This window comes from Eptesicus fuscus, chromosome 6, assembly GCF_027574615.1.
Source record: "Eptesicus fuscus isolate TK198812 chromosome 6, DD_ASM_mEF_20220401, whole genome shotgun sequence".
Taxonomy (NCBI): domain Eukaryota; kingdom Metazoa; phylum Chordata; class Mammalia; order Chiroptera; family Vespertilionidae; genus Eptesicus; species Eptesicus fuscus.
Window position 1 is genome coordinate 44775625 of NC_072478.1, and position 463706 is coordinate 45239330.

Here is a 463706-nt window from a genome sequence, read left to right on the forward strand (position 1 = left end):
GCATAAAATGAATGAATTAATGAGGAGGAAATAGCTCTTTTTAGGTCTCAAGGCAAACAAGAAAGTTTACTAGATTGGAGACACAAGATAACATTTTTGTTTTTTTTTTATCCTCATCATGGAGAATGGAGGAATCCTCAAACAGAAACTACCACACCATAGAAACACAAATCTTTGTTCAGAACATGTAAAGGAAAACATTTTTATTGGTAGCAGTAAGCATAAGCTAAAAGATTTTATTTTGTTTCAGCTTTTAATCAAAGAGAATTGGAAAAGATATAAAATTATATGTTATTCCTGGTTTATTACTCAGTTTGGTAAACTTTTGCCAGAATACAGTCTCCAAAACAAATGAGAGGGCTGGTAGTAGTATGTCTTAATTAAAATAATCAATGTTTATAAAACCTAAAATATTTGAAATTGATAGTCCATTGGCTACACACACACACATACACGAAAGCACATAGTTTCTTTGAAGGATAAATGAGTCTGTTAGTAACTCACTTTGTTCTGTTTCAGACAATATAACACTTTTAACATTCAGCCGATATGCTGTGTTGGAATAAGACTAGTCCAATAAATAGTGCAGTGTGCTTCTTTATGGCTTATTTGTTGCAGGTTTTATTGATTCTTCCTTTTTGACCTCAATGAAAACCAAAAAAATATTAAGAAACAAGTCAAAAAGAAGATATAAAAGTCAAAAAGTAACATACTTACTGGCCTGGTGAATTATGATTCCAATAGAGAGTAGAGAGTATGAGTCAGAATAAAAATAATTAGAAAGTGAAGGTTATGTTTCCCCTACTTTTGACACTAGAGAAGGCAGAATGGATGGAAAATAATTTGAACTTTCCAGGAAATAAGAGGAAATTACTTTCACAACCTACATGTACCTGAGAGCCCCACTTTTTATGCTCTGCAGGAAGGAAAATCAGACAAAAAAGCCACTGATTAGGTTGCCTCTAGCTTTGTCATTTTACATTTGCACTGTTTCCTTAACCACTGTGAAGGTAGGACTGCAGCATTTATACAATCTGTACACAAAAGTGCAAAGAGAACCTCTGCTACTAAAGGCCTAATTTTAAGACTACAAAGATGCCTTCTATAAAAACCTCAATAATGAATTGGTAGACATGGGAGCCATTATTATCCCCAGGTTATTTGACAGCCTCTTGGGTATACATTTTAAAGACGGGTGAGCCATAAAAGGAGGGGTATTTACATCTTATTGTGCTGCTCCTTAGCCTTCATTTAGGTGATATATAGTAATGATATCCTGGTCTAAATGCAAAAGAAATGACTGATGATGCTTTTAACCCCCTGAGAATAAAAAGTTAATCATGTCACAATAGTAATTCTATTTAAAATATGCCACAGTTCTTTGATGATCACTTGGAAATTTTCTTAGGGAAAACATGCTCATGTAACATCTTAGTAAATATGACTACAAATATCCTAAGTGGCTATAACATAATTGGTAATAAAATTCTATGAAATACTACATATTCTCTGAATGCATTCTGGAACTCCTCTTAATGTTAATGGGAACAACTAAGCTAGCACAAACAGAAACACGATGTTTTAACATCATCTAACATGTTAGAAACTTAATAGTCATAAGCAAAATCAATAGGACTCGGGCCATATGTTATATGTGAATCCATCTTTGTAAACGGCTATCATTTGGCATGAAAACAGATTCTTCTTATAGCCTAGCTATCAGTATTTTTCCTGGCTGTGAGTTACAGTACATAAGTAATAATATAAAAAAAACATTATGCCATTATTCTTAAGGAATATGCTATACAACTACAAAATGCTATATGACTACAAAATATGTTTTCATTGATTACAGAGAGAGAAAGGGAGAGGGAGAGAGGTATAGAAACATCAATGATGAGAGAGAATCACTGATTGGCTGCCTCCTGCATGACCTCTACTGGGAATTGAGCCCACAACCTGGGCATGTGCCCTGACAGGTGAATGAACCGTGACCTCCTGGTTCATAGGTCAGTGCTCAACTACTGAGCCAAGCCAGACAGGCTGTACATATTTTTTTTAAATCTATTTGTCTTATAAAGTAGCATTTAATGATTTAAAAGTGTCTAGAAATGTAAAAGTCATAATTCAATTTTCTGGCCCAGTCATGAACTTACTTTGGGATTCTGGGTAAGATATTTAGCCTTTCTGTTCTTCATCTTATAAAACTTATAAAATTCTGGGTAAGATATTTAGCCTTTCTGTTCTTCATCTTATAAAACTGTAAAATTTTACAAAACAGGCCAATGTTTGATGAGAAAATAAATTAAAAAACAATTAAGTTATCTAAATAATGTTTCACAATGAACACTTTACTAGAAATACATCTATTGTCCACAGATAGGGCTGAGTATTTGAGGAGGCAGCATAGCTTTCCTTCCAATGCTAACAGCGTCCAGATGGTTCAGGTCTTCTTCTTATCCACTGTTTCTTTGAGAGAGTGAAACTCCTTTTCACCCTTTCTCCTTCCTACTCTAGTTTTTGATTCTGGTACTCAGCCGGATAATATTTTATACTAAATGCTAACATATTTATAATTTATCTATTCAATGACTGTTTATAAAATGCCTTCTAAGCATGAGAAGTGGATCTTTGTCCTATATATTTAATAATGAACAACTTTAACAATTTCTGTCCTCAGTAAGGTGGCATTCTGGCGAGTAGTCAGAGAAAAGAAATGAAACTGGTAAGTTGTATAGTATATCAGAAGACAACTATTATGGGTAAAATAAGACAGTGAGGGGGATAGGAAATACTTATGGGATGTGTTGCAATTTTAAGCGGAGTTATCAAGGAAGGTTTCCTGAGACAGTAATGTTGGAGTAAAGATTCTAAGAAGGAATTATCAAAATATCTGAGGGAAGAGACTTCTAGGCAGAGGTTGGAGCAAGGGTAATTCTTTGAGTTGAGAGATTACCTGGTATGTTTTGTAGAACAGCGAGGTAACCACTGAGGTTTTGTGGAAAGAGGCAGGGGCCAGTGGTAGGTGATAGGGGGCTAGTGGTAGGTGATGTGGTCACATAAACGGCTGATGAGATGGCTTTGAAATTTACTCTGAGTTAGGTGGGGAGCCACAGGAAGAATATGGTCTGAATTCCAGAAAATGGGGGAGAAGCTATGAGGAGATGTGGGGTCAAGAGAAAGCTCTTTCAATGAGAGTTAATAGAATATTTCTAGGTGCTTGAGTAACTGCCATCATTTTGTTGTTTTTTTTTTTTTTGTGTGTGTGTGTGTTTTTTTTTTCAGTGAAATAGGAAGCAAATTTATCATTGTAAAGTAAATACATGGAAGAAATGTTGGAGGTTTGAGGAATGGAGAGTAATAAAGTTAAGCAGACCAGGAAAATGAATGGGTTGTTTAGAACGATGTTGATATGATGCAATTGCGAGAGTATATAAGTGTATCATTGTGAGATTTGAGAATCACTTCTAGATTTCCATGTAGTTGTTCACTGTCTCTTCTTTTTCTTTCTTTTCTTTTCTCCTCCCTGCCTCTCCTGCTACTGATATCTTATTAGATTATCTCAGGCTTGTTTGATAGCTATAAGGAATATTTCAGATGATAAAATAACAGTATTTAAGTAATATTTTAAATATCTATATACTCTGAGTCTTATCTATATTCTAAGTCTTAAACAAAATTCAATGACCACTTCTGGGGACTTTTTATATTGTTGTTTGTGTTGGTGTCTGACACACATACGCTTTATTTCTGACATTTTTGGCAGGATTTCTGCTGCCTTTGTTTCAGCCCAGGCCTATGACATCTGCTCCAGGTTGTACATTATGTATTCCGTTTTTAGAGGATTATTTTCTCTGTATCCTCCCCACCTGAATCTTGCCTTGTGTCCTAATGTTCTTTCATATGAACTATTGTACTTCTTTCTGAAAATGCTCACTGCTTTGATTTTCACTCTGAAATTCCATCCACATGCTATTGAAAATAGAACTGATCATGCTTCATTTTTGGCTTTAAAACATGCAGTGGACTGTAAATTGTGACAAATTTAAAATATAATCTTGGTTAACCTTCCTGGTCTCCTGTTACACACTTCCTTCCTGTACACCACACTCATCCCAAACAATTTGCTCTTTTCCAAATGCGCCCATGCTCTTTCAGCCTTCCATCCATGCATATACTTATCTCTGGGCCCTTTCCACTTAGAGATGGACAACTCAGCAGACCTAACTCAAGCATCTCTTCCAGGGTAAAGTTTCCCCCAATTTCTGTGTATGCTGTTACCAGTTCTCTTATTTGTGCTTCCCTTTCCTTCCTAGAATATTAAGTCTCAGTAGAGCAGAACGTTTTGGTTTACTGCTATATCCCTCATGTCTAGAACTGTCCTTGACTTAATGTTGATACACAAAAACTATTTGTTGGATGAAAAGAGGATATCTTTACCCATATGGCTGAACCTGGAACACAGTAAGGTTTGTATTTGAGTTAAAACCCAGACTTAGCAGAGTGTTTAGAATAAGGTGGGCAGCGTGCATTTATTGCGTAAATGAATGAATGACTATACCTCCATGATACTAGGCTGGGAATTTTATCTTTTCTCTATCAATTAAACCATTATTTCAGTTTTCTGCTAGGTAGTAGAATTTAGTACTGCTTATAATTAGTATTATTAAAGGGTAGGGAGCAGTAAAAATTCAACTATTTTTGCTAGTAGGTGAATACCAATGAATATTCGTAAGAGTGAGTTCCTAGCCCATGGACTATTCTCAGGTTCAAAATGCAGTTATCTTTTACTAATTGTGCTGGTTCCCCTTCCTCCCCCCGGCCACCACCCAGTGTCAAAGATTCATAAATAGTGTTGGTTTACTTCCTAAATGTCTTGGCTATGCAATTAAGAACCTACTTTAAGTACTAACACTGTCCAAATGAAATCTTCCAAAACACTGGTGGAAACAGGCTCACATTTTAGATGAAACCCTTAAAAATACATCTTCTTCAGCTGCCTGGATGTTTTAGTGTGCATCTCTGCCATCTCTCCCTACTTTATGAACTACTTAAGTCCTGCTGTTTTTCTGGCATTCCATTTCTTTTTTTTTATGCATTCTATTAGTTGCATTGCAAACTCTACTTTGGATTAAGAAAATAGAATAAAAACACAGTTTAGTTCACTCATCTCTGTTTCTCTCTCTGGCCTCCACACCATTGAAAAGTCCCCCGCGGCTCTTCTCCCCTCCTGCAGATCAATACCTCTTGTCTTAGTTTAATGAACACTCCTACATTGATCTCTCTCAGGTGTTGTGCTACTTTATGACAAGTTTCTTTCTTACAGCCATCTCTTAGCTAACTCAGTGGTGCACCCTGCCATTCCCTACACAAAGCAGACTGCAACAATAGGAACTTTATTCATCACACACAGGTTAATGTGTGATATTTTTTCTTCCCTTAGGGAAGGAACAAATGGATTTTTTTCCTCCATTTAATTCTTTAACTTCATTTTTTGGTTACATTCCTCAAAGAATTGTAAAAACAGTTTAAGAGTTGTGTGAGAGAACAGCAAACAGAAGCTATGAATCTTTAAAGGCTTCTGAAACACTTTTCTAAAAACTGCAAGTCACAATGGTATTGTTGGTTGTATTTATTTGCTTTATATCTTGTTATCATAGCAGCAAGCCATTGAATAATTCCTGTTTCCAGAAAGATAAATCAGAGGCACCTGTCCCTGACAAGTAACTCCTATTTCCAAAGACAGTGCTCCCATCTGCGTTGTCCTATGCTGGTGCCAAGAGAGGAGATAAGAGCCTGAGGGAGAAACACAATAAGGCCGTGAAAAATGGCTTGGCTCTTGGTATCCATTCGAAAAAGTTTTAATGAGTTCTCATGCTCTTGTGACTTTTTTTTTTCTCCTGGTGTTACATTGTGTGTGATTGATTAACAAAGCAACTGACTCTTCCTAAGAAGTACCAGATCAATTGTATTTTCTGCCTCATTTACCTGGTTCACTTCTCATTGCCTTGTGTACCTACCTCCAAAGTATGGTTGGGATCTCAAGCAAACCCTTTCCCCTTACTGTTTGCATAAGCTAATTGCTAACTCAGTTGTCTTAAAACAACAACAACAACAACAACACAAGACCTTTTTTAAATAGATGACATTCTTTTGTTGTTAATTTTTTTCCAAAACATGAACATCAAGTTGCCAGTCTGTCACACCGCCAAAAGTATGACATACCCAGAATAGGGAGCAGGTTCATTGTTTTGGACTGACAGTAAAAATAAGGATTGACTCCAGGGTTCCAATTAAATACTGGGCAGTACCAGGAAGACATAAAACTCAGCATCAACACTGACTCCTCATTCCCCTCCCCCCCCCGCAGCAAATCCTTTGTATCCACTTTCAAAAATATTCAGCCTCCAGCCTTTCCTCACAGACCTCACTACTATCACCATCCATCTCTTCTGCAGAATAGTACACAAGATTCTCAATCTAATTCCACTCTTGCCCTGGAAAAGACCAATTTATGCAAAGCAGCCAGATGATCCTTTAAAATTAAAGTTGGAATATATTACTCCTTCCCTCAGAACAATCTATTGACTCCCCATGTCACTCACAGTAAAAGTCAGCATCTGTACATAGGCCAGTAAATTCATACCTGGTCTAGACTGTTTGCACAGTCTGCTTGGGCTGCTTATAACAAAATGCCAAATCTCGGTAGCTTATAAACAACAGAAATTAATTTCTCACAGTTCTGGAGGATGGAAATCAAAGATCAGGTTGCCAACATGGTTGGGTCAGAGCCCTCTTCTGGGTTGTAGACTGCTTACTTCTCTCTGCATCCTCACATAGTGGAAGGGGAGTGGGGGCTCTGTGGGTTATTAAAATAAGAACACTGATTGCATTCACAAGGGCTCAACCTTCATGACCTAATCACCCCCTAAGGGGCCTGACAAGCCTATTCTAAATTATATCCACTTACAGCCCCATTTTCATCCGTTGCTATCCTATTTGCTTTATTTTGTCTCCTCCAGTTATAATGTAAGCTTCTTGAAGTCAGATATTTTGTCTATGCTCTTTACTCCATATAACCTATACTCAGGATAGTCCCTGACACATGACACTTAATAAATTCTATCAAATGAGTAAAATGCAATTATTAACAACTTTTTTAATGGGAAATTTTGCTTTGTACATCATGCAGACAAATCCCAACTCTACCATTTGCTAAGGGGCAAAAAGCATAGTTAAGACTCTCAGGACTTCTGAGAGGATAATATCTGTATGTTGGAGGTTGTGAGTTTAAGGTCATAAACTCTGACATTTATGAGAAAGTAAGAGTAAGAACCAAAGAGTAAATTCTACTGCTGATATCAATTCTTGGAAAATATCTGATGTAGATAAATTCTATAGTTACATCTTCCCTGGGATATTTTAGATTTAGTTCTCATTCTACTTATTATCTAAAATTCTCCCTTCCACCTGCCTTTTTCATTAGTGAATTTTTTTTCCTGTTATGTTATAATGAGATCACCAGACTGTACTCATATTCAATACATAAGTTACTGTGGAAAATAGCTAATTTCCATAAAATAACTGGTATTTTTAAAATTGTACACTCAAAAATGTCTTTGTTCTATTTCTTAGCTGAACAAAAATACATCTTCTTATAATTAAATTTCCTCCCCCCACTGCTTATAAATGATTATACACATACTGGAGATTTTTTTCTCCCTGACAATTCATTACATTGAATGGCACATGCAATATTCCAGCTGTCTTTCTAAAGGCATATCAATAGTGGGCCACTTTGATTGAACTATCTAGACCAGCAATTCATTAATGTGTAACACACTAGGCCTGTTGTTTCATTATTGCCCCATTTCTGCATCTCTGTTGTTCAGAGATAACATGAAGTTTCTAGTTTTTTACTTGAATATTAAGCTTCATAAAATACCATTATTTTCTCTTTTATTCAAGTGCTAGACCTATAAGGCTATGGTTAAGAAAATCTGTCAGTTATTATGTGATTCTGAATAAACATGAACCTTTTCACAGACTTTTACTTGGTCTCTATTGCACTTTGCCCTGTCTTTCTCTACATTTTAAATTATTTTTCTTTTTTATATCTCTCATAGTTAATTAGTTGGTGTTACAGTGGAAACCAAGAGATTATTTTCTTCTTCATCTTCTTGGTAGTGATAAATTGTCTTTTTATTTTTGGTGGTTGAAAGTGACAGTGGACTGAATCATTAGATGTTACTTGGTACTAGAGATGGATATGTAAGTAGTAACATCAGCTGATATTCCTAAATGCTACTGGGTATTCTCTACCACTTTATTCTTATTGTACATCACTCCTCTCTTTCTCTCTTCTAAATCAAAACTATTTTTATATAAAATACCAATTGAGAATACTATTATTTATTGAGAATTGATATTCTGAGAGGCAGGAGGTAAAAATAAGTAGACAGCTATTATGTCAAGTGATGAATCTGATGTCTTCATACAAGCTATGGAAACATCCCCAACTGAGTGTGACATGTTGAGTTTAAACTACCCATGAGATATGCAAGACAAGAGGGAAATATATGAGGGAAGTTGAGGAGAGATTTTAAATAGAGATGTAGATTTGAATTCAGTAGCAAGTTGGTCATAGGTGAAGCTATGGGAGGCTCGTTTGTCATTCAGGGAGTAAATGTCTAGAAAGAAGAGATAAAGATCTAAGCCAGACCATGGAAACCAGAAAAGCATTTGAAGCAATCTGTGTAATGAGAATCTACAAAGTTCCTTGAGAAAGAGTAATCAGGGAGAGAGAGAAGTAATGTCTTAAAAGTCAAAACAATGCAGAATTTCAGAAAGCTACTGGTCAATGACATTAGATGTTTTATAAAGGTCAAGTTACAAATCAAAGGAGTTCTGCTTGATTGGCTTGGATGATTATTTGCTTTTAAAAAGGGAAATATGACATTTACAAAGTAATATATATTAGCTTCATAAAATTTGTTTTTTTCACTATATTCAGAAGGACAGTAAAAACGTCTTCTGCAACTTAATTATGATTATCTGTGGAGTACGCAGTTATATTCTGATGTACTAACCCACAGCAACCTAGTGTAAGTAAAGACACCTGTTTTGCGGGGGAGGGTAAGGTAATTCATTGCAAATAGAAATAAAATAGAGTTGAATGTTAAAAATAAAAAGGTGATGAGATTAGCCAAAGAACATATATGCATAACCTATAGTCACAGACAACAGTGTGGTGATAAACAGAGGGTAGAGGGGTGGGGATCAGGTGGGGGCAGGCAAAGGGGGGAAATGAGAGTGACCACAATAAAAATAAAGAAAAGAGAGAGAGAGAAATGAATCTTTTAACTAAATTTATTTGGACAGGAAGGAAGTAGAGATAAATTCCAGTCATCTTGGGGATGAGTTGTTGGTAAAAGAAAATGGGGAAGGGGTTGTGGCAATGCGTGATTTTGTAGAACAGGCTCTGGTCTCACTCAAGAAGTGGAAGACATTACTGCGCTTCAGCTGCGTGTGACTTCACACTCTCAGGTGAGAGGTTGTCCTCAAAGTGTCATGGTTAGAGTTATGTAAGAAGAACTTGGCCTCCTATCTTGATATAAATGGGGAAAATGTTCACATTTCAGAACACATCTGTTTATCTTCTCTATTATATTTCTTACTTCTGGTCTCCATTTCTAAATATAATTTTTAAGCAAGTAGTGACAGGGAGATAATAAAATATAAGTGTCTAGACTCTTAATTTAGAAGAAAGCCTTGAGAAAATCCCAAAGGTCTTGAACTAATAAAATGGATATAAAAACAGGGCCTCTGAGTACAGTTCAGGATTTTATTTTTTCCATTTTTCTAAGCAAGTGGTTAAGGTAAAAAAAAATTGTCATTATTAATCAATAGTGTGAAATCTCTGAGGATTCTGGCTCTATGCGAAATATTTCTTTTTGAGAAAGATTTTCTTTTTCTTTTTCCTTTTAAAAATATGTTTTTATTGGTTCTAGAGACAGAGGAAGGGAGAGGGAGAGAGAGAAAGAGAAACACTGACGTAAGAGAGAAACATCATCCCATACACACAACCTGGGCACATGCCCTGATGGGAATGGAACCAGCAATCTTTTTGACGTGCAGGATGATACTCAACCAACTGAGCCACACCAGCCAAGGTGAGAAAGATTTTCTAAGCTAGTATAAGGCATCCTGAGTTGGAACAGGTTTTATTTTCTGATTTAATGTATTTTTTCTAATATCTGTTAGTAGTTTAGGAAAATGAAACAGGTTACATGCAGATAGCAGAGTACAGTTAGATAAGGTGCCATTAATATCACTATATGATATTTATACTATCTCACACTCACAAAAATCCTTCCTTACCAGCAGAATGGATGTAGGATATATAGTTAGAACTGAACTCAAACCTGATTGTTTTATTCACACTGTTGGTTATGCATGCATGTTAATTTCTCTTAATTTAGAAAATTTGTAGTGTTGATGAAAGTATCTATGATGAACATGTGCATTATATGAAAATACCTATCATAGCCCTTGACACGTAAGAGGACCTTAATGAATGCTTATATTTTCTCTTGTCTCTTTTCTCTCTCATTTCTTTTGTTGTCTTCCTCCCTCCCTCCCTTCCTTCCTCTCTTCCCTCTATCTCTAAATTATTTTTCTGAATAATCATGAAGTTCTTACTTTACAATCAAAGTCCTATTAAGTCCAATATGTCTTATTTCTAATCTTTCCAACCAAGTCACCCTCTGTTAATGAACATGAACATTTCATTTCAAGAAGAATAATTTATCCACTTCTCCCAAGCCTGATTTTCTTTTTCTTATCCACATTTTGCTCATGTAATTCCACCAAATAAAAATATCCTCTCCATTCAAATGTTTTAGAATAAGCTAGGGTCCATTTTTTTTAGTAAGCCTTCTAAAACAACCAGCCAAACAAAAAGACTCCTCTGCTCTTTTGAGCATCTATGGTTATATAACCTAAAATTCTATCTTAATCTGATTTGCATCATTATTTGATCCATCAAATGCAATTTATACATAAATTAATTTTACATCACTTCATATTTTTGAAACTAATCACTGTAGAAATAAAACATGATAGATATAAATGTGCTCAGTCTATGGCTGATGATCAAACAAGCTTAAAGAGAAGAAATATCTTGCCAAAAATCACAAAGCTTGTAGGGACAGAGCTGTAATACCAATCAGTCTTCCTGACTTCAAACCCAGTACTTTAAACTATGCAATTGCATTTTATATGTGCTATAAATATAATGTTATAAGATCACAAGCCAATAAATTACATGAGCCTTCAGGGGGAAATATCTATAGTTTAATATTTGTATACATTTTTGTATATTTTAATCCCATCCACTCATTCATGCACATGTCACATATAAGGACAGTGGAAAAAATAGGACCATTCTTATATACTTCAAAAATATATGTTTTGTTTAGGAGAAATAAAATCATACACATTATATGATTTTTCCCCTGAGAAATAAAAATCACTGTGGCCTAGAGTAAGGGAGAGAACTTCATTGCAATCATTTCTAAGTTACAGTCATGCTGACACAATAGTTAGGTGTGAAATTGATCACAATGGCTGTGGAGGTACGTCTAGAACATGCCATCAGATGATAGTAATGGGGCATCTGATTTCAGAGCAGGAGCTGAACTCTCTTATGGATATCCTCTTACTAAAATCAATACCTCATTTTTCACCGAATCCTGACTCTGCAATGTATTTGCTCATATTCTTCTGAAGTAACTTGTTTATTTCATATCCCTCTGAACTAAATTGTTGATTATTTGAACAGTAACTATACACTTCTACTTCCTAAATTAGCAAATTGACATTTTGAGTTTGTGTAATATTTACCAGTTTATTTAGTTTATATTTTGCTAAAATAAAGATGCCTTATTTTATAGAAAAGATGATTTTATAGTGCATTGCATTTCTTAGGGATTGATGGTAAACAAAGACCAAACACCAATATTTCTGTAGACAAACACACATTTAAAGCTTATAATGGGATATGATTTATAGTCAAAGACTGCACTTTTTCTCATGTGACCAAAGTATCATTAAAGGTATACATAGATAAGATCAGAATTTGAAGAAGGCTGAATACTTATTTATAAAAATATATCTTGACTTTAGCTAGAATATAAAAGAATATTGTTTTATTAAAGTTCATTTTCAGTGTCTGTTTGAAGGGTTGTTGCATAGCAACTAATTGTTCATGGAACACTACCTAATAATACCTAACCCATGTAACATCACATCTATTATTTTTTTTAATTTAAATCCTATCTTCCAAAGAATCAAGGTACATAATTACAGTGACTTGAACATTTTAAAGATAAAGGTTCATCCTATTAAATTGGTATCAATTAAAGTTCTTAGATATGCCTGTCAGTTTAAAAGGGTTTTAATAAAGATAAATGAGACTAAAACAAATATGCTTTTCAGCTGAGATATTTAGGTCAACCTAGGGAATAAAGACATGACTGATAGCTCATCAACTGACCAACAATTTGTTAATGATATCACCCTTATAAAATGTATGCAATGGTTGATTTTTCAATTTCACTCTGCAGGTGTTTTGGTGTTTTGAGAAACATTTTCTATTCTATTGCACATTTCAAATTTAAAATCCTGGTTTATTTGAAATTAAATATGTCACTTTTCTTGGTGGAAAAATCTGGGTAGTATTATATTTCAAGTATGTTTATGCACAAGATTATCATAATAACTAGAGGCCCGTTGCACAAAATTCATGCATGGGGTTGTGTGTCCCTCAGCCCAGCCTGCACTCTCTCCAATCTGGGACCCCTCGAGGGATGTCCGACTGCCCGTTTAGGCCCAATCCCGGTAAACGGAAAGTCGGACATCCCTCTCACAATCCAGAACTGCTGGCTCCCAACTGCTCGCCTGCCTGCCTGCCTTCCTGATTGCCTCTAACTGCTTCTGCCTGCCAGCCTGATCACCCCTTAACCACTCCCCTGCCAGCCTGATTGATGCCTAACTGCTCCCCTGCAAGCCTGGTCACCCTAACTGCCCTCCCCTGCAGGCCTGGTCCCCCCAACTGTTCTCCCCTGCAGGACTGGGTCCCCCCCAACTGCCCTTCCCTGCAGGCCCGGTCGCCCCCAACTTCCCTCCTCTGCCGACCTTGTCACCCCTAACTGCCCTCCCCTGCAGGCTTTATTACCCCCAACTGCCCTCCCTTGCAGGCCTTGTCTCCCCCCCAACTGTCCTCCCCTGCTGGCCATCTTGTGGCGGCTATCTTGTGTCCACATGGGGGCAGCCATCTTGTGTGTTTGAGTGATGGTCAATTTGCATATTACTCTTTTATTAGATAGGATAATAAATAAAACTTCAAAAGGAGTTGATTCCTACCTCTAATATGTATAGCTAACCAAGTGATTGTTAGCTAATTTGTTGTCTCACCATAATTTCATATATAAAGATAACACCTACCAAAGAGAGTGGATTTTGTGGGGATTAAGCATGATAATGCATGGAAAATTTCTTTTTATAGTACCTGACTGGCATATGATTAATTCATGTTGCACCTCAATCCTTATATTTCATTTCAGATACATTGTTATTTTATTTGTAGAATATTTCCTGTTGATCATCATATTTTACACTTGGTAAATTAGGAGGTGACCTTGTACTTTTGAATTGGTTCTGGACTCATAGAATTCTAATGGAAAACAGTTAATACACCTATATTCTTATTTTTCCCATTATTAGAATGAGAGGAGCTAGAACTCAACTCCTCTGCACCACAGAGAGAAAAGAGAGTATAATAGTAGTTCATAGCCAAGTCCTTCATCAAAGGCAAAAACCAATTCATGCAACTGGTAGGTTGTGTAAAATACACATATATTATAGTATCATAGTTACATAACATAGGGTATGCTTACCAAGTTCACAGGAGGAACAAAGTTGTTAAGGCTAGTAAGTGACATTAAAACCAGCATTTAAAATTTATTAAATACTAGAAAAATTAGATAAATCCAACCATCTACAATTTTAAAAAAGAACGACTATAACTTCTTTTATGGGGTTCTTAAAAATAAATTGCATAAGTACCACATGCAATATAGATAAAGAGGATTTAAGAATTCTATTTAACTCCTATCAGTAGTATAAAAAATTACCATCAATTTAGTGGCTTAAAATAACACAGATTTATTAGTTTGCCACTCTGGGGGGTCAGAAGTTTAAAAATTTCAGAGAGAAAGGGAGAGGGAGAGAGAGATAGAAACATCAGTGATGAAAGAGAATCACTGATTGGCTGCATCCTGCATGCCCCCTACTGGGAATTGAGCCTGCAACCCATGCATGTGCCTTGACCGGAATCCCCTTCAGTCCATAGGCCTACGTTCTATCCACTGAGCTAAAATTTATTTACAAAGAAGAAAAACTCATAGTGCTTCATAGCAAACAAGAAATGTTAGGATGACAGAGAGACAGACTAGCCAGGTTAGGAATAGATAATCACCCATTTTTCAAGAACTCACATAGAGGTTCAAACATTGATATAATAAAAGGATGCAGCCTTACAGAGGAAATGAGTCCAAGAAGTATTTCTAATGGAGAATGAAGAATTAAACTAGCTTTAAAATTATAAGCCAATCATGCTTCTCTTTAAAATTTACAAAATCTCTTCTAAAATTATACTCTCGTTTTTGTTTTTTTAAAGGAAGACTCTAAAGCGCAAACCAAGAGAGAAGCCAGATTCTGCCCAAGTCTCCCATCTATCACTCACATTCATTCTATTAACTATTGCTTCTCGGCCTTTTGGCTAAGATCAAGTGTAGTATCTGTTCTTATCAGTTTAATATCTATTAACTAAATGAAAAAAGACAAATACTATTCAGTGTTAATCTAATTTACATTTGCTGAAATTAAGAATTGACTACTGCAGATAATCATGTTTTAGCATGTTTCTCTATAAAGTCCAAAATCCGATAAGTAAACAACATGTTTTGACAACATGTTGTATGGTGGGGTATACTGTAGTGATTTAGAAATTATTCCTTTAGGTTTAAAAAAGATGTGTCATAAACTTCCTTCAGAATAATTTATGCAAATTATGTTTAACTGTGAAAAACATCTTGAAAATTGTACAGTGATGAGGATTTAAACCAGCCCTTTGGAAAAACAGTATTTTACACCACTTTAAAAAATAAAACATATGGTTGATTGTAAACTTCCTTTGAAAGCATAAGCAGCATTTTTGAATTTGATTCCCTTTGTTATCAGTGATTCAGAAACCAACTGTGCATGTATAACCTGTTCAATCCGAGGCTATGTTTGAACAAGAGGCTCAAATTATTCCTGGTGTGGGAAGGAGGGGTTTGAGCACTTAACATCACACAAGAAACAACATTAAAACTGTGCAATGTGCAATTTATTTACCTTTAAAGTCTATCCTGGAGTAATTCTTTTTGCCAGGAACAGTTTAACACAACCAATAACTCCAACCTCTAAAACACACACAAAGATGAGGTCCATAATAAAGAGTTCAAAAATAAAACAAAGAACTTTCTCTTAACCACATGGTTAAAGAGCTATCATTCATTCCTTAGTAAGAAGAAACTGGGATTTGTATTAGACATCATTGTAGAACCATGAGTAGTAAAAAGTTCTATTAATAGGGTCCAATCATTTTAAGTAGACTATTTTCATGAAGATTGAGGTTGGAACTCTTCCATTACATATAGACCTCTGTATGGAAAGCAATATGTTTGGAACTTACCTAAGTAATTACAACCATGACATTGGATAAATATGATGAGAATTGGATAAATATGCTGCTCTGTGGGTAAATCAGGAAATAAACCTGTTGAGAGTTTATATTTCAGTTTAAGGGTGAAAAAGTACAATATAGAGTGTTTATTAAACCTACCTATTGTAGGCCTTATCCTCAGAGATTATTACTTCAAATTGTGAAAAATATTTTTTTTAAATATATTTTATTGATTTTTTACAGAGAGGAAGAGAGAGGGATAGAGAGTTAGAAACATCGATGAGAGAGAAACATCGATCAGCTGCCTCTTGCACACCCCCTAACTGGGGATGTGCCCGCAACCAAGGTACATGCCCTTGACCGGAATCGAACCTGGGACCCCTGAGTCCGCAGGCTGACGCTCTGTCCACTGAGCCAAACCGGTTTCGGCTGAAAAATACTTTAAAAGAATGAAATCTTAAGTCTTATTTCTACCTGAATATTTTTATACATCACCTAAATTCTAGAATTAAAGTTATTTTTCCACAAGCAAAGGATGGACATGGATGCAAATATGTTATGAAGATATTTCACAGGAAACAATTTGGAAACATATGTGTGGTTAACGTGTGGTGCTAGCAGTTATACATCTCCTCCAAATACACGGTGGGCATGTTAGGACAACAGATGGTCTTTTCACCTAAAGACATTAATCTGAAGGAAAAGAAATCATCCATCAGTTAGACTGAACAGGTGGTACTTTCCTGATTTCTCTGCCCCCTAGATTTCCCCTGCAAAGCAAAGGCTAATTGAATTTTTCTTAAAATGCTCTTATGAAGGCAAAATGAAAACTGGTCAACCAGAACCAAATAGTTTAAAAAAAAAAAAGTAAATTCAGTACATTGCCAATTTAGCAAATTGGGTTTGGGTAAACCATCTTGTTCCCTTGCCCTAAATGGGTTATTTCAGATCTTAATTTAAAAATGAGCTTAGAGTTCTTATCACTTGTTTCATAGGTAAGGATACTGAAGCCAGAACTAATTGTGGGTTAAATAAGGTCATAGAGAAAGTTGATAAGAGTCCAAGATTTCTAATAGTTTATCTTAATTTTTCATTTTAATAGGGGATCTAATTTTAAAGGTCATTTCCCATAAAAACTGAAGGTTATATTCCTTTGGTGGTCCAAATCACATTGTCCACTTAATCACTTTTTCCGATAAACTTTGTTTGTCAAGATTTGGTGGAAAGACCATTGGTGTAGAAGTAAAAATAAAGTCATTTTGATTCTGCTTTTAACTTGTCATTTTCTATAGGTGAGTCTGATTATTATTTACCTATTGACTCTCGGCTGGAGTAGGAGTCTTTCATACTAAATGTCACAAACTCTTTTGTCCAGGAAGGCATCCTATATAATAAAAAGGTAATATGCAAATTGACCATCATGCCATCACAAGATGGCTGCCTATAACCAGGCTGGCAGGGGGGTTAGTGAGGGACGACCAAATGACTGAATAAGCAGGCTGCGTAGGGTGACCAGGCTAGTGGGGGGGCCATGAGGGGTGACCAGGCCGGTGGAGGGGGGAGGGCAGTTAGGGGCGATCAGGCCAGCATGCAGAGGGAGTGAGGGGCGATCAGGCCAGAAGGGAGGGGGCAGTTTGGGGGCGACCAGGCTGGCGGGAGGGCAGTTAGAGGCAATCAGGCTGTCAGGCAGGTGAGCGATTAGGAGCCAGTGGTTCAGGATTGTGAGAGGGGATCAGGCCTAAACTGGCAGTCAGATATCCCCCGAGGGGTCCTGGATTGGAGAGGGTGCAGGCTGGGCTGAGGGGACCCCTCCCCCCCATGCACAAATTTTGTGCACCGGGTCTCTAGTTAGAGAGAAAAACCTAATGGAGGCCTTAGAGGAAATAAGAAAGTGCAAGGACAAGAGAAAATACTTATTATTTTCAGTTTTTAAAACTATTCTTCTAGCAAGAGAAGACAATTGCAGCTCCATGCTCCATCTACTTTGGATACTTCCAACACCAGCTATGCTGCAGCCCCTCAAAGAGACTAAGACCAGGCAGTTAAATCTCCTTCAATGGTTCTGAGCTCCATTCCCACCTCCCTACCCTCTACCACCACCTAGTGGTCTAAGCATAAGCTATGTAACGGAGGAGTCTCCAAGCAATTACTCTATTCTACCAGCACTAGAAGTAGGAGATGCTACCTCCTGTAATCAGTATATCTTGGTAACCTTACATATAGAAAAGAATTAACTCAGCAGGCCTGGTTGCTCAAACCCTGCACATCCACAAAAAGAGGCTTGATTTTAGGATTGGCCCTTGACTATCGCCTAGGAGATAAATTCTGAGCCCTTGTAATATTTTGCCTGATAAGAGTAATTTTGTACGTCTGAGGCTATGGGGCTTGAGATACCAGTTTGATTAGCCTATGGTAAAACTGTAATTTATAAGTTTATAAGGAATGCATGCCTACATGACAGACTCCCTAAACAACAATGTACAAGGCTTGGATAAACTTCCTTGGCTGATAGCCTTTGCATATGTTGTCACACTTCATGACTGGGAGGATTAACTGTATTCCTGTGATTTCACTGGGAGAGGACACTTAAAATCTTGTGCCTGGTTTCTCCTGGACTCCATCCAATGTATATTTTCCCTTTGTTGATTTTAATTTGTATTCTTTTACTGTAATAAAGTGTAGGCCATGAGAATAACAGTTTTTCTGAGTCCTGTGAATTGTTCTAGCAAATCATCAGGCCTTAGCATGGCCTTGGGGATACCTGACACAATTCAGTTTCCTCTTGTTGGCTCTTTCAGCTTTAAGAACACCTATGCAACAAATTCTTGAATTTATTAATATACACTCTGTTTGAAATACTTTGAGTATATTTTCACGTTTGGATGCTGACTGATATACTGTGTTAATTAATAGCTTCAGGGCATCATTACTCATAAGTATAATTAATGATTTGTCAGAGATAACTTTTATGATTCTGTGGTTCCTTCCCCAGAAATACTTTTGTCTTGAGCGTGAGCCAGTTATGTCTCAAAGAAATATCACTATTAATATTTTCTTATTTTATCTTTTAAGAGACAAGGATTGATACAACAGACCCTAGCTCTGAAGGTTGCCTTTTTATTTTGTTGATGATAGCTTTAATGTAAAGAGGCTTTTTAGTGTGATGCAGTCCAATTTATTTATTTTTGCGTTTGGTGTCAAATCCAAAAAATTATTGCCAAGAGCAAAGTAAAAAAACAACAACCCTTACCTGCTATGTTTTCTTCTAGGAGTTTATGACTTCAGTTCTAATGTTTGTATCTTTAATAAATTTTGAGTTGATTTTTGTGCATGATATAAGATAGGAGTCCAGTTTCAGTTCTCCATTCTTTACTTGTGTGTCCTTAAATCTCAAGTGAGTTTTATGCTGACAACATATAGTTAGGTCTTGTCTTTTTACCCATTCAGCCACTCTCTGTTTTTGACTGGAAAATTTTATCTACTTACGTATAATATAATTACTAATAGGTAAGGACTTACTAATAGTTTCCTGCCTGTTTTATAGTCTTTTGTTTCTTTAGTCCTCTCTTGCATTTTCCTTTGTAAAATCTTAATTTTTCATAATGTTACCCTTTGATACCCTTCTCTTTTCTTTTGTATATTTACAGTAGGTTTATGCTTTGTGGTTACTATTCGGCTACATAAAACTTCTTATAGTTATGATAGTCTAAGCTGGTAACAATTTAACTTGGATCAATAGAAAAGTCTACCCTTTTACTTGCACCCCACATGCATTTTATGTAGTTGATGTCAAAATCTGTAGCTTTTTATATTGTACTAGTATATCTATTAACAAATTATTGTAGCTAAAGTTATTTTAATACTTTTCTCTTTTAGCCTACATAGAGGTTGGGACATTCAAGTTCATGTCGTACATACGTCCCCAAGTAGATTCAGCCCAAGGAGATCTTTTTGAAGATACAATATAATAAAATTCTAAAATCAAAGATATAGAAATAATTTTAATAACAGTAAGAGAAAAAAACATTCCTCAAGTAGAAGGAATCGCCATAAGGCTATTCATTTCCTCCCTCTTTGTCTCAGTTTCCTTATGTTAAAAATGGTTAAATACTTATAGTGGTATTGGGGGGATTAAATGAGATATGTGAGGAAAGCTTTTTATAAAATAGGTGCTCATAAATTAAGTTATTAACATTATATTTAGAGTAAATATAGCACAGTTGTTAAGAATGCTGGCTACGGCATTAGATGTGTGTTTAAATTCTGTTGTAAGAATGGAATGATATCATCATAATAACTTGTCAAGCATTAAGGCCATCTATGGAGTTGCTGTTCAATAAATGTTGAATTAGCTCTGGCCTTGTGGCTTTGTTGGTAGGAGCATCATCCCATACACCAAAAAACTGAGGGTTTGATTCCTGGTCAGGACAAATACCTAGGTTATGGATTTGAGCCCTGGTTGGGGCACATATGGAAAGTAACTGATGTTTCTCTCACTCCCTTTTCCCTTCCTCTCTCTAAACATATCCTTGGGTGAGGATTAAAACAAAAAGTTGAGTTATCATTAGTATATTCTTTGCCAAGTGCTTTATGTTCTACATCTTTATGTTTAGAATTGTTGTTTACTATGCTCCCTTTACAAATAAAAAATCAGCTGCCTCATCTTTGATATTAGAAGATAATCTACTCATTTATAATAATTGAGGCTTTCCTTATTAACTCCAATATTAACACTATCTAATCTAATAATAGACAAATATGCAAATTGACCGCACCTTCGCTACACCTAAGCCACGCCCACCAGCCAAACCACGCCCACCAACCAATCAGGACAAGTATGCAAATTACCCCAACAAAGATGGTGGCTAATTTGCATATCAAGACAGTGTCCAAAGAAGCCAAGAGCTGCAGAAGGGAGTAAAGCTTCGAAGAAGCAAGCAAGCCGCGGGGGGGGGGGGGGGAGGAGAAGAGCGGGGCGGAGGCGGGGCCGGGGCCGAAGGAAAACGCGGGCGGGCTGGAGGAGAAGGCGGGGCGGGGGACAGGGGCGGGGCGGAGGTGGGGCCGGGGCGAAGGGAAATGTGGGCGGGCTGGAGGAGAAGGTGAGGCGGGGGACAAGGGCGGGGTGGAGGCGGGGTAGAGTGCAGCAGGAAATCCCATTGCAGGATTTTTCCTGCAACGGGAAAGCTAGTTGAGTAATCAAGAGCTCACATTAAGATATTAAGTGTTAATTTTTATACTAAAGATAAACCATATTGACTTAAAATAGTTCCCCTTAGGCAAACCTTAAAATTCTTGAAAATTTTGGAGAGAGAAAAAACTTTTTCCTGACAGTGAAAGGTTTACAATTTATATTTGGACACATGAGAAATGTTATTTTGCCAAGTTTTTCAGGTAGTTAAAGTGACAAATAACTACTTTTACTGTTAGTTTCATTGATTTTTCAGGTAAATTTAAAAATAATTTTCATTTTCCAGGTGGTAGTATTAATACATGAAGAGCACAATTTGTTTGTCAATGATTTAACAGCAGGTTTATTCATAATCTATGAAAAACACAGTTGGATGTTTTCTAACATTACCTTTGGTCAGGAAACAAATATGGTATATACAGTGAGGCAGATGCCCAACACGTAATTTTAGAATTGTCAGTACACTTAGGTTAGTATTGGTGCATTGCTATGAAATCAGTGATGTATAAAACTACCTTGGTTCTAATGAAAAGGGCAGTGGTCTATGAATATTAATGTGAAGGTTTGTTTCCAAAGAACTAAGGACTCAAAGGTGAAATCAATGAAGAAATAAAAAGAACAAAAAAGAGCAATGGATAATGGATACTACACACAAGGCATGGTTGGGTGCATGTTGGGGGGTGATTACAATAATGTAGATTAGAATAAGAATATGGATGGTTAAGACTAGCATAGTAGCTGAATCTATTTTGAATGTTCAAATTGGGTTGGATGCAGATTGTCAGAAAGAGAGAAGAATCTAATATGATTGCAAGTTTTTATTTGCACTTTTAACTGGGAGGATTGGGTTGCCATTTTCTGAAGAACAGAAGCCAGGAGGGAGGACAATTTGGGAATGGAGCTAAAATGGTATTCTGTAAAGACTGCTATGCAACTCATTTTCCTACTCTTATTGCCTAAGATTAAACTTATCCAATCTTAAGCTTAGGCATCTGTTCATAACAATACCTGACTGAGTTCTTCAAGTTTGGAATTGATAAATATGAATAAGGGCAGACAGTCATTGTTGAGAAAAATTGGATCTATCCTATATAAGTTATCTAATCTAATAATAGACAAATATGCAAATTGACCATACCTCCGACACACCCACAAGCCATGCCCATAAGCCACGCCCACCATCCAATCAGAGCGAGCATGCAAATTAACCCAAACCAAGATGGCTACAGCCACAGAGAGCAAGGTTTCCTAGGTAACAGAGGAAGCCAAGCTTTCTGCCAGCCGTTGCAGGCCTAAGCCTCCACTCAAGCTACAAAGTTTCATTTATAGAAGGTAAACAAATTCAAACAAATGGCAGCAGAATGGAGCTTGAGAGAGCAGGCCAGGGTTGCCGCCGGCAACAGGGGAAGCAAAGCTTTCCACACACCCTGGCCGGGCCCACCCGCTTAAGGCAACAAAGTTTCAATTATAACCCCGACACAAATGGCTTCGGGCCTCGGAGGGAGCCCCAGGCTTGGCTCTGCTCCAGGCTACAAAGTTTCAATTGTAGAAGGAAAATAAATTCCAGATACCAGGGCCTCCACTTGCATTGCCAGGGGGCGTAGCCGGCCTGCAAACCACCACAGGCCCCTCACTCAGGCCGCCCCACGTCCCAAGGGTACCCCATCCTGATCAGGGACACCCTTCAGGGCAAACCAGCTGGCCCCCACCCCTGTACCAGGCCTATATCCTATCTAATAAAAGACTACTATGCAGATTGATCATCACTGCAACACACAATATAGCTGCCCCCATGTGGTCAAAGATCCTGCCCCCATGTGGACACAAGATGGCCACCACAAGATGGCCAGCAAGAGAGGGCCGTTGGGAGGCACCCGGCCTGCAAGGGAGGGCAGTTGAGAAGGACCAGGCCTGCAAGGGAGGGAAGTTGAGAGGGACCAAGCCTGCAAGGAAGGGCAGTTGGAGGTGATCAACCCTTCAGGAGAGGGCAGTTAGGGGTGACCAGGCCGGCAGAGGAGGGAAGTTGGGGGCAAACAGGCTGGCAGCAGAGTGGTTAGGGGGTGATCAGGCTGGCAGGCAGAAGCGGTTAGGGGCAATCAGGAAGGCAGGCAGGCAAGCTGTTGGGAGCCAGCAGTCCTGGATTGTGAGAGGGATGTCCGACTGTCCCTGATTGGGCCTAAACGGGCAGTCGGACATCCCTTAAAGGGTCCCAGATTGGAGGGGGTACAGGCTGGGCTGAGGGACAACCCCCCTCCGTGCACGAATTTCATGCACCGGGCCTCTAGTATATTATATTTAGTTTACCTCAGTAACTGTCACACTGGAAAACTATACAATGGGGTTCTGTATCAATATTCAGTTCCTTTTTATTAATAACTAGTGAAAATTATTCTACATTTTCATGAGGAGGTAATTTTTTTTTTCTTCTTTTTAAGTTCCTCTTCCTCTTACTTAACATGTGTATTAATCTGCAATTTCTTGAAATGTCTTTATTAATCATTATACCTTTCTACCTTCAATGTGCTCTACTAGGTACTAGCTGCCTGATTTGTATTTAAACTGGTAATATACTTCTTTCTTGATATTGTAGCACAACTATATAACCTTGTGTGTGTGCATGTTTTGTTTTGCTGTTTGTTTTTTGTTTTGGTAACTGTTTCTACATTCTGCTGGCTAGTGCTTCTTTGAGCTAAAAAACAATTTCCTGATTGGAAAGTGAGCTAAAGTATAATTTCCTTCATTAGGCAGAAACTTGTTAATATATTTCCTATGTTGCAATGTTAAATTTACTCCGTTTATAAATTCAGTGAGTTTATAGTTTTTAAACACACCAATCTCAGTATTGTGTAGGAAACACCAGATTATCAAACTGGTAAATAAAACACTATAATACAAGCATAAACATGCCTTATATCAAACACCATGTTCTTTCTAAGATGTTTCTAGAATGCATCTATCAGTCCTTTACATCGACCATAAGGAAGAAAAAGACAAGAAGATGCCCTAACCATGCTCAAGGGGTAATGATTTCAGTAAAAAATTCATCAGTTTACACTCTTAAAAAAGAATGTGTTAAAAGATGATTTTCTCTAATCCTGAGAGTATGAGCCTATGCTCCATTTCTTATGCAATTTACTTAAGAATATAGTTAATTGAAGACTTTTCTTATCATTGCCATTTAATTACTAACCTGAGGCAATGTAATCATTCCTTAAATACTGCTGATACTGCTCATATAATATATGACAATAGTCAATCTTTCTAAAGGCTAACAATTATGGTACAAGACAAAGTAAGAGAGCTGCTTTCCTAGGAGTAGGGAATTGTGAAAATTTAATTGTAGAAGAGCCAAAGATCATTTAGTCTAATATCTTAATTTAGCATCCGAGGAATTGAGATAGAGTCAAACTACTCACTAAACTCAGACATTGTGACTCAGAAGTGCTTTCTTTAATTATCAACAGAGGAAATGTTTTATGTTCATCTGATCTGCTCCACACTGCTTCTGTTGGGCCCAATGGAAAACCATACTTGCTAGCTTGCTCAGAAGGTCATATGACTATTGTTGATAAACTGGGTTGTGAGCCTAAAGGCCATTTGACACTCCAAGCCTGAAGTAGAGGAAACTCCCTGTACAATTTTTCAAATTTTCTCTTCCTTCCCAGCAGGTGCCTTGGAAGAGTCTTCCTGTTGAGCTGGCAGGGCCACAGCATTGAAGCAGGCTGAATTTCTGCTGCTTGAGGGCAGCTCTGAGGGGCTTGGGTGAGTGAGAAACAAACTTTGGTTGTCTTAAGCCGCTGAGATTTGGCGTTGTTTGCTATCCAAGCAAAAGCCTATTCTATCCTGACTAATTGAAGTACTTAAACATGCAAAGGGAGTACTTCAAGATGCTAAATTGAAGCACTTGAAGATGCCATATCTTTGTGAACACTGGAGTCAAAAACAAACAGGGATTTATAAACTATCAAAGCACTGACTTAAAGCCAGATGCAAATAGACAACCATGCAAACTGGGAAACAGTTATTATAAATTGAAGGCATGCTGTATGGGGCCTGAAACCTCTGATTTGACATGTAATATGTTTTATTCCCTTTTAGGATTTACTCATCTTCTACTGCAACTCCACTGTCACATTTAGGAAAGGAGAAATGCATATTAGAGGCATAAAAATAGAATTCTCTCCTGGAATAGACACCACCTGCTCTGTGCACAGTCTCTCGTTCTCTTTTTAATTTTAGCGAAGTACATTTGACAAGATTAGTCTGTCTGTGGAATGCTGTCAATGAGAGAAGTAGATCTGCTTTATTCTGGGGAAAGGCTATTAGTAATGATAGTCACAGATCAGCAACACTGTAACTAGGTATTAAAGGATGGTCAAATGATGCCTGTGACTAGCAGTGTGATTAAAGAATCAATCATTGGCTCTGTGAGGATTATTTTGGTCTGTTTAAAATAAGTTCAACTTACTGAGATATGGACTCTTATTTTGAGAACTCATTATTGTAAATAAACCGAGTATTTAAAAATGAATTAATACCCCAACTGGTGTGGCTCAGTGGTTGAGCTTTGACCTATGAACCAGGAGGTCACGATTTGATTCCCAGTCAGGACACGTGCCAGGGTTGAAGGCTCAATCCCCAGTGTGGGATATGCAGGAGGCAACCAATCAACGATTCTCTCTCATCATTAATGTTTCTATCTCTCTCTCCCTCTCCCTTCCACTCTGAAATCAATAAAAATATATTTTTAAAGAAGAAACTCCTGCCCTAGCTGGTGTGGCTCAGTGGACAGAGCCATGGTCGGCAAACTGCGGCTCATGAGCCACATGTGGCTCTTTAGCCCCTTGAGTGTGGCTCTTCCACAAAATACCATGGCCTGGGCGAGTCTATTTTGAAGAAGTGGTGTTAGAAGAAGTTTAAGTTTATATATGTATATATATATATATATATGTATATATATATATATATATAAACACACACACACACACATATATATATATACACACACACATATATATATATACACACACATATATATATCTATATATATCTATCTATATATATATATATATAAAATTGACAGATATTTTCTAAATTATGACATGTTTGTAAAGATAATTGCTATGGTCTGAATATTTATTTGTGTTTCTCCCAGTTTCACATGTTGGAATCCTAAATTTCACAGATGATAGTATTGGGATGTGGGCCTTTTGGAAGTGCTTAGTGAATGCGAAAATAAGACATTTTGATGGGCTAGCTATCCAAATCTGTGCCAGTAACCTACATTCAGACGCACACTCTTCCTTGCCAATAAACTCCATTCTTATCTGTGATGCCTGTCCTGCCTTGCAGAACCTGTTTCCTGGAATACTCCCATTTTACAGAGGCCATAAGTCATGAACCTGAGGGGTCTGACAGCACTGGCACCAGACAGGCCTCTGAGTGTAATCTCACTTCCCCCATCCCAACTCATGGGGGGTGGGGTGGGAGCTGCAAAGCCTGCTAAAAGTCCAGAAGCCTGATCCATATTTGGAGGACAAAGAAACTAAAGGCTATAAAGGGAATATAGCCTTTAGTTTCTTTCGCCCATATTCATCGCTCAGGATTTGGAGACCGACTCCCCTGAATCACGGCACTAGTGCATCTGCAAATAAAGGCTACTTTTCTGAATATCCTCTGAGTGCCTGGCTGATTAATTCTCCCACGCTGCCTGGCAGCTTATCTGCAACATAGTACTGAGAGTTAGATTAGTGTTCTTATAAAAGAGACACTGCAGAGACCCCCTAGTCCCTTCCACCGTGTAAGAGCACAGCATAAAGTCTCCAGTTTATGAACCCAGAAGAGGATTTTCACCAGAATGTGACCATATTGGTACCTTAATCTTGTACTCCCAGCTACCAGAACAGTGAGAAATAAATTTCTGTTGTATAAGCTACTTAGTCCATGGTATTTTGTTATAGCAGTCTAAATGGACTAAGAAAATGATATTTTACAAAATTTCATGAACATCTTTCTTCACAAAACAGGATCTCGACACAGGCCTTATATCAAGTTAATCTTCTGCCTTTTAAAGAATAGAGATTCCATTTTAATCTTAGAACCATCTTGGGCTGATAACATCCCCAAAGGATGTGAATCTAGCTTTACAGTACTCTCCCCTGAAAAAGTGTTCACTTCTAAGGTGCAACCGCTCTTTTGGATTGAATTACTGGCTTCAATTTTTTATTCTTCTCTGTAAATTTGCAGTTCACTCTACAAACAATGAGCTATATTTATTTATACTTTGAATTAGGATTCTGTGATATAACTTGTTTTAGTCGATGGCAAGCTAGGACACAAGTAGGGACTTTTAAATGTGTCCTCATGATTGGGTACTTCCTTTTGTGTCTGTGCAATCTCTCGGAGAAGAAGATGCCTTTCTTAGGCCACGGGTTTCAGGAGGGAGAGGGACATGCAGAATCGATGGACATGCTCAGACCTGCAATGCTCAGTGTGAAGCCATGTGAGACGGGCACACAGCCACCCCAGCATACCCATGACAAAAAGTGCTGCATTGTTTTAAACCACTGAGTATCAGGGTTGTTTTATCATGCAGTGCTTATTATAATGAAAGCTGAATGATAAATTCAGGAATGCCACTGTTTTTAAGAAATTAAGACTGGATCACCTATCCGCAAAAAGTTGGAAATTCATAAGATGTCGGATAATTTACTATCACTGCTTAGGATTCAGTCTCCATGTATGAACCCAGAAGAAAAAATTTAAAAACACTATGTTCTACCTGGCCTGGTATGGCTCAGTGGTTGAGCACTGACCTATATGAATCAAGAGGTCACCAGTTTAATTCCTGGTCAGGGTACATGCTGGGGTTGTGGGCTCTATTCATCAGTAGGGGTTGTACAGGAGGCAGCCGATCTATATTTCTCTCTCATAGATATATGTTTGTATCTCTCTGTTCCTCTCCCTTCCTTTCTCTCTAAAAAAAAAAAAAATCGTTAAAAATATATTTTTTAAAAACACCATGCTCATTTTATTAATTTTGCTCAGGGTTGCCAATACCTACTTCCTGTTTATTTATTGTTTTATTAGGTACAAGGTGAGTTCTATGTTTCTTCTTTTTACTTTTTATTTTTATTAAATTTATTGTGGTGACATTGGTTACTGGAATTATATGGGTTTAGAGTGTATAATTCTATGGTACATTTGTATTGTGTGCCCACCACCCAAAGTCAAATTTTCTTCTGTCACCATATACTGGAACCTCTCTCCGCTTCACTGTGCCTCTGCTCCTTGTCTTTTTAGACATGGATTCTTTTCTACCTTGATACTTGAGACCTACAAATTCTCCCCAACTTTTTGGAGTGTCTGGTAGAATTTTTTAAAACTCCCAGATACTTCTGAAGCATCCGAATTTCACTACCTGTCCTTCAACTTTGATTCCTTTAGTCATATACTATAAACTAGCTACACTCAAAGCTACCCATTGCGCTGCTATAACATAAGATCACCAGGTAGCTCTCAGTCCTAGAATGGGCTGAAGTTGGGCATTTTCCTTCCCCCAGGTCCATTATGCTCTGGGGAGGAAAGTGTCTGGTTAGCGAGTATGTCCTAAAAGACTTATGAACAAAAACAGAGTGCTCTCTGACATATTTCAAGAGTTCTTTTTCCCTGCCACATGCTAGGGGAAATTGGTCGCGCTCCTTGAGGTAAGTTGTGCAATATTTTGGGGGGTGCCCCAATATGAGAGGGTTCCCTGGAGTTTTCTGTAGGAAGCGGTTATAGGGTTAAGCCTCAGACTGACCTGCTGGCAAAGTCACAAACAAGTCCCAAGCTTGGAAGGGCACAGTTCTCTAAGCATAATTAAGCTTGATCCTGTAACTGCTCCCTAGATCTTTCCTGGGTAGCTAGTGGGCTGTGGGAGGGGCAGCAAGTGCTACCAAAAACAAGTGAAACTTACAACAACTTTGTAGATTACCTTGTTTGTCCCTGATTATAAATAAAGCCTCAGCTTTGCAGTCTGGATCTGTTCTGTGGCCTCAGCCAGGCATAGAAAGATCCACCCAGCTCCCAGCTTCATGAATCTATTTCTGCATCTTGTTTTCTTTATTTCTATTATTTCTCAATCCATGGCCGCCTCCATTTAGAACCGGTTCGTTCATCTCTCTTTCTGCGCGGGACTCGGAAAAGGGAGATCCCCGCCATGTCTGGCCCCCACCGCATCAGGCCCCCGCAGTTTTCAACTCTTAGATTTGTCCTCACTGTGCTTCTAGCAATTGGTCAATTACAAGTCAGGTTTTCCTACCCTGGCCCTGGTTCCCATTGCATTTCCTGCTTGTGACTCTCTGCCCTGATACACTATGATTACAAACAGTGGTTTCCCCTGCATCCTCTGCCCTCTCATAGATCCCAGAAGAGTTGTTACTTTCTCAGTCTGCTTAGCTTTTTACTTGTGAGTTGGGACTTGGGTACATTTTCATGTATAATCCTGTTTAGATATTCTTTGAATGCAATAGGTCAGTAGTCGGCAAACTCATTAGTCAACAGAGCCAAATATCAACAGTACAACGATTGAAATTTCTTTTGAGAGCCAAATTGTTTAAACTTAAACTTCTTCTAACGCCACTTCTTCAAAATAGACTCGCCCAGACCGTGGTATTTTGTGGAAGAGCCACACTGAAGGGGCCAAAGAGCCGCATGTGGCTCGCAAGCCGCGGTTTGCCGACCACTGCAATAGGTTATTGAACTATTATAGCTATACATATGTAGGCACAAATCCTATAGGCAAAGTTTGATTTATTTTCATAAAGTGAATGCACCAGTTTAACTGGCACCCAGATCAAGAAACATAAAACATGACTAGCATCCCAGAAACGCCTCTCAATGTATCTTTTCAATAACTCAGCAACTGTACCTTCACCAAGAGTAACCACTATTTAAAAAAAAACACACACACACACACACACACACACACACACACACACTTACCAAAGGCATTTCAAAGTAAAATTTCCAGGTTTTACTTTTCCAATAACCAAGAAAACTCTATCTTATGGGAATGGACCAATATGTTAGAATTTGCTAGTAAATTTTACTTTATCACTCATCCATTGTGGTGTAACTTTTAAAATATGCCAAAATTCTTCCACACTCCTATCATCAAAATGTGGAAACTGTGTTTCCTCCCATGACTCCAAATTAATTCTGTTTATGGAGGGAGAGATGTTAAACACCCTTTGAGGCTACACGCAATAGAGTTTCTTCTTAATTGTCTTGAATGGGTCAACCTTAAAACAGTCAACAACCTCTGAGAAAGCCAAACAGTCATATGAAGAAGTTACATGGGGATGTTCCTGCCAACAGCGCCAGATGAGGTTCCAGATGACAGCCAGCATGAAGCTCAAGGTAAGAGAAGAAAGGGGGCTTTGTGGTGATGCCAACCTCAACCACCATCTCCCCATCAAAGCATAGGAGACCCCCGGGTGAAAAGCACCTCGCTGAGCCCAGTCCATTCTTCGAATCATAAAATATCATCATAAAATGATTACTCTCTTTTATGTCATTACCTTTTGGAGATGCTTTGTCACATGGTAATAGTAAAGGAACCAATTTTTGTACTTGAAAGTGCCATAACAAAAAATTACAGCATGTGCCATTGGCTTGGAGACAAGATAACAGCTGGAAGCATGTTTAAGGAGTGTTTCAGCAAAAGCTTAAAGGGCTGTGAGGAGAGGCTAAGCAGAATTTTAAAGCACACCAGGAGGGCATGGGGGCTTAAAGGAAAGTGATGAAATATTTTGTGAAGCTGGAAGAAAGAGGACCTCATTTGGCAGAAAGGGTGGTGACACTGTCATGTGTGATAACACGAGAACTAGGAAATGCACCTAAGCAAGCTGAAAGCCTAACTAAATTGATTTTCAGGCAGAGTATTGAATACACCATACAGCTTCTTCTAGTTGACTGTAGTAAAATGTGAGAAAGGTGGTGGTGGGGGGGGGGGGCATGAGCAATAAAATTGAAAGCCATCTAGAAGATAGATATGACTCTTTAAAAATAAAACTGTTTCTCGTTTCTTTTCAGATGGCAAAAATTCTCTGAAAAATAAAAAGACTTCTATGCCAAGGTTACTTCCAGGGTATGAAGATAAGATCCTTTGTGCAGAGTTCAAAGAAATATAAAATGGTAACACATGGAAGCTTTCGGAAATAAAAAATAAAAACACCTCCGAAGAATCTTAATAGAATGTCATGCAAATCCTCTTTATTAACCACAGTGCTTTTAAGAATCTCAAGGGTGTCATCGGATAGCAGTTTCACTGGGATGTCAAAGCAAAGAGCCTAGGGGGCAATTACCTATAGTGTGCATTTTGTCTAAGGAGTGAGCTCTAGTAAGATTTATAGAAAGCCCACAAAGGTGTTAGAATGCTGTTTCTCTTGAAAACACTGTCAACTTGGACAAAGAGAGAGAGAAAATACAAATTTAAATAAGTCTTTGGATCCCCAACATTTTTGGACTGAGTAGGATGAGACTCTTTATACTTAGTTTTAATCTTTGTTTTCTTATGAGGAAAGGATGAATGATTCAAAAGATTAAATCAAGAGCTCATAAGATGGAGCCAAGGTCCATGGAGAATAATTTCCAGGGAGTAGTACTGAGCCCTAAACAAACACCTGGCCACAGGTGCCCAGCGACATTTCAGCTGCTGCACACCAGTTACTGTTCCACGCATTGTGGCTCCCCCTTTTAACAGCAGTGTTTATTACTGTAACAGTTGAACACTGGCGTATTGGCTTTCTGTAGGGCAGATAACTTGTCTTTTTTAGTTCATAGACCTTCAAGTAGAGGGGAATCTTATCAGAGAAGCTGTTTCCACCAAATCCAAACCAAATCCTCATCTCAACTTGGATTTCACTCAGATGACAAGATTTTGGAACCCAAGCTCTTTCTCATGAAATTCAAAGAGGCATTTCCAAGGGATTCAAAATTAAAATTTGCTTTGAGTTTTATGGGACAGTTTAGTCCAACAATGCTATAGAAATTTAGTTGGATTAAATGCATCCTCTTCCTCAAGGTCAAAATGCTTTCTTAAAAGGAAGGATAATCAAATACATGAACTGATTTTGCATCATATAAGATGACACCACCTGTAGTCCAAATTGTTTTATATGTAAGAGCAAAGTAAATAACTCGTTTCCATGTGTAAACAATGGCTGATTTATAACATAGCCCCTGAATTCTTTGACACTCCTTCCCGCAAGAGATTGGGATCTGCGTTCTTTGCTCTTGTATCTGGATACATTTGTGACTATGGTAAGGAAGGATGTAATAGTTTCTTTCTTTCTTTTTTTAAATATATTTTATTGATTCCTTACAGAGAGGAAGAGAGAGGGATAGAGAGTTAGAAACATCGATGAGAGAGAAACATCGATCAGCTGCCTCCTGCACACCCCCTACTGGGGATGTGCCCGCAACCAAGGTACATGCCCTTGACGGGAATCGAACCTGGGACCCTTGAGTCCGCAGGCCGACGCTCTATCCACTGAGCCAAACCGGTTTCGGCTAATACAGTTTCTTTCTGGTTATCTTGGGACACACACATAGACCATGCTGTAAGGAAGCCAATCAACCTACAGGAAACTGTTGCAAGCAGGTGTTCTAGCTGATGACCACAGACAATGTGCCCGCTGACAGTGTCAACCACCAGACCTGAGGGAGGAAGCTTCTATAGGGACACCAGAGGCCCTACCTACTCCAGCTTCAGGAAGCTCCAAGTCAAGGACCACCTGGCTGAGCCCATCCTACCTTATAATAGAGAAACATGCAAATTGACCGCACCTCCGCTATGTCCATGATTGGGCCTGCCAGAGGCTGGGGGCGGGACTCCGGGTGGCCTATCTGGCCGTTGAGAAAACCAAGATGGCGGCGCCAAATCCTCTTAGTTCCCGGGGTCCTGGGGAGCGATGGCAACCCTAGAGGGGCGTGGCCAGGCACAGCCAGAAGCCTCCCGGGGGTCCCCGGCTCCATCGCGACCCGGTGGGGCGTGGCCGGGCACAGCCAGAAGCCTCCCAGGGGTCCCCGGCTCGATCGCGACCTGGGGGGGCGTGGCCAGGCACAGCCAGAAGCCTCTAGGGGGTCCCGGGCTGGATCGCGACCCGGGGGGGCGTGGCCGGGCACAGCCAGAAGCCTCCCGGGGCGGGGTCCCCGGGCGATCGCCACCCTGGCCTAAATGGCTGGTGCTGAGAGGGATCAATGGGGCCAGTGGAAGGAGCAGGTGGTAGTTGACCACCGAGTCCATCTGCAGCAGCCGGATGCAGAGCTGGGGTCCACGTTCTCCAGGTTGGCCTCCGTGGGGCCTGTGTCGCACCCATAGTAGCCGAGTGGGCATGCTGGCATAGTAGCCCCAGCATGAGGCCAGCTTCCCAAACCAGGCTGCGGAGGGAGGGAGGGCCTCCGGCCTGGGAGCACTCCCCCACCCCAGTGGACAGGGCACAGAGAGCGAGCAGCAGAGTGCTACTAGCGGTGGTGGGTGTGGTGGCCTGGCTTCCACGAGGCTGGCTTCAGCTGCTGTGGCCTGCGCTGAGGTGGCTGGTGGTGGGGGCAACTGCGTGGGCGCATCCGAGGCTGGGGCACTGGGAGACGTGGGACTGCAGCCCAGAAAGCGAGGCTCCGGGGGACCTGGTCACCGACCCCCGGAATTGAAGCCGCCTCCTACAAGATGTATCCTAGCCTAGGTGTGTGGGAAGCAGGTTCAGGAACCTCTCCCTTTGGGGCGCCAGAGCCCAGGCCTGCCAGCGCCCCAGAGGAGACCCCTGCCAGGATCGGGGGCTTGACCAGTCTCTAAACCAGGGTGGCCATTAGCCCAGGCCTGCCAGCACCCCAGAGGAGACCCCCACCAGGATCGGGGGCGTGACCGGCCTCCAAACCGCCAGTGACCCTAACCCAGGCCTGCCAGCGCCCCAGAGGAGATCCCCACCAGGATCGGGGGCGTGACCAGTCTCTAAACCGTCCGCAGCCCTAGCCCAGGCCTGCCAGCACCCCAGAGGAGACCCCTGCCAGGATTGGGGTCATGGCCAGCCTTCAAACTGTGGTGGCCCCTAGTCCAAGGAGGCCTCCTGGCCGAGGACGCCTGAGTCTGTTCTTGACCTAGGGCCGGGCTCTCCCCGCAAGGGACTCAGAAGCCACCAGAGTCTAACTGCCAGTCTCTGGGAGTGCATCCACTGTCCACCAAAAAGTAGGGCCATCAAACCATTCAGTCTTAGTGCAGGCACAGGTCCGTGGCTGACGGGGTGGAGGCCAGACCAAAACAAAACAGCAGAAACACCCTGCCCACCTGGGCGGGTACTGCTGTAGTCCACGTGGCCTGGGCAGTGTAGAAAGCGCTACCTTCTCCCAGGTCCTGTGCTGGCACCTCCGCCTCGCTCAACCTCAAGCCCCCCTGAGTCCTGACAGCAAAGTGTGTGGGGCATTCTGCAGGAGTTGTGCCGTTCTGGGTGCTTTTGCCCAAAGACACACTTTGGGATGAATTCAGAGCCACATCTCATTTCCCATGACACTGGAAGAACCATGTAAAAGGATTTTGACAAAAGCTTTCCACATCTCTGTTTATTCTTTTGAATCCATAAAACGACCTTAAAAAAAGCATCCGGGCCACCTAAGAAAGAATGCACTTTCTGTCCAGAGCATGCAGGATTCTTTTGACCAACAGGTTAAAGGGAGCAGAGCTGGCACAGTGGGAATGGCCCTGGTGCCCTATGAGGAGACTGGGGGAATGGGGTTGCCGAAATTCCATAAGCCTCTTGCCACCTTCTCCTTTGCAAACCACACCATCCAGATCCACCAGGACTGGAGGCAACTGGGAATCACAGCCGTGATTTGGGACATGGTGAGCAAATCTTGAGGGGCTTCTGAAAACATCTGCAATTGATTATAAGACTGGTCTTTATTTAAAAAGAAATAAAAGAACAGCTTTGTTGAGATATAACCCATATACTGTACATGTCACCTAAAGTGTACAATGAACTGTTTTTTTAAAGTAAATTCAGAGTGGTACAACCATCACCATGCTCAATTTTTAAATATCTTCATGACCCATCCCCTCCAAAAAAAACTTCTACCCATTGGAATCACTTTCCTGATCATTTTCCCCAAAATAGATTTAACTTTAAAGGTGGGTAAACGAAAGTTGAGGGAAGTTAAAACACTGCACACAGGATATTGTAAGATGACAAAGCCCAAAATGAAGATCATGTGTTTTCTTTAAAAAATATATATTTTTAAAATTTCAGAAAGGGAGAGGGAGAGAGAGATAGAAACATCAATGATAAGAATCACTGATCAGCCGAAACCGGTTTGGCTCAGTGGATAGAGCGTCGGTCTGCGGACTGGAAGGTCCCAGGTTCGATTCCGGTTAAGGGCATGTACATTGGTTGCTGGCACATATCCCGGTGGGGGGTGTGCAGGAAGCAGCTGGTCGATGTTTCTCTCTCATCGATGTTTCTAGCTCTCTATCCCTCTCCCTTCCTCTCTGTGAAAAATCAATAAAATATATTAAAAAAAAAAAAAGAATCACTGATCAGCTGCCGCCCACAGGCCCCCTACTGGGGATTGAGCCCGAAACCCAGGCATGTGTGCCCCTGATCAGAATCAAACCTGGACTCTTCAGTCCACAGGCCGATGCTCTCTCCATTAAGCCAAACTGACCAGGGCCATGTGTTTTCTTCAAGTTCTGCGTGGTTGTAATGGTCCCCAAATCTATACTAATAAAAGGGTAGTATGATAATTAGAGTGGTTGTCTTCGGGACATCTTTCCAGACAAAGCCGCAGTGGCTACAAAGGCCAAGGCTCAGGCAGCCATAACCAGCTGCAGTGGCAGCAGCATTGGGGTTATGGGGGTGGTGCCTCCAGAGGGAGGCCAGACTGGGGGCCAAGGCATAGGCAGTTTGGGGTGATCAGGCTGATAGGGGAGGGCAAGGTAGGGGCAATCAGGCTGGCAGGAGATCAAGGTAGGGGTGAGCAGGCAGGCAGGCAGGCAGTGGGGTTAGGGACAATCAGGCAGGCAGGCAGGTGAGTGGTTAGGAGCCAGCGGTTCCGGATTGTGAGAGGGATGTCCGACTGCTGGAAGTTGGACATCCCCTGAGGGGTCCCAGATTGAAGAGGGTGCAGATTGGGCTGAGGGGCACACCCCCCCAACCCCCCCAGTGCACGAATTTCGTGCACCGGGCCTCTAGTGCTAATATCACAGCCCTGAGAAGTGATAATGAAATAACTATTGTTGTTTTAAGCCACTACGTTTTTGTTGTGCAGCAATAGTAACTAGAACACTCATTACTAATATATAACACTTGAGGTCAATTTAAAAGTTTTAATAACAAAACATGCTGATTGTTCTTTACCAACAGTTCAGTTCTACAGAAAATTTATTTTATTTTCTAATGAAGTGTTATTCTGCTTTGTGTCAGGGAGCCTTTGATGATATAATATCAGGTAACTACAGAAGTTAATAAAAATAATTTTGGCACCGTCACTGATCATATTTGGCAACTCAGGTCAGGAACTTATTTGCCATCTTGCATGTTGAAAAATCAGTTTATATATTGAATGCTTCTTCCTTCCTAAGCAACTACTTTGAAGGATAAAGTTTTATAATAAGGGAAGATTATTATTCAGGGTGCTATTATGCTGCCAGGCTAAATTACTCCAAATATTTGAATCTCTTTATTTAGTTTGAATCTCTTTATATGCTTTGAATCTCTTTATATATTAAAACCGTGGTTGGCAAACTGCGGCTCTCAAGCCACATGCGGCTCTTTGGCCCCTTGAGTGTGGCTCTTTCACAAAATACCACGGCCTGGGCGAGTCTAGTTTGAAGAAGTGGCGTTAGAAGAAGTTTAAGTTTAAAAAATTTGGCTCTCAAAAGAAATTTCAATCGTTGTACTGTTGATATTTGGCTCTGTTGACTAATGAGTTTGCTGACCACTATACTAAAACATACTGAGTTTAAAAATGTACTGCTTATCTTACATTAACCCTTAGGTTCACTAAGAAATCATTTTCAGAAGTTGTTGAACTTGTTTCATGTTTCTGATATATTAATTCTTTGGTTTTCACTTATTATTTGATCTCTGCCAATGAGGATACCTAACTCCAATTTGCTAGTGTGTTAAAAGGTCACCACTACTTTGTGTTCAAATAACTTATCCTGTATTTTCAGAAAATGCTTCCTTTCTTCTGTAAATTGACTGTTAACATGAAGTTTTGAAACCATTTTAATTAATAAGCCCACTGTTTTCCTTTGTGAATTAAATACACTTTCATGTGAGTAGAGAGTGTAATTCAAAGAGGCTCAGAATTTCACCTACAAAAAGTAATCTAGTTTTAAAACCTCATTTAAGCTTTATCTGGCATTACAAAAGCTCAAAATCCTATACACTGCCTTCAAGTAGAAAGTAATAGAATTTCAATTTTGCTACATGGATTTCTTAGTGATGCTTGAAGAGTTTGATTTAACTAGATAAATGCAGTAAAGAGTTGAAAAAGTAAGTGCAAGGAATAAATGTTGTGTGTGTATGTTAGATTATTTAATAGAAAAATGTTGATAGTAGTTATATATCTCTACTAGAGATAGAAGAATTTTATTTAAATTCTAAAATTTGTCATTCGATACAAAAATAATTTGCTGACAAGTGTTAAATACATTGGGAATAATTTCTTCATTATGGTTGTTAAACAGCTTTCCATGGAGGTCAGCATTTTCTATGGAATTATGCAGATAAAATCCTGAGTAGAAATAAATGTGTAGCCTCAGAGATCATTTTCCCTCATATTCATTTGAAATAATTTTGAAATCTTATGATCTGACTTATATATTTGTAAGTTTTCATCTAAAATTTTTCATTACAAGTTTAGATAGTCCAGGAATATAATTTTGGGAATATTATAAATGTTGATATCCTATATAATAAAAGGCTAATATGTAAATTGACTGAACAGCAGAACAACCAGTCGCTATGATGTGCACTGACTACCAGGAGGAAACTCCTGCATTGAGTGCCTGCCCCCTGGTGGTCAGTGAACTCCCACAGGGGAGCGCTGCTCAGACAGAAGCCCTGAGCCAGGCTCACATCTAGCGAGTGCAGTGGTGGTGTTGGGAGCCTCTCCCACCTCTGAGGCAGCGCTAAGGATATCCGACTGACAGCTTAGGCCTGCTCCCCAGAAGGAGCGGGCCTAAGCCATCAGTCAGACATCCCCCAAAGCCTCCCAGACTGCGCGAGGGCACAGGCCAGGCTGAGGGACCCCCCAGAGTGCATGAATTTTTGTGCACCAAGACTCTAGTTTAAAAATAAAACTATTACATCACTTTTTAAAATATAGTAAAGGAATCTAAATATCAGACTGACTTGATATCTACCCCATTCACATTTAAAAGAAGAAATATGACAGTTTATTATTAACATTCAGAATTTTACATTTTCCTCTAACCCTAAACTATATTTCTATTCCTCTTCTTCTACAGACTAATATTCTAATAATTTAAATAATTTTAAATCAATTACTCTGCATGGGATCTCTTCATATAATAAAACAATGAATTTAAAATGTTATAATTATTCTAACTCAACATATGTAACTAAATTTGTAATTTAAAAACTGTACAAAAGTATTCAGTTGTTCATTTTATAATTCTTACATAAAACTTATATATCTATAAATGAATATACTTATGTATATATTAATGTATAAAGAGATTACAATTTTAAAGTCAGTTAATTTCCCTTGACAATGAGTTATGAAGCATTACATCTCTTTTAAGAATTAAAAAAACAAACTGTTTTAAAAAGTTTGCTAAATAATTATTAAAGATAAAAGTAAAATATATTGGAAATGAATCCCATAATGGAATAAATCCTGTTCAACATTCCTCAAGTATTTAATAAAGGGAAATTTCATATTCATTAAAACTAATTAGTTTAACATTTAAATTGTAATATTATTTTGTTTTTGTTAATAGAAAATATAAAATAATAAATATTTTAAAAGATGAAATAGGATTAGGAGTGATTTTAAACTAGTTACTTCATGATATTATTTGCTAAAAAAATCTCAACTATGTTTTGAAAGAAATTATGTAGAAGTTTTATCTTTGGGAATTATTCATTCCATCTTAAAAATGTTTTCCAGTAATATATGTAATCTATATTTAAAAGAATCAGCATCAATAATTTATTTATTTAATTTCAGTTGTTTGAAGGTGTTTTATTCTACATATTTGTCCTAAGAGTGGGTATTAACCACATAGATCCAGAGACATAGAAGCATAGAACAGACTGAGGAATCTCAGAGGGAAGGCGGGAGTGGATGGTGGGTGGGGCAAGATTAACCAAAGAACTTGTATGCCATTCATTTACTATGGAACACAGTATGGAGTTTCCTCAAAAACAAATAAAAGTGGAACTGCAATTTGACCCAGTGACCCCACTTCTGGGACTATATCCTAAAAACATTGAAACACCAATCAGAAAGCATATATACACCCCTATATTCACAGCAGCATTATTTTACAATAGCTAAGATCTTGAAACAGCCCAAGTACCCATCAGTAGATGAGTGGATAAAAAATAAATAAAATAAAAAGCTGTGGTACCTTTACACAATGGAATACTATGCAGCTGTACAAAAGAGAGATCGCTTACTCTTTGAGACAGCATGGATGGACCTGGAGACTATTATGCTAAGTGAAATAAGCCAAACAGAGAAAGCCAAATATCATGTGATTGCACTTAGTTATGGAATATAATGAACAAAATGAATTGACCAACAAAATAAGACCCAAAGCATGGAGGCATAGACAGACTGACATACCTCAATGTGGAAGTGGGGGGATGAAAAGAGATAAAATCTTTCAGTACTAACTACAAAATCACTGCAGGTTGGTTAATTTTGAGAAATGTGTATTTTTTTTTAGTTTAAATGACATCTTACAGACATGCATATTTAGCTTTTCCTTATTTTCTACAATAGGGAACAAATAAAATTTACTTTTTTCATTAGACAAACATCCCTTATAAACATGAATGAAAAAATCCACAACAAAATGTTAGCAAATTAAATCCAAAGTCTAAAGAATATATACATTATGACCAAGTGTGACTTATTCTAGTTACATAAGCCTAGTTTAACATTCAAAAGTCAAGCAATATAACTCATCACATCAACAAACTAAAAAGCAAAATCATAATCATGTCAAATACTATAGAAAAACATTTGAAAAAATCCAACATCTATTCATGACAAAAACTCTCAGCAAACTAGGAATAAAGAAGAACATTCTCAACTAGATAAGGAACATCTACAACATAACTGCTCTTACCATCATGCTTAATAGTGAGAAACGAGATGCTTCCCACTAAAATAGCAACAAGTGAAGGTTGTCTTCTCTCACTATCCCTAGTCAATGTTATACTGGAAGTCCTAGCTAATGCAATAAGACAAAAATAAAATAAAAATTATACAGACTAGGAAGGAAATAATATAACTGCCTTTGCTCATAGATTACATGATTATCTACATTGAAAATCCAAAGGAATCAATAGCAACAACAACAACAACAAACTTTTAAAACTAATAAACAACTATAGCAAAGTGGCAAGTTAATGTATAAAAATCAATTACTTTCCTATTACCAACAATGAACAAATGGAATTTTAATTTGAAAACAATATTATTTTTACTAACATCCAAAAAATAAAATAGGAATAAATCTAACAAAATATGCACAAGATTTATATGAGGAAAGTTACAAAATTCTGATGAATAAATTCAAAGATCTAAATAATTGGTAATTCGTTTCATGTTCATGGCTAGTAAGACTCATTATTGCTAAGATATCTATATAAGCAATGCAATCCCAAACAAAATCTCAGCAAGTTAATTGGCTATCAACAAACTGAATCTCAAGTTTATGTGGAAAGGCAAAATACCCCAAATAGCAAACAATATTGAAAATTAATAATCTAATTAGAGAAGTGATACTACCTGATGTTATATTTACTATAAATCTAGAGTAATTAAGACAATGTAGTATTTATATAAGAACAGACAAGCAATCAATGGAAAAGAATAGAGAGCCCAGATATAGACCCACATAATTATAAATAAACTGTTATTTGACAAAGAATCAAAGGCAGTTTCATGTATAAAGAATAGTCTTTTCAACAAATGGCATTGGAACAACTGGTCATCCCTATGCAGACACATACACACACAAAACACCAAAAAAACAAACCAAAAACCCCACAAACCCAAACAATCTAGATAAAGATCTTATACATAGACACAAATCTTACACCTTTCACAAAAACTAACTCAAGATGTATCATGGACCTAAAGGTAAAATCAAAACTATAAAAATTTTGGAGGATAACAAGAGAAAATATAGATGACATTGGTTTTGGCAATACATTTTTAGATACAATGCCAAAAGCACAATTCATGAAAAAATGATGTTAGACATTATTAAAATTAAAAAAATATATATGTTCTGTGAAAGACACTGTTATGAGAATAAAATGACAGACTGGAAGAGAATCTTTGCAAAACATGATAAAGAACTGGTATCCAAAATATACAAAGAAATCTTGTCAATAATAAGAAAACAAATAACACAATTAAAATGGGGAAAAAATATAAGCAGACATCTCACCAAAAAAGATATACAAATGGTAAGAAAACATACAGTAAAATGCTTAATGTCATATGTGGAAAGGGGATTCCAGGTGAAAACAAATAGATATTATTAAACATCTAATAGAATGCCTAATATCCAAAACACTGACAATATCAAATGCCGATAAGGATGGGGAGCAACAGAAACTCTTACACATTGCTGATGGAAATGCAAAATGGTACCGCCAGTTTGTAAGACAATTTGGCCTTTCTTAGAAAACCAGGCATGCTCTTACCATGTGATACAGCAATCCTGTTTCTTGGTACTTACCCAAATTAGTTGAAAATTTATATCACACAAACCCTGCAAACAGATGTTTATAGCACCTTTACTCATAATTGCTAAAACCTGGAAGCAATTGAGATGTCCTTCAACAGAGAAATGGATAAACAATCCATGTTATACTTATATAATAAAATATTTCAGCGATAAAGAGAAATGAGTAACAAAAAGATGGAGAAATCCAAATGCAATTTACCAAGTGAAGGAAGCCAATCTGACAAGGCTACATGAAGTTTCTACTATATGACATTCTGAAAAGGCACAACAATGGAGACAATAAATAGGTTCATGACTGACATTTTAGGGATAGGGAAGAAGGATGAATATGCAGAATACAGGGGATTTTTATTACAGTGAAACTATTCTGCATGATACTGCAATGGAGGATATGTATCATGATTTATTTGTCAAAATCTACAGAAGCTACAACACAAATAATGGGTCCTAACATAAATTATGAACCTTAGTTCCTAATAATGTATTAATATTGTATCATCAATTATAACAAGTGTACCACACTAATGCTAGCTCTTAATAATAGGGAAACTGGTGGGGGAAGACATAAAATATGGGGGAGGGGAATATATGGGCACTCTTCGTATTTTTTTTCTCAAATTTTTAAACCTAAAACTGCTCTAAAAGGTCTGTTAATTTTTAAAAAGTTGTTACAGATGCCCAGCTGGAAGTCTTATTAGCAAATATGACAGATTCCATTGCTAGTCTCTCATGGACCTTACTATAACATGCATGGAAATATTCCGAGTTTGTTTTTGGATACATTCCTAGATATCCATCTGTTTTGAGGCTTTGTATCAAGACAATTAACTGTTATAAAGATGAAGATGTATTGCTTTAAATATCATGCAGGCCAAGATTTTTATCTTGCTGATGTGAAAATACATGCAGTATCGAAGAATCATAAACATTCAAACCATCTTACCTATTGTCTTCTTTTTCTGTGAAAACAAATACAGACAGATCATGTTTCTATTCCATATTTTATGAATGTAAGTGTAAATTGAAAAATCCTGCTAAGAAGTTAGTGGAAAACTTCACTAAATTCTGTCAGTAGTAAGATGGAAAAAGATGTACTTTTTCTTATAATTGTTTATTATTTCTTCTCCAACCCGTCATTAGAAAAATAATCTACTAGTAACATTCAGAAATCTGAAAGAATTGTACACATATATGTTTGCTCTTGCTGCCATAAAAAATACCACAGCCTGGGTGGCTTAAACAACAGTTCTGGAGGCTGGAAGTTCAAGATGAAGGTGTCAGAAGGTTTGGTTTCTTCTGTGGCTCCTTTCTTTGGTTTGTGGATGGTTGCGTTCTCACTGTGTCCTCATTGCCTTTTCTCTATGTACCTGCATCCCTGGTACCTTTCTCTCTTCTTATAAGAACAGCAGACTCCTTATAAAGATTCCACTTTCATGACATCAGTTAACCTGAATTACCTCATAAAGGCCTGCTTCCAAATAAAGTCACATTGGGTGTTAGGCTTTAATATATGAATTTGGGGGACAAACTATACTCCAGTTTCATTCTTTTTCATATGGCTTCCAATTTTCCCAGCACCATTTATTGTAGAGGTTTTCTTTTCTCCATTGTATGTTTTTGGCTCCTTTGTAGAAAATTATTTGCCCATATACATGTGGTTTTATTTCTGAGCTCTCAATTCTGTTCCATTGGTCTGTGTGTCTGTTTTTCTGCCAATACCATGCTGTTTTGATTACATAGTTCGGTAGTATAATTTGAAGTTAGGTAGTGTGATACCTCCAGCTTTGTTCTTTTTTTCTCAGAATTGCTATGGCCATTCATGGTCTTTTGTGGTCTCATACACATCTGAGAAATTTTTTCCTATTTCTTTAAAAAATGTCATTGGAATTTTGAGGGGGATTGCATTAAATCTGTATATTACTTTGTGTAATATGGACATTGTAATTATATTGATTCTTCTAATCAATGAACATGGAATATTTTTCCATTTAATTGTATTTTTCTATCTCTTTTTTTTTTTTAAATATATTTTATTGACTTTTTACAGAGAGGAAAGGAGAGGGACAGAGAGCTAGAAACATCGATGAGAGAGAAACATCGACCAGCTGCCTCTTGCACACCCCCTACCGGGGATGTGCCCGCAACCAATGTACGTGCCCTTGACCGGAATCGAACCTGGGACCTTTCAGTCCACAGACTGACGCTCTATCCACTGAGCCAAACCGGTTTCGGCTTTTCTATCTCTTAATAATCTATAATTTTCAGTATATAGATCCTTTGCATTCTTTGTTAAATTTATTCCTTTGTGACAAAAAAGAAATGAGGAGGGGATAGAGGTCTGAATTTGCAAAGGGGGATTAAGATTAGATGCATTGAAAAAAAATGACTATGGTATATATGAAACTTTCTTTTTCATAAACCTAATGGTAACCACACACAAAATACCCTAGTTATCATTAGGTAACCATATAAAATACTCCTAATTATAATTAGGTTTATGGTAACCACACACAAAATATCCCTGGTTACCATTAGGTTTATGAAACTTTCTTTTTCATACACTTAGTGGTAACCACACACAAACTGAGACACATAATGTAAAAAAAGAGGAAACAGAAAGCGAAAATATGGAATACCACCAAACAAAAACAACAGACAGAAACACAAAGGAAAAGAACCAATGGAGGCACAGAGCTATCAAAAAAACAAAAGATAAAATGCCTATTGAAAATCTTCATACATGAACAATTACTCTAAGTTTTAATGGACTTAATTCACCAATAAAAAGGCACAAAGTAGCAGACTGGATCAAAAACCAAACTCAACCATATACTGCCTTCAGGAGACACATCTAAGCTACAAAGACAAAGATAGGCTTAAAGAAAAAGGGTAAAAAATTATTCTCCAAGCAAATAGCATCCACGGAAAAGAAGATGTAGCCATACTTATATGTGACAAAATAGATTTCAAGGTAACAAAGGTAATGAGACAAAGATGGACATATTATAATGATAAGAGTACACTACATCAAGAAGACATAAAACTTCTCCTTGTATATGCACCCAATCAGGGAGCACTAAAGTATATAGAGCAACTACTAACAGAACTAAAGGGAGAAACTGACAAAAGCACAATCATTGTAGGACCTACATACTTCATTGACTGCTCTAGATTGATCATCCAAACAGAAAATCAATCTATATATATAAAAGCCAAGTGACCGAACAACGAATGACCAGAAGGACCAGAATGACTGGTGGCTATGATGCACACTGCTGCAGTCAACTGGCCTGATCAGTTACAGGGCTGGCCAGCCAACCACCTTCAGCCCCTCCCCCCAGCTGGCCCCACCCCTGATTGCCCCCCCCTCCCCAGGGCTGCGAGGGCCGAGCCCCTTGCACGAATCTTGTGCATTGGGCCTCTAGTAAAGAAATATTGACCTTATACATAAACTGATTCTTACAGAGCTTTTTAGCCCAGAACATCAAGTTATACATTCTTCTCCAGTGCACATGGAACATACTCAAGAATAGACCATATGTTGGGACATAAAACTAGCTTCAATAAATTTAAGAAGATTAAAATAATGCCAAGTATATTCTCTGAGAGCAATGCTTTAAAATTGGAAATCAACATCTATCTTCCTTCCTTCCTTCCTCCCTCCCTTTCTTCCTCCCTTCCTTCCTTCCTTCCTTCCTTCCTTCCTTCCTTCCTTCCTTCCTTCCTTTCTTTCTTTCTTTCGTGAAAAAGGAAAGAGGTTTATTCAAGTGCTGGCATCTCAAGAAGGTGGGGGACTATTTCTGATGTGTGCTTTCTGTCACAGGTCTTGTTGCAACATACTGTCTGAACCACTTGCTAAAGACTTCGATGCTCAGGACAGTCTTTAGTTCCTATGTCCTTAGTTCCAAATAAGAAGGTCCTTATTCTGGACTCGGGATTTGAGGGCCCCATACATTTTCATGATCAATGCCTATTCAAGCCCCAGGGAAATATTTCTCTATATCTTAATTTTTATCATAGAAGTAAAAGATGAGTGTGTCTGAATGTCTAGAAAGATGCAGATTGTGACCCAGTCTCTTCTGTAGAAGGATAATGCTTCTATGTGCTGGAGGACTGGAACAGGTGAAAAGTTTGTGTAACAATGACAAATTAACTTGTCAAAAGTTCATCTTACATAGCACAAATGCAATATATTCTTGGGTAATAAAGCATCTTTTCCTAGTAGTGCGAAACTTACACTTTCTTATTTCTCTTCATCTTCTACTTCATAGTTCCAAAGACACTTTTGAATTAGCTTGGTATTCACATGGTGGCTGAAGAGCATATTTCATACTAAAGGACTTAATATTAGTAAAGTTTATTGCTCTATACCTAACATTCATGAAGCATGAGAAGAGGATGGGGCACAATCCTGGGTTTATTGGTGGTATTAAAACAAGAGCAAGAGCAAAACACAGCTCACTGACAATATTTATTTATGTATTTAAGTACAATTGTTTTATGGAAATTGAGAAAATTCATCCAATACTTTCTAGTATTGTGTGAGAGAAGAGAATTTAAGAAAAATGTAAAGAAAAACAACTAAATGAGTTCTTGGGTAAAAATGAAGAGGAAGTTTCAGAGACATGGGCAGCGGAAAACAGGTTAAGAGGCAGAAAAATGATCTTTACCAGCAAGATAAGAAAGAATGCTTAGACTTACTTTTATTAATAATTTTTGTAATTATTTAAAGTTAAATTTTATATATTTTCATTTTTCTATAATACATAATTTATATGTTAAATTGTTAAAAGTTAAGGAGAGTATCTAACAAAAAATAAATTTGTCTCATTGTATTAATCTATTTTGACAAAGGATTCAAAAATACACATATATATTTCCAGTTCAATTACATGCTAAAAATAATTCTTTTGGGAAAAATAAATATTTACAGCTGAATTGACAATTTAGAACATATTCTCAAGTATCAGATTAACTAAAATCATATATTATTGAAAAAATAGATTTAGGATCATTAAAAAACACAAAACCTCACATTATTTGTAAGTTTATAAAGCCATAAGAAAATTCTTCTCCAATTTTCAATATTGAAATAAATAATAAAATATGGTAATATAAGTACCCTCCCATTATCTGAAATTTATCCTTTTACATTTAAACTGAAAAATTTCCCATTAGGCCTCAATCTCTCTGGATCTTGAAAGAATCACAGAATGAGATCACCAATTCCCTACTTCAGAAAATTCTCAAAAAAATTTCCTGAAATATTTACTGACATTGTATTGTTACTACCCCCAAAATTCAAAATGTTAGTCTCCTCCATTTTGTTTGCTCAGAATTCACAAGGGTACTTCTATGGAATCTCCTAAATTAGACCATAAAAAGATTTAGAAAAACAAAAGTTTCCCCCTATATTTTCTATATTAGAATTAATTATTCATAGTTACATATAGTTGTATATATTTGTTAGTCTATCATTATCCTAATTATAGTTACTACTAGAGAGGTCCGGTGCATGAAATTCGTGCACTGGGGTGGGGGGGTAATCCCCTCAGCCCAGCCTGCACCCTCTCCAATCTGGGATCCCTCAGGGGATGTCTGCAGGACCAGGCCTAAACCGGCAGTTGAACATTCCTCTCACAATCCGGTACCACTGGCTCCTAACTGTTCACCTTCCTGCCTGTCTGATCCCACCTAATTTCCCCCCCACCGGCCTGGTTGCCCCCAACTGCCCCACCTGCTGGCCTGTTTGCCCCTTAGTGCCCCCCACTGGCCTGGTCGCCCCTTACTGCACCCCCTGCCGGCATGGTCACCCCCAACTGCCCCTTGCCAACCTGGTCACCCTTCACTGCCCCCCTCTGCTAGTCTGGTCACCCCCAACAGCCCCCACTGTGGGCCTGATAGCCCCACACAGCCTGCTGCTCTGTTGTTTGGTTGCCCCTCACTAACCCCCCTGCCAGCCTGGTCACCCCATGCAGCCTGTTCAGTCGTCTGTTTGGTTGTTTTGGATTCGATGGTCACTTAGCTTTTATATATATATATAGATTACTAGAAATAGTAAAGTAAAATCCTTAAGGGCAGGCATAATTTCTTAGATGTATTTGTATATGTACATATATAAGCATAGACTAGAAACCAAAATACCTGTTTGTTGAATTTTAAAAATGAATAGAGTAATAGTTACAGGTAAAAATATTTTAAAGGAGTTATAAGAGTAAATGGTTTTATTGTGGTTGCAAATATTATTGTAATAAAAGCTCTCTGGTTATAAAAAAGATGGTGTCAAGCTGACTTACGGTTGAGTTTCTCATCAATTCTCTTTTCAGATTTGTTCTACAATCTATATTTATAAAAGGCTAATATGCAAGGCCTCATCATTGATGTCTCTCTCTCTCTTTCCCTCTTCCTTTCTCTTTGAAATCAATAAAAATATATATTAAAATAAATTACTTAGCAGGTCATCCTAAAACTAGAATTTTTCAAAAACCTATACGAATATTTTAATCACTTGCTTAAAATTTGGAAAAATGCTAAAGTTTGGGTAAACAAGAATTGCTTAATTAATTTTCATTAGAATCTCCATTTCCACACTCTTGAGTTTTCATGTCCTCTCCATTGGGGTTTCCTGGAATAGCTTATTCCTTATGTTTGAGGTCACACTATCTTTGTCATATTGGAAAAATTACAAAATTGAATTCTGCTGCATTTTATTTATTTATTTTTAATTTTTAAATCTATTTCTTTATTGATTTCAGAGGAAGGAAGATCGAGAGAGAGATAGAAACATCAATGACGAGAGAGAATCATTGATCGGATGCCTCCTGCACGCTCCCTACTGGGGATCGAGCCCACAATCCAGTGCCCTTGGCCGAAATCAAACCTGGGACCCTTCAGACTGCACGCTCTATCCACTGAGCAAAACTGGCTGGGCTCTGCTGCATTTTAAGTAGATTTTTACCTGAAGAAATACTGTTTTTACTCTAGCCTGTGTCAAATCTTATCATGCAATCTGTTCATCAGGTGAGTAGAGGAATCAATACTTTTTTTGCAAATGAGGAAGCATTGTCACTGTGGCAGGAGATAGACTATGATACATAGGAGAGAACAAAAAGAAATACTGCATACATTTTTAGCTTTTGTTATCCAGTTGCTTCTTTATATGTTCGCATATGGAGTATGAAGCAGTTTTCGGTAACCTTTTTCACGCTTAAGAATGAAGAGAAAAAAATAGGATGAGATGTTCACATACACGTTACAATGACCCCTTCTCTCTAGGAAAGAAAAGAATAGCAACAACTACAGAACTTTGAATAAATACTATAAATCTCAAACTCTAGTTACTTAAGAACTCAAGGTTAAAGATAGAGCTGAAAGATTCCTGTATTCTGGTTTAAAAATATATAAGGCATGATGATTCAATTAATTAAGCTAATTAAGTATATGTGTTGCTTAGCTTTGATAAAGTTTAAGGCCATTTTTGAAAAATGATTTGCCTTGGAAGAGTGTTTTTTTAAAAAATCTTTTGCCCCAGGAAAATAAAGATATTAATTAAACAGCTATATTCTTTAAATGACTTTAAAATTAAGATTAAGGGAGTTTAGAGGAAATATTAATGACATATAATTAGGTATATTTTGGGGAAAAACAGTCTATAAAATCTACAGGTTAAATTTGATTCAAATCATGGAACTTTGATATTGAGTTAGAACCCAGAATTTCAATTCAATTTACTTTACAAGACAAGAGATATTGAGTACCTGGAGTATTAAGTAAACACTCATACCCTATGAGCATGAAAGCTATGCATTTAGATAATCAATCGGATCAAAATTTGATGACAAGCTCTGATTTATTATAGCATAACAAAATTAGAACCAACTATATAATAAAAAGGCAGTATAGGAAGTGAGAAGTTTGAGGCATAAAGCTCACCTTCTCCATTGTTTTGTTTTATACAATAGGATAATATATTACACTCCTTCACACTTGACCCCTAATTGATCTCTTTGTATCCATTCTGGCATTCTGCCAAACACTGCACTCAGAATGATCATTTATAAATAAAAATTCCTGGCCTAGCCAGAGTGTCTTATGGGCACATATGGAAGGCAACAGATCAGTTTCTCTCTCACATTGATGCTTCTTTCTCTCTCCTTCACTCTCTCTTCCTCTCTCTAAGCATGTCCTTGGGTGAGAATTAAAAAAAAAAAAAATCCTGTAAGATTTAATTTTCTGCTGAATTTTTCTGTCTCCCTTCCTCACCCTTAAAGTCATTAAATAGGATAAATTTCCAAGTACTTATCCTGAGCTACAAGACCCTGAATGATCTGGTCTTTGTCCCTCCATTCTCACTTCACACCACCTTCTTCCTTGTGCTTTCTCTACTTTAATCACCCCATGGGACTCTGAGCCTCTATATGCTGTTCCCTTTGCTTGGAATATCTTCTACTTTCTTCCATAGTTAACTCCTCTTCATTCACCCTGTCCACCAAGTAGGGCAGGATTTGTGTTATGAAACACAAATTACACTATACTTTTTCTTTCTGCTCTTTATTGCACTTTGAAATTGTATTTTTATTTATCTGATTATTTAATATCTCTCTTACTTCAGAAAATGTCAGAGCTTGGGTACACAATACATCTTTTTACATAATTAATGACATGAGGTTAAAACCTGCTTAGACAGTGTAGTAAACTGACTGAGTAGCAAACATTTTATAGACAGGCTCATTAAATACACTTTGTTAAAATAGAGAAGACTGGCAGTTTGACTTTCTCTTATATACACTTTAAAATAAAAACGCTTTTCCAAAAGACCAATTTCAGACTATACCTGATAAAGTTTGTAAAAAACAATTTACTAACATCTACCATGGATTCAGGAAGTTTAGAAAATGATCTTATCCCCAAATATAGACTTACTACGTGGGGTAAAGTCCAGATATAGAAAATATTATAAGTTGTGTTCTTGTTTTTCTAATTCTGGAAAAATAAAATAAATCTTTAGATACAGGATAATTATAATGGAATATATTTTCTCTGTTACTCAATCAAAATGTCAAGTGTTAACAAAACAGTTTCTAAATATTTCCTCCAAGTTAATACCTCATATTATCCTTTCATGATTGCTTGCTTGTTTTTCTCTTTGTTGCTATTTTTATTAGCAAACTGAAAATACTTGTAAAATAATGTAGGGTGTTTGGATACTTTTGTTAAGAAAATTACTAATCTGAGATTGTAGTCAATGTCTGCTGAGATTTCTTATTGGACCTGCTGGAATGAACTTCTTCCTCCAAACACCCAGATTGGAGTAATCCTGCATATAGACTTGTATGGATGCTAGTCACATTCTTATTTGAGCCAGTTTATTCCATCAATAATCTCAGGGCTGGATAACAGATAACATAACCATAGAAAAGAGTAATCTTAGTCATGAACACAGCTCTCATATTTCCAGGATAGCAAAGCTTGGTTGAAATACTTTCTTGAACTCAAGGCTAAAATAACTATAAAATTTTTTATTATTCTTTTCTTTTTTTTTATTCAAAGGTTCCTAGAAATTCTGCTAAGAACTTGTAAACCAGGTACAGGGCCTATCCAGCATTTATAAATAAGAATTTGAGAGATGTTAATTGAGAATAATGTTTAAAATCAGTACCATATGTTCAAGTATTCATTTAGTTTTTAATAATGCTTGTTATTATAACTATGTTATGTGGAAATATTACCAGAGTATTCATGTACTAACAATCTCACATGATGAATAGAGAAAGATTAACTTCTTCCTACTTCAAAAATTAGTTCTAAAATTGCTCTGTCTTTTTCTAATTGAGCATCTTTTCTCAATTAGTCAAAATGCCAGTGATAGTCTTCTTACAGCCCAGCTCCTAATTTAAATTGATAAATGTATCTTAAAACCAATTTTTAGAGACATCTTTATCTCATCAATTCCTGAGTTTCACTTTGGGCTCACCAAAGTTCTGCCTTTTACTCCTTAATTGGCAATCCTGTGCTAGAAAACCGTATTATTCATTTTTTTCTCTATATGACCTTAGGGTCCAATTACTGAGATTTCAAATACCTTACTAAGGAATTGCCCCAGCCTCTGTCAGTTACATTAGAAAATGAAAGTTTTTCTTAGAAATTGGCCTTGAAGTTAAAAGGTCCTTTGGCAAAATGTAAACATCAACTGAGCTACTCTGACTTTGCACCAACATCCATGACTAACTTGCTTTGTCTTGTTCTTGGTTAATATTTTCATTTTACAAACTGAAGTCACCTTTTCCTATTACACAGTGTGTTTAAGATATCAATCATGACACCCCTAACCCTGTATGAAAAATACAACAGAAAAGTTTGTTTATAATTCTCTGCCACCCTCCAGGAAAATCCATGGAATGTTTTATAAGGTCCATTTTGCTGAGCCTTCAAAAACTTAAACACAATAAAAGAAGCCTATGAGAATACAGCAATTGTACAACTCAGATGGCATTAAATTTCTCTGCATACAAAAGAGATACAAAAAAAAAAAAAAAAAGGCCAAGATGAAATACCCAGGGAGCTTTATACAGAAACCTGGGAATTTAGAGTCAATATGCAAGAATGAAACAACCGGACAATAATTGAGAAGATAAATTAAGAAACATGATACTTACGATACTGATTTAATATGTTATATATTCTGTGACAAAGGAGGTCACTTTCATTTCCCTTTTGTATTCATCAGCATAACATCTATTTTTCATTTATGTCTTATGGGATGAGTTTTGTTTGGGAGGAATGATAAACTCCATGAGTAGCTAGGCTATGTATCCCCTCGACACAGATGGGTATCATTGTGTGCTTACTTTATTGTTCAGGACTTTTCCTGCATGTCTTTTACATAGTTGTTTACTGCTGAAATTTGTTGACCTAGATTACCCTTCCTCCTTACATCTACCTGAGTGCTATGAGCTGAATGTTTGTATTCCCTCAAAATACGTATGTTGAAATCCAAGGTGATATTAGGGGGTGGGCTTTTGGGAGGTCATTAGGCCATGAGGATGAAATTATCATGTAATAAAATCAGTTTTCTTCTAAGAGAGGCCACAGATAGTTCATTCACACTTTCCCTCATATTAGGTTCCAGCTAGAAGGTACCATCTATGAGCTAGAAAGTAGGCTCTCACCGGACCCTGAATCGGCCAGCATTTTGATCTTGGATGCCCCAGCCTTCACAACTGTGAGAAATAACTGTTTGTTGTGTTAAGCCATCAGTTTATGGTATTTTGTTACAGCCGCCTGAAGGGACTAGGATTCGAAGGTCCTCTTGACAGTACCAGTATTTGTTGAACACTGATCTGTAGACCAGGGCCAAGAGAACAACATACAGACACCTGAAATGCTTGCCAAAACTCATTTCCCTGCACATCTGTCTCCAGCATTTTAGGTTTGATAGCTCTGGATTAGGGTCAGCAATTTTTATTTTATAAGCTCCCAGATTTTGAAGCTGGATTTAGGGTAAAGAACCACTCCTTTATGACTCTATCTGACCCCAGGCAAGATCACTTAGTTTTGTTAGTGACTTCAAAAACCTTGTTCTCTACTGGAGTTGTGCTGTTTGAGAGAATGGAAAGGGACATCAAGGAGAATAAGAGCCATAAAATAGTTGAGACTCTTAAGAAGGCAAAATTATAAACAGTTTATAAGTTATAGTAATCTTTTTCTACTATGTAAACATGATATATTTTTGTTATATCATATTAAACAAATTGCCAATTCTCTTCCATGCAACTACCTAAACTATATAAGCTATATAAAAGTATTTCCATACCCTACCACTGCCCGTTCCAATACTGGACAGGCAATATAAGCATGTACTCTGGATTCCATCCTCTCTTTTGCTCAAGGACTTTACTTCTGCATATTCTTTCTTTATTGCATTAGAAATGTCTCTCTTTCCATTGGCTTATTCCTACACTGAGGATGGGGAGGCATGGAATATGCATCTCACATCTTAAAATAAACACAAACTCGCTTCATTCTACTATCATTTTTTCTGACTTCAGCTATCATCCTGTCTGACTGATCTTCTTTAAAACCAAACTACTTTAGCATGGTTATCTTCACTTCCTTACCTCTCATTTATTCCTCATCACATTCTAATGGGCTTTGGGCTCCCCTCATCAAATGAAGTTTCCAAATTGCCATATTCAAAATATACCTTCAAGTTCTAATTTGTCCTCTAAGCAACTACTAACCCAGATGTTCACTTGTTTCTTTATGAAACACTCTCATCTTAGCTTTTATGATAACAGACTGTCCTTGTTTTCTTCCAGTTGTCCAGTCTCACTTTCTCAGCAACCTTTGCTGGCTCTTCCTCATCGACATGACATCAAAAGTCTGAGATCTGGCCCACTTCTCTTCCTCTCTTTCTCTTTCTCTCTCCCCGCTGCCCCCCCCCCCCGGCCCCCGCCTCCTTCCCTGTCTTTCCCTAAGTCACCTTTTTGGTTTCAATAACAGAAATTTATGACTATTTGCTAGTTTCTAATAAAATCATTTTTGAACATCTGATTTCTCTGAACTTTAGGTCTTTATAGACAAATCTATGTTTTAGATCATGTGTGTCAGTTAGGCATCTCAGCTTCATATGTACACAACTCTATTCCCACCTCTCTTCAGACTTATTTCTGAGTCTTCCATATGTTATTAAGTGTAGAACCAGTTGCTCATGCCAACAAAACAAGACAAAACCCTTCTTCCACGCCCCCCCCCCAAAAAAAATAACAACAACCCACTATGCTACTTACTTGATATTTTTCTTTCTTTTACCCCTCCTACTAGCAGATGCACATTCAGGAAGATGTTTTGATTTTAACTCTAAACTATATTTCAATATGTTCACTTCTCTGTATGTCCTGCCTTCTTAGTTTAAGCTAATATCATGATATGATTTTTTTTTCACCTGAACTTTTGTAGTAGGTTTCTAATTTCTATTTCTGTCTTTCTCTAAGCCATTCTCCACAACCAGAGAGAATATATTTCAAAAGAAAAAAATCATATCACATCATTCCCCAATTTAAAATTCGTCTGTTTTCCTATTGTACTAAAGATAAAATTACACCCCCTACAATGGTCTGCAAGGCCTTTTGTGCTCACAGACCTGAGTAACTGCAATTCCTATAATCATCCATCTGAAAGGAGTTTTAGGGATAAAGTAGGCAGGTTTAGGGAGTTTTAGGAATAAAAATGGTCCAAGGGGGAGGAATGAATAGGTGAGGGCTTAGAGCTGCCAAAAAGCATACATTCACAGAGAGAAAAAAAAAGTGCCACACGATAAGGAGAGAGGAAACCATCCATTCACAGAAGATAAGGAAACATCACAGGGTATGGGAGAAAGAAGAAACAAACTCTCACAGAGGATAGAGAAATGCTGACAAATGGGAGAAAGAGGAAAACAGATTTTCAGAGGAGATAGAGAAATGTTACCAGATAAGGGGAAGAGAAAGAGCAGGGCACCACACTTGGGGTTTGGGCTTTGAAGCTGATATTCTGCAAAAAGAGTGACTAATCAGAGGGACCATCAAGAGACAAAGATCTACAGCCTTTATAAACCTTAGCAAAGAAGAGCTTAGTGGGTAACCCCCTTGGGACCCCCTCCCTAAGTGGGCGTCTGTATTTGCTTCCAATAAATTTCCACCCTTTTCATCTACCACCTTTTGACCATGGCTTCATTCTTCCAATCCATCTGGACAAGGACCCATGAAAGAAATCACCCTTGAATCCTGCTCAGAAAACAATGTGAATCATTCCTTCAATGCTGTTACACCATTTTCCTTCTTGTTTTTGAAAATGCACAGCTCTTTCTTCCTTTAGAAACTATTCTTCCTCTTCTCTTTGTATGAAAATGTTTCTATTTAGTTTCTATTTAGATCTTCTTTTAACATCTAACCTAGAAAATAGTTCTGTGATGCCATTCCCATATTGCTTATTTTCTTTCTTGTACATCTATTAATTTACTTGTTTATTCTCTCTTGTCATCACTACAATTTACACTTCTTGAGGGAAGTGTCCATCATGCTCACTCCTATATGCCCAATGTGTAATGTGCTACTTTCTTTACTACTAGTGGAACTTAAGATTCGCTGAAAGGAATGGGTGAATGAATGGAACATGGAGATAATGCCTCCACAGCATTTCATCAGGTGTCTGTACTTTTAAAACCTAAAAATAAGTCAGTGTATAGTTTACATATAAGTCTACATATTTTAAGGCTTCTTTACATAATTTATCATACAACTTCAAGAAATGTTTGTAGAAATGGCCTTCTAATAAATGTACTTTAATTCCCATCATATTTCTGTTTACATAATTTAATAAAACCTATTTCTCCTTCTTTGTAGTTTATTTTCAAACAGATTTGAGATAAATTACATAAAAGCTCTCATATCCTGGTAAACAGAAAGACAAGCATCCTTGTCTGCATTGATGATGCTGTCTTACAATCACATTTCCAAGAATATCCCAAAAAGGAAATACAATTGCTTGCCAATTTCTGTTAAGAGTAGTTCATACAAAACCAAAATAATTGTTTTTAGAGATAGGCATTGGAGCTCAAGTGAGTAACTGTTAAAATATTATATTTATTAGATTTACTCATTCACCTGTTTAAAATGTTCTTTGCAACCAACATAATCTTAGTTCTGATTAAGATGTAATTTACTTATTTTCCCTTTTTAAATTTTATTTTTTGATCACAGTTTGCATTCAATATTATTTTGTATTAGTTTCATGTGTACACACAGTGAATAGACACAGTCATATACTTCACCAAGGGTTTCCCCCCAAATTTCTAGTACCTACCTGACACCATATATTTCCCTATGCTGTACTTTACATCCCCACGACTATTTTTTTAACTGTCAATGTGTAGTTCTTAATTGATTGACATGTAATTTAATGTGTTGTTTTCAGTGGCATATGGAAGGTAGGAAGATAGTAGGCAAAGTCTATTCTGGAAGGAAAGGGTATATTTTATCACTGACATTATTTAGAATTCTTCCACATTTTTATAATAACAAACAAGGTGGATTTCTAGTCAGTTTTACTACTGCTTAAATTTCTTTACAGAAAATGCACCCCATTATTGCCTGTACCCTGAAGGAAATAGTTCCCAAGGGGCTTGTCTCCCATTTGATATGGTATAAGCTTTGGTAAGCTTTCCTTTCTCACTTACAAGAATAGATTAGACAGCATACTATGAAAAGAGAGTGGAAGATTCTTATAGTGGGTGTCAGTTAAATTGATAATAAGCAATAAAGCCCCAGGGGAGATACACAATAATAATTTCTAACAAAAATCAGCAGCAAACTGAAAGTAAAGACAATTTATAACACAAATGACTCTTAAAAAACATCAAACAAAGAAACAAAATCCAGTTATAAATTCCCAGCTAACGTAACTATATGAGAATATACTGACTTTTGAAAATAGATTTGACTTGTACTTAATGGTCATCATCAATGCATACAAAAAATAGTTTCCAAAGTAGAATTAACATAGAGAAAATGTCTTCATTATTACATAACACACTAGAAAACAAAGAGTAACTTCCAAAGTTACTTTATCATTCTCTGAAAAGAACAGTTCAATACCCTCCTCCTTAATCTCTAACTTGCATTGCCGAAGGGAAAGACCTAATAGTTTGTTTGAGCGGCAGATCTTACAAGAAGTAAAGACACTTAAATCACTCTTAATGCTTATGAACAAGAACATCGACCATCTACACACACAGGTTAGACTTCTTATGCAGAAAATGATAAAAATTCTGCTAAAGTTTCTTCCCCCTATTTCTTTTCTCCATCTTTTTTTCTGTTCCACTTTTCATTTTATCAGTTTGAATGTTGCTCACATTTACAGAAAAATCATTTTTTGAGATTTAAATCAGAATTCAATGTAGACAATATGTTCTTGGTATTGAATCAGCCAATACATTTCAACAGTTTCAAAATGTTAATGCAGCTCTATTATGTTTTAGATATCATTTTGCTTTATTTGTACTTTGCTGAACATAAAACTTCTCTTATATTTTGAAAAATGAAATAGAAAATATTAATATAAATTAGATACATATATTCAACTACCATTGAACATGTCCAAGAAATTTGGCTTCAGGAATAAATTTTAAATAAAAGAAATCCAATTCTTTGAGTATTCTTTAATTTCTTTCATCAATATTTTGTAGTTTTTACTGTATATATAAATCTCTATTTATATATGTTTTTGCATGTCTTTACCCTAAATCACATTAGTAGGTTTTTAATTTATTTTTATTGTGGTAAGAACATGTAACATTAGATGTACTCTCTTATAAAGTTTTTAATTGTATGATGCTGTATTGTTTACTAGAGGAACAATTTTGTATAGCAGATCTCTAGAATTTAATAATGTTGCATAACTGAAACTTTATACCCATTGAGAACAATAAATCCATATTTCCCCTTCACCAGTCCCTGGCAACCATCATTCTACCCTCTGCTTCTATGTGCATGACTATTTTAGAAACCTCATGTAAGTGAAATCATGCAGTATTTGTTCTTCTGTGACTGGCTTATTTCATTTAGCATAGTATCCTCAAGGTTAACACATGTTGTCATATGCGGGTAGGATTTCCTTCTTTTTTAAAGTTCATTGCATGTATACACCACATTTTAAAAATCTATTTATCTGTTATCAATGAACATTTAGATTGTTTCTACATCTTCATTATTGTGTATTATGCTACAATTAATATGAGAGTGCAAGTATCTCTTACAAAACCTGATTTTAATTATTTGGACCAATATTTGAAAGCAGTATTGCTGGAGCTTATTGTATTTCTATTTTTAATTTAAAAATCTTTGTATTGATTTTTAGGGAGAGAGGAAGGAAGAGGGAGAGAGAAAGAGAAACATTTATGTGAGAGCACAACATTGATGTGCTGCTTCCTGCACCGCCCCCCCCCCCCCCCCCCGGAATCCAGCTCCACAACCGGAGCTTGGACCCTGACAGGAATGGAACCAGCAGCCCCTCATTGCCTGGGTTGATGCCCAATCTCCTGAGACACACTGGCCAGGGCGGGTAGTATAAACACTTTAACAATATTAATTCTTCCCATCTATGAATATGGATTTCTTTCCATTTGTTTGTGTATTCTTTAATTTCTTTCATCAATATTTTGTAGTTTTATTGTACAAGTTTCGCCACCTTGATGATATTTAAATGGGAGTATTTTCTTAATTTCCTTTTTTATAGTTTGTTGTTAGTATATAGAATTTCAACTAATTTTTGTATGCTGATATTTTATTCTGTAACTTTCCCGAGTTTGTTAGCTTTAACGTGTGTGTGTGTGTGTGTGTGTGTGTGTGTGTGTGTGTGTGTGTGGAGTCTTTAGTTATTCTACATATAAGACCAGGTCATCTGCAAATATAGATTACTTTTTTTTCCTGATTCGGCTGCCAATTATTTATTTACTTATACATTTATTTCTTTATTTAATTTTTTTTGTCTAATTGCTCTCTCTAGGAATTTCAGTGCTACTATGAGGATGCAAGCATGGCCATACTCAAAAGCCCAAGAACAGATGGCTTCACTGGTGAATTCTACCAGTTAAACAGGAATTAACAATGCTTCTCAATCTCTTCCAAAAAAATGAAGAGCAGGGAACATTTCCAAGTTTATCTTGTGAGACCAACAATACCCTGATACCAAAGCTGGATGAAGACACTACAAAAAAACTACAGGCCCAAGTCCCTGATGAACACAGATGCAAAAGTATTCAACCCAATGCTAGGAAACAGAATTTAACAGCACATTAAAAGGATCATACATCTGGACTAACTGGGATTTATCTCTGGAATGCAAGGATTTTTTAACATACAAAAATCAATTAATGTGATATACCACATTAACAGAATAAAGAGGGATAAAAAGATAATCTCCATAGATGTAGAAAGAATATCTGACAAAATTCAACACATTTTTCATAATAAATACTCTAAACAGACTAGGAATAGAAGGAAATTACTGCAACATTATAAAAGCCAGCTAATATCATACTCAACAGTGAAAAATTGAAAGTTGTTTCTTTAAGATTGGTGGGATTTTAATTTCTATTACTATAAAACATAAGAGCTGAGTGACACCTTAGACAACATATAATAAAATCTTCTGATTTGGTAGCTTTGGAAACTTGAAGTAACACAAATGCATCTCATAAATAAAATATACTCTTGAATTTTCACAAAAAGTAATTTGTCTCTCTTCTTTGTCAACTGTTTATCTTTGTCTCAACTTTAAGTTAAAGAAAGCAACTAGTTTCTACACACAAAAATAAATTTTAGATATCAATATGTTGAATAGTATGCAATTCATTTATTATGTCTAATTTAATAATGTGGATGTTTTGAACTCATTGTGAATAAAAGCTACACACATGTTGTGTTTTTAGTAAACTCAAGAAGCTGGAATTCTATCTGAGAAAAATCCAGGCCCAGAAAGGTAAATAAATCTTCCTTCCTATCTTAGCTCATAATAAAGGTGTTTATTGTTTCAAAAAATAAAACATTAATAAAAATATTAAAATAAAACACCTTGGCAATACATAATAAATAACATCCACTAGTGTTCACTTCTAAGGATAGTGCAGTACTAGGGGGAAAAAAAAGGAAGAAAAATGACATTTCTGCAACAAATTTATCCAATGAACAGTTACCCACTGAGTGGTTAAGTAAAACTACTCTATAATAACTGATGGCAACAAAACGCCGAAGACACATTTGCAAAGATAATAAGAATGAGCATTTTTAGTGTTTTACAATTTACGAAGTGCATTCATCTAGATCAATTCTAACAGTATACGTAGAAGTATGTGAATGCCATCTCTTTCTCTCAGATCTTACTGCACTGTACTCACTCTTCTTCTTGTGATGATTTGAGATGATACAACGCCTGCATTGTGACGTCGCTTTAGGCCTCTGTTGACCTCCTGGCAACTCAGAAGGAGGATTAATCTATGAAAAGTCATGTCCCACAAATGTAATGCTTTTCACGCACTGGGACTGCAACTTCTGCAGTTTGAGGTGCGACAGCAAAACTAGCTCAGATTTCTTTTTTCTTCACGATTTCACCAGTAGAAGATCCATTCTTGCTGTAGGTCTTAGCAACCTCAGCATGTGAGTTTTTTTCTTCCCTTAAATGAGAAAGCTCACCTTTTTGCTTAACGATGCACTTGATGGTTTCTCCTTGGCATATCCCAATTGCCAGCATCACTCTGCAATTAGTAAGTAAAATGAGGGTGATTGAACTCAGGTACTTTAATACCAGGACAGTGGATCTGATCAAGGACGGCTCCTAATTGGCTAATGGGAGGCTCCTAATCGGCTAATGGGAGGCTCCTAATTGGCTAATGGGAGGCTCCTAATTGGCTAATGGGAGGCTCCTAATCGGCTAATGGGAGGCTCCTAATTGGCTAATGGGCGGCCGTCTGTCTGCAGCGTGTCCAGGGAGTGGAGGCGCCAGCAGCGTGGGACAGGGCAGGACTCCCCAGATTGCATCCTGCGAACTCAGAACAGTGTGCAAGTTAAAACATAAGTTGGCTACTTCTGGAATTTCCTATTTAATTATTTTTGAACTGTGGTTGACCACAGGTAACTGAAATCAAGGAAAACAAAACTGCGGAAAATGAAATCTCCGATAAAGGGGTGACTGCTGTGTTTTAAAAGGGCTCCTCTTGTTTGTTTGTTTTGTTTTTCTTCTGAAGGGAGGGTTTTTCTAATATTCACTATGAGAACCAGGGCGAACTCTTAGAAGGAAACGTCCACAGTCGTGCCCTCCTCTAACTCCCAGGTGATTAGGTCCCACTGGAGTTTTTGACTCTTGGTCTTGTCCACACTGAGCCTCCAGCGAGCTGTTCAGGGTTTCCTTGTCCGGCACTGAGTCCTATGGCGGGTTAAAGGCTTCTGCTCAGGTAAGTTGTGATTCTCTTTTTGCACTCCCCAATATTGCATCCTGCAGTGTTATGGTCTACATTTTGTGTCTCCCCCAAATCCACAGGTTGAAAATCTAATGCCCAGATGGATGGTGTTAGAAAATGTGGCCTTGGGGAGGTGATTGCCTCATGAGGGCCCTCATAAATGAGATGAATGCTCTTGCTAAAGAGGCCCAAGAGAGGTCCCTGGCCCCTTGCACCACTTCAGGCCAGAGGGAGAAGGCAGCAGCAGTCGGCAACCCAGGCCTCCAATGAGCCCAAGCATGCTGGCACCCTAACCTAGGACTTTTAGACCTCAGGTTGTTTTTTAACCATCTAGTTTGTGGTATTTTGTTATAGCAGCCCAAGTAGGCTAAGTCAACCAGTTTGCCCAGTGACCTTACTTCTCTTCCAGATCTAAGAAGAGCTGTAACTTTTTCAATTCAGCTTTTCACTTGTTAGGACAAGATCGGTGACTTATAAGCTTTTTACATGTTGTACCAGAACCCTTAACTCTGGTTTGATTTTTTTTTTGAACTGCAAATTTTATCCTTCAAGATATTTTATTAGAATAACCATAAACCGGGGGTATATTTACTCTATACTATTTGCTTTTATGTTGCAGATAGTCGTCTCTATAATCTATAAAGCATTCGCTAAATTCCTGCCTAGGAAAAATTGTTTTTATTCTTTTTTAAGTATGTAAACAATTCTCTGCTTAATACCAAGATAATTTCCCTACTTATTGCAATCTATTTCAGTTTTAGGTAATACAGTGATGAATTAAAATTTCTAATTAGTATAGACTTTTAAAATTTTTAATTCTCATGAAGTGCCATTAAATATAAGTTGTCTAGACACTTAAACATCAGTCATAGGAATGACATTAAAGATGCTACTTAGCTATTTTGAACAGCATTAAATCTTATTAACATTCCAGTTATATACTTTTAGTATTAATTACTATGGATATTTGTGACATACCTTGTCAACATAAAGTCATTAGGGGATAAATAGCATATGACACTCTTGTACCAAGTATTTTTCTGAGTGTATATATTGCAAGTCTTGTAAGAAAAAGATAAACTATGAAAACTGACAGCTAACTATACCTAAAAGTTAATTAAATATTTAGAAGAACACATTATATTTAGAATTTAGCATAGAAAGATAAGTACTATCTGGCGTCATATGAAAAATAAATCATGTAATCACGGGGACATTTTTATTTTATAGTTTTGAGAATTATCTATATTATTTATAGGATATATTCACTATGATTTATTACATGATTGTACAGATTATACTTAACAAAGCAGTAAAATCACATAACTTACCACTAAGGTGACCTTCACATCCACAGTGTTGCTGAGCAAGTTGTTTTGTACCGTATTTATATTGAAAGAATCACTTATTTTGTATAATAAATTTGATAATGACTCAAATACTTTTCTAATAAGCTACAATATATATTTTTAACTTGAAATATTAAAAGTAGGATATCTTCTCTTCCAGCTGTATTAATGTCCATGCTGTTCTCTGAACAATTTCTTGATATTATTTCATTAAATAAGCTAAGAGGGTTGTCTCTAAATATATGACTAAAGCTAATTCAATTTTATTTCTTTAGATAACTGCTTTTCCCCAGTTTTATTTGCATCTCTACATATTTGTATCACAAAAAATTGCAGTCAAATTTTTTTCATTAAAATACAGGTGAAAGTTCAGTTATCATGGCCATTTTATGCATTTGTTTTTGCTATTCTTCCTTCATGGAATGTCTTCTTCACTCCTCTCTTTCTAATTCTAGGTTTTACTCCTTGCATATTATGTTGTCTGTGGCTATTGCAGCTGCAGCATGCATTAGGATTGCTGTGCAATACTGTAACAACTTTTGTCTGCATTATTAATGGCAGCATTATATTTTTACACTTTCCAGCACATAGTAGGCTTTCAAAAGCTAGTGATTGAAATTATTTATTTCAGAATGTACAAGCTTCTGAATAGATTATACATTTTGTAAAGATGGGTACATGTTTAATAACGTTTTTTATGTTCCTCATAATACTCCTAATTGCCAATTCAAGGCCTGCTTTTCAGTTCTCTGCAGTACTTTCTATTTCTCTGCAGTGCTTGACCATTTAAATACTAGTAATCCTATGATCTTAGTATCCTTTGTTCTCTGGACCACATCACTTGCTAGGCTATTTTGTTCAAATTTCTTTGGAAATTTCTTAGATTTGGATATCCTCAATCTTTTTCCAGTTTTTACCTTGTTCTTTTTTTGTTTGTTTGTTTCTTTTTTCTTTAGTTATTTTCCTGGCCAATCTTACCTGCTTCCATTACTTAAATGATTAGCTATTCTTTGACAAGAATAATAATAAGTAATATTTATTAAATGCTTCCGTGGTTCAGAAAATTAATTTGTATCCTCCCATCTAATTTTCATCAGATGCAATGGTATAGATTCTCTTATTATTTCCATATCGCAAATAAGGAAAATAAGAGGTTAAATTGCATGCTCAAAGTTACAAAATTTAACTGTGTTAGAGTCAGATTACAAATATAAGTTACCAGACTAGTACCCTGTATTACTATCTAATTATGTTAAATAGTATCTTTGTAATTCCCTGAATTCTTCTGACTCATTTTCCAGCTGTCTATTATGAATATCCACTTGAAATGCTTTATGGACAAAGCAAACTCTACTCTTGAAGAGTGAGCATCTCTTACAGCTTCATTACGTTTCATACTCATGTAATGTAAGCATAACCATTCAGTTGTCCAAGCTAGAGACCTCACAAGTACCTTACTAAGTTTTCTTATCCACATAGGTAAAGGCCTTAAGTCCTCTCAGTTCTATTTCAGAAATATCCTTGACATGACTTCCCTTCTTAGCTTCCTAAACCCTCATTGTTCCTTTTTTAACTTGAATATTACTATAGTTTTATCTTTAAATTCCACATCAATTATGCAGGTAGAGTTATTTTTGTAGAAATATAGATTTAAATTTATTTTTAATGTAAATCCTTCATTGCCTTCCCTTGTTTACATAATACACTTCAACCTTTTAATGAAAATATTCACAGCTCCAATATCTCTTTTTGACTTGCCTCTTATACCCCCCCACTCCACTTCCAAGAACCCAATATTCTAGGTCCCCCAAAATTCTAACACTGTAATGAGTATGTCATGCTCTCTTGTTCTTCTGGGCCTTGCTTATGTTATTATTTCCTTCCTCTCAGCCCTGTGGAATGTACCTATCCTGAAGGCATAGCTCAAATTACATCTTCTCTCTGAGACCTTCCTGCTACCAACTCTCACTCCTACATCTTGAATAGAATCCACTACTGCTTCCTTAGGGCTTCAAATCTCTTTGTACTCATCCTTGCTATACTAGTAGAACTTATTGCAATATATTTCAGTTGTTTATTTGTACTTTGAGGCATGGCTGTATTCTTCCTTGACATTTAAAAAGGTTGGCTGTAATCATTTTTCTGTTTTAATCATCAAAATGAATGTAAAAAGGTCAATATAAGGTAAGTAACAAAATATTTTCTATATGTTGCACACAAAAACGTATGTTTTCCTTTGTATTTTATTTTCTTATGTTATGCTTATTAAGTTTAGCAAATTTAAAGATATTATTATAATGGTAACAAAACAGAAATAATTAGAATTAAAGTCTAAACATAAACATCTGTTTAACTTTATATGCACTCTAAATGTTTGTATTTGGCCACAGTGGTAATAACTAAAGTCATAAGGTTTAATTCATTAAAGATTTTCTAACCCTTTTTATGCAAATGAAAATACTTTTATTATTCATATACAGTCTATGACATGGACAATTCCACATCCAGTCCCCTCTGCCAGTTTTTCTTGGACTTGCACATGTGTCAGTTTAATTAATAATTGTCACTAAGATTTTCTTTGCTTTAGAATTAAATTTTATTTACTATTATTAAGATAGAACTAGGATGTTATTTCAGTTGTACTATTCATTAATTTTTTATTAAAGACATATATTTAACTTCTCTGAATCTCAGTTTTGTCTTTTCTAATATAGAGTAAGAATGACTATTTGGAAATCTGTTTTGTGTATAAAAAATGGTATACATAAGGGCCTAACCCAAGGCAATGGACACTCATTGCTATTATTGTCACTCACATTGCTATAGTGAATAAATTGTTCCTGTAGTGTTTGGATTCTTTTTTTTTATCATCTGTAATGTCATCATGAATCCTCCAGAGTCATGGTTTAGGGGAGGATTGTCTTTAGCATTTGATTGAATTATGTCTGATGTGTCAGAATGGAAGTCACATGATGAATGTGTAAGTGGAAATACCTGCCACACAGTTGATTTATGCATGTTCTCCTTGAATTATAAGAGCAACCTTACTTGCAAACATGTTAGAGTTTGAGTCACCTCCTTCTTCTTATTCTCAGTTGACAAGAGATTAATCCTTAGAATGGCAACACCTAAGTTATTTTTAAAATATTTATAGAATTTGTGGCTAATGCTTACTTTTTCTACTTCTCTACATTGAGGATTTGCTTTAAAATGGGCTTCAGAAAATCTTTATAACACTTGTACAAAACATTTTTACACATTACTGCATTCCATCTTCATTGCATGTTTTTAGAAAAGTTGTCTGAAGTGGCTATTCTTCATAAGTTCTCTGTAAAGAGAACGTGATTATGTTTCTTAATGTGTAGGATAATTGCCTAGTAATAAAAAATGGGAATAGCCATACATGATAGCACAGTAGAACAAAAGGAAATGGTTAAGGCTCACATTTACTTGTTAAAGTTACATTTAGCCCTAGCCGACTTGGCTCAGTGGCTAGAGCATCAGCCTGTGGACTGAAGGGTCCCAGGTTCGATTCTGGCCAAGGGCACATGACTGGGTTGTGGCTTGATCCCCATTAGGGGGTGTGCAGGAGGCAGCTGATCAATGATTCTTTCTTATCATTGATGTTTCTATCTCTCATTCTCTCTTCCTCTCTGAAATCAATAAAGAAATATATATTTTTTAAAAGTTTCATTTAATAGAGAAGTGAAAAAATGGTGCGAGAAGGAACAATTTGAGATGGGATTAGCATTGGAGCAAAGAATCACCACTGTGGAAGAATATGGGATGCAGTAGTAAAAATAATCTGGTAGGTTTACTCATATTTGGGTTATCATTTCCATATGTGCATCTGTCCATTCCAGCTGAACTACCTATATTTTAGAGGCTTAAAGGTTGAACACTTGAGAGAGCCATGGTATTTTTACCATAATTGTTCATTATATTCAGGACTAATTCAACAAATATTAATCAAACACGTATAAGATAGTGGCATAGTTATAGGGAAAAAATACAGCAAGGCAGAAGGATAAAAATTTCCTAGTCCGGTTTGATGCACTTCATAATAGGGTAATCAGAGAAGACTTAATAATAAGGTGACTTTGAAGAAAGGCCTGAGAAATGAGTGAGAAATCCATGTGGACATTGGGGGAAGCTTCTTAAATAGAGTGAAAGCATGTGCAAAGACCCTAAGATGGTGTGTTCAAGCAAAATCAAGAAAGGAGAGTATGGGGGAAAGAAATAGGAGATGGAGACAGGCCAGACCATTAGGTATTTGTAGAAATTAAAAGGCTATTGTGGTTTGCTCTGTTAGATCCAGAAAACATTAGAGAAATTTGTACATACATTGTATGAAAGGCAAGGACAGAAGGAGGTAGACTGATCAGATAGAAATTTACTGCTATTAGCCAACTAGAAATGAGTTATTTGTGTTGCTGGGAGGGGGTGAAAAGAGGTAGTCACACACTGAATATATTTGATGATGAAAAGTATAAAATAGGCCAGGAACTTTTAGGAAACTCAGTGTACAAATGGAAGATTAGCTTACCTATGAGCAAAGAAATTGATCTATGGGTTTAAAGAAGCAGGTGAATTGATGAAGGAGACACTGGGAGCTTTGTGAAAGTTCTCTTTCAGCTACTTCTATTTCTTTCAATGAAAAATGAAAAAAAGAAAAGACATTTGCTGAAAGTGAGAAAAGGGATGGAGATTTTAGAGGCTAGAGGAGAGGAAAAGAATTGTGAAATAGACTGGGAGAGTAGAAGGGTGAATGGACTTTGGAAAGTAATACAATTGCTAGGTAGTAATTAGGAACCACTGAGGTTACTAGCTTTGTTTTCAAATCAGATATTTTTGCATAATTATGTATTTCTCTATTCATAGTCTTCTGAGTGGATGAAGTACAAAACATGAATTACATTAGATTTCACCAGTATTAGAATTTTGTCCTGGGAATGAAACAGGTGGGTACCCAACAAAGAGGGCAGGAGAAATGAGGGTCTATTCAGGGAGTGGTTTTAGTGTTGGGCCATGTAATGTACACAGGAAGGAGGGACTTGAGGACATGATCAGCTGAAGAATAGTAAAATCCTATCTTGGTGTAATTGAAGCATTTTTAGTGCAAAGGTACAAGAGAACGTGAGTTTTAGAGAGAAAGCATAGTAGTTGGAGAATGAGGTGTTTGAAATTGAGATTGTGTAAATTATGGTCATGTGTAATGACCGGGTCAGGCATATGATTGAGGGAATGCAAGAGGTTAATTGGGGTAGTATATCATTGAAAAAGAGGAGATTTAGGTACTAACTAGATAGATATTAAAATCACTAAAAATAATTTAAAAAACTAGTATGGGAGAAAATTGTTTCATAAATTCAGAAACTAAAACAATTGAGAAATGAGAATGTCTTAGATATCTGTAAATTGCAACAAGAATGAACTAACAGTATGCTCTTACCAAGTGAGATTTAAAGATGGAGCTCTTGATCTCTCCCTTAGCACCAAACCATTTTACCCTGGAGAAACATAGTATTTTGCTGTCTTGTCTTTATAGTGTATCTTCTGCTTCATTCCCCACCCCAGAAGAGGGCCTTTCTGATGCTAATGATGTTCCTTTCAGCTTCCATTCTATCTCCAAAAAGAGGCTGCCTGCTGGTGTTGCCACAGAAACATTGTGGGAATTTTACTGCCACTCTGTCTTGCTTCAGTGCTGCTTTTGCTCCCTTTCCTTGGATTCACTGGAGAAATATTATTTCCTGGGTTTTAATAGTTTTTATTCAAATCTTATAAAGAAAGAGATAAAACTGGGTTATAATCAAATAAGTTTTGGGAAGCATTGGTTGAAATGGGTCTAACTTCTCAGAGCCTTTAATAAACTGGTAGGCTTTGTGACTCTCGGAGAGCTATAATAAACTTTGTTTTTCCAACACCTTCTATCATCTTGAGGAAACAGTGTTCCCTCAAAACTAATTTTGGTATATTCTGTACTGAAGCTGTGTAAACTTCATTTGCTTTGTGCCTTAGCTTATGAATACATGAATAATCATAATACCCAGCACTTAAAAGCACTTTTAAGGGGAAGGCAGACTCCTTCCTTCCTTCTTTCTTCCTTTCTTTCCTTCCTTCTTTCCTTCCTTCCTTCCTTCCTTCCTTCCTTCCTTCCTTCCTTCCTTCTTTCCTTCCTTCCTTCTCTCTATCTGCCTATTTAATCCACATTACAGCCCACATAATGTGCTATTATCATTGATCATTACTTTATAGGTGAATGAACTGAGTCACAGAGAAATGCAGTATTTACTCATTCTCACACAGCTGGTAGGCAGTAGGATCAGGATTATGATTCTGACAATTTAGCTCTGGAGTCTGTACTCAGGTCATTAAAACTGAAAATTAGGAAATTTCAACTTTTGATGAGTGATGAAGAAAATGATGACGAGAAAACCATAGCCATGGAATGCACCTGCCATGTATCTCTTAAAATATTTGTAAAACAACCATTAAAGAACGGGAAGGATAGCAAGTGTTGTTTGTGCTGATAAAATGCAGACAGACCACTTGATAATTTTTGCCTAATATGTTTTTTTTTAATATTTTATTGATTTTTTTACAGAGAAGAAGGGAGAGGGATAGAGAGTTAGAAACAACAATGAGAGAGAAACATCCATCAGCTTCCTCCTGCACACCCGCTACTGGGGATGTGCCTGCAACAAGGTACATGCCCTTGACCTGAATTGAACCTGGGACCCTTCAGCCTGCAGGCTGATGCTCTATCCACTGAGCCAAATGAGCCAGGGCTTGCCTAATACGTTTTGGTATGCCGGGCTGAAAGCCCAAAGACCTAATTGAAAAAGATTTCTGTAATGGTTCTGTCCCATCTAGGTGGAAATAGGTTAGAAATAGTACCAACAGTACAGCACAGTGGGTACATTTTATTTATTTTTTAATGTTAAGTTTAATAAAGATTAAAAATCTTATATAGATGTGAACCTACTATGTGAATGTATGTGTGTGCTTATATGTATGTGTGTGTGTTTATTTTGTGTTTTTTTTTTTGTGTGTGTGTGTGTGTGTGTGTGTGTGTGTATCCTCACCTGAAGATATTTTTTTCCATTGATTTTTAGAGAGAGTGAAAGGGAGGGAAGGGGAGAAACAGAGACAGAGAGAGAAACATGTGAGAGAGATACATTGATTGGTTGCCTCCCCCACACACCTAAACCGTGGTTGAGGAACCAACCTGCAATCCAAGCTTGTGCCCTTCAGTGTGCAGTATGATGCTCTACCACTGAGACACACTGGCCAGGGCTTGTGCTTTTAATACCTGTTGGCCAATTGTGTATTCTTATATAGGCTGGGTTTGAAACAGCATCTCTAACCTTTAATCATTTGAGAGCTGATCTGTTTTATTTAATTATAATTGGTCATCGATAAAGATGTCGTTTAGAATAGGCCTCAGTAAGTCTAAACTTGTAGCTATTAAACTGATGGTTCATAGACACTTCCACATGCATTCAAAAGCTAAATGAGAAGTTTATTTGTATAGAAACAATTTTGCTCAATTGTTTCTTATATGGACATTTTTCTGTGGAAGATTCTATATCATTCATTAGATGATAGAGTCTTTACTCCTCAGTCCTCCTGAGATAATAACACCCGTTTCTTTCCTAAGGTGCATGTCTGAATGTGTATGTATAATTCATGGTCTTGACACATTAAAGCCACTTAAGATTTTGATATATAGTATACCATTCTGGATGAATGCAGACATTTTGACTGAGTGTCTCCTTGTCTTCGGACACATTCTGCTGTCTCCAGTTTATCTTGAATTGTGCCCTTTAAAGGCATTTGACATGGACTTTGATATGTAAATTACAGGGCATGGCATTTTTGTTGAACTTGTTTAAAAGAATTTGAAGATGAATTGGTTACAGTTAAAATCTCTACTAACCAACTTCTTACTTGGATTTTAAGCATAAACTTAGTTTTTATTGGTGGTAAAGTTGAATAGAGAGAAGGACTGAGACTAAAAGTGATCTGAGGAAGCTGACTTCTTACCTTTAACTGGAAAAACCCTCTAAAGAAAAGATATACATTTTATGGTTTTAAATAATAAATTTATTGGTTTCAAACTATGAGACAAATGAATGGAACTTGTTTTTACATTAGGTCTCTCCTGAGAAACCAGTGGTATCAATTATACATCTAACCTGCATACCAATGATTCTTTATTCTTTTTCTGCCCAAGGCTTTTTTTTTAAAGAAATGCATTTGGTGTTGATAAAATCCTATTATTAGTTTTTTTCCCCATTAATTTGATGATAATTTTAGTACTGTTTTGATATGAAGAAAATAGTGTGAAAACTACTAAATAATCACTCTTTTCAGACATGTTAATCCATGTCTATAATTTTTTGGCAACTAATTTTAAAAACATGTTGACTAATGTATTAAAGATCTCGAAGTGTTAGTTAAAGTCATATTTTTCACTTTTTTCTCAACCCATTATTTGTAAAATGAAAAATGTTCTGCATTTATTTATTTTATAGGTTTTATAATTTATAAGGGTAAAGCAACTCTGCTGATACAACTTTTTAACAGAATCATTACACAAGTGTTAATTGCAACTATTGACTAATTTTGCACCTGTTTTATAGAGGGACGTACTAAAATATTGTTTACTGGCATTTTTCAGTGCTTATCAGTACAACATCAGTAAGATTTATGTAGTTTTCTTCTAAGAAGCTTCATAAACCTCATCTGTTTGCATATTTTATTCTTCCACTCCTTATCTTCTGAGAGCCTTTTGCTCTATATCTAGTTATAGAAATTTAGGACAATTCATCCACTTTGCATAGTTCATGTACAAATAGTTTTATTCTCATGTATTTGATATTTTTGAAAAATGCTTCTCTCTTGGTATATATTTAATGTTACTATTTATTTAGGAATTTTGGGTCCAAAGGTTTTATGAATGTTACTTAATCATTTTAAAATATTGATGACTTTTAAATCTTTCAAAGGGTTTTGCATTTGATTAAAAATGGTCTATTTTGAAGAGGTTAATATATGTAGATTTATATGTGCACAGAAAAAAGATAATGCTTGGAAATACATATATAAATGTGTGTGACACAATCTACATTTTCAGAATAAGATTAGTATAAAAGAATAAAGATTCCTTATTTGTCTTTTTATGTGAACAACAAAGCTGCACACTAAGCACAATCGATTACCAAATGATACTGATGAATAGAGTAAATTATAGGAAAAATTTAAAACAGCTGCTTGGCTGGTGTGGATCAGCTGCTTGAGAATCATCCCATGCATTAGGAGGTCACCCATTTGATTCCCTGTTGGGGGACATATTCAGGTTGTTGCCTGGATCCCCAGGGTGGGGTGTGCAGGAGGCAGCCAATCAATGTTTCTCTCTCATTCATGTTTCTATCTCTATCTCCATTTCCCTTCCTTTCTCTAAAATTAATAAAAACATATGTAAGTAAATTTAAAACTGCTAATGGGATGAGTAACAGGAGGCCCTGCTTGATATAAAGCTCAGGGAATCTTACCCTGGCTTCTTGGATTCCTAGGAGTGTATGGATAGAAGTATATTTTTATATAGTTTCCACTCTAATCATATTTATTTTATTTGAAGTACTAAAAACATGAAAAGGAACATTTCATTAGACTTCCAAAGGAAGCCATGACACATAAAATGTGAAAAACCCTGAATGGAAATTGCTAAATTTCATCATTATTTACAATGTACCACCCACTATTATAAGCATTTTACTTGTCTTCATTTATGAAATTCTCTCAATCTAGGTGGTAGGCACCATTAGACTTAATTTTATAGAGAGGAACTGGGTCACAAAGAGGTTTGGTAACTTGTGGAGAGCACAAAATCATAACAGGATTTCTGGTTACAGAGTTTGTGTTTTTTAATACTTCACTGTCTTTAGATATAATAGCAGTTTGTAAGATACAATAAATATTTTTAAAAATTTTAAAAAAGACTATTTATTACAGATATTGACATTATTTGTATTTTAATATGATTTATTTAAATACAAACATTTGAAATAGCATATATTATCCTATATAATAAAAGCCCAGCAACTGAAATGGCAGAATGACCAGAAAGATCACGAGCCCTCACTCTGGTCAGCAGCCCCCCAGTGAGCGGTTAGGGGCTATCAGGAAGGCAGGCGAGTGGTTAGGGGTGATCAGGGAGGCAGAGGTGGTTAGGGACGATTAGGCAGGCAGAGGTGTTAGGGGCGATCAGGCAGGCAGGCAGGCAAGCAGAGGGGTTAGGGGCGATCAGGCAGGCAGGCAGAGGGGTTAGGGGCGATCAGGCAGGCAGGCGAGTGGTTAAGGATGATCAGGCAGGCAGGCAGAGGTGGTTAGGGGTGATCAGGCAGGCAGGTGAGCAGTTAGGGGCCACTGGTCCCGAATTGTGAGAGGGATGTCCGACTGCCGGTTTAGGCCTGATCCACAGGTGGGATTGGCCTAAACCAGCATTCGGACATCCCCCAAGAAGTCCCAGATTTCAAGAGGGTGCAGGCTGGGCTGAGGGACACCAGCCCCCCACTGTGCACTAATTTTGTGCACTGGGCCTCTAGTATACTTATATTTGTACAGGTATATATATATATATTTTTTTCTTTATTGATTAAGGTATTACATATGTGTCCTTATCCTCCCATTGTCCCTGCACCCCCCCACTCATGCCCTCACCCCGCTAATGTCTGTGTCCATTGGTTATGCTTACATGCATGCATACAAGTCCTTTGGTTGATCTCTCCCCTCTACCCCCTCCCTCCCATGCCTTCCCTCTGAGGTTTGATGGACTGATTGATGCTTCTCTGTCTCTGGATCTGTTTTTGTTCATCAGTTTTTGTTGTTCATTATATTCCACAAATGAGTGAGATCATGTGATATTTATCTTTCCCCAACTGACTTATTTCGCTTAGCATAATGCTCTCCAGGTCCATCCATGCTGTTGCAAATGGTAGGAATTCCTTCCTTTTTACAGCAGCGTAGTATTCCATTGTGTAGATGTACCACAGTTTTCTAACCCACTCGTCTGCTGATAGGCACTTAGGCTGTTTCCAAATCTTAGCTATGGTAAATTGTGCTGCTATGAACATAGGGGTGCATATATCTTTTCTGATTAGTGTTTCTAGTTTCTTGGGATATATTCCTAGAAGTGAGATCACTGGGTCAAATGTGCAGGTATATATTTTAATTCATACTTTTTAAACTTGTCATAAAAATTTACACTCTCAGTTCAAAATATGGATCAGTTGCAACTTTCAGATTTTCAGTGAACCATGGTATGGGAGGAAGCACTCAAGTGAATATCAATTATACATAAATGCATTGTTTGTTAGCATTAAACCACAGGTCCTTACCTGATTATCTTCTAGCAATCCTCATGAATTAGTTTGCATTATTTTTACTTAATCCCTAATGAGTCTAACATAATAGTCTGCAAATTGTTCTGAGTTTATATGCTCTTTTAGTTAATGAGGTACCCTGGGTTTACTAAATGAATACATCAATAAAACAACTTATTTTTTTTGTGTGTTTTGGCAGGGAAATGATTCACCTACCCTAACTGCTGAATTTAGGGAATAAGTTTTAAACCACCTAACTTCTAGCCATGAGAGAAACCTAGTGCTTACTGACATGATATATGTTTTATGTATAACACAGCTGGATACATTCATCTTTTGAAAAGTCTATTTTGCTAAAAGAATGTCAAGTACTTGTATTCCTGCTATATTAGATTTAAAATGAATAAAACAATGGATTACAGTTGTTTCTCTTTTTTTTCTGATTTAATTCAATGTGGCTGTCATGGCTATCAACCAGCCATGCTATGGTTGCAGTTTTACTACGTAGACTAGTTCTTGATTTATTAGCTTTCAGACTCAAGCTTTGCTGTGTTGTTACATTCTTTTGTCTTGTACAGCACCTGTGTAGACCTCTGATGATATAGTTTTATTTATTATTCATGCAACTTCCAGGGACAAAAAGAGACAAACTGGTTCAGAGGTCATCACCATGATGTAAGGTCAAGCTATTTGGCTTTTGAAGGTCCTTTTGGTAATATTCTTTCTGATTTCCTTACAAACAGGGATAGTCCAATCAGTTAAAATGTAATGTAAAATGCTGTGGCCTTTGGAAAGTGAGCTACTTAAGTGAAAAGGAAATTGTTTAAGATATGGCTTACCTGTCCATGTTAAGTCTTCTTTTGTAGAATGGGTGGGCACATGGAAGCTACTGTCATCAATCTCCAGAAAGAATACTCTGAAAATAAGGGTTTTTGCCAAGTTGAATTTGACCATTTGTTATCATTAGAGATCTGTTTGTAAAAAATAGAATTTTATTCTTAGCTGACAATGCAGAAATATCTGAGACCTAAATAATCAAGGCTCAAGAAAGAATTTTAGGTTCATTCATCAAAGTTTCCCTTCTAACTAGGCAACCAGTTATCATATATCAACCATTCTTTGCACATCCAGAATCAGAATAACATGCAACTTGAATAGAAAGCAGCTTTACAGGCAACTAATCACAATTCTTTCATTTTTAGAGGTGGGAAAATTAAATGAATGATTATGAAACAATGAATTGTATCACACTTAGGAAGAAATCAAAAGTTTAACATATTTATAAATGATGCCCAGTAAGTTGCAAATTTACAAATGTGGTTCCTTAATATATGCATAAATGTCAGTAGTGACATTAAGAGAATCTCTCTGTGCAAATATTTAATTTATCTCTTTATATCAATAAGCATTTATTTGAGCAAAACCCTTGATTATTTCACAGCACAGTTGATCTCTGAAACTTTATCTCTATAAATTATCCTATATAATCCTATATAATAAAAGGCTAATGTGCAAATAGACTAAATGGTGGAACAACTGAACAGCTAGTTGCTATGACGTGTGCTGGCCACCAGGGGGCGTTTACGGAACATGGCAGGCATCGGCCGCAGCGGGATGGTGCAGCAGGTGAGCAAGGGTGCCAGACCAAGGTGGGGCACTGGTTACTCCTGCATGCCGTGGTTCTGCTTGATGCTCATATTTGCTGCCGGTGCTGGCCCCGCTCACACCTGCAGCTCGTGCTAGAGCCACTATTCTCACTAACTGCCAGTGTCTATACTAATAAAAGGGTAATATGCTAATTAGACCGGGAGACCTTCTGGACATCCTACTGGACAAAGCCATGGTGGCGGGGCTGAGGCAGAGGTGGTTAGGGGCAATCAGACCAGGAGGGGAGGGCAGTTAGGGGTGATCAGGCTGGCGTGGGGGGCAGTTGGGAGCAAGCAGGCTGGCAGTGGAGGGCAGTTGGGGGTAATCAGGATGGCGGGGGGGCCAGTTGGGGGTGATCAGGCCAGTGGGGGGCAGTTGGGGGTGAGCAGTGGAGGGCAGTTGGGGGCAATCAGGCCAGCAGTGGGGGCTGTTGGGGGTGAGCAGGCCAGTGGGGGGGCAGTTGGGGGTGATCAGGCCAGTGGGGGTGTAGTTGGGGGCGAGCAGGCCAGTGGTGGGGGCAGTTGAGGATGATCAGGCCAGTTGGGGGCGATCAGGCTGTGGCGGGGGAGGGCATTTGGGGGCAATCAGGCCAGCAGGGGGATAGTTGGGGGTGAGCAGGTGGGCATGCAGAGTGGTTAGGGCCAATCAGGCAGGCAGGCAGGTGAGCAGTTTGGAGCCAGCAGTCCCAGATTGCGAGAGGGATGTCCGACTGCCGATTTAGGCCCGATCCCTATAAACCAGCAGTCAGATATCCCCCGAGGGGTCCCAGATTGCAGAGAATGCAGGCCGGACTGAGAGACAACCCCCCTCCCCCCATGCATGAGGGACACCTCCCCCCCACCCCCCGGGCCACTAGTACTTCTATAATGAGAAACTCCTTGTCATCTACTATATGATTACACAGAGGTGTATTTTATATAGGAAAAACAGGACAACTCATTGTTTTTAATTTTATTTACCATTTTTCAAAATATTTAATTGGCTCCTTATTCTCTACTAAAAGTGATCATATTGTTTGTTTTGAAATCAGTATTTACCCATGGATTTAAACAGTTTGATGTGTTTTAGTACATTATAGTTATTATCCTTTTGATGATTAAATTGTGCCATTTTGGGGGCCTGGCTGGGTGGCTCAGATGGTTGGAGCGTCATCTGTGCACTGAAGGACAGTGGGTTTGATTCCCAGTCAGGGCACATATCTGGTTGCAGGTTCCATCCCCAGGTGTCACACATATAGGAGGCAACCAATCTCTCCCTTTCTCTCTCTCTCTCTCTCCCCCTGACTCTCTCTGCAAAATCAATAAACATCATCAGGTGAGGGTGAAAATAACTGTGCCATTTTTGGCTAATGAGATGCTCTTTAGATTGGCTCCTGAGTCTTTTTGACACATCTTTAGTAGACTTTTATAGCTTCCTTGCTGTCTGGTATGACAAGATATGCTAGGCTCATCTTGAACATTTTCTGCCCAGACCTGCAATCACCCATTTTTACAAGAAGCCCTGGTTTCTGTTAGAGAAAAATGGTATTTCAAGAGTATAATCTGGATATAAGTTAAGTTAAGGATGCTAATTTTTTCTAGGTTTTCAGTGGATGAAGCAAGGAAATCATATATATAATAATAGCTTATGACTTCTTACCGATACTTGTAATTCAAATTCAGGAATACTAGGTTTCTATATAACCTCCTCTAACATTTGTCTGTCCTTTTTCCACACTTGAAAATCTTCATTCTCAAGGACGAAGGAGATGATACAATTAAAATATGATATAATTACTCATTTGCTTTGTGCCACATTGCATTCATAATAGTCTCAGTTAACAACACAATACCACCATCGCTAACATAATTATTAAATATTTTTAAAAACGTATTTTGCAAATCATTTTCTCAATGTACCATATCTACATTTTTTTAATATTTTATTGATTTTTTACGGAGAGGAAGGGAGAGGGATAGAGAGTTAGAAACATTGATGAGAGAGAAACATCAACCAGCTGCCTCCTGCACACCCCACACTGGGGATGTGCCCGCAACCAAGGTACATGCTCTGGACCAGAATCGAACCTGGGACCCTTGAGTCCGCAGGCTGACCTGCTATCCACTGAGCCAAACCAGTTAGGGCTCATATCTACATTTTAAGAGGATACCTCATTATATACTATGTCCTGTCCTTTCCAACCCACACTTAGACTATTAGTAAATATTTATTTGTTGCTGTCAAATAAATTTGCTCATTTGATACTTGTTCTCTAGTAGTACATTCCGTAGGTAGAACCAGCACATAATTATTGGTCACCTTATGTTTTTGGCATTATTCTAAGCATTTAAAAATTAGAATATAAAGTTATTTAAGAGGATATCCTAACATTTCCTATGTGAGAAACACCAATGTAACCTATTAGTCATGGTGCTTAGTCATGATACTAATAGGTGACACCAGGGCCTGATTTGAAGAGAACAGAAGTTGCCTGCACTAACCAGCCTATATGAAGATTTTCTATTGTAATGATTCCAACAGCCATGCTCCTCAGCTGCTTTTTGTTCCCTAAGAAACTCTAAATTTTCTAACTGTGTTTACTTCCTATTACCATTTTTTTTTTTCTGGATTGGCATTTGTCTGGACCATTGAGAGGTCAATGGAGAATGGTCTTTTTCTCCTTCTCTCAGGTATGGTGCTGAGTTAGAATCAGATTATGTTACCAAGTGCCTGTACCTTCAATGTGTTAATAGATGATCTAGTTCACATATGAGACTGCTGTGATGTCCACTTAGTCAAAAATAGGAGCCAAACCACTTAGACATCATATTTAATACTGAGGACAATGTCCTCAAAAAACAATAAACTGGAATTCACTCAGTTCTTCCTAGGGAAAGGTTTGGTCTTAAAAATTCAACTTGGCTATACTGCAGTTGTCAAGAGAATGGATACCAGCCAAATAACCAAACTACCTTAGGTGGACTTAAGAGAGATGGGCTTGTATAGGGCACCTAGATGAAGTTCTTCAAGGACATACAAAAAATGTATAACCGTGTTGCTCTGCTTTAGGAAAACTATACCAATAACATCACAAAAGTGGAAAATAGTTTTTCTGTGACTAGCAGGGCTTGGAATTGAGCTACGACTGTATATGGGTAGACTCAATTTGCAGGTCTGTAATTTGTTCTCAGGGAGTTGAAAAGACAGATTGGATAGCAGCTTAATGTTCTCCTAGAGGAGATAGAGGAGGATGATATAAAGCCAGTCCTCATGGACAAACATTGTGGAGAGGAATGTGCATCATGCATTGCTTTGCTGGGTGGATTGCAGCATCAAGGGCATAATCTTTAGGCAGGAGCAACTCCTACTCCTGATCATCACATTATTCATCCATGTATCCATACAGGGAAGCCAGATCACATCTATTTTATGAAATTGGTAACTAGACCTACATTGACAGGGAAATTGGAAACACTACTATAAAACTAGAATTGTCTAAGGACTATAAAACTTATTTCACCAATTCAAATGTAAACAGAGGACATAAAAAGATAACATAAAAACAAATGGCTTAGGAATGTGTTTAACTCCTGTGGTGATCTGCACAGGTTTCCAGAAAATGGTGTAGCACAAAACATCAACAGTGATTAAATGCCTAAATGGTAACACAAAGCAGAAATGCAATTCAGTCCTCAGGGACTGTCATTGTTGCACAACAACATAATCAAATCTTCCAGTTAGGGCTGCTATTGTGGCGTTGAGTTAGTTGGCAGGCCTGTTAGACACCACTTTCCTTTTTCATAGACACCTCATTATTTATCATCCCTTCAGTCCTTTTAATTGCTCTGAGCAAAGATTTCTTTTTCCATTTAGCAATGGGGACTGAACCCATCAATACCCAATTTAAGCAAGACACTCATAAAGACAGCAGTGAAATTACTGCTCTGCTGCTTTTCTAAATATAAAGATAGTTAGGCTTCTAAAACTAAGCCTTCTTGATTGCTGAATAATTCTTCCGATACACAGTGTTTCTAATTAGCTAAATCAAAATCTGTAAAACCACGTTTTGCATTGTTTAAGTGTGTTTGTTAAACTGCCATTCATTTTTATTCATGTATAGCACACAGATAATTTGTTCATCTTTTTCAGATAGTTATAAAAATATGAACATTTGTATTGCTTATGAAATATTCAATTACTTAAATTTAATGTAAAAACAGCAATTATCTCTTAAAAATTAAAGAATAGATATTTTTAACTCAAATGTTTGTCAACTACTCAAAATAAGATCTATATAATAATCCAACAAATTCAATTAAAATAATATGTACTTTCAACGTGGTAAATGTAATCTTGACTAAACTTTCTTTTTTTTAAATAAATCTTTATTTTTCAGATTATTACAGGTGTTCCTCTTTCCCGCCCCCATAGCTCCCCTCCACCTGATTCCCCACCCCCACCCCATGCCCTTACCCCTGCCACTGTCTTCATCCATAGGTGTAATATTTTTGTTCATTCTCTTCCCGCACCCCTCACACCCCCTTCCCCCTGAGAATTGTCAGTCCACTCCCTTTCTATGTCCCTGATTCTATTATATTCATCAGTCCATTCTGTTCATCAGATATTTTATTCACTTGATTTTTAGATTCACTTATTGGTAGGTGTGTATTTGTCATTTTGTTGTTCATAATTTTTATCTTTACCTTTTTCTTCTTCTTCCTCTTCTTAAAGAATACCCTTCAGCATTTCATATAATCCTGGTTTGGTGGTGATGAACTCCTTTAGCTTTTTCTTGTCTCTGAAGCTCTTTATCTGACCTTCAATTATGAATGATAGCTTGGCTGGGTAGAGTAATCTTGGTTGTAGTTTCTTGCTGTTCATCACTTTGAATATTTCTTGCCACTCCCTTCTGGCCATCAGCTGACAGTCATATGGGTACTCCCTTGTAGGCAACTAACTGTTTTTCTCTTGCTGCTTTCAAGATTCTCTCTTTGTCTTTTGCCCTTGGCATTTTAATTATTTTGTGTCTTGGTGTGGTCCTCTTTGGATTCCTCTTGTTTGGAGTTCTGTGTGCTTCCTGGACTTATAAGTCTATTTCTTTCACCAGGTAGAGAAAGTTTTCTGTCATTATTTCTTCTAACAGGTTTTCAATATTTTGCTCTCTCTCTTCTTCTGGCACCCCAATAATTCGGATGTTGGTATGCTTAAAGTTGTCCCAGAGGCTCCTTACACTATCTTCATATTTTTGGATTCTTTTTTTTTTTTTTCCTGGTTGGGTATTTTTTGTTTCCTCATATTTCAGATCTTTGGTTTGATTCGTGGGGTCCTTTGATCTACAGTTGAATTTCTGTATATTCTTTATTTCAGGCAGTGTATGCTTAATTTCTGACTGGTCCTTTTCCATTTTTTTGGCATTCTCATTAAGGTACTTGAAGGTCTCACTAAGCTCCTCAGAGGTCTCATCAAATTTCTCAGCGGTTTTTAAAAGATTCTTGAGTAACCTTATAAATGTGGTTTTGAACTCTATGTCCAGTAGTTTGCTTTCCTCCATTTTTTAAATTCATGACATGTTTCTTTGTCTCCGCATTTTGGCTGCTTCCCTGTGTTGATGGAGTGGCTTTGTGTGGTAGGTGACCTATAGGGGCCAGTAGCTCAGCCTCCCCAATCACCTGAGGTGGACGCTCTTGGTGCACCACTTTGTGGGCTGAGTGCAAAGTCTTGGTGTAGTTAAGCCTTGATTTCTGTTGGTACACTGGGAGGAATTGACCTCCAGGCCAATTGGCTGTGAGGACCCGCTGTGTATATAATGGAAGAACTGCTGCACTGGAGACACGTTTATGGGGCAGGACTTGCTTCAGTGGGGCTTTGGTGCTCACTGAGTCTGCCTCTTGATTGTGTCAATTATGGATGTGAGGAGTTGAAATCTGGTGTTGTCTCACACTGACCACTAGGTACACTGGCTTCTGGATCTCCAATGGGATGCAGGTCAGCTACTGTCTGAGGCCACCCAAGAGGACCTACAGTGAGAACTAGTTTTCTCGTCTTTGCTTGGGGTTTGGAGGTTTTGGAGCTGTCTGACCCTGAGCTTCAGTTTGTTTGGTTAAGCTGTGATAGGGCAGGCCATTCATATGCAAAAGCCGATACGAGAAGCTTGGGTGGGTTTGTAGATTGTGCAGGGTGGGGTCTCAGGGAGTCACTAGGCTAGGGCAGCATGGCAAACAGTGATGGCTGCCAGTCAGCCATCTCTGTGTCTCCGAGTTTCCGCCTCCCTGCGTCTCACACCCCAGTGCAGTAAACAATGATTCCTGCGTGCAGCTCTGCAAGCAAGCCACCCTCACTTTCCGACCCGATGCCAGACAATCCAGCTTCTCCCTGTAGGAGTTTGGGTCCCCAGCATCTCCCCAGAAACTGGATTTCAGAGTAATCGGGAGCTTGTCTCCCTTCGGGTTGAAAAAAAGCAATGCCTGCCGCCAGCCCGATTCGCGCGCCTCCGTACGTCAGCTTTTCAGCGCTTGTGCTTGCCTCAATGCTCTTTTCTCTTTCCGTCTAGTTGTAGAACTTCCACTCAGCCAGCTTTCCCATGGTTCTGGGTGATAGACGTTTTGTCTTTTAGTTGTAGTTTTGAAATAGTTGTGCGAGGCAGCAGTTTAGGTGTTTACCTGTACTGCCATCTTGGTTTCTCCCTTGACTAAACTTTCCATAATTGTATATTAAGCACTGAATATTTTAATTTCTATAAGTTATAATTCATAATTTCTTATATTAATACCATTGTAGAACAGTGAGAAGTAAGTGTAATTTCCCAAAATGTTTTGTCCTTTTCATTAGTGAGATAAAGTCTTAAATATTATTAAACTTAATTATAGTTTTTAATCAATATTAAATATTGAACTCCTTATATTTGTTGGTTTTCAGAAGCCAACATTTTCACTTAAATATCCTTAAGTAAATTAGGATCATGCAGTTGAAATATTAAAAACTTAATCATATAAGATTAAATAGTGCTAGGTTATTTTACTTATGGTTGATAAAATTTCCAATGAATGTATTCTTTCCTCTAATTCTCTTTTTGGGATAGAGAAAGGAATAATAAAAATGATGTGAAGAAAATACACTTTCTCACAAATTTACCATGGATTATATCTATGGAAAAAGATTCATTGAATATCTGCTTATGTGAATTTGAGGAGAATTAGTGGAAGGGACAATATTGGGAACTACATTGCACAGGAAAAGAAAGCTCTAAGTGAAAAATCTCAAAATAGCTTATGTTTCAATAGGTAAAATACATTTTAAATACCAGACCAGCTTAAGGAAGCTTACTCTTAACAGGTCAACTATAAAATGCTTAGATATAGTTCTTTGAAGTTCCACAGGATGTTTTAACATCATGCCCATAAGTTTAGCTACACCTAATTTCCCCTGATATTTTTTATAAAAACTGTTAATCTTGGCTTATACCTGATCAATTCATCTAATTAATACTTAAGCATCTAAAATAGTAATATACATTTGACATATTAAATGTGATACCAGTCACTTTTATGATGTACTTAGCTTGTTTCAAGCTTTGTGCTAGGTATTATAATCACCATTTTAAAGAGAACTAAGACTTATGTATTTAAAGTGACTTGCCCAAGGACAGCTAGTTAAGAGTAAACAAGGGAATTAAACACTCAATATATGACTCTGGAATTCCAGTTTCTTTTTTAATATTTTATTGATTTTTTTTACAGAGAGGAAGGGAAAGGGATAGAGTTATAAACATCGATGAGAGAGAAACATTGATCAGCTGCCCCCTGCACACACCCCCTACTAGGGATGTTCCCGCAACCAAGGTAGTGCCCTTGCCCAGAATCGAACCCCAGTCCCTTCAGTCCACAGGCCGACACTCTATCCACTGAGCCAAACCAGCCAGGGCTCCAGTTGTTTTTTCTATACTGCTAGGTTTAGGACCTCATACCAGGACTTACTACAAAGGTAAAGAGGGGTACTAGAGCTGTTTTGTGAGTAACGATTTGTGGGGGTGAAAAAAACTAACGACAGATCACGAGGTAAAGAAGACCCATACGGGTCATGGTGCGTTCCTTCTTGTGACCATTCCTCTCTATTCTTGTGGGCTATCTCTTGATTGTAGGGAATAGCCCAGGGTGGGGTGAGATATGACAGAGCAAAGGTATAGTATCCAATCATGGAGTTTGGGATCAGGCTGAATTTTCATAAAGAAAGAACACTGCTTGTATGTTTAGAACCAAAGGTTCAAACAGAAAGACTGCTTCAAATAAATTGGCCAATAGAGAGAAACTGACCACTCAAGACCCATTGATCAGCTCATATTTAAGAAATACTCTTGAAATATGATTACATAGACAGAGTGACAAGCACAAATCCAGACCTTACAACTATTTGAACACAGCTCAGATTTACCACCCAGAATAAATGAATAGGCCATCCTATATAGAGTGGCCAACCAGAAGAGGAAGTTATGTTTATTAATTACCATGGGGTTTTCTTGTACACCTCAAATTACTCGTGTGTGTGTGTGTGTGTGTGTGTGTGTGTGTGTGTGTGTGTTGCTGTGTTGCATGGGGGGGGGGGGGCATTGACCTCTAATTCATTGCAGATTTCAGTCTGCTATTTTTTATCATCTGCTCTTACTTAAAACTTAATGTAAAATTCTCAGAAGATAATTTTCACTTGATATTCAATGCATCAATTAATGCATGAGCCTATTAACTTATAAATATTAACATTGACAGGTGACAGACAAGTAACCTTTTTATATAAGAATTGTAGGCATGCTTAGTAGTTATTTACTGTATTTAGAAGAAAATTAACTTAGTATTTCTGTAATGTATACTTTTTAAGCATATCATTTATTTTGAACTTCATATGGTGCATAAAGATGGTAAAAATTATATTTGTTTCCAAATATATCCCAATAACAAACTTAGAGATCTATTTATAGATATTGAAACCTATAATAAATAACAAATACTAAATGCTCCTTCCAGAGCTTAACTATTGGACTTATTAAATGTTGCATCTGAAAAGGATAAGTTGGTTGACTGAGGTTACAATAAAATTTATAAATTGAAAAAGAAAAAGGCAGAAGAAGAAATGGAGGAAAGGAAGATGGGATAGAGGGGTAGTGTGACAAAGAGAAAAAGGGAAGTAAGGGGAAAGGAGAAAGAGCAAATCTATTTTATAACATTTAAGACCTGCTTAGTTTCTACGTATTCTGTCAGAAGTACATAGTTTATGTTTATTTGCATGGAATAACAGAGAACATTGTGAATTTGCGTGAATAAGATTATCTGGAAGTTCATATTAAGCTTGAGTTAAAAGTGAAGATATGACAATACTATTAAGGGACATTTCTTTTTCAGGAACTATGGAGCCTTAGAGAAACAGCTCAGGATTCTACTTGTGGGCAGATAGAATTATAGAACATAATGTTGGAACTGGCAAGTTTTGGTGTTGAATTTTAGATTGTCACTTAAATAAAAATGTTTAAATATATTTGTGCTTTTGAATAAATTTTATTATTTCATTAAGAAATTCATTTTTAGAAAGAAAAAACATCTCCAGATCTGAAGGTGTAATGTCAAGAGGTAAAAAATGTAGACTACATTTTTAAGTCATTTCAACATTTATTTAAAACTAGGTTACCTAAACCACGCTCAGCAAGTATGTGAGAAAAATTTTAACATTCTATAAATAGATTTTTATTGATCTTTTAACTCCCATAGAATTAATTATTAGAATGATTCTGCCATTTGAAACTTCATATACTAGTATTTGAAATTTTTGTCTTTGTCACTACATTTAGGCTTGGCTACATATTATTTTGAAACTGTAGTAAACCCAAAGTTATAGCATTGTTTTATCTTTAGACCACTGGATCTCGATCTGTCTCCCTCACAGTTCAATAATCCTATATAATAAAGAGGTAATATGCAAATTGACCATCACTCCAACACACAAGATGGCCTGTCCCCATGTGGTCAAAGATGGCCACCACAAGAAGGCTAGCAGGGGAGGGCAATTGTGGGCAATCAGGCCAGCAGGGGAGGGCAGTTGGGGGCAACCAGGCCTGCAAGGGAGGGCAGTTGGGTGCGATCAGGCCTGCAGGGGAGGACAGTTGGGGGGGACCAGGCCTGCAGGGGAGGGCAGTTGGGGGCAACCAGGCTTGCAGGAGAGGGCAGTTGGGGGCGATCAGGCCTGCAGGGGAGGGTAGTTAGGGGCGACCAGGCCAGCAGGGGAGGACAGTTAAGGGTGACCGGGCTGGCAGGGGAGGGCAGTTAGGGGCAATCAGGCCTGCAGGGCAGGGCAGTTGTGAGGGACCAGGCCTGCAGGTGAGGGCAGTTGTGAGGGACCAGGCCTGCAGGGGAGGGCAGTTAGGGGTGACCAGGCTGGCAAGGGAGGGAATTTAGGGGTGCCTGGGCCTGCAGGTGAGTGCAGTTGGAGGTGACCAGGCCTGCAGTGGAGGACACTTGGGGGGACCAGGCCTACAGGGGAGGGCCGCTGGGGGTGACCAGGCTGGCAGGGGAGAGCAGTTAAGGGTGACCGGGCCAACAGGGGAGGGCAGTTGGGGGTGTCCAGGCCTATAGGTGAGGACAGTTAGGGGCAACCAGGTCAGCAGGGGAGGGCAGTTAGGGGCAATTGGGCTGGCAGGGGAGGGCAGTTAGGGGTGACCAGGTTGCAAGAGAGGGAAGTTAGGGGTGACTGGGCCAGCAGGGGAGGGCAGTTGGGGGTGATGAGGCCTGCAGGGAAGGACAGTTAGGGGCAACCAGGCCTGCGGCGGGGGGGGGGGGGGGCTGTTGGGGTGACCAGGCCAGCAGGGGAGGGCAGTTAGGGACAATTGGGCTGGCAGGGGAGCAGTTAGGCATCGATCAGGCTGGCAGGGGAATAGTTAGAGGGTGATCAAGCTGGCAGGCAGAAGTGGTTAGGGGCAATCAGGCAGGCGAGTAGTCGGAAGCCCCTAACTGGATTGTGAGAGGGATGTCTGGGATCGGGCCTAAATGGGCAGTTGGACATCCCTTGAGTGGTCCCAGATTGGAGAGGGTGCAGGCTGGGCTGAGGGACGAATTTCGTGCACCGGGCCTCTAGATAGAACAAGAGAATTTATGTGAACATAAAGGCAATATTCAAAATACTTCACAATTTTAAGATAAACAAAAAGGCAAAACATTTGCTTTTATAAATCTTTATAGATAAATAAAAACCTATTTACCTTGATTTATTTAGACTTAATTCCAAATCAAGATAGGAAGCTAGTTTCCAAAATCCTGGAATTTTCTCATTTCAGTCATTAAAATGGTATCAGATGCATTTTTCATTGAATTTTATCCCTGAAAATAATTTCTTATTGTATAGATAAGTATCTGAACTTTCCTTGTTCAATTTCATAGTAACAATGATACAGTTCTCCTTTTCTTTTTCTCCTGAAGAGAAGAAAAATAAAAGTCAATGTCCTGGAAAAGTTAGGATGATAAATGTAATTTTATGTTGTTGAATACTTTCCAGAAATGGTTGGAAAATAGTGTTCTGGAGTAATAATTTCTTTCTCTAAAACCTTTAGTTTGGCCCAGCAGTGTTGATGCCTCGGGGCTTCTGAAAACACTTGTGCTAATAATTTACTTAGGGTCAATGGAGTTAAATACTCATTCTTGTGTAGAAATTATTATTTCTTCAAATAAATATTATAACACATTAATAAAAACTCACATCTATCCTACATTAAATACAAAAACAAATAATAATGAATATCTGTGGATTTAGCTCTATGACCACGGTGAAAGATTATAACCTCCCTAAGCCACCATTCATTTAGCCATTTACTCAATCAGTCATTCAACCCATGTTTATTGAGTTTCTAATATTTATGTAATATTTCTCTTGGCATCTGGAGGAGGAGATGTGAAGAGACTCAACATTCCTCAATTCTGGGTTCTAGTTTTGGAAAGAAAATAAGCACGGATACATTTAATTAGTGCCAAAAACAAAGTACAAAGTGAGTAAAATAGCAATGTGTTGATGACAATATATTCAACAAATACTTATTGAGAACCTCCCATGTGCCAGATGCTGTTCTAGGTATTTGATACATATCAGCTACTCAAGTAGGCAAATCACTGCTCTGAGGGGCCTACTTTCTAGGGAGACAGACAATAGACAGTAGGCATATGTAGGGAGCACGTTATGATAGCATGTGAAAAGGTGATTAGTCCTTCATGAAAAAAAATATAAGTAAGTGGAACAAAAAAATACTGGAAGTGCTGGGAGAAGGATTGCATTTAAAAAATATTATTGATTTAAGAGAGGAAGGGAGAAGGAGAGAGAAACACCAATGATGAGAGGGAATAATGGATTGGCTGCCTCCTGCACGGCCCCCACAGGTGGATCTAGCCCACAACCCTGGCATGTGGCATGTGCCCTGACCAGAATTGAACCGTGATTTGGTTAATAGGTCGGTGCTCAACCACTGAACCACTATGGCCAGGCATGCATTGCATTTTAAATATTGAGGTCAGGGTAGAGCCTGACCTTTAGAGGATGGGGTTCATTTAGCCATTTATTCAGTCAGTTATTCAACATATGTTTATTGAGTTTCTATTATTTATGTAATATTTCTCTTGCCATCTGTTGGAGGAGATGTTGAAGAGACTCAATACTCCTCAATTTTGTTTTCTAATTCTGGAAAGAAAATAAGCACAGATAGATACATTTAATGGGCATATCAGTTATAGACTTCAGTAGTAAAGCAGGGAAGGAGATAGAAGGGAAGCTGGATAGGGTTTTGATATGCAGACAGAATATGAGCAGTAGGGAGTATTAGAAATAAAAACCATTCTATTTCCCCTCTTAAAATACATTAAAGCTGAGATTGTCAAATAAATTTTTAAAATTCAGCTACATGTAATAAGGCTCTTGACTTACAAATATGGTAAAGTAAGACTGTGTTAAGTTGAACATTTCTTAGGTTATGCCCAGATCAGTTTGATCCTGCAAGGATTAGGAAGCTTTCTAGATATACAGTAAATCATCACAACTATGCTAGTTCAGGAATGATGATACTGCAGAACTACAAGACCCAAGGGTGAAATACTACTTCTATGACAACATAACTATCCACTGAGCTCCATTGTTAATTACATGTATATGTATTTAAGTGGAAGCTTCAGATGAAAGAAAGGGCAGATTGTTTTGAGGCATAGGACTGATGTTTCTTTTTGCTTAGCATCTGGTCTTCTCTCTCCATTGTCAAATAAGGACTGTATGGCTCAGATAGATCACTTGGCCAAACCAAAACTACTAATGTATTTGAAATGAGAGCCAATGTCTCTTAGATCTAATTTTGGGGCCCTCAAAGTACATAACTCTCTTACTCCATTTATTAACTCCAAAAATATTTATTGAGGGTCTGCAATATGTAAGCTACTTTGGGAGGATCAGGCAATTGAGTGGAGAGAATCCAGAAGGCAGTCACTGCTGTCAGAGAGCTTTATTTTGGTGGGAGTAGGGGAAAAGGTAATATCTGAATAATAACCAACTTAATAACTAGCTAACTAAATGTTAGGTAATAAGTGCCAAGCAATATGTGGAAACTGAGAGATGGGTAGGTGCTTTTCACTGGTCCTTTATTTTAGGTCATGTACTGTTCCAGTTGTTTATGTGTACTGTCTCATTTGACCATCAGTATAACCTCATGCAGGAGCCATTATAATCCCCATTTTGGTAATTAAGGCACAGATAAACTGGAATTTGTACAGATAATAATTGTCAGAGCTGGAAGAGACACTTAGCAAGCAGACTTCTTAATCAACGTGCTATACTACTTTCAGAGAAGGCCACATGTGAGCCAAGATTTGACAAATGTAGAGGTCTGCAAAGTATTGCAAATTGTGCAAATACAGCAAACTATTCTTGCAAATCAAGTTTTATAGTAATGCAGCCACACCCATTCATTCACACATATTATTGCTGCTTTTGGGTTATAGAAGCAGAACTGAGTAGTTGTGGCAAAGACCAAATGGCTCACAACCTTAATAGTTCCTACATAGCCCTTTACCGAAGAATAATTGCTAATCCTTGGACTAAAATAAGGAAGGGACCATGCCATGATATATTGATAAAACTTTTTCAGGCAGAGGCGAGAACAAGAGAAAAAGCCCTGAAGTGGGACTGTGATTGACATATCCAAGAGAGAGCAATAGTTCAGTGGGGCTGAAGCAAAATGAATGCGGCAGGTATTGAGAGATAATGTAAAAAATAGTTAGTAACAAGATCACTAATGGGCCTTAACAGCCCTGAAAAGGACTTTGAAGTTGGTCCTGAGTATTGTGGGGAGCCGCTGAAAGGTTTTTAGCATAGAAGTGACATGGTTTGATGTAGTGGAAACTGTGGTGTTCCTCCCAGGTCCCCCTTCAGGACTAAAGGTCTTACTCCCTCAGGACATAAAAATGTTGGCAGCAGAAAACCCTCAGGCATCAGTCTTCTCCTAAAATTACCTTAACCGAAGAGAGTTGATGTGCTAAATTAAAGCATGCCTCATTCCTGGGGCAGGCTGTAACGGTGTCTGGTTGATGCGAGAAGAGAAAGTTTCAGTCTTACTGCCCAAACTTGGAACAACTTTGCAAGGCCTTGGCAATTTTGGAGCTCCTGGGGGATTAGCCGAGGCCTTCATTGAGACTGCATTGCAGCTCACCTTCTCCCTCGGTCCAATCTTGCTTTCCTCTCCACAGGTGATGATGTCCAGGGCACCGTCTAATAAATCTCCTTCATACTCATCTCTGCAGCAGAGTCTGTTTCGCTGGGAACCCGACCAACAATATCTGCCTTTCTTATGAAAAACCTCACTAAATGCAAACAATATTATAGGTAGGCAAGTGTGGAAGTGGCATGGGCGAATAGAAAAATTGACATGATATGATGATGCATAGATAAAAATGTGATGAGATTCTTACCGGTAGAGTCTGGATTTATTTTGATGGTTGTTCCAATAAAGCATGTAACTAAATTGGAGGTGTGTGAGAGAGAGAGAGAGAGAGGGGTAGAGGTGTCTGGGATGGCTACAAGATTTTTTAAGTTGACCAACTGACAGATTATCAGAATTTCTGTCTTTGGGGGTGGATTGGATTAGAAAGTAAATCAGGAATTTTCTTTTGAATGTACATTAGGCCTTAATGATTAGGGTGTTATTGTTAATGTAACAAATTACTCAATAATCTCATGACAATATAATAAAATTTTATTTCTCACTTACTTATAAACCAACATAGATGTAAACGTTGAACAATTCTCTAGATACTCTTCCCTTAAAGGTTGACTAAGATTTGAGCTTCTTCTATCTCATAGTTTTAAGCATCCTGTGGCTCCAAGGTCATCTTATTGTCCTCTACCAGCAGAGTAGATGATCACATTCTCTGCCTCGGTTAAAAGAGGGCTGCAAGGGACCTGTTGACCCTGCCTGAGCCACCTCTTTCTCATCTGCTCTATACTGTAAGTAAAAGCACAAAGCTTTGGGAATCATGAAGTCATCTCCGCTGTATCCATGTTAAGTTTTGAAATTTTTCTTATATATCCAGGCAGCGATGTGAAAATCCAGTGACTATGGATGTTGAATTCAGGGCAGTTGTCTGGGATAAAGGATTAAATTGAGGAGTTTTTGGTGAATAGATGGCATTTAAAGCCATGAAAAGGCATCCAGTTTCCTAGGGGTTAGTGTACGTTAAAAAGATAAGACATTCAAGTCCTGAACCCTGGGTCATTTCAGTATTTTCAGGTCAAGTGAATGAAGTGAAACAGCAAAGGAGACTGAACGGAGATGTCAATGAGGGAGAAGAACAAAGATTGTAGTTTTCCTGAGGCTAAGCAACGGACATATTTTGAGGCTGAAGTAATGAATTGATCATTAAGTCTACAAACATAAGGCTTGACCTTATAATATTAGTTTTGTGGGGCAATGCATCAGACACCTGGTTAGAATAAGTTTAAGGAAGTGAGCAGGTATGAAGTGAAACAGCAAATATAGCGAGTGTTTTTTCGAGAAGTTGTATATAAAGGCATAGATATCCTTTTATGAGGCAGGTGATATAGTTAGTGTCTAAAATATGTTATCAGATTAGGGATATATATCAGTTTAGATGGCTATGTTTGTATATACCAGTGGTTCTCAACCTTTCTAATGCCGCGACCCTTTAATGCAGTTCCTCATGTTGTGGTGACCCCCAACCATAAAATTATTTTCGTTGCTACTTCATAACTGTAATTTTGCTACTGTTATAAATCGTAATGTAAATATCTGTGTTTTCCGATGGTCTTAGGCTCTACAGCAGTGGTTCTCAACCTGTGGATCAGGTTCACCTAAAACCATCGGAAAACACAGATATTATTTACATTATGATTCATAACAGTAGCAAAATTACAGTTATGAAGTAGCAACGAAAATAATTTTATGGTTGGGGTCACCACAACATGAGCAACTGTATTAAAGGGTCACGGCATTAGAAAGGTTGAAAACCACTGGTATATACAGAGTGTCCCCCCAAAATTTATACACACTTCAAATGGTTATAAAGTCATTGTTTATTAACATATAGTTCATTTTCAAAATATAGAAGAGTCTACAGAACTGAATATATATATATATATATATTATATATTTTTTTTTGGTCAATGCCTGTTTTCAAACTGATGACTGTTCTGGTCCAGGCACTGCTGATAACATGAAACAATGGAATTGCAAACATCAAGAATCATTTCATTCAGAATTGGTGCACCCTCAATCTGTCGACTGCTGTGGTTTTATACTGTAAACTTTATCTTTTATGTATACCCATAAAAAAAAAGTCTTGTGACACTTTAGGATAAATCTTTTTCTCAGCATATTTGCCTTCACCCATTATTTCAAATCAGTTAAATCTGAAATGGAGTGAAAATTGAATTATTAGCTATTAAAGTGTGTATGAATATATGTATATGTATATATATATATATATATATATATATATATATATATACTCATTTTGGGGGGCACCCTATATCTCTCCCTCAGTTTAGATGACTATTGTTTCTTGGAAGGGCAGGAAGTAGTGATGACACAACTCAGTGATTCTTTTTTTTTTATTTTATCATGTAAACAGCAAAAATACATTAATGAAGAGTAATAGGCGTGTTCATCTTAAAAGTAAGGCTTGACTCTCTCCACTAGGATTATAAGTTAGCTTCAGAGCTCCAAAGAGACCAAGAGCAACAACAACAAAAAAATCTGATTGACGGTGATGATTGTGACAATGTCAAGGAAAGTGGGGGGCGGAAATAGCAACAAGAAGATATAATTAAGAAAGTACCATTAATATGAAATATATTTGCTCAGTAGCTTCAAGATATTTAAGGATTTTCTCTTTAACTTCAAGTTCTTTGTCTCCCTTTCCTCAGATTGTTCAGTCCCTTACACACAAAAGTCCCATAATTTAATTTAAGATCAGGAATATGCATGGTTGCTGTTGGAAAATTCCTTCTAAAAGGCTTGGCCTGGATGAAAATCATCAGATTTTGGAAAGGATAAAGAAAGGCACAAATTGACAGTGAAGGAAACATTTATATGCTTATTTCATTGAGTTGTAAGTCATGCAGACAATTGAAATAGAGCAGGGGAAACTGTATTTGGGAACAAACATCCCCCTACACTTGAAAACAAAGTGTCTGAAAGAGGAAAGTATTTTTAGATTGAACGTGTTCCTGGCCCTGTTTCTTTGATGGGCTGTGACAGGGTGAGCTCTTGGGTAAAATTTATGGCAGAAAAATCTTGGCTCATTAGCACTTGGTCTAGATGAAGTGTCAATATGATGATTACTAGAGATTTTTTCTGAAGCAGGGTTTATTTGAACTAGATGAAGAAGGGATTACAACAAATTGAAAGTGGCATAGATTTTTATGTTGTAAATCCTTGTGCTTTTCAATTGCTACAATGGAAGGATGATATTCTCCTGATGCTTTATTGCCCCTTATTCTCTCTTTCACTTGCTAACTTTTCAGGCTACCTTCTCTGCATTCCGAGTGATTAAACACAGATTTATATTTACTTGCGCTATGTCTTTCAATACGGTTACAAGGGCTTGCAGATGGAATTATTTATGATAGGAGGTGGATATTGTGATTGGCTTTCAAACATGCATGACCCTGTGTGTGTTGCCTATACCATCTGTCCTTTTGGCACAGACACTTAAAAAGTGGATAATTTAAATTTTTTTTTTCTTGCACATGCTTTTTATTCTTATTTGGATGACTCCCAACATTAAGAACAGTAGGGACTGGGTTTCATAATGGCCTGATAATTCAAAGTGGCAGAGTTGAATAGTTTTGTTTTTTTAATGAACTTACTGAGATTTCCTAATTGAAAGCACATTCAGAAGGAGGTCCTGTGAGTGGGAGGTGGCTGGTAACAGCAAGCATTCTGCTCAAAAACCTCATTCACATGGCAGAATTCTGAAGAAAATGGAATTTGTAACTGCGGATTTTCTGACATAAAATCATATCCGAACAGCAGGATTTCTAAACAGAAGGTGCCTTATAACTATGTTCTAAAATTAAGGCTCATTTAAACGCCATTCATTCTAAATGGAAAGTGTACTTTAGTTGTTTTCTACATTAAAGTCAAATTCAAATCACTGTTATCCTAAGAGCTAAGTAGCTTAAATAACTTCTGCCATGTAATGAAGATTAGTGTGTACTTCACGTTATGTTCACAGAGTAATTTGGGGGAAAATGTTTTCCTTTTGCACTTGTTATACATAGAATATGATAGGAAATATTCATTATTTGAGGAAGATTACTCATTAATGAGATGTGATACTTGTTTTAAGTTTCAACCTCATAGAAGACTAAATAATATGTGACATTTTCTTGCTCAACATACTTCTCAGAGAAAGAAACCATTTTAGGGACTTGCTGTGTGCAAATTATGTAGGGTGCTTATAACGTAAGAATAATACTGAACATACACTTTGTGGCTGGGGGGGGGGGAAAGAGACAAGTTTTTTAATATAAGGTCCAAACAATTGATAATTTATTAGTGAATGACTCAACAGAAATAGGAGTCAGGAGAAATATTAAAGCTAATGTAGCATTATAACCTTTTCTTTCAGATATAGGAAGCCAATTTTACAAAACTCACCAGCCCAGCCCTCATTATAGATCCTAATATGTTCCTTAATGTGAAATCAGATACTAATTGATTAAGCAGAAATGAAGTCTTTTATTCACTTGTCTGTACTTAAAAACAAACAATAAAACCAATAACATATTTAAGCAACAATATTAATATATTACACAAACCTGTATGAAACATTTAGCTTTCTAAGCACTTTATATTAGCTCAAAACCTCTGTTCTAATCACCAATGGCAGTAGTCTCTCTTTCAAAGTGTCTTTAATCCAGGTGTCTAAATAAATAAGAAATAAAAGATTTCCCAATGCTATGTTTTATATATTTTGCTCTTTTTTTCCCTAAAGCTGATGCTACTCAACATACTCATTATCTATCTGCAAAGTGTGTATCGAGGACTCTAATTGGCCACTAGCGGCTCTTTCACATTTTTCCTGCATAGAATTACTGGCCTTTGACTCACCACTGCAGCTGCTATGAGCAGCACCTGGAGTGTCTTCAGATGTGGCTGTTTATGCTTGTGCTCTGTCTAAAATAAGAGTGGAAGGGGAAAAACAAACTAACAGATCATCTTTATATCCCCTGAGTTCTTTCTGTCAGGCTACTGCGGCCACCATAATTAATCACCAGAGAACTGTAACTAGGCTTAAGCGTAAACCTCTTCAGACGATGCTTCTGACTCCTTTCTTGAAAGCACTGGAGAAGAGCTTCTTGTCCATGTTCCTAACATTATTCAAGTAGTATATTCTTTTTCACTAAATTGACCAGTGTGTTGAGATGAGCATCGTTTTGATGTTATTAGTAGTGTTACAACCTGTATTTTGCATTTTCTAAAAGGAATCAAAGCATACTTTATATTGACATAACAAATTCAGTGACAGAAGCTGAAGTGGAAGGCATTTGAAGCACTCAAATAATGTATTTTAGTGTATGTTGTCCATACATTTGTACCAGTTTTTGGGAAATAAAGTAAAAAGAAAGAATGAATTATTTTTATTTTCTTAAAAGTGGATACAACCTTGGCCAGTTACTCAGTGGTTAGAGCGTTGGCCTGAGGAGGACGGAAGGGTCAGGGGTTTAATTGCTGGTCAAGGGCACATACCTTGATTGCAGGTTTGGTCCCTGGCCCAATTGGGGTGTGTGAGTGGGAGGCAATAATCCATGCATCTCTCTCACAGTGATGTCTCTCTGTCTCTCCCCCACCCCCTCCGCTTCTTTAAAAAAAAATCAATGGAAAAAATATCCTTAGTGAGGATTAAAAAAAAAAAAAAAAAAGAATACAAAATATGCACATTTACTTACTGGAGAAATATGTTTTATAACTAAATTAAAGCTAGCATTTATCAAGTGAATAGTCATGCACTAAGTTGTAGACTGAATTTTGAGGAAAGAATTTGAAACTGTATATTTTATTCTACCATATTTTCAGCCATTATTTCCCTGGATCATGATGTTATAAGGAATTTCTCCACAGTTAATTCTACTTTGTGCCCCGGCCAGCGGGGTCTTCTAACGGGGGTACCGAGGCGACGCACCTAAGAGAATGAGAGACAGACAAAGGACGCAGAAGAATGGAGGCAAGACAAAAGGTTTCTAGAAGGGGAGATGCCTAGGAGGGGTGGGGGCTGACCTAGATAATCGGCTAAAGTCGTAACTATAGATAAAGGGTGTGGCAGTTGAAGGGCAGCTACAGAAGGAATGCTTTGTCCTCAGGCAAGAGGAAGTGGGCCTAGTTTCAGTAACTTACTGAAGGTCAGAGTTAATCCTTTGACCAACTCTTGGCTCCTGACAACTTTGCAAATGTTCTTTTTTAGCAAATTGTTGGCCATTCTCATTGTCTTCCAGCCTTGGTATTGTGAATTATTCTTTGCCAGCTTTATTTATGTATATCTCTATACCAGAAGAGAAACATCCTTGAGTTTTGTTTAATGTATATTCCAATGTAATGACCACTGAAAACAAAATATATTTCTTAGCACTCCTCAAAGTTTCAAGTTAATTCCAACTGTCACACCAGGGAACCACTAACATAATTTCTATATCTTAGTTTTGCCTATTTTGGATGTCATTTAATGGAATTTTTAACCGTGGACTCATTTTTATAGCCCCTTTCATTAAATATGATTTTGAGAGTCATCTGTGTTGTTGCATATATAAGTAGTCTGTACATTTTTATTGCTGAGTAGTGTTACATTATACAAAGAGACCACAATTGATTTCATCTCTTTTCTCTTTAATAGACACGTGTATTCTATGCAATTATTGACTATTATTAGTCAATCTGCTGTGTTACCTTATACAAGTCTTTTACTTTCTGCTTTAGATATGATATTAAGCTGTCATTATTGTACATACTTTTTTCAAATTGAAAAAAATCATTATTTTTCTAGTTTGTTGTGAGTTCTCTATTTTTTTAATCATGAATGGGTAAGGGATTTTATCTAATGCTATTTCTGTACTAGGATATTATTGTATTTTCCCTTATTTTTTAATGTGGTGAATTATATCAACACATGTATTTTTTTGTGGCAGATTTATTATATAGTTTATACGTCATACAATTTACCAAGTTACAGTAAACAATTGAAGGGTTTTAGTATATTCATCATCATTATAATCTACTAGAGGCCCAGTGCACGAAATTTGTGCACAAAGGGGGGTCGTCCCTCAGCCCAGCCTGTACCCTCTTCAATATCGGACCCCTTGAGGGATGTCCGACTGCCCGTTTAGGCCCGATCCCGGTGGGATTGGGCCTAAACGGGCAGTCGGACATCCCTCTCACAATCCAGGACTGCTGGCTCCCAACTGCTCGCCTGCCTGCCTTCCTGATTGCCCCTAACCACTTCTGCCTGCCAGCCTGATCACCCCCTAACCACTCCGCTGACAGCCTGTTTGCCCCCAACTTCCCTCCTCTGCCGGCCTGGTCACCCCTAACTGCCCTCCCCTGCAGGGTTGATCGCCTCCAACTGCCCTCCCTTGCAGGCCGGGTGCCTCCCAACTGCCCTCTCCTGCTGGCCATCTTGTGGTGGCCATCTTGTGTCCACATGGGGGCAGGATCTTTGACCACATGGGGGCAGCTATATTGTGTGTTGCAGTGATGATCAATCTGCATAGTACTCTTTTATTAGATAGGATAGAGGCCTGGTACAGGGGTGGGGGCCAGCTGGTTTGCCCTGAAGGGCATCCCGGATCAGGTTGGGGTTCCCTTGGGGCGTGGGGCAGCCTGAGCAAGGGGCCTGTGGTGGTTTGCAGGCTGGCCACGCCCCCTGGCAACCCAAGCAGAGGCCCTGGTATCTGGAATTTATTTTCCTTCTACAATTGAAACTTCGTAGCCTGGATCAGAGCCAAGCCTGGGGCTCCCTCCGAGGGCCTAATTGAAACTTTGTTGCCTTAAGTGGGTGTGCGGAAAGCTTTGCTTCCCCTGTTGCCGCTGGCAACCCTGGCCTGCTCTCTCAAGCTCCATTCTGCCGCCATTTGTTTGAATTTGTTTACCTTCTATAATTGAAACTTTGTAGCTTGAGTGGAGGCTTAGGCCTGGCAAGGGCAGGCAGAAAGCTTGGCTTCCTCTGTTACCTAGGAAACCTTGCTCTCTGTGGCTGTAGCCATCTTGGTTTGGGTTAATTTGCATACTCACTCTGATCGGATGGTGGGCATGGCTTGTGGGCGTGGCTTGTGGGTGTGTCGGAGGTATGGTCAATTTGCATATTTGTCTATTATTAGATGGATTTTGGATACCCCAAGGGAAACCTTATGCCCTTTAACACTTGATCTCCATTTCCTCCCAAACACCTCAGCCCTAATCTCCTTTCTGTCTCTGTAGACTTGCCTTTTCAAAACATTTCAGGCAAATAGAATATCATAATACATGGGCTTTTAGTTTGGCTTCCTTGATTTAGCATGATTTCAAGGGACTTCCATGTTGTAGAATGTATTGGAACTCCATTTCCGTTTATTGACAAATACTATTCTATTGCATGGATCTGTCACATTTATTTATTAATTCTTCAGTTTATGAATATTTGAGTTGTTTCAACTTATTTCCTATCATGAGTAGTGGTGCTGTGAACATTTGTGTACAAGTTTTTGTGTGAACTTCCATTTCCATTTATTTTAGGTGTATATTTAGGAGCAGAATTGTGTCATATGGTAAATCCATGTCCAACCTTTCAGGAACTGCTGTACTTTTTCCCAATGCAGCTGTACTACTTTACATTTGTTTTTAAATACATGTTTTATTGTTATGTAGGTATGGCAAAGTCAACAGCTCAGAAGATGACTGCCATTGAAAAAAATAGTTTGTTATAATTATAGATACCAAAAGTAAGTGGGATTCCACTTCACTGGGGTCATAGAAGTGTGTTATCAGGAGCCAGAGAAGTGTGTTGCTTAACTTCTAACTACTTGGGAGTTTTTCAGATACTTTGATGCTATTGCTCTTAAATTAAAATTCATTGTGTTCAGAGAACCTGATGTATATTTATTTCATTTTTTAAAATGCATTGACTTGTTTAAAGGCCTCCACTATGGTGACTGTTCTACATGTGCCCGGGGAGGTGTATTCTGTGTTTGTTTTGTATAATGTTCTCTAAGTGTCAGTTACCTCAGGTGGTTGACAGCGTTGTTTGTAATCTACATCCTTACTTTGTTCATTTGTCTTTTTAGTCTGACTAGCTGCCATGAGGGTGTGATAAAACTCTAATCAATATTACAGATTTATCTTTTTTCTTTTGTTTCTATAATTTTTGCTTTATGCATATATAATCTCTTCATAATTGCACAGAATAGTTAAGTCTTCCTGAGGAATTAACCATTATTATTATTATTTAAATATAAATTTTTGTGACAGGCCTCCTTGTATTAAAGTTTATTTTATAAAATGTTAATAGTGGTACACTTATATTCTTATGCTTAACACATACTTCCAGTTTTCAGTTTCTTTCAATCGTTTTGAGATACATTTAACATATATGTCATATAAATAGCATATAGTTGAGTCTTGTTTTATATATAGTCTGCTGCTTTTTTTTTCATTTTAGCTGGAGTGCATTAACTACACTTAAAGTAGTAGTTAATACAGTTATGTTTAAGTTTACTTACATTTTAATATGTAACAGTATAATACCATTTATTTCCTTTCTACATCTTGTGCTGTAGTTATTTTACTTTTGCAAATGTTATAAATTACCAATAGATTGCTATTATTTTTGCTTCAAACAACTATACAAGCTCTTCTCAACCCAGGGTGGTGAGAGACTCTACCTGGGATTGCCTTCTCTGTGCCATGTCCTGTAGACTTTCTGCAGTCACTAAACTGAGGCAGTCATGAGATTATTTCATTTGTTTTCCATCTCTTAGAGATTATGGTCCTTGCCTTTCTGATATTCAATGACTTGATGCTCATTGTGTCTCATATATTTTTACTGTTTTAGGTGGTTGAGGCAAGAAGAGAAATCTAATTCCTGATATTCCATCTTGGTAAGAGATACAGCCTCCCCCCTCCTCTTGAAACACATTTGCTGGTTGACAGGTTTTTATTTTATTGTATTTTTCCTTTAGACACTTTAAAGATATTGCTCTTTTTTTTTTTCCTGAGTCTGTTGTTTCTAATTTGAAATATGCTGTCTTTCTTATTGTTGTCCCGCTTTGTTTATGTGATGTATTTATTTTTCTTTCTGTGTTTAGGACTTTTGTCTTACCTTTGGTACTTATTCTGCTAAGCTTCTTAGAATAGTGGGTTACAATTTTTCATGGAATTTGAAAAAAATTACTATTTTATCCTGCACTATTATGTCTTATCCATCTACTATTCCAATTATATGTTAGGCTGTTGGATTCTTTCACAAGTCACAGAGACACTATTCATTTTATTTCAATCTTCTTTTCTTCTGTTTTTAAGTTTGAGCCAATAAAATCAGTAAGTGGTGAGCAGTTTTCTACTGGGATTATGGTTTCAGTTCTGTTGAGTTTAGGCACAAATTGCCTAAGAACTGTGCTTTCAACCCATTCTCAACTTTCTGCACTACGAAAAGGCTTATAATTTTATTAATATCAGAAATTTAATTGGGTGGTAATTTATTTGCAGCTTTTGTTAGACCTAGTTTACCTCTGTTTTAAAACACTTTATATGAATTTAGGCTTCTCTCTCAAGGAGAGAATACCTATACACTTAAAACTCACAACTGTACTACATTCAAACCTTGGAAACTCAACACATATTTTCTTCAAGACTGAGGTGACTATGAGAACATGAAGCTATGACTGAGACTTTGAGACTGCCGAGCCCCTTAGGACCATGGCAATTTGAGATCACAAAGTATCAAAATTGAAATTGCTAAATGAAATGATTATAAAATTTCAAGATTGTTCATCCCTATCTCCAGCCTTACTCATCAAAACACTCCTTACACCTGGATCTCTTTCAAATTTAAATGTGACATGACATTACTAAGGTTCATCAGAGGTTTGCTTGCTTTTTCCATGTCTAAGAAATATTCACATTTTTTTTTTTTTTTGCATGCCCGGTCCCCAGCTTCTGTTATAGCCCCCAGGAATGAAAGCTTTCTCTGTGTGCTCATTCAGGAAGGAAAGTTTCATGCAGAGCTTCATGCCATTGGAATTCTTTATCCCCAAGTTTTACATGGCTTTAAAATGATATGATAAAGTTCGGCTTCTCTGGTAATACCTTGTTTTTAGCAGAGGTAAAAGTCTTCCCACTCCTTCTATATTCTAGTCAGAGAAGAATGGTTGTTTTATCATTTCTGTGGTACTAGTGATTTCCTTTCCATTTTTTTTTTTTTACCATGATCCCATCTCAATTTGTACCATCCTTGTTTACATAGTCATCATTTTTAGGTTTATTTTCCTAGATTGGTAATTTCTTCACAAGAATCCAATGTTATATTTGATTTAATGTCTACTTATTTCCTTTAGGAAGTCTTTGGGCCGTTGCTTAATATTCTACATACACTTCCCAAACCTATCTATCACATATTATATGGTAAGATTTGATTTCTGAGAAAATTCCCACATCTGAAATTCTAATATGAAGCCTGTCATCCACAAGACTTTTTCTGATATAAGGCTGTGAAGTGCTAATATATTTTTCATGATGCATATATTGCATAATATGTTACGCTCTTTATAAAACAGTTGAACAAGAGGGTATAACTGCCTGCGCTACTATGTCTTTTACATTTATTTTGTAAAGAATTGACAAAATGAAAAAGTTATGGATAAGACTTTGCATATTTGGATTATATTTGAATGAATGAGTACTAGTCCTAGTATGCTAATTATGGGCACAATTATGAATTTTAAAATGTGAAACACACATATACATATTTATATATATATGCACTTTTATCATTAATTTCTGCTGAAAATTATGAGTCTTTCTGTTATTAAAAGATGAATTTGATAAAAATATGTTTGTATAGATGGAGTTTCAGACATTGTTATACTAAACATATTCACTGGTGGTTATAAGGGTACTGAAAATAATTATATACTGGGACAACTAATAATCACATTTATGATGCCCCATGATGTTTTTACTGATCTGACCTCTCACCTAGAGCTTTTTAGACATAAAGGTGCTATCCTATAAATAAGAACGCCTTAAAAAGCAAATGTATTTATCTCTTCTCGGCCTTTTGGCTAAGATCAAATGTAAAAAACAAATATATTTATATGATGTGTAAAAAATACTCTTAGATAAAAAATGAACCACTTAAAAACATTTCATTCAGAAATACAAACGAAGTTGATTAGCTACTTTATTGAAATTTGGAAAGAGGAGGAAAAACAGGAAAATAACAGGTTCAAAATACCAAACCTTTTACTGAGGGTTACATTTACTCATCATATTATTCTACTATAAAGTTTGCTTTGACATTAAATCATGAAACAGGACATATTCTGCACAAGAAATCCTATGACTGCAGTACGTGATGGCTGTGACAACAAAATAATAAATAATTGACATTGACAATGAAAACTGTGTTTTTCCCAAAGCATCTGATAGCTAATGTGTGAATAACTCCCCTGATATTGTCTGCCTGTCAGTGTGATACAAGTATTCTACTTCAGGGACATAGAAGTTTGTAAAAGTTATCTCTCCTTTTTAAAAAATGCAACATCAAATAGCATGGAAGACTGAAAAAAATATTGATGTCAATGAACTAATATTAAAAAGACAATGCACCTTACATATGATGATTCCAATTTAAAGCAAGGATATGCTAATTGATATTAGAAATTATCTTTTGTACTTGGATGTGGTCATTTTTTAGGAAAGTGCTCTTAATTAGAATATTATCTGTTTGTTTAGTAGACACTGTTAATAGATCATTTTCTCACTGACTTTTTTGAGCACTATAGGTTTAAAAAGCTGTTTAGCTCTTGGGTTACATTTTTCAGTATATATATTTTTTCAATTTCACAAAGTTTGGTTTGATGAAAGAACATAGGAACGATTGATAGAGTGGTAGATATAACTTTGGAAGATAAAACCAAAAAAAACTTGTAAATTCACTTTTCCTCAAAATAACAATATTTTTATGGACAATGTCAGAGAGAGCTTATTGACTATACAAGTTATTTGCAGAGAAAAATCAATAAAAATGATCTCATGATTAGCATGATAAGGAAAACATTGCAGCAAGAAATTAACTTGACATTTGACTGTTCTTTTGCATTAGGCCCATGAAAGTAATTTTTATTGTCAAAATAAGTCTTTAAGAGCATATATTATCAAGGCTTATTAATCTGTTAGTGAAAATAAGTTTTGAACTATTAGTGTATTATTAGATCACATGAAAAAAAATTTTCAATAAATTTGAAAAGCCATTCTGATCTGACAGTAGAGCTAAAGAAATCCATAAGAAATTCACTTTTGGGGGCAAAGAAATAACAATCCTCTATATCCACTAGTAAGTAATAATAACCATTTATATAACTGTCCATTATTAAAAACATGCTATTTGAGTGAGTCTAGAATAAGAAAAATAAGCAATAGGTTTAAACATAAACCAAAATAAAAAATGATGAAGTCAAATATTCTGAATGTTAGATATTTTTTGGTGATCAAAGTTCACTTTTGTCATGAGCAATACTAAGGATGCTTTAGAATGCATACCCATCAGCAGGGACTTATTTAACATAGATTAAAACATCTCTCCAGCAACAAAGGTGAGACCAGACAATACATAATTAACATTAATTCAAGATGAAAAGTCACATAGCAACAATAAGAAGAGATTTTCAATGAATTGATTAATGTAATCTAAACAAAATATATTCCAAAACAGAAGAACTTTAGTGTTTTCAATTTGGTAGGCCTTTAACAGATGGGAAATCTTAAAGGGCCATGCCAGCAATAACAAAGATATTTTCCTATAGTAGCTATAGGACAGGCTTTGATATCTGGAGAGAGAGCATTGATATCCCACTGCCTTTTGGGTCCAGGATGAAAAATCCTCATCAAACTCACCTGTAGTACAGTACACAGAAAGTGATTTTAATGCTGTGAAAAAGGAAATTATATATAAAAATTCTAGCTGATGAGGAATGTATTTTGTCCCAAACCAAAACATCTTTTAAATTCGCTTGCCATCAAAATAAATATATTATTTTTATATGTAATAAAATAAAGTAAAAATATTTGAGTCTGCCTCTTTCTAGGCAGAAAAATAAAATACTCTGGTAAAAGATGAAGTGTGTGAAGATGAGCTGGGTGACAGGAGGCCTTGTGAGCTACTGTCAGGTAAATGAGCCAGGTCGGTGATGTATATATTAAGTCATAGTGTCAAACTTACAAATGATACATTCTCACAACATTGTGGGGCAGACTGCAACAGAGACCTAAAGTTTGGGTTTTGTTTAAGTATGGTCAATCAATGGAATAAAAACATGAAATGATTAAGTCTTAATAGAAGATGAACTTATATAGAGGAGGAATTCTTAAAGATATGCAAACCTGTATGAATATTTATTTTCTTGTACAAGTATTTTGTCCTTTAAATCATTATTTCCTTTTTCTTTCTCTAATTAGCCACTTGCTTTAGTAGAAAACCCTGGACATTTTTTATATCAAGTAGAATTAGATGGGGAATATATTTAATTGATATGTGAAAATCTCAATAGTATATACTATTGTTTAGTGTCATTCAGACATTGAGAATAGGGCTTCTGTCCTAAAAGCAGCTGATAGATTAGGCATGGTCTATGTATATATATACTTTTTAGGTTCTATTTTTTTTAAAAATGTGAATACATAACTGGGTCCAAATTATGGAAAAGTTTCAGATAAAAAGCAACTGAAACATCAGGACTTTATTACATTAGTTACACATGGTGCACTATCACTGAACTTTAAAACGAGATGCTTTTTTGTATTCTTATTTTGAACACAACTGTATTTACTGCATTTGTATTTTTGCATATATATGGAATTAAAAACTTGCTCATCTGTTTGCCAGTGGACAAAAAAAAAAAAAATAAATCTATACAACTACAAGTACCTGGAAGATCAAGGAAGATTTTTCTAGTGTGGTAGGGCATCAACATACTTTCTACAGGTCAGTTTTTCTCCATGGTTGAGAATGTGGGATAAAAACTTTGGTGTAAAACAAAACGTTGTACTTGGGCCTCTCAGGCACCATTCCTCCCTCTGCCTCCGTCCTCTCTCCCCCCCTCCCCCCCCCACACACATACAAAGTGTCTCTATGACCCAAGGTTGTAATCTAATGAGTGTGTAGGCCCATTTTAGTTAAACTTGATTCAGTGGAATGCAGGAGCCAGCTTTTTCCACTGAAAGGAGCCAATTGTTAAAATTTTAAGAAATTTGAGAGCTACTTGAATCAAGTTGGTAGTTTGAAAATTGAACATATTGGGAATATTTATAATACAAAAAAATCTTCAAATGCTACCAGTCTCAGCCCTCCTCCCACTCGCTGGAGGCTTGTTCAACATTTATGAGGACATCACTGGTTATTTGTCACTGTGGATCATGATTTCTTCTTTAAACTCTTTGACTTCTGCGAAAGAACTTTCTCCTGGCTATGATTTTCCCTTTCAGATTGTTCTTTTGTGATTGTGTATATGAATTCCTACTCCTCTACATTGATTAAATGTGTGTTATTTCTCAGGATTTTGTCCTAGGCCCTTTCTATTCTCACTCTCTGTTCTCTCATTGTGTGAATGTTGTCACTGTTTTTAACGAGCTTTCAACACTCTCTCAAGCTCTAAAACTATTTGTTCAATTGCTTTCTGAGTCTTAACATGTACAAAACTGAACTTATCCCCCTACTATCTGCTTACCTGCTTTTAAAAGTAATGTTTCAAATATTATCTCATATGATTAAATGTTCTTTTATAACATATTAATGACTATATAAAATATAATAACATTACATCATTAATTACTAATTTTTTTAAACTTTATTTTTTTCTTTATTAAGGTATTACATATGTGTCCTCATCCCCCCCATTGCCCCCACCCCCACCCCATGAATTACTTATTAATGATTTTGTTAATTTCTTATAAACTGAAGCTTCTGGGGTCAATAACAATTTTAATACATCTTTTTATGACTTTTAACTGGTGCTCATGGAATGTGCAGCTAACAAAGTCACAAGAAAACTAAATGACCAAAAAAACAATTGTTGAATTAAATGGAAGTATACTAAATGAATATTTTTGAAAAAGCCATTTTGTACTCAATTATATAGATTACTTACTTGGGGATAGGATGCACCTCAGAGCTGTATAACATGCAAATCCAATGATGCCAATCAGAGTTGCACATAAAATGTTCTTTCTGATATTCTAAGTGCTCTGATAATTATATTTAACTCAGGGAGTGTGATAGAATAGTGTAAACTGAAGTATCAGAGGAAATGTTGCCAGAAAAGCAATCACATGCTCTGTCAATAAATGAATACTAAACAATAGTATACACAAATAAAGAAAAATATATTTTTGTGTTATAATTTCTAATCATTATGTGCTCTAGTTCTGAAGTCATGTGTCTTGTCAGTGAAGGAATGCTAATGGAAGACTAGAAACTAAAATGAGAGCATCAGATCTAATTTTAGAGCTAGAATTTCATTTGCCTATCAGCTCATGTACAGATGAGGTGATATGCTGTAAGAAAAATCAATGGTGCATTTGGAAACTGCATTTCAACGGAAAAAAAGGTCATAACCTGGAAAGCAAAATTTATAGGAACAAAGATTAACTACTAAGGTTAATTTGCAGTTTTCCCATTGGCTTAGTGAATAAGAATCTTTAAATGGTAGTAAGAATATTGTTTCTTGGTAGGAATATTACATCTGATTTCATATGCTTCCATGAACAAGTAAATCATGGAATTTAATGCTTCAGTTGATGCAAATTATAGTAGCTGCACATGATTTTTCTCACTAAATCCTGAAAATAAAAGAGTGAAATTATTTTTCCTAAAGGGAATTTGCTAAAATACTATTACCACATGGCTTTTTGCAAGTCAGTTTTGTTCAAAGGCTATTTCTGTACTTTTGTTTGGTGATACTTTTAAGCAAATGTGACTATTGCTCCTTGTGTTTTCTCATAACACTGTAGACAATCCATAGATGGCAATGTTATAGGATAGCTAGACAAAAATTAAGATCAATAATTATTTAATTCACCTCTATTCGTGAATATCTTAAGGATATATCATCAAAATATGATTTGTTTTTTTCTGTTACATAGAAATGTTTATGGAAACTAAAAGAACAAAGCTGACATATTCTATAATAATGGTTTAATTCTGATTGATTATTCTAGTTAATGATAATTATGTACCTTTTAAGACTAGTTTTTTATAGAGTACCGTGCATAGTGTGTGTATAAAATTGTTCTATTTGTTCCTTGGTATTTTGAGTAGTACATTTTTTAAATTGAGGTAAAATTCACATAACTTAAAATTAATCATTTTAAAGTGAGAAATTCCGTGATGTTTAGTTTAGTACATTCCCAATGTTGTACAGTCACCGTTTCTGTCTAGTTCTAAAATTCTTACATTATTATGAAGGAAAACCCCATGCCCATTAGCAGTTGCTCCCTATCCATCCTCCCCTTAACCGCTGCCAATCACCAATGTTTTTTCCTATCTCTATGAGTTTATCCATTGTGGATATTACATATAAATGGAAGCATACAATATATGAACTTTTGTGTCTGGCTTCATTCACTTAGTTGCTGTTTATTTAGGTTAATCTGTTACTGTGTATGTTAGCATTTCATTCCTTTGATGGTTAAATAATATTCCACTGTATACTAGTATATGTACTATGTTTTCTTGATTCTTTCATCCATCAATAGACACTTGCTATCTTCCCACTTTGGGATATTGTGTATACTACTACTGTGCACATTGGTGTACAATTGTTTGTTTGAGTACCGTTTTTCAGCTACTTTTGCTAAGCCATGCTAGAACACAAATCATCCTGGTTTGCCAGGGCGTGTGGGGTTTCCAGAACAGTGCGCTGACAAACCAGGGTAGTCGACCTGAGAAAGTCTTTCTAGTATCCCTAAGTGGAATTATTTATAACATCCATAAGTAAAAACCCAATTTTCATTACTTATTGGCTGTGTTTCAGCACAGCTTTTCCTGGCACTGGGCATGAACTTCTGATGTCCATTTCACGTTGGAGACTTCAAAGCATCTAACCCAGTACTTTATAGGCATTGCTTATTTGGGATACATTAAATTGCAGTAGATTATAATGAAATTCTTAAAAGGTATTTGTGAAAGAATTTATTGGTTCTTTCATGTACATTAGAGCCAAACTGCCTGGGTTCAAATCCCAGCTTTGTAAGTTATTTGCCAAGAGTGGGTACACTGTAAATGTTTTTATTGTTAAAGATTGAACTGCTCACATTCATGGAAAAGGGACAGGAAGACTAAAGGAACCAGCTTTTCATATATATTTATTTTCCCCCAAATTTATATTTATTTTATGTATTTTTCATAACTACGTAAATAAGTGAAACATTCCACTTCAAAGCATTTTTCCCCCTCTGGGATCACATTAAAAATATTAAAAGTTGTAGCTTTTTACAGTCTATGCTTATTTATTTAATTTGTATTTCTTTTTTTGAGACTCAACTGTGGTATTTTTCTAATGTAGTAGGAAATGACTAAAGCCATCGGTATGTGATTAAAATCAATTATTGATGAACATTTAGAGGCCCAATTAAGTAAAACAGATAAAAGTCAGTAACCTAGATTTGAAAGGTCTTTGACCTGCTTAATGGTTCTTTGAGACCACCTGTTCTTAGCAGACTTAAAATCTTGAATGAAAACAATTCACTCAATACTTAATTCACCTTCCTTATGCAGGTTTAAGTCGTCAGTGAGTTGACATGCCCTGTGATAAGTTTTGAAAGTGATGCCTAAGATAGTCTCCTCATTTGCAAGCATATTGCCACATTAGGAAATGACACAAGAATGTAGAACCAATGCAGTTTTCAACCTATCACATCCAAAAGGATGACACTCTCAGAAGTGAGATACACTATTGAAATTATTTTAAAATGCAGTAATTAGGGGTTGTAAGCATATGATGGTAGTCCAAAATTTCTATATGTCTAACCACCTTCTCCCCCCACCTATTCTATAGCTATGAAAACACTGAGGAACCCAGATCCCTGCTCTCACACGGGGGTTGCTTACACTCCCATAGATGACCTGAATCCTTGAGTCAGATCTGCGTTTGCAATGAGTGTGTTTACAGGCTTTAATGTACTCAGTATAATAAAACCTAAATAACTGGAGGATTTGAAAGAAAGATTATAAATTTGGTTTGTATTTAGTAGGTTGAGAATAGTTGCTCTCCCATTGCTAGTTGAAAGGCACTTGAGAGCAATATGAACGTTTTTTCTTTTTGTTCTTTATATCCCAGAATAAAAATGTAAGTTTTCTTGGCATCAGCTTTTATTTAATTTTATCTTGCTGTTGCACAACATACTGCTGAACTATTAATCTTTAAAAGTACTGAGAACATATTTTATTTGTGGATGACTAGAAAAGTCCTAGAAACCACATTAAAAAAAAAATGAAATGGCTTGAAGGAGTTGCACTAATTCTTATAAAAAAGTATTCATCTCAGTTTGCAATTTGAGTGCCAGGCTTCAGGACACTCCATGTTGAGTTGCTGATATAGAAATGCTTGAAAACCAGTGTTTTGAACGGGAGCACAGACTTTAAACCACAGCACCGTGATGCATGACACTGTAATCAAGAAACAATTCTCGATACACATTTTCCGTGAGAATCTTTTATATCATATGGTTCCCTCAGGAGGAGATGGAAGATGTTTCTCAAAGAGAAAATGTCATGGCTAGTGAAGGAAATGTATTTTACATGATTTGCAATTGCTAATATGATTCAGGTGCCTGCCTGAAATGAATGTGTGAAATAAAACTAGTTTTCCATAAACTAGTTTTCAAGCACTCTTATCAGATCCACACACAGCAATGAAAGCTTCTGGTAACTTTTAAGATAATGACTATTTTATGAAAAACTATTCATTATATTGATACATTCATTTTTGTTTTTATCTTAAAATTAAGTGTATAATTCTGCAGAAATTTTCATGTGAATATGTGAGCGCAAATATGTTGATATTTTTATATGAATTATTTTATCAATTTCTCCTGTTCTAATTTGGCTAAAATAATTTGACATTTCAGCACCAGTTCTGAAAATCCCTAACCTAGAGTCTCTTCCCATAAACTTCAGCACAATTAGCTTAAATAAATTGAGAAATGTGCCTAATACATTTTTAAGTGCTTAATATCTGAATATGTTTACTCTAAAAATTTCTCTCCCACTAAGATTTAATTTACAGGACAGTGACTTTGTCTTATTTCCTTCTCTTTTTTAATGCCTAGAACATATTTGTAACATTAGAGACATTTACAAATATACAGAGATTGATTGAATTAATCTTAACATGTTGTGTTTAACTATTGTTGATACAAGTAACACATCATATAGCATTTTTTTTTTAGTAATATTTGCTCCTCCATATTCCTCAAAGACTTTTTCATGCAGTATTTCACACTTAAACAGTAGACTCTCTGTTCTCTCAACTTTCTGGTTATATCTTTGTATCACATTTCACAGAGAAAATAAAAACTATTAAAAATGAATCTCACTATATTCCCTCTACCAAATGAATAAATTCTCGGCATCTAGATCCTTCCTTTCCTTTTCTTTGGGTTTAATTTAAAGCTGTGCCATCTCTCAATGAAATGTAAGTTCCTCTCTGCATCCTCTGGATTTTCTTACAAATTGACTTCTCAGGGACCTAAATTCTATTGGAAATATCTTACTGCTCCTCAATTTTTATTAGGATCACAAGTATTATTTTTAAAATATGTTTTAGTAACTTTAGTAATAAAAAACCCCAATATTATAGGCAAATCTCTGTCCAGCTAGCATCCTATTTTTCTACTTAACTTTTCAATCACAATCCAAATATCCCCAGTACAGAGCATGCAGGAGGCAGCTGATCAATGTTTTGTTCTCACATTGATGTTTTTCTCTTTCTCCTACTCCCCTTTCCTCTCTCTATAAATTGACTTTTTTAAAAAGTGCTGAGAAGTACAAGGAAACTTTACTATTTTATACAAACACAACTTTACTTTCAACTGCAACAATGGTAACTAGTAATAATATTCAATTTTTAATATTTATCATGTACCAACACTGTACTAAGTTTTTCAAATATGTTTTGCAACCTTACCCTGATAACAATCTTCCAAACTAGGTACCTCCACTTTACAGATTTAAACAGACTTAGGGATTTAACTAGCTTACCTGAGATCACAGATCATAAATGGACAAAATGAAGTTTCAGAATCTTCTCTGCCTGAGAGCAGAGCTCAAGGTCATTGGTGGTGTTATTTATATTTCTTGAATGAGTATGATATGCAAAGAACAATGACCAGAGTCAGGATACTCATGACCAAAATTGAGTACTTGTTACTTTTGGGAGCACAAAATTATACTTCTTGCTCAAAAATATGTAAGTTAAATGAGGTTGGAAACATTGTGCACATGGTAGAAGCACTGGTATCGGATCTTATTTTGGCTGATTACATAATATGTATACCTTACTCTACTCATATAATAATGCAGTCCAACAAGCAATAATTTAATTAAATGGTAATTAGGATGGTAGACTTTCTAATCCTGAATCATATTCCTATAAGATTAATAAATATAAAGAATATACTTACATAGAAAGTGGCTGTAATATAAGTGCAACAAAATATATATTGGTGTGAATTACAGCTTTTACAGAGCATACAATTTAGATTCCAACATCAGATGCCACTTACCTGGCTTATTAGTTTAAGTACAGATTCTTTAATGATTTGAGACGCCAGGATGCATTCAGCCTTCCAACAGAGCAAAAACAGTACAACTAACATCAGCAGAAATGTCAGGGATATGAATGTGGCTTTTTTAAACCTCTATAGTTGCTGACCTAGTTTTAATTGATAGTCTATGATGCTAAGAAGAGAGGATTTGTGGCCTGGATAGGAGAAAATACGTTTTACAAAGCTGTGAAGACAGAATCACTTAAATCCAATCTTATCCATTTTTGACTTGCTATGTAAGAAAAAAAAAATATGAGCAAAGCGTAGTGAAAAGCAATTCTGCATTGACCTTGCATATAGTGTCCGGCACAGCAATACGTAGTCAGTGCCACATGCTCTATTGGATAATTGCTTTTGTATAGAAATAATTTGCCCCACCTTTGTATATGCCTGCTACCTTCTCACCTAGAATCAGGAATCAGCCTGAAATTAAAATTACTTCTTTAGATGGACCTTTCTTTACCCTCCTATCTAAAGAAGTTAAGTATATTTCTGTTATTCTCTGAAATGGCACCATGTTGACCACAAATTTTCATTTATTGTTTCTTAATCATTTGTTTATTGTATGTCTCGTTCATTGGAATCTAAATTCCATCACTGGAATATAACAGGCATGTAATATGCATTTGCTAAATAATTAGTTATTGGGTAACTATTTACTAACAATGTATGTGTCCTGAGACCCTGGCAGTCTCATTAATGAAAACAAACAGATACCCTAAAGCAAATATTGCCCTAGCCGGTTTGGCTCAGTGGATAGAGCATCGGCCTGCGGACCAAATGGTCCCGGGTTCTATTCCAGTCAAGGGCACAGCACGTACCTGGGTTGCAGGCTCCTCTCCAGCCTGGGCCCTGGTCAGGGCTCATGCAGGAGGCAACCAATTGCTGTGCTTCTCTCACATCAATGTTTCTCTCTGTCTTTCACTCCCTTCCACTCTCTCTAAAAATCAATGTAAAAATATCCTCAGGTGAGGATTAACAACAAAAAAAAAAAAAATTTAAAGCAAATATTATAGTTTTCAAAGGGACAGTTTTTGTTACTTTTGAAATAAACCAGGCCTTTCTGGATGGTTCTAAAAGATGTTAACATATGCTTCTTACTCACCAAAAAAAGTGAGTCTTATAATCATAGCAACTCACCACTGGATTTTCAGTTCTGTTTCTCATCAGTAGTTTGATTGATTGATTTTATTAATTAGCTAACTCATGTTTTCACTATATTATCTCTAAGTGAACACATTTAAAATGGAACATATCTTACAGTGTTAATAAATACTAAGAATACAAGAGGAAACAAAAAATTCCCAATGAAATTCACAGAGGAAAAGAAGGTGTTGCACTTGGCTGAAATACTCCGTAACCACTGTTAGCTAAGCATAAACCAGAGTTCAGTAAGTTTAATTAAAGCAAACAAAACAGAAACACACTTCATACTAACATAAGTTTACCCATAGGAAGTAGTTTTCATCAATGACAGTTACCCTTATGATCTGTGATACACAGCTGTGTGAATAAAACATTTTACATAGTTGTGTTTTTTAAAAGTGATCTTTCATCATGCCACATTTGTCATAAGAAGTAGTTTATTGTGCAGTAAAAAGCCATAGAAATTGCAATATGAAAAAGGATGCTAAGTGAAGTAGTTTTACTAAGCCGTTACCCTGACTCTGAAGTTTACCTCTAACGTAATTTGTCCAAGCATCTTTTAATTATTTGAAAGGGTTTATTTGAAAGTATGTACTTGAATGGGTATTTTTAGACAGAGAAAATGAAATTATAAAAGCTCAAAAGACTATACTTCTTAACTTTGAATAGCACTCACAGGATCTTCAAATTTTTACCTGTTACTGTGTTTAACTACTTGACCACTAGGAAAGTAAAGTGTTATATCGTTATCCTTAAAATCACATTGGTAAGATTGAAATGATAATGTCATCAATTTGTTGCAGCTTTAATCAAAGATACATGTTATCCACTATACAGATCAAAACAGAAAATATAAAGTTTTAAATATAAAATAATTTTTCTGGTACTAAAAGGTATATCAGCTTTAAAATAGTGTTTACTAATTATTTTTAGATTAACCAAAATTATAGCTATTTTTATATGCAATATAATCATAAACATTGCCCGAGGGACATAAAATTATGCTAAAAAAAATCTAGATTACTCAGACAAAACCTCATCCAGGAATATACTTGAATTTTCTCTTCATTTTTGTAACATAAGATTGTGAAGTTGGTAAATATCCAATTTTCAGCTTTTGATACCTTGCTACACAACAACCATTTTAATTTATTCTTTAAAATATGGGCTTTAAAAATTACCCTAGTTGTTTAGATGACTAAAAATATACTTAAGAATCTCAAAAACACATTTATGGTGACTTTTTGTCTGAATAATTTAGACAATTTGGGGGAAATAAATTGAAATTTTGGGGCTAATAGATATCTTGAAGTGGATTATACAGAATGGAGTCAGCCAGCAACCCTAAATCACTGGTCAGTTTCAGAGTCTTCCTTTGTCTTTGCTCTGTAGACCCAATCTAGAACAATCTTCTTGGATCCACTGTGGCAGTGAGGAAGATTAGTATGGATGCTTTGATGCTTCTATTAACCTAGTATAGCATTTATTCATTATCTTGTTCCTAAGAACATACATTTTCCATCAGTGGTTATTAATTTGACTCTAGCGAACTCATGAACATCCTCCAAATTATTTGCAGTCTATTCTGAGAAATTCTTAAGAAGAATCTATAATAATAAAAGTGTAATATGCTAATTAGACTGGACAACCTTCCGGATGACCTTCCAGATGAAGCCGCAGAGGCAGTGGCGGGGGGCCAAGGCAGAGGCAGCGCGAGGGCAGGGACCAAGCCCCTTGCACAAATTTTGTGCATTGGGCCTCTAGTTTCTTCATAAGGATGGATATTTTTATCAGATTCATAAATGGCATCCATGATTCTCCAGAAAAAGTGTTGAAAGCTACAGGGAACTTGTAAAAAGAAATGATTTAAAAAATGGAAAGTATACACTTCTGCTTTAATAATTAAAAGCACTTTGTGTTTACATGCTTACATTTTTAAAGTGTTGTTTTTTTTTTTTTTTCATAAAATCTTGGAATCATGTATCTGGAATAGACTGCAAATATTCCCAAAGTGAAAAACAATCTTTTTTTCAAGTATTGGAAATTAAATCTAAGCATCTTTCTTTAGAAAATAATCCATTATCCCTTGTAGTTTTGGAATTTTTCTTTCCAGTGACCGGCATACAGAATTTTGTATTCTCTTACATGGTCTGTGGTAAAGAATCTCTTAGTCTACTAACAAACATCTGTTGTCTGTAGAAAGTAAATTTATGCAGTTTAACGCTCTTCATAACAGTTTTATGTTACCTTTAATTATCCACTCTGCCTTCCTTTTGTACTTTTTTAAGTGGGAGGTGTTCTTCGTAGATCCATTTATAGAAGCATTCTTTTGGTACATTCACTGCCAACTTTAAAAAGGATTAAGTTTACTCTTTATTTTTTTAATAAATGGTTTTAAATAAAAGAATTAGTAAATATTTATTTAAAATATATCTTAGACTAGTTCATGCAAATTTCATGTCAATATGATACATGCACATTTCATATTTTAACACTAAAATTATTCAAAAGTATATCGGCATTTTTAATAGATCTCATTTCTACCTTCCTTCTGACAGAATCCATTTTGTCTCATGCTTCATTGATCTCTTTGTTTAGCCAACTATGGTCATTTACCCCCTTTTTATAGTTGTACTCAATGTTGCCTTCTAGATTCCTGGATTCATTATTCATCAGTTCATGTCTAAACTGATTCTTATGCTAATTGTAACATGTCTAAATTTTATCAAAAGTGAATGATTAAAAATAAATATGTTTTTACTGTTTTAATATTTAATCATATAGTGTTTTAGGTTGTTATTCCCTGTCAGTTTTTCTCCCCTAGAAAACTATAAATAAACTAGTTATCTTAAATCTTGCCTTACATATATATGACATGTAGTTCCCAGCATAGTTGGTTCCTTCTTATTTATTTTTCATCACGGTTTATCCCCTCTGTGCCCTCTTCCACCTCCACCCCCCGCCCCCGACAGTCACCACACTGTTGTCCATGTCCATGAATTATCTTTTTTCTCTCAATATCTTCTCCCCTCCCTGCACCCCCAGCTGTTTTTCTGCTCTCTATGAGTCTCTCTATTTTGCTTGGTAGTTCAGTTTGTTCATTAAATTTCTCATTGTTAATCTAAGCACTGAGTATTCTATCAATGTTTAGCCATTATATTGTCCCAGACTATTTATACCAATGACCTGATTGCTGAAAGTCATTTGTGGCATGTTTTATCAGGTAGATCGTATTTATCAGTTAAACACAATCAAATGGAATTATCAGACAATGTAGGTGGAGCCTTATTTGGGCACATGTAGCCTAAAAGTGAGTAGAATCTGAGATCCATATTTGATGGTAACAATATTTACATTTAATTTTAAAAGGGCAAGAATACACTGTTTCTTTTATTTTCTATCAAAAAGTACTAGACCTGGCCAGTGTCACTCAGTGGCTAGAGAGTCAACCTATGTACCAAAGGTTCGCAGGTTCGATTCTGGGTCAAGGGCAGGTACCTGGGTTGCAGGTTTGATCCCCGGTCCTGGTTAAGGCGTGTGTGGGAGGCAACCAATCAATGTGTCCCTCTCACATTCATCTTTCTCTGTTTGTTTGTTTTTTGTCTCTCTCCCTCTTTTCTTCCCTCCCTCCCTTCATTTCACTCTCTTTAAAAATCAATGGAAAAATATCTGTGGGTGAGGATTAAAAAAACAACAAAACAAAACCCAACAGGACTAAACAGCAGGTAAATGATGTATTTAATACACAATAGCATTTCTTCTAAAAATAAATGGAATATTATTAACAGATTTAAACAAAAAATTTTCATAGTGGTCAGTCTCATACATATAAACATAACTGTAGAATCTATATTTCATTTTACCACACATAGAATAATTGATTTTAAAAATTTCTTCATTCCTATTTTTTCCCCTCTTATAGTCCAGCCATAGAGTTACAAGTACTGGAAATAGCCGGTTCATCTTTCTTGTAGCTTGTCATTAAAATGCATAACTTACTTTGAAAGGATTGATTGTAATGGTCATTGCAAACTTTGCTAAGAACATATGCTGATGAGGATGTAACTTAGCAAAGTCACCAAATTAATAGCTTTACAAGAGGATTGTAATGAGCAGAATTAATGCACAGGAGTTTTATTAATTTATGGAATGCATTTTTTTTGTATTTGATAATATTCATACAATGAAAAATACTTTATCTGAGTTTTTTTTTCATTTAGTTTAAAATGTAAAGAGATAAACAGAAAAAAAGAGAGGCTCATCAAAAAAATCATTATATTAAAAAATCAAAGGCAGTCCTAAAAGCCATAAAATTTCCTTTTATATATAGTTGGTTTTCCATTATCATCAGCTTCACTGATCGCTATACAGGTGAGGTTATTGCTTTTCCAGTTTTATTAATAAACCTATTAGCACATAAATAGCCTTCTGGCCTTTACTAAACAAATGGAAAATGAAATAGTTTCATTATCCCCAGGGTTTCATGCACTCCTGGTTATGGAGCTATCCCTGAAGGAATGGCTCTGTTTACAAGAAAATGTTTGTTTTGAAGACTTTTCAAATTGGATTCTATTTTTTTTGTGTAATCTTTAGATTTTATAACCAGAAATGTGGTATTATTTGAAGACCTACTTTATTTTATTAAAAACATCTGTTAAAATATTAGAGGCTGTGCCAAAAAAGGATAAAGCACGAGTCCTTTCAAATTGCAAAACTTCAAGAAAAAGAAATATGAGGATGGGCGTTTCAGTGTCAAAGAAGGTTATTTTTTATACTGCAGTGATATTTCATAAGAATTGAATGTTTTAATTTTCAAATGGCCTTCAAAGTAAGAAAATACGAAAACACCAACTACATGCCAGCCCTAATAACATGTGCTGGGAAGTGAAAGATAAATAACACACTTTCCATTTACTCATCCATTCACACTCCGATAAGCCCACCTCCTTCCCAACCAAGAAGATACTTGTCACCTGCCCTGAAGACCCAGAATAAGACCTCACACTTTACCTACAAAAAACAATTCCTTATCTGCCACAAATTGGTTCATTACCTTCATTGCTGCTGTATCAAATTGCTTTGGTACAATCCTAGTCAGAAAAATATCAAGGATGATTTTAAAAGCAGCAATTCTTATATGTCTGTTTTGTGCCCCATAAGCACATTATCATAGCAGGCTAGAGTTAAGAGAATATCTGTTTAACTTACTGAATTTCAGAGGACTCAATGAAGCTGCAAGGAAGCAGGCAAGTGAAAAAGCAAGGAAGTTGAAAAAGCAGGGGTTTAAAGAATTAGCTTGATAGTTGATCTGCCATTTATAAGAAACATAAACTATTGGTTGGATAACAAAATGTGATGTAATGAGACAAGGGGATTATTGTAATTACACAGTTCTACACTTCATGCTTCGGTATAGATAGTTTAAGAGATTAGAGACAAACTATCTTGTGAATTCTGGAAAATCAGTGGGCAGCCCTCAACTCTGTAGCTCCAGTGTTGAATCAAGTACTTGACAGATGAAGTGCACTAAATCTTTTTTGACTAGATGAATAATTTTATTTTTTAAAATGAATAAAACCCAGGATCTAGAGGGTAAACAATTTCACAATACAGTTTATTCCAAACATATCTATTGAGGAATCTGTATATTTGGAATACTTTATTTCACCATGTAGGTGATTTGAAATTAATAAAAGTTCTGAAAAGTTGTTTAAGATTATTACATCCTAATTAGAAAGCTAAAACCTGAGTTACTCGGAGCATGTTACTTAGGATCTCACATAATATACACTGAGTGGCCAGATTATTATGCGTTCAGAGATCATAATAATCTGGCCACTCAGTATATAATTTAGAAATGAAAAGATGCAAAGTAAAGAGTAAGACATGCCTAATGTGGCTTATCTAAACATTCAGATAGATTTTGCCAAACACATGTTTAAGGTTTCTATTCAGCACTGGAAATTTTATAAATTACAATTCTTTCTATGAAATTTCTACAAAGTTGTAGGGAAGATGTCTGTTTTTCCTTAGAGAAACTTAGGTGATATCCTTCCCAGGGTGAAGTGCTAATTCTTAAAAAAATTACCAAATAACAATCATTAGCATTTTTATTACAGTTAATAAAAATTGGGATAATAACTAAGCATATATGCCCATGAAAATTCGTAAACATTTAGAATAATTTTTTTATAATACATAAAACTATTAAATACCAGCTATATAATTGAAAGTAAAAAAATAATATATTTTTAGTACATGAAAACCATGACAATTAAATTTTGATTGAAGGAAATTTGAATATATTCTGCTCACTTTCTGGCATATAGGATGTTTTGCTTTTTTGTAAAATGTTCACATAAAAATCACAACTGGGAGGCCTCCTGGTTGCCTTTCTAGGTTCTAGTACCTGCTTAGAAAGACCATTGTTTTTGTTTATTTGTTTGTTTTTATGTTCACTTTGATCAAGAAGAGTCTCAGTATAGTTTTGTTATGCTCATACCCCTAACTATATGTGTATATGTGAAGGAAAAAAATCCTTTTTCATTTCTAAATGTGAAGCTTTGGTATTGACCATCACTGTTTTCTTAATTCACTTTTTAAGTACTTTCATATCCATTTCCCATTTTTTCTACTTTCCTGAAAGGAGCTACCTCCTGAATTTAGGAAGGACATGATTCATTGAAATGGTAATTTTTCCCAATGTTCAGTGATTCTATTTACTTATCAATACTCCCTTTAGGGTCCCCTTCAGAGATTCAGTATCTCATTTTCTAGTACCAAGGGACAGCAGGCAATTTACGCACAATAAGCTCTGTTACATTTCCCTAACACATGAAATTTGCTTGTGAGTAGTAATTGTGTTTTAAATGTGGGAATGTTCACCAGGAGATTAACAATTGGTAAAACCTCTGATGGTTGATGTAAAATAATAGAATTCAATTTGAAAAGCTATAATTTCGAGTGATAAAATTTACACTGCTTTTCTTAGTCAAGGTAAGATAAAGCAAACTTCCTGCCAGAGGTGATTGGATAATGTGATACATTACCTGATTGCAAAAGGATTCTGGGAAAACAACCCATTTCTCTGTATTAATCTGACTTTTTTAGTGTCCTCTCTCTCTCTTTTTGAATTCAGATGAGGTGCCCTGAACCAACCTGATTCTTTTTTATGTGTGTTGGCTGTTTTTTCTTTTCTTTTCATTATTATTGTTGATATTTTAGTTCTTTATTGTTTAAGGTATCATGTGTCTTCTTTTTCCCCCATTGACCTCTCTCTGGCCATTCCCACCCCCCAGCACATGCCCAGACCCCCCTACTGTCTGTGTCCATGGGCTATGCTTATATGCATTATGCTAAGCGAAATAAGCCAGTCAGAGAAAGATATCACTCATTTGTGGAATATAATGAACAACATAAACTGATGAACAAAAATAGATCCAGAGACAGAGAAGCATCAAACAGACCACCCAACCTCAGAGGGAAGGCAAGGGAGGGGGAGATAGAGCAACCAAAGGTCTTTCCTTTTTTTTAAGGACAGTTTTCTTCAAAATGTTTAAATAATGACAGTTTTGCAATGTTCTAAATAGTTTTTCAAATGTGTTAGCTTTTTCTTTGGTTCATTTTCATTTATGACATATGTGTGGGTGGAAACAGTAAATTGGAAAATATGTAATTTGGTGAGTTTCAATGATATTTTAACAGGCTAGTATCCCTTTACATTTACCTGGCCCCTTTCATTAGGTTGTTTCTATATTTTATTTTTGCTTTGCAGTTATTAATATTTTAGAAAAGAAAATTGAAGACAAATAAAATAGACACTTCATTTTTCACAGCAAGTGAATAAAGGACAAATATTAGCTTATTAACACCCATAGAAATCCCTCCACTCTGTTCATACAATTGTTTCCCTTCTCTTTCTCATAAATACCCTTAGGCTTCACCTCCTAACAGGAACACCATGGGTTTCTGCCTGAATCAGTGTTTCCCACATAGCTAAAATAGATCCAGAGACAGAGAAGCATCGAAAAGACCACCCAACCTCAGAGGGAAGGCAAGGGAGGGGGAGATAGAGCAACCGAAGTTCTTTGGGGGATCTGAAATAAAAGCTTGTTTCTGCTTACTTTGGCCTTTTATTTTTAGGTAAACATATGTGATTCCCTTTGTCTATTTTGCTTTTGTTACCTGTACATTTGATGTCATATTCAAGAAATCATTGCCAAGGCTAATGTCAAGGAGCTTTTTCTGTATATTTTCTTCTAGGGGTTACAATACTAGAGTTTCAGGTATTATGTTTAGCTTTAATCCATTGTGTTTTGTGTGTGCATGGTGTAAGATAGGGGTCCGATTTCATCCTTTTGCATGTGCATATTCAGTTTTCTTAACACCTCTTATTGCAGAGGCATAAATGCCATTTGAGAGGGCCTTAGCTGAAGAAATTTACATGAACTCTGGTTACATTCTTGTGAGATAAGCTTTGTTGGTGTGTGTGTGTGTGTGTGTGTGTGTGTGTGTGTGTGTGTGTGTGTGTATGAATTGTTGATTGATGATACACAGTTATGCACACAGACATATATCAAGGATCACATCTGGCATCTCACTGGTATCCATAAAGCCCTTCTTCTCTTCTTAAAATGGTCTAATTGAATGAAACTGGAGATTTCCCTGATATAAATGGATACTTCAAATGAGAACTTTTTTCTTCTGTGATGTTCCCAGTAGACAAGATGCTGGAATGAATGGACCTGTAATCAATGGGAATCTACTTTGATGCACGGAATGTTCTGGCAGACCACTCAGTTGGCCATGATCCTTACATTTTATCTGGATGCTGGTGTAAGGACAGTGTTGATAGACACTGAGAAAAAAAAAAAAAGGTGGAATCTGTAATTTCAGTATGAGTAGTGGCTAAAGAAATACTTCCAGGTCTTGATTGAAATAGTCTTCTTATCTCAGACAGAAAGCATGCTAAGACATCACAGAAAGTGTCATAAGTCATGATCCGATAGATAAAAACATGGAATGCTTTAAGAAGTCTTTCCTAAAAATTGAATATAAACTAATGAACATATTTGAAAGTCTGGTCATTGAGATAAGTCATGAAAATACTATAATTTTGTAATGAACATCTGTTACTACCTAGATTGTGATAGAACAAAGAAGCCATCATAATTTAGTGTCTATGTATGTTCCAAGATTCTTATTTATAGGCTGAAATAATAAGAAATAAAAAATAAAATAGAAAGCTTGATGTAAAGATCATAACAAATAAATGAGAAAACTGAAAATCTTATTTGTCAGGTCTCTTGGCAGGCAAAAATAACCTAGTGTTAGATAATGTAGATAATCTAAATTCTGGTCTGAAAAATCCCTACTATTAATTAAATCGCTTAAATAAATTAGTTCATTGTGAGCAGTCTTTAAAAGGGCCTGGCGCATAGTGAACGTTGTACAAGTATTTGTTCTTATTGAAATCAATTGGACATTCTAGCAACAAAAGGAATGGATAGAGCAGGCAGATATAGGAGATTCAGACTACCCCCCAAAATGGCAGTGTTCGCCATTCCCAAAGGCAGTGTTTCAGTTTACATACTTTTTTCAAAGAGTAAAAAAAAAATCTTTACAAATCCTTAAAATGACCAGTTGAACTGTACTTTTGCTTTTAGGCTTTCAACTCTGATGTCAAAGATAAGAGCAGAAAGTTGAATTGTTGCTTCCCCCGGAGCCCAGATGAACCTGCTTCTGTCTTTTCTGACCTATGGTTACTATTCATGGGCTAAACTTTTAGCGTTTATTTTCAAACCTGGTACTCACTTCTGGAAAGAGCTCCGAGGCTTTGTTTCTTCAAGGTAGATTTGTATTTCAACACTTGCCAATACAACATAAAAAGGTCTTTTGTAAAACAGTTATTAGAATTTTTAAGTTTACAAAGAAGATAGTAAAAATCAACAGTTTTATGACCATCTAGATCTTACATATATGTCTTTTAAAAAAAATTACAGCCGAAACCGGTTTGGCTCAGTGGATAGAGTGTCGGTCTGCGGACTGAAAGGTCCCAGGTTCGATTCCGGTTAAGGGCATGTACCTTGGTTGCGGGCACATCCCCGGTGGGGGGGTGTGCAGGAGGCAGCTGGTCGATGTTTCTCTCTCATTGATGTTTCTAGCTCTCTATCCCTCTCCCTTCCTCTCTGTAAAAAATCAATAAAATATATTAAAAAAAATTACAGAACTAGGTTTATGCATTTAAAAAATGTATTTTCCTCTACCCTCAAAGCATATGCTATGATATTTCTTCTACATCTATAACTTCAAAAGACTGAAAATACAAGGCACAATCTGGAGAAAATGGCCAAAGGACCGTTTGTGCAAAGAACTAGGTGAATGGACACACTTTTTGTTGTTGTTGCAGGAACCTCCTGCCATGGTTTCTTAACTCCTCTTGATGAGCTCCATGTCAGAGAAATGACTCAGGCCTAGATATCAGAAATGGGATCATAAGTTTTCCATTGCAGTGACTGAATATCAGTCTTCAGCTCTGAGCCTTCTATAAATCAGTGATGTTTTTGCTCCTGTACTTATGTTGCACCCTCAGGAACACTATTGCCTATTTACTATCGCCATAGGTCCTTTTGGGATATTGGTCTATAGTTTTTCCTTATGATGTCTTTGACCAGTTTGATTTAAGGATAATAATTGCTTAATAGCCCTGACTGGTTTGGCTCAGTGGATAGAGGGTCGGCCTGTGGACTGAAGGGTCCCAGGTTCAATTCTGGTCAAGGGCATGTACCTTGGTTGCGGGCACATCTCCAGCAGGGGGTGTGCAGGAGGCAGCTGATCAATGTTTCTCTCTCATCAGTGTTTCTAACTCTCTATCCCTCTCCCTTCCGCTCTGTAAAAAAATCAATAAAATATATTTAAAAATAATTGCTTAATATAATGAGTTGGACTAATTTATTTTCTTAAACAGGAAAACAAACTGCATACAATGCTGCTTTAGTTAACTAAAAGAACAAACCAGCTAAGTACATACAACAAATCTCAAACTCTTATTTTTTTCCATTAAAAAAGTGGAAATTATCAAAAGATGGTTCCTTAGTTTGAGGAATACGTAGATTATTCTCTTATACAAATTCTATAGGTGCAAGTTATATGTCTGAGGTTATGTCTTTTTTTTTTTCATGTCTTTTTGCTAATACAAGTAGAATGATCAAGCAAAATTTTATATTCAAGCATTGTTTATTTTAAAGTGAAATTCCATTTCTATCTTACTAGTATAATAGAGACCCATAACTGAATGTTGGAAGTCTAGCTATTAGTGTGGTAAAGAGAAAATTTGCACATTAAATAAAAGATGCCAGAACTTTTTCCCTCTGATTTTCATGACTTCATTGTTAGTTTGGGGAAAAGAAAACATCTCTAAGTTGGATAATTGGGGTGTTGCAAGGAGTAGACATTCATAGATACCAACATTTCTATTTTTTTTGCTTTCAAGCAAAATTTTTAATTTTGATGTCATAGGTTTTTGAGAAATAAATATTCCATTAATAAATGCACGACTAACATAATTATTTTCACTTTCCCGCTAACATGCCATTGTAGAAATATTTAACTCTAGGTGTTTGAAATAACAAAGGCTTAGCATTTTTAAAATTTTGCTTTTTATGCAGGCCACATACTTGCCAAGTCAACTAAGTTAGTGGAGGTGATTTCTTAAGCTCTTCATATTGGATAGAATTTCATCATGACAATATGTAAACAATGCAATTGGACATGCTAGAGGAATTCAAGAATCAGATTATGATTTCCTAGCAAACAGCAGAAATTTTAAAGTTGTATAAACGTTTCTACCTAAAAAGATGTGCTGCTTAAAAGCAGGAAAGTGGCCTTAAACGTCTTACAGATTCACGATCATTTGCCCCATTTTATGTAATGCATAATCATGCTTACTGAGAAATGTACACTTCAGGATTGAAAATAAATTCTTTTAAATATAAATATTGTTATTTTTCAAAGCAGTTTTCGAAAACCTGGCAATGTTTTATAGGGGCTATTGGTGCTATGTTTACTGGTGAAATGTGAAACGTATATATTTAAAATCCAAGTGAAAATTTTCTGCTACCCTTTACCCTATAGTCTCAGAAAAATACAAGTGTTTTTCAGTAGTGTAGATGACTAAACTTTTGCTTCAAATTATATGTGTAGATATAGCCTTTGCCCATCTGTGTTTACTACTTTCTTTTCTTTGCATTCCAAAGAATTTCATGTTTGATATTGCCATTGCCCTAGATCTGTGGTCGGCAAACTGCGGCTCACGAGCCACATGTGGCTCTGGTCCCTTGAGTGTGGCTCTTCCACAAAATACCATGGCCTGGGCGAGTCTATTTTGAAGAAGTGGCGTTAGAAGAAGTTTAAGTTTAAAAAATTTGGCTCTCAAAAGAAATTTCAATCGTTGATATTTGGCTCTGTTGACTAATGAGTTTGCTGACCACTGCCCTAGATAGTTCTATTTTTCTTTATTGTTTTCAGGTTTTATGTGGATAATTTCCACACAATGTCTTAAATAGGCTGAATGCTTCATATTTAATATTGTTACAATATATGGCTCCACAAACTAAATATGTCATCTTTAAATATCTCACTAAACCAGGACAATACTAATAATCTGCTTCATCTAGTGCTTATACTTTAAAAAAAAGGGGTTATAGCCCTGCTTCATCATGGTGGAATACATTTTTAATGGACACATTTCTCTTTAAATCAATATTTCTACTTACAAAGATTAGGTAGTTGAAAAGAATGAGACTTAACTCTCCATACATACTCAGTCTCTATACAATCACCAAAGGAATTTTATTGGAGGGGAAGAAAACTTAAGTATAAACTATGCTAGAAAAAGTCGTCAAAAGTAACTACTGTAATAGAGAAGTATATTCTTATTTTATCCATAGTGTATTAGGTTGCTCTCCTAGTAATAAACATTGTTAAGTATGGAAAAACTGAAATATTTTGACTATTATGCCTAGCATTTATGGTCTAAAAGATACATTTTTCCCTGCTATTTTTCTCCATAGAGCAAATGGTCCATTATGGATGAATGGTATCTCAGCTTAAAGCCAAGCCAGATTTTAGGGCTCAAATTATTCTTTGGCTCTGATTTTAGAGTCTGTTATCACTCTGTTAGCTCTTATAATTCACCAAATCCTAAGAATTTGGGAGAGAAAAACAACAAGGATTCATATTTAAGCCTTTAGATTGTATTACCAATAATATTTTTCACAAGCTGCCCATTAATGTTCTTCATTTTATTTCCAGCAATTCAGAAGTAAACAGTATTAGCATAAATATATAGAAGATACAGATCATATATATAACAAAATAATGGTACACTTTCCCTTTATGTCTCAATATACACATATTTTATATTTTGAAACTTTTTTCATGTGTGTTCATTATCCATATATGTTTCATTATGCTTTTTAAAAAACTTTGTGCTTATCTCACAGACCAGTATACATGCTAAGGGAATACATAAGTCCTCTATTCCATCAATAGGTTCTGTAACTATAAGAAAAACTATGTATCATGAGGCCAATTTTACTGTAGACTAATTGATATAAACAGGAGTTAGGATCCTATGGCATCTCATCAATGCTATAACAAAATGACATTGAATGAAAGGATAATTTTTGCAGATATGCTGTATATTAATAATGTATTACCTTTCATGCTTTCCAGGGCTATATGGTAATAGAGTTTATTTTCTGTAGTCTCACTGGGGAACATAGCTTTCGATTCATAATAAGATGCTAGTGTTGGCTTTAAAAGACATATACTCAATAAATAAAACTTAACTAATATTTAAGCCTTAAATGAACTAAATATTTGTTTTAGGAATGTAATTAAAGACCTGAAATAAAGAAGAAATATGCATGGAATATAAAGTTACAGTTGTTAAATGTTTTTTATTTTTATTTATTTTTTATTGATTAAGGTATTACATAGCCCCACTCGTACCCTCACACCCCTGGTGTCTGTGTCCATTGGTTAGGCTTATATGCATGCATACAAGTCCTTTGGTTGCTCTCTTCCCCATTACCCCCCTCCTCTCCTACCTTCCCTCTGAGATTTGACGGTCTGATCAATGCTTCTCTGTTTCTGGATCTGTTTTTTGTTCATCAGTTTATGTTGTTCATTATATTTCACACATGAGTGAGATCATGTGATATTTATATTTCTCTGACTGGCTTATTTCGCTTAGCATAATGCTCTCCAGTTCCATCCATGCTGTTGCAAATGGTAAGAATTCCTTCTTTTTTTTTTTACCACAGTGTAGTATTCCATTGTGTAGATGTACCAATGTTTATTAATCCACTCATCTGCTGATGGGCACTTAGACTGTTTTTAAATCTTAGCTATGGTAAATTGTGCTGCTATGAACATAGGATATATGCACCCCTATGTTATAGTTGTTAAATGTTTTAAGTCACTTCAGCCATTGACTGGATTACAAACTTCAGTTGTGATACAATTAGTAGATTTCATAATCTCTAAATGGGTTTGTTTTTTTAGTGTATGGTTAAGTGTACCAGCGTATCTAAAATAAAAAGGTTTACAATAGAGTTAATAAAGTTAAGAAATAAAAGGATAATATAGGATTTTTATCTTTTATAAGTAAAAGTAAAATGACCATGCTTTCTCCAGATGCACTTGGTTTAAAGTAGTAATCCTAACTTTATTTACACCTTTATGTGCACCTGTAACCTGTACCATAGTCCCCTTTTCTATTGCCTCATCAGTTATGGTAAGGGAGAAGCCACACTTATCCTTTTTCTTTCTCTAGTCATGTTTTTGCTGGATCACTGATAACATATCTCCCCAATAAGTTATCTCTCCCAAATAAATTTTCTCTATTTTTATGATTACTGGGAAAAAGAGAGAATTTTTTTATGTCCATTTCAGACACAAACATACCGTGTGGGAAATTTAACATTTAAGCGTATCTTTTAAAAATATTTTAGATATCAAATCCAAGCCATGCAGAGTCAAGAGACAATGCAAAATCACTTAATGACAAGATAAAAAAACACACACAACAGGATCATAACAAATTCAGATTATGAGTGTATTGTATGTTCACTCCGTTTCATGTGAAACATGACATGTCACGTCATGTTTTATGTCAAGTTATCTTTTTCCTCATTAAATTCTATTCTTTAAAGTCAGCTCTCTTCCCGGAGTTCTCCCTGTCCTATTTTTTTTAACCTACTGTTTCTACATCCCAAATCAGCCACTTCCTGTCATCTCTTGAGTAATGTGAACTTTATCTCCTCTCACAGTGTTACTAGTTAGATCTCCCACCCCCAATACCTGTTTTTGGATAAAAAGGAGATAAGAACTTTAAGGCTCCAGAGCAGAAGGAAGAATGAGAAACTGGGATGATTCTCAGTTGTGGGGTCTTCAGTTGAATACTTTTATCTTATTGTCTCAGAAGTATTTATAAAAAGATCATATAAATCTTCTCATGAGGGTTAAACTTTTACCTAAAGCTGCAATGTGTGCTTGCTATAAGGATCACGCCACTCTGCTAGTTTAACTTTGTTCTTCTTACATAAAAATAGTCAGCCCCTGATTTTGGGTAAGTTTTCAAAGCCTTCTTTTATTACTTTTATTGAAAACCATACTGTCCAATTTCTCTTTCCAATTCTTAGATTTCTCTCTCTATATCCAATATGAATGGAATATAGAATTGTAGTCTTACCAGTATGTACACAGTAGATTGGACAGTCGTGTCTAAAACATCATGTTTGTATTGGAGAAACTCTTCAAGGTTCTTATTTACACTGGCCCTCTCAGTCGGATGTCTCATTTTATTCTACTGTGAAGATCACAATCCATTAGACCAAGGGATCAGCAGTTCACCCATTTGTAAGACACCTAGCCTTTCTAAGGATCTTGAATGCAAGGCAATCTTTGATTATCAAATAAAAGCAATATATGAAAGCAAAACTCATAGAGATAAAAGACTATCAGCAAAAGCATGATGTACTAGAAAAATCTCTAAACCATTGCCATAGACACTAGAAGACAGAGTCCCCAGAAATAAAGTAGAATGTTAGGCTGTTCCTACATTCCGAAACTATGAGTGATCAACTTTGTCACTGTACTCAGGCCTGGATGTGTGACTGTTGAAATTGTTCCCTACACTCCTTGTTTTCCTGTGTATTTTGCAATCATTACATATTAACCAGAGCAATTTAAGTTATTTTTCTCTAAAAATTAAAATACATTTTCTAAAAACATTATTAAAATGAAGGAGAGTTTTATGTTCAAGAAATTGGTCTTTCAAACTAATTTAAATACTAGGATTGACTGATCGTAAAGATAATTTAAATAGTGCTGAAATGGGTTTTATTTGTAATATAGTTCCCCAATGTAGCAATATTATTTAGAAATAAATAATGCAGGTTTCTTAGGAATCTGTTATGAGAAAACAGTACTTTGACATTATTTTTTCATGATAAGGATTATTATTGGATATTATTAAGTTTTTAGGTGTGTATAAGTTAGAATCACATAAATCCTGACCCAGAATAGTTTATACACCACATAAAAAGAAATGCAACTGAAAGCAATATAGAAATAACATTTTTAATAAAGCCTACATATTTAATGCCTTGCTTAACTGACTGTACATTTATTGGTAAGTCTTAATCATAGCGATTGAAAAAACTAAAATTGCTCAGGTCCAGAATATTATTATAAAAAAGTTATAAACTATTTCAAAAGCAGGTATTTACTTTTAATGCTATTCTCTTACACTGCAATAATCATCATGTGTAAGCTAACTTTCAATAACATGTTTTTTATATGCACATAAAATAACTGGTCACTGGGTAATGTCATTTTTATGAAACTCTTTAATCTTTGAGCAATTTATTCTGGCATCAGATGTTAATGATGAAGTTATTAGAATATACAGAGCAGGGTGAAAGTAGGTTTATAGTTGTTCATATGAAAAATTATGCAATGATTACTAAATAATAATACAAGAATAAACTGTTTCACATACTCACAGTTGTAAACCTACTTTTGCCCCACCCTGCATATAATTTTACCTCTCTGTATCTTATTTAATGCATTCTTGAAGCTGTAGGGTATCTAAGTGACTTTTGATCTAGTTGTAAATTATTTATTTGTTGGTTTCAAAGAGTAAGATTTTATCATTGATACAATTTCATTTGAATAGGCATAAATCAATGATGTCAAAAACTAAGATATAGCTAGACAGCATATATCTTGAGGACCATTAAAGTTGAACTGTCAAAAGTGCTTGCAATAAAGGCTGGGTTGGCCCTGACCAGTTTGGCTCAGTGGATAGAGCGTCAGCCTGCGGACTGAAGGGTCCCAGGTTCGATTCCAGTCAAGGGCATGTACTTTGGTTGCGGGCACATCCCCAGTAGGAGGTGTGCAAGAGGCAGCTGATCTATGTTTCTATCCCATTGATGTAACTCTCTATCCCTCTCCCTTCCTCTCTGTAAAAAAAAAAAAAAAATCAATAAAATATATTTTTTAAAAAAGCCTGGATTGCATGCATAAGAATGACTAGAACTCCAACAGTTACCAAACATGTCAAAATAAGATAACTTCAGACTTCCAATATATTACTAGAATTTATTTCAGATGTTTGTGTATGGTGAGAATCAAATTTTATAAGTGTAAAGGTAACTTTTTAAATATAATTTTTTTAAATTGAGCTTTTAAAATTGATTAGTGGGAAATTATTTTTCCATTTTTAGTGTTATTATATATTCTGTAATTTGTGTTCTAGGCTTTCTCATTGTTAGGTTGCATAACCTCCATCTCTGTTATGTATCCACTGGGTGATGACAGGAGTTGCTGGGGAAAGGAGCTGCCTGACATCCAAAGAATGGATAATTCTATCTTTTTTATTATTGAATTCTTCCTTAGGTGAGGTTACCATTTAGTGAGCATTCACATGGGACACAAATATTTTTTATGTTTTTTTTTTTCTCATTTAAAGAATTCTATCCACATACCTCTTATTCAAATTTCCTTATCACCAATTTTCCAAACATGTTCCTTCTACGTCCCTGAATATCTAGTCAAATCATTGGTTATAGTGCATGAATTGGTATGTAATCATACATCTGGCCATTTTCCTTCACCTTTCTCTTTCACAGTAAAATAAATAATGAGGTACACTGCTCAAAGTTCTGCCAACGGTGGAGGAGTTCCCTTAACCATAATCCTTTAAAGATGTCTCGGAAATCTTTAAATCCTTTAAAGATTTCTCTTGCTCTGGGTCTCACTCAGAAACTACTTAACTATAGCTGTCCACTTTCAGATCGTGCCTGTGTATGGCACAGAACCATCTGTAAACCAGGCCTGAGTCTTTTCTTCCTCTGTCAGCTGATCATAGGGAAATCTCCCTGGGGCCATTGGTACAGACTAGGAGAGAGAAGGCAGTGTAGCAACAGTAGCCACTATAGGCATTTGGGCCACTTCTTTACATTGTTACTTGAGCCGTCATGGCCTGCTCAGAAAAAATCACATACTGTATAAACCACTTCCATTTGATGATGAAGTGTCGCTGTGCACGCCCAAGCTTTATGGCATGGTGGGTTGGAGTTCATGATGGGCAGCTCAGATTGCATGGTAACTTGGTGGCCCATGGTTCAGCATTTAGTCTCTACTAAGGCCCAGTAGCAGGGCAGACACTATTTCTTAAAAAAGAGAGTAGCTATTTTTGGAGAATGGCAGGGATATGCTCCAAAATCCTAAGGACCTGGGCTGTGATTCATCTGTAGGAGCCTCTCAGAGGCTCCAAACAGCATCCTTAGCTACTACTCACACATCAAGCACCTTTGATTCTCCTGCATCATGGGGCTCAAGTAGCAGAGCAGCTCGCACAGTAGCCTGGACTTGTTACAGAGCCTTCTCTTGCTCTGGGTCTCACTCAAAAACTAGCATCTTCTTTGGTTATTTGGTAAATGGGATGAAGTAACACACCCAAGTGAGGAATATATTATCCCCCAAATCCAAAGAGACCCTATAAGCATTGTGCCTCTTTTTTGGTTGTATGAGGGGCCAGATGCAACAACTTATTATTTAGCTTAGAGAGTATGTCTGACACGCCCCACACCATTTGACATCCTAGAAATTTTATTGAGTTACTAGTGGCCCAGTGCATGAAATTTGTGCACATTAAAAGGGAATTAATTAGAGGAAATATTTTAATATTGCTATATGCCCTTTCTCTATAATAGAAGTGTCAGAAATGAAACAAAATTAGTAAAATGTATATGAAAATCTCCCTCCTGTCAGTCTGGGGCGTGCCACGGGACCTAGAGTCAAGTCCCCATCCACCACCCACACGCGCTTCGAAAACACAGGAGACCCAGACCCGGCTGGCCCCACCCCTATTGGGTGAGACCCAGACCTGGCCGGCCCCACCCCCATCAAGCCCTTCCAGGCAGGGGGCACAGCCTCAGGTCCCCTGGCCTGGTGCCAGGTGGGGGGCACAGTCTTAGGTCCTCCATCAAGCCCTGCTGAGCGGGGGCATGGCCTGAGGTCTCCTGGCCCTGCACCAGGGTGGGGGGCGCGGCCTGAGGTCCCTTGCCCCGGCCAGACACCATGCAGCCTCAGGTCCCTACTGTTGGGTCCTGACGTTATGGCGCCCCAGCTGATTTGCATATTCCTCTATTATATAGATAGGCCTCTAGATTGTTGTCAGTTTTATTCCCTACCCTCTGACATGCAAATAACCTATCAATAAGTATAGAATAGTTGCTACTTCTTGCTCACTCAATCCAGTCAGCATAAATGGCATAAATGTAATGGGCCGGTGTAATTTCTAGTGGAAGAGAAAGACAAGAAAGATCTCTGTGAACTACTAGTACATTACAGCATAAGATTGGAGAGTTTACATACTACTGAGATAGAACCATAAGGATGGATTGCTGGCCTTGCCAGCTGAAAGTAATCTGCTTTTTTGTGATCTTTACTAACACATATTAGAAAAAATGCATTTGCTAGATAAACAGCTAAATACCAGGTACCAGGGGATGTGTTAATTTTCTCAAGCAATTAAGCCACATCTGGTACACCTGCTGCAATTGAAGTCCTTCCCCAGTTAAGCCTAGTGTAACCCACTGTCCTTCAACAACCATCTATATTGAGCACAGGCCAGATAGGCAGATTGAATGGGGATGCTGTGCGAATCACCACCTCTTTCTTTCAAGTCCTTAATTGTGCCACTCATCTTTGCAATCACTCCAAGTACGCAGTAATGCTTTTGGTTTACTGTTTTTGGTAGAGTCACCTCTAATGTTTCCACTTGACCTTTCCTGCCATAATTGCTCTCTTCACACAGGTCAGGACATCAACATAAGGGTTTTTTTCAGCAGCTTAGTGTATCTATTCCAATTATGCATTCCGGAAGTGAAGAAATAACCACAAGATGGTTTTTGGGAACCACTGGGCCCGCTGTCTGATGGATCTGACGTGAAATCTCATTGACCATCTGACCTCCATAAATCCGTCCTCTGGTGAATCACAGTGATGTTTTGGGTCTCTAGGAATTAGTGTTAGTGCATAAATGGTGTCTGTCTAGTAGTTCCTGGAAAGGCAACTTTCTTCCTTTTCTCAAATGCACAGTTACCCTGGTAAAATACTATATAGATCCCTTTAGGGGAAACTGGGAGAAATATTAACAGTTTAAAGGTTTCCAGTGTACCAGAGTCCTTTTTCAAGGGGGCCAGCCTCTCCTTTATTCAAGGGGTTTAGGTCTGTAAAATGGCTCAAGTCTGGGAATTGATTGAGGGGATGTGACTCTGTTTTTGTGATTCAGATTAAGCTTTAGTTCACTTAATTTAGGACTTTTCTGCTTATACAGATCAAGTAAGAATTTAATATGCATCCTATATATTTCATTCTAGGAACACCATGATCAAATAACCAATGACATGTCTGTGTGAGTTGGCTACTTTGATTGCTTCTTTTGACTCTGCTGTCCCTAACCACACCCACCTTGCCTTTGGCCGTTGAGTGGATGTCACTTGACCTCTGCTACCTGAGGATCCAATTACCTTGTGTTCTTTTTTTTTTATTATTAAAAGTTTTTAATGTTGATATTATTGCAGGTGTTAGCCTCTTTGGTTTATTCTTAATGTCCTTTGAAAATGTGATGTTATTTACATATCTTTAGGGACTTAATCTCCTGATTTTTCAGCTGATTGGGTGCTTTTTTATAATATTATTTTTCCTCATATGCTTTTAATTTTAATCTTTATGTTCTTTCTGTGTTTTACTTTTCTTTTTATGTCTCTGCTTATCCTTTTCTGTCTGGTAGTTTTGGTATGTTAACTTTGACATAGAAAGTTATGTCAACTTTTTTTTTTTTTAATTCTATGTTTGAGTAGCCTGGTTACACTGGCAGGTCAGATTTTCTTTCCTGTGAAGATACTGGGATTTGGAGATCAGTCCTGCATGCTTAGACTTGTTTATTCCTATTCGCTAGGAAATATGCTGCTCTGTTGAGCTGTAGACCTAGGAAAATGCTCACTTTTAAAAAACTCATTTTCCTGAGTAGTTCTCAGGTTAAGAACTTGTCCCAGGCTCTTATCTGCTTTTCTCCACCTTTCAAGTAGATACTTTTGGTGTGACAACTGTTAGTTGCTGCCCTATTTGGAACTGGAGCCCAACTGTCCCAGGGTTTCACACAATTATCAATCACTGTGGCTCCTGACTGTTATTTATTTTTATTAGAGACCCAATGCACGAAATTTGTGCAAGGGGCTCGGCCCTCACAGCCTCAACTGCCTCAGGGCCCCACCCACTGGTCATTCCAGAAGATTGTTCTGGAATGTTGTTCCAGAAGGTTGTCCCGCCTTCTGGTCTAATTAGCATATTAGCTCTTTATTATATAGTATTTCAATATATTTTCTTTCAGTACCTCATTTAGGAAACATTTATTGTGGAATTTGTATAACCATATTTCTTATTTTTTAATATTATGAAGTTATGTCTAGATTTTTTCATTTTAATACATTTTTATTCTCCTTATCACATCAGTTCTCAATTATCAACTCTTGTGACTGTAACTAATTCCATTTGGGCATTGTATAAATTTCAAATGCAAAAATAATATATATCATGAATGCAGAAAGTTAGGGTTAAAATGATGACATGGAGACTGAGAAAACAGAAATAACATATAATGAAAATTTGTAGATTCTGCCAGTCTTAGCCAGTGATGCAAAACTGCTGCTTCTGGGACTTTGATATTTAGAATTCAATAGAAAATGTGAAAAGACATGTGAGTCAGTATTGAAATAGTTTTAGCATTTTAAAGAAGTGGGAAAATATACTTTTCTAACTTTTTATTGATGATAGCACATGAAGACTCATATCGTACCTAATAAAAGGGTAATATGCAAATAACCATCACTTCATTACGCCCACGATGGGGCCGGCGGGAGGCTGGGGGGTGGGACTCGGGGTGGCCTATCTGGCCATTGAGAGGCACAGGGGGCGGGCCTATCCGGCTGTTGAGAGGCGCCGGATGCTTTTGGCCTGGTGCACGAGCGGAAACCCAGCTCCCCTGCCATCGAAAGCGGGAAGCTGGATATCTGCTCTGGCACCAGGCCAAAAGCCCCCGCCGGAGGCTTTTGGCCTGGTGCACCAGCGGACCCCCTGCCATCGATTGCAGGGAGCTGGGGGTTTCTTCGGCCTGGTACACCAGCGGATCCCCTGCAATTGATCACCTGGGCAGGGAGCTTGGGGTCTGCTTTCAGCCTGGGCAGGAGCAGACCCCCTGTGATTGATTGTAGGGAGCTGGGGGTCCGCTCCTGCCCAAGAGGCTTTCGGTCTGGGCAGGCCTGGGCAGGCGCTGAGCTGGTGATCAGAGGGAGCTGGAGAGGCCTGCCCAGGCCTAAAGCTTCGGCTAGAGGCTTTAGGCCTGGGCAGGGCCCAGCCCTCCATTGGTGTGAACTATAGAGGAAACACCTTTTCTGACTGCACATTGGCTAAGCTTCCTGTATGCCACTGGTAATATTCTTAGTAACTTGGGTAATAAGAATCCAAAAAGGTGATCTAGGGTTTTTCCACCACACTTCTGGAGAAAAAAATGAAGGTCTGCTGCTGGAAGGCTAAGAAATGTCATATCCTGCCCTGGCCAGTTTGACTCAGTGGATAGAGCCTCAGCCTGCAGACAGCAGGGTCTGGGTTTGATTCTGATCAAAGGCATGTACCTAGGTTGCAGGCTCCTCCCTGGCCGGGACCCAGATCAGGGCTCATGCAGGAGGCAACCAATCAAAGTGTTTCTCTCTGTCTTTCCCTTTCTCTTCCACATTCTCTAAAAGTCAATGGAAACATACCCTCAGGTGAGGATAAAAAATAAAGAAAGAAATCCATATCCTATGAAAGACACATCTTGAAAATGCCTAAAGAAAGTTGTCATTTTTTCCTTGGTGAAGGGACTGGAGTCCGTGTTGATGAAAACACCTTGGTGGCTGCAGTGACTGACAGTGGCTGCAGCAGTGGGGTGATGGGGCTGGTGCCTTCCCCTGACCAGCCGGGTTGCCTCCCACAAAGGGAGGCCAGACTGTGGCTTAGGTACGCTCCCTGTGGGACGCGGGCCTAAGCCGTCACTAGGACATCCCCTGAGGGCTCCCAGTATGTGAGAGGGGACAGGTTGGGCTGAGGGACCCCCAACCCCCAGTGCACGAATTTTGTGCACCGGGCCCCTAGTTTTATATAATAAAAGGGTAATATGTTAATTAGACTGGGAGACCTTCCAGGAGACCTTCCGGATGTTCTTCTGGACAAAGCCATGGTGGCGGGGCCAAGGTAAAGGCAGTTAGAGGCCAAGAGGGGAGGGCAGTTGTGGGTGATCAGGCCAGGATGGGATGGCAGTTGTGGGTGATCAGGTTGGTGGGGGGCGGGGCCATTGGGGGTAAGCAGACCAGCAGGGGGGCCAGTTGGTGGTGAGCAGGCCGTCAGTGGGGGTCAGTTGGAGGTTATCAGGACAGCGGGGGGGGGGTCAGTTTGGAGTGAGCAGGCCAGCAGGGGGGGCAGTTAGGGGCGAGCACGCCAGTGGGGAGGGGAGGTGGGGGCGAGCAGGCCAGCAAGGGGGGCAGTTGGGGGCAAGCAGGCTGGCAGGCAGTGTGGTTAGGGGTAATCAGGCAGGCAGGTAGGCAGGTGAGTGGTTAGGAGCCAGCAGTCCTGGTTTGCGAGAGGGATGTCTGACTGCCAGTTTAGGTCCAATCCCGTAAACTGGCAGTAGGACATCCTTCCAGGGGTCCCAGATTGGAGAGGGTGCAGGCTGGGCTGTGGGACAACCCCCCAACCTCCCTGCATGAATTGTGTGCACTGAGTCTCTAGTATTTTATATTAGTACATATTTTTGGTTAGTATCAGTTAAGTGCGAATGTAACTCTAGGTTAAACTACACTTTAAAATTGGAACGTATAGTTTATCATTTGAAAGTAAAAATTCTTTAATTTTTCTAGTTAAAAATATAATCACTGTGGCATGAATAAAGTCTGATTAAGATTTTTGGTTAATTAGAAATTAAAAAACATAACTGGAATTCATGTTTAAATAGAATCTAATAGGAAATTGCTAAATAATAATTTTAACCTTTTGCACTCAGATGTCGAGTGTGACTCGACACGGTTAGCATCGGTAGCAGCTCTTTTTATACTCTTTGAATGTATCAGTAATTTGAAATATAAAAAAATCCAAATAAATAAGTTTGTATGAAAAGAAACTCCAGTTTTTTATTCTACTGCTGCGCTTTGTAAAATCTGGGGTATTTAAAAAATTAAATCCCGAGTAGAATAAAGGAATCAAGAACAAAGCAAGCGAGTGCAAAGGGTTAAAAGCAGATATAAATGAAATACATAAACCCTGGATTAAGCAGGTGACTTAATGCAAATTTTCTCCTACCATTTTCTCCCCCTTCTTAGTCAACTGTTTAAAAACCAGTGAGTAGGAGATATCTGTCACAAGAATATTAGACATAATGCAAATAATTTCAATCTGAACTTGAATTACTGCAAAGTAATAGAAACTCCCTTTAACCTGAGAAGGGAAATTGTGGATCAAGAATATATATATATATATATATATATATATATATATATTCCTCTAGTGCCTAGCTCAAGCATTTATTCTTCATTTATTGAACATCTCATCTTCCTTATATAAAAGAGAATGCTTCTGTTTAGACCTTGTAGAATATACTGCTAATTACTTGTAGTTATGTTATTTATTGAATTAGCTTTGTATTTTCTCACAATTTTATTTTAAACTAGAGGCCTGGTGCACGGATTTGTGCACTGGTGGTATACCTCAGCCTGGCCTACGGGGATCGGGCAGAAACCAGCTCTCTGACACCCCCTGTGGGGTCCCAGATTGTGAGAGGGCGGTTCTCGGATGATGCACCCCAGAATCGGGCTTCCTCCTCTCTGGTTCTGGGTGCATCACCTGAGAACTGCAGCTGCCAAGTTACCACAGCTCGGCAGCTCCTGTGTTGATCATCTGCCCCCTTGGTGGTCATTGTGTGTCATAGCTCCTGGTCAGATGGTCAAATGGTTGGACAGTTGCTTAGGCTTTTATATATATAGATACGCTTTCAGATGTATTACAGACTCATTTTTTTAATGACTTTCACAAGAAGTAAACAGACTGAAATGCTTCCCTTACTCAGAGTAGAAGCAGGACAGTACTAACCAGGTGTCCTGCTAAATAAAAGCAATCTGATAGATGGCAGAAGCATAGCAAAGGACAGAGTCCAGATAGTTTGGCAAGATCTAAATTCTAAACATAGGAAAAGTAAGATTATAGAACAGGGGATCCTAGAGTCGATATTTATTGCTATTCTTAATGTTTTATTATCTTTGCTGGATCTAGAAATCTTTACTGATAAGAGTGGACTGTAGGCAGAATGAGGTCAAAGGTGTACAGGGAAGTCTTGCCCTTGATTGAATAATACTGGTGTTATTTTCACAGAGTTGATTAATTCTGTCTTCCTAAATTTGATTCATTCTCAATAAGAGGAAAAAATATTGGAAAGAAATAAAAGAAAAAGGTTAAAGAGACAGTAGAACTACCAGTGAAGGGCAGCAAAGAACAACCGAATGTAAAATACCAACTTATGCTGTCCTTACTTGGAATGAAAGGCTTCTTTCAAAGGAATGAATTAAAAAATACATAATTAAATAAGATAGATACTGTATTTCAAGCTGTGACTGTTTTGAAGTTTTATTCTTAGTTCTATATTTGTTTTCATTCTAATTCTGAATTAACAGAGTAAAACCAGGAAGAACACTTTCTCATTTTAATTTATTTTATATTCTATGTATTCAGATAGTAGGCAAGAGATCACTTAGTAATAATGCTATATAAAATATATTTTCCATTAACAAGGTTTATTGAATAATTTTGTTGTGCTTATCTCTCATTGGGTTGCCACCATAGTTATCCCAAAGGTGGAAAGTACCCAAATAGATGAAAAAAGGCATATGAGAATAATCATTTTAGTTGGATCAACCAATTTCATTAGACACCCTGGACTCATTATTCAGACTAACAGAGTTATTAATAAAACTATTATATTTCTTATTTTTTTTGCCAGGCAGACAGTTATGATTATTTAAAAAATGAAACAGTAATTCATGTTATTTGATATTTGTTCAATAAATGTAAAGGCCACTGAGAGCAATATATCCACTTTTACTTATATACAATGTTTATTTTTAATATTTTTAACAATTTTCTAAGTCAACTTTGCTCAAAATAAATTCCAAACTTCACCAATATTACTTGGGGAGCTTTAAAAAATTCAAATTACTAGGCTAATCCCAGGCCTTTTGGATCAGTATTTTTGGGGTAGAGTTTGGAAATCTGCATTTTTATGAGATTTTTTTATGTACTGAAAGATTGAGAACCATTATTTTGAACTGGTCTGTCAGGTTTCATTTAGCTAATACCAACATTGTAAGCCTAACTTTAATTTAAATGATATTCCAATTAATATTTAGTAATACAGTTAATTTAATTAAGAAGGAAAGCCTGAGCCTATCAGACTAAAAGAAGAAATGACTTAAGGAATTCCTATCTATTTTTTGTACCAGAAAATTTTAAAGTAAATTTACTTTATATTTATAGAAGGAAGAAACTAATCCTCTAAATCTCAGTGTAGAGATTCAATTTTATCTCAACTATTTTCCCCAATTTTTCTCCACTTTAATAAACATATTTAAATTCAATTAAAAATATATAAACTAAAAGGAAATAGCCAAGCATTATGTCATCATACTTAAAGACTTAATTGGTTGAAAAATTGCAAATAAATAAAATTCTATTGGAAAAGAACAGTTGCAATAGGAAAATCAAGAAAAAGTTTCAGGTAAATAATAGGTAAGAAACCATTGTAGATTCACTGAAACAAAGTTTAATCATCCAAAATTTACAATCAAGTTGATACAGGCATTTCCAGGTAATACATTCCCAATGTATTTTCTCAGCGAGTTGTTCTTTTGAAGAATACTTTGTACCAATTCCCAAACGTATTTTTAACATCCTCATGTTTTAGCATCTCTGATTAACACTTGTCAAAGTAAATTCCAATTATAAAGACAAAATATTTAATAGTTTGTGGTTATTTTTTGTTTTTGTTATTGTTTAAAATATACTTGCTCTTTTTAAAAAAAAATTTTATAGTAGGACATCATGTTTATTATTGAGTGTTGACAATATAGAAGTGTACAAATAGAAAAAAGCTCCTTTAATTATAACATCCAGTGATGTTTGTGGTTAATATTTGGGGATCTATTTTTCCAGACTTGCTTCTATAAAACTAAATGTGTTTTTCTAAATCAGTGGTCGGCAAACTCATTCCTCAACAGAGCCAAATATCAACAGTACAACGATTGAAATTTCTTTTGAGAGCCAATTTTTTTAAACTTAAACTTCTTCTAACACCACTTCTTCAAAATAGACTCGTCCAGGCCATGGTCTTTTGTGGAAGAGCCACACTCAAGGGGCCAAAGAGCCGCATGTGGTTCGCGATCCGCAGTTTGCCGACCACTGGTCTAAATATTTTATGTTTGAATTACATCACACACTCACTTGTTACATACTAAAAAATATTGATCATGAATATAGTCTATATTATATTTTAATAAAATCTACATTAACTTTTTAATGATTGTCTACAGTAACATTCAGTGAATGGATGCATATGCATTCAGTAATGTCCTATAGTTGGGTATAATGGTATATATATATGTATTTTACACAACAGGTGATACAACAGTAAACACAAATTACTTAGTACAAATTTTTGTTAGTCATTAGTCTATATGCCTGAACATTTAAGTATTTGGCCAAATTTTATGGCAACTTAATGGTATTAATACAAGAATTGTGGCAATTTAAATTACCACAAGCTATACTCTAGATAACCCATATTTCTATATACCTTGGTTGACATTTTTAGGAAAAGGTAGTATTCAGTTGTTTTATTTTTAAAATATTTATACCAATTTTGAATTTGTTTATACTTCTTTTGTTCATCTTTTTTATTTTTAAAATTTCTCAAGTTGCTCTTTATTATTGGAAGAAGCTGAATTTTTCTTAATAATATGTACTATAGCTTTATGTATATTCATAGATGGATTCTTTCATACATTTGTGTCATTTATGTTAGTTGAAGTTTTTATATACTAGTAAAAATTGTAAAATTGTAAAAAGATTCAAATGTTCAACAATAAAGGATTTATTAAAGTTGTCTTTGCTATAGCAGAATACTCTGCAGTCCTTTAAAATGAATATCAATACATATTTATATTTTGAATAAAAATTTACAAAATAGTACACTAAGACCTCTTTTTAATGTATTAATCTACATACCACTTACTATTTTCTTTTATATATATTTATTCAGATGCTAAATAGACTGCTAAAAATTAGTAATCTATTCCATACTGCATCTTTTTCATGAAGCCAAATGGAATAAAATTCCCCAGAGCTATGCATTATAGGTTTTACTTTGCTTATACTTACACTAGAGGGCCGGTGCACGAAATTCATGCACGGGGGCGAAGGGGGGGGTGTCCCTCAGCCGAGCTTGCACCCTCTCCAATCTAGGACCCCTTGAGGGATGACCGACTGCCCGTTTAGGCCCCATCCCACTGGACATCACTCTGACAATCCAGGACTGCTGGCTCCCAACTGCTCGCCTGCCTGCCTTCCTGATTTCCCCTATCTGCTTCTGCCTGCCAACCTGATCACCCCCTAACCACTCCCATGCCAGCCTGATTGATGTCTAACTGCTCCCCTGCCAGCCTGTTTGCCCCCAACTTCCCTCCTCTGCCTGCCTGGTCACCCCTAACTGCCCTCCTCTGCAGGGTTGATCGCCTCCAACTCCCCTCTCTTGCAGGCCTGGTCCCTCTCAACTGCCTTCTCTTGGAAGCCTGGTCCCTCCCAATTGCCCTCCCCTGCTGGCCATCTTGTGGTGGCCATCTTGTGTCCACATGGGGGCAGGATCTTTGACCACATAGGGGCAGCTATCTTGATCTTATGTGTTGCAGTGATGATCAATCTGCATATTACTCTTTTATTAGATAGGATAGAGGCCTGGTACACAGGTGGGGACCAGCTGGTTTGCCCTGAAGGGTGTCCTGGATCAGGGTGGGGTTCCCTTGGGGCGTGGAGAGGCATGGGTGAGGGGCCTGTGGTGGTTTGCAGGCCAGCTACGCCCCTGGCAACCCAAGCAGAGGCCCTGATATCTGGAATTTATTTACCTTCTACAATTGAAACTTTGTAGCCTGGAGTGGAGCCAAGCCTCCTGCTTGATCCCTGGCTGCTGCCATTTCTGTTTGGATTTGTTTACCTTCTATAATTGAAACTTTGTATCCTTGAGTGGAGGCCTGGGCCCACCAGAGTGTGTGGAAAGCTTGGCTTCCTCTGTTGCCAGGGAAACCCAAGCCTCCCTTCTGGTAGCCATCTTGGTTGGGATTAATTTGCATACTCGCCCTGATTGGCTGGTGGACGTGGCTTATGTAGCAGAGTGGTGGATAATTTGTATATTACTCTTTTATTAGAGAGGATTATATCTACCCTTAGGAAATGTAAAAGCAAATTAAACAGATGCAGCAAAGGCAAAATTTTGCTCAATCCCACTGTATCAATGTGATTTCAGCCTTTTGTTTGGTAAGACTGACCAATGGAAAGGAATGTTAAGCCTGAAAGTCACTCCCAGCAGAGCCTTTCTTTAGCTCTGTTTATGTTCTTGAACAGAAAAAAAAAAAGAATTGCAAAAAGTAAGGAGCCAAATTTTCAAAAGCATTCAAACATCTAAACATCTAAAGTCATGCAACTTGATTGATGAGAACGTTTCACTTATTCTCAACCAATGCTATCTGATATGGGATTCTTGATTTTCTTCTGTTCAGACATTTGAATTAAATTCTATGAAGCAGTACAAGGAGAACTAAGTACATAAAGTCTTCTGCAGGTACAATGAACAGGTGTGGTATTCCTCCTGAGTTATTGTACCCAGTACACCAAAGGGACATCTTTCCTGTGTGATCCCTTTGGGCAATTAAGCAATAATCACCTGTGAACTACTAGCTTTAAATAATAGGCCCCAGGAAGAATAATTGGATGCATTAAAACATGTTTCTAATGTTGCTGTCTACAAAGCAAGACATAATCTGAATCTCTAAATGCAGAACACCCACTGAAAAGGAAAAAAAAGAGGAATAATGAATATAAACAAAACAAAAAATATATGATCAAAGAGACTAAAGCTATTTTTTCTATTTTATTCAGCACTGATGCGGAATTTTACATATTTAAAGAAGTTGATAATTTGTATTTATTATCCAATTTAGCTAAAATCTGTACTAAAACTGAAAGTAAAAAGTTTATTCTTTTACTAGAGTGCTGAATAAATTTGTCAAATTAAAATGCTGCAAACTGAATATTAAAGACTCATTAGCCTAAAAAGACTTTAGGAAAGTTTTTACTTATTGTTTTAAAACAATATTTGCTCAGAGTTCAGAATTGTAGTCATGTAATTTTCTCAATTCAACTTTTTAAAATAATTCCTTATTGTTGAAAGTATTACATATGTCCCCCTTTTCTCCCCATAGACCTCTACCAGCCTGCCCCAACAACATCTCTCTCATTTTGTTTGTTCTTACTCTTGGTTTCACACTTTCTCTTCTACTTACATTTCTATTTTTCTCCCCTTCTTTCATTATTCCTTTTTCTCTCTTGGGCTCTTTATATTTTAGCATTTGTGTAATATGTGTAAATTATTACTGTGATGGCAGGTTACAGTTTTCTAAAAAGTAAAATTGTATGTATTGAAATATAAACTATTTTCTGATGAAATGCTAGAGACACTTGTTAAAATAAAATTGTGAACTTTTAGCAAATTGTGTTAATTATGAATCAAGTTTGACTTTCATTTTTTTACTACTCATTATATTTAAAACCAAATATATGTTATGCATAATTCCACCATATATTCTATTGCATAATTAAAGTACATAAACTCAGCTTAATAAGAATATACTGAGTTTAATAAACATTCTTCTCTTTAAAATATATTTTAAATTATTAAATGATATTGGAATGTAGCCATTAGAAGCGTTTATACATCTTCCTCTCTTGCTTAATTACTTTTGCAACTCTGGGTTTCTTTAAATTTCACTTAAATTATTTCACTGATTTTTGGTTGTCTTATATTACTCAAAAATAAGAGCTAACATTTTATTAAGATTTGAAACATTCCAATTGCCCAACAATGTAATTTCTAACTATAATAATCATATTTTATTTTTTTCATTCAGGTTTAATTGGTGTGCTGTCAGTCTAAATGTCTTAATTTTTAATCATAAGTACACTTTAGATATTAATGTAGTTACAGACTGACAAAAAGAGTGCAAGTTTAATTATTAGTATTAAGTTTTAGTACCAGTTTAATTAAAGCATAAATACTCTGTTTATGAACATTACTTGGATATATATGAACTTCCTCCTTCTTGTGAATGTAATATTTTTGAGAAAAAACAGTGAAAATGTTTATTATTTGTGTATTCTGTATTGATGTGCATTACTAAATAGAATTCACGTATTTGTCCTATTTATTACATACTAGAGGCCTGGTGCATGAAACTCGCAGGGAGTGGGTCTATGCCAGCAGTCGGACATCCTTAGCGCTGCCTTGGAGGCGGGAGAGGCTCCCACCACCACCGCTGCGCTCTCCAGCCATAAGCCCGGCTTCTGGCTGAGTGGTACTTCCCCTATGGGAGTGCACTGACCATCAGGGGACAGCTCCTGCATTGAGTGTCTAACCCCTGGTGGTCAGTGCACATCATAGCGACCGGTCATTCACCATTTGGTCGATTTGCATATTAGCCTTTTATTACATAGAATTGATTTAGGAAAAGTTCAGACTTCTTGAATAAGGATCTTTAAAAAATATACATAATTGTTGAGAATACACTTATAAATATTTTATTTTGTACAAATTTTATAAGAACTGCATTTTTCAAATAGAGTTAAAACTTGGGGTAGGGGAGTAATGGGGGAATAAGGACACATATGTAACACCTTAATCAATAAAGAAATTTTTAAAAAACTTTAGGAGTTTTGAGTTATTAATTATAACTATAAGGATAACTATTTATTGACATACTTATATGTGTAAGTGTATGTAATACCGAACAAGATACATTTATATTATTATGTCTATGTATAACTACATCTATAACTATATATATATATATAAGCTATTCATAACTGCATAATTATATCTATAATTATATACATGTAATAAGTTATCTAGTACTGTATAACAAATTACCCCAGAACTCATCAACTTAACTCACACTTATTATGACATACCTGGATCTTCTGCTTGGGGGTATCTCACATAGACACCATTAAGGTGTCCACTTATACTCCAGTTTACTATTGCTGTTAGGGCTTGACTGTAAGGATCTCCTGCAGGGTCACTCATCTTTTTGGTTGTGGGGATTGAGTTTCCTGAGGCTGTTGTACTGATAATTCATTTTCTCAAAAGAAGTAGGCTGAAGGGCTCCTGTAGTGGTTCCTTTCAATATAAGCCCCTCTGTACAGCACCTCACAACTTCGAATGGAGCAAGAGGTCAAGAGAGACTTCAGAAAAAAAGGAAGTCACATTTGAAACCTACTCATGACGATGTCCCATCACTTTAGCTTAGTTTATTTTACTATAGATATATAATAAATCCTTGCCCAAAGAGAGTGGGAGAGAGGGAGCAAGGGAGGGAGGGGGGAAGAGAGAAAAAGGGAAGAGGGAGAAAGATAAAGGGAAGGAGGGAAAGAAGCAAGGAGAGAGAAAGAGAGAGAGAGAGAGAGAGAGAGAGAGACATTGATCTGTTGCCTCCCATCTTCTGTTGCCTCCCATCTGCACTCTGACCCAGGCCTGGGATTGACCTGCAACCCAGGTTTGTGCCCCTGACTGGGTATTGAACTAAAGGCCCTTTGGTTTGCGGGCAGATGCTCTACCATTGAGCCATACTGGCCAGTGCTAGTTTATTTTATTTTAATGCAATTCTGAGGAATTGTGAGGTTGAGGTATGAAAGTTATGTCCTAGGCTTATTGCTTGTACTATTACTGATATAATGCTTTATTGCTGATACAGGTTTACTATATTTATCATTAATTAAAATATTAAAAATAAACAAATGATTACTTATTGACTTAATTATACATGCTTTGTCAGTTGGTTAAGCATTAGAAGCTTAAATAAGGGTTAGCATAAATCTATGATTATTCTCTTCTTACGGAAAAGATTCAGTGTTATGGTTATGATGAAGCATCCTACATTTCTTTATAGTTGACTGAGTTAGGAGTGTGGATTTTTAAACACAACCTGTAATATAACTGATAGGCATTGAATAAATCTGTTTTTGTAAGCACTGTTGTATAGATTAAAATAGCTATAGAAGCATATGAAATAGGTAGATCTCTTGGAGTACTATTTTGAGGAAACTAATGTGAATTTTCAAATTTTATTAATATTTGTTTTTATATTTTAAACAGTAGTTAGTCAAATCTTGAGATTTAAATATATTTGTGCAGCTTAATAGCTATTCCATTTAAATTTGGAAAGTCCTCCCATCTATATTAAAAGCTTGTTCTCAATTACATACTGAATTAAATATGAAATAAGAAGATTCTAAGTGCTTGAAATTTATGGTTTCATTATTCCGAAAAGTTAAATCTAAAAATATGTAAAAATTCACATTAATGATTTAGTTTCAGCACATACATGTAAATGGATTGGAACTGAAGTTCACTTCAGACTGTAAGTAATAATCACCCAGAAACACTGCATGAGCTTCATTACACCCTATGTTGAACAAAAGTGAGGCACACAAGGGACCTGGACAATCTGCACAAATAAAAGGATTATAGTATTTAATCAGCCTAAAATGGTCACCATAAAACTTCATTATGGAGCACTTTTAAAAAACAAAATAAGGAAAGATGATCTTGACAATGAAATCCAATTTTCAAGTTGACAATTGCTTTAACAAAATGCAGCTAATTTTCACGCAGGTGTCTTCTATGTTCTTTTTGTATATAACAAAATAGTGAAGCAAAATGAATATGGAAGTTATTGAAAACACCTATGGCATTTAGTATCTTTGTTAAATACACAAGCATGTGAAAATGCCAGCATTTGTTTTTCTTTTTCTAATTTGTTATGATTCCTGCTTTTAAATAGCATCTTTTAAAAAGTCACTTTGGGAAACTTCTCTAGGGGGTAAGGTACACAAAATTTGTTAAAGGCAATGGAAGCTATGTTTCCAACTTTCTATGCAGAGTGAAATCAGAGAACAAGCTAGATTTAGAGGCTGACTGGTAGTTCTGAATTTTAGAATTTGATTGAAAATTTTCTGTATGTTATTAGAAAATACAATTAATCTTTAGCTTGAATTTGTTTAATTTAGAGCAACAACCAGGTGATATAAGGTTTACAATCTTACTAGAGGCTTGGTACATAGATTCATGCATAGGTGAAAACAGCCCGATCCCCACAGGCCAGGCTGAAGGACCCAACATGCAAGAATCCAAGCTCCAGGCCTCGAGTCTATAATAATAAAAGCATAACATGCTAATTAGACCGGACAGCCAAGTGACCTTCCAGACGTGATTCCGGACATCCTTCCGGACGAAGCCATTGTGGCGGGGGCCGAGGCAGATGCAGTTAGGGGCGATCAGGCAGGCAGGCAGAGTGGTTGGAGGCAATCAGGTAGGCAGGCAGGCGAGCGATTAGGAGCCATTGGTCCCAGATTGCAAGAGGAATGTCCAACTGCCAAAGGGATTGGGTCTAAATCAACAGTCAGACATCCCCCAAGGGGTCCCGGATTGTGAGAGGGTGCAGGCCGGGCTGAGGGACCCCCCCACTCCATGCACAAATTTCGTGCACTGGGCCTCTAGTATGCATATAAGATCTTTGGTTAATCTCTTCCCACCCTACCCCTTCCCCTTCCCTCTGAGATTCACCAGTCTGTTCCATGTTTCCATGCCTGTGTGTTGAGCGTCTGCCCCCTGGTGGTCATTGCGTGTCATAGCTACCAGTTGAACGGTGGAACAGTCAGATGGTCGCTTAGACTTTTATATATATAGATGAGTATTTAAGGTGCACACTATTTATATTGTAATGCTTTAGAGCTGCCTTTTTAATGCAATACTAGATATGTCATTTTAATTTTAGTTTCTTTTTTCATGCTTGACTATAGTATATTACTTTTTAATAGACATTGATTTTAAAACATTATGACATACACAGTGCTAGACAACACCTATACAATTTTATGAAACAGTGATGTCCATATGTGGTCATCATTAGTTTTGGAAATATATGAGTACGCTATTATATATCTGATTACAATTTAACAGCTTTATGACTTTTGATAAACTTACTATTCCTGAGCATTAAAATTTAGGTAATTCAGTCTGGCTGCTATGGCTCAGTGGTTGAGCATCAACCCATGAGCCAGGAGGTCACAGTTTGCTTCGGTCAGGGCACATGCCTGGGTTGCAGGCTCTATCACCAGTATGGGGATGCAGGAGGCAACCGATCAATGATTCTCTCTCATCATTGATGTTTCTATCTCTCTCTTCTTCTCCCTTCTTCTCTGAAATCAATGTTTTAAAAATATTTTTAAAAACTATGTAATTCAAATAGGTTGCACAGAGTCTATGGAATACTATAAGAAATAAGCTAATTACAAAGATAATATATTGGCAATGTATATAAACTTTAGTCATCTGGAAATATTAAAATATTGCATAATTGCATGAACCTACTAAGTTTTAAAGCAATTTGAAAACAGACTAAATGTTTGACAGTAGAAAAATAAGATGTAAAATAAATGAGAGTTAGAGTGTGAACTGGAGAAGATTGGAGTCAAGGGAAGATCTGTGCTTATATGGGAAAGAATTTAACATGTAACAATATTGAAAGGAAGAGTCTAGTATAAAAAGAAGATGGTGTCTTTTATTTTGATGTAGTCCCATTTGTTTATTTTCTCCTTAGTTTCCATTGTCCTAGGAGCTGTGTCGGTAAAGATATTACTACATCAAATGTCTGACATTTTGCTGCCTATGGATTCTTCTAAGATTTTTTTATGATTTCTCATCTCACATTTAAGTCCTTTATTCATTTTGAGTTTGTTTTTGTGTATGGTGTAAATTGGTGGCCTAGTTTCATTTTTTTGCATGTATTTTTCCCCAACACCATTTATTGAAGAGACTGTCTTGACTCCACTCTATGCTCTTGCCTCCTTTGTCAAATATTAATTGAGCATAATGGTTTGGGTCTATGTCTGGGTTCTCTCTTTTGTTCCATTGGGCTATGTGTCTGTTCTTAAGCCAATACAAGGCAGTTTTGAGAACCGGGGCTTTGAAATATAGCTTGATATCTGGTATTGTGATCCCTCCTACTTTGTTCTTCTTTCTCAGGATTGCTGTGGCTGTTCAGGGCCTTTTTTTATTCCATATAAATTTTTGGAGAGTTTGTTCTAGGTCTGTGAAATATGCCATTGATATTTTAATGGGGATTTCATTGAATCAAAGATTGCTTTGGGTAGTATTGACATTTTAATGATGTTGATCTACCAATCCATGAACAGGATATATTCTTCCATTTGTTTAAGTCTTCCTCTATCACTTTTTTCAACATTATGTAGTTTTCTAAGTACAAGTCTTTTACCTCCAAGAAATCATCAGCAAAACAACAAGAAAGCCCACTGCATGGGGGAACATATTTGCCAATGTTATCTCCAATAAGGTTTTAATCTCCAAAATGTATAGGGAACTCATACAACTTAACAAGAGGAAGATAAGCAATCCAATCAAAAAATGGGCAAAGGATCTAAATAAACACTTTCCGAAAGAGAACATATAGAAGGCAAAGAGACACATGAAAACATGCTCAAAGTCACTAATCATCCAAGAGATGCAAATCAAAACGACAATTCGGTACCATCTCACACCTGTCAGAATGGCTATCATCAACAAATCAACAAAGGACAAGTGCTGGCGAGGATGTGGAGAAAAAGGAACCCTCGTGCACTGCTGGTGGGAATGCAGATTGGTGCAGCTGCTGTGGTGTATTCTCAAAAAATTAAAAATGGAACTCCAATTTGATCCAGTAATCCCACTTCTAGGAATATATCCCAAGAAACCAGAAACACCAATCAGAAAATTATATATGTTCCTCTTTGTTCATAGCAGCACAATTTACCATAGCTAAGATTTGGAAACAGCCTAAGTGCCCATCAGCAGATGAGTGGATTAAAAAACTGTGGTACATCTACACAATAGAATACTGCGCTGCTGTAAAAAAGAAGGAATTCTTACCATTTGCCACAGCATGGATGGACCTGGAGAGCATAAGGCTAAGTGAAATAAGCCAGTCAGAGAAGGATAACATATGATCTCACTCATTTGTGGAATATAATGAACAATGTAACCTGATTAACAAAAATAGATCCAGAGACATAGAAGCATCAAACAGACCATCAAACCTCAGAAGGAAGGCAGGGGAGGTTGCGGGAGAGGGGAGTGGTGGTAAGAGATCAACCAAAAGACTTGTATGCATGCATATAAGCATAATCAATGGATACAGACACTAGGAAGTGAGAGCATGTGCTGGGAGGGTGTGAGCGGCCAGGGAGAAGTCAGTGGGGTTGGGGGGGGGGGGGAAGGAGACATATGTAATAATTTAAACAATAATTTATATATTTTTTATTGATTTTTTTTTTTACAGAGAGGAAGAGAGAGGGATAGAGAGTTAGAAACATCGATGAGAGAGAGACATCGATCAGCTGCCCCCTGCACACCCCCCAGTGGGGATGTGCCCACAACCAAGGCACATGCCCTTGACCGGAATCGAACCCGGGACCCTTGAGTCTGCAGGCTGACGCTCTATCCACTGAGCCAAACCGGTTTTGGCTAAACAATAATTTAAATTAAAAAAAAAAGAATAAGGTACCTCCAGAGACCGTGAGAGAAAATATGTAGTCAGATTTCTGAGAGGAAGAAGAAGGTATGATACAGGCTGAGTCAAAGGAACTTTCTGTAGATAAATTCAGAAGCATTCATACATTAGAACAGTAGGGAATGAGTTCAGGTAAATACACATTTATTTATTTGTGGTAACAAGTAGAGAGCTTTTCGGAGAGATGACCTATTTCTTCTCTTTAAAGTGGACCTGGAGTCACCTGTTAAGGAGCCTGAAAGTCAGAAGGTTTGAAATTGTGCTTGAGGAGAATTAGTGAGTAAGTTGACAAAGTAAATAGTAATATTGCTGATCAAAACCAAGAGCTAATTGTGGTTGTGACCAGGAGTTCATAGTGGGCTACTCCTCTGGGCAAAGTGGTTACTTCAGGCATGACTCTGTACCTTGGACAGGTGCAGAAAGACACTTGATTTCAAGCAAGGTCAGAGTTCTACAGGACAGGTGAAATGAAATGGTGAGGGGGTCAGGAGATCATCAATAATGATATTAAAGGGTGTGGGTGGTAGCTAGATAGAAGAGTTTAGCCCAGTTCTCAAAATAGCTTTCAACATTCATTTCCTTAAGTACACAAATTACAATTTATGACAGAAGTAACTTTTTTAAAGGACTTGAATAATTGAAAAACTTAAAAAGCCCAAGAGAAGGACAATGATAATCTTGTTAAGGTTAGCTATGCATGAACAAATTCAACCAAAATGTCCAGATGCCTTCTCAGGAGAAATTGGGAGAGTGTTTTCCTTATCTTTAAGAAGGCCTATGTCCAGTTAACATTAGTGATGACTGTTCATCTTTTATAATATGTTCTAACCATTCCTTTGAGAGATTCTTTAAATAGGGAGCTGTGAATATAGTGCTTTAATTAAGCCATCTTTTTTTAAAGCTTTGATCTTATGGTTGAATCTAACAGCTACAATAGAGCTGAATTCTCTGGAGAATCAGCTGCACTATAACGTTAAGAATCTTCCCTTGCCCTAACCAGTTTGGCTCAGTGGATACAGCGTCGGCTGGGGACTCAAGGGTCCCAGGTTCGATTCTGGTCAAGGGCATATGCCTGGGTTGTGGGCTCAGTCCAATGTGCAGGAGGCAACAAATCAATGATTCCCTCTCATCATTGATGTTTCTATCTCTCTCTTCCTCTCTTTTCCTCTCTGAAATCAATAAAAATATATATTTTTTAAAAAAGAATCTTCCCTTATTCTGCATCTTTTAAATATATATGTTCTATGGTGGAATAATTTATTTCCATCCTACAGAAGAAAATTCTGACTCTAACATTTATCAAATTTGCATAAAAAATCTTATTTTTAAAGTTGGCATTGAAAAAGTGCTGATAAAGTAATTCAATACGGTGAAATGTGTGTGTACCAGTATTTGTGTGTGGGGGGGTGTGTGATTATTTATGAGAATTCATACAGATTATATCCTAGAAATGTACAAGTCCAATAGTATATTAAATGTCATGGTGAGGATTTAATAGCTGGAGACATCCAAAATTCAAAGTTTGAGATCGCAATAAGCATGATTGATATGTGAATAAAGAAATATAAATAAGAATTTTAAACTTCTAAGCTTTGCAAGAATGTTACACACTGTGATGTTTTTATGAAGGGGCATGGTAGGAAGATATGGAAGATATGATACTCTTGCTTTGTCAGGTGTAGTGGAAAGAGTTGTGAGCATGAGTCCTGTTTAAATGCTATCCAATTACTGTCTGTAATTCCCACTACTAGCCAGAAAGTATTGCCTTAATTGTGTTCATTTTAACAATGATGAAAATATATTTGTTGTGCTATGAAAATGCAAGCCACTTTTTTTCTATAAACAGTTTTGGATAGTAATGTTTATTGCAAACGATAAAGATAAAAAATTTGCTGAGACAAGAGGATTCTATAAAAAAATGTTGACTGCTTCACACTTACCCAATATAAGTAAACATAAAACAGGTTGCAAAATAATGATGAATTTAAATTTTAGTTAGAGTAAGAAATTTTATTTTTAGTGCTTCAACAATAAATAACTTCTGACAACATAATGGTTATGGAAGGAAGGAGGACAATTTCTTATAAAAGAAGGAAAACTTTTGGCTTGACATCTAGAGAAAAGAGTCAACTTCCCATATCCTAGTACATAATACAATAATTCAAGGTAAAGCAAAAAGTTGTGCCTGTGAAAACCAAACAAGAATGTGTTGTGACATGGGAACTTTGCAGAGCTTTATGAAATATGAAACAGACTGGATAAAACAAATGAAACACCTCACCAGTTTGGTTTGCTATCTTAAAGGGGAAAAAAATGTCAACAGTAAGGGAAAATGTCACCAAATGTCAGAACTAGAACTCCTACAAAATAAAGCAGAACATTTTGCTAGGGATAAAGACTACTGCACAATCCTATTGGAACTCTATAAATCAAATTCATGAAAAAGGGACACCTCAATAGGCTAGAATGTCAACATTAATAAACAGAGTCAAATAGAACTACCATACCAGAGTAGTAATGAAAAAAAGAAAGAGAAGTAGAACTGTAATTTCCAGTGGCTAGCTTTTGCAGCGATGCATTTGTGTGGGTTCTAGAAGTGGTAGTAATGAATAGTATAAAGAAGAAGAAAGACAGTATTAAGAAATTAAGTGGGTGCACAGAATAGAAAAAGAAGTATTGATCTGTAGATGTTGCAATTTTGTTTTAAGCATGAGCAGCTGTGAAAAATAACTACCATATATTGAGTCTGATTATATGCTAGCAACTCTGCTTGCCGCTTATAAGATTACTTCATTTTATTCTCACAGTAATTTTAGAACTGTGTTAGTATTCTCTTTTAGAAATGAGAAGGCTGGATCAAAAAGCATATATTAATTGACACCATGACATAGTGACTAAGTACCTAGCATATAATTCCTGCCAGCACACAATATTGTAATTTTTCTGCTCACCTAGTTTATTTAGGTAGCAAAACTGTGATTTTGTATTCAGAATATATACTGAGTGGCCAGATTATTATGATCTCTGAATGAATAATAATCTGGCCACTCAGTGTATTTGTATCTCAGATGGGTACCAAAAATATTCTAGACTTTTGCTGGAGATCAACCACCTATTTGCCCTGAGCTTTCTATCAGCCAGTGCAAGGGGAAAACTGATCAGGCGCACGATTTATAGTCTCTTTGATATCAAATAAATGAGGTACTCAAGAGAAGTACACTGAGTGACCAGATTATTATGCGTTCAGAGATCATAATAACTGGCCACTCAGTGTATATATCCAATGGTATCACAAAGCATAAAATGAAGAATTAGTATTTTAAAAATGAAAGTATATTTTCATATTAAATACTTAGCATACATTACCATTGTGAAAATATGAGTGTGATACTGAGATTCTTATGAGGCAATAAACTATATAAGGTGAACAGTTACCAGTAGGATAACTTGACCCTAGTAGAAACATACTTTGGTCCTGTAAAATGACTGATGATTTAGTCACAAATAATTTGGCCTCTGAGATTCTGTAATATTAGTCTGTGAAACCTTAAAAAATATTTGTCAAACATGAGGGTTTTGTTTTCATTCAGCTTCTGGTAAGCTATTATTCTGACAGTAATTAGTCAAAGGTTCAATTGCTTAAGGCTTTTTCATAATGAAACCATGTCATCTGCACACAGAGAGATGATTATATTCTAATTTATGGTGGTAGAATGGGCTGCATCCAAAGGATTTAAATCAGTAGATGAGTTATCCAACTTATTTTCTCCCTCAGATTGATTCTGTTTACAACATAGTCTCATGGGTGACATCACTCATTACATAGAATGATTCTAAAATGGTGGAGAAATAGGAGGGCATGTAACCTTAAGGCAATCCTTCTCCAATCAAGCTGTTCATCATAGCAACTTGTGGAATTAATAATAATACAGTTGTCAAATATAGTATACCTTCTTACAGTTCTGATTCAGCTTATCTGAGGAGGATCTGGACATATAATATGTTTGTAGGACTCTATTTAGAAGCACAAATGGTCTTAAAACTATTATTGAAGGAGGATATAGAACCTTTTGCATATAAAATGCAAGAAACTGCTTAATTAAACAAACAAAACACAGTAACAGAAACAACAATAATAAAAACTCCAAAGATAATTCTGATATGTTACCTGAACTGAGATCCCCAGAATGGAACTTATCAAAATGCTGTTGATAAGTATATTTATAGACTTTTTATTCCAGATCTGTGCATCCATATACACATTTATCATTCTTTCACGCCCAAATCTATTTGAAATAGAAGAAAAATATGAAATAGAAATAATTACATAAGAGTCTTAAAATAAAACTTTGCAGTGCCATTAAGCAAAAGAGATGGATTTTTCCCAATATTATCCTGGAAGGGGACCGGAAGGGTATATCTCAGACAGTGAAAGCAAGAGAAGCTGCGATTCAGAAAAGGATCTAGTGAATGAAATAGGATGCAGCTGCCCCAGGTCCTCTCTATAGGAGCGGCTGACTGCGGCTTATGTTCCCTCTCTAAAGACCAGACAGCTTAAAAAATGTCTATACTGTCCTAGTCACAGAAAGACAAATGCCATATGATCTCACGAATATGTGGAATCTAGTGAATAAATTAAACTGACGAACAAAATAGAGCTAGAGGCATGGGTGCCTGGAACAGACTGAAAAATGTCAGGAGTGGAGTCGGGTGGGGGGACTGAATAAAGGAAGGCAAAGGGATTAGCCAAAGAACATACATGCATAACCCACGGACACAGACACCAGTGTAGTGAGGGCCAAGGGAGGGGGAGTCGGGGCTGGGTGGAGGTGGGCAAATTGGGATGGACTGGGGGACATTTGCAATAGTGTCAACAATAAAAATTTGAAATTAAAGAAGTCTGCAACTATTCCAATGAAGTAGAAAATATGTAACAGGGATTCTCCCTGCAGAGGTATTTGCTTCTAGAGAAGGTGCCTGGGAACCTCCCAGGTGCCTTCCAGTTGATGCAAAAAAGCAAGGAACTCGAATATCCAGGATGAAAGCTGTTCACATCATCAGTTCTTGAGGCCAAAAATCTAGATGGGCTTTGACCTATCATTTTTCCACACCAACCCCAGGCATCCTACTTATCAGACATTCTTGTTGGCTCTAAATGCTATTTCATGGCATGTTGATACACTTCTCTACATTTCCACAGCTCCCTTTCCCATCTGTGCCAGCATCATTTCCACCCGTGACTGCAGCACCTTTCTCGCTGGCCTCGTCGTCTGCACTCTTGTGCCATTGCTACCTAATCTCCACACAGATTCCATAATGATATTTTAAAAACCTTAAATCATGTTCTTCACTTGCTTTAAGCCCTGTCATGTTTCTCCTTGAAACTTGAAATAAAAACCGAACTTCCTTCAGCAACCTAAGAGGTGTTAAGTATTCAGCCCTTCACATCTCTCTTAGCTTCTGTCCTCCCACACGGGAGAGCATTCTTGATTGTTATGCTATTCTGTTGTCCCAGGTGTATGACTTAGGATAGAATATGTCCCCTTTGATTATCCAATAGATGTTAAATGGCACTCACAAACCGATAAGTGAACATAATAATTTATGTAAGGCTGTCGATGCTCTACTGCTTGAGACAAACGACTTATCTTTTTAAAATTATGGGTAAAATATTGCAATGGCTCAGATGCTGAAAGTCATTACTAGGTGAAAAATTTTATTTTTTTCTCCTCTTTTTTTTCAGTCTTCATATGTTACTGATTATGTTCCCTGGGGGAAGAGCCATATTAAGAAAAGTTTTCTTTCTCAACTTGTGGTAAAATATCCATCACGAAGTAAAGGTAAGCAAAGAAGAAACAGAAGTACTAACCCCTTGATTAGAAATGTAAAATTAATAACAAGAATTATTATATATTTTTCCACACTGATATATATCTGAGATGATAAATTAGCTTGATCAAATATATTCTTCTTATATTGAAATAAACATACACGGGAAAGTCCATATTTTCTATGAATGCTGTTCAAGTCCCTCCAAATTTAAAGTTCAGGTGATAGATGCTCATGAAATAGTCATTATGGTTTTGGACACATCTGAGGGATTTTTACATGCATCAGTAAGAAAAACATACTCTAAGGCATACTAAGAGCATCCTCAAACTGTAGGAGATATAGTAGATAATAGGTATTTAACACACAAGAAATAAAGGAAATTGTGTAACTTGCTTTACCAAATGTGCTTTAGTGAAATCTAAATAAGAATGACATAAACATTAAGCAAATGGAATTCAGGTTGAAGGCCTGGGGAGAGGGCAGGGGTGGGGAGGAAGGGGTCAATGGGGGGAAAACAGTGGGGCATCTGTAAAACTTTCAACAATAAAGATAAATAAAAAATTTAAAAATGAATAGCTATTTGAAAATAAAGTTAAAGACTGAGAAAAGTCAAGTGGTCAGTTAGCACTTTATTTTTTTACTCATGCTTCCATATTTAAACGACATTTCAAATATTTAGAGTAGTATTTAAAAATATTTTATGATGGGATAAGGACACATATGTAATACCTTAATAAATAAAGAAAAAAAATTAAAAAATATTTTTATTGCAAGAAAAGTTCTACTTTTTGTTTTGAGGCTTGCTAATTTCATTGCTCTATGCAGGGGTGGGGAACCTTTTTTCTGCCAAGGGCCATTTGGATATTTATAACATCATTCATGGGCCATACAAAATTATCAACTTAAAAATTAGCCTGCTATATTTGGTTAAACATTTCATTAACTCACCCTTAATGCCTTGGCAGGGCCAGACCAAATGATTTTAAGGTTCTTATATGGCCAGTGGGCCAGACGTAACTGAGTGTTAACCTGACTGGAATTTGACAGGTCTAACTTAAACTTTAGATTAGAAAATAATTTTTTTTCTTTGGTTGTGGAATTATAACATACTTCCTCTGATGCATTACTTAAGAAGAAAGACTCACTAAGAAATTAGGTACACATTGATACTTATATCTCATTGTTTATTAAATCTAATTTGGTAAGGAAAAACGGTACTAAAGAACTAATATAGATAAAATATTTTATGTATGAATTCACTGATCTGAAAAATTTTCACTGTTGTGGCAAAATGACCAGTTTTAAAGCAATCATACAGGTTAAGAAATTTGGTGAGAAAGACTACAGGTTCTGACCATGGCAGAATAGCCTATAACAGACTCAACTGCTTTCTGAAAAGAACTGTCACTGGACTAAATACTTAAAACTTCTTTTTGAAGGCACTGGAGAAGAGCCAATGCAGTCAGGATTGTCAAGGATAAAACTCCTGTCAGTAGAGAGACTCTCAGAGGAGAGATGTATTTCCCATTTTGATTTCCCCTGAAGACATTTGCCCATTCACAGAGACATGAGGAATAGAATATTTAGATTTAAAAAGGAGTGAAAGCTTATCAGAGGGGAGGAGTTTCTTTTTTGGGGGGGGGGGCGTGGAAAAAGGCTAAGGGATTAAGAAGTACAAATTGGCAGTTATTAAGAAATACATATTGATTAGTCATGATAGTCATGGGATGTAAAGTGCAGCAGAGGAAATATAGTCAATAATATTGCAATAACTATGTACGATGCCAGTTGGGTACTTGAAATATCAGAGGGAATGCTTTGTAAAGTATATGATTGTCAAATCACTATGCTGCACTGTGGAGAGTGGCTACAGCCTTTGGACAGGTTCAAGCTTCTGACTAATGAGAGGGCATGGTCCTCTCGGGGCAAAGCCATGTGCAGGTCCCAGCTTGGAGGGCAAAACTCTTCCAGCACAATAATAGCCAAAGGCTATGGTTGTAAGCTTGACCTTATGGTCCGAACCTGTGGTCCCAGGTGGCTGAGTGATGTGGGCTGTGGGAGGTGCAGCAAGTGCTGCCAAAACAAAGCTTGATAGAGTTCTCAGGTGCATGTAATTAAGTAGATTTGAAACTCCAGAGAACATTGTAAACATCTTGATCACACCCTTGCTTTGCCTCGTGGGATCTGATTATAAAATAAAAACTCGACTTACAGGCTGTGGCACTGTCTTTCCATCCGAGAACAGTGTCCCACCTGGCCCCAACTGTATTCTCTTGTCTGTCTTCTTTAATCCTTCACCGAAAACCAATCCCCGCCCCCTTCCCCCCCCCCCCCCGCCCCCAGGTTCACCACTGGCTGTGCTGGACCGGTTCACTGCACGCACAACGAAAATGAACACAATATAATAGTGAATGTAAGTTGTAATTTTTAAAAAATCAAAAAAGTAGTAAGTAGGGTAAAGACACAGGTTTGGTGGTAAGAGCTGCCAAAGTGGTTGAGGCTTGAGCAAAATACCAGAGATGGAGAAGCATGAACTTGAGCCAGTGCACTACCCTCGATGCTCTGCAGGGAGATGAGAATTGTAGGCCAAATGAGAATTGTAAACGAAGGATCTGATATATATTTTTTTAGAGTAATTTTGAGATTTTGGTTGAAGAAAGAAAGCTAGCACCTGATATGGATAATTGACAAGATAATTCTATGGGATGCTAAACATATCTAGAGCTATGCTGGGAAACACTATATATCGCATAGATTAGGGGAAGATCATGCTCACAACATCTGTACACAGGCCAACAACTTTCTGCTGCCTCAAAAGATAAGCACCTTTGGCATCAGTATGGGAGTTCTAAAAATGACACCTGCATGGCAGAGGTGAACTTTTTTTTACCTTCCTTTATGTGAAGCAGCTTCAATTGGAGGAGCCATTGCTTCATCATGGGTAGTAGATGAAGAGGATGTGGCAGAACTTACAGGCTGACAGATCTCTAAATATATGCAGTGCACTTTAAAAGATCCCAGGTAATAATTTGGAAATTTCTTTAAAAAGGCTATTTTGTATGATGTATGTTTAGGTGTGAGCAAATACAAACAGCTAGGATGCAATCTATGCTACTCTGGTTATTATGAAAAATTAATGATTTCCATCCTGATTACATGCTAACACGTTGACATTCTGTCTAGATTACAAACATGGAAACTCTTAAAACTTAGATTTCTTTAGAAGTAAATAAATAGTAAAACAAATGCAGGCAATGCCATTGCTATTACTTTCACATAAATCTCTACTAATGGTAGATAAGCTAACATTTGGTTGTTAGCAAAACCAATTAAGTTATATATCTCTACAAGAGCAACTAATAGGATAAGAAAAAACCTGGCCTAGTTTGATGCCAGAACTCATAATTTTAAAATAAATAGATCTGTAAATTTCAAAAGAAATTCTAATCATAGCACTTTAGAGAAAGGAGATTCAGATCCTGAAATTGTAGAAAGCAGTGGGCATGTATACATTTGCCAGTGAAGATGTCCTTAGTTTCATCAACAGTTGACATTCAATTGACCTCCTGTCACCAGAAAGCTAAGGTTCTTTGATGAAGATAAAATATCTCTGAACTGAAATTCAGGAATCACAAGTTTTATTCAAATCAATTAGCCTATTGACCCTGAGATAAAAAAAAAATTAGGAAGTACAACTAAATGATCATGATGAAGTTTCCATCTGGGTTTTCCTTTTAAGGATGATCAGTTATTCTTCCAATATCTTTACTAAAAATACAAAAATGACAATGTCCTTGTTCTTATCAGCATCACATACTTCTTTGTAGCTTCACTGATTTCTGACTGGAAAGGAGACTGAATTAATAGCTAACCTTGTGTAGTAAAGATTCGGCATGACTTCTTGAGAGTTATTCTTTAACAGTTTTGATGTTATGTTTTGTTGTTTTTTGTTTTTTTGGTTCTTATTTTGTTTTGTTTTGTTTTGTTTAGTCTGTGACCTTCCAGGTAACATCTTGAGCATTTTGGAAATCTGCTACCTTTTTAAAAGTTTTTGGGTACCAATCATACTCTGCCAGGGAATGATTAAGTAGAGTAACCCCTCATTTGAATGGCATCATTGAAAATGATCTTGACCCATAAATTGAAATTAGTTCTGAATGCATGAGTTTATTGCATCCTTTCTGATAGCTTAGAGTTTTATCTGACTCCCTAGTTTGGAACTATCTTTTGGATAATGAAATTAAAATTCTCTACACTACACTAACTGCTATCATTGGTTGGGAAGTTTTTGAAGGAGTTTAAGAAGTATTGGTATTAATCTTTATTTTTTTTTTAATGTTTGGTAGAATACATCTAGTCCTGGGCTTTTTTTTTTTTTTTTTTTTATTGAGGGGGGCGGGGGAGAGGGGTTAAGGTCCTACTTAAATCCCCTTGTTTAATATTGATCTTTTTAGGCTTTCCTTTTGGTTGTATGCTTCTATAAATTATCCATTTCTTCTGGATTATTATATTTCTGCATGGACTCATCCCAGTACTCAATTTTAGGTTAGATTTTACTTCCATGAAGAAGGTTTCTATGTGTATCAATAAAGAAGCTTTTCCAGTCACCACCTATCCCATCACCTGGTTTATTTTCTGTATAATTTTAGTTAATGTCAATCAAAATTATGTATTTTCTCACATACTTATTCTATTAATAGAGTTTTCTATAAATATTTAAATATATATTGATCATTAGTACCTTAAAACTAAAAAAAGTTTTTAATTAATGATAATTTTTAAAACAAACATTTCATAAACTTTAAAAATAATTAGTTCTTTTTAACACTATAAGTGCTACAATGTGAATTACCATTCAAATTTGTCACTTGCTATTTAGAAATTTCAGGTGATCCTTTATAATATTTTAAAGAAGATTAATAAATTATTGCATTAATAACTAAAAATATGGCATATCACACCTTGTGCCTCATAAGACAGAAATTGTGCTGTTACACTGTAGAAGAGTTAGATATAGACAAGATGGAATATATAAAGCTTCCTCTCTACTCAGTCTGAGAAACTCAAACAGAAGGAAATTGTTACTAGAGGAACCCAACAATCAGGAAGATATATTGCTAATAAATTAGTCAATTAAGTTATTTTTTTGTTCATCACTAACACCATGAAGGAATACATGAAACTTCTTTTAATTTTGATAATCAATTACTTGGTTCACTTAAATTATCTCTATTGCATGATGACTTTGGTAAAATTATTCATAAGAGAAAATCAATGAAATGCAGACTCATAATTATAGCTACTTCTCAGAAAGAGAATATGTCTTTTTAAAAAAATATATTTTATTGATTTTTTTACAGAGAGGAAGGGAGAGGGAAGAAAGCTAGAAACATCGAAACATCGATCAGCTGCCTCCTGCACACCCCCTACTGGGGATGTGCCCGCAACCAAGGTACATGCCCTTGACCGGAATCAAACCTGGGATCTTTCAGTCCACAGGCCAACACTCTATCCACTGAGCCAAACCGGTTTTGGCTGAATATGTCTTGTCTAGATATATTCTATACACCTACTGTTTCTCTATTTTGGATACTTCACCATAGAGCATGAATTTGATACAGTAATTTAAAAGGTTTCTAAAGAGAAAAAATACAAAAAGCCTCTTCTTGAATTCTCATATATATACTAGAGGCTCAGTGCATGAAAATTCATGCACTTGGGCGGGGGGGAAGTCCCTCAGCCTGGCCTGCAACCTCTTGCAAGCCAGGAGCCCTCGAGGGATGTCCAACTGATGGCTTAGGCCTGCTTGACGGCAGGCCGATTGGGGGATGGTCCCGGCTGCTGGTCACCACTGCCCCCCCCTCAATCACTATCCCCTCCCTCTGCCTGGTAGCACCCACCTTGGCTGGCCTGGCACCACCCACGTAGAAGCCCTGCCCCCCACTGACCAATCATTCTGCAGTTCAGTCGATTTGCATATTAGGCTTTTATTATATAGAATATATATATATATATATATATATATATATATATATATATATATATATATATACTGAGTGGCCAGATTATTATGACCACCTGACATTTGTAGGCAAATTAGCCATACACTGTATCTTATGGGATATTGAAGCTGAAGGCCTGTTTGAACACCTTTGCTGTCTGCAGTTACCAAGACAAAACATCTCCAATTCACACAGAAACACAAGGATTGGACAGTTGAGCATTGGAAAAAAAAGTCATGTGGTCCGATGAATCACATTTTCAGTTGCAGAATGCAGATGGAAGAGTGAGAATTTTGCGGAAACAGCATGAAAGCATGCACCCCACATGCATGAGTACAACCCTTCAAGCTGGTGGGGGCAGTGTTATGGTTTGGGGCATGTTTTCCTGGCATGATTTGGGCCCTTTAATTCATGTGGAACTACGTCTGAATAGCACAACATACCTAAGTATCATTGCTGATCAAGTTCATCCTATCATGTTGATGGTGTATCCCAATAGAGATGGCTTCTTCCAACAAGATAATGCGCCATGCCACAGTGCTCATATTGTGCAGGAGTGGTTACAAGAACATGAGGGAGACTTTACCTTGCTTTAGGTGGCCCCCACAATCACCAGATCTCAATCCAATTGAGCATTTGTGGGACGAAGTTAAAAGAGCCATCAGGCAGCTGGTTCCACAAAAATCAAATCTCACAGAACTGGACAGTGCTATTCATCAGGCACAGTGTCAGATTCCTCGCTTCACCTTTCAACATCTCATGGAGTCAATGCCAAGAAGAATTGCCGCAGTATTGAAGGCAAAAGGTGGCCCAACGAAGTACTGATGGGGTGGTCATAATAATCTGGCCACTCAGTGTATACTTTTTTACCATGTACCATGACTCTACAAAGATTGTCGATATTTACTTAAGCTAATATATCTGCTCTTAGAGATAATTAAACTGAGCTACATAAATATGAATCTATGAATAAATGATAGCTAGAATCAGGACCAAGGCTTTCCCATGTTCCAGGCAGCACCATCATGAAAATAAAGTTTTGTTACCATTATTCAGTTACTTGCCCATGACTCAACCCCATGCTTTCACTTTTGCTTATCTATTTTGTCAGTACCTCACGAAAAAATCAAACATGTTTCTTTTTCAACTTTCCTTTCTGTCAATACTGTCTAGACAAGAAAAAAAAAAACAAACAAAGAAAAAATGCATCATATTTTTATAGGTCTCCTTAGAATGGACATGACACCTGTCTAATTATAAGACGTTGAAATGTAATAAAGTCCTTAAGCAGATGGCTATCTTGTCTGCCCTTGACAACCTTCTCCTGCTCTTTCTATCATGCTGAGCAGAAAGTACAACTTTATGAATATGATCTCACTGATTTGGAATTTGCAAGAATAAGGCATAAGTTTTAAAATGTTGCATGACAAAATATATAAGGTCTTATTTGGAGCTAAAATGTAGTCAGATTCACACTTTTTAAACTAAGGAAAAATTGGATTTTCATATATTGTTAATAATTACTTTTTCTCACTAGATTATTTTGAATCTTGTCTTTGTGTATTGATAATTATAGTTTCAAGTAACAGTATTATGAAATACCCCTTCATATTTGTATTATATAGTTATATAAATTATAAAATCCATTATTTGTTAGGTTTTTATCTATGTATAAATTTTTCCAGTGATTGTATTTATTATATTTAAAAATCTTTATTGTTGAGAACATTACTGATGTCCCCAGTTTTCCTCCCCATTGCCTCCCTCCACCCAGTTCCTCCCCTCACCCCACCCAGGCCTTCATTACCCTATTGTCTGTGTCATGGGTAATCAGGCAGGCAGGAGCGTTAGTGAGGGACAACCAAATGACTGAGCAGCAGGCTGTGTGGGGCGACCAGGTTTGCAGGGGGTCAGTGAGGGGCGACCAAACGACCGAGCAGCAGGCTGCGTGGGGTGACCAGGCTGGCGGGGGGGAGGGGCGGGGGGGTTAGTGAGGAGCTACCAAACGACCAAGCAGAAGGGTGCATGGGGCAATCATGCCAGCAGGGGGGTCAATGAGGGTCAACCAAACAACTGAGCAGCAGGCTGCCTGGGGTGACCAGGCCCCCGGGGGGACAGTGGGGTGACCAGGCCAGCGGGGGGGGTTAGTGAGGGGCGACAAAATGACCGAGCAGCAGGCTGTGTGGGGCAACCAGGCCAGCAGGGGGGTCAGTGAGGGGCGACCAAACAACTGAGCAGCAGGCTGCGTGGGGTGCCCAGGCCCCCGGGGGGACAGTTGGGGGTGACCAGGCCAGTAGGAGGAGGGGCAGTGAGGGGTGATCAGGCTAGTGGGGCCCAGTTTTGGGCAACCAGGCTGGCAGGGGGGGGGAAGTTGGGGGTGACCAGGCTGGCAGGGGGCAGTAAGGGGCGACCAGGCCAATGGGGGGACAGTTAGGGGCGATCAAGCCAGATGGGGGCAGTTGGGAGTGACTAGGCCAGCAGAGGGGACAGTTAGGGGCGAGCAGGCAGTTAGGGGCGATCAGGCAGGCAGGCAGGTCAGCAGTTAGGAGCCAGTTGTCCCGGATTGGAAAGGGTGCAGGCTGGGCTGAGGGGAACCCCTCCCTGGTGCATGAATTTCGTGCACCGGGCCTCTAGTATGCATATAAGTTCTTTGGTTCTCCCACCCCACCCCAGGCCTTCACTACCCTATTGTCTGTGTCCATTGATAATGTATATATGCATATAAGTTCTTTGGTTACTCTCTTTCCGCCCCCTCCTCCCTTTTCCCTCTGAGATTCCTTCCTTCCTTTATCCTTTTGTGTTCTGTGTCTACTAATAAATTTTTTTTTATTTGACTGGCTACTATAGAATATAATTGATGCTTATAGTTGCTTCCCTATTCATCTCTATTACATCACTCCAAAACAGATTCACATTTTCCCACAAAATTTGGAAAAATTGTAACTATTCCAAGTTTTTAATTTCTCATTGGTCATTCTTGGAGTATATCTGAGAACTAAGATTTTATCTTTTTCCCCTTAAAAATAATAATATCCTTTGTTTTTATGAATGCCTTATTTATACTAGAAACATTAAAAACAAACTCTGAGACTTTCACTACATTTTTTTTAGTAACGAAGTCTCTTTATTTGCTTCCTATGTGTCATGCAATATTTGATTCTAGGTTATACTATAATGAAAAGTAATTCAGAAAAAAGTCCAAGTCCAGTTAGGATTTTATTACCCCTTTATTTTATGTTAGTTATAGTGCTTGATAGAATATGCTTAGTTTCTGATTTTTCAGCATAACAATGGAATTCTTGAGCCATGATGAGAGTTTCAGGCTCTTGAGCAACGTTAAGAAAAATCTGAGTAGTCATTGAGACTGCAAAGGAGAATACAACCAACCATTAGCTGGGCATCTGGAAACATACCAGGAGGTAACTGTCCAGGGAAGGGTAGGAGTATGGGTAGTAAAGAATGGCCTGATCCCAAATTACTTATATTTTGTGTGAAACTATGAATACTCTGCACACAATTTTCTTTTATTTAAAATATTGATGGATAGATTTGATAATTTATGTATAATTCTTAATATTTTTATAGTTGTATATGGATGTCTAGTAATATATTGTCAAAGTTATGTATCTAATGATCCAGCAATTCCACTTCTGGACATATACCCCAAAGAATTGAAAGCAGGGACTTGAAGAAATTGCAGTGCATCTATGTTAATAGCAACATTATTTACAATAGTCAAAATGTGGAAACAATCCAAATGATCCTTTGATACCATTGTGATTAGCTATCTATAATAATAAAAGTGTAATATGCTAATTAGACCGGACAGCCAAACAACCTTCTGGATGTCATTCCAGACATCCTTCCAGATGAAGCCGTGTTGGCGGCGGCCAAGGCAGAGGAGGGTAGGGGTGATCAGGCAGGCAGGTGAGCAGTTAGGGGTGATCAGGCAGGCAGGCAAGCAGTTAGGTGCAATCAGGCAGGCAGGCAGAGGCAGTTAGGGGTGATCAGGCAGGCAAGTGAGCAGTTAGGGGCGATCAGGCAGGCAGGTGAGTGGTTAGGGGTGATCAGGCAGGCAGGCGGAGGGGTTAGGGGCGATCAGGCAGGAATGCAGAGTGGTTAGGGGTGATAAGGCAGGAAGGTGAGTGGTTAGGGGTGATCAGGCAGGCAGGCACAGTGGTTAGGGGCGATCAGGTAGGCAGGCAAGCAGTTAAGGGCATCAGGCAGGCAGGTGAGCAGTTAGGGGCATCAGGCAGGCAGGCAGAATTGTTAGGGGCGATCAGGCAGGAAGTCAGAGTGGTTAGGGATGATAGGGCAGGCAGGTGAGTGGTTAGGAGCAATGAGGCAGGCATGCAGGGTGGTTAGGGGCAATCAAACAGGCAAGCAGGCAGGTGGTTAGGAGCCAGCAGTCCCAGAATGCAAGAGGGATGTCTGACTGCCAGATTAGGCCCAATTAGCAGGGATCCCTGCGGGATTGGGCCTAAACTGGCAGTCGGACATCCCCCAAGGGGTCCTGGATTGTGAAAGGGTGCAGGCTGGGCTGAGGGATTCCCACCCCCGCCACCGTGCACAATTTTTTGCATTGGGCCTCTAGTTTATTAATAATAGGAAAGGAGCAAAAGAAAGGCTAAGCATTATAGGCATGGTCACGTGGGCAGCTTCACCAGGATGCTGCAGTGTTACACTCCCCAGGGAACCACCAGTCCATTCTTTGCAGGTTACTGGTAGAAGGGATGGGACAAAGGGGGAGATGGATGCATGAACAGTGTGTTGGGGTGATATAGGAAAGGTGCCTGTCAGTGGAACCTGGGAGCAGAGATCATTGGCTAGAGGGGGCAGGGCCACTGCAAGACCGCCAAATTTGGGGGATACATACCCCCCCAAACAAAGGAGTTCACTCTCTTGGTGCTCTTGTGGCTCTCTTGCATTTGCCCCTCTTCCCTCCATAGCCATGTGGCCCTAAGGACCCCACACACAATGGACTGCAGCAAATACAAACTGAGCTAGCCTGACTGTGTCCCAACATGAAATGAAAACTCGAGGCAACAGCTTTGATCCTTGCTCTGCGGAAGCCACAGCTACACTTCTTCTATGGCAGGATGGAGGGACCTTGGAAACTCAGGGTAGCCATCCTCCCATGCAAGTCTCAGAAAATTCCTTTTCTCATGACATTGCAAGAAGCCCACTCCCACCAGCACTGCTGGGGATGAGGAGTGTTCCCCACCGATAACATTTTGAAGGATGAATGGGTAGACAAAATGTTATATATACTTGTAATGGAATATTATTCAGCTTTAAAAAGGAATGAGATTCTGATACCCTAATTTTGCATTAGGCCTTGTCTTACAAGGACTGTTATAGCAATGCTGTCTCCAGAACATCTTCTCTAATGCTGTGAAAATGTTTATTTTTATCTGTGGTCTTGCTGCATTTTCATCATCCAAGTTCATACAACATGCATTGTTTTCTATTCATATTAAAGAGCCTCTGGAATACAAAGGCCATGTCTTATTCATTTTTACAAAAACATGATTTTAATACTTCTCTACAGAGTGTGGCAAACTGTAAAAAATGTGAATAGATTCTTCCATCCCTTTGTCCACACTCTCTTGAAATGAGATTCTGAAACTCTTCCCATTAAAATGTAATCTATTCTGATATTCATTCTGGCATTCTTTTATAATATTTTCCCCCAACAAAGTGTGGTAGAAGTGACTTTGTGCCAGTTATAACCTTAGTCTCAAGAATCTTAGTATGCTTAAATTTTACCATTCCCTTGTCAATAAGCACAGAGTAGCCCTTTCCAAGGGCTAAGTGGAGCCAACAAGTTTTGAGAGATTTAATTTCCACATCTTCAACTTCCATAAACGCTTTTTTATGAAACTGTCTCAGAATTTTCCCGAGTTCAAAATATTCTGTCTCCTTCTATATCAAAAGAGACGTGTTAGTCAATTTTTGCTACTTATACTATAGCCACACACACACACACACACACAAACACACAAAATCCTCTCAAATTTCAGTGCCTTACACCAGAAAATTATTTGCTATTCACACTGCACATAGATTGTTGATTAGTTAAGACTGAGCTCTAGGCTAAGGATCAACTTCAAACATTCTTAAAGTGTCTTCTTATTTTTTTGGATCCAGGCTGAGAGAACAGCATCATTTAGGACATGGCAGGGGTTAAGAAGTAAAGAAGCTATCAGAAATTTATAGTGTCTCTCAGAGTTCTGTGTGGTCCTGTCAAATGTCACCTTCACTCATACTCATATTTTCCTGGCCAGAGAAGACTCATGCTCAAGCCTGAAAAGAGGGAAAAATAGAGATTCTTCTTCTCCATGGAGTCCTATGATTCACGTGGAAACCTGCAGGATGTGTCAATTTCTTATAGGAGATAATAATAGGATCTGAAACACAAGTCATCCCAAGGAACATAACAACTTCCCAAGGACCAAATAAAGGGGTATTTTAAAGTTTGGTATTTGCATTAGGAAGCATAAACCTCTTTAATTATATAGTACTTTTGGTTTTCCCTCTCATTCATATTCGTATTCATATTCATATCCTTATTCATATGTATTGGCCGAGTTAGGATGTTCTGAATTTAAAGCAACATTTATAGTTTTGGTATTGAGCCTGATCTTTTAAAATTTGACTAGAATATTTTTCATTTTTATGATAAAATTTTGCATACAACATTTCAAGTCCACTGTGAGACATGCAATAAGGTAGTTCAAATTTAATTTTGTAAATTTTATTGTGGAATAGATATGCCAATTATAGTTGAAACATCATCTTATAAATTGCTTGAGATATCTAACTTTTAAAAAATTTTATTTTTATTGATTTTTAGAGAGTGAGGAAGGGAGAGGGATAGAGAGATAGAAACATCAATGAGAGAGGAACATCATGGATCAGCTGCCTCCTACAAGCCCCGACCTGGGATTGAGCCACAACCCACACCTGTGCCCTGACCAGGAATAAAACCAATGACCTCTTAGTTCCTGGGTCAACTGCTCAATCATTAAGCCATACCGACAGGGAAAGATATCTAACTTTTAACACAAAATTAAATATATTTAAAACTATGATGAGAATTTTACTTGTCAACTTTGTAATGTATAAAGTAATATTACTCCTATATAATAAAAGTGTAGTATGTAAATTGTCCCCTTGACTGGAAGTTGTCTGGGAGTTTGACCAGGGGGCGGGGCCAGCCAGGGAAAGGGAGGGAGGCCCTGGTTGGCAGCCAGCAGCTGCTAGCTACTGTACCAGTGCACAAATTTTGTGCACTGGGCCTTTAGTCTTTAATAATGTATAAAGTAGTGTTAATTTTTTAAAGTTATTTTAACGAGCTGCATAATTAATTAAGCTATTTTCTCTCATTTTCATGTCCTCCCTTTTATTCCCTCTTCTGTGATGTGGGGAGTGAGTTAACACAAACTTCATTTCTCTCTGGTTAGCTGATTTTTGTCTTTTGCCAAAAAAAAAAAAAAAAAAAAAAAATCAAGTAGGAGATTTCAAGACATGAAGACAGAAAAAGTGCTCATTTCTTCCTGCTTTGTACCACCTTATCAATAGGTCTTTCTCCCCTCAGCAGTAGTGGGTTTTAGTTCCCAGATTCTAAATAAACTGATAGAGCTGCCCTTACCATGGAATCTAAGTTTAATGAGTTTGCTCATGCCCCTGGAATTGCCTCTGATACTTTATTTATTTAGTTGATTTAAACTTGGATATAAAATGATTGAAACGCTATAAGAAATTTAAGGGCAGAAAGACGTTTTTTGGAAGAAAGAAATGTTGGAGTGCATTTATCACATGTGACCTGCATACCATCCTTCATTACACTCCTAACAGGGCATAGAAGACACTTCATTTACTCAGCTACTTACAAATACATTAGTGAAGGGAATGCCATAATACTTGAAGATCTCTGTATATGATTAGGGGAAACGCTGCCATTAAGATGGATTGTGTATTTTATGTAGTCATTATATGATCATAGAGTAGTGAGGATCAAGTGGTACTACTTAACCCTTATACACAGGTATCTTGATTTCCATAAAGTGCAGTAGAGACAGTAGTGATCAGAATGTCTTGATCAACTGAGACTCCTGGTATGGTTCCTTGAGTATGGTGTCCCTGAGAATAAAACTGATTGGTACCCTACTAAAATATTCCTCATTCCCATAACTCCAGGTCCAGTGCCAGAAACTGGACTTGTCAAAGGAGAGTCACAGCCCCTCAGCATGTTTCCATACCTAAGTCACTTTACAGGTTGGAGCTTTTCTATTGAAGAGGAAATTATAGCCCCTGAAAGTTTCAGGTTGTATTACCTGACACAGTATTTTCTTTGAACTACCAAAGACTATATATGGTGGCTCATTTGTGTGAATATGTTTTCCGTCTTTTACTATGTTTCCCATTTGTTGGAGAATAATTATGGCTCAATACTACAGTGAATTAGTAACTTCACATTTAGTCCACAGATATTTACTGAGTCTAATCTCCACATCACATATGGCATGGACAACATTGTTTTAGATCAGGCGTCCTCAAACTACAGCCCGCGGGCCACATGCTGGTGTTTTTGCCATTTTGTTTTTTTACTTCAAAATAAGATATGTGCAGTGTGCATAGGAATTTGTTCATAGTTCTTTTTTAAAACTATAGTCCGGCCCTCCAACGGTCTGAGGGACAGTGAACTGGCCCCCTGTTTAAAAAGTTTGAGGATCCCTGTTTTAGATCATGAAAAAACTATGTTAAAGGAGCTTGCATTTTAATAAAAAGACTAAAGTATGCATCCAAATAACTACTGATATCACTAGAATTTTAGTATTCAATTTAATTTATTTTGATGAATTATGGCATAGACCATTCATTAGATATCATCAACATTATATATATATTTATAACATAGAAGTAAAAATGGCAACAATTTAGAGAAATTTAAGTTACTTTTTCTGAGATATACCCAGTATTTTAATTTCCAACATTATAAATGTGTGGTAATAAATTAGTTTAACCCCCTCAAAAATTATATTCTCTTCTCTGTAATTTTTCTCCTATCTCTATCTCTACCTGTTTCTATATTTCATCTGTCTCCCCCCTCCTTTTCTCTGTCTCACTTTTTTTCTCTCTTCTGTTTTTGTTTGAGGCTTTATTCTAAGTTCAAAGATTCTGAAATACTAAAGTGGAAGATTATGTAGTTTTGCTAATCCTGCAGTTTATGTTTACAAATTGACTTACTGGCAAAAAGAGGAGAACTCTGAGATTGGGAAGGAAGTGGTTATTTGCAGAATGTGAGAAAATACTTCTAAGTGTATCTTGGATATGATTTATGAAAGAGATCTGTAATGTAAATCAGAGGATACATAATCAAAGAGGAATCCCTGACATTGCACCAGCTGTTAGAAGAACTCATATCGATTTATATGAATTCAATTAAAGTGGATACATTTTAAAGTATAAAATTATTTTATGAATACTTTAAATTTTATTTTATGATACTGTTCTTTAACTGACTTCTCTTTTAATGTACAGCATAGTAATTATAGTTAATAATACTATATTTTATACTTGAAATTTTCTGAGAGTAAATCTTAAGCATTCTCACCAAAAAAAGAAAGAAGAAATGAAGATAACTATGTGAGGTGATGGATGGGTTAACTGGCTTTTTTATTTAAACAAACATATGCTCTTATCAGGCAGTACTTCTTGTTTTAAATCTCCATCACAGATGAATAAAATTAAATTGAAAGCGATAAAGAGGTAAATAAAAAATCCTGAATACTGAGAAAAAATTGAAATATATCACTTAAGATACTTCGTGTTAAAAAAGAAAGCTGAAGTTTTCAGCACATGTCCAAAGGATAACAGAGAAGATGGAAATGGAGTTTATAATGGTGTGGCACCCAGGGCTGTGTTCCAGGCTGAGCATCCCTCAGAGGACCTGGCCAGGCTGCCAGAGATAGATTCCTCTTTGACATGTGCCAAAGGTTTGAACATTACATGCCTGAGAGAAAAGAAAAAGGGCTGCAGTTACTCGGGTCAAATCCCAACTGCTTCCTGTGCATATTTGGAATAAATATCAAACAAATCATTTCTCTCCTTCACAGCAAGTGGTGAGGCTGATATTTCCTGCTCAGATATAGGGCTTGCCTTATGAAAACACGTAATAAAGTGTTTTTGAAATACCAAACACTTTCACTTAGCAAAATAACTTCTCTTAAAGTGTGTGTGTGTATGTGTGTGTGTGTGTGTGTGTGTGTGTAGTGTATGGTTGCCCAAATTCCCACCTTTGACTTTGGAAGCCTTTGGATAAAAGCAGTACATTTTTTTCTACCGCATACATAAATTGGCACAATTTAAGAAATTTGATAATACTCATATTGCATAGTATATGTCATGTATTGTTAATGCATGTTTTTATAGCTTTTGAGGAGAAGAACGTAGCAATAAGTACCAAAATTTAAAATAAAAAGTGTTGTATGTAATAAAATTGCTTCAAAGTTTTTATAATATATACTACTAGAGGCCTGGTGCACGAAATTCGTGCATTTGGCAGGCGGGGGCATCCTTCAGCCTGGCCTGCGCCCTCTCGCAGCCTGGGAGCCCTCTGGGGATGTATGACTGCTGGCTTAGGCCCACTCCTGCAGTCAGACATCCTTAGCGCTGCTGTGGAGGTGGGAGGGGCTCCTGCCACTGCCTCTGTGCTAGTCAGCTGTAAGCCCGGCTTCTGGCTGAGCAGCGCTCCCCCTATGAGAGTGCACTGACCACTAGGGGGCAGCTCCTGCATTGAGTGTCTGCCCCCTGGTGGTCAGTGCACCTCATAGTGACCAGTCATTCCCCCATCAGGCCAAACCAGATCTCTGACATTCTCCAAGGGGTCCTGGATTGTGAGAGGGTGCAGGCCAGGCTGAGAGACTCCACCAGTGCACAATTGGGTCCGGGGAGGGACATGGGAGCTTGGCCAGCTGGGGAGGGACTGTGGGAGGGCTCCAGGGTATGTCCAGCCCATCTCGCTCAGTCCCGATTGGCTGGATCCCAGCAGCAAGCTAACCTACTGGTTGGAGCGTCTGCCCCCTGGTGGTCAGTGCACATCATAGTCACTGGTCAACCAGTTGGCTCTCTGCCCCCTGGTTGTTAGTGCATATCATAGCAAGTGGTTGAGCGGCCTTAGCATATCATTAACATATTATGTTTTGATTGGTTGAACAGCTGATCAGATGACCAAACACTTAACACATTAGGCTTTTATTATATAGGATTGTCATAAACATTATAAAATTAAGTATGCCCCAATATTTATTGCTTACAAGTCAAACAACCTGAATAGCCTAAGTGTTCATTATTGAAAAAAAATTAAATAAATTAATGCAAAGGTATATATGCAGGTTATTTTTTTAAAGTGTATCCATGTGCTGTTGAAGAAAGAGTGCCAAGATAATTATCATGCGAGATAAAATGGACAAAGAACAGAATACATTGTGTGATTTTTTTCTGTATAAATATACCTACAGTCTTACATTCATACATACATGAATTACAGGTAATTGGCAAACTTTATGTATTTTGCTTATGCATAGAATTTAATAAAAACTCAAGGAACTGTTCTTAGGAATAGCTAGGATACACAAGTGGTTAGAATAATTAATTTTACATTTCATTTTGTACTATTTCTATTCGATATGATTTGTAGAAATTATATGTTTGTACTAGTGCATACCTCTTCCCCTCTTTTTCACACCCTCATTACAATTTAATTTTTTGAACTCTCAGGACTAATCCTATTTATGACTGACCGTGTAACAACCAGATCACGGATCAGCAGGAGGGTGGGGCAGCCAGCTACAAGCAGGCAGAGGAGATCTACAGGTGGGGGCAGGGAAGCAAGCTATGAGGGGGCAGCGGGAGCTACAGGAGGGCGGGGCAGCGGGCGGAGAACTACTGGAGGACAGCAGTGAGCTACTGGTGAGCTACTGGCGCTCAGATTTGTGTGCAGGGCTACTATTACTAAAATGTTCTAACTGTGCCACCGCAATTCACAGTCTGTAATCATTAAAATGTTCTTTATCTATTCCAACTGTTCCTTTCACTTTGTTACTCAAACTGAAACTTATTTCTCACGTGAAGACTCTGCTTATCCTGTAACTCTGTCACACGGTGGCTAGATACTCATCCAAATCTTCTTAGTTCCTCAATGTTATTTCTAGATAAATCTCATTATCTCCTTCTTAATGCACTCATGTCTAACTCCCTCGTCATCAAGCTATATTTACAATGTGGTCTTTCCTTGGTGCTATCTTCTACTGCTGACTCACTCTTGTTCTTCAAAATTTTAGTTCCTGTCTCATTGCCATTCTGTGTAGCACGACTTCTGTCATAATCAGTGGTGATTTGAATATCCCTGCAGAAAAGGATTTTAATACGCTCATTACAATTCTTTCACTTCCTGTCCTTCCACCCTATATACCACCCTTTCTCAGCCACTCCCACCCTTTGCCATTGGTGGGAGTGGCTGAGATACAAGCCCTTGCATTGTTCTACTTCACTTTTACCCCTGCCTCTTTTCAACTCGAAGTACTCTGACAGTTCTTTGACTCCATTACTATATATAATTTACTGATCTTATTTCACTTGACTGCTTCTACCTAGCTCAAAATGTCATTTCCCTAATTACTTATATTACATTCCTTCATCTGTTATTATAATCACTTTCCTGCTACCCTTAAATTTCCTTGCTCCTTTCTCACTTCATGTACTCACTTGCAGAAATGCCAACTTGATTAACACCCAATGCTCTGACTGATCTGTGCCTGCACAGCCTAATAGAACTGGAGAAAATTATACAACCAGCAACAGCTTATTAGGAACATTAAATTTGCAACCACTCCCTTCAATAGAACCCTAGTGCTGCTTAGCCTTCTTCCACTTACTAGCTCACTTAAATCGACTTCTCTGTCAGTGAACTTCTAATATTTTTTCTGTATCCTTACTCTGATCTAACTATCTTGCTTTTCATTTTAAAGAAAATAGAAGCAATCAGAAAACATTATTAACATTCTGCCATCATACAACTCTCAACATTATTTGTTCCCATACAAAATGAGTTCCATCCTGTAAACATGAATAAATGAATCAATTGTTCCACCTGGGCATTATATCTAGGTTTGCCTGGGACAGATGCACATAGTCTCAAGTGGGCAGTGGTTTGAGAAATAAATACAACTGTGACATTGTGATGGAAAATAAGAAATATATACTTGATCTCCATTTCTGGTACAGAGATCCTAAATACCTTGGAATTTTCTAAGTTATGAGAACTATAAAAGTGTCATTCATGATGTTAATTAGGTGACTTGGGTCAGCACCTAAAGATGGGGGCAGGTTGCCAGTGGAGCAACCAGTAAGTAATCTATTCTAATAACTAAAATATGTCTTTGAGTTCTGTGAGCTGCTCTAGCAAATTAATAAAATCTGAAGAGGCTGTGTTGTTCATCTGTAGCCAGTGGGTCAGAAGGACAGGAGAAAACCTGACCTTGCAATTGACATCTGATTTGGGGGCTGATCCCAGGAACAGTCTTGTAGCTTTGAACCCCTACCTGTTGGAGCTGATGCTTCAGCTGTCATTCACTCTTAACCCACAGACACAGACAACAATGTGGTGATGGCCAGAGGGAAGGGAGAGTGGGGGCTGGGTGGAGGTGTACAAAGTGGGGGGAGATGGGGACATCTGCAAGAGTGTCAAAATAAAGTATATATATATATATATATATATATATATATATATATATATATATATATATATCTGAGATTCTTTCATTCTCCAAAATAGCAAAGCCATATATATTGCTTCTGTCATTTAGGAGAACATAAATCAAGTACAGTGCTAGAAGCACCTATTTTTGAGCACTCTATCTTTTAAGATGTTACAAAGCAATCCCATCTCTATTTTAGTTGAGATGATTATTCTTTATTCTGTAATATATACTGTACCATTAAATATGCATATTTCTCTTTTAGAGAGGATGACAAGATGGCATTTTAATATATATAAAAAAAAGACTAGAATTCGTTAAAGTATGTTCTACTACCAAGGTGGGCTGGCTTTATAACAGTACATTGGTCAATGTTACTTGCTAACCCAGTTTGGTTGGCTGTTGACAAGGAAGTGTGGTAAAACATTAGCAAAGACATTGTGAGATCACTTTTGGTTTTGATAATTTTGTGAGTCGATAGAGAACTTCTGAAAGCACTTTGCTACGATATTTCGCCATTCCATCTAGAAATAAAGTCAGTTTTTTCTGACTGCCTTGGTACAGACATGTTCATTTGAATTTAAGATGTTCTCAAATCAAACAAGCATACAAACAGTAGTAAAATTCAGCCATAAAAAGTGAATTCCCTGACTGACATAAAGGAAGCAATTGTGACATCTGAAGGGAACACATGTCCTTAGATCACTGATGACTTTCACTTCCAAATGCTGATTTTTCAGTGTCATGATAAACTATCTGTAATGAAGTATCACCCCAGAGTGTTTCCATAGATTATTCTCTACGTTAGGTTACTTTTCTTACTTTCTCTTTTAATAAAATGGATCAAAGGTCTAATTCAAGGAGAAATTAAAAAAACAAACAAACACCCATACACTTGAATCTAATATTTTCATGGGTTTTTAAAACAGGCTTAGACTTTGATAATTTCTCATTCCATCAAAGTCTTTGGTACTCTTTGAAGGGAACTGTATTATTGTAGTACCCATCAGATTTGATTCCCAACTTCATTGTAACAAAAATGAAATACAAAAATTTAATTTTACTGTGCATTGAATATGTTTATATGAAACAAGCATAGCCCGGCCTGTGTGGCTCAGTGGTTGAGTGTCCACCTATGAACCAAGAAGTCACAGTTCAACTCCAGGTCAGGGCCCATGCCCAGGTTGCAGGCTCGATCCCCAGTTGGGGGTGTGCAGGAGGCAGAACAGTCAATGATTCTCTCTCATCATTGATGCTTCTAACTCTCTTTCCCTTCATCTCTGAAATTAATAAAAATATATTTAAAAAAACAAGCACCAAATTATCACATATGTAATTTTAATTTAAAATATATAATCACTGCTTTTTGGTAAAGGGATGTCATTCACTATAAAACATAATTGAAATAAATAATTGAATTAAATATTAAGTAGATGTGGTGGTATTCATTTTTCTATGAGTATTTTTAAATAACTCATTAATATATCTTACCACACAAGTGATAAACCATAATATTTCCTGACCATGGTTTATCACAGTATTTTTCTTAAAGAATCACTTAAGTACTGTAATAGATGTATTAAATCTAACAACTTACTTTTTTTAAACCTTAAAACTCAGGCACTGAATTTTAAGTCAGATTGGTAAATATAAGTCAGATTGCTTGGGTTCTAAGGCATTACCTGGAAAAAAGTTAGGCACTCCAGAGAGAAAAAAGTTTAGTATCCATCATACCTAAAAATAAAAAATTATGTAGCTATATTTTAAGTGTTTTTTATCTGTGTAAATACTTGAACATTTTAACTGACTTGCAACTCCATGGAGTCTTATGTTATTTCAACTTAGTGTTTCATTATTTCTCATAATGAGATAGTTGATGTGAAATACACATATATGGCACAACTTGAGTTCTTAAAGCTCACCATATAAGGAATAATGTTTATTATTTCTCTGTTGTGTCTAGGATGTATATACAACATAGATTAAGTTAAAAATAAGACAAAGAATCTGGGAGCTTTGTTTATATAAGTTCATCAATTCATCTCATTAGAAACACACGGATATTGTGGCCTTATTGAAATATTCTAAACTATTGATTGAGAGCAGTTTAAATGTAAGAGAGAGGCCCTAGTCATTGGATTACCAGCAATGGTCTATTTTAGGAATTTTTTTCCCCAGTAAAGAGTATTTCTGTGTGTGTGTTTTTTTGTGTTTTTTTTTAATCTCAGTGTATTTCAAGTTTGCTTTTTTGTTTTATTTCTTAGAAGGAAAAATGATTTTAAATGGTTCTGTATTTTTGCCTAGTGATGTTAGAGACCAGTAGTTGTCTTTTTTTTTTTTTTAATCTCAAGATGTGTTTAGTCATTGGTATAACGGTACAGTAGTCTCCCCTTATTCATGGTTTTGCTTTCTGTGGTGTCTGTTACCGTGGTCAAACACTGTCAGAAAACATTCAGTGAATATTCCATAAATAAACAATCAAACAAGCAATTTATAAGTTTTAAATTATACATTTGTTCTGAGCAGTGTGAGGAAATCTCATGTGATCTTATATCAACCAGCTTCATCCCACCCAGGACAAGCAAGAGTTGATGCTTAGTCCAGTGTCCCCATGATGAATATTTCCCTTCCCATTAGTCACTTAGTAACCATCTGTCTTGGTTATCACATTCACTCTTGTGGAATCACAGTGCTTGTGTCCAAGTAAACCTTATTTTACCACATAATGACCCCAAAGCACAAGATTAATGATGCTGGCAATTTGGATATGCCACAATGATGTTACCTTTAGCTTCATTCACTGAAATTTTGAAAGGAGAACTGAGATGTTTCTTTTTATTATGATGATTTTAACTTGATTTTTCTTAAAGTGCTTCGTTTAGGTGAAAAGATAAAATTCTCAACTTAGTAAAATAGGAAAAATCTCGTACTATACCGAGGTTGCTAAGATCTATGGTAAGAATGAATCCTCTATTTGTGAAATTGTGAAGAAGAAAAAAGGATTTCACATTAGTTTTTCTAAAGGAAAGACCATGTTTACATAACTCTTATAGAATATTGACATAATTGTTCTATTTTATTTATTAGTTATTGTTGTTAATCTCCTACTGTGTCTAACTTATAAATTAAACTTTGTCATAGGTATGTATGTATAGGAAAAGCATAGTATGCTAGTATATAGGATTTGATGCTCATTGTGTCAGGAATCCTCTGGGGGTCTTATATCCCATATAGATAAGGGGCAGCAGTGGTAATTCAGCATGATGTGATACTAACTGAAAGGTGACAAATGATGTTACCTTTAGCTTCATTCACTGAAATTTTGAAAAGAGAACTGAGATGTTTCTTTTTATTATGATGATTTTAACTTGATTTTTCTTACCACTTCACTTTTTGAGTGATACAAAATATTATTTTTATCCCTTTTTCTAGTCTGTCTTTATTCAGATCTAGGTATTATTTCATTGTGGGGTGCTTTTTGAGGGTCTTTTTACCCTCATCTGTTAACTCTATAATTTGCTAACAGAGGGTAAAATATTACATGTGGCCTCATTAAATATATAGATATAATTAATTTTTCTGCCTTCTCTACTACCATAAGAGAAATAAAAACATATATAAATGGATAAAATGTGTTTTATAGATAGTTTGTCAAAAAATTCTAAAAGCAAATGGAGGTAAAACAATAATCAAGAACAGAGTTATAGAAAAAAACAACAATAAATGTTGGCAAAGATGTGGAGAATCTAGAACACTTGTATGTTGTTGAAAATGTTTTTTTGTGTGTTTTTTTCCAAATACTCTGGAAAATAGTTTGGAAATTCTTCAAACTGTTAAACATAAAATGTCCACATGACCTAGCAATTCTATCCCTAAGAGTACACAAGGGAAATGAAAACATATCTCCACAATAGACTTGCACATAAATGTTCATCTTATTATTCATTATAGCCCCAAACTGGGGGGAGGGGGGGAACCCACAACAAAACACAACCTCAAATTTCCATCAATTGATGAGTCATTGAGCAAAATGAAGCATATTCACATGATGTTATACTAGATGGCAATGAAAAAGAATGAAGTGCCCATACATGTTACAGCATTGATTAGCTTCAAAATTATGCTAAGTGAAGTCACAAAGGACTACATATTGCATGATTCAAGTTATATAAATTGTGCAGAATTAGCATATCTATAAACCAGAAAATAAACTACTGCTTTGCCTAAGCCTAAGGGGAAAGAGGAGAGAGGAGATAAATAGGAGTGAATGCTAACATCTGTAAGGCTTTACTTTGAGGTTGCAAAAATGTTCTAAAATTACTAGTATACTATGTAGTTACACAATGTTTTGTAGTTGTCCCATGGATGTCTAGATAAAACCTCCTACTCAAAATTAGTTGTATGTCTAGAGAAATTATGCCACTTATACCAGGAGAACATAAAAAGGCTTATTACTCATCTTATGGGACTCTCTAGGGAGAGCAGGGCTGGCACAAGGCAGTCCAGGTGACAAAGGTGAAGAGAGACAAGTGGCTGACTTTAATTGTGGCTAGGAGGTGGGGCCAGAGGGAGGGTACTTGCTCACAGGCCAAGGTTAATGTGATTTGAACTTTGAACCAGTGCCAAGGGAGGGTGAGTAAGGGCGCTCTTGTTGACTTACCCATATGTGGGACAAAAGGGCAGAGAGAGGAGGTAAAGGGGTCGTGTTTGAAAACTTAAAGGTCAAACATTCAAAACGAATCTTTCTCTTTAGTCCACACAACTCTGTACATATAATAAAAACAATGTACAATGAGTTGTACATTTTAAATGGATGAATTTTATGGTATGTGTACTGTTTCTCAATAAAGCTATTTAAATTTTTTAAAAAAACTAGCATACACAAAATGTTGACTAACATATATAACAAACATAAATCTCTGATAATGCTGATAGGAATATAAAATGATAAAACCACTTGGTTAAATGCTTTGGAAGTTTAAACATCAGCTGACCATTTGAGTAAGCAATTCCAATTTTAGCTATTTTAATCCAAGAGGAATTAAAACATCTTTGAACTAAGAACACATACAAGAATGTTCATAGGATCTTCCCACAATCCATCAACAGGGGGATGGGTGCACACATTGTGGTATATGCACACAGTGGACCAAAGTACTGCTGCTTGCAACAACATAAGTGAATCTCATAGACCTTACACTGTGTGAAGGCAGCTAGAAACAAAAGAGCTGTATTATTCAATCTTTCCTACATTCCTGAATTGGCCAAACTGACCCATAGTGAAGATAATAAAAAAGGTGGTTACGTCTAGTGGGAGAGAGGAACCAGTTAAAGACACAAGGGAAATTTCTGGAGTGATAGAAATGTTCTATAGCTATCTGAGGCTTTGGTTTAAATAAGTCAATTAATTTGTCAATTAATGCAAATCTATACAGTTTAGATATGTAAAATTCAATGCACATTAATTTTACTTCCCAAAAGACTATACAATGTTAATAATTAGGTAGGGAAGCTTGGAATTGGGAGTAGGTACTGATGGAATTGGGAGTAGATATTGAGTTATTGAAACTAGGAGATGGGTACATGAGGTTTATGATACTATTTGGTTTGCTTTGTGTATGTTTGAAATTTCCCATAACCAAATGTTTTTCGAAGAGTTTCATGGCAAGGATAATGACAATTCCTAGGAGATCTTACAAGTCTCTACAATGGGAAATGATATGGCAGACTAATTCTCTGACTGACAGTGTATTGCTCGCTCTAGTGAATTAGAGACTTTATCATTGTAATAGAAACATGCAAAGTTTCAAACTCTCGATGAGGAGAGCTTATATCATGAGAATATACACCTAAAAATGATTAATTCATCCCTTTGAAAAGAGGTGCAGCAATTTCCCAAACACAAGGCATATTGCATGGGATGTCTCAGTTTATCCCTTTACATACATTTATCCATTTTGTAAAATAATCCATTTAATATGTATTGCTGTTTCTAATTATGTAAGCTTGGGAAATGCCTAAGCTTTTAGTTTTTAATTCATAAGACTATATTTATGAACTGTTGCAGATTTAAAATATCAAATGTTTTACTGATGCATATATACATAGAGTCATACCTTTAGGCATTGACAAAGATTTGACTAGTGATATCTGCTTTTGTTAGATTCTTTTTGAAATTATAGGTCAAGTGAATTATTCAGGATTATAGCATAAACTTGTTGCATATTTAAGAGTTGTTCTGAATTTCCAATTCCCAAGTCAACTCTATACTAAAATGCATTTTCTCTTTTCCATATTAGAAGGTAACAGCAATATTTGAATAGTCAATATCATGCATAAAGTAAAATGTGAAAGTATTGCTTTAGAAAGCTTACCTTTCATAACTTCAGATGTCTTTTAATGTTTGAGTTTATATATTTTCTTCAAAAATCAAATAAATATGTATTTGATTCCAGTATAGATGTAAATATCCACAGTTTCAACCTGGTGTTTTGTGCAACTGCGTGTATATCATTACCTTTGCTATATTATTATCATTTTACTTTATTTTTGAAGGATCAGAGGAGTGTAAGATGAATAGGGTTTGTTATTTAGACTTTCACATAAATTTAAGTTTATCCTAAGATAATTCATCAAAAAAAATCAATGCAAATTTCCATAAGTTTTTATTCCAAACAGATTGGCAAGTAGAATCGAAATAATGCTAGGCCTTAAAGTCATAACACATGAAGGTCAGGTGGTATAGTTGAATCACTAGATTTTGACAGTTTAGTAAAAAATATTTGTAAATAGGATCTTCAGAATTCAGAGTTATAAATAATGGAAAGTAAGGTCACATCTTTTGAATGTAAAGAGCAAGAATGAGAGTGCTGGTGAATGTCAGGACATAGCCCAACTGCAGTACGGAAATAATTTTGTTTTAAGGAAACAGCTCCTGGTGTGGCTCTGTTGGTTGGAACGTTATCCCACGCATCAAAGGGTTGTGGGTTCAATTCCTGGTCAGGGCACATACTCAGGTTTCAGGTTTGATCCCCGTTCAGGGTACCTACTCTTAGGCAACCTTGATGTTTCTACCTCAAATCCATGTTTCTCTCTTTCTCTTCCTCTCCCTTCATCTCTCTCAAAATAATCCTTGGGTGAGGATTTAAAAAATCATTAAAAAAAGAAAAGAAAAGAAAGGTAAGAAAACATAGCTCCTCATTGTTACTTGTCCTCAGTTCTTACCTTATTCTTACTCTCTACCCCTCACGCTCAGAGGTCGGGCTCAGCTAGCCTGCCAGTTGTCAGTGAGGACTAGAAATCGAGATATGACTTTTGGGAAATTGCCATCAGTTTCCCTGCCACAGTAGTTGCTTCTCAATTTTCTTTGCTGACTTTGCTCATCACTCTCATGTCCCAGGAATCAGACCGCTGATGTTCTCTTCTCCCTCTTTATTCACACCTTTGGAGTTTTCATCCAGTTCTTGTCTTTAAATCTCATTTTTTTGGGGCTGATGAACCACAAATTTTATTTACCTCTCCCTTGAACTTCAGATGCACATATACCTGCCTACTTGACTTCTCTATTTTGTTGTCCAGTAGGTTATCTCTAACTTAATGAATGTCCCCCTAATATATGTGTGTGTGTTTTATTTCCTTCCTTCAAATATGCCTCTCCACATTCCTGCCTGCCTCAGAAAAGAGATACTTCATTTTTCTAGTTACCCAGGACAAGCAACTGGGAGCCATTCAAGATTCATCTTTCTCTCATATATCACATTTAATCTGTCTACTACTTTGAAATACATCCAGAGTCTAAAGCTTTCTTACCCACTTTTCCTCTATTATCTTGACCCATGCCACCATTACTGCTTAAATTATAATAGTTTTCTATTTACTGCCTTCTTTTACCAACACTCCACTCTTAATACAGAAATAAGAATGAACCTTTAAAATTTTAAGCAAATAATGGCACCTCTGTTCAGATATCTCCAGTGGCATCTCATTTCATTCAAAGTATAGACCACTGTTCTTTAACTGTCCTTCAAGTCCTATAATGTATGGGTACTTATTATTCCTATGACCTCAGTTTCTCTTTCTCTAACTGTGTTAAATGGATGGCACCCACAGTGTATTACTTGAAGTTCCATGAACATGACAAGCATTTCCCTACCTCCTTTGCATTTGTACTTAGCCAGAAATGCTATTTTCTATACCTCTGTCTTTATGTTTTTTATGACTATGTTCAAATATTGCCTTATAATTAAATTTATCCTCTCACACTCCATATAAAAATTATATCTTCCTTAATATTGTCAATATGTCAGTTCTTCTCAACTTGATCTATAGATTCAATATAATTTCAATCAAAATCCCAGCAAGTTATTTCATGGATATTGACAAACTGATTCTAAGCTTTTATGGGGAGGTAAAAGACCCAAAATAACCAACATGATATTGAAGGAGAAGAACAAAGTGATAGTACTCAAATTCAAGACTTACTATAAAGCTACAGTAATGAAGACAGTGTGGTATTTGGTGAAAGAATAGACAGATAGATCAATGGAACAACATAGAAAGCCCAGGAATAGTCTCCTATAAATATAGTCAACTGATATGTGGTAAAGGAGCAAAAGCAAAATAATGGAGTTACCCTCAGTTCTTAGCTGCATGCCCCCCACCTTAGGCAGTTTGCAAACTGGTTATATGCTGTCATCTAGTCCAACAATAGTGTGTGTTGCTCCTTGTTTCATTTAAGGAGTCACTGGAATAGGTCATGCTCATTCAGGATACTCTACCCTTGGATTTAACTCAAATTCAAGTGATAGGGACACTTAATTGCATCTACAAAATCCATTTACCATGGAATGTATTGATATAATTACGGGGGTAATAGCCATCAAATGCAGAGGTCCCAGTCCTACTGAAGGAGAGGGATTGTACAAGGTCAGGAGTTACTGGTGGTTATCTTAGAATTCTGCCTACTACATGAGAGTTAAAAGAGGTATTGATGTGAAGCTTTAAAAAAGGTACTGTATGTGAAGCCTTTCCCCATGCCTTATACACAGAAGGTGCGTGATAAGGAAATTCTCTCTCTCTCTCTCTCTCTCTCTCTCTCTTCTGTATTGTTGAGATTATTACAGATGTCCCTCTTTTTTCCCCCCATTGCCTCCCTCTACCTAGTTCCCACCCCACCCCAGGCCTTTGCCACCCTAATTGTCTGTGTCCAAAGGTAATGCATATATGCATATAAGATCTTTGTTTATTCTCTTCCTGCTCCCTTACCCCCCTTCTCTCTGAGAATTGTCAGTCTGTTCCATTTTCATGCCTCTGATTCTATTTTATTCATCAGTTTATTCTGCTCATTAGATTTTTTATTCATTTATTCTGATTTTTAGATTCAATTGTTGTTGGTATGTATTTGTTGCTATTTTGTTTTTCATATTTTTTATCTTTTTATTTTTTTTCTTCTTCTTCCTCTTCTTAAAGAATACCCTTCAGCATTTCATATAATACTGGTTTGGTGGTGATGAACTCCTTTAGCTTTTTCTTATCTGTGAAGCTCTTTATCTGTCCTTCAGTCCTAAATGATAGCTTTGCTTGTTTGTAGGTCCTTGCTCTTCAGCACTTTGAATATTTCTTGCTACTCCCTTCTGGCCTGCATGGTTTCTGTTGAGAAATCAGCTGACAGTCGTATGGTCATTCCCTTGTAGGTAACTAACTGCTTTTCCCTTGCTGCTTTTAAGATTCTCTCTTTGTCTTTAGACCTTGGCATTTTAATTATTATGTGTCTTGGTGTGGTCCTCTTTGGGTTCCTCTTGTTTAGTACTCTCTGTGCTTCCTGGACTTGTAAGTCTATTTCTTTCACCAGGTAGGGGAAGTTTCCTGTCATTGTTTCTTCAAATAGGTTTTCAATATCTTGCTCTCTCTCTTCTTCTGGCACCTACATAATCGAATGTTGGTACACTTGAAGTTGTCCCAGAGGCTCCTTATACTATATTCATATTTTTGGATTCTTATTTCTTTTTGCTCTTCTGGTTGGGTGTTTTTTGCTTCCTCATATTTCAAATCATTGATTTGATTCTCAGAATCCTCTGCTGTTGAATCCCTGTATATTATTCATTATTTCAGTCAGTGTATGCTTAATTTCTGACTGTTTTTTTTCCATGTGTTTGGCATTCTCGTAAGATCTTTTAAAGACGCACTAAGTCCCTTTGAGGTTTCTAGAAGATTCTTGAGTAACCTTATAACTGTGGTTTTGAACACTACATCTAGTAGTTTTCTTTATTCCATTTCTTTCATTTGTGACCTATTTCTTTGTCTTCATATTTTGGCTGCTTCCCTGTGTTTAAGTATTGGATAGAGCTTCTATGTCTCTTTGAGTGGGTAGAGTGGCCTTGTGTAGTAGGTGTCTTATAGGGCCCAGTGCCTCAGCCTCCCCAGTCACCTGAGCTGAGAACTCTAGGTGCACCCCTTTGTGGGCTGTGTGCACAGTCTTGTTGTAGTTGAGACTTGATTGCTGTTGATGTCACTGGGAGGAATTGACCTCCAGGCCAATTGGCTGTGAGGAGCAGCTACAACTACAGTGGAAGAGCTGCTATGCAGGAGACACCCCTATGGAGCAGGACTTACTTCAGTGGGGTTTTGGTGCTCACTGATTCTGCCCCTTGAGTGTGTGGCTTATGAATGTGTAAAGTTGTAATCTGGTATGGTCTGACACTGACCACTGGGTACACTGGCTCTTGGGTCTCCAGGGAGGTGCAAAGTCAGCCACTGCCTGGGGCCACCCAGCAAGAGCTACAGAGAGATCTGCAGATTCCTCCTCCTTGTGTTGGATTTGGAAGTGCCCAGATGAGGCCCAGTTATGAAGCAAGGCAGGCTGGTGTTCATGAAAGGTCTTGGGTCTTTTATTGATTTGGGGCTTCCTGAGGCAGCTGCAGCTTGTTTGAGATTTTCAAGGACAAACCATTCATATGCAAAAGCTGCTGCGCACAGCTGTGTTGGCATTGTAAATTGGATGAGGTGGGGTTTTAGGGAACCATGAGAGCGAACAGAAATGGCTGCCAGTCAGCCCTGTCACTGGAGAGGTCCCAGCACAGGAACAATGATCCCTGTGACTACCTCCGTCTGGGAGAAAGCCGCCCCAAGTTCCCTGATGCTAGACAAATATGTCCCCGAGAGCCTCACCTGGCCCTGTTCCTCAGAGGAAGCAGGACCTTGTAATTTCAGTTTGTGGTGCAGGCCTTTTAAGAGGAACAACTGGGTCTCCAGCAGCCTCTTTGTCACTGATCTCCAATCCAAACCAGCTAGGGTAGGCATTTCTTATTTTCCTGGATTTTAACTACATAGCCCATAGTTATGGGGACTTTTTTCCCCAGCTTTGGGATTCTGGGCTGGGGGTCTGGTGTGGGGCTGGAACCCCTTGCTCCTCTGGGCAGCCTCTGCAGAGATGATCTCCTTCCTGATTAAAAAAGTTGCACACATGGGTGCCTGACAAGCCCATTCAGCAACTCCGCAACTCCTACCAGTCTCAATGTACTTTCTTCTTTACTTTTCTAGTTGTAGGACTTTCATTCAGCCAGCATTCCTATGTTCTGGATTATGATTGTTCTGTATGCTAGTAGTAATTTTGATGTAGTTGTGGGAGGCGGTGAGTACAGGCATTTGTCTATGCCTCCATCTTGGTTTCTCTCCTCTTTTTTTTTTTTTTTTTTTGGGGGTGTGTGTGTGTGTGTGTGTGTGTGTGTGTGTGTGTGTGTGTGTTAATCCTCACCCGAGGATATTTTTTCATTGGTTTTTAGAGAGAGTGGAAGGAATGGGGAGAGACAGAGAGAAACATTGATTGTGTGAGAGACACATCAGTTGGATTTCTCCCGCATGTGCCCAAACTGGGGATCAAGCCCGCAACCCAGGTATGTGCCCTTGACTGGAATCGAACCCAGGATCCCTTCAGTCCACAGGCCAATGCTCTATCTATTGAGCCAAACAGGCTAGGGCAGGGAGTTCTTCTTCTTATTTTCCTGGATTTTAACTTCTAAATAGATACGTGTTTATACTTTTGGGAGTAGCTTGTACTTTTATGATATTTTATAATTTAGAAAAATTACTGATTATACAGATCACATAAAAATCTTCTCAGATCTTGAATTAAAGAAGACATTGATAAAATATTTGAGATACCTATTCTATTTTACCTCCATTTTAACTGACTATTTCTTCACTTGAGCAATTTGCCCATCACATCCCCTAGGGGACTGATAAAATTGTACTTATAAGATGTTGCAAAAGGAAACTTCCATGGCCTTCAAGTGCAAGCTACATTATTTCTTATCAGATCAATGTTCTGGCAATGTTGCTTGTAAGTAGATATACTGATTTAATCTTAAAATCAGTCAGGTGAGCTGAGTTTTGCCTTGGGCTATAGGATAAAGAATGCATCTTATTTTGCTATTATAGTTAAAGTCAAGTATATTGAAGAAAATAATCAGATTTACAGCCATAGTTAACAATATTACTCTGCTTCTTTGGCAAATATAGTTTCATAACAAATAATATTTTTTAATCTTCACCCAAGGATGTTTTTATTGGTTTGAGAGAGAGAGGAAGCAGGGGTGGGGGGAGGGAGAGAGAAATATCAGTTGAGTCAGGGATCAAATCTGCAACCTGGGCATGTGCATTGATCAGGAATCAAACCTATGGCCTTTTGGTGTACAGGACGATGCTCCAACCACCTGAGCCATGCTGCCCAGGGAAACTAGGAATAAATTTAACCAAGGATGTAAAAGATCTATACTCAGAAAATTATAAGGTACTGAAGAAAAAAATTGAAGAATGTACAAGTAAGTGGAAGCAAATACTATGTTCATGGATAGGTAGAATTAACATCATTAAAATATCCATACTACCCAAAGTAATCTGTAGATTTAACAAAGTTCCTATCAAGATACCAATAGCATATTTTCAGAACTAGAACAAATATTCGTAAATTTATGTAGAACTATAGAAGACCCTGAATAACCACAGCAATCTTGAGAAAGAAGAACAAACTGTACTACAACTAATCAAAACAGCATGGTGCTAGCATAAAAACAGACATACAGATCAATGGAACAGAATAGATAGCCCAGAAATAAATACATGACTTTATAGTCAATTAATATTTGACAAAGGAGGCAAGGGGGTAAAGATGCACAGACCCTGTCATCAATACATAATCTAGTGTGCAGAAATAAAAAACTGAATGAAGATATTTAATATCTATATTTATTTATCTTGAAAGCAAACATGAAGTTTCTGGACCTTTTATCAGATTTATTATTGCTTTTAGCAATAACTACATCTGTCCCTCATATCTCATTCTCCCCTATTGGGTGACATGATGAGGGCAGATGAACCCTATGCATAGAGAGGGTCCAGACAGGAGAAGAACTTACACAAGAATTGCTACACAGCAGCTTCTTCCCTCTTGTCCTTATTTTGCTATCATAAAGGATTTCTCCCTGGGAGAATAGAGGAAGGTCCCTAAATGTTTACAATACTTTTGGAGGTAAACACGTGAATTGATCTCAGAAAAATAAACCTATAAATCTTTCTGCAGGTCTCCAACTTGCCAGGCATGTCAGGAAGTTTTAAACACAGAGCCCTGATCATTAGGAAACATTAAAATATTGTCCCTAATTTTTTTTGTTTGTTTCTCATGGCATGATTTATATCAAATTTTCTACTAATATACCACTCCATCAACCATTCTGATTACTCTTACCAACAGGGGACAGGGCCAATCTGGTTCACCTTATATAGCACTTATAAGGCTATTAGCCACAGAACTCAGAGCTATAGTGTGAGACTACCCAGCAGTGTTGCTCTCAGCCATACCCTCCAGAGGTCTCAGATTCGGCCAGCTAAACAAATTCCATTAACTTTCAGTCTACCTTACTTTAGAAAGCCATGCGGCTTGACCTGTCCACCTGGCCTGAGGCATTAATCCAAAGACGGCAGTAAATTTAGTAATTTGCACAGACTTCACCTTGGCCTACAAAGAGAAAGTCTGGGGCAATTTATCATTCATAACAAACCTGGCAAAGAGTTGATGCTGACCTCATTCACCTTCAAGGGCAGAGGTACTATCATGTATCACTTCAGTTAAAGTTAGGAACAAATTTCATACTACCCTTTCTAACGAATTGACTCCCACTATAGGTAAAACTGCCCACAGAGTGTGCATCTGAGATGTTCCTTAAATACTGGAATGTATCTGTTAAAAACTCCTAGGTACAAATTGCAGATAGTTCCACAGACTAGAATAGCTACAGAATATAGAATATATAATATGGTGGGGTTTCAACTTAATTAAACAGAGAATCATTGATTGGCTGCCTCCTGCATGCCCCTTACTGGGGATTGAGCCCACAACCCAGGCATATGCCCTGACTGGGAGTTGAACTATGCCCTCCTAGTTCATAGGTCCACGGTCAACCACTGAGCCATGCCAGCAGGGCTTAACTGAACATTTCTGAGACAGGTTCTTTGGATCAAAAGCCCCAAATAGCCAGTGTCTTTGATTTTGTTTAAGGCATTGTAGTTGGAGATAAAGTTTTCTCCCCAGGGATGGGGACCACTTTCTCATGAATAGACAAGATAATGCTAAGAAAGAAGAGCTCCATTCTTCTATACCAAGTTCATCTGACAACCAAGGCACTAGTTTTACATATTTTTTAAATTACCTTCCACCTTGTCAGGCATAGCATTCACTCAAAGTGAATATTCAGGCTGGAGAGTCACCAGGCCTGCATGAGTCAAGCATTTAATTTCAATAAGAGCTCAGTAGCAAATCTGATTTAGTTAAGGATCTTGAGATGGAGAGATTCCCTTGAATTATCTGAGTGGGCTCAATATAGTCTTGAAAGTAGTTACAAGAAGGAGGCAAAGGATCAGAATCAAAGAAGGATGTTAGAATGAAGCCAGAGGGTAGAGAGATGCTTGTTGCAGATGAAGGAAGGGGCCATGAACCAAGAAATGCAAGCAACTTCTGGAAACTGAAACACACAACAATAACAACAACAACAACAATGAAACACTCAAAGAAACTGCTTCTCCCTTTAAGCCTCCAGACACTTGGATTTTAGACTTCTGACCTCTAAAACTATAAGAGAGTAAATGTGTGTTGTTTTAAGACACTAGGTTTTTGGTATTTTGTTACACCAGCATTGAGAAAACAATACAGTTAGGAAGGAGTTACCAGTTTGTTAAGAAACAAACTATGCTTCTTTTGATCTATTTGAAACCATGATCATGTTTAATTTTATAACGTTTATCACTAATTTCTCAGAAATAAACTCTTATTTTTGTAGAATTTTGGGAATAACATCCACTATCTGCTCTAAGAGACTGTTTCAAAACAAAAATCAAAGAGCAGATGATATTCTGTTCAAATATAAAAAATTTGGGGAGGAGTCTATAGAATCAGTTCTATCACAATAAAAACTAATTGCATTTATCAATTTACTATGGCTAAAATGCTACACATGTAGTATAGGTCAGAATTGGATCTTTTATCTATGTCTTTCATTCTGAATGGAATGGGGGTGATAAAATACTCCTAAGTTCCCTCTAATGAATTATTAATTGGAGTAATACTGTTCTCTTAAATCCTCTCTTTGTTCTGAAGGCAGTTTGGTAAAGAAACCACATACTAAAAAGTTAAATGCTCCTAAAAAGTATTTTTCTCACATACTTAAGTAAATATTAAGGTTTTTTTGTTTGTTTGTTTTTTTGTCCTAGGTAGAGTAGATCTGATGACAGTGGTTAAAGGACTGCCTTCCATAGGATATTTGGCAGTCCCTGCAATCGGAATGTAAAGTGATGTACACATTAAGCTCCACTGGGCATCTGATTTGAACATGTGATGAGGCACTATGGCAGTGTTTGAGGCTGGAAAAGGGTCAGGTCTAAATGTCACACATGAGCACCTCAGTCCCTGGATTGGTTTCTTTTCAGCTACAACTTGGGCATTTTTATTAAGCCATAACTTTCCTTCTGATTGGCACTTTATCAAATTCCTTAAAATCTCTCACTCAAACAGAAGCCTGGCGGGTCTATTGTATTTGTCCATGGAATATGTGTTGCCATGTCAAATCCTTAGTTAATAGAGCTTTGGCCCCCAAAGTTATAACGTGGAAGAAGCTTGCAGATGTGTTCGTTCAGCTAAAGCAACATTAATTTTAAAAATGTTAATAATTTAGGGTGGGCACATACTCTCAATTTATCACATTTTATACTATTCCTTGTAACACCTACCCACTTCCCTCTTTTGTGTAACCTGCCTGGATCACAGATACATGTGATTTTCCAACCCCTGCACTTGCTCTTTCTGCCAATTAAATATAGCTCTTCTCCCAATTACAGTATGCAGTGAAAGCACCCAAGAGCAAGGAAGTTGTCATTCACTGTTTGTATCCTTTTCCTCACAACTTTTCCCTCCCCTATTACTTTAAATAATGATCAGTAAACATTAGTTCAATGATTGATGTCAATATGATTTCTACTATATCTGTCTTTAAGATGTCCTGACTACAGAACAAAGTTAGGATCAATTGATGTAAAGAAAAATATTCTCTCAAACTCCTACTAGAATGATGGAGCATAGTTTTACAAATAACATTTTTGTCTCTTGAAATTTTTCTTAAAATAACATCTGATTTTTTTCCCAAGCAGGAAAAATTTTCTATTTCTAAGTATTAATATTCTATTTAGAGGTGTCATAGTTTTTTTTAATGCTATTAACCATAAGAAGAATTAATTGTCCTATGCTGCAAAAGGTGGTATTATGATGTAAATTCAAATTAGAAATTAAAAGGTTACTTTTTTGTTTTTTACTTAGTTTTATTAGGTTAAATAAAGAGTTGTTAAGAATTATAAAAGCTTAAACTTATAAAAGTGTAAAAATTATAAAAACACTACAGAATATGTGATTTATTAGCAACTCTCTGAAGCAAACATACATAAACAAAAATAATAAAATAGCATAATTACTGCATGATTTTAAGATTGAGAAGTCTTCTGGACCTATATACAAATGAAACCATAATGTCTATAACAAATTATCATATTGTAATACTGTTTCCAAAAATTATTTTATTATTTAGAATTCTAACACCTTATATTTCTTTTTATTTATCTTTTACTTAAAACTGTTTGGCTTAGATAGAAAGTAACAATACTCTAATACTAAATCACAGAATTAGGCGTGCATCCTGTCCATGCGAAGATTACTACATGGGAATTCCAATATTGTGTGTTACTTCTGTGACACTGGGAATGTTTGTAAATGTCTTTGCTGGGATAGAAGAGCTAGGATACACATTATAACATCAACTATTTTATATGTTAAATACAAAAATTCATAGCAAAACTATGAAGAGTCTTTTAATGATTCCACATACTCTTGTATTATTATATCATTTAAAAAAATTATAAAGGCTTTCTTTTTGTAAATACTAACCACTAGCTCCTGCACTTGAGTTCCTATCTTGATGCTTTCATACATGTTTGTTACATATCTTAGCATGTATTTCTTATTTTTCTTTATCATGAGCTCCTAGAGATCCAAGATCTTTCATTATTTATCTTTGGATTACCAGCTCCCAACAATACGATGTTATGAGAACAAATACATGAGAGAATTAAGTGGGACTTTATTGTTTAATGGAGTTGGGCTCTCTTTGAGTTATAGCAACTCTATGAAGTCTAGACTGTGTAAAATGAACTCTCCTATCATGGGCATCACAGTCCCTTTTTAAAGTTCTGACCTATGACATACTTCCATGAGTCCTAAAAGAAAAACCACTTATTCTCAATTACTGATATTTTCTTCCATTTAGAAGAACACTTATTCTCTCTGATGCCTCACTACCCACTCGCTTTTCACCCAGGGAAGTGAAATGATTGTTGTGTTATTTTGAGTTTGGAACAGACCTTCAGGTATCTCAGTTACTCTATTCTGTGAAGCTACCTGCCTGCAGAGAGCAGGTCCTCTGATTTGCTCCCAGCCAAAGAGGCTGAGAGGTCAAAGCTCTGTCTAATTGGCAGATAACCTGGAGGTTGTCAGCATGACCATGTCTGGGCGGATTGTCTGTCTAATTCTACAATTCACTATTAGAAGTCCGTAATTGCCTCATACCCAGGCAGTATCACATGTGCTATTTTGATCTCACTTTTGTCATGTTCTTTAGTGCTTTAGGGTTCATAGGGAAAGGTCCCCAGAAGGGAGCTCTGCAGTTTGGAGAAGATAAATTCAAATCAGAGGTGAAGTGTTGGTAACTTGTACATCAATCAAGGAGCTTGGAGACAAGAGGAGAACGGCATGGATCAGAGTGATTTGGCATGACTGAGGCTTTGGTGCTGCCAGGGAAGGGACTTTAAGTCTCGGTGGCACTGAGCTAGGAAAGGCAATGAGGCTTTGTTGTTGCAGTTAGAATACCAGCGGTGGTTTTGCATGGAAGTTTATAGTGGCCTATATTGTGCCACGTGACTTTTAACTGCTGTAGCCTTTAATTCCAGACTTCAAGCAAGTGGACCACAGGGAATTTCAATTTGGCAGTTTCTTACACCTTACAGTTCTTTTAATATGCACATTTTTATAAAGAGAAAGCTGCATTAAGATAGAGTTAAATGGGAAAAGTTCAAAAACGGGCTCTGGGCTTTATGATATAGACTATTGTAGATTGACCTTAAATTGAACAAGCATAGATGGACTATTTTGTAAGTGGGGATGAGTTTGGAGTACAAATTTTTGATATACATTGGCAAAAAAGTCTGTTTTCTCCTATTATTAGCTATATCTGCAGGATGGGACATTAAGGCACCTGTCTCCTACCTGAGAAACAGAGCACTGGTGAACTTGTAGATGCAAATGGCTTAGATGTCCTTGTCATATTGCATTCTGCATTCAGGGACAAGAGTGAACGCAGTGTGAGATGACCTTTGGATTTTTGTTCCTTCTTCATAGGCTCAAGATTCATCCCAAAGGACATGACATGTAATTAAATTTTGCGTTGATTTGGATTCTCAAATCAAACTATTTTGAGGAGCACATGGCAGGAATGTTGGTTCTCCTTATGACTCTTGGGCATATGCTTCAGAAGCAACATAGAAGATTCAGTTCAAGAAACCCCTGAGGACAATTCTTAAGCTAAACAAACACTGTGATTGCACAATACTTGAGTTCCAGAAACACAGAGGCTCAAATGGAAAATGCAGTTAAAATTTTTGAATATACCGAAAAGAAAATGGAATACACTCCATTTAAAACCTGGTGACTGAAGCGGTCTCTGTAATAAATTCCTGAATTTTCAAAGAAGGCAGAAATGATTCCAATGTATTGTCTGAATGCTAGCCTTCCCCCCACCATACACACACATCATGAAGATGGATTCTCGTTAAATAGCATTGATTGACAGCATAATAACAAAGCTACAATCACCAAGCATTGGATCCCACTGTTATAATATGGGATAATGTAATCCTGGTAACACAGCTGCTATACACTCTGGAGATTGGCTTGCTTTCTACATCCAATGCATGTAGTGTCAATTCCTTGTGAGTACAGTACAGCCTTACTGTTGGACTAATACTACTCAACTAATTATTAAGTTTAGATAATTGCCTAAAATAATGCTCAAATAGTTTTAAAAGTTTTAAACTACTTTCATAGACATGTACTTTATCAAGAATAAGGAATTTGTCAAATTTTAACAGAATGCTTGTGATTCTGGGCTACAATGGCTTGATGGTAAAGTAGCTGAATGCAGAAGAAGAAAGCATGAGCATCATCACTGACATGTTCAGGTTTCATGACATCAGTCAAGGAACTAATGTTAACCTGCTGATTGAGATGTTTGTCTAAAAATAATGTTACATTAAGGCTCATCTCATCATATAACTATGAACTGACATTTCCCATCTTGTGACCCTTTGAGTTGATTGCTTTTACCCAAACAGCTTTCTTTCTTAGATTTCAGCTGCAGTATTGCTGTTCAGTTCATTGCATTACTTACTAATAAAACAAAAACTTGAGGTAATAGAAGGGATAAACAATACTGATAGTCTATGAGATAAGAATTCATTATAATATTGACACGTTATGACAAAATATTTTAATGTTTTTTATCATTCCCAAATGTCTGATTATCAATATGGTACAAGTTTGAGCAGTTTCTTAAACACAAAAGTGGGTAGTCACTATTCTGTTCACTTTTCTTAGTGAAAAGACAATACATTTCATAATTTATTTTTAAAGGGCAAACATGTAGTTTGCAGTCAGAAAGCAAATCCAACATATAAATTTCATTATGTGGAATACACCAAGTTTTCAGTTTTCAATTTGACAAGCCTTTGGTGAATTTTTGAGTTTGATTTTAATAATTGATCTCTCAACTTAAAAGGAGAAAAATTTCTAAATGAATATGGATTGATGTTCTCTTTGGATATACTTTTTTTTTCTGAGAGAAATTGGTTGATGCTATTTAAGTCTATGATTATAAGGCTATAAGGCTCATAGATATGTGTATTATTAAAAATGAATGGTGGCAAGATAAGCTTTAGTTTTATATGCTGTCTGTGTATTTGAGTTTTATTGTAAAGAATGTTAGTAAAAAAATAATAATAAAACTAGGAAATATTTGTATTTCATATTCCACCTGCATATATGAGAAGTCATTTTAATACCTGCATAAATATCTTCTTCATCTGATGATGACCATGCCACCTTGATCTTAACCTTTTGCACTCGGATGTCGAGTGTGACTCGACACAGCATTAGAATAAAGGAATCGAGAAAAAAGTGAGTGCAAAGGTTTAAGGAGAGTAAATATTCATTGATTTCATGTAAATTGAATAATTTATACAAAATGACTGGCATTTAAACATTTATATAAAAATGATTCAAAAAAAGTAATAAATGCAGCAATGTGATTCAACAGGGACTCTTTAAAAAGCAACAACATTTTTTATGTTATTCAAAAAAGAAAATTTAGAATCACTGAATTAGATATCCAGTTGGCAACATTACTTACACTGATTCACTCACCAGAGTTGCTCATTAGCAAAATAAGTCTTTATAACATGGTTGCTCATGTTAGAAGTATGTAATGAGTTAAAATAAGAAAGCATATAAAAGATGTCAGCGTTTCAAAGCAAAGTCATAAACAAATATAATAAAAAGAATACAACCATCTTGACTTACATGCTAATTAGGATGATTTGTTATCAGTTAGCAAATAAAGTTAGAGGTAAAATATGTTGAGTCATTGAACAGAGTGGAAAATTTCGGAGGAAAAATTAGCCAGCTACACACCCTAAAGTACTCACATTAAATCTGCTTGAAAATACTGCAGAAAAGCTCAGTTTTACATTTAGCAGCATTGTTAATAAATTAATATTGTACAATACAATTACCATGGAAACCCAAACTTTCAGTGAATCTGTCAAGTGATAGATTTTCTGAAGTTTAAATTGAGGAATTTGAAAAGAGCTCGTTTCATCCATGTACTCATGTCATGGATGACAGGAGCCAATATGCTTATTCAAGTTTCCTGCAGTGGCAAAAGTCAATCCTAGAAAACCAGCACTAGAACCCAGTTTTGTTTTTTAATTTTAATCAAGTTATCAGACCCAGAATCAACCATCTGGAGATAGCACAGGAACCCAAAAATGGTCACGAGAATGACCAGAGCAGTAACTGAGAAATTGCTTATGTAAGACTCAGACCCCAAATCCATGGACTAAACATTTTTCTAGTTGAAACAGGAAAACGTCCTATGAATTTGCCCTGCTGGGAGAGCCTCCAGATATGAGGCAGGAGATAGAGACACTCAAAAACAGCCAAATGTACCTTAAAGCCAGTAGAGAGCATTTCCTGGTTTTCAACTCAGATTTTAATAGAAAGTACACCCCCACACACACACTCACCAAAATTCTGACTAAAATTTAGTACATTTTCTTGAATAAATGTTTCTTCATTTTCAATATCATTTTCCTGAGACACTAAAACTCCAGAAACTTTAAATAATTGTGTGTGTGTGTGTGTGTGTGTGTGTGTGTGTGTGTAATTTCTCCAGTTAAATGGTAGCTTGTTAGGAGGAAGGCTGATCACATTAACTCTTTTAATGGCTATCTTAATACTTTTATATATTAGAGTTATCACAGATTAATTTTCTTCTCAACTTTTCTTGTACATTCACTTCTCCCTATACAGTGATTCTATGGGAATCAGGTTTAATAGCAATATTATTAGACTAGAGTCCCGTGCACTGGTGGGGTCCCTCAGCCTGGCCTGCACCCTCTCGTAATCTGGGACCCCTCGGGGGATGTCAGAGAACCGCCCAATCCCCTCAGGCCAGGCCAAGGGACCCCACCGGGCCTCTAGTATGCATATAAGATCTTTGGTTAATCTCTTCCCGTCCTCCCCCCTCCCCCCTCCCCTCTGAGATTCATCAGTCTAGTCCATATTTCCATGCCTGTGGTTTCCACTCCACTTCCACTCATGCCTATGGTTTCTACTCCTGCCCCCTGGTGGTCAGTGCATGTCATAGCTACCGGTTGGCAGGTCGAACGGTCGGCCGGTTGGACAGTCACTTAGGTTTTTATAGATAGATAGATAGATAGATAGATAATTTTATCTCATCTATTGTTATTTTGTTTTGTTTTGTGATCAACCCATCTTCTTTGGTCATTGCTGATATATTTTCCTATGTTTTATCAATTAGTTATTTATATTTTTATGCTCTTTGACTAAAGGAGACATTGCAATCTGGCTTTAAGCTACTGTATCTTTCTTCATAAACCTTCCCATTTCTGTATTGCCACAGTCTCCTGGTTTTTTTCCCCCAGCTTCCCACACCTGTAACTTTTAGTTTACTTCCCTTTTTCTTTACTTGAATTCTAAACTTTGTAATTCCTCAGTGCTCTTTCTACACCTTTTCTCCAGTTTATCATTTATTTCAGTGGACTTAATCTCTAAATTCCCCATTCTCCAAATTTGATATCTTAAGCCAAGACTACTAGACTAATACATGTGACTGTATACTAGTCACATGTGACTACTATACTAATACATGTGACTGTATACATGTGACTGTATTTGCTAAAATGGAACTTACACTTTACTACAAATATGTTGCCCTAAATTTGGAACACATTTATAGATTTTTCTAGTTAATATCATGTTACAGAATAACAACTAATCATAAATGTCGCATCTCTTTTTGAAAATTTCTTCATAACTTTTTTTTTACCAGCTACTACTTTGTTAATGAAATAATTCTAAAGTGATTATCTTTACAATGAAAGGGGTTAGGGAGGCCATGGAAATGGCCAAATTACCCTAATCCCTGTTTCCAGTTTTATCAAACAAATTTAAAGAAAATTGCCAGCTTAACATCATTTTCTCAATTCATTTGTTTTAGAATGACTTTTGAGAAATTTATAACACATCTATTCATTCTGTCTTTCCATAAGGGCACATCTTCAAGCTCCACTGCCTTTTTTTTAACCTGAAATACATTTGTCCATCACTTTAGCCTATGGCTTCAATAATTTTTCATCAATTGTTTAAGCTTCAAAGTCCACGGTGTTATCAAATTTAATCTTGAAGTTAATTTTAAGGTAGCCTTTATGACTTATTTAATCATGCTTTTCATTATATTGCTTCTGGAAAACCAATATCTCTTATGAGTTTCAAAATAGTTTTGGTGATTTTTCTTCACGTTTTAATAAAGCCCGAAATGTTCTGATTGCATGTAGTCAGGAATTCTGACTCACACAGAAGATTCAGATTTGTACGTTTAATTCTATTTGTAGTACTAAGTACCATATTTGGAATCATCACATGAGTACATTCCATAATTTTAAATGAACTGTTCTTACTTTTGTTCTAATAATCCAATAATTTGGGTGAGATCAGTACTATCATCTTCTACAGCCTGAAAATTGTTTTTGGATTTATACTTACTTAAATTTGTCCTGAATTTTTCTCAGTATCTTATTAAGCATCATACTTTGATTTAGAGTTTGCTGAGATCAGTTGGGGATATAAATGTTTATGTTTCCCTATCAAAGTGTAAACTGCTGTTTTAATTAACAGGTAATGGGTACATTGTAGATCTCTATTTTTTTACCCCCTCTATATCTACTGTGGCAATATGAGATTTTCACTTTCTGTTTTAGTTTTAGTATTATCCCACATTTACTCATGTGGCAAACATATAATCTGAAAAGAAAAATAAAAGAGATAGTTTTTAAAGTTCCTTATGATCTGGATAATGCTAACAGAATTGTATAATCTTCAAAGCCACTACTAAAGAGAAATTTAATTGTATATTTCATCCATGTGCTTTCAAGTTATCTTTTTATTTATATTGAAATGTTTTCTAGGCAACATATTATAGGATCTTGCTTTTTTAATTCACTTTATTTTTAAAATTTAGTTAGAGTATTTATTTTTATTTTTTTCTTTATTGATTAAGGTATTACATATGTGTCCTTATCCCCCCATACACCACACCCCTCACTCATGCCCTCACCCCCCTGGTGTCTGTGTCCATGGTTAGGCATATATGCATGCATACAAGTCCTTTGATTGATCTCTCCCCCTTACCCCCACCCTCCCCTACCTTCCCTGTGAGGTTTGATGGTCTGATCGATGCTTCTCTGTCTCTGGATCTGTTTTTGTTCATCAGTTTATGTTGTTCATTACATTCCACAAATGAGTGAGATCATGTGATATTTATCTTTCTCTGACTGGCTTATTTCGCTTAGCATAATGCTCAGTTAGATTTTTAAAAATGATAACATTTAAGGTAAGTATGGTATGTTAAGATTTAGACCTAGAATACATGATTTTATTTTTCTGTCCCTATTTTGTGTTCCTCTGTGTTTTCTTCCTATATTATTTTGGGTTATAAAAATATATTATTGTATATATTTTTACTATTCTGTTGTAACTATTGACTTTTTTTTTTTTCTGGTTGCTGTAGAGCAGTGGTTCTCAACCTTTCTAATGCCACAACCCTTTAATACAGTTCCTCATGTTGTGGTGACCCTCAACCATAAAATTATTTTTGTTGCTACTTCATAACTGTAATTTTGCTACTATTATGAATCATAATGTAAATATCTGTGTTTTCCGATGGTCTTAGGCGACCCTGCTAGCGGTTCTCAACCTGTGGGCTGCTGTAGAGCCTAAGACCATCGGAAAACACAGTATATTCTACTATTGAGACTATTCAGTGAGGTTCCCCACCCTCCATATACTGTATTTTTCATATCCAAATTTCCCATTTGTCTTTTTTCTTGTAGTTTCTTTTTCATCAGTGAAAATGACTATTGATTTTTCTTTTTCTTTTTCTTAATTTTATGTTTGCTTCCCTTTACTGCCCTCTGTCTTTAGTATGTTGGTTTTGGCCTGCACACTTATGCATTATTCAGAGGTTAGTCTGAGACTTATACAGGTGGTTCAAATGTCAGTTCAGCATTCAAAGGCCTCATTATGGTGTTGCATTAGTCCCATGCTGTGTAGCTAATCCATGTGTGGGTTTATACACAGAATTAGGGCATTTCTTTCAGCTCCCTTCTTTCTGAATTTATCCTGTACTCTAGGTCTGCAGAGGATCCTTTCTGTAGTTCCTCTGGCCTGAAAGATGGAATTGCTATGTTGTTTCATTCTCTCCGGACTGCTGCACTTGCCTGCCCCACCCTTCAGGTAAAACCATGAAAGAGAAAACAATAACCACAGTGACACTGCAGAATTGATTCCTGTGTGAGTTTTGACACCCCAGCACAATCCCGTCTGCTTTTGATCCCTCTTTAACTTTGCCTGCAGTTGCTTTTTTTATATTTTATACAAAGATTTTAGATGCCATGAGTGGAAAGAATCAGTTTTTGAGGCTCAGACCCAAATTGGAACTTATTTTCATACTGGAGGCCCGGTGCACGAAAATTGGTGCACTTGGGGGTGGTGGGGAGGTCCCTCAGCCCGGCCTGTACCCTCTCACAATCCTTGACCCCCTCAGGTAGGTTCCCTAGGCCTGGCCTGAGATCCGGGCCTATTGGGGCTTTCCTGCCCCGGCTGCAGGCAGCTGGCCCCGCCCTCACCGCTGCCACTGCTTGCCATCTGTGTGGCGCAGCCCCCCCTTTCCTGCCACCAGTTGCCTCCCTCTGCAGGCAACAGGTGTGAGGTGCGATGGCTTGGGTGGCCTGGGCCTCCCTCTGTGGGGTGATCACTGGCCAGCTGCACACCTGCCACAATGTTACCTGCCAGTGGCCTGGGCCTCCCTCTTCCTTCCTTCCTTCCTTCCTTCCTTCCTTCCTTCCTTCCTTCCTTCCTTCCTTCCTTCCTTCCTTCCTTTCTTCTTTCTTCTTTCTCTCTCTCTTTCCCTCTCTCTCTTCCTCTCTCTTCCTTTCTTCTTTCTTTCTTCTTTCTTTCTTTCTTCTTTCTTTCTTTCTTTCTTTCTTTCTTTCTTTCTTTCTTTCTTTCTTTCTTTCTTTCTTTCTTTCTTTCTTTTTTTGTAAGAGTAATGTTTACTGAGCAATACAGAACTGAGTACTATGAAGGGTTTACCAGGATGGAAGTGCACTGCACCCCTGCCCCTGCCACCCCCAACACCCAGAGACTACAGTACTTAGAAGTTACATGCAACGGCCATAATTGCTGAATATCTGTTCGTAACAAACAAACCATAGCATAATTTATACTGTATCACATTGAGTGATTATAGAAATCCATTTATATATTGCTTGTATAAAATCTTTTTTTTTTTTTTTCGTAAAAAATATTTAAAAAAAAAAGAAAGTATAAAAAAACATATGCAGTTGAAAGCCCTGCCAGGGCAGCCAGTCTGTAAACATTCAGGGAGTATGTGCTTTGGGAGGGCGCCTTGTGCCCACAGCAACTCCAGCAGTACCAGCGAGGGTGCGCCCCAGCTGCCACTCCGGGCAGGACTGAGCTGGACCACAGTGGGGTACACCAGGGCCTGGCACTGTGCCCTTCTCCAGCCTTGCATCAGGAGCAGGGTCAGGGTCAGGGCTAGGGGCAGGCAGGTTGCAGTTTCCCTCTGAATTCCATACTCAGCCTAATTTTGGTTACAACTCATGGCTTTTCCTGGCTGCTCAGAGGTCCTTTGGGTGGGTGCCCTGGCGGAGAGGCCAGAGAAGTGCCCACAGCTGCCTGATTGGGCGTCTCTCTGGCCCAGAGCCTCTGTCCTGCCTTCTGAAAGCCTGGCCTCAGGCAGAACAGGCCCCCCTCAGGACTACTTTGGTCTCAGCACTTGGCTCTGGGTTTCATCAGCCTGGGGTTCTTCCCCTGGTGTGGCTGATCTCAGTTTCACAAAAAAGCCTGGCAGATGCTGGCTGTGCTGAGCCTCATTGAAAAGTGTTTCATGCAGCAAGGAAGAGCCCTCTGGGGACCTCCTCCTCCTCCCTCTCCTCATATCCTCCTCCTCCCCACCTCCTCTCTGCCCATGGACACTTCTTCTCCAGCTGCTCCAGCAGTGGGTTGCCTTCTGGAGATGGGGGTCTTAATGCTGTCGGTCCTGATGATGTAGGTGGGGTGATGCTGGTTGAGCATCAGGATGAGCTGCTGCCACTCCTGCCTCAACTCCTCCATCTGGGTTTTCAGCTCTGCATTCATGAGCTCCAGCCACTCAGATTCCTGCTTCAGAAATGCCTTCTGCTCCTCATTCTTGTTCTGGCATGGGGCTGCCGCCACTTTGTTCTTTTCCCAGTACCGTTTCCTCCTCTCCTCTTCCTTGTCTAGCTCACTTTTCACAGGTTGAGGCCTCTTGCCCAATTTCACCTCCAGGAAGCGCAAAGGGGTGATCATGACCCCAGTGTTGTGGATGTCAGCCTATTTCAGCTCCTCTGCAGTCAGGGCCAAGCTGGGGAGTCGGTCAGGGGGCTGTGTCCTGGCAGAGAGCCCGCAGTCATGGAAGGGTCCGGGAGCTGCCCAGGCATAATAGCAGGAGGAGTGGCAGTCCTGCCCTGCAGAAGCCGTGGAGGAAGGCTGTGACCTTGGGCCTGGGCCAGGCTGCAGGCGCCATGCCCACTCAGGAGCTGCCCTGCCTTGCAGCATCCACCACTGCCAGTGCCTCCTGTCTCAGCTGCCGAGTGTCCCTCCCACAGACTGTGGCCTGGGTCTCTCTCTTTGAGGTGATCGATCCTGGGGCTCTGCCTGCCTGCCTCACTGCCTCTAACCATTCACCTGCCTACCTGATTGCCTCTAACCACTTGCCTGCCTACCTGATCACCCTTAACCACTCTACCTGCCTGCCTGATTGACCCTAACTGCTTGCTTAGGGGTGGAGTCAGCCCTGTGAGGGTGCTGTCTGCCTACCTGATCATCCCTAACCACTTGCCTGCCTACCTGATCACCCCTAATTGCTATCTGGGGCGAGGGGCCATGGTGGTTCTGGTCTCTGGTCATTACACCATTATGGTCCATGGGCTTTTATTATATAGGATTTTTCTTAAATATAAAATATTAGAACATTTTTTTAATGAATGTAGGCTGTCTAGTCCCAAGCCCTCAATTTACAAACAAGGGACTGCAAACCTAAATTAAATTTCATTATTATCATACTGAGTATTATGTAGACATGAATATAATTTATATTCTCCAAATAAAGTGTTATATGAGAAACACTCATGAAAATTGGAGGTTCAGGTAAGTAAGTAAAGTTATTAACAATGTGAAGTAGTGTTTTTTTAATTTTTTCCTTTAATCAACACATTAAGCACTTACTAAGTGCCAATCACTGCTTCAGTTTTAATTGCAAAAAAAAAATGTTGAAAGTTAAGAGACACTTAATGAAAAGATATACTGATAAGCTTTACAAGTGTAATAGTGTTTATAATGTTGGGATAGAAATTAAATTTTCAAAAATCAACCTAAAATTATTTTTAACAACTGTACTAAAACTCACATTAGAATATATTTTATGCAAGAGCACTCACATTGAAATTTACTCTCATTTATTATGGTGTGTTGAAACTGTATAACCTCAGGCTTTTGGTTTGTGTGTGTGTGTGTTTTGTATGTTTAATGACATTTCATAATTTTTAAGAAATTATTTTTGGATATTGTCAGTGCATAGATATAGTGATTTTGACAAGAACTGAACAAATGCCATGATGCCCAAAACTCTGAGGAAAAATATAAAATTCTACCACTTTGGATACAAGATATGGCCATGAATCTTCTCCCCCTATTATATGAGACATTGTCATCTCTGGGAACCTAAAAATCAGGACGACTTTCAAGAAATTTTCTAACACATTATATAATTCACTAGAGGCCCGGTGCACGAAATTCGTGCACGGAGGGGGGTTGTCTCTCAGCCCAGCCTGTACCCTCTCCAATCTGGGACCCCTCAAGGGATGTCCGACTGCCCGTTTAGGCCCGATCCCTGGGATCAGGCCTAAACAGGCAATCAGACATCCCTCTCACAATCCAGGACTGCTGGCTCCCAACTGCTCGCCTGCCTGCCTTCCTGATTGCCCCTAACCACTTCTGCCTGCCAGCCTGATCACCCCCTAACCACTCTGCTGCCAGCCTGTTTGCCCCCAACTTCCCTCCTCTGCCGGCATGGTTACCCCTAACTGCCCTCTCCTGCAGGGTTGATCACCTCCAACTGCCCTCCCTTGCAGGTTTGGTCCCTCTCAACTGCCCTCCCTTGCAGGCCGGGTGCCTCCCAACTGCCCTCTCCTGCTGGCCATCTTGTGGTGGCCATCTTGTGTCCACATGGGGGCAGGATCTTTGACCACATGGGGGCAGCTATATTGTGTGTTGCAGTGATGATCAATCTGCATAGTACTCTTTTATTAGATAGGATAGAGGCCTGGTACAGGGGTGGGGGCCAGCTGGTTTGCCCTGAAGGATGTCCCTGTTCAGGGTGGGGTTCCCTTGGGGCGTGGGGCGGCCTGAGCTAGGGGCCTGTGGTGGTTTGCAGGCGGGCCACGCCCCCTGGCAACCCAAGCAGAGGCCCTGGTATCTGGAATTTATTTTCCTTCTACAATTGAAACTTTGTAGCTGGAGCAGAGCCAAGCCTGGGGCTCCCTCCGAGGCTGGCAGCCATTTCTGTTGGGGTTATAATTGAAACTTTGTTGCCTTAAGCGGGTGGGCCCGGCCAGGGTGTGTGGAAAGCTTTGCTTCCCCTGTTGCTGGTGGCAACCCTGGCCTGCTCTCTCAAGCTCCATTCTGCCGCCATTTGTTTGAATTTGTTTACCTTCTATAATTAAAACTTTGTAGCTTGAGTGGAGGCTTAGGCCTGAAACGGCTGGCAGAAAGCTTGGCTTCCTCTGTTACCTAGGAAACCTTGCTCTCTGTGGCTGTAGCCATCTTGGTTTGGGTTAATTTGCATACTCGCTCTGATTGGATGGGGGCATGGCTGGTGGGCGTGGCTTGTGGGTGTGTCAGAGGTATGGTCAATTTGCATATTTGTCTATTATTAGATAGGATTATACCACTTGGTTAATAGTGAGCCCAATTAGTAATGATTACTTAAAGACAATTTTTGGAAAAAATACCATCTCGAAGTGACTTGTTTGATGTTCTGCATAGTCCTGATATTATTGAAGTGTCTATGTCAAACTAATTTTGGTATCCTGAAGTAAAATGAATGAGGCCAGTATGTATTATCAAAGATATCTGGATGGGGGAGGATCCAAAAAGACTGTCTCCTGTCCCTCCCTATCCATATATTTCTGTGAATAAACTCATTTCTCACTGTGGTGTGGCTTTATTTTCATGTGGGAGGAGGAGTACATGTTTTTCAGGAACTTAGGAATTGTAATCGGTGCTGTATGACAAGTGTAAGTAGAAAAGTACATTATACTCTTCATGGTTTAGAGATAGAGATTGTGGACTACTTTATTTGGTAATTAGTTACAATGCACAGGTTTTCTCTAAATACTTTCAAAGTCTATGAATGTCTCTTATAAACCATTTTGTTTGGTAACCTCAGTCTTCACACTGGCAATCCATCAGTCCAATGGTTGTAGGGCATTCCCTAATTGAATTTTTATCTGGGCTGATAAAGTGTTCTTTACTTAGTGTATAGACCTGAAAAATCCTAAACTAAGCTAAGACATTTCCAACAACTTAAATTGAGACCCTGGAATAAATGGCAGCACAGGAGAGAGGGTATTAAATTATCTGTACAAACTTAAAGATTTGGAATAGAGACACTTACTGAGACATTGAGTTTGTGAAAATGTATTTAATCTATTCTCCTATATAATTAAAATTTAGACTGGACATAAAATTTTGTTTTGGATAAGTATGTGATGACATTTTAGTGTTCTCTAACTTTCAATGTTGTAATTGAGAATATGGATGTCTTATTCATCTTAATCCTTTGTAATGTTTTTTCTTTCTGAACTGTGAAGGTTACTTCAACATTCTCCTTTTTTTAAATTTTTTTTTTATTGATTTCTGAGAGGAAAGGAGAGGGAGAGAGAGATAGAAACATCAGTGATGAGAAAAAATCATTGATTGGCTGCCTCCTGCATGACCCTATTGGAGATCAAGCCAGAAACCCAGGCATATGCCCTTGACCAGAACTGAACTCAAGACCCTTCAGTCTGCAAGCTGACTGAGCCAAACCGTCATCATTCTTAATTTCTAAAATTCACAAAGATATGCCTTTATTTGGATCCATTTCTATTTACTACACTAGCTATTTACTTAATGGGTCCTTATCATAAAAAATGTTTCTGACATCTGAAAATTTTGTTGATTAATTTCTTTGCCAATATTCCCCAAATTTTAGTGTTCAATTTTTTCTTTAAAAAACATATTTTATTATTTAAACCTTAATTTTTTTGGCTGTTTCCTTTCTTATATGTATTCTACCACTTTTTCATCTTTTCTCTTTTTATTCTGTTTTCTCACCTTTATTTTCCAACCTTTCTATTGAACTTTTATTTTCGCTATTATTATTATTTATTTTTCAGTGCTCTTTTTTCTATAAGGGTCTTTCTTTATAGTAGGAGCCTATTCTTTTTTCATAGATACAATGCCATCTCAGCTCTTAAATGTTATATTAATGCTAGCACCTTTGATGACTCCTTTCCCTACCTTTATGTATTTTCTAAGTGTTACTATTTCCTGTTTGCTTTTTTTTGGTTTCTCTCTTACTATTAGATTTTATTTTCATTAAGTGCTTGGGATTCCTTAGCTATCTCAACATATTTAATAATTATCCATTAAAAAGTTGTTTGGAGTCACCATGTGTGTCACTGTGTTTTATCAACTGTAAATTTGATTGAAGTATAATCTAGTAGGGCTGTTATATTTAGAAAACAACAATAAAGGTATCTTTAGGTCTTTGATCTGAGGCAATTTCTCCCAGGGAAGATGTCTTCCCTCTGCCAAAAGGATTCTAATTAACTAAGCATCTTTGTCCTGGGAGTTCTTGGACCTTAGTGAGTGAGGGATGATGGCTGTGTGATTTGTTAATTAATGATAGTTAGTATTTATTAAACACTTTGTTCACTAATGGTAGCATTTACTAGTATTGAGCACTGATTATGTGCCAGGTGCTAATTTTAATGCTCCGCTTTATTTTCTCTCTTATTTCTCACATAACACTATGAGTTAGGTATAAGAATTATACATATGTCACAATTGGTAAATTAGATTCAGATACATAAAATGGCACATCTAAAGTCACAAGAGGAGAAAGCTGTGTTCATTTTCCTAAAGAATGGTTGGACTTTATTTTTCTCTCCTTTGATCCTCCAACTAAAGGAATTCAATTTCTAGTTTGTGTGTTAAAAAGGCTTATTGAGATTTTTATTTGTTCATTTGTTTGTTTACTTACCATGTTTTCTAACCTCTTCTGAAAGGAACATCATTGCCAGACATATGTTCAGACATATTTTTCATTCTATTATATGTGACTAGAGGTCTGATGCACAAAATTTGTGAAAGGGGCTCAGCCCTCGTGGCCCTGGCTGCCTCGTGGCCCTAAGGCCCCGCCCACCGGTCATTCCAGAAGTTTGTTCTGGAAGGTCATTTGGAAGGTCGTTCCACTGTCTGGTCTAATTAGCATATTAGCTCTTTATTATTTAGGATTATAGGTAAATGGATGAATTATATGGCATGTTGTGCTTTGGTCTTTGTATATACACTGTGCTTCCAAAGCCATGAGAAATATTTCTGATATTCCTATTATGCTATGCTCAAAATGCATGAATGAAAGAGAGAGCTACATGATTGTTTTTTTCTGCCTAGTGCAGTATAATTATTTCTCTGCCTTTTCATAAAATTATTTCAAATTTTCTTAGAAATTGTAGTCATGCTTTAACAGCAAAATTGTCAAGGCAATTTTATTATCTATTCATGAAGAAAAAAATGCAAAGTAGAAGTGAAATATAGATGCTAAACTTTAAAAGATATAATTTTTATCTTTTCTTAACCAAAGCAAGGCACAGGGTAGGGAAAAGGCCATCTTATATACCTCACAGAAGTGATTAAATAACAAAATAAGGGAACAAAGTGTTTTAATTCTACATATTGTGAACATTGATTGCTATTCAAAAATTTTGTGAAACACTGAAGCTGACACTGAGAACACAGAAGATGCTAGTAATATAACAGTCGGCTGGAGAATATAAGTATGTGGTAAAAGAAAACAAAATAGAAGAGATACAATTAAGATAACAATTAAGATAATTTTGAATAATACTATAGTTCTTAAAATAACGATAGCTCCAAATTATGTAATTATGTCTTTTTTTTTACCTTTTAGTTCTTTTATACTTAGCATTGTAAATAGTGACCATTTTATTTCCTTTTTTTTTTTTCTTTTATCTTTGCATTAGCTATGGAGTTGACATATACTTTTACACCAGGTTCATTTTTGGCCTATGTGGAAGAATTCATCATGGCTGTCATTCTTGAGTGTAAGTACATTTTAAATGCTATATATTCATTACTCCATTGCATATAAACCTTCCTTTGAACTGCTTTGTTTTCTTCTCTATCCTGGTTTTCTAATTAAATCCTCCTTAAATCCTAAGAACTAGTTGTTTTAAATAATTTGTATAGACTCAATTTATTTCATTTTCTATCAAGATATCTCTATATTTTAAAGAAAGAATTCTTCATCCATTAACTAGTCTTATTTTGTCTTGTCAAATTCTTAATTACTATTTCCTACATTTGTCATCCACTGGTTCCCGTAAATCATGTTATTGGAGAGTGTAAAATATTGAATTTAAAATGTTCTGTAAATGCCATAATGATATCCCACTAAGATAATTACTTTATATTTATTGAAATTGGATTTATTTTTACTACTTTTGTTTATTGTCTCAATTTGGACTTGCGTCAGAAATTGCTATGTAATGTAAAAGAAAATAACCTTATGTGCAAGAAATGCATAATAATCAAATGGATAATTATATTTATAGACATTTACTTTAGTGGTTATTGGGGAGAGGCTATTTTGCATAGATATTGAGAGAGCACATGAAAATATTAAGCAAGTATGAGAGCAAGAATAGGATCAAATAATGCTATTTTCTGTTATATAAGAGCTATTTATCCTTCACAGATGGTCCTAACCCTCTTTCAATCCATGAACAAAACCTATAAATCTTATTCCAGAAATAAAATTTAAATCCACTGATTTTTCTCTTCTTTATTGCCATGTCTGTAGTACAATCACCAGGTATCTTACCTAGAATTCTGCAATTAATAGCCTATTCTTTTGTCTCCCGACTTCCATTTAAACTAGGTCATGTCACCACCATGGTAAAATTCTTTCAATGGCTTTCCATGACAATTAGGAAAAATGTCCAAACTGTTTATGCAAACCTGAAAGCTGAAGGTTCGGCTGTCAGCCTACTACCTGGATTCTTTATTCTACAACATTTTCCTTTCATAATTGCGTCTTTATTACCCTGACATTGATTCTTTTTCTCTCACACGCCAAGCTTTTCTTCTATGTCACAAAACCTGTATTGCCTTTCTCATTCTTTGCCTCAGCTTGAATGTGACCTCGTCAGAGGTGATCTGTCCTAAGTTGCGCTTTTTTTTCCCATCACACTTTCAGTTATTCTGAATCAAATCTTACAACTTTTTATAATAATTACTAGAGGCCTGGTGCACAAAATTCGTGCACAGGGGTGGGGGGTCCCTCTTGCAATCCAGGACCCCTTGGGGAATGTCTGACTGCCAGTTTAAGCTCGATCTCCATGGGATGGGGAGTGCAGGGGTGCCATGAGAGATCGGCCGGCCCTTAATTGGGGAGTGGGGCCGATTGGGGCTGGGGATGGCTTGGGAGGGTCGGCGGGAGGTTGGTTGGCTGGCCACAGCCCCTATCGGGGTGGAGGGGGGCGATCGAGGGCAGGGCCGGCTGGGGGAAGGGGCTGTGGGAAGTTGGCTGTCCAGCCCCACCCCCGATTGAGCCAGTTGGATAGCCACAGTGTGTGTCATAGTGACCGGTCCTTCCAGTCATTCTGGTCATTTGGTTTCTTGGCTTTTATATATATATATAGATAGATTATACTCTGAAGTACTATTGCTCTCTTATTTATTTTTTGTCTCTCAAATGTAGAACATAAGCTCCATTAAAGTTCTGACAACATAGTGTTAGCACTTATTTTAAATGCTACCTTAAATATTAAACAAGTTAATATTTTAGCCTCTTCATGATGGAATTACCAAAATTTGACAATGTCCTTGAAATAGGAATTGTAGAAGGAAAATATATTATTTCCTTCTCTAGCTCCAATAAAATTAACAAAGAAATATTTTGTGACTTAGTTGCTCACCTTTTGGAGCTAATGTAGTTTAAGACTTTAGTTAGTATATTGCAGCTGAAGCATGAGCGTGGCAGGGTCCTTTGAGTAGACTGAGAAGTGGTAAAACTACTATCTATCCATAAGGTCGAGAAGAGTGTGTGAACGAGCAGGGTTGTCTGTCGAAACAGCATACAGAGAGTAAGGTAAACGGAATATGAGGGTGATTGAAAAAAATCTCTAGGAGCATTATTCACAATATTACACTTAGCATACTAGTACTAAAAGAAAAGCAGTTACTTTAATTACTAGAAAGATTTAATGTTTCTTTACCCTTAAGTCAAACTCTGGCGAATTCTTACATTTAGAAAATACCAGAATAAGAAAATATATGCCATGTACTGTTTAAATAATACATCATGTTGGAACAGTCTTTATATTCTCTGGTTTATTGATTTATGATGTGGTGAAACATCCTCCAAGTTATCCCCAAGTGTGGTTATAATCACACAATGAGAATACAGAATTATAATAGTGGGGAGACAGCTTGAAGGAAGGTTATTCTTATAGCTGTTGTTGGTTTATTTTTTAAAATATTTTGAAACTATAAAAATAAAGAGGATGTTCAGCTATATCTGTATATCTCTATATTTATATTTATGTTTACATATCAATGTTATCATATGGTTTGACTAAAATTATGTATGAGAGGCTATTTTTGTTTTGTTGCTTTGTTTAAGAGGTAGGACAAAAACTATAATGATACAACTTGCCATACTTATTTTTTCCATTTGTTGATGGAAATAAGATTTTGTTTTAGGAGTAATTCTTTTAAAGGTGGATCTGGAACAGAAAACATTTTAGTGAACCCTTAATTTTGCCGATATAAGGAAAGTGGCTGTCCACTGTGAAAAGCTGCATGAAGTAAAGTAACACAAGAACAGATGTTTAAGAAAAGATGACTATTCTGTTTTATAATATAAATGATGGCTTTGCAAAATATGAGACTCGTTAAGGACGTTTGTTCTGTACATCTGGAGTTGGACTTGTGTAGTATCCATTCCTGTTAAATTGTGCTTGCTGTTAGAAAGTAATGGTTTACAGAATATGCAGAGCTTGAATACAAAGGATGGAAGAATTGTTCTTAGAAATATCTGTGTGTTATTCTAATTATTGTCAGACTAGAGGCCCAATGCATAAAAATTTGTGCAGGAATAGGCCTTCCTTCACTGGGCTGCTGGCACTGGCTTCCCTCCTACAGCTGCCCGCAGGCACCCGGGAGCCGGGCTGGCTTCCCTCTGGCCCCGGCTTGGTCAGGAAGGATATCCGGAATGACGTCTGGAAGACATCTGGTCTAATTAGTATATTACCCTTTTATTATAATAGGTAAGAGTAGATATCAGTGAAAGTCTACTTAGGAATTATAGATTAAGTCAGGTATTTCAAGCCAAGGGAACTTAATTCAAGAAATTAGTTCAACAGGGTGATGGAAGGGCTGAGGATGATAACAATAGATAGTAATTGTAGCCCAGAAATTAGTAATAGAAGATGCCACCATCCTAGAGTAGGGAGTGCACAAGGAGAATATAAAAAAAAAATAGAATTCTGGATTGAGCTGGAACCAAAGCAGGCCAACCCTGCAGGGGCCAGTGTCACAAAAGGAGGGTCAGGCCAATGATACTAAAATTACATGAAGCCACTGCTAGACCCACTGCTGGATGCAGGGAGAAATGATGAGAAATACACTTGATTTCTTTTTTATTGCTCTCATTTTCCTTCCTTCTCTTTTTCCTTCCCTCAAATCTCCCACAATTGTCTCCCATGACCATATCTATCAGGAATCCAGCAGCCAGGGAGCCTTTGAAATGTAGCTTTCAAGAGAAAGGCAAGAAATGGATCTGGAAGTATATAAGCTAATGATAATCATAGAGGGCTTCTTCTATGTTTTCACAAGAGCATCTTTAAATGTTTCAACCTGGGCTTAGATAGTTTCTGAATAATCAAGGAAAGCTTCTTTACCTATTCACTAGGAGGAACTTAGTGAATAATCATAGGCCCTTACTGAGGTTGTTGTGGTGATGTTAGTGTTGAATTTCATTGGAGAATGATTCCACTAAATGTAAGGACTGAGAATTGGCTTAAAAAGGAGTACCAAATGTAAGAATATCGGGCAATTGTCTCTGAGAACTCATGAAAATAAGAAAAAGCTATAGAGACCTTTAAAGGAGTTGATTTCTGCTTGTAATATGGATTTGGACTCAAATACAGTAGTTGTAATTTAAATTATATTATTTGTTGGTGCATCACTATGTTAATTGAAATATCTGAACAATGTTTTTAAAAAGCTCTAGATACAAGTGCATGGAATTCCCTAGATAGAAAGTATCTTCTAAATTCATATTTAGTACTTGAAATTTAATTTTAACCTATTCAATGAGTACTAGAAAAAAAGAATTAAGAAGATATTAACTCTTAGGAGTGTCTATCAGCAAAGCCCAAAGCCCAGAGAATGCTAGTACATAGAAGGCTTATAAGTCATGTTGCTATGTAAGAGATACATAAAAAGAATCTCAGAGGCTTAATAATATCAGAGGATAAAGCCAATATCTTTTTATTGTAAAGATATAATTATTCATAAGTATAGGACTGTTTAAATCACAGTGATTTTCTCTGTAAAAAAGCAATAAAATATATTTTAAAAAAAAATCACAGTGATTTTGAAGGACATTATATATCCATTGAACTATGGCATATATCAGGTTTAACATTTCACTGTCATTAAGAGTCCTTCACAAATTTTTTTGAAATTATATTTTCAAATGAGTTTTTGATATTAACTCTACCATCAATTGAATTTAAATGCTCACTGATTTCTAAACACATGTTGCATTTTGTCATTTTTATCTTCTTTACCCATCTCAACTTATCCACTCTTAAAACATATCCCCTTTTCACTGACTACCCTGGTTCTATTCACTTTTTAAGATCACATATACAGTATATTTTCATATATAACACATACCTATTTAGGATCTTCTATGTTTTAATCATTAGACTGATTAGACTGTGCACTATAGGTAAAATTAATAGACAATATATTTGTCTTTAAAGATATTGTGAACTAAGGGATGTGGGCAGTAGTATGCAAATGCAATGATATCTGACACAGGTTCTAGTGGATTTGTACTCCATCACATTAGCTAATTTGGAACTACGTTTGCTGCATATCACTTTCCTGTATGGATCTGAATTACAGTTGGCAAGTGAAGACATTTGTGCAGGATTTGGAAGGTGGAAGTGAAGCAGCTGCCATTGTACAATGAGACTGGTGAAAGGTGCCTATTGTCACTGTATCTCACATACATTGTCACTTTTCTGCTAGGTCACTTTGCTGGCATGGGGCTGCACCCAGTCCCCTAGGTCCTCAGCTCTTTCCAGATCTCCTCTCTCATATATTCCAATTCTGGTCCAGGTATGCTGTGGGCAGCACTATTACAAGATGACAGCTTCTTTTTCAGGTCATATTCATGATCAAGGTTGGTGGTTTGCAGTCATGGATTCTGCGCTGTCTCATGGGTTCTAGTGTGTCCTCGCTCTCCTACTTCACGTCTGTCATGTTACTGACTTCTTACCTTCCAGCTGTTTCAGACTGATCATTAGTTTCAGAAGAGCCTTCTATACAGTTTGTCATATGCTCCCACAAGTGCAGAAAAGTTAATTTCAACAATATAGCCCAACTCTGTATCACTCATATTGTTTTTGCACTCTTGATTAATCACTTGTTCTGCAAATGGTTCCAAGAAATACAACCTTAGGAAGGGTTCTCTGAAATATTTCTCTGGTGTGATTAGTTCTAATGGCGTTAATGGCACTTTAGACAGGGGTAAAAGGGCTGCTTGTCCATGCCAAGCTGTGGCAAAACATTCACTTACATCGTCAGACTTACATTAAACTCTTGCAATCAAATGCCTACAGAAGGCAACACTGAGGGTAACAAAGTAATTGCCAACAGTAATAGTCTAGTGAAAATAAAGAGTGTAACATAATTCATTGGTTGTTTCTAATTGTACTTCAGTACTTAGAGGGGGAAATGCAATTAGTTCAGGGCTTTAAATTCACAATTAGAGGTCTGGGAAAATGATCAGAAAAATTTGTGATGGCTCTACAATAAATACTTATCCTCTGTGGATTCAAAGACAAGATGATAGGAAACAAACCTTCAAGTCTAATCTTGTGGGTGGTTGAATTGCAATGCACAATGAATTCAGGATCTCACCAGTACTCTTATGTAAAAATTAAGGCACAGATTATATCAGAGGAGGACCCTGCAAAGTGGGATGAAGACATATGTGTGAATTCTTATAAAGCTGAGAACCTTGATTGCTAATTCTGCAGAGACTCTTCTGCCTGCACAAACAACCTTTCCTCCCTTGAGGGACATGGGGGTCCCCTTGCTTGAAGAACCAACTACCATGAAGGGAATTGCTGATATTCCTAAAGACTATACCAACCATCTTTCATTGCTTCTAGAACTAAATTAGATTCAACTGTGAAGGCGCCATGTGGCAAGTTAGAAATGGTATCCTATGAGGATAATCTAAAAAACCTAAGATTTTTTTCAACTTATATCAATGCTTTCTTTTTTTAATTATTATTTTTTTATTGTCTAAAGTTTTACATATGTCTCCTTTTTCCCCAATTGACCCTCCCCCCTCCCCAGCCATTCCCACCCCGGGCAAGCCTCCACCGCCCCAGTGTCTTAATGTGAGTGAGGATAGAACAAAATTATGTTGGATCAAGTCATATCTGTTGACAGATATTCTGGATTCATTGTATTAATTCTAGCAGTTAGAAGAGAACTAAGAGATTTTTAGGTTGTTTGATTGAAACATGAACCCAAAGGTAATCAAAACTGAATAAAACGGAAAGGACAGAACTTCCTTGGTATACTGTACAAGAAAGTACCCACAAGTATAGAGAAGTTGAAATGCTAGAGTAGTTTTATCACATGAAAACTGCCCATATAAGCACATCCCGAGGACATTGCCATTACCAAGGCTATGAGAAATACATTTTTGCAGAAAGTATCCTGGGTTCCTGTAACTCATTAGGAAAATGGCATTTTAGAATGTCAGTAACCAACTTGTGGTACTTGGTTGCCTGAGACAAGATGCACATGGTTATCATGATAGGTGGCAAAGTAAAAAGCAGTAAGCGAAGTAGTATGACCAGTAGAGATGATTGATTTTGGCTAGTTGATCCTTGAAGAAGGCTCCTGTTATACTGCAAAATATTTATATTATGAAATGCTATTGTTATCTAAAGGTACCTGACACCATTTATCAGGATGACTGATCATTTGGTAAAGAGACATAATCAGACTTTGTGGAGATAACTAGATACTGGCTCCCAACTGTCATTAAATCCTAGACACCTGAAATGCCATGTGGTTCACCAGTGAGAGGTTTATGGGAGACAGACCTAAGTCTTGGCTCAGGTACGTCATACTGCCCCTATGTGTCATGAAACATTATCACGAAACCTGACCTTTCTGTCATGAGCTGGTTGCTGTTTAACTTACCATCCATAAAGTTTGGCATGCATTGCAGTACTCCATCTTCAAATGCATGTGGTATATACAATAATAGGCTCAAGCAAGTTCTAGCAGAATAAGTATGCTGCAAAAATAAGTGACCCAAATGTTTATGGACCTTATTACTACATTGCCTCTTCCCTCTCAGTCCACACCTATATCTGCTTCAGGAGTTCCCTATATCAAGAAGAAATAGATGGTGGACATAGCTTACATATGGTTTTAGAGATATACTGGTACCCCCTAAAGTGGATGGCTGCAACACCACAGCTCCACAGAGGGGTGATTCTTAAGTAAAGAAAAATCTTCCCATGAGCAGACTTTTGAGTTGTGCATTAGAGTGTTCATTTTCCCCAGATGGAAAGAGAGAATGTTAAATGAAAGACCTACATTCACTGATGAGCAGTGGCAAATTGTTTGGCTGGATAGCGGGGAAACTTGGAAAGGATAAAATTGGAAAATTTGAGGCAAGGATTTTTGCTGAATCAAACTATGAATAGACTTTCCCAAATTTACACAGAATGTGAAGATATACATGTCCAACACAGGTGTTAACCAAGGAGCAATCTCAGCAGAAGATTGTCTTAGTAATTAGGTGGGTAAAAATGTTCTGTTCTGCAAACATCATTCAACTTTCTCCCAACTATGCTGTCCTCACAAAATTGGCTCAGAAACAAAGTGGCAGTGACAGCAGGGACTACGTTATGTGTAGATTCACTAAGCAATATCCCCTTCTGAGTGTATGACTTGCCAACAGCTAGTTGGTACTTATGTCCACACTCAATAGTCACAGTGAGCTTCAGATATGACATCACTCTCCAAGGGATCCATCTAGCTACTTGTGGCAGGTTGTCTACACTGAGTAATCCCATCTTAGAACAGGCAGTTTTCATTTACACTGTATATGAATTTACTTGTCCTGCCTGCAGTGCTTCTGCTTGTTATTCATGTAGTTACAGAATGAGTTATTCACCATTATGGCATTCTACACTGAATTGCTGTTGATCAAGGGACTCATTTTATACAATATAAAGTTTAACAATAAATGCATGCTCATGGAATTGACTGATTTGATCATATTTTGTCTCATCCTGAAAGAGCTGTCCCAATTGAATAGCAAATGGCCTTTAGTAAATTTACATATAATGCAAGCTGATGGCACTATTTTCCAAGGCTGGGATAAAATAATCCAGCATATGTAAATGTTCTAAATCAATAACAGATATATGGTGCTCTTTATGTCATAACTAAGGCTCACAAAACTCAAAGGGATTAAATGGGAGCAGATTCTCTCATCATTATTTCTAATGATTAAACAGCAAACACTTTATTTTCCATTTTCACAACCTAGACTTCTGCAGATACCCAGATCTTAGTTTAGTTGTGAGGAATGCTTTCAGCAAGGGACATGGCAGTGGTTTCATTAAGTTGGAAGTTGCGAGAGGCTGTCATATGGCCTTTTGGATTCTTCATTGCAGTAAACCAACAGTAAGATAAGAGAGTTACTATATTGAATAGGGTAATAGAACTCACTTTCAAATAGAAGTTGGGTTATTGCTACCACACAATGGGAGCAAGGAGATGTATGTCTGGGATTTAAAAAAAAATAACATGAGATACCTTTTAGGACTCCCATGTCCTGTGATAAAGTTAAGAGAGTACAGTTACAACCCAGGGCAGGCAAGACTGCTTTGGCCAATATCCTTCAGGGTAAAGTGATGGATACCCTGCAATGCAAGGACTTATAAATAGGCATGTTGCTTGCTTAGGGTAAATGGAATATGGAATGGATAGTGGAAGAGCATATATAAATATACACCAGCAATGAAATATCAAGTAAGGGATGTAATAATTATAATGGTTCCTTCTTTACTTTTTTATTTTCTTTTTTATTGATTTTTTACAGAGAGGAAGGGAGAGGGATAGAGAGCCAGAAACATCAATGAGAGAGAAACATCGATCAGCTGCCTCCCGCACACCTCCTACTGGGGATGTGCCCGCAACCAAGGTACATGCCCCTGACCGGAATCGAACCTGGGACCTTTCAGTCCCCAGGCCGACGCTCCATCCACTGAGCCAAACCGGCCAGGGCTCCTTCTTTATTTTTATATGAATACATCAGTGAACATATTAAGTATTTTCTTCCTCCATCCCATTGCCTTATCAGTTTAAATAAAAATGTTTTAATGAGAATTAACATTATATATCAGAATTTAAGGGTATCAAAGGGTTTGTGACTCAGAAGTGGACTCAAACTTCAAAGACCAATAAATGATATATGGGGCTTTGTAGCCTCTTTGGGGAGTGAGTTAGTGTGTTTTGGGTTGTACAAGGAATAATTGTATTGTTATGTGGAAGTGGCTTTAAATTGCCCAGTTGGGGAAGTGAAGGATAGTTAAAAGAGGACATCTGGTATGGATATCTAGTTGATAAGAGATGAACTATGGATATTTCATATTATGTTAGCTTCGATGAGTTAGAAATACACTTCCCAGAATTTCTTCCCTTCATGGTTCTTGGAGTAATTACAAAAATAAAGGCAGTCTTGAGAGAATCTCAGTGATCAAAGGATGATGAAATCCCACAAAGTATCGTAAAAGTAGTAAATCACTATCACCCGGGTCTTAACATCGCTGGATATAAATTCTTATTCATTAAATATGTATTTTAACTGAAAGTTCTCTGTTGTCTTCATTTCCTGTTAATGTTAAGTGTTAAAAATATTCTGATACTAGTACATTTTATTTCCTTGCATTAATTTATTCAGTGAGTACTTATTTAGCACACAAGAGTTCACTCCTTTCCTAATCTGGATGTAAATACCTAAGTAAATATAACAGATTTTTTCCGACCTAAGATATTACATTCTCTCATTTATTTTAGTGGAATGAAAAGTAAACAAATTTCATTTTAGAACATGCTAAATGCTGTAAAAACAATGAATATGTGCATAAGTAGGAGAATGCAGGAGTGCTAAGGTTCAGGATGATGGCACACTATTCAATAGGGTTATCCAGGTACATCTCACAGATAAAGTGAGAGGTAAGGTTAGCCTTGAAAAAGATGAGGCAGCCAGCCAGCCAATTGTTTGGGGAAAGAAAATCCCAGTCAGAGGAGACAGAGCAAAGACCCTTAGGTTCAAGTGGGCCTGGAGTACTTGACCATCCACAAAGAGGACAGTGCGACTGGAGCAGAAAAGAGAGAAATAAGAGGTGACAATAAAGATTTGAGGACATGAGGAACAGATCATGTGGAGTCAAGAGAAGAGTTTTTTAGTTTTTTAATGAATGAAATTATAAAATGGTTGTATGCTTATAAAAACATTTCGGTAAAGAGGAAAATGAAATGATGCAAGGGAGAGGAGGTAGCTTTTGGAATTCTGTCCTGTGTTAGGTGACAGCAGATGGGACCAAATGCACAGAAGTGTTCACTGTCTTATGTAGGAGCACAGGTAGTTCTTCCATAGCAACAGGAGGCACAGCAGAGTAAATGGGCAAGTGCTAGTAAGTTGTTAAATGTGATGCTGTCGTCAAGTGGAAATTCTACTCTGAACATTTCTTTCTCCATAATAGGAAACATGATTATCCAATTAGGATGAATATAGGAGAGGAGATCTGGAGATGTGTGGAATGAGAAGGCATGGGTAGTCTAGAGTAAACAGGGGTAGGTTTCGTAGTTGGAGTTTGGAGGAGCATTAAAGGCCATCTCAATATTAGAGATTGTGAAGCCAGTCTTTATGTTTATTGGTATTTCTTTAGCCATATTCATCTGTGCGATGACTTAGACTTCATCATGACTACTGTTTGCCAGAAAGGCACAGTTAGGTGATAGAGAAACAAGAAAATTGAAGGTTCTGCAAAGGTGGGGTTTTAATGAGGGATCATGAATTCTACCTTGCTTCAGTGATGTTAGGATCTGCCAGTGGTGATCTTAGGACAGTGCTTTCCAACTTGATAACACAGATAAATCCCATGCAGGCGTTTTTAAAATATAGATTCACAAATTTAGAATTCTATATTCAGTAAGTTTGGGGAAGATCCTGAGTATTTGCATTTCTCTCAACTTCCCAGTTTATACCTACGCTATTGTTAAGTGATCTCTCTTTTAAAATACTTTTAAGGCTATTCTGTCTCTCCCTGCCCCCTCATTCTTTATTCTCATACTCTTGAGACCATCTCTCTGCATTTCATGTATTCATTAAGTATTCACTAATTGGTCCACTTATAATATATTCATTCATACACTAATGTTAATCTATTTGAAATTCCCTCACACTTAACTACTAAAGTATTTGACATGAGCACATAACTCATACTGTTATAATTATAAACAGGTACAAACAATATAGCCACCTCCTCATTGCAGCCACCTCCTCAATATTTTTACCAGTCTCTCCTGGCTAAAGCTTTGGTTAGACTGCTCATAATTTTTTTATTAAATTTTCAAATGATGATGTAATCTTATGATTATAATCACTCTTTAAAAATAATTTCTAAGGTTTATATTGCTTTTGTAGTCTAAAAATGTAAATGGATTTAATATATTTTCTAACAAAACTTCCCCAAAGCAAACCAACACAAAAATTAATTAAAAATATTTATCCACAAATATTTATAGATCTTTGAACCTTTAGGGGAAAAATAAAATTTGTATCAGAAATTTAATAGCAGTGTAAGCAAAGCTATATTCTTCTGGGGGGAAAAAAAATCTGTGGTTACTTTTAAACTTCGGTTAGTACAAGAAAATACACGAGGAGGTTTTCTCCAGGTTAGCATGCCAGATTTGGCAATAGGATGAAGTTATCTTTAAAGAGAGTCGACAGGACTCCAGAAGGAACATTTGGTGAGGAATCTGCCAACTGCCTTTATTACCTTCTGAACTCCCTGTAAGTTACAGGTACTTCCAGTTTTGTTCTGCTGATAATTCGAGCTCCATCTGTGGTTGATGAATATTTTTTAGTATGCTATTACAAATTATGGCTTTTGGCATTGTTACACCTTTTCCATGAAAATTCAACTTCATAAAATATTGTGTTTCTTAATTCTGTGCATATTTATGTGGTGAGAAATGCACTGAGAGAAATGGGGGCATTATTTTCTGTTGTAATTTGTTGGTTGGTTTGTATCCTAAACAAGGTTGTTTTAAATTGTATCCTGAAGTAGGTGATTATTAATTCTTAACTCTAAATTCCCAACAGAGTCTGTAGTAAATGTTCCCTAAGGAAGTCAGAAGTATCTGTCAATAAATTTTAATTCATATAAAACCTACCTAGTAAGTATATAGTTATTAGGTTTGTTTTGATAGAAGGAAAAGTTGATGATATTGTGAATAATTTTTGCAATGCTCAATTTTTAACTAATTATAATTCCTTTTTGGTAGAATTATTTTCCTAAGTTAAGAAAATTTAAAAATGTTTTGTAGTTTGATGTTGCATTACTTTCTAGATACATTCCTGAAGTAGTTTTAGAACATAAACTATTGTATCATGAATCTGTTATATAGATGGCTCAGAGGCCTGACAGGTTAATTACAGCAGAAGAATCTTATTATTAAAGCAAATAATTGCAATCCTACATAATAAATTTGGAAATTAAATGATTAAAAATGCAGATAAAGTGTACAGAGCATTAATTAACATGTGATGCAAGTCCAAAACAGTATATGGCATCAAATAAGTAGAGGGTTTTGTTTTTAATTTAGCACTTTAAAATTTATTTTAAAATTATAGTTGACATCCAGTATTATAACAATTTCAGGTGTACAACATAGTGATTAGGCATTTATATGCCTTATGAAGTGATCACCACGATAAGTCTAGTATACATCTGGAACCATACATAGTTATTATAACATTATTAACTACACTCCCTATGCTGTTCTTTACAACCCCATGACTTATTTTATAACTGGCAATTTGTATTTCTTAATCCCCTTCACCTTTTCCTCTATCGTCTCAACTCCCCTCTGGCAACCATCAGTTTTTCTTTGTATCTATAAGCTTGTTTTTGTTATATTTGTTCATTTTTTTTTTGATACCACATAAAAGTGAAATCATATGGTATTTGTCTTTTCTGTCTGATATGTAACTTAGCCTAATACCCTCTAGGTCCATTCATTTTGTTGCTAATGTCAGGATTTCATTCCTTTATATAGCCAAGAAATATTCTATTGTATACACACCACATCTTCTTTTTTAAATTCTTTATTGGTTAAGGTATTACATCACATCTTCTTTAGTCACTTATTTACCAATGAAGTTTCTTCCACATCTTAAAAACTGTAAATAATGCTCTAATGAAAATAGGAGTGCATATATCTTTTCAAATTAGTGTTTTCAATTTCTTCAATTAAATGCTCAGAAGTGAAATCATGGGGTCTTATGGCAGTTTTATTTTTAATTTTGTGAAGAACCTCCACACGCTTTTCCAAAGTGACTGCACCAGTTTATAATCCCTCCACCATTGCACAACATCCTTGCCAACACTTATTCTTAAATATTTTTTTATAACAGCCATTCCGACAGGTGTGAGGTGATCTTTTACTGTAGCTTTTATTTGCATTTCCATGATGATTAGTGATGGTGAGCATCTGTTCATATGTCTGTTGGCCATCTCTATGTCTTCTCTGGGGAAATGTCTATTCAGGTCTTCTGCCCATTTTTAAATCAGATTGTTGAGTTGTATTCTAAAGATCCCACTAAAACATTATTAGAACTAATATATGAATTTAGTAAAATTGCAGGGTACAAAATTAATATTCAGAAATCTGTTGCATTTCAATATACTAATAATGAACTATCAGAAAAAGAAATTAAGTACAATCCCATTTAAAAATACATCAAAAAATAAAATTCTCAAGAATCAATTTAACCAAGGAGGTAAAAATGCCTGTACTCTAAAAACTATAAAACATTGATGAAAGAAATTGAAGACAAAACAAAGGAATATATTGAAAAAATTAATATCATTAAAATGTCCATTCTACTTTGAGTATTATTTAACTGATATTTTTAACTGATATTAATATAGCTATCAGCATTTTCCATTGGTTAATGTCACCTTGAGTACATTCAGTTTCCTACTATTCTTTAACAATTGAAAATAACTGGTATTACTATAGCTACATGATTTTCTATAAGTATTATCTTCCTGTTTCGATTTTTTGTATTCTATCTTCTTATGGTTTAAGGATGTACCTAATTAAAAGCATATAGCTGGAATTTTTTTTTTCTTTTGCTATGTTATCTGGAAAATATTCTCTTATCAACAAGGCTCTTTCCTAATAATCAATTCTTGTACTTTTAAAAAATCTTTATTGTTTAAAGTATTTCATATGAATCCTTTTTCCCCCACTGACCTCTTGCCACTTCTTCCCACCATCCCAGCACATGCCCTCAACCCCCCTACTGACTGTGTCCATAGGTTATGCTTATATTCATGCAGGGAACTAATACAGCTTAACAAAAGGAAGATAAATGATCCAATTAAAAAATGAGCAAAGGACCTAAATAGACCCCTTATGAAAGAGGACCTACAGAAGGCCAAGAGACATATGAAAACCTGCTCAACGTCACTAATCATCCAAGAGATGCAAATCAAAATGACAATGAGATACCATCTCACACCTGTCAGAATGGCTATCATCAGCAAATCAACAAACTACTAGTGCTGGCAAGGATGTGAAGAAAAAGGAACCCTCATGCATTGCTGGTGGGAATGCAGACTGGTGCAGCCATTGTGGAGAACAGTATGGAGTTTCCACAAAAAATAAAAATAAAAAAAGATTAAAAATGGATATCCTATTTGACCCAGTAATACCACTTCTAGGAATATATCCCAAGAAACCAGAAACACCAATCAGAAAGGATATATGCATCTCTATGTTCATAGCAGCACAATTTACAATAGCTAAGATTTGGAAACAGCCTAAGTGCCCATCAGCAGATGAGTGGATTAAAAAACTGTGGTACATCTACACAATGGAATACTACACTGTGGTAAAAAAGAAGGAATTCCAACCATTTGCAACAACATGGATGTAACTAGAGAGCATTATGCTAAGTGAAATAAGCCAGTCTGAGAAAGATAACTATCACATGATCTTACTCATATGTGGGATATAATGAACAACATACACTGATGGACTAAAAGATCCAGAGACATGGAAGCACTTGTACTTTATCAGTCATAATTTACTCAAGAATCTGGAGAAGTGAACATCTGTAGAATATGGCAGATCAGATTTGCTAGTGTGGGTAGATAGTGGAAGCTAAGAAAATTCTAGAAAACTTTTTTTGTGATGCATATTTAAAAACCAGATAAATAAGGAATCTTTTAAGAAAGATTACAGCCCTAAAAGGTTCGGTGTTTAGAGCATCAGCCTTCAGACTGAAGGGCACCAGGTTTGATTCCAGTCAAGGGCAGGTACCTGGATTGCAGGCTCCTCCCCAGCCCTGGGCCCTCATCGGGGTGCATATAGGAGACAACCAATGATGTGTTTCTCTTGCATCAATATTTCTTTCTGTCTTTCCCTTTCTCTTCCACTCTCTCTAAAAATCAATGGAAAAATATCCTCAGGTGAGGATTTAAAAAAAAAGAAAGAAAGAAAGAAAGAAAGACTACATATTAAATAGAAATTCTAAAATAGCCCCAGAACTATAAAATAAATTTAAATAGTTTATAATTTTCCTATAACAAAAGCACCTACTCCAGATAGTTGTTCTAACTAGCTCTATCAATATTCAAGGAACAGAAAACCTAAAACTGATAGGAATTCTTCCAGAGAATAAAAAAGAATAATGATTTATCAGTTTCTTTCATGAACTGTTATAGTACCAAAACTCCATAAAGGCATACCAACAGGGGTAATCACAATTCTGATCACAGATGCAACCATTGTAAAACTCAAATTATACTAATAGAACCAAAAGTCATGAACAAGTTGGTTTAATCTCAAGAATGAAAAACTATTTCAATATACTACAATACACTAATTTACCAAAAAGAGAACCCTAACTAAAACAAAATGCAGTAATGTGATTTAAATATTTAAAGAGAAATGTCAATAAAATATCTAAGACTCACTATAATTATAGGGGAGAAGTGACAGCTACTTATCATCATACATAAAGTTAATTGCAGACAGATTGAAAATATAAATGTGAAACTCTAAAATTGTAGAATTTCTAAGAAAATATAGAAAATATTTTAAGATCTCAGATTATTGGATTTTTTATAAAGAAGACACAAAACAAGCAGAATCATATGCAAAGATTATAAAATACATTTTTAAAATCTTCAAAAGAAGCTTTATGCTGTAAAAATACACACCAAAATTGTTGTGTAGATGATGTAAAGAAATTGTACAAATGAATTAGAAAGACAAGCAACCTAAATAGAAAAAATAAGAAAGAGGTAGAAAAAAGAGAACATTAAAAAATGAATTAATTTTTTGAAAAATAATTCACAGAAGAGGACATACTTATGGCAAATAAATATAAAAAGTATGCTTATTAGTAATCCAAGAAAATTACAGTATTGATGCAATGACCATTTCACTGATTGGCCAACATATAAAAGTCTAAAAAATATTTCCTAGGATGAAAAGAATGAAAACACTTACATACTGCATATCAATATAAGAGCTTGGCATTCCAGCAAAATTTAATGGAATTGAACTTATTTATATCCTCTGACCTAGTGCTCAATTCTTACACAATATAGGTAAAGACATGTACTGGAATCCTAAATTGAGGCATTGTTTTCAATATAAAATACAATCTAAGTATCTTTCAATAAGATAATGGAAAAATAAACTATAGTATTTTCTTGCAATGGCAATTTGTAGGCAGCAAGGAATATGAATTAATTAGTGCTATATCTATGAAAATGATTTTGTTTCACAAATATCAGACTGTTAGGTGCACAGTGGTAGGGAGACACTATTCAGTTGCTAAAGAGAACATATAGGTCCCTGGATGTCAATGGTTACAAATCTACAGTTTATTGCAGGAAAGGATATGATATCACAGCAACACTAAATTAAGGGTTTATTTTATAACCCAAAGCTGTCTCATAGCATAATGTCTTAAGATGCCAGTCTCTACCTCCTATTTTACTCCCTTCATAAGAGAGAGAGAGCTAAATATATTTCTATATATTTCCCTTGGATCACAAATCATCAAGGTGTGCACAAAAGACCTCGGAACCACAAAGTGCAAAATAGAATCTTGGGTTCTTTTATCTTATTACTCAGACAAGCATATTTTTGCTATGCAACTAGCTTAATGGTAAAACCTCTGCCTTACCATTATCAATCTTCCTGTTACCAATAAGCAATACTCCCAAGTTGGCACAAACCACCCTGAAGTTCTTTGTAGCAATGTTTAGAAAGAAACACTATCAATCATTATGTTCCATGATGTTACCAAAGTTAGTGACATGCATGCAAGAATAGTAGCAAAATAGCTCCAGTTAATTCCAGGATGGCGGAAATTAACCTTTAGAGCACACTGGGATAGAGAATGTTAAAGGAGATATGTGCAGTATACAATCCTTTATAAAGTTTGAAATCCTGCTAAACAATGCACATAAATGATAGCTTGGGGTAAGCATACTTCTAAAGTTGTTTGAACATATGTTAAAATATAAGAGGTAAAGCTTAACATATCTATTAAAGTATAAAGAAATGCATGGATATTGTAATCACTAAGTAGAGCATCATAATAATTTTGCATAGAGGGAAGAACATTTGTGCAGAGAGTTGTATAAATAGACCTTAAACTCTTCTATTTCTTAAGCTGTGTAATGTGATGAGTGTCTGTCTATTCACTTTATTGGCCTTGCAAACTTTTTGTCTCAATTATTTAAAAACATTTTTAAAAACCCTGGAACAGGAAAGTAATAGAATGAAAGAACTGGTGGTAAACAGTGAATCTGTTTAAGTACAGAATCAAGGATAAACAAACATTATAAATTATAATGTAACTTTAAAAAATACCCTGGGTATTTATAGAGTTGTCATAAGAGTGACAATGATTGACAGAAGGAAACACAAACAAGAGATAAAATAAGGAATTTTAATGTGAGTTTAGGGCCTAAGAAATTAAGAACTTCTATGTATAAAAATGATTAAGCAGGATAAGATTTACAGAACCATTGAATCCAGCAGAGAAGTGGCTGCTATGGCCCTCATGTTTCCCATTAAAATAGACCCAAAAGGTGATGATGCCACCATTGGGGTAGGAAGCAGTTTCTCTAAGTTTGTCCCTAACCCTGCCTATTCTGTGATACATCTCATAATTCAGCCGACAAGAATAAATTTCTAAATTAAACTACAGCAGGCCGGAGGATGGGAAGAAACAATGAGTTGATCAGTTATCAGATAGCAGGCAGAAACCAAGAAAAGACTGCTCACAGTCCTGAATGTGTGTTGAAACTTTGAACCAATTTCCAGGTGGCTATTTCAGCTCTTACCTAGAGAGAATATCTGACCTCTGGACACCACGACATCTGCTTATGCATGAACTTTCTGGACTGTTGCCCATACCCAGTCCAAAAGAAGCAAGCAGTTCTTCCTTAGGGACTATGCACCAAGGCTACATGCTCAACATGACACACAGGGCCCCGAATGACAATGGTTACACTTCACCTTCTGCCTTTTCTTATCTATAGCGCATGTAAATTCTTGGAAAACAACTTACATCTTTCTTCCCCAAACTCCTTGTGCAAAAGAGCTCTGTCAGCCCCAGGAGGGCAGACATGTTTTCTTCTTCAGCTAGCCCTGCTGCTGATGGTTTAGACCTCAGGCCCCAGGATCTGGTCCTTTTTATGGCCAGCATCTGGCTAAATATACCCTTTTAGAAAAGCTTCCAGCCATGAAGGTGTGTGTTTAATGGGGCTCCTTGCTGGCTGGCTGGCTTGAAGCAATCTGCTGTAAACTGTAGTGCGTGTGCATCACTCTGTAAGTACTTTTTACTCTGGATACAGACGCATCAATTCCTTTTATCTGTCTTATATGGTTGCTATTAGCCCGGCCTGTAGCTGAATGCTCTACTTTCTATCCGTACCATAAATATCAAATGGACTCTAAAATCTTCCTGGCATTCTCTAGCTCCTTTACTCTCTTGCTCTCTTAGAAGACGGCTCTATACCTCTTCATGTCTCCTCACACTTCCTTTACATCTCCCCTGTCTCTCACTCTCAGCTCATGAGTCCGTGTCCATTTTACTCAGAATATTAGAGAAACCAGAAAAAGAATTCTACATACATTACAACTTTGCCCTTATGCCTAATGCATGTATTCATCGTTCACTTTCAACACTATGATCAGTTGTCTGTACTCCTTCTATCGATGGTTTAAATCCCAAGTAGCATGTTTTATCCCATCCTCTCTCAACTGCTCAGTGAGAGGAACATAGTATATATATTTTTTGTCTTGTGCACTATCAAATATATGTTCCTCTCTGATTTGTCATTCTCAGCATAAAATTAAAAGGAACTATATTATTTCTTCCATCATCATAAACCCTGTTGTTCCCAGATAAACCCTCTGTTTGTCTCGTAGAAAACAAATGGAAAGAATTGCCCGTACTCGGTATCCTCCTCACGCTCCCTCCCTTTGTCTAGTAAACATTGTGCAATGAGTTCTGACTCCCTACAGCTGAACAAGCACTGCCCCGAGGATGTTACAGTTGTGTACATGTTGCATGGGGGACAGTGGATGCCACTCTCTTCTTTCCCTTGAATTCTAGATATCACACTAAACTAGTTTTCTTACGTCTTCACTGGTAACTTCTCCTCATCATTCCCCTTCGCTAATTCTTCCCCTTCTCCCTAAACTATTCACATTGGAGTAATCCTGGGCTCCATCCTTGTACGTGCATTTTAGATTACATCTCTTTCTCGCACACTCTCCCCGCCTTCTTCCTTATTCTCTGTCATAGGTTTTGCAGTCTGACATATTGTATGCTACTTACTTTTTTTTTTTTTATTGCCTATTCCCCTTTCCTGTGGTCTAAGCTCTGAGAGGAGAGTAATTTCTCTCTTCTGTTTACTACCCTATTTCTAGTACTTAGAAAAATGCCTGGAACAAGGTAAGTACTCAATAAAAATCTGTTGAATAAGTGAGTGCTTAATGTGCCTCTCTTCCTGACACTCTAGTTTCCAATTTTCCCAGAGTAGTGGCCGTTAGATAGATGTTAGGGGATTGGGAAAAGCCTGTTGAAAAAAATAAAAGACTCATAAATTTTAAGGATTATGCATGGATCAAACAATTGGCTATAGGTATCCTTAAATAAATTGAACTTTGCTTCCCACTGCTCACACACAAATAACTGAGGGAATTGTATTGCTAAATGAGGCCCACTTTAGTTTTCAACCCACGATCCCACTTCTTGGCTCTCAAACGTATACCAAAAAAGTGAATTGTAAATACTTTGCTTGTCTGAGGAGAAGAATCTCTCTCAAGGCCCAAGTAAGGTATGTCCATTTAGGAAAATGGACAAGGAATATACTTCCCCAAAGCAGGAACAAGATAAAGAAAGACCTTTCTCAATTGCAAGAGTAGCTACTAGAGGGGATAGACAAGTACTCATCCAATGGAATAGAGGGCATGATATGTCAAATTTTAAATTTTAGAAATCTTTTTATTTTTCCATTGCTGCATAATAGACAAGTTGAAAGCACATTACTTTAATTTTAATTATAATCAATCTGGTCATATGGGATCACTGAATAAGATAGAAACAAGTCAAAATATATTGTTAATCACAAAAAATATAAATGGATTAGAATTTCTAATCAACAGATCAGATTTGATCATTTTTATTAATGTTTAACTTTTTTGTTTAACAAAGACTTATCTGTATTCTAAACAGAAAATATTGAGATTGAATAGACAGGAAAAGGCAAAACATACACTAGCTAAAATTACTAAGATTGTTATGTTAATAGTAAAAGACTATACAAAAGACTTTAAGACAAAAATAAGTTTAAAGAATAGAAATTTTAGTATATAGTGATTGAAGAATTACTTAATTTTGAATTAAAATAAATTTATATTGCCTCTGCTTCCCGCCCCCAAAGCCTGAAATTTTGGAAATGGGTTTTTAGACACAAGAAATAATTAACAGTGTAATTTCAGATGATTCAACAAAATAAAATTACTTCAAATATGGTCAAAAACAATGATCTACTTGATCAAAAAAGTATGTCAAAATAGTACAAAACATTATTTTTAAAATACTTTGCTAGTCAGCATTCAATCAGTAAAGCAGAAACCATATAGACTTTTAAATAAGAAAAGAATTAATATAGAAAATGTGCTACCAAAAAAAGGAGTACTGAAGGAGTGAGAGAATACACCACCAGTTTTCATATTAACTCCTATACAGGAGCGTAAGAAAAAAATTACAAGAATGTAATAATAAAAAATGTAAGCTAAGTGAAATGAGAATTCCCAATATGATATCATGTTTACCTGAAATCAGCATAATCAAGGACTTGACATTTTCTCCATTGACAGATGGTCAATGAGATGTAAGTCACTGTACATATCCTGTATAACAGTCGAGGACATAATTGCTGTTTGAATTTATTTGCAAGAAAATGCATTACTTCACTCATCGCACAAACACATTGACATCTATGTTAGATGGAACACATATTAGCTGTTGTAGCCACTAAAAACATAATATATACACTACCCTCAGGGAACTAATGTTCTAGTTGGGGATTATAATAACAAAATAAAAAGTATAGTAATATATGTAGTGATATATGGAAGAGAGTAAGGCAGGGGAGAAGACCAAAGCAGAACAAATACTAAAATATGTAATATAAAATGGTAATACAAACCTGGATAGTATAACATTCATCAAAAAACTGAAAACAGGGAAGGTATAAACTCTGTAGATATCTGAGGCAAGAAGATTCTAGAAAGAGAGAAAGACAGCCACAAAGGCAGAAGTCTGGCGAGCTAACATGATTAAAGAACAGTGAGAAGACCTGTGTGGTTGGAGCAAAGTGACCAATGCTGAATAAAGTAATATAGCAGCAGAGCTGTAGCAGTAGCCAGATCTTATAAGATTTTATAGGTCAAGTGATTTTACATTTTACTCCCCATGAGAATAAAATTATGAGAAGTGTACTAGTTTGGCTTAGATCATTCTCTCTGGGTTTTGTGTTAAAGGGGGATATAGGTGGACAAGGATGAAGGAAAGGTGACTACTTGGGAGGTTATAGCAATAATTAAGGTGGGAGAGCAACATGGTGATTTGGACCAGGTAGTTACTGGTGGAGGCTGTGTGAAGAGGAGAGTTTTTTAATGCTTTCCTAGTGTAAATATTTAATAATAGCTTGGATATGAAGGACAAAATGAAAGAGAATATTCTAAAAGAAATGTAAGATTTATTTTGCCTGAATAACTAGACATACTAAGTTTCCATTTACTAAGATGGAGAAAATTATGGGAGGAAAAAGTTTAATGGTAGAAATCCAGAGTATACAGTAGTTTAATGCATTTGAGTGGAGATGTCAAGTAATTGGCTTAATGTGCAACTCTGGGTAGATATCTTAACCAAAAGTATTGTTCTCAAAGACATGATATTTAAAACCTGTTGAATTGAATGAGCTGATAGTTTAAGTAAAAGGTGAACAAAAATAACTTTAACTTTAGCAAAGTTGATATATGTGGAGATATTTTGTTGGGTAATAAGAGTGAAAATCAGTGAGTTGAAGAAAAACTGAGAGAAGACATGGAGTTAGCAGTTTTGTTTTTAAAGTATACAGCAGGTAGGAATGGCATCGTGTAGGAAGATGGATTTTTATGAAAAAAAAAATAAGGTGTGTAATGAACAAAGGGAAAAGAATATAACAGCGAGGGGGAGAATGATTCCTGGAATTATGTCCCTGAGCAAAAGAAAAGTAGATAGGATTTAATGAACAAGTGGAACCATCAATCCTTATTATAAAGTGTAAGGACAGAATATAGGAGAACAGTGGTGGATGGGTTGGAAATGGGATGCTGGGTACATCTAGAATTTCTTTTCTGTGATTTCCTTGGTGAAATGGAAGAAAGGTAAGAGTGGGATGGGAGTGGTGGTCATGTAGCATTTTGAGGAAAGAGAAGCTAGTGTAAAATCCTTCTTAGAGAGAGTGGGAGAGGTACTGGGCTGCGTAATTGCTCCTACAATTGCCAAGCCACATTAGAGGCCCACCTGAGGTTCGTGGTCATGATTTTATTGAGTCCAGTCAACAACTTCAGGTATTTTTCTTCAAGCACAGTCTTGATGGACAGTTCCCAGGCTGGGGATTCTCTGGACAGTTTTATGGGCCAAATAGATTATGTAGGCTGCTGAGGATGTTTCCAGGGAGTGATAACAATGATAAGCCATGGATTCTAATCTGGAAGTAGAGACAAGTGAGGATAGGATAGTGTTGAAGACTGGAAAATAGGTGTCAGGATCAATGTATTATCAGTTTCTGTGGGGACACATAATAGTCGAGTCAAGTCACTACAAGAGATGATGGAGCTAAGCCTGAATAGATTTCCCCAGGGAAATCCAGTGACAGTAAATAAGGTATATTTTAAGAAAGTAATCCCCAAAACAGGGGGATAGAAAGAATACTTACAGTATAAGAAAATAATTTCTGCCTGATTATGCTTTAGCATTTAAAATCTACAATTCGGGTTTTACCACGAACACACACACACACACACACACACAAAAGCATTAGAATACACATTTTTAAAAAATTTTTTGTACTTTAAGATGTATATCAAGTATTCAGGGCATATAAATAGTTTCAAACTACTTAATCCATTTTAAGTACATATCAACTTCCATAGCGTAAGAATTAAAATAGAATGCTTTTATTTCCATTTCAATGGGGAAAACATGGTTTCTTGGAGGATGGGTTTTAGTTGTGACTATATAAGAACAAGTACAATAAAAGTATAAAGAGACTGGTAATTCCAAAGAAGACAGAACAATTTAAACTCAAACTCTATAGCAATGGGATAGGACTTAAGGAACAAATCACTAACTTAAATGAGAACCACAGCTGAGAGTTGGGTATATTTTTGAAAGAGCATCTTTGTCTTTTGTGCTGTTCTTTTGTTTTTATCAGGGGATGAGCTAAAGATGAGCAACTTGCAGAACTTAGGTGAGAGACACAATAAACATTCAAAACAAAATTTCCAAATTACATAAAATTGGACAAATGTAGGAGTTCACTCCCAAAGAACCATTTAAAACCCAGCTTTATTCAGGACAGTATGGCAATAGCAGTAGCTAATTATGCCTTGCCAAAGACCAAAATTTGACAGCTTTCAGCTATCTTTTCCAACAAAAGGCTGCTATCAAGATTTTTCATGGTAAATGCTTTTAATGAAGCCCCTGTGGGCACGTTGTCAAGGCATACACATGTCATTTTGCATGTTCCTCTTTTGAAAATGAGATGAAAGTTGCTGCGAACACCTTGGGCCACACTCTCTGCAGAACATGAGCCTTATGCTTCTTCTAATGACCATATCCATAGATCTAACTACTGGTACAATTTCCCGCTGAATGTCTTATTGTTGCCCCACAGGGAACAGAGTTACAGTGATGTATCAAAACTGTTTTGTGAAAATGCCTATTATTACTGTCTTGATTTTCTACCTTCTGAGTTTTTGACACTTTTTTTTTATTATTATAAGGATTTGGAAAGTACTACAAAGAAACTATTTTTATTTTTTTTAAATTTCTCAGCTGGAGCAAAAGTAGTTTTCTGGAGAATTTATCCAGCTCATCAATTCATTTAAATCCTGGGATGAGTTCTAAATTTGAAGAAAATACATATTCCTGCAAAGCAGATGTTTAAAAGAACATGAATACAATGGCTATGTGTTTACTTTTTAAAAAACGTTATGCAGCGTATTCCACATATATATATATATGTCGATTCACTTGTATAGGAAGTAATGGCCTAGAGTCTTCTTGTTTATTATAAGAGTACTAGAGGCCTGGTGCACAAAATTCGTGCACAGGTAGGGGCCCTAGACCTGGCCAGCTATCAGGGCTGATCGGGGCCTTCCTTCCCCCAGCTGTTGGCTGCTGGCCGGGGCCTTCCTTCGTTCCATGCCTCCCTCTGGTAGTCAGTGCACATCATAGCGAGTGGTCGAACTCCCAGTTGGTCAAACTCCCAAGGGAACAATTTGCATATTAGCCTTTTATTATATGGCATGAGGCAAAGAGGCCAGAAAAACTTTCTTCACTTTTTACTGCTCTTTCTCCATATTTTTGCAGTATTAATATATTTAATGGTATTGAAATAATGGCTCTATGAAATGCTAGAATATATCAATATTTATGTGTTGTTCATTTTTAATATGGAAAAGGAGACCAGAAAGTTGGTATTTTGTTATGGATTAATATGCCCCAAAAGTAATAGGTTTAATTCAGATTTTTTAAATAATAAGATGACAATGCTGAGGTTTGTTTGGTGGATAACACCAGAGTCAGGGAGAGTATTAGTTAAGGTAGGCTGGGGTAACAAACAGGCCTCAGATGTGTAATGACTCAAAACCAGCACATTTATTTTGGGCTCATATGTTGGGGTATAAAATGGAGAGATTTTTATTTATAATAGGATTCAGAAACTTGGGCTGATGGAGGCTCCAACTTCTTCAACATGTGCCTTTGAAGGTTTTCCTGAGGGTAGAATCTATCTCAGTCATTAAAAAATGGAATGCTGGGTACATCTAGAATTTCTTTTCTGTGAGTGGGATGGGAGTGGTGGTCATGTAGCATTTTGAGGAGAGAGAAGCTAGTGTAAAATCCTAGTGTAAAAGAGCTGGTGACAGACACATGAAGGTTTCTGCGGGCCATGTGTGGAGGAAGCACGCATCATTGCCTCTCCCATGGAGTCTGGGTCTACACAGAAGAGAAGTGATTACTAGCCAGTACTCTCTGCTTAACACATTGCGGACGGATCACGAGAATTCTCGCTTCATATTACACAGTGTTTTACAAAGTATCATACTTTAAAAAGATATTAGCTTGTAAGAACATGTAATAACTTCAAAATGCAATGGGTATTTAATTTTAAAGTGTGTCTTTAACATTTATGTAAAACATTTTTTTGTACTCTATCAATAGAAACTTATCTGGCTACTGGGTAAAGCTAGCAATGAAACTAGTGGTCGGCAATGTGTTAAGTATCTTCCTTAAGGCCTTATCAATATGTAGGCCTTATAAATGCAACAAACACATTCAATGGGAGTAGTACAATCCACATGGAGTAATCATTCTATATAATAAAACCCTAATATGCAAATCGATTGAATGGCAGAACGACTGGTCGCTATGATGCACACTGACCACCAGGGGTAGATGCTCAATGCAGGAGCTGCCCCTGGTAGTCAGTGTGCTCCCACAGGGAGAGCCCCGCTCAGCCAGAAGCCGGGCTCAGGGCTGGCGAGCACAGCAGTGGTGGTGGGAGCCTCTCCCACCTCCACTGCAGGCGGGTGGTAAGGAGCAAGGGGTCCCGGACTGCGAGAGGGCACAGGTCAGGCTGAGGGGACCTCCCCTCATGCATGAATTTTGTGCATCGGGACTCTAGTATTAAATAAGTTTAAAACATCTACAAGTATTGACTAAGTGTGACATTTAAGAACATGTAAAATAGCTACATAGCACTAGCCAGTTTGGCTCAGTGGATAGAGCGTTGGCCTGCGGAATGACAGATCCCAGGTTTGATTCTAGTCACAGGCACGTACCTTGGTTGCAGGTTCTTCCTGGGCCCAGGCCCTGGTCGGGCACATGCAGCATGCAACCAATCACCAATCGATGTGTTTCTCTCACATCGATTTTTCTCTTTGCCTTTCCCTCTCTCTTCTACTCTTAAAATTTAATGGAAAAATATCCTCAGGTGAGGATCAAATAAATAAACAAACAAACAAATAAATAAATACTAGTAAATAATAAAACAAAATAGCTATATAATATCTGTCCTATTGAGTCTTCTGTTATTTTCCTAGTTTGGTGTAATCTCCTTGACTATTGGATCCTGTATGATAATCAGTGTTTCTTGTATCATTTACACTGGTAATTTCCTTGTCAGAAGTGATATACAAATTTCAAGGAATTGTTATTTCTAATATGTACAGTTTAAATTCTACTCTTTAACAGAAATTATATTTTTATTTTTTATGCATATGGTTATAATTTTTAAAAAATAGGTGAAATGGTAGAGGTGTAACATTCTTTTAAATCACAATATTCTAATTCAATAAAAATCCTTTATTAAACTTATACTATGTCCCATGCACATTACTAGCCCCTAGGGCTGCAAAGGATATACATACTTTAAAGACATTACAGCATAATATGAAGATATTCCTATAAGACTTATTAGAGAGTAGTATAAAGACAAAATATTTAAAATGTCTCTGCATCTTTTTATTTTGAGTTATTGATGTGGGAGTATTTTAAAAATCTCTTTTGACAAAATTACAAAACTAAAAACAGTTTTGATCCAAATACTATTTTAAAAATTCTCTATTGCCATTATTTTAAAATACACCATTTTCTGGTGATAACAATAGTCATTCTACTTCAATTTATGTGATTTCAAAATTACGGAATTAAATTTGGTGGTAGTATGATAGAGTCAAGCCAGACATCTAAGTTTCCTCCTCATAGAACTAATGTTAAGAAGAAAAAAAGCAAACAAACAAGCCAGGAAAACACACTGACACAGAAAGAGAAGGTGCCAAGCCTCATGTTCTATTCTCGTTGAAATAATTTCTCACTGAAAGAGAATATTTTAAAATTTTTACAAGTCTCTCTATCCATGCAGATTTCAGATCTCCTTTCTCCGTCCTACACGGAAAGGGAGCAAAAATTAAAGGTAGGTAAAAGAAATCCTGAAAAGAAAAAAACAAACAAAACCTGCAATGATTCCAACTCCTCCCCACCCCACCCCACCCCGAGCTCTCTCTTTCACACATACACACGCAGACACAGACCAAGAAGTACAGTAAACACCCTTGAGGAAAGAGCAGACAAGTTTCAATTTTTCCTTATTACTTTTGTCTCTAACCCAAGGCAAAAAAATAATTTTGGGATCTCACTCATTTTGTGACTCTGAGCTAAAAAAAAAAAAAAAAAAAAAAATAGTTGAATGGCTATATCTAGAGGTAATAGTCTTTACTGAAAACAAGAAAGACAATAAAAATAATCCTTTTTGAAAGAAAGACAAAATGCAATCCCAAGTAAATTAGGTCTTCCAGGTGAATGGCACGCAGTTTTACAAAAGGGAAACATCTAAAAACTATAGTAACAAGGAACAGACCATTAGTTGCCATGGGCTAGTGAGTTGAAGGAGGGGATGAAATATAAAGGAGAACTAGGAAGTTTTTAGTGTGAATGAAATGTTCTAAAATTTTATTCTTATATTTACAAAACTATTAACATTTGTACAAATCTACAAAATTGAACACATAAAGTAGCTAAATATTGTGGTGTGTACATTGTAGTTCTATAAAGTTGGCTAGAATTAAATTGACTAAAAATGGAAATAGTAAGCATAAAATAAATGGCCAAAGAAGTATAGCAGTCCAAATATTTGGACGTGCTTCCTAAAAAACAAAAGCTGAGGAGGAAGAGATTGTGAGCTGAGACTTGAATGAAATCCATAGAGGGTTAAGATGTCAACATTTGAATTTGAAGGGCACACAATTCAGTCCACAGCACTAAGTGTATAATTGGCATTGACATAGTTGAGAATTGGAATAAACTCCAAATGTGATCCTTAACATGTGGGGTACGAACCATTATAGTGGGGAAAGGCTAAGTGGAAGCTCTAAGACTGCCTTCCTCCTTCCTCCTTCCTTTGCAATCAGGAGAGTGAATCAGAAATTAAATTTCACCCTAACCGGTGTGGCTCAGTGGATGGAGCGTCGGCCTGTGGACTGAAGGGTCCCAGGTTCGATTCTGGTCAAGGGCATGTACCTTGGTTGTGGGCACATCCCTAATAGGGGGCGTGCAGGAGGCAGCTGATCGATGTTTCTCTCTCATCGATGTTTCTAATTCTCTATCCCTCTCCCTTCCTCTCTGTAAAAAATCAATAAAATATATTTAAATAAAAAAGAAATCAAATTTCATCCTTAGAAGGATGGTGGGGATGAGTATTACCATTCATGATATAAAGGATGCAGAAGTAGTCCCTGTCACATCTCAGCTTAATTCACTAATCTGGTTCTGAGAGAAACTGACTGAATCTTTGACCAGGAGAGTAGATTCAATCAAACAGGAGCCATTAACCCAGCCGATGTGGCTCAGTGGTTGAGCATCAACCTGTGAACCAGGAGGTCACGGTTCAATTCCCGGTCAGGGCACATGCCCGGGGATGCAGGCTCCATCCCGTTTTGGGCATTCAGGAGGCAGCCGATCAATTATTCTCTCTCATTATTGATGTTTCTCTCTCTCTATCCTTCTCCCTCTTTTAAATCAATGGAAATATGTTTGAAATAAAAAAAGAAACGCAGGAGCCATTAGAGTAGCAGCTATGTTTAGATGGCATCATTGTTGGAACAGATTAATAAAACCTCAGCACATGGCATATTAGTCATTGTTTTGTGAGTGTGTTGGTTTGTATATTTTTTTTTTACTCCCTCAGTCTGTAAGGATAGAGGATCAGAAATAGTTTACATTCATGTGGAATGGACAACAATTTTCATTTATAGATTTTCCACAGGGCTAGGTTAACTATCCTGCCTTCTGCAGTAACAGAGTCCAAAAAGATCTGGACCATCTGTGCATCCCTCGAAACATTGCACTGATGCATTATGTTGATGACATCATGCTGTTTGGGCAGGACAAGCAATATGCGGCTAGTATGCCAAGGTATCGGTAAAGCCTGTGCTCAGATCTGGGAAGATGAACTCTGTGAAGTACCAGGGACCGGGGACTCAGTAAAATTTTAGGGCCTGGTGGTCAGGGATGTGCAAAGATAGTTCCTATAAATAAGAGACACATTGCTGTGTCTTGCATATTATTATCACAGAGAGAAAAGCACCTGGTAGATTTCTTTTGCTTCTGGACACAACACATTCCCCCACAGGCATACGGTGCAGGCCCATATATTAGAAGACAGGAAGGCTGTTGAACTCAAGTGAGGCCCAGAGCAACGAGGCACTCGGCAGCAGGTTCAGGCTGCCATGCTAGCTGCCCAGAAGCTTGGGCAGTATGATCTTCCAGACACTGTGTTATTGCAGGTCTGAGTAATGGGAAAAGATGCAATTTAGAGTTTATGGTAAATTCCAGTGGAAGAATCACAAAACAGGTCTTTAAGGCATTAGATGGGACAGGGTCATACCATTGGCAGTGAGAATTATATATCTCTGTCAAAACATCCCCCAGTATATTAGTGGACCCTGGCAGAAACAGAATATTTGATCATAAGGTAGCACATGGCTGTGTCTCCAGAGTAGACTATCATAGCTGAATATCATAAATGAGGGTAGAGTATTAGGCAATAAGGCAGAGAGACAGATAATGAAATGCATGATAAGATAGTGGACCAGCAGGGTCTGATAACATAATTCTAAAGGAACACTGCCTGCTGTAGGAAGAATGGACCATGGGGGAATGAAGTGGACGTGGGAAGTAGATCATTCAGCGGGGATGAAGACTTTGAGTGGTAACAGTGCAGATGCGAAAAGTTATTATCTTCTGAATTTGTTTTAGATAATAGAGGCAATAATAATGACAGATTGAATGTAGAGAGTGATTTGTGGCAGCATTTCTCAAACTAACATTTATATAAATTGTCTGGGGATGCTGTTAACATCCAGATTCGGAATCTATAGGTTGGAATAGGGGCACATGATATTGCATTTCAAACAAGTTCCAAGGTGATGCAAAGTTATGCTTTGCATACCAAGTATCTAAAGATTGTGACTGAGGATAATTCTGCATGTTTTGAGCTATGTAACTAGTTGGATGATGGAATAATGCTGATAAAGGAGCTGTTGGTGCTAGGGCAGTGGACTGAGCATTTTATTTGACCAAAATAATTGTAATATTGTCATTAAATATCCATGCTGAGATGATGAATAAGCAACTGACTATGTAATTCTGGAACACAGAAGAGAGTGGAGGGCCAGATTTCATATTTTAGGGTCATCAGTTTGCAAATGGTTAATTGTATGAGATAATTTACAGAGACTGGTTAGACAGACACTCAGATTGGGCCAAGTCTTGATCTCTGAGTCTTTCTTACATTAACATTAGGAAATATAAACCGTGCTCACAAATTTTTAGATTAAGAAACTGCCAAATGAACTCCGCAAAAATTCATGTGGAATAAAAAAAGACCCCGAATAGCTGCAGCAATCCTGAGAAAGAAGAACAAAGTAGGAGGGATCTCAATACCAGATATCAAGCTTTATTACAAAGCCACTATTCTCAAAACAGCCTGGTACTGGCACAAGAACAGACATATAGAACAATGGAATAGAATAGAGAACCCAGAAATCGATCCAAAACACTATGCTCAATTAATATTTGACAAAGGAGATAAGAACATACAATGGAGTCAAGACAGTCTCTTCAATAAATGGTGTTGAGAAAATTGGACTGATACATGCAAAAAAATGAAGCTAGACCACCAACTTACAACATATACAAAAATAAAATAAAATGGATAAAGGACTTAAACATAAGATGGAAACCATAAAAATATTAGAGGAATCCACAGGCAGCAAAATCTCAGACATATGCCAAAGCGATATATTCACTGATACAGCTCCTAGGGCAATAGAAACTAAACAGAAAATAAACATATGGGACTACATCAATATAAAAAGCTTCTTTACAGCAAAAGAGACCATCAACAAAACAACAAGAAAGCCCCCTGCATGGGAGAACATATTTGCCAATGTTATCACTGATAAGGGTTTAATCTCCAACATTTACAGGGAACTCATACAACTTAACAAAAGGAAGATAAACAACTCAATCAAAAAATGGGCAACAGACCTAATAGATACTTTTCGAAAGAGGACGTAAGGAAGGCCCAGAGACATAAGAAAACATACTCAAAGTCACTAATCATTGGAGAGATGCAAATCAAAACAACAATGTGGTACCACCTCACACCTGTCAGAATGGCTGTCATCAGCAAATCATCAAATGACAAGTGCGGGTGAGGATACAGAGGAAAAGGAACCCTCATGCACTGCTGGTGGAAATGCAGACTGGTGCAGTCACTGTGGGGAACAGTATGGAGTTTCCTCAAAAAACTAAAAATGAACTCCCATTTGACCCAGTGATCCCACTTCTAGGAATATATCACACAAAAACCAGAAAACCCAATCAGAAAGGATATATGCACCCTTCTGTTCATAGCAGCACAATTCACCATAGCTAAGATTTGGAAACAGCCTAAGTGCCCATCAGCAGATGAGTGGATTAAGAAACGGTGGTACATCTACACAATGGAATGCTACACTGTGGTAAAAAAGAAGGAATTCTCACCATTTGCAACAGCATGGATGGAACTGGAGCGCATTATGACAAGCAAAATAAGCCAATCAGAGAAAGATAAATACCACATGATCTCACTCATTTTTGAAATATAATGAACAACATAATCTGATGAACAAAAACAGATCCAGATACAGAGAAGCATCAATCAGACCTTCAAACCTCAGAGGGAAGGTAGGGGAGGGTGGGAGTAAGAGGGAGAGATCAACCAAAGGACTTGTATGCATGCATATAAGCCTAACCAATGGACACAGTCACCAGGGGGGTGAGGGCATGAGTGGGGGGTTGGAGGGGCAATGGGGGTATAAGGACACATATGTTATACCTTAATCAATAAAGAAAAACAGAAAAAAAAAGAAATATGGGGAGCCAACTGAAAGAGCTCCCAATGACCAAAGGTGGAACAATTTGAGGGAGGAAAAATAAAGTTGTACTGGATTATAACCCAAAGAATAAAATAAATATCCATGTGAAAAAAAAGAAACTTCCAAAATTGAAACTTTCAAACATTGAAATATCACTATGCATCTATTAGAATGGCTTCAATCCAAAGTACTGCCAGTATCAAATATAGGCAAGGATGTGGAGCAACAAGAACTCTCTTTCACTTATGGTGGGAATGCAAAACAATGCAGCCATTTGGGAAGACACTGGCCGTTTATGACAAGCTGAACATAATCTCACATTCATCCCAGCGATTGCACTCCTAGGTATTTACACAAATGAGCTGAAGACGTAGGTCCCAACAAAATTTTGTGCACACATATTTATAGCATGTTTATTCATAATTGCCAAACACTAGAAGCAATCAAGAAGCCCCTAAATAGGTGAATGCATAAACAAACTTTGGTACATCGATATAGTGGAATGTCTTTTAGCAATGAGCTATTGAGTCCAAGTAACATGGAGGATCCTTAAGTGGACATAGCTAGGTGCAAGAGGCCAATCTGAAAAAGCTTCTGCACACTATATATTTCCAGTTTTATGACATTCTGAAAAGGGCAAAATATAATCAAGACAGTAGAAAGATCAGTGGTTTGGCAGGATATGGGAGGGAGAGGAGTGAGTAGGTGAGGTGGAAGGGATTTGTAGACTGTTGAAGCTATATTGGCAGACACTGTAATGATCTGTAAAGACACGTGGTATCTTTTATGTGCCAAAACCCGTGACGCTGCACAATACAAAGAGCAAACTGTCGTGCAAACTATGAAATTAGTTAATAATAATGTGTCCATATTGGTTATTACTTGATACAAATGTATCATGCAAGTTGTTAAATATGATAAAAATGTGGAAAAGGGATTGGAGGTGATTTCAGTACCAACTGATTAATTTTCCTGTAAACCTGAAACTGCTCATAAAATAAAGCCTTATTTTCTTGAAAGAGGATGAAATAATTCTCAAAGGCTTAAAAAACTTTTTTATATAAGTTTGGTTTATTTCTAGAATATCACAAAGTTTGTAGTAAAATATGTTTCTATTATTACATTATACCTGAGAGAAATTGAATTTTGTGATTATGCTTTAAACAGAACAAAATAGAGTTACATTTGAGTCAACATAGAAATAAAGTTTATCTTCCTGGACAATTATTCTGAATATTGAGCAGATAATAAACACAAAAACTATATCAAATAATAGATGAGAGCATTTGTTGTTTTATAATGTATAAAAAGATAAATGTAAATGTTTACTTGTATCTTGCATTCAATCTAATTTCAAAATGTATTTTAGTTTACTTTTTATGTATTGGGATATAAAGTGGAAGTATTATATATAAATCAAATTTTGATAACTTAGTGAAAAAAGAATTTTCCCCTGAGACTTTTTATTGTTTTGTCTACATCAATTCAGACATACATTCTACTCCTATTAGTGTTCTGTGAACACACTGTTATAAATGTGTTTCCAGGCCCAAATATTTTTTATATTAATTGACTCCAGCTCAAATTTTGACAGCAGCTTCTTGGAAGATACGTCTTCGAGTTTAAGTAGAAACAATGCAGTTAAGGCCTCTTTTTCTTTTAACTTTTTTCTATAAGTTCTGGGTGTCTTTTATCTTGTTTTTCACAAGTATCTTCTTCCATTTAAAATAAGCTTAGAGTAACATGGAGGATCCTTAAGTGGACATAAAAAATTGTTTTAATCATAAAGCTTTGTTTTATTAAAAACAAATTCCCGCAGTCATTCATCATAGAGTATATTTCTTAGAGTTGCCCAAATGAGAAGCAAGTTGCAAATTGACTTGCAGTAGTTTTCTTTGTGACTTTTAATTTGGGCCAGTGTTAATTTTCTCTTCCTATAGCCTACTACTTTGAATGTGTTTCTCCTAATCATGATTATCTAGGCCCTCATTCTTTCTCAGTGTTAGATTTATGGACTGCCCCTTCCTTGGAGATGCACTGAGGGATTCCACAGTGAATTTTTAATATGCCTTATTGTAAATGTTTTAGATAACTCATCTCAAAAACAACATACCAAGTATATTAAAAACTGTTCAACTTTTTATATTAGAGGTGTAACAGAGGAAAAAAGGATCGCTAGAAAGATACCTGGTCTATTAAAAAAAAAAAGCTTTGAATTTACATCAAAATTATTAGAATTATGTTGTTTATTTAGAAAACTTATATATGTTAGCAGAAGTGCCACATCATCTAAGAATAATAACTCTATGAGGTCTTTTTGCAAGTTCTTTTCACTCCGTATAGTCTATAGATGTCACGTGTTTGACATTTCTTGTGGGATAAGGAGAGGCCCAGTTGGTAGTGACCATCAAAAGTTAAATCCACATCTGTGGTGATATTGCCAAAAATAAGTTTTCACTAATTGATATGATGAAGTATCTTGTACCCACCACCCTTTCTCAGATACATGTGAGATATTTACAAAAACATCTGAACTCTTGGCTAAAGGAAATTTCTTATAAGATCATTTTCATTAGATTTTAGTATAATATGCTATCATTATGCAATAAATAACCAAAAATAATATATTTGTGTCACGTGTCAATTCAAAAATATTTTTAATTTGTTTTCTGAAAATTCTTATTATTTCAACTTCCTCAGCCTTTCCAAGATGCCAAAAGGAACAAATTAGTTTCTTTTCCTAGTTCAGCAAATTCATTTTTGCTCTCATTTATTTTCCTCAATATTCAGCATTCCATGGATCTTTAGGTCTCCAAAAGTTGCTTTAAAATAATTTAAGTACTAAAATATAAAATCAATTTTTTATAATCACATACTTGTGAAATTAAGGTTCTGTGAATGTTATTTATTTGCTATACTGCTCAGTAATTGCAGTGTTTATTTGTTCTTAAATATATCAGACTGCCCACATAGTAAAGGATTGAGTTACCATTGATCTAAGAGCTCTAATTTAGGTATTTTCTAAGTCTAAGAGTTTGCTATTCAATATTTATTAGTTACATATGGTATATTATCTATTTTAATGAGGGTGTAGGACATTAGGTGATATAAAATCATGGGGCACTATGTCGAGTTATGAAAAGCATTTCAAGAATCAAAATAATTGCCTTATTAGAGATGTGTGTTAAAGCTCTGAGAAAATAGTTATGCTCAGAAATATCCAAAATGAGCACAAGTATTTACACAAGTATTCTTGTGTGCAAACTGCAAACACTTCTCATTACTAGATGTGCTTTTAAAATGATAATACTGTATTTTCTAAGCTGTTCTAGTGCAATTAATCATGAAACAGTTTACACAATTTACAGGGATAACCTAGTTGTATTGGTGCTGAACTTTAATGCAAACTGTTAATGCAATCAACATCTTTCCCCCAATGATTTTACCAGCTCAGAAGTTTAGCCAATAGTTACTGAGAGGAAGGAAGTAAAGAGTTTCAACCTTAGGGAAGTATTTTGGAGAGTTTTCAGCAGAAGAATGTATTGCTGTAATCTATCTTCTTCTTTTTGGAGAAAATTATGATTTTTTATTTGATGTCCAGCCCATAGCCATATTCGATAGGGGTGGAACCATATTCTTTAAGATATGTATATTCATTCATTCAACTGATACTTGTGTAATGCCCAATACCTACAAAGCACTGAGCTAGGCTCAGTAGGTACACACTTTATAACCTTATCTAGGCCACATCACTTGTGGAAGTCATTACTGCTGCTCACCTACAATCCGCTCTCCCTTTTCAGTACAAGATCTAATGAACTGTGGCTACCTGGGGTCACAGGACTAGTCCTGGCTGAAGCAATGTAAGTCACTTCTGGGTCAGATCTGAAAACAAGATCCTCTAGCTTCCTTTCCAATGCTGCTGAGATCTTGCAAGCACACTCGAGAGCCTCCATCATTTTGGGTCCTTGAGTGACTGTGATGAGCGAGGCCCACCTGCTGACCACACTGGACACACAACATAGGAAAGAAACTGTACTCAGCGACTGTGATTTGGAGATTATTTGTTACTGCAGAATAACAGATATATTACTGTTTAAACAAGAGAGAGATCTTCAAAGCCCACCCCCACCCCCACTTCTGTTTTCAGATTGTACAGAAAAGCAGAATCTGTTTCAAAATTCAAGTGCAGCAGGGACTGAATAAAATCTTGAACTGTAGAGGGTGCCTGCAGAATAGACAGATTCAAACTCTGAAGGAGAAAGGAATGAAAACAGAATGACCTTTCAACAATAGTGAAATCTAACCATTCGTGAAATATAGCTGAAGAGACTAAAGGCAAATGGAAAGGTATCTATAGCAATTTGTATAAGCATACATTTGGAAGCATTTACAATCTCCCCTACTCAGATTCTCAGGGAAACAAGTGTGACTTCTCTAAACTTTAAATGCCTCATTTGTGAAATTAGATCCTATAATTCTAAAAAAAACACATTATTCTGACTTTCCACTAGTTTATATTATCATCCTACATAGTTGAAAGGATAGCTCATTCTCATCCATCTTTATTAGATGATTCAGTTAATGCACTATGGTATAATTAACATTTCTGAAAAACAACATAATTATTTGGGAATCCAATTTAACTCACAATCCAAGATGGAATCTATGACTGGAAGTATCATTATCATGCCTTCTAGTATGAGTGACTTGAAGTTCAATATATTTTTGTATAAAATGTAGCAATTAACACTTTGTCATCTCTAAAGCTGACCCTTACTAAATCCACTAGTCAGTTTAAAACAAACAAAACAAAACAAAAACACACACACATATGTTTGTATTGATTTTAGAAAGAGAGGAAGGGAGAGGGATAGAGAGAGAAAAACATTGATGACAGAGACATATCAATCGGCTGCCTCCTGTATGTCCTGCACTGGGATTGAGTCTGAAATCCAGTCAGGTGTGCTGACCAGAAATTGAACCAGGGACCTCTTGGTTCACGGGACAATGCTCAGCCACTGAGCCACACGGTTCAGGTTCCACCAGTCATCTTTAAACTTAACAAGGTATTATCAATTCAGATACAACCTGCCTGATACATTTGTTAAAAATAAATTTGTGTTTAGAATTTAAAATTTTACTTTGCTCTTTTTTTGAACTTCAGAGGATATGCATAAAAGACTGTAAAATTCTTATTATGCAATTTTGACTTTCTGCAATTCTAAAAAGAACTTGGTCCATGTCAGGGGATTTTACTTCTAACTGTTATTTCTGTCTGGTTGTTCTTCCAAAGAAATAAAATTACATTGGTGTTTGGTATCTTCCTGTTCAGAAACTACAGTGCCACCTGAAACCTTTTTTTTTCACTTGTAACATACATAGAATCTAGAAAATAGAGGTATTTATGGAGACTATTCTATATTATCTTTCCACCAACCAAGAACTATTAAGATAGTTCTTAAATCTCTTGATAGAAATTAGTAAGTTTATTGACAATGCTTTCTTAAATCTCTTGATAGAAATTAGTAAGTTTATTGACAATGCTTTCAAAGAGGCTAATAAAGTAAAATTTTAGTAATTAAATAGACAATAAAGGTTATGAATGATTGACAAAGTGTCTAGATATGACCAAATATATCAAATAATCAAAACTTTGTTATATGTACCCTAGAATATATAATATTGAATAAAAATGCCTTGACTCATGAGCCATTGTATTATTCTAATTGGTATACTAATCTGCCACAAGGAGAAAATGTTCAATCATCCTAGCATATGGTAATAATGTATAATAAAAAATTCCTGAACACTTTTTGGCAATTATAAGATAATTATACTTAGACTTTTACTATTTCACAAATATGCCCTTTCTCTACCCTGTGACAATTGATTTGAGTCTAAATTAAATCCCTTTAAGCTGCCAATCTTGTTGAGCTCCATTTTCACTGAGTACTATTAAATCAATTATTAATATCCTATTTCTATTGACTGATTGCTGGCTTGCAGTTTCTGGAGAAGTAATAGATCTGAAACTAACATTCATTTCTCCCCCTTCTTTTATAATTTCAAACTGCAATGATTATGGCATAGTTATGCCCTATTTCCTATTTCAGATAGTGAAGGCAAACTTATTTTTAGTGAAAATTACTGGAGTGACATTGGTTAATAAGATCACACAGGTTTCAAGTATGCATTTCTATGATACATGATCTATATATTTCATTGTGTGCCCACCTCCCACAGTTAGATTATCTTCTGTTGTTACAGAAGACGCGAGAAAAACCAAGTCATGCTTAGAGAAAGGGAGTTACATTTTATTATGCGCAGGCCCAGAGAAAAATGTGTCTTTCAAATTCTGGGCACCCCCCATATGGAGGAAACTTTTTCTGTTTATATCTTTTCTAGCTCTTTTGTCTCCCAAATTTGGAATGAGACTTCCAGGGCTTCTGGGAAAGAAGGCCTGCGTGCTGGGAAGGGACCATGAGACCATACTTCAAGGCCTGGCCTGGTGTCAGCACTGACAACTCTGTCTGGGGCCTAGTCCACGGCCTCTCTGGAATGGGGGTAGTCTTATTTTCCTTATTATTTAAGCAAGCAAGCGTTTACAGAAGCCAAAATAGCAGGGTTAACATTTCAAACAGCAGTTTTTATGTAAGATGGATGCTTCACTGTCACCATATATTTGGCCCTTTACCATCCCCCACCTCCTTTGCTCTGGTGACCACTGTACTGTCTATGAGTTTGTTTTATATCCCACTTATGAGAGAAATCATATTATTCTTAGCTTTTCTGACTGACTTATTTTGCTTAGCATAATATTTTCAAGGCCCATCTATTTTGTTGCAAATGGAAGCATTTCATAGTAGTTCCATAGTATATATGTCCCACATCTTCTTTATCCAACCCTCTATGGAAGGCCACTTTGGTTGTCTCAATGTCTTGACTACAATGAGTAATTCTGCAGTGAACATAGGGGTACATATGTCTTATTGAATAAATGTTTTGAGTTTTGGGGGTAGATACCCAGAAGAAGAATTGCTGGGTCATATGGTAACTCTATTCTTACTGTTTTGAGGAACCCCCATGCTGTTTTCCTTAGTGGCTGTACCCGTTTACATTCCTACCAGCAATGAATGAGGGGGTATCTCATTGTGGTTTTGATTTGTATTTCCCTAAGCTAGTGAATTTGAGCATCTTTCTTCATATATCTGTTGCTTATTTGTATGTCTTCTTTTTTTATTTAAATTCTGTGTAATTTATTGTTTCGGATCTTATATTTAGGTTGGGGAATCTCATTTAAAAACAGATAACTAGATCTTTTCTGAGCAATGTCTATCACAATATAAATGACTCCTTTTGAATTTTCAGGTTAAGGAAAATTTGCAGTTATCAGCTCATTAGATATCATTTGAAACTTGTCCTTGGATTAATCTATTTTTCTATTGTAAAATAATTTTATGGTTAGTTTATATACAAAGAGCTATATATATTTAATCTAGTATATAATTTTCATTTGATTATGAATCATTCTGTAAAACTTTTTACTAGTGATAGATAAAAGGAAACTTTTAACTAAATTTCCCACTTCATAAAAATTAATTTTGATTCTAACAGTCTCATTCAGTCTTTCAAATTACAAAGAATCCAATTGGCTATTTATTCAGGAAACATGCATAGATATACACATATACGGGCAAAAGATCCAATTAATTAAATTCTTAACAGTATTCATTTTGCATGATTCTATTTTAGTGTTTGCTTCTTATTTTACAAATAACTTCAGAAGTGAGAATCTAACTTTCAAGTTGGATATACATTAAAATGTATAAAAATTTAGGGTACTTGACAAATATTAGATAAAAAAAAATATTTTTAAGAAGTCTGCTGCCAATTTTCTATTTCAATCTGATGAAATTTTAAATACATAAAATTGAATAGTTGTCATTCTTCAAATTTCTTGTTCACTATTAGCCATAACCTGTTTCTGCCATTAACTTTTTTTCCTCTCTCTGAGCCAATAAATGTAACTGATTTGGATTGCTTCTTCCTCTCTTACAAAAATACTATTCTTTAAATGGGTTTAGTAATGAGCAGCTATCTAGCCAGATATGAAAGTATTCAGGGAAAGATAAAATAAATATTGCTACATAATATTTTAAAAGCTTAAGTTAGCTTGAAAAACCAAGTGTTGAATATTTGAATTGGCTAAAAAAAGAACACTTTAAATAGCTTGTTATGACTTCAGAGAGATTCAGGCAGTGCTCTTGCTACTGCTGCTGCTGACTTTGTTTCTATATATTTAGTTGAGTGGATACATATCCATACTTTATATTCCCTTGTCATGACTCCTTGGGCTTCCGTAGACTGTGACAGTTTCTCAGACTTCCCTTGTTTCTGATGACCTTGGCAGTTTGAGGAGTGAGTACTGGTCAGATGTTTCATAGAATGCCCTTCAACTAGGGTTTGCCTGATTTTTTTTTTTTTAATTGTTAGACTGTGGTGATTTTTTGAGGGGAGGAAGACCACTGAGACAAAGTGCCATTTCATCACATAGTGTCATGTTAACATTACTTATCACTAATGATGTTAAACTAGATTACCTGGATGAAGTAGTTCTTCTTATTTTCTTTATTGTAAAGTTCCTTTTCCCTCTTTCCATGCAGTTCTCTTTGACAGAGAGTCACTCTGAGGAGCCCGCACTTAAGGTGTGTTCTACCTCCTTGAGAGGAGAGTTATCTACATAAATTATTTGAAATTATTCTGTATGGAGTATTTATCTGTTCTCCCCTAATTCTGCATTCATTCAATTATTTATACCAATATGGATGTATGAATGTTTATTTTAAGCTTTGGGTTATAATCCATTTCTGTGTTATTCTTTTGCCCAAACTGTTCCAGCTCTGGCTTCTGGTAGCCCTTTCAGCTGGCTTCTGTGTCCCATTAACATGCTCTCATCCCTTTGATTCATTAGCACGTCCTTTCCGGTCTACATGAGGCTCATCTTGTATATTCCTTGTCCCAGCCCTAGAATTTCTCCAAAGAGACCTCGTTCTTCCTAGTAGAGAATAGTATCAGAAACCAAGATCCAGACACTTGCTTGTGCTCATTGCTACTGGTAAGAGCTACTTCTGAGGATGGAAAATAGTCAAAGACAGAATCTTATAGATACACTAAATCAGTTATCCCAGAGGACAACATTGACCGATGTTCGGCAGCAGTATTCAGTGGTTGGCTTCTCTGCCACTACCTACATGTGACCATAAATGTGTCAATGTAACTTCTGGGCCTCAGTTTCTTCATTGGTAAAATGTGCAAAATTACAGGACAGGAACTCTCCAGGGAGACTGAAAACCCTGATTTACAGAGTTTTATGATCTATAGTTTGTTGTTTTTCATTAGGGAAATAATCCTCAGAATGGCTGATTGCTAACTACCAATTAATAGGATTGCAACAATTCCTGAAAAATTAATTACTGGTTGTCTCGAGTTGGGATAAGCCAGCCGCAACCACATCACAGGCAAGTCATACACAGGAACTCACAAGCACATACACGCAAACCACACACACACATACACACACACACGCGCGCATATATTTTACAATTAGGAGAGCAGTTTTAGTCTTTAAAAGCGAATTAAAATTAAATATGCCACCGGAGGCTGAGGGATGAGGACTCATCCTATGGCCCTCTCTCCTAACCTTGACTCTGAGTTGAGGCCAAAGGTTCCTGAAGCAGTTGTTCTCTGAGCCGCAGCTAGGCCAGCCCAGATCCTGGGGGGATCAGTAGGGTTCCCTGTGGTACAGGGGAAAGGAGCAGGGCAAGACCAGGAGTTGGGCTTTGTTGTCTTAGCACCAGGAACCCTTGCAGCCTGAGTTGGAGGGGACAGAGGTGGGCCCTGCTTCGACTCCCCCTGAGCAGTCTGGGAGGGGCTGGAGGCAGAAGACTCCCTGCACAGGATGAGGTGGCACCACAGTCCTGCCCAAGTCACCGCAGTGTGATTCTCAAAATCAGGCATTTTCCCAACACCCTGTATTACCTCCATTTTACTGAGAATAAACGTGTGAATAACCACGCCCCTCAGGACAAGATGAGCTCCCCCTATTTGTGTCTGGGCTTCCAGTGGTCCCAGAACTCTGAGTTTTCTCCTGGATGAAGATTTGCTCCCTCGGTGTCCCGCAGACTACTCTTTACCACCTGCTGGTCAGGGGGCGACCTGGCAGGAAGTGGCTCTCAGCTTCCAAGTCACCATCTCCATCTCAGCAGTACCTGCTGGTTGAGCTCTTTACTAGTGTTGTTCAAGGCTGCTAGAGCTCCGGGGGACATTGCTGCTAGTTCCTTTTGAAAGACACAATCATGGGCAATGTGGATACCACCAGCTTCCTGTGCTCACCCACCAGGCCATGGGCCAATGACATCCCAACTTTCTTGATGGGATTCCACTACCGCCTTATAATATAAATATGAATATAATATAAATTTAAAAATTATAAGCATAGAAACCAGATATCTTAAGTCTAAATGCCAATCCTGAATCTCAGTATCTTTATAAAATAGAGATGCTGATAATAGATAGTACTTTTCCATAAGAGTCGTTACTGTCACAGAGCACTCAAAAATATTAAACTTTTATTGATGTACCGTGATTATAGTACAATTTACAATAAAAACTTTTAAAACCCAAAGAATTGATTAAATTTGATCTAATTCCATGCAACCGATGAAAGTTCTTTTGAATGTTACATTTATTCTGTCCTTGTACTTCCTTTTATTTTCAAATTTTTCTATTCTGAGCAATTTTTTAATTGTAGTATTATTTTAGAAACATATTTACAAATGATTGTGCCATTACTTGTAAATATAATTAAATGATCAAATTAGTTCATATTTTATGTCTTCCAGCTCTTGATTCAATAATTCCACTGCTTTTACTTAGTGAAAGTGATTCACATACAAAGTGATTGAAAACTTTCTAATGTTACTTTACATGTGTTGTTTTTTCTTCTCTTAAATATAGTTTAACTTTGTTCTGTAGTACATGTTTTTGTTTAAATGTTTCACTTTCCTTAATGGTAAATATTTTTTTCTTAGTTTCTCCCACCTTCAGTAATGTTGAATTCTTAACCTTTATGTCTAATATTATCTTGACCTTTAAGACACCCAGTAACACCCAGATGTGTTGAGTAATTATAAAGAGACTCTCTATTGGAAGTGCTTTCTACCTTCCAAGTAGAAAGGGCCTTCAGCCTTATTTCCCAGGTGTGGAACAGAGGGTGGACGGAAAGTCTGCTTTCACTTACTGTAAATGTTAAGGGCACACTTTATTTTCTTCTGTGATCCCAAGCCCGCTTCAACTTTTATGCTTTCACCACAGGAATTCTGACATGCAAGATGGCTTAAAAAACAAGCATTGTCAGATCTATTTGTCATGTCGCCTCACTCTCTTAGAGCCACACATTTAAAACCAAGTAGAGTTTTGGATTTAGAATTCATATAATCAGAATTGCTTAGACTCTGTCAATTCTCCTTGTCCTGTGTTTGTTCATTTACTTTCCTCTCTATTTTGGTCATATTCTTTCCATTTATCCTACTCAAGATGTGAAGGACAATAAAAATTTAGAAATGTAATTGCTGACAAGATTACTTCATGAATTTCTTGAGTGTCAGCAAGTTTTTCAAAGTACTTTATTTCTGTTACTACACATTTGCACAGGTATTATGCAACCAAAAAATGTGTAAAAGCTGAGAATCTTGTCCCATTGGAAGACACAATGCCTCTGACATTTTTAAAATAAAATCAACTCTAATTATTAACTTTGATTTTTGGAATATTATAGAAAATACAACTAAAAGGTGAAAAATAGGTAGGGTTATAGCTATACTGTATAGACAGAATGTGTCATAAGTTTAATGCTTCATTCTGCATTCTGTAATGAATTTGCCAGGGCTCCCTAAATACCTCACATACAACTTTTTTATTAGATTATATAAAGTTAGTAGTTAGAACTTTTTTTCAAATGTAACAGGGTGTCTTATGTTTTATTTGGTAAATTGGGATACCCTAGATTGGACATTTTTATTATGAATATTAAGCACATTTTAGCTATAATTACTTTAAAATATCTTTTTTTGCAATTTCTAATTCTTTTAGTGGAAGATATAAGTATATGCAGTAAATATTTTCATAAGAAATATAACAGAAATAATAGGCAAGGAAAGGCCATGTTGCTATCTGCAACCCAGGGACAGAGTCCTTACCAGACCCTGATCCTGCTGGCACCTTGATCTTGAACGCCTAGGCTCCAGAACTGTGAGAAATAAATTCCTGTTGTTTAGGACACCCAGCCTAAGCTGACTGATTAAAAAAAAGAGAGTTTTGTTAAAATGCCTTCATCTAATCACCTCTGATACTGGCCATGCCTCACACAGCTGGCAGGATCCAAACCACAGGGATACAGACAGCTTTGGCTGTCTCACTAGGTTTCTAAAATTTGAGAACACAATTTACTCTAAAATGTCGGGATTCATAAAAACACGACTAAAGCTCTGTGTGATATGTTGTTCATTATTATTTTTGTCAGGATTTTTAAAACTATACTTAATTTAGTGGCCATTCTGTGTGTCCACTTACAATCCTGAATCAAGGTGTAGTTTCTTTTTTTCATTGAGAAAATAGAATTAAGGCAACATTTCCTTGACTCTTGCAAAGGTTCATTTGTTATAAAACCAAAATTTAGAAATTGTGCCCTAGCTGGTTTGGCTCAGTGGATAGAGCATCGGCCTGAGGACTGAAGGGTCCCCGGTTCGATTCAGGTCAAGAGTACATGCCAGGAGTTGCGGGCTCAATCCCTAGTAGGGGGCGTGCAGGAGGCAGCTGATCCATGATTCTCTCTCATCATTGATATTTCTATCTCTCTCTCCCTCTCACTTCCTCTCTGAAATCAATAAAAATATTTTTTTTAAAAATTAGAAATCAAATTCCTGTTGTGTAAATATCATTCCAAAGCAAACAGCAGATTACTCATACCATGGCAATACACAGTCACAATGGGTGAGCGTAATAATTTTGACATAGGAAGTTTTTCAAGTCACATGAGCTCCTGAATTGTTCAAGTCTCTGGGATAGCAATCTTGAAATTAATTGGAATGCAGTTACAGGATGAAGAATATCTCAACTTTAGTCAGAAAACACTATTAAGCTAACCCAATTTTCCATTTATTTACCTGAATTGGTTTAGGGAAATGGTTTAGCATTTCTGAGCCTCAGTGTGAAGAACTTTATAAATTCACAAACACAGTCTGTTGCACACGTTCATAATATGTTTTTCACAAATTAATAATCAATAATTCACACGCCTAATTAACCAAAAAGCCGACATGTCCTCTTCTACTTGATAATTCTCTTTATTCTGAAGCCCATTTTGACTGGAATTATTAAAGTGACTCTTGCTTTCCTTTGATTAATGTTAGCATGACATATCTTTCTTCATTTCTCTACTTTCAAATCCTCTGAATCTTTATATTTAAAGACTTTTTTTGTAGAAAATATGTAGTTAGGATTTTTACTTACTATTCCTCTTCCATTTTTTGTATATAAATTTAATATTTCTATAGTTTATTTAATATTTACAATCTCTATAACAATTTTTATTCACGAAAATATATGACATCATACATGATGTAATACATTAGGAATTCTCTATGCCTGTAGAAAGTTTATGAGTTAATTCAGCATTGGTGGTTAATTATATTTTAGCTTAAAAGACATAACATTTTGCTCAATAAACATAGATAAATATGAATACGCCTTCTGGCAAGGGGTTTGAAAACTTAGTCACTTAACAAAAATTATTTGTATTTGTAATATCTTACATAGAACCTTTAAAATATAGATTAATTCTACTCATAAGTTTCCATGACTAAAGAAATAAATTCCTTTGGTTCCCCATTATTGTATAAAGCATCTTTGGCATAAGAGAATAATAGAGAATATTTTCTAAAAGGAAGCCAAAGAGTTTTAGAAATACAGTAAAATATTAATAAAAATACAAGTCGAAACAGTTTTCTGTGATGGAATTCTAAATGTTCAGAAAGTTTTTAAGTAAATATTTTCATTTGAACATACATATTTGGAGTTCATTAGTAATGGAAAACAATATTTCAAAGTACTCATACAGTAAATGTAGAAGAAATACATCAAACACGTTTTTCATAAATTGTTTATGATTTTAAATTGATCATGTTTTGCCGAAACCGGTTTGGCTCAATGGATAGAGCGTTGGTCTGCAGACTGAAAGGTCCCAGGTTCGATTCCGGTCAAGGGCATGTACATTGGCTGCGGGCACATCCCTGGTAGGGGGTGTGCAGGAGGCAGCTGGTCGATGATTCTCTCTCATCGATGTTTCTAGCTCTCTATCCTTCTCCCTTCCTCTCTGTAAAACTCTGTAAAAAATCAATAAAATATATTTAAAAAAAAAAAAATAAAAATAAATTGATCATGTTTTTTGCATATTTAGTTAATTGAATTTATTTGTAATTTTAAGGCTGTTTTATTCTTTCTGCTAATAAAAGCAATAATAATAGTTGATATACTAGGTGCTTCGTATGTATCAAGTCATTTACTTTCTCTGTAACTTTTGGAAAAAGTCTTTAGTAACTCCACTTTACAGAGAAAATATGACTTAGAGGACTTAAAAAAGTTTGCCAAAGTCTTATACCCACTAAATGTTATAATTAGGTTGTATTACGGTCTCTGTGACTCAAAATACTGGAGTTCAGGCACTGTTATATTCTCTGTTTCTAAATATAACAAAATTAAATTTAAAAGAAAATTATCCTGTGTTAATACCCCCTTTACATAAAAATAAAATACATCAGTGAGATTTTTTCTTCTTATTATTATTTGGGCAAAAATAATATATATTACATATATGTATAAGCACTCAGGATATATAATCAGAAAAAGCAAATGAAATAACCAGATGCTATATAGCATTGGCTTTTCTTAAAATACTACACTACAAAGTTCACATGTTAGAGCTCCCTTCCTTCCTTCCATAAAGGATTTGCTATAATATAATAAAAAAATGTGGGACTTTTGATTCAGGTAATGTTCCAATTTTATGTTCTATGTATGTTACTATACAGCCAGATAATTTGGATATGTTACTTATTTTCTCTATGGCTCATCTTTACTTCCCTAATTTTACAATAGGGCTACCATCTACGTCAAACTGTCATCTTGAGGATTAAATGAGGCAATTCGGTAAGGTAGGAACTTATTGAATGCTAAAACTTTCATTTATAAGGTAGAGAAATTCAAAGCACTAAGAGTACATATATATATATTTTTTTCTTTTTCCTTCTTTCTCTTGTGTCCTCTTTAGTGAAACGAATTTGATATGGGATATCAAGTACTTTATAAGTCATCTTGCACTTTTTTTAATACTTAAAAGAAAATTATAGTAAAAATATGTCACATAAGTATATTTTAATATATCAAGTTAATAATTACTTTTTGTGGGGGAAAAAACATGTTCTGTCATCATCATTTGGTTTATTTTGTGGTATGACACATATAGTGAAAAGGTCATGCTATAAATAAGATTTCAATTTGTTTCCATTTAAATAAGAAACACACATGTTTGGGTAGGGATAGTTACATGTGTATGTGAGCTTCATTTTAAAAAGTAGTCAGAAAATAAAATTTTTAACCATTTTATGTTCCACATGTAGAATAAAAAGGTATATAAGGGCAATTGTGATTCAAATAAATCTGCATAACTGAATAAAATTGAGATCTGTAGACATGATCCAAGAGAATAAGTATTCTTGTAATAACCATTCAAGCAAGATCTAATAAGCTTTGTTTCTATAGGCCAAGTGATTTTAAGAACATAAAAAAAGTGAAATGACTATGAATTATATTGCCAGAAATGTTTCATTATCCTTATGGAATCGAATTCATAATGAATGCAAAACCCAGAACTCTGCATGTTCTTCTCTATCATTAATATGTATGAGACATAATGAACAGAAAATTTTTCTTAGAAATTCTGGGTCACTAAAATTATTTCCTAAGTAGCATGCAGGTAGATGTTTCACAATTTTGATTTAACAAGCTGTGAAGTGTGGTAGCTGTTAACTGACTATTATAGTTTATTTTCTCCTTACTTCTCCATTATTGATTACTCTACTTATCCCGTATCATTTTAGAAACCTGTCTCTACCTGTTGCCAGAGGAATTAATGGGCCAGATCTCTCAGACATGAGTAGGCGTGAGGTTCTGGTTCCTAGGGTACCTCTAAAATAAGAATTTTGAGAAGCCCCCATGGGAGAATGAGATGTGGAAAAAGGCGTTAGTTGTGTGAAGTCATATGTTTTGGGTTCCAGTGTCTCCTGCCCCTTCTTAAGCCAGTCCTGAAAGAGGTGCAGATGGGGCTCCGGTAGAGCCAAAAGTAGGGCCACAATCCAGAGTGTCTCCTCCATGGTATAGCGGGTGTCGTTCAGCGTCCAAGCTAGTTAAAGTCCATTAGTCCATTGTGGATCACAGTCCCCTGCCATAGGAGAGCCAGAGACCTGGTGCACCAAAGAGAGAGAGAGAGAGAGGAGAGAGAGAGAGAGAGAGAGAGAGAGAGAGAGAGAAGAGGGCGTGCTTCTTGTTTTTGAAGTTTAAATATTCAAGTTTTGGCCAGGCCTGTGTTGCTCAGTGGTTGAGTGTCGACCTATGAACCAGGAGGTCAAGGTTGGATTCCCAATCAGAGCACATGCCTGGGTTGTAGGCTTGACCCCTAGTAGGGGGTGTGGAGGAGGTAGCCGATCAATGATTCTCATCATTAATGCTTCTATCTTTCTCTCCCTCTCCCTTCCTGTCTGAAATTAATAAAAATATATTTAAAAAGTAAATATTCAGGTTTCACACACTTGCAGTGGCCATGTCCATTCTGGCACCTGACTCGCTTCCCAGGAGTGACTGATAAGCAAGCACCTTCCCACATTGCTCAGACCTTACTGGGCCTGCATCTAGACTGTCTTTGTCTAATCCCTTCTCCCATCAATCAGCAGGGAATAGTCTTGGAGAATGTTAAATGTAGCTTTTTGGCAAATGCCTATATAGGTATGCCTATATTGTCTAGTCTTTCCTTTTATTTTCTTTCCTGTTAAATAATAATTACAATGGCATTATAACTAACTACCCTTATAATCTTTAACTGTATTTGAACTGCAATATATTACATGTATTTCTGTCCTCTAAAAAAAATCACCTTACTCTTTCTCTCTCTTTCTCTACCTCTATTTCTTTCTTTCTACCTCTCTCTAATATCAATCTCTTTTTTCAAGATGAACATCTATTTAATAAAATATCATTTATTAAATATTTAATTATGCATAATCAACTTTAATGATTTTCACATGCTTCTAAATGAAACTGACTTCAAAACAATAATCAACAAGATTTTTTACATTTTTATTCAGTATACTTGTGTAAGATTAAGTTGTTTGAATCTCAGCCAAAATAAATCACCAAATTATGTTTTATTTTTTAAATTTAATATTTTGTTTTTTTCTAATATTCTACCACTATGTTCAGATATAAATTCAAAATTATAATGAAATGTTCTGATCTACAAAATAATAATATAACATATTATTTTATCAGTCATTTCCCAGACTAGATATTTCATCAGATTTTTAGACATTATCCTTGAGGTTCTTCTTCAATGTCTATATTGATGCCAGTCATCTATATATACTATTGCTATGTCTATGAACAAAAACATGTGTGTGACAGCAGGCACGTTTTTATTGCAGAAGTTTACTGAATGTTCTAACACAATATCAGTGGTTATCTCTAAAATTGTTTTTGTATATCTTAGCCAGTGTTTAAAGAGAATAGAACAAAAATACTATCAACTATCATGGAAACATTTCATCAACTATTTCACATGAATGATATGGTTCTTTAAAGCAACTCTCAAGATGATCATGAAAGATTCTATAAAATGCTTGTAATACTAAAGAAGGCTTAGATTAGAGTTAGTCTTCAGCATAAAAACACAAACACCATTGATTTTAGATAGTAACATAAACCTAATTTTTATCAACAAAACTTACCTAGTCCTTCAGCACACTGTCTTATGGGACATGGATCAACAAGTTAAAGAGGCAAACCAAAATTCCCAAAATGCCCTTGGATATTAGAAAAATGATTATAACCACATTCTACAGAGAAATATTGCCAGATCGGTTAAATCAAAGGTAGATATGTATTTTTTATCACTTAATCAAGTTTTATTAACTTTTCTTTTTCTTAGAGATTAGGAAAGCTAACCAGTGAATGGCCTTTGATAATACCTAGCTAGAGTTCAATTCCTCATTTTACAACTCAAAGGAGGTAAATAACATTCAAGCACACAGAGCTGGAGCAAATTAGAATTCTCAGAGGAAGTTCCACATTCAGTGGAAGAAAAGATCAATAAGGAGTTCAACATCATCAGAGTAATGACCATTGTACGGCCACCCTGAGGGGCTAAATAATCTCCACATACAGAAACAATAAGTTACTCAAATATACTGTCAGAACAGTATGCAGCTTTGGAAAGAGGGCGAAATGAATACGTTTAACTCATCCGCAGGTAGTTAGGGTCACAGAGGTTAAAAATTGGAACACAGGAATATGGGCATTTACCTTTGGAAATAGGCTGTGTCTCTCTAAATATAGGGTTTGTCTAAAATTTAGCCTGTAATTCAGAGCTGCTAACAATGCCAGGCCTTCAAAACATAATTTAGACAATTAGTTGTATCATTCATGCCAATCAGGCAGGGTCTTTATGAGTACCTTGAGAAATGTTGCACAGTAAACATGACTAGGTACTAAATAAATATTTGATTAATATAATTGAAAGTTTAAAAATTTTTTCTACTTGGACTCATTACAACAAATGGTGTTGATATTTTACTGAAATGTTACTTTTCCTGTAAATACACACACACACACACACACACACACACACAGTGGCAATTTTGGAATAAGGATATGGCAAAAATCTCAGCTTAAAGTAACAATACATACTGAAAAGAGCATTTGACAATGTATCAGGGGACTAAGTTTTACCATTAATTAACTAGTTTCTTACTTAGTTGTAGTTTTCTTAACTACATTCAGTGATTACACCATGATCTCTCAGGGCTCTTCCAGCACTATATTATATGTTTCCTGATTTTTTTATTATTAATGAATTAGTCACATCATGACAATCATTATAAGTATAAGAAGACTCGATATGGGTAAAAAAAAATCAGAATATCATTAATCATTTCTATTAATGTCTAATAGACACAGTTAAAAAGATCTTTGGGGATTAGTTTGATGACTTTGTCACAGAACAGTTAATTAACAAAATCAAGTCAGTATATCACCCAATAGTGACTGGCCCCCAGGCAGGTCTGCCTGGCACAGTCTGGAATGTGTCGGCTCTTGACTTCATGTAAGAAAGGATTCATGATAGGAGTCCAGATGGTTTTGAGAGTACGTGTATTAAAGCCAGGGACAGTGATACAAAGGAAAGTCTTAAGACAGAAGAGGCAAGATCACAGCAACAGGAATGAGCCAGGCTGGGCTGTGTGGACTCAGGAAAGGAAGTTACAGAGGCAAAAGGAGAGCCTTCGGAGATAGGTTCAGGGGGTAGTTTGGTATGAGCTGCTGCTGCCCCTGCTTCTGGTTGCAAGTCTCATGGGGACCCTTGGAGTTGAGGAGAAAGAAAGTAAAAGTACACACCCAAGAAAATGAGAAGCAGAGGCATGCTCCAAGGAGAGTGTGCAGTAGGTCCTTTGTCTTGAGGGTTCTTATCTGTTTTTCTAAAGGCAGGGGTTTTAGGGGAGGGTCTTAACAGACTATTGAATAGCTCTCCAGGTGTGTTCTTTTATATGCTGATGCATCAAAATGAGCATATAGGAGAGTTTGGGATCATTCTCTTCTCAGCGTCACTGCTTTGCTTTTATCTAGAGTCTGTCTGGCTCTAATTAGGTTTTTGATATTTATTTCCCTGACTTCATCCGTTACTAATGGCACTAACTGGGTCTCTGTTATTTCTCTCCTTGATGAAAATGATTTAAGCTACTCACTCTCTGGTTGGGGAGGAGAGCTGTAAGCCATCTTCTAAGTGTCCTTGGTTAGGGAAGATAATATCTTGCTATTTATTAGCAGGTTGTTAATTCGCTCAGTCTTGTTTAATTATCTTGTCTCAGTTTCCCTCATCCCACTTGCCAAGAAATTTCCAAAGCTTCTTACTATCCTGCCGCAATTACAATGAAAGTTACTTTTAAAACTCAGACCCTATTTTGAGCATACTCTAAGAGGTTAAAAGTTGTACAACTCACCCATCAATTTTTTAAATGTTATGTAAAAAAAATATGATGTGAAAATATGTGTAATAATTTTAGGCCCTATATATTATTATATTCAAGTAATCCCTTCAGATAATTTTTTTTCCTGCAAAATGTAGAAGCTAAAGGGCTACATTAGAAATGTCTCTGGTGTGTAATGTTGAAAGAAATTGAACTATAAGCTTTAGGACAATATTTGCAAAAGGTAAATGAATCCTCCATCAATAGGACAATAGACATTTTCCTCACCTCCTTCCTCTCTCCCTATAGTGGAAAAATATGTCTTGGAACTAGAGAATTGTATGTGGTAGAGAAATTTCAGAAACCTACGTATGATTTGTATGGGTTTCTGGACAAGAAGAAAACAGCAGGCAGGAGGCAGTCTTTGGATACATATTAGCTTTTACCTCTGTAGCTGACATCAGAGATAGACTCATTTATCCTTTCCAAGATCTTTCCAGTTACTTTCTTTTACTATAGAAAGCTGAGCAATTATAGATGGAATAATAGAAGTTACTGGTTTTTCTTTTCTGAGAAAGTTGTTGAATGGACAGTTTTATTATCTGGGAGTTGCTGCTGGCCCTTTGCAAGCTCTCTTTATAGATAGGCACACTTGGTACCACCAGAATGTTATGGGTATTGATCCTGGTAGTTTTAAATCTAGGGTATGACAGAGATTCATAGTGTCTGAACCAACTGGTCAGAACAGAACAGACTTTCATGTGTGAAGGCCAACTTCCCTGTTATTGCCCTGTTCTTCAGTGAATAGGCATTATAAAGCAAAAGTTGTGTGTGTGTGTGTGTGTGTGTGTGTGTGTGTGTGTGTGTGTCTGTGTGTGTGTGTGTGTGTTCTAGAACAGGGATACAGAGTAAAAGACTCCTATAAGGAAAGTAGAGGAACATAATATGGAATAAACTACAACCATTTAGCTAAAATAGCAATGCCTGGTTGAGTATCTTGATAATATTATAAAATAGGATTAATGTGCAAAATTAGTATGTGAAACGTTATATCTGTTTAATTCAACTAAGAGAAAAATTTTTGAGTGTTTATAGTTCCAATCTTGATATTATACATGTAATTACATATATGTTTCTTAATGTGAAAGTGGTGATATAAGCCTAAATAATTCATCATCCCTACTTTCTTACCAATTTTTATATTTAAAAAAAACAAAACAAAACTGGCCTTATGAGGAAAATCCATGGCATTTGAAAAGTTTTTCACACAAAAAATGCAAATATATGGATTCATTCCTAGATATTTTTGTGTATGTTGTGTGTTATAATTTCTTCCTAAAATACAAAGTCAGGCAATTTAGAAAGTGTTAGAGTATGGAATTTTCAGCTTGAATATTCAGAAAACATATGGATTAATGTTTGGAGGGACATGCAAAAAGTAAAAGTTTGGCAGATGGAGCTGTAATAAGTCACTAGAGGTTGGAAACCAGGAACTGTAGCAGAAGCTATTGATATAGTTTTGTGAATTACTCCAGAAGCCCTTAGCAGTTCAGAAGTAAAAGGAGAAAGCAGATGGTGAAGTTTAAGTTGGTTCAGAATCAGCAAGGCAGGAAAGACAAAGAGACACAATGAATTAAAAAAAAAAATACACAGTGATCCTGGAAAAGCTGAAAACAAGGTTTTCTCTAACTACATTCCTTCTAAGAAGAAACATTTACTGCATAAATCTACTTCTGCTCTGATATCTGGCAAACCCAAATATAATACCAGGTTCAACGAACAAAATTTGTCTGGGGATAACTTCTCCAAAAGCTGTTTTTCTAAATTTTGTGAATATGAGATCAGTACTCTGATAGTCTTGCAGATTTTGGTTAACATTTTGGACTTTTTTTAAAAAGCAAACGTGAAAGACTTACTGTTGAACTGATTCAACTTTCACTGTCTTGAAGACATTATTCTAGAAAAAGCAGCCCAGACTGCAGTGTTGAGGCAATTTCATTTTCCCAGGGGATCTAGTTGAGGTGCCAGGGGCTGAGAACAAGCATTTAGAACTGCAGAGGATTGATGCTGGTTTTCAATGTCTTTGGGATTTAGTTCAAGATGAACATATTTGGATTTGTACTTTAATTCTTTTGGGTTCCAAATAAAACAATTATTTTTTTCAATTTAATAAAATAAATGTGTATTTCACTGAATTCTAAGTTATAAAGTATTTAATTACTTCTGGGGGATTTAGAAAATTAAAGTCCTTATTCTTTTTTCAAAATATTTTTTTGATTTTTAGAGAAAGAGGAAGGGAAACAAAATGAGAAACATCAATGTGAGAGCAAGACATCAATTGGCTGCTTCCTGTATGCCCCCTACCAGGAACTGAGCTCCCACCCCAGGCATGTGTCCTGACTGCACATTGAACCAGCAACCTTTCTGTGCATGGCACAGTCTTTAACCAACTGAGCCACTCCCACTGGGTTTCAGGAACTGATTTTTATGATAATTGCTCAACTTGGCCATTCGATGCCAGTAAGTAGGGCATACATTCTAACTTCAAAACCACCTGTGGTACAGCTCATGATTACCAATTACCTGGAGAGATTTTTTTTCAATCTAGAGACTACAGAGAAATACTATATAGTCTTTCTTTGCTGGTAGATAGGTCCATTTACATTGTTTACTCTTTTATAAGCCCATCCTTTATGGAGCCCTTCAAGTATTTTTGTCTTACAACTTGCACCTCTCATGAGCTCAAGTCAATACCGACCCTTTGTCCCATCCCAAAGTAGCCAATACCCTCCCTCAACTATATGCTGACCAAACTTTTTTTCTGTTCCTCTATATTTCTGGCACCAAGGGTTTTAATCTAGTTACTTTTTGTTTAAAGCTATGTATTTAAAGAAATGTTAAAATTGTATGTGACATCTCTAGAGATTTGCAGTGGGAATGATTTCTGGCTGTCTATTAACAGGTTCCTGGAACCATAAGTTTTTATTAGCTAGTATTAAATATTCAACCTTTTCTTCTAGTTTTCCTACATTAATTAGTCTAATCAAGTTTGCTAGTTTCTGAGATAATTGTGGTAATATATGTGTTACAAGAAATATTCTCTTTTAGATTTCCAAATTTCTTGTTATAATATGTAACACATTATTACATATAGAGAAATGTTAAGGTTGTTTGAGGGACTGCCACATTCTAGGCACTATTCCGTGAATCAGGGATATCATGATAAACAAAATAGACATTTTCTTTGTCCTCATTAAGTTTAAATTCTAATGGGGGATTTTTAACATGATCAAATAAATAAATATATCATGGACTGTAAAAACCCTTAGGCTACATTCTATTTTTACACAAAGGATGTGCAAAAATAATATTGCTTTAAAAAAGACAAAATTATTTTATAAACAATGCATTTAAGTGGAAAGAACAAAAAGCTGGGCAAGGAGTACATCTACGAAATCAGGGGCCAAACAGTATTTTATTAACCTGCTGTCTTTGATATGACATTATTGTTGTTCATGATGACAATGATTGGGTAATGTTCTTCTCATGATTGTTGCCTTGTGCTATTATATTGCTGTCACAGTTTGAGGAAATTCAAGAAAGGAAGAAAGGGAGAAATGTGAAGCCATTAACTTTTTTCTTGCTTCTGCCTCTGTCTTTTCTAGTCAAAATATTATTTCCAGAGGCCTTCCATAAGACAAGCGCTTAGGTCCTATTGTCCAGAGAACTCTCATGTAATCAGTTCTGATTCAAAGGAGGCATGGATTCTAAACCTCAGGCAAAAAGAACAGAATTATAAAAAATGGCTTAAAGCATGCATTGGCAGACTTCTTATGTACAGGGCCAGAGAGCTGTACTTTAGGCATTAAGAGTCCAATAGTCTCTGTTGCAACTACTAAGCTGTGATAGAACATGGCTGCTGTCCAACATAGTTGACTTAATAAGAGTAGGCAGTGGGCCAGGTTTGGCCCATAGGCTTTGCAGGTTTGAACTGATTGTGATTCGTTCCCTGAGGCAGGGCAAATTTTTGCTCCAAAAAAGAAGGAAGAAAAGAACAACAAGGATTCTTTTCTGCCAAGGAAGAACAGAGTGTCAAGGGGAATGATCACAAGTACTAAATTTAAATTTATTTATTTTCAGTTTTGGTTCCTTTATGACAAAAGCATTAAAAACTATGTGTTTTAATTTCTCATTGTAATAAATCTTTTTTTTTTCTATGAAATTTGCTTCTTTTTAGAGCTAACCAGATATTTTAATTTTCTAGTATTATTTTTATTTACTTAGTCTAAGTTATTTAAGAATGGCCTCTTGGTCATGGCTGGTAGACTCTGTTGGTTGGAGCATCCTCCTGTGTACTGAAGGGTCACTGGTCCCATTCCCAGTCAGAACAAGTACCCAGGTTGCAGGCCTGAGCCCTGGGCAGGGCTCTTGCAGCAGGCAGCCAATTAATATTTCTCTCTTGCATCATTGTTTCTCTCTCTAAAAATCAATAAAAACACATCCTTGGATGAGGATTTAATAAAAAGAATGGATTCTTCATTTCTAAATAGTAAAATTCTTTGTCCCACATCTTTTTATTTCAAAATGGAACTTGTCAAGATCAGATAATGTCTTGAAAAAGTTAGTTCTGAAAATGTTTTAAATATTTTATTGCAAACAAGTACATGCAATATTTAAATTATTTGTAAATTTTCATAAACATGCACTACAGAAAAGTTATATATTTTTATGCTTCTATAAGTATACATAAAATTATATATGTGTGTATTATGTTAAATTCTAAATTTTCTTATTAAAATAGAAATTGTTCAACATGAACTTCAGTTGTATGATATTTATACAAAGCATTCCAAAATAAAGTGATAAAAAGGTTTGATATAAGAAGCATATGTATAGGTGTATGAGGTGATGTTTGTTTCACTGGAACTCATTCCCATCAATGCCTTCCTCCCCTGCTATGGCAGTGGCTAGAAAGGTTAAAACACATTTTCTTGTCTCTTTTGTAGCTATGAATAGCTACTACAGTGAATATAACACAATTGCATGGAATTTGGAGGTGAGGCAAGTGTCATCCTCACGCATTCTTGCATTATATAATTTGTACAATGATATAAAAAAACAATTATATAATATAGTTTTTCATCCTGATTAGTTCTTTATCTATTGCTTTCCTTTCACTTGTGTTTTCCTGGCCTCTTTTTTCTCCTTTGTATCTATCATAGTTCAATGTAGAAGACCACTGTTGGTATTTGAAAGGAACTTGGTGATTAAACATGAGTGAAAGGGTAAGTGAGGGGAAGTTAAGGATTACCACTAGACTATTGTATCTAAGTTACCTGACCCAAGTGGCCATCTGGAACCTAGGAAACTGCTTCTACTTCCACTTTCACTACAACTACTCATGCTCTGGAATTAGTACCAAGTAACCAAAATAACAAACTAACCAACTAACCAACTAATTCAGACTCTGGAATTAGTGCCCAGTAACCAAATAAATAAGTAAATAAGTAAATAAATAAATAAATATACTCATAGCTATTAAAATTCGTTTGCCAGAAATCACATCTGCAAGGAGATGGCATTTACCTCACTTCTAAATTCTGTGCCATTGCAACTCATCCACAGAAGTTGTGTGACATCAGAACTCTAATTGCAAGAGAGGAAGGGAAATGTGTTTTGCCCTTTCCAGTCACTGCTATACTAAGAGAGAATGAATGAATAGGATGGTGTTGCACCAAAGAAGCAATACCCGATGCCCATGTTACTTATAGCCAGTATATGTTTTATCACATCATTTAAGATTAGAGGCCTGGTGCACGAAATTCATGCATGGGGTGGTGGGGGGGCTGTCCCTCACCCCAATCTGGGACCCCTTGAGGGATGTCCGACTGCCCATTTAGACCCAATCAGTCGGACATCTCTCTCACAATCCAGGACTACTGGCTCCCAACTGCTCGCCTGCCTGCCTGCCTGATTGCCCCTAACCGCTTCTGCTTGCCAGCCTGATCACCCTCTAACCACTCCCCTGCCAGCCTGATTGACGACTAACTGCTCCTCTGCCAGCCCGGTCACCCCTAACTGCCCTCTCCTTCTGGCCTGATCATCCACAACTGCCCTCCCCTGCAGGCCATCTTGTGGTGGCCATCTTGTGTCCACATGGGGGAAGCCATCTTTGACCACATGGGTGCAGCCATCTTTGACCACATGGGGGCAGTCATCTTGTCTGTTGGAGTGATGGTCAATTTACATATCACTCTTTTATTAGATAGGATGTTATATGTAAATGTTAGAAGTGAAGTTATTTCTTTTTTGCCCAATATGACAATATCTTTTTTAGTAGAAATATTAGCCTTTTCATTTTATGGAATAATATGGTAAATTGACAGTTTTTCCTCCATGTTATATTATGAATAAGATGAGTTGAGTGAATATGTTATTTTCTTCTGCCTGTTGCCTTGCTATTGGTGATATATTCACAAAATTCTCAATCTGTGATTCCTATTCTTTTAATATGAAAAAGACACCAACAATTTTATTACCAATATTCTGCATGCTTCCCCTCCCAGTAAGTTGTATCCTTATGAACATCTCTCGCTCATCTCCAGAAGAGACCTTTAGAGAGTTTTAAAGTCTCTTCTTTGTCATTTCATCTTCTACTCTTCCTTACTCTCTTTTACTCTTATCCTTTCTTCTCTCTTTTCCCATCAACTACTTACCTCAAAATCTGTGTGCTTCACTGAGATAATGAAGTACTTTTAGCTTCATAATCAGTGTTCAGAACTATTAGGCCAGTGGTTCTCAACCTTTCTAATGCCACGACCCTTTAATACAGTTCCTCATGTTGTGGTGACCCCCAACCATAAAATTATTTTCATTATATAACTGTAATTTTCTTACTGTTAATGAATCATAATGTAAATATCTGTGTTTTCCAATGGTCTTAGGCTCTACAGCATCGGTTCTCAACCTGTGGGTCATGACCCACGGGTTGAGAACCGCTAGCAGGGTCGCCTAAGACCATCAGAAAACACAGATATTTACATTATGATTCATTAACAGTAAGAAAATTACAGTTATGAAGTAGCAATGAAAATAATTTTATGGTTGGGGGTCACCACAACATGAGGAACTGTATTAAAGGGTCACGGCATTAGAAAGGTTGAGAACCACTGTATTAGGCATTACTAAAGAGTCTATCATTAATTCTATTTTAAGAATCTCACTTGGTTCTTAGTGACCTCTTCTTCAGGAGTGTATTGTTGTCCATTTGGATTTCATAATAGTTAAATAGATTAATAGTACCATTTATTGATCATTGCTTTCTTTCCTCTACAAATTATAAAGGCAAGTGAAGCAAAAATTCTTTATTATATTGACTCTAGATAAGTACCAAGAATGAGAAATAAGTATATTGTAAATAAATATATAAATTAGAAATAAAAGAAAGAGGAAGTTGGAAGGAAAAGAAGCATTGATGTAACAGGGGATATCAGGTATTGAGGTTTTTGAATAAATGTTATTTCCAGTGATATGAAGGTGAGTTTATGATTCTGTCACAGGGTTACTGAGATGTATTAGATATTGAATAATTTGGTTTAAAGGAAATTATTGATAAAAGTGTTTTGTAAATTTTATAATGATATAACATAAAAAATTATATTTAACCTCCTTCCCCTTTGTCCTTGTATGCTTTTTTATCTTTTCCGTTTCCAATCCTATTATTATTATTTAATTATTGCATTACCAGGGCAAGGTAACAGTATCAATGTTTATCAGTAGTAATATCAGTGTGTTGTTTAACATTTACTAAATATTAAAGGTGTTTTGAAAATAACATAAACATATAGAATACAAAATATAACTGAACTATAAGCTTCCATGTGCATTATCATTTTGATACACATTATTAGCTGCAAAATACACAAAATGTAAGTTCCACATAAGTGAAGAATATTTATCAGTTATAACATATAAAATAATAGTATGTAACTTTATTATGATGCTTGCATATAAATTTGTCATTTGTGCCATAAGATCTGAAGTATATTTTTAGTAATTTCCAGCTGCTGATAAAGTTCTTTTTAACTACTCTAGATGAGTCTTGACGAGAATTAGTTATAATGTAATTTCAAATACTGTCCCCTTGACTCCTTCATCTTCAAATAATTTCATTTTTTGCTTGATACTTTTGAGATCTCCAGATTCATTATGGATAGATGGATTTTTCCAAGTAGAATTAATTATACCATTTTTATTACAATCACATTAATTTTTAACTTAAGAAAGTCTTTACCCTAGAGGAAGAATTATTATTTCATTTCTCCCTTTGTTTATTATCTCTCGTTCTTCCTTTTGAAATTTCTGGATTATAAGACAATCCACATTTGTCTGATACACAATTTGAATGTGTCCATCTAAATTGATAAATTTTTATGTTTCATATATTTTGAAAATATAGACATAGTGGAATTTTATAATACAAATTGTGGGTACTTTATAAATGGCAGCATGTACAAGAACATAGGATTTTAAAAATATTATGTTATAATCATTATATTCACTATTATTACCATGATTATCCTCTGATATTTTTAAGTTATGTTGATAAACAACAGGGTGAAGGAGACCATGAGTAAGATATACAGAAAGAGGAAAAAGTCATCAAGATTTAAGTTTAAAAAAGGATTATTAAAGTGGACACAATTGGCATTTTCTAAAACAGACATCGATAATCCCTTCCTGTCTATTTATCTATCTATAATTATCTATCACTCTATCATCTACCTATATGTTTATCCTATCTATTAAAAGGGTAATATGCAAATTGACAATAATGGTGGAACGACCTGGAACAACAGGTTGCTATGACATACACTGACCACCAGGAGGAAGATGCTCAATGCAGGAGCTGAGTCCTCATGTTCAGTGCGCTTCCACAGGGGACCGCTGCTCAGCCAGAAGCCGGCTCATGGCTGGCCAGTGTAGCGGTGGTGGCAGGAGCCTCACCCGCCTCCACGGCAGCGCTAAGGATGTCCGACTATGGCTTAAGCCCACTCGCCTAAGCCATCAGTCAGACATCCCCAGAGGACTCCCAGGCTGCCAGAGGGATGTCTGACTGCCAGCTTAGGCCTGATCCCCCAGGGAGTGGACCTAAGCTGGCAGGTGGACATCCCCCGAGTGGTCCCGGACTGTGATAGGGTGCAGGCCAGGCTGAGGGACACCCCCCCCCCGAAGTGCAGAATTTTTGTGCACTGGGCCTCTAGTTTATAATATTTGCATCAAATTTTTCTCAGACTTTTTCTAAGGATGAAACATGGGAGACTGTAAAAATTTTATCTCTACAATTTGTTGTTGTTTGAACAAAGATTGTCACTTCACTTTGTGAGGTCAACAACCATATAATACAGTACTATTAAGCACTATAAAGTTTCATGTTTACATTTGTGTAATTTGTTCTTATTTTTTATTTAAATATCAGAAAGTAAAAGGATATTTTCAAAACATTTATGGAATTTAGAATAGCTTCCTTCGGGGCATTTTGTCCAGGGATACTCTTGGAAAACATTTTTTTTTCTTTTGAGAAAATGAAGCAGATAATCTATTTTGTTCTCTTTTAAATCTCATTTTAAATATCCCTCCAGCAACTAAAAGTATTAGTAAGTTAATAACTAATCTTTCTTCCAATGTTGTGATATCTTTTTGTATTTATTTTTAGACAACCCCTGTTAATTTATATTCCTGCTCACACAGTGGTTTTAGGAAGTCCATAGGTATAATTGGATGAGCACTGTATGGATCTCTCTAATTAGAATTTTCAGTAAGTTGAGCAGGAACTGCTTCTACTCAGATATGCATGTGTAATTTCCACTAAAGTGAGCAAACATAACTAAGGACAGTGTTTTCCCCTTTGAGCACTTTGAATTCTATGTGTTCCAGATGCTAGGGAGACTCCTATGACTATTCCCTTATTCAAACTGTTGATTTGTTATGGCAATATAATTCCTCATGAAATCACTTTTGTTTGTTTGAATGAAGTTTTGTAGACACTCCAAAGTAATATAAGTTCTGGTTATGGAGGCGTTAACTTTTCAGTGATGGAAGAAATATTTGCTAAGTGAAATGAAAATATTTGTCAAGACCATCATGCTCCTAGTTTGATGATTCTGGACAGGATGCTGATACTAGCTGGCAGAAAGATATGAACATCCCTACAGATTAAAATGCAAATTTTATTGCTGAAAACAGCAATACACAGAAAGGCCATAGAGCCTTTCAGCTTTCTGACAGCAGCTTGCAGAATCAGTGCACTGAATCACTCAATATCTTTAAGTGTCTATCCTATTCTGGAACTCCCATTAACATCTGCTCATGCTGCACCCATGCCAAGTTCTAGTTTTAAGACTGTACAGACTTTAAGATTAAATAACTATTGGACTAAGCACTTATTCTGGAGTAGATTTTGATTGCATATACTCTTACTTTTTAAAAAGGGGTATGGTAAGGTAAAAAAAAAAAAAATATATATATATATATATATATATATACACACATATACACACACACACACACTGAGTGGCCAGATTATTATGCATTCAGAGATCATAATAATCTGGCCACTCAGTGTGTGTGTGTGTGTGTGTGTACATGAGATCATAATAATCTGGCCACTCAGTGTGTGTGTGTGTGTGTGTGTGTGTGTGTGTATCCAAATCTTAGACATGTGATTTCTGTTATTAAAAACATCACCATTTGAATTTGATGTTTACTGAATTCGAGTGTTATATTGCTTACAAAATATGAAATACTTTAATTCTGCAGTGAAATGAAGAGACAGAGGGATTTTTTAACAAAGACCAAGTGCTTCTTAGACACAAGTGCCTCAACTAGGTTTGAGTAGATTCCCAGAGAACCATGAAATACTCTGTTTTTCAAACACTCTGAGTTCAGCAGGGACATCGCCCCATAAACTGCTAAATCCAGTAAAATGTGATAATATCTTGTTTAAATAGCACATTCTAGCTGAAGATTGATTTTGTTGTAATCTTTCTTTTTTTTTTTTTTTGCTACGTATTTTTTTTTAATTTCTTTATTGATTAAGGGATCACATATTTGTCCTCATCCCCCCATTCCCATCCCAAACCCCTCCCCACGCATGCCCCCACCCCCCTGTTGTCCATGACCACTGGTTAGGCTCATATGTATGCACACAAGTCCTTTGGTTGATCTCTCCCCTCTACCCCCACCCTCCCCTACCATCCCTCTGAGGTCCGACAGTCTGATCTATGCTTCCTTGTCTCTGGGTCTGTTCTTGTTCATCAGTCTATGTTGTTCATCATTTCCCCTAGATGAGCGAGATCATGTGCTACTAGAAATACACTTATAAGAACCGAAAATGAGACAAGCAATATAGGTTATGCTGAGAGGCAAATGAATCAGTCTGTAGTGAGTTTCTTTCTGGGCCAACAGTTCTTTTGAGTCCCAATTTCAATATCAAACAGTTCCTTATGTGTACATGTCAGCAAAAGTCACTCCCTCTAAGTGGAAGAAAATTTGATTTTAAATTGGTCCTTGGTAATACACATCAGAAAAAGTGGTGTTTAGTAGATAATCACAAAATCTAATGCTATCATCATCTTATAATCACCAGTGGTTCTTTAGAAGAGTGGTACTAAAAATACCCAATTGGATCTTGCTGATGTAGGAAACATGGTGAGGAATTTGGGGCTCCTCTTTCTTGACTTTATGATGACTTGATTTATTAGAGGACACTGTCTGGTCCTTAGAGGTTTATTGAGGTTCACTCAAATATATTTTGATGTATAATCTATTAAAAAACATTACTTCTAGAGATAATTTTTCCCCAAATGAAATTCTCAGAAGGCGACTTTAATTTTAAATGTTTAAAATACCTTACTGTTACCTTCTATACTTTGAGTAAAGCTAAATTTTTGCTTTTGCCTGTATGGTGCATAGTACAATCCAGGCTAAGTCATCTGTAGATGTTAAATATGTAGTATATTTTATATTCATTTTTTATCAACCAATATAATTATAAGTTACCATAAACCATCAACATATTAATTTAATATGGCTGGACAAAGTTTAATCATAAATGTATATATGTAGAAAATCCTTCCATATATTTTGAATTCAAATTAAAATGATGAGGGAAATCTTTATTTTATTATTTATGTTTTAAATTTATTCATGCCTCTGTATTTCTTCATCACTTTGAATAACATAGAGTTAATTACATTTGATTTATCTTTAATTCTATTTGTGTGTGTGTTTTACAATATTTCCTTCTTTACTATTACTTCTTTTTACTTATTGAGAGAGAGAGAGAGAGAGAGAGAGAGAGAGAGAGAGAGAGAGAGAGAGAGAGAGAGAGAGATTTGTTTGTTGTTCCACTTATTTATGCATTAATTGATTGCTTCTTATATGTGCTTTGACCTGAGATCAAACCTGCAACCTTGGCATATTAGGACAATGCTCTAATCAACTGAGCTACCTGGCCAGGGTATTATCTCTAACTTTGATGTAAGACTTTAACAGTATTTTAGACAGTATGAATAAGGGTTTTTAAGGCACATTTCTGACATTTTCTTCCACTTTTAGTGTTTAATATTTTCTTATTATTTCATTACTGATTTTGAAAAGTATGAAACATATGTCAGATTTTACAAACACATTTCTAGTTTACATGTAGCATAAATCATTCTATGTGGTTAATAGCCCAAAGAGAGGCTAGAAAACAAATACACATTAATGCAATATTTGTTTAATGCCTAAGACTTTATATCCTCCCCTTACCAGGGGAAGATGTACTACTATGAAAGTTGAGAAGTAGAGCATTGACCTGTAATCTGAGGGCAGAAAATTGCATCAAAGAATCATCGCAAACCAATGTTTATCTAATTTTTCATTCAGTGAGAGAATTCAAGTATTAAAAATTAACGGATGCCATCCTTAGGCATTAAAGACACTAATAAAACAAACTGTGCATGGAAGTATTAGGTGGCTTCAGTAAAGTCCTGCTCTCTTAATAGTCTTTTGTAATTAAAACTGTTGAATAAGGGGAGTCACTTTGTCAGCAAATGGCTCTGCATGCTAATGCGAGCTATGCTCCCTGCCTTCAGCTGAATGATGGGAAAGAAAAGGTCTCTCTTTCTATAGATTCTTCTATGAATAAAAATTTCTAAACATCAAAGATTTTTAAAAAGGACCAATTCTGTTTTACCAATTTGGGGATTTACATATGTTTGATATTTTAAATTGGTAATGTGTGAAAGAAGTACTAGTATATCTATTCAAATAGACATATCTATGAGTTGGAGAATACACACACACACACACACACACACACACACACACACACACTTAAATTCAGGTAGTCATGGCTTCATTTAATATTTTTCCTCCCCAATTTTCTATTGATGATTTTACACTGAGCCTTTATGTTCTCTTTCATCTAACTCACCTGTTTAAAAAGAGGGCTGAGACCAAGCATACCATTGCTCAAGAATTCAACTTCCAGGCCACCAGAATAAGCCTGGTGACTTTCCAGCACCTGTAATTTTAATGACAGTGTTGTTAAAAGTCACTGACAGGAAATAATGAACACATGGCTGGTATGTTTTAAATGTTAATTATTCCATTTTTACCTAAGGGTTCAAAAGGCTGTTCCTTTCCTCTGGCAAAGCTTCTTTTACAAAATTCTGTGGCTTTAATAATCTATTTGATACTCCATATTATCATATTTAGGTCATGAAATACATGCCATATTTTAAAGTGAACTTCTTGGCTAGAGGTCCCATTATAATATTTTATCATAATTTTCATAGATTTGATGAATTTCAAAGATACAATATTTATCTAAAAATAATATATAGTTGAATTGAGAAAACAGAATGAACATGAGTATGAAAGGCACATATTTATATATATTTTTGAAAGGCACCACAGAAAAGCAAAAGTTTCAAAAGATCATGCAGGATAGTCCAATGGTGGTATATGTAATAATGAGACTATATAACATACTTACAGATGTTATAGGTGTGTTGACATTGATTGAATATTTGCTGTTTATCAGGCATTGGACTAAGCTTTTCATATGATTCTATTCTCACAAAAATCTTAAAATTAGGTAACAAATCTTATGAGTTCAGACTTTGGAGACATTTCTTTGTAATGAGAAGCCTAACATTACTTTTGCAAGTTGAGAAATGTAGCCTGTGTCCTCAAGTGTCTGGTTACTAGTACTAGAAATGTTATTTAAAGTATAGAAGGGGGAATTATAAATAAAGAACTCAGTTTGGGGGAAAAGGTGTGGCAACAGATTTGTAAAGACATCATTTGGAAGCTACTCACAAGATCAGTTTGGCAGTTGGGAAATAGTGAATACAGCATCTGGGAACTGTTATAATTTCAGAATGAGGCTCCAGAGAATTTTGTACTTGGCTAAGATTCCTAATCTTATGTATTGCTTAATATATGTCAGATATTGTGTGAATGGCTCTCTATATAAGAAATAATAACACATTGTTCTTCTAAGAGCCATAAGAGATAGGTCCTTTTATTATCTCCATTTAACCATTAGCAAAACTGAAAGACAGAGATTGACTTGCCCAAGGTCAAATGAAGAATAAGTTGCAAAGTGAATTTTCTCAGGTAGGAAATGGGGAATCATGATCAATTTGTAGAGGCGATGGAAAAATTACAAATGAAAGAGTACAGAGTTTTGGGGACTAGTAAAATGGCAGAATAATATTACCACTCTCAAAATAGGAAGTTGGAAAGGGAATCCCATAGGGAAGACTTAACTGAAATAACATACTTTCTTCTGTATTATCATGACATGAGGGAGCTAGAATAAATTTCTCAAGGGCACTATTATAAAAATTGAATCAAGACTTACTCTTTTTTCTTTTTAATTTTACTTGACTCTCCAGGAAGACATAATCACTATAAAAATGTTAAAAATCCTCAGAGAAATAGTTCTGGACATCATATTATTATAAAATAGCCTCTAGTTTACATGTAACTGTCAGGCTTTGGTACACAGTCAATTCATTTATATATTCTCAAATTATAAAGTGAAAGCATGGTCTCGGGAGAGGAAGAAGAGGAAAAGCCTGATAGTATATTTACACCAAAAACAACAGTGCCAACAAGAGGTCATTTCTGTATTATTATTCTTCAGTTGTCAATAGGACTGCATGGTAGAGTGTTACTGAATGATATGTACCATCTGTTGGGGGGAGTAAGGCCAAGTTGAAACTATAAGTTCAAGTCAGGTCCTAAGACTTACTATATTGACACCAGGCATATCTGCTTGAAAGTCTCACTATTTTCATTTTAAACATGTAAATAATTTTAGAGATTACCAGATTATTGATTTAAAAGGTAGTACATGTAAATGTACTTTGAAAGTTATAATCTAAATGTGGAGGGTTTATATTATAAGCCCCTGGGTGATCAGTGTCAAGTAACAGAAAGACACTTTTAGCAGGGAGGAATGCAGCGTTGAATGAAGAAAACTGATTTCATTATGACACAGGGTCAAGTTGCCTAGGCTTTGAATTACACATTATAGAATGTAGGTGGCATGTTGAATCCATAGCCAGATTCAATTTTTTTGTTTTGTGAAAGTGCCTATATTATCCCATGTTTTATTTTAAAGAAAAACTATTAGGAACAATTTATTTTCTACATTTCCCTAGGTATCAGAGAAAAAAAACACACAACAAAACATTTGTGTGTGTGAGGTTCTCTGTGTGCCTACAGAGTCTGTAAGTTAATCAAAATTAATAAATTATTTCTGTAATTGCATTCTTTAAATCTGACCACCCATTTTCTTTTCTTTTTTAAATATATTTTATTGATTTTTTACAGAGAGGAAGGGAGAGGGATAGAAAGCTAGAAACATTGATGAGAGAGAAACATCGATCAGCCGCCTCCTACACACCCCCCACAGGGGATGTGCCCACAACCAAGGTACATGCCCTTGACCGGAATCGAACCTGGGACCCTTCAGTCTGCAGGCCGACGCTCTATCCACTGAGCCAAACTGGTTTTGGCAAGACCACCCATTTTCTTAACATTTAATTCCACTGCATTATTATTACAGCATACTGACACTGGATTAGACTTTGAAATAGTTACTTGGCTATTTTAAAACATTTCTGTCTGATATTTATATTCATTATCAATGTAATATTACTGGCCATTCAGAGCTCTCCAATTTGAAATCTCTGTAATTCATAATTAATTATAAAAAGAAAATATTGTAATTGTTGAACTTCAGCCTTAAAAACACAATGTCTAACCAATCAAAAGTGTCCCTGGAGAAATATTTTTGACAACAGCATTATCCAACAACATTAATTAGGTTGAGAAAGACTAAGACTGACAATTACCTCTCATTGCTGCTCAAATGGTCACTGTGCATCCTGGCCTTTTATTCATCAGTTCAGTGGAACAAGATGTACACAAAACTATTACCTTCAGGCTGAACAGATTGGATTAGACATTTTATTCTCATCAGAATGCAGCAGTAGTGCAAAAGAATGAAAATGAGAATAAAGTAGAAATAAAAGATTGGCATAGAGAGAGAAAATTCTGTTATTCCTTAATTCATTTGAGGAAGAAAAGGTGTAAGTTTTGTTTTCCCATCACTGTTTAGGTTGGCATCTGACTATAAACTTAATTGCTTTGAAGATATCTAGTTATGATTCATGCCTCCTTAAAGAACCAAGTCTGGTCAAAAAGAAAACAGATGGCGAGGACACAGCTATATAGCCTTCTATGAGCTTTGTCACTACATTGTCATTCAAAGCATAAGTCCACCGAGTTTAAAAAGCATCACAAAAAGTATGCACCACTCATTATAATTGAGCTATATACAACTGTGTCATAAAACATAGCTATAATTTTAATAAAGATCCTCAACATATTCTGCTGGGTGATTTTCATTAAATTAAAAAGATCTGTGGAATAAATCCAGTTTAAGGAAAGCAGATGTTTTATTTTATATTTACCAGACTTGTATTGACACCTAATTATTCTACATGTGGAAATAAATATGTACTGCAGTTTGTTTCCCAGAATTTTTTTTTAAAAGTTGACAAGTGGGACGAGTAATAAATATGGCAGCTAATCCTTATAGGAAATTCTTTGTAGTTGTCATGAATTTCAGTTGTGAAATATTGTCACTAATTGAGAAGCCTAGTTTGGAAGGATAATATTAAATGTAGCTGACTATTGGGGGAGAACTTCATTATTGAGCTAAGTGGAATGTATTTTTAGAGTCTGAAATTGCTCTTTGAATATACATAGAGCAATGGGGATAATCAACTTGAGACTAGTGGTGAGTGTGGTATTAACACAGATAACCCATGTGAAATAGAGTAGGATAGTTATACTTTCTAAAAATATATGGTATAGTTGCATAACAAATAATAGAGATATAGCCCTAGCCGGTTTGGCTCAGTGGATAGAGTGTCGGCCTGCGGACTGAAGGGTCCTGTGTTAGATTCCAGGCAAGGGCACAGGCCTGGGATGGAGGCTCGATCCCCAGTAGGTACCGTGGAGGCAGCTGATCAATGATTCTCTCTCATCATTGATGTTTCAATCTCCCTCTCCCTTTCTCTCTGAAATCAATTAAATATATAAATCACTAAATATATATATATGTATATATATAAATATATATACATATATATATAAATTATTTGTAGAAATGAAATAAATATTCATCAATACGGGGTTTTTAAATAAATTATGGGGCACCCAAAAGATGAAGTGATATGTAGTCCTTATAAAAGAGTAAAGGCAATTTATATATGGTTAATCTTAAAAGTTTTTTTATGATATGTGCATATTTTAGAATAGGGTTTTTAGTATAATCCTATCTGTATGTAAATCATAATAAATAAATTGTTAAATTAGTGATTACAAATTAAAACATAAGTTTTGGAACAAAAAACCATAAACTGTAGTTATATCTAGAAACTAACAAATGAGAATTGACACAGGGAGGAAACTTCTAATATTTTTTTTTCTCCTCTTTTGTAAAATTGGAAAAATTTTAGCATCATGAAATAAATATTAAAATAAAATATGTTCTTTTAAAAAATAACTATTCCACTCACTTCCCCCCTATGTGTTCACCTTTCATAAACTGTGGCTTCACGTATACTTGTCATTCAAAGAATCCAAAATACTCTCTGAGGACATATTCCAAAGACTATGGTTTTCATATTATTTTGACAATAAACATTCTTCTGTAAGAAATTTTTATATCTAATTCACCAAATTTGGAAACTGATTTCTGAGGAATATGGTTTTTAGGGAATATGGTATTTAGTGTTCCTATTTTAAATCAATCAGAACATGATAATGATGTACATTCAATTTAGATCTCTCTTAGAAAACATGTATAATGATTTTTTAATGACTACCCTAAAAGCACTTTCAATGTTCTAGGTTATTTAGCCTAATATCATTTCAAATTTAGTAACTATTTTTTTCATGATCTATATGGTGGAATGCTGCATATATAATAGTCGAAAGAAAATCATTTACATCTTAGATTAAATATTTAGCCAAGTGGAAATATAATTAAAATGACCATTGTATAACATGAATGGATTTCTCTTTGTATATTGAGCTTTAGTTTTCTTATTTGTTCCTGTGATTATTAGCCTTCAAGTATTTAATAATAAAGCAATATTATTTATTAAAGAAATTCTAAATCTAATTCTATATTACAGAGTAAACACCATGGAAGTGTTTGATACAGTTATAGTAGATTTAGAATTAGATCATAAGTGATCTCCATCCTAAACAGATTCAAAAGAAATCAGATATTAATGGGTTCAGAACTAAAATCTGAAGTAGCAAATATACATATTTTTCTAAAATGTTTTATATGAAAAGAAAAATGAAAGAGGTATATTAGTAGGTTAAGACTTTTAGAAATAGAGAATAATGTGTAATAAAGGTTTGGTGATAGAAGGTTGAGAGTTTATACATTATGATTCTAATTTTATCATTAAATTGGAGAAAAAAATCTGTGTTTGGGTCAGAGGACTTGAATTTAGTGATAAAGATATAGTAACACCATGGGGTAGAATTAGGTTTCTACAGAGGGAATAAAATATTTCTAACATCAACAGGAGGCTTAAGGTCCTCTGTTACCTTTATTTTGCTTCCATCCTCAGTTGCTGTCTTGAAACTTCTGCTTGTCCATGTGAGTGAATAACAGGGGAAATTCTCCAGTCCCAGTGGTGGGTATATGTAATCATATAAGCCTATTCTCTGTTAAAGTGGTATTTCCTGTGTTCCCATTTTTCTAACATTAAGAAAGTCACAGTGTTACAGGAGCACTGAACTTCCCATTGCTCTTGGGAGCAAGTTTCTTTGAGTACCACTGACTTGAGCAACTTCAGAAGCCCCCATGGGAGAATGAGGTGTGGTAGAAGACTTCATTTGCATGGAGTTACATTCCTGAAGTTCCCAAGCCCCAGGGCCCTTAAACCAGTCCTGAAAGAGGTGCAGCTGGGCTTCCAGGAGAGCTCGAAGCAAGGCCAGTGTCCAGAGCTTCCTTTCCATGTTGCAGTTGGGTCCAGTTCAGCATCCAAACTAATTGAAGTCCATTAGTCCATTCTGTGGGTCCCACATGGTCATGAGCCATGTGGGTGAATGCAGGGGAGTGTGCCCCCTGCAACACAAGGAGATAACAATATTTTAATATGTATATCTTTGTCAAGCAATTATGAGTAATGGTCTTAGAAGTTACTGGCAATGTAGGTTCAGGGCACAGGCCTCCAGGGTCTCCTAATAGATAGATTGTCTGCTACTACTTGTATGGATAAGACATTTGATATGAAAATGAGTCACTTATGCTTGTGTAGGTTTTTTGGTTCCTATTTTTTGCTATTCAATTATTATATTGATAAAGGAGTGCGAGTGAAGGTATTTCAAAAATCTATAAAGTGATGTTTAGAGATATTTTGGTAGTAATGAATCTTTTTTCAAAAAAAATCTGTGTGTGTGTGTGTGTGTGTGTGTGTGTGTGTGTGTGTGTGTGTTGGATGCTCTCAAGATCTTTATTTCCCATTCTTTATGAACATAGGAAATAGAGGGGAAAACTCTACAAATTATGATTTATTAAAGAGAGATATCACAACTGGGGTGAAAATACTAGAATAGGGGTGTCTTTCACATCTTTGTTGATTGCTTGGTTTAGAAATGAGATAGTGTAACGTAAATAAGACAGTGGATTAATTTCTAAGTAGTCGATAAAAGTTGCATATCACTTCATGAAAAGCTAGAATAAAAAATCCTCTGTGTGACTCCATGACAGAAAGTATAGTGTGAGTCATTGCCACATTGGATAGTAGGGGAGCTTCTTAAAATCCCAGTCTTACTTCAATAGATCATCTTACAGAAAAAAGAAAAGACATCAACCTTTCCATAACCCTGAACATGAAATGAGAAATCTTACTAAAAACAGCTGCAGCTGCTTTTTCATGAGGAGAGGAGGTGATGATGTGATAACAGATGCTCAGCTTCTCCCTCAGTGACAAAGCATATTGGTGATTTCAAGTAAGGCTGACATCTCGAAGAAAGCAATTAGGTTCTTTGTGAGTGATGGTGGTAAAGAAACCAAAGTAATTAGGACAGATTAAAGCAAAGAAAGATAAATATCTTTCCCTAAGAGAGGTCGAAGCTACATGACCACAATTACTTTGGCAGGAAACAAAGCAGTACATATGGTCTTGGGCAGCAATGCCTTATCCCAACTGTATATTTCACTTAAAATGATTATTGAAAGCCTGTAATTTGAGATGTCATATGTTGTCACATCAAGAAAGTATATTTGGTGAAAATATTTGCTGATGGTATTTTAAAAGAGTTAAACAATTTATGGGTATGTTTCAAAACTACTATTTTTGAGAGGAACTTGTAAATTTTAGAACAGACTCTGGGAGATCATCTATGAGTTTGAAATCTATCCTAGATTTCCAATTGGATTGTAGAAACGCTTTTGACAAACACACTTGCTTATTTATACATTATTGCCAGTCGGCTATCATGGTCTAGTGGGCTAGCATCCTAAGTGTGATTTGCTGGCAAAAGACAAGTGCATAGGCAAGAACATGTAAAATCACTTAACTTAGGCATTGAACCAACAAATGCACCTAGAAGAGTGGCTTAGTCGTAGATTTTTTCATTTGTCTTAAAAACCAAAATTAAAGGTGAGAGTATTTCTATGATTCTAAGATTAGAAAAGTGAAAAGTTATGTAAGACCTAGTGTCAAAGACCCTGATTAATAAAGCAGCCTCCTTCAGCAGGGATTACATTTTCAGCTCCACTCTATCATGGTCAGCTTTGGGTTGATATGAATAATTCCTATCTGTCAACGAATACCATATTCTTCTCTTTGAGATAACATGACCCCTCCTTCCCCCACCATACACAGGGGTAACCCTTCTAGATAGAGCTTAAGAACCTAGAAGATACATAATACAAGGATTTAGGAATAAATCTTGAAAGTATTTAGGAAAAATTAACCAATAATAAAGTGACAAACAGTTTTCACTGCTACTAACTCTTCTCACTTCCCTTTTTTATACACACATTTTAAATGTTTAGACCCTTTGGGATTTGAAGAAAACAGAAAGATTAAGAGACACATCTACTTTACTATAGGATTTTGAGAATTCTCATGACCAAAATTGATGCTATAAAACTGCACTAAATTTAGAAAAAATGTAAAATTTTACCAAGGCCTCCCGTCTCTTCCATCTCCTGCCAACACCGTGGCAGCCCTCACAACTATACAGGCTAAAGTCAAGATTTCTGATGCTGTTTTTTGGAAAGCCTTCTTAATTTTTTTTCTTTGGTGATTCGCTATTCACAGCACATGAAAATAATTTAACCATCATAAACTAAATATTTCAAAATATATATTGTTTTTCTTTTTCACAGTATTGAATTAAAGCCAACTGACTAAAACAAGAAACAACAGTGAAAAACAACAGTACATTAATTGAAAATGTTTGGCCATTGAAAGTCTTCTTAAAAATGACTGTCAGAGAGCATAAGTGTTACATATGAAAGTGTGTTTTCCCTCAGTATTTGATTCTGTTTAAGTAGACATTTTAATACTCCTCAACAAATACAATCACTGTCCTATTGTTAAAGTTTATATTTTCATGATTATACAATAGATTTAAAAATGTATAGATTACTTGCTAATTCTTAAAACCTTCAATTTTATTTTTTATTTTTGTTAATCCTCATCCAAGGATTGTTCCCATTGATTTTTAGAGAGAGTGAAAGGGATGAGGAGAGACACACAGAGAGAGAAACATTGATGTGAGAGAGATGGATCGATTGGTTGCCTCTGGCACACACCCTGACTGGGATCCTTCAGTCCACAGGCTGATGCTCTATCCACTGAGAAAACTGGCTAGGGTTTAAAACCTTCAATCTTAGATGATAGCTATATTATACATGATGTAAAAAATGTAAAATAAATACATAAAACTATGTTTCTAAGACCTGAATTTTTTTAAAAAAATAACAAGTGTAAATGTAACATGTGACTAAGACAAAAATCTTTTGAGTTTAGAAAAATAAGCTCATTGAGTGCAGATATGTGTCAAATTTTAATAGTTGTATATGTTACTTTATGAGAAAGAGCAACTTAAAGGCTAAAAGAAGGGAAATAATTGTAATATTTAAAGCATAACACATAAATTTAAATCTATTATGAAAACTCTAAGATTTTTAACATTAACATTTCACTTACGGTATTTTTCTATAGCTAAAATGCTTCTTTAATTCTCACAAATTTGGATTCCAGATGTGATAACATATGAATGAAGCAGCAATTCCATTGGGAATCTGCTGAAATAATCACATCACTCAAAGTCATGAAGAAATATCTAATATACAATTTAGCACAAATAGATGACATTATTTTATAATTTAATATAGCTATTCAACTAAAATGATAGTACATTTATATTCTGAGCAAGCATTTAGATAGTATTTTCATGTTAAAAATTAGCATCAGTCATTGTAAATCATTTGAACATTGATGAGAATGGAAATTCCTTATTCAATGCAGAAAGGATAATAATCACATTGGCTTATCTTTAAAATTTGAAATGGGTAGATATGGAATAGTGGGTGATTTGGAAGGTATTAAGAAAAGGATGAAAGTATTAGTTTTGATATAAATTTTGCCTCATATTTATTAGAAGAGAGAGTTGTAAAATGAAAGTAGTATTTAGAAATATGGATCTTAACAATGACATAAAGGAGGTATTAAACAAAATGACTGTCCCTGTAATAAATCAGTCCTCAAAGGTCGAACTTTGAAAGATGAAGTGACATAACATGAGAGCTTCACTAAAAGGAGAAACAATTTATCAGTGAACAGACACATCCACAACTCTGCAGAGTTGTGAAAACAAAATATATTTTGGTCCTCTTAAAAGCAAAAGTGACTCCCAAGTCAACCCAAGAACTGACAAGCAATATGTAACATAGATTATCCCATCCCTTCATGATAATATCTCTTTGGATAAACACACAGATATCATAATTGATATCAGTCTTCTCATCTTAATTAACAGAAAGCCATGAACCATATTCTAGAGGGATTTTCCATTCATTGTGCAACTCATGTACATGGACCATGAGCACAATTTTGTATTAAACATACTTTTTATGCTGAATTCCAAGTGGATTGATAATCCCACTGAAAAGGTAGGAACTTTTCCAAATTAACTATATTATTTATCTTCCACTCAAGCACCCAATGACTGCAATGAACAGAAACCAATCTAAACAAATTGGGGGCCAGAGCCCAGTACTTACTTGCTGAACTTTCTAGACCCAAAGGTATACTTTATCCATCATCCCACTGACATCAGCTTTCTCATTTTTACATTCACAGACTATATAACAACAAATGCACAATCCAGAAGAATACAGAAGGTCAAGTACACATGTGCAGAGCATCTGAGTCAGGGAAGAAAATATTGACACTGTACACAGAGTTAGGGATAGCAGCAATACCAAGGCATAATAAGGGATGTAACCTTCCAAGCAATACAAAATTTAAAGAACCCAAACTGCATTCTAAAGCATATCTAATACTCAGAAGAATGGGAACTCCAACCTGGTCCGAAGGTCAGCGGAGAAATAAGTGGATGCTAATGCTAAGCATCACATATATTAAGTCAGGTTGCTGTATATCAATTTAATTTTGTGACTTTCAACCCTATCAAGATATAAAGAAAATGTTTTATAATGTTTCTTTCATTATTATTACATTGAAATGGCATCCATGAAAACTCTAACTTTCCCCCACCACACACACACACACTGTACTTTGAGAAATCCAGCTTAATTTGAATCATAGTATCTTATGTACATGCCACATCTTACATTATGACCATACATTTAGTTTGAAGCATATAACTTTCCCTCTCCCCTTTCTTAGTGTAAGTTATAGTCTCAGTCAACTGTGAAGCACTCAATTCTGAGTAGATATCCTTGTCTTGAAATTTGTTATTATTTCAATTTATTTTGAAGATTTTACTTTTCTTACTACATTTATGTGTATGTGTATTGATTCATCCTGATGACATAGAATTTGAATATTCCCAAGTCTGTTTCATCCGCAAATCCAAATCTAACGATTTAAAAAAAAAATGCTTTCATTCTACTTTTAGGTGTAAAACAAAAATACTGACCAGCTTATTAGTAGATCTGACAGCCTTCCAAGTGCATTACTAGAGTTTTACTTGATATAACCCAATAGGTCAACGCATTAAAGCTTATCAGATTTTTTAAAAGGTAGTGCTAAAAGCAGAGATAATAAAATAAGTTTTGGAATAAAGTAGAATTTAAATTGTGTTTTCACATCTTAAAAAAAATTGAAATGGGTTTTCATGGTAAGCATAAAAATTATCTACAAAAGGTTTAATTAATGGTGCTAAAGATGTCAACCCATGTTCTCTCTCTCTCTCTCCCCCTATGGAAAGTTAAACTTGAAAACAAAACTGAGAACAACTCAGTTGCAAAATGGGCAAAGACATGATTTATGTGTATCTCTGAATGTGAATGAAAATTTGAGTTATTTATTGTGATCTAATATAATAATATTTATAGCTTGGTTAAAATTACTTTTACTTTTTTTCCTAAACTTTTGTCTCTGCTAGAAAGCAATTACAAAGTAACATAGAAGATCAAATTCACATTAGAAGTTAAGTCCCCTCTATCGAGGCTCCATATTTCTCCTGTGGGTGCTTCTGAAATTCAAAGGTATCAGCAGCTAACATGGTGAGAGATGCCCACTGGGACAGATGAGACCAGAAATGCATACTGTCTTCTTTCCATTTATGTCCAGTGTGAAGTGGGACACATTGACAGCCTTTCAAATCAGGCTCAACATCTGAGGTTTTTAATTTCTTACTGTTCCAGTCCCATAACCCAGTTCGATAATGCTTGCAAAGTATTACATATTCCCAGACATTTCTGGGCTATGTATTTTATTTCTTACTGCACCACATACCTGATGCAGTTTAGCAGCACTGACTGCTGCCTATTACAAACTGGCATTAGGATCTTTCTCCTTCAAGTGAGAACTCTGTGGTTAAGATAGACTACAGAATTGATGTAGGGCTAAGAGTTGTTGAAATCTAGTCTAGACCAGAGTTCCAGTGTTTTTGTTTTTGTTTTTTTAATTCCTTATATAGGTCATGTAATTCTACTACTTTTATGTAATATCAATTATCTCATTAGAATTAAGTTTAAAGTCCTTTTTAGAAAGTTTTTTTTTAAGGAAGGGTGATCATGTTCTTATAACACTAATAATTGTTTCTTAACCTGATAGCTAGTATAAGATGTTTTAAATCCTACATCTGACTTAAGGTTGCAAAACTACTTATAAAATCTTAGAAGAAAGTATTTCATAATTAAGAGATCTAGTGAGTTTATATTTCTATTATTGACTAATTAAATTCAAAAAATATGTATTAACACAATTAGAGAAAATGGAAACTAAATTAATCTATTTTAAACAATCTAGATTTACCATGCTTATATATTACTAGTGGCCTGGTGCACAAAATTTGTGCATGGGTGGGGATGTCCCTCAGCCTGGCCTGCATCCTCTCCTATCTGGGACCCCTTGGGGGCTGTCCAACTGCCTGTGGGATCGGAACTAAACTGGCAGTCAGAGAACCCTCTCACTATCCGGGACCACTGGCTCCAAACTGATCACCTGCCTATCTGCTTGCTGATCGCCCTAACCACTCTGTCTGCCAGCCTGCTTGCTGCTAACTGCCTCCCCACCAGCCTTCTCACCCCCAACTGCCCTCCTTGCTGGTTTGATTGCTCCCAACTAACCCCCACACCGGCCTGATCACCCCCAACTGCACCCCCCTGCTGGCCTGATTGCCCCAACTGCCCTCCCTGCTGATCTGCTTGCAGCCTACTGACCCCCCTGCTGGTCTGCTTGCCCCCTACTGGCCTAACACCGGCCTACTCGGGCCCAACTGCCAACCCTACCGGCCTGTTTGCCCCCAACTGCCCCACTCTGGTGGTCTGCTCATCCCCTACTGCCTCCCACTGCCATCCTGCTTGGCCCCAACTGACCCAACCCTGCTGGCCTGCTCACCCCCAATTGCCCCCTCTGCCAGCCTGATTGCCCCCCCTCCTCTCCGCACAGCTGGCCTGCTCACCGCCAACTTTCCCCACCACTGACCTGATCACCCAAAACTGCCCTCCCCTCCTGGCCTAATTGCCCCTAACGGCTTCTGCCTCATCCCTGCCACTATGGCTTTGTCTGGACGGCAGCCACATAGCCGGCTGGGGCGACCAAGGAAGCCAAGCCTCCCACCTGCTCTCCAGCTGGCTTTGCTTCCTTCTTTGCTGGGGTGACCAAGGAAGCCAAGCCTCCTGCCCACCCCGGCTGGCTCCGTGGCACCGGCTGGCGCTGTCATCTTTGTCATGTCCATTTGCATATTCCCTCCTTACTGGCTGTGGGTGCCGCCATCTTTATTGCAAAGTGATGGTTAATTTGCATATTACTCTTTTATTAGATAGGATGGCTTAGATTTAGTAAAGTTATCATCTGTTATTAAACATACAAAATTGTTTGAGATATAAAATATTAATTTGTTTTAAATCAGTCAGAGTCTAGGTTATTTCATAAAAATATTTATATCTACAATTATGTTGAGAAAATGATCCTTTTGGTAAAAATCTCCATGTAGTAAACTGACGATTTTGGTTTGATTATCCATTTCCTAGAGCTGCTGTGCTGATTACAGAAAATCTGTATTGCTGGGATCAACTTGCATAAAATGAAACAGTGTTGACAAAAAGCAGAGCCAAGTCCAAAGCATAGGTTACATACTCAGAAAAACAGCATGTAGAAAAGGGAAGGGGAATAGAAATGGATATCTATATACAGGGTGGGCAAAAGTAGGTTTATAGTTGTCATGACAATAAATAATACAATCATAAATAAATAATAATACAATAATAAACTCTGTTCCATGTACTCTAAACTATAAACCTACTTTTGACAACCCCTGTACAGTGTCTGGAAGTGAATAATGAATTCTAATGAATTATTGCTGAACATGTTAAAGTTATTACAGATTTTCAACTTGCATAAAAGAGAAAATTTTGATGCTATCTTCTAGGAAGGAAAAGAGTAGGTTTAATTTCCCACAATTTTTTGTTGACCCTGTCAAAGAGAAATTTTCATCATTTGTATATACTAATATTCCTTTAGTCATGTATATATTTTTAAGTTGTTGAAACACTACCAATGAAAAGAAACCGAATAGCTAGCTAGCTGATAGACAAATTGAAAAGTTCCTCATGCCTTTTATTAGCCACTGATGTTGTAGGTAGTTTGGACAATCCTCTGTTTCTTCCACCCCCTGCTTTAGAGTAGCTATTCAATATCATGTAACAGAGGTCTCATATTGCAAAACAAGAAGTTACATTAAAAAATCTGTGTTTTTATTTTCTTCTAAAACTTTTCTCTTTCTGAATTATATGTCTTATAAGTTAATGATTTTGTGTTAATCCACAAAAACAGAGACTCAGGTTGGTTATTTAATTGTCCATTTATTGTATAAACAAAGTTGGACATGTCCCCATTAAATCCCTGCTTATATCTCTACATACTTTCATTGTGCTCTTTCTCTATCTTAAAAAAATGCATAGAATTACATTTATCTCTTTCTCTACACATTTATACCTCTATATTCTCTTTCTATTGTTTGTTTTTTTTCTAAATAAATTAACTGATCAATTCCATAAGGGATTGATCAGAAAATAACTAACAGTTTTCTTGGCCCATCCAATGAAAGCCACTTACTCCTTCATTTGGCCCTCTTCTTAGTCCCATTGCATAAATATTCAATTCACAAATTTTAATATCCATATATGATATGCATGATGCCATAAAAGTTATATTTTAAAATTTCTGTGAATGAAAAATAACATGAACAGAAACATGTTCTGCTGTGTCCTCACTAATCAATTATTAAAGACAAAAACAAAAATCCAACACAAAGTTCAATTCTGTAAACATGCATACATGGTAAATTGCTGGCCTCTAATGGAATGTTCACAATTATCGCATACTCAGTGAAATAATCCTATATAATAAAGAGGGAATATGCTAATTGACCATCACACCCTCACAAGATGGTGGCACCCACAGCCACAAGATGGCGGTGCCCAGTCCCCTCAGACAGGGGCCTCAGATCCTCCTGAACCCCCCACTGACTGAGGCTCAGGCAAGCAGGGCCAGCCAAGGTGCAGGCAAGCCTTGGATGGCAGCTGCCCAGCTGCCCAGGGCCAGCCTGAGGCTCACGTAACCAGGGTTTGCCAAGGCTTGAGCTGCTGGCAGTGGCAGCAGCAGAGGTGTGATGGGAGCGTCGCCTTCCCCGATCACGGTGTCACCTCCCTCCCCTGAGAGCTCCCAGACTGTGAGAGGGGGCAGGCCAGGCTGAGGGACCCCCACCCTCCAGTGCATGAATTTTCATGCACTGGGCCTCTATTACTTAAATAATTGCCAAAAATACTGTCAGGATGTTGGTAAAATTTTTGAAGACTAAATTTTATCTTTACCTGGTTAGTTTTCATGCCTATTTTTTTTTTCTTGCTGTCACTACCTAAAATTACTACAAATGGTAGTCTGGGAAACATGTTCAAAATCCATGTAGGGAGTTTATATTTTCATTTTATTACATACTGCCTTTTTAGTACAATCCTATATAATAAAGAAGTAATATACAAATTGACCCTCACGCCCTCACAAGATAGCTGCCTACGACCAGGCCGGCAGTGGGGTTAATGAAGGATGACCAAATGGCTGAACAAGCAAGCTGCATGGGGCAACCAGGCTGGCAGGGGGTTTAGTGAGGGACGACCAAACGACTGAACAGCAAGCTGCATGGGGTGACCAGGCCAACAGGGGGGCTGTGAGGGGTAACCATCCCAGCAGGGGGGGGGGGGAAGTTGGAGGCAATTATGCTGGCAAGGTGGGGCAGTGAGGGGCAACTAGGCCAGCAGGAGGGGTAGGTTGGGGGCAACCAAGCGGCAGGGGGTACAGTTAGGGGTGACTAAGCTAGCAGGCAAGGCAGTTAGGGGCGATCAGGCTGGCACGCAGAGGCAGTGAGGGGCAATCAGGCCAGTGGGGGGTGGGGTACAGTTAGGGGCGACCAGGCAGGCATGCAGGTGAGTGATGAGGAGCCAGCGGTCCAGGATTGTGAGAGGGATGTCGACTCCTGGGGATCAGGCCTAAACTGTCAGTCAGACATCCCCTGAGGGGTCCTGGATTGGAGAGGGTGCAGGCTGGGCTGAGGGAACCCCCCCCCCATGTGCATGAATTTCATGCACCAGGCCTCTAATCCACACTAATAAAAGAATAAGATGTAAATTAACCATACCGTCACGATGCCCACCAGCCAATCAGGAGTTGGTATGCAAATTAACCTAACAAATATGGTGGGTTAATTTGCATATGCAAGTTCTGAGCAGCCGGGGGCAGGGTGGGACACTTGCGTCGTCGCCATGGTGACGACACAGGTGTTCCACACCTCCCCAGCTGCTCTGGGCCTCTGGGAAAGCAGAAAGGCAGCTCCAGGCCAGAGCAAAAAGGTGGTTCTGGCTGGAGTGCCAGCAGCCAGGGGAAGGAAGGCCCATTCTTGCACGAATCTTTGTGCATTGGGCCTCTAGTCTATATATATAAAAGCCTAAGCAAAAGACCGACCAGCCAACTGTTCAACTGTCCAACTGGTAGCTATGATGCACACTGACCATCAGGATGCAGACGCTCCACACAGGAACTGCCAACCTGCAGTGACTTTGGCAGCTGTGGTTCTCAGGTGACCCACCCAGAAACAGAGAGGAGAGAGCCCGATTCCGGGTGCTTCACCCAAGAACCGCCCTCTCGCAATCCAGGACCCCTCAAGGGATGTTAGAGAGCCAGTTTTGATCTGATTCCTGCAGGCCAGGCTGAGGGACCCCACCAGTGCACAAATCCATGCACCAGGCCTCTAGTAGTATATAAAGGGACCTCTTTTAACTTGTAGAATGAAAAATGAGAGAAGAGCCCTGGCCAGTGTTGTTCAGTTGGTTGGAGCAGTGAAAGGTTCCTGATTAGATTTCCACTTAGGCACATACCTAGGTAGTGAGATCAACCTCTGGTGGAAGTAGATATAGGATGCAACTAATCGACATTTCTCTCATACAAATTTATTTCTCTTTCTCTCTTCCCTCTGTTCTCTCTAAAACCAGTAAAAACATATCCTTGGGTGAGGATTACAAAAAAAAAAAAAGAGAGAAAAAGAGAGGAAAAATAACATTCCAAATTAGCAATAATATATTTTCCCTTTAGATTCAATGAACAATGTTTTTTTCTCAATTTTGGAATGTACCAAAATTACTGAGTTCTTATTAATAAGATTATTCTATTGAATATTGTTGAAGGTAGCATTATTCCTTACTGTCAAGATTTTAAATATATATATAAAGTGTCCTCTTTACTTTGGGTGATAAAATGCTTTCTCTATTTTGAGGTGGTCTGTGAGATTCTAAAGCAGAGTGTACATGCAAAGTATTCTCAGTCTATTACCATAAATGAAAACCAAGTAGACCTTTATTACTCTGAGAATTATTGATCCCTGATTAGCAATTTTAAAATCAATTAATATATCAAAAGGATTATTTCAACAAATGTTTAATAAAGCCCTACAGTGTATTAAGCCTTATTCTAATAATTGGGAATATAGCCTTGAACAGAGCAGTTGCATGCCATTGAGCCTTGAACAAAGAAGTTGCATGCCATTGGAGAAGACAGTTTATAACTCAATAACTACATAAATACCTGCACAAGAAATTAGACCAGACGTTCAGATTCTACACAAAACGTAAATTAGGGTGATATGGTATACTGACAGTGTGGCTCCATTAAGTTGAGTGGTTAAAAAAGAGGCCTGTTTGGAGAACATAACACACATACCCCAAATTAGAACAATTCATGGGAAGACTGATTAGAATAATATTCCAATGAAAGGCTCTAAATTAAGAATGTGCTCCATGCATTCAATAAATCAATGCAGTGTGACTGGACCATAGAAATAAGAAAAAGAGATTATTGAGTGAGATCATCCTTCAGGTCTTAAGAAGAAGGCAGATGATTTAGAGCTATTTAGTTTGAAGGAAGTTTAGGGTTTATTTCAAGTGTCAGTGGAAGACACTTGGAAGAGTTTTATCCAACTATATGGGAAAAGTATGTAGGGATAAAATGTGATCACAGAGAGCACATGATTAATCTAAAGAGAAATTTTGGTGATCAGCACAGTGCTAAAGAGCCAGTGCATTATAGTGATATTAGACATTAAGGTAGATTTTGAAGATAGGGAAGACTAAGAGTTACTGAAGTATTGGGGTAAGGAATAGGTAGTACTCAAAGACAGTTCATCAACTTGTAACTTGAGCAACTGATTGAATGCGATGGCCCCGATTGAACTGGGGAAGGTTAAATCAGAATGAGTTGAGAGCATCAGAAATAGGAATCAATACATTTTTGACATATTAAATTTGAGATTATTAGAAGAAGTCTACATGAACATGGTGAGTGAGAAGTATGAGGTTCAAGGAATTCAGATATAAAATCAGCAATCACGAACATATAGCCCATGTTGACAAGTTAGTTGAAATGGAGAAGAGGATAGTGTAGTGAATGAAAGGATATAACAGGAATAACTTTTTTTTTTTTTTTTAAGTTAAGCCCAGCCAGCATGGCACAGTGGTTGAGCATCAACCTATGAACCTGGAGGTCATGGTTGGATTCTTGGTCAGGGCACATGCCCAGGTTGCAGGCTCAATCCCCAGTGTGGGGCATGCAGGAGGCAGCCAATCAATTATTCTCTCATTCTCTCTCATCATTGATGTTTCTATCTCTCTCTCTTTCCTTTCCTCTCTGAAATCAATACAAATATTTTAAAAAGTGATAGGAGGGAACCTGGAATATAAGTAAAGGGACTTATAAATGCAGGGTAAGTGTAGGAATATTTCTGCCATGGTATCAAATGAAAGACAGAAATGTGTAGTTGCTCCTAATAAAAAGTGAAATTTAGATTGTTTTCTCAGTGAAGCATGATATAAGGTCATTAGCTGAGAATGAAGAAAGAATAGGGATAAAAGAAAATTAAAAGGGATATAGAGAATAAGCAATGAAGATTTTGGGTGGTAGAAAATTTAAAACATATATTAAATATAGTCAGATTTTTGAATAATACAAAGTGATCATTTAGAATGTGCAGTCTTAAACTTCAGGTGAGACAAATCAGTCTGACATGTGCAGTCATGGAGAAGGCAGAAAATTGAGTGTAATTAGATATCAGGTAAAAACAGATGGCAAAGGGGAAGGGGAGTTAAAAGTGTTTGCAAGGGTGTTGTATAATTATGGAGCACTGAATCTGCATTGAATAGGAAATGAAATAAAGACATGGGTTAGAGAAAGAATTTCATAAAAAAATCAATTACACTTTTATTTCAATAAGGTCAAAGTGCTGGTAGAAAAGAAACTGAATTAGAATGATAAGAACCATGTTTAGAGAATAGTTTTCTGTTTTGTTTTGTTTTGTTTTACCTATCTCTGAGTCCTAATTTAAGTGATGATGAAACAAAAAGAAATTTTTGAAAAAGGTGTTCATTTGAGAACTTTAGAAATAGTAGTGTTGTCAGGATACAACAGAGTTTCTGTTATAAAGTAGATGGACATAAGGAATAATTTGAAAATTTGAGGAAATTTACCAATTATAGATCTTCCAGTCAACATATATCATAGGACAATTTTACAGTTATATGAGAAATTTATATCAGATTCATATCTATGTATAATGAGAAGTGGACCTGGAAGCTTGGGTTTCTAATGGTGTATAGGGTATATGAGGCTTATGAAGTTAATATGGTAGCTTCTTATATGGAAGGCAGGAAGCCAGTTTAATATGAATGATGTGGGGCCTCTGAGCAATATTCATTTCAGTCCTGGGGGAGCAGTAGCCAAGGTGATGAGGGTGAGTGAGCGCTTGCTTGGGAGATGGGTTCCTTTAGACAACTTGTTCTTCTGAGGGCCTTTTCATTCAACAACTTTGCTCTGTGGCTCATAGTCGCTCCTCCAGTTGAAGCCAAGGAACTTCTTCTCTTCTGAAATGGCCGAATATAGTTGAGGGTGGACAGATAGAGGTCTACATGCCGCTTTATCTCTGTACGACAATGATGTGAAGAGAAATATATATCACTGTGATTTAACATAGTTTAATATTTGTCTATGGGCATCATCAGCCATGGGTAGTTCATCACTTAATAGTGGATCCCAGATCTTTTTCATCGTGCAAAAGAATTAACATGTAATATGATACATACACACGCATGATAATAAATACAGATATGTTTACTCTACACAAATATACCTGTATATTCATTTACAAATCATAAATATGCACATTGACCCTACTAGATATGTTTAATATATACAAAACTTGATGTTAAAAAAGCATATTGGGAATGTATATAATTAGAATGCTGATAGCTTCCTCTCCACAAAGAGCATGCCTAAGTGGGTAACATATTAACATTTTGCAACAAGACTACCTCATTTGGGGGTCACTCAGAATATACATGGTTTAAGAAACTCCCTGTCAAAATTATGTAAAATTAATTCAGAATTATAGTCAGATGTTCTAGTATATACAACAATATATAAGAATATGTTTTAGTTTTGTGAAAAATCATAGAAAAATCCCCTAATACTCAAAACAGATAAGAATGAACCTATATAATAAAATATAATTTTCAAGAGATTAAGCTTATGTTCAACCTTGTGAAACCTGAATTCTGGATTTACTGTTTAGTATGAGATATTTTTGTTTGTTTGCCCTTGACTGCTTTCAGAGTTAAGATGTATGCTATTTAAATGTTTTTAATGCTCTAAATGTTATATGTATATATCCAACATTGGTCATACTATGGCGTGCAATTTGATTCTTCCATCTTCAGATTCACTCTCTCTCTTTATCCCCATTGCTCTACTGGATTTGAAACCCAATCATTCCATGTTTGGTTTGCTTCAATAGTCTTCTTTTCTATCTATTCACACTCTCTTATACCTTTGACCCAATCTGTGACCCGTCACCACATTTCTTCTAAATTTAATTCTTGTACTTCGAAACTGTCATGATTGCTAAGGCACTGCTGATACTTATCACATTGGATTCTAATCCCTCAGAAAACATTTATCATCCTCAAAAGTTTTAAAAAAAAACCTCCTGGATTTCTATTATCAAATTTATCTTCCTTATATACAAACATAGAACCTTTATTAGAAAAGTTTCAATTTCCTATTTTACCCTGAATGGTCCATTTTTATTTCCTATTCTGAGTTTTGTTTGATCTTTCTATTCAGGCTTCACTTTTTGTGATTTGGTCTGTGTACTATGGGAAAATACATATAACTCCAAAATTCATCTCTAAGAGAGCAATATTGATTTTAAGAAATTATCTTACATAAAGGTAGAACCATGATAATGCCTAGAGACACAAAGATAGACTCTAAAATTGCACTCACAGGAAAATGGATCCTATTAAAAGGAGGCGCTATTGTTTGAATTGGGATATGCAAATTTAAAGGTAAGACCTGGGCTCATCCTCAGATGTTGTACATAATAAAGAGAAGAATTTGGATATCTCAAAATATGGGAAAGGAATAAAAACATATCTATAAGGTTGCCACGGGACACTTGAGAAGAAATCTGAGTAGGGACACTGGATATTGGAAAATAGATGTCTAAGAAAATGTTACATTAATTTCTATTTTAGAAATATGGTATACAAATTTTCTTCTCTGTACACACACTTTAGTAAAATCTACATTACCCAATTAATTTTTTTTTAGTTATACTTTCGCAGAGAATGAAAAAGGTGCTGATATTCATTCTTGGAGTGACAGGAAAGAAAATGGCATGCATGACTTTAGAAAATAAAAGATGAAAGGTTAGTTGGAATCTTAGCCACAAATGTCCCATAACGTACATTAGGTACCATCAGCTTAATATGTCTTTTCTTAACATTTCCACCTGATAATTAGTATATCAAGACCACAAAATGGAGGCCACCCAGTAGCTCAGCCCATGTCACAAATCTAGATGTTATACCCATACTATTGTTTCCCAATAGTCAGGCTGCACTATTGGGAAACACCTGTCAAAGAAACCTAGCATACACCAGTCACAATTTTCCAACTTAGCTCTAGCTTGATTACCTTACCCCAGAATGGCATTTTTTTTTAATATATATTTTATTGATTTTTTACAGAGAGGAAGGGAGAGGGATAGAGAGGCAGAAACATCGATGAGAGAGAAACATCGACCAGCTGCCTCCTGCACACCCCCTACCGGGGATGAGCCCTCAACCAATGTACATGCCCTTGACCGGAATCGAACCTGGGACCCTTCAGTCCGCAGACCGACGCTCTATCCACTGAGCCAAACCGGTTTCGACCAGAATGGCAATTTTTAATCTTTTTCATCTCATGGTGCACATAGACTACTACTAAAATTCTGCGGCCCATAGAAAAATATATTTTTTGCTGATATAACCAAAAAAAGTGTATAATTTTGCTTCATTCACAACAGACATCTATTGTCATTATTATTTTTTTTACTTGACCACCTAAGGTAACAGAAGTCAATGCCCCTAACTAAATAATCAGATATTGTGGCACACCAGTTGAAAATCGCCTCCCTAGAAAATAAGACCTTCTAGCCTGGTAAGGAAATCCCCAACCACCTAGCTAATCACACCATTTCCACATTACCTCTTCTAAGACTCTCTCTATAAAAATCAAGCTTGCCCCAAATCCCTTGGGAAAAGTGTTCCATTGCTTGTGACTCACTGTAGTCCCACAATCCATGGATTATTTTCCTTTGAATAAGGACATCAAACTAGTCACTAAATTGTTTTAGTTTTGTCACTTGACATACCCTACATTGCTTCCCTCTTAATTTAACTTTTCTATAAAAAAAATCTCTTAGCAAATATTATAATACTAAATATACTTCTATCTATAATACTAGAATTATCCTATTTTATTTTTATAGATCTTGTTTTCTCAATTATGCTATAAGAAATTTAAAGGCAAGAAAATATAACTGATTTTTTTTTGTCTTTAGAGGCTAGCATTTTGACACATCAACTTTTTATAATGCTACTATTTTAAAGTATAATACATGCAAATAGAATGTTTACATGTGGTTTATTTTTTAATATTGCATCATTTACAATATTTAGCTTCTTTAAATATTAAATAGTAAAAATAAACATTACTTTTTAACAGTGATAACTTATATTTTATGAATTATTCTGTTTAAGTAAAAGTGGAAGAAGAATAATTAGTGTATATGCAAGAAATATTGCCAGAAAACTAAAATCTTACGTTATTTGTAATTATTTTGTATTTTAAGCTATCAGTAGCTTTAAGAATCACCAGTGACAGTGATGGGTCCCGAGGATAATTTGGTGTGGACAGATGGATAAATGCTAACATAACTATTGAGGCATCCAGTAGAGCTCATAGTTTTGGTAGTTCCCCCCACTGCCCTAGAAAGTCTTCTGTATCAGACAGAAAATGTCATCGCAATTAAACAAAGAAAGACCATTTTCCAGATCCTGGTGACCAGCAGTATTGCTGTCAGTAAACATCCTCACTAACTTTTAGGGTATTGTTTAAATTGCTTGGCTTATTGCTTCTTTCTCTCCATCTTTTCTCTACAAGTAAAGGTTGGAGTAAACCAAATTATTAGTAAACTAATTCAATTGTTAAATCAAGAAACAGAATATGTTATAAGCATAAATATCATGAGTCATACTTAATTAAGGAAAAAACCTTTTTTACTACATGACTTTTTGTGAATTTATGCCAACAAATCAAATTGGAAAAGTGAATAGACATTAGAGTTATGAAGAGGATCTATCTTCAAAGAATGAAATACATTATGAAATTTTTGTCATCTTTGACAATGTATTTTTAAAATTTTATATATGGGCAGGCTGCGTGGGGTGACCAGGCCAGCAGGGGGATTAGTGAGGGATGACCAAACGACTGAACAGCAGGCTGAATGGGATGACCAGGTCAGCAGAAGGGCCATGAGGGGCAACCAGGCTGGCAGGGGGGGTCAGTATAGGGGCGACGAGGTCAGCAGAGGAGGTCAGTTGGGGGCAACCAGGCTGGCGGGGGGGGGGGGGCAGGCAGTAAGGGGTGAGCAGGCCAGTGAGGGGGGCAGTTAGGAGCGACCAGGATGACCTGGCCAGCAGCAGGGGGCAGTGAGGGGCGATCAGGCCGGCAGGCAGGCTAGCGATTAGGAGCCAGTGGTCCAGGGTTGTGAGAGGGATGTCCGACTGCTGGTTTAGGCTGAGGGGACCAACCCCCTACTGCCTCAGTGCACAAATTTCATGCACCAGGCCTCTAGTATTTTTATAATATTGGTTAAAAGTTATCTCTTCTGTCAAACTTCTTTATAAATTGCATGCATATATGTAAAACAATATATGTGTGAATGTGTATGTCTGTGTGTCTCCTTATCTATCTATCATCTATCTATATCAAATCAGCAATGACTGTTATAGAAAGGGAGATAAATTAAATTGAATACACTTTTATCACTAGCATAACTGCTGCACTGAAATGCATACTATTTACTGAACTTGAAATAAAATAAATTTTAAAAAATAGCAAATGATAGAGAGTTGAGTCTGAGGTTCCTATCTTTAAGCCAGAATAGAAAGTGGTAAAATGGTTCCACAGTCTGAATAGCTGGGACTGACAAGATTTATCATCAATGTAAGGCTAAAATTCTGTAAGATAATCACTCAGTTGGCCACAGCACTAAGTGATGCAGGTGTCCTAACTTTTGTTTCTTATCTTTTCTGTACCCCAGAAGAATAAAACAAATACTATGGCTACAACAAATCACTTTACAATGATTTGGAAAGAAAGCAAAAAGAAAAGGCTCTGAGTGTAAGAAGTTGAAAAGCTTATGGGTTTTTGTAAGAATAAGAAAGCAAGAAAGAGAGGATGTAAATTCCATAAAGTAATGTCATAACATTATGGCAGTTATGACTCTGTTGTCCCTCCGATTCCAATTCAACCCTCTCTCCTTTGCCAGCTGGGTCTCTGTGATGGTTTAGAGTAGAGAATGTAGGTGGGGACCATCAGGCAGAAGGAAGAAGGGACCTGCTCCTTCCTGTTTGCTTTCTGTGTGTTATAGCAGAAGCTGTTAATCATAGCAGTGTTTCTAACCATTAAGAGTCAGTCTTATTATCTCTTCAGAGACATTGACAGCAGCCAGCCCTACTGATGGCTCAGAGGACTGGTTACCAGCTCTGTAGGAACCCTCTGCTAGTTTGGAATCTCTATCATCAGCTAAGAAGCATCACTTATACCGGATTTGTGTTCCATGTGGGCTGCTCCTCTAAGTTTCTAAGTTTTATATATTCAACCTCTTCCCTTTGTGCCTCCAACTCTAGGGAGTGGTAGGCATTTCTTGCAATTGCCACCTTCATGACCCTTTATTATTCCACTAGAGGCTCGATGCACAAAATTCATGCAAGGGGCTCAACACTCACAGCCCCAGCTTCGTCTGGAAGGTCATTCAGCTGTCCTGTCTAATTAGCATATTATGATTTTATTATTATGGATTTTTATCTTTTCAATTCTTCAATACCTAATTAACAATTTTTTTTGAAATATATCTTAATTGATTTCAGAGAGGAAGGGAGAGGGAGAGAAAGATAGAAACATCAATGATGAGAGAGAATCATTGATCAGCTGCCTCCTGCATACCCCACACTGGGGATCGAGCCCGCAACCCAGGCATATGCCCTGATAGAGAATCGAACCATGGCCTCCTGGTTCATAGGTCGATGCTCAACCACTGAGTCCTGCTGGCTGGGCTGATTATCAATTCTTAATATTAAATTCTCACTGTTGAAACAAAAAGGAATTTCCCTACATATCAAAATAAAATAAAAGTTCTCAAGGCAATTGATATGAAACACTGCAGATTTTGGCTGCTCTATTTTTATAAACAAACTCCAGATACCTAAGATTGATCTGGATGGATTAACCTTGACAGAGGCTAGTGGCAGTGCCACAGATTCATATATACCATGCAAGATTTTACAATGGCAAGGCTGCCTGAGGCATAATATTAAAAAGACTGCAGTGTTACTTAATACTTTGAAATGTTAACAGTTCCATAGATTTTGCCACAATTGCTTACCTCCTCCTAATCAATGCTTTTAATATCAGATAATTATGCTGTTTTCAGCACTGTAGACTTTATGGTCATGCACTGCTGACACTGAATTTTTGGACTGGAATATGCAGTGTTCCCTTGGACTGGAACCCAGATTTTTTGTCCGCCAGAGTCAAATAATTAATCCACAGACAGAGGGTAGTATAGCAAAGGTAAAGATTTATTGAAGAACAAGTACAGACTCCCACATGGGGAGAGGGAAAGAGTCCCACAGAATGGACTCCCACATGGGGAGGGGGAAAGGGTCCTATGACTTCCTTTTTCCTAGGGCTTATAAAGGCTGCAGATCCTGGTGCCTTGATATCACCTCTGATTGGTCACTATTCCCTTAGACTGGTTACTATGGTAACTCCTGGGCTCTAAGGTCCCATGTGAGGTTCTCCTCCCACCCCACCCCCCAACTCCTTCCTTATTGTTTTCCTATTCCCTTGCGCTTTCTTCTTCTCCTTCTGGATGAAGGGGTTCCTTCCCTTTATTTTGTAAATATAGACCTTTTGCTGTTCCCAGCTCCCTCATTCTATGGAAATGTACCTGTTGCAGCTTTTCAGCTCCCCTATTCTATGGAAATACATCTTCTGTTGCTCTGCAGTCCTGTGCTTCCTCCATGGTCCCCTTAATTTCCAAAATTTCTAAAATTTCCTAAAACCTGTCTTTTTCATCCCCAAAAATTCCTGTTTCACTGCTACATTATATTGTAAAAGCATTAATATTTGGGGATAGTCATGTGGTCTGTATTTCAAGTTGATGGTGAGAAATTACATGAGCTCAGATCAGTTTTATTCTCATGTTGTGACCTAGTTAAATATACAGCTTTACCTTTTCCTCAATAAACAACCAGTTTGTTATGTTCTCATTAGTTCAATTTCACATGTCTAAACTCAACAAATGTTGTTGCCCACTACCTTTTAACTTTTTTGTTTCCTGAAAGTATGTAAAATATCTCCTATAAAAACTCTAACCTATAATCACCTTTGCAGTGCATTCTCATTGCCACTCTTTAAGTTTATGGCTCTAGTCCTGTAAGTAAATGTCTTTCCAAGTATGTAGGACTTTCCCTCATTTTATAAAATTTTTCACCATGAAAAATATTGCAGTCTTCACCAACACTTAAACACAAATCATATTAATCAAACAAAAACATTTTTTCTAAAACTTGCGCACAATTTTAGGCATTAAGGAATACCATAAATAAAATTAAAACGACTCCCAAATCTAGATTTGCAATACTGACATCACATGGTTTAGTCCTACAATTTATTTTCTTGATGATACGGGCTTTTTGGACTGGAACACACAGTGTTTCTCTGGGCAGGATGGTTCCTGGGCTCTTTGTCCATCAGAGTCAAAGAATCAATTCATGGATGGAAGATGGTATAGCAGAGGTAGAAATTTATTAAAGAATAAGTACAGACTCCCACATGGGTAAGGGAAAGAATCTCACAACACAGATTCCCATGTGGGGAGGGGAAAAGAGTCCCAAGCACAGAGTCCCTCATGGGGAAGTGGAAAGATTCCCAATGAGTTCCTTTTTCCCCCAGCTTATAAAGGCTGCAATTCCTGTGTCCTGATATCCCCTCTGATTGGTCAATATTACCTTTGATTAGTTCACTATAGTAACTCCTGAGCTCAAAAGTCAAATATCACAAGGGACATGTGAGGACCTCCTCCCTCATTGTTCTCCCATTCCCTCTGGGCTTTTGTCCTCCTTCTTTATTTTGTAAATACAGACCTTTGGCTACTCCCAGTTCCCTTGTCTTATGCAAATGTAACTGCTGCCTCTCCCTTGTCTTAAGGAAATGTAACTTCTCCCAGTCTGTATCCCTGTGTTTTTTTCCATGGACCTCTTTAATTTTTTGAAATTTCCTAAACCTACCTATATCCCCCTAAAATTCCTATTTCAGTGATATATCTAATTTGTCCTGTTAGTGCCTTGAATTATTTACATATATACATTACAACCTATCTTCTTTCTCAATAATGTATTTTCTTTGCATGATATTTCAAAATGTCACATCTAATATGAGTTATTCCTCACCCTTATTCAGTCAATGGCAAAATTCTATTCTGTCTTAATAAAGCCTTCTAAATCACCTTCTTGTTCAGCATGCTGGTGAAGCAGGAATTTTAGGGAAATATAGGCAGGCTCAGGGATTTTTTTTTTTTTTTTTAGAATTGGGGTCCATGGAAAAATACAAAGGGAGAAGTTACATTTCCATAACACAAGAAAGCCAGGTGCATTTACATTTCCATAAGACAAGAAAGCAGCAACAGGTATATTAACATAAAACAAGGGAACTGGAAGTAGCCAAGAAAGGTCTATATTTACAAAATAAAAAGAAGGAAGCCCTTCATTCAGAAGGAGAAGAAGAAAGCCCAGAGGGAATAGGAAAACAAGAAGGAAAAGGTGGGGGGGAACCTCACATGGGACCTTTGAGCCCAGGAGTTACTATAGTAATGAGTCCAAGGGAATAGTGACCAATCAGAGGGGATATCAAGGCACCAGGATCTGCAGCCTTTACAAGCCATAGGGAAGAGGAACCCAGTGGGACCTTTTCCCCCTCCCTACATGGGAGTCCATTCTGTGGGACTCTTCCCCCTTCCCACGTGGGAGTCTGTACTTGTTCTTCAACAAATCTCCACCTTTGCTATACCACTTTGTGTCCGTGGATTCATTCTTCGATTCTGGTGGACAAAGAGTCCGGGTTCCAGTCCAAAAATTCGGTATCACTGGTAAACAAATTCAGGCCCTCATCCTCCCAATACTAGACAGTAGATGTCCAGTAAAGGGTTTCCTTTCCTTTTCTTGGTATTATCCTTTCTAAAAATCCATCTAGAATGCAGTTCTTAGAGTTCAAGATAGTTACTACCCAGCATCTAGACCAGCTTGTGACAAAAAGATGTTTCATAAATAGCTTCCATATGATTAAATATACTTTTAATTTCCAATCTCACCACAGGATCAATTTGTACCAACTTTATCCATGACAGGAGCATTATTGTGTGTGTTATCACAACAGCCTGCATACCCCCATTGCATTGGCTTTTATTGGCTAGATCTTATTTTTTGCTCTTTTTTTCTCTTGCCCTTCTGAGACTCTAATACATACATGTTAGACTGTTTTATATCATTCCACAGGTTAATGAAGCCTTGTTCATTTTTCTTCACTCTTTTTTCTCTCTCTAGTTCTGTTTGGATAATTTCTATTGCTATGTTCTAATTTTCACTAATCTTTTTTTTCAGCAATTTTAATCTGTTGTTAAGTCTGTTCAGAGAATTTATGTATCATATATCATATGTGTTACCTATAATAATAAAAGCTTAATATGCTAATTAGACCGGATGTCCTTCCGGACGACCTTCTGGATGAAGCCGAGGCTACAAGGGAAGCCCAGGTCCCGGGTGCCAGAGGGAAGCCAGTGCCGGCAGCTGGGGGAAGGAAGGCCTACTCTTGTATGATTTCATGCATCGGGCCTCTAGTATATATATAATGTTCAAGTTCTAAAAGTTCAATTTGTTTTTTTAAATATCTTCCATGTCATTCTCCATCATCCTCATAATTTACTTTAAATATTTAGAAATATTATAACAACTGTTTTAAAATCTTCATTTAGTTATTCTACCATCTGACTTTTCCCCAAAAAATTACTGTGTAGCTCTGACTCACCGAGTCTCACCCCTCCCTCGTTCTCCCATGAGGCATGCTGGGAGACATAGTTGAATGCAAGTTACTGATAATTTTTATTTTTTATATGCTGTCACTGAGTATTTATTTTTTCTGACTATGGTTCATATTTGGCTACTTCTACAGGTCTACTTTTTTATCATGTTTTTTAAACATTAGCAATGTCTTGTTATTGAGGATTGTAAAAAAAATTTTGTTCCTTTTTTTTTTATATATATTTTTATTGATTTTTTACAGAGAGGAAGATAGAGGGATAGAGAGTTAGAAACTTCGATCAGCTGCCTCTTGCACACCCCCTACTGGGGATGTGCCCGCAACCAAGGTACATGCCCTTGACCGGAATCGAACCTGGGACCCTTGAGTCCGCAGGCCGACGCTCTATCCACTGAGCCAAACCGGTTTCAGCAAATTTTGTTCCTTTTAAGAATGTGGGAATATGATTTATCCAATCAATAGATAAATTGCTTCAAATAAGCTTAATTTTATTGAGATTTGTTTATAAAATTCATTGGAATCAGCCAATAGTAGCTTTATTCTAGGTCTATTTTAGTAGTGGTCCTAAGGCATGACACTTCTGGTAAATCTTCTGAATGCTCTGTATATAGAGTGATGTTTCTCAGTCTCAGCTGGTTAGAACTCTCCACATGCTCCAGCCCTAGGTGAGTTTGGAAATGTTTTTTCTCCTGGCCTTCTGAAATGTCATTGGACATATGCACTGATTAATCTTCAGTTAAAACATAATTATTTCCTCTTTTGATTTCTGCCCTTCATATCCAGTTCTTTTGACCTCTTCCAAACTCTGTTTCTCCCTAATTTGATGAGACTCTAAGGCACTTTATGGGTTGTGTCCCCTACTTCAGACCAGAATTTTCCTCCAAGCAGGAAACTGGGCCTGATCACTTTGTTCATTTTTCCTCTCTAAGTGGTTACAGTTCCATGTTGGTTAATTTCGTATATATCTGTATATTCCACTTTCTATTTCTTTACAAAGGGAGGACTAGGACAAGAACTGTTTGTTTACACATACCGACAGAAGAGGAAGTTGCTGCATCACATTTTACTGCTGTAGTGTCAACAATTCTGGTTTCAGAGATCAATGCTCACATTAGTATTGGGATCAATATGTGACTTTGCCCACTAATCTTTTCAGAAACTACATTTTCCCCAGAATTCACAATGTCCTGTTTCGTTATCCTGTTTATTCACCTTTTGGGTTATCTTCTAACTAGGTCTTGTTCATTTAGTATTTCTAGCTCTTTCCCAAATATACAAGAAAATTTAAAATCTTAAATGACTGGTATTAGGATACTTTCACAGGAGGGCAAAGGAAATAGAGTATAAAAAATGGCATTGGAGGAGCACAAACAGCACACAATGGCTGGAAATAAAAGTTCAAAATGCCTAAATATAGAAAATACCTGATAACAGAATAGAATTATATTGTGGATAATTTAGGTTCATCTTTTCATTTATATTCCTTAACACATTCTTACTAATCTACTAATATTTATTCTAATATCAGAAACAGAATGGTAAAAACAAAAAACAAAAAAACACATGGTTCTCTCCTTAGATATATTCTTTAACAGGACAATATACCTTGACAAATATGGAAATGATGAACAGTTTTAAATTTTGATATGTGAAATGAGAGAAGTAGTATCATGTGTGTAGAGAGTTCAGAGAGAAATGACATAGATAGATTGGGGGAAGTTCTCTGGGGATGTGACAATAAAACTGGGGTTCAAGGGCTAATTTCTATTCTTCCCCCTATCATATGCCCCAAACACAAGTCACCACTTTCTGTCTGTTGACCGTCCAAATTCTCTCAAGTTCTCTTGTTTGTGGGTTCAAGCTTTCTTTATACCTCACTTCAATTTTCATAATGTGCCTCTATTTACTCTTCTTAACTTTAGATGTTAACTCTGCAGCCAGAGTTTGCTTTCTAGAATATAGATACAATTCTTTTTACTGATAATTCTTTAATCAGTCCCTATTACCCTCAAGGAAGATTCCAGAATGCTTAGCACACTTCATGATCAGTCTGTGGTTGCCTTTCCAACCTCATCTATTTTATAACTATGATTTACAAAAGAAAATATTGTATTTTTTTTTACCCTCTATCTCTAGAAACCTAAATTAGTAAAATCTGAGATTCATATAATGAGTTTTTGGGGAAAATACAGTGGACTAGGAAATAACAATTTTAGGGGGATATAGGCAGGTTTAGGGAATTTTTTTAAATTAAGGGGGTCCATGACAAAAACACAGGGCTACAGAGTTGCGAAAGGTTACATTTCCATAAGACAGTGAGCAGGGAGCCAGCAGAAGTTACATTTCCATAAGACAAGGGAGAGGAAACAGTTACATTTCCATAAGATAAGGAAACTCTCTCCATGTGGGAGTCTGTGCTGTGAGTAGCCAAAAGTATATCTACACTAATAAAAGAGAAACATGCAAATTGACCATCACTCTGCTACACCCACCAGCCAATCAGGAGGGAATATGCAAATTAGAAGGACAAAGATGGCGGCCTCCCAGCTGCTACAGGTGCGAAGTGGCCAGGAGGGGCAGGACACCTGCTATGAGAGGGAGGGCGGGGGTGAAAAAATCTACAGGAGCGGTATTCTGGCTGCAGTGAAGATGAAGACTGCAGACTCCGGAGTCTGCAGTGAAGACGAAGATGGCAGACTCTGGAATCTGCAGCAAAGACGAAGAAGGCAGACTCTGGCCGGAGCGAAGGCCTGGGTCCCAGGTGCCGGAGGAAAACCGGTTCTGGAAGCCAAGGGAAGGGAGGCCTATTGCACGAATCTCAGTGCAACGGGCCTCTAGTCTATATATATAAAAGCCTAAGCGACCTTTACAACTGAACGACCAGAATGACTGGAACGACTGGTCCACCAGTAACTATGACACGCACTGACCACCAGGGGGCAGATGCTCAATGCAGGAACTGCCACCTTGTGGTTTGTGTGCTCCCACAGCCAACTTCCTGCAGCCCCTCCACCCTGCCGACAAGCCCCCCCCTGATAGGCCCCAGTCAGGAGGCCAGCCGGCCAACCTCCTGGGGTTCCTCCCCCCAGCCAGCCAACTCCCCTGATAGGCCTCAATCACTGGCCAGGCTTAGGGACCCCACCTGTGCATAAATTCGTGCACTGGGCCTCTAGTTTACAAAATAAATATAGAAGAAAAAACCCCAGAGGGAATGGGAAAACAATGAGGGAGGAGGGTCTCTCGTGTTCCATGTGAGGTTTGACCTTTGAGCTCAATACTTGCTATAGTGACCAAATCAAAAGGGGGATAGTAGCCAATCAGAGGGGATATCAGGACACATGGACTTGTAGCCTTTATAAACCATGGCAGAAGGGCCTGGGTGGGACTCTTTCCCCCTCTCCACGTGGGAGTCTGTGCTGTGAGATTCTTTCCCCTTACCCACATGGGACTCTGTACTTGTTCTTCAATAAATTTCCACCTTTACTATACCATCTTTGACTCCAACAGACAGATAGCCTGGGAACCATCCTGTCCAGGGGAACACCGTGTGTTCCAGTCCAAAAATCCTGTAGCAGCTAGATACATATCATTAAAAAAACATTCTGTATCCAGGGCATATTTCTCTAGTGTCCCTAAGATTATTTTTATTATGTCTTCCTCACACAGTGAATATTATACAGAAGGCTGTATTTTCAAAGATCACATTTTTCAAAAAAGTGGGGTTAGGTTTTTCCTTTTTTAAATTTATTAATTTTTGAGAGAGAGGAAAGGAGGGAGGGAGAAAGAGAAAGAAGGAGAGATAGATTGATTTGTTGTTCCACTTACTTATGCATTCTTTGGTTGATGCTTCTATGTGCCCTGCTGAAGGATTGAATTTGCAATCTTGCCATATGGAGACGATGCTCCAACCAACTGAGCTACCCAACCAGGACAAGGTGTCTTCTTAATCTTAATACTTTCATAAGTAATAACAAAACAGAGCTAGGGTTGCACAGCTCTGAACTGAAAGGCAGGGGATTATATTCCTATAATGCCTAAACTTCCCTAGACTGTCAGCAAATCTTTGTTGAATTTACAAGAATATAACGTTTCTGCATTTTATATGTATACAATTTATATAGCTGATGTTTGCTTAAATTACATTTGCATACAAATGTATTTGTTCTGATTCATTTTCATTTTAAAACAGAATCGGGTCTGAGGTGGAACAATCAAAATACCTATTCATTTGTGATGCTCAGGTTGTTGGCAATGAATTTATTTTCCCCAACAATATATTTGCACACAAAATATGCACCTACATGTTCTTTCCCCCAAATTCGTTGATTCTGCATAAGGCACTGATGAAGACATTTCATAGATATTTTTATCAAGAATCACTTAGACTGAAGTTTTTTGAAAATATAAGATATTATAACAAAATTGTGAGAACTCTATACTATGTTTGGCATTGTGAAATGTGCATTAGTTAAATTAACATACATAATTAACATAACATACATTAGCTATTGCTAGAGAATAATATAAGAATTATAGGATACTATAAGCCTAATATTTAAAAGAAAAATACTAAAATCACTATTCAAATTAAAAGTCAGCTGTGAACCTCTCTCATATGTATTATCACGATGTATTTTTATTTTAGTAAAGTGATTAGTGATATAGAGGTGTTATCCTATGCCATATTTAAAATTTTGGAGTTTTATTTTAGCAGACTTGCAAACCCTTCAACTAAGGATTTAACCACAAAGAAAACGTGGCCTAAGTACTAGTCATCCAATATCAAAGTATTAGGCAAGCGGTGCTATGTCTGCTTGATAACAATGCATTTTCAGAAATTCAAAAGCTTTAAAAATAATATATTTTAGAGATAAGCATGTGTTACATACTGTGTTTGAATGACCTTGTGTGAAAAAGAAGTCACCCTTGTTTTACTTTCAAATAGGAAATTCCTATTTTTATTATGTTAGCTCAGATAAGTGAAATAATTTGAGTGAGGCTTTTCTTGTCTTTCAGTGTTGGTAATGTTAAATTGTTGTCTTATAGGCTGAGTTATTTCCTCATTCATTCACCTCTTGAATAATCACCCAAGATCCCTATAATTTGAAGTGCTGTAGGAAGTTATTTGAAATCTTCATAAGGTGAACCATGCTCTTCAGGAGATTTAGGGTAAACTGAGACCAGTACTATAAGGTTAACCGCAGAAAGTGCAAAAGGATCTCTTAAGAGAATGAAAAACAAGACACAGAATAGGATAAATGTTTGCAAAATACATCTGATAAATAAGGTGTTTACAAAATATACAAAAGCTGTTAAAAATTGACACTAACAAGTCCAACAACTTAGTTCATAAATGAGCAAAATATCTGAAGAGACATCTCCCCAAAGAAGATACCCAGCTGGTAAATAAGCATATGAAAAGATGCTCAACATCACATGTTATTAAATAATTGTAAATAAAAGCAAGTACTACAGCACATCTATTAGCATGGCCAAAATTTAAAACGCTGACAACACCAGATGCTGGTGAGGATGTGGAGCTACAGGGACTTTCACTCGTTGCTGGAGGAAATGAAAAATGGTATAGCCACTGTGGAAGACCATTTGGCAGTTTCTTTTAAAATAAACATAAATCTGTATTTGATCCAACAGTCATACTCTTCAACATTTACCCCATGAACTGAAAACTTATGTTCATACAAAAACCTGCGCACAAAAGTTTATAGCAGCTTTATTCATATTCTCCAATAGTTGGATACATCAGTAGGTGAACGGATACATACACGGTGGTGCATCCAGACAATGGAATCTGACCTTGCATTGCACTACCAAGTCATAAAATCACATGAAGGATTCTTTTTTTTTTTTTTTTAAATATTTTTTTTAATTTATTTTTTACAGAGAGGAAGGGAGAGGGATAGAGAGCTAGAAACATCGATGAGAGAGAAACATCGATCAGCTGCCTCCTGCACACCCGCCACTGGGGATGTGCCCGCAACCAAGGTACATGCCCTTGACCGGAATTGAACCTGGGACCCTTCAGTCCGCAGGCCGACGCTCTATCCACTGAGCCAAACCGGTTTCGGCCACATGAAGGATTCTTAAATGCATATTGTTAAGTGAAAGAGGCCAGTTTGGAAAGGCAATGTTCTCTGTGATTCCAACTATGTGGTTTCCATGACATTCTGGAAAAGTCAAAATCAATGATATAATAATGTCAGTAGTTGGCCAGGAGTTCAGAAAAAGGGAGGAAAAGGGTGACTAGATGGAACATGGGATTTTCATGGCAGTGAAACTGTTCTGTAAGATGCAGTATAAATAAAGAAAATGATGCATTTATGAGACATTTGAAATGATTTGTTTGGTGATGTATTAAAGAGAAATTCATAATTGTAATAATTTTTCAAATTTCTATTGTATTGTAGCAATATGGCTGAAGAAAATAAATATAAGAAAAGCATTTGGAAATGGAATAATGATTATGGTATTTAAAAGGTTTAAGTTGCCAGTGGGGCATTCACTTGGAGATTATACCTAAATTACAAGATTTTAGAAGAGAGTGTATACAAAATTGATGGTCATTATTATATTTGTGTATTTTGAAGGCTGTTGTTTCAGACAACTTTTCTGTGTAACAAACCATTCTAAAACTTAGCAGTTTAAAGCAATAGAAGCAGTTATTTTAGGTCATGTAATTGTAGGTTGGCAAAATGTCTGGCTGATTTTTCTGAACTGGATCACTGTTTGTTAATCTCAGCTGAGCCTCGTCATAAATCCTCACCTAGTGGCTGTGGCTGGGCTATTTACCAATGCCGTTCAAAAATTATACCTTAAAAAGCTTGGAGTACTGCTCATGTGATCTCATTTTTCAGCTTGCTAGCCTAGGTTTGTTCACATGTTCTCAGAATTTTAAGAGAAACCTACTTTTGCCCCACGCTATAGTATTACAGCCCAGCACATATTCAATTATAACCTGGACAACTGAATCTCTCTCTCTCAAAGTACTCTATTATCTTCAGGGTTTCTTAGTTCTCTGCAATTCTCTGTGATTCTCTAGTAGATTCAGTCAAAATCTACTAGAAATATATTTCTATATTGCAATCATTATTATGTAAAATACCATATACCATTTATTTTTCTTAATATTTTAAAGGTAAATTGTATTTCATCTGATACATAAAAAACAAAATCCATTATAATCAGTTGTAGACTGTGTAGCAAATATTGCTACCTTAATTTGATTCCTTATTCACTCATCCTATGTTCCAACCACTACAAAATATCTCATTTAGTCCATACCTCCTTGTCTTTGTAAATGCTGTTTCCTCTGCCTAGACTTTCCTAAATTTAACATCATTGTATGTTGGCTCTCCTACTTTTTCTTCAAATGCCAAATCACATATTATCACTGTATCTGTGGATGGAACATAATATATAGGAATAAAAAAATATTCCATCTTAGAGAGTAAACACATATAATCATTAATGCAATAATATCTTCCACTAATATTGGAAAACCCTTTGAATCACTCATCCAATATTATGCATTGTCCTTTTGTGATATGACTTTTGTTTTCTGATATTATTTTACCAGTCTTCTTTTTCCCCCCAAAGCCTCCACCCCCTTCAAATAAATTAATATTTATTCTATTTTGCTAGATCACTATTCAACTCAATTATTAGCTTTTATAATGCTTCAAGAAAAACAAAACTATGAGTACAATTCACTTTATGAAGGTGACAATTTTTCTGTCTTTTCTGTCTAATCACGGAGTTACTCTATGACCTACAGGGCTCTATGCTTTAAAGAATTACCACACACTTCTTTTATCTTCAAACTTCAGTCAGTGTCACTTCCAGAGAGGTGAAAAAAATATTTTTTGAGGAATTAAAGCTGAGGAAAAATAAACACACAAGCAGAACAGAACAGAAAGGACAGAAGATGACCCTGGTGGGTAATCAATGAGACTAGGTCAGGAACAAATATCAGGGGTGAGAAGTTATAGAGAAACATAACCAACTCTTCTGGCATCATAAGAAGTATCAGTAATAATAGTCGTGGGGGGCGAGGGTTTCAGTAGGACCTGGAATGGAAGCTGAGCCATTTTATTTGGTTAAGAGGACAAGGTGACTATAAAAGGCTGGAGGGTGAGGAACCTGAAGGGCTATATAGGTTTGAATATTAAAAGCATTTTACATGTATTCAAACATATGTGGACACTAATCATCTGATCAGGTGTGTGTTTTCCTTTATTATTTTAATTTAAAAATTTTCAGAAATATTGATTTTGATTAGAGCTGGCAGACAAACCTGAAGAGGAATTAATAATGACAATTTGAAATAACAATCCAGACTACAGAAGCTGCTGCAAATGAACATTTTGTTAGGTCTGATCAAATAATTGAATCGATACCTCCTCCCCTGGGACCTGACCTTCAGACCACTTCACAATGGGCATTCCACTTGCTTAGACCACATTCCACTTGCAAAGACCGTTATCTCTCTCCTCCAGAGTTTCCCAGAATCCAGACCTGCACTGAATTCTCTGCCCAGAAAAAGCCCGCATAGAGTCCTTTAAAACCTCCGACTCCCCGTCTTTGGGGGCTGGCGCCATTTTGGGGCTCAGCCCATCTAGTTTGCTGATGACCTAATCTATACATATAAAGAGGTAATGTGCTAATTGCAGAACTCCGCCCTGAGCAGGTACAGCTGTGAAACAGCCACATACAATAATGGCACCAAGCGGGAAGGTTTGACAGTTACTCCCCCTTTGGCCTCGCTGCCCCCTAATGCCCTGCCCCCCTCCAGTGCCTCCGGGGTTGACCAGAGATGCTGGCCAGAGCCCACCCCTCGAGGAGTGAAGAACCCTCTGCAAAGCTTCCATAGCTACAGTCCCAGAAAACAATCATGCCCTCCTCCCTTAATCAGAACTGCTACTTGCAAGGGTACCCGTGGGCTTAAAAATAACAATCCCTTCCCATTCAGACATCACTTACTTGATGAAACATTTCTAGGTTTATTAGCTCAGAACCTCCTCAAGACAACCCAGTGAGGTAGGCGGAGAAGAGATTACAGTTCCCATGGTATTATGCGTATGTGTTCAGAAATGAAACTGAGAGAGGAAAAGTGTCAAGCCCAGTGGTTTCCAAGGTGCAGCACACACCCCACAGGGGGGAAATTTGATTTTAAGTCTGGACAATTCAAGAATGAGTTAACAGTGAATTTTTTGCATTTGTTATGGTTCTAGAGGGCCTCATCTATAGCGTATCCTACATAATAAAAGGCTAATATGCAAATGACCGAATGGTGCAATGACCAGTCACTATGATGCACACTGACCACCAGGGGGCAGACACTCAATGCAGGAGATGCCCCCTGGTGGTCAATGTGCTCCCACAGGGGATGTGCCGCTCAGCCAGAAGCCGGGCTCATGGCTGGCAAGCACAACGGCAGTGGTGGGAGCCTCTCCAGCCTCTGTGGTAAAGCTAAGGATGTCCGACTGACAGCTTAGGCCCACTAAGCCATCAATCGGACATCCCCCCAGGGCTCCCAGACTGTGAGAGAGCGCAGGACAGGCTGAGGGTTCCCCCCACAAGTGCACGAATTTTGTGCACCGGGCCTCTAGTAAATTCCTAATTCTTTACCCCTTTTGGCCTTGTGTGTTCCTCCTTCGGTGACCCTAACACATTTCACAACAAAATTCAGAAAAAAATGGGGGTGGTAATTGTATAAGATCAAGGGACAAGCAGACATTCATGAACAAGGGACTAGAGAAAAGAATAAAAATACCAACCAGCTTGTCTTTCCCCACCATGTTTTCTATGTACATCGTGTCTGACTTGAAATTTGCTTAACTAGCTTCCAGAATAATTTGAAGGTTTACTCAGTCATTGAATCTGACACTGAAATTGGGAGAATGATTTTCTCTATAAGACTGCAGGACATCATTTGGGAATGTGTATGTGAGATGTATAGGCCTGATAAAACCTCTGCACCACAAATTCAGAAAGCTGCATCTTGGTCTAGCTCCAACAGACTTATTCATAGTCTAAGTACTGTAAAATCGAAAGAAGATATTGTTTGAACTTTGATACTTAGTCATAGAAATCACAAAGTCAGTTTTGAACTGCTACTGGGGATGGCACAGAAACATGCCCATAGGAGTCATGAGAAGCTCTAAATTATTTAGTTAGTAAGGAAACCAACTTGCTTGATCCATTGCCTGGCAGTTTCTTTCTTTTGTTTTGTTTCCTTGATGCTGTTCAGGGAGCAAGTACTATAATATCCTGTGCACTTGGCAAGCACCATTCCCCCCTCATTATTACAGCATTCTTTGTTCAAAGGATGTTTGATGTATGTGGCAACTTTTGAAACCTTAAAAATGAATATAAAGAAACATTCAAATAATGCTTGGAATTCACATCAAATACACATCAACATTTCAGAAGACACAGAAAATTCATTTTGGATAAAGGAAAATAATTAACCTTGGAAAAATGTACCACCTTTGATTGAAAAAAACAAGTAATTATGGAAGGTTTATTTGATGTGGACTATCCCAGTGAAAAACAGCTATCTCTGAGAAAATACCTGCACAGGCCTCAAGATTGTCAGCATTTTGCCTCTCTCTGAATTAGTTTGTATTTTTCAAAGAAACTATTTTTTAACTTTATTTTTAACTTACTAATGGGATAGTCATATCCAAAGCTCCTTCATATTTCTGCCATAGCTGCTTCAATTGGTTTAGCATTTACTTCTCCAGTTAGGCACAAGGAGTAGTGTTGTAAGTTTAAGGTGAATGAGGAAATAGAAAAGACACAGTAGATATATTTCTCCATAATTAAACATAACTTTCTTCTAAATTGAAAATCAAAGGTGAAGAATAGGATTAAAATACACTAAATTTATTTTAGGAATTATTAACTTAAAAAAGTATTTATTTTAAAAATAAAATAAAAACATTGTCATTGCTCTTACTAAGTGGCAAAGAATTTCCTATTTTGATCATGAATAACAAAGTCATCCTATATAATAAAAGGCTAATATGCAAATCAACCGAACAGCGGAATGACCAGTCACTATGGCACTCACTGACCACCAGGGGGCAGATGCTCAATGCAGGAGCTTCCTCCTGGTGGTCAGTGTGCTCAACATAGGGGGGAGCGCCACTCAGCCAGAAGCTGGGCTCACAACTGACAAACTCAGTGGAGGTGGCAGGAGGCTCTCTCGCCTCCAGGGCAGTGATAAGGATGTCTGACTGACAGCTTCGGCCCCGATCCCCATCCCCCGAGGGCTCCTGGACTGCAAGAGGTTGCAGGCCCGCTGAGGGACCCCCCTTCCCCCGTGAGTGCAAGAATTTTGTGCACCAGGCCTCTAGTAAGAAAATAAATAAGTGGTAACCAACATCTAAGAGGAAAATATTATAGTTGAAATGGAAAAAATTCAAAAATAATATTGTATCAATATTTTGGAGTCAATATTGAAAATTAATTTAATATTTTAACACAAGAATGAATGTAGCCAAGGGCACTGAAAGTTCTCATCAAGTACAGATTAAGTCTTATTTAAAGCTGCATGCCACAGACAAAACGCAATGTTTTCTTTGTGACTATTTCTGGGATCCCTATTTTGTTTCACTGACCTATTTTTCTATTCTTTCAATAATACCGCACTGTCTTAACCCTTTGCAATTGCTTGCTTTTTTCTCGATTCCTTCATTCTACTTGGGATTTAATTTTTTAAATACCCCAGATTTTACAAAGCGCGGCAGTAGAATAAAAAACTGGAGTTTCTTTTCATACAAACTTATTTATTTGGATTTTTTAATATTTCAAATTATTGATACATTCAAAGAGTATAAAAAGAGCTGCTACCGATGCTAACCATGTCGAGTCACACTCGACATCCGAGTGCAAAAGGTTAATCACCATAGCTTTTATTAAGTCAAAGTTAGGTAGTGTCAGTTTTCTGACTTTGTTCTTTTTCAATATTAGTTTGGATATTCTAGGTCTTTTACCTTTCCACATAATCTTTTGAATTGATTTAACAATGTTTACAAAATAATCTGGTGGAACCGTAAAATTCAGTAGTAAACAATAATATTGCTAGAATCTATCAGTCATACCCACCTCCTCCATCTTCACTAGTACATTTCTCCTTAGTTTTATCTTGTTTCTGAAACTCTTTGATCATGTGTTCCCTCAACATATTTTTAAAAATTTTTCATTAGCTGTCAAGAGTTGGACCTTTATGAGTATTTTATAAAACATTGGATAATTAGTTACTTGCTTGATTTATACTTTAATTAATGAATTATTAATGGTCTTATTATTAATCTACACTAATAAAAAAGAAACATGCAAATTAACCTTCACCCTGCTACGCCCACCAGCCAATCAGAGTGAGTATGTAAATTAACCCATCAAAGATGGCCGGTAAATTTGCATATGCAGGCAGGGTGGGCAGTGCCATCACCTGCCCTTGGGGATCCAGGTCCATGGGGACTAGGGGAGGCTGGGTGGGCAGTGCCAGACGCCACCCACAGGTTCCGGGTCCATCGCAGGCCCCGGGAGGGGCAGTGGGCCCGCCTAACCATGACTTTGGGGCCCTGGGAACATCACAGGCATGGGGTTGCTAAGACCCAAACCAGACCTCTGGCCACAGATTCACAGCTTCGCGGAGACCATCTCTACCAAGCTGCCCCAGAGGCCATGTGGCTTGGCCACAGGTTGCCCGTTCAAGATGTGACACAGAGAGGAGGTGCAGGAGGAAATCCAGAGAATGGGATGTGGGGGTTCAAGACTCACTTCCTTTGGGCTTTGTCCTTCTTGGTCTTGGTTCTTTTCTTTCGGGCCTGGAGCCCAAGCACTGCAGGAGCAGGGGATGGATGAATGCCGAATGTGGAAGAAGAGGCACAAGGCCCGACTGCGGGGCTGCCTGAGGGGCGGCTCCAGGGCAAGTCCACAGCTTTGGCAAAGCGGCTGGCCAGAAGGCGGGCATTCCAAGGGGCGCTGAGCAGCGCCTCACCATCCCTCTATGAGGACACCCCACACGGGTGCTGCCTTCACCAGCAGGCTCTGGGTGACATCTGCAAATGCTACTGCAACCGCTGACATTCTGGGCAAAGAACTGATGCTGTGTCCCTCTGGGTACCAGGCTTGCTAGGAGTGTGCAATCACCAATGCCATAGATCAAAGGCAAAAACCTGGAGAGTCGGGGTGCACCAGAGGGGGCTGGGCTGGGGCAGGGGACCGGCAGGCAGCTATCTGCCTCACCTGCAGAGAGAGAGGTTCTGCAGTGGCCCCAAGACATGGGTGGGCCCGGCCAGGGATCAAGGGGCATAGAAGGACTCCTGGGTGGAGGGGCAAGGACCTGCAGCCCTGAGGTGGGGGTTGAGGGGCGGTGCCACCTAAGTGAAGGGCTGCCGCACTGCAGGGTACTGGACGAACTGATGTGATTCAGAGAAGCTCCCAGTGCTAACTGGTCTCGGCCTTCGCACTTCAGAGGAGGTGACTCCTGCTCCCGCCTTGACCCAAAAGCAAGCCCGCACTGCAGAGCATGCCTAGGTGGTGAGTGTGAAGCCTTCTACCTGCTCCGGAGAAGGGGAGGCAATAAAGAATGGGGGCAGGGGACCGGGGAGAGGAAAGAATGTGGAGCGTCTGCAATGAAGAGGTACTTGAGAAAGAGGCTCAGCAGCCTCACAGGAAGGTTTGTTTTGTTTGCCTGACGGCTGCCCCTTTGGAAGGACAGAGAGCATGGCTCTGAGGGCTTCCTGTGTGCTGAGTCAAGTTCCACAGCCAACTGGAATTGGCCTCAGTTTCCTGGTCTGTAAAATGGATGAAGCGTGTCCCAGTGCCTTCACTGAGCTTTGATGGCCAATTGAGTTACTATATAAGGACAATGAGAGAAGAAGTGAGAAAGAAAAGGAAAGGCAAACAACACAAAAGAAACACTGAAAGGAACCTGTAAACCCATTGTCACTTAAATAGGGAATATAGTCAATAGTGTTGTAACGATGGTATGATGCCAGGTGGAAATACCAGGGAACACTTTGTAAAGTATATGATTGTCTAATCACTATTCTGTAACTAATATAAAACCTGAAACCAATACAAAATAATGTTGAATGTAAAGAAATTAAAATTAGAGTGAAATTTTTATAAATTTCAAAGTTTAAATAAAGGCTGTAAAAGAAGGAAAGGGGAGAATAAAAATAGTGTTTTTCATTTTACCACTTTATTGTCTTTTCAGTACATGAAAAAGATAGTTGTCTTTATATGATGCTTTTATACTTTTCTAAGTCATTATCTCATTTTAATTTCAGGGCAACTTAAAGACAAGATAATTATTCCCTCCACTATTCAAAGAAAGGAAATCTTGGTGTCTGATCCCAATGATTCAATCGTCAAGCCCTTATTGTAAAGCAGGGTTAGTAAAATTTTCTGTGAAGGGTCATATCTATACTAATAAAAGCCTTGGGGGTGATCAGGCCAGCAGTGGAGGGCAGTTGGGGGCAATCAGGCCAGCAGAGGAGCAGTGGGGTGTCAATCAGGCTGGCAAGGGAGCAGTTAGGGGGCAATCAGGCAGGCAGGTGAGTGGTTAAGAGCCAGTGGTCCCGGATTGTGAGAGGGATGTCCGACTGCCAGTTTTGGCCCAATCTCTGCAATTGGGCCAAAAATGGCAGTCAGACATCCCCTGCAGGGTCCCAGATTAGAGAGGGTGCAGGCTAGGCTGAGGGACACCCTCCCCAGTGCACAAATTTTGGAATAACTATAAGCCATTTTGGAATAACTATAAGCAAAGTAATTTTGCCAAGAGATTATTTTACAATGTATGGAAATATTTTCTTTATATATATATATATTTTTTTTCAGATCAGTTTCTTTAGTTTATTTACATGTTCATTAAGACAGTCGTTAAACCTCTCTATATGGTTTTAATTTTACCCTTTGACAAAGAATCATCTATTCCATTGAAAGGGTTGTTTCTATGAATGTGCTCATTCAAAATTAAAGTTGTTATCATTTACTTTGATTAAAATATTCAAATTTTTTGTCTACCTAATTAAAAACTTCTATATTGATGTTATAGTCTTCACTTTTAAATAATTATTTCTTATGTGAATATATTTTATTTTTTATTTTACTCTGTGTTTTTAGGAATTATTTATAGAATTTGAAACTTTTTTACTACCCACACTTTCATCTATTTGTTTTGTTCTTTTTTCATTTTTTTATAGAATGCTTATATTATTTATTTTATCTTCATTACTCTAATATATACATTTATATACACATGATCAAGTTTGAAATACATTTGTAATTAACCTCTAACTAAATATTTCTTTAGATTGATTTTATTTAAATTCCTGAGTACTTGTATATTTTTTTCTTGTTGTTAGTTTTTTTTTTTTTATATATATTTTATTGTTTTTTTACAGAGAGGAAGGGAAAGGGCTAGAGAGTTAGAAACATCGATGAGAGAGAAACATTGATCAGCTGCCTCCTGCACACCCCCTACTGGGGATGTGCCTGTAACAAAGGTGCATGCCCTTGACCAGAATTGGTTCTGGGACCCTTCAGTCCACAGACCGACGCTCTATCCACTGAGCCAAACCGGTTAAGGCATTGTTGTTAGTTTTTAATTGTATGTAATACATAAAAATTACTTGAGTCTTACTCAAATTTGTTTTTGTGACATTATATAATACTGATCAAATCTTTTGAGATTTCTAAATATGGTAAGAAAAATCCTATATAATAAAAGCCTAATATGCTAAGTGTCCAGTCGTCCGGTCATCTGGTCAACCAATCAAAACATAATATGCTAATGATATGCTAAGGCCATTCAACCAGTTCCTATGATGTGCACTGACCACCAGGGGCAGACGCTTCGACTAGTAGGTTAGCTTGCTGCTGGGTTCCAGCCATTCAGGACTGAGCAAGATGAGTTGGACACACCGTTGAGCCCTTCTGTGGTCCCTCCCTGGCTGGCCAACATCCTGTGACTCTTTCTGGCCTTGATTGTGCACTGTTGGGAGTCCCTCTGCCTGGCCTGCACCCTCTCGCAATCCGGGACCAATCAGGGGATGTCAGAGAGCTGGTTTTGCCTGATCCCGCCAGGCCAAGCTGAGAGGCCCCACTAGTGTACACAGGCCACTAATCCTATCTAATAAAAGAGTAATATGCAAATTGACCATCACTCCAACACACAAGATGACCGCCCCCATGTGGACACACATTGGCTGCCACAAGATGGTTGGCAGGGGAGGGCAGTTGGGAGGGACCAGACCTGCAAGGATGGGAGGTGGGGGTGATCAGGCCTGCAGGGGAGGGCAGTCAGGGGGGACCAGGCTGGCAGAGGAGGGCAGTTGGGGGTGTCCAGGCCAGCAAGGGAGGGCAGTTAGGGGTGACCAGGATGGCAGGGGAGGGCATTTAGGGGCAATCGGGCTGGCAGGGGAGCAGTTAGGTATCAATCAGGCTGTCACGGGAGTGGTTAGGGGGTGATCAGGCTGGCAGGCAAAAGCAGTTAGGGGCAATCTGGCAGGCAGGCTGGTGAGCAGTTGGGAGCCAGTAGTCCTGGATTTTGAGAGGGATGTCCAAATGCCAGTCGGACATCCCTCAAGGGGACCCAGATTGGAGAGGGTGCAGGCTGGACTGAGGGAAACACACCTCCCCCCCATCCCACACACAAATTTCGTGCACTGGGCCTCTAGTGGTATATTTGTTTACAATGTCCCAGTAGGATCTAAAGTCCTAAATATAAACAAATGGTGAAACAATATTATTGTCACTGCATTTCTTAGGTTTCTGAGATTCTCTCATGAAAAAGAAAATGACTTCTATACTTTAAAAACTTATTTCTATTGCCTTCTCTGGTAGATAATAACAATCTTTATATAATTTTGCAGAAATAACCAAATTTAGACAATTTATAAAGAGCTAAGATTTAAGAATGAACAAAAATAATTTAGTCTTATCATCTATATTTTATATATATATATATATATATATATATATATATATATATATATATACTATATACATAGTTGAACTTGGGGGCAAAGCATAATGTCTTTAACTCTGAAATTGTAATTATTTAGATTTAATAGTTGATAAAGCATATCTGTTTTTTTTTTTTTAGTATTTTTACTATAATGCAAACAGCATAAGGAAAGTTAGTTTAAGAAGATATGTTGTTGAATTAGACAAAGAAAGGCACAGGACATTTTTAATAATAACTTAATAGATGTTTTAGGAAGAGAGGGGACCATATTCTAATACTTGGAAGACTGTTATCCCTTCTGTATGATAAAACTATTATAGCCCCAATGTTTAACAATATTCATACAAATGAAGAAGCTTAATGAGATAGATTTTTCTGTCAAAAGCCTTATTTTTCAGACTGTCAGGGCTGAGAGATGTTGCAGCCATAGGCATGTATTCTTTCATTTGCCATGAATAGTAAACTGTTGTCCTCATATTTGAAAAGATTATTATGAAGAAAATAAAATGAGAAGTATAGAATCAGATCTTTGTCTCAAGATCAAAGCCAGTAATTTAACAATTGAAACTTTTCATTAGATATTTAATCAGTAAAAATAATTTTGAAAAATGTGGATGCAGTAGTTATGCTATATATGGAAGAGATCTCTCCAACAGGCCTGCAGACCTGCTTTTTGAAGCAGAGCTTAGAGTCCTAATCCACACACCTGTATAGTATAAATACTTATCCTGTGAGTAAGTTTTGAGGTTATGTAAATACCTCATTATGGTAAAACCAGTTGATTAGCACAGCAGCTACCTACAAACATATTTTGGATTAGTAATGAAAACATAACAAATATTCCAAAAAATTAATATATGAAGTATTTTTAATATAATCTTTATAGAACTCTCAGGACTTTTCAATGATGTACAATATTTATTTAGAATGTTATATCCAAGACTTGGTACTTGTCAAAACCTTGTACTGAGAACAACTAGTGAAAAATTTGGAACCATTAAAAAAGCACACTTAATTTTTATAAATCTATTAGGCATTAACCTATTGAAAATGCATATTTTAACATGGAAAATTGTTAATAGCAAATATATCTATTGAAAATATTAAATTATTCCTTAGCTGTATAATGAAAAAATTGGCTTTCCCCTTGAGAAGTCTGGCAGTTACCCTTAGTTTTCAGAAGTAATCTCTCTACTTTTGAAATGTCACACCTTTTAATTTGTGATTATTATGATTGTTAAAAATCATATACCATATTTTATTAACTATTAAAAATGTTGGTAGATAATCAAATCTAAAGAGCGATAAAGCTTAATTTTATGCTCTTATCTATATACATCAAAGGCTAATATGCAAAGTGTCCCCACAGGAGTTCAATCTGAAGACTGGGAGTTTGATTGCTTGCTATGATTTGCGCTGACCACGAGGGGGCAGAGTGGAACAAAGGAAGGCCCTGGCCTGCAGCCAGAAGGCCCTGATCAGCCCTGATCTCCGGCCAGGCCTAAGGACCCTACCCATGCACGAATTTCATGCACCAGGCCTCTAGTATTAAAATAATAGTCTTTGGTTTATATCTGTGATTTCTTTTCATCACTGTTAAAAAGTATATCATTGCATTTTTTATTTAGTTCAAACAGAATCATTCTATATTCAAAATATGACTTTTTTATTTTGTTAAAACTATTCAGTTCTTTTTTCTGTTCTTATTTCCTTTGGTTTTCATTTTAAAAAAATGAACTAAAAATCATTTCTTCTATTTCAAAATGACTCCTTTAGATTATGATTTAAATTACATTAAACATATAAGCTATTTAAAGTATATCCAATCTTTCCACATAAGGATAGTATATTTCACCATATTTTTTCAAAACCTCTCCATCATTGCTACAAATAATTGTGTTCTTTTCTTTTGATGGCTCAAATATGTTTCTTATTAAGATTATTTCTAGGCATTTTGTTGTTTTTTAGTTGACAATTTATTCACAGTTATCTCTTACCTAATATGTGTCAGGTACTTTATTATATATAGTTAACATACTTCATTAACTCTCTCAAAAAATATTGACTAATGAAAAAGGAAGTCATACATGTTCTGTGATGATAACATACCACTACCACCAATTTTTTAAAAGTTTCACTGAGCTGTAAAATATTCCTTGAATGTTATTAATGTTTCTGAATCTGACTTTCTTGGATGAAATACATTACCCAGAAGCCTTCTAAAGCATGTTTCTTTTTTCTCACATTGGTCTATGACAGCGTTAACTAGATACCTTCATTGATTTTTGTTGCTTGTTCCAGACATTAACACTCTTGCCTTAGATTATATCACTATGTTTTCTTGTTATACACATCCCCAACATCCATTTCATTCCCCATAAATTCTTAATATATCTCACTGATATATTTCTTAGTGGTTCAGTGACTACATAGATTTTTTTCCCCAGCATACTGTCTATCCAGTTCCTAGAACTTCTGGCCACCAATAATCTTCACTCTACTTTTCTTATTTGTTTGAAGACTTTGTCATTAGCAATAAAAATCTACTCTTTGTATCTGTCAGGTTCTAACAGGCAGAGGGCCCATTAAATTTGGCATAATTTATCGGAGATTTATTTATAAGATGGAAGGCTATTTGAAAAGGTATGAGGAGAAAACAAGGGAACCACAATTATAATGCTGTAGCATAGGGTTAATAGCAACCGAGTTATATTACTCCTAAGTCCCAAAGAATCATCCTAAAATAAGAGGATACTGTCCAGAGAAGACAACGTTAGGAGCAGTGGATTGCATTGAGGAACAAAGATCTTAGGAGATCTCACAGAAAAAGAGTCCATAAATAGATATTCTGATATTCTCCCCTCTGCTAGATTTTATGTTTGGATCTTTGCATGCTACATTTTTCTTGTGGCTAATACAGTTTGGAGGAAAATGCAGCCTGCTTCTGTAGCTATGTGAAAAAGAGAGAGATGACTAGTTTATGAGATAGAGAGAAAAGAGAGAAAGAGACAGAATATTTCTGTAAAGCAAGGCAGAGTATGTCTGGTATTCATGCCATGTGGTTGGTACTCAGGCAGGTTTTAATTTCATATAATATTTGGAGGGCACATTATGACCTTATAAAGTTGGCTAAAGTAATTATTTTATTTGTGAGCACAAATACACTTTGTGTTCCAAGAAATGTCACATTTTGAAATTAGAGTAAGACCAAGAGCAATCCTTAATTAGAGCCTAGAGTTGTAGTATATTCTCTGATCAGGAATATTTTAATAAATGAACATAGAAAGCCTACAAATTAACAGTTTATTGTATCTGTAGTTAAGGGTAACTCAAAGGTTTTGCCACTAGTATAACCAATAATAAACTTGGTTCCTAATTTTCAGGCTGAAATATACATTTTATTTTAACCAGACATATGTGAGTAAATGCTGTAACATATCAAAAAAGTTACAAATAAACAGGCTAAAACTAATCATTAAAAACTAAACACAAAGCAAAACAAAAAAAGTTACAAATAATAAGACAAAGTAATAATAGTAAAATTATTGAGATATAAAAGATCCTTTCATATTCTGATGTCATCCCATATATTAAAACTCTAAAAATATGAAGCTATTACTTGAACATAAAATATAATGAAATTAACCTTTATCTTTCTTTGTCTTGTAGGAGACATTGTGTCATAATGAGCAATGAGTTTAGTTGAATTTTGGGGTTTTTAGTCATAACTTTTACTTACTGTGATCTGGGAAGCGAGATGGGGCACAGGAATTTAAATTTATGTTCTACTTTCATTTTTTTCTTATTGTTGACTGCAAAACTTTCTTAAGATCTCTTAAATCTAATGTGCTGTCCCTCAAAGTTTAGGTAGATTTTAGTAGTAAGTCAGAATGTGGTCCATCCATCAAATGCGTCTATAGCGAGGATTGCAGGGATTATTATTTTTAATGTAAACATTTGAGTTTTTCTATGAGCCAGCTATCTAAATATGGGTACAGCTGAGGTGAGGGGGCAGGCAAGGCTCAAAATTTGACATAAAAAAGTTCCCTAGTTGCAAACCTCAATTTCCAGGTATGATTAAATGGTTTGTGGCATTCAAATATTCTAGTGAACAATAACTAGGAATGCTAACAAGACAGAGACCATATTAGCTCCAAGTCAGCTGCAAGTGCCTTCACTGGGGACTGTAAACATGAGTGCATCTCAGTCCCTGAAGCAAGTTGCAGTCAGGACTCAGGCCCTGGCCAGCCATGCTCTTACATAGTCCTGCGGTCCCAGCTGAAGTGTTTCCATTTGCAGACCTCTGTATTTGAAACCTTTGACTGAGGCCTTCCACAGGCTTTCTCTGCAGTGAGATGACAGCTCCTCCAACCCCACCCCACCCCACCCCCACATTCATGCTGATCCACCTGCATTATTCTGTGTGGAAAAATAGAAGGAAATGGAGATGGAATCGGTGCTTTCTCTGGCTTAGCGTCTTATACTATATACTATCACAGTGGGTGATTAAAGGCTTGACTGTTCATTTTATGTTGGCTTATTGTCTTACTGAGATATGCTAATACCTGATAGCTCAGATTATTTTTAATTTAGCTGAGATTCTGATAGCATACATTAAACAGATAATCTTTGCTGAGATAATGAAAAAAATATCATAATGACAAAAAACTAATCCTCTATGAAGAAATCACTATTCTAAATATGTAAGCATAATTTATGTAAAGCAATACTTGACAGAACTTAAAAGGTAGTGGATGCCACCTACATACCTTTCATAATAGCTAATAGAACAGGCAGACAAAGCATCAGTAAGGATATAGTGCATTTGAAGAACATAATTAACCAAAGTTCTCTGGCTTGCATACTGGAACACATTACAAATCAATTTTGAAAATAATTTGGCAGTGATAACTACAGCTCAATGTATGCATATCCTATGCCTCACTATTCCACTCCTAGGAAATTACTGTGAAGAATGTATCTATTTAACAAGGACATGCACTGGATGGCTCATAATTTTATAATAGCAAAAACCTGAAAACTACCCAGTGTTTATCAAGAATAAATGATTATAATAAATATTTACCCAATTGAGTATTACTCAGCAAAAAGAACCACAAATTAACTACAACCACTCAACAATTTGGATAATTTACAAGTACAGTGTTTAGCAAAAGGAGCCAGATAACGAAGCACATCTACTATACCATTTCATTGATATGAAATTATAAAACTGGGAGTACTGATCGCCATTATGATAAGCCTTGATAAGTGTTATCCTTTAGCAGGAGACATTAAAGGGGACACCATGGGCACCCCCTTTTTACTGGTAATGTTTTACTAGTAATGTTTTCTTTAATCTGTGTACTGGTTGCAAATGAAGGTTGAGCTCTTGATAGGTACACTTTTTTCTGAATGCATGCCATACTTTAATAAAAATTTCAAAATGACCAAATCATGTTGGATTTTAAATTTAAAAATAATAACATACAAATAATCACAAAAGAAAATATATTCTATAACCCTAATTATCTATGTGAGGTCCATAAGATAGGGCTTTAATCTTTCAATGAAAACAGACTATACGCTGGAATCAGACAAATTGTATTTCTACTGCCATAGACTTGGAGCTCTGGACAATAAAAGCTGCTGATATCATAACTGCTACTACTGCATCCAGAAAACTAATGCAGTTGCCACAGCTTTGCCCAACACTTTCCTCCCTACCACCTTCAGTTATAAATAATTTACTTAATTCTTTGTCCTTCAATTGCTAGTTCTCTGGGTTCTGAGTCAGTATGCTGGTGAGTGACTCATAGCCCCACGTTCTATCTCTATGCGAATCCTGGACACTGAGTCTTAAGCATTTGCATAGGAAGATTTGTTCTGCCTCATGGAGAGGGCACTTGCCCATAAATAGGACCTGGAGGCAGAGTGGGTATTATATAGTGAGTTTCATGTCTTAATGTATTTGTGTCAGATTGTTTTATCTCAGGTTGGTTATGCTGTTACTGTATTTCTCAGAATTCCTTTCTTGTAAATATTACTGGGTTAGAGTTCACTAAAAATGAAGTTGAGCAAGATTTAGGAGGTAGAGAGAAGCAACAACATTTATGCTTTATTGGTTAGAAGTGGTGAGAGATAGCTCCTCAGAACACAAAGAAGCAATTACTATGAAGAGCCAACAGCTTTCCGTAGGCTTTTACTCTGGTTTCTGTAGCAATCAACAGCTGACCCTTGAACAATATGGGTTTGTTCAACTGACTGCTGTGCAAGCCTGGTGCAAGCCAGACTGCTGTGTGGGAACTCATCTAGGAATATTTTTCAATAAATGCTATAAATTAATTTTCCTTATTGATTTTCTTAATAAAATTTTTCTTTTCTCTAGTTTACTTTATTGTAAAAATACAGTATATAATGCATAGAACACACAAAATATGTGTTAATAGACTGCTTATGTTATCAGTAAGGCTTCCAGTAAACTGTAGGCTATTATCAGTTAAGTTTTTTGGGGGAGTCAAAAGTTATGCATGGATTTTGGGCTGCATCAGGGATGGGTAGGGACCCGTACCCTGCATTGTTCAAGGGTCAACTGTACTCTAGCTGGATGTTCCTAGTTTACAGATTTAACATCAGGGAAAGCAGGTTCAGTTGCTCCAGGGTGAAAGAATATTATCAGAACATACTAATACTATGGTTTTCATTGATTAAAAACTTGCTCAATTTTTTCTCATGTAGAATATTTTAATTTACAAATTAATAATTATTTTGAAAAAATTGTCAAGAGATAATGAAAAGATTTTTAGAGCAGTGAAAATGCTCTGTATGTTTCTATAATGGTAGATACATGTCATTACAGATTTGTCTAAACTGATCAAAATATACACCACCAATTGTGAACCCTTATGTAAATTTTGAAATTTGGGTGATAATGTGTCAATGTAGATCCATCAATTACATATTTCTATATCAATTCTACTTCAATAAAATTGTTTAGAATATATTTTTAAAAATCCCCACAAATGTACCACACCAGTGGGGAATGAGGATAATGGGGAAGGGTTTGCATGTGTGGGGACACAGGGTATATGTGAAAATCTCTGAACTTTCCCCTCAATTTAACTGTGAACCTAAAACTTCTCTAAAAGTCAGTCTTATAAAAACATTTCTGAGAGTTTTAAAAATCAGTCTTCCTTCTAAACCTAAGTAGTTTATAAAATATAGGTTAGGAATTATAATATTATCTGTCACATGTAATGAGTTATTTTAACCATTAAAAAATATCCAACACTTGCCAATCTTAAAAAAATGAATGAATAAATATGAGTTATAATTCACATGTTGCAAAAGATTTTCTAAATTATTTTCATTTTAAGAACGTTTTTAGAATAAATCTTTTGCTCTCTAAAGGTAGTGATCAATATTTAAAATACTTAAAATTTTACAATATTTAAACTATTAGAATGTTTATCTTAAGTTATATCAATTATAAAATATGTTACATTAAACTATTATTTAAGCTGACTCTGTAAATAAATATATCCCTTAACTTTTTGCACACTTTTTTTCTGAAAATGTGGTCATGTAAGATGACCTATATCTGGGGCAATAGTTTTATTCCATTTTATGACTACAGCTTAGGTATCAGAAGGTGAATATGAGAATCATAAAAATTTTGTCATCCAAAAAGGAAGGTCATATTTATGATCCAATGTAAATTCTCAATCAGTTGAAAATACCAAGAAATATATTCTTTACATATAGGCCTGTTTTATTTTGAAACCTAGGTAGAAAAACAAGACTACGGTAAATGATCAAAAAGCATTTGGTGACATTAAGTATATCTAAAAATGTAACTTCTGATTTTGGTAAAACACACATGATCAATAACATTTTTATATTTTCTGAATCAGTTTATTACTAACTTTTTATTTCTTTATAGTGCATGTTGGTATAACTAATCATTTTCAAGATTTCAAATAATTGAAATATTAAATTACTTAGTTTTATTACCTACTAAAAATTACCTTTGAATTTGTAATATGTCAGAATAGTATTGAGTTATTTCTTCAAAAATTATGAAATCGACTTAGATATATTATTTTGCAGATTGAAATGGAGTTCACCTTGATATAATAAAGAATTACAGAGATAATGTATTGTAAGCTTTTGTGAGCATTACAATCTTGAATAAGAGACTAGCCTTATCATAGATTCATTGTAATTGACCAACAAAATATCTATAATTGCTATCCAATGTCTTATATAATGAATATAAAAAAACCCCACATATTTGGCTATCTATGACTTACTGTATTATAATATACTAGAGGCCCGGTGCACGAAATTCATGCACGGTGGGGTGGGGGGGGGGATCCCTCAGCCCAGCATGCACCCTTTCCAATCTGGGACCCCTTGAGGGATGTCCAACTGCCTGTTTAGGCCTGATCCCACCTAAACTGGCGGTCGGACATCCCTCTCACAATCCAGGACTGCTGGCTCCCAACCGTTCACCTGCCTCTGCCTGATTGCCCCTAACTGCTTCTGCCTGCCAGCCTGATCACCCCCTAACCACTCCACTGCCAGCCTGATCGAGGCCTAACTGCTCCCCGGCCAGCCAGATTGCCCCTAACTGCCCTCCCCTACCAGTCTCGTCGCCCCTAACTGCCCTCCCCTGCAGGCCTGGGTCCCCCCCAAAATGTCCTCCCCTGCAGGCCTGGTCCCCCCACAGCTGCCCTCCCCTGCTAGCCTGGTCTCCCCCAACTTCCCTCCCCTGCAGGCCTGGTCCCCCCTAACTGCCCTTCCTGCAGGCTTGGTCCCCCCCAACTGCCCTCCCCTGCAGGCCTGGGTCCCCCCTAACTGTCCTACCCTTCAGGACTGATCCCCCCAAACTGCCCTCCCCTGCAGGCCTGGTACCCCCTAACTTCCCTCCCCTGCTGTCCTGGTCCCCCCAAATGCCCTCCCCTGCAGGCCTGCCCCCCACAACTGTCCTCCCCTGCTAGCCTGGTCTCCCCAAACTGCCCTCCTCTGCAGACCTGGTCTCCCCCAACTGTCCTCCTCTGCTGGCCCGATCAGCCCTAACTGCCCTCCCTGCTGGCCTGATCGCCCACAACTGCCCTCCCCTGCAGACCTGGTCACCCCTAACTGCCCTCCCTGCTGGCCTGATCGCCCACAACTGTCCTCCTCTGCAGACCTGGTCCCCCCCAACTGCCCTCCCTTGCTGGCCTGGTCTCCCCCAACTGCCTTCCTCTGCTGGCCTGGTCACCCCTAACTGCCCTCCCCTGCAGGCCATCTTGTGGTGGCCATCTTGTGTCCACATGGGGGCAGCCATCTTTGACCACATAGGGGCGGCCACCTTGTGTCTTGAAGTGACGGTCAATTTGCATATTACTCTTTTATTAGATAAGATAACTTGGGTCACCACTGCGACCCAGCTGTTTATTTTCCTATGATTTAGAATCATGTACATATTCTTGAAAAGGAGAGAAAAGTGGGTGATATTAACAAAAACAAAACAAATAAACAGGTTTCATAAGGATGGTTATGAAATACTTATATTAATAAAAGAGAACAACATTGTGTGTTGTCTTCTAAATTCAGAGTATTTAAAAAATACCCCACTTCTGAGACACTGGAAGAAAGCAAGCTAAAATTTGATGCCAAATATTTCCTAGATGATTTTGTGATGCAGTATAAATTGTAGGAAGTGAGGGAGACTTAAACTCTGACAGGTTCTTGGTATTGAGGCACAAACAGCAAACAAAATATAGTCCCTATGGCTTCAAAACCTCACACTGTCTGAAATGCCAGAAGTAGTATTTAGTTCTTTCCTTTTTGCCTTATTGCACACTGTCCCCAGGTGATGTTGTGTGGTATAAATTAGACAAACAGTGTATTGGATCTACTTTTAGTCCTTCCTCTATCTATAACACACAAGGCATCACTTTTAAGGTGTCACTTCAGAGGAAGAAAGACAGACTAGAGCAATATTTTAAGTCTGACTGGGTAAAATATGACTTGGAAAACTTCAAATGCCTTATTACTCAAATAGCTCAGAAAGATAACCAGTACATTGGATGCAATTTTAACTGTGATTATTGAGTCAGTTTTCTTATATTTGCATGAAATCGTCGGGAATAGACACATATCACTCATGAACAAAGTTATGTTTTGCCCTCACTGCCATCAGTATCTCCAAATCATGATACATGGAGATCTTTGAATTTCTGCTGCATCATAGAGCCAGAAAAGAGACAAATAATAGTGAGATTGGAATAATTTACTCATCTTGTGTATCTTATGATTATCATAAGTCAGAAGTCAGGCTATATATATTCTACATTTATGTAAAGGACAGTTTTAAAGTTACCATTAGAAGGAATGGGACCAAGAGACATATATATTCATTCAGTCATAGCAGGTAACATTTCCATAGAGAGAGAGATTGTAGAAAATGTGAATAAATGAGTTTACATTCTTATAAAATTACCAGGAGTTTCTAGCGGAAAAGAGTTTTACATATATAATTTCATTTTGAGAAAATGTCCCTCCTTGTAGATTAGCTTGGATTCCTTTCAGAAAAAGAAAAACTGAGATAAATGTAAATCATATGAAATAAGGAAGAGTGGAGTCAGTATTATGGCAGTATAAGTCATCCCTCATGTGTCCACCTTTATTCACAACTAATTGGACATCCATTCATAAACAAGAGTCTGTGTGGGAGTTGTGGGATCCAACAGCACAACCAAGAAACCAGGAGGACACCATGCATCTGGTAATAGGCACACAGACCTCAGTACAGGCTGGTAAAGCAAGGGCCATCAAACCTCTCCCAACCCCTCTTGTCCAGGATCGAGGAAAACCTGCAGAGTGCTAACTTGGGCAGAAACCCACAGACCAGAGAAACTATAGAAGTCCAGTCTTCCCAAAGAGAGATTACAGCACTCTATTGGAGCACATATAATAATAAGATGAGTTTGGATGCACTGGAGATGTTAATGGGAACTTGGCCAGCAGGCACCTTCCCCAAGGTGACATTGTGCGGGATCCTCTCATGCTGGGGAAGAAGAGCAGTGAGTGGGTGAGTGGGTGAGTGGGTGAGTGGGTGATCTCCAGCAGCACCCAGAGTACTGAGATGGGAACTCTGTGACTGGGAGGAGGAAGGAGGTTGGTAAAGAAGAGGTAAGAATATCAAAAGGCACTAAAGGGACACATTTCCTGCTGACTTCCACAGGAAGTATGCTCAGGAACCTCTGGGAGAGTCTGACAAGATGATTTCCCCCACGGGACTGTGGGCACCCCAGTGCCCCAAGTGCTAAGCCTCTACCTCCCTCTGCACTGCACAGGTTTGTGAAACACACCATAAAATGGGGTATGCCTATATTCTAAGTGAGATAAGTCAGAAGGAGAAAAACATATACTGTATATCACTTTATATTTGGAATCTAAAAAAGATGAACTTGTAAAAACAGAAAAATGATGGTTACCTGGGGCTGGGGTCGGGGGATTGGGGAGATGTTTTTATGTATACCAAAAACAATAGTCAACAATGTTGTATTACAATTGTCAAAGTTCCTAAGAGAATAGATTTTAATTGCTCTCACTGAGGAATAGAATTGATAATTATGTAATGTATTAGAGGTGTTAGCTAATGCTACAGTGGTAATCACATTGCAATATATAAACTTATCAAATCAATACATTTTGCACCTTAAACTTACGTAATGTATCAATTATATTTCAGTAAAAAAAGAAATAGGGATGCATACAGATTTTTGAAATAGAAGAAGGTAGCACAGCATTCTGAATTTGAAATTGCTTTTGCGTAAGCACCAGAGTTATAGGGAAAACTATATGTTCAATGAGTAATGTCATCAAATATATATATTTTTTAAATTGTAACTTCCAAAAGTTTCTGGCAAAGTATACGAAGATTCATGTCTAATCGAAGGCAATGGAGAGGGCAGGTGTATAGTAGAACTTGTCTGCTGACTTCAGGTTTCAAAATTCCTTAGGTCAACTATAGGGAAGGAAAGGGGGTTCCAAAGGCAGGGATGGTGGCTGAGTTTCATCTTAGAAGAGAGTGCTCAACCATCCGAAACTGTGTGGGTGGTTGTGTATGTGATATAAGCCAAACTTACCAGTCCTGCTCATCTTTAATTATTTCAATTATCTCACAAACAACCCGTCTTTTCTTTTGTGAGGCTGCGATTGTTCCTCAGAGAAAGGTAAATACTACAATACAGAATTGGGTTCATCCTGGGGCCAGAGATTTCCCACACTGCACCGTTGACTAGGAGGCTGGGAAGGTGGTTACTGTCAGACTCGGTTTGGCCCCATCATCCGTAAAACATGGCAGCCTGTCTGGCAATCAAGATTTCCAGGTGTCTCTCATCTGCTGTAGCCCCAGTCAGGCTCTGAAAGGCTTCTAAGGCCCCAGGAGATCTGGCTTCAGGGGAATTAGAGACTTTGGAGCCGTGGGACGGGCCCTGACAGTTTAGTGTGTCCCAAGAAGTCTTCACCACGTTTATCTCTGCAAGGTCCAGACATCCGCCAATCCCAGGGAGCTCAGCTAGGAAGGTTCACAGCGCAGGTGTGCACAACTCACTTCTAAGCACATCTCCTCTCCCCTCCCCCCCCACACACAGGCAGCTCCCTCCGGGCCCCTGCGCTCAGGCTTCTGGGATCTCCAGGCTATATGGACAGCCTCCCAGCTGCCTCTGCTCCCAAGCAGGCCATTTTCCTGGGCCAGTGGTTCCTCACACCGCATTCCTGATGAGGAACCAGGAAAGGAGTTGGAACCAGACTGCTAACAGTCCTGTGCTGGGCCTCTGTGAGTCAGGGCTCCCAGGTGTCTCTCATCAGAGGACTCCCCTGTCTGGCCCAGGTGGCTAGGCCAAGGGGTTCAGGTGAAATCTGACTTCATGGACCTTGGCAGCCCGGTGAGTTCCCCAGAAGGCCCTGCCTATGGCCTGGCCTGCGGGGGCCTGATGCGGCGGGGGCCAAACATGGCAGGGATCTCCCTTTTCCGAGTCCCGCGCGGAAAGAGAGATGAACGAACCGGTCCTAAATGGAGGCGGCCAGGGATTGAGAAATAATAGAAATAAAGAACACAAGACGCAAAATAGATTCATGAAGCTGGGGCTGGGTGGGACGCCATCTTTTCTCTCTGATGGAGAGGCAGCATGACGACGACGACCCTGAGCCACCCAGCAGGTTTATTTTATATCCCCAAAATCTAGGAGGTAACACCAAAACTTAGGATCAAAGGAGCTTATTTGCATTCTTAACTAGGCCCCAGCATTACTGGATTTACATATCTAGACCCGCCCCTGCTGACACCTGGGCTGCTGTGAGGTCAGAACTGATTAACATGTCCAGCCTCGTTGGGGAAGCATGTTCCCAGGGCGTGACTCGGCCTAAGCCCTGAGTTCGGCTGACGATAATTAAGGAAATGCCCAGGTGCCTCCCAGGCGGCCCTCTACACTGGCCCATAGCTACTCGGTTCAGACGTGGTGAAGGATTGCTGGGAGCCAGGTGCAAGGCGCCAGCCCAGGTGGCTCCCACGCACCTGGGGGCCTGTTGTCACAGCACTCCCTGGCCCACCTGGGACACCAAGGCCAAGGAGTTCTGGCTTCAGGGACTAGGCCTCCTATCTTTGTTTTTCCCTTTTCCCAACCTATTACCCTAAGTGTAGGTCTAAATCGGTGATTCCTCCAGGAGTGTTCCTAGAAAGGTGGATTTTTCTGTGTCTCACCATCTGTTGCTATTTCCTAAGTTCAATTTGGAGCTCATGTGTCTAAATCCTAAATTTCTTATGATCTCATCCACAATAACCCAAAGTAAGAATGTAGTAGATTTCTCACTGTGTCTTCACCTTACTTAGTCATTATAATTTCTGGATTTTTGTTTCACTAATCATTTTCTTGTATAGTCCATTATATAGCATTTGTTACAAGAAGCAGAAGAAACTTGAACAGTAATCATCATTTTCCCATGGATGGTTCTTTCAATTTATCAGTCTAAATAGAGTATTTTTCTCTCAAATGTGATACCATTATAATTTGAAAATATTTAAAAGTAGAATTCCCCTATTTTCTACAACATATTTGGGCCAGGAAGGAAAAAAAAAATTCTCTCTTCTTATTCTGGCACTTTTTTTTGTATTGCTGTTTTTCACTGTCAGTGAACTACTTCATTGCATAATGTCATGCACTTACTTTTGACTCCATGTTACATATATATATATATATATATATATGCACACATATATATACATATATATATATATATATATATATATATAATATTTCTTGAGAGGTGTTGCATTTACTTTAGTCTATTTTTGGAAACCATTTATTTCAAAAGTAAATTTCTCTCTCAGACTTCAGTTTATTCTGTATAGTCATTTTCTCTTCTATGAGATCTCTCTGTATTTTACACAATTAGTTACTACCAGGAATGATGATTCTCAAGTTCAGATACTGTCGCTGCCCCATTCAGACATGTAGGAATTTAATGGATGTTCACATGGCTTCTAGTAGGTAAGAAAGCCAGAGGGTTAGGGTATGAATGGTGAGTGGCCTTCATAGGGCCTGTATTTCTAACCCGCCACAACACCATTTCACCCTCCTGTTGATGTGGTTCCTGTGTGGTCCTCCTTTTATCCATACTGGAATTTCCAAGTAGGAGATAAAAAGCAGGGATCAGGGGAAAATTCTAGTGTCTAAACTCTGTTGCTCTCCTCTTTCAGTGGCCTCCCTGTCACCTTCCTAAGGTATACATATATATGGCAACTTACGTGATAGCCTTCCTTTTGATCCATGGTTGCACTTCAAAGTCAGGCAAGAATTTTAATTCCTCCGTTAAGAGTCTATTTCAAAAATTAGCAGCTAAATAACTAGTCATGAATCCCACATTCTGTAGAAGGAGCAGACCTAGAGTTGTGGTTTCTGGCAACACCATCAGAAACTATAGTGATTTATTTTTTTCTCACCCACAGCATTTTGCTTTTCTATAGAAATGCTAGTTTTTTATAAGTTTCTTAGAATTTATCTCATAGAATTTAAGGTTAACCTATTTTCTTATTTTCTACCCTATTTTGTTATTTTCTTCAGCCCCTTTTTGCCTTTCTGAAAGACTGTTCAGGCACCAAGAATGGAGTAGGTCTCCTGATAGGATGAATTGAATGAAAGAATAAACTATATACATTCCTCTAACAGGCAATCGAAGTCTAGTTATTTCATCATAAGATTATCCTTTTTTCAAAGTGTTCTTAATGATGTTACTTCAAGTATATCATCTAGCAATTATATTTGGATTTACTGCTGCCTCAGACTTTCTATAGTAGAGTAGCAGACAGCACATGTTTCCTTTTTATCCATCATTACTTTCAGCATATTAATGTGATAGGTTTGATTTTTTTTAAGTTCCTATGAATTATTATAAATTATTTTGAAACCACATTACATTTAATTGGAAAATACAATCTGTCTATTCACTCTGGTTTTTAGGTTAGTCATTAACATCACAATAATAATATTTGTTCTTGACACATTGTGTTAGTTTTTCTGTAATGGCCCAAATAGTGATTGTAGTCATCAATACTATTGATGGTGGGAATTGATTTATTCCATACTAAATATTAAATTATTGAAGAAATCTGAATGCAGTTTTTAATGAAGTCAATGCAAGTGAAGATAAAAAGAAAGGCATTCCATGTTGTAGAATTTGAGCAACTCTTTTGAAGGTGGCATGCATAACATACCTAAAGTTGATAGGGAAAGTCAGAAAACAAAATTTATAATGTCTTAAGTGTTTGAAGTAATAGGATATGCAGAAGATATCTTATAAAAAGATAAGATATTCATTTACAAAATGAAATGATTGCTTTAAAGGAATGTTGAAGATTACAAGCTTTGAAGAAATTTATTTGAAGTTTATTTTTTCTTATTATGGGAAATGCATACAAGGGGGAAAAAAGAAGACTAGTGGATAAACTTAGGACCAATTTTAAAAGGGCTTAAGGGGAGCAGAAACTGTCGAGTCCAAGGCTGAGAGTAAACATTTAGTTTTAATAGATAGAAAAAGATATCTAAAGGGCATGGCAATCTCTAGTGAAAGTTCAAGGAAATGATCATCAGTATAGCTCCAGAAATTACCACAAAGTTCTCAAGGTCTGAGTTGTTCCATGTGGAAGTACAATTTTCTTAATTCCATTGTTCTAAAATCATTAGAATCTGAGAAGAGTCATATTTTCTGGCACTGATAGTTTACATGTGATTCCAGTTGGCTTCTGAAGGGAATGCATGTTATGTGACCTGGATAAAGTTGGACTCAGAAGCAAACACCTAACCAATCTGGACTTGGCCAGTATATGTCCATTTATTATTTGTTTTTACTTGGAATTCTTTGGTGTAATAAACATTGACTGTAAGTTTAACTAGATTTATGGCCAAGTGGTCCTTCCAGAGATTCACTCAACTTGAGGATGTTTGTGGGATGTCTGAAATAGACTTGAACATATCAAAAAGAATGTGATGCTAGAGTTCCGCAAATGTAATTTAGTTGAATTCTCTCTGAAAAGTTGATCTTGAAATAAAATAAAATAAAATGTTCAGGCTTATCTTTGTGGAAGTCTTCAAATCATATAAATCCTTCAACCATGAAGGTCAGATAAAAGGTACTACTTAGACAAGAAAATACAAACTTACTGTAATGTGACGCATAAGCAAGGAGAGGAATGACACGTTGATTTATTCAAAATTAAAGTTTGAAAATCTGTATGCATGATAATTGAAAATACTAAATTTAGTGAAATTGAGTGGTGACATGGATAATTAAAAATAGCTACTAATGAAAAATAAAAATAAATACAGAACCACTTTCAATACCAAAATCTGTATTAGTAGGAGTTCAACTGGGAAAGAATAACCAGCAGGTGTTATAGTTTGAGATTCATTGCAATAACATGGCGTATGTGTGTGATTATGGAGCTATCCAAAGTCTATAGGGCAGGCCATCAGGATGGGCAGGCTGGAACTCGTGGGCATGAGCTGAAGCTGCTATGCACAGACAACAATTTTTCTTATTCAGGAAAATCTCAGCTCTGCCTTTAAAGTTTTTCAACTGATTGACTCAGATCTCCTGGTTATTTGGGTTAATGTCCCTTACTTAAAATCAACAGATCATGTATTTTAATTACATCTACAAAATACCTTCAGAGCAGGCATACATTAGGGCTTGATTAAATCACTAGGGACTACAGCTTAGTCAAGTTGACATATCCAGAGACTGTCACATACATTTCAAAATGAAATACAGGCATACCTCACATTATTGCACTCACCTTATTGCACTTTGCAGATACTGTGTTTTAATCAACATTGTGGCAAAACCCTCTACCAGCAAATAAATTACGACTCCCTGAAGGCTCAGATAATGGTTAGCATTTAACTATAAAGTAGTTTTTAATTAAGATATGTACCATGTTTTTGTAGACAATATTCTATTGAACACTTAGTAGACTACAGTAGTGTGTAAACATAACTTTTATAGACCCTGGGAAAGCAAAAAATTCCTGTGACTCGCTTTTATTGTGGCACTCAGTGTATTGTGGTGGTCTGAACTGAACTTGCAGTATCTCCTAGGTGTGTTTGTATATTCACTTTAGGATCCCACTAAACAGTCCCTGATTTAAATAGGATAGGAATTGGTAATATTTGACTTACACTTTTTCACTTGTATGTACTTATTTTGGATATAAAGCTACATTTACAAAGTTAGATTGGCTTTAAACTGCCCTTTAAAACCTTAAAAAGATATTTCAAGTGATATTGCCACAAAAAGCCTTATTTCTGTTAACCTCCCAGACAATGATGTTTCCACATATAAAAACAATCTTCTCTTGGAAAAAGTATAGGAGAAATACAAAAGAAAACAACCACAAGATTAAGTAAATATTGCAACCCAAACTGCCCTCGGAATAACCTTAATTGCCCTTTTTACTCCCTCAACAATGGTAGCGTATTTATGTCACAATCTTGCAACATGCTGCTTTACTAAGTCAATACAGATCTTTATGACTGAAGCATGAGAAGGAATATATGGGGTAAATTTTGACATCAATTTGAAAGACATCCATTTTGCCCAATTCTATAATTTGGAAAATCATTATTTTTTCCAATAGACCATTTGAGGCTTTGAAAGAGACTATTGGTATTGCATTGTCAACAATGAATTAAGAATATGGTACTTCAGATAGGTATTAAGTTAATTGCAGAAAATAAAATAAAATGGACACTGGACAAGGTCAAAGCATTTGCTGTTTGTACCTCTTAAAATCCTTAAGATGACTTATTTTACTTTTGATGATATGATTTTTAAAAACGAACACATACCTAGATGTCATAAACACCTTCAAAGGTAAAATATTTAACTCAAAACAGAGCTAAGCATAAAGTAATGCATGTGTGTATACACATAAATATATATGTATTATATATGCACAACACAGAAATATGCACATATATGTGTATTTATATGAACAGGTCATTATGTATGTGTATATGCACAGAAACACATTAAGGAAAATTATATTCAATGTGAGGGTGGGACTTAAATGTCTAGAAAGATATATTTTTACATTGCAAATTGAAATGCATTATGGAATTTCACAAAGTTACTGGAAAAAGTTAGCCAATCATTTAATCAGTATGATAGAATAAAGACTGAAATACCTGTATTATGAATAACAATAAAGAGTAAGTATAATGATAGAAAATCATAGAACTATAAATGGAGAGTTTCAAACAAAACATCACAATATTCAGGATTAAGGATAATTCAGTTCTTGAAAAGACATTTGATTTACTTAACTATATTAATATCATAAGATATAACAAATTCATTACAGGGAAATAATGATATAATGATTAAAAAAGGCCCAAACTGAGCTACCAGGCCAGCACCGATCAATAAATAAAAAAAGCCAAAATGCATCCCCCAAATGCAGACCCTAAATTTGAATATAAACAAATGCTATTCTAACTTTATACCCACTTTATATAAAATTTATATAAATACATGGAAGAAAAAATTCATATTATTTTAAAAACCGTATTTTGATTGTACACCTTTAATAGAACATATCCTAAGCACAAGAAAAAGTAGAAAACCAGCTTGAATTTTGCCAAGTAACCTTGATGGTATGGTATTCAGTTTGCAATTCTGAAACTATTTCATCTGAATGGTGTAAAAGATTATGTGAACAAATATATGGATAACACTGGAAGCCATATTTTTTACTGAGAGAGAAAAAGGAGAATGAAAATTGAGGAGTTATATCTGAAATATATCTACTATATGGAATGCTCAACAGCTAATAGGGTCATGTCAAAAAGACAAGAAGCTCATTTGAAAGGGTTCCTAGGGGCCTAAGTTTGGGTATGATAAGCATCATCATCATCATTTTATTATAACACTAGAGGCCCGGTGCACGAAATTCGTGCACGGAGGGGGGTTCTCCCTCAGCCCAGCCTGTACCCTCTCCAATATGAGACCCCTTGAGGGATGTCTGACTGCCCGTTTAGGCCCGATCCCAGTGGGATCCCAGTGGGATCGGGCCTAAACGGGCAGTCGGACATCCCTCTCACAATCCAGGACTGCTGGCTCCCAACTGCTTGCCTGCCTGCCTTCCTGATTGGCCCTAACCGCTTCTGCCTGCCAGCCTGATCACCCCCTAACCACTCCGTTGCCAGCCTGATTGATGCCTAACAGCTCCCCTGCCAGCCTGTTTGCCCCCAACTTCCCTCCTCTGCCGGCCTGGTCACTCCTAACTGCCCTCTCCTGGAGGGTTGATCACCTCCAACTGCCCTTTCTTGCAGGCCTGGTCCCTCTCAACTGCCCTCCCTTGCAGGGCTGATCCCTCACAACTGCCCTCCCTTGCAGGCTGGGTGCCTCCCAACTGCCCTCTCCTGCTGGCCATCTTATGGTGGCCATCTTGTGTCCACATGGGGGCAGGATCTTTGACCACATGGGGGCAGCTATATTGTGTGTTGCAGTGATGATCAATCTGCATATTATTCTTTTATTAGATAGGATAGAGGCCTGGTATAGGGGTGGGGGCCAGCTGGTTTGCCCTGAAGGGCGTCCCAGATCAGGTGGGGTTTCCCTTGGGGTGTGGGGCGGCCTGAGCGAGGGGCCTGTGGTGGTTTGCAGGCCGGCCACGCCCCCTGGTAACCCAAGCGGAGGCCCTGGTATCTGGAATTTATTTTCCTTCTACAATTGAAACTTTGTAGCCTGGAGCGGAGCCAAGCCAAGCCTGGGGTTCCCTCCGAGGCCCGAATCCATTTGTGCTGGGGTTATAATTGAAACTTTGTTGCCTTAAGCGGGTGGGCCCGGCCAGGGTGTGTGGAAAGCTTTGCTTCCCCTGTTGCCGGCGGCAACCCTGGCCTGCTCTCTCAAGCTCCATTCTGCCGCCATTTGTTTGAATTTGTTTACCTTCTATAATTGAAACTTTGTAGCTTGAGTGGAGGCTTAGGCCTGGAAATGGCAGACGGAAAGCTTGGCCTCCTCTGTTACCTAGGAAACCTTGCTCTCTGTGGCTGTAGCCATCTTGGTTTGGGTTAATTTGCATACTCGTTCTGATTGGATGGTGGGCGTGGCTTGTGGGCGTGTCGGAGGTATGGTCAATTTGCATATTTGTCTATTATTAGATTAGATATTTAATAATGGATTTAATAAAAACCCATCAATCTATACTTATTCTTTTTTTTTAAAGCAGAGTATCCCTTTTATTATTATAATTTCTTTTTACATATCTTTTCAAACTAGATTCAGGTAACTACCTGTCTCTCCCATGAAAGGAGAAGGGTCCTGCACATAACAATAGGTAAAAAGGCTTTTAGGAAATAAAAATATTTTAAATTGATCCATTGCAATTTTTCAATTTTCTTGAGTACATTGGAAAGTGGGAAAAAGATAAGAGAGAAAAGTGGAATTTTAAGCAACCAGACTCTAATAACCTCAGATTTAATACACTCTTTATATTTTTTCTCCAAACAAGTACAAAGGAGGTTCAAGTGCTCTGTGTGGATGCCTTTCCATACCTTAATATATATATTTTTTACTCCCAGTAATCCTGGCCAGTGTTTATCTAAACTTTCTGAAGCATATTAGGACTCAATTATGCAAAATCAATTATGCAAAATAATCCTGGGCAATCAAACAAGGGGGTAACACAGAAATAATGCTTGTATCTCAACCATATTTTCAGAATCTAGAATTGCCAATTCAAGGTGGAGAATATGCAGTGGGGGGAAAAGGTAACAGAATTTGACTAAAAGTACGAAATGCAGAATTTTAAGATTAAAAGAGCTCCTTGGAAGGACACCGAAGTAAATAGCATGAGGAACAGAAAAAGGGAAGAGGGCCCAGTACCTACACCAATTCTTTCCTATGCTAGCATCCTATTGTTTCTCTTCAGCGTGTGGCAGCACTGCCATCCCTCAGTGTGGGGGTGGAAAGTAGAATAGGGTAGAAGGGATGTGGAATGTGCTTTCCTGCCCAAAGTAAGGATTTGGAGTTGACTTTGGTATGTTGATTAGATGTGAAAGTATATATGACTGATTGGGTGGGTCTACAACAAAGTTGTTCTTCCCTCACCCCCCCACCCCACCATGTAAGTTTATTTTGTACTGTTTCACTAGCGAACATCCGTTCTCCACATTTACCTTTATTTTTATTTCATTAATTTTTATCCTTTGTGTCCATGAATTACATTTTTGGTAGTTAGTAATGAGGTATTTTAGCCATGTACATGGAAGCAAACTGCATTAAAATAAATCTTTATGAGATAGAGGTAAATATGTTCTCACACTCCTCTCCCTGTCAGAGTTCTCATAATTGAAATTTTCTGTTCTTTCTCCCTTTTTTGTCCTTTTCATAGCTACCATTTGCCTATAATATGCTTCAATAAATTATTATAGCGGTTTGCGATAATTTTTTAAGTATTTTTCATGGACCTTTTTCCTTTTGAGATGAGGATGCTAGCATACTTATTCTTAATCAAGAGGAAGGAAAAAAAATTTCCACCAACAGATGTTAAAGCCATGGAGTGAAAGATTGCAGAGAGAAAATGACATGTCCATCTTAGATTTCCCTCTCCACCTCCAAGGGTGGCATAATAATTTCTGGAGCTCTCTTCTGCTAAACTGTTGAACAGCCTAGAAGTGGTCAGAGATGGTAGCCTTATAATCAGCAATAGTTATTATGGATAGAGTAAGACAGATTTCAATTCACAGGTTCATTTGTGATACTTAATACTGAGTTATTCGATATGTACTAAATGTCTGCTTACATTCCCGGCATAGTACCTAATTTGGTAATATACAGATTAATGAACTGCACTTTCAGATTTTACATTGTTCAGTTCTAGTAAAGGAAACTCCACTTTCCACAAATAAATAACTATGTATATTATGGAAGCAAAGATTTAGATATCTTTTGTGAGCATTGGAAGAATCAGAGAGAGTTCTTTAAAAAAAAATTTAAGCTAAACTATAAAGAATGAATAAAATGGACTAGGTTAAAAACGGAATTCCTGTGAAGACATGACACAAAGAAAACAAGACTCAAAACTGCTAAAAAATATAAGCGGCTTGGTACTAGTATAATATGCAATACTATCCACCAAATGGCAAGCAATGAGGCTGAGTTTGAGAGTTATGCCAATATAAAAAAACAGCTACAGTGTACATATGAGATGTTGTGGAATTGTGCACCTGAAACCTGTATAATTTAGTTAACCAGGGTCAACTCAATAAATTCAATAAAAAGGAAAAGAAAAAAGGCAGAGCATGTCAGCAGAAAATTTTAGTTTCCCTGAGTCACAAATAGCCTTTCCAGATACACAGGCTGGTGGCAGAGGGGGAGAATAATGAGGTTATTAAAGATTTCTAAGGCCTGGAGAAGAGCCACCATGCATTCTACCTCTGCACCTGTGGTTCAGGTGCAGTCAGTTCTGTTTGGAGGCAGGGAGGCCTTCTGACCCATGTCAGATGGTGTAGGCCCAACCCAAAAGCAGGCAGGGCAGTTCTGCAGGCCCTAAGTTCAGAGCTTTGGAACCCCAAAGAATGTGGGTGGGGCCCAGAACCTGAGAAGGATGCCCTGGGGCTGGATGTGTTCCTGTAGTCTCTTCTCTCCCCCTGACTCAGGCTGGGAGGGAGAGGGTGCCAAGCCTCTCACCCACCATCGCAGCTACTTGGGTCTGAAAGTCTCTGCCTTGAAGACTGCTAGTTTCATGTAATCTCAGCCAGGAATGGCATAAGAACTGTACACAAAAATTACAGAGAGGCCTCCCATACACATATATATATATAACATACATAGGGACTTACATAAAAGCCTACCTAGCAGAAGACAATGTTTTAGGGTAGGGAGAAAAAAAAAAGAGAATTTGTTGTGTGTGTGTGTGTGTGTGTGTGTGTGTGTTTAATCTCTAGGTCTCAGGTGCACAGAACTGCATTATTCTTTATCTAATTTATGTCATTATTTTTTTTCCATTGGTTAATGTGTGAGTATGTATATATTGGTTTGTTTTTAAGAATACTAGTATATCTATATATTTCTCACCCAACATGAAAAATAAAATGACAATAATTCATATTCTCCTATGTGATCCTACCTACTCAATTCTCCTAACTTCCACAAACCAATATAGCCATTCTCTTAATCTTATAGTTATCATTATTTTTTTTAAAAAATTAGTTTGTTCACATTTAAAGACATTTCTATTAAGTATATGGTCTCAGATATTTTGACTATGAAAATAGTATCATGCTTCATGAGTCTTTTGGAAATTTTAAGCCAAATGCTATACTAATAAGATTAATCTATGTCATCATGACTAGCTGTATAATATTTCATTGTTTGCATATCCCATACTTGATTTGATTATTCTCCTATTGATGGGCACATCTTTTCTATTCTGGACAGTATTGCTATTAACATAATATTATTCTAGAATACATTTGTACTAGTTTTCTTTTGTATGTACTTATAAGTGGAATTCATGGATAGTAAAGGTGGGAATAAATGTTAAAATTTATAAGATAATGTCAAATTGCTTTTTAAAATATCTGTACAAAACGGCTTTATTTAATATTTGCAAACTTCCAACAACAGTTTATAAAATTGCAATGAATCACATTCTTCCAACCACATGGGATTGTCTTACTCCTTGATTTTTCCTATTTGAAAATACGTAAAATCTAATCTTATTCTGGTTTCAGTTTACATTTATCTGATAAAAAATGTGATTGAATATCCTTTAAATCTTCACCAATCATATGTATTTTCTCTCATGTAAAATACTTTTCATGTATTTTTTTATTTCTTATATTAGGATATTTGTCATTTTGATACTGCTTTGTAGGAGTTCTTTATATATCTTTATTGGAAATATCTTCCTCTGATTTATAACTTGTATTTTCAATTTCTTTAAAGTAGCTTTTGATTTAGAGACTTTTGTATTTTAATGTAATCCCATTTGTCATTATCTTGCTATATAAATAACAATTTGTTCTACTTAAAAAAATACTTTACTATCTAAAGCTCAGAAATAAAACCAATTGAATTTTATGTTAATTTTTAAAAAATACTACTTTTGACATTTAACTTCTTAATTCATGTCGGTTTGACTTAATTAATAGTGTGAGAAAGGAATCCCAATTTAATTTATTTTATATTAATATTATTTATCTCCTCTATTTAATTTTTAATATTTCCCATTTTCCTTACATATCTTTCAAGCTAACTCATTATATTTCAAAGAATTATAAAAACTGTCTTTCCCTCTGTTATATTCTATAGAAAGAATTCTTGAATCCTGCTTATTAAGATATTGTAATTACATATAATACTTATTACCATGGTTTCATATGTCTTCATATGCTATAATGCAAACCCTACCATATGTGTCCTTTATATAAATGTTTAAAATATTTTATCAACTGTTATAAAACTCTGTTAACAATTTAAAATGCATGGAATCAACAAACAGAAAAATTGGTGAAAAATCGATTGCTTTGTAATATTTTTTTCCTATCCATGAACGTAGAATTTCTCCTCATTATGTAAGAACTAGAGGCCCAGTGCATGAAAATTCATGCACTGGAGGGGGGTCCCTCAGCCCAGCCTGCCCTATCTCACAGTCCGGAAGCCCTCAGAAGTGGGAGGCAACCCGGTGATCAGGGGGAGGTGACACCCCCATCAAACCTCTGCTGCTGCCACTGCCAGCAGCGCAAGCCTCAGCCGGCCCTGGTTACCTGAGCCTCAGGTGGCCCTTGGAGGCTAGGCAGCCATGATCCGAGGCTTGCCTGGGCTTCGGGCCGGCCCTAGGAGGCCGTGGGGCTCAGGGGACTGGGTGACTCTGGAGGCAGGTGCGCAGAGCAGCTGGACCTACCTGGGGGCGGGCCTGGCCATGCTGCACGCCTGCCACCCCAGTGGAGCTGAGGGGACTGGGCACTGCCATCTTGTGGCTGTGGGCGCCGCCATCTTTGAGGGCATGGCAGTCAATTAGCATATTTCCTCCTTATTGGCTGTAGGTGCTGCCATCTTTGTGAGGGCGTGATGGTCAATTAGCATAGTCTCTCTTTATTAGATAGGATAATATATTATTGTTTAGTTATCTGCATATTGTATCCCAGGTGCTGTGTCCCACAGTAAAGACAGCTTTTAATGGTATTCTTAGGAAAGCAGGAAAACACCTGGTCCAACAAAAACAGCAGAGTGCTCTTGGTAATCATTATAGACACTCATCTAGGTCCTAGGTCAACCACTGAAGGAAGCTTGAAATTCAGGTTACTGTATAACAAGGACAGTCTCAGCCATTTATATTGCACATAGAACAGTAGAATGTGTTCTCAGCTGTTGCAAAACAAAATATATTTTATTTCCAAAAATGCAAATGTATGTTAAATTTTGGTAGTATATTAGTTTCCTTGAGTATTACACATGTATATCACTAGAGTAGGAGTTTTATAATGACCAATTATTTTTTGTTAATTTTCCCTGTCATGCATAACTAGTGCATATATAAATGTTGAACATATAGTAGGCACTCAGTGTATATGTTAAATATTTGAAAGTGAAAACTGAGAAGTAACTACAACATGGCTAAACCTGGCCTTCATTGTAAAACTACCTAATTGAAAGCAATTCTTGCTTTATGATCTATGTATCTGAGATCTAGATACACACATGAAATATTTTGATAGTTATGTATGATTTTTAAAAACAATCATAGACAGGTTGCTTTATGGAGAACACATACAAACACACAATATTCACTTTATTTGTTCATAGTCTTTGCCTAAATCATTGTTTTCCAATCCTCAACATATCCTCACGAAATTCTCAGTTCCTAGAAAATTATTGTCATCAGTTTGCAGCATTACAGTTTATGGAATACCAAAGGCATTTTTTATTCAGACCTTTTCTCCTGTACCCCTTGCAGAAAAAAACAAAGAAGAAAAACAGTAAGAAACAGTCTGTGATAATTAGCAAATCAAACTTGAGGATCAATTAAGTTCAAGTACTCTTTTTAATAGTGTGGAATGATGATTGCTGCTACATCTTTCTCAAGAAGGAGATAACAGTAAAATTGAACATGACAATTCCACTTTTGTGGCAATTGCTAAACAAGAAAAATGTTACACACAAAATTTCAGTCTGAGTCTCTAATGCTGGCTCCTTTTCTGAAATTATACTTTGTAGGATATCTAAAATGAAATAAAACAATTTTCCAAATTTATTCCTACTGCCCATGTTTGTGACCTAAAATGCTGTGGAAAAAAATTTCTTAATGTACTATATCAAGAAAATTATATTCCATCAGTATACAAAATTATTGGTATTCTGAGAAAAAGAGCAAACCAAGTCAACAAACTCTCTTCTATAATGAATTAAGAAAAATAATCTGTATTTTTTAACCTGTTTATTTCACTTATGTTAATTTTATAAAAGTGAGAGATTAAAGAAATTTTAAAAGACATTAAATTGACAGGATATTATAAGAAATGTACACCAAGAAGTGTATTATATTTCATCAAAATTCTTTATGGATTCAAGATTCTAAAAAAATGAAAGGGAGCCCACTGTATGGAAGAACATATTTGTCAAGATACATCTGACAAAGGATTAATATCCAAAATACATAAAGAACTCATACAACTTAAAAAGAAGACAAACAACACAATTTAAAAATAGGCAAAGGACCTAAATACACACTTCTCCAAAGTGAACATACAGATGACAAAAGACATATGAAAAATGCTCAAGGCACAGATCATAAGAGAGATGCAAATTAAAATGACAATGAGGTATCACCTCACAGAGAATGGCTATCATTAACAAATGACAAGTGCTGGAGAGAATGTAGAGAAAAGGGAACCTTAGTACACTGCTGGTGGGAATACAGACTGGTGCAGCCATTATGGAAAACAGTATGGAGTTTCCTCAAAAAATAAAAAATGAAACTGCCATTTGACCCAGTAATCCTAATCCTAGAAATATATCCTAAAAAAACTGGAAACACCAATGAGAAAGAATATATGTTCATAGCAGCACAATTTACAATGGCTAATATCTGGAAACAGCCCAAATGCCCTTCAGTAGATCAGTGAATAAAAAAGCTGTGGTACATTTACACTATGGAATACTATGCAGCTATGAAAAAGAAGGCTTTCTTACCCTTTGAGACAACGTGGAGGGACCTGGTGAGTATTAAGCTAACTGAAATAAGCCAGTCAGAGAAAGACAAATATCACATGATCTCACTCATATGTGGAATCTAAAGAACAAAATAAACTGATGAACAAAACAGATCCAGAGACATAGAAGCATGGAACGGACTGTGGAATCTCAGAGGGAAAGGCAGGTAGTAGGTGGGTAGGAAGAGATTAACCAAAGAACTTTTATGCATATATGCATAACCCATGGACACAGACAGTAGTGTGATGGAGACCTGGGGTTGAGGGCGGGTTCAATCTAAAAGGGGTAAGTGGGGATTAAAGGGAGAATTCTGAAATACTTTCAACAATAAAGATTTAAAATAATAATAATAATTTTTTAAACAAATTTTACAATGAGGCACTAAGTAGCAAGTCAAAAACTTTTTCTCAGTCAGTTTAGGTTTAGAAGGCTTAATTGGCTCAAAAGTAAAACAAGGATAAAATATGTATGTATTAAGTACATTTATAGATTCTTGTAATTATTAAATCAGGTTAAATTTATGAAAATGCTTTAGTGGTTTTGAAAAATAAATATATAGTATCTAAAATAAGGTGTCATTGGTAAAGTTTATAGAACAAAAGTATGGAATACGTTGTTTTTGTTCAAATTAGAAGAAAAGCATTATTAATACATTTGAAATCTCTCATTTTTAAAAATACATTTTTATTGATTTTTAGAGAGAGAGGAAAGAACAGGGATAGAGAGAAACATCTATGAAAGAACATCATCAGAGCATCATTAATGGGTTGTCTCCTGCACACCCCCTACTGGGGATGGAGCCTGCAACCTGGGTATGTGATGTGCCCTGATGGAGAATCAAACCAATGACCTCTTGGTTCCTAATTCAATGCTCAGCCAATGAGCCACACAGACTGAGCTCTGTCTCATATTTTATTGGACTTAAAAAAATGTGGTTTAATTCCTATTCATGATATATTTTGCTATTTTACTTTGAAATATCCTTCAACTACTTTTAGCAGTGAATATTAGTACATTATTTTCTGTACACTTGGGAAAGCCCAGTTTTCCCTAATGTACATCTTTCTAGAAATACTTGAAAAAATACTAATCCTTAGGTTTCCATAAAATTGTCATCACTAAACTTGCACATAAGATTAAATCACACTGTTTGAATATCTCAATGCATTTTATCAAGTTTCATAAAATAGTGTCATTAATCTAACAATGAGATCTAGAAATATCACCAGAATAAGTGTTTCTTATATAGGCAATAAAATAATATTTTCATATTAAGAGATAAAAGAGGAAGAAGGATGACAATATGCAAGGTTATTATTTTTCATTTTGTTGAAGGATAACATACATACCAAAATGTATAAATTATTACTGTACAACATAGAACATTTTGAAAGAGGGAACACATCCATGTAATGAGCACTTAGTGATGAAAGAGAACCCTCTCAGCCTCCCAGAGCCCCTCTCCTGCATCAACATAGACACCTCCTGTGTAGAGCTGCACCCTGCTCTGGTGTGGGAAATGATGTATTACTTTTGCATATCAGAAACAATATACAAAGAAATCACACAGTCAAGGGCACTTTAATGTCTGGCTTCTTTATTTAACACTAGAGGCTTGGTGCACGAAATCTGTGCACTCAAGGGGTGTCCCTCAACCCAGCCTGTGCCCTCTCATGCCTTCTCGCAGTCTGGGAGCTCTCGGGGGATGTCCCACTGATGGCAGTCAGACATCTTTAGTGCTGCCGCAGAGGTAGGAGAGGCTCCCGCCACCACCGCCGCTGGGCTCACCAGCCATAAGCCCGGCTTCTGGCTGAGCAGCACTCACGCTCTGGTACCACACTGACCACCAGGGGCAGCTCCTACCTTGAGCATCTGCTCCCTGGTGGTCAATACACGTAATAGCGACTGGTCGTTCTGCATATTAGCCTTTTATTATATAGGATAATGTTTGTGAGCTTCATCCATGGTGTTGTGTATAATTTTCATTTCTTATTTTTAAATGGTATATAGTATCACATTGCCTTAATTTACCACAATTTAATTATCCATTCAGCTCTTGATGAACATTTGAATCAATTTAATTTTTTATTATTATGAATATTGCTGCAATGAGGATTATATGTATGTGGCTGGAAGAATGTATATACACATTTCTATTAGGTTTTTATTGCCAAATGGTTTTCTGGAGTTTAGTGATCAAGTCGCTTGCTCATAAAATGTTTGTAAAATATTATGACTGAGGCTGCCGTCAATTAGATTTTCTTTTTACCCTTTTCTAATCACACAGAGAACATGGATGAATTCTCAAAACCTAGCTATGGGTTAGTTTGTGACTACCAATGATGAGGGGGGAGGCTGCTGTTTCATTTCCCCTGCCCCCCTTCCAGTGCCAATTTTGAAGCAAGCATTTTCTTTGAAATTTCATCTATGGGGGGAGATTCTTTTTCCATTTCCCTTACAATAAAGGTGTAACCCCATGGTAAAAATATAGTATTTAATATATATTAAAAATATAATATTTAATATATATTAATGCTAAATATAATATTTTAGCATTAGATTTCTGTTTGGTTAGGCCCTACTGTTTATAATTTGTTCTGCATTTCAAATGAGCATGAAGGTATATTTCTCAAGTTTCAAAAGAAACTCTTTATGCCAAAGTTAACATTGATACTGGCAAACCTCCAAGGGTTATCCCCTGTGTTGAAGAATGGTTTTGGGGTTTATATATTTGCTTATATACATGCAGATTTGATATAGATGTTATATATTTGGAAAATATATATCATATAGGTGCATATATATATTGCATATAATACATATTATATATGATGTATAATTATATATACACCAGTGTAGTGATTCATTACAATGTTTGGGTTTTATTTTATATTAAACATTGTATGTGCTAGGTACTTTGGTCAGGGAGCTGCCTTTGAGTATCTGATCTACCATACTCCCTTGTGTGGAAATCAAAGATTTTTTTTCTTTACTTTTTAAAAAAATTTATCTTTATTGTCAAAAGTATTACAGATGTCCTCTTTTTTCCCCCATTGACCCACTTCATCCCACTCCCACCCACCTGCCCCCAGGTGGCTGACTTATTATCAAATGACAATGGCCAACTCTTTGGAGGGGCGTCCCCTAAGTATTCTATTAAAATGTTCCTTACTTTCTCAGCTTCTCTATCTTGTAATGCTATTTTATTTTCTTCACTCCCTCTTCTTTATTTAGTTAGTTAGGAACATGCTTTTTTTCCATTATAAAATGAGACTAAATATTGAAGGAATCATTATGATATTCGTTTCTTCATCACCAGAGATGATTTTACTAGTTTATTATATGGCACATAAAAATAACTTTTTGAAATGGTGAATAAATGAATTGGATCAATATCCAAGTTTAGAAATTTTAAAAATATAGTTCATATTTTTAGGAAAAGAAAAAGTTTATCATTAAATGTAGTCTCTTTGTGCAATTCTGTATGCTTGCTTGTCGTCTTATATGTAAAGAAGGGGACCTATAAGCAATTCATTAAAAAACTGGAGTAGAGCTCCAACCAGTGTGGCTCAATGGTTGAGTGTCATCCCATGCACCTAAACATCACCAGTTTCATTCCTGGTCAGGACACATGCCCGGGTTTCAGGCTCGATCCCCTGTCGGAGGTGTGCAGGAGCACACATCAATGTTTCTTTCCCTCTCCCTTCCTCTTTCTCTAAAATAAACCAATTAAAACATGTTTTTAAGAAAACTGGAATAGAAATTTTAAAATAGAAAACAAATTTTTAAATTTGTTTCCTTGAATATCTAAAAAAAAACTGGTAATGTGCCAGCTAAAATGATATGCCTAATAAAATGATAAACTGGTATGCTATTCTATTCTTATGCTCACCAAGAGAATGAGGGCAGTAGAATGAAATTACATCTAAAAATACTGTAGTGGTGGAGGCAGGTGGCAGAAGCCAAAGGAAAAATAAAGATACTCTGTAATCTAAGCCACAGAAGGGGAGGGGAGGCCGGGCATTCTCCACACAAGGCCCGGGCCCCAATGCACCTAGGGGCAAAGAGAGTAGCCACCGAGAGGCAAAGGGGCAAGGACGGGATCCCTGTCCTCTGTGGGTGAAAGGAGGCGGGGGTATGGAGCAAACGGTGAAGCCCATCAGAGCATATGGCCACAGGGTGAGGGGCCGCGTGCTCATGAAATGTTTGTAAAATATTATCACTAGTTTTATCCCTCCCAGGTTATTGCTAGCCATTTTTTATCAGGTGATAAATGCTCAGACTTAATGAGTAAAGCTTTAAATTGAATCCTTTCACAAAAGTGACTTCAACCAACAAGATAAGGGAGAGAGGAAATGGGGGACACCATGTGGGCTTTGAGCTTTGAAAACTAACTCTATGTAGCAAAATGACCAATAAGAAGGGGTCAGGTTCAGACAAAGAACTGCAGCTATTTAATGCCTCAAGACAAAGAAAGCAGTGGCCACCCTTCTCAGGGGCCCTTCTGTCCGTCCAGGAGGGACAGAGTCTTAGGCTTAGACTTCGTAATTAGGTGTTAGAGGTAGTGTCTGCTTGCAATAAAGTCTCTGTACTTTTCACCTATCACCTTTTGTCCGTGGCTTCCTTCTTCGAAACCATCGAGATAAGAACCCGGGAATTCAGGGCGTTCCAGTTCAACTTTTGCATTTCAACCTCAACTTCACTGTGCATGTGCTCATCTTCCTTATCCCAGTGATTTGCAGGAAATGGACCGGTGGGTCGCTGGGGAGTGTAAAGTCGCAGCTTCCTGGTGAAACTGCCTAGATGAGCATGAATGTCTTGCTTTCTTCCTATTATTAATATTAGCTAGGTAATTACAACAGTAACAATTTTATTGTTTTAAGAAATCACAGTAAAATGCAGTTCTTTTTTAACTCAGGCATTTGATTATTAGTATATTAGTTCAGTGGTAATGTACTTATATACTTGACTATAGGTATCTAAACTAATATTTTATTGAGGTAATTAATGAGTAATGTTCTTAAAGAATATAAAAGAGTAGATGAAGAAAAATACTTAGTCATCACGAAACAGTTATCTTTGTGACCTTGTCTATAGATGAATGTTAGTTTTTCATAATATTTTAATAAAGAAAAATAGCTGTATTAGACATTATTATAAATATCTTCTGAAAATTTACATTTAGAATTTAAAAATTAAAATTTTAAATGTTATCTACTATTATACTTTGCTATCAATATATATGTGTATAATTAAAATACATACATATTAAGCTATATGTTTGTTTCTTTAAAAGAGAAAAGTGTGTATATATATACATGTGTGTGTGTATATGTATATATGTGTGTGTATATATATATATATATATATATGTATATCCTATCTAATAAAGATGTAATATGCAAATGGTCATTATGCCATGAAGCATAATGACCGACCACATAATGACCAAATCACAGATCAGCAGGAGGGTGGGGCAGTGAGCTACAAGTGGGCGGTGGAGAACTACAGGAGGGAGCAGGGCAGCAAGCTATGAGGGGGGGTCGGAGGGCAGAGGGAGCTATAGGAGGGTGGGGCAGTGGGCAGAGAGCTACAGCAGGGCAGCAGCATGCTACTGAATACAAGCGGGCAGCAGAGAGCTACAGGAGGGGGCAGGGCAGCAAGCTATGGGGGGTAGGGGAAGGAGAGGCGGGGGGAACTACAGGAGGGCAGCAGCGAGCTACTGGCAAGCTACTGGCACATGGATTCATGTACTGGGCTACTAGTATATATATATATAAAACCCTAATATACAAATAGAACGAATGGTGGAACAACCAAACAACCAGTTGCTATGATGTATGCTGACCACCAGCAGGTGCACACGGAACATGGCGGGCATCAGCAGCAGGTGGCAGAGCACATAACATGGCAGACATTGGCCATGACAGGGTGATGGAGCAGGTGAGCGGGGGTGCCAGACCAAGGAGGTGTGCCAGTTGCTGTCATCAGGTGAGCCTCTGGTGGTTACTGAAAATTCTTTGCTCACACATGCCATCATCCTGCCAGGCACTTGAACCTGCCGCTGGCGCCGGCCCACTTGCATCTGCTGCTGGTGCCTGGTGCCAGTCCCGAATGCTCGGTGCTGTCTCCACTTGTCCCTGCTCCTGAGGGGTGATCAGGGCAGCAGCTGTTGCTCACCCCTGCTGCTGGCGCGGGTCCCAACCACTCCATGCCGTCAGTGCATGGGAGAGGCAGTTGTGGGACAGGGGTTGCCGGCAGACAGGGGACCAGGGGCTATGGCGAATGGGGCTGGGCAGGAGCACAGAGGATTGGCCAAGACCCACCCCTGTGCCCACCACAGCCTTGTGGCCCACAGTTCCTTTCAAGGTGCACGAATTTGTGCACTGGGCCCCTAGTATATATACAGTATAATAGAGTAGAAAACACTGGTAGCACATTACGGTAATATAGTATTTGGGTTCTTCTCATCAAGAAACAGAAAAATTAATTTTTGTTTTCCTGGTATTTTACCTGGGTGGCAGAGATTTTGCCTCACTCAACTCAATTAAACTCTTTAAAGGGTCATTTACCATTTGTCTTCTTTTTGCACTACTTATGAATAGATAATTATTTTAGAATTGCAGGGCAGAAAGCTATGGGGGCAGGGGTGGGGAATCCCCTATTGGGAGTGTAGTACATAAGATGAGGCCTTGCCTACAACTATTACATAAATACTTAAAAGATTTTATGGGTGGTGTGTACATAGTGGGCCATATAATCCATCTAAAGTCAAATGAGTGCACCAATATTAGGAATGTCAGCTTGTCTTAAGATCTAGGAATCACATTGCTGGGTTATTTTTTCAGTCTTGTCATTATCTGATGACTTTTCCTTTTTTCTAACACTAGCCTGAATTTCCTCACATGAAGTAGAAGACACAGACCACATAGAAGAAACATCAAGAGGTATTGCTTTAAAATTTTCATTTTCTGATAATCATATGATGAAGACTCTTTTCTTTTTTAATCTATAATCCTCAACTTTTCAGGTTTCAACTATACTTTTACAATGGGATAAGCTTACAAAAACCACTGATGTCCTTTGTTAAAGGGCATGCAATTAATTTTTTTCTCATTTCAACTGAAATATCAAGCCATTATTTGTAGGCAATGCCATTGCCAGGGTTTATAATGATTCTGTTGAAAATATTATATACATATACATTGATGACTTTCTTTGCAAAACTACTCAAAATGGTTGCAATACCTATTGTAGTTAATTTGCTTTTGTGTAGGTATAGCTACTTGCATAGTTCAAAATGAATGATCTGTCTTTCCACCAGGTTATAATTGTGTACATTGGGTATGTAAAACTGGAATATTTCTCTGGCTTTTGTCTGAGACTATTTTAGTTGATAAATTTTATTATATCTATAATGCAGATATTAGAAGATACTTGGATATTTACTAAGAATCTATGCCTTGATACCTTCTATACCGAACTCTTTCTTCCCTATTCCTCCTAAATTCCTCCATTAGCTCACATGAGAAACTTTGGAAACAACTTTGACTCCTTTTCTTCTCTCACCTTCCAAATTTAATTCATTAACAATATTATCTCCAGTTAAAAGTATATGAAGAATAAAAGAGTTTCTCTCTATGCACTGCTATTATCCTGTTACAAGATGTCAAAAACTCTAGCTTGGGTTGTAGTTGTATGTTAACTGGTCTTTCTACTTTCCCATATAAATTCTAGCCTCAACAGAGTAGTTAGGTGATCCAGGTTAACTGTGGGTTACATAATCGTACTTCTCAACTGAAAACACTATAATGGTTCCTTTGTCATCAGACTGGAAACCAAAGTCCTTACACTGAGCTCTAATGCCTTTTATAATTTGCCCCCAATCCATTCTTCTATGTGTGCTTGCTCACTCACCACCACTCACACTTTCTTAATGCTTTTTTAATTCACCTGGCAGATTTATATATGCTTCGGGGTCTTTCTCTTATTTTGCTTCCTGTCTAGAACACTCTTGGAGAAACAATTTAATCTTTCTCTCTTTTTTTTTTCCAAGTCAAAATGTCCCATTCTCAAAAGCCTTTTATATGGCACCATTTAAAATTATACTCTATATTCTACTCATCCCCTGCTCTATCTTTCTCAGTGGTATCTTTCTCCTTCTAACATATTTATATTAAAATTTTATTTTCTGTTTGTTTAATCTGCCTCATAACCAGTAAGATGTAAGCTCCATTAGGACATATGTTTTTTTCATTGCTGTAACTTAAGCTCTTAAGCTCTTAGGGTGCAATGCCTCTGTCATATCTTTACAAAACTAGGTTTTCAGAAATTGCTGTAACAAAAAGGCAGTGTCACATGAAAATCAACGTGAAACAAAAAATAAAGGTGTCAGTGTCTAATTGGATTCCAAAGTCTGCCAAACAGATACTACTAAATTGTTAGGGCATAAGTACTAATTAAGTTATGCGAGCATAAAAAACAACAACACATAATACATGCTACTATTAGATATTTATTTTGGCTTTAGAGCACCACAAAAAAGTTACAATGATGCTAAGAAATCTGGGTAATACGGGTTCTGAGAAAACTAAACCAAATACGATCAGTTATTTTCCCAGATGCTATCAGAGAACTGATTCTTCATTACACTGGCCAGCCATTGGCTTGGAAGGATTTCTGATTGCCTGAGGCTGATAGAAATCACACGATTTTGTTTCTAGCATGTTGCTTTATGTCCCTAGTGAACCTTACACTCTATTTGTTGTCAGTGCATCAGAAAGACTGGAGAGCTGGGACTTCATCAAGTCAGAGAAGAGGTTGTACCAACACATTTGTTAGCTACTAATAATTGTTTGTGTAATAAATATCAAGGCTTTCAGAGGGTTATTCATGCTCAAATTAGTTTAAATAAATGTGCAGCCTCTGATTAAAATCTAAGCATCCTTCTAAAAACAACCAAAATATTTCTCCATAAGTAGGAGGCTTTCTCTATTACTTTCTCTATAACTCATAGAACAGTGTACTTTCTAGATCTAGCAGTTTTAGGAATAGAAGCTTTATGAACTTAGTAGCTGGCAACAGAATTCCTTTTAGAAATGAAAATTCTCTGTAAGAATACTTTGTGAACGTAGATTGTTGTCACTGTCTAACTCATAAATCAATGTTTTGCATGTGGAAATAGAGGAATGAAATGTCTTTCTTGGATACAAGGAGGGGGAAAAAAGAGAAAAGGAGAGTTGATGAGTATATGAAATGGGGAAAGGGCAAAAATCACCTTTATGTTTCATAAAAAAAAAACATAGATAAAGTGGTCTCTGGATGTTCATGGGTGGAAAATCTAAAGTGTATCTTAAGAATCATAATGCCTAATGTGTTTTCTTGGAGGTGATCTACAACTTTTCCATAAAGTCACAAATATTGACTCCGTGCTAATTTATTCACAAATGCTCTAAAATTTTTGTGTCTATTTTCTTCCCTTTATTTCTCTATATTTAATGTGGATACTGAGGGAGTGAAAGCTCTTCCTTTTGTGCATCAGATACTGAAACATGAGTTTATACATAGAAGGGACAATAAAATCATTGGTAGTTTAGAACCCAAAGAAATGTTAACTAGTTGAATTTCTCTAGATTTAAAGCAGTTTAAAGGGTATAAATAAAATTAGGAGTGTGTGATACTTATACTTTCTACTTATAAGTATTTCATTGATATTTGAACAAATGCATTTTCTTAATAAACTCTAATTTTAATGAAAAAGCACTTGTTTTGTTTTGTGACTTCCACCTGCCTGGCATATTATAGGAACTAAATTAAATTAAATGAATATTGAATGTTGTCAATAATTTTTGTGGAGTGGTTAAGTTCTCCACTGTCATATATTCCAGCATACAATATTATTTATAGACTTGTTCTGGTACAACAAATGAATACAATGTAAGCCAATTTCTCATATTTAAAATACAGTGAAAGCTCTTAGTAGTCATAGACTGTGATTTATGGATCACTATATCTCTAACATTTAATGCAGTACCTGACATTAGTGGGTTCTTTATCAACATTAGTTTATTGAAATGAACTGAAGGAAAGAAAAGTATGTAATCATTCCTACCCACTTGCCTCTGGCTTCTGTCCTATGTCTCATAGCTTATAGAGATGGTCATTGTTCTCTAATTATTATGGTCTCATATTCTGAAATCCTTAAAAGATCATTCCCATCATTTTAAATGGAGTATGATATTATTCTGAAATATTTTAAAAATAATATATTTATCACAATAGTAATTTTAAATTATATAGTTAACAAAAACTTTTCTTGGAATCTGAGGAATTTTTATTATTAATGGTGAGTCAAATTTTTTTTTCTAACTCAGTATTGATTATTGAAATGGAGGAAGATATTTTGTGTGACAAATTTACAGCACTGAGTAATAAGCATTACTATAAACAGCATAATGCTAAACTCTGAAAATTCTTTATTGTTAGCAGTGTTTCTCTACAGAGCTGCTCCTGAACACTCCAAATAAATTATCTCCTTAAAAAAGTAGATTTTCAATTAGAAAAACTGCAAAATGAACTCTACAATTTGAATAGAAATGGTAAAATATCACAATAAATTTATATACCAACTGTGAAAAACAAAAAAACAATATTTTTAATTTCCTCGACTTTAAAATTACAAAACATTGTAAAATAAATTAATAAAGCAGTTAAAATATTTTACTTCTTTTCCTGAAATTATGTTGTGTTAGGTTTTTGGTCATATATACATTTTTTAATTTCAAAAATATGTTGCTCTGTCCATTGTGTCTCAGTTGGTTGGAGCGTCATGTATATGGAAATGTCACAGGTTCTATTCTTGGTTAGTGCCCATACCCAGGTTGCAGTTTGATCTTCTCTCAGTGTGTGTACTGGAGGCAACCAATCAATCTTTCTCTCTCACACCAATGCTTCTCTCTCTCTCTCTCTCTCTCTCCCCTCCCTCCCTTCCTTGCTCCCTAAAATCAATTAAAACGAAACATATCCTCAGGTGAGGATTAAAAAAAACCTGTGTTTATGAACAGTCTAAATTGGATTAGGGGACTTTTATAAAGGACCCTATAATACAGATTATATAGGTTTTGCAGGTTAGATGGTTTTTGTTGTAACCACTCAACTCTGTCACTGTAAAGTGAAAGCAGCCACAGATAGTGATAAAGAAGTGGGTGTGGCTGTGTTCAATAACACTATTTACAAAAACAGAAATTGGGTGGAATTTTGCCAAGAGGGTATAGTTTGCTAACCCCTGGTCTAAGTGGACACAAAAGAAAAGGCTTTAGTTTAAATATTTAACCTGTGCCTGCTGTGTGACTTTGGTGTCAAGAAAAATACTTATGAAATCAAATAACAATTTAATGTAGTTATGTGGAGAACTACTGTATTTCAATTGACCTCTCATACTCTAAGGGTGAATTAAATATGTCCAGAAGCTGTGCTTATCAGAGATTTCTAATGTTAACTCAGCACTACTAAAGGTCTTTGGTGGAATATTTCACCATCACAGTCATTCTTCTACTCTTTATTTGCATAATATTTGCCCTCAATCTTATATAGGTTAGACAATAAGGATTAGTGTCTTCAGAAAAGATTTTAAAAATCCCTTCCAATAAAATTTTGGTGAAGAAAACTCATTCCATTAGATAAACTACTTGGGCATAAAAGAAAAAAATGAAAGTAGAAATGAACACGTATCTGAGACCTTACTTAATTTGTATTATTCTAGTTCAGAAAAATAATGTCTAAATTTTTTGAAACTTGTTTAATGATTAAATATTCTTTATGTTGAATAGTAAGCCTTAATGTCTTTATTCAAGGAAATGCAATCTGACAGCAATAAATATTTAGTTTTGACAAGATCAAATCTATCTCCAACCACATAAAGGATAGACATTCTCCCATAAGTGTGCACACATTTTCGGTAAAGGAGGGTTATTCTAATTTACTTATTATAAATTAATTATGAAGGAACAGCTTAATGTAGATTTAGCTATTAATGTATTTATATAAATGTTAACATGAATATTAAAATTTTATAGACAAAAATATTAATATATTTGCCATTAAAGGGTCAAATGAATGATGTTAACACTATTGACCATTTATTCTACCTTTCTTTCCTTCTTCCTTTGTTTCTTTTTAAATTTAAATTCTTAATTGTTTAACGTATTACATGAATCTCCTTTTTTCCCCATTGACCTCTCCCCGGCCACCACCCCCAACCCCCAGCACATGCCCTCACCCCCTACTGTCTGTGTCCATTTATTCTACCTTTCTTAATCATCTTCTTTTAATGCCACATTAAATTATTAATGATTAAGAAAACAAAACAAAAGCAAATACTCCTAATTTCTCATTTCTTAATATCCTATCTAATAAAGGGGAAATATGCTAATTGACCCTCACGTCGTCGAAAAGATGGCGGCGCCCACAGCCATTAAGGAGGGAATATTCTAATTGACTGCCCCGCCCTCAAAGATGGCGGCACCCACAGCCAATAAGGAGGAGATATGCTAATTGACTGCCCCACTCTCAAATATGGTGGCACCCACAGCCAGAAGATGGTGGCACCCAGTCCGCTTAGCCCCGCTGGGGCAGTAGGCACATGGCACGGCCGGGCCTGCCCCCAGGTGGGTCCGGCCGCTCCAAGGGCCTGCCTCTGGAGTCCCCCAGTCCCCTCAGCCTGCCAGCTGCCCAGGGCTGGCCCAAGGCACAAGCAAGCCTCAGATGTCGATGGCCCAGTCGCCCAGGGCCGCCCAAGATGCAGGTAACCAGGGCTGGCCGAAGCTTGCGCTGCCAGCAGTGGCAGCAGCAGAGGTGTGATGGGGCATCACCTTCCCCAGATTGCCAGGTCACCTCCTGCCCCTGAGGGCTCCCAGACTGTGAGAGGGGGCAGTTCGGGCTGAGGGACCCCCCCCTTTCCAGTGCGTGAATTTTCAAGCACCGGGCCTCTAGTTCATTAAATAAACACATGACAAAGCTCCTAGTGAGTCAGCATCATGAACTGAATGATGATTGTGCATGGAGAAATATACATTTCCTGTGAAGCTTTAAATGAAAAGAGAACAACTCTTGAACTTCATTTCTGAAAACTTTTTGGTCATCAAATACAGAACCAGAGAACCACTTCAAACAGCTCTTTCAAGAAGCAGAATAAAGAAAGATTATCTCTAGTAAAATTTTTTAGAGTTGAGAATGGATTTTAAAGATATGAATCAATGGGTGAGAGAAAAATAATAACTTAAATTCAAAGATGAGAACTAAATGTAAAACACTAGTACAGCAATTACTTTTTAAAAATATTATAAGCTCTTATTGAGTATACAGAACTTGATAACTTAACATTTTTCCAATATGACTTTTTATTCATTCACATATTGTTATCATTACTACAGATATATAGTAAGTACCAATTTTGAGCCATTTGCTGAACAAATCATCAGGACAGAAGCAGTAAACAACATGCCTATCTTTTTGTAGTTTACAGCACAGGTCACTTATATTTAAATACATAGATTTCAATCATAAATGGAATATATACAGCTCTATAAAGGAGGGGAAAAATCAGAGGGATGGAAAGAAGCCCAGAGGAAAGAGGGGTCAGTCTTATATAGGAGAATGAAGAATTGCATTAAGATTTAAATTGAATTTTAAATGTATGTTGAAAAATAAGACCTTGATATTCAAGAAAGTCAAATTACTTTGGGAAAAAGAGAAAAACCTTTCTAGGGAATGTTATCTTCATGAATAAGTACAACCAGCCATAGGCATAATAATAGTTTTTTATAATAATATTTAATAAACAATAATAATCTTTAATCCTTTAATTAACCCTCCCCCCCCAAAACAAAACTCTTCTTATGGTGGCCTCCATTCCTACTATATACACTTCTTCATTAATTCACTCATTCATTTATGTATTCATTTTTCAATACTAATATACAAAAGACATTTTAGTATGTTTTAATACAGTTTGGATTTGACAGAAATAATTTATCAGGTATCAAACCAATTTTAAAATTTTTATACTCATTTTTATATGGTAATAGTGGCACTATATTTCTCTGAGTTTTAATCCTCCGCATAGCAAACAAATCCAGTTGCTCTTTCTCAGCACTCTGCACAGAGTGGTAGTTTGGAAAATTATTTCCAAGCTTACTGTGCATTGAATGCTAACAGGCTCACAAATGGAATACATTGCTTTTCTGTTGGCCACAGAAAAGCTACTGCAATTTCAGGGACTTGGGATCAGAGCTCTGATGTTATTCACTTATTTCACAAGTAAAATTCTTAGAAATGGTCTCAGGTAAAATATTTTCTTCTTGTTTTTCCCTCAGATGATTTGTATGGAAGTATTGTGTCTCTGGGAGATTTGTCTGCAACACGTACTGTTTCAGTTATATCTCAGAGGGAAATTAATGTTTATGTGTGACTAGGCATTAACTAAAAATAAGGCTAATTGTTGCTATCCTTTATAATACAGTTTGATAGGTACTTTTATTATGTTATCCCCAAATACTGCATAAACCTGCTAGAAAGATGATAAACTGGATCTAGTCTGTCATCATATTCTTGCCCACACTATTCCTACATAGGTTGTTTATGATAAAGTTGTTCATAGTTGATAAATCAAATTGATTATTTACAAATAAAAATTAGTTTAAAATAATTATACATTGAAATTGAGAAAAAATATACTTTGGTTATTTTTATCAGAGACTTTACATTAAAATTTTTCTTCAAATTTTCTGAATCTACTTTGGTTTAAATGTGTTAGTTTAAATTATGATTTCTCCCTTTTGAAGACAGGTACAAAAAAAGTCACATATTATATGATTCCTTTATATGATACTAGAGGCCCAGTGCACAACATTTATGCACTCGGGGGGATGAGAGGTGTCCCTCAGCCTGGATGGGGGAGCGGGCCTAAGCCGTCGGTCAGACATCCTTAGCACTGCCACCTTGGGCCACTGCGGCTGTGCTCACCAGCCCACAGCCCGACTTGTGGCTAAGCTGCGCTCCCCCTGTGGGAGTGCACTGACCACCAGGGGGCAGCTCCTGCATTGAGCGTCTGCCCCCTGATGGTCAGTATGCATCATAGCGACCAGTCGTTCTGCTGTTCAGTCGATTTGCATATTACCCTTTTATTATATAGGATACTCAGAGTAAGCCAGAAAGATTAGTGGTTACCAGGTTGTGGCAAATGGCCCAGGAGAACGACAGCCAACCCCCAGAGGAATCAGGAAAGTAAACCTTTATTGCGCAGCGCTGCTAGTCCAGGGGGCTCTGATCCAAAGCCTGAAAAGCCTGAACTGCCAATGTGGGGAGGTTTTGAGATTATATATATACTAGCTTTCCCGTTGCAGGAAAATTCCTGCAATGGGATTTCCTGCTGCACTCTACCCCGCCTCCGTTCCTCCCTTGCCGCCCGCCTCGCCTTCTCCTCCGGCCTGCCCGCGTTTCCCTTCGCCCCCGGCCCCACCTCCGCCCCGCCCTTGCCGCCCGCCTCACCTTCTCCTCCAGCCCTCCCGCATTTCCCTTCGCCCCCGGCCCCACCTCCGCTCCGCCTTTATCACCCGCCTCACCTTCTCCTCCAGCCCGCCCGCATTTCCCTTTGCTCCGCCCTTGCCGCCCGCCTCACCTTCTCCTCCGGCCCGCCCGCCCGCGTTTCCCTTCGCCCCCGGCCCCGCCTCCGCCCCCGCCCCGCCCTTGTCACCGGCCCCGCCTTCTCCTCCAGCCCACGTTTCCCTTCGCCCCCGGCCCCGCCTCCGCCCCGCCCTTGCCGCCCACCTCGCCTTCTCCTCCAGCCCGCCCGCGTTTCCCTTCGCCCCCGGCCCCGCCTCCGCCCCGCCCCGCCCTTGCCGCCGGCCCTGCCTTCTCCTCCAGCCCGCCCGCGTTTCCCTTCGCCCCCGGCCCCGCCTCCGCTCCGCCCTTGCTGCCGGCCCCGCCTTCTCCTCCAGCCCGCCTTCGTTTCCCTTCGCCCCCGGCCCCGCCTCCGCTCCGCCCTTGTCACCGGCCCCGCCTTCTCCTCCAGCCCGCCTTCGTTTCCCTTCGCCCACGGCCCTGACTTCGCTCCTCCCTTCTCCTCCCCCCGCCCCCCTGGCTTGCTTGCTTCTTCAAAGCTTTACTCCCCTTTGCAGCTCTTGGCTTCTTTCGACACTGTCTTGATATGCAAATCAGCCGCCATCTTTGTTGGGGCAATTTGCATACTCGTCCTGATTGGTTGGTGGGCGTGGCTTGGCTGGTGGGCGTGGCTTAGGTGTAGCGAAGGTGCGGTCAATTTGCATATTTGTCTATTATTAGATTAGATATCTTCTTGTGGTGGGCCCCTCGGGGTGGGCTTTGCAGCTCCGCCCAAGTCAGTTAGAATGGGGAAGTAAGATTACTGTTTAACTAGATACTGAACTAGGCTATAGGCACCCCAAGTTGCCCCCCTATTTTCCTTCTCAACCAAAGGATGAGGGAGGTAGGAATGTGAATGTTTGCTTAATGCACAGAATGTTTTCTGGGGTGGTGAAAAAGGTGGAAACTAGAGAGAGGTGGTGGTTGAGCACTGTTGTGAATGAACTGAATGCTACTGAATTGTACACTAGTTTAATCACATGCTATGTTATCTTCATCTCAATTAAAAATATATATGGGAGTTTTTAGTATGTATTTTTATTATTTTATTTATTTTTATTGACTTTATTGAGGTGACACTGGCTTGCCAGACCTTATAGGTTTCAAGTGTACAACTCAACAAAGCACCATCTGCACACTGCATTGTGTGCCCATTGCCCCAAGCAAAGTCTCTTTCAGTCCCCATATCTCCCCCCTTTGCCACCTCCACCTATTCTACTCCCGCCTTTTCCTCTGGCTATTACCACACTGTTGTCTGTGTCCATGTATTATGTACGTATGTTGTTTGGCTACTCCTTTTACCTTTTAGTATGTATTTTGTAAATTACCAATTTAATTAAGGCTAAATATTTTAAAGATTACTTCTCTTTATTTTTAACTCATTTTTAATTCCAATACTCATAATGTTAAAAAAAAAAACTCATAATTTATTCTCAGGTATCTCATATTAATTTTTAGATAATTTTTGACACCAGTTGGTTTATCCACTTACATTTTTACCATACCATTTCTTATAAAATACCATTCTTCTGTTACTTTCCCAAAGATATTAGACTTATTTTTTGACTTGCCTGTTCACTGTCATTTGAAAAAATCCAGAATTCTAATTATTTCTTTGACTTTCCTGTCTTCTTCAAATGATGCTGTAGAAATACTCATCTTTTCCTGTCATTCATATCTTACTATATGTCTCTCTAAATTAATCTAGGGACTCCTCTTTTTCACTTATATTTTATTTTAAAGCTGAATCTCTGCATTTTATGTAAATATGATACATTTTGACAGAAGCTTTTATTCAAGAGTTCAAAAAATGAATCCATAAATAGAGATACACATAATATAAATTTATATTAGAAAGATATCTAAATTCATCAGGCACTGTATCAATAAGATTTTATTGAGTACCTACTTTGTATCTAATTTGATGTCATGATCCTAGAATAATTTACAAAGTACTTACAGAGATAAAACTGAAATGATACAAAACAATTACAGAAAAACATAAGTGCCTTTTAGAACAGTTTGACTTCTGAATGTGTACAATGATAAATGTGATATTTTCAAAAAAGACAAATACATTTCCTCATTTGAAATAGTAAACACTTTGCCAGATATTATTTACATGTTAGGAATATAGCTCAGGGTGACAGGTTGGAGACCAGTTAACCAACTGATTACTTGATGTAACAAACGGGTAAGGGAATAGAAGTGGCATTGCTTAAGGTTTCACAATGTACTTATCTATGTAATAGGAATCTCACATATGTAATACGTTTACCCTGGGTGAGCCTGGATTCTAGAGGTCTTTTGTTTTGGTTTTTATTTTTGCAGGAACATAAAAAATACTCAAGAAATGTGATGATCCCTACATGAGAGTGATTTCTTCATTTATTTTAATTATTTGTATTTGTTTATTTTATTTCATCAACATTATCAAACAGCTATGTCTCAGACACCCATAAGTGCTGAAATACTAATGAGGGGGATGATCAATCTTTCGAAGTTTCCACAGTCCAAAGGGGGAGAAAGACAAGTTAACAATTGTCATGCAATGCAATGAGTGCAGTAGCATCTAATATCATAGGGGTAAGCAGAATTATGTGGGAAGACTTTCATAATTTAAGGCAGTTAAGGTATGCCTGAGTCTTACCTAGTTAAGAATTGGTGTGAGTTATTCAGATAATGAATTGGGGTAGGGGTGGAGGAGGAGCATTCTAGGCAGAGGACAAAGCTTATGGGAAAGTAAGAAGGCAAACCATGTCCCATAATATGTGACAATTTCCAAGTAGTAGTTTAGTAATTTTCTTAATGAGACATAATCAGCCAGGAACTAGGCCAGAAAGCAAGTTGTATGTAATAGTTTGGAGATGGATTTTGATTTTGAAAGATATAGGAGAGTATAGAAAGTTGGAAGAGAGGGATTGGTGTAATCAGTATTTAATTTTAACTTTTTGATACATTGTAGAGTCAGATTAAAATGTGCAAAAAATAGGAACAAATTATTTATTTTAGGACTGCTGAAAAGAGGTCATGAGGGCATGAGTCATGTAAAATAGACAAACAAATAAAGATGTGAAAAATATTTAAAAGTATAATCTATATAACTGAACTACAAAGCTAGAATAATCAAATAATTGTGGTATTGACATACAATTAGAGGTATAGTCAATGGAAAATAATGAAAAATTCAGGTGTTTCAAAGTAGTCCCTCACAGATTCAATCCACTGATTTGTGATCTTTCCAGGAGAATTATAGAAGCATTTTAAAATTAAATTTCATGGGTGATATCCTATATAATAAAAGGCTAATATGCAAATTGACCAAAGTGTGGAGCAACTGGTTGCTATGATGCGCACTGACCACCAGGGGGCAGACGCTCAATGCAGGAGCTGCCCCCTGGTGGTCAGTGTGCTCCCACAGGGGGAGCGCTGCTCAGCCAGAACCCTGAGCTAGGCTCATGGCTGGCGAGTTCAGCCGTGGTGGTGGGAGCCTCTCCTGCCTTTGCAGTAGCACTAAGGATGTCTGACTGACGGCTTAGGCCCGCTCCCCATGCCTTCAGTCAGACATCCCTCAAGGGCTCCAAGACTGCAAGGGGGCGCAGGCTGGGCTGAGGGACCTCTACCCCAAGTGCACAAATTTTGTGCACCAGTCCTCTAGTTGGTTAATAAGATTTGAACTATGTATGTGTGAATTGAGGAGAAAGGTAAGATTACATGTTGTATGTAATCTAGTTAAAGAGACAAAGGGAGAGGATATTTCCTAATATGATAAAGATGCATGATAAGGGTTAAATAAAATTGTGTATAGAGAAATAAAGTGTATTTATCTATAATAATAAAAGTGTAATATGCAAATTGATCAAAAGACCAAACAGCAGAATGGCCATCTGGACGACCTTCCAGATGACCACACTATGACACTCACTGGTGCCAGGCCAGACAAGGTGGGTGTGATGCAATTGGTTGGGGGGCCCCACTGTAGCCCCATGATTGCCCTGCAGAGGAAGGCCCAGGCCACCCTTTGCAGGGTGATCGATGGGGGGACTCCAGCTGGTGGTGCTGTGGTAGGTGGGCAGGGCCTCCCTCTGTAGAGCCATCGATTGCCCCGCAGAGGGAGGCCCAGGCCACCCAGCCAGCAGCCACAGAGAGAGGCCCAGGCCACCCAGCCAGCAGCCACAGAGGGAGGCCCAGGCCACCTGGCTAGCGGTGCTGCGATGGATGTGCAGGGCCTCCCTCTGTGGGGTGATTGATCTGGGGGCCCCACGATCAATCGCCCCACAGAGGGAGGCCCAGTCCACTGGCCAGTGATGCTGTAGTGGGTGTGTGGGGCTGGCCAGAGATCTCCCTGCAGAGGCAGGCCCAGGCCAGCCAAGCAATCACACCCCACACCTGTCACCTGCAGAGGGAGGCAACCGGTGGCAGGGGAGGAGGGGCTGTGCCACACAGATGGCAAGCAGTGGCAGTGGTGGGGGCAGGGGTGAGTCCAGCTGCTGGCAGCCAGGGGAAGGAAAGCCCCAATAGGCTCTAATCGCTGGCCAGGCTTTGGGGCTCTACCCAAGGGGTCCTGGATTGCGAGAGGGCACAGGTCAAGATGAGGGACACCCCTCCCATGCATGAATTTTGTGCACTGGGCCTCTAGTGTATGTGTGTGTGTGTGTATATATATAATATGCAAGAGAATGCATGGATGAGTGGACAATATCTGTACTGTGGATTATCTGGGTTAGTAGCTTATGCTTTAATCTTCATAGGATGGAAAGCTCTTAAAGGAAATACTGACTTAAGCTGAAACTTTTTAAAATACATTGCCTAGAGAACATTGGAGGATGGATTTCACTGCATAAATCTACTATCAGATATGACGTCTATAATAATGAAAGCATGATATGCTAATTAGACTGGACGTCCTTCCGGACGAAGCCTCGGCGGCGGGGGCCGAGGCAGAGGCGGCTGCCGCAGCGGTGGGGGCAGAGCCTCTTGCACGAATTACGTGCATCAGGCCTCTTGGTTAATAAAATTATATAGGTTTCAGTTGTACAATTCTCTAATACATTATCTGTATATTGTGCTTTGTGCTCACCACCCCAAGTCCAGTCTCCTTCCATCACCATTTATTCCCATTTTACCCTCGTCTACCTCCCCACATTGCCCTTTCGCTCTGGTAATCACCATACTGTTGTCTGTGTCTATGAGTTGTTTTGTTTCTGTTTTTTACTTTGTTTTGTTTTGTAACAATGTCACCCCAATAAATTAAGTGAAAAACAATTTACTATCAGAGAAAAAAGTTTTTAAGTTAGTATAAGAATACTCAAATGACAAGTGCTGAAATATCTCAGTGAATTGTATTAGAGATAAGAAAAGGAAGCAGAATCATGAATCAATTAAGAAGTAAAAGCAAAAGGACTTTGTGACTCAGAGTGGAGAGGGAGAGAGAGGAGTTAAGTTGTGCTTGATGGCTACAAGGTCAAACACTGACACAGATGGTGAATGCAGGACAAAGGACTAAGTAAAGATGTTATTTTTTTAAGAATTTATTTTAGAGTGAGAGGAAGCGGGAGGGAGAGAGTTAAACATTGATTGGCTGCTTCCTGTATGCGCCCTACTGGGGATTGAGACCGAAACCCATGCATGTGCCCTGACCAGGAATGGAAACAGCAACCTTTTGGAGCAGGGGAGGATGCTCAACCAACTGAGCCACACCTAAAGATGTTATTTAATGTTGACTATGTTGAGCTTGCCTTTCCTGTGAGAAATCCAGGAAAATATTTCCAATAAATATTGTGATATAATCTCATTTTAAAGGAAAATGCAAGAGAAGATGATGTGAGTCTGCAGGAGAAAGTTAATGAGAGTAGGTAAAGTGGGAAGTGACAGGTGTCCCTGCATGTGTTTATATGAAATTATTTCCTCCTTACAAAATAGCACTTACCACAGCTCTAGATTTTCAGGGGGATGTTTAGGTGCTTGGTTTATATATTCTTGTTGACATTCTGACAGGAGGTAATTTAATATCTTGTTTACCATTCTAATTTCAGTGCCTAGCATAGCCCTAGAATGTTTTAATAACTTAATATTTTTAAATAAATCAATAAAGAAATTGATGAAAATGTAAACTTGAGGCAAGCACAAATTTAAAGGCTATAGGGAGAAAGAGGGACAGATAAACATGACCATAAGAGAATAGATGAGAAATTGAAAGGAAACATGCAAGTATGGGTTTAAGGAAGGTAATGGAAGAGAGAATGTAAATAGGTAAGCAATGAACTCTGAAGTTCAAATAGAACAGAAAGCCTCAGTAAGTAAGAACTAAAATCAGTTGGTTTAGGCAACAGAATCTTTGCGACAGTAGAGTTATTTCCATAGAGTGAAAAGGCTATATCAGAATGCAATGGACTGGGAGGGAGAGTAAATGGAAGAGAAAATTAAAACAGAGATTGAGATTGCAGTATACTCTCTTAATGTGAGTGAAGAAGTACAGAAACTGTAGAATTATTAGAATGAGAGGTGGGATAAAATAATATTGTTGTATTTTGATTGCACTATTGTATCTGGGAAAACTTCACAATGTTTTTAAGTTGAGAAAGTGCAAGTTGAAGATGCTGAAGGGAAGAAAAATAAAAAGAAATGACAACTGAGGCCAATTCTCTGTTGAAAGGAAATGTTTTTAGCAAAGAAAGTAAAGGAGAGATAGGTGAAAAATTATGTACAGGTCCTTAGGAAGAGATTTGGGGAGGGGCATCAGAAGTGGAAAAAAATCATACCTAATAATCTCCATTATCTTTATGGACCAAGATTGGATATCACATTATCTGATTTCTAATTCATATTAAGTCTCAGTAAACTAGATATAAGAATGTATATACTTATATGCATAGCCCATGGACATAAGCAATAGGGTAGTGAAGACCTGAGGGGGTGGGTAGAGGCCTGGAGGAAGGGGGTAAAGGGAGGGGAATGGGAGATATCTATAATATTACCAACAATAAAAATATATTTTTCAAAATTATAAAATACTTACGTATATAAGATATTCTATCTAATAAAAGAGTAATATGCAAATTGGCCATACCTCCGCTACAACCTCAAGTCACGCCCACCAGCTAATCAGGAGTGAGTATGCAAATTAATCCAACCAAGATGGCTGCGGCCACAGAGCTGAAGCAAGCAGGAGGATTGGGTTTCCCCAGCAATGGAGGTAGCCAAGCTTCCCTGCCGCCCTGGCTGCCCAGGCCTACGCTCAAGGCTACAAATTTTCAATTATAGAAGATAAATAAATCCCAACAAAAATGGTGGCAGCCACGGAGCTGGAGAGAGCAGGAGGCTTGAGTTGCCCCCGGCGATGGTGGAAGTCAAGCTCCCGCAGCCCTGGTCTGCCTTGGTCTCTGCTAAAAAGTTTCAATTATAGAAGATAAATAAATCCCAACAAAAAATGGCTGCGGCCACGGAGTGAGAAGGAGGCTTGGCTCCACTCAAGGCTACAAAGTTTCAATTATAGAAGATAAATAAACCCCAGATACCAGGGCCTCCGCTTGGGTCGCTGGGGAGTGTGGCCAGGCTGCAAACCACCACAGGCCCCTTGCCCAGGCTGCCCCACGCCCCAAGGGAGCCCCCACTCTGATCTGGGACACCCCTCAGGGCAAACCATCTGGCCCCCACCTGTGCACCAGGACTCTATCCTCCTATCTAATAAAAGAGTAATATGCGAATTGACCATCACTCCAACACACAAGATGGCTGCCCCCATGTGGACACAAGATGGCCACAACAAGATGGCCAGCAGGGGAGTGCAGTTGGGAGGGACCAGGCCTGCAGGGGAGGGCAGTTAGGGGTGACCAGGCCAGCAGAGGAGGGAAATTGGGGGCAACTGGGCCTACAGGAAAGGGCAGTTGGGGGGACCCAGGCCTGCAAGGGAGAGCAGTTGGGGGGGACAAGGCCTGCAGGGGAGGGCAGTTAAGGATGACCAGGCCGTCAGGAGAGGGCAGATAGGGGCAATCAGGCTGACAGGGGAGCAGTTAGGCATCAATCAGGCTGTCACGGGAGTGGTTAAGGGGTGATCAGGCTGGCAGGCAGAAGAGGTTAGAGGCAATCAGGAAGGCAAGCAGGCAAGCAGTTGGGAGCCAGCAGTCCTGGATTGTTAGAGAGATGTCCGACTGCCCTTTTAGGCCCGATCCTACCTGGATCGGGCCTAAAAGGGCAGTCGGACATCCCTTGAGGGGTCCCAGATTGGAGAGGGTGCGGGCTGGGCTGATGAACACCCCCCCCCCCCGTGCACAAATTTCGTGCACCTGGCCTCTACTATTTATATAAATATAAAATATTCAAATATGAACTCAGTAAATCTAAATGTACCCAGAAATGTGGGTAATGTGCCAGAATTAGCAAATAAGACAAAATCAAAATTTCCCACATTTTAGACATTTATGGTAAGTTGTATTTTTTTATGATGGTCACATCCACATCTAACTCTTCTACGCCCATGCTCTGGTTACAATTTGATGCTGATATACCTCCCATTGAGAGATGGGATATGTTTCTTGCTCTTGTATCTGGGTGAAAATGTAACTACTCTTGAAGCAACTTCTTGGGTTATACTATCAAAAGTGATGTAGCTGCCACATGACTTTTCCTGGAACATTCATCTTTGAAACCAGCTCTGGCTATTCAAAGAGGTCACGAATGGCAGTTCTGGCTCACAATTCTAGCTGCACTCCTACCCACAGCCAGCTTTAATTAGTGAACCAAATGTAGGAGCTCTCTTGATTGTAGAATCTCCAGCCCCTGACCAGCTGTTGCTGCATAAAGCAAATAAACCTTCCCCTGCAAGCCCTGTCTACATTGGAGATACATGAGCTAAACCAGGGGTCCTCAAACTATGGCCCACAGGCCACATGCGGCCTGCCGAGGACATTTATCCGGCTCTCCGCGTGCTTTTGCCGCCACTGCCTGTCCTGCTTAGCAGCCGACTCATCCCAAGCCCGCAGTGCGCATGTGTGGAATGTGCGCCGCACTCTCCAACTCCCCTCCAACGTTCTGAGGGACAGTGAACCGGCCCCCTGTTTGAAAAGTTTGAGGACCCCTGAGCTAAACAAATGGCTGTTATTATTTTAAGCTATTACAATGCATATTGACATGTTACATAGCAATACATAGTTGCTTAGAACACAGCATTTTGTATATATACTAGTGGCTCTGTGCACAAATCCGTGTGCAAGTAGCTCGCTGCCCTGCCCTCCTGTAGCTCTCTGCCTGCTGCCCCGCCCTCCTGTAGCTCTCTGCTGCTGCCCCATCCTCCTGCTGATCAGTCGATATGTGATGGCGTCCCAACCAATTTGCATATTACCCTAATATAAGTATAGATATGCATAATATATATATACATATATATATACACATATACATACATACACACAGTATATACTAGAGGCCCAATGCCCGAAAATTCATGCACTCCTGGGGGGGTGGTCCCTCAGCCTGGCCTGCACCCTCCTGCAGTCTGGGACCCCTTGGAGAATGTCCACCTGCCAGCTTAGGCCTGCTCCAAGGGGATTGGGCCTAAGTTGGCAGTCAGACATCCCTCTGGCAGTCCGGGAGCCCTTGGGGGATGTCCAACTAATGGCTTAGGCCCGCTCCCTGGGAAGCATGCCTGAGCTGTTAATCAGACATCCTTAGCGCTGCCACAGAGGGAGGAGAGGCTCCCACCACCACCACTGTGCTGGCCAGCCAAGAGCCGACTTCTGGCTGAGCGGAGCTCCCCCTGTGGAAACTCACTGACCACGAGGGGGCAGCTCCTGCCTTGATCGTCTGCTCCCTGATGGTCAGTGCATCATAGTGACCAGTTGTTCCCGGTCGTTCTGCCGTTAGGGTCAATTTGCATATTACTCTTTTATTATATAGGAAATATATATATATATATATATATATATATATATATATATATATGCTAATTAACATTTTCATGCAGCACAAAGTCAAAAAGCTCAAGATCCATGAAAAACTCGGAGAGCCTTGACCATCCTTTTCCTAGGAAGTACATAATTTATATTCTCTGACCCATGACAAACTAACTAAAGGACATTATTAATTTAAAAACACACACATTCTATTTAAATGTTATTGATGTATCTATAATCTCCTTAAAAATTGTCCTTATTGAAATATTTTGCAACCATAAACTACTATCCAGAAATGACTTAGATGAGTGGGCAGAGTTAGGATATATATTTTACAGTCTTTCCTTTTCTATATAGACAACTTGGTAGCTATCCTTTGATTATTAATTAAATCACTTTGAACACTTTATAGTAAATGAAATGGTTCTTAAATGGATTCTGTTTTGCCCTGGCCGGGTTGCTCAGTGGTTAGAGGGCTGGCCCAAGGACATCTATGGCAGGTTATATTTTTTTATGATTGCCACATCCACATCTAATTCTTCTTACCCCCCACCCCCACCCCCATGCTCTGGTTACAGGTTTAATTCCTGGTCAAGGGCATGTACCTCGGCTTCAGGCTTGATCTCCAGCCCTAGTCAGAGCATGTGTGGGAGGCAACCAATTTATGTGTCTTTCTCACATCAGTGTTTCTCTCTCTCTCTCTCTCTCTCTCTCTCTCTCTCTCTCTCTCTCTCTTCTCTCTCCCTCCCCCCTCATCCTCCTTCCCCTCCACTCTCTCTTAAAAAAATAAAGGGAAAAAATATCCTTAGGTGAGTATAAAAACAAAGTATTCTGTTGCTATTTCAACAACATATATATGGAAGAATTGTCCATTTTTGTCCTATCCTAACTACTTGACAATGAAGATTATATTATACTCTTCAGTTTCCAAATCCCTTTGCATATACATGATTAAAAAAGGCATTTCTTTTTGCTTAGTACCACATTAAACATAGAGTTTCCCTGGATGGTACCATGTCATATAGGCAGAGAACTTACTAGTATCTCACTGATAAAGTCTAAAGAAAAAAAATGAAACATTTGTATAAAATAACTCAAGGTCAAAATATAAAATAATGATAATAAATAGGTGATACCACCCTTAATCATAATGGCCTTTTGACCTTTGGAAATTTGTTTTTTAAAGTGTATTTCAACACATAAATTCATATGCACACTTTGTACAAATAGTTATATTTCAAGAATGAGAGAGTCTAAACAAAATATATGACTAGCACCAGTATTTCAGGTTGTGATTTTCATATTAGTCTGACATAGCATTAGTAACCATAGTGCACTGAATCATGATTTGTTAAATATTTACCCTCAGAATATTTAAGCTAGTCATAAAGTTAACATTGTGTAAGTAAGTATATGAGCATAATCAGTTATGGACAGCCTCTTGAGTAAATTGCTGTTTAGCAATACACCAACTGCCTCAAAGACTTATTATTTGTTGGTCTCTTGCTAATACTACTTACAGTTCATAAAATATGTTGAACAAAAAGAGGATAAGAATATGTTTCAAGAATTAGTATAAGTGCAAAAATGCATTTATCTGTGATGTTAATGTTAGACTGACTACAAAATTGATAGTGTTAGTGTCATAATTAAGCTTTTACCTTAAAGAAGAACTGAGAATTTTTTTAAAGCAAAAAGAAATATCTTTTTTTTTATCATGTGTACATAAAGGGATTTGAAAACTGAAAAGTATCATACAAGGTTCTTTTTTAAAACGCTTATAGATATTAGACTTGAGAAAATAACTATAGTAGACCATGAAATAATTTTTTTCTAAGAAGGAAGGAACTAAAGTAAGATATGATTGTGACTTAAGTTCACTGAACAGCAGATGGAGTTATTAGTGAAGGACAAAGATAAAAGATAGGAAATAAAGAGGCGAAGTTAGTGGGGTTAACAATCTGGGAAAATATCAAAGCATCAAAACTAAAAAGGAAGAAGTGTCTATTCAAAAATGAATCTATTACACAGATATACTGTGGGTGTTTTAAAATCAGAGTAGTTTCATTTGAACACTTAAAAATGAAGAAGACCATGTAGAAAAATGTGAAGAGCTGAGTTGAATGGAAATATCAGAATAGATATATCAGCCTTTAGGTATTTAAACAAGGGCATATAGAGTAATTTTAATGCACTGAATTTTAACAAGATCTTTGTTATAAAACATTTGGAATAGAAATTATACCTATGAAAGGTGACCTTTTATTCTGATTTCCTTTCATTAATGGTTAATTTGTATAAAGAAATATCAAAAGAAAATGTCTATTTCTTTAACAGCATACACAGAATGAATTTTAGAGAATATATATATAGCATATAATAGAAAAGGAAAAGAAACATTTTACTGGCTATTATATTATAAGAGATAAATTTAAATAATAAATTTAGGGACTAAATTAATTTATTATAGTAATATTTAAAGTAACAAAATAGGTATCTTAAATGTGATCAAATTAATCTATTAATTTAATGAACATCCAGTAAACATGAAAACATCTGCCAGCTATTTAGGGTTTTTTTACAGAGAGTGGTAGGGAGGAAGAGAGAAAGATAAAGAGAGAGAGAGGGGGAGAGAGAGAGAGAGAGAGAGAGAGAGAGTTGAGAGAGATACATCAATTGGTTGCCTTCCCACTGACCGCATGGGGGATCAAACCTGCAACCAAGGTATGTGCTCTTGACCTGGAATCCAACCCGAGATCTTGGGTCCACAGTGCCATCACTCCACCACTGAGCCAAACTGTATCTGCCAGCTATTTTACTATTTATCAGAAAATACTAAAATGTACATAAAGTAGATCTCTATAACAAATTTCAAATGATAAAACATTTCATTTAAACCTAGGCCATCTGTGTTTGTTAACTAGCTTTAATAAAAGAATAAACTTCCTTGTATCTTCATGATAGAAGGTAGTTGTACAACGTCTAGCAAAGCACCCACCGAAGTTCAAGCTATGCTCCTATTCACACAGTGACTGGTAGACAGGAACGCTGTCTTTCTCCAGGATTACATTTCAAAGGGCTGGCTCCAGGTCCTTGAGAAAGACAAGTCCTAGGTAATAAAACTGGCAAGAGGCATATGTACTACTATTTGTAATACTTTAAACAAAACAAACAAATAAATAAAAAGTATTTTCCCAAAAAGGAAAACAAATAATTACACGTTTTCTAAGTAAATACTCTAAGAAACGGAGGAATGGGACCCATGTGGTTAGGTCACCTGTGGTGAGAGGAACATCAGAGGCTGGGAGTCAGGAAGAAGCTTGTCTAAAGTTTAATCAAGCCCTGGATGGTTTGGCTCAGTGGATAGAGTATTGGCCTTCGGACTGAAGGGCCTGTGTTTGATTCTGGTTAAAGTTGCAGGCTCCATCCCCAGTCGGGGGCATGCAGGAGGCAGCCAATCAATGATTCTCTCTCATCATTGGTATTTCTCTCTGTCTTCTCCCTTTCTCTCTGAAATCAATAAAAATATATATATTAAAAAAGATGAAAGGAATGGCAAGCACTTCTTGGTGGTTACTTAAAAAAGAATAAACTTAGCTGTACATGCCTGTGTTATTCTCGATTTTACATTGAAGATGCCTTTATAAACTTACACTCACACATATGCATACACTTTTAAAATAAATTCCAAAGGTTTAGTTCTCTAATTAAAATGAGAGAAAGATTTTAGTGGGTATTTTATATATTCCATAATATATATGCAAATATAGGTGCATGCCTTTATATAACATCTAACCTTAGCTGAAAAATTCTATTATATGACAACTAAATAAAAGTCCTTTTTTGTATAAACATATATAAAATCTTAAGACATAATTTTAGGTATATAATCTTAAATATATATGCTAAATTTATATATGTATATATAAGATTATATATAATACATATTATATTACATATTACATTATATATATATATATACACATATATATAATCCTAAATTAATCTAATCTAATAATAGACAAATATGCAAATTGACCATACCTCCGACACACCCACAAGCCACGCCCACAAGCCACGCCCACCATCCAATCAGAGCGAGTATGCAAATTAACCCAAACCAAGATGGCTACAGCCACAGAGAGCAAGGTTTCCTAGGTAACAGAGGAGGCCAAGCTTTCCGCCTGCCATTTCCAGGCCTAAGCCTCCACTCAAGCTACAAAGTTTCAATTATAGAAGGTAAACAAATTCAAACAAATGGCGGCAGAATGGAGCTTGAGAGAGCAGGCCAGGGTTGCCGCCGGCAACAGGGGAAGCAAAGCTTTCCACACACCCTGGCCGGGCTCACCTGCTTAAGGCAACAAAGTTTCAATTATAACCCCAACACAATGGCTGTGGCCTGGCCTCGGAGGGAGCCCCAGGCTTGGCTTGGCTCCGCTCCAGGCTACAAAGTTTCAATTGTAGAAGGAAAATAAATTCCAGATACCAGGGCCTCCACTTGGGTTACCAGGGGGCGTGGCTGGCCTGCAAACCACCACAGGCCCCTCGCTCAGGCCGCCCCACACCCCAAGGAAAACCCCACCTGATCTGGGACGCCCTTCAGGGCAAACCAGCTGGCCCCCACCCCTGTACCAGGCCTCTATCCTATCTAATAAAAGAATAATATGCAGATTGATCATCACTGCAACACACAATATAGCTGCCCCCATGTGGTCAAAGATCCTGCCCCCATGTGGACACAAGATGGCCACCACAAGATGGCCAGCAGGAGAGGGCAGTTGGGAGGCACCCGGCCTGCAAGGGAGGGCAGTTGAGAGGGACCAGGCCTGCAAGAAAGGGCAGTTGGAGGTGATCAACCCTCCAGGAGAGGGCAGTTAGGAGTGACCAGGCCAGCAGAGGAGGGAAGTTGGGGGCAAACAGGCTGGCAGGGGAGCTGTTAGGCATCAATCAGGCTGGCAGCGGAGTGGTTAGGGGGTGATCAGGCTGGCAGGCAGAAGCGGTTAGGGCCAATCAGGAAGGCAGGCAGGCAAGCAGTTGGGAGCCAGCAGTCCTGGATTGTGAGAGGGATGTCCGACTGCCCGTTTAGGCCCGATCCCACTGGGATCGGGCCTAAACGGGCAGTCGGACATCCCTCAAGGGGTCTCATATTGGAGAGGGTACAGGCTGGGCTGAGGGAGAACCTCCCTCCGTGCACGAATTTCGTGCACCGGGCCTCTAGTAGTAATATAAGAATTACTAGTAATTTAGAGTACAGATTATAGCTTTGTTAAGAATAATCGTATGAGTACTAAGATCTATGAAAATCAGAAGCTATTAGTTCTATAAAGATTTGGAACCTTTAGTAAGGTAGTAAAATGTTTATACCAACCCAGAAACATTTTGACAACTTTTAATATGACATAAATATTATAAATATTAGTGATATAAGTTATTTACAGAGCATTTAAAAATGCAAATGGCTGGGCATCTCATTTCAACATAATATTATTCTAATTTGTAAATTTTCTTTTATTTCTTACCTAAATTTTAAAGGCAGTAATGAAAGGGGTAGCAAGCTAGTTTAATTAGGCAGGTTTACAAAGTTTTAGCAATGAAAGGGGTCTAGCGGGGAAGGAATACATTATGGAGACTTGAAGGTGCCAGGATGTTTATCTTATTTGTACAGAGAGTAGAGAAATGGAATAGGCAAATAGAAATATATCTGGCCTGGGTAATTCAAGACAGCCATAAACAGGGGTGTCTCAGGCCTGAGCAATTAAAGTGACCATAAGTTAGGCCAAAAGCAGCCCTGACCTGAGTAGCTGGGAGGGCCATAAGGTAGGGCTTTCTCTGCCAACACACCTGGGAGAGCTATAAGATAAATCGGAAATGACTCCAACCAACAAGATAAGGGGGACAGAATATGGGGCACACCACGCTGGCTTTGAGCTCTGAAAACTAACTCTATGTAGCAAAATGACCAATAAGAAGGGGTCAGGTTCAGACAAAGAACTGCAGCTATTTAATGCCTCAAGACAAAGAAAGCAGTGGCCACCCTTCTCAGGGGCCCCTCTGTCCGTCCAGGAGGGACAGAGTCTTAGGCTTAGACTTCGGAATTAGGTGTTAGAGGTAGTGTCTGCTTGCAATAAAGTCTCTGTACTTTTCACCTATCACCTTTTGTCCGTGGCTTCATTCTTCGAAACCATCGAGATAAGAACCCGGGAATTCAGGGTGTTCCAATTCAATTTTCGTGTTTCAGTAAGGTTTATTAACTATAATTCATGCAAAATATGGTAATTACATCTGAATACTTTCATTCATAACATAGTCAAAATAATACTTTTTCCCTAATTTTTTCTGGCTTCTGATATTTAAAAAAAAAACCCAAAGTGCATTGCATTGATTTCATGTCTTATTTGCCGATCTTAACACAGTGTCAACATAAAAATGTCCAAACCTGTAAGAATTTTTATGAGTTTATTTGAGCCAAACTAATGACACTTGCCGGGAAGCAAAATCTCAACTGATTAAGAAAATGCTCCAGAAAATGGCAGTTTTACCATTTATTTTATACATCATAATCAAAGGGGAAGACACAGGGGGTTATATGAAATTGATAGATTAGGAAGGTGGGAGAAAGCAAAGCGAGGATGGGATTGGATAAAAAGTAAAACGATAAACACATCTTTCTTTGTTTTCAAAATTTATCTTCATTTTTGAAAAGTATTACAGGTGTCCCCCTTTACCCCCATGGACCCTCTCTGTCCCTCTGCTCCCATCCCCTGACCAGGCTTCTTCTTTTTTTTTTTTTTTAATTTATTTCAGAGAGGAAGGGAGAGGGAGAGAGAGATAGAAACATCAATGATGAGAGAGAATCACTGACCGGCTGCCCCCCACTAGGGATCGAGCCCGCAACCAGGACACGTGCCCATGACCAGAATCAAAACGGGGACCCCTCAGTCTGCAGGCCATTGCTCTGTCCACTGAGTCAAACCAGCCAGGGCCGACCAGGCTCCTTTTAGATGGGTACAGGATAGTTAAAAGTCAACAATTAACATAATAATACCAATGAGGGGATTTGTGGTCTCAGCCCTATAGTGGTGGTTGTGCCCTGAGCGATCAGGAAAAAGGGAAGTTACCTTGACATTTCAAAGACATGTTATCTTAGATGCAAAAAGACAATAGACAAGCTCAATTAAGGTAAAGATTGACCTTTGTCATAGAAGATTCTAGCTAGGACATGACTACCTGCCATAAACTGCTTTTAGTTAAAACGTTTTACATATAGACCATTCTGTGTAGTTACTTTCGGTCTCTGAGTGTGTAAGGCTGCCATGCAGGCCCCCCCTGGGCTCAGCAGGGTTGGTACGTGGCCCCTTTTCATCCACTGGCAAAGATGGAAGGGCAAGGTAAGTTAACGTCTTTCTGGTGAATATGAAGGTAGCTTCTCTAGGCAACATGGTTAACATTATTGAAAATCGTATTCTGTGTTAGTACCACAAATTACTCCTGTTGTATTGAATTCAATAAAAAAACAACATTATTTGGTAAAGTCAAAATGCTCACGTATATAGAACTAGAGGCCCGGTGCATGACATTTGTGCCCTTAGGTGGGGGTGGTCCTTCAGCCCAGCCTGTGCCCTCTCACAGTCAAGGACCCCTGCGGGGGTGGACATCATAGTGAACGGTCGTTCCGCCATTTGGTAGATTTGCATATTAGGGTTTTATTTTATAGGATCCTTAAAAAGGCAAAGCAAATAAATCTATATCAAGAAAAACTGGATAAATGGATGCTAAGGTTCTGAGATTTTAGGCAACAGTTGGCTAGAAAGAGGCATAAGAAAATATTTGGAATAAAGAAATTTTCTATATGTTGATTATATCAGTATATACATTTCTAAAAGATTCTTAAGTGGTTCACTAAAAATGGGTGCAGTTTACTCTATATAAATAAACCAATGGCACAAATAAAATGGAGTGATGTGAATTGTTAACTTCTCAAGATTCTATTTCGCATATTGACTAGCTTATTTTACTTAGCATAATACTCTTCAGGTCCCTCCATGATATCTCAAAGGGTAAGAGATCCTTCTCTTTTACTGCTGCATAGTATTCCATGGTATTGATGTACCCCACATTTTTTATCCACTCATCTATTGATGGGCACTTGGGCTGATTCCAGATCTTAGCTATTGTAGATTGCACTGCTGTGAACTTAGGGGTGCACATATTCTTTCTGATTAGTGTTTTGGGTTTTCTAGGACACATGCTTAGAAGTAGGATCACTGGGTCAAATGTAACACCCATAATACCCAGGGCATAAGAAAATAGATAATCAAGTATAAAAACTTTATATGTAGTTTCTAAAATGCACATATGACTTAACAGTATACATTAAAAATAAGTATACTCATTGAAATTATTCTAGAAATTTAAAGAAAAGATTAAAATATGCTTTTTAGCCTTAGCAGGTTTGGCTCAGTGGATAGAGCATCAGCCTGGGGACTGAAGGGTCCCAGGTTCGATTTCGGTCAAGGGCACATGCCTGGGCAGTGCACATACTCTAAGTGGTAAGATAGATAGGTAGATAAATAGGTAAATTTGTACATGCAAGCATACATTTTGTCATACATATGTAGGATATGTAAAGAATATATATAAAGAATATATATAAAGAATACATCTACTTGTATTCACACATAATGTTCTTTATAGACACTAAAATGGTTGAAATTCAATTAAAATGTGTACATTATGCCCTAGCTGGTTTGCATCAGTGGATAGAGCATTGACCTTGAGACTGAAAGATTCCATTTTTTATTCTGGTCAAGGGCACATGCCTGGGTTGTGGGCTCAATCCCTAGTAGGGGGTGTGCAGGAGGCAGTTGATCAATTATTCTCTCTCATCATTGATGTTTCTATTTCTCTATCTCCCTCTCCTCTCTGAAATCAATAAAAGTATATTTTAAAAAAAAGAATGCAGTTTTCTGGGTACCATTTCCAAGGATTCTGATTTATTTGTTCTGGCCTGGGTCACAGGAATTTGTTTTATTTTTACTTATTTATGTTAATATGATTTCAACCCCATAGACACATTTCAAGAACAATTGTAGAATGTTTGTCAGTTTGGATATGTCTAATGCTTCCTCATGAATAAATCCAGCTTATTCATTTTATTTTGGCAGAAATATCACAAACATGAAGTAGTTTATTTATTGCTTTTGAATTGCATTTTATTAGGTGCTATGCAAGTGCTATGGTCCAATTACTGGTTATGTAAACATTGTAAGCCAGACTTTAGCGGTGGCTGCCAGTTTTCTCTACTGCAAAATTATCCATGTTCCCTTTGTAATTAATAATTGTTTTATGGGGTCCTAGCTGGTTTGGCTCAGTGGATAGAGTGCTGGCCTGTGGACCAAAGGGTCCCGGGTTCAATTCCAGTCAAGGGCATGTATCTCGGTTACCGGTTCCTCCCCGACCCTGGTTGGGTGCGTGCAGGAGTTAACCAATCGATGTGTTCCTCTCACATCGATGTTTCTCTCTGTCTTTTCCCCTCTCTTCCACTCTCTCTAAAAATCAATGGAAAAATATCCTCGGGTGAGGATTAACAACAACAACAACAAAAAATGATTAAAAAAATCATAAAACATAATTATTTTATGGGAAATACACATTGAGATTATGTAAATGGACCATGTTTGTTAAATTATTTTTAGCATTCATTATTTATTTTTACCACTATCAATTGTATTCGATGAGATATAATCTATTATGTTTAACTGTCCCATATTTGGCCAATGAGAGGCCCTTATATCTGTCTTCCAGATACGTTACAGAGACCATTTGTGGCCTACAAAGCCTAAAATATTTACCCTCTGGCCCTTCGCAAATAAAGTTGTCTAGCCCTGCTATTAATCACTTGATTTTTTTTCAGGTGTTTGAGATACAACATTGACAATTTCATGTTAGGTCTATCAGGACTCCTAATTCATCTAGTGTTTATGCCCAGTTCTTGTTTGTATATAGTTAGAATTAGCAGCCTTGGCAATAAAAAACAAAACAAAACGCAATTGTAGAAGATGTGAGTTCAGAATAGTATGCTACTTCAGAGGGCTTACATGTAGCAAATAGTTCTACATAGAGGTACATCTTCACCTGAATGAATAGCTAAAATATAAAAAGGCATATGGGTTAGCCATTATTTTTATCCATAGATTCCAAAGCTTTCCTTGTTCCTACTAAGTTGCAATTTTTTTTTTTCCTGGTTCCTTGCTGATTTTCTGAGATCTTAATGAACCAATTAGTTTATTTTGCATGCAATCAAATAATCATAATAAAAATAATTCCTCAGACATCTATGTTTATACTTGGACTTAAAATTAGAGCATTCTAAGTAGCTCTGATCTCAGTAAACTAACATTGCAGTGTCAGAGCATGAAGTTTAAAGGTTTTGTGTTTGTCTTACTGACTAGTGGAATATCTATGTTGGATATTTTCTCCAGTATAAATTTCTGTCATGGACATTGATACATTTTTTACTGAAGTACAATGAAAGAGATGACATGAAATATAGTAAAATTAAAAAACATAAAGGTATTATTATTTGTAGCAATTAGTAACAAATAAAAAAGGTGTTTGTGTGGAAGATAAGGAAGACATGTTCCTTTTTTTTCTCTCTCTCTCTTTTTTCTGTATTTCACAAAGGACGGAAGTCCTAAAACTGAATCATCTTGGCTGGAGCTACAGAGCTTAAACTGAAAGCTCCCCTCCTCCCCATTTGTAGTCCACACCATAAATCCTCTGTAAGCTCAGGCCTCTTCCCCATCACTGAGATCACTCCCTTTTATCTTTGGACTGTCATTTTTAATACCTGAAGTGAAAGACCATTTCTTACATTTTAGTCTTCATAAACTTCGAACTTGGGCAGAAGACATTTCAGCCTTGAAATTCCAAGTGGTCTGAGAGTCAACACATAATAAACTATATAACAAAAAGTGCTGTTTTATGAGTTTAAAGGTATTTACTTGCCTTTGATATAAATTGTGAATTGTTGCTTCCTTGGGACATATATTGCAAAATAAGTATATGGATTTCCTTTTTTCAGGAGAGACATAAGGAAAATTATAGAAGTCTAGATTTTGAAATCATGAAATTGTAAAGCTGTTTAATCCATATCACTAACTTTACTATTCATATCAGTTTGTATTATCTGGATTAAAATATTAGTGTTAGAATGTTGTCTAAAGAGCCATAAAGTCAATCTTTTGAAAAATTTTAATAGTTATTATTTGAAATGTAAAGTTTCCAAGAAAAGAAAAATAATTTTAAAATGATAATATATTAATGCCACTGAATTTTTAAAAATTTACTATTACTTTCACCTAAAAGTAACTATTGGAAAAAGTAATCCCATTAGTGTAGCTGTATTATACAGAATAATTTGCAAATGAAGCTAATCATAATCATAAACATATTTGTCGTTTATAATGTCATAATGAAAGAATATAGTATCTGGAAACATGGAAAACCAAACTCCATTCCTATTTTTGGCTTAAAAAATGTAATTAAACAGCTTATTTGACTATGAGGAGTTAAAATATTATACAATGTGAACTCATGTGCATAGTCACAAGATACCTTTGCAGATATTTATTAGCTTCATTCCTAAGAGTAAGATCCTGATATTCCAATCTTTGCCATGCCCTGGTTAAGAGTTAAATTATACAATTTTACCAAATCTTAGTCTTTCTATTGATAAAAATGTTCTATTTCTGAGGATCAATTTTGTCTCATGTTGATAGAAGTAAAACGTATTGTGAAGTGGAGAAATGCTGGACCCTGCTTTTTTATAGATGTTATGAAAGGTAGAGACATCTATAAAATACTGGTGAGAATCTTGGGCTTGATCTTCTTATATAGGCCTAAATCTCACTATCATTTGAGGCATGAGAGCACAGGAATATAAAATTGATAATAGATAACATACAAGGCACCTTCTTAGATTATATAGTCCCTTTCTTCCTAAGTGATCAAAGCATTTCAAAGCTTTCATACTACTTAATACAAATTGAAATTCACAGAGAGAGTGTAAAGGATCTAGGGAGTGTTTAAAAATCCACTGTGACTGAATTAGAAGCAAAATGGTTCTAGAACATCAATCTCCTACTCCTGAATTTTAGATCAGGCTGCATTTTAATAAAATATCTTTATTCTTGGCATTGTGAAAGGTCCTTGGATAAACTTCTTTAAAGAGTCCTGCCTGCCCATTCTTCTTCCATTATTTTAACAAGTTTCATTACCATTTCAACTGGAGGCACAAATATGCTGGTTATTTAAAACATATGTATGAGATAAATAACTATGCATGTGTAATACTGTTTATTTAATAGGAATATTATTTATTTTCTTTTGAAAACGCAGTGGGAAAAAAACAATTTAAAATTATGACTGAGTCTATGCTGATAAATAATAAAACCTGGAATATTTTTTTCTTAATAGATATTTTCACTTTTGGTTAAACCATCTTATATTCACTTTTACATAAATATTGTTGCACTAATATTTTAAAGAAAAAAATCTGTAATTCATGAGAAGATATTTTATTTATTTATTTTAAAATTTTAATTGAGTTTATTGGGATGACATTGGTTAATAAAAGTACATAGGTTTCAAGTCTACAATTATATAATATATCATTTATACATTATATAGTGTGCTCACCCAAAGTCAAGTCCCTTTCCATCACCATTTCTTCTCCCTTTACCCTCCTCTACCTTTTTCCCTATCTGGTGATCACCATACTGTCATCTGTGCCTGTGAGTTGTTTTGTTAAATTCCTTCACCTTTTTCACCCAGCCCCTCCAGTCCTCCTTCCCCCTGACAGCTGTTCTCCATCTTTCTCTGTTTTTATGAGTCAGTTTGTATTTTTTTTTTTTAATCCTTACCCGAGGATATTTTTCCATTGATTTTTAGGGAGCATTGGAAGAGAGAGAGAAAGACAGAAACATCGATGTAAGAGAAACACATTGATTGGTTACCTCCTGCACAAGCCCTGATCAGGGCCCAGGCCGGGGAGGAGCCTGCAACCATGTACATGCCCCTTGACCTGAATCGAACTAAGGATCCTTTGGTCCACAGGCCCATGCTCTACCCATTGAGCCAAACCAGCTAGGGCAGTGAGTTTGTATTTTGTTTGTTAGTTTATTTTGCCCATTAGATTCCACATGTAAAGTGAAAACATTTGGTTATTTGCCTTTCTATGACTGGCTTACTAATACTCTCCATGCTATTGCAAAAGGTAAAAGTCCCTTCTTTTTTATAGCCGAATAGTATATAAAAAGAGCTTTTAGACTACACATAGTATCTTTTGGTCCAGAGGACCACATCATTAGTACCTTAGTGAAAGTATTTTTCAGTCATGATTGCCATATTGAGATAGGATTATCAAAAGATTCCTATGTTTGTGGAGGAATAAAGTTTTTGATAGTAAATTCTATCTTTATACTTATCTTTCTAAGATATAAAATAAGATATAAATTCAGTATTATAACTAGAATTGTTACCCTCAAAAAAGTTTTTCTAATAGTTTTCTTGAAATATTTTCCATTAAGCACATATATACATGCTGATAATATTTTGTCATAACAGTATACGTGTCAATAATATTAAGATTTTAAAATACTAGCATTTAGGTAAAGTACACTTCTATTCCCCATTTATTTTTTAATCTCCGAGTATAAGTATACCTCTCAATTTATTTTTTGAGATCTCTACTACAAATTCTCTCTGCTATAACATTTCAGCACAAAATATTAATCTCCATAACCAAAAAAGAAAACATTGGAAAACATTTAAATTATTACTTAACTCATCAGTGTTTACTGCTTTTAGTTCACTGACCTCATTCCTCCCATGGCGGTACAACTCTGAACTTATTTGCTTGTTCCAAAAAAGTGAAAATGATACATTTTTAAACCTATATAGTACTTTTACAAGAGCCATTTTTTCCTTAGAGAAAAATATGTTGTTTTTATAATAAAAAATAAAGATAAATAAATAGGTTTTAGAGGATTTTGTCTATAGGAGCATGTTAAATATTTGTGGAATACAATATATGTATATGTATATGCTTCTTTGTAAATTCTGTCTAAATAGGTTAATTATTTAGGATCATTCAAAGCCAACTAAACAATAAGCATGATTTATAAGAGGCTTTTTCTTTCCCCCTGTAATGCTTCATTACCTTAACTCGCAATAAATATAATAAATGAAACAATTTGTTAAAATCTATTCATATTGGACTTGAAAGCTTTGATCATTTTAGAAGCTTGAACAAAGTAGTAGAAATAGTTCTGAAAATGACACATTATTTATTTGCTGAACATGGTTCTAGATAAATGGTTCGAAGTACTTAAGTGTAATTGAATACTTTGTTTAAGCATACTTAGTTATTTACCAAATGAAAGTACCTCTTAAAATGTATGTTTCTTCTCTCCTGCTCCGTCATCCTCTATGCTCTAACAGTCAGATGATTTTCAGAGCTCATATTTCTCCTCCTTTGTCAACTCACCCTAGCTCACTTTGTCTCAGTCATTACATAACTGATTCTTGTTATTTCACTTTCCCAAACCAGCCAAAGTTGTTGCCCGTTGCCCTTGTTTTAGCTGCCCCCACGGCACAAATGCTCTTTCCTGCCATCTCTATCCATCTTTGCATTGATGGTTCCTTCTTGTCATTCCAGTTTCAACTTATTTATAGAAAGATTTTCTTGTCCATCTAGATAAAATCGCTACCTAATCATTACAATCATACTTATTATCCAGATATATTTTTACTGAGTTCAGATATTGTATTAATTTTTCTTAAGCTCACCCACTAGAAAGATTACTAAGTGTAAAGAAAGGCATTATTTGACCAGTGAAATGTTGTTCCCTTTCCTGTCCTCCACCACTTGGCCACAACAGAATGCTTAAAGTTGAAAGAATGTTTGTTGAAAGGATACATATAAGTTAAAAAAATGAATTTAATGGAAAAGTTTTGCCTATCACACTGCAAATATAAAAATATAACACTGCTAATGAGCATATTGAAGAAAAACCACCGAGTAGGGGAAATATAAAGTGATACAAGCTCTTAAAAGGGCAATTTTTCAACCTGTACCAAAAACAAAAAATGTAAATATCTTTGTATCTTGTAGTGCAGCTATGGGACACTATTTAAAAAACACACAACAGCACATTAATTTTGCTAATTTTACTAATATTCATATTTCTAACAAAAAATTATGGGAAATAATATAGCCATTAATGAGAATACATTCATTCAACTTTTGTTTTAGCACTTATTTGGTCAGACATCTGGCATTTGGTCTACATCGGAGAAAAATGATGTCTGCCTTTATGACACTTATATCTAAGCAGAAAAACAGAAAGGAAACATTATTCATAATAAATTGAGTACATTAAAAATCAATGTTATTTAAAAATAATACACCAAAAAACCTTCAGAACTAAGTAAGTTGGACTGAAACCCCAGGGAAAAGAGATAATTGTATTTGTATAAGAAATGTTTGATGTCCTCTCCTGTCATCTTCACTTTGACCAGAAAATAAAGTTGGGGTGGATTAATTTTTGGACTTTGACATAATTTAAGAATTTGGAGTTTCAGCCTTATTTCAAAGGGTAAGATGACTGGATTTTGGACTTCAGTTTCTTCTAAGAGGCAATATAGTATAATTCCTTTTGAGAAGCAATGTTGCTTGTTGAGTAAAAACTAAACTCTTGAATCATTGCCTGGCTACAAACTCAGGATCCACTCTCTACTAGCTAGGTAACCTTGGATAAAATGCTTAGCCATTCTGCACAATTGCAAGGCCAGTGGGACCAAACTAAAAACATTCCTGTGAGAATTAAATGCGATGTTATTTATAAATTAAATTGAGCAGGTTCTCACACACGGTAAGTACTCTACATGTACTTATTTCTAGCACAGTTGAACATTAAGTTCCGATTGGATTTACCATTTATCTTTAATTTTCCCCAGGAATTTGATGATGAAAAGGCTTTTTTTTTTTCAATCAGAACCATTTTTTATTCCTCAGTCATTATATATTTGCATATTTTGGGGGAAAAAGATTGAAAGTGTGCAAGATGCATTAACAAATATAGATTAACAATGAATTAGTAACTTTTTCTATGTACCTGTTGCAAAGAATGACCTGCTTAGTATAAACAATTAAAAGTTATTTAGTGATTGAAGTAGTTCACAGCTTCAAATATGAAAACTTTATTTCTCCGGAAAAAGAATTCTATGGTTACAGCTCTTTGATCATTCATCATTTTACTCCAGCAACAATTTGCCTGCTCACCTCTCAAATCCCAATGCATACATATATTTTTCTTCAAACAGCATATTTTTTATCTTCTGTTTCTAAAGAGTACTTTTATTTCTCACCCACAACACAAAAGATGTTTTTATAACCTTATTTAATATATTTACCATATTGAAAACCTACTTGTGGTATTTTTGTCTTTATTATATTCATAAAAATTCCTGTATCTGCCAGACTTTAAGTGGAATATATGCCTTTATAATTAAAGGACCTTAATGCATAAAGCATGGAGTACTAAAAGCAAACTGCTCTGAACAATGAGTTTGGGGGTATTTATAATCAGTTGAATCTGAAAAATGAGTATGTACAGTTTCAAATCTTAAATTATGTCTTTCCCATATTAAGTTAATTTAGAATCATTCTTACAAATAAAAGCTAAATGTTAGTTTCTCATATGAATATTGTTGAACAAGGACTAAAGAAAACATAATAGTACATATTTTTTTCAATTTTTGAAAATACTTATTTATAATTTATGTTTTAGTTAGGAAAGCACAAATACCTGAGTTTTTCTGCTTAGAAAAATATGCAACAGTTATAGAATAATATATTATGTTTCTAAAATCTATATGGGAGTCATTTGGGGAAAAATGAGTTACCTCATTATTTTCAAGATAAATCACAAAGATTTATGATCTTATCTTTCTATTGATGATTATCTGAAATATTTTTTATTAGTATCATAATATCCTTTCTTAATAGCTAACAAAATTTACCTTTAAAGAGATTCAAACTGATATTCTTACATTTATGCTGGGTTTTCTCCATTCACAGACTCACATGACAATGTATTTAAGTATATTTTACACATTTGAACTTATTAAAGTAAGATAATCTATAAATTGAAGAATCAATAAAATATTACAATTGAGCTGGGGACAATGGTCTTGTTCTAATAAGGCACTATTCAAGGTGTTGGCACAATTATAAGCAAGATTAAAATAGCAGTTTTTAGATGAAACTAGAGCTAGAATGAAAAAGGAAACCATTCACAGGAAAACAAACAAAACAAAAAAGAATAGGAACATAATGAGAGAATCGATAAACTAGAAATCTAGTCCTAGGCTTTCAGGGATGCCTGCAAGGAAGGGCACAGAGACTGCTGGCTGGTTGTATTCTGAGATCCTATCATGTGAGTGCTTTTTTATAACCCAGAACAGGTCTGACAGATACTACTTGAATAGCTTTCTAGTAGTGCATTGGAGACCCCTCCGGTGACTGAATCAGTCAGCAAGGATGAGGCTCCCTTAAATTTTTGTCTTTACATCTCTCCCAAGATTCAACTCTGATGTGTTCTTACCTCTTATCCTGGACTCCACAATCTCCTCACATCTGGTTGCATATTAATTGTATATTCTAAACAAACGAGATGTGAACCCCTCATTTCTATGATTAATCTCTCATGCATACAAATACATGCAAATACATTTTACAAACTTTAAAAGTCCTCATCTTTCTCTATACTTATATCAAATAGATGGGAAATTTTATACTTTTTGGAATGTCCAAATGCAATTATATTAGACTCCCAGTCGAACTTCCGGTCAAGGGGACAATTTACATATTAGCCTTTTATTTTATAGGACTAGAGACCCGGTGCATGAAAACTCATGCACTGGAGGGGGGTCCCTCAGCCCGGCCTGCCCCCTCTCACAGTTAGGGAGCCCTCAGGGGCGGGAGGCGACCCGGTGATCAGGGGAAGGCGATGCCTCCATCACACCTCTGCTGCTGCCACTGCCAGCAGCACAAGCCTCGGCCGGTCCTGGTTACCTGTGTCTTGGGCAGCCCTGGGAGGCTAGACAGTCGCCATCCAAGGCTATCCTGCCTCAGGCCAGCCCTGGGCAGCTGGGGTGCAAAGGGGAATAGGGGACTCTGGAGGCAGGCGTGTGGAGCAGCCAGACCCACCTGGCTGTATGCCTGCCTCCCCATCAGGGCTGAGGGGACTGGGTGCCACCATCTTGTGGCTGTGGGTGCCACCATCTTTGAGGGCAGGGCAGTCAATTAGCATATTCCCTCCATATTGGCTGTGGGTGCTGCCATCTTTGTGATGGAGTGAGGGTCAATTAACATATTCCCTATTTATTAGATAGGATGATTTCCTTGTTAGATACTTTTAGTATATGGTGGGTTTTTTTAATTTATTCTTTGCTTTTTAAATATCATGACATTTATTAAAATACCTGCAGTGCAGTGCCTGGCCAGTGTGGTGCAGTGGTTGAGTGTCAAAACATGTACAGGGGGGTTGCCAGTTTGATTCCTGGTCAGGGCACATGCCTAGATTGCAGTCTCAATACCTTGTAAGGGGCTTGAGGGAGGCAGCCTATCGATGTTTCTCTCTCATCGATGTTTCTATCTCTCTATCCCTCTCCCTTCCTCTCTCTCTAAAAATCAATTTAAAAAATTAAAATAAAATACCTGTGGTATTAATTGTGGCTTTCCTGAAATCTGCAGATATTTTACACGATATGCCACAAATATTTTTAAAAAGCAAAAGGAAAGAAAGAAAACCAAAATTGTCAGTTTCAAACAAAAAACATGTTCATATAGTACTATTAGATTGTTATTGCTTCATAATAAATATACTAGAGGCCTGGTGCACAAAATTCATGCACAGGGAGGTGTGTCCCTCAGCCCAGCCTGCACCCTCTCCAATCTGGTACCCTAGTAGGATTGGGCCTAAACAGGCAGTCAGACATCCCTCTCATAATCCAGGACTGCTGGCTCCCAACTGCTCCCCTGCCTGCCTTCCTGATTATCCCTAACCACTTCTGCCTGCCAGCCTGATCACCCCCTAATCACTCCCCTGCAAGCCTGATTGCCCCTAACTGCCCTCCCCTGCAGGCCTGGTCCCTCCCAACTGCCCTTCCCTGCTGGCCATCTTGTGGTGGCCATTTTGTGTCCACATGGGGGCAGCCATCTTTGACCACATGGGGGCAGCCATCTTGTGTTGTAGTGACAGTCAATTTGCATATTACTCTTTTATTAGCTAGGATTATTTATATTTAAATTGGAAAAAAAGTATAATAGCAGTACAAACTTAACAAAAATTCATGTCATCAGGGTAAAAAAATTATGGTCACCTTGGAGATGAATGATTTTGTTACTGTAACCTTTATGATTAGACAGGTATGACCTTAAACATTTACACAGAGTTACATATTTAATGGATCGATGTGCCCAGTTATATGGGCTTACACATCATTTCAAAGTCACTTATTTTTTCTATGTTATTGATATTTCCAAAGAATCAGCTTTTCATTTTGAGTTAATTTTTGTGAAGTGTAAGGTCATTTTCTACGTCCATATTTTTGGATGTGAATATTGAGTTGTTCAGCACCATTTGTGAAGAGACTATCATTCTCCATATTATTGCATTGTCTTCTTTGTGGGGATCTTTCTTTCTGAACTCTATTCTGTTCCATTGATCTATTTGTCTGTTGTTTTGCCAATACCACATTGTCTTGATTACTGTAACTTCATAATAAGGCTTGAAGTCAGGTAGTGTTAGTCCTCCATTTTGTTATTTTCCTTCAATATTATGCAGTCACTCCATTTTAAGTTATACATTTGATCATATTATGTGCCCCTGTTTAAACTTTTAATGATTTCCCATTGTTCTTCTAAATAAGCCCCAAATCCTTTTATTGGTTCTTTGATGTTTTATTATTATGACACACTTTCGTTCACCTTATACCAAACTCATTCACACCACACATGAGTAAAGTGGCCCCTCTGTAGTAGCTTCAGAAAAGGTCACACTCACTTCAACTGCAGGTCCTTTGCACGTACTGATTTGTCAACTTGAACACTTCGTCCCCTCTACTGACCACTAAATTCCTAGTAATTTTTCAGTCACAGATCAATTGTGACATTGGTCTCACAAGATAAGCCTTCCTATGTGGGGCAAAAATAGGTTCACAGATGTTTGTATGGAAAATAATACAATAATTAATAAAAATTACAAGTTGTGTTTTATGTACTTACAACTATAAACCTACTTTTGCCCTACCCTATATTTCTCTAAATCATATTCTTGTATTGCATCCATGGTACCTCCCCTTTTACTAACTTGCAATTTTTTAGCTATTTTTTTTTTAATTTGAAAAATAGCATATATCACCTCCACCAGACCATAATATTTTTGAAGGAGAGTCTATGCCTCTTTTCCTCATTGTAACACAGTGCTGACATTTCAGCATCTAGTTTAATAAATGCAGAACCTTACCTGAATGTTTGACCTTGTTTTTCTTAGAGAAATATTCTGCCTCACATTTTCCATGGGAATAAATGAATCCTGTTATAATATGACACAATGTAAATCCTGCTAGAGTTCCAAAATTAAACAGTATTTTATATTTAAATATTTTCAATGAGTTGTAATTATTTTAATTAATAACAAATGAAATAATGCTATAGCATTTGACATTTTTAGAGATTTCTATAGTTTTATTTAATTTAATTTATATATTTCACTTCAGCTTAGTAGTCTATTTATTTCCATTAAACATATCAAAGAAAATAAATGATCAATTTAGTAAGCCAATATTTATATTTATCCAGTGTTTTCCAATCTAGCTATAATGTGTACATCTGAATTTGTTTAAATATTTTAATTTTTTCAGCATTCTTAACACTTAACAAGCCTTAATGCTTACCAATGTTACCAACTGGGGTAATTTGACAAAGCCTGGAGATATTTGGGGTTCTTACAACTGGGTGGAAGTGCTACCAGTATCTAGTGGGTAGCCAGGGATACTCCTATAAATTACACAATACACACAGATCAGCCCTTGCCCACACCCCAAGAGAGATTTATGCTGCTAAGAATAGCAATATTTGAGAAGCCTTGCTATATGCAGTCTAAACTAATCTCTTTTCTTTTGTTTTTTTTACACAAATTTCAAGATAAAGGGAGAATGCTCATCAAAGATTTCTCTCAATTAACCAATTGGGAATAGGGATCAGATTGAAAGATGAAATCTATTTTAATAAAACAATGTCTAAAACATTTTTCTGATGTGTCAATTTGGATAAAACACATTCCATTTTGATATCATTTTTATACGCAGAGTCCAATTATCAAGTTCTAGAGTAATTCTATTCACTATCTAAATGCTTGTCACATTTTGGCAACGGTATCACTGATGCTTTATATAAATTTTACTTCCTTAAAGGAATTTTACCTCTTATACTCTAGCTGTCACTACACTCTCATGCAATGTGGTTCATTGATCTTTCTCAGTGTTTCATTTTCAGTTTTTGGAAACCTACCCCACAGAGCATTTGTTTCTATTTCCAAGTGACATTGCTTTATGCCCTCCACCCTTCACTTTTTTTTTTTTTTTTTGTAGACATTTATTTGTTCCATGAATCTAAGTTGTATGTATTAGGGACAAGAATTAGTATTATTATCCAAGTATATTGCAAAATGTATACTATCATTTATTATGGTCATGATCCTTTTCAAAGAGGCTACATAAAGATATGTCTTTAGCTCTAGCTGGTTTGGCTCAGTGGATATAGTGTCAGCCTGGGGACTGAACTGTCCCAGATTCGATTCAGGTCAAGGGCACATACCCGGGTTTCGGGCTCGATCCCCACTAGGGGTGTGCAGGAGGCAGCCGATCAATGATTCTCATCATTGATATTTCTCTCTTCCTCTTCCTTCCTCTCTGAAATCAATAATAATAATAATATAATAATATATATATATATATACTTGGAAAAAGATATGTCTTTAAAAAGCAAAACAATTTTTGTTACCTTTTGAATGAACCCATTCTCCTGATTTAGAATAATTTTGAGAAACTCAAACTTTTATTCAGGTGGAATATAGGTAAAACATTTTTCTTTGCAGATGAATTACTTAATATATTTTTTTTCTTGACTCACTCAAATATATTGACTGACATATTTGAGAAATACTGTGAGAGGGGGGCATGTTTGTATTGATTTATATTTCCTGGCAGGATCTGAATTGTTTATAAATGAAGATCGGTGTCTCTGATTGTTGTTTCTAGGTTCTATTGTTTTTTATAGTCCTTTGAATTGATATCTTATCTTTGGAAGATTCGATTAGATTTATTCTAGTCAGAAGCTAGGTCTGTTTCTATTTGCTCTTAGCAGAATGGTTCCAATTTTGTGTTCTTTTTGTTATTATTCATGGGATCCTTTATAAAAAACTCCTTTGCATGCAAATTCCACTGTTTTCCTTTGCCACTTGAAAATCTTTGAAAAAAATGCACTCTAAAGTACAGACTGAATAATTAATTTTCTATATCCCTAAAGATGATCTGAGGGACAAATGGTAGATTTGTATAATCAACTACTCTCCCCAAAAGATTCCTAACTTGAGTATGTTTGTTATTTGTTTTTGTCATGAAGTGTAACTCATCAAATGCCCAAGAACAAAGTCACTGATTTTCTTTACTAACTGGTAAATACCTAATTTTAGAGAATTTCCTAATAAAATTGTAAAGTAATTTTATTTTGAAAAATGAAACAAACAAAAATTCTATACCATAAGTTATAGTAATCTAAACCCCTATAGCTGACCAGCTGAATTCATAATAAGCTTTGCTTGTTTACAAAGATTCTACTTGCTTCTTTAGCCAAAGACAAAAAAATCTGAACTGAATATAAGTGGGATAACTAAATTTACAAACTAGTCTAGGTTACATTATATTTGTGATTTCCCCTCTTAGATATCTTTAAGTTCCTGATAAATTATTGGAAATAACAATAGAATTATTAAAACACTGATAAGGAAATTACTGATCTCTGGGTGTTTTTACAAGAATTATCACCCAAGTCTTATGAAATGTCCCAGATTTATCAATAGATATGAGCCTTAGAAAATTTTGGAGTTGATATATAAGCCATAGGATATTAGAAATACTCACCCTCTAGATATTGTTCATATTGATAATAATATGCCTATTTGTGACAATGCAGAGATATTCTAAGTGAGGGGGATCAAAGGGCTCCTTTGTTCATTATATTTCAACACATTATTAGGAAATTGATTTTGTAATAGACATAAAAAATATAACTTTTAAAACAATCTTTACAGTCCCCATTAAATTCTAAGCAATATAGACTGACATGTGTGGTGTCTATATACTCTTCATTTCGTAGCACATCTTTCCTCAAAGGCAGACTTACTAAGTTATGAATAGACTACTAACTTCGCTTTCCTTTTTCATTCAGAATGCAGTGATTAATTAGGAAAATGATTCTTTATCTTAAGTGAATTATATTAATTTTGAAAATGTAACCCTAAATTTCATTTTTAGTTGTGACATGAAAAAAGAATCAGAGATTAATTCTCCCATTTATAATTGAAATAAGTAAGTTCATATGTATCTTTCAAAACTTTGGTTATGTGATATATATATAAACCATATATGATACATGATTTTTACATGTATTATAGCCTACATATTATACTTATTTACTAACCACATATTTATTTTGCACTTACTAGGTCTGACACATCACCAAATTATTGTCTTACATGTTTTTAAATTCATTACTTCTGATATATTTTTGGTGATAATTACAAATGTTCAAAACAGGATGATACTCTTCCTTAGATAAAAATATTTTATTTTTCATGAGGTTTTTTCCCCTTTTTGGCTCAATCCTTTCCTCCCCCAACCTCCCCGCCCCCAGTAGCTGTCAGCCGTCTCTCTATGAGGCTGTCTCTATTTTGCCTATTAGTTCATTTTGTTCATTAGATTCCATATATGAGTGAAAGTATGTGATCCTTGTCTTTCTTGACTGGCTCATTTCACTTAGCACAATAATCTCCAAGTGGCAAAATACAAGACTTCCTTCCTTTTTACAACCCAGTAATTTTCCATTATGCAATTGTATAATAGGTTTTTTATCTACTCATCCACTGATGGATACTTGGGCTGCTTCCAGATCTTGGCAATTGCAAATAATGCTGCAATGAATATAGGGTTGCATATATTAGAATTAGTGTTTTCGCCATTTTTTTTCTAGAATTTGATGGCTTAGAAATGAAATATAGATATCTAGTTGTAATGGTGTTTAAAATATATTCCCTAGTGTAGGTTCCATTCTAAGCTATCCAACTCTAGTAGTTCAGATTGGCATCTTTGTATTTATTCGTTGGTGAGCCCATCCCAGGTTGTTAGGTAATAGAGCAGAAGCATATAAGCCTACGAGAACATAATGATGATAGAGAACATAATTATGATGATGTTCTACATTCTACTGAAGGTTCAACAAGCAGCATTGTACTTCATAGGTCCTTAATAAATATTTGTTGAATAAGTAGCTGCCTGAAGGAATAGATTTTTGTTGAATTATAAGCTATTAATATGCTTAATGGATGTTTATTATTAGATGATGAATATTTGCATATCATTCTTGTACAAATTTAGAGTAAGGTGTCCTGTCCCAGCACTTATTGTCACTTAGGGGCAGATCATTCTTTACCGTGAGGGTTAGCCTGTAGTTTGCTTAATGTTTAGCAATATCCCTGGTTTTTACTCGGTAGATTCCAGTAGCACTTTCCCTTTCCCAGTTGTAGCAACAAAAATGTGCAGACAATGTCAAAAAATATCTCTGAGAGGGAAAAACTGCATCCAGTTGAGTACTACTGATCTGGATGATTCTTCATTAATTTTCATAACTATGACAGAATATGGAGTTAAGGAGGAGATGATTCTAATTTGTTTTTATTTTTTCAAAATCTAATAGAATTGATTTCTAACCATAAGTTATTTTTAGATAGTCTTATTATTAGGCATCAGTTGGACAGCTTTTTAAAATGTATCTTTTCTTTTATTTGATCCATAAGTAAAAGGTGAAATAAGCTGATTATGATATGCTTCTTCATAATTACTTAATGAACCTGTTTGTCTATGCAAAAGGAAGCTAATATTCCATAATCCTTCTCTATTTGGCATATTTATATTTTTTTAAAATTTTATCCACTTTAATTTAGCAATCCCACAGAATATTCTACATCACTTCCATTCTTAATTTGGTTTCAGTGGTTTGTAAATGTATGGCCTTGTTTTGTTAAGAAATGTATTGTTATTTCTACCTCTTACCCTTACCTCACTCATTTAGATAGCAACTATGCCTTTTTATTTATATGTTTACATTATAGGAATAATGCAGATTATACTAACATTTTTAAATTTCTGTTGCTTAAGTAGACTTTTGTGTAATGAGAGTATAGACAATGGTCTTTAAAGTCATATGTTTTAAATGACTTTCTGGTGCTTTAGACAGAAAAAAATATCAAATGCTTAGATTGCTTTTTGGATAGTGAAGCTCAGTTATATGGCTTGTCTAGAAGTTTGTTTGCATGGCTCTGTTCCCATTCCATAGCATAAAGTCCAGGACTGTGAAAACTTGAGGTGGATACACTGCTCTGGTGAGGCCAAAATTCCGGAATGAAACCTGACCTCATGCCTGCATGTTTATATGGTAGACCTAGTCACTATAGATTAATTTACATTTTATTTAAATATTTGAAGTAAATAATTTTAATTGAATAGAGTCTTGTAGTATATATAGTCTCTTAGGTCTGCCATCTTTCACTCAGCATAAATATTTTGAGATTCACTCAGTTAAAAGCATGTATCAAATATTTAACCTTTTAATTGATGGGTAGTATTTCGTTGTATGGACATACCAATTTGTTTATTTATTCACCTGTTCCATGAATATCACAAACCCAATAGAAAATGAGAAAGTGACACAGAGTAATCTATGGAAAAGTCTTTCTTACAGTGGTGAGTTTTGTCCTCTTGAAAACTTGCATAGCCTTTATTTTAAACCAGGGATTCTATTTAAGAGTTATTGCCGAAACTGGTTTGGCTCAGTGGATAGAGTGTTGGTCTGCGGACTGAGGGGTCCCAAAGAGTTATTATCATGACAATCATGCAGAAAATTCCCAGATTAAATTGAGCTCCTTAAAAGAATTCTGCCACCTTGTGAGTCAAGACTAAGTCAGTCAAAGGGCATAAACTTTGGGGCCCTGGCCAGAAAGCAATGTGGCTTTGACTGCAGAATTAGGGGATTCAGAGACTGAAATACATGCTATCAATAAAGATGACCTTGCTGTACCTGTGGGAACACCAAAAGCATTGACAATTCATTTTGTGAGCCTTGAGCAGCTTCCACAGTTAACCTTGCTTGATGTAGCTGCTGTCTCCTTCTATGCCTGCTGATCCTTCACTTCCTTTCTAGCTCTGACTCCACTTATTTAAGGAGAAAATAATTGGGTGGGGCTGAAGTCTGTCCCCAAAAGGCCATATGCATTTGTGAAGTAATTCAGGGAGGAGAGAGTCTTAAACTTTTATGGCTCTTTTGAGTACTGGCACCCAAATACCATCTACTTGCTCCTTTGGTGGTTGAACCAGCTATATATAGGTGATTGAGTTAAGGCACGGTTTGCAGTAGTGGAGAAGCTAATGCAGCTGTGTGGGACCAGTCATCTTATCTAATAAAGAGGGAATATGCAAATTGACCATCACACCATCACAAAGATGGCAGCGCCCACAGCAGAGACGGGGTTTCTGTAACACAAGATGGCTGCACCCACAGTGGAGGCTGAGTTCCCGTAATGAGCCTTAAGGAGCAATCAGCTGGGACCTGAGGCTGCACCCCCTGCCTGGTGGGGCTTGACAGGATACCTGAGGCTGCACTCCCACCCCAGCATCAGGCTGGGGGACCTGAGGCCACACTCCCCCCACCTCCAGCACCAGGCCAGGGGATCTGAGGCCACACCCCCTGCCCAGCGGGGTTTGACAAGAGACCTCAAGGCACACCCCCTGCTCCGGTGCTAGGCTGGGGGACTTCAGGTCGCACTCCCCTGCCCCAGCACCGGGCCGGGGGACCTGAGGGTGCACTGGGGGACCTGAGGCTGTGCCCCCCACCCGGTGTGCACCAGGGGACCTGAGGCTGTGCCCCCTGCCCAGCGGGGCTTGACAGTAGTGGGTCTGGCTAGGTCTGGATCTCACCCAATTGGGGTGGGGCCAGCTGGGTCTGGGTCTCCCACAATTTTGACGTGTCGCAGGTGGGTGGGGACTTGACTCTGGGTCCCACGCCACACCCCAGACTCTGACAGGAGGAAGATTATCATATACATTTTACTAATTTTCTTTCATCTCTGACACTATTATAGAGAAAGGGCAAATAGCAATATTAAAATATTTCCTCTAATTAATCCCCTTTTAATGTGCACAAATTTCGTGCACCGGGCCACTAGTTACCATATAATTGTGATTACATGCACTGAATATATAATTGATATTGATGTTTTACATACCTGCACTGTGCATGAAGCCATTCTCCCTATCAGAAAGAACTGCATATAGAGAAGTTCTATACCTTTGAGACCCCACAATCCTAATTGCCTCTTTTAGCTACAAGTCTCTATGACTGATGATTTCTGTCAACTGGAGTCACTGGTAAAAGGAGACAGCCCCCATCCAGAGGTACACCTTGAGGTGGATTCGTCACCTCCCTGACCCGGGTGCTAGGTACACCTTTGGAAACGCAGTTTGCTGCTGGGCTTTTCCAAAACTGAAGTCCTTACCTGTAGAGGCCTGTGGTTCTCTGACTTGATATTTTCTTTGAGGGCTGGCTGGAGTGGTCAGTTCAATTCAAAGACTACTTGCCAAGTGGGAATTATATGTTCAAGAATGCGGCTGGTCTCAGTTTTACATGAAGAAGTGGCAACTTTCCCTTCACGGAAACTGTTATTCCTTATTCTGTCAGTGGGAGCAAGACCACCAGCTCAACAGGGCCTCAAATTCACAGAGATTCCCTTCAATGCCTGGGCGTGATTCACTGAGGGTTTGGCTAAACTTTTTATCAATGAAGTCCACAGGGCGGCTCTGGCTGCTCCACCTCAGCAACAGCTATGCCGAGACAGAACTGGCTGCAATCGCTCTGCCAAGTGGACAAACTGTTACCATTCTCGTACAGGCTCACACTCCTCTCAGTGGAGCCTATTATATATATTTTTCATGTATAAACAAAATATTTATATTACATTTATACTATATAATAAAGCATACAGTTTAAATATTTAATATTTATTATTTATTCTCATTATATAAACATTTTATCTAGAGACCCACACACACATTCTCATTATAAGTTGAGATATCTGTGCTTCCTTCTCTGTACATTTCACCCTTATAGATTCACTCCCTCCAAGTAGATCTTTTTTTTTTTTTTCTGTTATTAACACTGCTATAGGGATCCTTATCCCCGCCTTTGTCCCCCTTCACCCATCCTCCATTCCCCCCTTTGGCCTTTACACATTGTTGTCTGTGTCCATGTGCTATGCATATATGACTATATGTCCTTTGGTTAATTTATTTCAGTCCCTCCCCCTCCTCTCTGAGATCTGACAGTCTGTTCCATATATTCATGCCTCTGGCCCTATTTTGTTTATCAGCTTATTTTGTTCATTAGATTCCACACATAAGTGAGATCATATGGTATTTGTCATATTTTTAATGTCTCTGGGGCTTTTGCCAATAGTTGAGCTGTTTGGTGTGCCCCTTGGGAAACTACCATCTGACAGATAAAAGTAACCCTCTTTGGGACACTCATGTCAGCCTCCATGTAAAGACAGTTTTCTGATCAGATGAAATGTAAACTGACTATTAATTGAACCTCCTTATCCTAGAATTTCACTGATTCACTATCCAGGCCTGTTCCTGACTGGATTCTTTATCATATACAGCATGGGGAGAAATCTATTATCATGTACTAGAATCCAAGTAAAGCATTCTGTTTCTGATGCAGAGGTTACCTGAGCTAGATTGAGACTCTTGACAGAAGTTGACACATTTGTCTCATTGTGTAGATGGCTGCCTTTGCCTCTTCCTTGCTATTGCCAACATCAACCTTTTACTTCTTATTTGGGGCTAATTATGGGGACTTAATGTTGTTGACATTTTTTCAGGTTAAATATTGATGTTCCAATCCAATCAGCTGATTTCAGGATCACAATCATGATAATTGGAATTAATCTGTGTCATGCTTTTAGATTTCTATGCTATTTGCAGTCTGATAATGGTGTCTCTCAACAAAAAACACTCAACAATGGCCTTACAAAAAAAGGTCAACCATCCATATAATCCACAGATATTTATTAAATACTAAAATATTTTCATCAAAAATTGATCCCAAAATATTTCTGACTCCACCTCCTTCACCGCCTTGTAGTGCGCACACCTTAGAAAGGCATTTTGGTCAGTGAGTATAGCTGTACTCCAAAAGGGATCATCTTCACTTGGCCAATTTCTGGATTATGAGCAGCATGAAATAGTTGGAGGGCTATAAAAAGCTATTTTGACAATTTGGAATTCCGTCATGGCATGTTGCTTCTTTATTTCCTTAACAATACTCTGAGTGACAGTGTGGCCAAAGGGAGACCTAGGGAACTAAAATTAAACCTGCTTCAGCCATCTGGATTTTCTTGTTGGATTAACCTGGTCATAGATCATAAAGATAATTACCATTTGATTTACTGCACAGCCCACCAAAATCACCTTCAATTGCCTATGTTGGTCAAAGTGAGAAACGTAATCAGCTTCTGTTAGTTTTATAAAAATGGCCTTACCCTTCTTGCATCTGACTCCTTCAAACCAAAGATCTGGATGTGAACAGGAAGGTGGCGCTACAAGAATGGTGCACACCCAAGTTTTGGTAATTTAAGAAGAGAAACAGCACTCTAGTCTGGAAGATTCATGGAAAGAAGGAAATTAATGGTCATTGTCATTCAGACTCGCTCCTGAAACCTTCTTCATGAAGGAAAACATCTGGCGTGTTTCTCCCAAATAGTTCCAAGCAGCTTAAATTCGTCTGACTTGGCTTTTTTATCCCTCCCCAGAGAATACTGAGCAAGAATTGATCTCCATTCTTCTTAATCTTACTGAGAAGGCTATCAGAAACATCAGAGAATATCCCCTATTGCATCACCAACTACACAAAACACCTGTTAATACCTCCAGATAGCCTGCACATTCCCATAGATGTCACTCAGTAATTTGATGGGGTGGATGAATGTCATTCAGCAGGTTTCATGGACAAATTTCCTCAGATTCTTACTCCAAAATCAAGAACTGGACTTATTTTTTTAAAGGGGAATTGGGGCCCTAACCAGTGTGGCTCAGTGGATAGAGCGTCGGACTGAAAGGTCCCAGGTTCGATTCCGGTCAAGGGCACGTACTTTGGTTGCGGGCACATCCCCAGTGGGGGGTGTGCAGGAGGCAGCTCATAGATGTTTCTCTCCCATCGATGTTTCTAACTCTCTATTCCTCTCTCTTCCTCTCTGTAAAAAATCAATAAAATATATATTTAAAAGTTAATTGGGAAGTGCAAGTTTTAACAGCACTCCATGAGGCCAATCATAGTACTGGCAACCTTTGTCCCCTCAATGAAATAGGTCCCACTTGAAAGAGGGTAATTATTTTAAACAAACATTTCTTTGCAGGGCCAACATATGCACCCTCAGGGTTATTCATTTTGTGTCAGAGCCAGATATTAACTTACCTCCCTCCTGAAAATATAGAGATGGATATCTTAGAGGTGGTCATAAGACACCATCAACGACTTAAAAAAACTATCAGTAAATTATGCCACACTGATCAATCATGTGGATGACTCTCATCTAACCCGAGGCTTGGTTAATTGGGTAAGCTTCTTGGAGAAATAACTGACTCCTTATTTAAGCAGGCAGTTATCTCTACAATGTTAAACATCCAATTAGAAAAGGTGCTGTGAACTTTGTCCTTAATTTTAGTTAAAGTAATCAGTAACACTTGGCCCTAGAAGGCACTTGGATCAGTCTCAGCATATTGGCGAGGGTCATTGTAGTTGTTTGGGTTGCCCTAGAAGTTGTCCTTGAGGGTCAAGGCAGAGTATGCACAATTACTACTACACATTAATGTACCTGGATCAATACTTTGGCCCTAGTATAAAGGTCAATACGGAAACATAGGGAGAATTCCACTTGGGTTTGCAAGCTAGTCCTTGAGAGATTTTATGATTTGTTTAGCTGATTGGTTTTGCAGTCCTGAGGGACATGATTGAGGTCAATTCTGCAAGATGGCCTCATTCTTCTTTTAGAGTCCTGTTGATAGTAGCATTGACTAAATGTTGAAATAGAGAAATTAAACATATTTCGTTCCAGGGTCTTTGTCAGATTAATGAGAACAGCTCATGGAGCATGCACACGGAGACATTTGCCAGAAGCCAAGACAGTGTAGAAATAAATGATTATATTCTTGGTAGGAAATTCTCCATGGTTATCTACCATTTCTACATGTTTTCTGAGCACAGGCACTGAGTACTTTGTTCTGAATTATTTTTGAAGGATGTATATGTAAGTCACAGCCCTATAAGATAGAGTAAGGTTCCTCTCTAGAGCAAAGTGCATGTTTTCTTTCATCTTTGGAAGATAAAAGTAGTGCATTCCTTTAGAAGAAAGGGCAAGTGTGCTTACTGTTCAATAGAATAAAGATGATGTCTTCCTGTAGAGTATACATGTTTATTATCTATTATAAAGTACTAGAGGCCCGGTGCACGGATTCATGCACCAGTGGAGTCCCTCGGCCTGGCCTGTGGGAATTGGGTTGAAACCGGCTCTCCAACATCCCCCGAAGGGTCCCAGATTGTGAGAGGGTGCAGGCCAGGCCGAGGGACCCCATCTGTGCACAATTGGGGCCGGGGAGAGATGCAGGAGGTTGGCCAGCCGGGTAGGGACCTTGGGAGGGTCCCAGGGTGTGTCTGGTCCATCTCGTTCAGTCCCGATTGGCACGACCCCAGCAGCAAGCTCACCTACCAGTAGGAGTGTCTCCCTCCTGGTGGTCAGTGCACATCATAGTGATTGGTTGACCAGTCGACTGTCTGCTCACTGGTGGTCAGTGCATGTCTTAGTGAGCGGTTGAGCAGCCTTAGCATATCATTAGCATATTATGCTTTGATTGGTTGAATGGCCGACCGGTTGACTGGACACTTAGCATATTAGGCTTTTATTATATAGCATTTGCACTCCCTAAGTTCAGAGTTCCTGTCCTGAACTCTAATCCCACTGCAGACGTCACCTAATTCCCTTTATGTTACCCTTTGGGTTTTGGAGTTTGGAGACCCAGAGGAAGATAATGCTGATACTCTGGCTACTGCTATTGTCATGAGCAATAAACTTTTCTTTATCTCTGACACACTATTTTTATGTCTTCTGTCAGGATGCATGAAACTGTAGTGTGCTAGTGTGCTAACATTTTAGCTTCCAATATGGATAAAATCTTAGTCACTTCACAGCTCGTGACACTGTTTCTTGTCCTTTGCTTATATTGTGCTACTATTGACATGCCTCAGTAAATTGGAGAAACGATGCCTAAGTCTTAATATGTAGGTTATAAACCATAAAAAAAGAGATTAATAAAAAAATAAAGGAGTTTTTCCTACTCTCAAAATGAAAAAAAAAATCAGGGAGATTAGTTAGGGTTATGACTAAATACTACTTAGATCCTTGAACTAGAACACAGTAGCTTGCTAGGCTAAGATCCAGGATGCAAGATGGTATATGGTATATTTACAGGAGGAATCCTGTGAAAGAAGGTTCTTGAAAACAAGTGATAAAGTTGTTTTACATATAATGTGGTGGAGAGTAGTATAGTAAATAAAGATGAATAAATTGCCTATGTCTATGCCAATAGCCTTGAGTAATGCACATCCACTTGTGTTGTATGAGAACACCATTAAAGTTCTAATACCCCTATTTCTCATACTTTTAAAGATCTATTTGGTTTATCCAAGAAGAATAGCATTAACACTAGGAGAATGCAGAGCATATGTACTTGGAAACCAAAGACTGTATCTGTACTTGGAAACTAATGACATTTGCAACAGATGTATATATGATAAGACAAATTAGAGTCCAACAGCCCAGCATGGACAGGGCATAATTATAAACCAGGAGTACAATGACCCTCTTATGATAGAATGCCTTCAATGATAGGCTGTTGAACATAAATCTTATGATATGAAGATGCAGTGGTTGCTTCTTCCCTCTTGTTATTCACTATGGGTATCTGACTTAGATATATCTGCCTTGGGATATCCCTCTGCCCCATTTGTATAAAGCGTATCCTAACAATGTATTCCATCACATGTAACCATGATATTTGTTGATTCACTCCTGAAAATTCATGAAGCCACATTCATTTCATTTTTTTATTTAACATAAAGCCTCAGCTTAAGTAATTATTCAGCTATTTACCATAGAGATGTCTTAAATTTAAGATTTATTTGTCATTCTCAGAAATCTCTTTGTTTCAGATGAAATTTTGGTGCTAGCTAGGAATTTGAAAGCCAAAGTTGGAAATTTTAGTGCTTAAGTCCACATTTTGTAATGCAAATGAAATGTTTAAATATGTATATTAATGAGTGTGATTTTATAAACACACATAGAAAGGAAGAAATGCCTCTCAACTAACTACATTTTATCAGTAAAGGGTCTTAGTTTTTTAGAAACGATGGCAAAAAGACTGGCTAACTTGTCAAAAGGAAGATTTTTTTGAATTGCTACCAGTGAACACCTCATGAAGCCTAGAATGCCATAGTGAGAAAATGGCCAGAAACCAGGCTGTTTAGAAGAGTCAAACAGTAAGATCCACAGCATTTTGACATTCACGGGAAATTCTTGTCAGGCTTCTGGTGTAAATGGGTGTAATATTCTAATATTCTTAGCTTACAATTCTTTTGAAAAATATTTAGGACTATGTCCCACACATAGTAATCATTCAATACGTTAACTATATTTATTTATATTGTCAATGGGCATTTTTATAAGCAATACTGCTGTGGGAATGAAGTCCTAGAAAGAAAAATAAAATGAAATAAAGACTCAATAAATTATAAAATAAGTTTTATTTTATGGTGCTTAAATTGTGTTGTCAAAAGATATATTTCTTACATTGTATAGATATAATGATAATAATAATCTATACTAATAATAGCCTAGGGCCATCAAGACCTAAACGACCAGATGGACGACCAGTCACCAGGAAGTACATGGAGCACCTCTCAGTCCCTCCCCTGTGGTTCACAGGCTCCTATCACAGCAAGACTGGTGGCCGGCAGGCGAGGCAATGGGGGGAGGGGGGTGGGCAGGGCAAGGCGGGTGCAGCGAGGTTGTCAGCCTCTGGCCTTCGGATGGGCTGGAGTCCTAACAACCTTGCCGCTAACACAGCGGCTGTAGATCAGGCCCAGAGAGAGGCCCAGAAAGAGAAGCAGGGCCTGATCAGCGGCCTCTATGGCTGCTGGTAAGGCCCAGAGAGAGACAGAGGCAGGGCCTGATCCACAGCTGCCGTAGAGGCTGCAGATCAGGCCCGGAGATAGGCCCAGAGAGAGAGAGGCAGGGCCTGATCAGCAGCTGCTGCAGCTGCTGCCAAGGCCTGAAGAAAGAGAGAGGCAGGGCTTGATCAGCAGCTGCTGTGGAGGCTGTGGATCAGGCCTGGAGATAGGCCCAGAGAGAGAGAGACAGCTGTCAGCGGAGTGTTCTGGATTTCCCAGAAGAGCCAATGGCTGCTTAGGAGGCAGAGCTTTTGACACTGACTGGCATAGAAACCAGCCAATCAGAGCCAAATCTGGGTGAACTATGAGGAGCCAATGGCTGCCTAGGAGACAGAGCTTTTGACGCTGACTGGCACAGAAACCAACCAATCAGAACCTAATCTGGGTAAACTGCAAAGGCAGAAACTAAGGTGGGGGCTGAGGAGGGATTTTAAGGGCAACAGCTGTTTGGTATAAGATGTAAGAAAGCAGTTCAATTTTTTAATAACCAGTTTGGCAGTATAGTGCATATGACTGGCTATCAGTCCAGATATAGGCCCAAAGAGAGGCCCGGAAAGAGAGGCAGGGCCTGATCAGCAGCCTCTACGGCTGCTGGTAAGGTCCAGAGAGAGACAGAGGCAGGGCCTGATCTGTATTTTTGTCTACAAAGAGCATCTCCTCCTGCTGAAAAAAGCCCCACCCCATTTAAGCAATCCTATTCTATATAATCTATCTATTCTAATAAAAGGATAATATGCTAATTAGACCGGGTCGACTGGCCATCTTCCATACATCTGACTTCCTTCCAGACAAAGCCATAGTGGTGGGGGCCAAGGCAGAGGCAGTTAGGGGCAATCAGGCTGGCAGGAGAGGGCAGTTGGGGGTGAGATCAGGACAGCAGGGCATTAGGGGAAACCAGGCTGGCAGGGATGGATTGTTGGGGGCGACCAGGCTGGCAGGGGAGGGCAGTTGGGGGGCGAGATTAGGCTGGCAGGGGAGGGCAGTTAGGGGTGACCAGGCCAGCAGGGGAGGGCTTTTGGGAGCAAGATCAGGCCTTCAGAGAAGGGCAGTTGGGGGTGAGATCAGGCCTGCATGGGAGGGCAGTTGGGGGTGACCTGGCTGGCTGAGGAGGGCAGTTAGGTGGTTATCAGGCAGGGGAGAGCAGTTAAGGGCAATCAGGCCAACAGGGGAGAGCAGTTAGGAGCAATCAGACTGGCAGGGGAGAGCAGTTGGGGGCAATCAGTCCAGCAGCGGAGCAGTTAGGGGTGATCAGGTAGACAGGCAGAGGTATAGGGGCAATCAGACAGGCAGAGGCAGTTAGGGGCAATCAGGCAGGCAGGCAGAGAGGTTAGGGGTGATCAGGCACCAGGCATAGTGGTTAGGGGTAATCAGGCAGGCAGGCAGGTGAGCGGTTAGGAGCCAGCAGTCCCAGATTGCGAGACGGATGTACGACTGCCAATTTAGGCCCGATACCTGTGGGATAGGGCCTAAACCAGCAGTTGGACATCCCCCAAGGGGTCTCTGATTGGAGAGGTTACAGGCTGGGCTGAGGGACCCCCCCCCCCGCCTGTGCATGAATTTTGTGCACTGGGCCTCTAGTAACTAAATAAAAGATATCAGACTGGCAAGGACTACGCTTAGTTAACTTGACCCATTTGGTCACCTTGTTTGAGACTATTAGGACCTGACTGAAACTGGACACAAAACTGGTCTAGGCAGCCTGTTACTACTTGAGCCAAATTAAGCACAGACATGGTTAAATCTTGTATGAGCACTTATTCCAACAGTGCAAATTTAATTATCTTATAACAAAACTGTTACTATGTGTGTTTTTAAATTCTTACCTGAGGATTATTTTCCCCATTGATTTTCAAAGAGAGTGGAAAGGAAGGGGAAGGGGAAGAGAGGGAGAAAGAGAGGGAGAGAGGAAGAGAGAGGAGAGGAGAGGAGGGGAGGAGAGGGGAGGGGAGGGGAGGGGAGGGGAGGGAGAGGAGGGGAGGGAGGGAGGGAGAGCGGAGGGGAGGGGAGAGGAGGGGAGAGGAGAGGAGAGGAGAGGAGAGGAGAGGAGAGGAGAGGAGAGGAGAGGAGAAGGAAACATCCATGTGAGAGAGATACATCTATTGGTTGCCTCCCATACAGAAGAATAGAATCTGTAACCCAGGTACATGCCTTTGACTAGGAATCAAACCCGTGACCCTTGGGAGCTTGGGCTGAGGCTCTAACCACTGCCAATAATGTGACTTTATCTGAAATATAAGCCAATTTCAGTGATAAGAAGGGCTCTTTCCAGAATATGTGTTAAATATTTAACACAACAATTTAAATATTTATTTAAATTTCTTGAATAGTTTCTTGAAACATTTATTTATTTGACTATATTTTGGTAAACCTATTTCATATGTTTTTACTACATAAATATTCTCTCTAGTATAGTTTGTAAAGGAAGGGAATTAATGTTTTTATTTAATTATAACAAAATAACACCTTAACTGCTTTACTATTTTAATGTGCTTCTATGGTTCAAAGGAGTGTATTTTATATTTTAGTACTTAGAATGTGAATCTTTAAAGGCTTAATTATTAAACTTCTGTGACATATGTGGAATTTGTTTTTTTCTGGTTAAGAACATAAAAATATTTATCTTTTAAATTGTTCTTTTATTTCATAGTTATTCATTTAAATGAGTTCATTTGCAATATTGCATTATATCACAGTATGCTATATTTACATAATTTAATTTTAATTTAGAGCTTCTTTAGTAAACATCTAAAACATATTTTTGAAGCTTTATTATGGGATAGGTTGTTCATCAATTATGATGGTGTTTATTCATTTGAAGAGTAAGGTTTATGGTTTTCAATATTGAATCTAGTTCTGTAAATCTGATAGTCCATGGACAATAGATTCAGAGAAGGTCAATGTCATAAAAATCCCTGTTTAAACTGCAATTACTTTAATTGATTTTCTTTTTTAATAAAAGCTCATCTCAATTTATTAAATTCAACGTGTACAAAATTGCAAGAAAAGACAAAAAACTGTGCTCTCTAAAACTTGACAAACTTTCTGTAAAGGGCCAGAGAGTAAGTATTTCAGGCTTTCCTATGCCAAATAGTCTCTGTCACACCTGCTTACCTCCGCCACTTTAATACCAAAGCAGCATAAATAATAAATTAAGGAATGGGTGGCTGTTTCAGGAAAATTTTATTTGTAAAACAGGCAGGTGAAAAGATTTGGCCTGCCAGAGTGTGCCAATAAATGCTTCTCTTTAATATATATATATATATATATATATATATATATATATATATATGTCCTTATTGATTTCAGAGAGGAAGGGAGATGGAGGGAGAGATAGAGACATCAATGATGAAAGAGAATCATTGATTGGCTGCCTCCTGCAAGCCCCACACTGGGGATCAAGCCTGCAACCAGGCATGTGCCTTGAGCAGGAATTGAACTGTGACCTAATAGGTCATAGGTTGAAGCTCAACCACTGAGCCATGCTGGCCAGGGAAGAGGTGCTTCTTAAAGTGTGGTCCACAACCAGCAGTATCATCAGCCCCTTAGATTCTTAGAAATTCAAATTAGCAGCCACCACCTCACACTTACAAAATCAGCTTTTTGGGCTGGGTTGCAGTAACCTGTGATATCATATGGCCCCATCATTTGATTAGTTTATTATAGACAGATTCCTAGGCCCCGCCCCAGAGATTCTGATTTATTATGTCAGGGATGGGCCAGAAAATTACATTTCTAACAAGCCCCAGGTAGCAAAGAACCATGCTCTCCTTCCCTTCTCTTCCCACTGGCTAGTACGACTTCTATGATAAGGAAATACACTTCTATTTTGTTTAAGCCATCGGTATGTTGGCCCTTGTTGGAACATCCAAAATTATATCCTAACCAATACAGTGGTAATCTGTTCATATTTTTAAATATTCTAATGTGTGGTTAAGTTGTGAGGATTAGATTTTTATTGAATTATTTCGAGGACATTTCCAACAAAGGGTAAATATATGTCTATATGAATAGAAAGTACATACTGATGAAGAAAAACAGGTTTAAGGAACATGAAAGTGATTCACAATAAAAAAGTATAATTATAGTTTTTAATGGGAAAAATGATGATATTATGAAATGATCCATAAATTAAAGTAACAGTAAGATTTTATTTCAGTAATAAAGTCTCTTCTGATGCTTTATTATGTATGGGGAGTATTAATAATGTAATGCTCTTGGCTCCTCTCTGCCCTTTTGTTCATTCTCCTGCTTTGGAAGGTGATGTAGGTATCTGGCTGGTAAGAAACTTGGCTTGTCTCAATCAGCCCACTATCCTTATTTTTTCTTGAGAGGAAGCTACTTGCAGAAAGCCCACATTCTCATCTTTTTCTCTAGGACATGCAGCTTAAGGGGAAGACTCTGACGAGTGTGTGTGTGTGTGTGTGTGTGTGTGTGTGTGTGTGTGTGTATAAGCGTGCAAATGTGGGAGTAGGAGGAAAGGATTACAAGAATGTGCCTTTGGAAAGAAAATTGAGTTTATAGGAAACTGGCCTTTGACTTTTAGAAATAGGCAAGGAGTACATTTTCAGGGAAAAAACATACATATTGACTGAAATATTTTTTTACAGTCAACTCAGAAGGCTTTGGCTTCTGGACTTCCCCGAATGGGCCTGGCATTTAGCATTTAGCAGCTTGCAGACATTGATATTGGATTATGAAGCTGAATTTTACAGTTGTACTTCAGCCTGAACAATAAATTTTATCTATAGGCTGTGTGGTATCATGACCTTAGTGGATGACTATAGCTTATGCTGATTTTTTTTTTTCAAAATGAGTAGGTCTTTCTTTTCTTATTTTTAAAATATATTTTTATTGATTTCAGAGAAGAAGGGAGAGGGTGATAGAGATAGAAACATCAATGGTGAGAGAGAATAATTGATTACTGCCACCTGCACCCCCTCTACTGGGGATTGAGCCTGCAACCGGGCATGTGCCCTGACCAGGAATCAAACTGTGACCTCCTGGTTCATAGGTTGATGCTCAACCACTAAGCCAAGTCTTTCCCTATCAAGACTAACCTTACCTAATCAGGTGTCAATGAAGGGAAGATTCAAATAAGACAAAATAAGTAGTTCAAATATTGTTTTTGTTTTTTTTAAACATGAGGAGTGAGAAAAACATATGCTACTCTAAACTAAGTTCAGCATGTGCTATGCAGCACTGGTGAGGTCCCAACTTTACATTTTAGGCTCATTTACATAGGCAACTCTGGATTAGTTGTTCCAATTTCCATTTTCCATTCAGGCAGTGGTAAGTGCAGAAGAGGGAAAGAGGTGTGAACTCATGTAATCTGTGTGTAGGCATAGGAGTCATCATCTGTCAGTCTCAAATTGGCTCTATCTTTACTACTAACATATGAAGCATGAATCATTTTTCATGAGATAGATTTATTAGACCTAAGGATTTCTGTACTGAGTTGCAACAGACACAGTCACTGTAACTCAGTTCCAAATCATTTCCCAAAATAGTTTAGATTCCTTGTAATACAATCCAGCCAGGTTCAGTTTACGAATCAAGAGCTGCCAGAAACACAGTGTTTCAGGGTAATGAATATTAATATGTTTTGAATATGTTGGAAGGAAACAAAATATATTCCAAATAAGTCATGTTGAATGGAACTACCACAATTGCAAATCTCTAAAAATTTTGCATTCAGGCAGCAATGCTGTCTTAATGTCTCTTTCCAAGAGAGAAGACATATGCATAGTTGGATACTCTCCCACATTCTCAAAGTCACGCTCCCCATGGAAAACAAAGAATGCCAAAATTAACCTTTTGCAGGAATATATTTCACAAGTGAATTTAACAGTACAGGTGTTAGATTGCTCTCAGCTGGTATTGGTTGTGATTCTGGTGAAGAAGGAACCGGGATTTTTTTATTTTTATTTTTTGCCTAGTCTTTCCCACAGATATTGTTATGTTCTTAACATGATCATACATCAAAATTAGGAATCAGACCTAGCTGGTATGGCTCAGTGGATAGTGTTGGCCTGCCCAATGAAGGGCCCCAGTTTGATTCCAGTCAAGGGCATATGCCCAGGTTGTGGGCTTGATCCCCAGTAGGGGGTGTGCAGGAGGCAGCCAATCAATAATTCTCATCATTGATGTTTCTATCTCTCTTGCTCTCCTTTCCTCTCTGAAATCAATAACAATATTTTAAAAATTCATATTTTTTAAAAAATTAGGAACCGTATTCTAGAATCCTCATATTGTCTAAAGTCAAAGCTCTAGCAACTGGGGATGATGGAGATTCATAAGTATGATAATCTTTTGTGTTCTCTTAAGTCTGCATACTCTTGCAGTATCATGGTTTATGAAAAATATACAGTTGGTTATTCAGATTATCAAAATATAGTTTTCATATACACTAGGTCTTTATCTACAGTTTCTAGCTCACAGCTCCCCAAACCCTTGGAATTTCCTAAGTGTTGAGAGTAATATAGTTATGCTAATGAAGTGAATTTTGGAAGGCACATGAGGATCGGGGCTGATTGTCAATGGAGCCAACCATGTGTTTAGGCACCCCTGGCAAACTTTTTTTCTGCCAAGGTCCTTTTGGATATTTATAACATCATTCTTCGGCCACATGAACTTATTAACTTAAAAATTAGCCTGCTTTATTATCAAACATTTAATTAACTCACCCCTAATGCCTTGGCAGGGCCAGACCAAATGATTTTGAGGGAAACCCTCTGGTTTAGAGGGTTGGAACTGTTAGTCCCATCACTTAAACTCCAAAGAGTGGAAAAGGCCTAGAATCTGAATCAATTGCCAATGGCCAATGATTTAATTAATTATGCCTAGGCGATGACGCCTCCATAACAACTAAAAGAATGGGATTTGGAGAGCTTTTAGGTTGGAGCTTGTGGAGATTTGGGGAGAGTGGCACTCTTGGAGAGGACATGAAAGTTCCACCCATTTTCCCACATACTGTGCCCTATACATCTTCCATTTGGCTGTTTCTGAGTTGTATCCTCTTATAACAAATTAGTAATCTAGTAAGATGTTTTTCTGAGTTCTGCGAGTCACTCTAGCAAATTAATGGAATCTAAGGAGCAGGTTATGGGACCCTCTGATTTACAGAGATGCTCAGAAGTATATGTAATACTCTGAACTTTTGATGGGCATCCTGAGTTAGAAGGGATCCACAAAACTTCCAATTTGGATCCCATGGGTCAGACAAACAGGTAAAAGCCTGGGCTTGGGACAGATATCTTGAGGGGAGGGGAAGTCTTGTAAGACTGAGCCCTCAACCTATGAGACTGATAGTGTCAGGATTGAGTTGGATTGTAGGACACCCAACTGGTGTCCCAGAATTGCACCTCCCCCCCGCCACATACACACACAAGCATGTTGAAATTGGATTAGGAATCCTAATTTAGCTCTATAAAAGTGAGGTTCATGAGAAATTTGAAACTATATTTATGTAATATATGAGGCTTTGATGGGGGTTATATTAATCTATTGAGAGATAGCCCAGCTGAAAGAAATTCTAGCCCCATGTTGGCATCTGGCTGAGACTGAACAAAATAATAATAATAATAATAATAATAATAATTATTATTATTATTATTATTATAGCAAATCCTCATCTTTTAAACTTTTAACTCACAAGGAAAATAAATCAATTTGGATTTTAATGTTTGAATTTTGACACTATGTACTTTAATTTTCAAGCAATTCTTTTTTTAATACATTTTTATTAATTTCAGAGAGGAAGGAAGAGGGAGAGATAAAAACATTAATGATGAGAGACTCATCAATTGGCTGCCTCCTGCATGCCTCCTACTGGGGACCGAGTCTGCAACCGTGGCATGTGCCCTGACTAGGAATTAAAACTTGACCTCCTAGTTCATATGTTGATGCTCAACTGTTGAGCCACACCAGTCAGGCAATTTTCAAGAGGTTTTAATGTTTGTGTTTCAATTTATTCTTTGATAGTTTATAATGGGAGGGATCCTTTTTAATTAGTAGCATTTTTATATTTTTAGCATTACTATTAGAAAATCTTTATACTGTATATCTTGTGATTGGGGTATTCTTATGCCATTTACTTACAGTACAAGACTTTTTATAGAAATGGTGGGCTTAAAAGCTGAACCTAGTATAGAAAGGGAAGTAGAATATAGAGTAAATATATGGACTTGACAAAGAGTACCTTTGAGATAGATTTTAATTAATTCACTGTTCTGTTATAATTCACTTTCTTGTGAGCCCAAAAGGGACAATAGCAGTTATTAAGAAATTGGTCTTGTGAGAATTCAAATAAAACTATAAGTGCCTGATCTAGTCCCTTGAAATAGATACCCACATCCTTAGTTGATTATGGTCTTAAAAATTAAGACCAGTGGATTAAGATAATACAAATAGGAAAATATTAGGAGGTAAACCTGCCTTTACTATGCCATTTTGTTACCAAAGGGAACATTTGGACTATAAGTAAGAAATGCTTTGAACTTAAGAAACATATTTTTCCAGTTTTATTAATATATAATTGACATATAGCACTATATACATTTGAAAGAAAAATTTATATGTTCACTTGCAGAGTTTTTATGTTCAGTGCAGAGTTTAGGTCAGCCTGTAAAGCTGAAGTAAAATATAATTCAAAATAATGTTCATGTCTAGGGGATAGAAAGTTCCCATTTCTTAATAAGGTTAATTTTACTATATCTAAAGAATAGAGTAGAAACAGTAGAATTTAAATGATAATGTAACCTTTCTCATTTGTAAAGATTTCTACTTTTATTTATCTTTTCTAATTTACTTTTTTTTTTTCTTGAAAGAGGACACATTTAGTAGGCAATGAAGAAACAGGGAGTAAATTTTGATACTATCATTACATAGAAGGATTTTCTCATTATAGAATTTCTCTAACTTTTATCTGTGTTAAACTGCCTTTCATTAGGTGTGTCTTTGAAAATTATATTAATAATTTGTAGAGGATCTAAAGATTCATTTGGGATTGGACACAAAGGAATGGATAATTAGTTGGTGACCCAGAGGAGCCTTTTGTCTCCAAGAAAATGGAGCAATATAGCCCAAGGAAGTGTATCAAAATTAGAATCCATTGTATAACATTCTAGGAACTTTTTAAAAAGAGAGAAGGCACTGTTAAATCATAGCAGGAAACGAAATGTGTTTTCTTTAAATTGGAGGAAGGTGTCATTTGTAGGCATATGGCATTATGCTAAATATATGAGGTTAAATTTAGACTAACAAAGTTTGATGGCTTCAGAGAAATGAAATCATGGTTATCTGAATTGAAAGAGGACATAAAGTTTATAGAAGAGACAAATAGAACTAAGTATAAGCATCTTTTGTATTCTATTATTTATATTTATATAAATGAATTACTGAAAAGTCTGTAAAAATTTCTTGTAAATTAATTCCTTTACATTTTTCATTCTTGCAACAAATCTACTTTATTTAGTTTACAAAATAAATAGTTTAAATTGATAACGTGTTAAAACCATACTATGGGCTTATCAGTAACTTCATGTCACTATTCTGGTCAAAAACCCAGCAATACTAGTAGCTCCTATTTCAACTCTAGTGAAACCACAGTTCTTTCTATTACCTGCATGGTCTTCCATGATTTTCCAACTCCCTCCCACAAGTACATGCACTCTTCTTCTGCTGTTCTCCTTCACTCATTATAAAAATATATAAAACAAAGGTAAATGAACAAAAAGGGGGGAAAAATGTCCCCAATCATGATTGGGTATTGCAACACACCTTTTTCAGTACCTGATAAAAGAAACAGACTTCCCTCTCACACACACACAAATGAATAGGGAGGGGATGATTGTGGCGGGGGGGGGGGGGAGGAGTGAGGGGATCAATGGAGGGAAAAAGGGGACATCTGTAATACTTTAAACAATATAGATACATTTAAAAAAATGAACAACATATTTAATACATTTGACCCAATTGACATATAAAATATTACAGCTAAAGCTGCAAAAGATGTATTATTTTTAAAGATACAGGGAAACATTTAACAAAAGAGATAAGATGTTGGAGCATAAAACAAGTTATGCATTACAACACATTTGAAAACAACAAATATAAAGAATTGTGTTCCCTTCTTATAGTGGAATTAACATAGCACAGAGTACTAGAGAGATAAGTGGAAAATTCTCAAATATTTGCAAATTAACACACTTAAAATATCAAATGAATAAAAAGGAAATACAATAAAATTTCAGTAATATTTTTCATTGAACAATAATAAAAATCTGCAGTCTTAGACCGCTTGGCCACACTACCTCCATGTGGATTCCTGCAACAGAGAGGAATTGACAGGACTACTCCAGCCATGAAGACAGAAGAGAAACAGTCCAGTGATGGAAGACGCTGACAACGCCTTGCCATACTAGCAGTCAGCAGCTGTGCATCACTGCAGGTTGCCAAGGACCAAACCAGAGATGGTCGGACCTGCATTACCACCATTTGTCCACCATCCAGAACTGAAATATCATTGCTGACATGTACACATAAGGAACTGTTTGACATTGAAATTGGGACTCAAAAGAACTGTTGGCCCAGAAAGAAACTCACCACAGACTGATTCATTTTCCTCTCAGCATAATCATTATTGCTTGTCTCATTTTCGGTTCTTATAAGTGTATTTCTAGTAGCACATGATCTCACTCATCTAGGGGAAATGATGAACAACATAGACTGATGAACAAGAACTGATGACCCAGAGACAAGGAAACATAGACCAGACTGTCGGACCTTAGAGGGAAGGTAGGGGAGGGAGGGGATAAGGGGGAGAGATCAACCAAAGGACTTGTGTGCATGCATATGAGCCTAACCAGTGGTCATCGACAACAGGGGGGTGGGGGCATGCGTAGGGAGGGGTTTGGGATGGGAATGGGGGGATGAGGACAAATATATGATACCTTAATCAAGAAAGAAATTTAAAAAAAAAATCTGCAGTCTTAAATCTTGGGATATAGCTGCAGTAGTGCTTATAGCTCTAAATGCATATAATAGAAAAAAAGAAATGCTAAAAATCAATAAACAAACCTTAGATAAATCTCAAGAAGCTAGGAAAAGACAAAAAACAAATAATCAAAGATAATATATAAAAGAAGATAGTATATATAAGAGCAGAAGTCAATTAAATGTCAACCACAAATTTAATAGAAAAAAAAAAAAGAACAAAGCCGAAATCTTGTTAACATTAATAAAATGGATATACCCTTAGAAGAGTCAAAGGAGAAAAAGAGAGAAAGAAAACAAAAGCTACCAAACAAGAGAAATATTATATCAGAACAGAATTTGTAGATATTAATAGATAAGAATATTTATATTAATATACTTTGAAAATATATTAATTTAAATTGGAAAATTCTTTGAAAAATACAGCTTTCCAAAACTGACAGAAAGGAAATAGAAAATCTGAATCATTCTATATTTATTTTTAAAATAATGGATTATTGTAAAACTTATTAAAAAAGAAACCTAGCCAGAGAAAACTTCCTTTAAAAGTCCTTCCAAAAATTTAAGGCAAAGAATAATCATTTTAAACAAATATAAGCACCTTTTCCCAATGTGTTTTTTAAGGCCAGCTGAAGTCCAATAGCAAAAATTGACAAAGATCTTAATAAGGACAGTTACTGGGTTATAACTCTCATGAGCCTAGTAAAAATACACTAAATAAAATGTTAACAAATCAAAGGCAACATTGTGTTTAAAAAGAAAAATCCATTATGACTTGGATATATTCCAGGAATACAAAGTTGTTTAATATTTGAAAATCAATCAGTGTTTTTAATACATTTACAAAAGAAATGCATTATATTGTCATCTGATAAATGCAGAAAAATGTTTTATAAAGTCAATACTAATTCATGAAAAAAAAAAACACAAGTAAAAACCTTTCATTAAACCAGGAATAAAAGGAAACTTTCTTTTTTTAAAAAGCATGTGTTTAAAATAGACTTTTATTGATTTCAGAGAGGAAAAGAGAAGGAGAAATAGAGACATCAACGATGAGAGAGAATCATTGATGGGCTGCTACAGGCCCCTACTGGGAATTGAGCCCTCATGAGTCTGCAACCTGGGCATGTGCCCTGACCAGGAGCTGAACTATGACCTCCTGGTTCATAGGTCAATGCTCAACCACTGAGTCATTCTGCTGGCCAAGCGAAGAAAACTTTCTTAATATGATAAAACATACCTGCCAATAGGAAGGAAGGAAGAAAAGCAGGGATGAAGGGAGGAACAAAGTACATAGTACACAGTAGGCACTCATCAAATATTTGTTAAACAAGTGAATAAATTCTAGATAATTTTATACCCACTAGATTAAAAAAGAAGAGTTTAACAATGTAAGACATTGGTGAGAATATAGAACATTAGGAGTTTTCAACCACTGCTGGAGGCACAACCAATTGTGAAAACAATTTGATGCTAACCAACAAAATCCACATGCTCTTGTGTGCTGACAAAGTAATGGTACCACTGGCCTTATACCCTTGGGAAACTCTTGCATATGTATAATAGGAGATGTATAAAATAATATTTACTTAAGCATTATTGGTAATAACAAAGATGGACCCAAACAAAATATTCATTAACAGTAGAATAGATAAATATGGTCTGTGATATTCATACAATGGGATACTATACTACTGTGATACTAATAGGTGGTAAAACCTAATCACAACAACAAAACCCAAAGCAAAAACAAATACATGAGTATTATTAGCACTCAGTTCAACATAGTGGGAGTAGAGACCAGGAAGATCATGAGAAAGACTGTCTGGGGTTTCACTAAATGTTTTCTCCTTTTGTGCTATGTAAGGCTAGACTATAATTCTAATGCTCACAGGTAATTCCTTGATACTGTTTTATACTTCTGCTTAATGGAACATGTTTTGACTCATAAAATCCATTGACCTATGCTTCATGTACTCTCAATTACCTTGTCTTCTAGTCCAATGAGTGATAACATTAAAATATTCCAAGACTTCAGGAAATGGCACAGTATATAGACAGAACCTTGATTTCTGAATGACTGTGTTACAGATATGGGGGTTGTTGAGTACAGTGGGTACCCTTTGTTGATTTATTTAGGAAGGAACTGAGGCAAGGTGAAATCAGAAAGGTTATACATGGAACTTGTGGGTCATCATCGTTTACCACTTTCTAACTTAGAGGTGGTTAAGTGTTTTAACATTTAATAATCTCTAAAATGTGCTTATTTCTTTCCAGATACTTACTCATATGTATTCTATAATTTTCATTAAAAATGTAAATGATTATATATAATTTATCTGTACATGTATATATGTCACATCAAATTTTCCTTCTGTACAAATCAATGTACTTATATCCTCATAATATCGGCACCTTGATCTCCAATTTGCTTGTTTGGCTGTGAAAATGCTAGGTAAGAGAAAAGAAATAGTATTAAGAGTTCATTGCAGGTAGTCGCTGGTTTAATTTTTGTAAAAAAAAAAAAACACAGACAAAATATCAAAGAAAAAGTACATTGAAGTACTTAGTATAAACAGATTCATTCATTTTTAATAGTCTGCTCCTATAGACCTTTGGAAAATTACTATGAAAATATTAAAAGTTCTTAAAATATTTAAAGAAAATCACAATTTTGGAGAATTGAAACTGTGCTTTCTACTCTTTTGCTTTACAAAAGTCAACATGTCTTTTTGTCGTTTTTGTTGCTGCTTATCCTTTTGCTATTTTCTTTTTATTAGAAAATTTAATGTGCCATTATGTCATTTGGCTTTCACTTGATATGAAAACAACATTTATATATTTTCTGCTTTTGTTCTTTCTCTGCTATCCAGGGAAAACATAGTATATTTGTCCCCAAAACTATCACAAATATAAGTACAAATAATTTTTGCTAAAAAACACATGCCAGTACTAGTTCCGCGCTGTTTTAGCTCCAAATAGAGTTTATCTTCTATTTAAGTTTTAAAATGTATTTTATATGCTCATCCAAATGAAAATATTAAATCAAAACTTCCCACTTGATTTCTGAAGGAGGCCTAAAGATATGCCAAGATCTCAGGAATCCATAGTATTGCACCTGTCGGAACAGGAAGTGAATGTAGGGAGCTGGTTGTTCATGTGATGGAAGTGGACAGTGAGGGAACCAGACATTAACAACAGCAGGAAGCCTCTAACTCTCCCACCCAGTTTGCAAGCACTCTCCGATTCATCAGATGCATCTGGAAGCTTATAGACAAGACTGCCTGGAATAACATTTGCTGGGGTAAGCCTCGTTGGCTTTTTTTCTTCCTCCCTCCCTCTCTCATTTTTCTTTCTTTCCCCCTCACCCCTCTTTTTCATGCATAATAAAATAATTTTATTATTATAATCCTTATTAACATTAATTTAAGTTAAAAAACTCATTTGCTATGCCTCCATTCAATATTTTTGGGGGATTTTTACAAATGTTTTTACTCTATTCTCAGGCATTATCTTCAGGCATAGCAATTTATGTTATGTCCTTTTTAAAATTATTGTGTGGGTTTTTTACTTGAGCACTCCATTCACACTAGAAATTTAAAACTGTAAAAAAATATGCGAAGAAGCTTCACACAAATTATGGTCATTTTCTGCAGTTTAAAACATGGATGTGTAAATGTTAAATGTTAATCTAATGCAACTTTCTTCATTCGAACCCTATTTCCTCCATTTATATCAAGACAAAGGATCTCATTGATGAGATACACTTTAGTGAGAGTCATATATAAGTAACATAATAGAAAATTGACTTAAGAATTCAATTAAATAGGCTCCTGTATTCCAAAGATAAGTCCCAATTATTAACATAGTTCCCTTCTTTCCTTCTGAGTATCAGCCTTTCTTAAGGGTTTGGAATCAGGGTTGGTTGAAAGATAGTACAGAAATATTGACCTTGGCCTCACCTGTGTAACAGCAAACCTTCAGGGATGTCATGGCATTGTTCCCAAATACAAGCACATTGTAGGATCTTTGGAAAACAGAGTTATTAGAAGAGTTTATAAGTGCTAAAAGAGCATAAAGCCCTCACGAAAAGTGGCAAACTCAAGTTACGAATCTTTCTTTCCTCATGGGTATGTGGGATCTCCGGGGACAAGGGAGACCATGACTGTGTTTGGGCGTCAACTCCGTTATTTCTTACTAGAGGCCCAGAGCATAAAATTTGTCCACTTGGGGGGTGGGGGGGTGTCTTTCAGCCCAGCCTGCACCCTCTCCAATCTGGGACACCTCGGACATCCCTCTCAAAATCCGGGAGTACTGGCTCCCAAACACTTGCCTGCCTGCCTGCCTGCCTGCCTGATTGTCCCAACTGCTTCTGCTGGCCAGCCTGATCACCACCTAACCACTCCGCTGCCAGCCTGATCGAAGCCTAACACCTCCCCTGCTGGCCCTCTCCTGCAGGCCTGGTCACCCCTAACTGCCCTCCTCTGCCAGCCTGGTCACCCCCAACTGCCCTTCCCTTCCAGCCTGATCACCCCCAACTGCCATCCCCTGCCAACCCGATCACCCCCAACTGCCCTCCCCTGCAGGCCTTGTCCCCCCCAACTTCCCTCCCCTGCCAGCCTGGTCGCCCCTAACCGCCCTCCCCTGCAGGACTGGTCCCCCCAAACTGACCTCCCTCCCTTGCAGGCCTGGTTGCCCCAACATGCCCTCCCCTGCTGGCCCGGTCACCCCTAACTGCCCTCCCCTGTTGGCTTGGTTGCCCCCAACTACCCTCCCCTACAGGCCTGGTCTCCCCCAACTACCCTCCCCTACAGGCCTGATCACCCACAACTGCCCTCCCCTGCTGGCCATGTTATGGCAACCATCTTGTGACCACATGGGGGTGGCCATCTTGTGTGAGGGTGTGATGGTTAATTTGCATATTACCTCTTTATTATATAGGATTTTGTGTAAGGTTTTCATAACTTTGCAAATGTATTTTTTATTTTGTTAAAGTATTGCTTGTAACATCTTTCTGTCCCACATACCAATCCTTCTGTAGTAACCACATACTCATTTTTAAGGGAATACATAGTTCCCTTCAAAATGCATGTCTTTTTTTCTTAGCTTTATTCTCTTCCTTTAATTAATAGCATGTAATTTCTCTGTGTATCTCATTTGTTTTACTGTTTTGTTGTGTCTTGCTCTAATATATTTCTTTTAGCTCTATTGTTTTCAGTTATTAAATTGTTTGATCTATTTAATTTCTAGACTTGCAATACTTTGTATCCTTTTTTTAGTACCTTAAATTTTATAAATGTGCTCTCTTTATAGTTTTTACAAACTATGTGTACATAGAAAGGATAATAAGTCTTCATTCATTTCTTTCCTCAATGCAGAATATTGAAATAGGAAATTACTAAGATTATTTAAGATTATTTAATTATTTAAGATTGCTTTCAGGCTTTCTTCTTACCAATGCCAGATGAATAAGGGAAGGCATATATAATAGAAGGCCTAGTAATATAGCTTAATAGTGACAAGAATAAAAAAATTCTGTGAAACATAAAAAAGCACATAATATTTAAAAAGGTGGCAGAGTGGAGGAATTTAAAAAATATCCAACAATCTTATCTAATAAAAGAATAATATGCAAATTGACTGTCACTCCAACACACAAGATGGCCGCCCCCATGTGGACACAAGATCGCCACCACAAGATGGCCAGCAAGGGAGGGCAGTTGTGGGCAATCAGGCCAGCAGGGGAGGGCAGTTGGGAGGGACCAGGCCTGAAAGGGAGGGCAGTTGGGGGCAATCAGGCCTGCAGGGGAGGGCAGTTAGGGGTGACTGGGCCTGCAGGGGAGAGCTGTTGGGTGTGACCAGGCTGGCAGGGGAGGGCAGTTGGGAGCAACCAGGCCGGCAAGGGAGGGCAGTTAGGGATGACCAGGCTGGCAGGGGAGTGGTTAGGGGGTGATCAGGCTGGCAGGCAGAAGCAGTTAGGGGCAATCAGGCAGGCAGGCAGGCAGGCAAGCAGTTGGGAGCCAGCAGTCCTGGATTGTGAGAGGGATGCCCGACTGCCCATTTAGGCCTGATCCCAGTGGGTCCCAGATTGGAGAGGGTGCAGGCTGGGCTGAGAGACGCCCCCCTCCCCGTGCATGAATTTTATGCACCAGGCCTCTAGTGTATTTATATAAGAATTAATAAAACTCTAATGCTTTGAAAAGAAATAGTATGTGAACCTATTCCAATATTCTACATCTCTTCTTTAAAAGAAAGAAAATTTACTATCCATTGATTATGCTGGTTATTTCAGGTTTCCCTCAAATAACAGATCTTACATAGGTTTATTCAGATTAATCTAAAAATTATAATAGGATCAAACATCAGCCATCAGATTCATAAGTACTTCACCCTCTATTGACTTAAGTGCTGTTAAATTATTTTTTGATGTTCTCAAAAAGGTGAGGTTTTTCGTGGTAAACTTTCTTCCACTTCCATCAGTGTCAACAATAGCAGCTCCTCCATTATGTGAGTTTTCTTCTAATATCACTGTTGTTTCTTATGTATCTTTGCTTATTTCCTAGGGAAAAACATATATGTACATAAACACCCACCCACACACACACACACACACACACACACACACAAGATCTATAGTTATCAGATCTATTATAAAAACTTCACCCTTCAGTTCTCTCATTCTACCACTATTTTGTTAATTTTTTCTCTTTTTAATTCCTCAAGTAATTTCCATTTGTTTTATTTAATCCATGCTCATTATTATATTATTCTGCACAATGGGCTATTTTCTCTGTAAAAACTTTGCCTCTAGAGGCTTCTTTAAAACAATTATTAACATCCCTTGAATAACTACAAAGGTTTAAAAAAAGCTTTCTTCATGTAATAATTTTTTATTGTAGATATAGGTGTTTTTTTTCTATTTATACTAAACCTTATTCACTAGTCATTTCCTACAACATATTTCCAGATACGGGGAAATTAGTTTAATCTTCTCCAAAGCAAAAATTATCTTTATTATTTAAAAAAATCTGAAAACTATGTTTTTAATATATTTATATTGTACATATCCTATATAATAAAAAACTAATATGCAAATCGACCGAATGGCAGAACGACCAGTCTCTATGACATGCACTGACCACCAGGGGGCAGACGCTCAATGCAGAAGCTGCCCCCTGGTGGTCATTGTGCTCCCACAGGGGGAGTGCCGCTCATTCAGAAGCCCTGAGCCAGGCTCATGGCTGGCGAGCACAGCGATGATGGTAGGAGCCTCTCCTGCCTCCGCCACAGCCCTAACGATGTCTGACTGCCAACTGCAGGCTTAGGCAGAAGCAGTTAGGGGCAATCAGGCAGGCAGGCAGGCAGGCAAGCAGTTGGGAGCGGGCCTAAGCAGTCAGTTGGATATCTCCCGAGGGCTCCTGGACTGTGAGAGGGTGCAGGCTGAGCTGAGGGATCCCCCCAAGTGCATGGATGTTGTGCACCGGGCCTTTAGTCTTTACATAAATTCAAGATTTGTGCATATTGTATACATATATACTTTTTATTTATTTATTTATTGTTTAAAGTATTACATATGTCTCCTTTTCCTCTGATTGACCTCCCCCCAGCCACTCCCACCCCCCAGGACAAGCCCCAACCACCCCAGTGTCTGTGTCCATTGGTTATACTACTATGCATGCATACAAGTCCTTTGGTTGATCTCTAACCACCCCCCCATATACACATTTAAAATGTACAAAGGATAAATATTGAAAAGTGTCTACCCATGCACTCTCTCTTAGAAACCCAGATCCTCTCTTCAAACTTTTTCTAATCTTTTACAAGTAACTTCTATATACAGTATATTCTTTACATAACCAAATTGATTACAGTATTCTTTCAAAACAATGGTAACATACTAGATACTGAAAAACTAGAATAATGATCCCCCAAAGTTGTCCAAACCCTACTCCCTCAAATCTCTCAGTGTGATTTATTAAATGGCAAAATAGACTTAGCCGATGGAATTAAGGTTACAGACTTTTATATGGGGATGTTGTCCTGGATTACCTGGATAGGATCAATGCCATCACATAGACACTTAACAGTGGAAGACAGAGTCTGAGAGATGCTTTGGCAGAGAAAGGCAAAATCTTAGAGCTATGCAAGGTGAGGGCTTGGTAGTTGGAGGTCTTAAAGATGTGGGCAGGTAGCCATGAACCAAGAAATGCAGTGTCCTTTAGAAAGTGGGAATAGCCCTCTGCTAATAACTTACACATAAATAGTCCTACAGCCTCAACAACAACCTGAATTCTTCCAACCAGCTGATTGAGCAGGGAAACATATTATCCCCTACAATTTCCACACACAGACTGTGACTCCTTAATTTTGGTCTTGTGAGATTCCAAGCAAAGGCCCATCCAAGGTGCTAGTCTTTGATTTTTAAATAAAACTTATAAAATAAATTATTCTTTTCTTTCAAGCCATTGTGTGGTAATTTGATATGGTAGCAATAGAAAACTGATACAGTTGTCCTTTTCTGACATCATGATGCATCTACATAACCTTCCATATCTGAACTTATAGAGCTACACAAACTTTTAAAATGACTTTATAAATTTCCAAAGTATGTACACATACCACAGTTTATTTAAACAGATCCCTCTTAATAGGCATCCAGGTATTTTGCCAATATTTTTCTATGAAAAATACAATTAATTTAATATCATATATATCATTTTACAAATAGTAAATATAAAGTGATAATTTTGATAGATATTTCCAATTAATTTCCAGCAGGGTTACATCAATTCACACTCTCTTAAGCAACACACAGTTGGATTTCTTTCTTTAAAACTTATGACCATAAATAGATGTTATGATTGTTGATAATCTGATTAATTAAAAAATAATTTTATTTTATTTATTTAATTATCATTTGTAGTAGAAGACCTTTCATCAGTATGCCATGTTCTGTAAGCAGTTTTTACAGTCCTTAGCCCATTTCTTATATATGAAGATTCTTTACTCTGCAAATATTTTTGGGGGGTTTACAGTTCTAATTTTCTTTATTATTTTTAAAATCTTTATTGTTGAGAGTATTATAGATGACTTCCTTTTTACCCCCAATGCCCGCCTCCACCCAGTTCTCACCCTGCCCCAGGCCTTCACCACCCTATTGTCTGTGTCCATAGATAATGAATATGTGCATATAAGTTCTTTGGTTAATTCCTTCCTGCCCTCTCTCCCCTCTTCCCTCTGAGATTTGTCAGTCTGTTCCATGTTTCCATGCCTCTGGTTCTATTTTATTCATCAGTTTATTTTGTTCATTAGATTCCTTGTTAGTTTATTTTGATTTTTAAATTCAATTGTTGATAGATATATGTTTATTATTTCTTCTTCTTCCTCCTCCTCCTCCTCTTCCTCCTCCTCCTCCTCTTCCTCCTCCTCTTCTTCTTCCTCTTCTTAAAGAATACCCTTCAACATTTCATGTAATACTTGTTTGGTGGTAATGAACTCCTTTAGCTTTTTCTTGTCTGTGAAGCTCTTTATCTGACCTTCAATTCTAAATGATAGCTTTGCTGGGTAAAGTGATCATGGTTATAGGTCCTTGCTATTCATCACTTTGGATATTTCTTGCCATTCTCTTCTGACCTGCAAAGTTTCTGTTGGGAAATCAGCTGACAGTTATATGGACACTCCCTGGTAGGTAACAAAATGCTTTTTTTCTTACTGCTTATAAAATTCTCTCTTTGTCTTTAACCTTTGGCATTTTAATTATGATGTGTCTTGGTGTGGGCCTCTTGGGCTCCTCCTGTTTGGGACTAAAAATTTGGTTAAAAGCAAAATAGTGATTGTTTAATTAAAATAAGATAAATATTACTAAATTTGGTAAAGATATATGTCTTCGTGCAATATCACTCCATTTTTTGCAATCATTATGTGCTCTTCTCTCCTGCATATGAACTGTCCCATAAATTTGAATTTTGCACCTTATGTGCACTAAGATAATTCAATTCCAATTTCCCTTCATGTAATAAAAGATTTGAATGTGTTTAGATACCAAGTCTGTATTTTGGTATGCTGCGAAAGGATTTTCACCAAGATTCCTCTTAGATTATGTCTTTCCTTCAAAAGTTACCTTTTATTTTTTATGGTAGTGAAAAAGTACAACATGAATACATAAGAAATGCAAAGTAGCACACAAAATAATGATCTCCCTCTAAGGTGAACTGTGCTATCCTCATCATGATTTCATTCTTACTATTCAGAGACAGACACAATAGCCCATACTTATTTTTTTTATTATAATGTGGTCTAGAAATGTTATGCAAATGTAAGAGCTGAGTATTTTTCTTAAGAGAAATTCTGATCAGAGATGCAAGACATTTTTAGTACAGAGAAAAGCATTTTATCCTTCCAATTGGTGATCCACAAATGGTTCTCAAAAAATAAAAAAAGATTATGTTTACTTTTCCCTTTACCTCATAACTGCATCCACAGGCTTTTCCCAGAAATGTATGTGAAGGAAAAGAAAAAAAAATATAGAGACTGAAGCACTTGTGAACACTATCTTATAGTCATTTCTGCATTTACAATAAATAAAACAGAACTTTGGAATCATATTGCACAAAGAAGAAATCCCCTTATGATTCTGTTCTCAAAGAAATCTAATTGTAAAACAAAATTTAAGAATCAGTGGCCACAAAAATGTTAGTGATTAATAAATAATTATATTTTAGCAAAAATATTGCATTGAAACTAAAAACAAAACAAAACACATTGTGATCTTGGAAGAACTTTGCTTTCTTAAATGTAATGAAAAATGAGTATGAGTTCATTAGATGTGCTGCATTACAGTATTGCCTCAGCAGTGGGCTGTGGTACACTTCCAAATAAATGTTGGTAGCTGAAAATAGAAAACAAGGCCAGAGAGTTCCAGTAATTCCAATCTCCGTTCCACCCAGATGCGTTTTATATTAACATGAGATACCTCACCAATCTGAACTTTTATTATTAAACATGAGTTCATTTGTCTCAAATTCTAAATACTTTCTAATTTTCTTTTAAACTCTAAATGTGAATGGGGTATTTCATACACCTTAAGTATGGGTCTCTCTTTCAGAATCTTTCAAATGTGTGCATTTTCAAAATGCCAAACAGTACACTAGTCATTAAACATATTATTGACATTTTCTTGCATGCAACGAAGATTTAATCAGAAAAAATAAATATGACTTGTTTAAGCAACTCTATCAGATTACTAGGTAATGCTGTTTTATATTTTAAGTGACCCCCAAATGGAATCCTTGGCTTTACTTCTTCTCAGTTTCCTCAATTGTACATTTTGCTAGAGGTGATATTTTGTACCACATTCTTTAGGATAGACTTCTATTCCTTAAACATTCCAGTAAGACAGATATAAATTCCAGTAAATCTGGTGTTCAAATTTGATGAAAGGCAGATTTCTTTACACAGTGTGTCAAATATAAAAGAAGATATCAATGTGATTCTCTTGAAAAAATATGATCATTTCCAATGTTTTGAAAAGCTGCTGTCATATTAAGAGAGAGCACTCAGTCTGAGTTAAGGGCTGTAAAGCTCATTGTGGGACTTAATCTCATTTTAATGTCAAATGTATAGAAGGTATTTTTCTGATTAGTCATTATAGTTATAATCCAGAGTGCCTTCATTGTGGCATTGATATCATGTCTCATTATGGGGCCACATAATTTGTTGGAAGCTATATTTATAACATCATCGGAAGCTGGATATTCAGTTTCCATAGTATTAATGAGTGTTATGACACACACTGACCACCAGGGGTCAGATGCTTAATTCAGTAGCTGCCCCCTGGTGGTCAGTGCATTCCCACAGGGGGAGTGCCGCTCAGCCAGAAGCTGGGCTCCTTGCTGGAGAGCACAGCGGTGGGTGGTGGCAGGAGCCTGTCATGCCTCCGCGGCAGCCCTAAGGAGCAGCGAGCAGGTGGGCAGTAAGGAGTGAGGGCTCCCGGACTTTGACAGGGATGTCCGACTGTGAGAGGGTGCAGGTCAGGCTGATGGACATCCCCCCTCCAGTGCATGATATTCGTGAACTGGGCCTCTACTATAATATGTAATATTAATACTCAATTTCACCCAAGTTAGTTTGAAGACATAAATATGAGAGTGCAAAATATTTAGTACAGTGTATTGTTATCTAATAAGAACTCAATAGCTATGATTATTAGTACTATTTATCATTACCAAATACCAGTTAGAATTACTCCATAAATACAGTCACTTAATTTTCATTGAATATCATATAAATGTATAACAGATGGAGAATTATCATTCATAATCTATTTCAGGTGGGTGTTCTCCAATTAACATTCTTATAACCATTAAGTTTCATGGTCAGGACTCAAGAATGTTTTGAACATAGCTTCCTTATTAGAATATCAGTTATTTCCCTAATGTTTGTAAAAAAAATGTTATATTTATCAATATGTGCCTTTGGGGGGCTACACATTCTATAACTTTATTTGGACTATTAAATTGGTCTATTTACCTATAACAGAAAAAGAGATACTCTTCTATTTAAACATATAAAACAGCAGTTATTTCTAGGTTCAAACTAAATCCTTAGATGCATTTTTGAACTAGCTGATACTGTGAATAATACAATCTATAAGAAATAAATAGAGATATAACATTAAACATGGATTGTTGATTTCATTTCTTAAAACTGATGCAGACATGCTAATCAGGAAAAAGACAGAGGTTTGCTATTCTGAAGGAAAAAATTGCTATTGTTTACACTAAATTGGTATTCTTGTTGCTGACTAAACTACAGTGGATTCATAAACTGGCAGAGACTCTGGGAGATGTGGAGGCGAGGTGGGCGACCGTAGGAGAATAAAGTTAGACTTTTATTCTGTGCCAGCACTAGATGTGCTAGACAACTACAAAGCAAATACCATTTTTTAGTTCTTGACTTAAAATATAAATTTTAAAGCTTATATATTCATTGCCTAGACAACTCTCCAGGGTGTTTCAATACACAAACTGTTCCCGTACCCAGAGGCACCTTCTTTTATGACTTTAAAAAAATGCATCATTTCCAAAAAATACCTATATTTTGTTATAATGTGAGAAACTGAGCATTTAATAGGATCTTCTAATATTACCTGCTCCTTTAAACATAAATATCGACAAGAAAAATTTAACCAAATGTGTTAAAATCACATGAATACACACAAACATCTTCTGTCACTATTCTTACCACATTATCCTCAAATATTAATTTTAGAATGAATCTCCATAGTTAACTGTAGATAGTCTTTTTGGGCAAGTAGAAGGCAAGCAGTATTCATAAGCTGTTTTTGCGAGTCTATAGTTTTGAATTGACCTTGCTACTTCCAAAGAGTAAAAAACCAGACATAGTCACCAGGCCATTTGCAAAAAGTAACCTATATATTTTTTTTGAAAGTCACAGGTAAAAATAAGGAATATTTGCACATGATAATATACTTTTCAGAAAAGAAAGATAACATTGTGTTTAATATTTTAAGCACATTGAAAAATATCTTATGCACTCACATTATATTTTTAGTGATAAGCACAAGCAGATACTACTTTGTCCCTTGACCTACATGGCAATATTGTTTCATTGGGCTAATCCTATCTAATAAAAGAGTAATATGCAAGTTAACTGTCACTCCACGACAAAATGGCAGCCCCCATAGCAACAAGATGGCGGCGCCCAGTCCCCTCGGCCCCGCTGCTGGAGTGTCCGGGCCTGTCTGCTGGAGCAGCGAGGCTGGATCTGCCACTGGAGGGGTTGGATCCAGCCTCCCCGCTCCACCGCTGCTGCAGTGTCTGGGCCTGTCAGTCCCACCAGGGTTCGCGGGGACCATGCAGCGAGGCTGGATCCATCCCCAGACACGACAGACAGAGCCTGGACAGCAGGGCTTGGGGGCTTCCTTAGTGCAGAGGCGGCGGGGAAGACCCAGGCCCGGCATCAGAGCCCGGACAGCAGGGCATGGAGGCTTCGTTCGCAGGGTGATGGTGGGGAAGACGCAGGCCCGGCAGACAGAGCCTGGACAGCAGGACTTGGGGGCTTCCTTAGCGCGGCAGTGGCGGGAAAGTCCCCAGACATGGCAGACAGAGCCCAGACAGCAGGGCTTGGGGCTTCCTTAGCAAGGTTGCGGCAGGAATACCTCCAGGCCCTGCAGACAGAGCCCAGACAACAGGGCATGGGGGCTTCCTTAGTGTGTCAGTGTTGGCGAAGCCCCCAGGCCTGGCAGACAGAGCACACTGCAGGGCATTGGGGCTTCCTTCACATGGCGCATGGTGGTGCAGGCAGAGAGTGGACAGCAGGGCATGGGGGCTTCATCTCCATGGCTGCAGCGAAACCCCCAGGCCCCGCAGAGAGCAGAGAACCACGGGGAATAGGACATCAGTAGGCCTAAGCCATCAGTAGGGCATCCCCTGAGAGCTCCTGGATTGTAGAGGGTACAGATTGGGCTGAGGGACCCCCATGCATGAATTTAGTGCACCGGGCCTCTAGTCCTATATAATAAAGATCTAATATGCTAATTAGATCAGATGGCAGAACGACCTTCTGGAACGACCTCCTGTAACAACCAGTGGGTAGGGCCATGAGGCAGCCTCTGTGGTGATTGATGCGGAGGGAGGGTGGAGGGCGGCTCCACAGAGGGTGGTGGCAGCCAGGGCTGTGAGGGCCCACACTTGCACGAAGTTCATGCATCGGGCCTATAGTGAATCATAAGCCCCAATATTATCTATTTGCAACCCTCTGAGGAGCTATTTCATGCTTTCTCCTTCTGAGAGGAAAATGTAAGCCGTGGCATACTCTTTTATGGGAAATGCCACTTTAATGAGAAGAGGGGTAGGCCAGGATGGGTGAGTTACAGGAATTAAATTTAAAAGTTATTTTTCAATGAAAACACTAATATACTTGACTAATTATTGAGTTTATGTTAAAATAAGTATACATTAGGCAAAGATGAGAGTTTTTGTCTGCATTACATATTTCATTAATACTATAATGAGGGGGACTACTGATAAGAAGGCAGCAGAAACTGGTATCAATGGCCCTCATTCTAGTAAGAACACTTTTGTGGGCTGCTTTCTCTAGAAGCAGATGCTAAGATGGTGTTTGATATGCATGGTATCCATCAGGCATCAATATCTGTGGAAGGAAAGGGAAAGAAGTAGATTTGAGGAAAGACTAAAGTCCACCTGCAATGTAGGCCTGAAAACATTCTCAGCCAACCTTCCAGAAAGTTTAGGTGTATATATGGCTCATCACAGATGACCAGCCTTTTAACCTGCAACATAATCAGTCTTTGAATGTGGCCTGCCCTAGGAGGACATGCTAAAGCAATTCTGAAGAAACCGACAGCTTCTGTGGGTGCTGACAGTTAGGACACCCAGTCCTTCCTCAGAGGCTGATTTAGTTAACATCTCTGTACCCATCAAAGTCCATCCCATGGACCACTCATCATCTCCATTCTCTACTGTAAGCTGCTTCTACCTTTGCCAGTATCAGTGGTTTCTCTGGTGTTGTGACTTAGACCCTGATCACTATGTCCTTCTTTTTCTTTTTCTTTTCCTTTCTTTTTTTTGTTTATTTTTGTTTTGTTTTGTTTTGTTTTGTTAATCCTCACCCAAGGATATTTTTCCATTGATTTTTAGAGAGAGTAGAAGGGATGGAAAGAGGGATGGAGCAGAGAGAGAGGGGGGAGGTGGGGAGAAACAGCATTGTGAGATGACACATCAATTGGTTGCTTTCCATATACACTCTGACCTGCAACCTAGGCATGTGCCCTTGACTGGGAATCCAACCCATGACCCTTTGGTGCCAGTGCTCTAACCACTGAGAACCATTGGCCAGAGCACCATATCCATCTTAAGCTGAGGTCAATGAAGGAGTTCATTTGCAGTCACAAATGGGAAAGTGTGTACCAATAGGCACCAAAGTGGATCATATGGAGTGTAGCTACACATGTCCTCCCTGCTGTCATTGTGTAACAGTAGCCCTTTGTCCTTCGGAGATGATCAGAGTCAGTCATCCCTGTCAAGATGCTGACTGCTGTTCTTGTCTACTGATCCTCAGACGTCAGGTAACCTGAAGTGCCTGTGTGGCAGCCAAAAATTATAGTTCAATGGGACTCATGTTATGACCCCTGATGATTGCTTTGGGCAAAGAAACTAACTTTGCAGAGCATGAGTTTGTGAGAGCAGAAAGCTAAAATTCCTCAGTGAGTTATTGAGAGTAACAGTCAGTGGGGGTAAGTCCAGCTTTTATCTTTATCAGACTTATATGTTTTTCCTTTTGGGGATACAATCACATAGAGAGGTCTTTAATTCAGTGTGTACACTGTACCCTAGAAAATATGTAGCCTAGTATGTTATTGGTGGGAACGGGGAGGCATCAACTTGCCTTCAGCAGATAGTTCAAATGTTCTATCAGCTAGTCACTTCAGGGTGTTGCAGTAGGTGATAAAACAGTAGATTTCAACATCATGGAGTAAATCCTACACTTGCTTTGCTATTGAGTGGTTCTCTTGGTCTGATGTGATTTATGTGGCTTAAGCCCTCTGTATTGCTCAGGAAGTAGTGCACACGGAGGCCCTGTGGATAGGAAAGGCATACCCAGATTATACAGTATGTCTAAACAAACCGATGGGCTCATCAAAAAGGCTTCAATATGAATGTTTGTAGAAATTTTATTTGTAATAGGCAACAATTTAAAATTATCAAAATATTTCACAACAGGTGAATGGATAATATAATGCAGTGCTCCATAGCAATTAAAAGGAAGAAACTATTGATACAAACAGCAATGTGAATGAATCTCAGAATCATTATGTTGAGTGAAATAAGTCAGCTAAAGAGTACATTTGCCTAATTCCATTTATGTAAAATTAAAGAAAATGCAAACTGATCTTTAGTGGCAGACAGTAGATCAAAGATTGCCTTGGGAAATGGAGGGGTGACAGGGATGGATTATATAGGAGCAGAGCACTTGTGATAATGATTGATATGTTCATGACCTTGAGTGAAGTAATGATTTCACAGGCATATATTATGGCAAATCTTATCACATTATACACTTTAAATATATGTAATGTATTGTATGTTAATTAATCTTCAACAAAACTGTTTGAGAAGGAAGGTATAAAAAACTTATCAACCCCTCACATGCTCATTTCCAGAGTTAAGTATGAAAAGTAAACATAAAGTACTTTGCATCATTTAGGTGCTAAATAAATGTTGGCTCTTATTACTAATAATAAATAAAACTAAATTACTAGCATTAAAAATAAAAATAGAAAAAAATGCATTAGTCAAAAAGTAAATCATGATACATTAAAAAAACTGGAAACTGAATGATAATGAAAATACATATTAGTAAAAATTTAAGAAGGTGGGTTGTAATAAAAATGGTAGTTTGAGAGAAATCTAAAGCCATAGTATTTAAAATAGAAGAAAGAACAAAAAATAAAAAGGTTGTGAATTTATTCAAATAAATTATGAAAAAAAGACTGGCATGTGCAGGTGGGGTGGGGGTGGAGTGGCGTGGGTAGGGAAGGCCAGGGGGAAGTCAATGGGGGAAAAAAAAGGAAACATATGTACTACTATTTGAAATACTTTAAACAATAAAATAAAATTTAAAAAAGTAAAATCAGTAAATTAGATTGTATAAAAAAAAAGACTGGAATAAATCAAAAGAAAATAAAATAAATAAATTGATGTGGTGGATTAGAAAAGAGAAGCAAGCCATGGTAATAGTGACTGTTTTAAGATACATAAAAAGTTTCAAGATAAGTAAAAACAACAACAAAATCTTAACTTCTATTAATTATGGAACAGGTATTTTGGGTTAATCTAATACCTTAAGAAAACTAGGGGATCAGCTTAAAATGAAAAGGGAATAGTTTAACTTAACAGAAAGCGTTAGAGATCATAATTCCCATTCAAAAAGAGCTAAGAACCCTTCCATCGAGGAAGATTCTCCCTCACCCAGGAAAGAATCAGGAAGAACCTGTTCTACATCCCTCTTCTAAAATGAGACTCAAATTCTTATTTCTATTCATGATTGCTGCTCATTTCAATGCTTTAGTTGTAATTGTGCACTTCACTAAAACCAATTTCAAATAATACACTTAGAAATAAAAATGAAAACAAATGTTTATTTCCAAAGTGTATATAGAAGTCTTAACTGTTTCTAAAACATTTTATTCTTACAGTAATAACTATACCATGGCTCAACTAACTCTGAGTTTTGACTAACATGTCCTAAATATGCTTCAAATGCATTAATCACCCAATCTGGTCATGCAAATTAAGACAAAATTCTTAATCTACTAATTATATTATAATACTATACAAAAGAGCAATATGTTTTTAAATCAATAAGTATATTCTTAAAAAAAACTGGAAAGATAGAAATTGAAAACCCTTTGAGAACAAGAAAAATTTTAAAAAATAAGATAACAGATTTGGCCTGTATGGCTCAGTTGGTTGGGTGTCATTCCATGCCCCCAAAAGTTGCTGGTTAGATTCCTGGTGAGGGCACATGCCCGGGTTTCAGGCTCTATCTCAGTAGAGGGTGTGCAGGAGGCAACCAATTAATGGTAAGCTCTCACATTGATGTTTCTCTCTCCCTTCTCATTCCTCTCTCTCTAAATAAATAAATAAATAAATAAAATTTTTAAAAAGTTAAGGTAACATAAATTATGTAAGAGAATCTTCACTTTGGTAAGTCATTTTATTTCCTCTAAGCATAAAAAATACTCATTTAGGTCTGGCCAGCATTGACCTGTGAATCAGGAGGTCAGGGTTAAATTCCTGTCAGGACACATGCCTGTTTTGTGGGCTGGATCTCCAGTGTCAGGTGTGCAGGAGGCAGCTGATCAATGATTCTCTCTCATTGATGTTTCTATCTCTCTTTTCATTCCTCTCTGAAATCAATAAAAAATATTTTAAGAAATACTCATTCAGTTTTACACTTGAAATGTGATATAAAATTTAGTAATAGTTTATTTGCAATGTTTTAAATAAATGAATAAAAAATTCTACATTTTTCATAATAAATAATTTTAAACAATTATTTTGAAATCCATATTGCTCCTAATTGTAGGTTAAAATAATAATACTCTTACAAAAGTTTTGTTTTACAGTCTAAAAGAATATTATTTGATAAATTACTTTAAAAAAAATGGAGAGAGAGATAGAAACATCAGTGATGAGAGAGAATCACTGATAGGCTGCCTCCTGCACGCCCCCTACTGGAGATCAATCCTGCAACCTGGGCCTGTGTTCTGACTGGGAATCTATGACCTCCCGGTTCATAGGTCAAGGCTCAACCACTGGCCAGGCGATAAATTACTTTTAATATATTAGTGACATTGATAATTCTACTTGATTTGTGTTTTCTCTTTTTCTCTGATTCTTAGTGTCTAAATGTTGCTGAAAATTAATATAATGAATTTTTAAACACACCTGGTAAATTTTTTATATTACCAACCCCATGCAGCTGATCACAATAACTGATATTTCTTCTTATGCACAGTGACTAGAAAAATATATTTCCAACATTTAAAGATTACAATAATTGAAAAACTTTATTGAATCACTCTTATAAATGTTAAAATTATCTTTTTCTCCACCACTTTTCTTTTCTTAGAAACATTACAGATGCAAGTAGTCAATCTTCATTATCATGCAGTATGGTTTCATCTACTTACTATGAAAATTTGCTTCACTGCAGTTCATTACACAGCTGATTTTCAACATTTTTACTATCCCATTGATTCTTCATGAAACCATATCATTGCCCAATGGGATAGAATAAATTATTTCATTTAGATTCTTTTCTATCACCATATTAATAATATATTGTGCAGCTGGTAAGATTTATTATTCTCTAATATTATGTGGCTTACAACTTTTTCTTCTTCATCTTACTCCACAAAATTAATACAATGAGAGCACTATTATAATTGCAAGAGTTTTAAATCATAGTTGAGAGAATAACATTGCTTCAATATTTCTAATAAATATGGGAAATAGTATATACATGCAATAATATTGTATTAGCATGTTTATTCTTAAAGTGCCCACTTTTAATAGATTTATTATACTTGTAGAAAAGAATGTATGTTAGCAGAGTAGGGCATTAGTACATTCATACATGTGGAGCTTTAACACTAAATCTTAAGCCCTTAAATGAAATTGTTTCCTCTTTTACTCAAGCTAATCAAAGTTTTACTTTGTTATAAGATATAAACATGAAATATATATAGACTAAGTGTGAATGGCTACACCTACAAAAACATGTGAAATACAATTGTTATGTATTGGGAATTTGGATATTTAAATACCACAAGTGACTTTGCCAGAGATAATGTTATCTTTGCATGATGGTAAGTAATCCTGAATAAATATTTTAGAGAAATAAAATTATTTCCTCAAATTTAATGGTAGATGTACTTATGAAAATCACAGGGTTTGTTAAAACCAGGTATTATAACACAAAAATTTACATTTATTTGTAAATTCGAGTTATCTTCTAATTTCACATAATTTGGTGTTTTTTATTGATCTGTGAAAAAGTGGTAGTATATTCGTAGGTTAAAAGATATAACATATGAAGAGCTTATTCAAATCAATCCTTGGAACATAGTAAACCCTGATTAACAGAGTTTGTGTTACATTATTATTATATTTATTATTATTATTATTATCATTATTATTATTATTAAAATGGTATTAGGTTGATTCCAGCCACTTTACCTTTGGAAGGTTTACACCGGTGTGTAACATTGGCACCTGTAGGCTGTCATGTTCTGATGCCTTTTACTATAAACTAGAAGCCTGGTGCACAAAAAATTGTGCACTGGGGGGGTGGGATCCCTCAGCAAGACCTGTGCCCTCTTGCAGTCCAGGAGCCCTTGGGGGATGTCTAAGGAGCTCCCCATGGGGAGCGGGCCTAAGCCATTAGTTGGACATCCTTCACGCTGTTGAGGAGGTAGGAGAGGCTCCAGCCACCACCACTGCGCTTGCAGCCATCAGCCTTGCTTCTGGCTGAGCAGAGCTCCCCCTGTGGGAGCACACTGACCAAAAGGGGGCAGCTCCTGCATTGAGCATCTGCCCCCTGGTGGTCAGTGCGCATCATAGTGCATCATTCAGTCATTAGGGTCAATTTGCATATTACCCTTTTATTATATAGGACTAGGAGCTCATTGCACGAAGTTTCGTGCAATAGACTTTTCCTTCACCTGGCTGCCGGCACCAGTTATCCGCCAGCAGCAGTTTTCCTCTGGCCACCCGCCGATCAGAGCGCCTCCCGCCAGCACAATCGGCCACCCCGAGAGGAACTCCGATCGGGAGGCACTCCGATCGGGTGGTTGGCCAGAGGAAAACTGCTGCTGGCGGAAAACTGGTGCCAGCAGTCACTCAATCGGCCACCCTGAGTTCCACCACCAGTGTCTTCCGCAGCGCTGGCCTAAGCAGTGCCGGCCGTTTAAGCTGGCGGGAGGAGCGGGGGGGGCGGGGACTCGCAAGTCCCCGCCCCCCGCTCCTACTGCCAGCCAATCGGCCACCCTGAGTCCCACCCCCCGCGCTTCCAGCTGGCCCAATCGTGGGCGTAGCAGAGTGATGGTAATTTGCATATTACCATTTTATTAGGTATGATGTACTTTTTCTGTTTGTAGTAAGTGTAAGAACAATTTAAGTTGAATTTGATATCCTTGAGAGTTTACAAAATCTCATCTTGGGCCAGAGTCACTGAGAAAGGCTACATGGTAGGCAGCTGATTTGGGACATTTGAACTGGTAAGGCCTCTTCTTTCAGATGGAGAGACTTCCTTACACTGAAGTACATTGCACATGAGCTGGGAGCAATATCTAGAGACAAACACAGGTGAAGAAATGTGTTATTTGACTAAGGACTTACACCAGGACACACAAAAAATGGATAATGAGAAAGAATAAAATAGCCTCTTCTGTCCTTTCTGGACCCTGGGAGAGTATTAGAAGAGCTACACTCTGTTTTTTCCATGTGTTTATGTCAGTATTGAAATTTAACATTGCTCAGAAGCTCAAAGCTGGCTATCATATTACATATTCCACCCACAAATACAAATCTGGACCAGAAAAGATTTGTACTCATCAATATGCATGGAGGTCAGGACATTTTCTTCCTACTGAGATGATATGACAGGTGCTAAGGAGCCTTTATTAGCCTTGTCCAATTATCCTCAAGAAAAATACAAATAGTTCTGTGGAGAATAGGGAAACCAAGTTACAAGTACCAGAGTGGAATGCATAACTGAATTGGTAGGTTAAATTCTACCAAATTACTAGCAATTCGAAAGAAACAGATTGCGAAAAATTGAAATATTTTGGTTCTGGATCTCGCTTCTTATTTGGTGCCTTCTTATTTCGGCTAATGCTCAGAAAAGCTTCAGGTTGCTCCAGGTAAGGTGAGAATAAGATTATTTATTTCAGTTAATAATGTATGGAAGTGTAGTAAAATATGACAGAGTAGATCAATTAATTGTTTTCAATGTAACATTGAATGCAGCTTATCTCACTTTTGATTCTGCTAAAAAGCCTGGAGCAAATTAGCCTTAAGTCTTTTCTTTTAATACAAACTTGGACAAAATAATGTAAAAGTTAAGAGTTTGTAATTAATTCTATATATTTAGGTGTAATAACATACAACATTGTTTATTTTCTTATTGATGATTAATCCTCAATTAAAAATCAAATTGGTACTTGAGAGTAAGCTTTTGTCTGCATTTTTACACATATTTAGAAATCTGTTTAGATATATAGCAAAATAGGTTGTTGTTGCTGATGGGACTTCTTTATCTGAACTGATATTTTGAAAACAAACATGTAAGGAAGAATTTATGTCTGAAAGGATACTAAGGGATTCTGAACTGCAAATTATTTTGATTTCAGAGTAATTTTCCTTTTGTCTTCATGCTTTAAGATACATATTTTCCAATATTTACAAATTATTGGTGTTACTTTGAAATTGGCAAAAACAAAACAAAACATCTAAGCAGCACCTTTTACTCAAAGTAATAAAACAAATAAAGATTCCTAAGGATTTTTAACTTCCTACAGATAAAGTGTAGAAATGCATGTAGCCATTTAACAGGGCTTCAGTGTTGAAGAATCCAGGGGAAACAAAACAAGTCACTTTCACAACCATAATGGGTCCTTTTATTTTTAATTTTTTAAAGCATTGACTGGAATATCTGGTCCTGTCACAGGAAAAGAGATATTAAAATATCTTAGAATGAGTGACCATATATTACACAAATATGTTTAAATTAAAGTAGGTTGTGAAGCACAGCTTGCTTCTTTTTTTAAATTTTTTTTTTAAAAAATTATTTACTGATTAAGGTATCACATATTTGTCCTCATCCCCCCATTCCCATCCCAAACCCCTTCCCACACATGCCCCCACCCCCCTGATGTCCGTGACCACTGGTTAGGCTTATATGCATGCATACAAGTCCTTTGGTTGATCTCTCCCCCTTACCCCCTCCCTCCCCTACCTTCCCTCTGAGGTTTGACAGTCTGATCGATGCTTCTCTGTCTCCGGGTCTGTTTTTGTTCATCAGTTTATGTTCATTATTTCCCCTAGATGAGTGAGATCATGTGATTCTAGAAATACACTTATAAAACTGAAAATGAGACAAGCAATAATGGTTATGCTGAAAGGCAAATGAATCAGTCTGTAGTGAGTTTCTTTCTGGGCCAACAGTTCTTTTGAGTCCCAATTTCAATGTCAAACAGTTCCTTATGTGTACATATCAGCCATGACATTTCAGTTCTGAATGGTGGACAACTTGCTTCTTGATTTACTTGTGAAAGAACTTGGTGGAATTTTCTGCTTGTGCTCTAAGCAAGGCCCCTGACAGATAAAGACCACGGGTGGTTCTGGTGAACAGATCACAGTCATCCAGCTCATTCTGTCTCACACCCATGGGTGCACTGTTCTGCTCTGCTTCCCAGTTGTTTCAGTTAGCAAACCCAAAAAGATGGTTCAATCACTGGGCCAAAGTAGAAAAATAGCTGTTTCTATCCTTGCTTTTGCTTTAAATCTCATGCTATTACTCTTTTTTCTAAGTGAATAAAGATAATGTATTCACTTGTTTTTCTTTTATCTATAATGCTAATATGAGGTCAGGGGAAATAATGAATTTTCTTTCCTAAGGGTCTAAGTTTCTCAGAGTATAAGGAAATTTAAAGAAATAGAAAAGAGGACATAAAATATTTTCTCCTTCCATTTCTATTTTGAGAGAGTCCTTTCAAAATGTTTTATATATCCCAATGAAACAAAAATTATAATAAATACAGTATTGATTTATATATTTTAACTAATATATATGTATATATATATAAATATCTATATATAATATTAAATATATATATATAATTTCTATTTAATATTATAGTATGAAAACTAATTTCATTCTGTATATTACTGAACATAGCAAGCAGAATATGGTTTGTTTTCTTTGGACATAGGCCAAAATTAAATTGTTCCATTACAAGAAACTTAGTGAATTCCTGCCAACCCCCAAAGAAACCAATAATGTGTACACTTGTAGTCTTGGTTGTTAACACTAAAGACAGTAATTTAGAGAACACATCCAGTATTGCAATAATTTATTGTTTTGAAAAAGAAATTGCAAAAACTTTGTACTGAGATAAAACGGATTGGCAGGTGAATTATGTTTCTCAATAGAGTAAGTCATTTTAATGATTTTGTACAGATGGTAATGTCTTTCTCCCTTAAAATGGATATCTGATAGTCCCAGTCAAAAGCACAATAAAATAGGGTGATAAAGATTATTTCACTCTCAGAGTGTAGGGAACTTAAATTTATCTTTTTTACATTTAACTTTATCATCAAAAAAACTCAAAATGGTTAATGTTTTTGAAGAAAAATATCTTGCAAGTTACTTTCTTGAAAACTAAAAGGATATTGCCATATTTTACTCTCTTAAAATTTAGTTTTTGTCATAATTGAAAAAAAAGTAAATTAGGCAAAATATTTTATGGGTTGTGTGATAGTGTTACAAAGTGTCCCTTACGTTATTTCATATCTTTGTGTGCATTCAGGGATGTCTAAATTGCTAGGGTAAATATCTTGAAAATCTTATATTATTATGATCACTTCTCTTTCTTTGAAGAACACTCTGAATTTGTGGTGCATGTTGTTGCTTTAGGTTTTGTCAATAGAGGGTTGCATGTGCCACATGATAAGATGAAGTGTAATAGGAGTAGATTCAGAACACAGCATTGGATACAGACTGCTTGGAATAAAATATTTTTTTAATTGATTTCAGAGAGGAAGGGAGAGGGAAGAGAGATAGAAACATCAATGATAAGAGAGAATCATTGATTGGCTGCCTCCTGCACACCCCCTACTGGCAATCAAGCCTGCAACCTGGACATGTGCCCTTGACCAGGAATCGAACCATGACTTCCTGGTTCATAGGTCGGTGTTCAACCAATACCCACACCAACCGGGCTTGGAATCAAATCTTAAAACTTATTTTGACTATTTGAAAGTGGGCATATTCTTTGCATTTCTTGTTTTCTTCAATAGTAACTGTCTTTAAAAGGCCCCTTTTATAGATAAAAACTGTGTAGAGTAATAGCTAGCGCATAGTAAGCTCCAAATAAATGTTAGACATTTATATTATCAACTAGAGGTCTGATGCATGAAACTCGTGCAAGTGTAGGCCTTCCTTCCCCCAGCTGCCAGCACCTCTGGCACCTGGGACCCGGGCTTCTCTTGCAGCCTTGGCTTCGTCCAGAAGGTCGTCAGGAAGGACATCTCATTTAATTAGCATATTACACTTTTATTATTATATATGTGCTGTATATATTTTGGCATCAGATAATCTTACCTCAGTTCTATGTTACTGGGTATATTCCATAATTAGGTGTGTAGAGATGTATGCAGAGTGGGGCACATATATAATAAGAATTTAGATGATATGGAAATAACACCTTTCCCTTATTTCTCAGTTTTTACCTTTTTATTTAGCATTATACAGGGGCAGACAGTTAGATTATTCTATTAATGAGCCCATTTTATATACCAGGCAGTATTTTTGAGGTTTTATATGTCTGTTATTAGTTTCTATTTGTTCCCAGATTAGTTTTCTGAGATAAATAGCTAAATCTAAAGTGAACACATATCCTATCTAATAAAAGGGTAATATGCAAATTAACTATCACCCCATCACAAAGATGGCAGTGCCCATAGCCACAAGAAGGCAGCGCCTAGCTCTCAGCCCTGCCAGAGTCCCCCAGTCCCGGGGGGTGGCTGCTGAGAGTGGGCAGCGTGAGTGGCCTGGCGGAATGCTTGCTTCTTCGCTGCGCCCAGCTTGGGCCGGCCCCCTGGAGCCGGAGTGGACACAGACAGGGACAGGGGGGCCAGCTGCAGCCTCCACTGCCGAGCGCTAGCTGGAGAGGAGATGGCGGGCCCGTCTCCCACAGAAGCATGGGGCTCCCTCCCACCTCCCGCAGAAGCGCAGCAGGTCTCTCCCAGCTCCCATAGGTGCTGGCGGCTGGCTTCCGCCTCCCGTGGAATCAGCATGGCTCCCGGCAGCGTGCTGCAGTTCCCGCTGGCTCCCACGGAAGCGGTGGATGGCCTACTGCGTGCTATAACGTGCGATGGGCTACTGGTCATGTAATGAAAAAAACATATGAATCGAAATACCATTTTTTCTTGTACTTTAAAACCCTTCTTCCTAAGTGTATATCTTGCTACTGGCAGAAGGAGAGAGGGTGTATTTGTGACTGTAGAAATTGTTGGGAAGGAAAGAATGATTTTAACAATAGTGAAAACTTTTAGAAACATCTTTTTTCTAAGTTAAAATAATGTTTGCACTGCTTAATTGATTTCTTGACTAGAGAGGTAACCCTATACTCATTATCTATAAAGCAGGCAGGGAGCTTAGACAGGCAGGTTTTCCATTTCCTTCATGTGACTTCTGGAATTAGCCCAAGGTTCACAAGTGAATAAAAATAAACTTTTAAATTAATACTGTAATTCTTTATTAGACTCATTAATAATTACTGGCCCTTCCAGTTTTGACAAGAGGTATAATTTTTATTGGTCTTATTGGAGAATAGACTTTTGCCTATGGTAATGTTCTTGTCACACTCTCTTGCATGCTTCCGAGAAAATAACAATTAAAGTTAATAGAGTATTTATCATTATTTCAAAGCTGTACTCTTTTTTTCTAATATGCAACTGCTAAGATCTGAATGCAACATTTGCATTTAAATTAATTCTAGGCGGGATTAAATGGCAATTTGCAAAGCAAGTAAAATAAGTGTAGAAATATACCTGATTTAATAAAATAGCTATTATTTATTTAGTCCTTTAGGTATTCCGTATATTATGGTAATATTGCCTTAGCTTTACTCTTTATAACAAGGCAAATAGTTACCTGAATTTTAAACAATTAAGAAACAGAGTTCAAAATTATGCATACATGGAATAATGTGAACTTGCCACACTCTCTTGCATGCTTTTGTTTTTAACAGAGGCAATTGTATGATTTAACTAGTAAGTGACTGAGCCATGCTTAGCATCTATAACTTCCTGTCTTCTTGGCAGTTTTCACTATGTCTCTGTCTCAGGTTGTCTTGGAAATATTTCCATGAAGACAGAAACTTTTGTAACATGTTATAGTTTAGGAAAGCTAGATGTAAAAAATATGAAGGAGAGTCCTATAATTATTCATTTCTAAGCATAGATGTGCTTTAAGAGAACTTACATTCAGCATTTTAAAGGTTCAGCTTTAAGTTTCCTGATCCATGTTTTACATAAATGTCTGTTTTTATAATGCTGTTGGTTTTAAGACATATATACCTTAGAAAGGAAATACAAGACAGGAATATGACATATATCATAACTGATTAAAATCTACATGTTAAAGAATTGACGTGCCAGAAATTATATTTCTTTTTTAAATATATTTTATTGATTTCAGAGAGGAAGGGAGAAGGATATAGAGAGAGAAACATCAATGATGAGAGATAATCATTGATGGGCTGCCTTCTGCATGTCCCCTACTGGGGATCGAACCTGTAACCTAGGCATGTGCCCCAACCAGGAATCTAACTATGACCTCCTGGTTCATAAGTAGATGCTCAGCCACTGAGCTGCACTGGCCGGGTGGAAATTATATTTCTAACTCCTGCTTAGATGTAGTCGTTACAATATGAGACAATAAAATTATTCATGTGTGAGAAATTTGAATGGAGGAAAACCTGGAAGAAAAAAGTGAAAAAAATGTATGTGACTTTAGATAAGTAATCCTTGTTTTGTTATTATATATGTAACAATTTTGGAATAAAAAACAAGTGAAGAATTAAGCCAGATAACTTCTAAAGTTTCATCTACCTTTAAACTTGATATTTCAATTTGGTTCCACAAGAATTTAATGATTAGCTACTATATGCCAGCTACAGTGGACCAGTTATTGTGGAGCCAACTAGATTCAATGAAAAATCTTAATTGCAATACATGCTGGATTAACCCAAACTAAACTGTGGGATTTAGTCTAATTTAAAAACAAATGTTATGGATAAGCTCCATACTCTACCATCTGATATAAATATTACTTTGTTCCCATTTTCAAATACATGGGTACTTTCTTTTCTCTAAATGTGAATATATAATTTTATGATTCTCTTCTGAAAGTAACTTAATTACATTATATGTATACTAGATAAGTAATAGCATTAACACCTAATTGTAGACATTTTTGTCTGAAATCAACCTGTTAAGTTCTTCATTTGTAACAATGCTACATATAGCATGTGCAATATTTATGTTAAAGTACAGTATATATCTAAATAAATGATTGACATATTATCTAATCTAAACCTTCTATGTGGCCAGAGGTATCAAGGTCTCACCAAATCTGAGACCATTTACTTCTACCGAAGTTAACAACCTCTCCCCATTCAATTGATAAACAATCAGTTCAATCATTTTAGACATTTCAAATAAAAGCAGCTTTTGCTGCTAAAGATTGGCAAAGTTGTATGCACAGCTACACTTCTCCATTTTAAGCCTATACCACAAAGGCTGATCATTACACCAGAACATAATATATTGGATGGCATCATATTATAGTCACTCAAAATAAGCCTTTAGTCCTCCCATCTGCTCATTTCCCTAATATATTCTATCTGGATATAAGCTCAGCTTCATCAGTCAACACTTACATTTTTTTAATCTTTATTTTTTAGCATTGTGCAACTAGGTATTAGAGTAAATTAGAACATTATACATTTGGATTGCTTCTATATTTACTTTCACTATCAAGACAGAGTTTTTGCTTTACTTCTCATTTGAATTAGCTAGACTCAACTAGACTATATTACTATTTAGTGTGATGCATTTAATAACATTTTGTACAAACATCAATTATCAAACTAAATTATGTTTTCTTTGAATTTGGTTTTCAGGCAATAAAATATCAATGTGAAGATCATAAAATCATTATATTTTGATTTCAGATGCTTATAATATCTTTATAATTAATTTTATAATATTTGTTAATGATATCAAAGCAGACTTGTTAGAAAACAAAATTAAGATAAATATCTTGTAGGGAGAGAAACTAACCAATTATATATGAAGGATTTGTGTTTGCCCTTGTATTTGTGATTGAAATATATAATCCACACATCCCCATAGCATCTCCACAATAAAAATAAACAAATTCATAGCCAAAATATATTTACTTTAACTCTTGACAAGTGACTAATTAAAATAAGTGGAAATTTTATTCTTCTATGTAAATAAACCTTTTTATTAATGGTTCCCCAAACCAAACTGGGACATATTTTACCATGATGTTATTACAAACAGTTGTAAACTGATCAAGTAATATATCAAGATTTGGGGAAACAAATGTAAATTTAACAAATATAGAAATGACCACAATATTATAGTAAGTTAAATTTCAATGTATATTTTTTTCAGATAATTATCCATTGCCTCATAACAGATTACCCCAAAATTTTTGGCTTAAAACAACATACATTTATTATCTCAGAGATTCTGTGGGTCAGAACACTGAATACAGTTTAGTTGGATGGCTCTGACCTGGTGTCTCTCACTCTGCTATGATCAAGGGGTAAAGCAGGGCTGAAGTCATCTTAAGGCTTGATTGGGGATGTTCCACTTCCAAACTCAATCACAGCACTGTTTGCTGGTTTCAGGTTTTTACTTGTAGGAGATATCAGTTCCTTGTCATGTAGGTCTACTCCCAACATTGTTGCTTGATTTATTAAAAACAAGAACTGAATGAGAGAGAGAGAGAGAGAGAGAGAGAGAGAGAGAGAGAGAGAGAGAGAGAGAGAAGGCAAGCAAGACAAAAATCAGTAATTTTGTAATCTAATTTTAAAGGTGACATTTAGTTGTCTTTCCCATGTTCTGTTTGTAGAAGGGAGACAAGAGGTTCCAGCTCATACTCAAGAGGTAGAGATTGCACAAGGGCAGAAATACCAGAGGGCAGAAGCTCAGGAATCATCTTAGATGCTATCATCCTAATTTATAAAAACCCAGGGTCCAAAATGACCAAAGGCTCGACTGACCGGAAGTTAGTTCTGCAGTCAGTGCTGCGGGCCCCGCAAACCAGCACTGACTGCTGAGGGGGCTGCGGATCAGGCCCAGAGAGAGGCCCAAAGAAAGTGGCAGGGTGTGATCTGCAGCTTCTGTGGAAACTGTTGATCAGCTGTTGCATCTCTCCTCTCCAGGCTTTGCCAGCAGCCTAGCCTCTGTTTCTGTCCGGGCCTCCACGGGGGCTGCTGATCAGCCCCACCTCTCTGATCAGGCCTGGAGATATTCCCAGAGAAGCTGACTGGCATAGAAACTGACCAATCAGAACTAAATCTGGGAGAAGTGCGAGGAGCCAATGGCTGCCTAGGAAGTGGAGCTTTTGATGCTGACTGGCATAGAAACCGACCAGTCAGAACCTAATCTGGGTGAATTGCAAAGGCAGAACCTAAGGTGGGGGCTGAGGAGGGATTTTAAGGGCAACAGCTGTTTGGTGTAAGGTGTAAGAAAGTGGTTCAATTTTTTAATGACCGGTTTGGCAGTATAGTGCATATGGCTGGCTATCAGTCCAGATATAGGGATTATGTATTTTTGTCTGCCAAGAGCATCTCCTCCTTCTTACAAAGGCTCCCCCACCCCATTTAAGCAACCCTATGCTATATAATCTATCTATACCAGTTGTCGGCAAACTCATTAGTCAACAGAGCCAAATATCAACAGTACAATGATTCAAATTTCTTTTGAGAGCCAAATTTTTTAAACTTAAACTTCTTCTAACACCACTTCTTCAAAATAGACTCGCCCAGGCAGTGGTATTTTGTGGAAGAGCCACACTCAAGGGGCCAAAGAGCCACATGTGGCTCGCCTACCACGGATTTATACTAATAAAAGGGTAATATGCTAATTAGACCGGGTCGACCAGCCATCTTCTGGATGTCCGACTTCCTTCTGGACAAAGCCATGGTGGTGGAAGCCAAGGCAGAGAGGGCAGTTGGGGGTGAGAACAGGCCGGCAGGGGAGGGCCATTGGGGGCAAGATCAGGCCAGCAGGGGAGGGCAGTTAGGGGTGATCAGGCCAGCAGGGGAGAGCAGTTGGGTGCAAGATCAGGCCAGCAGGGGAAGGCAGTTCGAGGCAATCAGGCAGACAGGCAGAGGCAGTTAGGGGCGATCAGGCAGGCAGGCAGGTGAGTGGTTAGGAGCCAGCAGTCCCAGATTGCGAGCGGGATGTCTGACTGCTGGTTTAGGCCCGATCCCTAAATCAGCAGTTGGATATCCCCCAAGGGATCCCCAATTGGAGTGGGTGCAGACTGGGCTGAGGGAACCGCCCCTCCCCTCCCATGTATGTAATACTACTGGGCCAGTAGTATTCATATATTTTTGTATGCATCATTTTTTTAAAAATGTGAGCTGCATGCATAACTTTTTAGAATGCATATGCTTCATTTTGTTGTAAAAAATTATGTGGGCAAACTGATCACCTAATAAATGTTAGCTAAAGTTAAATTAACTCGATCTCAGTTAATATCTAAACTAACTCAAATCTCTTTTAAAAATTAACCTAATGGGATAAGTGCTGTCCTCTTTATCTGAATGCTTTACAGACTTGACTTTCAATAGTCAACTAGGGGAAAGCTAAGACTAAAAGTAATCTTTGCCTGTGACTTATTCTCTAATAAAAGGATTCCATACACACATTTGAAAAGCTTCCGATGTGCTATTTTGCCACTTATATTACCACTTATGTTTTCTTATGGGCAAGAAAGAGCTCCAGAGTGCCAACAGTGCATATTTAAATGCTTCTGTTTATGTATTCACATGAGGAACATCCACACTGATGCATGAAATGATGGAATTGCATCAGTAGTGTTGAAGAGTATTTCTTTTTTAATATTTTTGTACATTTGTCCAGAGTGCTACCCATATTTAAAAAACAAAATAAAACACCGAAAAGTCATGTTAACTAAGTGGAGTTAAATACTACGCACAGGACAATGCATGGCTTCTAAATAATATTCAAACTCCATAGAACCTCAAAAGTAAAAATCAAAGAAAAAATGAATATTTTCCCTTCAATTGAGTGACATAGACAGACATTCTGTGAAAATGACAGGTAAGCACAAGTCCATGATTCCTCCACTTTATAACTTCCTCTGTTGAATTATTATATCCCCCAAAACAAGCTACCAATATAATTTCTATCCCAGGTTTTGCTTTTTGATCTGATCTATTCTTTCTATGATCTGAGTTCTACTCTGAATCATCCAGAAAGTACATTCCATTTATATATTTTTTAAAAAGTATATTTTTATTGATTTCAGAGAGGAAGAGAGAGGGAGAGAGAGAGAGAGAGAGAAACATCAATGATGAGAGAGAATCATTCATCAGCTGCTTCCTGCACACCCTCTACTGGGGATCGAGCCTGCAACCTGAGCATGTACCCTTGACCGGAATCAAACCTGGGACACTCCAGTCTGCAGGCTGACACAATATCCACTAAGACAAACCGGCTCAGGGAGTACATTCTATATATTAGATCCAGTTTACTATTTATAATTTTAGTCTTATAACTGTACTAGTTATAATATTTTACATATGTCTATTGCTGAAATAGGAGAGATTTATAATCTGCACCAGAGTCAGAAAATGTTATCTTGTGACTATGTTACTCATTTTATTCACTGTTATTTTTGTATCTTTCCATGATCACTAATCAATAATCATTCACTCAATAATCTATATAGACCCCTTAGAAGACATTGATAAACATGGGAAATTGATAAACATAGGAAATTACCCTCCTGTAGCTAACAGATTAGTGAGGGAGGTTGATGTAATTTTTAAATTACAATAGGAATGAATGCTTCAAGTTAGAGGTAACAAAGTTTATTGAATGTGTACACCATGGGAAGCAAGATTAATATTATTGACCATTGTGTGCCTACCCATCTTGCTTGTGTTTTGATTAGCAACTTGTTTCAGCAAGTTGGTGGTTTTCATTAAACTTAGAAAATAAATTTTCCTAAGACCATGTTATTCCTCCAAATTATTTCCTACACATTCTTTCTTCTCCTTATGGGAGCTCAAATACATGTTCATTAGACTATTTAATATTAGACCCTTGATGCTCATTGTTCTTTAGCTAATTTTTAACCCTCTGCTCTTAAGCTTCTTTAAGGTGCCATAAGAAGAACCCCTTCTTGCATCTGAGCCAGATGGTGTGATTTTAGTAATTATGCCTGGAAATGTCCTTTCTTTAGCAAGTCCCAAATGACTTTGTAAGTTATCTAACACTTTGAAATGATTCCCCTTACATCAACACTATTTATATTAGATTCAGTTTTTCTGGAACTGAATGTTGACCCCATATAAGTGATTAAGTGATTATGTTTATGTTCGTGTGTGTGTGTGTGTGTGTGTGTGTGTGTGTGTGAATGTATAATTATATGATTATCCTGGAATGTGATAGACTTTTGACTGGAAATGAATTACACAAACTTGAATGAGTTAAGGATATCTTCTGTGACTTGCATGTTTAAAATATTTCCTTCTTTAAAAGAATAGGTAATGTTCATAGTGACCATTCATAAAACCCAATCAGGTGTTTGGGTTTTAATATTAATCCAAACATTCTATGAATTACAATTATTCCCATGTGCTCTCAAAAGGGAATCATGTTAACAGAAAATATAATGTGCCAATAAATTTGTAAGAGTGATTTCATTAAAAATTATGCCTGTAATTGAAATTTCTTACTTTGAAAGTTAAAAATCAATTTTATCAAGTTGAATTTTATTTTAAATTATTCTTATTTTAAGTAGACTTTTTATGATAGTTAATTCATTGAGAGTCAAATAATGTGCAATTTCAACCTTTAAAGTTTAAGCATGTGCAAAAATATGATATTGCTGATAATGCAGTAATGTTTTATTTTAATAACCCTTAGAATTGGAACAATGGTATTTTATTAAATTATCTTTGGTATAATAGAAACATTTTATTATTAATAAATAATTTCAGGAAATTTGAGTGTCTTCATTTTAAAGTGTCTCCTCTCAGTAGATAGATGATAGATAGACAGACAGACAGACACATAGATACATAGATATATGGATGGAACACAGTAAAGCATTAAAATTGATACTGAATTTAGAATTACACAAATTGTTGTAATGTTTAGTTTTGTTTGTTTGTTTGTTTTCCTTAGTATTGGTGGTGAAGTTAGGGTCAAATTGAGAGAGAAAAATTAAATGTTTCATATAGTTTTCATTTAATATCCCAAAATAATGGGACCACTCTACTCACATAATTTTAAAAAATATTTTTAAAATAAGCATATCTGATTTATACCTGCATACTCTTCAACAGAGTAATTTTGAATAGATGGTTATTATATACCATATGGTTATTATATAGTATAGCTTAAAGAATATTTAAGAAATAATACATAATACGTAACTTAGGTCTATTTTATCGAGTATGATAGATAGCAATGTGACATGATTGACAGTTGATATACATGTTACCATGCTTCCTCACTGTCAGATAAGAAAACTAAGCATCAGGAAAACTTCCAATACAAACAGAAACACACTCCTTACAATATGACTCACTGAACCCGAAGCTTCTGACCTACCCCTATCTTTATGAAACATTCAAGGGAGGCAAACAAGCATAGTCTACATGGGCTCATTGCTATCACATCCTGCAGAGAAAACCAAACAACAGCATTCCCTCTGAGGAATTGGTCTAGGGGAGAAAGGGCATAACACATTTGTACACCTAATTCTTCCTTTTCTCTCTTTGTTCACTAGACTCAACAAATAAGCCCATTTGCTCTAAATCCATGTCTTCAACATGTCATCTCAGGATTTAATTTAGAAACTCTCATGCTTTCTTTACTTCTTAATTCTGATATTTAAAATTTTAATATCCAATCAATATACCTTAGAATTCTTAGGGATTCTTGCTGAAATATAGGCCTATGAGAGGAGATGGCTCCCTTTTAGATATTTTTGCATTTTAAAATTTATTTATATTAAATTAACAGTGAGCATGTACTATTTTTGTTATTAAAATAAAATCTTAAGATATTTAAGGTTCAACATCAATATGATTAAGTTTCTACCTAAAGTTTCTTATATTTTAAAATAAAACTTGAATTTGCATTTTAATTCATAATTATTCACAGGATAACTTTGAATTAAATCAAACACATGGACTCAATTTCTAAATATCCTCTGTGATTATTATCTTCTTGAATATATTTGGGCTCCTCAAGACAATTGCTTTAATCATAGCTATGAAAAATGAGTAAATTATAGTAGTCGTATTACAATCATTGGCAGAGAAACTTACCAAACCCACCATTTTATGATATGGGTTTTATTTTTCCCAATACATTTAAGAAAAAAAAAATCTCATCTTATAATCTTTGAGTCATTTTATTGTATGACATATTACATCAGTTAGGTAATTAATAAAACAGAATGATTCTAGATATATCAAAAAGGAGACATTTATACAGGAACCAGTAGAAAAATCGTTGAGATGACTGAAGTAAAAAAAAGAATGAAAATGAAGTTACCCAAAGATTAAAAATACCAGGAAATATCTACCCCCCTTCATTCTGGGGAACATGTCATTTGTTGCTGCCCTTCTAGTAGCATGTGGGATGCTATCCGTATTAAGGTAGGATCACCTGACCAAGGCTATGATTTCTAAGAATGGGTTCCCTAGGACTGTGCTGCAACCTCACAAGAAACATCACATCAATGAGGCTGGGAGACAACCTTCTGACGCTGGGAAGCTGTTCTGAGGTAGGGAGGCTAAAACTGACCAGAATCCCCTGTATTCAATTATTACCTATTGCTATTGGGCAGATACTGCCCCCAACATGAACGGAAACAGAAAGAGTATTATTTTCTCCTCCTCCAACGTCCAGTCCTACACTATTACCTCCCTTTGACTAACCAGCAGCCATGGCAAGTTTGTGAAGAGAAGATTGTAAGGGTCTTAGTTTTCATAGAATATGTAGCATTAAACAGAAGAGTGGAAATGGGGTCTTTGAGTTCCCAAAGATAGGAAATATCTGTTCAAACATTAGATAAAATATTTGGGGAACATAGTTTTTTTTTGTTTGTTTTTGTTTTAAAATAAGTTACACAAAGGTAGAATTCTATCTTTTCATTTGCCATTGTTATAGAAATTCAAGACAATACAATTACTTTTTAAATGATATAATTTAATTTCTGCCTTATTTATATATTGTTTTTGAGAAATTATATATTCTGAAAGCTAGTACAATGTACTTTTATTTGAAAATTATTTATATATTGATGAAAAATTAGGAAAATAGCATCAAAAACATTTTATGAAATGCTACTTTATAATCTATAAAACTCTGCTCTATATGATAGTGTGTGACAGGATCTATGAAAACATGCTTTTAACTCTACTATAATGCTTCAGACTATTACAACCCAAAAAAAATGCAATAACATTTATAGTAAAATAAGTGCTATTTTTTAAGTTGCTCATAAAAATTAATTTGACATTTTAGAAATTATTGATAAAACTAAAATTGGATATTGGGTATTAAGTCATATATTTATACATTCTTAGAAGAGAGGTACCATAATACCAATTAAAATTGATCAATATAAGAAAAGAAATAAGTCATAAATTTGCTTTAATTTCTTTAAATGGAATAAATATTCACATAAATATATTTTACAAGAATATTGTTTTCAATAAATGTTAGTTACTTATGGAACATGACTACTTTGAAGAGCCATGTCTCTGGAGTATATTAACTTACAGGATGTTTACTAACACTTCACAATAGGTAACTCCTTTTTCATATATGGCTAGAAGCAGAAGGGGACTCTAACCCATTGGGTTTTTACTGTTTTTCCTCATTGTTCAATATACGGAACATAAACACAGCCATTGAGGCTAAAGAGATCCAGAAGGCTATGGCATCATGAGGCTTATTATATTTATTTATTATATTTTATAGCCATTAACCAGTGACACGGACAGCAGAATTTCAGAATGGAAGCTGGAGTACAGTGTCTAATGTTTGAACCGATATTTCCTACAGTATCCAATGTGAGAAAATATTGAACATGAAGATTCTGCTTGCAATCATAAGGAAAGTACTAGTGACTTCAATTATTTGGTAAAAAGGGCCAGGCAAAGAGTTACCAAATAAATACCAACCAACATAGAAGAAGCCCAAGGCTTCACCGTAAAGGATATTATTCTCTTGGACAGCTAGTTGAGTACAATTTTATGTTCCTTAATGAGTAGAAAGTGCAGATCTATATCAGAAGCCACTGTGTTTTCATTATATGTAATTGATAACAGTGTTTATATTCACAGTTCTCACAAGTGCTTTTACTAACTATAATCCCAAATGAAATAATTATCTAGTTTCCTTATACATGCAGATTTGCATTGGCTCTAATATTTGTCTTAACTTGAGCTTATTTCTATATAGATGAGTCCAATATATAAATAAAGTGTTTAATTTAATTTTATAGGGATC

General features: G+C 37.1%; 1 long non-coding RNA gene and 1 pseudogene across 2 annotated transcripts; both read left to right on the plus strand.

Annotated features, from left to right (window-relative positions):
- Positions 1-14822: 14822 nt before the first annotated feature.
- Positions 14823-14929, plus strand: LOC114233479 (U2 spliceosomal RNA; annotated as a pseudogene).
- Positions 14930-212101: 197172 nt separating this feature from the next.
- Positions 212102-463383, plus strand: LOC129149320 (uncharacterized). 2 transcript variants are annotated; one of them, XR_008556237.1, is made up of 4 exons: positions 212102-212193; positions 260744-260799; positions 361158-361214; positions 463176-463383. It is a non-coding gene; the product is annotated as an uncharacterized LOC129149320 (long non-coding RNA). The 2 variants fall into 2 exon arrangements; XR_008556236.1 differs by having other exon boundaries at positions 260744-260794.
- Positions 463384-463706: the final 323 nt, after the last annotated feature.